Here is a 557,360-nt window from a genome sequence, read left to right as displayed (position 1 = left end):
CTGGCAAGGCAAGGCTGCGCTGGACTTCGCCCTGGGGTTAGGCAGTCGTCCAGTGGCGTGGCGGTCACGACCAGTGCCAGGGAGGAGGGGGCAGATCGATAGGTCCTTCCCAAAGTCTACAGCCAAGCCGGGGCTTTCATCCCTCTTTATCAGTGTCAGCTCAGGACGGGGACCATGCCTCCGAACGTGCCTGCGTGGCCCTTAGTCCAACGGGGCCGATCCTGATTGGCGCCCTTCCGCAACACAAGACGGTTGATCCTGTGAGGGGACCACCCCTCTCCTCTGGTATTGATTTCAAGGGTTGCTGTGGTTGGTTCTCGGCCCCTCCCAGGGTGCGGCCGGGGCCTGATCTGGTGGTTTTATAGGCAGGGCTGGAGTTATGTTTTGCAAGACCCCATGCTCAGTGAGAAGAGCAGGGTCCTATCCATCTCTCAACAGAGCAGCACAAACCTCGCTCCAAGCCCCCGCACTATCCTTAGGCTGAGGTGGGGGGAACCTGTTATAGGTGGTGCCATGCCAGTTTCCTTGCACCTAACAAGGCACCGAAGAGCTTTGATTTGTGTAAGAGTTGTATTTATACATGACGTTCCTGCATGGGCTGGGGAAAGTCCGGGCAGAAAAGCTAGGGTTGAAGGGAGCCAAGGCTGCAGGAGTGGGAAGCCACCACAAAAGGGCTGGAGCTCGGGTGCAAGGGAAGCCAGACAAACATCCAGGGCTGTAGAGCAGCAGGGGGGGGAAGCCCCGCAAAATTCCAAATTTGCAGACATAGCTAAATGGCACAGCACAGAGCCGGACACCTGCAAGTGGATCCTTGCACTGTGCAGAGCCCAGCTGAGACAGTGGGGAGCTGGGCTCGGCTCCTGGAGCTGCCTTCTATACCCAGGGACTCCATGCTCCAACCTCATACATCCAGGGCCCCTAGGGACAGAGGGCAGCCTCACCCAGCCCCCCCACTACCTCAGAGTCCTACAGCTCATCCCTTCTGGGCTGTGTAACATTCCTCCCTGACAATCTGTTCCTAAAGACACTGAAGACAGAAGCAAGGAGACCCACCCCAAACTAATAGGCCTATTCAGACCTGCAATATATACAGCCATAGCATAATCCCTGCACTTCCAGACAGGGTCTGCGTGTCCATTAGACAGGCTCAAGACAGTCAAAGATGCCTTTTCTTTAATTTATGGCAATGCCTACAACCTATATTTAGCATTCGCTTCGGAATCAGAAGCGTCAGCAAACACATACAGCGTTCCATCTGGCACAATGCGAGCTGGTGACAAAAACCTATTTTATTACGGATAAAATTCAGATCCACCAAGTCTGAGCTATTTTAAGGAAGATTCATTCATTTTTTATATATTCCCGCTACTATCTATGGCATTTTGGCTAAAGACAGCTGGGTATAGTTCCCTGAGCCCACCAGTTCTGCTTCTGAAGAAGTCACATCACCAACAGTGATCAGATCGGGTGGGACTCATGCACTCAAATTCTCTGGTTGCCCCTTCAATTTCTAAAGAATTTAAGTTTTTACTTAATAAAAAGTTTAGCCCTTATAGTTAAAAAAGAAACCTGAATTTGACTAGAATCATTGCTGTCTGCCTGAGTCTGCAGAGTGACAGGCTGAAACCATACACACGTATATAAATATACTCTAAATTGGGTGTTCACTCTGAAGCCTAATGGTGATAATTGGAATGTCAACATTGTTAGCTGTTTCACTGTGAATTCTTTCAACAGAAACATTCAGCTACTCTGAATTGTAAGTGAAATTTAGGGTTGTGGTCGCAGCTTGAGTAGAGACCCACCAATATATCCCCCTCCACTGGTTGCTACAAAGGAAGCGCCTCTCCCCGCACACAAGAGGGGAAGCATTAGGAAAGATTGTAGGAAAAGAAGCCCCCAAAACCATGAAGGACACACCACCACATGAACTGGCAGCATCAGTGCTCTTAACAGTCTAGGGAAGGCTGGGAATCCTCTTCCAGGAGGAAAAATGTAGGTTTATGAATCAGTGCCCCATCCATAGCCAGCCAAAAGGAAGTCGTGTTTGGCATTCTAAAGGCATATACAACAGTGGGCATTATGTAAAGACGACCCTAGCTGATGAGGAGCCTGACTGCAAGTTGTGCTGTCACATCAGACTCCTTAGCCGCTACTGGCACAAGAGTGATGAAAAATATTTTATAAAACAGTGACACTGTCAGGAACCCACAGTTACAGCCACCACAGTCATCACAAGAGACAGCACCCGCGACCTTCGGCTCTGAAAACACAGACCCTCTTGCTTGGATCAGTAAGGTTCTCCAATAGCTATAGAAACATTCTGACTTGTACCACTTCTGGGCAGTAGCAGGCAAGGTAGACACAAACACTTGGGCGCATCTGTCTACAGTGGGACACATTCGCCAAGTCAATAGTTCTACATGATATCAGGATGCCATGGATGGGGATGAGGCATTGGCTTCATCCAAGGATACACATGAGGATCCAATGCCTGGACAGTATGGTGATGTGGGTGCGACATAAGAATAAGAACCTGAACAGAATAACCTCACTGCTCATCCAGTACTGCTCATGTGTATGCTGCCAGTCGGACTCTGTCCCAAGAGGTATGAGATAGAACCACTTAGCACCACATTGCTGCCCTGTGCCAACCAGCCAGAGCCCTCATGGCTCACATGGGCATTCAGTGCTAAGTACAGGGAGAGGTGAAAGGACACCATAGGGGGAGATCCCTGCAGTAGTCCTTTTAGTAGCCCAGATTCCTGGAGAGGAAATGAGATCCAGTGTGTGGGGCACAATACTGGAAGTCAGGAGACCTGAGATTTAGTCCTAGCTCTGCCACTGACCTCTTCTGTGACCTTGGGCAAGTCACTTCACTTCTGTTTCCCCATCTCATTTTGTCCAAGTTGCTCCTTTTGGACCTGGGCAGCTAGTCAAAGTCCAGGGCCCTGGGATGTTCCAGCTGGGTGTAGAAATTAATGACATCTGTTTTTTTCTTTAATGCCATCTTGTTTAAAGTCCTGCTTCTCTGCCCGCAGGAGAAACCAGGAACCAAAGGACCAGTTTCCTAGCTTACAGCCCCAAGTCTCTTTAGCCAACAACCCAAATGGTGTCTCTAGCTTTTTCCAGGGTCGCACGATAGTCACAGGGTATTGCTTGGCTTTCGGGCCTTTTTCCTCTGCCTCCCTCTCAGTTTCTAACTTCTGCCTTTTCACACACAGAGAACTCACACAATACTCAGCAAAAACTTAAGTCTTCTGCCCACTCAGTCCAAACATCTGGGTGGGTTCAAAAGCTCTTTTTTTCTTGGGGTCAGGTGGTGATGGGATGGGGAGCTTCTGATTAACTCATCTGGAAAGTTATGTTAATTGAAGGGTGTGTTCGCACCCAATCTCAATGAGGTTTTAACACCACATAAGGTTTCAGAGTCTGTTTAGACAGTAAGATCGTCAGGAAGGAACTGTCTAGTGGCCATGTGTGTGCACATGTACAGCACCTAGCACAATGGGGGACCTGATCTTGCTTGGGGCCCTTTAGACACTACTAGAATACAAATAATAATGATGGACCTGATCCAAAGCTCATTACAGTCAGGGAGACTCTCACTGATTTCAGTGGGCTATAGAGCAGGCTGTAGGAGAGAGGTGTGGGCTGGGATAGATGTCCACCCAAATGGATCATCTCCAGCAGGTTCAGGCCTTTAATCCCGCTAGTTGGATAATTCCTCACAGCGAATGGCAGTGATGCTTGTGCTGAGTATATAATTAGCACCCCTATAATTTCTGAAGCAGAGATGTGAGAGCAGATGAGAGGATGTTGTTTATTTTGCAGTCCCAGCACCTGGGTCCTTGTGATGGTGGGGGAGAATGAAATGAGAGTCAACAGAACCAGTGGGGAAGGCTGATTGTAACCCTATTCCCTCCTTTACTGGAATGAAGTTAGCAAGCAGAAACCCCTGCAACAAATGCAGCATGTCCCTGACCTCTGAATGTCCTTCAGTCTTGGCCTGCCTGCCTGACAGGCAGGAAATAGGTGCTGGTTCTGGAGATGTGTATGCCCACCCCATCCTGAGCCAGTGGGTGGAGAGCTGAACTGACAGGGTTCAGTCTGGCTAAGGGAGGGCATGGTGAATTGGTGGTATGCAGGGGGGAGTGGGGAAGGGAATAGAATAGACTCGTAGGACAGGAAGGAACCTCAGAGAAGAAGGGGGAAGGTATCAGCCAGGCTGGAGGTAGAGAGAGGAAGAAGCAGCTGAAGCCGGGAGAGAGCAATGAAGGAGTGACAGAGATAAGCAGTGATCCTCCCTCCTGCCCCTGGACTGTAGAGTGTTCCAGGTTTGCATGCAGAGAGGGGAGCCCCCCTTTCCCCACTCAGTGACCTGCTCCGTTTCTGTTTTGGGAGGCAGAGGTGGATGCAGGCAGCACGAGGGTGACCAGATGGGCAAAGTGGGGCAAATCCCATTAGACTTGGCTCTGCCCTGAAGCCAGTTCCAGTCCGGTCACCTCAGCTACGTTTTCCTGTCCTAATATTTAGCACTTCCCTAGCACCCTCCACGTGAGGCTCTCAAAGCCCACTGGATTCTGCCTTGTCACCCTTCTGAAGCCTTAGCAGGTCAGTAGCCTGATTTTCAAGAAGGGCATGAAATCAATGGGACCTGCAGGCACCCACCAGCTCTGAAAACCAGGCCCTCAGTGACATGCCAGGGTCCTCTGTGGCAGAGTCAGGAATCAAACCCAGGCCCCCAGCTCCCTGCTTTAACCACAAGACCTCAGCCAGGAAGCCCTGGGGTTCCTCAGCCAACCAGCGAGTGCAGAGGAGGCTAATACTTGTGTTATGGTTGGAAGGCCACTTCCCCACTGGCAGGGATGTGGCATGGTGACAGAGACAACCCAAAAGCCTGGATTAGGAACCAAACAGGCAGCTGCAAGAACTTCAGCTGCGCTGGAACTGGCTGAAACACAGTCTTGCCACCGGGCCGACTGGGTTGTGAAGAAGCAGGGGCAAGGAAATGTGTCAGGAGTGAGCTCTCCCGGGATTTCCCTTAATCCCAGCGCACTGTCTAGTCTTTTGTTAGAGCGTTTACCACATAGCAAGGGAATGGTGTATCCAAAGCCAGGCCCCTACCCACCTCAGCCAGCTTAGACTTTTTATCCTGATTCTCTGACATACCCTGACAGCTGGTAACAAAACAAAGAGGCTCTTCTTACTTAGTCTGATCCTTCCTTGTCTATTGCCAGTCATGTTTTCTTCTGTTTTTTCAACTTTCCTTCCCCACGAGCAGAGGCTGAAAGCTCAGCCCCTCTGAATCTCTCTACAGTTTGAACACTCAACGCACCATTTAAATTCCCATTACGGCCCCTGAGAGGTCGTTGATGAAAACGGAATGGAATTGCAGGTGCTCACGTGGGTGAGAAAATTATGCGGCCATTAGCGGCACTACTGAACTGGCCTGGCAAAGGGAAGACAGCAAACACAAAGTGATGTTTTGCTGCTATAATGTCAAGAGAAATAAGCCGCTCCCTTTATTTAAGTTTGTTCATTGGCCTCTGGAGCTAATGGCTGTCAGTACAGTAGGCATAAGCTCAAAGGTGGACTTGGCCAGGCATCTGTCTCACAACCACTTGTCGTTACCAGCCAGCCAGAACTAAACAGCTCGACTGCCAAAAGTGTCCTTGCTGGCTGCCCTGAACCCAGGGTCTAGTGAACAGGTGTGTGTGTTTGTGGGGCGGCGGGGGTTGGGGGGAATGCAGTGCAAAGGCAGGAGCCCTTGACTGAAGGCCCTTCTTCACAGCCACAGGTAAAGAAATCCTGGGGTTGACTGCAACAACTACCAGGTGGATCTCAGTCATGGCAATGGAGCACAACGGGCCTGTCCACACTAGAAAGATGCCCCTTTGCTGATAAAGGCTATGTAGCAGGGCAAGCCCTGGACAGACAGGCAGGCCCATGCTGTTGACAGAAGAGGAAGATCCTGGCCCAGGGGCTTTGTTTCAGCTTGCAGTATAAAGAACTCGTGGCCTTGACCCTCCTCACAGAAGCGTGCTTCAAAGTAGAGCTGGCTGACAAGAGACAGTTTCACCAGAATTTTCCAATTCACAAAAGTCGACACATTTCACAGAGGTGGCTTAATTTCAAGGAAATCCCCCCCCAGAATCCAGGCAGGTTTCCAAGCCTGCCTGCTTTCCTACCAGCTCAGCCACCTGCCTTTGGTCAGCTGACCAGGAGCCAGAAAACCCATTCCCAAGCTCATGGCTCGTCAGCTACCTGGAATCTGAGTAACCCCAGGACAGCCCACTAAGTGGGCTCTGTTTCACAGAGAATTTCAAAGTGTTGTGTTTTCCATTCCGAATCAGAACCCAAACTTCCAGATCCTCCACAAAACAGAATCCTCAGAGCTGCACTCTAAACATTTACAAAGCAAAGTCAAGTCACTTCATTTACCTAAAGCATTCAGCGAGCACAGGGCTTAATTTGTAATGAAAGAGGTGCCGGGGCTGGAGCAATTTTTTTATTTTCAAAACTGACACAGCAAGCCCAGAGGTGCCAGGGCTATGAACCGCCAAGCCCAGAGGTGCTGGGGCTCAGCCCTGGAACAAATCAAGCACTGGGCGAGCCCCATCAGTGTAACCTACTTCCTTTCAGGTCTCTCTAAACTTAGAGCCTTGCATAATGACAGGTTTCAGAGTAACAGCCGTGTTAGTCTGTATTCGCAAAAAGAAAAGGAGTACTTGTGGCACCTTAGAGACTAACCAATTTATTAGAGCATAAGCTTTCGTGAGCTACAGCTCACTTCCTCAGATGCATATCGTGGAAACTGCAGCAGGCTTTATATATACACAGAGAATATGAAACGATACCTATTCCCACCCCACTGTCCTGCTGGTAATAGCTTATCTAAAGTGATCATCAGGTGGGCCATTTCCAGCACAAATCCAGGTTTTCTCACCCTCCACCCCCCCACACAAATTCACTCTCCTGCTGGTGATAGCCCATCCAAAGTGACAACTCTTTACACAATGTGCATGACAATCAAGTTGGGCTATTTCCTGCACAAATCCAGGTTTTCTCACATCCCCCCCACCCCCATATACACACAAACTCACTCTCCTGCTGGTAATAGCTCATCCAAACTGACCACTCTTCAAGTTAAAATCCAAGTTAAACCAGAACATCTGGGGGGGGAGGGGGGTAGGAAAAAACAAGAGGAAACAGGCTACCTTGCATAATGACTTAGCCACTCCAAGTCTCTATTTAAGCCTAAATTAATAGTATCCAATTTGCAAATGAATTCCAATTCAGCAGTTTCTCGCTGGAGTCTGGATTTGAAGTTTTTTTGTTTTAAGATAGCGACCTTCATGTCTGTGATCGCGTGACCAGAGAGATTGAAGTGTTCTCCAACTGGTTTATGAATGTTATAATTCTTGACATCTGATTTGTGTCCATTTGGTCGCTATCTTAAAACAAAAAAACTTCAAATCCAGACTCCAGCGAGAAACTGCTGAATTGGAATTCATTTGCAAATTGGATACTATTAATTTAGGCTTAAATAGAGACTTGGAGTGGCTAAGTCATTATGCAAGGTAGCCTGTTTCCTCTTGTTTTTTCCTACCCCCCTCCCCCCCCAGATGTTCTGGTTTAACTTGAAGAGTGGTCAGTTTGGATGAGCTATTACCAGCAGGAGAGTGAGTTTGTGTGTGTATGGGGGTGGGGGGGATGTGAGAAAACCTGGATTTGTGCAGGAAATAGCCCAACTTGATTGTCATGCACATTGTGTAAAGAGTTGTCACTTTGGATGGGCTATCACCAGCAGGAGAGTGAATTTGTGTGGGGGGGTGGAGGGTGAGAAAACCTGGATTTGTGCTGGAAATGGCCCACCTGATGATCACTTTAGATAAGCTATTACCAGCAGGACAGTGGGGTGGGAATAGGTATTGTTTCATATTCTCTGTGTATATATAAAGCCTGCTGCAGTTTCCACGGCATGCATCTGAGGAAGTGAGCTGTAGCTCACGAAAGCTTATGCTCTAATAAATTGGTTAGTCTCTAAGGTGCCACAAGTACTCCTTTTCTTTTTTCTAAACTTAGAGCAGATCAGGGTTTATACCCGTCCCTGATTTCCCAACATGCTTTGCCCCAGGCTAGGACTACAAAAAGGCTGCCAGGAAGGACTACATTTCCCAGCAAGCCTGCTTTCCTGGATCTTAGACCAGCTGGGAACTACCCTGAGCCAGCTTTGTCCATAACTACTGAGGGGAAGAGGAGTTCCCCAACCTGCCCTATTCACAGAACTCTGCCTTCAGGCCCAAAATCCAGAGGCAGCAGCAGGGCCATCTTCACTTGCTCCAGTCCGCTTCTGAGAGACCATCTCCTTCCCTAGGTGACTGCATGCCCTGGCGCCAAAAGGCAAACTTGCTGTGGAGTAATGCCAGACCCAGAGGGTTCCTCACAAGCTCTAAAGCGCCTGTGCTCCCAGTTACGCTCTTGTCATAAATATAAAGGGAAGAGTAAACACCTTTAAAATCCCTCCTGGCCAGAGGAAAAACCCTTTCACCTGTAAAGGGTTAAGAAGCTAAGATAACCTTGCTGGCACCTGACCAAAATGACCAATGAGGAGACAAGATACTTTCAAAGCTGGAGGGGGGAGAAACAAAGGGTCTCTGTCTGTGTGTTGTTTTGCCAGGAACAGAAAAGGAATGGAGTCTTAGGACTTAGTAAGTAATCTAGCTAGAGATGCGTTAGATTCTGTTTTGTTTAAATGGCTGATAAAATAAGCTGTGCTGAATGGAATGGATATAAGCTGTTGAGGAAGGACAGGCAGGGCAGAAAAGGTGAGGGAGTTGCACTGTATGTAAGAGAGCAGTATGACTGCTCAGGTATGAAACTGCAGAAAAACCTGAGAGTCTCTGTATTAAGTTTAGATGTGTGAGCAACAAGGGTGATGTCGTGGTGGGAGTCTACTATAGACCACCGGACCAGGGGGATGAGGTGGACGAGGCTTTCTTCCGGCAACTCACAGAAGTTACTAGATCGCACACCCTGGTTCTCATGGGAGACTTCAATCACCCTGATATCTGCTGGGAGAGCAATACAGCGGTGCACAGACAATCCAGGAAGTTTTTGGAAAATGTAGGGGACAATTTCCTGGTGCAAGTGCTGGAGGAACCAACTAGGGGCAGAGTTCTTCTTGACCTGCTGCTCACAAACCGGGAAGAATTAGTAGGGGAAGCAAAAGTGGATGAGAACCTGGGAGGCAGTGACCATGAGATGGTCGAGTTCAGGATCCTGACACAAGGAAGAAAGGAAAGCAGCAGAATACGGACCGTGGACTTCAGAAAAGCAGACTTTGACTCCCTCAGGGAACGGATGGGCAAGATCCCCTGGGAGAATAACATGAGGGGGGAAGGAGTCCAGGAGAGCTGGCTGTATTTTAAAGAATCCTTATTGAGGTTACAGGGACAAACCATCCCAATGTGTAGAAAGAATAGTAAATATGGCAGGCGACCAGCTTGGCTTAACAGTGAAATCCTTGCTGATCTTAAATACAAAAAAGAAGCTTACAAGAAGTGGAAGATTGGACAAATGACCAGGAATGAGTATAAAAATAATGCTCGGGCATGCAGGAGTGAAATCAGGAAGGCCAAATCACACCTGGAGTTGCAGCTAGCAAGAGATGTTAAGAGTAACAAGAAGGGTTTCTTCAGGTATGTTAGCAACAAGAAGAAAGTCAAGGAAAGTGTGGGCCCCTTACTGAATGAGGGAGGCAACCTAGTGACAGAGGATGTGGAAAAAGCTAATGTACTCAATGCTTTTTTTGCCTCTGTCTTCACGAACAAGGTCAGCTCCCAGACTGCTGCACTGGGCAGCACAGCATGGGGAGGAGGTGACCAGCCCTCTGTGGAGAAAGAAGTGGTTCAGGACTATTTAGAAAAGCTGGACGTGCAAAGTCCATGGAGCCGGATGCGTTGCATCCGAGAATGCTAAAGGAGTTGGCGGATGTAATTGCAGAGCCATTGGCCATTATCTTTGAAAACTCATGGCGACCGGGGGAAGTCCCAGACGACTGGTAAAGGCTAATGTAGTGCCCATCTTTAAAAAAGGGAAGAAGGAGGATCCTGGGAACTACAGGCCAGTCAGCCTCACCTCAGTCCCTGGAAAAATCATGAAGAAGGTCCTCAAGGAATCAATTCTGAAGCACTTAGAGGAGAGGAAAGTGATCAGGAACAGTCAGCATGGATTCACCAAAGGCAAGTCATGCTTGACTAATCTAATTGATTTCTAAGACGAGATAACTGACTCTGTGGATGAAGGGAAAGCAGTGGACATGTTCCTTGACTTTAGCAAAGCTTTTGACACGGTCTCCCACAGTATTCTTGCGAGCAAGTTAAAGAAGTATGGGCTGGATGAATGGACTATAAGGTGGATAGAAAGTTGGCTAGATTGTCAGGCTCAACAGGTAGTGATCAATGGCTCCATGTCTAGTTGGCAGCCGGTATCAAGTAGAGTGCCCCAAGGGTCGGTCCTGGGGCTGGTTTTGTGCAATATCTTCATAAATGATCTGGAGGATGGTGTGGATTGCACCCTCAGCAAGTTTGCAGATGACACTAAACTAGAAGGAGAGGTAGATACGCTGGAGGGTAGGAATAGGATACAGAGGGACCTAGACAAATTGGAGGATTGGGCCAAAAGAAATCTGATGAGGTTCGACAAGGACAAGTGCAGAGTCCTGCACTTAGGACGGAAGAATCCAATGCACCGCTACAGACTAGGGACCGAATGGCTAGGCAACAGTTCTGCAGAAAAGGACCTAGGGGTTACAGTGGACGAGAAGCTGGATATGAGTCAACAGTGTGCCCTTGTTGCCAAGAAGGCCAATGGCATTTTGGGATGTATAAGTAGGGGCATTGCCAGCAGATCGAGGGACGTGATCGTTCCCCTCTATTTGAAACTGGTGAGGCCTCATCTGGAGTACTGTGTCCAGTTTTGGGCCCCACACTACAAGGAGGATGTGGAAAAATTGGAAAGAGTCCAGCGGAGGGCAACAAAAATGATGAGGGGACTGGAACACATGAGTTATGAGGAGAGGCTGAGAGAACTGGGGATGTTTAGTCTGCGGAAGAGAAGAATGAGGGGGGATTTGATAGCTGCTTTCAACTACCGGAAAGGAGGTTCCATCTCAGTAATAGCAGATGACAGAACAAGGAGTAATGGTCTCAAGTTGCAGTGGGGGAGATTTAGGTTGGATATTAGGAAAAACTTTTTCACTAGGAGGGTGGTGAAACACTGGAATGCGTTACCTAGGGAGGTGGTGGAATCTCCTTCCTTAGGAGTTTTTCAGGTCAGGCTTGACAAAGCCCTGGCTGGGATGATTTAATTGGGGATCGGTCCTGCTTTGAGCAGGGGGTTGGACTAGATGACCTCCTGAGGTCCCTTCCAATCCTGATATTCTATAATTCTATGAATGTATATTCCTGTTTTTGTGTCTTTTTGTAACTTAAGGTTTTGCCTAGAGGGATTCTCTATGTTTTGAATCTGATTACCCTATAAGGCATTTACCATCCTGATTTTACAGAGGTGATTCTTTTACTTCTATTAAAATTCTTCTTTTAAGAACCTGATTGCTTTTTCATTGTTCTTAAGATCCAAGGGTTTGGGTCTGTGTTCACCTATGCAAACTGGTGAGGATTTTTATCAAGCCTTCCCCAGGAAAGGGGGTGTAGGGTTTGAGAGGATTTTGGGGGGGAAAAGACGTTTCCAAGTGGGCTCTTTCCCTGTTATATATTTGTTAGATGCTTGGTGATGGCAGCAATAAAGTCCAAGGGCAAAAGGTAAAATAGTTTGTACCTTGGGGAGCTTTTAACCTAAGCTGGTAAAAATAAGCTTAGGGGGTTTTCATGCAGGTCCCCACATCTGTATCCTAGAGTTCAGAGTGGGGAAGGAACCTTGACAGCTCTGTTTATACAATGAAGGATTTACCAGGGTAATTGGCGGACTGCTTCACTTGTACAGGTCATTAAGAATTAATTACCAGGTTTTCAGTGCTCCTTTATCAGTTTTATTGGGCTTGATAGTACTTGGCAATTTGGAACATACAATGCATGGGTGAGCTTCTGTTCAGACTTATCTGTGTAAATCTGGAGTATCTGCATCAGGGCAGATGCAGAGCTCAGTTATACTAGTGTAAATCTGGTGTAACAGCTCCTCATCCCTTCACTGCCACCTGCCCTCCGTTTCTTTAAAGGTACAGCGACGTGTATTATCCATTATCTGTGTATTATCCACCATGTATAGCCATTGACACAGAGATTAGCCTGGACAAAAACTGTTTCTGAATTCCCTAAAAGCTTATGATGTTCAAGTTCTGAAACTGGGCCTGAGTGAATGTATTTTGTTCATGTCTGCAGGCGTTATACTGGGCTGAATCGAAACCCAGATCCAAACACCCCTCGACTTTGGGGAGTTAGAGGTCTGGCTTTCATGGCTTGAGCCCAGCTCTAAATGAAACAGCAACCCTCAAACACAACACAGCTGGGGCTAAAGTGGGACTTTCACAAAGGGCTCTATGCATCACATGCAGACGGCTAGTTCCTGTGAAAGCCATGTCTCAGTAATTGCTGGAGACATTTGTGTTTGCGTCCACACTTCCTCCCAGGGCCCAGCTTTTCCACCTGAAAAACCATCATAGTGGTTCCTTGACAGCAAGAATAATGGATGAGAATTTGGATGGATTTCATAGGAGCCTGACACAGCCCCAACTGAAGTCATTGTGGGTTTTACCATTGACTCCTGTGGGAGCAGGACTGGGCCCTCCATGAGCAGTACCAAGGAGGACACAGTCATAGGAGTTATCTGGCCTCTGACTGGGCCAGGGCAGGAGGCTACGTTGGTGAGGGCCTTAGGCTATGTCTACACTACAGCGTATGTCAGCATAACTTATATCGCTCAGGGGTGTGAACAAATCACCCCCCTAAGCTATGTAAGCTACACCGACCAAATGCTCGTGTGCACAGCACTATGTTGGCAGGAGAAGCTTCTGCCGTTCGTGGAGATGGTTTTATTATGCAATGGGAGAGCTCTCGCCCCTCAGCACAGAGCATCCTCACTAGACATGCTGCACTGAACATTTAGACACAGCCTTAGAAATGCACATAAAACAGATTGAGAAATCGCTGTCTGTTCATTCTTCCAAGAACACAGTCCTAGGGGCTGTGGGTGGCTGAGAATTAACAGGCAGCAGCAGCCCTCTAGTCCCACCCCGTGCAAGCTCCCTGCACCGGTTGCTGTGCGTGAGACCAGCACCAGGCCATTTCACTGGCACTGTTCAGGCCTGGGAGCCCTTGACATGAGGTGTATTTCTGGGAGAGGACATCTGCTGCTTTTAAGAACTCTTCACACCACTGCAGCAGCTTGGAGGGGCCCTAGGGCAATGGGGAATTGGACCTGTGGGCTCCATTATGCCTAAGGGCCTATAACCATGAAGTGACGTGACGTTTAAAACGGTGCACTTTTCCAGGCTGCACAGAGCACATATTAAGCAACCCCCTGATATTCCCAGCCCTGCTGCATTCTCAGGTGACATAACACTGAATTTTTAAGTGACTGTCCGAGGCAGCGATTTTCTGAAGCCATATTGTAACGTGTCAGCTTTGATCATCTTCACTCGCCTTCGCCCTGTTAAATCCTCTCTGGTCTCCCCAAATGTCAGCTGTGCTGTTTTGTCTGCATCGTCGCTGATTTCACCACAGGGCCCCTGGCCACTTGTCTGTTTCACTGGACTAACATCAATTTGGCTCTACACAGCCCCATATGTGATGGCAGCTCCTAAAAAACGAATGATTGTTATTCAGTGATGCCCACTGCTCCTCAGGGTGCCCTGCGGTTGCTGTGGCAATGGGTGCATGGCCCTCAAGGATTCTAAACCAGTCACAGACGACATCAAATTATCCCTTTGGATTACAGTTGCTTGGAGCTGGTGAATTTGCCGCACTGATCTCGCTTCACTGCTTTATTCAGGAAAGTGGCTGGGATTTGTATCGATTTAATCAAGGGTCGGACAGAAATAAAACCAGGCTCAACACAAGCCTTCCAAAACCTTTTAGCCTCCATTCCCCCAATAGTTTCCACACAAGAGTCTGCACACAAGAACGAACATTGGAACTCAGGCAATGTCACTAATGAGCATCTTTCTGCCCACAGCACATTCCCCTCTGCCCCACCCGCCCCGGGTTTCACGACAAGCTGAAACTGAGGCCTTTGCTGCCTGAGCTTCAGCCTCTTCCAAGGGGAAAAAGCTTCAAAATGAGCACTGTTGAGTTTTAAGGGCCTTTGCAGCATCCGTGCTCTGAGCCAGCCAAAGTTCTTAGCTCCTGTAAAAGTCTGAGCAAGGATTTGTGCTGGATTTAAAACTAGTCCCAAGGGCTAGATTCAGCCCTCTAATAAAATGGAGGGGATTACTCTAAGCGATCACTGAGCCTGCTGCTCCTGATCTATATGCCAAGTGGGAAATCAGGTCTCTCACTGCCCTGGCTGGCGTGAGTTGGGCTCAAACAGTGCACTCAGCTCCTGGGGTACTGTGCATTGCTTCACTGCAGTAACCTGTGGTTGATTAAGGAGCAGCACTGACAGCATGTAGAGGAAGTCTTTGCTACAACAATTCTTGCAGCCTGGGAGAACACTGGCTTCAACTCAGTCCCTTCCAGAGGTTTACAATGGGTTGTAAAAACGGAGGATTCTTCAAGGCTTTAACAGGGAAGAAATTCCACCAGCTTTGAGTTATTATCCATTTTATCGCAAGTCACAATATCTTTCTTAAATCCCCAGCTGCCCGAGTCTTGTGAATACATGAGACTCAGTTTTCATCTTGTTAAAAAATAAATTTTTAGTCCTCGTCACTGGGAGAAAAGTTTAAAACCACGACCTGACTGCAGCCTAAAAGTTCAAAATCCAGATGATAAATAACACAATCTACATTTTTTAAAATTTAGTTTAATCTCATGACGGGGGGAGCTGAGTCATGATTTTTGAATGCTTGGGGTTGGCACCACTGCTCATTGATTTTGTGTGTGTGTGTGTGTGTGTGTGTGTACGTACAGACATCAGGAATCATTACTGAACATTACAAAAATTCCTTTTGTTTTTTTTAAATATAAACAATGTTCTCTTTGGAAGACAAGCCAAACAGTATAAAGCCACTTTAAACCCTACACCCCACAGGCATGTATCACCTTTAACAGTGCCTGAGAGCCTTCAGGTTGACCAGTTTCCCCACTGGCCTCTTCTCTTCCCCATCCTTTCTGTGACAATTTGTGTAGCTAATCTGCCATGTGACACTGTTTGCCCATAAGCAGAGCCTAAAATACCTATTACTGACATTATGTTTCGTGCACCGCATGCTGGGTAATAACATGAGGACTCCATGCTTGTAAAACTAAACTGGTCTTTATTATGAGACCTACTTACAGAGATGCTGCAACTGCAGCCAGCATTCCAGCCATGTGCACACAGACTGACTTCCTGGTGGCTCCTTCAAACTCTTCCCTCCTGCAACCTGTGCTTCTCCCTTTAAGTTTCATGCAAGTTGCTATATTACCTCTTTCTGGCTCATCAGGTCTACTTTAAGGCATGCTCCCTCACAGTCTTGGAGGTGGGTTGCTTTCATTGCACCATCATTAATAATTCATCTCAGGGGAGATTATAAACTTAGGGCTTGAGAAGCCTGAGGTTACCAGATCTGGATGGAAATGAGAAAGTCCTTGTCAACAGATGACACTCTCTCCCCCACAGGGATTCAGAGAAATTACTCTGAATATATTAAACTTGTGTGTGCCAGAGGGCAAAAACATACTAATTTGAAAATATAAATAAATCATATCCACTCAGGAAAAAGCCAGATCCATGAAAAATTCCCTTCTGTGGCTGCATGTTAGTTTAAAGTCCTCCACTCCTTTAGCCTCCTTCTCACTCACTGGGCTATTTATATACTGATGGGAGCAGCAGACACTGGTTGCAGCAGGAGAATGAGAATCAGACATTCTGGGATCTCTTCCTGGCTTGGCCAAGTCACTCAACCACTGTGCACTTCACTGTCCCCACCCGTAAAATGGGACAACAGTGTCTCCGCTCTAATGCTGGGAGGCTCATTTCATTAATGTCTGTGCAGATACTAAACTGCTAGGATGAATGGTGACTTGGAGTGGGGAAGATAGTGCACTGGCTAGGGATTGAGAAGATCAATTCCTAGCCCTAACACAGGTTTCTGTACGGCTTTGGGTATGTCACTAAATCTACTCCGCTCCCCATCTGTGAAATGGGGATAACTAATTTTATGGCCCGAAGGGATCATTGTGATCATGTAGTCTGACCTCTTGCATGCCACAGCATTTCACCAAGTGGTTCCCACATCGAGCCCATAATATGTCATCCAACTAGAGCGTAACTTTTAGAAAGCTATGCAATCTTGACTTAGAAATATCAAATGATTGCGAATCCACCACCTCCCCAGGCAGGGGCGGAGCTGGGGGGACTAGCGGGGGCTGTAGCCATCCCCAAATTTGCCTTAGCCCTCCCCCCGTAGCAGCTGCCGCTCTCTGGCCTTGCCAGCTCTGAAGGCAGAGCAGAGAGAGTGGTGGCTGCTGACCAGCAGCAGCATAGGAGTAAACCTGGGCAGGAGGCAGGGGCCCCCCCAAGAACAGCCTCCCTACCCATGTCCCGGCGCACCACCCAGGGCAGGTGGAGGGTCCAGGGCTTGCCACAGCTGCCTACACTGACCTGCTCTGGCCTGGGCCCCAGGGCCCTGCCCCTGCTGTCGCTGCTCCCTGAGGGCTCTGCCAGCCCCAGAGCCGGATCCCCCTGTCCTGCTGGCTGTTACCAGCTGCAAGCAGTTGAAGGGCATTGGTTTTATTTTAGGAGCAGCTGCAGCCCTGGCTTTGTGGCAAGGAGGGCACCCCCCCCCCCAGTTTTCTGTCTAGCCCACCTCAGCCCTCCCCTCCCCCCCAGGAAGAGGCTGGCACCACCCCTGTCCCGAGGTCAACTGTTCCAATGGTTAATTACCCACACTTTGAAAAATGTGCCCCTTATTTCTAATCTGAATTTGTCTAGGTTCAGCCTCAAGCTACTGGATCTTGTTGTGCCTCTGTCTGATAAATCCAATAGCCCTCTCCTATCAGAGATCTTCTCCCTACGCAGGTACTTCTGGAGTGCGATCACATCACTTCTTCACCTACGTCAAAAAGCCTGAGCTCCTTTAGTCTTTCACTGTAAGGCCGGTTTTCCAGCCCTCAAATCATTTTCTGAACCCCTTCCAGTTTGTCAACATCCACAGCACTTCCCTACCGCCCAGGGTTGGTGCGTGATTTGTCCATGAATGACTGTGAGGCACTCACATATTAGGACGGATAAGGGCTATTGACGCATCATAGACAGACAGACAGACAAGGACAAAGTGTTCTTTACGCCAGGCAGCCATTCCCCCCGGCTGCCTCTCGGAAGGTCAGGGTGCCCAGTTCTGTTAAGCCATTGCCTTGCTCTCACTCCGGTTAGGGTCTGGTGACACTATACACTCAGGTGGCCGTGGAGACAGAATTGTAAATCCTCTTCGACTCAGATGACTAAGGCAAAGTCTAGTCCCTTCTGGCTGGTGGCCTTTTTTTATCCTAACGCTAAACAATCTGGGAGGCTAAAATAAAACCAGCCCATTCATCATCACCTGTTGACACCAAACATTATGCTCTCAGGATGGAGGCGCTGGGGGAAGTAAGTTAATCCTTTGCACAGTAGGGCTTTGTCGAGAAGGGTAAAATCAAGGCTGGGTTTTAGACCCCTGCAGACTGACATTCTCTGTTATGCACGGTTCCTCATGGACAGTGCAGTGTGAGATTTCCCCATCAGTGCCCCTTACCAGAAGGACCATCTCTAGTCGGCGTGTACTCCAAAACCAGCCTGCAGCATTAGTGTTACTGAGATTGATCCAGGCCCCATATGGGTTTATAGCCGCGCAGTAACTGTGCTGTCCCAAGATCTCAAACACACACAGCACAATAGTAGGGAGCCTAAACAACAGGGGAGGTGTAATGGAGGGGGGCAGGAAGGATCCCCGGGGATAAATCAAGGGCAGCTCTGTTTGGGGGCTCAGGACTGCTACAACAAGGCAGGTCAGGATAAGAGCTGTGCAGATAACTGAGTTTTGGGGTAAAAAATGGAACTGAAATGTTACAAAAAATGTTTGGGGCTAACACAATGAAACTTTGAACATTTCCCATTGAACCCAAAAAGTAGAAAAACAAAATACTTGAAAAACATTCAGTTCAAACTGAAACAAAATGTTTCCATCTGCTTGAGAGTTTTTTTCTAAAACCTTTTATTACATAAAAGGGAAGTAAAATTCAGACTGAAAAGTCATTTAGAAATTGAAAAATTGGAAAGAAACACTTCAATTTATTCCGCACGTTGTTGGGGGGGAGGTTTTTTGGTTTTTTTTAGACTGAAGCAATTCGGCAAATTCACCATGAATTTGCTAAATCTTTCGCTCAACCCCCATCTGCATTTTTCAGCAAAAAAGTTTCATCCGAAAACTTTTGCCCTGCTCTGGCCAGGACGGAGGGGCAGTAAGAGAAGGCGAGGGGGATTCAGGAGAGAGACGGCAGGAAGCGGCGGGGTAAGCCTTCTCTCTGGCTACTGTCCATGGCAAAGCGGGGGAAGCTTCCCACACCAGCAGCTAAGGAAGGATCCCTGCTGCTCCCAGCAAGGACTGAAGGTGCGTCTGTCTTGCTCCAGCAGCACCTGGCTGTGGGTAAAGACATGGTCACCCAGAGCCAGTGCCTGATGCGGGGAGTTAGGAGACACACTGGTGCTACTTCCAGCACGCTAACGAGGAGAGGTACTGGGCTAAGCAAGCCCTTTTCTCCTAGATCTCCCCTCGTAGGCCCCAATCCCATAAGATGATCCGGGGAGGATCCCTGTGCCCCTGTGGATCAGGGCAGTAGTGAAGATTTGTAGGTGTACTAATATATGGACCCAAAGGGAGGGGAGCCCAAGAAGCCACTGGAAAGCAGGGATCTTCCTCCCACCCCATGCAGAGAGCAGACTGGGCGCCTTTCCCTCTGTTGGTGTCCAGTTGAAAACAGTGGCCCTGGCTCTCAGTTACCTTGATGCTGCACTTGGGGCAGGGACAGGAGAGGGGGCAAAGATAACACCAAGCCCCCTTATTCGGGGTCTGGCCAGGGCCTGGTGTAAGTTAGAGCAGTTTCAAGGGTGCTTTAATGCATGATGCGCTTCCCCTGGGAAGCGCAGAATAGCCACAGTGTATTCTGGCTCTGCCCTACCACACCCCCTGCACCCAGGGTTCAGAGCAGGGTTGGGATACGGCCATTACCTCAGTCTACACTGGCTGAAGATGCCCCCTGCATAGAGGGTATTCCTAGTGGTCCACATGCACCCATGTTCAGCCCCATGTTCCCTGCCAGAGCTGCACAAAGGGGTCTCGGCGTAATGGAGGGTCAGGCCCGGTGCATATGTAGCTGTAGCTTCCAACCCACGCTCAGCACCCTCCCATCCCAGGGGTCTTTCTTCCCGAGCGCAGTGTCGACGCCCTCTCCCGGCGCATGACTAACAATGGCCATTGCCACATGGAACTGCCCAGCCAAGCTGCCCAGCGAACGTGGCCACTCAAAAGAGATTACAGCAAGGAAGAGAGGGAAAGACTCTGCAGGTGGTGCCCGTACAAAGAGAGTACCAGCCGAGAATCGCATCGCCCAGCACCGGCCTCTTAAGCCAAAGGAGCAAGGTCTTTGACTACAAAGCCCTGCGTTATCTGCAGCCTGATGCTCAGCCAGTTCCCCAAATGAACTGCGTGCCCCTTTTCATATCACTGTCCCTGGAGCGGAAGAGTTTGGCTAATGCTTCAGACAAACATCCTGCACTTGATCCTCAGGGATATGAAAGAGGGGGGGGGGATGAGTCATGGCACCCAGAAGATACTGAATAGCAGCCACCGTGCCACTCATCGCCTTGGCTTTCTCGTGTGTTCCTGTTTCCAGGAATCCCCAGTCTGTTTCCAGCTGTGGCAAGCGAGATTGTTGCAAAATGACTTGGGAAGAGACATGTTTGCAAAGGGCTCTGAAAAATAATTGCTGACCCTGCGGGCCTGTGAGTGGCACAGACCCACGGTGGCAGCAGTGATAATATTCGGGGAGGGGAGTAAGTCCCCAGTTGGTGTAAGTCAGCATAGCCCTATTACTTTCAATGGCATGTTACACTGATTTACACCAGCTGAGGATCCGGCCCTTGGTTTGTTTGTTTGTCTTTTGCAGTTATACAATAAAATCCAGCTAGCCAGAGATCTGGGCTCAGCTTTCCGAAATAGATTCTGCATTTCAAAGTGGTGTCTAAAAACCACATGAAGCTAACTTCCCAGGGCCTCTGCAATAAAAAGGTTTGCCCCAATCAGCTACCCCTCCCACCCAAGTCACCCCGAAGAGAAAAACCCTGGGAAAAAGCAGGTTTGTGAACCGCAGAGCATAATACTGCATGACACTGGGGAGCGTAGGAAGCAATTTAATAGAGCCATATGGGTTTATTGTGGGGAACTTTAAGAGCTTGCTGTAAATATCTGCTCTCCCTCGCACACACCAGATCCGTAACCCTTTCCCTCCCGTTTAATTTATTATTAGTTTACCTTTAATTCACTCGGCTGCATGTTATTTTAAACTTTTATTCCTTTATTTATTATTTATTCATTGTATTGGGATAGCATCTAGTGATCCCTGTGAAGACCATGGCTCCATTGTGCTAGGCGCTGTACATATATATAGTTGGAGAATGGACCTGCTCCAAAGACTTTCAGTTCTTAGAGGTTGCCTCACGGTGAAGCACCACATGTTGATCTGTGTTACACTGGCCACTGGGCCCATGTGGGTATTCCTCCCTTAGGGCCCTGTTGCCAGGCGTACGCATCAAGGTAACGTCAACTCCCTGCACCAACTTTCTGAACCCTGTACAGCATAGGACCAAACCACCCATGGGATTTCACTGCTCCACTGTTTGTGCTCTGTTGTATCCTATTCTTGACCCCAGTGTTTTCTGTTTAGACTAATCTCATCAGGCCAGGAACCTTGATTGCTATTAATCAGCCTTAACTAGATCAGAGCTGCTGCTAAGCTATAATTATTTCTCCTGCAGTAGGACCTAGAGGTCCCAAGCAATACCAGGATTCCACTATGCTAGCTGGTATACAGTAACATAGCAAGAGACAGTCCCTGCCCCAAAGAGCGCACGATCCAAGTTGACAAAGGAGGGGGAGAGGGAAACAGAGATGCTAAGTAACTTGGCGAAGGTCACACAACAGGTCAGTATCAGAGGCAGCACTAGAATGTAGATCTAAGTCCCAGTCCACTGTCTTACCCACTAGACCGTGTTGTCTCTGTCTTTCAAGCTGCTTGTGCTTTATAAATAACGTATAACACTAAACCCCACACAGGCACGTGTGTTCCTTCTGCAGGGTGCTGATTTGCTTTGGTCTCACAGTGGGAGGATCCCCAGAGCTTCTTCTTCAGTAACTGCTCCTCTTGGCCAGCTCTCTCATTCCTGCTCTCTATCAACACACATGGCAGAAAAACGAAACCAGGGCAAAGGGCGATGCTGAATCCTCGTCAGTGCTACTGTGGGAAGCCGAACCGCTAGAGGAAACCAGTTCCTGGCTGTCGTTGCTAGAGAGTTAGAGGCTTCTAATTAATGGGAGTACAGGGAAAGGCAAAAGCTTGCCAGTCCCCCATCAGGTGCGTTTCCCACAGGCCCCTCGGGGGCTAGTGGGTCAATAACTAGCAATGGACCTGAGCCACGAACCCGTCTGGACCTAGAGTTCCAGTCTGGCACACTCACTTATTACTATTATTTATTTGTATTGCAATAGTGCCCACAATTTGGGACTCTCCAGTTCAGACCGTTTTGCTAGGGGCTATGCAAACGTAGCATGTGATTAAATGGGACGTAAGCATGTGCTTAAGGGCCGTGCCCAATAGGGATGCTCTCCTGTGTTGGGGCACATACTGGTAGGAAGACACAGGCCCTGCACTGAGGAGCTTCACAATCTAATCACCCTACTTGGACATCTTAGCTGTGCCATGCTGGCTGTTTACACGGCAGGCCAGATCCTCAGCGGATGTCAATTGGCTTAGTTCTATTCAATCTCAATGGAGCTACACCCATGTCTACCAGCGGAGGATCTGGCCCTTTGACTTTCAAGCACAAAGATTTCCAACAAAGCACAGCTGGCCGCATTGCTTTGCCCAGTGTTGCTGCCTGCCTCCTTAGTGATGGTGCCAACATGGTTCCCCGGATTGTGGGAGGCAACGGGAGAGAATTTTCATGGCAGTCTCTTGCTGAACTGGTGGCATCATGTCATTGCGGTGGCTGCTCTGACCAACAGGGTTGTTGTGTTCGAGTCCTAGAGAGGGATTAAAGGTTTGTAGCGTAGACAGAGGCATCGGCCTTCAGATGAGACAGGAAGCTGCTGGCGGGGCAGAATGGGGGCAGCAAACTGCATTTTTTGAAAGGGGTGGGAGAAAACCCTGATGTCTGTCCTGGCTCACGTTCTCTCTCTCTTTAAGAAAGCTGCTTGGGTACCACTGTCCTGACCAACGCCAGGGACCTCCAGCACTAAAGGCACCAGCTGCCAGAGGTTGAGAGAAAGAGCCAAGGCTCCTCAGCTGGGTCTGTAACCTACTCGCATCCTCTGTGCATCAGAGGAGGACCCGTAACACACATTGACTTCAGCGACTGGGCCGGTATTTACTCTTGGCCAAATCCACTGTAAAGTCTAAAGCACAATTCACAGCTGCCACTCAACTGTCTTGCTCGCTTCTGTAAAAGCAGCCCGGTGAACAGCTCATAGCAAAACATCTGTGGGAAGAATTTCTCCTCTTTCTCTGCTCTCAAATGGGTCCCCGAATAGCTTTACAAAGAGTTTGTTTGAGGCACTTTTTGTCTGTATTTATTTGTGCAAACAATTTCTGTGAATGATTCCCGGCCTGTAACTCCTTTGTTGCAAAGCTTCGAAATTTGAGCATGTCAGTTAGCTCTGATTGGACACACCGATCACATGATCCTGTTTCTGTTCCCTGACTGGAGAAGTGAGATGGAGCGGAACTCGTAGAATCAGGTTGCTGGTGCGAATAGTCACAATTGCAAATTCAAAACTAGTTGTAGGTTAATGTGCGAGAAGATTTGCTGGTTGCCTGAACATTCCTGCCAGCTTGTTCCCTAGAACTTTGGTGGTAAAGAAGGGACAGGAACATGCACAAAGAGAATTTAATTACAAAGCTGAATGGACAGTCATAGAAATGTTTAGCAGTAATTACCCGGCTCTAGTTGCGGTGTGCTTTCTGATTCCTTCTGTGGCAAGGGAGCTATATAAACCCATATCTATCATCATCTCCAAGAGAGACAAAACCAGTTTCCTTTTCCCTTTGCCATCAGCTCTCTACAGGCAGGGGAAAATGGGTAACACTTACAAAATAAAGCTACCGTAAGTGGTCTCTTGATACTGGTGGACTTCTAACGCCCACACTAATGCACCAGGATTTCATCTGGCTTCATGAGATTCTAATAAATGCCAGAGAATGAATGAGAGCCAGGCTGTGATTTTAAAGTGTAACCGGTCTAGAAACGCAGTAGGACATTTCTCCACCCTCTCCCTAGTAAAAGAGCTGTTTTTTTACTTGACTTTTTTTAACCCTTCAATGACAAACTTAAAGTCAGCTCCTCGGAGGTGTAGATCCATTGAAGGCAAATATCCATTGAGGTCAATTGAGCAAAGTGCCGTTCTATTCTGGAAAGGGACTGCGTCAAAACGACGCCTTCTTCAAGATGCTCCCAGAATGTGCTCAGAATTGCATCTGCTCGCTTCAGTGACCCAAGGAGGTTCTAAGTGATGCCAGGACAGCAGTTAACGGGGAGAGAGATGGATTCTGCTCTGGCTCACCTACGATAAGGCCCTTTCTGGTTGCACTGCTACATTCAGCCTTCTCTTGTACAACCCAGCTAGGTGCAAGTGAAGCAGAATCTGAAGGTGCTGGGGTTGCACAGTGATAACCTGACCTGTGGCCCCCCCTTTTTTTTTTTTTTTGGTGATCACAATGATGCATGAGTCACAGCTAGGCTGCTTGACTCTCAGCTCCTAGGCTGAGTTTATTTTGGCTTGGAAACTGAGCGAACTTCCTATGAAATCTGCTGCGGCCATAAACGTGGAACCCCACTGTGCCGTTTCCAGTCACTTTACAGGGTCACGCCCAAGCTCAGAACACCAGATGAGTAAACAGCCACCCTTCGTTCCATTGTATGGCCTTGGGATGCTGGAGAAGAGACACTGTGGCCCCAATCAGTCAGTGCATCTGAGCAGAACAAAGTGGCTTGAAGCCATTTTGTGCCTCGGGTCTGTTTGAGCTTGCCAGGAACTCGTGCAGCCCCCGGTGCAACAGAGATACCTTCTGTTCTTCCCTAACTCAGAGCCAGTGTTCAACATCTCCTCTGGGCTGGGCTGGCAGCTGGGAACAGCCAGAGCACTCTAGACACATGCCTTTCCCCCTGGAATGCCCCCCCGCACTGGGGATCCTGCAAGGGGATACTGTAGGTCCAGCTATGTTGATGCTACAGCAACCAGGAACTTCCAGAGGACAGGGGAATTCCCCTATAGTGTCTTTACAGCCAGCATACTGTGTCTGCAATGCGGCAGTGAACATGGCCCTTAGTGTCACTTAGGGACAGTGGAAGCTTCAGGGCCAGGTGTGAGGGCACCAAGTTGGAAGGGGCGGCTCACAGGTGCTCTCCCCAAACCAAAACATCACTGCTCATCACCATGACCCCCAAACTTAGCATAGCCACCAAAGGCCCAGAGGTGGGCTGTGAGCTTCCCACATCTGCCGGTCCATAACACTATCTCCATGCCCGCCTCCTCTCCGTCAAGCACAGGGAAACCCCAAATGCTTTCTTTTCAGTAGCCCTCGCCCATCAGCTGGGATCGCTGGGGGCCAACAGCCTCCGATCCCAAATAGGGACAGCGAAATTAGGTGGGGCCCTCGCAACTCCCAGGCTGATCCTAGGGAGGGTCCAGCAGATGCTGCTGGGAATTTTTATCACCTACAAGAGCTGAGCAGATCTGAGCCACTGCCATGGGAAGGACAGGCTGGCGGGGGTTGGTCAGCTCACACCATTTTGTCCTCCACTTGAAACCGATGCTTCTTTTATCTCATGTGACCAGTTCTTGCATCATATTACAAATACTTTGCATTAGCCTAGGAACAAATACAAGGTAAACAGCAGACGAGCAGCTTTCCAGGACAGATATTTTCCCTGCGAAGGTCACTAACTGAACAGCAACTTAGAAGTGGAGATTCCTCAGCATTTTGCCCCAGGAGTGGGTATCTTCTACTGCCTGGCTATTTACTAGAATAATGACTTAATCAATCCTTCTGGGACGTTTTGCTCTTTAACCATTTAGACTCAACAGTGACAGACGCTATATGATAAATCTAAGTTGGTTAAGGGTGGCAGGATAGATGGATCGTTACTTGCAATTCTATGGGACACCTGTGATTAAAGGCCGAGAGCGCACTTTGCAGATATTAATGAATTTAACCTCACAACCCCCTGGAAGCAGGTCACGTATTACTCCCATTTCTCAGATGAGTTGGCTGAGGCATGGAGACATTACTTGCACAGCTTTCTGCCTTTGTTGTCTGTAACATTTCTGGCCGATGGCATGTGACCCACACGAGGAGGGACGCTGGCCTGAGAAACTGACAGTTGCGAGCTCAGCCTTCCTTGCTATGACTCCGCGCCACGGCACTGCATAGCGTGCGCAGGTCGCCATGTTTGGCTTTGAGTAGGGCCTTCCCCACCGTACATACCGTAGGGGCCTCCGACAAGATCCAGATCAGGAGCCTGGTTCGCATTCGGACCCTCCCGGAGTTTGGGCTCAGAGCACATCTCTGGAACGTACAAGCATGAATAGCAGTTCTGACTGCGTAAGACACCCCGCTCGGGTCCCACACCGACCCACCAGAGCTCAGCGAGCACCAGCTGCCATTTCGGCAGCAGCTTAGTGAGCGCTGCTGGGGACGGTCTCAGGAAAGGGAGGAGATGGAGGTCCTAGGTACTCCCTGGGTGAGAGGCCGCCTTTTTTAGGGGAGCCCTTGCGAAATTCCTGCGGGTTTGAGCCTCTTTGTTATGGCGGAAGACAGTGCCATGTGCCCATGTCACCACTGCCGTCTCCTGGATGGAATGTCAGACCTGCTTGTGTGGATGCGATACATCGCCCCCTATGGGCTGCAGCCCACAAGGCTAACAGTCTTACTACAGCTACCAGAGATTCCTCTTTAAACTACAAAAAGCTGAGGTCCTGGGTGCTACTCCCCCTGTAAAGGTTTGCTGATGACCATGGTGTCTGTCTCCATGGGGCATCCACAGCAGGCAAACCCTTGTCTGGCATGGGTTCCTGGATATCCCCCTTTCAGACCAATCCAGTATGTCTCTGGGGGGGGAGGTCGAATGTTCCACCCCTCCTTGCACACACATTGGCTGCAGCAATCAGGGCAGCCGAGGTGATCACATGCATTTCCCCAGCATCTCAAGGTGTGGTTGTTTGTGTGTACTACACCTGGTGTGTGAGCTGATGACAATCATGGGTTTTGCCTGCATGGCCCATACTGGGGCTTCATAGGCACGTATCACATACATGGGCCTTTGCAGCTGTTGAACTGCATTTGCTGGCTCCCAGCTGTCAGGCAGTGAAAGTACACAGCCAGCCACTATGGTGTGAGTTACTAGTGGAATGGGAACACAACTAGGTTTTCTGCCTTATTAAGCAAAATCCCTGCAGCTGTATACGTCAGCCATTGGCATCGCCAGAACTCAGTGTGCGAGCAAAATCTCCTGCATCCAATACCCCCACGCCAGTGGAATTCAGACCCAGCTGTAAAACCACTAGATTCTCCTCCTCCTCCCAAGTAATTAGTTCGGTTTCATTCCTGCCACACACACACATTCACACCTGACTGCAAATGGTCCAAGACATGGTGGAAACCCCACAATCCCACTGAATGGAAGAGGGAAGCTTTGGAGAGGTGGCACCAGGGGCCTGACAGCTCGGCTGCTGCATGGTAGCTCCCCCTTTGCAGCAGTTTGCATGGGTGTTGTGTGAGGAGCAGGCAGGCTGTGGACTAGTGGCTATGACCATCCAGTGGCCAAAACATACTGTGCAGGGGGAATACAGGCCCAGCAGCTGCTACAGCTTATCTCCTGTAGTAACAAGCCCATTGGTACTGGCCAGCTTAGGGGGAGGATTTCATTGCCCCAGCAATCCCCAGCACACTTACTTTGGCTTTCGCACGGGGCCGGGATTTGGTCCTTTATTAGTGAGCATCTTTGGGGCAACTGTAGTTCTTGTGGTCCTTATTTATTTCCAGGGCACCTGCCAAAGGCCCTTTCAGAATGCAGGAAGAGCTGGAAGCCCTTTCCCCTCACTTCCTGCAAAGGAAACGAACCAAGGCTGCTTAAAGGGGCAACAAAAATAGTGCCTAGGAGTTTGGGTTCCATGTACTTCCGCTCCCCTCCCCTGTGTATGTGGAGATGTGGCTAGTTAGAGGCCAAGCGGATGGAAGGCAATGCAATGTCATTGGCTCATGTTCTCCCATGGAGTTGCCTGGGACAACCAAATGTGACCACGCTAACCAAACCTCCTCCTGACCTGCTGATGAAAGGGGGCGTCCATCAGGGGCCCCATTCACACTCCGCCAGCAGCACCTGCCCTTCCGAGGTGGGAATCACCCAGCTCTTGCAGATCACACCAGCCTCTCGATAGGAAGAACGGTCCCTGCAGATCCTTGAGCCTTTACATCAGGGGCTCTGGTAATTAAATGTCAGTGACAAGCCATGCCAACACATCCTGCCCAGCCAGAGTATGGGTTATGGGGGCTACATTCAAACACTGGCCGTGTCATACCATGTCTCTGCATGATCCTGAGACGGAAGGGCAGACTCTCGGAGGAGGCTGCTGAGTGTAGTGAAGTCAGCAGCCCTTTCTACATCTGCTAAGTCCACATCAGGATTTAGGGCATCCCTCCATGGTGACACCAGGCTGGGTGCTAGGCAGCCAGACAGAACACAGGGTCTCCCTCAATAAAGAATCCCCATTATACTCAGTACGATGGAGTCCTGTCTCTGCTCCACTACGTAGGACACCCTGGGTCACAAGCAGCTCACGATGGCTATGGATTAAGAAGGGCCGATACTGTGTCACATAGCTGTAGGGGCTGCCTGGCTGCTTATATCCTACACCAGTTTGCAGGTGTAACCCTGTGATCCAAGCATCATAGGGGAAGGAGCTCTCTGCTGCCATCTACTTGGGAACCAGGGAAGTGGGGCGTCAAGGGACATTTGTCCTTAGGACTTTCATCCTGGCAGGCGGGGAAAGTGAGTCAAAGAACTACTGCCCACGACGTACGTGTGTGCGCGCAGCGGGAAGGAGGGCAGTGGTTACTTACTATTCATGTAAACATACTGCTGATTTATTGTTGTGTTTTCTCAAATTAATGCTGTGCTCCATTTCCCTCCCCCTCCCACTAGTGACCTTGTTGCATACATAGCCTCTTTGCTTGCAGGCGGGGAAGTGTTGGCTGTTTAGGGAAGGCAGGGAAGGTATTTAGTTTTTCCCAGGTAGGGGCTCGAGCCCAGATGTTTGTTAATTTTTAGCGAAATCCCTAGACATTTTACCCCAGCCGTTGTTGCAGCCTGGCAGGAGGTGAAGGCCAAAACCTCCATGCCCCTGGAGGGCGTTTGAACCATGGTTTCCAAAGCATCGCTCGTGGCCATTTGACCTTGCCTATACCTGCAGCATCACTCTGGCTTCCCCTGTTGTCAGCAACAGGTATACTGTATTCTGGAGCATAGCCTGGTCTCAACAGCCTGGAGAGCAATGCTTCTCCTCAGGCCCAGGGCTGGCTGGAAGGTGCACTCAGCAAATGGGGAATAGTTTGGGACAATTGCAGGAATGCAAATATAGTGGTAACCATGACCCAAGGGCTTCTTATAACCACACACTGTAACCCAGAGATGCTGCACGAGGGGCGAAGGTGTGCCATGCAACGCCAACCCCCACACCCAATTTGCCTTAACCCTGAGTACTCTCTGAAATTAACTACAAAATGGTTGCTGAAGCAATCCCCGCCAGGGTTCTCATGAACCCAGCCACCAGTGTGCAGACGTGGAGTGATCAGGAGTCTCTAGAACAGGATTGTGTTGGGCGGAGCAGAGCAGAGGTAACATCATGGGCAGCCACCACTAGAGGAGGGCAGAATACCACATGGAGTTGGGTGTGGGTTAAATTCTCCCCTGTGCACAAATTCTCCCCCTGCACCACATAAGCCCTCCAAATATGGCTTAAGTAGTGCACATGGGCCTTATACGGACCCACTTCAAAGGGGTGAATTTTACCCATAATCCTCTGTCAACAGGCCATCTGAGCATCCCTGGACAGTAGCTCTGGCCACACTGGACTGACTTGTTCCAGGCCCAGAACCCGCAGCCCCCTGCAGGACTTTCCGTGTGTGAGAGATGAGATTGCACCGGGGAACCTGGACGGAAATGCCAAGCCCTCGGCATCTGAGCCTTCTGAATTGTGCTGGGAACTTCACAAATCTCTACCCGGAACTCAGGGAACCCTCCAATGCGCCCGCTAGAACCAGACCAGGGAAGAGACAGGGACACTGTCCAGAGCCAGCCCGGCAGCTCCTTTCCAGGCAAGCGGCGTGTGAAAAACAAAGACTGAAGCACCATCATTGAAGCTGCGCTCCTGTTGGTAAACACGGCTACGATTAGCTCTGAGGACACAGCACCACAGTGGGAACCAGGACGTGGCTGCTCTGATGAATGGGGACTGCCCACCTTTTCCTCTTTGCAAGCTACTAGGACAGTGGTTTTCAACCTGTGGTCCATGGACCCCTGGAAGGCCACAGACTAGGTCTAAGATTTCCAACGGGATCCGTAGAGGAGAAAAGGTTGGAAACCACTGTACTAGGATAATGCTCTGTCTTCCTAAATGGGAAAGAGATGCTACATCCTTTTCCTTGGCATCGCATTAAAACTAAGCACCAGGGACGGTGCCTTTTGTCTCAGGGCACTGGAACCCCCTTATCCATGATCCGGAGTGCTGGAACACTTTGTATAGTGGGGGTGCCAAGAGTCACTGAACCAAACTGTAAACAAGGGGTAGTCAATAGGCGGGCCACAGGCCAAATCCAGACCGCCAGACACTTTTGAACAGACCCCAAAATCTTTATTTACTTATGATTTTTTATTATTATTCTCTTTGGAGTCTGGACCTTGACTGTACTTTGACCAAGAAATTTGGACCTTCACAAAAATAATTGACTATCCCTGCTGTAAACCCTGTAACTGATGGAAACCATGATGCCACATGCATGGGCTCCCGCAGCCAGCCATTGGGGGCATGAATCAGAACCAGGCTCAGGGAACATCGCGTGCCAGTGGAGGGGATCACGTGGCTGCACTACCAGTGGGACACGCTTCAGAATTCAGTGCCCCAGCCCCTTCATCATCTTCATCCTCGTCCCACGAATCTGGGCTTGTCATTTCTTTATGGGCAAAAAGCTAATCGTATAACCAGGAGGGAGGCCCCTTTGGTGCCGGGTGCTGTACAAATACCTAGTGAGACAGTGCCCACCGCAAACATCCTGCAGTGAAAAGAACAGGAGGACTTGTGGCACCTTAGAGACTGACCAATGTATTTAGTCTCTAAGGTGCCACAAGGACTCCTTTTCTTTTTGCGAATACAGACGAACACGGCTGCTACTCTGAATCCTGCAGTGAGTTTCATTTTCAGGCCGCGAATGTGAAGTCAATAAGCACCATCTGTCCGTCTGTCGCATTCCTATATCACCCTTCCCTGTCGCCAAGCATAGGGACTTTCTAGGGTGCTTTCTGGATGTCTTTTTAGCTCTGCTCCACATCTGGGAGGAAGGGGTGTCTGGTCACAGGGAGCAGGGGGGTTGGATAAGGGGTGGGGTCCCAGGGGGCGGTTAGGGGTGGGGGGTCCTAGGAGGGGGCGGTCAGGGGACAAGGAGCAGGGGGGGTTGGATGGGTCAGGGGTTCTGAGGGGGGCAATCAGGGGGCGGGAAGTGGGAGGGGACAGATAGGGGTGGGGCCAGGCTGGTTTGGGCAGGCACAGCCTTCCCTATCCGGCTCTCCATACAGTTTCGGAATCCCAATGTGGCCCTTAGGTCAAAAAGTTTGCCCACCCCGGTGTAAGGCCTGTTGATGAGGCCCAAGAAATGATAGAATCTGACCCCCTGGAGTAAAGAACAGCATGGCAGGGAAGCCAGCTGCTGAGCCTGCGAATACCCACAGGGCACATTGAGTCCCAAGGTGACTTTTGTCAGTGGAACTTTTTGGTTACATAAGCCCAGCGGGGTTCTGGAAATACGTCTCAAATGCATTTTCGGCAGTGAGATCCTCAGCCAGCTGCTGGCCTTTGTACCATCCCTTTTCTTAGAAGCTACCAATTGTTCTTCCCCACGGAGGCTGTTTCCAGTTCAGACTCCGCGCGTTCTCATCTGGCTGCGTTCTTCTCTTCGTCATCCTTCTCCATTCAGGGCACCCCGATCGGATTGAAAGGCACCTGCTACATTCCTAGAAACCTGATGCACAGAAGAGGCAGTGCGGGGGCCGCATCATTTAGGCTGCTTTGCTTGCGCACCTGCAAAACCGGCTGGGGAGAATCTGCTAGTTTCCTTGGCAACCGTGTGAATGTCTCCAATTCGGCAGCTGCTTGCTGAGCAGAATTTGCCCTTACAGAGGCAATCAGACTGCAATCCATCAACTCTCCAAGGGACCCGGGGAGAAGAAAATAGGCTTGAGGGCATGTGGTACCATTTAGACCTGGCACTCTTTTCTTGGCCAGAGTGACACTAATTAAGCCACTGCAGAGCCTGGAAACTGTTCTTGTATGGCAAACATTTAACCTTGAGGCTTGGCTTTTAGAGCTCACAGGGGGCACATTTTCCATCCTGTTATTTCCAGGTATTATTCACATAATCCTAAAGTGCACAAAGGAGAGGCAGTGGTCTGTGTTTGCAGTCCTTATGAATGCAAGGAGAGCAGCAGTCTTGGTGCAGCATAGAAGTTACCATGGTGCTTAAGCCTTCCAGAGATTCATATTTTCATCCGTAGGTCTCAAAAGGTGGGTTAAGGTCATTAGCCCCATTTTACAGACAGGGAAATCCAGATGCAGAGGTGTTAAGTGGTTTGACCAAGATCACACAGTGAGGCAGTAGCAGAGTGGAAAACACTCTCTCCTGCTGGCGCATCAGACTCTATGTGTGATTATGTTGCCCTCAAGTGGCTGGTCCAGATTGCGGCAAACAGCCTTCTACTTACTCCAAGTAATGGAGTTGTTCCTTTTGCTCAAGGGGATAGGAGCTTGTTCGGAACATCATGGGTGCTGCCCCTCTTGGTGTCTGTATATACGCAGCCATGGACATTTTAAATAACATGGTGGCTTAATATACCAGCCAGATTGACATCAACTTCACCCTCTCTGCAATCTCAAAGAAATCATTTCTTTGTGCTTGGTATTACAGTGGGGACACAAACCTGCTCTGCCAAGCACCCAGAGTTCATCTAGCCCAAGTTTTGTTCTCTCCAACCGAAAGCCAGAACTTTGACAGTTTATCTAAGCCAGCCCCTTCTTAAAGGCCCAGTACTAAAATATCTTAACCCATTTGTAACCAAAATATTACAAATGGAGCAGGAGAGTCACATACTGGGTTCTTTCTTTCTGGTTTGACATGGGTTCTCGACAGGCAGGAGACCCCTTTTCCAGTGAACATTTAGATCATGCCAATTCCTCCCAGCTCTTCTCAGTGCAGCAGGCACCAAATGTTCAAAAGGGGCCTCTAATTTTGGGTGACTCCCATTTCAAGTGCCCATCCTGGGACAGCAAGCACCTGCTTTGCAGAGGTATTGAGTGTCTGAAAGTCCCATCAGCTTCAGCACTGCTCTGTTTCCAATGGACCTCAGGTAACTCATTTGAGTCTGACTGATAAAGCTCAAGTTAAAGGGTAAATTTGTGGCCGGATATTTACATGACCTGTGACAACCTTAGATCTCCTAGTAGTTATTGTTATTACTATGTGGATTTTTAGGGTGCCCATTACTACGCTATGTGGTAACATTTCATTATGAGTTAAACTGGCATCCCTTGACACTTCCAGGAAAAGGAACAAATCCATCTCACCCCTTTGTTATATAGTGCGGGGTGGGGAAGTGATGTTTGCTGCTTATAAGCTCACAACTCATTGCCAGGATGTTGTGATGGCCAAAATTATAATTGGGTTCAGAAATGAGTTAGGTAAGTTCATGGAAGATGGATCCATCAATGACTGTTAGCCAGGATGGTCAGGAAGCAACCCCATGCTCCAGCTCCCCCTAAACCTCCAAGTGCCAGAAGCTGGGACTGGACAACAGGGGATGGATCACTCAAATTGCCCTGTTCTCTGAAGCATCTTTTGCTCTATGTTCTTAATGACCACATCCATGTTTGTTTGGGGGCTGGGATGCAGTGGTGTTAATTACATTGTAGATGTATGTAATTACTAGCAACTAGAATCTGTAAGATCCTGGAGCCAGACTGTTAAAGGTATTTAGGGCAGCTGGCGATGCAGAGAGACACCTTATGGGGTTTTCAGAAATACCTATCTGCATCTTTAGGAAACTGAACACCTTTAAAAATCTGTCCCCTGGTGCTGCTGAGGTCAAGGATTGGGCCCTATGAGCACATGCTATGCTGGCTTGAGGAAAGTTGTGTCTTTTAAGTCCTATTCAAACGCTATAGGTACTTGGTGAGGTATCTTAGAAAAGGGCCTTTAGGGGATGCTTAAAAAGGAGAGTGGATGTGCCAGGCACATGCTGCAGGAGTCCAGTGCATCAGGTAGGGATACAGAGCCCATAGCAGCTAATGACCCAAGACCAGATTAGCTGTAAAGACCATATTATTATCCCTACACGGTAAGGTATAAGGGCCTGATCCTGTGAGGCACCAAGTGCTGCCCTATGGAGAGATGCCCCTTATACCTAGAAGCAGTCAAAGGCCCCCCACATTAGGGGCTCAATCCTCCAACATGGTTGCAAGCAAGCCTCATTCTTCTTGCCTTTCATATCAGCATCTGCCCCAGCTGATAAACACTGTCTGGCAGGATGTAAGACTCACTTATCTGAAGCACTAACCACTAAGAAGGACCCAGGTGATTAATACTCAAGGGGGCTGCCGGGAGATTTCTATAACACCAGCCGCATGCTCTGTGAATTAAAAGCAAGTATGAAGACAAGGATGCTGCCTTGAGGAGTGTGGACAATGAGACAAAATAAATGGCCCATCCCAGATGTTTGTTCCCTATATTTTCTGGTGCTTGGCAGTCCCAAATTTCAATCACCAGCACAGCTATTGGCGTTGGAGTGCTGGTGGGGATGGATCAAAAGGGGAAGGCCTGGGAGGTAAATGATGTGAGGGGCAGTGGCTCAGGACTGTCATGCTATTGTGGATGGGACCGAAGGGCAGGTCTCAGTTTTGGGATGGCAAAGCCAAGTAGAGGATGCAAAGGAAGATCGGGGGTTCGTAGTGGAGAGATGCAGAGAGCGTGGTGCAGATAGGGATAATGTAACAGGATGGGAGGTGTGTTTGGGACACCTGGTCAAAGCTCTTATCATCCTTTGGGGTTCCATCCAGGGCTCATGTCTCGGGGGGGGGGGGGGGGAGAGAGAGAGTGTGTGTGTGTGTGTGGAGTCATGCTCCGGCAAACTTGAAGGGGAGAACTCAGTTAATAAACTCACTGAGCCCCCTGCTACCTTGGCCTCTGGAGGTCACTCCTCTTCCACGGCGCCCTCTCCATCCCTGCTCCTGCTCAGCTATCTCCCGGCGCCAAGATGGGGCTCTCTGGTTAAAGGAAGAGACTGGACTCACAAGGGGATTGTCCGTAAAGGCTTGGCTGGAACATCCAGCGCCATGCTGAGCTCTGTACCAAATCAGGACTTTCTGGGCCTCCCTTCACCCAGTGTAACCCCTTTTACCAGTTTATCCTGTCCCACTCAGCCCCAGCTGCCTTTATTCATCATCCTCCCACTGCTGATCCCTAGCAAAACCAGCCAGCTGAGTTTGCGATGTACCTGTCATCCTGGCTAGCACTGCAGACAGACTCACTCCCCCGTTCCCAGCCCACTGCAGTGCCTCCCACCAAGAAACCTGAGAGCCTCGCACACCAGTAAAGGCTGAGGGCTGTGTCAGCAGGAAACATTAATCCTCTACTGGATGTCCATGTAACTCAGCAGCATTGCTCAGGCCTGCACTTCAAAGCTTCCCTCAGGACAATCGGGCTGCCCCTGTGGCTGGAACGACTTTCATCCCCTGCTCCTCCAAGGCCAGCTGCGGCTAGCTCCAGCTGCTGGCTGTTGTGTGGGTTGCGGTGACCTGGGAGCAGGAAACTGACTAGAAACCTCTAGTGTAACTAATCTAGTGTCCATGCTCGGCATCATGCAAAAGCAGAGAGAGTGAAAAGTAAATGAGACCTTTGAAGCTCTGTCGGGTTTAATTGTCTCTGGTGGTGTTTGTAACACAGGTAAGACCCTATTTTTTTGGGTAAACATACAATATTTCCTCTGACATCGATGATTCACCTGTCTGAGTGGAAAACTCCTCACTGTTGTGTGTCTCTGATGAGCCCAGCTCTGCGAAGACAGCCCCTGGCTAGCTGGGGAGAGTGAGTGAGACCCCATGTCAATGCCAGAGAAAGCTCCAGTGTACACAGGGAATTAGAGTCCATGAAGGGGCCAAGGGCACAGCACTATCAGAGCTGCAGTAGAATCCACGGAGAGGGATCCCCCCCTGCACCGCAGCAGGATCTGAAAGCTCTTACACCCGGGCCATTTTGAGACTCTCGATAGCAAAGGCAAGCGAGCCCGCTGTAACTCTGCCAGTTTCTGGATGACTGGAGCTAATCAGACCCACCCGGGCTTTTGTGGAACTGTCCATTGTGCCTTGGTGCTGAGTCCATCAGGACTGTAAGTGACCCTTTGACCTGTCAGGGGCCCTTAACTCTGTTAGGAAGCACAAGCACCCGAAGGCTCGCCTGACTGAACCAGACCTTTTCCATGCAGACAGCAGCTCAGAAGAGGCTATTGTGTGTGTTGGGTCGGGGGGCGGCCGTCAGCACTGTCGGGGGGGCAGGGAGAGGAAGGGTCCGTCATCTTCCTTGGGCCAAGTGCATCCCCGGTGTAGCTACATTGTCTTTAGTAGAGTTACATCAAAGCTGCATTTGGCCCCAGGTGCCTTGCCAATTGCTGCCTTCAACGATACCAAGCCCTAGAACTAGAACCGGTTCAAAGCTGGATCCGGTCCTGGTTCCAGTGCACCTGAGCCACCGGAGCTCGGGGGTCCCTCTTAGCGGGTTTGGTTATGTCCCCACAACAGCCCCGGTTTTGGATTTAGGAAAAAAGGAATTCTGGACAATTCATATCCCAGCTGGCTTTATCTGAGCCACCAAAGCATGGGTCCAGCCTCGGCCCTTCTTGACTTGGGCTTCTGGGCAATTTCTTCTGTAGGAGAAAACTAGTTAGCGATGGTTTCAGAAATCGTCCGGGTTTGGTGTGGAGTAGTTGATCACTGGCACAGCCCCCTAGTCTGCTCCCCCAGGGCCCATACACACTGCTGTGGGGCGCTATTGACTCACAGGGGCAGGCACAGGCCATGAGAGCCAGCGTGTAACAAACAAGTACAAGTATCCACTGAGAACAGCACGTCTTCTAAACACAGATCTTCACCACTACACAATAGGGCAGCATGGTGTAGTGGGTGGTGCACTGACCTGGGAGAGCTGGGTTTTATTCCTGACTTCATCACGGACCTTAGACTAGTTTGTTTCCTCTCCTTTCTTTTGTCTAGTTCAAAATTACAACCTCTTTGGGGCAGGGACTGTCTTACTATGTATACGTAACATGCATAGCACAATGGGGCCCTGATAAGAAGAGGAAGAGGAGGAGGAGGAGGAAGGGCAGACTCCATCCAACTGGGGCTTCATTAAAGTCTCCCCAGACTGCTGCCTCCTTGTAAGTAGCGCCCCCTTCTGACCCAGCCTGGCAATAGCATCAGACCCCTCTCAGTGAACATTAACTCATTCCGTTTGGCGCCCTCAGAGCCAGGATTTGGGAATGATTAGCTATTACAGTGATGGCCAGTGAGTCACTGGGATCTGGAAATAGCCAGTGAGAGACCTCATTACCTGATGGGTTAAAGAAACAAACAGAGGTGGAAAAGAAAGGGGAGAAAGTCAGTGTTATTAACTCAGCCTGGAATAAGTGCTCTCTGGATCCTGTATAAGGCAAATTAGTCAAGCTCATTAGCAGCAAGCAAGCGGCTTTGAGCTGGGTGAGTCAAACGCTTCTATTTAATGCTTTGACTATTATTCATATGCCAAATGAAGGCCAGGGCTCTAGGGAGGGAGAAACAAAGGGAGACGCTCCCTTTGCTGAATTCAAACTTTCAGTGCGGACCGACTGCTTGTGGGAAGGGGGCAGGGATGAAGGCAAAACTGCAGATGCTGGCATCCATCTAGCCGGATGGCAGCTGGGCGCGTGGGTGTTACATAGGCATATGGCCAGTATGGGCTCTCTGAGCAGGTGGCTACAACAAGTACCTCACCAGCAACCGAATGTGTTGCCTCTCATCAGCAAAGCTTATACATCAGCTGGCACTGCTGGTTCCCAGTGAGCGAGGATGTGTGTCTCTGCAGCAGACAAAGGCCAGCTGCTCAAGTCCATAGCCAGGGTCCGGGTGATACAACCCATGCTGCCATGACTTCACTGCTGCTGTTACTGGAGCTCACTAGGCCAAAGTTAGCGGAACGTCTAGGTCTCCTGCAGGCCCACCTCTGATTGCAGTGTGGACGCACAAGGGTGAAATCCCGCCCCATCGAAGTCAGTAGGAGTTTTTGCCATTGACTTTAGTGGGGTCAGGACGTCACTCTGAGTATCTGCAGCTTCACTAGCTTGGATTACAAGGAGAAGGTTTTCCTCACCCAGGGAACTGAGTGAGGACTTTGGGGTTTGGCCCACTCTCTCCCTTCTGCACGTTGTTTCGAGCTGACGCTCAGTGCACCTGGTCCCGTGGGTGTCTCCAACCAGATCTGTCTGCTCCTGCCCCTCTTGGGTCAGTGGAACAAGCACATTCAATGCATGGGGCGCCCGGGAGCTCACGCCAGACTTGAGCTGGAAAACTCAAGCGAGACAACAATGAGCAGGGAATCCCCATCCACCCACACGCCTCCTCTCCCTACGCATTCTTTCCCTGAATGCTGTGTGCTCCTGCCAGGTCACGCTGCCACAAATCCTTCCAGTCCACATTGTTCCTGTACCTGCCGGCCTTGCAGCCTGGCGTTTTCAAAGAATTTCCTTATTACCGCCGCCTGAATGGACAGTCTGTTCCAGGCTCTCTCAAGGCTGCGCCTCTCAACACAACATCTCCGCAGCTAATGCTGGGCACAGAGCAGCTGCCTTTTGTCTACGCTGAGCTGCAGAGATTTACTGTCCTGGGCAGTTTTATGGGGGCAGGTGGGAGTAAACTGATGGTGCTCCCAAGCTTATCTCAGCCATGTCTTTGCTCAGGGATCTCCCATCCAGACATGGTGCGTTTCCTCTCTCCCCAAGGGTGGATGCTTTCCTGCATGGCATGATCAATAGCTGGGGTGAACTCTGCCTCCTAGGCAAATTTTATGATGCAGAAATATGACAAGACAACCAGTAAAGGCAAAGTGAGAGCAGGGCCAATTGTCCAGCAAGCCAGCAACACAGAGCTGCCCCCTCCCGCAGGAGAATGGAATGCAGTTAAACTGTCTGTTGCGGTGCCAGCATAACGATTTATGCCTTGCACGAGGATACATGTTTTTCAGCACCTGTCTGGACTCAACCATTTGCTTCTGTGTGGAAGGCTGTGATCTGCCAGTGACTTTGTCCCTGCTCTCCTGTGGTTAGCTAGTCACACCAGTGTAAGTGCGAAGGCTTGCAGACCCTGTGGACTAGCAGCCATTGTACAGGGCCGGGCATCGGGACTCCTGGGTTCTATTTCCAGAATCCTCACCTACCACTGACTTGCTGGGTTAAAAAATTTAATCTTTCTGTGCTTCAGTTTCCCCAGCTGTAAGGTGTGTCAAACACTGCGATGCTCACAGAGGAGCCCTGAGGCTTGCATAAAGTTCGGTACCATACACTGCTCTGCAAACACAAATCTGGATTTGTGCTGGAAATGGCCCACCTGATGATCACTTTAGATAAGCTATTACCAGCAGGACAGTGGGGTGGGAGGAGGTATTGTTTCATATTCTCTGTGTATATATAAAGCCTGCTGCAGTTTCCACGGTATGCATCCGATGAAGTGAGCTGTAGCTCACGAAAGCTCATGCTCTAATAAATTGGTTAGTCTCTAAGGTGCCACAAGTACTCCTTTTCTTTTTGCGAATACAGACTAACATGGCTGTTACTCTGAAACAAATCCAGCAGAGACACCGGAGCCAACGTTAGAGAGATTTGGAAAAGAAAACACATGGAGCGGTAATATATGGGAGGTCACGGTGACCACGCTGTGGTGCCAGGTTATTCCCACTCGCTCTGTGCATCCCTCCTAGCTCATCACAGAGATGCACAGAGGGGTGCAGCCTTGATCACTTGCTTGCTGCTGCCTTTAGTGTGTGCCCTTGCTGAGAGAGCAAATGGAGAGCAAAACAACTGGAGAGGAAAACACAGGAAAAGCTGATCTGTGAAGATCGCCCCTCTATAAGGCCTATGCAAGATGGGAACTTTGCAAGTGCACAAGTCTTGTGCTGATCCTCTGCCTAGGGACGAATGCCACCCAGCTCCTCTCCTCCCTTCCTGCCACAACGGAGCAGTGTCAGTCCTCCCTGAATGGTGATGAAAAGTGAGCTGCCTCCATTCCCCCAGGCCCGGCACTGAGCGTGGGGTCAGAGGGCCTGACCCTGCGGTCCGTGCCATGGGACGGGATGACTCTTGAAAATAAAATTGCTCATCTGAGTAACAGTTGGAAGATCCGGCCCATGTGGAGAGATGCCCCTTATACCTAGAAGCAGTGAAGGGTCCCCCATTAGGGGCTCAATCCCCCAGCATGGTTGGCAGCAAGCCTCGTTCTTCTGGCCTTTCAGATCAGGGTCTGCCCCCAGCTGATCCCTCCCTCCCAGCTTCTGCACGCAGCCCCAGCACTGTCAGACTCAAAGGGGAAGAGCAAACACTCTCCACACTCCCTAGCATGCAGACAGGAGCTTTCCCCATAACTGAGACGCCTGGCTGGGGAAACAGCCCAGTCCTGGCTGGCAGTTCGCTAAATGTTAGCTAAATATTGCAGGCCAGAGCCTGGGGAAGTTCGGGTGGTGGGGGGTGGGTGTGAATGGGAATAATGCCAGAGACTTTGGATGAGCTCTGCTGATTTGCACCAGTGGAGCGGCCGGCCCCCAGGCAGCTGCAACCTTGTCACGTGATTGTACCATGTCCACAGCTGCTGCCCATTATGGTGATGGAAACAGAGCTCAGGAAGGCAGACATGCACTGACGGAGCAATGACCCCACCTAGGCAAACATCACCCCTTAACAATGGCAATAGCTTTGGTCCTTTTCCAGCCAGCTTATCTGGGCACCCCTCAGGGATTTCAAGGGAGTATATGTGTATAGAGATGGGCTGCATAGGGATGCCCACCTCGAAAGAGCAGCTACAGTTATCGGCTTGCCAATGCAACCTGCTGGGATGGCCATCTGTCCATCCTCCATCTTCCAATGGGCGGTCCCTGTCAGTGTCAATCTGCTGATGGGCTGCCCTGGTTCCGGGGATGCCCTCAGAGCTGCCCAGGGAGGAGGCAGAACCCATTCACTGCCAGCCTCCCCAATGACTTCTCCCTCCCACCTAGTCCTGGTCAATATTCCCTCTAGATCACATGTGGGAGTGGCCATTGCTCACGGCTTGCACCTTTGTACCCAGCTAGGCAGAGTGAGGATATGAGAGTTAGTGGGGGTCTAGTGGACCAAGCATGGGGCTAGGAGCCAGGAAGCATCTTCGTTCTAATCCCAAACTGCCACCAACCTGATGAGTGAGCCTTCCACACTCTGTGCCTCAGTTTCCCCATCTATCTAATAGGGGTAATAATTCTTACCTCCTGGGGTGGGGTAGGGATTCCTGAGGACTCAGTAATTAATGCTGCCCAACTGCCCCATACATGCTAGGCAGTGCTGTTTCTAGAGGAAAGAAGAATGAAGAACAGAGACACCACAAGAGAAGGAAGCCAGGAGGCAACGTGCACTGTGAGGAGTGGAGGCGAAGGACCCTTCTGTGTCTGAGTTAGTGTCTCTTGCCATTGCTCATAGGAACAGCATCCTCCCAGAGATGCAGGTGCTGTCCTGGGAACCAGTGGGATCCGCAAGGGTCATGTCACCTAAAGTTCTAAGCCTGTATCCAGAGCCGGCTGCCTTCCGGGCCTCTCCTTGGCTCTGGGAATGGCATGTTCTGACAGGCTGATGTTGACGCTTTTGTCTTCACCGGTTTTGTTTGTGTTTGGGATTATTTCGCTCAAAAAAGCCTGTTTGGCTAGGATTTCCTGACACTTGGCTTGCAGGGCCGACTGAAGGGAAGGAGGGTATGTGCCAAGGCCGTGTGTCATCCTCGAAAATAAGAGCAACCACAGTTCTCGTATGCCAGGGCCAAAACAGGCACTGTTTTCAGCAGCAGGACGTACTCGGTGACAGAGCCACTTTCTAGGCACAGGGATGGAATCAGTTCAAAGAACAAACATTCCAAGGCAGCAAATATGCAGCTGATGGTGCTAACCCCGGGGGTCCCGAGCCAGGGACGCCAGTTTGAGTCCATCTCTCTCGAACATGGGTGACCACAATTGGACACAATAGTCCGGATGAAGGCTTACCGGTGCCTTGCACAATGAATCCTTTAACATGGAAGAAGCAGGTCCAGGGTCACGTTAGGAAGCATTCCTGTAGAACGTGTTCTCACTGCTCTGCTCCACCAACCGCGCGCTCAGGGCTCTTGCAAGCGTCTTCATTATCCTGGGCCGTCAGTGCTAAAAAAAGGATAAACGAATCCTGTATCTCTCTGCACTGCCGTCATGAAGAGCCCACCTGAAGAATCTGTCACATACACGTAGCATCTGAGCAATCCTTTCCCACAGGCCTTCTCCAGGAGGCAGAGCTGCACAGGGGTCGAGACTCTCATAAGACCCCATCAGAAATGAACGAACAGTGGTTAGGGTTATTTATTTGATCAGAAAGTGTATTTGGCAGCTCCTGCTGCAGCATTTGAGCACTGGACAAAGTTATAAGTGCATTAACATACAAGAACCGGCTTCCCCAGGTACATGGACAGGGAGAAATCCACTCCCTAAGGCTCTCGAGTTGTAACACTAGGCAGGCCATTAGCTGGTTGGAAAAGATTGCGCTGTTGCTTAAACGTCACCAGGTTCGGAGGCCGGTGGATCACGAAGCAAGTTCCACAACTAGGAGAACATGTGGCCACCGCTAATGCACACAGTGAAATTCACTTGCACAAGCCTTTGACACCACGTAAACCCTTTCAAAGTCTGAAATTCGACCCCCTGGATGGGGCAGGAGATGAAGTGCAGATCTGTTAGCCGGCCTTCCTACCAGCGCTGGTTGCAAACCACAAATAAAGAAAACCACAGACCTGAAGCAAGCCAGCAGCGTCAGGTTGCCTTGCCGACCTGAGGTGGTTTTTTTGCACCCACTGCCTGGGGCATATCCACCTGGCAGCAAGAGGCCAGAGTTTTAAGCATGCAGCATCAGGAGGGGATAAGAGGTGGGTGAATAACTGAGAAAAACCAGAGTTGAGCCTAAGCCACAAAGTTCTGATCTGGATCCGAACTTCCCCACAGGTCAGGGCAGGAGGGTTTGGATGCAGGGGCTTGGTAAGGTCCATTATACAGCTGAAGAGGGAGGCGGGGATGCAAATTCATCCCTGGGGTACTTCCATTGAAGTCAACGGAGGGTGAGCTTGGGTCAGCTGCAAAATTTGGATGCACGTTTGAATTTGGAACACCCAAAGATGCAGGGAAGGGTTGGATCTGGGAGCTTGGTCTGCACCCACCGCCTACACCCCCCTCGCCCCATACTAAATGTGCACTGGCATCATATACCATCTAGGACTCCTTTTAAGGCCTGCAGCAGCATTCAGCAGCAATGGCCCTGCGGGGGGGAACCCCCTTCTTTCCACTCGCTCCCCCCAATCTCAGACACAACGTCCACCCACGGAACAAGTGCAGAGCACGCGCGGAAGGCCAGTGCCCGGCTGGTCACAGGGAGGAGTCCGCCTCAAGTGCCTGACAACATTTTGCTCCTCGACAGCTCAGCACCAGCTCTTCGGCAGCAGCTTCATCAGAGAGGCTCAGGCGTGAATGGGCCATGGAGACCGAGCTCCCCGCTCACGCCAGGAAGGAGCTGGCCATCAGGAATGAGGGGAAACTCAGCAGCACGAGAGAGAACAGGGTCCCAGTGAAGCGCTGTTGGCGTTTGCCCATTTCCCCCACCCCACTGTTGGGTAGCCTGGAGGTAGGGGGGATGGCAGTAAGGAGAGAGGAACACTCAAGCATGTGAGGGATTCTTTGTTTGCCAAATGTCAGAGGGTGAATTGCACCAAGAGGGACTGACAGTTCTGGGGAGTAGGACAATATCTGCTGGCAAAGTTGGCGCTGGAGGTGCCATGTGCAGTGAAAAGAGGCGCCTCAAGTCAAAGAGCCATTGTGTGTGGTGGGTTAACAGGCTTCTTCCGTGTGGCACTGAAACGACTAATCAAAAGAGAACACTCAAGAGAGTCCAAGAACTACAGCCGTGCCCAGCCCGGCAGGGCTGCTTGGGGACCTCCGCACAGAACTGACGGAAACCATTGCAACACCCCAAGCAGACGTGAGAAACCACCAGAAATGCCACGGCTCCCCAGAGACCTGAGGGCATGTCTTGTGTTTCATGGAGCTGGGAAGGGAAGTTTTTTTCCCAGTGATGGCAAACAAAGCGGCTGCTGTCTCCAACTCTCCACTGGGCCTGGGCGGGTGACACCGATCTGCTCTCAAGAATGCGGATGCCCAAATTTAAGGAGATATTGGTTTTCTGCAGAGCACCCTATGACCCTTCCGTGAGCCGGTGGGAGAATTTTGACCAGTCCTGCCTTACCTCCAGATTAGGTATGTGGGACTCAGTTCTCCTCTCACACAAGGTTTACCCCTGGGGTGACTCCAGCGAAGTCAAGGGCATTACTCTGGATTCGCCTTTGTTTGGACTCTGGCCCAGAGTTTGCTCTTGTTCAACAGGGAGAACGCTGCCCTCCGACTCAAAACAGGGAAGGTTTGCCAGCAGATGCGTCAGGTCTGCGGGCCCATGGCTTGCTGCTGCTCCCGAGTGGCTGTTTGAAGAGCCGAGGGCTGGGTAGTGCGTGCTTTATTTCTGTTCACAGTCCTGGCCATTCCAAGCAGTTTGACAAGCTCCGCAGGTAATTCAACATTTTCCTCTACACACACTGAAAAGAGACGGGGTGAGTGGTAGGATGGTTTGCTGGGGCCTTCAGAGATGTGTGCCACACCTGATTGTTCAAAACAAGCAAACAGTTCCACAGAACAGGGAAGGAAGAAGGGACGGGAGCTGGGAAGAACGGTCACTGCTTTGCACAGAACACGTGCTGCCCTCCTGACCAGGAATGAATTTCACTGCACATGGGCCGGGAGTGCTCACCCAGCAGTGACATGCATCACCTCTGGCCTGGAACACACACCAGTCATGTCACACAACAGACTGCAGATAACTTTGTTTCTGATCATACCCAGATATCTGTGGTGGACATTGCCGGCAGGGGAAATCAGGAGTGAGTTGTGATGAGACAGAGGGTGATTTTTAGGGAAGTCAATGACAGACAGAAAGATGCATCTCTTTCCTTTTCCTCATCTGCATTTCTAGGCGTGGTTCTTCCAGAGATATAAGCACCATCAATAACCTGCCGGGCTGCGTCGTCTGCGTGGAGCGGCCTTGTCTGGCTTTATGTCAGGCAGGAGATAAATGGAATTTATTGATGGTGATAGAGCCTCGTGTGATTGATTCGATGTGCGCAGATAATTCCCCGTGTTGTAATTAATCTCAGCTAATGCTTTCTCTGGGAAGCTCTTTACCCACAACTTTTCTGACGGTAAGTCATTGTTTCTCTGTGGAATGATCCACCTACTGAAGTCTATGTGATCAAGTCACCCTCTAGTGGTGTCAGGTTAGGGCAAATATAAGCCCTAATGTTACAGTTATCAGAGCTTCTTCTTAAGCACAAGGGAGAAGGGTATCTATTTTTGGTCTAGCAGGTTGTGAGTTCTAGCCCTATGGATGTCTGGCTTGGGTTAGTTACACTGTGCAGCTATTCAGAACCCTAGGGAATGCTAACTGGGTGGGGTAGGTTTAGGTTACCCACTGCTGGAATTTTCCCTTCTAGTAGGTCACGGTGTGTCTTCTCCTGATAGAAACATGTTGACCAATGGCAGAAGCCACCAGGTGGCACTGTTAATTTCTGAAGAAATGCAGTGTTATTAGTTTTGTGATGTACACTTTTAGTGGGAGGGGGAAGGAGGCTGTGGCAAATGAGAGTTTGCTCTCTTCCTTAATCTTAACTACAGTCAATACTTGAGACAGAGTTGCTTCCAGGGGAATGGGCATTGGTGTTTGAGCTGAGATTGCTGAACGAAGGGATTTCCTGCCTGATGTTTGTGAAAGCCCCTGTGTGCTGATTGTGACCACCTCTGTTCCAGGATTGGCATATGTAATGTAAATCAGCAAGCTGCACTAAGAAAATCCCTAGACTCCACATCACAGATTTCTGCTCCAACAGGGAATCAAGGAGCAAGATCCCAACATCTTTTACGGTTCGGGGAGTAACCAAGCAGGGTGTGCTAGATCCCTAGAATGTGAAACTGTCCAATCTAGTGTGTCTTACTCCGGTGAAAGCAAAAGGAAACAAGCACCATCAATGGGGAAACGTGTGCAAATATTGAACTTTTTGACAAGACAGAAAACCAAGTTTGTCCCCTTGTGATTATTAAAGATCTCATAACATGTGCTCCAAGCATAGCAATGTTGTCTCCTCTCTAGCATCCAGACCAAATGATTGACTAAGTTATGTATGAAATTCTCTCTCACCTCCCATCTTAACCTTATTTGTGCAACTTTTTCTGTGTCCTGCTAACAAGCTGCCACGTTCCACTCCAGAGGTGGCTGCATTTGAAAGGTGGAGGAAGTGATCCATCTCTCCTTCTTCTGCAAGGTGCCTTTTGGATCTTTCTGGATGAAAGCTGTTTGTTCAGCCTGAAACCTCTTGGAAGCGGGGACCTTGCCTGTATTTTTGTATTCTCTATGGTGCAAGGGTTACTGTTGACAGTTAACCAATCAATGGTGAATATCTGAATGTGAGATCATTGCCATTCACGCATGAAACCAGGTTAAACAAAGAGTAAGATGATAGAGATGGTGGCTAAGAGATGTGGTCTTGGCTTAAGTGGACGAGATGGAGTCAGAGCATGTCTAAAGTACCAAGGAAATCAAACCAAACACACTCCTCTCTGCAGAGTGGTGGACCAGAGGCCTTGGCCGCACGCTTTCTGAAAGGTGAATTGTCTCTTACTCTAGAGTGCTGGCAAATGATGAGCCAGCTGCTTGAAAGCTCAGTGTCTGGAAGTAAGAGGCAGTTCAACAAGTCCCAGGGCCAGAGCCCGGAAGCTAGTGTAAAAGGGCGTAGCCATGTTCAGTTCATGTAAGCCATGCTCATTTACACCAGCTGACAACCTGGCCCCTGCAGTGAGAATTGGGCCTAGTCGGCCTGCCCCAGTTGTGAGACCAGCTGGAGAAGTGGCTGAGCGTTTACAAAATGGTCCAAGCGCCTGTCATAACCAACGTTCATGGGAAAAGGAAACCAAAGCCCGACGCAGCTTGTGACATCAAATGCTTCATAAAACTCAGGGAAAGTGAAAAACAGAAAGACGAAGTGAGTCCAAACCAAACTCCTGTAACCAAGCAGTGCGGCGTAGAGGAAAAACAAGGCCTTGTTCCCCTAGTGACAAACACAGCAAGATGCCGCCAGTGTCTGGTGCCAGGGCTTCCTGCTTCATTGCCAGCAAATCCCTGCATTCTGCACGTTGAGGGGAATTGAGAGGACATGGCTATTAACCTGCAACGTTTCACCAACCTTGGGGCACTTCCCAGCCCAGATAAACAGCTCTGAAGCAGCCTTCCCTTCCTCGCAAACAGGGAGGAGAAATGCCCCATGTCCCATTTGGCAGCATCAGCCTCTGCGTGGCTTTAAATTCCAACCTCTACCCTCCTTCCAGCTCTTGATTTCTAGCTGTGTCACCCTCTGACGACAGGCCCGAGCACTGTATCTACTGCCAGGAATGAAGGGCATGGGGTTTCCTGCTCACTCCCTGCCTTGCCAGATGAGGACAGAGCAAAACAGCTAACAGTGGTGTAAGATTATCGTAAGAGCCTGGCCGGCGTGAGCCAAGCAGGTTATACAATAACTCAGTGCTATCCCGAGGGCTGCATCCAAGGTTCCAAAGTCCATCGGCCCTTCATGGTTATTTGTGCAATGCCGCCACCGCTCTGGGCAACTGTGCGTAGCCCATGACCCTTGCAGCAGGCAGCCGGTCCAAGGGGGCACCTGCCACACAACTTCTCAGCTATCTTTCAGGATTTCTCCTCCGACTCCCATGAACTTGGGCTTCAGATGAGACCCTTAATGCACTTCTGACAGCCCTGGGGGCTGGGCTCCTGTATCCATTGCCAGCCCTGGTGGCCTCAGGGCAAACTCACCACTTCCACAGCCCCCACCAAGGTGCTCTAACCCTGGTTTGGAGGGACCATCTTCAAGAAGGAGAACTTGGTTCAGTCTCCCAAGCCCACTCTCTCCTCGGCCTCTCTGGTAGAGCTGCCAACAGGGGGACTGATTGGGAACAGCAGTGATGGGGATGTCAGTGCTGTGGACACCTGCTTGCTGGGAGCAGGACCCACTCGATTCCTGCATAAACATGGCAAATTCTAGCAAAGTTTTTGACACTCCTACAAGTGACGGGGAAGGGCGGGCGCAAGTTTCATGAATGTAAAGAGCAGCCTTGCCACCTTCCCTTCCCCACCAGTCACCCCACTTTTCTCTCCTCATCTCCCCACTCACTGCAGAGCTCTCTCCCTTGAGCTCAGTGTAACAGGGCTAGTTCCACCTCTATTAGGAAACCTCTCTCGCCAACCAGCCACACTCTGTTGCAGGCAAGTCCTGAGCCAGCCCTCCTTGTCTCCAAAAACCATTTGACTCATGGGTCTGATTCTTCAACACTGGAGGTTATAAAATGCAGCACATCAATGGTCCGCCGATGGCCAGGCATGTAGACTCCCCTTTGAGCCCAGTGAGCAAAAGCAGGTAGCATTATTGGGATTAATTGCTTCCCAAGGAAAGAACAGCATCCTTTCACACACCCTTCTATTCATCAGCCTTTGCACCATCCTGGGTGCCTCGTTAGCAGAAATATGGAGGGGAATAGTAGGAATTTCAAAAAAGATCAGTAAGAAAAATTAGAAGGTTTGGGAGGGATGATGTCTGTGGCCAGGTTAAAATAGGGAAACCTGAAGGCTAGTGAGCAATGCTTGTGTTTGGGGGACATGGTAACAGTCTATAGATATGAGAAGGAAGGAGATCATTTAGGGCACCAGAGGCTGTAACTAGCCTTCATGGGATAAAATCGGAGACAGAAAATGTGGGATGAATATTAAGGAAAGTGAGATTGATCTGGCTGTGGAAGTCTGCCAAGGGAGAGCTCTTACACCAAGAATAGACAAAGCACAAAGAATGGTGAAGGGACAATCCTTCATTGGTCAGGGAAGGCCCTGATGACCCAACAGGTCTTTTCCATCTAGAATTGTGCTGCCATTTGGATGCAGCATGTTCTCCATATCTACAGGATCTTCTTCCTCTGGGTCTTCAAGATTTCCCAGGCTGCTTCCTTCTATGTAGTAATTAATTTTGTCCAGGGCCAGGTCCCATGGAGCCGTGGCCCAGCAGAGCTGTAGAGGGCCCTGGCTAATATTAGGTATATACGTCCTAACCTGCAACAGATAATCCCCATGGTGTTAGTGGTCCTTAGATCTTTATGGCCCCAGGACCCCACACACCTATACCTTGAGTATTGCCACATGACCTCACAGCCCAGTAGATATTATTTTCCATGAGCCCAAAGAACAGAACAAGGCAGCGTTCACTCCCCAGGTAGCTCAGCAATGAGACTTTCGTATGCCCTGGAGGTCCCTGGTGTTTCATTTCACTCTGGCTTTCTCTTCTCATCTTCATAAGGAACTTTCTGCATTTTCTCCAGAGATCTGAGATGTGGCAAACATCACGCAACGTCACTGAGGCGTGGCAAAGCCATAAAGCAGTGGAGGCAGCTGTCTCGGGCAGCTCTGTCACCCAGCATGGCCAAGAAATCGCCAGCAAATAATCATCCAGGAAAGAGACCAGAAGGTGGCACCAGAGCAGATGGGATCCAAGGTCCCAGGGTTCTATTCCCAACTCTGCTGAGTGGCCTGGGGAAAGTCATGTCACTTCCCCATGCCTCAGTTTCCCTTCCTATACAAGGGGGACATTAGAGGTGTGGTGGGAGGCTTCCTTTCTCCATGTTTATAAAGCAGTTTGAAGTCCTTGGGGGGGAAGGGTGCTATTAAAAGGTAAGGCCATAAAAACGGTAGCTGGTTTTAGTCTGTGTCCATACTCAAAAACAGCACACATGATAAACTGCAACAGTAACTGGTTTCATCCAGCAGCAGGGGGCATTTTTTAGGCTGGGGTGAGCCTAAATTTAGCAGCAATGGGATTAGACTGAAGAGAGGAATGTGTAAATTGAATCTCAGGGGAAACAGCCTGCCAATCTATCTGCTCAGACAGCTGCACTCATTGCTGTAGCCTCTGAACGGCTCAAAACCACACCTGACTACCCCACAACGCCCCTGCTGTAAGGTAGTGTAACATTATCTCCCTTGTGAAGGTGGGAGAACAAGGCCCACATACAAGTGTCTTGCTCAAGCTCACAAAGGGAGCCTGTGACAGAACCAGGAATTCAACCCCTTGTCTCTAGAGTCTCAAGCCACTAGCCTAACCACAGGACCATCCATAAGGGTCATGTGACTAGGGGAGCCTGGAATGCATTGTGCATTGTGACTCGCCATAAAGGCAAAGAACTAAGCAGATTTATTGGCTACACCTGGCATGTGTCCTATCCCAGCATGCACTGGGCTTTGTGAAGAGTCCTGGGAAATGTGCGAAGGTTTCCCTAGGCAGGTGTTACCAGTTTATGTTGGGCGAATCACATCTGTCAGAAGTCACTTTCCTGTGAAAGGCTCTATTCTAACCCTCTGGGTCATACAGGGGCCCCAAAATATCAGATCTCAGACACAGAGCTCACCACTTCAGGCTCAGTTCCAGAGGTGGATATGCATTCTCTCTACCATATATAAGGCAGGAACACAAGATGAGGGATGCTAGAGAATGCTGGAATTTTCCTTTGTGTTTATCCTGGGAGGAACACATTTACTGGCAGCCAGAGTTTCTCTCTCTCCTCTGGTCTTGGACACAAACACAAATTATCCCCAAGTCAAAGCACTGAAAGAATTTGTGTGATTGTGGCCATTGGACTCAGTGCAAATAGGCCTGACTACGTAGCTGCTTAGATCACATGGGGATGATTCACAGCACACAGGACTGATGCACAGAGGGCTCTGCGTATCAATTGTGCTCTGCTTGTCTATCCAGGGAGACAACTCAGACGTCTTTTCACCAGAGACATCACCATGTGCAAACAGTGCAGCATAAAGAGAAATCCCACGAGAAAAATGGGTTCAGGGCTTCAAAAAGCAGCCCCTCTGGAATCAACAGGTCAGACTGAGACTCCAGATTGAGGGATTTGGGGTATGTACCCTAGGATAACCACCTGCCATTAACACAGGTCCACTAGGCCTGGTACCATCTTCAGCATACATTTCAGGGGAACAAGCTGGGCCAGTGGGATAGGAGACCTTTGCTACAGAGTTATACTCAGGGGATGTTATTTTCCTGTTGGATTTTGGCCAAAGCATTCCATTCACAAAACACAGTCATAGCATCCAAATAAGCTGGTCAGGCAAAGGTTGAGGAGGCTCAAAACAAGCCAGATTGCAGGTACTTGTGACTTGAAAATAAAACATTGTCCCTTGGCTAGGACTATCCCCTACTTATTCTGAGCCAGAATTATGTGTGTGGGAAGCTTAGCAACATTCTTCTTGGCTAGAGTTATCAGACAGTAATTTCCAACAATTAAGATACTTTCTAGGTGCTTTTTATCATGTTCAGGTAAGTAAAAAATCTCATGATTAAACCTTGAGTTAGCTATTAGGGCAGATTCATATCTTTACACCAGTTCTGTTCCAGGAGAGTCTCCTTATTTACTCATAAGATTTACTTTCTATCATCTAGCCTACCCAGTCCCCCCTACATTTCTACTAGTATGAGATCAGACTGCCCACTGAACTCACAGCTCCTTCCCTAAAAGCAGCCTCCCCCACAATTATCTGATCAACACTAATCCCATCACTTTGGTTTCACCCTTTTATAAGCTAATTTCCCAGCATGCTTGGCTGATTGCTTGCCCTTTAAATCTGGGAGAGAGACATGACTGCAGCCTTACAAGGACCATATTGTATCTGCATGCTATAGGTTACCTAGTTCTCCCTCCTTTACAGCTAGTATGTCTAGCTGTTTTTTTTTCTCAATCCAGAGGGGCTGATGCAATCTCAGAAATATATTATTGTAGGGTTACATTTAAAAGGACATGGTATAGACCAGTAAAGGGAATTAGCAGAAAACTACACTGTGCAAGCCATGCTAGTGGGGTGAGACCGCACGGCACTTGGCTGCAGCTTGGAAAGTCTTGTTTTTGCCTTTCTTCTGCATCTCATACTCCACCCTGAAAAAACTTACAATCCAAATAGGCAAGACAGCCAAAGAAAGCATTATGCCCATTTTACATGGGGGAAAACTTGAGGCACTGAGAGATTCACTCACCCCAGGTCTGTGGGAACTGAACCCAGGTATAGTTTGTCCCAGTGCCATCCTTTCTTTCGACACTTATCAATATAGTTTGTAGAGCTACCTTCCAGCTGCTGCACCATACATGCAACCCCCTATTAACCTTACTTTAGTGAGGGCCCAGCTGGGAGATGACCATTTGAGCCGTTCTCATAAACAGAGCCGTAAATAGCACCGCCGTGCTGTGCGGGGCTCATTAGACATAAACGAAGCTGGCAATGGGCTCTGAAAAGCAAAAGCTGAACACTACTCGGGGAGCAATTAATATCCTCCTCCAATGTTCAGATGAGGCTCCAGGGCTATTTTTAGAAGGGCTAATGTCTGTAAACGGCAGAGTCAGTCTGAAATGAAATAAAGAAATCTGACGTGCAGAGCGTGCCTGTCTCTGGGGTTTTACTATATCTGGAGTAGCATTTAGCCATCTTTCCCGAAGCACCTGCAGCCCCGCGTCTGGTTAAAGAACACTTGGGGGCGTCTTTGTTTCCTTTCCCAATAGACGTCTTTGAATGGCTGTTTGTAATGTGCTTTTTCCAGGCAAGCCCATATGCTGTGTAGGTTAAGGCACAGGCATGGCATTCTGGGTTCCAGTCCCCACAGCCCCACAGAATTCCTACGTCATCTTCTGGCAAGGTTGGTTAGAATCACAGAAATGTCGGCCTTGAGAGATCATGCAGTTATGGCCAGATCCTCAGCTGGTGGCAGTTGGCAAAGCTCCATTGAATGCCCCCGATCACATTGGAAGTATCTGATGTACACCTGCTGGGACTGTGGCCCTTAATCACCCTATTTCAGCTCATCTGCCAGGAGGGAAAATATCTCGGAGAGGTGTTGAGTCTAGCTCCATCACAGTGCATGAGATGCCCAGATTTTATGGAGCTGGGACCAGTGATGGATTAGCCACTGGGCCAATGGGGCCCATGCCCGGCGGGCCCTGGAAAAATGGGTGCCCCTGTGCCCCGACCTTGCTCCCCAGAAGGAGCACGGGGGCGGGGGGAACAACTGCAGGTGGAAGAAGTGGGGAGGGGCCCCCACTTATTCTGGCCCAGGGCCCCCCAAACTCCTAATCTGGCTCTGACTGGGGCCATATGTAGCTGTCGTGGCGATGCATTTTCCAAGCTGATCTTCAGTTTGTACTGCTTCCCTTTCCACGCGTCTCTCATCACTTGCTTTTCTTTCACATTCCCTGGGCAGGCTCAGTGACACACCCTGAGCTTACCCAGCTGCCCTCAGAGACAGAGCTGCTTTGCAACACACAAGGCCACTCTCTGCCACATGTTCTGGGGCTGCTGCGATAACTCTTCTCCAGCCCTACTCAGTAGAGAGCTGGCTGAGCCCATTCTATCTAGCCTGTCTTTTCTCCCAGCGCCCCGTCCATTCCTGCAGAGTTTGAGTTTCTTAGCTTGTGAGCAGCACCTTCCGTGCGAGCCAGGACAGCATGGAGGCTGCAGAGAGACAGCCTGAGACTACAGAAAGATATGCTCTGCCCCAATGGGGGTCGTTGACTCTGGAGCATAATTATAGCACTTTGAGTGTCAACACTGTTAACGCTTTCACTGCTGGTCATTTGAGCAGAAACCATTGGGGTTGGGATGTTACTTATCCCATTGTTGCTGTGTTTTCCCGAGTCGATGCTCTGTCTCCTAATAGTCTTTCCTTGTTTCATACCCAGACTCGGTGTGGGCGAGAGGAGCTGTATTGCTTGTTAAGGATGCCTAGGGAAGGTGTTTAGTTTTTCCCAGGTTTCCAGGTGGTGTCTCGAGTCGGTGGTGTGTGTTCATTTCAAGAGGAACGCCCTAGACATTTGAACCCAGCCCCTGTTGCTGCTGAAGGCCCCTGGCAGAAGGATAATATGGGTAAATGCTACCGTTGGTGCCCATGGGTCAGTGCTCAAAAATGGAGCAAACGTGTGTCTGCCTGTGGGTCAGTACAGGTGGGCAGTGGGAGGTGCTGGTGAAATCCCTCTGCAAATGTCCGTTAGCAGGGAAGGAAGGCAGCCCTGCCATATCTGCAGATATTGGCTGCCTGACTCATTTCTACAAGGGCCCAGGACACCACCACACTACACTGCAGTCCCCTTAGAACTAGGGCCCCAAAATGCAAGAACCTTTGGCTGCCTCTGACCATTCCAAGCCGCAGCGCAGAGCCATGTGACATGGTCTTGACCCTGAGGAACTCAGCTCCTGGCAGCTGCAGGTGCAATGAGTTCAGGGGACTAAGTACAGTGGGTGCACGAGTTCACTGGGTGCATTCTCCTGCCACGGCTGGCTCTTTCATCCGAGTCTTGCACACCCTGCTTCCAAGCTTCTCATGTCGTTACTGATTTACGCTTCAGCGCCAATTGACCTGGACTTCTCAGATCGGCAGCTGCTACCCGCTGCGGTGCCTTGGTCAGATGGGTTCCCCCTACCCAGCCAGGAGGCAATGCTGAGACACAAGCTCCTCCATCTAGGCAGGAGGTATAGAGCTATACAGAAGGCATTGCCCCTTGTCCCGCAGCTGGAAGGCACAGAGATGTCTCAGGCTCTGCGGTTTGTCCCTTGCGTTAATCTGGGGTGGGCTCTTCGCTGAGCAGCATTTTTGTTAATTGATGAGGAACGTTTTGTCCAGGACCTGAACTTCTGTTTGAATGGAAAATTACGACGCGCGTTTTGCAGATGTACTCTGTGCACGATGCACGCTGTCATATCGCAGGGTAGGATGATCCGAATTGGTTACAATAAAGCAATGTGCCGACCTGAGGTTCCCATCTCCTTCCAAAATGGCAAACACCTGCCCCTGAGTTGAACAGTCACTCAGCCGTCAGCCAGGACAAACTCTGCCCAGTCTAGGGTATGCATACACTTTGAAATTGTCATTAGACTGCATGGGAAAAGCTATAACTCATAAATAGGAACCTGATGTTCCCTGAGCACCTCCCACCTTATAAACTGTTCAGGTTTTACAAACTAAATAGTACAATAAAGGAGACGAAAACAAATGAAAGTATCTATATCATATGCCATGTATGTGAAAATATATACAGAGTAACGTCCTTGCTATATAAAATCCTTTATATATGTAAGTACATAGAAATATATTAAGAACATAGGAGCTGCCATATGAGTCCATCTAGCCCCGTATCCTGTGTCTGACAGTGGCCAGTAACAGAGATTCAAGGGAGTGCACAAAACAGGGCAGTTGGGGAGATCCACCCTGTCTTCCCCTTCTGGCTTCTGGCAGTCAGAGGTTTAGGGTCACGCAGAGCTTCGGGTTGCATCGCTGACCATCCTGGCTAATAGCCATTGATGGACTGATCCTCCATGAACTTATCTATTTCTTTTCTGAACCCAGTTGTACTTTTGGCCATCACAACATCCCATGGCAATGAGTTCCACAAGTTATTATATAACATGTATACACCTACACTGTCTAGGTATAATAATTGCTATAATAACAGGTGTATATAACTTCTCCACTTATAGAGGCAGAATATTATTAGATTACACATTATAATTCTAATATTATATATAACATTTATATGATATTTGTTATATAGTTACATGATAGAATATATAATTATATTATTTGTGTTGATCAGAAAATGGTACTGTAAAATAATTGAAAAGAAATAAAAAATCTTCATTGAAAACCCAGAACATTTCTACCAAGAACCAAACTGAAAAATTTCAAAGTGAACATTTTCTGTAAAAGTTTCTTTTACAAAAAAGGTCACTTTTCAACACAAAAAATTGATGCAACACTTTTGATTGACGTTAGCATGCATGGACTGTATATTTGTGTGTGCATACGTGTGTCTGTCAGTATTGTGCGTGCATATCTCTGGTTAGAGACTGCGATGTCTCACCTCCCATTGTTCTGAGGTCTCCAGCAGAGGGCTGGCCTATATCCATCTATAACCTTTGGGGGTGAAATGGTCCTTAATGCAGTGTACAGACAATTGATAACCTCTCTCTGACTCTCCTGTCCGGTGGGAGTGGCTCGGGGAGATCCCCGTTGCCCCAGATGTTGGGCAGCACTTCATCACATGACAGCTAACCTCCCAGCAGCTCCCAGGGGAGGACATCCATAGATCTACCCAGGGTCTTCACTGAAGGATTCTGATTCCCAGAAGAAAAGACTCGGGGTCAGTGCCACTGAGTGATCACTGGGGTGACACCACTCCAGATAGGATTTCCTGGACTGCTTTTTTGGGACATTATCATCTTGCTGGCTTCTAAAAAATTCTGGAGAATAAAACCTTGTGTCCTGCCAGTTACCTTGCCTGGAGAGGAAGGCTGCTAGTGTTTCTTTTAGAGTTTCTTTAAATCATGTGCATTGTGCTTGACTGGTGACTCTTCCAACAACTAAAAACCCAGCCCCCTTTTAGGTGCTTTGACTCCTCCCTGCCCAATCTATACAGCAGAAATGAGCAAACATATTCTACAGGAGGTGATTAAACCTTTATATTATGGAGGTGCTGGTTGCAGCTCCATTACTGAGGTTGAGTTGAGTTGTCCACATATATATGCATGTCTATGTTATGTACTCGGGATTTAATTATGTAACATATAAATTAATATTGGGAAATCGATATGATATTGTAAATCTCTGTGGGGATTTCCGTAACTCCAAGTAACGTTAGATGGGTGGATTTTTCCAGTACTAGTAACCAACAAAATAAAATCAAACACCTAGCACAAGCAGCATACTTTTCCCACTAATAGCCTAGATATTAATTATTTCATTGTGATTATAACTTGAAAGATACCACATCAGAATTGCTGTGCCCAATGAGACTTGTGGTCCATCTAGTCTACTATCCTGTCTCCAGCACGGCTAATAACACATGTTTCAGTGGAATGTGCAAGAATCGCTGTAGCAGACAGTTATTAAATGATCTGCCACGGAGGAATTTCCCTCCTGACCCCAACAGTTAGTGGTTGACTTATTACCATGAAGCAAGAGGATTTATCATTCTGATCCTTTTTGTTCCCTCTCAAACACAACTGTGGAGTCTCATTACCCATATACAGTTTGAATCCTACTTGACTCTTGGGCTCAATGATCTTGTAGCAGTGAGTTCCACAGGTTAATTGTGTGTTGTGTAAAAAAAAAAATCCTCATTAGTTTTAAATCTGCTGCTGTTTAATTTCATTGGCTGTCCCCTTGTTCAGTAATATCAGAGGATAAATACAAGTGCCTGCTTGACCTTCTCAGTACCATTCATTATTTTACCTCGTCATGCTCCCGCTTCAGCGCATCTCTAAAAAGTCCTGATTGTCTCCATCTCCTTTCAGACCGAAGTTTTTCCAGGCCTCTAATCATTTTTGCCTCCCATCTTTGAGCCCTCCTGTTTCTGCTGTATCTTAATATGTCGACCAGAAATGAACGCAATATTCCACATGAGGCCATACCAAGCATTGACGTGATGACTTTGTAATAGTTTCTGTTGCATTCTTTATGCATCCCACCTCAAGCTGGGCTTGCTTCTGTGACTGGTGCTGCACAGTGGACAGAAGTTTTCTACTGAGCTGCGCAGAGTGATCATCCAGGTCTCTATTCTGAGAGGGGCCAGGCCGTTTAGAACCCGGTAATCTGTAGGAGTATAGTTCAAATGCCACCTCCAAGTCACATTTTTCTCGCATTTGCCAACATTGGATTTCATCTGCCACTGTGTTGCCCGTTCGCCTGCCTTCCCTTGGCCCCTCCAAAGTACGTCAGGGTACGTCTACACTGCAAAAAAAAAAAAAACCCACAAAACCTGAGGCAGCGAGTCTGAGTCCGGATCTACCAACTCAGGCCTGCGCTACGGTGGTAAAACTAGCAGTGTTGATGCCCCGGCTCAGGCTTTGAGATCCACCCCCCACTGGGTTTCAGAGTCAGAGCTCCGTGCCAAGAGATAATGTTTGCGCTGGGCCCTGAGACGCGCTGCCACGTGGGTTTCTTTGCTGGGTAGATGTACCTGTAGATCCTTCCTTCGTCTTGACTCCCCTAAGTAATCTGGTGCCATCAACAAGTTTGGCCTTTTCCCTGTTTATACTGCGCCCCATACTCTGCCCCCCAAAACCTGGCAAACACTGCCACTTAGTGCCGGGAACTAGTACTGCAACTCAGGGACAGATGTGAAGGGGGTGTTCTGAGGAGCTGGTTTTCGGAAGCAGATGCTGGCAGAGAGAGACTGAATGTTGTTTTTTCTCTGGCGCGTGTCATATCAGCCATCACTTCCACTGACTTCCATGGCATTGCTCCTGCTTCTCATTAGCCTTAGGGGTCAGGCCTGTAGAGGAAAGCTCTGATCAGACATCTTCTGTATTTGCTCAGTGACCGTCCCTTCAGCCCCAGGACTAGCTCAACTTGATGCCAGAGTCCCATGCGCCCGGCTCTTTTGCACAGCAGAAGCCTGCGGGTTTTCAAGAATGGGGGCATCTGAGAATTTCCTAACCAGGGTTTGTTCTCACCTGGTGTGGGAAGAAGTTGGAGGGAGCCAGACGTCTCTGCACGTCTCCCTTCCAACAGCTGGATCCAGAAGCAAAGGAACATGCTCCATGTTTGCCCAGCTTTGGCTGTTGCTCTGGGGGCGAACGGATCCCCAGAAGAGGTATACCCAGCTGTGTGCCCTCTCTCTGACCTTGTCTGGGACACCAAAGGACCAGGAGGAGGGCTGCTAACCAGGGCTCCTCCAATAATAGAGAATCATTCAGGGGTTTCCATAAACTCCAGCCCATCATAAGTGACAGGAAATCCAGCCCTTTTGGTCCAAAGGGCAAGAAGTAGGGCCAGCAGCCTGCCGGCCCTCTTATTCCGGTGTTCCCTTCATATGGGGTCATCCAAATTGTCTCTCGACCCTACAATTCACTAGTGCAGCCCTCGCCCTGCCAGACCCACCTCCCCTAGACGTGGCTACCAGCAGCACCCCCCACCCCAAAACCCTCCCTCTCGCTTGCCATCGACCCAGCCTCTCTCAAAGCGCATGGCATCCACGTGAATACACAGAGCGCCAGGAGATCAGCCGTACGGCAGAACCTGCAGGTAGTGGAGTGTTGATTTTACCAATGGGGTTCACACTCCTCCCTTCCATGGCCGGGTTTGGTCCTGACCCCCTCCCTCCTGTCCCCCTGTGAGCTCCATGGGGCTTGCGGGAGCACAGGGCCGTGCCTGCCCTATGTGACATTTAGTCACACCACGACACCTTCGCATCCCCTGACACCAGCCGGTTACCATCCCCCTCCCCTCGGGGCACGCTGCATCAGCCATCATCTCATTTTCCGACATTAATCAACCCAGCCTCAAGCGCAACTCATTAAACCCTCCTGCCTAACGAGCAGCCCCAGCTGCTGCTGACCAGACCCAGCCGCCCTGCTCCCATCCCCCTGGCTCTGGCAAGGACGGTGTTAGCTGGTTGCTATAGATAGCAGCAGGAGCTCATCTGCCAGCCCAGCTCGTGGAGAGCCCACCTGGGGTAATGACACCGGGCGCGGGTAGGGCGAAGCTGCATTTTGGGGTGTGAGCTGTTTCCACGCCAGCTGGGTCACAGCCCTGCTGCAGGGAGACAGAAAATGTGACACCGACTTTTCAACCCTGACTCTCGTCCCATCCTGCCTTTCCCAGCGTCTTCAGAGGCACCTAATTTTGTAGCTTGAACCAACCTTAGTTTAAAATGGACCCCCTTTCCCCCCCCCCATTTTCAAGGTGCTGCGTCTTGCAGCTCATAGAATCAGAGAAGATTAGCGTTGGCAGAGACCTCAGGAGGTCCTCTAGTCCCATCCCCTGCTCAAAGCAGGACTAAGCCCAACTGAATCATCCCACCCAGGGATTTGTCAAGCCGGGCCTTAAAAACCTCCAAGGATGGAGATTCCACCACCTCCCTAGGTGACCCATTCCAGTGCTTCACCACCCTCCTAGTGAAACTGTGTTTCCTAATATCCAGCCTAGACCTCCCCCCACTGCAACTTGAGACCATTGCTCCTTGTTCGGTCATCTGCCACCACTGAGACCAGCCGAGCTCCGTCCTCTTTGGAACTCCCCTTCAGACAGTTGATGGCTGCTATCAAATCCTCCCTCACTCTTCTCTTCTGCAGACTAAATAAGCCCAGTTCCCTCAGTCTCTCCTCATAAGTCATGTGCTCCAGCCCCCTAATCATTTTCATTGCCCTCCAGTGGACTCTCTCCAATTTGTTCACATCCTTTCTGCAGTGGGGGGGGGCCCAAAACTGGACACAATACTCCAGATATGGCCTCACCAGTGCCAAATAGAGGGAAATAATCACTTCCCTTGATCTGCTGGCAGTGCTCCTACTAATGCAGTCCAATTTGCCGTTAGGGCTTCTTGGCAACAAGGGCACACTGTAGACTCATGCAGCTTCTTGTTCACTGTAATCCCCAGGTCCATTTCTGCAGAACTGCTGCTTAGTCAGCCAATCCCCAGCCTGTAGCAGTGCATGGGATTCTTCCATCCGAAGTGCAGGACTCTGCACTTGTCCTTATTGAACCTCATCAGATTTCTTTTGGCCCAGTCCTCCAATTTGTCTAGGTCACTCTGGACCCTATCCCGACCCTCCAGCGTATCTACCTCTCCCCGCAGTTTAATATCATCTGCAAATTTACAGAGGGTGTAAACCATCCCATCATCCAGATAATTAATAAAGATGTTGAACATCTTTCCTGCTGGAAGAGCATGGGGTTCCTGGCCCTTTGTGGAATAGCCACGGATGACTTGAAAGGGCACCAGGTTTGAAAGATTTGAAACAAGATGACGAGAAATCTACTTTTAACACATCAGCGGCTGCAAAGGCCTTTGAAAAGCGAAAAGCACCACGGAAGGCTGCTGCTTCTAATGGAAGCTAGAAAGTGGACTCCCACTGCCATAAATACAGCACACAGCACTGCTAGATTGTTATTGTAGGGTCACAATTGGGTCGTGTGAGTTACAATTAATTGTTTGTATTCCGTACAGGCCTTAACTGAAATTGGGGCTAGGAGCTGAACACACACAGTGAGAGACAGTCCCTGCCCTGAAGAGTTTATAATCTAAGTAGAAAGGATAGTCAACAAAGTGGGGAAGGGAAACTGAGGCACTGTGCAAGACACGGAGGAGTGAAGAAACTTGTCCAAGGTCATGTACCAAGTCAGCGGCAGAACTGGACTAGAACCCACCCTCTGGGCAGTAGCTTAGGGTAGGGAGGCTTATGATGAAGTGGTGTACTGCTGTAGGGTTGCAGGTGAGCATTGGGCTGGTGTGCGCTGGTTTGTTATTGTAGGGTTGCTTGTGAACGTTCCATTGATGACAGTAGTTTTTAACAGGACTGAAGAGTTTGCTGACAAAATGCCCTGTGTGTAGAATGGCAGGAGCTCAGCAGGGAGAGATTATTCAGAAATGACCAGGGTCTGTTTACAGAGAATGTGCCTCGCAGCTAGTGTCAGGAGCTGTATCTTCTCCTGCTCCTAGTAAAGGTCTTCTGTCTCTGCTCATCCTCCTCTTGCTGTGTGTGCCTACATCCCATTAGTGCTAATGCACGCACATGGAGAGGAGACGCTAACCTTGAGGGGCAGACTAGAGCCCTCAGGGCTCAGGGCCCTAGCTGGGTGCAGCTGAGTGTCCGGTGGCAGGCAGGAAATCCCAGCTGCAACCAGGAGCTGCCAGAGGCAGCCTGTGCTGGGAAGCAGGAATCCTGCAGCCAGCTCTCCAGAGACCTGCCACAAATGGTATCACGTCCGTGACTTGTGTGACCCACCTGTCAGGTGCTCCAGTGACGGGGGCCATAGACAGAAAAGACCTACCGTGGCTGCTGGGGCCTGGCTGGTTGTGCATCAGGAGGGGAACAGCCAAGGCTGTCAGCAGCGTGGCAGGAAGGCCCTGGAGGTCAGTTGCTCCCTCCCCAACACATGATGGAACATGGGCGTCTTGTCCCTTCGTTAATAAGCATCCCCACATCACGCTGAATGCCGTTACAATCTGCAAAGGGTTGGCTCTAAGCCGAGCCCAGCAGTCTTGAGCTACACCTGCTGACTACAGAGCCCAAGCTTGTCCATTGACATGCTGACTGCGGAGCTTTGCAGGTACGGTCGTCACGTAACAGCAGCATTAAAGTGCAGTTGGCATCGTCCAAGCATGACACAGAAGCCAGCTGGTTAATGCCCTGCACGGTGTCAGCCAAATACGGCTCTCCCTCCCCTCACAGTGACACCGCTGACTTGCGGAGGAGGGATAGGTCAGTGGTTTGAGCATTGGGCTGCTAAACCCAGGGTTGTGAGTTCAATCCTTGAGGGGGCCATTTAGGGATCTGGGGCAAAAATTGGGGATTGGTCCTGCTTTGAGCAGGGGATGGGACTAGATGACCTCCTGAGGTCCCGTCCAACCCTGAGATTCTATGAGTTCAGCGGGGCTGAACTATCGGCCGCTGAGAGCAGAATTTGGTGGGAGGTTTCAGCCAGTGCAGGGCTGCGGTCCGTCTACAAGGCTACTCGAGGTGTCCGGTGCTGCTTGCCCTGAGTGAGGGGGAGCAGACTTCTTAGGTCTGCTGTGGAACATGACAACTACAGCCCCCTCCCCACCTTTCCTGAAGCTTTAACAGAAAGCCAGTTTGAAGAGGTCCCTCCGGGTTTGTTCCTTCTGAGATCCGTGAGCCAGCCTCAGAGAAGCTTAGGCAAGACCATGGGGATAAGGCCTGCATTCATTACAGCTTCCATCCTCGCTGCCACCGATGGAGCTGTGCCCCGATCAGCTGGGGGTCCTACTTTTGCCATGTGGCCCCAGCCTTGTGTTTGCCCACGCTCATGTGCACGAGGACGGTGCACAGGGATTTGCACGCTCATTTGCATGCACATCACGGTGTGGGCTTCTTGCCGTTTTCAAAGGCTCATGCCACAGGAGGTGAGAGGAGCTGCTATTTCTGACCCTGGCTGCTTGTTCTTCCACTATCATGGAGCTAATTTAAGCACCTCCCTGACTCATCATGTCCTCTTGGCAGTACAATAGCAGCTCTCACTGCTAGCTTTTCACTGCACGTGAACCCTTTCCACTCCTCCTGGGCCAAACAACTGTATTGAGCTATCTAGGCATCACTGCAGTGTTCTTTTACAACCTGTCCCGCTCCGGATTTGCCACTTCCCAGATACGTACTTCAGAGCTTGACTCACCAGGCAAACATCAGAACAGCTCTGTGGTTTTCTTGAAGGCGATTAATTTCTGAGGGAAAGAGGGAAAGTGTCTCGCAGGGTGTAGTAAATAGCAAACCGGAGGGACAGGACAGCCCAGAAATGAAGCAACTGCAGGTCTCTCTCTGTGATCTCCCCTTGAGACGCTGCCTAAGTGATGCTAATGAGTATGGCATCGTTACCAGCCCAAAGGGAACCTGTGGGTTGGGCTTTTAATGCGTGCATAAATGAGGATAGGGCTGAAAAAAAAGAACAGCCACCGAGACTCAGTAGTGGTAAGGGAAAGAAATGGGGGGTGAGGATAGAACCACAGCCAGATGGAGAACCCTCTACGCTCTTTCGGACCCTGCCATTTATTCTCAGTGTGAGGCCTCTATGCACTGCAGCAGTATAAATGTTGACAGCGAGAGCTCCTACTTTAACCCTGGGTGCCCACAGCCTTCACTGGCTTTGGAAACACAGTTGTGACAATAAGACAAATGTGGATCGAGTTTAAATGGGTGCAAATCTACTGTTTTTGGTAGAGCTGCACTTGCATTTACACTAGCTCTGAGTTTGGCCCCGTATCTGTGTCAAATAAAGGTCCTGACTGCTTGAGGTTAGTTCTGCCTACCTAAAATTACCCTTGGGACTTCAGTTGGATGCAGTAACCTTCATTTCCTGTCCTAAACTATTGTGAAGTGTTGGTCCTAAGCAGCTGCCATGTTCCACCCCAGAAGTAGTTGCATTTCAGTGATTGGTATATATTTTAGTTTGAGTGTAAAGGGAAAGCACTGTGATTTTAAATTAGTCACTAGAGCTCAGTTACTCCTGAAATACTCAGGGATCACAGTGGATCCACCAAAAGTCCCCTCTTTGCATGAGGATGTGTGGTAGTGTTCCTTTAAAAGTGTAGCAAACTGCTGAGACAGTTCTAGGCAAGAAACTCTAAAGAGAAGCAGAGAGAAAGGCAGAGTAACTTTATGGATAACACTGTTCTAATAAAGTTCCTTTGTTCAGTGTTAGAAGAAAGAGATCCTTTCTGGGATCTGTAACTCTTGTCACATGATGCCAGACAGCACTGCAGTCAGGGGAAAGAAGAAGTAGGAAATAGAAAAGGCTGATACAAAGGAAAAGCACAAACTCGATAGGATGTGAGTATGTTTGTGTAACAGCAACAGATTTGCTGACACCAAAATATTCTATGAATATTTGTTGATTTCACTGAATTGTTTGTTTAAAAAGAAAAACTTCAGGAAAAAAACGCACCATTTTTGTTTCAACATTTTCAAAAGGAAACCCTGAGAATATTTGGTTTGAAACAACTTTTGGTTTCAAAATTTCATTCATTTTCTTTTTTAAAAATTCAACCATTTTGAAAAATAGTCAACGAAACGTTGCTGGTTTCTCGTAATGAAGCATTTGATTGCACCCAGAATGATTTTTATTTTACTTTTTGATTTGCCCAAAGTATTAAAAATTTTCAATTTCAGTCTGCCCCAAAACCATTTTTTTGTTTGTTTACCGTTCGAAATTGCCAGTGAACCAAAAAAATCCTTTACTTGCCCAGCTCTGACCAGGACCGCAACCCCCAGAGCATGAAAGGAACTGGCAAAATCAGCTCTGAAATGCTGGCAGCTGATCTGCGAACTCATGGTGAAGTCACGGAACCAGAAGCAGCACTGACCTGGCAAATATCCTCTTCCCCATCATGGATAACACCAGAAATTGCTTGCTGCAAATCAGCTACCTGATAAACGGAGCCCATTTCTTCAGCACATGGGCATGTCTCTTAGGGATTTATTTGCCCTTTGTAGCTGGGGGGGATTTTTATCAACCAAAGTTAGCCTTTGTGGTTGGTCACCTCAAATGATCCATGTTGTTTGGTCACCTACGTGACCCAGAAGTGTTTCTGTTCCTGGAGTGGATTATTTATATTGCAGAAGTCCATCGGCGCTCCAGTCACGAGCCAGGAACCTATTGTGCTTGGACCTGTACAAACAGAACAAAGAGACCGTCTCTCCCCAAAGGGCTTATTGGGTTTGATGACAAACTCTTTAAGCAGGAGGCTAGGATCCCTCTTCTGGCACTCAAAAGCTCTTCTTTCCATTGCAAGATGCATCATTGCACAAATCTACCTACCGTAGGCCTTATCTGGCCCCCAACACTAGAGCTGGTAGTGTGCCTAGCAGCATGGGGCCCTGCTCTATGCCCGGGGCTTCTAGGCTAATGCAAATAATGAATCATAACGTCCGGGGGCCTCACAAGCTGTACTTTTACTCTCACAGCCCAGCATGAGGGAGGGCAGTGGGGAACCTAAGCTTGGGGAGACTTGCCCACAGTCACACAAAGCTGGGAATTGAGCACAGGCCTCCTACGGCCCAGGCTAGTGGCTGAATCACCAGCCCAGCCTTCAAAGCAGACCATCCCCCAGACGTTAACGTGAACAAAGCCCCATCTGTGCGAATGTTGGTGATTGGCAAACAAGAGGCGGGCAGGGGGCCCAGCCCAAGGGACATTTGGAACATGAACACCGCCAACGCTTCCTCCGCCATCTCCAGGCTGTAACCCCCTAGCCGCGGGGGAACTCCCAGCAGCCATTGGGCAGGGACTGGCTCACCCTAAGGTGGCTTCGACAGCACAGCAGAGGGGGCGGTGGGAGAAAGGAATTGGTTTGGAGCTCCCCCGTAACCAGATCGGGGGAAGCCAAGCTGTCTTCCTGACTGTCCCAAGGAGGGCCGTCCCAAGACCAAATGGCGCCCCCCCATCCCATCTGTTAAACTTTTGAATGCCTTATTTTTTATTGCATTTGTAGCCCATTTCACGACTTAGATGCATGATTTGTATGTGTGATTTATCCCTGTCATAGAAGACTGACTGGCGATGCCCCGTCCCTTATATACCCACAAGGGCATGGCTGACAACATTCTAGAAGGTGCGAGGAAAATGTAGTTCTCAAAGTCTGGAAGGTTCCACGAGATTCTACAAAGGCCTGGAACATTCTAGGAGATTAGTGAAAATGAATCCACCTACTGCACACCTGAAACATGTTACTGCAAACATTCTCTTTTCCCTTTTGTCGCTAACAACAAAAACAGCATCCCAAGCCCAGCGCTGCCCCCTCCCCGCCCAGCCAAGCCCGGCTGCCCCTAAATCTGGCCCTGCTCCTAAGCAGCTTCTCCATGGACCGGGCAAATCAGCGGATGGGGGGAGAGGAAAAGCAGCTCTGAGTAGGGTGACCAGATGTCCCGATTTTATAGGGACAGTCCCGATATTTGGGGCTTTGTCTTGTATAGGCTCCTATTACCCCCCACTCCCTGTCCTGATTTTTCACACTTGCTGTCTGGTCACCCCAGCTCTGAGGCTCTCCAAGCACTTTAAAAATACTAGTGAACTAACCCGCCCTGTGTGAGATGGAGAAACCGAGGCAGGAAAAGAAAGTTAAGGGACTTGCCCAGGGTTGTGCAGTGAGTCAGTGGCAGAGCTGGGAATGGAACCCCGGTGTCCTTAGCCATTTCCCCCAGTCCTTCCATCACCTCACAGTGTGCTACCATCCTCCCCTCCCAACCCCCGCAAAATGTGCTGTCTGACATGTTCTATTGCTAGATCTTTATCACCTTTGGCCTCTTCCGCTCATTCCGGCTGAGATTCCCTGGAGATTGCATCAACAGCACATCCTTCCTGCATGATGTTATATTAGCTTAATAGCTTTATTCCAGTCCATTTGAGAGGAGAATTTACAATGATCTCTGATTAAGATCTCCTCATCACTGCTGTACATCTCTGCCTGATCTTGCCAGCCAGTCAGTCTCACCCCTTCCTGTCTGTTTCGCAGCGAGCTTGAGGGCTGAGGATACAAATGAAACCCGGTTTCGTCCCACCATCTGCTAATCACAACACACAGGCCCGCTCTGAAAGCCTCACTGGCTCCTCTGGAGTCACTTGCAGTCTCTGCTCCATTTATCAGCAGCTAACGAGCTTCGGAACAACAACGGCTGTCTAATTTGTGGCAGCTCTGTTTTCTCTGCTGACCCATCTCTCTCCGACAGCTCACAAAAGACAGCAGGCCTCCGGGCTCCGAGGAAGAAAAGACATTAAAGCCAATTAACTTGCCAAAGCCCAAGAGTTCCCCATGCGGGGCAATGCCACCCTGGTTTGTGAGGGAATGCCAGTGACTGTTTCTTCCTTTGGGAAGCATCCAGCAACAACATTCAGGTTCGGCTCTGTATTGGGAACCGCCAACATTCAGGGCGGTCGGTGTAATACGCTGGCTGAGTGGTGGTGATCTTGTCTCCCCCTAGTGGCTGGTCTCAGTAGCAGAAACAACTTTCTACTAGCTCACGGTTTAAAAAGGTCTCCATCAGCTCAAGTGACCTAGTTTCAGGGACTGATGGTCTCTGTTAGCAATGAGGGTGTCTTTGCCTATGTGGCCTCTGTTTGTTACATTTAGATCTGGCCAGAGCTCAACACTGACAGTGCATGTTCAAAGCACCATGCAAACAGGGACTGCTCCTCCCAGCCCTGGGGAGATAAATATTATTACAACAGTGCTCCATAAACGAGAGGTCTGTGTATATGTGGTTTATTAGCTAATAGATTAGGTGCCGATAGACGGCGCTCGAGAGCAAGGCAAAGAGCCTGGATTTTGTAGGACCAATATTCCTTGTTGTGCACTTGTACGCCACACCCACTCTGTGGGGTGCTTTGCCCCCCCCTCTAGATGTGGCTGGGCCATATATACAGGTCAATGAGCCTTCTGCAGCTTTGACTGATGGAGTTGGGTGTTTTAGCTCAGACAGTGCAGGCTCAGGCATTAAGGTCCAAGGTTCAATTCCCACGGCCATCAACCCATCCAGAGATGTTGTCTTTCAGGTGGCAGGAGGAGGCATCCACTCGGCAGCTCTTAACCCATACAATTAGCCCCATTTGACAACTGGGAAAAAACTAGTCCCCCAACTGCCTAAAACAAGGGACCTCCAGGAGTCTGTCAGCACCAAGCCTCCCATGGGCAGGACAGGTAGGAGCTGGCCTGAGCTAATTCAGCGAGAAATCTCTTTGCAAATCTTGCATGTAGCTGTTAATGAAAGGCCTCTCTGGCTGAGCCTTATTTCTCCATTATCGTCTTGGCATCAAGATGCTAGAGTGATCGGCACCTTATAAATGGACAGATTTCTTCACTGATTCTTTGACCTCTTGTCTCTGAGAGGGCTCCAGAAACATCCCTGGGGGCAGAAGAGGGGGTGCCCCCATGCAAACATTGAAAAAAAAATCTTGACAGGATGCGGAGACCGCACTCCTGGGTCCTAATAACATCTCTGCTAAAGAGACTCTACAAGACCATGGGTGTGGGCAGGTGACAGCCTCTCCCTGTGCCTCAGTTTCCCATTTGTATCTCCTTCCCTGGGAGCTGGAGGGTCTAACTAATTATTGTTTAAGTGCTCTTGGACCCCTAGATGGAAGGGATACAGAAGGACACAGCGTTACTTTCAGTCCTCATTGGATGCTTGTCCCTTGTTTGATCATGGGACTGGGCTAGGCTCTGCTGTACAGGGTGCTGAGGCTGGGCTAGGTGAATTGGAGGCTTTGCAGCCCAGGGCTCAGCACTGTCCTGGGATACACAGCAGACCCCCGTCTGAGTTTTAGGGGAGTCTGTGTAATACACTGTACCAACACACCCCTTTCCAAAGGACTGCTTTGTTTGCTAGGCATCTGGTAATTGTACCTGCAGTCTGCATTGCAAATGGTGAGTTCTGACTGTTCTCGCTGTCGAATGCAGGCCAGAGAGGGGCGGGTACAGGGCTCGAAACTGCAAGCAGTGAAAAGCAGATGTAACCACCTCCAGTGGCCCGAGCCATATCCTTAGGTAGGAGAGTAGCCCAACCGAAAATGCCAGCTCTGTTTGTCAGCCCTCCCTGCTTCCTGCCATACAAGCTGGATTCACCAAGCAGAAATACTGGGCAACAGAAATCGCACCACCTCTGCTTTGTTTGCATGACGTTCAAGAACAACTGTAACAGTGGCCAGAGAAACTGCACATGGAAGCAATATGCCGAAGGAATGCCCTAGGGAAAACAGACTTATTCCAGATTCTGTCAGCAGGTGGCAGCATGAGCCATTACACTATACTGCAGTTTGCACTGTCCAGATTAATGTTGCAGGTGACAATATTTCCTGAGGACCTGGGCTCCTTTACATTAGACCACTGTGGAAATGACAAGCTGGCACACAGCTTGGCCTTCAGCTGCCCGAGCTTAGGTTACTGATGCTTTCAGATTTGCTTCAGTTTTTACAATAGAACAGAAACTTTTATTTTATGGCCTCTTTGCTACTTCACTCAGCCCAAAAGGCATTGCAATGCGGCCAGTCAACACCGTGCAGTCCGGTGGATAATGGCAATGCAACTTGCCAATGCAGCACATTGCAATAAGTTTTGATGGGCTCAGTAATAATGCACAGGTTTGGACATTCGAACCTGACTTCATGAGAGCTGGCCCGCTGGCTGAGAGCGGGGGTTAGCCCCTGCTTTCTGGGAATGGCGTAGCAAGAGCTGTAACTTGCCCCTGAACATCTCCCAGATACAGACTGTAGCAACCTCTGTGCAAAGTCTCATTGGAAGGACCCCACCTCTGCCGGTGCAGCACTTCCCCCATCGAGCACTGCAGTGATCACTGGGCTGACACCATACTAACATCACTGCAAGAGTAACAGCCCACTTGGGAAGAGGACGCCAAGGCTTTCAATCCCTCCTTCATCTCCTCCAGTTAGATGTCAATGTAAAGAAGGGGACACCATGAGTAGATTTCATTGGGAAGGGGAGCGGGGATCATCACTTTTTCCCAGGCTCAGTGCAACTGGGGGCTGCCTAAGCTCTCTCAATGCACCTTGGCCCTACCAGCATTGTGACTCTCCTGGGTAAAGGCCAGTCGTTGCGCTGGGGTCTCAGCAGGTGCAGTAGGGAGGTGACCACCAGCTTGGGCCTTATATCAGGGTCTAATCCAGGTCTTGCACTGTGGGGCAGGCACAGTGGAGTCGGGAAGGAAGAGTGGTTGTAGCAATCGTGTGATCTGCATCTCTTGGGCACCCTTATTTTTCTTTTTAACCTATCAGAGCAGCAGCCCAGAGCTGAGCTGGAAAGCCGGGGTGGAGGCTACAGGGCCCAATTCACCATGGCCCAACAGCCTCTTTATGCTGCTCTGGTGCACAAAGGGGCCATACAGGCAACAGATCAGCCGCCTGGGCAATACACCAGCATAAGGCCTTTCCCAGCTGATATAGTTGCGACAAGCCCCTTGCATGCCCTGGGGTAGGGCATGTGGCCAGAAAGCTGCTCTTCTCTGGCTAGTCTCAGCCCCAGAGCTGCTCTGATTGACAGCAGGGGCCAGCTAGGCTCCTGCGGGGGGAGAGGCCATAAAGCAACTTCTCCCGGCCTTCCACCCTTGTTTCTGTGCTGCACTTGGCTCAGCTGGGGTGGAGAAGGAGACCCCCGGCGTCCATGCAGGAAAGCCTGCTTCCTTTCTAGCATTCACACCCCTGCACCTGCTGGTGTGAAAGGGTTAAACGAAATTCATCTCTTCTCCTTGCAGCTAATTCCACCACTTGATCTGAGCTGGATGCTGAGCGGATGGCTGCACCCCCACTCTACCTGGGGTTCACTGGCACAGTGGGCCTCATCCACTCACCCAGAGCCTGCCGCACAGCCACTGCTTTTCCCCTCGGCTCTTAATCTTCCCCCTCTCCTCATGCACAGGGGGCTCTGGGGTCACTTACTAATTAGTGTGGCTTGCTCATTAAGGCTCATTATCCTCCACGGTGAACGTGGATGGGGATGCACTTGCTTGGCTCTGGATCCCGCTCTTTCGTTCTTACTACATATGATTTGGTCACCCCCAGAGTCCAGAAAACACCTTGCAGGAGCTCCTCCCCCGTGGAGTGGACTGAGCCCTCAGCCCAGGTCCAAAGCAAACTTGGGGGTGTTCAGAATGTGGACCCAAATCCGAATGCTGCCATTTCTACTCTAAATTCGTTTGCTAGAGACCAAGGTGGTATAATGGACTCAGGCTCTAGTCTTTCATCCAGGGAGAGATCCTCTCTTAGGTCACAGGTGGTAAGAGCTCAGATACCACGGTGATGGGCACTTTAGGCAGATCTTATCAATGTCAGCCTAACCTCAAGCAGATATTTGCCCACACCACAAAAAGGCCCAGGTTTGGAACAACAGGGGAGCCGTGGGTCAGGCTTGACAGGCATTAGCAGAGCTGTGAGGAGAATGCAGGACTGGAATAGCAGGAGGACTGTGGGTTGGGGTTCAGGGGCATTGGCAGAGCTCTGTGGGAGGGTGGGGGCTGCAGGTCGGGATGGAAGCATATAGGCAGAGCTGTGGCGGGGGCTTGGGATTGAGGGGCACTGGCAGAGCTGTGTGCAGGAGGCTTGCAGTGTCTGTCTGCACCTGGCCTGGCTCCAGACCTAACCCGTCACTTTCCTGGGTCAAAAATCCACATTTTAAAATAAAATGAGAGTAATAATGCCATTAACCCCCATGTCCCAACCAAGAGCACAGAGGCCATGCCAGTGGCCTCTTGGCTTTCTTGACTGGACCCATTTAAATAGCTCTCTGGAGCTTCTGCTGATGGCTGGGAAAACATGTAGTTAAACAACTGAACTTTTCTAACAGAGAAAAACTTCCTAGCACTTTGGCCTCCAAGAGGACTCAGCACAAATCAAATGTCCGCAGGTGACTTACCAGGAAGCACAGAGCAGAGATGGAGTCGCCATGACAACAGACAGCTTCTCTCATCTCAGGTGATTAACACAGCAGCTCAGAAGGAAGGATTGGAAAAATAAAGGAAAGCAAGAATGAGCCTGATTGAGAATGAGGCAATAAGGACACAAATAAATCAATGCAAAGGACTGGTAATTCAGCACAGATGGGGATATAGCCATGTATAAATAAACCAGCTGGAACAACACCTGAACCATCTCTCTGAACGCTTCCACTTTCCTAAGGTTCTGGAGTGAGAGGGGGCTAATGTTTCATCTAAATACAGGAACCAGATCCAAGCCCACTCTTCCCACAGAGCTTTGCCCATCTCCAACATAAACAACAAACATTCTGTCTGGAAATTCTGCCTAGAGCTAACAAAATGCTTTTGAACTATGTTGGCCGTACTATGGTCTTTTGCACTCCCAGATGCCATGAAAAATCTTTATCAGCCTGGGGGTAACACTGCCCCCCTGTCACTGAAACACACCCAGGTTCTAACTCCGCCCCCACTGAACTACACCAGGATGCTAACTCCACCCTTGCACTGCAATTAATCCAGGTTCAAATGATGCACTGACAGCCTAATAAGGAAACCAACTTTATCTGAAATTGGGGAGCCCAAAAACAGTAATAATCTGATAGCACTGGACATTGACAGATCACATGAACACTACCAGTTCCCAGTTGGTGGGTGTTCACGTGGCAGGAAACCCTTTCACGAGCACTGTACTGCGGTATTTCCAAGCTCAAGGGGTCAAAATCTTCAGTTTGTCTTTAAAATGACGAGAGTAAAATAATAATAATAATGGGTTCTTTTCATTTGCCTTCTGAGAGAGAGTAGGACTGACAGTCTCCAAGGCACCGAAGGGATTTGAACAGCCAGTTTCCATTCAATTGGGTGAATGGGAAATAGATGTTCTTTGGGGGTCTGAAAATCTCATCTGAGATTTGCTGGCATTATACACTCACTTTGCACTGTTGTAAATGACAACAGAAAGCCCAGAGTCTTTTTTATTTATCAGCAACTGAGTGGTAGATTGTATAAAAGGCTTAGGGCTCCATTCAGTTTGGGCCAGGAACAGTAAGTCCACTAGCTGGGAAATTACATTAACATAAGATGGCCATCAACCTGCTCCAGCTCCTGGGAGCCTGCAGGTCAACACTTCTATGTTGGGGACAGAGGATGCAAACAGGGCATCTGGGATACACTTCACAGCTCCTTTCGATCTCCCGGGGGAGCAGTGTTTCCACCACCATGAGGGAACAATTGTCGGCCCTTTGCTGTGTATACAGCTTGAAGTGGTGACACTACTCCTGTGCACTGCACCTTTACCCTTCTGGGGGGCAGGGTCTCAGATGTGTGTTGGCCATTTTCTTAGTCTTTAATGGAAGGGTCAGGGGAATATGACTCTTTAACAAAAACGTTGTCTCTTCTGTCGTTTTGCTGGGTGTTTGAGTTAAACGGGCGACACAAAAACCAAACCGGAGACAGGGTTAAACAGGCTGAATAAAACCAATTTCCCCTCTCAGCGACTGTGGTTTCACTTCATTGGGATCTGTGATGTCATCAACATGCTAGTTCTCCAGTCATCCATAGAGTCTCTGGGAGTCAATGAGACCTGAATTTCTAATGCAAAAAAGCCAAGCAGTTTGATTAAAAAAATTTCCAGGCCTCCTTTGTGTACATCAAAAGGGGACACAACCCCCTTATTTGTCGTGTAGTAGTCACCTTTATAAATAGATTAGATCATACTGGGAGGTGCACGCAGCTGCCTGGATCCACCAACCTACAACTGTATTATCTCCAGAATCCTGGAACACTTTGTTTCCTCACGTTCTCTTTTTTTTCTCTTACCCTCTCTCCTTGTCCTCATGTAGCTGACTCCAGAAAGCTTTTGCCTGGAACAGATGTGTTCTCATTCATAACCAGCTCCCCCACCCCAATTCAGGTGCTTGATACTGGAATCCTGTGACTGAGACCTTGAAAGCAACCATCATAGAACCCTTTATGATGCCATAGACACGGAATGGTGGGGTTAATGAGTGGGTCAGGGCAGATGGAAGGACAGGGATTATCATCCCAGAGAGGTTTCTATTTACACAAGAATATTTTGGTCACCAACAAAGTTAGGAAAAGGAAGGGCAGAAAAATTTCCCAAGATGCTGGTAGAATAGTCTGTCGCTGACTCTTTAAGACTGTCCACCCTTATATTGCAGAGCCCCAAGCATCTGCTCCACACTCAAACAGCTTGTGGACTAGATTAATTTAACTAGATTAACATGGACTAGATTAACTAGATAACCAGAGCTGGAGCAACTGGGGTGACAATACTTTGCAGTAATTTTATAGAAACACACCATTACAGACACTTGTTTTATCTATCTCTGCCCATCACCAGTGAATCTAGGCACCTCCTGTCTCAATCCAGCCGCCCCCACATCTTCCCTGAAGCAATAAACGTGGTTGGTTATATAAAAAAGTCCTAGTAGAATTCAGAGGGCTTGAATTGTAGGGTCAGGACTAGTGGTTCATGGCCAGGCTCCGCCCACTTGCTAGGCCCCACCTACTTGGGACACCAACATGTGACTCCAGTCCAGTGGCTTGTGCAGCTGTTCCAAATATGATCAGAGGTGCTCTGCTGGGAATGAAAGATGAAAACAAACCTGCTTTAAGGGCTGGTTGGAAACCACTAGTGCCCTGTCAAATTCTTTTTATTTTTATATTTGCGGGGAGGAGGCGGTTGGAATTTTGTGTTAGTTCACTTTATCATGCGGGTTGCGGGAGTCAGGTCCTGCCCTTGAGGGGTGGGAGACTTTGGAGGGGGAGGTAGGTCCTGCCCCCAGGATGGGAGCCCCATGGATTGGGGGCGTTGCAGAGTGATGATGACGGAGGGATGGCGGGGCCAAAGTTGAGTGAATGGTGCTATGACTCTGTGCACCAGGTTGCAAAGCCACTCATTCAAATTTGGCCTCCCCTCCCCCTCCATGACCAAAGGGTGGCCTGGTCTAACCGGAACAGTTCTGTGATCCGCTGGTGCCAGGTCACAACGCCCAGAAGGCGTTGCTGGGTCCAGCCCCATGGGACAGAAGCCGCTGTTGCACTTTTTTGTTTTATTTCGTGTTACTTCAGATTTGCAAAAGACACAGAGCTCTAGGAACAACCCCCTGCCCATTGTCTGCCTGTGCTGGCTAGTCCCTTTCCTGAGTACAGGACTGCACTCAGCTTTTCGTAAAACTGGTGAAACAAGGGTTAATGCAACTCTTGCTAGTAGCCTCCCTTCCCTCCCCCACCTCCACTTCCCCAACTCTCACTGCTCTGACTGGCAGTTTGGTTCAGCCCCTTGGGCATTGGCTGGCTACCTCTCTGGTTTTGGCACAGTCTTCTAATCTGATCCCTGTTGTATTTGCACCAAAGAAACACCTGGCACAGAAAAACGTGAATCAGCCACTCAGGGAGTAATTGGACACCTGGCTCTTTATTTGTTGGTCTAGTAGTTGATCAAAAAAGCCTCTGGTGTTGCTAAGAGAGGCCTACACTGGCCTACAACTAACAGCAAATACTGCTGCTTGAAGATAACACTTAAAGGTCCCAGCTGGGACCTTTCATACATAAACGGGGTAAGAGAGTCCTTGCCCCAAAGAGTTTACAATCTAAATAGACAAGACAAACAAATGTGTGAGAAAGGAAGGGTTATTCTCCCCATCGGGGTACAGAGAAATTAAGTGAGTTTCCCAAAGTTGCACAGGGAGGCTGGGGCAGGGCTGGGAATCTAACCTAGATCTCCTGGGTCACAGACCAGTATCTCACCAACAAGACCATCCGTACGACACACACATTACTGTTGTGACAGAAGCCGAGAACCAGGAAGTGAAGCTGACAAAAAGCAAAATTAACACTGACCAGGGCCTTTGCACTGTCCATGCTGAGCCAAGTATGGAAAAGGAAACACTGCTGCTTGGATAATTTAAATAAATCCTTTTGTTTTTAATAATCCAAGAAACACAGAAGTGGAATTTAGCTGATCTTCCTAACTCCTTATTCATCTACTTTCCAACTCCAACCAATGGTTCTGAGTCACCAGATCTGGCTTGCTCTAGGCAATCAGTGTATTTGGTGAATGCCACATGTCACTATTTATCAAAATATCATGTTCCTATAGTTACAGAAATCCAGTCATTTTCACTGGGCTTCGTTGTTAACAATCAAAAGTAAGTGACTAAGGTAAGTGCCCTGTATTGGTTTAAAAACAAATTAAATCACCCACAAAGCAGCTCTTTATTTATCTCAGAGATGGAGCCACCCCAATTACAGACAAGTATTCTACGAGCCAGAGAAAAACACCTGGTATAAGATCAAGCCAAATTGGTTTAGCTTCTGCGAGCCAGGGTTTTAGCACAGGCCAGGTCATAAGGCCTGTGCCTGCATCATTAACACAATGCCTACCAAGTGCCTTCTGTGGCATCTGACCAGCACTTAAGGGCTGCAAATCATGTCTGGGAACACATTCCTCCAATGCCCCCTGTTGCCAGTGCGGCTTTCATTGCAGACCTGAATGTGCCTTGATTCCACGCAGACCCGAATTCACTGCCCATTTTATTGCTGCCAATTGCCAGCAGCAGAGAATGTAACATGGGTTAACTCCTTCCCTGCCCTACTGATGTCTGCCGCCTTACAGGTATTTCAGGTTTCTCACATTGCTACCTGGGCAGCATGTGCGCTGAGCTGTGGTGCTCAAGGGGTTAAAGAAATGACCCAGCCCCACACACATACACAAGCTCCCTTGGGTCCCCATAGGCAGTGGCTGCCACCCAATGAAGGGTGAAGATCAGGAATGTGCAAGGCCCAACACCTACAAACTCTGCGCTGCGATGTTAAGGAATGGTTGACTGCTCTCTGCTCCCAGCTTCAGCTGCTCTCTCCTGGTCTGCGCCCCCATCTGTCTCCCTGCCCTCTCCCAGTGCTCCCACTCCAGCTACATGAATATGGATAGCAGAGCTGAGAGGCTGCCCACCCTCAGGTGCTGACCCGGGGACCTTCACATCTCAGTGGGAGCCAAGCCCAAGCGGTGCGGGGCTTTGAGCTGCAGACCACACTCCATTCCTGGTGAATGCTCTGAGGCCTCATGCTGTGAAAAGAATGAGCAGATAATAGGATTTCCCATTTCTTCAAAGGGCACGCAGGCATGCAGGCCAGCCCCCATTGCTGAGCAGAGCTTTGAAAAACAGCCACCAGACAGCTAGCGGGCTTCCCAGGCATTGCCACGGGAAGGAGACGGTCAAATATTGATATTTATGAGACAGCTACAGAACAGCTACAGAACAGCCCAGCCCAAGTGACAGTGATGGGCATATTGGATGGATATCAAAGGGGTGACCACAGCCAAGAGGAATGGAAAGAGACCAGGATGGCAGGCCTGGACACCAACATCTTCGATCTATCATCAGACCTGCCCCGCTGATGTGCCTCAAACCTAACCTGAACTGATCCACTCCAAAGCCGAGAGGCTACGTCAGTCTCAGTGACCCATTCCATCCTTGGCTTCTCGGCTGAGATGGTCGGCAAGGAGGGGAACAGTTAGTACTAGCCGTAGGGATGGGTTTTGTGATAGAGATAAAGCTGGATTGAACCCCCCCAAACTCCCCCCCACCACAACCAAACACCTAGGAGAGGGTGATATGGAGGAGATACAGGCCTGAGACATGCATGGTTTGCCCGCAAAGGGGAAATTTACCAAACTAAAATTCCCCACGAGTGCTAGCACCAATTCAGCTGCCCTGCTGTTAGCCCCAGTGGTAAAAGGAGGTCTGAGTGGGGTAATTTTGGACATATCCTCCATGTGGACACAGCCAGGTTCTCTCTCTCTCTCTCTCTCTCTCTCTCTCCTCCCACGCTGCAGTGACATGCCTGATAACAGCAGTGGGGGAAGCGTGGGTGAAAAGTCACCTGCAGCCTCTTTATTTAGGATAGTCCTAAAACAGATAGTTTAGCCACTTTTTCATATTGAAAAGCTGCTAAATGGGAGAATTATGTAGGGCTTTCTACTGTGTGTTAATTACGGGTCGTGCACAGACACCCATAAAACATCTGCACCCATGCTCCCCCACTTCCCCCCCTCCAGCTCTCCTCTCAACCTCACCCCAAGAGAGAGAAACACAAACACCACCCAGGGACACAGAAACACACACAGCAAAGTGGGAGAACTGGAAATCTTCTCGCTACAAAGGAGCAATTGATTCCCTCCGACCCCAAACTGCAAAGCAGGGGAGATTGTGGGAGCATCTGGAGCCTCATTTGAAGAGCTCCTGTTTTCCTATGTCTGCTCCCATTTCGCCTTGGATGGCTTATCAACAGTGACTTTCCCGACAGCGATCGATAGAAAACATTTTATCTCCTTCCCAGGCGGCAGAATCCTTGGAGTGGCTCTGATTTCTGTTACTATGGTGACATCTTCTGGGCTTATTAAAGCTCTTTCCTTTCTTGGTGTGGTGGTGGGTTTGGTTGGGGGTTTTTTTAAGCAAAATAACAAGAAAGTCAAACAAATCTGGTGCCTGCAGCATCTCTCCATGCATGGAGCTTCCTGCACTGACCTGCCTTTGCGGGGGAGGGGCTCGGAGCAGCTTTCATCTGAAAACATATTTGAAGCCTCTGAAATCTATTGAGACTCAAATGCAGGCTGGCTCAGCTGGGGCCTTCACCCCCTCTAATCTTGTCAGATTCCTGTCTCCCTCCCCTCTGAGCTCAACCTCCCAAGCCTGGGAAAATCCCCTTGGCTACACAGCAGGGACCGCCTAAAACACAAGTGCAGGCTTGGGTCCCTCCGGAGCCTTGACTTATTTTATTGCTCTGTCCCCCTCCTTGAAGAAGGAGGAGGGAGCTCAGGGTCCAAACCCACCCCCTCTGGCAGCTTGTGACCGTACTAGGGCGTGGAGACTTGCAAATTGCAAAGCTGGCCCTGGGACACGGATCAAAGGAGGAGGGACTCCAGGGCTTTGACTTGGTGTCTCCACCACACAATACACGTGACACACGCACATACACCCCGCCCCCATTGTGCGTTAGACCCCAGCTCTCTGCATGAGATGGTTGTTTTCCTATCGGATCTACCAGATTTGCTGCTGCTCTCATTTCTATGCCTTTCTCTCTCCTCATTCCCCCAGCCCCCAAGTCGGTGATGATGCCCCTTTGCGAGTGACACTTCCATTCCTCACACTCTGAACAAAACCAGCTCAGGGGCTTCCATCTGGAAGTGATTCTCTTCCTACAAGTGGCCACAGCAATCGCTGGAACGAGAGGTTAGCTAGCATTCTGCGGCTGCCGGGTCCAGCTCTGACTTGCGTCTTGCTGGGAAAGCCTCTCTTAAAAACGACCGCAATGGCCCAAAACACGGCGCTCAGCTCCTCGACCAAGTCTTGGGGGGTGTCTTCACTGCTGAGTTAGCTCAGCTGATCAGCACCAGGGTTAGCCTAGCTGTCAGGTAGGCAGCCCCACGGCACAGGCGGACCCGAGTTACTGTGTCCACACTGGGGCTGCGCTCCTTCACCATGTGTGCCGCTAGGACTTTGGGGTGCTCTCTACGCTGCAGTACGCTGGGCTGATCTAGGATTTTTTCCCAGGAAATTGTAGGAGCTCTTGTCTGTCCTGCGAGGCATATGCAGGGAACTGTGGGAAGGCACCAGGGGACTATCAGCACCTTAGCCGGCATCCACACTGCCAGTTACCGGCAGAAATGAAAGCAGCACCCAAGCTCAAGTCTATCACCCCAGCTGGGCCAGGCACCTGGGTCGAAAGCATCACTGAAGTCAGGTGAGAAGGTTTGGTGTGTGGAAAGGAGGCGGGTTACAGGCAACACCTGAGTAAGTGTCTAGGCTAACTCTGCAGTGAAGACAGACCCTAACACTCTACCCCTCTATCTGCCTAACAAGGTCACATTAGGCCACATTTGAGCCAGAGGTAGACTTTGATACTGGTTGGTGAAAGAGGCCGTTTCCAAGGGCACAAGTAGGAAAATGTCTTAGAAATGGCTAGTGCTGGAAGATTAGACAAGGCTCTCTGCCTCTGAAGCAGTCGGGAAAAAGAAAGAATACAGAATATATTTGATGATGGCCCCTATTAAAAACAAGGTCTTCCAGTGCCCAAAGCAAAGCTACTGGGGTAGTGAGTTGCTTGTGGACAGGGCATTTTCACGGATAGTCATTTCATTCCAATTTCAAAGCTGCTAGGGGATTTTAGAGGTAGGTTGGCAGCCCTCATTAGCTTGGACAGCTCTGCTCACTTCTTTCATTTAACTATCTGACCTTTCCATTCCAGTTAGTTAACATTTATAAACGATATCTTCAGCTTTAGCGACACAAAAGAAAAAATGAGAGATGTTTAAAAATAAAAAACCTGGGAAATTCCAAAAACAAAAAAACTTTGTTTAAAGAACCCCAGTTAAGGTCACTAAGCGACAGAAATGTATTTACTCTCACATCATTTGTAAAAGCAGAAGCTCTTAAAAGCAAGGAAAGGAACAGCCAAGGACACCATGAATCCACCATGGCTTAAATGATAAATAGAAACACGTTGTTTTGGCTTAGAATTGCATATACATACATATATACATACAACAACCTTATCTCTGACCCGAAATAAAAATGATTCCTTCATCAGCAATCTCAAAATACAAAATTTTGTATGTACATATTAATAACACATATTGATCAACTTCAAATACAAGCCCATACAGAACATATCCACAAAAATACCAGAGAGTTATATTGTACATATTCAATGTTATTCTAAAGAAACAGCAGTTATGTCAGCCAAAAACAACTATTTTCAATTTATAAATACTCATCTCATCAATTTTTCCTCCAAATAGAAAAACCCAGCGAGGCCCCAAAAATTGGCTAAACGCTCAGGCCAAAGGGGGCAAAAATATGTTATCTTATATCTCCCATTCAACAGTTTCCCTGGAAGGAAAATAAGTAAGATATAGAAATTAAGATAGGAAAGATTCATAATCGGGAGAAAAAGAAAACAATGGGTTGGAGTTCAGTTTGTTGTGCTGTGATGAAATACGCATTGCTTTGTACTTGATCAGAATAATGTAGTATTGTTTATTCTTATTTATGTTGCATTGTAATAGGGCCCAGGGTTACCCAGTCTGGACCAGGGATACATTGTGCTAGGCACTGTAAAAACACAGAACTAAGAGAAGATAGGCACTATTATTATGTGTGCAATTTAAGATTGACAAAGTCCTTAGATTTTAATTTCCTTGCTCTTATAGATGATGTGATAGGGAAATACGCTGTTACCACTTGGCAACCTTGATTGTTTCTTTAAATAATTTTTGTTGTTTCTGGAATACATATAGGGCAGAGCTTGGAAACCCTTGCTCACAGGAATAATACTTTTTCACACAAGTAAGCCCATTGACTTTTACGGAAATACTTGAGTACAAAATGGTTTGCAAAATCACATGCCTGGTACTTTAAAAAAAAAGAATTATTGAATCTTTGGGGCTAACAGGTGTGATGCAAATGTAAGGTATATATGCAAGGAGCTATTTGAGGAAATTAAGAGGTGGCAGAGTTTACACTGATCAAAGGAAATACTTTTTCACGCAATCCACAACCAGCCAGTGGAACTCATTGCCACATGGCATCACTGAGGCCAAGAGCTAGGTAGGATTCAGAAAAGGATTGGATCTGTGTATAGATAACAAGACTATCCAGAGCTATAATAGTAACCACCAAAAATATAAACAAGAGCTTTGGAAAAGATATAAGCCCTGAGCCATAAGCCAAGCTCTAACTATTGGGGGCTGGCAGAAAAATTTCCCTGGGGGCAGGATATCCCATAACTGGTTCTGGGCTACTGTCATAGACAAGATACTATACTAGATGGATCCCTGTATAGCAATTGCTCGGTTCCTATTAAAAGCCTGGGATTAGACCAGTCTAAATAGTGATTGGAGTCAAATGACAGGCTGACCTCAATTAGTATCCCAAGAGTTTAAGAAACAATGGCTTGTGTTGTTCATTTGGAGACCCCTTCTTCCTGGGATTGCTATTCTGCGGCATAGAAAAGGGCAGAAGCCCTGTTAACACTTTCGCTGTTGTTTGATTTTAGCAGTGGGAAGCAGCAAAGCTGCTGGTATTTCCTGCTATTGGCCTCCATCTGCATGTCTGGCTGGTTTCAAAAGGGACGTGCTGAACCTGAAATGCACACAGCTGCTAAGATCTGTTAAAACTCAAACCAAGGAAACAACCTCTCCTTGTCAGACTAGTGCCAGAGAGCACAGGTGAGTCAGCCAGGACATCCATGCCAAATGCCTTGGCCTGCAGGACCCCTACACCACCTGCTTACTGATACTTGCTTTGGCAGGCCCGGGGGATTATATGATGGCCAGCTCTGTGATTAAATGGAAATTATTAACTTAAAAATCATACATCTGTCTACAAAGGGTTTCCCCCCGCACTATTGCTACTAGCCAAGGCTACAATGGCTGTCACTAAGGAAATAGAGGAAAAACAGCCTCTGTGTTTCACTTTGTTTCCTCTTCACATTTCACAGCACTCTGAGCACAGGCACTTTGCCCTCTTTTGTTTGGGGCTTTTGCAAAAAACATGGGAGAGGAAAATATCTGTTTAAATGGGAAAATGTGATTTTAAAACCACAAGTAGCAGCTGGGCTGAGGAGAAGGGATAGCACCCAAAGGCCTATTAATTCCTTTTGGAGTCCCTTTCAGTGTCTCAGTTATGATTATTATCAAACCTTGAAGTTATTGTAGCACCAAAAGGCCTGTCAAGACTGAGGCCCAGGGTGTTGTGCTCTACAAACAGAGACACTCTATCCCTGCAGTAGAGAGCCACGGTTTCCCTTGCTACAGCCTTCTTTGGCCAAGGCTAGGGAGGGAGCAGTCTGCGGAGGCCTACTGGAATTTCCATTAGGGTTAATGCAAACATGGGGTGTTAATAGAGAAGTCCTAATAGAGAACAGATGTGTACTATGGGCCTTAATGTAAAGAAGTAAGGTATTTTCAGTGAACATTGCTACACCCACTCTGCCATGCAAACAGTTAACTAGCTGCAGACACTAAACATAAAGATCTTATGATGCTAACAAAGTACTCCATGATAAGGAAAATACAAAATAAGCATTAGACAGTACAGCTGGCTACAGCCAATTTTCATCACGTAATATGCTTCCTCTGTCCTGCCTCCCCACTGCACCCCACTTCCTTCAAGCTGACTCCATGCAAAGATACAACTGTCAAGATGCCAGGCCAACCTAGACAAATACCATTTTGTCTTGCCACTCAGTTATGAGTTTATAATTCTGGAACTCAAGGTAAAGTGTTGATCAGGGATCGGAAAACTTTGGCCCGCTGCCCGCCAAGGTAAGCCCCCTGGCGGGCCAGGCCAGTTTGTTTACCTGCTGTGTCAGCAGGTTCGGCTGATCGCAGCTCCCACTGGCCGCAGTTTGCCGTTCCAGGCCAATGGGGGCTGCAGAAAGCGGTGGCCAGCACATCCCTCAGCCCGCACCGCTTCCCGCAGCCTCCATTGGTCTGGAACAGCAAACCATGGCCAGTGGGAGCTGCGATCTGCTGAACCTGCAGACGCAGCAGGTAAACAAACCGGCCTGGCCTGAAGAAGCCTGTTCTTTATTGGTCTGGATTTTCTAGGCCTCTGCCCTGCTAATGGAGATTCTCCTTCACTTCACCATTCTTTTGGAAGGAGGATTGGAGCCGGAGTATATAAAATCCCCCCCAAGTGGCCAGAGGGTGCAGCATGGTGACCCCACCTGGCTGTGGATGTCTCACCTCTCAAGGCACTTCCATCTGAGGAGAGGTTCATCTACCCATACATGAGCTTTCAGATCCAAATACATCCCCTCCTTCCCCTAGGCTGAACTCTGAAAGCCCTATTAAATTGTAACAGCAAAACTGCCACTGAGAGGCAGCTTCCCAAAAAGCTGCAATGAGCCGCCTCAGTGCCCTGTCTCCTGCTAAAAGTCCGGCTTTCCTAAGCCAACGCCCGCCTTGAGTTGGTCGCCCGTGGCTCCAAGCGTCCTGCGGGAGGCCGCGGGCGGGGTACCCCCGGCGGGCGGGCGGGCTGGGACGGCCGCGGCTGGGAGGTCCGGCCCACGGCGGGGCAGCTCTGCAGACCCAACAGGACGCACCCGCGGGCAGGGCCACGTGGGCAAGCCGGCCGGCCGGCAGATGGGGCTGTCGGCCCGGGCAGAACACCTGGATTTCCCCGGAGGGAAACATGAGCGTGCACTTCCGACAGCATCCAGCCATGCCTCTAACTTTCTTCTCCCCCCCTCCCCGCCCGCTCGCCCTTCCTGTGCGAAGTGGGATCGGGCTGCCATCGACACCCGCGCCGGAGCGCGCTCGGCTGCAGGCGGAGCGGCGGCGGAGCGGGGCCAAGCCCGGGGGCCGCAGTCCCTGACCTGCCCGCGGGACTCGCCGGGGGAGCGGAGTGGGGCGAGGCGGGGAGGAAATCCGGCCGCGGGGGGCGCTCCCATGGATGGGCACCGGAGGAGCTTCCGCGCCCCGCGTCCCTGGCCCGGCTGCCCCGCTAGGCGCCTGCGGTGAGCGGCGGCGGAGCGAGGTAAGAGCGGCGGAGCCTCGCCCGGCTCGGGGGGGAGCGGAGCGGAGCGCTCGGGGCTGCGGCAGCGGCTCCCCGGGGAGGCGAGGCCCGAGCGTGCCCTGGGGCTCCGGGCCGGGCTGGCGGCGAAGGCGCCGGGGAGCAGCCAGCGGGGGCGTGGGTGTGGGGGGGGGGGGTCGGGGACAGCTACTCTGGCTCCGGCTGCCTCCGCTGCTGCCCGGCTCCGGAGACCGATCCGGGGCCCCGCGGGGAGGCGAGAGCCCCTGGCTGCAAGTGACTCCACGTCGCAGCGGGCCGGCCGGCTGCAGCCCAGCCGCTGGGCGCGCGGGGTCTGTGCTCCGGGCCCCCCGTGATTCCCAGGCTGGGGGGTGGGGCGGCCCGGCCCAGCCCAGCCCAGCCCAGCCCAGCCCGGGCCCTGCTGCCAACTTTCCAGGGAGCCCCCGAGCTGCGCTTCTCTCCCTTCCACCCACCCCCACGAGCCTAACCCGGCGTCTGCCTGTGCCTGGCTCCTGAGGGGAGGAACAAGACAAGCCCTGCAGCGGGTCTTTCCCTCCTGCTGCAGTTCCCAGGCCGGGGCCAGCACAGGGAGCCTCTGAACCAAACCCCCGAGGACCGAGACAGAAGTTTGCATTTTGACAGTAAAGTTTGAGGACCTCCGGCCTGGGAGCCCGGGCATCCCCCGTCTACCTCTTCTGCTGGAGCAGATTTTTCAGCCGCAGACCTGCTTTTTGTGCAGCGCTGGCTATTGCAGAGAAATCCGCAGACAGAAAAGGTAGTGGGAGCCCCGAGGCCGCTCCACAGCGAGTAAACAGCCCCCCTGCACCAGGCGGCCCGAGTGTCAGCCTGAAGGAGACACTGTATATTATTTCCCTTCCGCGAGGAATAGACTTTTCAAGGGCTTTCCATCTGTTTGCAATACATCTTGGCTGACGTCGCGGACCTGTCGGAGCCTTTAATTGACGTCAGAGCAGGGGAACTGCTGGGGTGTGTGTTTGCTCCCTGCTGCCTGGACAGGAACGGCCAAGCCGCCCCCGAGAACGATCAATCCCTTCGCTGCAAAAGCCTGCGGTGGTCAGTGGGCCCTACCTCTGCCCCCTTTGTGGCGGCTCCCAAGCAACCTGCCCCTCCAGCTGGCCTCTTCTGAGGGCTCAGAATGGAGCCCTGTACTCAGCCTGAAACAGAGATGGGGTCTCCAGCTAGGGGAGTGTCTCAGAGGCCTGGCGGAGGCTGGGTTCATATGGCCATGGTGTGTAATCACATTGGGGCCCCCAAAAGTGCAGGGCCTCTCACAGGGCAGATCCAATTGCTCCTGCCTACAGCCAGCTGTAAAGACCCTTCAGCGCCCAGCAGCTGCCTCCCGCTGCAGGTCTGTGTCTTTGGCGCTAGGGGTAAAAGTGCCTCCCTGACAGCACATTGTGAGGAGCAGGATCCTACCCACCCCAGGGATACAGCTCTGCCCCCCCCCCCCGATAACATCTGAACAGAACCAATGTAGTGCTAGAATCATAGAATCATAGAATATCAGGGTTGGAAGGGACCCCAGAAGGTCATCTAGTCCAATTCCCAGTTAAATCATTTCTGTTAAATTAGAACTCGAGACATCGTCCTTGCTGTCGTGATGGAGGGGAGGGTCTGTGAGTCGTGTTCGGCTCTGTGGGTCTTGGGTCACGTAATGATCAGTGCCAAGGGCACCGTAACAGGAAGGATTTTCATTCTCATTTATTGTTCCTAAAAACACTTTAAAATGGGGGAAATGACATTTTTATCCCCATTTGCAAAGACTGGAAAGCAGAGGGAGAGGAGCAGTTATGCCCAGGGTCTCACCATGGGTCAGTTGCAGAGCTAGGTCTAAAACCCAGAAGTTTTGATTTCCCAGTCCTAACCGCTGGACTTCCCTAGTTTATACCAATCAAAGTTCCCTTGAGCCATTGGCTCATTGGGCTGATGTGGTTGAAGCATCTCTGTTTCACAGCCAAGGGACAGGAGGAAGCAATGTGGCCTGCATCACATCCCACTGCCTTTGGCTGCCCTAAGCTGATGGTTTGGGTACCCGTTTTGCAGCTGGGTGAACTGGAGGTGACCTTTCAGTGTGAGATCGAGCGAGACTCAAATGTAAACCTTCAGGATTGTAGTTATGCCTTAACCGTTCAGCCGTTGCACCAATGGCTGATGAAAATGCAGCTTGAGCTATGTTGGGGGATGGGTTAGAAAAGGATATTAAGCAGCCCGTAAAAATGGAGAAAAGAACCTGTTTTATGGTAGGTCTCTCTCCGACCCTACTGAATCTCCCACTGACATAAGGATGACCCAAGTCCCCAACTACGTTAAGACAGGGCTTTAAAAATGGCCGCGTGATATAATGACAATGACTTAATGTTTCTCTACTGCCTTTTGTCCAGGAGGCCTGCAAAGTGCTTTGCAGGCTGCACTGGGGTCACTTTAACAACCACTGAAATGCAGCTTCCTCTGGGGTGCGACATGAGTTGTTTCGAACAGGAAATGAGGAAGAATACTACACCCGCTTGAAGCTACATGGGGAAATTTAGAGAAGTAGAATAGATCTAAATTGGGAATTTAATTAGAAGACAACTACAGATACCATCCTTGTCTCATGAAGAGACCACCCATGCTGGGGACCTGTGTCCAATGTCTCACCCATAAGATGTATCTCCCGGTATAGTTGGAAATCCACACAGCTGTGGATTCTGAAGAGGAACACTATCAGGAAATAGTTTCTGGGTTCATCTAGGCAGGTCAGCTGCTCCTAAACGTGTATTTTAAGGGGCCCTGCTGTCACACACACACCACGCACTCAGGTAAATGGTTTGCCTCTCCCAAAAGTCCCCACCACCCATTGTCTCTGAGCCACTCTACTGCTACTCTGTAGATTAACTGGGTCCGTTTTGATTTCCTCCACAAACTGGTGCCAGAACCCAAGTGAGGGGAACCACAGGTTGGAAGAAGGCAACATAGAGGCTTATCCTTGTAGATGGGACCTCACGTGTTATTTCATTGAGAGCCCTGAAAAACCAATATTTTCTCCTGCATTAAACCTCCTTCTGAGCTGCAAACATTAGGTTCTTATCTGGGGATATTCAGATCTGGGTTTTGGTTCCACTCCATATAGGGCTCACCAATGAAGTTTGGATCCACAGCCAAACTTCTCCAAAATACAGGCCTGTTTAGATCTAGGCTTTACATTCAGGACCATCCCTAGTTTAATTACATCTTTGTAACCACCTAGTGCTAGGCTGTTAAAGACAAGGGAAGGTGAGCTGTGAATCCTGCTCACGCACTGGTCAGTGAAAACACCGGAACTTTTGGGATACTAGAGGGTTTGTTTAACTGGTAGAACAGGCTGCAGCTTCAGAGCATGAACTCCTGAAAGCACTGTGAAACTGAGCCCTAGGCGACGTGCCAGTAACCGACCTCCGGACCCCGAGAGTTTCAGTTAACCAGGGTTTTATTCTCACAGGTTTCCTCGCTCTTATCGTTTTCCCCCATTCCAGCGCAGGCCACCTTTAAAACTTTTGTCAGTTGCAGCCACACCTGCAGGAGCAGACCCATCTGTGGGTTTCCTCTCGCTGCGGGTGCGGCATGCCTGCACCACAGGCTTTGCATTCACAGAACGAAGTGGAAAAGTGACCCGATAGAACAGCTGATAGGCTGGGTTGGAAAAGGAGGTGCGGGGGCCAAAAAGACCAAAAAAATTATTCCTCTCAAACTTTCACATTTATAATCTACCGTAAATAGTCAGATCCTCAGCAGCTGGGCTTGATTTGCCGCTCATTTTAGCCTGGACTATACAGAGAGAAGCCCCATTTCAAACCAGTGCAGGCTATCTGTGCTAACAGTTTGCATTGATGCAGCTACGCTGATATAGCTACATTTGTGCAAAACACCACCCTGTAGTCATGGCCTTGCCTGGTTTTGTACAGATGTTGCCCCATTAACTCCATTGGCATTTACTCCTGATTTACGCCAGCGTAAGTGACAGGAGAATTGGGCCCAGTGTTTTCAGGTAGGTCCTGCCGCATGGTTATGCCCACAGATGCAGGTTGCTGTATCAAACATACAATTACAGCTGGAAAACACAGACTTTGTGACTTTGTTTCAGCTGAAGTCTTTTCATTATTAATATCAGCTGCTGACACCCAACTCCCCACTGCCCTGCACCTTGGGCTGTCATTTACCCCGAGTGTGAAAACGCTGCCATGTCGGAATGGTGCCGTCCTACATCCACTTTCCATTCATGTACGTGACAACACCAGGAACCACTCATGTGCTGGCAGCAGCAGAGGAGTGACAGTTTGCACCTCCTTTATTCATTGTGACCACTAATGCAGGCTAGGGCAACTCTGAGGGATGCCCTTAAATTACAGTCCTGCTGCAGTGGCCCCAATAGGGTTTTGCAGGGGGATGGAATCGCTGGAGGGAGCTCCTGTCCCCTCTCCTTCAGCCCACACACGCCCTGTCCCCAGCCCACGCTGCAACACTCCTTGTTCCTGGAGCCAGCTCTGTTCCTGGCACAGGGGACACATGCACCAGGGATCCTCCCCCGGGGAAACCATGACACCTGCCCTGTGACCCCTTTGTGTCAGCACTGCCCAGCAATGATCAATAGGGCCCGAGGCTTAAGGTAGGAGGGAATCAGGCCTAGCACATCCAGGTGGAACTTTTTACAGCAAGGACAGCCAAAGTGTGGACAAGGAGCTGAATGCAGCCCAAGTGGCCGTCACCTGTAATGTGGGAGTGCGGCCCATGAATACTATAGGCCCTCGACCATCTTGATCTTAGCGGTTTTGAAGCAAGATGGAGCGTGGCCTGCTAGGATTTGTTTCCCAGGCCATGCCACCCTAATAAATAGGATGGACAGCTCCAGGCTGCTCCATTCTAGGCCAGTTAGACGTTGACAGGGCAGCCCTTGATGTCACCAAGTTTGGGTGCCCTAGTTTGAGTGCCTGGGTACGATGGGTTTTGCTCACAGATTGGCTTTGAGTCATTTTTTGTCTTTAAATGACAACTCTTTGCCTTTAAATTTGCATGTATAGGTGGGGAACACGACAGCCCAATGCAAGAGGGTGAGACTTCTTATAAAAAGAACGAGTCGGGTTTTATTATCCCTTTGAGACGAGCAGAGAAAATCTATACTGAAGGCATGAAATAGCAATAAAAATGGACTTTTTGCCAAAGCAAAATTAATTGAGTGAATCTCACTCCTCAAGCCTCAGCTCTGAGAGGCTTATGAGCTGGATATGAACCGCGCTGGCCCCTTCCAGGCTGTGATCCCCAGAGGATGAGAGGCAAAGCCCTCCCTCTGCTCCTGAGCACTGGATAATTAAACAAGATGTGACCAGTATACAGGAGCAAAGGGACTCTCGCTCTGGGCCTTCACATCAGTGACTGATCCCCACAAGTTTCAGTGCGACCCAATATCTTAGATGGACGTCCTCTAGGGCAGGGACTCTATTTATCTGTATCTGTTCAGAGTCCAGCACCACAAGCCCTGGTCCTGTTTGGGTCTTTTGGGTGCTCCCATAACATAAATAATTTACTTATCCTAATAATACAGAGTTTGGTGGGTCTCAGCCCCAGCCTCTCATCTCTCCACAGTCCCAGAAACTCGGTGTAATCGGCCTAAATATCACCAGTATTAATTTTTGGGGAAGCAGCCAAGATGAGTTATTGCAGAAGATGCTCCCTCCAGCTGAACTTGGACGTCAACAGACTGTTTTGATGGCCTGTCCTAGGCTGGCCTTTTGCTAGTCCTGATCTTCTTGGGATGAAGTCTTGTTCCTACAAACTAGTTTCTTTCCACGTCTCCATTTACTGTCCAAGGCCGTTGAGGGCAATGACCCTCCTAGGAGCTTCCTGCACAAAATCTTCATCACAGGGGGACAACCTCACCATGGCCTCACCCTTTGATGTACGTCTGCAGTGGGTCCAGCTATGCTCTGCTGGTATTTTTCAGTGGGAGGACGGAGGGAGGAGCCGTGGCGAGAGACCAGCGAGGTGACAGAAGGACTCTTCTCGGCAGCTGGTGCAAAGAGGACGAAATTGCATAAACCTCCGGAGTGTACCAGAGACGCGGAGATTAAATAGCAGGAGAGCTGGGAGGCAGAAGCAGCTTCCAGGCGGGAGAAAGGAAAAAAAGGGACAATTTGAACATGAATCTCCTCCCCCTCGATGTCTACCCTCCAATTCTGAGGTCCCAGATTCAGAACCATCAAAATATAGCCCTTTTCAATCCCTTATCTCATGGCAGCAGAAACAATTGGCCTGTGAAGAAGGGGGAAACAATCTGTTTGACTGACAAACAAAAACACATTTCTGCACAAAAGGAGGAGGAGGCGGCAGCTGTCTGGCTGCTGCTTCTGCTTTTTCATTCCCCTCCCTCCCCTGTCCCCGTGCTGGCTGGCGGTGTCGAAGCCGAGCGGTTGCTTCTGCCAGCGAGACACCCGATGTTCTAACTGGCTGAGTTCAATGTCAGGGGCTCGGCAGCAAATGTCATTGTCAGCCCTGCTGTTTCCAGCCACGGCGGCGCTGACGCAAGCCACTCGTGTCACAACGGAGAAGGGTTCTGGGGGATGCGGAGGGAAATTTGGCAGCCTTGGTGACCGTCTGCCCTCCCCAGCTGACTGGCTCTGGTGCAAGGCTGGGGCAGAGGAGGGGCACTACGCAGTGGCGGAGAGGAAGCGGGCCCATGTGGTAGCAGAGTGAGGACTCAGTCTAGAGAGAGACTGACCAAAGATGGGGCTTTGTGAGGAGCTGAGCTGGATTTCCAGAGGGGAAATTCAGCCAGATTGCCAGTCATCTGCTGAGATTTCAAAGCATGGGCAGCCTCGTCTGATGGTTACAGCATCAGGACACTGGGGTTCTGCTCCCTGGTTTTCCTGCTGACTCACGCTGTGACTTTGGACCACTCAGTTAACAGTGCTATGCCTCAGCTTCCCCTTCAGCAAACCAAAGATGATGATAGCTACCCAACAGTGTAAGGCTTTGAGAGCCTTGGATTAAAGGCACTATTTGAAGCATAACATTGTTTTATTATGCAAACACCATAGCCACCAAGGTGTTGCTGAGAATCCATTTGGGCATTCCTATCGTGGGAGACATCAGGAGAGCCCACTGAGTTTGAGATGCTCTCTGTCTCCCCACCATGATTTCCCGTCTTTGTAAGCATTTCCGTTGATTTTTTCCTTTTAAAAGGAAAGGAAAAGAAGCTGGATTTTTTTTTCCCTTCCCCATGCTGCATCTTCTGTGAGCTTTGATTGGGTGCAGTATCACTTTCCTGTCTAATATGGCCCTTCTGGGGACACTGTTTGGCTCTGTCAAGAGGTGAAAAGGGAATCTGAAAATACAAGCGTCATCCCCAGTGCCTACTAGTGCATGGAGAAGTGTAAGAACAGAGTCTGAGATGGCCTACTGTGACTAGATAATGTATCCAAATGTGAAAAGGCAATAAACAAAGTGTAAAGAATGCAAAAAGAGACATTGAAGCCACAGTGAGATTCCTAATTGCCCTTAGTCCAAGGTTGGTGTCAGTGGGAACTAAATAGGAGAGATTACCTCTTATTAGTGGGCTACTCAACTTTTTAAAAATTTGGTCTGTTGCGCTACTCATCAAGTAGCAAAGCAACACCACATTATAAAAATGTCGTTTGCTCACCATGGGATTCAGGATGAGTGGCCCACAATTCATGAATGGCGAATTTCAACAGTTCTTTTTGATGCAACAGCCCAAGCATGTTATGCCAAGCCCTTTCTGTACACACTCATCTGTGTATACTTGTACAAAGTTGGTACAAATAGAAGATATTTGGACCAGTTCCAATGAAAGCGCATCTCCCAATGCTTTATTGGGATCTCCAGTTCAGAGACTTATGAGTTGAAGGACAAAAACCATTAACGCCTGCATCTGCTGTAACAAGCTTCTAGAGCCAATGAGCATGTACCCTGAAGTAGCTACAAAAGAGTAGTACACCAGGAAATTACAGAAGGAGAATTACTAGGACAAAATGCTGAGGAGTTACGCCTTTTGCAAGTGGAAGAGAATGGCTAGCGAGCGGCCAAGCTAACAACTATACTGTCCACATCAGTGTCATACGTCATAACCCACCCTGAGAGTCAGTGCTGCTGGAGGAACAAAAGACAGTTGAAGCAAACCAAAAAAAGCTGGCTCTCTTTAGGACGTTCAGAATGGTGCTGCGGGTGCCCATGTACTCACCAGAGTAACACTTGCCCTTCTAGTTTGCTGACAATGACAAAAACAGTAAAGGTAGGCCCCAGGTGGCAGACCTGCCTCTGCAGCCAGACAGGTCACAGCCAAAGGAATTGTTTGGCTGTCAAGAAGTGTCTGTGTGATCAGAAAACCCCTGAGATTCAGAGATGGTGCAGTAATTCTTGATGGAAGTCTAACAGCCTGGCCTCCACCCTGGCCGTCTCTATTTGTGTGCCTTGGTGACTGCCAGCGTTAGTTAAAGGTGGGTGGTTTTGGTTGACTTTATTTCGTTGCACTCGATTTTTCACAAGAAAGGGAAGGTGCAGTGGTAGCTAACCCCATCATATGACTGGGTGCGAGACATTCGTGTCACTTGGGCCAGGAAATAAAACCAGTCTCCTATCAGCCCAGTCCTTGATTACAGCAGTAACCTGTCCATAGTCCGTATCTTCAGACAGTGTTACCCGTGATCCTCCCTGTACCAACGCATTTTGCCCGCGGAGGGAAAGTGAACCGCTATCAAAGAGCTTTGCAAAAATAGAGAGCCAATTGCAGAATTCCCATCTTTGACACAGCAATGGGGTTCCTATACAGAGAGTGGGGTTCCCAGCATTCAGTGCTCCATCTTGAGCCGGGGACCTTCACTTGGATCCAGTTGGAGCATTGCATGCTGGAACATGTAGTCTGCAAGGGCCAGACGTCCATGTTAAATGTAAGCAAGGCCTGGGCCTGGGCCTGCACTTTGGTCACTTCTTGCCATCTTGGCTGCTCTTGGTTCACTGTGCCGGCCAGGGAAACAGGCCACCAGCTCTATTATCGATGGCAGTTAACCAAGCCACATGCAAAATGGGCACCACAGGACCTGTCAGCCTTTGGGAGGCTCAGTGGTGTTCATTGCCATCCCGTGGGGAGGTCCACGGAGACCTTTAAAAGACCTTTCATCCTTTTCAGGATGGACAAGCCCTGTCAGCTTCGGTCGCTGTTCTCCAATTCACTGCTCCGAGTGACGATGTACCAGCCCTTTGGTCTAAAGCTGGGACCCCTCATTGGTCCTTTTTTCCAGTAAAGCCATGCAGAAGAAGGGGAACACAAGAAAGGGAGACCTAAAGGAATGACAGGCCCGTTACAGTGGTTCTAGCGGTGATAAAAGAAACCAAGAGAAGGAGAGATGAGCGGCAGCAGTGCAAATTAACGGATCCACTTGGCTGGTGACTGACAGATGCTGTTTCTCCAATCAGCCTAGCGATGCACTGGTGCCAATCAGCTGTTGCAGCCGACTAGCTTTGGCATGGCTGTCGTGACAGTGTACCCCCCTCCCGAGTGCAGCCCCGACTCTCTCTCCTGCCCTGGGCCCCTTTGTGCCCCATGCTTCTCCTCTCAGCTGGCCCCCAAATGCAAGCTCCAGTCCCACCTTCCTTCCTCAGCTGCCTCCCTGAAACGCCTTCCTTCTCCTCACAGTTCCATCTGCCTTTACACGACCCCTCTCCCAGCCTGCTCCCTATTTCAGACTTACCTCCCCATCAGTGCAAGACCAGCTGGGGATTCACTAGCCGAGCAGGGTGAAGGCAGTACAAAAACCACAGTATAATAAAATCAGACTAAGCCCCTAGAGTTTGACTGCTAGCGAAAAGGACAGGTCAGGCTAAGCTGCCTGCCTCTGGCTGCTCAGCCCTTCCCGACTACAGACACATTAAAACAGGTTGGAAGGCTGCTCTAATCACTTACAGGATGAGGCAGGGGCTTTGACTCAGCCTGGTACAGCGGGAAGTACAGAGATCTGACAAAAACTTATCTGACTACCATGTCCCCCATCACCAGACTATCTGAGCGCCTCGCAGTCTTTAATGTATATATCATCACATATCCTGTGAGGTAGGGCAGTGCTGTTATTTGCATTGGACATATGGGGAACTGAGGGACTAAGGCCCAGCTCCTCAGAGGTATGTAGGGGCCCTACTCCTATTGAAATCTGGATTTAGGTGCCAAAATATCTTTGAGGCTCTAGGCCTAGGTGACTTGTCCAAGGTCACATAGGGAGTCTGTAGCAGAGCAGGAGGTTGAACCCAGGTTTTCCAAGTCCCAGGCTGAAGCCTGACCCACTTGGCCATCTGTCACAGGTCAGGGCAATTGCACCTGTACTCCCCATCCATAGTCCGGCAATGACACCCACTTTAGGCTCCCAGCTCCTAAACTGTCACCTCTGTTGTGTGGAGACTTGCGTCTCTCTTCCCGCCTGATGGGTTTTTCCAGGCTGCACAGCTCCCTGCCTACACTGAGGTCCCCAGCGAGCCGGACAGTCTACACAGGCCTGCTTCGCTTTCTCCCCAGCGGCTATAAACAGCATAATTGCCCATAGTTAGAATTTACCACTTAGTTCTCTCTAAGCAAGCACATATATTCTTCAGGTGAAAGCATTACAGAGAAAACCTATTAAAACCAATACAAGAACCTGCATGCATGCTAATAAGCTTACCAGAGATCATCCCAACTCTGACGTGGGCTCTGGCAGGTGAGCAGTCCTTCAAACTCCACCCAGAGGTTTTTCCGTGGCTAACGTTCAACACCTTTTGCTCAGAACAACCCCCCCTATGAATCTGAGAGTCACTGCTTTATACAGCTTGGACCTTTGATCTTGGGACCCTGGGAACGGACGATGGGTTACTCCTCAGGGCATAGCTTCAAAAGGTTGGGTCTGAGCACAGTTGCCAACTTTCACACGGTAAATAAGCACCCTGACTTTCACAATAAGCCAAAAATCAAGCTAATCTCATTTCAAAACAAGCCAATCCCTAAGAACCCCAACACGCTATGTGACTCGATCCCCACAGCGTGCAGTCTGGGACTGTGGTGGGCCCGCTGTGCACCTCTGACTCCCTTCCCCCCTCCTTGCCCTCCCTTGCTCTTGCTTGCCAGGATCCGATGAAAAAAAAGAAGCAACAAGCTACAAGCCAAAAACTAGCCAACAAGCAACTCACAAGCCAATTAAGCCAAAACCAAGCCCAATTTCTGCGTTTTTTTTAATGAGTTTGGCATGTCTGGTCTGGAGGTGAGAATCTGTATTCCCCCCCATCCCATGTATTTCCTAGGAACCCCACTCAGTGAACATTTTGTTCTTGTCTGGCACCATTGTTTAAAAGACTCGGAACACTTCCCAGGGTTTACATTAGTCATGTCTCCCCCCTAGAGACTTTCTAGATAATTCCACAATAGTACATAAATATTTGCATTTTTAATGCAGTACACTCCTAAAATGCTTAAACATAATTTGATAAGGTTTAACTTAATTCAATAAGGTTTGTCCAGGATACTGCAGGAAATTGCTAAATCTTTCACACCGGCCTTCTGCTTTTTACCTTTCTCTCCTCTTACTCGTCCAACTCTGTATTCTGAGGCTGCCCTGAGTTCCAACTGTCCAGCCTCCAGGACATGCAGAAAGCTGTAGCCCGCTCTCTCAAGCAAAACCAGGACACTATCAGATCACCGCAATCTCAAATGCCAGCATTGGCTCCCCTCTTCATTTCAAGACTCAGTCCCAAAATGCCTGCCTTGTTTTTAAAGCCTCTCAGCCCAGCCTGTCTCAGGGACCTCAGCTTCACTCTGCTTCTCTACATTTGGTCCCTACACACAACCAAACTACTTTTGGTGCAAGAGCATCTGTCACCTGGAGCAGCCTTCCTATAGCCGTTGCTTCATTAACTTGCCACTGGTTTGCAAATAATTTCCCCCTTGCCTGGAATACGTAATTTATCTTTATGTTACTGTTAATTCTGGAAAGCGTTTTGGATTAGAGTTTGCATGAAAAATACGATACATCTTGAAGCTGTTCTGTAGTGTACTCTTCTGTGTTTTATACAGTACCAAGAATGTTGTGGAATCGATCGAGCTATCTTAGCATCTGGGCACTGGTATCATATAATAATTTATGCTGTGTGAATAATTCGTAACAATTATTCAATGAATTTCATTTATTTTCTGTTCACAAGTCGTTTGTGTTTTCCTTCAGTTGCATTCATGATTCAAAATGACTTTCCGTTCCCCCAGTTGTATTCGTTATTCAAAATTATTCTCCAGATAATTTCTGCAAATAATTCTTGATGCTCACTCTTTTGGGAGGTGTTCATTATGAATATGTAATTTCAGAAATTAGAGGTGCTTTTATTGGCCTCTGAGGTCACATGATATGTTTCTGCTTCCTGATTGGATGAGTGTAACTCTTAGAGTCAGGTTTTTGGTGCGAGTGCTTGCAAATAAGAATTTTAAATCCACTTTCTCCAAATATCCTGCAATCGTTGCTCAAAAATTAACCGTTCTGGCAAATATTCCTTCTGATAAATGCCTTGGCCACAATATTCGGAGAATGTAAACACAAGAGTGGCACAAGTGCAACTGAATTTCATTTATGTAAAAATTTGCGTGAAGGTTTATGGAGACTTTTTTGCAAAATTCCCTAGCTCCAGTAATAATAATAATCAAAATAATCTTAATATGGAAAAATAATGTTGTAAAAAGACATTGATAATAACCATACTTTGCTTATAAATCCTTCCATCTCATGATCTTATTATGCTTTACAAACACTGGTTAGTTGAGCCAAAGCCCTCTGTGAGTTTGGTCTGTGTTATTATCCCATTTTATACTGTAGATTCTGATCCTTTACTTTCATCCTATTCTGCAATGAACGCCAAGCAGAGAGAGATCAAGGACTAAATATTTCCCTGATTTACACCTCATGCAAACGAGACTCCAGCCGTCTCACACAGAGTTGGAGTCAGGGCAGTTTATGACCCAAGTGACTTGCCTGTGGTCACGCAGAAGATCTGTGATACAGCTGGAAATGGAGCCAAGGTCTCTTGATTCTTGCTCTGCTGCTTTGACCACAAGCGCAGCCTTTCTCCCATTTAGAGATCAAAACTAAATGGTGCACAGAGTTCAGACATTTTCTCTAACTGGCAGGCTGGCTCCTGCCACCTCTTGTAGAATCTCTTCAGTTCTAGGGTTTTTTTTTTTCTTTTTTGGTATCAGTGTGAGTCAGAAAGGCCCCACCCTTCCCCCCATTTAATAACACACACTGGCATGGCATATTTATGCCTCCAAAGTGGAGCATTGTGTTAGCATTCTTGTTGGTACAGCACACACACTCCATGGCCTTGTGCTTCCAACAGCTGCTGCTGCTGATTTCCCTTAAAAATAAAACCCCTGGAAAGGCACGGTGGGGATATCTTAAAAGCAGAGCTGTGGCATGCAGTTAATCATATCCTCTTAACAGGTTTATTCGCTCATTAAATATTTAAGACTCGTTTCACTTTATCAATAGCGTGGAGGCATGTGGGCCCTGTGCGAAGATTTATGCACACAATAGGACTGGCTCATTTGGGGTTATTGGAAGGCAGCTGAGGGCCGGCTAGAATTTCACCAATGGGGAGATTTTTGCTTTTTGTACCTAGGTTATAGATTCTGATTGCAATTTGAAGGCAACTAGGGCATTTAGCCCCGCAGCTCCTATTGGGAGTTGGGGGGCAAAGTTCCCCCAGTTGGGTTTGAAAATCTCAGTCTATTTTAAAAAACAGGAGCAGAGAAGATCAGGAAACATGATTGCGCTGTAAATAGCCCCTCTTGTACTAGGTATTAGCAGCGTTTTGTGTGGTAGAATAATAATTAAAAACAAAACCTGTGAAAGCAATAGATGTGCCGGGACAGAGTTTTGGGGAGCAGGGTTTTGATCCCAGCTTCCGGCTGCTGTTTGTAGAAGGGTCTTTGCTGTTGTGGTGGCTATCTGAATGCTGACCCTTGGGTTGTGCTGGAGTTGTCTTGCAGGTGCAGCATCTGTTGTTCTCTGGTTATCAGGAGAGCTGGTCTCTTAACAGCATTAGGTGGGGCTGATCTGGCTCTTCCTTCTCAGTCGTGCTCCGGGCAATGCAGAGGTGGGCAGAGCACAGCGGCGGGCCGAGCGCAGACTCTGAAGTTACACAATGTGACCTGTGACCATCCTCTTATATAACGCATTGCTGGAGCCTGTACGGCCGACAGGTCTCAGCACGCGATGCTCCGGTACAATCCCAGCGGCCTCTGCTGAGATCCAGAAGGTGTGTCTCATGCTGGGGCCTGTCCTCTCTCTGAGCTGCACCTCGGTATCTCTGTTTTTATGGCTGGTCTTTGGGCTCCCAGCAAATTGCCAATGACCTTGCTTGGGTGACACTTGGGTGCACCTGGGGCAATGTGTGGGGGGATGGGGACCCAACACAGTCCCATTCAAAAACCTAATTCAAGCAGTGAAGGCTGGTGGTATTCCACAGTGGGATGGTCAATGCCGGATACGCTGCTGATGGGCACAGGCTAAATGCTGGTCTGGATTGCAAGTTAGGTTAGATGGAGGAAGTGTGTGCGCGAGAGAGACTTCCTCCAACCTCTCCTGCTTTACAACACCCTTTAAAAAAGGATCTGACAGCGATAAAACTGTGAGGCTTTTTTCTTTTTTCTTTTAGTTCTGTGATAGCTTCCCCCCTCCCACCTTATAATAGCGAATGCATCTGTCACTACTTTCCTAATGAGCATCCCAGCTGCCCCTTTGGGACTCCTACCTCTCCGTGTGGGCTTGGGCTTGTGGAGTTCACAGAGGGGAGGGAGCGGCAGACGGACCCCCTCGCTCGCGCCCCTCCTCTCCAAGGGCAGGTCATCCAGAGGGAGGGGAGAGGAGGAGGCAGCTATGTGTCAGCTCTCGGAGAGCTGGCTTGCACCCCCTGCAATCACAGCCAATAATGACAAAAAGACGCAGCTGCTGCCAGAGAGAGAGAGCTGAGCGCCAAGCATTACAGCAATGTCACAGCCCTGGGACGGCTGCTACTGGCGAGAAATTTCCTCACAACAGGCAGAGCTACAGGAAGGAGGCATTGATTTAATAACAAAGGCCGTCTCCACTTTTGGGGGGGTGCGGGGAGAGGAGGAGTGTGGATTTTCAGGGCTTTTTCCTCCATGTGCCATTGAAGTTGCCTTCAATAAAACCCATTGCCCCAAAGCTGGGCTAGATGACCTCCTGAGGTCCCCTCCAACCCTGATATTCTATGAAAGCATCTCCTATCCCGTTCTCAGCAGTACAGCGGGCCGGGCGCTGGAGTGCTCAGATGCTAGCCAGCCTCACTCCAGACAATGGCGGGGAGGGTGATTTTCCAGGTGTAATAAGAAAAGGCAAATGGGGAGGAATGCTATGCTGGGCTCACCAAGGTTCATCCTCAGCATCAGTCCTTCTCCCAGCCCGCTGCTGGTTAAAAGCCCAGCTTGCTGGTCAATCAGTCCCCAAAAAGCTGTATTAACCCAAGTCAGGGCCTGATCTGATCCATTGGGGTCACTGGGAGCCTTGCCATTGATTTTGGTGGGCTTTGGGTCAGGTTCTTAAGGAGGAGAGATGGTTTTGTGATTCAGGTGCAGACCTGGCTCGGCCACTTACTCCTAGTATGATCTCAGGTCACTTAAGAGCAGATCCTATAAAATGCAAAGCGCCCTCAGTTCTCATTGTCTTCCGTGGGAGTTGAGATGACCCAGAACTTTGCAGGATCTGGCCTGTGACCAGGCCATGCCTGAGCATCTAACGTGGGGATGATGAAATACTAACCTACTGCACGAGGGTGTTGCGAGACTGATTCAGTTAATGTTTGTAAAATGCTTGGAGACCCCAAGACAGGAGGTGCAAGAGAAGGGAAAGTGCTGTTATCCATGTGCCTAGCTTGGCCAGATGACTAAGGGAAATATGATAACTGTCTATAGTTGGAGGGTATAAGGAGGGAGAGGCTGGTACACAGGAACATGACGAGCAGCAATGGAATGAGGAATAGTAAAGGAAAAGTACAGGGTGATTCTTAGGAAATATTGTCCACTGGTGAGATCTGGGTAAGCTGTTTGGTACTCTTCTCAGGGAGGAGGTGAATGTGTGGACATTTGGGTCATTTAAAGCTGGACTGGACGAAGAGCCAGAGAATATACTGTAGGGAACACGCCTGCCCTGTTCTCTAGATGGGTGAGGTGATTTCACAGGTTTCATCTTCAATTTCTATGATTCAGTTCTGTGCAAAGGTTTTGTAATATAGGTGCGGCGGCTGGACATTTCAGACCTGGATTTCAAGCCCTACCTAAAGGTGGGGTCCTGGTTTGGCCCATGATAGAGATTCAGAACGGGGGAAATCATGGTATTTGGATCTCTAATTTACATCCCTGCCCACATATTGGACTCATCCCTTGATGGATCAAGGCACTGAGTGTGACATTTGAATTGTGCGTCTAGATTTTGCATGGCCCTGTGCCAGTGTTCAGTTTTGGTTTCCAGTTACAACCACTGTAGAGAGATCAGTCCCTCCCAGACTGAGTTTGGCATTCTGGTTCAAGCCCATCTATAGTTGTCCTGGGAATCTCTGTGTCTGTGGCCAGTGGGGACTGCCAAGGCTGAGTAGTTATTATTTACTGGGATTGTGCTGGCGCCCAGAGCCAGGAACAACAACTTTCTTATCTCCTGGGGGGTGCTCAGTTCCCGTGCCCCCACTCCACCTCTTCCCCCAAGCCTCCATCCTGCCCTGCCTCTTCCCACCCTGTTCCTCCCCATAGCACGTCCCACCCTTGCTCCTCCCTCCCCCAGCGCCTCCTGCACGCCGTAGAACAGCTGATCCACAGTGGGCAGGAAGCACTGGGAGGGAGGGGGAGGAGCTCATCGGCAGGGCCACCGGTGGGCGGGAGGTGCTGGTGGGGGAGAGCTGGCTGCTGGTGGGTGCCCAGCACCCACCATTTTTCCCCCATGCCCCAGCCCTGGAGCACCCACGGAGTCAGCGCCTGTGTCCAGAGCAGCTCCATCGGTGCCAGGTGTTGTAGAAACGCAAAAGAAGGCATGGTCGCTACCTAGAGAAGATTCCAATCTCCTTATGCAGATGGTGGTTGTTTATTATTGTATCATAGTAGTGGCTAGAGAACAGAGCAGAGCCCCGTTGTGCTAGACCCACATAACAAGAAGAACTTGCAGTTTAAGTAAGCGACGTAAATCGAAGTCCCCACTCACCAACAGTACCTTACTCTCAGAGGTGTCTGTTACTCTCACACTGTGATACCGTCACTGCTGTAAATTGCTGAGCACGCTGCCTGTGTGGCAGAGACAGCAGCCATTGTGCCCTCGGAATTGCCGCAGCTTGTTACGGAGCACGTGCGTACGCTGTGCTCTCTCCAGTGGAAACTTTGCTTTGGTTCTTTCTTTCCTCTCATTTTCCTTAACATCTCTTAAAAGTCATTCAGACTGAAAATATAGAGCTGCTTTTTGTGTATGAAAAACATAACTCCAAAGACAACCGGACCTGCCAGGGATTGTACTCCCTGATGGCAACAGTGATTCTTTGTTAGAGCTGTTGTCCCTGACCCGTCTCCAATGTCTGGGGCACTGTCTCTTTAAAGCTTTAGTATGTAGTGTCAAAGCCAACTGAGAGTTCAGCTTATTAATGGATTCACTCCGTTAATATTCCAACAGTTTTTTTTCCCCACCAGCATGATTTAGAAAGGGGGAAGGGAGAAGAAAACCCAGTCGCGTTTCTGGGGAGGGAGCCATGTATGGCTCAGTGCTTTGGAGAAATGGACCCGGAATGGCTGATCGGTGCTACAAGGAAATACTGGGCCCGCTCTTTACCTTTCTGTCTATGTGTACTCTCTCTCTATGGCTTTCTCCTGCGGGGGTTCCCTGCATCAAAGCTTCTTCCAGTTCTTATGCTAATGAGGTGCATTAATGCTTAATGACTGTGAACAGGCTTGTTTAATTGCACCTATCTGAGCAGGAGGCACGTTGCTGTATAGAGGGAACAACCATGTAAGCAGCTGCATGCCCTCCTGGACAGTCTTAATTACATGTAAAACTGATGTGATCTAAACCACCAGGCTGGTGATTAGTTTAGTGAGGCAGGTGGTACTTTGCAATTCAGTGCCTCAGAAACTCAGAGAAAGTAAGATCAGATTCTTTCATAGGCTATGGAGGATAAGGCAAGCCCTGATCATCCTTGAATTTCCTGTTGGGTGGGGAAAAGCACAGCATAGTAGATTAATTTAATTAATTTATTGCCGTTAGTTTGCAAAGACATTATCCGCCAGTGTCTGTGCAGAATACTGAGCAGTCCCATTAATGCAATGCTATTTCCCTGTAAATCCTCTCCCCACAGTTACAGGAGGAATGAGCTGCAGTGGTCTCAGCTTTCTGCAGTGTTTTCTCGCGCCGTTTGAATACGGCTGATTGTCTGAACTACAAAGGGGCCCAGCGCTAATGCAAAGCCATCCCTGTTGGCAGAAGACCTAGATTAATGACTCCGCATGCCTTGCCTTGGCTGTAAACTGGATTTCCCTAAAGCAGCTCACAGAGCTGCTGTCTGCTACAGAATCTGGGCTTCTTGCAGATCTGCAATTGTTCAGCTGGCGAAAGCAGCAGAATCTGGGAGCACCTCCAAGTGCAAGGCTGTTAAGTAGGGGTGCACAGGTATGAAGTTACCTGTCATTGCAAGCCATCTGCTGCTAATTAATGCTACTCACTTTGTGCAATTATTTGTTTTGCTTTTATTCACCAGAGAAAAAAGCACTTTTGGAAACCTAGCACTTTTTTGTGCAGAGAACACATAGGGCCCAAACCCAGCAGTATTGCAGGGTCCATCCAAAAACTCCTAGCACAGTTTCTTCTTCTAGTCCCCCCGCTCCTCACGCACTCTTTCTCCCCACCCCCAAAAGGAGCCTTCCTCTCAATCCTACTCCCTGAACACTTCCTCCCACCCAGTTCGGCTTCCTGTTGGCCTCCCTGATCTCTCCCCCAGTGTCCCAAAACAGACTGTTCCCAACTCCTGACAGTCACTTCCTCCCAGTCTCCTAACCTATGGGCTCCTTTCACTTCCTCCCCAAGTTCTGTTCACTGAGCAGACTCTCCTTTCCACTTCTATCCCCAAGTCACTGCTGATTTTCCTCTCCTATCCCTCTCCCCATCTTCCAGCTTTAAGTATTTATTTTTAAAAAGCCGTTCCCGAGGCTCTTACGCTTTTTACACAAGTGAATATCACAGTCATGGGTGTAGATCAGGGCAGGATTTGATTCTTGGTTTCTTCCGGACTTGCTGCCCCGCTCAGACAGCTGAGCCCAGATCCCAAAGATCTAAAAATCTTGCCTTAATCCCTAAATTTGTGGGATTTGGCTTCTTTTACACATTTGTTTCTGTTGCATCAGGGTTTGGCCCAGAATTAGAGGTCTGTGTGTATAGTTGCCAGTTGTTTTTTCCTGCAGCAAGTAGGAGAATGCCCCCAGTAACTGACCAATCACTTTCTCCCAAACAGCTGATGCTGCTCTTGGCCAGCTCCCTTGCCTGAATTAACTTTGAGTGGTTTGATGCATTTCACCTCCTCTAGTTCACTTGCGTGATTGTCCACTGTAATACAAACGCACAGTGGCCAGACTATAAAAGTACGCGAGTCAGTAACAGGGAAAGCCACATGGGAGACCTGGATTCTCGAGGGAAGCAGCAGTACTCTCCTCAGCTTCTGGAGATGAGAGAGACTGTGGAAGAAGTGGGTTTTGCCTCCGGGGGGGCAAGGGGGAAGAGGGTTGTACTGACTCCTTCGGTACTGCCTACCAGCTGATTCATTTCCTGAGTGCAGACCAAGTGTTGCAGTTGTGGGAGATGAAACCTCAGTTTAAGGAGAAAAGCCATGGCAGGGCTGGCCAGATTCACTAGTTTTGCAGCCCCAAAGGGCTGTCTTGGATCCAAGAATCAGGTCCATACACGCAAGCTGAGTGTTTGTTTTTTAAATCCTTAATATTAAATGGCCCACCCTATAAGGTCCTGGGTGCAATCCCTCAACATTCCTGATGAAGACTTTGGATCAGCTAAAGAGGAGACTTTTCCCCCAGAAAATCCATCCCATTTTGTACACCAAGCCTGGACCTGCCAGGAAGAGAGACTATATGAGCAATAGCTGTGTGGATGCCCAAGCATTGCACACGTGATCAGTAAAGATCATAGTTACGTATCTCACTATCGAGGGTCAGGGCCTTGGTTTAAGTGACTGCCAGTAAGAAGGGATGTGATCGGCCCCAACTGTGCCTTTGCCTCTGGAGCCAATAGATATTGATGTCCGGTGGGTAACCCTGTCCCTTGCATGTGACTAGCACCAGGCAATAAAGACCGTTCTTTTCCCAGCTGTGTCACACCTTGTGAGCTGTAGCTCACGAAAGCTTATGCTCAAATAAATTGGTTAGTCTCTAAGGTGCCACAAGTCCTCCTTTTCTTTTTGCAAATACAGACTAACACGGCTGCTACTCCGAAACCTTTAGTGCAGTAACTAGGTTAATAGTCCCACTGTTACTACTGCTGTCAGTTGTTGCTGGGTGTGGTTTAGGCTGGGTTCCTAAGGCAGCAGTGCATTGACGATTATATGTTACCTTTGCAACAGAAGAAAGCTCTATTTTGATTTTAGGTTCTGAGAAAAGCAGGAGCATTTATAGAAAGATGCTTTAAGTGAGGGATCCACAATTTTACATCAGCTCTACAAATGCCCAACTTTTAGAGAGAGTCGGGACCAGCTCCCAGCGTTGGGGGACAATATTGGATGGGAGAGGAGCTCAGTCTGTCCAGATTGTGATTCAGCTGAGTATCACACTGGCAAAACAATCCTCCACGTGCTGAACCCTAGCCCAACTGAAATGTTTTCTTTGAGTTCCCCGTTTGCCAAGCACACTTCCTTTCTTTTGATTTTTGCCACCTACTTACAGCCTGATTGCAACAACAGAAGAAAAAAAAATTGCAGCATTCAGTAGAAGGCTTTCCTGTCTAATGACGTTAAATTTATTAACCAAAACTCCTGCTGCACCAGGGTGGGATCTAATAATATTCAGGCTATGGAGACATCAAGTAGAAAGAAGCTTAAAGCCCTTTTTATTTCACAGTAAAACTGTCAGTAAATAACTGGATTGTCTTGAGACTGAGAAAATGGGGATTTATCTTCCTGAACATGAAAAGTGTGCTTATTTTTTTTTATCAGCTTCGAAAAGCCCCAGCAACCTCGATTTTTCTTCCATACCATTCTCCACAGCTCCACCAAGCCCCAAAACCACACAAATCAAGAAGCAGACTCTAAAGATAGTTTTTAATTAAATTATTAAATTAATTCTTTTCCTTCCTTCCCTGTTTCTCCCTCGCCTCCCTCCTCCATTCGCTCTCTCCCTGTTTCCCCAGCTAATGACTTCTAAGCACTGTGGCATTTGAGCACTACCTGTCAGTAACACCACACTTCCATGCTGGTATTTAAATTGGGCACTGAGACACATAATTCCCTGCAGATGTTTCCCCATTTGATGATATTCTCGGAGGTAAATCTCCAATCGCTCCCTGTTTTCTTTAATAATGCTAATAGGCACAGATTAATTAAACTGTTATATTACTTCCTTCTTTCTACCAGCACCGGTTAGAAATCTTATTACCTGTTCCTCTCTGCTTGCCTTGTCCCCAAGGTGGTTAAATTCCAACCAGTTTCCCAGATTTCTCTGAGGCTGTAGCACAAGGTGAAACTACAAACATTGTCTCCAATGGGCCAGATTCTGCTTTCAGTTCTACCCTGGCAACCCTCTTGAACTTTCATAGAATCACACGGGTGTAACTGAGGGCAGAATTTAGCTCAGTCTGTCTGAAGAGGTTCTTTCTTGAAAGCAACAGCAGGTCTATTGTTGAGTCTAGATACCCTCTCTAAAGGACTGCAGCTGTAGGGAAGAGGAACTGTATACATCTATCAACTCCTTGAGGGCCCCACGATGTATTAGTTAAGATTGTGGGATAGCATGTCTGGGCTGTAGTGAAGGGTTCTTTTGAATGACACTCTGGACAGACGGTTGCACATCTGTAGCTCTCTGGTTAGGTTTTCCAGACAGTGGGAATGTGACAGTGTGTGGGAAAATTAGGGATAAAGGAGGCACACTAATGAATGCACGGGTGGATTTTGGTCAGATAGCTCAGTGGGGACTCGCGCGTTGACCAAAAAGACCAGACCACAATGCAGAGGCTTGTTTTCACACAAGGATTTGCGACGTCGTTTGAAATCCACTCAGGAGCTTCCTGCACTAATTACATTTATAATCATCATTATCCTAATATCCCCCATTCATCTAGTACTGTTTATTCACAAAGATCCCAAAACATTTCACAGACGAGGGGCAAAATCCTGAAGGCCTGGCCTGGTTTGTGCTCTGTGGGAGTTGTGACTGAGTGAGAACAGCAGAATACAGCCCTCTGTAGTTATAGGAATCGCTTCAGGACTGCGGCCACTTCTGGTTTAAAAGGCTTCAGTCTGTTCGCAGCAAACTGCACACTTTGGGGGTGGTGCATTTTAGCCAGTGAGACCTGGGTAGCCCTTAAACTTACAGAAAGTGTCATTTGGGATCATTAATGTCCATGCGGAGCCAGCAGGTTGTCAGCTTCAGGTCTCACTTGAAGGATTCAATGCGGAGAGACTCCATGGCTCTAACTTATGTCAGCCCATCCCGAGTGGCTATTGGCTGCACCACAGCCCAGAATCCCCTTAGCGCCATGTGCTATGGACCTGTCCCCTCCAAACCCCAGCTCCAGCGTGGCCCCTCCACCAGGGCTTACAAGGAGTGCAGCGTAGGGCTGTATACGGCTGCCCTGCACTGTACTAGTGCAGCAGGAATTTTCCTCTGGCTAGTTTCCTATATAGTCCCTGTTGGCTGCCAGAGTGGCATATGGAGACCAGAGCAGGGGACAGAACCTGCCCCTGTGTGTCTTCAGTGACAGTCTGCAATGAAAAGAATGCAAACAGCATGGTGCTTGGAAATGTAAAGGTGCTGTACACAGAAAACATAGCATAACAGCTGCATGACTAAATACGCCTCACCAGCGTCTGATCTTGTGCGGGGCTGTGTACTCGTAGGTCTCATCAACATCAATGGGAGTTAGGACTTGGCACCTTTTAGGATCAGGGCCGAAATCTGGGGGGAAATTGGTCCTTAATGTTCATATCTGAAAAGTGAAAACCTGATAGGGAAGTTCTCCTATGTTAATTTACCTGAGTTATTTACTATACTGATTACTGAAGATACTCTGATTAGTATAAGAAATATTTCTATACCTTCAGCCTGATTAAGCGATAGCTGCAAAATAAATATTTGTCTCATTATAGTTGTGTGATCACGCAATCAAAGACCCTATCGTTGTGGAAAGGGGAACGAGATAAAGCTGGTGTGGGAAAGGAGGGAATAGTGACAGACTGGCGGGGACTGAAGGGAGATAAAAGAATGGACATCGCTGGAGGGAAGGCTTAGTGGTCAAAGGCTTACAATTGCATACCTAGGAGAGCACGATTCTTCTCTCATTACAGTGGTGCTCACTGGAAATACCCTCCATTGACTTCAGTGGAGCTATCAGACACCTGGATTCCCAGGAATCATAGGTTGGAATCCCAGGAGGATCAACTGAACCCTTCCAACTTTTTGAAACAGATCAAGTGAGTTCCAGGAAGTTTATTGTGTGTGCAGGTCTTTCGGGTGATGCCTTAAAAAACCAAGTCCTTGTCTGTGCTGTGTGAGCATAAAAGAAGCCGTGGCACTAGGGGATTGTGCCAGATGTGTGTCCCTCATCTCTCTGGCCCGGATCCTTGGGTCTGGCCCACGAGGGCAAGGCAAAAGTGGTTTAAAATTCAGTCCTTAGAGTACGCCCAACCAGCCTTAGGGGCTGCTCTAATACACACTGGCTGGTAAGGACCCCTGGGACCATTACACAGCTGGTGATCACTGGTGCACAAGGCATTTTGTATGTGTCCCCTTTCATCCCAAGGCATGAAATAAGTTGTCTGAAAGAGATTTAAGAGTGATATCAGTGTGAACCACCCCAGTACATTGTTCTTTACCTATGATCTGTTAGGAGAGCTGGGGAATTGTATTATGGTTGTAGAAGCAGCTATGGGCAGAGGTTGCCTTATGAATTCATGAGGCCCGATGAAGATGGGCAACCCAAAAGTACAGGAACACGTCCCAGATACTGCATATAATTACACCTACTAACATCGTGTGCCATCAATGCGCCTTGAATAAATGTAAGCACTGTTAGACTGCAAAAGAGCTGAAGTAATTCTTCTATGGGCAGGGTATGGTGGGGAGGAGGTCTGTTGCTAAAGTGGGGCGGCTCTTTGCATGGTATTATATTTAGGTAATGCTAACGAATGGCTATATACCGGCTAGGTGCATATGCGTCAGCACTGTTCTCTGCTGGATGCCTGCTCACTATATGACAAGCACTGCCGTCTAATGGCCTGCAGAAGCTTTAAGACCTGCCACTACATCTAACACAGATTCTTTTTTAGCTGAAGCAGCAGCAGGCTAAAGGTTTTGAAGATCTAGCCTGGATCCGGCACATTTGCAGATTAGCTGGTGTCTGTAGTGGCCAGTGTTTTTACTCGCAATTTCATTGCACTGGTATAGAAAGCACAATAGGATCTATGTTATTCCTGCATTGTTTTGTGTCCCGCCATCGATCATCACATTAAAAATGACTCAGGGGTTGAGTCTGATGCCCCTGTCTGAGCGTCAGTAATAAAAGCACTCGGGAATTTAACCACCCGGTCTTCCGTGTGACGCTCCCGCTGCATCAAAGACCAGCTGCTCTGCATGAGACTTCCAGAGAGCGAGAGAGACTGAATGGCAGCCTTTACATCTTTGTTGCCATGAAGCATAACCTGGGTTCAGTTCCTAGTTTCACTCTCTTGCTCCCTGAGGCAGCAGATGCTAGAAGAGTTGTGGAGGCAACCTGCTTAGCCCTAGCCCGAGGGGTTGGGGAGAGAGAGTGCACTTGTCATTCCTCTGGCGTGTGGCATGGATGGGTCCTAAAGGGATTCCCATTCCGTCCTCCATCTGGAGGCAGGGAAGTGGAAAGCATAGCCGGGTGGGAATATTCCTAATACTCACGACAGGGTTCTCAAGTGTTTTCACAGAGTGGACCTCATTTTACTAGAGGAAGGGACTTTTTTTGGACACCTCGCCTTCTTTTCAGTATGACATGGACACCTCCTCCCTCATTTACAATCCTCTGAACAACCTCCCCTCCCAATGATCCCAGGGGCAATAACAGCAATTGCTTACATGGAAAAATAATATATGTCAGGAAAGTATGTCGTCGTCATCTTTAACTGTTCAGCTGGTGGCTCTGGTCCCTTAAGGTGGTTCCTGTTTTCTCTCCTCCTTGTTTTTATGTAGAGGCGACTTCTAGGCCAGGTCCACACTAGGAAATTAGGTTGGTTATAACTATGTTGCTCGGGGGTGTGAAAAATCCACCACCCTGAGCAACACAGTTAAATCAACCTCCCCCCTCCCCGGTGTAGACAGCGCTAAGTTGATGGGAGAATTCTCCTGTCGACATAGCTACTGCCTCTTGGGGAGGTGGATTACCTACACCGATGGGAGAAACCCTCTTGTCGGGGTAGGTAGTGTCTTCACTAAGGCGCTGCGGGGCGCAGCTGGAGTATTTTAAGTGTAGACCTGCCCCTAGTGGAGGCTGCAATGCTGGCTGCTCTTCTTTTGTTTCCAAAAGCTTCTATAGATACCAAGGCTCTTCTTTGCAAGGAAGAGCCTGAAGGCTCAAAGAACCAACTGGAAGGTTAGGCAGTGAAATCAGCTCTCCACAGGTTCATGGCTAACTGTTCTGTGGACCACTTTCTGAGAACTGCTGACTTGGCCTAACCATCCATCCATCCCATACATATTACAACGGTATCTGAGCACTTATCTAAGGCTTTACAAACATTAACTAATAGCGATAAAGACATGGGCATAACTCACTAGGACTGTTTTTAGAAACAAAAGGAATTGCGTGGTATAATAGGGTGGCTGAGTGGGGCTCAGATGAATTGCAGGGCTCAAATCCCTTCAAATGCCCCCCCTGTCCTCTCCCCATAGTGATTTTCCTTGGGTTAATAGTAAGCAAGAGAATCCGTTATGGCAGTTTAACTGCCACTCTACAAACCTTCCCTGCTCCCCCGTTCCCTCTCCTATGTGCAAGGAGGTTTATTTGCATAATACAATTGTTGTCAGAGGCTGATTTGCATAAAAGACGTGAAGGAAAGACCACCAAGAGGCTGGGCCAATAAGAAGCCTTTTAGGGGATTCTTAAGAGAGCACCAAAGCAGAAGTTGGTAGTGCCTCGTCTGGGTGCAGTACTGGTTACCCCATCTTCATAAGGGTATGGCAGAATTAGAAGGTGTTCAGAGAAGGATTAGGGACATGGAAAAACTCTCCTCTGAAGAGAGATTGAAAAGGCTGGGATTGTTTGTTGTTAATCATTATTGAGGTTGCAAAGTCTAGCGCTCAAAAGTAAGGAAATACCAGTATTCAGGTTGTTTGTGCAATCTTAATTCAGCCCCTTTATGGGTATGCAGTATGAATCGGTCTTCAATTATGTGATAACCTACTATTTTTTCCACAAGACCCCTGCCACATTCGGTGCACAGAATGGACAGTGCTCACTTAATAAGCAGCTGATCAATACTTAGTTTTCTCCTTATTGTTCAGTGTCTGGCCCCAGGCCTTAGCTGCTGCATGCTGTCCAAACCCAGCTCTGAAGACAGCATTATTCATTTCCTCATGGGCTTTTCTCTGGCGCTCATCACTGTAGTATCTGATTGCGTTGCAGACGTTAGTGGATTTATCTTCACAATATCCCTGTGTGTGGGGATGGTATTATCCCCATTTTACAGCTGGAGAATTGAGGCACAGAGAGATTAAGGTAAACAATTTCCACTAACTTTGGGTGCCCAATTTGAGACACTTCAGCCCTGGTTTTTCAGAGTCCTTAGCTCTGTGTGTTCAAAGCCCAGCTCCCAGTGACTTCAGTCGCGGTTGTTATCGCACAGTACATCTTTCAAATCAGACCCCAGGGTATCAAGTTGGGCACCCAGAAAATGAAGCACACACAACCAGTGACCACCTCTGAAAAGTTTGGTTTAAGGGACTTGTCCAGAATCACAAATTCTGTGGCAGAGGCAGGGATAGAATCCAGTTCTCCAAGACAGCTTTCAACCGCCTTAACCGTGAGATCCTCCTTTCTCTTCCTGCAGTCCCCTGCCTGGGTCTTTTACAGACCTTTTCACTTCGGCAGCAAATAAATCAGGATTCAACGGACAACAGCCTCCTTCATTACACAGCCCTGACTCATCCCCAGGGCAGATCCGTCCTGGGCATTGAATGAAGAAGTCCTCTGGAAAAAATAATATATGATCAAAGATGGTGCATGCTTATAAGGGTGCCAAATTAAGGTTGCAAAGGCACCCTTAATTTTGGCATTTCCTAACTTTTGAGTTTTTGACTTTGCAACCCTAATAATGTTCATTTAATGTTTGTGTGTGTGTAATTTCCTAGGCTTTAAAAAAAGCAAACTGGGGAAAAAGACAGAAATCCAAGCATGTGGCATCATATTGACACCCACATGGGTCATCAGCAGGGTTGGAACCTTTAGATCCACCACACAGACCTTTGCAACTTGTGCTGCTGGAGTAACTTTTCGCAGTAGTAGGTTGTCATCTTCTACGTTGGACCTTCACTAGAAGGGGATAAGGCACACCCTTTGCCAGTGAATTTAACAGATATTTACTGACAGCAGAGGAATGGTGAGACTCAGGCGGAGAGCGTGCTAATGCGCACAGACTTCTCTGCCTGTTTCCCCCAAGCTTGACCTGTTCTGCTCCACCCACTCCCAACCTGTCCTTGTCCCAGTCCTGTCACTTCCCCACCCTTGGCCCAGTTCCATTCTCCTAGCCTGCCTATCCCAGTCCCAGTCTCCGTGCACAGCCAGTCCTCAGATTCACTCCGAGTCCTAATCTCTCTCTGGCAGGCCCAGTCCCTCCCCCTCCCCACATCCAGTTCCTGCCACATCTCGTCCCTAGTCAGCCCCGGTCTCCTCCTCTTGGCTCCTTGTCAGATTTGTCTCTGGCCTCCCACCCCCACCGGATCCCAGCCCTAGTCTTTCTCCCCAGGCTCCTTATCCCCTCTTAATCTCCCTGGTCCTCCCTCTCCAGTTCCTTATCCCGGTTTTCCCGCTCCCTGGCTCCTTTTCCCATCTCTCTGTCCAGCCAGTCCCAGTTCTCTTGCTGCATGTTCTTGTCAGATCTGCCTCCCCTCCTTTATGCCTGTCCCTGGTTCTTCCTCCCAGTCACCTTGCTTAGCAAGTTCCAGTCTCCGCCCCATCCCCCAAGCTCCTCGTCCAATCTGAGTGTTTCCCCCATAGCCAACAGGTCCCCTTGCTCATTTCCCTCGCCAGTTCCACTCCCAGTCTCCCCACACCATGGCTCTCCGTCCCAGTCTCCTTTCTTAGCCTCCTCTCCCCTCCAACTCCCAGTCCCAATCTCCATGTGCCACCCATCCCACTTTCACTCCCCCTCCAGTCCTAGTCTCAGCAGACTCCTTGTCCCAATCTACTCCTTTCCCTCCCCTTGTTCTGGCGTCTGGCCACTCTGAATCCTCTTCTACTCTGCCCAGGTGCCAGCACATGGTGGGAGGGAGGATCACTGAGAGCACAGGACAGACAGGCTCCCTGCTCTCAGTTCTGTTGCACAGTCCCACCCCAGCTGGGATCAGCCATTACAGGCAAAACCCGGCTTTGCTCCTGTCACCCTGGGCTGGAACATGCTTAGTTGTGGGGATGGCAGATGTGGGGTTAGACTAGACAACCCTTGTGGTCCCTTCTAACCCTATGATTCTGTGTGTAACCCACAGGCATTATACTGCAGCATTTGATTTCTTTGACCCCGAGAAAGGGAGCGAAGCAGTGGGCACGGATTTTTGCTGGAATACTCTGTGTCTCTGTGCACGTGCAGCGTGCAGGGGAGGGCAACTTGCCTAGAGAGGCCCAGCGATTCCCAGAGCTAGGGTGCAGCTGTCAGTAGACGTACTCAGTACCTGTTTCCGATGCTGTATAAAAAGTTTTCATTTCGGACATGCAGGCTTCCAGGCCCCACATACATTCGCCATCTGAGAGCAGAGCCTATTAGAGCTCGGGGACAAGGTTATAAATGTCAGCGTTAATTAAAGACAGCCCTGTGGACTCAGCTGCTGATGGAGGCGGTGCCAAGAGATGTCTGTTGCAGGGGGGGACAATACCTGTATCATTTGGATCCAGGTGAGTGCTATTCCAGATCTACTTACTAGGGAAAGCTTCCATTTAGACAGTGTGTGGCCTAGCGTGATGTGTTTGTAGACGGAGAGCTGGGAAGGGAGCGTTTTTCACTCCTCAAGGCTACAGAGCCTAAAGAATGTGCATTTAACGGCTTTAAACTAGGATTTTGTCCAAGTTAAAGAGAGAACAGGGTAGAGCTCCATGAGGTGAAGGTATGTAAAGTCTTACCTGACTTAGCTGGGCTTATGGGGAAAAGATAGTGGCCCTTCGAGTGAAAGCCTTATAGAAATCCAGGGATGGATACTTTATATGCCGATCCCACTTGGGCTCAGCAGAGAAGGAAACCAGTCAGCTACTAACCCAAGGGCTGCAAAGATCCCCAGACTTCTGTTTGCTGCCGAGACTCTGAAATGTTGGGAGGAGAACACAGATGCTGCCGTTATTCTCAAGCACTGAAGAATCCAGGTCACACACGACCTGTTACGGCCACACTACAGAGACCGAGCATTCATCTCTGAGAGAAGATGACAGGGGAGAGTGTGTACTAAAGTACAGAAGCGTAACTGTTCAGTCGAAACCTGGCATTTAAATATATGTAACAGCAGCAAAGTAGGGAAACCTGGAGAAGAACCAGTAGATTTACTGCCTAATAGCTTATGTTTAAAAAGTATTCCGAAATAGGCCAAATGCCATTAACCGTGTTTTTGTGTGTAGTGAATGATTGTTTACTAACAAATCATATGTGGTACGAAGACATTCAACTGGCTAGAGCAGCTGCATTCGGGGTTTTGCATAAATAGCCCCGAGGTTTAGCTGTGGGTAATGCTTTCTGAAAAGTCCTGAAAAGAGAGAGCTCTGGCCTGTGGTTCAGCAAAGGATTAGGATTGAGGTGCAAGGAAAAAGGGTGAATGTAATAGAGTTAAACTTATTCCTTCAGCACCCCCCTCCTCCCCCCGTCCCTGTGGGGATGGCAGACTCAGTCTGGTCAGCCGTAGGATCTGTGAGGGGATGGACCATACTCAGCCATTTTCTTGAGCCATTTTCACTGCTACAGTTGAATTATCAAAAAGAACAGGAGGACTTGTGGCACCTTAGAGACTAACCAATTTATTTGAGCATGAGCTTTCGTGAGCTACAGCTCACTTCATCGGATGCAACAGTTGAATTATCCTCTACCTAGCATGTGCAAACTGTGATGTATTTTTCTCCTCAAAGGCTTATAACTTGGCCACAAAAACTTGGGTGGATTTTCCCAGGGACAACAAAAGGCACAACCTTGACACAAAGTCCCTGCTCCAAAGCATGGGAGTGCTACAGCTGTTCAAAGAAAAGGCCACCCCAATTTTTTTTTATATGCACAAAACCTATTTTTTCCTGCCCTTGTTCTTGGAAATGGCTGAACTGTTTTGGCTGAAATTTTCCAAAAATAATTCACCCTAAGGCAGACATCTGACCTTGAAAATTTCAATCCGGATGGTTACAGTTTGGCAAAGTTATGCACAACTGAAGTCCAGGTCTTAAAATGTGAAGTGTTGGGCAACTTTAATAATAGACAGCACTACCGGTCTTACCTGTAATAATGAAGGTCTAGAGAAGGTGGCTCAAGAGTTACTGTTCTCCCTGTCTCATACCACAAGAACAAGGGGACAGTCAATGAAATAAACAGGTGGCAACATTCAAAACCGACAAAAGGAAATACTTTTTTGTACAATGTGCAATTAAACAGTGGCACTCACAGGAAATAGCTGAGGCCAAGAACCTAGCAGGGGTCAAAGAAGGATCAGATATTTACATGGATAACAAAAATATCCAGAATTATAATAGTGCTAACAAAAACTTTGGAAGGGATATAAAATCTCATGCTTTAGGGTTCAAGTCAATCTCAAACTGAATGGGATTAAGATATGACATTCAAGGAGGATGATTATCCTACATCTGCCTAGCGCATGGGGTTTGTGAACCTTCCTCTGAGTATCAGGTGCTGGAAATATTGGAGACAGGATATGGGGCTAGAAGGACCTCAGGTCTGATCCCATGTGGCAATTCAGATGTTCCTAGGAGTGGCCAAGTTCAAAGGGACCCAATGGGAGGAGCGCTGTTTGAGCATGGTTTTGTGGAAATGGGTTCCATGCTGCCCCTAGGATAAGGGCACAACCCCAACTTTGTAGGGGAGAGGGGAACCCGCAAGAAGCAGCTGTGGAAAGCAGTCTCGGAGATAGGCCATGGAAGGGGCAGCACAAAGCTGTATAAGAACAGCAGGAAGTCGCTTTGGAGGGAGCCACAGATGGAGCTGAGCCCTAGCTGGAGTGAAGAGGACATGACTGACATCTGGGCCTCTTCTCTCTTGATTTCTGAGGCAGAGGCTCAGCCAGGGGCCAGTCCCAGGAGACTGGGACAGAGCAGAATGAGGGAACAAAAGTGACAGACACAAAAGCAAAGTTCTTATTCCCACAGCAGGCCAGCCCTTGTTTAGAACTCACCGAGGGCTCCCTATCTCAGCTGCCTCTCACCTGAGAGAGGTGAGCAGGGCTTTGCACTGGGGGGAAGTCACCTGGGACAGTATGTAAGCCATACCTAGGCTTCAGAGCCTAAGCCGCAACTTCAGAGTCTGTCATCCTGGGCTGGGAGGCTCGCTCCAAAATGCTGTGTAGACGTACCCTACAGGACTGAGGCTCAGGCTGCCATTGGGCTCTCACTGTACAAAAAGAAAGGTTTGTGGTTTAGGTCACAGGGTCTCCTTGGCCGCCCAGAGTAAGAGTCTTAGATCTGGTTTTCCTGTTTTAAACCCCTCCTCCTTATATACCTGCTGGGACATCTGCTCCTCATATAGGGGCTCAAGCCTCCGATGTGGGGAATGGCTCACAGCTGCCCTTCCCTGAGTAGTGATGATAATACCTAGCTCTTGTGTGGCGCTGTTCATCAGCAGATCTCAAAGGTCTTTACAAAGGGAGGCAAACACCATTGCAAGGCTTTAATGTCTCAGGGTGGAAGAGAAGCCGTCCCTTCCTCAAACTTTTTTTTGCCATACCTATACTATCCCTTTCATGATTGCAGCCCATAGATACGTAATATACAGAATCAGCCCAGCCTAATATTTATCCCAGAGGCACAAATCTCTGAAAATAATGCGTAATCATTCGTCAGGTCCTGACACCAGCCTTCACCGCCGCATCACAAAGCTCCTGCCGCAGCGTGTGTCAGATCATGCCTCCCAGCTAAAAGCTGCTGCACAGGCCCCTTTTGTACCAGAATATGGAGCCTTGAAAATGTGAAAGAAACAAAAAAAAAGTAGGACACCACACAAAGCTGACCCACTGGGGACTCAGAAAAACCACAAGGAAGAGGGCTCGACACGCAAAAATTGTTTTGTTATCAAAGCATTGTTGTTCCATTTTTGAATCAGTTTGACTGGTATGGTAAAACTGCCCATGTGGAGACAGAGGGGAAGAAGGGAATGAGGCAGGCTGACTACCCAGTAGATGGCTTTATAGGATGCTACTTGCGTGATGCAACCTCAGCGCACTCCTTCATTGGACGGGGTGGGGCTCCGGATGCTGATAACCGTCGACTCGTGGAGGAAGGAAGGGTGGAAGACTAGACATCCCTTCTGAAAATCAGCAACAGGGCCAGCTGCTTTCCTTGCATGATGTGACACTCAATGACCATTAGTGGCATTGCAATCTTGCTGGAGACTGCGGTGAGTTCTGTTCCCAGATTTGCCACTCGCTCTTGGTGTGGTCTTGAACCAAGACGCTTACCCTATCTGTGCCTGTGTCCCATCATCCCCACTGCAGGGTGTGTTCACAGGGACTAGGGTGCCACACTCTTCGGGGCTGGGGAAGGTACAATTGGAAACAACATTCATGGTCTCCCCCGGCCGCTCTAGGAGGATCCACTGTGATCCCCAAATTCTCAACTACAACGAAAGGCCTTGCATCAGACTGACCTTTCTTCCATCCCCTCATCTCCTCTCTTGGGTGGGTCTAGCCCGCTCCTGCCCCCGCTGGCCAGGTGGTCAGGAATGACTGCTCTACCAATCCAGCGAAGGGGTGAGATTGGGCCCAGCCCTAGATTACCATAAAATGGCAGCATTTACTCGCTGTACCAATGTTTGTTTGGCCAGATTTTACTATGCCTAAATAAGGAGAATCAACCAGGGAAACGTGAGATTTGAAATGGGATCATTTTCATGAAGTTAGGATTGTCCTGTTTTCATCAATGCTTAGAGCCTGCTCTTGCTCCCACAGCAGTGGGTCGACATTTTGCAGCCGACGTCCAGGAGAGCAGGATTTGGCCCTGAGTGAGGATTTTGAGTGAAATCCAGTGTGTGTTTGGAGTAGGGAGCCTCGGGCAGTAACATTGGTTTTTGGTGTAAAGGTGAAGGATACAGCTAAGGGGTGGAGAGAGGTAATATCCAGGGAATCTCCGGTGTCCCAGAATGCAACGTCTAGGAGAAAGCCTTAGGACCTACGCTTTGCAGTTGGCCTAGCTCCTCGTTGACGTTGGAAATGAGTGAGGGAAATTCTATGCTTGAATGCCTGGGGCCTCTTAGCTACAGCACAAGCTAAACATGAGATGGTTTATGCTAGCAGACTCTGCTGCCACTGTAGCTGTCTGCTCTCGCTGCAGATGTCTCACCGACAACTCCTGCTCTCTCTGCTGCCTTCCCTGCCTGACCTGAAAACTCCCTGATGGGGCTTGCTCCTGCTGCTGCCTTCTGTCTTTTGAGGGACCCAGTCCTGTCCACTGTGTCTGAATTCCTGATTACTTGCTAATTGCTTGACACACTCGGCTTGCAATGCAAGAGACAGGCCCCCGTGTCATCCTCTGCGGTTTTGCTAGGAGAGTGTAGGAACCTCATCTTGCCCTGACTCGAAATGGATGAAAAAGGATGGTATTTGATAGGATTAATGCAAAGCCTTCAACTCCGTTTTCTGTCTCCGCGTCTGCTGCTGCTGGAGTGCCCTTTGCACGTTGTTTTTATCAGGGCTCTTTTCTTTAGAGATGCCGTCGTGGAAGAACACCATGGCCTTGGTCATGCATGGCCCTTATAAGTGGAGGATGCCTGCGGGGACTGGGCTAAGCACTAGGCATAAATCTCCAGTGCTCTGCAAGCCCGCTCCTCTGCTCGGCGACGGGTGAAGATGGGGTGGGGTGCGGGCAGACAGCGGGTATGTCAGAGGGGGCTTGCGATCAGGCTTAAAGTTTATGAAGCACTGAAGTGCCAGGGCCTCCAGCCACAATGCCCGGCAGCCGCGCTCTGGCATCTAGACCTGCCTAACCTCCAGCTCTTGTGGGTTCCTTTCCCTGTTCCCCCTGCTGCGACTCTGGCTCTTGACTGGGTGCCAGGGCGGGTGCCACCAGTGGCTGAAACTCCCTTTCCTCCTTCCCCTGCCAGTCAGCCAGGGAGACCCCTGCCCTGAGGTCCCACCAGAGAAGCAGAGATGGGGCAAGGGAGCACTAGCAGCCTGCAGCATAAGCAGAGAGGGAGGGTAGGAAAGAAAGCTGCCAGCCTAGCGGGTGTGTGAGGGGTTGGGGTGAGTGGAGGAGGACAAGGAGCACCGGTGGGCGGAAGGGGAGAACTCGGGGTAGGACTGAAGGAGTGCAAGGAGACAGGTGTATTGACCAAACGGAGCGGGAATAATGGCAGAGGGAGGATGGAGAATTCACGGCATATTGGTAGGAAGCGGATTCATTTGTGTGTGGGTCACTGGTGGCACTGGGGTGCCCATTTGGGGATTTTACACTTGCATATGTAAATTTATTCAAAATTTATTCTGGGTTTTGGCTGAGCCAGGGCAGGCAGGCCTGCTGACAGCTGATCAGCTCCAGCCGCTGCTGCTGCTCCCATTCCCTCCTATACCAGGGCCTGCTGCTGAGTGGTCAGCCAGGATCTCCTCCCTCTGCACCCTCACCTGCAGGTTCCTCCTCTTCAGTGCAGGGAGCCGAAGGGGGGTGGGGGGCTGAAACTGGAGAGCGGAGGCAGCAGATTTCTTCATGCTGCCGGATAAATGGGACTTAAATGGGAGAGTGCCTGCGGAGGTGCGTGGCCAGGTGTGTGATCATCGGCATGTGCACAGCTGGATATGTTACTGAGTGGGTGCACTGTGGCACATGCATGCATGAATTCCCACACTGATGCATGATCGTGGGAACGCAAGAATATGCCTGTAGAATGGAGGCTGTCTTGGGGGCCTGTCCAATGATTATTATGCACTTCCCTTTATAGCCCCCTGCCTGTTATCAGGCAAGAGTAGCTAGGCTGCTACAGAGCAGCAATTTCACCAAAGCAGGATCTGGTGCCCCGTGTTCACTGCCCTGCTCATCCCTGTTTGCCTTCTGCTCAGAGGTGCATATTTGTGTCCCCTGCGGTGTGCAGGATCGAGCCTGAATAGAGCCCTGCTTAGCGGCCTGCACTTGTGCAATATAGAAGTTGCACGGCTGAGTGTGTAATATCTTGTATTTACGTAGTGCCGTTCAACCCACAAGGTCCTACAGCATTTTACAGCTTATGTATATGGGTCACTGCATCCGTCACTGAAATACAGCCAACTCTGGGGTGAAGTGTGGCCCCAAGGGGAGGAAGGGCGGAATGACACTGCATGCAATTGGCAATGCAGGGTGAATTTAAGTGGGTAGAATGTACATACTTGAATTGGAACGTAGCCACAACTTGAGGTTAACACTCCTCGTCTTAGGAAAATTGTCATCGGATCTTTGATAACAAGGTCCTTGGGCCTTCCAGAAGGCAGCAGCTCGTACAACTGATTCGCTGTATCCTCAGAGGGCAGAGAGCCACCCGCTGTATGGAAACACTAGACCCACTTCCTGCACCAACCTCCCATCCAAGGACTGAGGCCATTTAACGTGTGAGATCTGACAGGAGCACAGTGTCAGGTGAATTGGGCTCCAGGCAAATCTTAAAGTAGGTGTGGTGGAATTAAGACGCTGATAAGAGTCATCATGTTGTCACAGCCACTCCTATCACATTTCATTGACCGTGACATGTTTTTGAAGTTTATACATGTCAAGCCAGGGTAGGGCCCCTGATAGAGCTTCTTCTGCACCAGAAGAAAGAGACAAGAATGGAGGGAGTATGGGCTCGTGGCTAGAGCTGGGAAACGGAGACAGCTGGGTTCTAGTCCTAGATTTGCAACTGACCTGTGCTGTGTGATCTTGGGCAAATCTTTGCACTTCAGTTTTTCCTTTCTAAAAATGGGGTCAGAATTATTGAGCTACCCCTCTGGGGGGTTGTGAGATGTAATAAACCTTTCTAAGAATGATGAGCCCCTGGATTAAAAGGTGTTACATAAGCACAAAGTGGATTAATCTGCAGTAACTTCGCACACAAGTATTGTGGCTGGACACCAGTGTGAAGGCACCTGGAGAAGGCTGGGGTGGTTGGGAGAAGGGGATTCAGCAGGGATTACTCGGGTTCAGACGCTGATCAGGTAGACGACTGTACCTAGAGGGGTTGTGTGGCTTCCTTTGCTTCCAGGCTGTTACCAGTTATGCTCTGTGAATCAGCATTTCTGCAAACAAACTGATACACCCATAATGGCAAGACTGTGCCAGAGTGAGGTAAATGGGGTGTAACATGGGGGCACCTTGATAATGAGGGGCAGTTTGTGAGTTGTGGGGGGATGGTATGATGCTGCGAATTTGAAAGCTGTTCCTCACAGCTTTTCCTCGTTAACAAGGTACGCCCCTCATGGTTGGCTCCAAGGTAAACAAGCTTTATATGACATACCTCCCTTTCCCTCTCCTCCTTTTCCCTCTTTGAGCGTTGTGAGAATATGACAATCTGGCACCAAGAGGAGAAATAAACACTCTGTGATCAGCTCAGGCTCCCGTACCGAAATGTGAGGAGATCTGGTTACAGTGAGGGGGTTAGAACAAAAGAGATTTCCTTCTAGAATCAATTCCTCTCCATTTTGTAGGGAGAAGTGAAGGAAAACAACAATTGCCTCTCTCTGCCCCTGATGAAAGCTGCTGGTTTTGTGGAAGCAGCAGCCCTCAAGCCTGCACAGCGCCAGCTGCATCGCCTCAGAAGGACTCAAGCATCTTGCAAAACCATTTATATTCTGAGGCGGGCTGAGAACGGAGGGTGATCGTCCCAGGAGGGGTCCAGAAATAGAAGCTGTAGGACAGGTTTTGTTCTGGTTTGAAATCAACAACAACAAAAGGAGGTAGCTGAGTACTAGTTTCAATCCCTTACTCTGCTGGGGCTTGATCCTGTGAGGTGCTGAGTGATCTTTACACCCAGCCGGAGGTGGGCGTTCAATGCCTCTGAAGATCAGTCCCTATACAAACGAGATTTAGTGACGGTGCCTTCTACCATGCATTAAAAGCAAACCAGCTAGAAAATCCTAACCCCTTAAAAGCACTTTCCATGAAAGGACAGCTGTACCAACATCCCATGAACGGATTTCCCTTTAACAGTAAGCCACATGTGCGATGCCCCAAATTCACGTTTCACACGTGGAGCTGACCCGGCTTGTGAAATGAACGTGCTCCCTTGTGGTGGTTCTCTTTTTATTTTTGTTTTTATAAATTCAGACTCTTGTGATCCACACAAACATGAGGCCGCTACAGTACATACGAAATATGGACACGTATCCCACTGCAATGTAACGAGGGTCAAACTTAGAGAACATATAAACCTTGGCTACAATTAGCTTTTGCGGGATCACTACCTGGATGGCCCAAGTTGGTGACAGAGAGAAGGCACAAAGGTAGCAGCAAATTTCCCTAAGTCACCTGGGGAATGTACATCGTTTCTATTTTCAATCTAGAAATCCAACAGACGGAGGTTTTATAATTAGCTGGAAATGGAAAATGTTGGTCCTTTCATTGCTAAGCTTTATGATGACCCTCCGTTCCCAAATGAAGATACTGAACCCAGACATTCAATGGGACACGAGTGCAACTTCAGCATTAAAACTCATGAGAAATGAGTTAGACAGAGCTGTCCTCTGGGTTTTCTGCCCTTCTGTGTACCGAATCTTGCTTTGAAAAGCAAGCCCCCACCCTCCTGTGACTAAAATCTGTAGAAGTCCTCAGAGCTTTTCCCAGCACTATGTGGAAGTTTACCATGTGCTGAGAAATGCTGAAATCCATTATCCATATATGCACTGGATATGTGAAGTTGATATGGGGCTTATCAACTTTTGGTGGAAAGAACTTGGTAGGTGTACATAGTGTCATTTCCGAACCTGCTTTGCTAAAGACTGGATTCATGAAGGGAGGACAGGGGTCATAGCGGTTTTTCTTTTTCTTTTTCTTTCTTTTATTTCCCCCAAACGTTAACCAAAAAACTGGCATTCTGGTTTCTTATTTATTTAAAATGTTAACAAATAGTTTCAGTGCTAGCTGCCAAACTTCTAGGAACCTGCACCCATGTAAATAACAGCACAATTAGAACTTGTTTTCCTATCTAGGCCTTCATCTCATCTGACCATGATTTCTGGAGGTCCCCCTTCCATAACCTCTCTAGATCTCAGAACTTCAGACTCCATTGTGTGCATAATGCTGTTTCTTGCCATCTCACGTGCAGCAAAAGTCATGACTGTTATCATACCTATTCTCAAATGCCTCTACCGGGACTCTGTTCAGTTGACAATCAGGTTCAAAATTGCCTCCCCAGAAAATTAACCTGGCCCAAGGACCAGAATGGGCAATATTCAGTGCTGCACCAGTGACACAGTGACAGGTTTAAGGCTGTACACATTTGGAAAGGTCTGAAGCCATTTTCTTGGTGTCCACCACAGCTCCAAATCAGGGCCTTACTCATACACTGCAATGCAACTCTTAATGTACATCACGCCGTTGCTTTGGGGAGTAATTCGTGCTGTGCGGTAGAGATCGCAATCGGCAAAAGGCTTTGGGAGGGGTAAGATACACTGATGTTCCCAGCTCCTCTTGGGCCATGTCTACACTACGAAAGTACTCCGATTTTACAGAAGTCAATTTTTGGGAACAGACTGTATAAAGTCGAGTGCATGCGTCCACACTAAGCACATTATTTCGGCGGTGTGTGTCCACAGTACCGTGGCAAGCGTCGACATTCCAAGTGGTGCACTGTGGGTAACTATCCCACAGTTCCCGCAGTCCCCGCTGCCCTCTGGAATTGTGGGCTGAGCTCCCAACACCTGATGGGGCCAGAAATTTGTCGCGGGTGGTTATGGGTAAATGTCATCAGTCAACCCTCCCTCCCTCCGTGAAAGCAACAGCAGACAGTCATTTCGCGCCCTTTTCCCTGGATTGCCCGAGCAGATGCCATAGCATGGCAAGCATGGAGCCCGTTCAGCTCACCGCAGCAGTTATGACCGTTGTAAACACCTCGCACATTATCATGCGGTTTATGCAGAACCAGCACCTGAAAAACCAGGCGAGGAGGTGACGGCAGCGCGGTGATGAGGACATGAACACAGATTTCTCTAAAACTGCCGTCCCCAGCAATTTGGAGATCATGGTGTTACTGGGGCAGGCTCATGCTGTGGAACGCTGATTCTGGGCCCGGGAAACAAGCACAGAGTGGTGGGACCGCATAGTGTTGCAGGTTTGGGACGATTCCCAGTGGCTCCGAAACTTTTGCATGCATAAGGGCACTTTCATAGAACTTTGTGATTTGCTTTTCCCTGCCCTGAAGTGCAAGAATGCCAAGATGAGAGCAGCCCTCACAGTTCACAAGTGAGTAGCGATAGCCCTGTGGAAGCTTGCAATGGCAGACAGCTACCGGTCAGTCGGTAATCAATTTGGAGTGGGCAAACCTACTGTGGGGGCTGCTGTGATGCAAGTAACCAATGCAATCATTGAGCTGCTGCTGTCAAAGGTAGTGACTCTGGGAAATGTGCAGGTCATACTGGATGGCTTTGCAGCAATGGGATTCCCTAACTGTGGTGGGGCTATCGACGGAACCCATATCCCTATCTTGGGACCAGACCACCAGGGCAGCCAGTACATAAACTGCAAGGGGTACTTTTCAATGGTGCTGCAAGCACTGATGGATCACAAGGGACATTTCACCAACATCAGTGTGGGATGGCCGGGAAAGATTCATGACGCTTGCGTCTTCAGGAACTCTGGTCTGTTTAAATGGCTGCAGGAAGGGATTTACTTCCCAGACCAGAAAATAGTTGTTGGGGATATTGAAATGCCTATCCTTGTTATCCTTGGGGACCCAGCCTACCCCTTAATGCCATGGCTCATGAAGCCGTACACAGGCAGCCTGGACAGTAGTCAGGAGCTGTTCAACTACAGGCTGAGCAAGTGCAGAATGGTGGTAGAATGTGCATTTGGACGTTTAAAGGGTCACTGGCGCAGTTTACTGACTCGCTCAGACCTCAGCGAAACCCATATTCCCATTGTTATTGCTGCTTGCTATGTGCTCCACAATCTCTTGTGAGAGTAAAGGGGAGACGTTTATGGCGGGGTGGGAGGTTGATGCAAATTGCCTGGCTGCTGAATACAAGCAGCCAGACACGAGGGCAGTTAGAAGAGCACAGCTGGGCACGCTGCGCATCAGAGAAGCTTTGAAAGCCAGTTTCATGACTGGCCAGGGTACTGTGTGTCACTTCTGTTTGTTTCTCCTCGATGAAACCCTGCCCCCTTGGTTGCCTCTAAATTCCCTGTAAGCCACCTGCCCTCCCCCCTTCGATCACAGCTTGCTTGCAAAGGAAATAAAGTCACTATCTTTTAAAAACCATGTATTCTTTATTAATTGATTATAAAAATAGGGAGATAACTCACAAGGTAGCCTGGGTAGGGTGTGGGAGGAGGGTAGGAGGGAAGGAAAAGGCCACATCAAAACTTCTTGAATGCCAGCCTTCTGTTGTTTGGGCTGTCCACTGGGGTGGAGTGGTTGGGTGCCCGAAGCCTCCCCCCACCTGCGTTCTTGGGCGTCTGGGTTAGGAGGCGATGGAACTTAGGGAGGAGGGAGGGCGGTTACGCAGGGGCTGCAGCGGCAGTCCGTGATCCTGCTGCCGTTCATGAACCTCCACCAGATGCCGGAGCATGTCCGTTTGATCCCTCAGTAGCCCCAGCGTGGCCTCCTGCCTCCTCTGATCTTCCTGCCGCCACCTCTCATCTCGATCATCCCTCCTGTCCTCACGTTCATCGGCCACTTTTCTGTACTGTGCTACTGTGTCCCTCCACACATTCTGCTGAGCTCTGTCAGTGCCGGACGACTGCATGAGCTCAGAGAACATTTCATCGCGCGTGCGTTTTTTTCGCCACCTTATCTGAGAGAGCCTTTGGGACGGAGGAGGGAGGCCTGAAACATTTGCAGCTGCTAGAGGGAAAAAAAGGGAGTGAAGTATTTAAAAAGATACATTTTTACAGAACAATGGCTATACTCTTTCACAGTGAACAACACTATTCACATTACGTAGCACATGTGATTTTGGTACAAGGTTGCATTATGCATCTTATGTTGAGTGCCTGAGGCTTTGGTGTTAGAGATCACACACGCAGTTCCGGGCAACAGAATTCGGCTTGCAGGCGGCCATGGTAAGCCATAGTCTTTCGTCTTCTGTAACCTTCATAACAGCAGCGCCCTCCTCACCCATACCAAGCAAAGCACATTGAGTTGGCCATTTAGTGCTATGGTTTTCCTGTTAATGTGCAGCAGCAGAAACCAAACTAACCCTCCCCCACAATTCAGTTCTCTGGGATGATTGCTTTAGCCCTCACCCCACCACGTGGCTGGTATCAGGGAAGATCCCTGCTAGCCAAAAGCAAACAGTTCAGCGCCAATGCCCTCCCCCCACCACGTGGCTAACTGTGGGAAGAATTTCTTTTCAGCCACAGGCAAACAGCCCAGTAGGAATGGCCACCTCTGAATGTCCCCTTAATTAAATTCCCCTATTTCAACCATGTTACCATGAACGATATCACTCTCCTGAGGATAACACAGAAAGATAAAGAATGGATGTTGCTTGAATGCCAGCAAACACCAGGACCATACGCTGCCATGTAATGATACCAGATTACTTGCTACTAGCATAGCGTGGTAAAGTGTCCTACCATGGAGGATGGAATAAAGCTGCTCTCCCCAGAAACCTTCTGCAAAGGCTTTTAGAGTACCTCCAGGAGAGCTTCATGGAGATGTCCCTGGAGGATTTCCGCTCCATCCCCAGACACGTTAACAGACTTTTCCAGTACCTGTACTGGCCACGAATGCATCCCAAGTCCTCAGGGCTACTTAATCATTAAAAAACGCTTGCTTTTAGAACATGTATTATATTTTAAAAGGTACACTCACCAGAAGTCCCTTCTCCAGCTTCATTGGGTTGGGAGGGTATTTCAGTCAGGGTGATAAAAAGATCCTGGCTGTCGGGGAGAACGGTGTGCTGTGTGTTTTCCTCAAGCTCGTCGTCCTCCTCCTCATCTTCCTCGTCCACAAAATCCTCAGGCATGGCAAAGAGTACCCCATCATCGGAGTCCACGGACAGGAGTTGGGTAGTGGTGGCGGCCCCCCCTAGAGTTGCATGCATCTCAGTGTAGAAGCGGCTTGTCTGGGGCTCTGTCCCGGAGTGTCCGTTTGATTCTTTGGTTTTCTGGTATGCTTGTCTGAGCTCCTTAAGTTTCACACAGCACTGTGTTGCGTCCCTGCTGTACCCTCTGTCCCTCATGGCCTCAGAGATTTTTTGAAATGTTTTGGCATTTTGTCTTTTGGAACGTAGTTCTGATAGCGCGGATTCCTCTCCCCATACAGCGATCAGATCCAGTACCTCCCATTCGGTCCATGCTGGAGCTCTTTTTTGATTCTGGGACTGCATGGTCACCTGTGCTGATGAGCTCGCCTGGCCAAACAGGAAATGAGATTCGAAAGCTCCCGGGGCTTTTCCTGTACACCTGGCCAGTGCATTCGAGTTCAGAGTTCTGTCCAGAGCGGTCACAGTGGTGCACTGTGGGATAGCTCCCGGAGGCCAATACCTTCGAGTTGCATCCACACTAATCCTAATTCGAAACGGCGATGTCGATTTCAGTACTAATCCCCTCATCGGGGAGGAGTACAGAAATCAGTTTTAAGAGCCCTTTATGTCAAAAAAAATGGCTTTGTTGTGTGGACGGGTGCAGGGTTAATTCAATTTAACACTGCTAAATCCGACAAACTCGTAGTGTAGACCTATCCTTGTAGGGGCAGAGTTAGTTGTGCGGCAGGTTTTCTGTGTGTTTGTTCTCTCCAGTAATGTTCCGGTAAGGAATATCATAGAAGATTAGGGTTGGAAGGGACCTTAGTCCAACCTCATGCTCAAAGCAGGACCAGTCCTCAACTAAATCATCCCAGCCAGGGCTTTGTCAAGTCTGACCTTAAAAACCTCTAAGGAAGGAGATTCTACCACCTTCCTAGGTAACCCATTCCAGTGCTTCACCACCTTCCTAATGAAAAAGTTTTTCCTAATATCCAACCTAAACCTCCCCCACTGCAACTTGAGACCATTACTCCTTGTTCTCTCATCTGCCACCACTGAGAGCAGTCTAGAGCCATCCTCTTTGGAACCCCCTTTCAGGTAGTTGAAAGCAGCTATCAAATCCCCCCTCATTCTTCTCTTCCGCAGACTAAATAATCTCAGTTCCCTCAGCCTCTCCTCATAAGTCATGTGTTCCAGCCCCCTAATCATTTTTGTTGTCCTCTGCTGGATTCTTTCCAATTTTTCCACATCCTCCTTGTAGTGTGGGGCCCAAAACTGGACACAGTACTCCAGATGAGGCCTCACCAATGCCGAATAGAGGGGAACGATCACGTCCCTCAATCTGCTGGCAATGCCCCTACATATACATCCCAAAATGCCATTGGCCTTCTTGGCAACAAGGGCACACTGTTGACTCATATCCAGCTTCTCGTCCACTGTAACCCCTAGGTCCTTTTCTGCAGAACTGCTGCCTAGCCACTTGGTCCTTAGTCTGTACCAGTGCATGGGATTCTTCCGTCCTAAGTGCAGGACTCTGCACTTGTCCTTGTTGAACCTCATCAGATTTCTTTTGGCCCAATCCTCTAATTTGTCTAGGTCCCTCTGTATCATATCCCTACCCTCCAGAGTATCTACCACTCCTCCTAGTTTAGTGCCATCTGCAAACTTGCTGATGACACTAAATATGATGAGGAGTGGAGAGCCGTAGCTTTGCATCATGGTTTTCCAGTGTGCAAGTGCTGGGTATTAAACTCTCGTGTTCAGGAGCTCAGTGCAGAGGCACCTGCAACCCCTAAGCGCTGTGCTAACAAAGTGCTTTGTGTTTTAATATGTACCCATGAGAGGGAGAGAGAACCTTCCCTCTAAAGTACTCCCTTACCCAGTGCTTTGTAAGGAGAGTTAGGGGAGAGGATGGTCTTGTGGTTAGAGCCCAGGAATGGGAGGCGGGAGCCTTGGGCTGACATTCTGTGCTGCAGCTGGGGGAGAGAGGAACAAGGTGGCTGGAGAGGTTGCCAGCGCAACTTAGACAGCGCTAGGGGCCTGTCGAAGTTATAGGAGGCTGCCCAGAATCTCCACAGCACTGTGGGCTGCGGCCCTGCCCTCAGTGTACCCTTATGCCAAGGCTTATGGGGGTGGGGGGTGGGGTCTTCAGAGGGCCTTATGGCTGTATTGCGCAGTGAATCCTCCTGTGGCAGGAGACAGGTCTTTTAGGGGCCCTTTATGCCTCTCAGACCCTTTTATGAGGTGTAAAGAGGCTAGAACAGGCTCATCCCTGGTTTTAAATCATGGATGTGCCACTGACTTGCTGTATTATCTTAGGTATAATCTCCCTGTGCTTCATCCTCCCCTGTCTTTAAATGGGGCAAATAATCCTTATCCCTCCCCCCCCATAGGAGTTTTGTGAGTCTTACTTTGCCAGTGTTTGTGAAATGCTTTCAGATCCTCAGGTAGCAGTGTAGGTGTGATTATCATCATAACGCTTTGCCGCGCTGAAAGCTGCAGCGCTGAGAACATGGCACATAGAAACAGACGAGGGAAAAGGAAAAGAAGTGAACTGCCGAAGTGGGGAAGTACGTGGTTTCTTAAAATGTGAGGACACAGTGAAATTTATTAAAAACAATTAATAGCTGCTTGGACCAAGGATCTAAACCGAAACCTTGGGGAGAGGGGAAATTAAATGGCTTAAGATTGTTATTTTATTGCTTACCTTTAAAAAACAAAAAAAATCTGCTAAATGCAAATAAGAAGACTAGGGAGAGGGAGGAGATGGGAGGCATGCAGGGAAAAGTGAGTGGGATCTAGGTTTTGCATCGTTCGCTGAATTACTGGCAGGTCTTTTGTAACATCTGTTAAAAATAAAACAAACATTCATTTCCATTTCTTGCTGCCTGAGATGGGTTCTGCAAAAATTTCAACCTGTCCAGGAATTTATCTGGAAAGTTCCCCTCCCTCCCTTCATGCCTCTTCTTTTCCAGGGGAGATTTCCTTCCTGGATTTCCCAGGGGCTCCATTAGCCCCACATTAAAGCCTTTTACTCCACTCTAGACTCTCCGTTGAAGTAAAAGGAATTCTAATAAACCACTGGGAGAACTCTGCTATTCAGTCTTTCCATGGAAACGAGGTACTGACTCAGAACAGAACTCCACTCAAGGAAGCCTGGGTCAAGGCAGAAGGAGACCAAGGAGGAATGGAGAGATGGTTTCCATTATAACAGACCCTTTGAGACAAATAATCACTCCTCCCCCACCAATGCAGCCCTTCTGGGAGAAGGGGACCTGGTTGTGCTAAGTGGACAGGCTGTGGTCACAGGAGGTTGGATCATTAGCTGAGTGTGTGACAACGATTGTAAGGCTCATAAAGACAGCTGATTACCATATGTAAGGGTGTCTGCTCTCCCAAGGCGTATAGATACGGCCTGATGCGCCGCTCACTTATCATGGTGTAAATCCGGAGTAACCCCATTCAAGTCAGTGGTGTACAACCGGCGTAAGTGAGAGGAGCGTCAGGCCCGTAGCCTTTTACATCCCATCCTGCGCACTCTCAGGTGAATGACTGGGGAGGAGCCAGTGATCACAGTGTATGTCAGCAGCAGTGGCATAAGGAACTGCAGAAGGGAAGTCCTGGAAACTAAATTTAGATCATTCTGGTGAGGACTGTTGAAGTCCAAAGCCTCTACAGTGGCTTCCTCTGATGCGCTTCTGGTTCCTTGTAGCCCCAGCTAGGCTGAAGCTGGAGTGCAGGATCTGAGTTGATTAGACATAGGGGAATGTCTTTGAGGAAGGGACAGGTTGTGCAGAAAGTCTCCACTGGAATCCAATGAGAGCTTGGCTGCTGACAAATGAAGAAAATTAAAGTTATTTAAATGAGAAGCAAGTGCTGAGGCGTACTCATGCTGGACAAGGAAATCTGCTATGGATGGCAGAGAAATAAGGCAGTGACTATGGTTGGAGGACAGTGTCCAGGGGGAGCCATCCAATAAGGTAACGGTTTGGCAAAAAGAGTTGTGGGAAATGGGCAGATTGTTACAAATAAAGATGACAAAGGGTGATAGAGCAGTGTGAGAGGCTTAAATGCAAAAGGGGAAGTTGTACCAGCCTGCACGGGAAGAAGACTTGGACGTTATCTGGCATTTCTGAAATATGTGATGAGAATAACCCTTGGGCTGATGTAATTCCTAGCTCTCCAGGAAAGATAGGTTTGGACACATAGGTGTGTGTATTAGAGCTACACAAATGAGGCCATGTAGTCTGTTGGGGGGAGGGGGGGATGTGTAGTCATGAGGCTGAATCCCTGTAGGTATAATTTGCAGGTCACGAAAATAGTGAGTTGTGCCTTCAGCCTCTGGATCAGAACATGGGTGGTGAAAACCGAGTGCTGTGAGAAGTCACGGAGTGAACAAACTCCAGTCAAAACAGTAAAAATGGGTGCCTTTAGCTAACTGAATATAAACGGAATGTCACATGAGGACATGATTTGGAGAAACAGTTTCTCAAGATAATGAGTTATTGGTTCATGGAACAGCTTGTTCTGGAAGAGGAGAGATGATTCTTGACCTAATTCTGAGTCATGCACAGGAGTTGGGCCAAGAACTAAGGTGTGACTGGGCCACAGATAACAGTGACCACAGATAATTAAGTTCCAACATCCTTGCAGATGCAATCATACCAAGAATTAATGCTGTGAGGATTTTTTTCAAAATGAGGAAGCTAGTGGAAAACAGCCTGTAGGACAAAGTTAGGAAATGAAAATCCATAGGCTTAGCTTGGAGACTGCATAAGATACTTGATTGGAGTCAGAAAAGGGCTGAATATTCCCTACAAATAAGAAATCAAAAGGACCAGAAGTAAACAGTACAGCAAGATGGCAAGGTACAAGGGTTGATTCAAGCCAAGTATCCCTCAGAAAACAGAAATCCAGACTGAGTAATGATAACAGAACAGAACGTAAACTTTGTGAGGTTAGGTGTAAACCGGCGTTGAAGAGGAAATGTGCAGAACAGAGCCTATGATTTAAAGAGAAATGATAAGAAATGAATCAAGTGGAATCAAAACTGTTCAGCTATGGGTCCTAGCCCCTCTGCTGCTAAGTGCTAAAGGAGATTTTCTTTCAGGTCCAGTGGTAGGAAGGGATTTGTGTTTTTTCGATTAAGAGGATCTGAGTGCGAGTTCTGCTACTGCCTTGAAGTTCTGACTGGCTGGGGTGTACAGCAGTGTGACACTTGTGAAGTCCTAAGTGACCACAGATTTGTTATAGTATATTATGTTAGGGAATACACCAGCCAAACTGGGTCTGGAGCTAGGAGAGAGCTTGGAGGAGGAGAAGACAGCTGGGAGAAGAACAGTGCCAAATTGGGTGAAGGAGGAGATATTTTGAATGACGATGGACTTCATGGAAGACGAATAGTCAAACCTTGGTTTTCTTATGAGGCTTGATCTTTATTTATTGTTTGACCTCTGAATATATACAAAAATTAATAGTGAAAAGAAGGCTCCTATGTACTCTACCCCATAATTCAACAACAGGGGGTTCCATGTGAAATTAAAAGCCAACAGACTGGAAATGGATCCCAGTGAATACTCTTTTTCATAATGTACGATTAACCCAGGAAACTTGCTGCCATGGGAGATCATTGAGGCGAGTAACTTAGTAAGGTTAAAAAAATTAGAGTAGCTTTTGCAGAAGGGGATATCAATCCTCATACTTCAGGGCATAGTCTGATCACCAGCTGGGGTCAGGCAGAAGTTCCCACTCTCCCCATGGGCAAGTATTACCCCAAGAACTGTATTAAGAGGGTTTTACAACCTCCTCCGGGGGCATCGAGCATGGGGCACTTGGAAGCAGAACACCTGGCTTTGCGGACCAGTGGTCTGCAGTGTCATGGTGATTCCTCTGGTTTTGAAACTTTTCATAGGGCCGCTGAGCTTCCTCTAGGCGAGGGGTAGGGCTCTTTGATTTCTTTTAACCTGGCAGTGCCTAACATCCTTGTTTTTCTCATGATTTTTCATTTAGAAGAGGTGCATAGGGAGGGATTGCTCTTTGTTAATGTTCCCCTTCCCTCGTTCCAAACACAAAACCTAAAACAACCATGCAAGGAGATTAGCTGCCGTCAGATCTAATTTGCCAGCCACCGTCCACCTAAATCCCAACAGATGCACAAAGCTTGGAGTCCGAGCTTCTGTATTTTTCCTGTCAGTCACTGCCTTGGCTGCAGCTGGCTACGCAGAACAGAGACAGCTGCAGGTGTGATTTGTTCTCATTTCTCCGCCCCCCTCTCTGCCTCGCTCTTTCTTTTCCCAGCTACCTTCCACGTCCACCTATCTGATCATTGCATTCAAAAATGAAACACAGCCTCAGACCCCAAGACTGTTCTGTATCTCTCTGATGCAGGCTTAGTTCAGAACTGGGATGTTTTGGTGGGTGGGTGTTTTTGTTTTTGTTTTTTTGTTGTTAATGTGACCACTTGAGACTGAGGAAAGAAAAATGAAAAACTATAAAGGAACCAGCAACCTCCTTCCTCCTTCCCTCTCTCCCCCCTCTAGAGGATTAAGCCAAAAAAAAAAAAAAGAAAAATAATAATGTCTGCAGCTTTCTGTTGACCCTGCATGATGGCATTTTTGCTCTGTGTGGTGCTTCTGTTGCTGATTGCTATTCCTGGCACAAACACACGCACACACTCACACACACACAAACCTCGCATAGATCACACAGGCAAGGCAAGGCAAGCCTGCCTACCACTCAGCAATCATAATAATAATAAAAAGACACACACTGTCACTAGCCCCTCTGCAGCTCTGGCCATCCTGCCCAACGACTGGACGCCTCTATCGAGAGATCGGACAAACCGCCCTCCCTCCGTTTCCTTCCCCGCCACCCCCAACCCTCACCTCTTCCCTAGCTCCACCAAAGCACCCTCCTGTCTGGTGTAGCAGCCTGCAGCCAAACCCCCCAACCACTCCTACCACTGGCATTAAATTTTCAGGCTGGATGCTGCTATAGGGCCGTTTCTAATTACCTTATATCCCCTAGTGGTCCATGAATAATGGCTACTGAAGGAGCTTAGAAGGGTTGCTGAGAAGGAAAGCAAAAAAAAAAAAAAAAAAAAAAGAATTGTGCTATTTCTCACTTTTTTTTTTCCTAAGGATCTAATCTGGCTACTGTGTTCTGGAAGAGGAGGAGGAGAGAGAGAGACAGCACGAGAGAGTGAAAGAGAGAGAGAGAGGAGAACAAGAAACATTGCAGGTATTGTTACAAGCTATATCTTTGTGCCTTTCTTTACTGGAGGGTCTGCAGAACGTTCTTTGGGAATTTGCAGCGCTTTCCCCTGATTTATTTTTCTCTCGTGTAACTTGCTGCCCTTTCCAATTGAGGCTACACCGTACGTTTCTGGCGTCGCAGAGTTTGTCTGTGTCCTGCTTGCAGTGTTTGGGGTTTGGTTTGTTTGTTTTTTTCTATAATTAAAAAAGGGGGTTGAATTTGTTGCAAATTTCAAGTGGCTTTATTGGTAACGGGTGTCTGAACAAAAGATACGAATATTTGTGTGTGTGTGTGTGTGTGTGTACGACAGAGATTTCTTCATTTTGCTAGTCTCAACCCCCACTTTTTGGAAGTTGAAATAATAATAAAAGCTGGAGTTTGTAGATGAATATGGGAGTGAGGTCTGTCAAGGAGGGTTTGTTTAGTGTTGGAGTTATTCATGTGCATGTTTTTCTACTTTAAAAAGTTCCAACACTGATGAGCCCCAATGTCCCACAATCATTGCTGTTGTCTTTGTGTGCAAACCCTGATTTGATTTGTTGTCTTTCGTTGATTTGGTGTGTATCAGGCGCGACTGCCAGAAAAAATTGTTCTAGCCGAGATATGAGTAATCCCAGGATTTGCACATCTGGCCGGGTGTTCGGAAACCCCCTCCGTGAGACTTTCACATGCTCTCCTGCTCCTCCTTTCCCATGGCAAATTTATACAAAAACCGTCCATTGTCATTAAAAAAACAACCCAAACAACCAACTCACAGCCCCCTTATAGAGATTTCACTTTTCAGAATGTGTGTGAGGGAGAGACGGAGCGAGCGAGCTTTTGTTTTAAATAAAGAAATGGCAATGATTGAAAACACATGAATAGGATGCAATGCAGAATGTGTGCGTATGGCGCGGGGGGTTGGAAAAGCGTTTATACTACAGAAGCAGTGCTTGAATGACCGGGTAGTACATGACAGCCGAGGGGGGCTGTCCATTCTCTATCATTACGGAGCAGTTCACGGGGGCTTGCGTTTGCGTGGAATGGAATTTGATTTTTGGAATGCAAAGAATGATTTTTGCAACTGTCGAGCTAGCAGAGGAAAACCGAACTGAAGTGGTACACGGAATCATATCCATTCAAACTTTACCAGCTGATATTATAACAAAGCCAGCTCACAGTAATTATAAATAAATAAATAAAATCCAGAAGAGAGAGAAATCATATGTGAAAATTAGGAAGCAAAAGTATAGCATGAGCCCATGGACTTTAGAATCATAGAATATCAGGGTTGGAAGGGACCTCAGGAGGTCATCTAGTCCAAACCCCTGCTCAAAAGCAGGACCCATCCCCAATTAAATCATCCCAGCCAGGGCTTTGTCAAGCCTGACCTTTGAAACCTTATCAGGCAGAGAAAGGTGGTGGCTGAGACACTAATACTGAGACCTTATCCAAGTGTGGCCACCGTTCTCCTGGATTTTATTTTTGTGCCGCAATAAAGATCTGTTAAGTGCTTGGGAGGGGTGACCTCCTTGGAGCACGTCTTTCAACATAAAAAAAACCCATTCCTGCAAGGCTCTGCCTGGCCCCCCCCTTGCTTGTTTTATTTGTTTGTTTCCAAGGGGAGCAGAGTCTGGGGGGGGAGGGGGTGTGAGCAGGGCGGGGAGAAAGCAGGGGGGCGGAGAGTCGATTTAAATTGGACTTAATGGATTCCCAGGGCAGCTCTTTTAGATGAAAGTCAAAATAAGAGCCCAAGTGAATCTCAGCAGACCTGTCTGCTGCATTAAAGATGCAGCGTTCCTCCTCTTTCGCCTCCCCCCTTTTTTTCTTTAAAAGGAGAAAATAAAAGTGTGTTAGCTGTACAGAAGAGAGTGGAGTTTCCAGGCCTATAATGAGAGCTCTAATTGAAGAACTTACAGCCTCTTGGGATAGTCTTTACTGATCACTGCTTTTGTTGTTCCTGCCTCAGTCTGGGTTGGGGTTTTCTTTTGGTGTGTGAGAGAGACGTGCTATTTTTAAACCCCCCCACTTTGACCCCTGGCAGGCAAGCTGCCCCTGTACACAGCCAGGGCATCTCCGCAGTGTAAGTGGCCCAAGTATGCAGGCAATCTGCAGTCTGGGTAGGCTTGGTGTTTTCTGATTGACGCACCACGTTCAGCTAAGAGACCCCCCCTGGTAAAATACCTCTGGGATTCAAAGGGTTAAAATTAGGCTCTCTCTTTCTCCCCCTTCCCCCCTCCCCGCCCCCGTGTCTGAGTATCCTTCGGGCTGCGTGGGACACTTAGGGCCAGGTTCTGATCTCAGTTATAGTGGTGTAAATACAGAGTATCGTCACTGAGGTCAGGGTAACTATGATGCGACTCAAGAGGGAAATTGACACGTACACCAGCTATATGCCCACAGCCTTGCCTCTACTGCTGTGCCTAGGGGACTGTAGGAGCTGGGACCCAAGTAGGAGCAAAGCTTCTATTGGGCACATAGGGTCGGATCCGCAGCCTCACCAAGTCTGCTTTTCCCCAGGGGAGCAGTGCAAAGCAGACTTAAAGTACTCCTAAGCCAGCTGAGGATTCCCCTTGCATTCAGGAATTCACCAGTGGCTTAGAGCTGGCATGGCCAACTGCCAGCATGGGAGGCATGTCGGGGTGCGACTGGGGAATGGGAGTGAGGCTGGAGTTGTGCCGCCGTCCCGGGGCTATTCCACCTGCAAGCAAACTGTAGCAGCCCTGAGACTGCTCTAAAGTTGTGTCAACAGCCAAACTGGCCCTGGGCCAGCCCCAGGATTGGAAGTGGGGGCAAAAAGTTGGGGTACAGCCACCTTTGCCCCCTTCTCAGGTTCTGCACTGAGCAGAGCTCAGTCACAGCTGGAGCGGGGGCGGGAGGGAAGGAGAGAGAGGAGCTAGCCCATAATGTAGGACTCAGTTCACTGTTTCCTTTCTCACTGTGATCTCTTCCTCCCATATAATAATATCTGCCCCTTTTTGGGGGAGTTGTCTGTAGGGGATTGGCGGGCCCCTTGAAGAACCATAGCCACCACTCCTGTCCTTGCTGTGAGCACATGCAGGATCTCTTTTGCTGAGTGGTCATACATTTGTTTGGATTAATTTAAGGGGTCTTCTGAGAGTATCCTTGTCACGCCGGTGTGATTCTGTCCTTTCCCCCCGTGCTCCTGGTGTCCCTCACCCAGGCACTGCTTGGCAGCCAACTTGGCCAACGAGGAGTGTACAACGGGATCCCCTAAGATGCCTAGTAATGCTGCTCCTTAATCAGCCAGAGGTTGCTACTGAGTCTCCGTAGCATTTGCATCCCCTTTGCCACTCTGGGTAAAAACGAGGTCAGGTCTGGGAGCTGAACTGGCATCTCCTGAGCAGCAATGCAGAACGCAATTACTAGGCTGGTCGGGTTTTGTGTGGCAGAGGGGCTTGCCTGATAAGGCTGCTAGGTGTGCCAGTTCTTAAGCCCTACTGGCTCACTCCGCTTTTGTTCCTCTCCCACTGCTAGAAACCTTTTGCAGCTACAATTAAGATGTAGATTTAAAAATCAGGAGAGCAGTGGGCTCTTGTTCTGTGGTATTTGCAATTTGCAAGGCTGCAGACTTACATAATACAGGGAGAAGGGGAAAGGTTGATCCATAAATGCTGCCTTAGAAATACCATTGATAAGTAGGTTTAGAATGAAGGGAAAGCAGTTAACCTAGACTTTGGCTCACTTAAAAAATTGCATATTGACATGGACAGTGATGCATCAGAAGCTGCAGATTCTATATCATTGGTTCCTGTCCTTCCATTACAGGGTGTCACAGTTGTGGAGTTGGGTTTAATTTCAGGCACTGCTGTACAAAATAATACCACTTAGCGCCTGTCATGTGACAATCTCAAAGCATTTGGCAAAGACTAAAGCTATGTTTACACTGCAGCTTATGTCGGCTTAACTTATGTTGCTCAGGGGTGTGAATAAACCACCCCCTCCAAGAGAGACAAGTTACACCGATATACACGCCGGTGTGGACAGCACTTCCCCCACCAACGTAGCTACCGCCTCTCGCGGAGGGGCTTTTATGATGCCGACAGGAGAGCTGTCTCCCGTAAGCCTAGAGCATCTCCACCAGATGTACTGCAGCGCTGTATGTGTAGACATTCCCTGAATCTCTCAGCCTCCCTATTAGAGTTCTACTCATTGTGTAGGTGGGGGTATGCTGAGGCTCAGAGGGGTTAAAAACTTGCCCAAGGTCACATACTGAACTAGTGACAGAGCCACGAGGAGAACCCAGGAGTCCTGGCTCCCAATCCTCTGCTGTAACCTCTCGCTGTTAGAACGTAAGATAAAGAGGGAAGGTGCAGGTTCTGTCCTGGAGGGGAAGAGGCTAGCAGAGCATTTGATCGGCCTTTGACACATAAGCAGGAACTCCACTTTTGTGTCATCCCTATTGATCTCCAGTATAGGAAAACCTCTCGTTGGGCACCTGCCTGACGTCGCCTGGGGGGATTGTGTAGGCATGTGAGCTACGAGAACTTGTCCTTCAACAGCTCTTCAGCTTTTGATTGTCTTCTGATTAAGGCCAAATTTGAGTCAATGGCTAAACTCCTGTTGACTTTAATGAGTCCAGAGTTTGGCCCCAGTGTCTCTTATGGTTAATGCAGGGAGAGGAGGCGTCTAAACTCATGCCTTCTGTTCCTGGCCTGGCCCCTGACTCTCTGGGTGATCTTGAGCTACTTGTTTGGTCGCTCTGTATCTCAGTTTCCCCATCTGTCAAATGGGCATTGTAGCACCTAATTTGGCCTGAGGTCAGCAATACACGTTTGTCAAACCCTTTGAGAACTTTTGAGGAAAATCCCACAGAAGGGCAGACTGTTTGGACAAGAAGAATAATTTCCCCTTTTGCTACTTTCCACTCGCTCGCCTCCCCTAGCGTCTTGAGTGCGTCAGAAAAGCACAAGCAGGCTGAGGCCGAGAGGAGAAGGCTTCTTGTGGTTTAAGTGCATCTTCCTGGTTGAAACAGGGAGAGGGGCGTTGGAGGTAGCCAAGCTTCTGGCACTGGACCAGGACACACACTGCTCTCCCTGCCTTCCCCCCCACCCCCATGAAAGTGATCACTAAAAGCCAGTGGAATCTTGATGTTCTGTCAGTCCCAATCTTTTCCAGCAGCAGTACTCTCTGAAGGCTTGCACTCTGCTTCACAGAAGAAAACAAGTGAGAAGAGTGGGAAGGGAAGAGCGAGCCTTTGCAGCAGGCAGGCAGTAATTACAGTCAGTCCGTGCCTGTGAAGTTCCCGCATCACACTTTCACTTAAAGAGAGAGAGATGTTGTCTTATACTCCGGACCCGTGGAATAGGAGGAGGAGGATGCAGGATAAGCAGCAATTGCGAAGGATGTGATGCTGGACCCTAGTTATGTGTGCTCCCTGCCTGCAATATGCTTGAGCTTCCTGCTGCATTACTTATGACTTGATGTAGGTGAACCTTTCAACTACCTGCCCTTGGGGAACAGCCAGGCTGCAAGGAAGGTGTCAACAGCCTTTGCATCACAGCTGGGGAAAAAATGTTTCTCCTTTCTGCTCTCTACACCCCCCTGCCCCATGGAAAAGGTGATCTTGAACGTTTAAAAAAAAAAACAAAACCTCAGGTCCCTCTGATGTGTCCCAGCCTTAGCAAAAGTCAAGGCAAAATATCAAGGAGTTTTTCCTTTTATGCAGCGTTCGAGATTGAAGATACCCTAGTGGAAAGGGGAGGACCAGAGCAGCAAGGCAAATGGAAATCTTAAAGGAGATTCTTTCCTTTTTGTTGTCCCCAAGGAGATCAGCCCAGAAAATGATCCACCCACTAATTAAAATGATTATGTCTTGATTGAGACATTCTTGCTTATATCCCACTTGCCTACAAGAAGTTCGGGAGTGGACAAATTCTTATCATATACCTAGATGGATGGATATAGAAAATAGATAGATTATCTATCTATTTAATCTAATCACAAGCATAAAAGAAATAAAAAACGCATGGTGCCATATTAAAATACTACCAAAAGATAGATATCTATAGATCTATCCTTTAGTTGCATTTGGTTATATATAAAAAGATTATACATAGTTATATTTAAAGAACGAGCCAAATCCTTCTGTTGAAGTCAGTGGAGATACATTGGAGATTAATTTGGCTTACTGTGTAGGGTTTGGTATGTAGGGAATATGCTGAAGTACTGCCTTATTTGAAACAAGAGTTATTCAGATCCATTTGTGGTGGCTGCATTATACCCAAGTGGCAGGGCAAAGCAAAAATTGTGTGTGTGTGTATGTGTTACATTAAGGGACCTGGACCTAACCCTGCAGTCCTGATGCAAAAAGAACTCCCATTGAGTTCAATGGGAGTTTTGTTTTTTTCAGGAGTGTAGGGGCATGCCTTTTAAATGTGGTTCAAATTCAGTCCTGGTGCAAAGAGGCTAAACTCTGGTTAGCCCCAGGTTTTACGCTCACAAAACAGGGCTGGTTTCATTTTAATTTGGAATATCATCTTCAAGAAAAACCCTTAAGTTTTGGGGGTTATTTTTTACTTTCTTAGAGTCAGACTTTGTTTCCTTCTCTTTAATTGCATTTCCATTGTTAGTCACTGCTTGATGTCTCACCAGGGGATACCTTTTTTTGCTGCATTTACGGTAATGGCTAGAACTTGCTGTTGCTCTCACTACCTGTGTTTGTGTAGTCCCAGCTATTGGATATTGGGAAAAGTTTAAATATTGTGCGCCCAATTGTCAGGTTTCAGAGTAGCAGCCGTGTTAGTCTGTATTCGCAAAAAGAAAAGGAGGACTTGTGGCACCTCAGAGACTCACAAATTTATTTGAGCATAAACTTTCGTGAGCTACAGCTCACTTCATCGGATGCATTCAGTGGAAAATACAGTGAGGAGATGTATATACACACAACTGTCATGTACACACAATTGTCATGTATTTTAAACAACAGCCCCTTTCCATCACTCTGGTAGTGTAAAGGGGCCTTAAAGTGAGTGTAAATTCCATTGGCAGGGCAGTGCCCTTAGGCCTTATCTACAAAGGGAAATTGGCCAGAATCCCTATGGCGGAATAAGCTATTCCGGAATAGCTCCCTGTAGGGCCGCATGTGGACTCTATTCCAGAATAAAAGTCACTTCTGTCCAGAATGGGGAGCTGATCTGAAAGAGCTATTCCAGTCCAGGTCCCCGTGTAGACAAGGCATTCATGCAAATGAAAATTTAACGCTACATTCAGCAGACAAGAATAATTGTTTTAAAAATGGTTCTGCCTATTGACTGGCTAATACCTGGCTTATTGCTGTGATGGGGGGAGGGTCATGATTTAATCCTGTAATACTGTATCCCTCCCCATGACTGTTGAGATATGGGCCACAGGAAACTGTATTCACCAAAGAGTGTGACCTTCACCATGGCTGTTACGATATAAGTTACAGAACTGCATAGTCCTATAAAACCATGTCCTTCACCATGACTATTGCTAGATGATCTCTAGAACAGTATAGTCTGTAATACTATGGCCCGTCACCAGGACTGTTGCTGTATGCACCTGAGAAACGTATAGTCCTATAATTCCATGTCCTTCACCATGACTATTTCTAGATGAGATACACAACAGTAGAGTCCTCTAATACCTTGTAATTCACTGTGACTATTGTGATATCCACAGAACAGTCCTGCCCTGTATTATGTTGTGTAAGATTTTAAGACTGTTTGGTGTTAGCACCCTCTCTATCTGTTATCTGGCTTCTGAGCAAGGACTAATGCGGGGGGGGGGGGGGGGGGAGTGAAACCAAGCAAGGAGATGAAGAGGAAATGGGACAAGAGATAAGTGAAGATACAGGCAAAGGGAGAAGACCAAGAGAAGAGGAAAGAAAGTAGGGAGAAATAAAGCAATCACTGAAAGAGAAGGAAAAGAGAAATGAAGGCCTTGCAGAACTGATGCCCATGAAGGGACCCAGTCTGGTCCGGCTCAGATATGATGACGCTGGATTTTGGAGTTCGGGGTGTAAATTAGAGTTAAGTGAGGAGGCTTCAGTAGGAGTGTAGAGATAGATCTACTTGAAATCAGTCTGGGCACCTACTCGGTAGTGAGGAAAAAAATTTCCCCTGCGATGTTAATAACATGGCCCGATAGAGTCATCTCCCTTCTAAAGCCAGAGAAAGGGTATAATGGCTGCAGTTCGATACGGGTTGTTGTAGATACCTTTTCTGTGCGTTGGGGCCGTTTGTTATTATTGTTCTATTGCAGCAGTGCTGTGAGGCCCCAGTGAGGATGGGGGCCGCGTTGTGCCAGGTACTGTACAAACACATACAAAGTGCCCTGACCCAGAGAGGTTACAATCTAAGAAGCAAAGCAAAGGACTAAGGAATCATAGATTCATCGCAATAGAGGCCAAAGTGAGGCATTTAAGCGGTTTTATTGATGTTCCATATGAAAATTAAGCTAGTCCTGTAATAATACTGTAGAAACATCTTCCCTCCCTTTATCTTTGCTCCTTGGGCACGCAGGATATAGTACAGCAAAGTGATACCCTGTAGGATTTTGTGAACGTGCCTGTTTCCTTTGGCTGAATGCTGCTGTAACTTTTATACAGCGCCTTTCACACCAAAAGGCCACCACTTCAGAAACTTTTCACGTGCAAGAGACAGTTACCCCACTGCTTAAATGCATCTGCTTCTTGAGTGGAAACAGACACCGTTTAAAAGCTCATGACAACACTGCTAAACAAAACAGGAAGTGAAGAGCTGTATACCCCATTGAAACTAGGGGCAGGATTTAGGTCAAGTCAGTAGTGGCTTGGGCTCTGAATGTACATTCTGCGCTCAATCCTGAGAGATACTGAATGCTGCATCACTCCCTCAACTCCAGCTGATTTCAGTAAGGATTGAGAGCCTTTAGCACCTTGCAGGAGTGATTCTTGCGGAGGGGATAGGGACAAGTTCCCATTTAAGTGCATGGCAAACCCCCACTGACTTCAATGGTGCCGAATCAAACGCTGAATGAGTACCCAGCACCCACCAGGTTCAAGCTCCATTTCCAGCATTTGAGAGATGAATTATAGGAGGTTCACAGATTAACTGGGCTCTCCTGTGGTTGTATATATTGCCTGCATTATAAGTGAAATCCCTACCCGAACACCTCGGGCAGAGAAATGGATGGAGTATGTATTCAATAGAAAGGGGGGGGGAAATTCCTCTGGCTGGTTTTCTAGCTGTGCAATAAATGTAAAAAAACCCCATGCATGTAAAGAAGTAGGGGCCATACTCAGTGCAGTCGTTTCAGGAGCTGATTTACTGTGAAGATGTAAAGAGTTCTGTGATGCTTCCATATTAGCTGGTTAACCCTACTCCTTAAATATAAACATCAGGGTGGACAGTGAAGTCATACAGAGGCTCTGTTGTGTAAATTTCCTTTTTTTTTTTTTAATGTTCTGAAGTGGATGTATTGCACTGTACATTTTTTTTCCCCTTTAACAAACCGCCTTAGTTAATATGTGGGCAGAATGTAGATGTTCTTGTAACCTTTTGGTAAAGAGACAAAGAGATATAAAAGGGTCCCAGGAGGGAACAGGGTTTGCAGTTACTGTCACTTGGGCTGTGAGGACATAGCATACCAATGGTCTTACTTTGAAAGAGATGCTCTCCTGTTAGATCTCCCTGTATAAAATCCAAAGCAGAAAGTCGTAGTGCCAGGCCCTCTGGGAGGTCTTTAAGGTGCAGCTGTAGACACCAAGAGCTGCAGCCCAGCTGGTGACGGGATTCTGTTGATGCTGGTTTGTTTTTGTTTTGCTGGGTTTTCTTTGCAAGGGGACATGATGCAAAGCCATCAGGAGAGATTTCAATTTGCAGGAGGAGCAGGGATGAATGAGCCCAAGATAAGAGACATTTGTGGGTCCTGGAAGGGAAAGTTCACAACTGTTTGCAGGAGGGACTGAGAGATTGATTAGGAGGCAGATTTTAGGAGCAAACGTTTTCAGGCAATCTGCGGCTCAGCAGTTGGCATTTGAGATAAGGTTTGCAGGAGTGTTCAGAACAGCACCTCATAGATCAGGGAGAGGAGCTTATGTGCTCATTTTCATGAAGGAATCGGCTAGTTTCTCCTCTCAGTTACACCCATGTAAATCAGAAATGATTCAATTGATTTCAGTGGCGTCATTTCCAGTTTACTTTGGGTGTAAATGAGAGGTGCATTTGGCCCTATGGCTTTCAGAACCGTTTCCTTTTCCCCCTCCTCAGCAGCCTATGCCACATATCTGCAAACAGCCGTAAGAAGAGCAGAGATCATTAGCTGGAAGGATCAGATGGGCTCGTTCCTTAAAAGGATTGTCTGATTTCTCTATTGATCAGGTTGATTTAGAAGGGGTAAGTGGGTCAGGGGTCATAAATTATCATTTGAAGGGGGGGCGTAAAGACTGTGCTCCACTTAGCTGCAGTGGTAAGGAAAGGAACGTATCTATTTGTAGGGACATGAATGGCTGTGCGCTGCGGCTGCCATGTAATTTAGGTCTCCTACACGTTTTAACTGGTGTTAAGGAACCGTATTTAAACTCAGTCAAACAGTGTTTTGGTTAAACTAGTTTCTGCAGTTTGGCTGGCCAAACAGACAAGGGAAAACTTAATTAGATTTGCATTTAGATGGGGTTTTAAAAGCCACTGTATTATAATTTTGAACGCATATGCAGTACACATAATGCACACGGAATCGGTTGCAAAATAACTCTGGCGACTGTGAGCCATGAAGTCCCAGGCTGGGGTCTAACATTGCAGGAATTCCTTAGAGACTTGTGGTCTCTCCTTGCTCTCTCTTCCCAGGGAAGAAGGATGATGATGTGGTTTAGAGCAGCCAGGAGCCCTACGTACAGTGCCTGACTTTCCCACAGAAATTTTTTGGGTGGTCTTGGGCAAATTACTTAACCGTTCTGTGCTTCAGTTTTCCTGGCTGTAAAATGGGGGATAATCTGCATCATAGTCCTTAAAAGTGTTGCCAACTGTCATGACTTTATTGCTGTCTTATGATATCTCACAATGTTTTTATTAAATCCCCAGCTTCTGGAGTCGGGTGATTACATTAGCATCTCAGCTTTCATTTAAAAAAATTTTTCTAGCCTTTAAGGTTGCAGGAAAAAGGTGGAAAACCCCAAGAGCTGGAAAAAACAGAAGACAAATAAAAAGAACACAACATGTATTATAGTTTAATAAAATCTCACGATTTTTGAGCCAATCTTGTCCTTTGGCTTTGGGCCTGACTCACGATTTTTGAAGGCTTGGGGTTGGCGATACTGAGATGATAGTGTGGCAACGTGAATATTTGCAAATCATGTTGAGATCCTCAGATGTAGAAGTGCAAAGCGTGATTATTATTCACTCGGGTAACAGCTACTGTAGTACAGGATGTCACAGGCAGATTTCAGTGACGTTGCCAGGCACTAACATATCCATATCGATCTGTCTGTCGTGTGTCTAGAGCGTCATCACAGTATGTGGGCTTAGCCAGTTCGTGTTAATTGCTTTTTCAGTGCTGGGTCCTGTGCCGTTGCAGTTTTGATGTCAGCGTGATGAGAATCAGGGCCAGTGTTGCTGGAACAACGGTTCCGTGTGACTCTCTGTGTGATTAAAAATAAAGATCGTCATATGGGGCTTCTTTCTAGTCCTCTTCTGTACGCACACTGTACAGCTTAGGTTACCTGGGTGTGTAGTTTTTTTTTGGCGGCGGTAGGTCTTTTGGTGTAGGGACATGTAGTAGTTTAGAAGAGAAAAAAAGAATGTGTGGTGGGGCCAATTACAGCTGTTTCCAGTATTCCTCCACCGTGGCAATAGTTTTCCATAGGGGAGAGTTTTGCGGGGTTTTGTTATAGCTTCATAGATTCCAAAGTCAGAAGAGACCATCCAGTCTGACCTGCTGCATAACACAGGCCATAAAACTTCCCCAAAATAATTCTTAGAGCAGATCCCATCTTGATTTAAGAGTTGCCAGTGATGGAGAAGCTACCATGACCCTTGGTAAATTGTTCCAATAGTTAATTACTCTCACTGTGAAAACTTGACACCTTTTTTCCAGTCTGACTTGGTGTAGCTTCATCTTCCAGCTCCCTTTCTCTGCTAGATGGAAGAGCCCATTAGGAAATATTTGTTCCTCAGGTAGATACTTGGAATCATAGGGTTAGGGGGGACCCAAAAGTCATCTAGTCTAATCCCCTGCCAGGATGCAGGATTTGTTGTGTCTAAACCATCAAAGACAGATGGCTCCAGCCTCTTTCTGAAAACCTGCAGTGAAGGAGCATCCACACCCTCCCTAGGCAGTCTGTTCCGTTGTCCTAGTGTTCTTAGTTAGGACGTTTTTCCTGAGCTTTCATCTAAATCTGCCATGCTGTAGTTTGAACCCATTGCCTCTTGCCCTGCCTTCTGTGGCAAGAGAGAACAGCTTTACTCCATCTTTGTTATGGCAGCCTTTCAAGTATTGGAAGACTGCTATCACGTCTTCCCCCCCCTTAATCTCCTCTTTTCCACACTAAACATACCCAGTTCCTTCAGCTTTTGCTTGTATGGCTTGCATTCCATCCCTTCCATCATCTTTGTTGCTCGCCTCTGGATCCTTTCCAGTTTTTCTATATCCTTTTTATACATTGGTGACCAAAAATTGGACAAAGTCCTCCAGCTGAGGCCTAACCAATGCTGAGTAGAACGGTACTATTGCCTCCCCTGACTTGTATGCCATGCCTCTGTTAATGCAACCCAAAATTGTATTTGCTCTTTTTTTCTTTTCTTTTCTTTTCTTTTTCTTTTCTTTTTTTTTTTTTGCAACAGCATCACGTTGCTGACTCATGTTAAGGTTGTGATCCACTACAACTCCCAGATCCTTCTCAGCAGTGCTACTGCCAAGCCAGTTTCCCCCCCTTCTGTATTTGTGCCGTTGGTTTTTCTTCCCTAAGTGTATCTCCTTCCATTTGTCTTTGTTGAATTTCATTTTGTTGTTTATAGCCCAGTTCTTCAATTTATCAAGATCCCCCTGAATTTTATCTCTATCCTCCAAAGTGTTGGTAATGCTCCCTTCCTCCCCCCAGCTTTGTGTCATCTGCAGATTTGTTCAGGATGCTCTCTCTTCCTATATCCAGGTCATCAATAAAGATGTTAAATGACACCGGACCCAGAACAGATCCCTGTGGAACCCCACCTGAGGCCTCCCTCCAGTCCGACAGCATTCCGTTAATAGTTACTCTTTGTTCTTCTTCAAGTGCTTGCACATGTCCATTCCAGTGTAGGTCTGTGCGCATCCCGAGCACAGTTGCCAGGATTTTTTTTCCCCTAGTGGTATCCGCTGGGTCACCTCCAGCGCCCCCTGTGGGGCCGCACGCTCATAGAGCCAGTATAAAGGGCCGCTCCCCTTCAGTTCCTTCTTACCTCCTGTGACGGTTGCTAGAATCCCTCATTGCTCAGGCAGTCTTTCTCCACTGAATGCATCCGATGAAGTGAGCTGTAGCTCATGAAAGCTTATGCTCAAATAAATGTGTTAGTCTCTAAGGTGCTTCCTCCTTTCCGTTTCCAAGGCTCCTTTCCTTTTTGCGCATACAGACTAACACGGCTGCTACTCTGAAACCTTTCTCCAAGTGTTTTTTTCTCAAAGGACTGGAGAGAGTGTACCAGCAAGTTAGAGATCCCATTCCCCCACCTGAACCTTGTCCTGGCAAAGCGTACGGGGTCCCTGGTCGAACCACTAGCAACGTGTTCACTGTTACGCCTTTCCTGGAAAGTGGCCTTCCTGGTAGTCTTCGCTTCGGCCAGCCCCCACATATGGTGTTCTTCAAGGGCAAAGTCCAGTTACCACCTCACCCGTCATTCCTCCCAAAGGTGGTCTCACAATTCCACTGCAGCCAAGCAGTCTCGCTGCCAGTATTCTACCCTAAACCGCAGGCAACTAGAGAGGAGCAGCGCCTCCATTCGTTGAATGTTAGGCAGGCCCTGGCTTTCTACTGATGAAGAACCAGACCTTCCTGCAGATCCACTCAGCTGTTCCTAACAGTAGTGGAAAGAACGAAAGGTCTCCCCAGCTCGGCACAAAGAATCTCATCATGGCTTACTTCTTGTATCCGGGCATGTTACAAACCTGCGAGCATCCCAGCTAATCTAACGGCTCACTCCGCCAGGTCTCAGGCCTCCTCCTCTGCCTCTTTCCTAGCACAAGTCCCGATTCAGGACATCTGCAGAGCAGCAACCTGGTCTTCGATTCACCCATCCACAACTCACTATGCCATTACACAGCAGGGTAGAGACAAGGCCGGTTTCGGCTGCACAGCCTTGCTGTCAGCATGTCCTTGAACTCTGAACCCACTTCCTGGACCACTGCTTGTGAGTGACCTCCATTGGACTGGACAAGTATAAGCCCTCGAAGAAGACGGTCACTAGCCTTTGCATAACTGTTGTTCTTCGAGATGTGTTGCACACGACATATCCATTCCAAAACCCACCCTCCGTCTCCTCTTTTCAGAGGCAGTTGGCAAGAAGAAACTGAAGGGCAGCAGGGTTGGCAGGGCCCTTTATATTGGCGCTATGAGTGTGCGGCATCAGAGGGTGCTGGAGTTGATACAATGGATGCCATTAGGGGGAAAAATCCTGGCAACTGTGCTTGGGGTGCGCACACCTACACTGGAATGGACATGTCCGACACATCCTGAAGAACAACAGTTATGAAAAGGTTAGTAACTATTTTTTTTGCGATTGTTTAACCAAGGACTGTGATCAGGTCGCCCATAAACCTTCTCTTCATTAAGCTATAGATTGAGCTCCTTAGGTCTACCACTGTAAGGCAGGTTTTCTAATCCTCTAATCATTCTTGTGGCGCTTCTCTGAACCCTCTCCAGTTTTTCAACATCCTTCTTGAATGGTGGATGTCAGAACTGGACACAGTATTCCAGCAATGGTTGCCCCAGTGCTAAATACAGAGGTAAAATAACCAGTCCCTACTTGAGAGTCCCTGTTTATGCATCCAAGAATCACACTGGGAGCTCATGTTCAGCCGCTCAGTTCCTAGAGGAACATTTCACTTCGGTAGATGGTTGTGCGGTCCTACCACAATGCTTGTTATGTGGGAGACTGAAGCTGTGTGCAGTCTGTTTCTAAAGTACAACAAGTACATTTGTATGCTACAAGGTCTCAACTGTGGGGAAATGTTAAAAGAAATTCTGGGATATGAGCCATCCTGACTGATGGGGTTTGCACCCGTTAGAAAAGATCTGAGGAGCTTCCCCAAGGCCCGCCTTGTCCTGTTCTTGGTGTCCCTCATTTCTTGCTCCTGCAAAACATTCTGCAGTATAACACGTTCCAGGGAACACACGTTGGTGAGTGAATACAAAGTTCTTCAGATAATCACATTGGCCTGAGTCTCCCCCTCACATACGTCTCCCACCTTGGCCAGTGCATCTCCGTCCTGACCTGTGACAGCCCTTGTTAATCTGACCCCGCATCCTCCCAAAGCGCTGTTACTCTGCCTCAATCCTAATCTGCAGCATCCCTGAGCCTCTAATCCTGAAAGCCACAGTGGGCTCTGCCAGTGCATCTCAATCTTGACCTTCAGCAACCCCCTACAATTCCCGTTTTCATGAGCAGAAATTGTGTGAAGATTCCCTGATGTGAATAAATAGGGACTAAGATCAGAACAGCCAACTCGTTATCACTTGTGACCTAGCCCAGGCATAGAACTCAGGGTGTTCAGACGGGAAAGGCCCGGGTGCTAACCCATTGCCCATGCTCCCAGCCTCCTGGGGACTGTGTCTTTGAGTAATTCTGCCATGGGGCTATAGAAAACTCCATGTGCAGTGCCATTCAGATGACCGGAGAGCCTCTGACACAGAACAAAGGGTCCACTACAGTGAGAACAGTGGGAGTCTGCAGTTGGGGAGATTGTGACAAGGGGACCAAAGGGGTAACTTATGGCGTAGGCGGCAGGAACAAGGAAGAAGGCGAGTTTAAGTGGTGGGAATGGCGGGAAGACGGGGACTCTGGCTCAGGCTGTTCCTGCTCTTTCAAAGAGAGTAAACGTCCTTCTTTTTCCAAGTGCCTCCCACAGCCAGATAGCTCTGCCCCCTCTTGTTTCCTTTATTTTTAAAGTGGTCACCGCTGGCAAGGAGCCTGTAGACTGGAAATCTCCCTGTAAATGTCACGCGTACCAGCCCCTTCTTACATGCCAGGATGCAACAGGAAGTGATGACTTGGTTTACTGGCATTGGCTACCATTTTAGAGGAAAATATGGAGCGATGGGTAATTATTTCTCTTCCTTAATTGAAATTTCAGCCTCAGTGACTTGCTAGAACGTGAGAGGGAAGAGGCACAGGCAAGCATGACATAAACGGAGAGCTGCGTAATGGTCCGGGAGGGAGAGGGAATTTATTGAATTCACAGGTGGGCAAACGATCTCATAACTCATGGGAGGGTACAGCCATTGCTGTTAGCCAGCCATTCCCTAACGAGGCTGCGGAAAAGGATTTCCTCTCCCAGCCGCACTGATGGGTTCCCGACATACCAGCCTATGTATTAGCATTATTATTATTAACGTGCTGTCTTTTAATGTTTCAAAACAAAGGGTTGGGTTTTTTCTTTTGTTTTTGTTGGTTTTTTTTTTTTGCTTTGAATGGAGGGCCAATTAAATAAAATTATCATCTGAAGGCTGCCACGACACCCCTTGATGACAGCCAGCAATCAGGTGTAGCACAGCATGGCTGATAAGGGCCAATCAAGACATACAAATGAGGTGTTGACATTCAAACAGCAGGTACTGTACCATATAGCATGAGCCTTGTTTGCTATCTGTCGAGATGGTGCAGAGCCAGGCATGGGGGAGACAGGGCTGTGAAAGGCAGCAGAAGGGAGTACGGACGGCAGGCGGGCTCTCGGTTTCTACTGGGAATCATTTATTATTAACGACAGTAGTACTATGAAAGCAGGGCCGAATTATGCAATCCTTAATCAAGACAATTGCCCACTGATGCCAGCGTGAGCTTGGGCCGATGGAAGGCTGCAGAACTTGGCCTTTGCCCTTCTAGAGCCGAGTCATTCCATGTAAGCTGAGCACGCTCAGCTCCTTTCAAGAGGCACTGAGGGCCAGACCCACAAAGGGACTTAGGAGCCCAGCTCCCACTGATTTCTATAGAAGCTAAAAAGCCTAAATAACTGGGAGGACCTGGACCTGAGTGCCTTGCAGGATCTGGCCCAGCTAGCACCTCGCATCGGAGAATCTCAAAGAGCTAGACAAAGGTAAATTAGTAGTCTCTTCATGTTACAGATAGGTAAACTGAGGCACAGGGAGATTAAATGATTTGCATAATGTTATACTGTGAGCCGGTGCCGGAGTCATTGATAGACACCTGACTCCAAGCATAGGTGCCGACTTCTGCTGCTGCCGGTGGGTGCTCGACCCCCCCCCCGCCCCGACTCCACCCCTGTCCCGCCCCCTCCTGCCCCGCCCCCATTCCAACCCCTTTCACAAATCTCCACCCCGGCCCCGCCTCTTCCCCTGAGCGTGCCGCGTTCCCACTCCCTCCCAGAGCTTGTTATGCCACAAAACAGCTGTTTCGCAGTGGCAAGCACTGGGAGGAGAAGCGGGGAAGTGGCACGCTCAGGGGAGGAGGCGGAGGTGAGGTGATGCGGGGCGGGGAGCTTGGTGGCCAGTGGGTGCAGAGCACCCACCAATTTTTCCCCGTGGGTTCTCCAGCCCCGGAGCACCCACGGAGTTGGCACCTATGACTCCAAGTCCTCTGCTTTAGCCAGTAGATGGGTTCTCAACCTGGAGGTCTAGCCTTCCTGTGTGGCTAGCTGGGATGGGAATCCTGCCACTTTTCCCTTTGTAACTTGGAAAAAGCAGAGAACCTCTGCTGTAGGTTACTCTACCTCCATCTGCACACTCAGAGCAGCCTCATGCTTGGTTAAACACAGTTCCATGACGGTTTCCTTGACCACCATGGACAGGGAGTTTTGGCCTGAGAACAGCGTTAGAACCATGGCAGATCATCTGGCGTGTGGGTTGGCTAGACAGGTTCTCCAATAAAAAGAAGTTCCTGTCTGCAGTGGTCAGGGAAACCATGCTAGAGGCCTGCTCGCAGCTGCTGTGTTTAAGTAGGACTGCAGCTCCCAGAGTGGGCAAGACCTTAAACGGCTTCCGGGAGGCAGGATCTCTCCACCTTTAGACACTTGGCTGGAGTCCTTTGAACTGGGTTGGGTGGTCTCAGCTTAGCTCCCAGTGTGATCTCGCGCTCATGTTCCGAGCACGTTTTTTTTGTCTGCGCCATGACGTGGCTCCCTAACATTGGCTCCGTTATTCACGGCGGACAGATTCTGGCAGTGTGAAACTTTACACTGTACCTCGCTGAGCTCACACCTTACCAGGGCAGGCCGGGCAGAGTCCCTTCACCTCCGCTGGCACCACGTTTTTGAATTAAAACAAAAAAAATTTTAAAAGGGCGGGGGCGGGACGAGGGGTGCTAGCAACGGGAGGGAGGCCAAGAGAATGTTGCAATAATGAACCGATCGAACCAGTTCAGAGACCATTTGGAGAGGAGAAATAAGCTACATTTTGAACGACCTCATCAGCATTTCCTGTCTCACGGTGGAGAAATTGCATGTGGTGAAAGGCTCTAAAAATAGGATCAACAAACTTTTAACCACATTTGCAGATGTGAAGGTAAAGTCAGACCAACCCCGTAGGCACTGAAGCTGAAAAATAATCCCAGAGCCCTTCAGAAGTTTCCCCTCTCTCCCTCCCCAGCACCGCCAGCTTTAACCCTCTGCAGGATGTAGGGGAAAGCGTCATGTGTGAAAATGGGGGAGTAGGTCAGGACATAGCCCAGAGTAGAACTCGGGGTTTGCCAGCGGCGAGAGGTTACTGCGCTAACCCGCTGCTCGTGCTCCCAGCCTCCCGGGGACCATGGCTCAGAGCCTTTCTGCCGCGATGCAGTGGTGATCGCGATGTGAGTTGAAGGCTCTGGCAAGACACAGCTAATGTGGAAAATGCGCGTGTGGCCCCGAGCTGGAGTGGTTGTGATGGAGACTGAGTGGAGGGCAGCAACCTCTGGATTAGCAGCTGGAATGAGTCTCTCCATGGCTGCACCGATCTCTCCTCCCTGTCCCCATTAAGTGTGCTCAGGAAGATATTAAGATCAGAAGCACGTACGGTGAGACTCTGTCTAACAGCGCTGCTGGCTGACCCTGATTTGTAGCAGGGCTGAACGCTGAGGCTGTAACGTTCCCGCTCTTCCTGTAGTAATGGTGAGCGAGAAGGAGTCACATGCACACCCCTGCTTGAGAAAGAGAAGGGGAAAGGGAGGGGGACCGGACAGGTCAGCTCCGGGGAAGCAGGGGAAATGAATCCCGGGTGTAAATGAAAATCCAATCTCTCATTTGTGGCACGTTTGCTTAGCAAGCCACAGTGGTGCCTCCGCATACAAATAAAAAAGTTGAGGGCACCCAGGAGTGAGCGTGCATTAATTCTCCAGCCAGGCCGAGGGGGGCATCGCAGAGTGCGGGGGGAGGGGTTGTCCCCCTGCCACCCCAGTGGCTGTACCGGTAGTAACTCAGGACAATGACATGGGTATTATGCACCAAAAGGGGGGGTCTGCAGGGCTTGGGGATAAAACCTCTCTGGCTGGGACGTGACCCTCTGTCTCGCTAGTGCATGCTGTGGTCCCTCCACCCCCACTTCCTTCCTTCCTCCCTCCCTCCCCAGCTCTCCCTGCTGCAGGATCAAATCGGCTCCCTAGGTTAGGTTAGTTTCCTGCTGTCTTTTATTTCAGTCCCTGTGTTGCAATCCATGCCAGGCTAGCCCGTCCTCGCCTCCTCTGAATGCTGCTTCACTTGTGGGTGCCAGTGGCTTGGGGGGCTGAGAGGAGAGGCCAGGGGCCTGTTTATTGCAGTGATGGGGAGAAGGAGTGTCCGGGAGAGCCTCCATCAGAAGGGAAATTGTCATTGACTCTGCTTGACCTACAGACTGTCTTTGGGATGCATGCCACGGCAGCTAGTGCTGTTTCTCAGGCGCTGGTGGCAGGCAGCCAGCCAGCTTACCACACAGACCGACCCACTCACCTTCAGTCCAGACAAAGGGAGAGCAGCCTCACCCTCCACCCTACCCTGCCCGTGAGCCCGGGGCATCACTCATTACGACAGCCCACCCGTGCGGGCAGATGCAGTACCCGCTTTTCTCTGGTCACACTGGCTCCGAGCCCTTCCCCCAAATGAGCTGCTTCTCTGTAATCCTTGTCTAATGGTTAGAACGAGGGCCTAGGACTCAGGACTCCTGGGTTCAAATCTCCGATTCCGCCATCAGCTCACAGTCACGATCTTGGGGAAGTCACATCACCTCGTCCTGCCTCACTTTCCCCATCTGTAACAGGCGGGATTTTGTGAGGCTTAATTTGTTACTGCTGGGTGGCAGGCGCGGAGGAAGGCCAAGTAGCCGCATTTTTAGAATCCGAGCAAATATGAAGATCCTTCCTTTCATGGTGTTTTTGTTCATGATGTTTGCAGTCAGTACCAATTCAGTTTAAACCCTCCCTGTGCCGTGATTGTGTTTGTCCTGCATTGGTTGTACTACAGTCCCTGGGTTGCTTTGGGGAAATGTACAGAGCAAAGTTTAGGCAAAACTAGCCTGTTCCTGTGAAAGGGAGGGGGAAAAAGATCCAGTGTTGTTGTTGTTTATGGAAGGATGGTGAGTAATGTATTGCCCTTGAAAGGTGAGAGACTGGAGCACTGCGTATGCACCATCTTCTGTTTATAATATCCACTTATCAGACACATGGACAGCACTTGCATGCCATTCCCATTAGCCTGTAGAAAAGCAGGGCAGTGTTATTAATGGGAGTTACACAGACACCCAAACAAAGAGAGCGAGGAAGAAGAAATCTTTAAACTTCCAAACCTGGAAGTGTGAATCTGACCATTGGAAAAAGGAGAGAAAAACATTAAAGAAAAGAAAATTAGATTCCTCGGGTTACCTTAGTTACCCAGTTTCTAATGACTCCAGCTTCCAGGCACTCATCACCTTTTGTATATAAAGATTCTCCAGAGAGCTCTGGGTCGCCCCATTAACAAGAGAGAGACCCTTGTTCGTGATTTCTGCCAAGGAATGGGAGGGGATCAAGGAGTTCTCTGTGGGAGAGGACTGCCTAGGAGGTTATTAATAGTTGCTTTTTGTGAGATGGCTAGGGGGTAATCTAGATCTTTCTCACTGTAATTGCCTCTCTTTACCTATCTTTCTCTCTGTAATTGCCTGCCTCCTTGTTGCTTGGATTTGGAGTAGCTGTTGTCAGCCTTCACCTGAAACCTTGGATTATCAAGATGAAGAGGGTAAATTTTCCTTCGGAATTTTATTTAGCTTAAAAAATCCGACCTGTGTAGTTATCCCAGAGCAGAAATTCAGGGAGCTAAGGTGGACCAACATTTACCCTAAAGCTGCTAGATAAAAGAATTTCCACTCTGCCTTGCTATCTTCCTCATTCTCTAGTCGCGGTCGGTTTCCTTTTTAACAGAGTGGTGACGTGTTAGCTGGCCAAACAAGGAGTCAATATTTTGGCAAAAAGCATCACCTTTTTTGTTAGAATAAAAATAAGGGGGGGGGGAGAAAGGCAGACAAGCTAATCCGTTTGATCAGACCCCGCATATTTTATGAAAGCACATTTCAGCTCTTCAGCTTTGGAAAGCTTTTCATACCCTTTAATTTTCTAATAAAAAGGAATTACGTTTGCTGAAAAGCCAGTAACAAGATTCACTGTCATTGTCTTTTGTACAGACCATAATTCCTGTCTTGGGTGCCTGCCTGGAGGGGAAGAATCCAGTTTGTGTGGTCCTAGGTGAAATCTCTCCAGGAAACCCTCAGCAAAGCGGGTGGGGTGGGTGGGATGGCTGACCAAGGGGTGCCAACCTAAGGGATAAAAGCAAGTTGACTAGTCAGTTTGAAACCTTGCAAGACCATCCCCTCAAAAGACAGTAATAGACCCCTGGGTAGAATAAGGTTGCTGTTGGCAGAAGCTAGGTTTAGGCAGCAGAAAAATCTAAACTTCCTTCAGTAAATGCTTTGAGCTAAATTCTGCTCTGTTACACCAGACTAACCACAAGGAAATCCACTGGAGTCAATGGGTTTCTCTGGATTTATACCTCCGTCACAGAGATGGCCCTTCGTCTTGGTGCCCTAAGAAGTTACAAGGTATCTTTATCCTCCTCTCACTAGCAAGTATGCTCTCTTGGGGTTTTCCCTTGTGCAATCCCAAGCAAATTGGAACGGATACCAGAGAATGTTAAGGGGTGACTTGATTACCATCTGTAAGTACCTGCATGGGAACAAATATTTGATAATGGGCTCTTCAATCTGGCAGAGAGAGGTATCGCATGAGCCAATGGCTGGGAGCTGAAAATGGACAAATTCAGACAGGAAATAAGGCGTAAATTATTAACACTGAGAGTAATTAACCCTTGGAACAATTTACCAAGGGTCATGGTGGATTCTTCATCACTGACCGTGTTTCAATCCAGATGGGATGTTTCTGTAAAAGCTCTGCTCTAGGAATTATTTTGAGGGCGCTCTCTGGCCTATGATATGCAGGAGGTTTGGACTAGATGATCACAGTGATCTCTTCTGGCCTTGGAATCTCTGAGTCTCTTCTGCTGCCATGCCCACCCCTGCAGCCAGCAACCCAGAATCCAAGACCCCCATCTTCTCTGTTATCCTTGTTACCAAAACAGCTCGCTTGAAAAGCAGCGGGTGGTTCTCGGTGACATTCCTTCTCTTTAAATGAGTGTCTATTTATTATTATTTATTTGTATTGCAGTAGTGCCTAGGAGCCCCAGTCCTGAACCAGGGCCTCACTGCGCTAGGCACTGTACAGACACAGAACAAAAATGCAGCCCTTGCCCCAAAGAGCTTTGCCATTCTCTCTAGCCCTTTTCACCCCACATCTTAGAGCATTTTGCTGATATCTGTGGATTAGGTCTCTCAGTCCCCTGATCAGTAAGTATTCTATGGGTTGGGGAAACTGAGGCATGAAGCGATCAAAGTGTCTTTCCCCACATCCAGTTGGTAGCAGAGTCTCAAATAGAACCCAGGTGTCCTGATCCCCGGTTCCCTGCTCTGGCCATTGGAATCACTTTCCTGTCCAGTTTTACACATAGGTTGTTTTTGAAACAAGATGATCAATAATTTTCTTTGTTGCCAAACAGCGAATAAATGGCTGCATGAGGATTATACTTCTCTAGCTATGTTATCCTTCGTGTTTTTATAGTAAACACTAGACCACGTTGGCTCATTATAGATTTTTAAGGGACTGTTCCTTTTATTCCTATCTGGTGTCTCTTGACACAGGCTAATGTTGATATCCTCTTTGCATGTGTGATATTACATTTCCATGTATACAGGCAAATCTGTGTCTCACACACAATATATAAAATACTGTAAGGAATAGGGTCAGTGCTGTGATCTTTATTATCTGGATGGAGACTTCTGGGCACCTCCAGTATTTTCCAGGTTCACAGAAACATCTGTTCGTTTATCCTCTCCAAGGTGACAACCCTACCAGTGCGCTGATTGTTTCAGGTAAAGAGGAAACCAGTCCAGGCAGCCTGCTCTCATAGCATTCACAGCATGGCCTGAACCATGCAGCCGAGCTACAGGACCAGCTCGGGACTCTTCAGGAAGGCAATGAATGACACACGCATCAAACGATTTTTGAGAAAGATGAAGGGAACAAAGGCAGGAAGTTTTTAAAAAATAATATCTACATTAGTGACTGGATCGGGAGATTCATCTCTGAGAGAAGTGGCTGGACTCAGGCTTGGTGGAGCAGGAAATTCTGACCGTTACCCTCAGGGAAGAACATTTTTGACTACCAGGCCAGGCGCTACAAATGCCCACTTGGGCAACGAAAACTAGCAAGTTTCACTGTGTGCACGGGCTTGGCTAAAAACCCAGTTCCTGGCATACAAGAGCCTCGATCACAGGGCACTTTGTACTGTGTTTAGGCCTAAGGATGTTGGTGAATGGCATCCCTGTTATGTGACAGCTGAGAGTTTCTTCTGTCAGAGCGAAGTGGGAAAGTAGGTGAATCAGTCAGTTGATAACTGCCTGAAGTTTTTCTGTAGTATCTGGCTGATGAATCTTGCCCATGTGCTCAGGGTTTAGCTGATCGCCATATTTGGGGTCGGGAAGGAATTTTCCTCCAGGGCAGATTGGAAGAGGCCCTGGAGGTTTTTCGCCTTCCTCTGTAGCATGGGGCACGGGTCACTTGCTGGAGGATTCTCTGCTCCTTGAAGTCTTTAAACTACGATTTGAGGACTTCAGTAGCACAGATATAGGTGTGAGGTTATTTTTTTTGTAGGAGTGGTGGGTGAAATTCTGTGGCCTGCGTTGTGCAGGAGGTCAGACTAGATGATCATAATGATCCCTTCTGACCTTAATATCTATGAAAGTAAGATGTCTGAGGGGCAGTGCATGTTGTGTCACAAGGTCTGTCTAGACTAGGAAAGGAGGTTGTTTTTAAAGACATGTTAGCAAACCCATGTGTAGACAGGGCAGGTCATGTGTAAATACACATTAGAAGTCATGGGTGACCTAGGCGCCCCTCAAGGTCGCCCAGCAGCAGCTAACACGTGTTCAAACACAACTTGTCCTGTCTCCACTAGCATTTAAAATACGTTAGTTTAAAGGTGTGAGCTAACATTTTAAAAAAGATCTCCTGTATTTTCCTAGTCTACATATGGCCACTCTGTGTTCATCCTCTTAACCCTTATCATGGATCCGTGGAAACTTGGTATTTCTCACTAGAGCCTGATTCTTATTTACGCTAAAGTGTTATTAGTGTAAATGAGGATGAGGTCTGTTGTTTCCAGGGGACATTCATCCAGATCACAAAAGCATCCCAAACTTTGGCCCAGTAGCTAGTCTGCTCCAAGGCTTCCCAAAATCTAGAAGCGTCTGTGTGTGTGTGTGTTGGGGTGCTAAGATCCATTAGCAGAGCTGTGTAGGAGAAACCTGATTGCTGTCTGCTTGTGCTCACTTTCAAGAGGTCTGCAGTTCCCTGAGGTTTTAAAAGAACAGCAAGGTTATATTAGAAGAAGGGGGAGCACACAGTTGTGGGGAAATTCTCGTAGCAGTGCTGAAGCACTGGGCCCGTCCTCAGAGCTCCTTCCTTTCCAACGGATACTAGATGATATTGTCCCGTCTGGGATCAGAAATGGCAGAAGGCGTTTAGACCTGTGAATGCTCTTCCCACTAGGTTTTGCTGAGGCCGATTGGAGCCAATGGGAGTCCATCCATTCACTTGAGTGGGCGCTGGATGAGGCCATAAGGGGTGCCGTATCTTGAGGCCTGTAGAAGTGTAGGGGCTGGGGATAAATGAAGACTGCCGTGGATTTTCCCCTGCACAGAGCAAGGCACTGTGTCTGTAGCCTGCGGGCAATGGGAAACTTTAAACTAGAGCCGGTCGAACGCTGCCGGATCGTGAACATTCATTCAGATTCTGAATGAATTATTCTCCCCATGTTTGTGGTCCCCTTTCTGTTTCCCCTGCTAGCTGCTCAATCCTGCAAGGTGCCGAGCACTCGGACCCGAATCCAGCAAAGCGCTTAAGCTCATGTTTAACTCCAAGTGAGTGGTCCCACTGAGTTCAGTGCCACTGCTTAAACTTAAGCACACACATGTCAGTACTGCCAGCCTGAAGCATGCAGAAATCATGAGCCAGGCTTCCAAAATAATGAATTTGCCTTAAAAATCAGAAGCTTATAAAAAAAAAAAAGAGAGAGAGACTTCAAGGTCCTTTTATTTGCCTTCTGGTTTTTGAGCCTTTGGGCTTCACGTTTTCCAGCATTAACTCCACAGCCATGAGAGCTAGAAATTTACCTTTTATTTGTTTTTTGTATGTTTGATTGTTTTAAATGAAAGCCAAGATTCTGCCTTGTCCCCTGCGCTCCTGGAGCTGGGGCTATCGGAGAACCATCAAGTATCACAAGACTTGTGATAAAATCACAAGAGCTGGCAGCAATGATGATTGCTTTGCTTGTTTGCGGCCAAAGAGCTCAGCACCGCACAGGATCAGGGACCTGTTTGTGAGCACTGATGCAGATGGATTAGTTTGGGAAAGGGCTGTTCTCCCTGGGTGAAATTCACCCCAGTCTAGAGGCCCTGCCTATTTTGAGGGCTTCCGAAGGACTTCAGTCGTGCCTGGTCTCTCTGCAGGCCCTCTGCACAGGAATGAGTTTCATCTCGTATGAATGCCCCATTCACATGAGCGAAGAAGAGTAGTCATTACTCACTGTTCGCCATTTGTTATTCTCCTGTTCCAAAACTGTCGGTTATCCTATCGGGGAGCAGAAACCATGCAACGTGATGAAGGTGACCAATCGGACGCCACGAATAACAGCTAGCAAACAGTTTGCAAACCACCCCATAGGCGGAAAATTGTTCATCGAAACCATTTGGCAAATACAAACAATGAATGCATTTGTGGCCATCAGGATCCCGTCACAAACAGGAAAAGAGGGCTAAATTGTCAGAGAATTTATTCCCAGTACCTTAAACCCTCAAGCCCTTCTTTAGCATAAGCTTATTTTTCTGAACATGTGTATTATCCTGGTCCCTCCCCACCTTGGGGATGGAGGGAAGAAACCTAATGATCAGCTCCTGTTTTCCTCCAAAGTTTTTCATTTGAACCTCAAGCTTGCTTGCTTTCCTGCGTAGGGAAATAAGAACCCAACAGAAATCAATCTCTTTTCTCTTTTTTCCCTCTTTCTCATTTTTATTCTTACTTCCCAGATGGTTTCCAGGGGTTTAGCATTTTCAAAGCTTTCCGTAAATGCGTATGACAATAGGAAGTGTTGCCTCTTAGCCTGCGGCCGGCACAGTTTTAAATGAGGTCCCAGGTAGTCATGGTTACCTCTCCTCTTCAGTAAGAGATGACTTTTATTTCCTGCCTTTTGTGTTTGCACATCTCAGATATACATTCTCCCAAACCATAATTGGTATTCGCGGATATATGGATGCAGACAGATCAACAAATAAAGGGGAATGGGAGAGATGGAGGGATGTCAGGGGTGCCAAGTTTCCCCAAGTATTGGGGAGTCTCCTAGACTGAAATCGTTTTCCTTCTCTAAAATGGGGAACCAGCTCTCTCCCTCCTCTCCAACCGTAGGTCTGATCCTGATCTCTCTCACACCAGAGTAAATCAGGAGTAACTCCCCTAGTGTCAACAGAGTTACTCTGCTGTAAAACCAGTGCAAGTAAGATTAGAACCAGGTTCCTTGTCTTCCTCTCTCTTTTTCTCACTCCTTCTTGCTATAATAATTAGCCGCCTGACAGGAAAGATCCTGGATCAGCTATTAAAGCTGAGCTTTCCCCTTGGAATATACACAGACATGCACACCCCGAGACAGCAGGCATTCAGCTAGCAGCGTGATTAGAGTGGTGCCAGAACCGAAACAGAACAGAATAGAGAGCAAGGATCTCCGCGCAGACACCCGTCAATACATGGGAGGTGATGGAATGAGCAAATAGCTGTTGGGGTTGGGGTTTTTTCCGAGAGAGAAGTTGTGTTGTTCTTGCTGTTGCTTTGCACTCCCATTTCTATTCTGAGGCTAGTGCCTTTTATTGGTTATTAGAGGAAAGTGATAACCCAGGCATTTGAGAGTCACGGAACTCGCCTGTTTGCCGACGCAGACCGCACTGCACTCTCAAAGACTGTGCACCTGGATCCTGCTTTCAGCCCGCTAGGTGAGCAAGGATGGTGCTAGGAATCCTACGCAGCGAGGTTCCGCTTCCCACACTGGGGGAGCGCGGGGCGGGCCTCAGCCTTGTCTAATTGCCTCCCCCAGCGGCAGTCCTAGATGGCCACGTCAGCTGTGTAAGTACAGAGCCACAATTTAACTCTGCTTAAACGCTAGCGCTCAACCTTCTTTGCGAGGCTTCTTGAGAAGCGAGCAAGTGGCTTGTGACTTAGGGGTGATGGAGGGGAGGCGGGGAGAGAGCAGGGTGGGGGAGATGATGTTGCTAATGAGGATCAGCGATGGGAGGAGGTGCTGTAACTTTGGAGCAGATAATGGTATTCATGTGAGCGTTCGCTATGATTGATATGCAGCCTTTGCATCTCCCCGATTTGCACAGTGCATGCTGTGTGTGATTGGAGATACGGTAGCTCAGACAGAAAATACTTTGGACAGTACGATGAGAAGCCTGCAGCAATCAACCAATCCCAGGTACCCTTTGAGTTGAATTTGAGGATCTGGGTTCATTTGCTTTCCCCACCGCCGGTGCCTATACATATCTCTAACTACGTTTCTCACCAGAACCAGGGAAATTACACCAGGTGGCTTTGTCCCTTTGGAAAAAAAAGGGCTGCAAAATTTGTACTTGCAATGTGCACACTCTGGTGGGCGTGTGTGAGTGTGCGCATGACTGCTCAGGCAATGATTGATGAAAGATCATAGCCTCGTTCTGCAGGATCATTGTATAGAATATGGGCAAAGCTTCTGCTCCCTGGGGGACGACTCCGCATGTGTGTGCGGGTGTTTCGGAGCGGAGGCGATTGTGCAATAACAGATTCTTGTGCACCTCTTTTTAAAAAACAAAAGCAAAAAGGCTTGAGGATTCCTCCAGCTTCCTTGGAAAACTTAATTTGCTACGAAGGAATACAGACGCCTTTAAAGCAAGCCGAGTTTTTCCGCAGTAGCTGGTGCCTTTCTGACAGTGTGACAACCGGCTCAGAACAATTATTGCAGTGTAACTGTAGCAGCAGACATATTGGCTTTTTTCAGCCAGCATGAAATAATTTGCAAAACTAAGCAGACGCGCTAAAGAAGCTAGCTCTTGCCGACTTAGATGTACTTGCTGTAGTGCCTCAGATTTGCAGATCACCATATTTGCCCATTGCTGCATACCAGTGAATTGCACATTGGTTGCACCTGGTTTTCTATTTACGTTCTTTTGCAAAGGCTGGCCACAGTTACATGCTCAGTGGAAAGTGCCTAGAATTGCCAGCGTATTAACATCAGAACGTAAAAATGGCCATGCTGAGTCAGACCAATGGTCCAGCTAGCCCAGTATCCTGGCTCTGACAGTGGCCAATGCCAGATGCTTCGGAGGGAATGAACAGAACAGGGAAATTGTCAAGTGATCCATCCCCAGTCGTCCAGTTCCAGCTTCCGGCAGTCAGACTCTTCCTAACGTGGGTTCCAGGTCTCCAGGTGTGCAGGCGCTAGGAGCTGATGAGGAAAAGTTGATTTCTTTTTTTAAAATGAGAAAAATGCATTCTGGTACTTACCAGTGTGAAGCACTAAGGAGAAAGATAGCAAGTGAGATCCCCCAGTAGCGTAAACCAGTATAGCTCCATTTACTACACTAGAGCTACACCCATCTACACCAGCTGAGGATCTGGCCCCCAGGATCTTGATTTTATTGAGCAACCAAGAGAAATTAAAAGTAAACTAGAGACCAGATCCTGCAGCCCTTAGTCAGGCATATGATTGAACCCTAGAGTCCTTGCTCTGGGCTTACTCATTTTTACTCAGGACCTGATTTGCCTCTTACGTCACTTGCGCACCCATGACATTTCATTGCCTTAATGGAATTACTTCTCATTTACACCAGTATAAGAGGAGAATCAGGCCCTCGGTCCTTACTCAGGCAAAATGCTTCTTGAAGTCACTGGTTAAAACTCTGCTGAAGTCAGTGGAGTTACTCCTGATTTAAGGCAGTATTTGGCCCAAGAGGTGTCAAACATAAAGGACCTGCTTCTGACACCCACACTCACGTTGGAATAGTACCTTACTCACAAGAAGTCCTGTTATTACTCATTGGGGCACTTGTGAGGAAGATACTGCTTAGCAGGAACAAGGAGGATAGAATCAGGCCCTGAGATTTGATTTACATTTGGAAGGTTTGCTTGCATGAATGAAAGAAAAAGACAGAAGCCACTTGCCAAACCCAAATTGCCCCGTGGTCCTTTTGAAAGGACCAGTTGGTAAGGGGGCAGCTGAAGTGAGAAGTTACATGGCATCTTTGCTGTAAGTGCTGAGATTAGGTCAGTTTCGAGTCAGGCCAAGGTTTTGTATGCCTTCCATTGGTGAGAAAGGCAGGCTGCAATCTGGTTTGGGTAACGTTAACAATCTGCGATCTGTATGCAAACGGTACAGCTGCTGCAACAGCTACTGATGGAGACTTCACTATATTAGCAGCATTAATTAAGTTACAAAAATTATGCATGTTATCAGTTATGAGGCGACCTTTCATAAACTCAGTTATTAAGGCAATAAAGCATGACCTGCTGGTCCTAACCAGTTTAATGGCTGGCTAAGAGTGGGATTTTTCGCATAATACTTTTAGCAGGTCATTAGCCAAGCAATAGGACAACATGGAGAACTGAAGTGATGCACTAGAAGAGCAGCTGAGAAAAATTCCTGTGTTCATTTGGGCATGTGGGGTAGGGTGGATGATAACCTGCCCTTCTGGAGCCGTTTGTCAGGATAAACCAGGCAGAAGAAAAGAAATGGGCTGGAAGGTTTCGGTCACGGGTTTGGTATTTGAACACTTTGGGGGGAGTTTCTTCGTCCCCAGATTATTTGGGTTCGTTTCTGTCTCAAACGCAAGCCCGGGAAAGCAGCAGGCTGGATGAGCAGCTAATCTGCCCCCTTGTTTTAGCTTCCGTGCATGACTTCCTTTGGTTTCGGTCCTGTTGTTTTTGTCAGCCCCACTGCCAGCCCGCGGGCGCCTCGGAGAAGCAGAGGTGAGAGCGATGCAGGCTGACAGACGTTCCCTTTGGGGGCCGAGCCGTTGCTCCAGACCTGGCAGTTAAAAAAACAAAATGAGTAGGAATTAATAAGAACCACGTGGTGTGTGTGTGTGTGTGTGTGTATGTGAAAGAGAGAGAGAGTTAAGACTGCTGTTGTGCAGTGTGTTAAAGGAAGCGTAGAAAGTACCCTAGAGGGTCATGGAAGATAAAGTCAAAGGTTTGAACTCAGGGGCTGAGGAACCTTGTTGCTGTCTTGTTGCAGGAATGGGGTTATCAGTGATTTACATGTGAAATTCCTGGATGGGTGGGATGGACGTCTGGCAAAGGTCTCAGAGCTGCAGGCTGAGGTAAAAAGGGGGGTGGTGCTTTGAGCCTGAGCCGGCATTCCTTATTCACTGACTCTCCCGGGACGGCTCGCTTATGTCAGGACCATTCCTGCGTGCCCATGTTTGCAGGCTCTGGCCCGTTGCGAATATGCAACAGTGCCAGCCCCAGACAATTACGGGGGCAGATCCTGCTCCCGTTGACGCCAGCAGCAGCAGGATCAGTCCCCCAGACAAGCCGAGAAGGAAGAGAATAAATTCCCAGGCAGGGGAGTTATTGGCTGTGTAGAGCCAGGGAACAGATAGTTGAGAGGGAGGTGATGCTGGATTTCCCCAACAAATAAATCACAGAGGGTTATTAATGCAAGCGCAAGCAGAAAACGAGCACGAGCCGGGGCTGTGTATGTGACGGGAGCTTTCCAAATCCGCAGATAAATAGCAAGAAACCAAAGCAGCGAGTTTGGGGTGGGGGGTGTGTGTGTGTGAGAGAGAGAGGAGTGGGCTGAGGAGTGACAGATTCCCTGGCTCCTTGCTGAGAGCATCATGGATTCTGACACAATCCACCCACAGAGGCAGAAGCTGGTTTTAGCGCATCCTTGCTACCTGATTCCAGGAGCCTCCCGGGCGTCAGCCTGCTGCATAGTTACAGCAGCTGACATGGGAGGGGCGGAGAGGGATGCTGCTGTGGAAAGGGGTGGCACAGAGCAGACGGCAGAGGCTTGCTTCAGAATGAGCAGCTTAAGACGGCTTGATGAATATGCCAGTCCATGCTGCTTTGGGCACTGCCGGAGGCAAAAGGGGAGGAGGGGCTCATAGCTGGTGAGATGGGGAAGGGGAATTGGCAACCCGTAGAAAGATGCATGGCTTGCCCTGGGATTACAGGGTGGGAAGGGGTCCGGGGTGATCTGGGGCCTGCCTCCAGGGCTGGGAATCAGGAAGAAGAGGTGTGAGGTGGTTGTTTTAGCTGGTGCGCAGGGATCCTTTTTACGGTGCAGGATATTATGTGGGATAATGGGCCCAAGTCATCCCTTGGGGAGCTACAGCACAGTCAGGAGCTACACCAGGAAAAGATTTGGCCGGGCACATTCTGTCATCCCTGAGATCTAGCTCACTCCTTATGCCAGTCCTCGCCGGGGAGGGCGAAATGAGATTGCAGTTAGGGCTAAACATGGATGAGCCACACACATGGAAATGCTCCTGTTTCCAGCCCAGCTCACCTGCTCCTGACTTTCGAGGGGCCTCCTGGTTTGCTCCCTGCTGCTCTGCCCTTGAAGCTTCTGCTGGCCAGGTGGAACCAGCAGACCCTGTCCCCATCACCCATGTGGGTTCAGCTCCCCTGCTCCGTGTGAGCCTTTTGAGGAGCTAGAACCCACGGCATTAACGGCGAGTCTGCCAACCCCCTTCACAGCTTCAGGTGAGAGAGCCCTGTCTGGCCCTCCCTCACAGCCGCGCTGGAGGAAGGAGAAGGCCTGGGCTGGGCCCCAGCTCTGCACTTATATGGAAGGAGGGATCAGAGGGGGTGCCACGTCCCACAATAATCCCGTGGGGAGGCCGTAGCAGCTCCACGAAGCGGCAGACTGGCCCCTAGCAGTGCTAACCTGCACAGCCCAGCTCCGGGGACAGACTCCGGCACCGACGGGCCCACTCACGTTAGCAATGAGATGGTTCCTTCCGCAGGTGGCATTCTGCCTTCGTGCCCCTCCCATCCGGACAGTGTTCTGCCATCTCCCCACTGCCAGTTTAGCCTTAGATCCCAGCACTTACTGCAAGGGCTTGTTCTAAATGGGCCCCCCCCCCCAAGCATGTGATGATGCCACTAGACTTAGCAGGCCCTATCTTGGGTGGGAGCACCCCGCTCCATTGACCTCCAGCTGGAAATGGCTTCCCTGCCAGGGCAGGGGGGTCACAACCACGCTGCCATTCCTGGAAAACGTGCTGCCCCCCCCCCCCCAGGTTTGTTCCTGAGTAGGTTGCTTCCATGCTGTGTAAAGAGACATGGCAGTCCTGAGTCCCCTGCTTTTATTGGGAACAACCTGTCTGAGGTGTCTCCATGGAGAGCGGGCGCAGGGCTGAGCATCTGTGTTCTTATCCTGGCTCTGCCACTAACTCCCTCTGGGAATTGGAGCATGTTGCTGCACAGCCCTGCCTCAATTTCCCCATCAGTAAACAGGGGTTGGGAGCGCCAATTAGATAGAGCCTGTTGAGCACTTTGAAAAGGCCCCTCCCTCTGCCTATGGAGGGGTGCTAAGGGTTACTCACCTAAGGAGTCTGAACGGGAGAGTAATTTGCCTTCTGTGGCCCGTTTCCTCTGTGGTGTCCTGAGCTGCCAGCTCTAACTATAGAGTAAGACTGCTGCTTTGTAATAGAGGCCCTTTCTTCCCGCGGTCTCGATTCTCACCAGCGCCCCTTCAAGGCAAGCTAGCATTATTCTCATTCTACAGGATGGTAAACCGAGGCCCAGAGTCTGTCTTGCCCACCGTCGCACAGCAAGTCATCGGACTAGAACCCAGGCGTCCCAGCTCCCTGCTCTAACCACTAGACCATGCTCCTTCCATACGGTGTAACCACAATCTGGACTTTTTCCAGCCCTCACTGAGCCAAACCTTTAGGTCCTTCCTCAGTTCCCCTATCAGGCACAGCCCATATTGAAGTGGAGGAGTAGTTTGATTCCCTGAGTAAGGGCCAACAGGATCTGGGCTCTTGTTTCCTCATCAGATAAATACGTCACCCTTCCGTCCAATACCCTAACTAGCCTATTTATCCCCCAAGCTCAGTGGGGGCAGAGAGCAGGGATATGCCACTATTTAGCTAGATGCTCCTCTCCCCTAGCCAGTTCCCCCCATCACCTCACGGCAACCTCTTTCCCCATCCCTATTATGCATTTCCAAACACTGACCCTCTCAATAAACAAAGGAGAGGGGGAGGAAGGGTGGCTGGCATGTTAATGCACTCTTCCCCTCCTCCCCCCCCCCCTTCATCCCTCTGGGAAAGGCCTTTGCAGATATAAGCAAACCTTGATTAAAAGCTGCCTGACAGCCAACGGCAGCAGCAAGCAGCAGGCAAGGAAGCTCTTCAAGTCTAAAGGGAGCCGCTGCTGCTGTGGCTGCCTCCATTCTCAGATGTCCCTGATCCTTTAATCAATCACAGCCGAGGAAGAGAAGAGCAAACACGCATGCTGAGGCAGAGGTATGTACGTGCATTCATTCCAGCCACCCTGCAAGCGCCAGGGCTAATGCATGTATTTGGATGGATAGAGAGAGGTTCCCATGGAAGGAGCAATCATTTTATTTCTCGGGGGGGAGGGGGGGCGTATCAATCTCCTTCTCAGTTCGGGAGAAGCCTCCCCTCCCCACGGTTTCCCAAAGCTGATGCTTGCTCTACACCCACAGTATAGCAGACGCTGTAACTGATGGGGTTTTTTTTTAAACACATGATAAGATATTACATGTCTCTAGCACCTCCCATCAGTGTGTCTCAGTGTGCTTTATAGACATGAAACCCGCACAGGAGGGACGTATTATCTTTTCCATTTTGCCTGTGGGGAAACTGAGGCACAGAGCGAGGGAGTGATGCCGGAGTTCCTAGCATGCCGGAGTTCCTGACTCACACCCCTGTGCCCACATCACACCTCCCAGATAGAAACAGCCGGACGGTTTTTGGGGAAGTGTCTTCTCTGGGATTCCCTACACTTTCTCTTTTATTCTGTATCCTCTCAGGCACCCCTGTATTTTGGGCTGACCTATCTGTATGGCCAAGGAGAGCAGGCTGGTTCAATAGGGGAAAGGAAGCTGCCTTCCTCTGGGGGCGACCAGAACTAAACCTGGCCTGGAACATCATATTTAGCTCTTACATGGGCTCTCCATTTTCAGTGTGCGCAGAGCTCTTAAATGCCCACCGAGTATTGTTATCTTCCTGTTACAGATGGGTAAACTGAGGCAGTGACTTGCTCAAGACCACAGACAGGGTGCCCAGCAGACGTGGAACGAGAACGGAGCAGTTCCTGACTGGTAGTCTTTCTTTTGCTTAGACCATTCCCCCAAGGCCTCAGCAATTTCAAATCTTGTAATGCTAGGGACAGCCGCTTGTTGGGGCTTGGCAAAGAAGCTGCTCGGGCTCCTCTCTTGATTCAGGATGTCCCCTGGAATCTCTTGGTAGCACTGTTACCTGCAGCAATACAGAACACAGCTGTTTATCTGTGAAAACAAGAAACAGGGGCAAGACTCCCATCACCATCAGCAGGGCAAGATTTCACCCCCAAGTCATTCACTTTGACCTGACTCCACATTCCTAACCGTAGAATTGCATGTAGAGAGAAAAGTACCTCATGCTTCTGGAACTAATTGCTCATGGATGGACCGACTGTAACCATCAGCCTTTTCCATCTTAAGGTCACGTGGAGATGGGGAAGGAGGGAAGGAAAATGTGTGTAATTTCAATGAACTAGGTCAAAATTCTTCAGCCGTAACTCAGTCCATGCCCAGGCAAAACCCCTATTGAAGTTGGGAGTTTTGCTTGAGTAGGCCTGTAGCCTTTTGTGTAGTTTATTTTTGTTGCTTATTTTTTTCTATTAATACATTTTGACAGTGCCCTGGGACTCCGTGCACCTATATTTGTATTATAGGTTGTCTAGGGCAGAGACACTGAGCTCTGTAAATTAGCATCACCAAATCTCCTGAATCAGAAAGGCTAATGAGGCACCCTCTGCAGACAGAGGTACCCTCAGGGACTAGAGAGAGCTATATATAGATACCTAATACATACCGTTTACTGGAGCGCCATATGCTCAGGATCCGATGTGGGGTCAAGTATCTTCAAGCCCGGGGGGAGCGTGTGTGTGTTTGGTAACAGGTGGAATGCTCTCACCTCTGCAGCAGTTTTACCTGCGTCTGGCATGATCTGATCCGTCACCAGCCCATTGCACTTTTCCCTTTGTAATACCCACCTGACAGCTGTACATATACAGTGCCTGCAAGAAAGGGCTGGAGGCTAGAAAAGAGGAAAGCTTGCTCTGTTTCTGGCTTGCAGAGCAGAGCGGAAGGCACCCAGGGGCAATGCTCAGTCCTTTCCGTTTGTACCAGCATTGCTGTGTAATAGCAGTGAGCTGGAAAAGACATGCTACATGTGACATGAATGCACATACTTTCACACATGTTACATCTGTAAGAGTAGATCCTCTCCTCCTGCACCTTGGCTGGCTAGATGCAAAGGGCCCAGTGCGGTTGGGATTGTGGATTTTCCACACACACATTTCATGGAGTGGTAGCGGAACTGCTCAACGGCCCCTTCCACAGGCCTAAGGCTACAGTAGCGTCTACAGCCAGTGTTCTCTGTCAGAGAGCAGTGGCTTACAACAGTGATCCATTGACCCTTTGGGGGTTATGCTCCTAAAGACCTCAACACCTGTGATTCCATGTGGAAAGCTTTAGGCACTGAAGTCCTAATGGAGAGAAGGACTTACAAAATAGCTCAGACTGGCAGACCACCCTGATATCAGCCATCCAAGAGGAATGCTCCTCTTGGGCTAGAGACATCAGCTATAGTTACTTAGTTTGTCTCCCCAGCATGAGACCATGGGAGATACACTTGACTCCTGTTCCCACTGAGGAGAGAGTCAGCCAATTAGTCCCTGTCCTGGGAAGTGTTGGGCTCCTATGAAAGCAGGACATTCAAAGAACCAGCTGCTGTGTGAGCTGGGCTTTTTGAGGGTGACCGCATGGTGGGTTTGTTGTGATGATGTAATGTTTGTAGCCTGATGTCCTGTTTAGAGTGTTGATGGAATTGTCCCTCTCGAGTTTACTCATGAGGTTTCGGTTCCACTTGGTGGAATTGCATACCCTTACTGACAAAGCATTATGTTTCAAAGTCTCCTTGGGGCTTGGAAATACTTTTCCTGCAAAGACCGCAATCTGCTTACACCACGGTGTATTCTCGAAAAGGTTCCCAAATAAAGCCTTGAGTGTGGGGTCTGTTGTTCAGCTAGAAAACAAAACAAGAAGGGAGGAGAACCTGGGAACCTGAGACTTTGGGGGACATGAGAGAATGGAAGCTTTGGCGCGGCGGGTACGGTAGTGAACTGCATGCAGCAGAGGTTAATATGCAACAACAGATACAAAGCTAATGGGAGGGATCCTGTGCTGGAAAGCCAGATTCTGAGACAATGGAGGGATGATACTTGAGATGGTTATAAAGAGAAGCTAGAAAATGTGCTATTAATATGCAGTTGAGAAATGGAGGGAATAGGATAATGTAATATGTGAGCTCTGAATGTCAAGAAATCCTAAAAAAAAAAAAAAAACAGTCGCAGGATGACCAAAAAGGAAATAGAGTGGAGGCAAGATCTTTAATTGAATTCAAGAGATCGGTGAGAACCAGACAAATAATAAAGTTGGTTTTGGTTGATCATTTGTGGTCGGAGTTTGCTTCCAGTTCCTAACCGTACTAAAGCCCATTAGTAATGGATCTTTGTAGAATATTCTCCTCATTAAGGCAAGATACCTTATCTGTCAAAGAAGTTTTATAAGGAAACTATACCTTGTATAGGCTGTGTATATGCAAATCGTGCTGTATGCAGTATGCCATCCTTAATTGAGACATCAGTGGGTACATATTCAGCTTGGTGCTCACAGGAATTCCAAATACCGCAATTAGGTAAGAGTAACCGAGGGCTGAGGACATACATATTATTCATAGCTGAAAATGTCGGGCCACTTTCTGAAAGGGCAAAAAGCAAAAGCAGCGCCTGTTTTGCTCCCAGACAGTCCTGGAAGTTGCACTTGTGTCCAAATTCATAAACTGTAAATAAACAACAGGGCCAAATTTTCAGCCAGCTTCTGATTTTGCTCAGGCAATTGATTGCATCCAGAAAACTGGGTGAGTACCTGTTTTGTGCATATAGATTCTACATTTGCACCCACCTGTTTAGTGGCCAAGTGCTCCACCTCCCTTTATAAATGTCCCAACAAATCCATAAGTACTTCTGGAGGGGCAGCCAGTTGTGCATGTAAAATTGGATACTGTGACAGAAAATTAGGACCAAAAGCTGGCTTATGTGAACCTGCTGCACATTCGCCATCTTGCTGGTGGTGACCTCTGCAGGTGTGGCACGCAGTGGCAAAGACTGCAAGTCAGTTCTCACTTGACTTTAATGTTGCTGTCAGTGATGACCGGTAATGTGGCGTTGCCAGTAAGTTGAATGCAAACATGTAAAGCCAACTTTGTGCCCTTGGATGCTCAAGGGAGCTCCCGTTAACTGTAGACGGATACGTGTTCGAATGAGCCACCAGGCATTTCCAACTGACTCACGGCTGGTTGCAGTGCACCATCCAGGTGGAAATGTACCTGTCAGAGTCCCGTTTTCCAGGTGATGATCTCCTGCAGATGATGATGTTGACCAGTCCTCCAGGTTGACTTCAATGGGAGTAATTACACCTGGTTCAGTCAAGGGTGGAACTTGGCCCTTTCAGTTGAAAATCCATCTCCTGTAGATAATGTAAGATCACAAGCTCTGGAGAAGCAGCCAAAGAACTCACCAGGGTGTCTGTAAGAGCTGCCTGCAACAGTGCATCCCACATCAGTATTCAGCCATGGCAGAACATGTATAGGCACAGATCCTCCTACACTGCTGAGGCCTCATGGAAACCAGCGAACAATTGTGGTTTGTAGAACAATCCTACTTTGCCTTTGCATGTGGTAGCACCTGAAATCCACGGCTCTCAATGTGCTTCACAAACATTAATGATGCAAGTCTCAACGTGGAGGGGAAATATTATACATATTTCAGAGGGAGAGATCGAGGCTTAGGCGAGTTAAGAGACTTGCCAACGGTCACTCGGGAAGTCTGTAATAGAGCCGCAAATATAACGTAGCTGTCTTGATTCCCAAACTAGTGCTTGAGCCTGCATCATCATTTCACTTTGTTTTGTATGTCACAATTGGCAAATTCTGGTGCCGCTGAACTCCAGGGAGCTTTGCCCCTGCCTTCAGTCGGGCCAATCCTTGTATTACCTTCGCTCATTATTACTGGTAGGGCTGGTTGGAAAACAGAAAACGTTTTTCATAATTTGTTCCCTAGGTTTTATCAAAAGTTTTCTAAATTTCCTGCCTCGCTCTAATTACCAATGAGATCTGTGCCAAAGCAGCAAGAGTATGTCATTAGAGTTCCTCCGCTCCCACTAATTATTCCCTTCCTGAAGCCATCCTGATCCTTCAAGGATTTAATATTTGTGGTCACATAAAGGGTTTCGCAGCAGCCAGTTGCGATGCACCAGGATTTATAGCTCCAGGTGAGCAAGAAGCGCCACAGACTCTTAAAAACAAAGAGCCAAATGTATCCCTGGTGTAACTTCACTTCAGTCAATCGACTAAGTGACTGCAGGAGTTAATTTGCCCCCAAGATTCAGCCTGAATATTAACCGGTGTGTTTGTTTTGTTTGTTTTTTTAAAAAGGAAAGAAAATTGAGAATATGTTTGATGCCAAATCCTGAGGTCTTTACTCAGGTTTTATTGAATGCTTTCTCAGGCCAAACTGCCATTGAAGTCAATGGCAATTAGCCTGAATGAGGACCAAGAAAAAACAGATAAAGACTGTAGGATTTAGCCCAAAAGGAGTTTTATCCTGAGTGAGAACTAAGTAAGGATTTCAGGATTTCTTTCACTGATCGAAATGAGACTTTTGCCTGAGAAGGGAGAGAGTAAAAACCAAGTAAAGATTTCAGCTTTTGACCAGTAATATGGACTTTGTATTGTTTCCTGATCAGGCTAGTTTTGCATCTCAGTTTCACAGGTGTAAGTCTGGAGTAACTTCGCTGGATTCCGTGGAGCTACACCCGGTTTGCACCGGGGTAGCTGAGATCAGAACCTGCCCCCCCAGCACAGCACTCTCCCTTGAAGAGGTGTCAGTGGATCTTGTAAGACACACAGCAGCATCTCGAAAGGCAAAATAAAACCTTATCTTCTTTTCTTTGGCACAGTGTTTCTAATCAACAGAGCACAACAGCACGCCACCACAGGCGCACAGACCCGTTCTGTTTCAGGAGGCTACTTGAAATACACCTGCAAGAGGGGAGAGAACCTAAAAGCACCACGTAAATAAATGACAGAAGCAGTCCTCCCACTGAAAAACACCCACAAGGGTGCCTACAGAATTAGAGGCACAAAGATAAAAGATGTCATAGGGGAAAGAAAGTTTTGCCTTGTGGGCAATTAAAACACTTACAGGCTTGATTCTCCTCACTCACCAGTTTTACACTGGTTTAGTAACTCCACTGATTCATGCTGGGGTAAATGAAATCAGAATCAAGCCCTGAAGATCTCGCTGCGGTTACACCAGGGATGAATTTGACCCTTTAAGCCAAATTCTGCCCTACGGTACCTGAATGGGGCTTTTTCTGTGGGAGCAACCAGAGGCAGGATTTGGCCCACTAATCTGTTCTCCAACTACTGAGCACAGGTGATGCTCGCCAGCATTAATGTGAGTGAGACGTGTGTAGCTGTGGAGAAATGGACCCCTACAATTGTTGTCTTAAGATTCAGTGTGTTTACCGCATGCTGCGGTTCCACTTCTGCCTTTTTTTTCCTCCCCCCCCCCTTTTTCTGAAACATTAAAAATCAAACGGCTTAAAATGTAAAGCATCAAAAATTCTAAAACCTTCATCTATTATTAACTGTGACAGTAAATTCTACCTCAGAATGTTTTACATAGCAACTGTTACCAAGACACTCTGCATCTTAAGCTGATGTTCCAACAACTTTAAATCACAACAGCGTATTCCAGCAGTGAATGACGACGACTAGACAGGCCCAGCAAGACACATGCTGGTGTTCCTGGTACATGTTCACTTGATTGGAAAACAATCAGAGAAACTAATCAGAGAGTTAGCAAATGTGGCCCATACAAGCTCTCTCTGTAGTAAATTATATACGTGTATTTATATACATGGGGAGTATATCGTCCGGATCCTGGAGACATGACGTTTTATTGCCACCTGCTACTGTGTGTATCGTTGTGAGTGTATAATACAATGGTAATATTTCGTATTTACGTATTTCCTTTAATCTGAGAGCTTCAAGGGACTGTAATGAAAGAAGCTTTACAGCATACCCATGAGGGAGGGATGTATTGTTATACTCATTTTACAGAGGGATAAGATTAGGCACAGAGAGGTTACGTGACATGCTCAAGGCCACATAGCAAGTCAGTGGCGGAGTCTGGATTAGAAGCTTGTCTTCAGATTCCTTGCTTTGACGGCTAGATCATTGTTGTTTTGTATGACAGTGACAGCTAGAGGCCCCATTTGTGATGAAAGTGCCGTTGTTCCCGGGGACTGTACTTATCTGTAGTAAGAGACGGTACTTGTCACAAAAAGTTCATAATCTATATACACAAGACTGACAAAAGGTAGGATAATTATCTCCATTTTACAGATGGGAAACAGAGGTACATAGAGATTAATGATTAAATTAGCATGGCTGTGTCGGTCAGAGGTGTGGGAAAGCCACTCTCCAAGTGCCATAGCTACACTGACAAAACCCCTTGGGTAGGCACAGTTATGCCAACAGAAGAGTGCCAGCAGAAATACTCCTGTTTGTGTACATTGTGTCTGCACCAGGGGACTGTGTCAGCCTAACCTCCGTATTGTAGACCTAGTCTTAGTGATTTGCCCAAAGTCACCCAGGAAATCTGTAGTAGAGCTAAGAAATGAACCCAGATCTCCTGAGTCCCAGTCTAGTGCCTTAAACTACAATACCATCGCTCTTTCCTTTCCTGACCCCTTTTACGTGACTAAAGTTTTGGCAGGAAGGATGGTCTAATGGCACTGGGGACCAATTCCTGGCTCACCCACAGGTTCCCTATATGACAGGGCAAATTGCTTAATCTCCCTGTGCCTCAGTTTCCCATCTGTACAATAGGGGTAGCACTTCCCTACCTCACCGGGGCACTGGGAGGATAAAATCCATTAATGACTGTGCAGCACTCAGTTGCTATGGCGATGAGGCCAGGATAAGTAGATAGCTGTGAGCTGACTGCATACTTAAAAGTCCACCTGTTTTGTGGTTGCAGATTTGATCTATGCAACTATCTGTGAAAGCCTCTCTTCGGCTGCCTGCACTCCGACCTGGGGGGCGAGTCCCCGGCTCGTGCACACATGCTCACGGTAGCTGAATGGGAGAGAGAGTGAGTATAAATAGCAGTGTAGCTGTGCTGAGTACATACCCGCTGTTGTCAGGTGGGTTTGTCCTCGGCGCAGCTCAGCCGTGTCTCTGCTGCCACTACCTGTGTGACCACGGACATGAGCAGGGGAAGTTCCCCCTAGCTCATAGTGTGGACGGAGCTTAAGCCTGTGTGTCGCTTTAAGCACGTGAGTTGCCCTGTTGGATCAGAGCTTAACTCGGGACTTTCAGGATTGGGCCCAGCAACAATTAGAACTGGAACAAGGGAGGGGCAAAAAAGCGTGGTGAAAGTGTGTGACCAAATGGACAGAGCTGAGCTGACCTGCCTAGAGCGGCCATATGCTGAGCTCTGCGGGACTCCAGCGAACATAGTCCGAGATTGCTGATATGCTGAGGCTACGGCTTGTTCCACTAATCATCATAATCTCACTGTTACCTTGGGCTCATCTGCATCGTCAGTATACCCTCGTCAGTTTGCTGTATCCACCTGTCATCTCTCATCTTACGCTGAAAGCCGTGGGGCACAGGGTCTGTCCTTTTGTTGTACATTTGTGTAGTGCCTAGCACAGAGGGGCCATGATCCCTGATCGGCTCCTCGAGGTGCTACATATAATACCAATCACTTAGCCTTAAGTCTGCTCGCCATTGTAGCGGCTGCTGGTGCCAGCCTCCGGGGTGCTGAATTCGGGCTGATCTTGCCCACTTTGAAGTCAGTGGGAAGATCATGTCTTGATAGCAAAGAGAAGGGCAGAGAACTAGACTAGGGAAGACAGATGTTCCAAGAGACAGAGAGCATCTCGCTAGCTCGAAGAGTTTTATAACATACGTACCATACTTTGAGTAGCTTGGCTTACATCACGTAGGGCCAATTGCATAAATGGCTCAGATTATGTTGTTCAGCGTCTCTTTGCGTTGGCTGTCTGTGTGTGTGAATATTGCTTTCTGTAAGGCTGATGCACATGCTCTCTTGTTTTTACCCCAAAATATCTGTCTCTCCACTGCTCAGAAAAGATTTAATGGCCAAGCCAGCGCTGTAATGAGGTCTCATAATCCCCAAACTTCATTACTTTTACTAAATAGACTCCAGCACATTGCCAGTTCACCACGGAGTATCATAAATAATGAAAACTAGACTATAGTAGTGAAAATAAATGAACAAATGATCTTTTGTGATGGAAAATCTTTGCTTTTTATTGCTTATTTTTCTTATTGCTTATTTGAATTTTCCTTTTTAGATTGTATTTCTCCACTTACTTGCCAACTCGCAAATCCTAGTCATTTGCAGTAAGTCTCCTAGCCATGAGTACCAATTACTGAGGTCCTGCTGCATATATGTATATCTTCTGGTATATTATGGTTTGGGTCCTTGCTTCTTTCTTCTGCACTGCCGTGGCAACTGATGTCAGCTGGTGTATTCTCAATAGAGGTTCCCCCCATTTAAATGGCTGGGCTTTTTCAGCATTGGGTCCTTCACTCTGACATTCGCTTTCCCCGTCACTTCGCCAGAATTCGTCAGCCTTCAGAGCATGGAGTATAGCGCCTCTCTTTGGTCAGGTTTTGCCCGAAGGGGCTTTATCTTCTGGTTTTTCTTTGAGTTAGTGTCCCGGTGGGTGCTTCACTGCAGGGGGCGTGTGTGTAACCCACTCGCCTTCTGGGTGTGGGGTTCTGTCCTCTCTAGTGGCACCAAGACCACTTAGAGAGAGTGAAATGAGTCTGCTCTACAGCCTTAGCTAACAGGAAGTTGCCTTTTAGCTCATGCGGTAGAGGCTCATGCACTAAGTTCTAAAGGTCCCCAGTTCAATCCTGCCCACCGACGACCGGGGTCTGTCGGCGTTACCCATGCACTCTCCGCCGGAGACTTTAATTAGCAGTGTCCATGGGTCTGCATCTGCGTACTATACAACCTTATGCTCCAGTGTGAGGGCCTATAGAGAGGGGTAGACTGCTCCAGTCCAGGTGGGGAGTCTCTTTTGGTTAATTTGCATTGTATTTGGAAGCACTTGGATTTTTCTGGGCGCCAAGAACCACAGCCATGAGCACATTGGGTTAAATCTGTATTAGAGACGAGACCAGATTCCCATTCTGACTCTGTGGCCCTCTTCCTTCCTTTGGGAGGAACCTAGCCCTTTCTAGCAATCACAGAGGAACCAGCAATCGCATTCTGATTTGGATCCAGGGCTAGCTTGTGAAGCCTCCAGAGGTTTGGATCTATTTTGTCTGTCTGTCTATTGTCCTGCACATGTATAATTATTATTAATGCTGACTTTCCTACAGCTGAGCGGCAGAGCTCGTGTGCACTTAGAGCTCTCTGTAATAGGCAGGAAATCAAAGCACATAGAAACAGGCCTCTCAGAGTGACTCACTGTTAGGATTCCTTTACTCCTGGGAATCAGCCACTTCCGTGTCACAGCGGCTTGTCTTTTGAGCAAGTCTGCCTGGCACCAGACGTCCCCCGTCACCTCCCTCCCTCCCCCTCCTGCAGCGACTACACTTTGACCACAGCGTATCTAATACCTGTCAAAGTCAAAAGGTGAGCTGGCTCTGCTTCAATTCCATAATTGTTCTCTCCCTTTCACAGCACAGGAAAAGGGACGTAGGCCCCGAAAAGCCCCAGGTCTAGCTTGCCCAGCCTGCCCACGGCATCCAGAGCACCACTCAGCTGTTCAGTCCCGCAAGTTGCATCCGAGTAGCCTTGATTTATTCATTCATAAGGAAAGCAGCGTAGCTGATTGTGCGTATGTATAGCAGCGGGCTAAGCCATTCCTCTCTCTCGCCACCTCCTCCTCCGTTCATCTCTGGGGACGGGCAGCAATTTTCTTCCTCTGAAGAAGCTTGTGAGGGGATGAGTGAATCTAGGAAGCAAATCTAATTGGCAGCCTAGTAATTCCCCAGGGGGACATGTACTTTGGTCATATCTAAGTACATTCCAGCCAGTGTTTAAGACGCACTGAATCCAAACTTGGACAGTAAAATACCAGCGGCTCTAAGCTCGTTATCTATCTCAGGCAGATTAACTCCTTAATCATCCCTTTTGGAAGTTCCCTGCCCCAAATTCCCCCTCACACTCCCCCCTTTTTTCCCCCAGCAGGAACAAAAGGAACAGCCGAGATTTTACAGGCAGGTAGAGGTTAGGGTCCTTGGTTGGGATGATTGACAGAGTCAATAAACGGGCAAGAGAAGACGGCCTTTTGGAAACCTGCTCTCCTAGTTAACCTGCAGGAGTATTTGTCTTCAGGATTCAGAGAGGGAATGTATAATACCGAAATAATTGACCACATATCAGACCTTAATTTCCTTCCCTGGGATTCCTGCTTGGCGTGCTGTGAAATAGGTTAAGCCTGTGGTAACATTTCCCCTGAGCTCCCCCAGCTGAATCCTTCCCCCCGCCCATCCATGCCTGGTCTTTTCATTACACTGTCTCCAGGGAAAGGGGGGAGCAGAACGGTTTGGGGGTGCAGCACGCCCAAGGGGCAGCATGCACAGTGAGGATTGCATCTGGCTGCAGAGGGGCTGGGGAAGCACCGGCTAGGACTGGAGGGTTGGAGAGTAACTGACTCCACCGCTGAGCCTGTCAGCGAGAGAGAGATGCAGGGGGGGGCGGGGGAATATTTCCCTGCGAGGCAGCCGCCTACTCCTTCCAATGGCCTGCCAAGCACTGCCAAGAGCTGTCCTCCATCCCCTCCCTCTCCGGGCAAGGGGAGGAAATTGCTTCCTAGAACCACCTCCTTTCATTGCCACCATGGCCGGCAGTGCAGGCAGCTCTAGCTCTGACCCTCTTCTCTATCTCCCTTCTCCTTTGCCTTCTTCCCCTGATCACCCACCTTCACCCCTCCCCGCTCTCTGCCTCCTTTAGTTTTCCTGTCTTCTCTGCCCCAGCTTCCCCCTCCCCATGGCCAAAGGCTTGGAGTCAGTGAGCCAGCCGTTGGCCTGGCTGCACACAGGAAGGGCTGCGTGTAGCATCGGGCGGGGCGGGGGGCTCTATTAAAGAAATGCCTCTTTTGTTACACAAGCGATAACTGCTCTAAAGGGGGGTTTATGTTAATTTTTTTCCTAACAGGGAAAAAGAAAAATGAGGCTTTGATAAGCTGCTGAGACTCCGCTGGTGTTGGCCAGTGTCATTCATGGGAGCGTCAGAGCATTACGCTTCATTACAGAGCTGTCTGCTCCTCTCAGGGAGATGACTTAGAGGGCTCTCCTGGCAGCAGTACAGCTGAATACATCTCTGGCGTACAGACCTGTCTGCCAGCAGACGCCAAAGCTCAGCCTCCAACGGGTGAGAGGAGGAGAAAGAAAGGCCGGGGGGGGTGGTGGGGGTGGTTTTCCTTAGTCGGTGAAGGATAGTCTCCGCAATTTCCAAACGCTGGAAGAAGGAAATGCAGCGAACGCAGCATGATTTGCAGAACACCATGCGTCACATGGGTTGATCAGAGGGGCATTTGCCTCTTTTTGTTTCTAGAGATGGTCTCTATTCTGCAGGAGCCAGGAGACTGTTTTGAAGGACTATGTACTCAGGGGAAAGCATCCGGGTCTACAACACACTTCACTTAAGATGCATTTACTCTGATCAGCAGACCCGGCTGAGACAGGCTGCCAAACCTCCCGCTGTGGCGGGGGGCTCAGGTCAAGGGTGAGCCAGATGGAGGTGTAGGGGAATCCAAACATTTGATGCCTCGGGAGGGACTATATAAGGAACATAAATCAAATGGTTTTGCTGGGGGCTCCAGATTTGCTTGACTTGGCCTCAGATTCATTTTGTGGATACAGTGCAAGGCAGCTCCCTTACACAACGTTTGAAGAGACCCTCTGAAAATGCACTCGCTAAAGGGGACCTTTTCAATGGTCCAAATGGGAGTTGGGTGCCTGATTGTGAAAGGTACCAAAAGCAATTGCTACTGAAATGTGCAGGAGCGCTCCCCTATGCCCACAAGGAACAGCATGTGAAAATCCGGACGTGTGTCTGCCTGATCTCGACGCACGGAGGCCCTGTTAACTGCCTGCACGTACAGAGGCTGGGGGCGGCATTTTCAGAAGGCTGTTGAAAACTGGGCACAATATGTTTAAAAAACCCAAAACTAAACAGGAAAGTGAGGCAGGGAATAACTCTCTCCTTGATTTTACGTATCCTAGCAATGTGACTAGAGGGCTGTGAGGGGACCGATGGGGGATGTGATTATGAACTCATTAGACTTTTAAGAGAGGGAGGTCTGGGAGATACAAAGTTCTTGGATTTTGGTTCTGGTCCATTTTAATGCACAGAAAAGAAAGGGAGGTCAGGGAAAGAATGAAGACCTTGGACCAAATCCTGCTCTTAGTTCCACTGGTGTAAATCAGGAGTAACTCCATTGATTTCCATATGTTACTCTGAATTTACAGTGATGTAACCGAGAGCAGGATTTGAGCCCTTGAATTTCAGCAGAGCCATTTTGAAAGAACGCTCAGGTGAAATTGATTGAAATAAAGCGAAAAGGACACAGAGGGGAAATGGAGAGTGTTCAAAGGTAAATCCGTTTATGCCCAAAGGGTTATGGTATAACATCAAGCAATAAATACACTCTGGGGTGGTCTGGTCTCACATTGATACGTGGGAGAGGGTGGAGGAGGTTATGTGGGTAATACTTAATAATACTATTGGGAATTGTGGACATAAATCCTGCTGCACATCAGTGGGGAGGGAGAAAAAAGCACAGAACAGGTTGTGTGTGTGTGGCTGTGTTTTGAAAAATCCAGTATGGACTGAGCCAGGGAGAGCAAAAAGCAATCAAGTTTCAGACAGGGGGCCGTGTGTGATGAGAGACATGAGGTAACAGAGGAGGTTACTGACAGAAATTAAGAGAGTGAAATAATGATAAGAAAAGCAAATGTGCAGATTGAAGGGAGAATTGCACAAAAGGTTGAGATAAATAATGAGACCTTTTCCAAGTACACAAGAAACAAGAGGTCAGAGAAGGAGACAGCAGGGGCCCCTACGAGTTGGAAAGGGTAATTTATTGGCAAAAAGAGGTAATCGTTGCTTAAAAAAAAAAATTAAATGAATTCTTCGCCTCCATGTTCACAAAGGAGAGAAAAAGGATGGATCCTGGAATGGGAGAGAGAAATTTCCCTGAGGAAGGAGAAGAAATATTGAAGAAAATCAGGCCAGGGCTTGTATAGATGAGCAAAAATGAGGATGCCTGAAGAATGACAAAATACCATGTGCAGTCCCAGACTTCCATCCGATTAAAACCTCTTTGGAAATGGGAGAAGTTAATGTAAAGAGACTGTAACCAAGGAGTGATTGAGAGAAGGACCAGGAAACTACAGAGCTGGGCCTGGGGACTGATTTCACTTACATCAGTATAACGCAGACCTGGCTACTCTGAAATCCACAGTGAGAGGAATCAGGTGCATGGTCTTCATGAGGAAAGTGATACAGGCATGTATCGGGGCAGATCTGGGGAATGCTCCTCACGGAGTCCAAAGGCTACATTCTGGCTTCAGCTACAGCGGCATAAGTCTGGAGCATGCCTGCTGGAACTCAGTAATGTTACTTTGGATTTCCACTGCTGAAAACAAGAGCAGAATTTGACCCATAAAAGTTAGATGGGGGAAGGCCTCTCAGGCAGTGCTCTGTGTTCAACCTAGCTCTGAATGTCTCAAAGAGTGGGAGCAGTTTCCAGCACGTCCCTGGGAGAATGTCATTCCTGAATCCCATTGATCTAAGATCCAATTATGGATAAGGAGAAAGCTGTGGGTACAATTGACTGGCGATAGATCCAAACTGCGCCATCTGGGCCCATGGGTTGGGTCCTGGCCCATCTCTATAATTTTCCACTATTAGTGGTGAGTTGTATTGTGACAGCACCTGAGAGCCCAGTCAGGGACTGGGGTCCTGTTGTGTTGGGCACTATATAAACACAGAACAGACAGACCATGGCCTATTCCTCAAAGAGCTTATTTTTCATGCAAGTACTCTGATACCATGCAAGATTCTTCCAAAAGTTCAGGGAGACGAACATCAGAAGTGGGAAGTTGCTTGCGTGGAAACAGAACTGGCATGCCTCCGAAAGACAGTGAGTGCTTTGCAAGCAGCAGCTCCTCAGAAGGGAGGTGAGCGCACTAGAAATGTTCCATGAGGATCAGTATCTTGCACAGTCAGGCCACTGAAACGGGTTGGCAGTGAGGAGGGTGGAGATGGTGCATGTGGAAGAGGGCTCTATCCAGCCTGGCCGTATGCTGCAAAGAGAGGAATCATAGTAATTCTTTGCCCTTCCATAGCAACTTTCATCCCAGGATCTCAAAGCACTTTACAACTTTAGTTCATTAAGCCAGAGAGTAGCCCTCTGGCATGGGTAGTATTAACTCCCATTTTACAGACGCGGAAATGGAGGCACAGTGAGGTTGATTTGCATAAGGTCACATGGTGTCAGTTTCACAGCTGGGACTAGAAGCCAGGAGTCCTGAATGTCAATTTCCTGCTCTAACCACTCAACCACACTGCCCTTGACTAAAAAGTCTGAGCCCTTTGTGTAGTGCTTAGCAGCAGCAACACTAGAAAGCTAGCATACTACGGGGATACACAGAGAGACCCATCCAATATTATTTGGAGGAAATCGTTCTAGCTCTGACTGAGGGATCTGTGAGGCCCTGTTTGGAGCTCTGGGTGCCCTTCTGATCTTTGGGTTATCAATGGAATAAAGATCAAACAGATACAGGACTCCCGCTTCTGCCTTGCTCGCTGACTCTTCATTCTCCATTAATTCACCTGTAACTCCGTGTCCCATTTCCACCTCCCACCATCTCCTCTGCCATCAGCCCCCTTCCAGTTCAATAGCTGCCTGCCCCACATTTTTCTCTCCTTGTCCGCTGTATCGTCGACGTCATCCACCACTGCACCCTCCCAGGATCTTTCCAAGTTTAATGTAATTACCAGTGCTTTGCCCCCTCCCCTGAAAGAATCCCACCCCTGAGCCATGCTCCGGTAGAACCCTCCTTTCCTAGCTCACCTCCTACTCCTGACTGGTTCATGTCTCAGTTTGCGGGGAGAGGCTGCCATCTTTCCCGGGTTTGCAATGGCTACATAGGGGACTAGAAGGAAAAGCAGCAGTAGATACACCCAGTGATCGAGGAAGGGAATGGAGATGGCATGGGGTGAAGTCCTGGCCACATCAAAGTCCGTGGGAGTTTTGCCACTGACTTTGTGGGGGCAGGATTCCCGCTCAGGGATTTGCAAGGATGAAAGCAGAGATGGGAGTGAAGGCAGCAGAGGTAGGTACAAGACTGGGGACTGGAGCCATGTCTGTCGAATCTGCTCCAGACATTAGAGAAACAGAGGTTTGGTCCACGCTGGAATTTTACATTGGTGTAACAGCGACATCTCTCAGGGTGAGAAAAATCCACACTCCTATGAGACACAGCTATACCAACCTACCACCCCGTGTAGACAGCACTAGGTTGATGGAAGAATTCTTCTGTCAACCTAGCTACCACCTCTCGGGGAGATGAATTACCTACGCCAACAGGACAACCCCTCCTGTCAGTGTAGGTAGTGTCTACACTGAAATGCTACAGCCGCACAGCTGTGCCGCTGTAACATTTTCAGTGCAGAGAAGCCCGGAAAGAAAAGAAATTGGCACTGGAATATCCCAAGATCTCAGCGTCGGGGGCGGGGTGGGGATGGGAGGCTATTGTCCCCATCAGCCTAACGCTGATAGGGGTAAATCTCACCCTAAGACCTCCCTTATTGACTTTTTTTGGGGTCCTTATTGAAATAATGCTGGGGCCATAATTGGTGATTAAGCCTTAAACTATAAACGCAGTTTAACAGCCTTCTCTTGCCAGTCACTGATTAGGGTGCTTGCTCCCTGTCGCAGTTGTTCTATGATGCTTTGCATGGGGGATGCACCATCCAAATAAATGATATAATAGAAGGACCAGAGACATGGCACAGAGCTGCCAGCATGCTAAGATATTCTGATCTTGCGGTGGTGTAAGTGAGGATGTAACCCCACTGAGGTCCATCAGGGAATGGCAGCATGAGAGCAGAATCAGGCCGCTGGTCTCTCTTTCTTGGAAAAGGAGTGGCTAAGGGGTGACCTTGTTGAGGTGTAAACATTTCTGCAGGGGTTAGAGAGGAGAGATAAGGCGTGTCTGTTTGGGTTAGTGTTGAGCAGAACAACAACTGGGCACAGACTTGACCTAAGCAAGGTTCAGGGAGGGCAGGAATGAACAGAGCCTCCTCTGTCTTTTTAAAGGAATCGTCCTTTGATTTCTGGACAAATATTTGTCTAACACAGACAAGGGAAGAGTAGGTTTATTTAGGCTCCTTGCCTCATTCCATCTGAAAATACCTCCAACCTCTACAGATGTTAGCTAAGTTACATGCAAAGTGTGGGAGAATCTCCCCTCTGGCTCTATTTCCTCATTGGACCCATGTGGAGACTTGATCCTCCGCCTAGAGTAAGGCCCCTTTGGGCTCCTCTGGTGGTATAAAACAGCAGCTGGAGATTTTTCTGTTGTTGGGGAATCTCCCAGGAACATGAATCCATCTCTGTCTCCCCACTTCTCCAAGTAGGGGGCACATTGGGGTGGGAAGACGGGCAGTCCCGTGGCTTCTCAGTTTTGTATGCGGGAGTTGCTTTGACAAATCTTGGGATTGGAGATGGTGCAGGGGTCAGAATTGAACCCTTGGTGCCCAGTCTTGCTCCCAGTGACACCAATGGGAGGTCTCTCTTCCCTGGAAGAGTGCCAACAAGCTCGTGTTGTTTACACCATATCCATTTATCTTCTGGTGCCCCGTGTAGGTAGCATCGTCCTCGTAGCCCCTAATTCTAGATTTTTACAAGGTGTTTCTCTTACTGAGAAGTTGGTGGAGATGTGCAACTGGAGCAGTTCCTTTTTAGGGTCAGCGTGAACTCTTAGACTTTCTACAGCACTGGGATCTTGCAGTGCTTTACAGACATTGACGGCTTAGGACTGGACTCCGCACCCTGGAGCAACAGGGAGGGAATCCAGCACATAGGTAACATTTCACCCACAAGGGGGTTACGCAGCAGCTGTTCTCCAATTCCCAGCAACGCTCCACATCAGTTTAGGAGAGGAAGTGTCCAGTTAACAGCTGGTAGAATTTGAATCAGGCATTTCACAACGACTGGAGGTGGAGTTTGGTCAGACACTGAGACACCCACACTTATGAAAAATGCCCTAGACTCTCCAGTCACCGCAAGTGGCCAGAACCTTATCTGAGACCACCTCCAACTGCACAGCCTGGGCATTGGTTCAGTGGAAAGAACACCACTTGCTGAATCGCCCCTGCTGCTTCCTGCCATAGGCCTCAAGGCAAATAATGACCTGGCACAACCCTGTTCGTTTATATCATCTGGTGGGATCACAGAATGCTTTTAATCCCGCCCCTGGGAGTTAGGAAACAGTGCTTCGAATCAGCAAAGCCCGAGGGCTGGCACCCCAAGGGTTAACCCTCTCCTCTCTGCCTAAGTCTTTACCGGGATTTCAGTTGTCTCCGGTTTTTATTTAACACATCATCCAGACAGAGCATGGAGTTTCCAACAGTGTGGAGCCCAGGGTATTGGTAGACAGAGCATAAGAGCTTCCTCAGACAAGACTTGAAAGCTCTAGCCAGCAAACCGCAAGACACGCTCAAATGCAAATGAAGGCAGAACTAAAGGCCCTGGTAGGTGCTTAGGCCCGGAAAAGGAGGAAGCTGCTTACAAAGCAGTGTGATCCATAAACAGAGCAAAGGAGTGATTTGATCTTTACTCCTAAAAGGTTAATTTCCTCCGTCAAACAGACAGAACCAGTATTTCAAGCATGGTCCCCTTGGAGCCCAGAGTCAGCACGGAGCAAGAGCATATCCCATGGACGCCTCAGAGCTGACTTCAGAAGCAATGTAAACAATGGTGCAACTTACACAGTGGGTGTAAGTGGGTCAGAAGGTGGATGGAAATGGTGAAGCAGGGTAAAACCAAATGCATTTGACATTCAGTGGGTATGCAGAATGAGGGTGATATACACAGTAAGGAGCCAGATTCTGTCCTCAGTTACACAGATGTAAATCTCGAGCCTAAACAGTCAATGGAGTTACTGTGGCCCAGATTTTTATAGGTGTCTTGGCATTGCTCCGCTCAGAGTTGCACGGCCTAAGTGACTTAGATGGCTAAATCCCATTTTCAGAAGCACCGTGGGCACTTAGTCACTGGGACGTTGGCTCCTAAGAGCACATGACAGCCACAAGGGGCCAAAGGAGGTTGTAAACCGAAGAGCTGCTCACCTTCTCCTACACACTTCTCTTGCTTTCCTTGCTCTCCCCCCCACACCCTCATCTGCCCCCTTGGCAGGTCAGCTGTCCTTGTTTTGCACACCCACTCGAAGCCAAATCCGTTGAGGTTCTGGCTAACACTGATTGACACTAACCACGCAGTTTCCATCACTGCAGAATTTGGCCCATGAGCTCTGGTGGTTCCTTTCCTCCAAGCTGGCCTCATGATAATGAAACAGCCTTTTTTGTTTCTATAGTTTCAGCGAGGCAGCTTATCCGATTAGAGTGCTGGTAAAAGGGCATTTCACACCCTACTTCACTGTTTCTGTTGGAGGAGGCCTCTCCAACAAGTTGCATGAGAGCAGAGCACTAAATATCCTAGAGCAATTCACCATTATCAGAGCAGGCAGAGAAGACTCTGTGATCCATACACCGTATGCGCTACAGTGAGAGGCCGGGTAAAAAAGCTTTAATAATAATAAGAGCACTTAATGCTTGTTACAAGTTGCAGTGAATTTGGTCTCCCAGCACCCTTCCTTGGTAGGTATTACTATCCCCATTTCACTGATGGGAAAAGTGAGGCAGAGAGGCAGTGACTTGCCTGAGGAGGTCCATGACAAAGCTGGGACTAGAATCTAGACACACACACACAAACACACCTGTGCTTCACAAGACCATTCCTCTCTCCTATTAGGCCCGGACCAATATTTCTGCTGGCAAGCTGTGATCAGATAACTCTTATGTGTTGTTTACTTACAGGACATTTACTGTGATTGCATAAGCAAAGGAGTTAATTCCATGATTAAATATGTTGTGGATTTTGCGTGCACCTAAAATTTTATAAGGTCTTGCCCAGTAATGGCTTGAAAATGGTGGATGAGAGAGAGGTATAGGTTAACTAGAAATGAGCAAATGAACTGTCTGTAATTTAAAACAGAATGATACTATAAAGAAGCATTGAAAATGATTTGGTTCTTTTAAGATACAAGGTTGTTGGGATGTTTTCTTTTATATTTAAACTACTTTGGAATCTCATAGTTCTTTTGAAGGAAGGAAAGTCACAGTCTATAAGACAGAAAATATATTTAAAAAAAAAAGAAGAAGAAAAGGTAAATGCTTTCCATCGGGATGGCCCATCGCTTTGCTCCGAGCAACAGCGGAGGGTTATCCAAAGCTTATCATGGCAGTGGGTGACTTTCAGGCAATATATTGTTAAAGTTGTGTCAGCATTTTCACTAGGACTCCCCGTTTTCAGATCTAGAGTGGTGAGACGGACCCCCGTTTCAGCTCCCAGGAGTTTCCGTTGAGTGTGTGCTCAACGCCCATGCCACCTGGTAGGAGCCCAAGAACTCCACGTGAAATTCACACGAAAGGCAACATATCTAGTGGGGTCCTGTACAAAACTGGTGGAGGTTTTCTCCTTCAGGGTGATGAACAAAAGTGCCATAGGGACTTCTTAAGGATCAGCAATGCTGGGCTTTGGAGGGACCCCGTCCGATCCTCCTGTGAAGCATGGTTGATGCGGCATGGGGCCATGAGGGGTGGTGTTGAAAGAAGAAGCCGGGTGCTCTTTCGAGGCAATGGAGGGCTCCGCCAGGGCCTAAGGATCTGTAGCCAGAAGTGTAATGTACAGCTCATGTAGACGTACCTGTGCTAGATTTAACCTCAGTAGCTCGCTCATGGTAGCAATCGGGATGCAGTGTCGTGGGCTGCAGTGCAGGCTGCATAAGCCAGTATGTATGCAGAAAGGGCCAAGACCGGCCAAGCAGATGTGTGACGGTAGGGACATATGCAGTGTTGCTGTAGCCATGTTGGTCCCAGGATATTAGAGAGACAAGGTGGGTGAGGTCATATCTTTTATTGGACCAGCTTCTGTTGGTGAGAGAGAGAAGCTCTGGAGCTTACACAGAGACGTGTACCATTCTGTCCACCTATGGAACTGTTCTTTGATTGGGACCATGATAAGGTCCTCAGTGCATATGACTTACACAGGAGGCTGCATTCAGTCACTGCCAATGCTTTTGTCTGGTGCATTGTGGGCACCCCTGTGAATGAATTGCAATACACCACCTCTCTTCCTCCACTTGGGGCAGGCTGAGAACAGACAACTCATAACACTGGGTCTTTAAGTCTTCCCATGCCACAATTTCGCGTCAGTCTTGTTAGTGTGAACACTTACAAACTAGAGATTGACAGTACTTGTGAAGTCCATCCGATCGGTTAAGAGAAGGTCATCATGTCAGTACTGAGTATATGAGGCACTATCTTTCATTAGGCATTGCATTGTCCCTCCAGTGGCTACTAATCTGAAATCAGTTCCCTGAACCTGCTGCAATACCTAGGCACAGTGAGAGACGTGAAGGCCAGAGGGTCAGTATATCATTTCAGCTGTCCTTGCTTTTGTCTGCCTGCGTCACAAGCTTCAGGCAGAGCGCTGAAAAGATTTAGGTGCAGATGCTGAAGTGCCAAGTCCCTTGTTAACCTTAGTCCCATTTTCTGCATAACGATCGGCTTGTTTGCCGTTCCCCTGCAAGCCTCTCAAGGTTGATGTCAATCCAGGGGAAGGGGGATTGGTGGGAGAAGTAATAAACAAGAGTTCTTCCTCCCTACATATTAAGTCTGGGCTATGCATTCTGCGACAGTGCATCCTTCCCTGCTGTACCAATCTCTTGCCTGGGAATGCTCAGCTCAGGTTGAGCATCTGGTTTGCAGAGAGGTTCCTGGCTTTTTTTGAACTGAGCTTGCCAGCTGGCATTTCACTGAAGCACTGGGGAGTCAGGAGACTTGCTCAGGGTTTTAGAACCCAGGATCTTCCCAATAGTCTCATGGCTGGAGTTCAGCGTAACATGCCTCCCCACACTGGTTTGTAATTCCATTGGCTATTTTGGCCTGGAGAGGAGGTGAAAAGGACGGACCTTTGCCCTTTTGACCTGTGACATAATTAAGGGCTGCCGGTTGTTTTGTTTTGTTTTTTAAAAGTTGCTTGGGAAGGGTAGAGAATTGAAAGCAAAAATTAAGGAAGAAAGAATCAAAAACAGAAGGAGGGAGGGGAAGTTACAGGGATTAATACACCCAGGCTATTTCTCCTCCACATCTGGTGTGAGACTGAATGCACCAGAGCTGCTTTAGGGGAAAAAAAACCCACAGCCAGCAACTGAGCCGTTCTCCAAAAGCAAAAGAGTGAGAACGCTCTGATTCAAATGGACGTGGGGCTGGAGTCTGGTGTAAGTCAGTGGTGCATTAGCGGTGCCTGCAAGAGGAGGGTCAGATCCTGGGTGGTAGGAAGAAACGTTGAGTCATTATCCATATTCCCAGCCCGTGTTTTCTTTTGAAATTCCTAGATTGGGAGGAGTGGAGTCTCCAGGCTGGGGACCAAAGGGAGGGAGTAAGGGGGAGCTATGCTGAGGTTTCAACATGAGTACAGGGATGAGTGTGAACATAAATGCCAAGAGCAACAAGCCTCTAGGACTAGCTAGACCCAGGAAGTGGGCAGAAGCTGCAGTGGACAGCATAATGTATTACATCAAAGGAAGGAAGATGCCCCAGTGGGGAAGGGAGGAGGCATTGTCTGGCCGGGAAGTTACTGAGCATTCCCAGGCCTCCCTCTTGAATTCAGAGCACTGCTTCCAGCATTAAAAAACCTGACAGCAGCAAAGCCCCCCGGGGAGAGCGCCAGCCCTGCTGCTAACTAGGAGGTTGAGCGCCCCAAGAGCCCTGCATGCCACCGCCGAGTGCCACCTGATCATTAGCACCCTTCAGCAATCTCCATCTGCCCCGCCGCCACCTCTCCTGGTTGCAGGCGGCTGGAGGAAAGAGATCCATTATTTACAATTGTTAATAGGTAACAAGGGTAGGGGCATGCATGCAAGGGGGAGGAGGGGCTCAGCGGGGACCCAGGCATTAGCGCTTTCGGGGAGGGGAGGCTCGACCCAGAGCCTTTAAGAGGGTGGGAAGGGGGGGCTTCAAAGGTGGAGCCTGGAGGAGGAGGAGGAGGAGCTGGAGGGAGGGGACAGAGCAGTAGCTCTGCCTGCCTGCAGTGATGCACAATGGAGCCCCATGTGCGGAGCTCCCAGGCACAGGGCTCTGGCATGGTCAGAGCCAGGCGACGGAGCTAGATGGACCGCTGGGCTGGAGCCAGTATGGTCGCCTCACAGGGCACCTTGCAGGCGGCACCGCTGCGCCCTGCAGGGCCGAGCCCCGGGCGATCCCCTCGCGCCACGGTTCCCGGAGCACGCCGGGGCTCGGTGTTGCCGCTGGCTTGCAGCCGGTGCCATCGGTGTCGTGTGGGGCAGGCTCCAGCCCCTCACGCCGCGCCCTTTGCTGAACTAGGAGGAACCTGCCTAGGGGCATCCCCCGCTAGCTGGGGGGAGCGCGCGTGGGAGGGAGCGAGGGGGGCTGCAAGTGGCCGCGGCGAGTCCCCCCTCCCCCACGCGCCCATTCTCGGCACAGCCCCAGCCTCATTTATCATCATCTGTGGTCAAGTGAAGTGTGCAAGGAACAGCTGCTTCACTCGGCTGATTTCCGAGGGAGTGTACAGCAGGGAATCGGGGAAGATGAATGATGGAGGCTGGGGAGGAGAGCTGCTTTCTCTTGCCTCCTCCCCATTGGGGGGAGGGGGTCCCCTTAGCCCAGCCGCCTCCCCCCCCTTCCCCGGGTCCCTGTGCATGCCCACGGAGCCAAGGGGCTAGGTTGCTGTGGCTTGTTGATGGTGGCTTAAGAATCCTTCCCCCTCTGCTCTAATTAATACTGATGGGGGGAGGCAGGAGTCTGGGGCTGCCTTGCTCCTCTCCCACCCTGTGTCCCTGCAATGGCGAGATTGCTGGGTGACCTTGCACCAGGCTACCCCAGGCAGGGAGAGGGGCTTTGGGTGCCAATGCAGAGGCAAGATGAGAGGGCGGGCGGGCTGTGAAGAGCAGAAATGAGCCCCGGGAAGTTTTACCTGGCCCCGGGGGAGTCCTGCGGATTTCCTGCCACTCCCCACCGGCAGCTCAGGGCATGCTGCCTGTCTAGCACGCCAAGGGAACAGCTGTCGCAAGCAGCCGCCTGGCTGCCACCTCCCCCACGCTCAGATTCCAGCCACGGGTGCCTGAACCCCATGGGTGCCAGGAGGCCCCCCCCCACCACACACACACACAAGCCACCCCCTGGGGATGGAAGCACCCATCCGCCCAGATCTCCCACCCAGGGGGTACACACAGCTGTGGGGGGGGGGGGTGTCACAGCGCAGCCCTCACTCGGAGGCTGATAACAGACTTCATCCCTGCGTCGCAGCCTAATTACTGGGCGCAGGGCCGGCTTCATTTCAGTGCCCACGAGCGGAGAGAGGCTGCGCAATTAGCTTTGTCCTCTGCCAGCTGGAGCAGGGCCCCCGCCTTAGCACGGCGCAGTATAGCCCGACGGCCGGCGGGGGCTGGGCAATTTCTGATCTCCCCCGACCCCCCTCTCTCCTCCAGCCTTAATAATCAAATTACGCGCAGCAGTTTGCGGTGTGGCAGCCTGCCAGAGTGTGGTTCGGGGCATCTCCAGCCTGCAGCTCCTGGACTGCCAGGCGCTTTCACAGCTCCCCGTGCAAAGGATGATCGGGCTGCAATGGGAAACCTGCCCCCCTCTGCTGCTGCTCTCTCCCCAGTGGGGCTGGAGGGGGGGGGGGAGTGGGCAGACCCTGCTACCCTGGCATAGGGTGGGCAGACCCAGGATCTAGGCTTTGTGGTCAGCAGCCTGCTGCCTAGGTGCCTTGACAGCTGGCATCCCAGGGTGGCTGCTTAGCAAGGGGGCTGCATTTTGTAACGCTCCATCTGGAGAGCTCTGGGGATGGGGGCTTTGGAGCAGTCAGGGAGTGGTGATGACAGTGCTTTCCCCAGATTATTACCACGCAACAGCACTGGTTATTTTTAGTTTGCAAGACCTAGCTGATGTCACATCACCCGAAGAGCGCGCAACCAGAGACTGAGAGAACAGGCTGGAGCAGCTGCGGGGTAGCAGCGAGGGCCTGGGCCTACGGGGAGCTGAGCACTCCCACGTCAGTGGAAGCTGCAGGCGCTCGGCCTCTCTCAGGACCAGACCCTTAGAGAATTGGAAGCAGGAGACAGGCTTGGAGGGGGGCAGGGAGCTGGCAGAGGATTGGAGCAGCCCAGGACTGCAGTGGCTGGAGGGGTGAGTGACAACGTCCAAAGGAGCTGGCGGCATTGTCAGTGGAAACGTGTGCCGTTCCTGGTAGCCGCCCCTCCCCGGAGCAGAGAGAGTGACGTCGGAGTCTGAAGTCCCTGAGCCTCCGTTCTCTCATTCAGCATGCTGACGTCCGTGCAGAGAGTTCCCCTGGCTTCAGAGGGCTTTGGATCAGGGCCTTCGTCTGCAGAGTTCTGTGCCTTTGTCTTCCCCCCGAGCGGGCATCAGAAAACCATCACAAACGGCGGCCGAAGGCTCAGTGCCTCTGAGCAGCTGGCGTTCACTGCCCCGAGCGTCTGCACAGCTGTGTTGTGACACCTCAACGCCACCACATGGCTCCAGCTCGCTTGGCCGGCCCGACAGCCTAAACCCCTTGTCTGGGGCACCTGAAGGGCCTGGTATGCACAGAGTATGCAGTGTTTCTCTTGAGATGGGCGTTGAATTAAGCAGGTCGCCTGCTGGGAACGGCTGAGGCTCTCTGACCTTTTCCATCTGTGGAGCACTTGACCCCCTCTTCCAGCCCAAGTTCTGGACCCACCTCTCTTTCCTAGCATAAGAGAGGGGTCAGCTGTGGACCACTCGCAAGGGTGTTGCTGATGACAAGTGGTGTGTCACTGTGAAAGGAAGTGAAGGATTGTAGTGTATTTGACCAGTGATTGACTTTCATCCTTCACGTTTCCAACCCTGCATCAAGTGGGTGTTTTAATTCTAGTTCATGTTCTTATCCCCCTCCAAAATGGAGAGGTGAAAACTGAAGTGAAGTTACAGGGGGGCAGCAGGCTGTATAAATAGGTCTTTTAGTTAGAAAATAGGACTGTAGGATCTCGGGAGTGTCCCTGACCCCGCACTGTGCCTTCATTTTCCCCTCTGTAAAATGGGGACAAGCCTGACATTCTCGCTGGGGGAAGGGCTGTGAGACATAAGTCATGGAGTGGTGTAAAGTGCTTTGAGATCCTCAGAGAGAGAGAGAGAGAGAGGAGGGGTTCATTGTTCTCTTGTGGGGAATGTCTAGCCCGCTGACCAACAGCACTCGTGTGTCATATTTGACAAACAGGTAAGCGTGCCTCTGATCTCTGGAGGGGCGTTGGAATGGAATATCCTACTCAGCAGGAAAATGTGTGGGGACCCTCCAGAAAGTGCCCCTCCAAAATAGCAAGTTGCCATTCGCCGGCATTTGTTTGTCACCTGCATGAAAAGGTGGTAGTGGGCAGTACCTGGAGCTTTTCCTCTGCCTAAGGGGCTCCTCCGTGGAGCCCCTGCTTTTCTCCTTTCCCTTCCTGTGCACCATTCTTGCCAAAGAGTACTCCTCATTTCCCTTTGGAGCCGGCCAGTGCTGCTGGGTCTAATATGCTGGGTCCCACCTCTACTTCTCATGCTCATCAGAACTGCTTTCCTATTGCTTTTCTGACAAACGAATGCCCCCTGCCGGTGATTCGCTCTGTGCCCTCAGAAAATATCCCCTTCCGCAGGAGTGGGCTGTGGCCTGGAACCACTCCTGGGTGTGCACGGCTGGTGCATGGGGGTTGTTGTTTGGATGGGCTTTCTGGGTATGTCTACATTGCAAAGAAAAACCTGTGGCGCCCTGTCTCAGAGCCGGGCTCACTGGGGCAGAGGCTGCCGGGCTAAAAATAGCCTCCCCACTTGTAGGCGTCCCCACTCGGCTCTGAGACCCTCCTCCCTTGCCAGACTCCACCTGAGTGGGAATGTCTACACAGCTGTTCTTAGCCCCATAGCCCGGGCCCCATGAACCCAAGTCAATTGACCCAGGCTCTGAGACTCAGTGTCACGGTGGGGTTTTTTTGGTTTATTTTTTCAGTGTAGACATACACTCAGTCACAACCCTGGCAAGCTGGGTCTGCTGGTTCAACAGTCTGAACTAGGCTGTGGAGGTTAAGCTGAGAGGCCGTTCCCACCTCGCCTCAGTGCTATTGTTTCAGTCTGTCTGGCTGCAGACTCAATGAGACAGCCGCCTATTGATTTCCTTTGTGATTGTGATCACGGGGCTGGGCTAGAAACTTCTTCTTAATTGAAAGCTGGGATCCTGGAGAATAGGGCATTGAGCAGTCTCCAAGGGGGAGCACCTGGGAGCCTGAAGGTGGAGGGGCCCCTAGGAGTCAGCCCGGGAGAGAATGTTAAACCTTGCTGCTGTAGACAGCTTGACTTGAGGCCAGCCTGCATCAGGCTGGAGCATCTGTTAAGTGCCACGCTAGCCAGGCCACAAGGAGAGACAGAGCATCTGACCCGAGGGAAAGAGGTGAGGGAAGGGAGCTGTGTCAAAGCTGCACCTGCTGAGAAGAGATAGACCTAGGCTGGCTAAGTCCAACCTTACAGCACAGGCTGGGAATCTGCTAGCAAGGGGACGTAGGAGACCTCTTGGAAGGGAAGGAGGGGCTGGCTCTGTCGTGGGTAGCAGGGATGCTGGGAACTGCATTTCAGAACCAATCCTGCAGGCTGCTATGCCTCTCTTGGGTGGGGCTGAGCACCCTCCAGTCCTGCTGATGGCAGTGCTTCGTAGGATCAGACCCTTCATCTGCCTCCTTCTGTGGGGTGGGAGCGAGGAAAGTGAATTCCTGTTTAATGTTTGTTCGGGGGACGGCTGGCTGGGGAGCGAGTCCTGTGCATGTTTCCCCTCTTCTCCCAAACAGCTTTGCCAGTGCTCCGCAGATGCAGCCAGACACTCCCGCACAGGCCTGCCCACCATGCACTTCAAGCCCGACCTGAGGCATGGCCAGCTGTCCCAGTCCTGAGCCCGTGCAAAGCTGTGACAACCCATCCTAAAAGCACCTGCAGCTCTGCTCCTTCTGCTTGCTGGGCCAGCCCTCCTGACCAGGGATCATTAGCAGTGCTGAATTTGTGTGCACAGTTTGGGGGGTAAAAGAGAGCGAGGGAGTACAGTAAACGCATTTCACATGTGATCTGACCGAAGCTTGTCTCCAGGTCTCTCTTTCCAGCGGCCACAGAGAAGAGATACACACTGCCAGGAGTTTGTTCTCCAGAATGACAATGGGGACTCCATAGGGCTCCTATATCCGTGTGTCAGTCATGTAGTCTCTCCAGGTAGCTCTTTGTAACAGGATGGCCAGCCTGTGGAAGGGCAAGGCCTTGATTTGAGCTAACATGAAGAATAAAATCACGTCTTAACTGGGGCACTGAGGGTCACTCTTGGTCAGCTTACGCAGGGCACTGGTGCTTCAGGTGGACATGAGGAGTTCCCCTCCTCACTGCTTATCATGCCAGTCTTGCCTGCTCCTTAATATTCATGAGCAGGAATATTCAGCTGCCCTTGCACGCAACTCTCTAAAGAGAGAGACTGGGACCAATCCAACAAGCGCAGACGCCATCTGACCGGGGCAGAACAGGGAGATGTACAGGAGCTCTGAGGCACAAGTAATCATTTTCAACGTCTGTAAGACTCACGGTGTTAAAACAGTTTCTGTAGGGTCCGCCGCTGTAGTAAACGGATTGTATTTATGGATCTCCTTTTTTCAGCGGGATTGTTGCTAGAGCAGCTGACTCTCTCCCCTCTCCCTTACCCCTTCCAAGATGAAGCAGAGCTACTTTCACAGGCTCTGTTCTCCAGCCATGTCCTCCATTATCTGCCCATTGCAACATCCTTCCCAGCTTACTCTGTGAGCGTTGCCCTCAAAAGCTCCCCTGCCACACCATCCCTCCTTGCAGCTGAGGAAAGATGGCCTCATCAAAGGGGCTTGCTGGTGAGTGTTGCAGGAAGCTACCTACATCCCCTCCAGGGCCTAATATGTGCCTCAGTTTCCCCACCTGTAAAATGGGAGGTAACAACATTCCCCTGTCTCAGAGGGGTTGTGAAGGGCAAAGCTTTTGTACGTTATTGATGCACTTTTGGTCTCTGAGATCATTCCAGGAAAGCAACATTTATATATTATTTTTAACAACATAGATTTCTGCAAAGGTTTTTCCAGCATTTTCATCTCCACTGACTTCTTTTCAGAGGAGTCGGGTAAAAATCACGGGCAAATAATGTTCCCCTCCACAGTGATCGCGGTTTTCCCCTGGCTGTGAAATCTACTTTCTGGGGGATCTCCCTCTGTGAGAGTCCCACGGGTCAGAGTTGTGAGTCGGTGTGGGGGAGGGGCTCTAGGCAGCTGAATAGCATCTCCTGCACTGCACAGTGTGATTGTCCGAACCACTGGTCAGATAAGAGGTTGTCCCCATGGCAACTGCCTACTGCCAAGGTCTCGCTGCTCTGGAGCCGTGGGGGCTGAGGTGCCGGGGGATGGAATGTCTGACGCACCGGAGCCAGCGCAGACTGTGGGAATGGATCTGATCCGGAGTGTCCCAGGTCAGGATCCCCAGCACGTGGGAGCAAAGGAAACGGGCCAAACTCTGTGCTCAGTACTGCATAAATCTCGAGCACTGAACTCATTCAAACAGAGCTCCTCTGGATTTACACCGGACTCACTGGGAGCAGAATTGGGCATGGGGGGGAGGAATTCTGGATTTGTCCCAGGTAACAGAGAGCAGAATGCAGCCTTGTGTGTAACAAGCCTAGCAGAGGATCCAGGGGGAATAGCCTGGGTTGTGTGGGTGTTTTCCTTGTGCTGATGGGCTCCCCCTAAGATGTACTCAGGAGGAAATCCACCCACAGCTTTGGCCCATGGCTTCTGTTGATTTTATTTGCCTTGCTTCCCTTGGGCTAAATCCTGCTCCTGCTGAAGTGGGGGCGAAAGTCCCATTGACCTGAACCAGCTCATCGGCCTTGTTTTTAAAACCCTCTGTGGTTTTGCTGTAGCCAGTGTACAGCACAGCCTCCTCCCTGTCCCCTCGCACAGTCTCTGCAACAGCCCCCTTTTATCATCTTGGCCTCATTGACTCTTTCGCTTTTCAGGTCTGCTCTGAAAGCAGCTTTCTCCCTTGCCCATAACTCTGAATCCGCCTCTCCCCCCTGCTGTTGCTTATCTCTGCATTCGGATTCTTTCAGTCCAGGGGAGAGTGAGGGAAGACGCTTTATGGCATGAAGCCGTAGGGTATTTGTGTCACCCTGACACAACCCTCTCCCCGGCTGTTATGCAGCAGGGCACGCTGACCTGGAATGCTGCATGCTGCTGCACTGTCTTGAAGGGCCTGGCTAACAGGCTAAACAACCGCGCTTCGCTGACTTTGGCTATGTGGCTGACCTGCATGATCATGTGGTTTGCACAGCCGGAGTGGATGGGCCCAGGTGAGTTTATAACCAGGTTTTGAAAGCCAGGTTTTAGCTTAGCATCTGTAGCAAAACTCGGCCCTGTCTACACTGCGGAACCAAAGCGGGTTTCAACCCAGTTGTGCCACCAAGGCGTTGCATAATCCAAACAGGGCCTAATACTACGGTGTGAGTATCAGCGGAATTAGGGGTCCCCCTGGAAATCCAAGGAGTTACATCAGAGATACATTGGGCCCTTAATGCTCAGTGTTGGCCAATGTGTGGGGCTGGGAGAGGGGAGCCTATAGTCTGGGAAGCACAGATAGTCAGGGCCATCAATTGTTGGAGGAGCTATTGTCGGGAGGTGGCTGCTGTCGTACATTCTCCCCATTGCTAATCAGTTCCCACTGCTAGGCTGCTTCAGGCCTTCTCTTTCCTCGCTGGCTCCAGGGGCTTCACAGACTATTGCTTTTGGAGGTTGGTGGGTAAGGGACAAATCCAGAGAGGTAGCATCCCTCACACGAGAGTCCTCATGCAGCCTGGTGCATTTCCAGCGGAGGATCGGTTCAGTGGAAATGTCACCGTGACCCAAACCCACTTTGATTCTAATTGGATCCTTCCCTCACCATCTCCCCCGGTTCATTCCCCTCTCTCTGTGCTAATGTCACGTCCCTCTTTCCCCCACAGCCAAACGGTGTCATTATCTCAGCCTGGCATTGCCTGGGCTCTTTGGAAAAGTAATAATAATTAATAATCAAAGAGAAAGGAAGGAGCCTTCCATTAAAGCAACAGCCCAGTGTTTTTTCAAGCTGCTTTCATTTTTCAAACCGACTTCCTTGTGTAGCTTTTGGGCCCTTTCCACCCTTTCGTTTTCTCCCTGCCCCTCGTGTCCCCAGGGCCTCTCTTTCATTTGTGTTCTTTTGTTCCCCGATTCCTTCCCCCCAGCCCCTTTGGTGGGACAGGGGAATGTTAAGCCACGATTTCTGCGTCCGGTGACTTTAGCACAAGGGTCACAGTATTTTAATCGAATTGTCTTTTCTCCGAGATATATGCTTTAACCGCATCCAGCTGCTTGTGCACATTGGGAAATCCAGCTGTAATACAGAAGAGCTCAATTAAGCGGAGCCAGCATTCCATTCAGTGGGAGGGGGAGTGGAATAACAGGGTGCTGGGGAAGGGTGACGGCAAGGGGAAATTAGCAATGCCACCTTTCTTAGTAGCTTTTAATAGCGTTTTTTGGTCATGTCTTTCAGAGGCTTTGGTTTTCAAAATAAATAAATAAAAGGTGCTGAAATGTTAATGATATCCACAGGACACTCAGCAGGAAATGAGAGCAATCTGGGACTAATAAAAGCAGAAATGTAATTTGTGCAGATAGACAAGGCTCAACAGACAAAGGTGCAGGCAGCTTCATTTAGACCTAGGCAGAGTTTTGCACATTCTGGCCTCGTAAATATGCCGCCCGATGCAACGGAACGAGGGGGGCGCAACCTTCCCTGGATGGGGCCGCACGGAATGTGGGGATTTTATGGTCGTGCTGGAGAAGGTGCAAAGGGGAGGGGGTAACCTTGTTTCATGGGCTACGTGCTGCAGGGGCCGTTGTGATGGGGATTTGTATCCGCGGTTGTTATGAGACTGGAATGAAATTGTGTGCCTGGGTGCATGCATGCATGTCTGACTGCATGTGGGGGGGGGTGCATGCATGCACATGTTTTAATGCGTGTTTTTATGTGTTGGGGGGGTGCGTGTGGGTCGGTGTGGGGGTGGTTTGTTTTTAACAGCCAGCATGAAGTCTTTAGAGAAATGAGCAGATGACGGCTCAGATCTGCACCGAGAGAGAGACACCCGTGTCAAAAAACAGAGAGAGAAAAAAATCCCGCCTCTGAGCACAGCTCTGGTTTGACTCTCTCAGCAGGTGTCTGGTGTAATGTGTTAGATGCACCAACCAGAACCGGAATCGAAGTGGGGAACTCGGGCGAGAGGCCGTTCCCTGTGTTAAAGTCATTTCCTTAATAAACACAGAGAGAGGACAGAAGGGAGACAGAGAGAGTGCTCCTCAGAGAATGGGAGCGGTATGAAGAGCAACTTGGGCTGGCCTTTCGGTGTGCCCCACCCCAGCTCTTAGGATGGGGCACTGGCCCCTTCTGTCACCACTCCTGGTGGGGAAAGCAGGCTGGCTGGCCAGGATATGGGCCCCCCACAAGCATTCACGGTGCTTGTGTTTAGGGCCAGTCAATCAACAAGAATGGGGATGCTGCCTCACTGTTAGAGCAATCAAGTGGGTCGCCCCCAGGTGTCTCCTCCCTTTTGTGCTTCCCAGGGGAGTCAGACCAACCCTTCTAACTCACGTGGAGGACTCCCCATTTTCACACAGCTAAGGCATTCCTCATTCTTTCCGTCTCCTCCTCCTCTCATCTCTGGGGACAGAGCTCGATCTGCAGGCCTTTCTCACCTGTTGTAGGAAACGTCTTTACAGCGCAGTTAGCTCAGGTAATTGGCCCGGGTTCTTCTAGCCTGGGTGGTGTGAGCGTCCCCTGCTCCTTTTCTGCACTCGCCCGTGTGTGTGTGTCTGGGGCGCATCCCCGGTTCTTTGTGCTGAGACACTCCAGGATTCTTTCCCAATCCATGCCGTCAGTTGTGGGAGAACTGGTCCCCTCCTTGGAGGGGAATTGTGGGAAGGCATTGGAGGACTATCAAGCTCTCGCATACATCCTCGCTGCAAAGTGGGTGTGTTTCAGCCCGAGTTAAACCAGAGCCTGCGCTCTCCCCTGTACCTCCAGCCACGTCAGGCAGTCCGGCTTTAAAGCACCTTGAAACCCAGGTCAGATGGTGTGTGGATGGTAGGGGGTTGGGGCTAAAACCCCAGGTAAGAGCCTGGGTTAACTGTGCTGTGACCGCATCCCCTTAGAGGGACCTCTCTGGTCACATCCCACTGCCTTTATTAGCTCCCCCTGGAAGGAGTCAGAAGGAAACCTGCATGACCAGAACCCTTCTCTAATGTGGATAGATCGTGTGATTTCCAGTGTGGGAATATACCTGCGCCTGGCCCCAGCGACAGGGGGATAGAGGAATAGAGGAAGCTGTGAGGGTGGTTTGGGGTGGGAGAGGCAGCGGTATCCCTTACCAAGGGGATTTCACGCACCACTCGCGCTATTCGGTTTTCTCTGGTGCTGCGCAAGGTGCAGATGAGCCAGCAGTAAATCCTCACCCCGGGCCCCTCCAGTGAAAGCAAGCTAGAAAGAAGCTGGTGGGGCCTGCTCCTTGCTACACCCCCTCTGTGCACCTCACAGGATCGAGCCCTTAATGTCCACGCGGACATACCTTTACCCTTTCGTTAGCATGCATTGTCTTGTTCACCACACGTTATCTGTTTATCTACGTAGAAGATGGAAGACATGAGGCAGGTACTGCCCCTTTCCTAACAGAATTGGGGATAGGAACCAGGGACGTTTTATGATGGCTGTGCCTCACTGCTCTTCTGATAGACGTCTGCTTCAAGGGGCAGACAGATTCCAGATGGTATCACACCAATTGAGGAGGTTATTGATTGGGGGGGGCAGAGAAGCAGAACCAGGAAGTTGAAATGACTTTCCATAGCAGAGCCTGTGTTTCTGTCCTCAGTGCTGATAGGTCAAATAATAACACAACAATAATGATTAATAATTTTTAAAAAAAACGAGGCATTGTAACCGGATTACAGGATCCTGAAATCCCAAGGGAGGGTGTGGGGGGAAAGGAGGGAGGATCGTTTTGCTAAGTGATTGCCAGCACTCGAGGGGCAGAGAGGGATGGGAAAACAGGTGCGTGAAACACTGAGCAACCTCACACCATTCAAGCCCCATCCAGACGCTGCCTGCATTGGTTGCCGTCCTTGGCAGATCTGAGCCCACAGGGATGCTGGGGCTGGCAGGATGGGCTCAGTGTTCCTGAACCAGAGGGTGTCAATAGACTGCAGCTGGTAAGGGAGAGAGAAGGGGGGAAAGGAATCGTCATTGGGATTTTTGTTTTGTTGTTGTTTTGTTTTCCTTTAAAGGCGGGGGGGAGGGAGGGGAGGTTTGACTGTAGCGCACAGTCGGGAGGCCTGCATTGCAAAACAACAGCCGCAATACAGGCACAAATCTCCGAAGTCTCGCACCGGCTTTTAAACAAACAACAAAATAATGTCCCCACCCCTCCTTCCCAAACCCAAGGTAAAAGAAAATGCTTCATTTGAATCCTCTCCTCTCTCTCGCTCTCTCTCTCTTCACAGATAACAAGCCCCAGCCATGCAGTCCTTTCGAGAAAGGTGTGGTTTCCATGGCAACCAGCAGAACTACCAGCAGACTTCACAAGACACATCACGCCTGGAGAATTACAGGCATCAAAGTCAGGCAGGGCCGAACTGCGAGCGTCAGAGGCTGGTGGCGAAGGAGTACTACAGTCAGCAGCAGCTGCCTTACCCAGGGTACGAGAACAGCGCTGCGGAGAAATATCACAGGGGAAATAAGCAATTGCCTGGCCAGCAGCTGCAAGGCCGGCCGGCCTTTTCGAATTACGCAGTCCAAGAGAACAGCCCGTACCCGGCCCGCTATTCTGGGGAGGAGAGCCTGCAGACCTGGGGAGCTCAGCAGCAATCCTTAGCTGGAGGAGTGGCGAAGTATGAGGAAAACTTGATGAAAAAGAGCCCGGCTCCCGCCGGCAGCAGGCAGTACCACGAGCAAACGGCTCAGCTTCCGTTCCGAACTCATTCCTTGCACCTGCCGCAGCAGCCGCAGCCGCCTGCCTTGACATATCCCAAGCTGCAAAGGCAGAAGATCCAAAATGACGTCTCCTCACCCATGTCCTTTTCCCAGACCGGCCACTTCACCCAGCACTCCCAGTCCCAGTTCCCAGCCTCTTCGACGTACTCCTCCGTCCCAGGAGGGAGCCAGGCAGCTCATTCGTATAAAAGCTGCATCGCGCCCTCCAGCCAACAGCACGAGCGGCCTCTTGGAGGTGCTGCGAACCTGGCATCTGGGCAGCGAGTACAGAACCTGCACGGCTATCAGGCAAACCGAATTAGCTACGACCAGCAGCAGCAGCAACAACAGCCGCCCTTGCAAGGAAGGCATCATGCCCAGGAAACACTTCACTATCAAAACCTAGCAAAGTACCAACATTATAACCAGCCAGGCCAGACCTATTGCCAGACTGATGCTCCTGTGAGGACGCCAGAGCAATATTACCAGACATTTAGTCCTAGCTCAAGTCATTCTCCAGCTCGTTCTGTTGGTAGGTCTCCATCCTATAGCTCCACTCCATCTCCTCTGATGCCAAACCTGGAGAATTTCCAATACAGCCAGCAATCTCTCAGCACAGGGTCTTTCGCTGCCGGCATCACTGACCACAGCCATTTCATGCCTTTATTGAATCCTTCTCCAACAGATGGGACGAGTCCAGATGCTCAGTCTGGGAACTGCAAAAACTTGCAGAAGGAGAAGATCCCTGAAAACCTCCTGTCTGATCTCAGTTTGCAAAGTCTAACTGCGCTCACCTCGCAAGTCGAGAATATTTCCAACACTGTCCAGCAGCTTCTCCTTTCAAAATCAGCAGTGCCCCAGAAAAAAGGCATCAAAAACCCTCCTAGGACCCCAGAACAGCTCAAAGGCCAACACTGTAGTCCAGAGAGCAGCACGTATTCTGCCGAGCAGGTAGGCACCCCCCTATCGGACCCCCTTAGCACCCCTCAGTCAGTACATGCTGAAGCTCAGGATGCCGATTATCTGAGCGGGTCTGAAGATCAACTAGAGAGAAATTTCCTTTATTGCAGTCAAAGCCGCAGTCCAGCAAGGGTCAACAGCAACTCCAAGGCCAAGCCCGAGTCGGTCTCTACCTGCTCAGTGACTTCTCCAGACGACATGTCCACGAAGTCCGATGATTCTTTCCAGAGTATTCATGCTAACCTGCCCTTGGAAACATTCACCAAGTACATGACCAATGAAAGGGAGTGCCCAAGGCTGCTTCTGAGTGCGCTGTCTCAGGAGGAGCTGGCTTCCGAAATCATTGTGCTACAGGACGCTATCAACGAGAAGGCAGACAAAGCCTGGGCCAACTCCCCCACTTTAAACAAAGACCCTGCAAAATCCCCCTTCCATGTAGAAAATCACAGAACGGGTCTGGACTCAATGGTTAAGAGCACATGGTCCAACCACGGTGACTCGGGTACACACACCGAACCCCTGAAATTAAACAAAGCCTCTGGGGGAAACAACAGTAAGGATTTCAGCGAAGAGGTTTATGAGAATGCCCAAGTGGAGTTTACAACAACTGAAACAAAGAATGCTCTTAAAGTCACCAGTTCCCTGGCGTATAATTCCAAACCCAGTATCCCAGCTGCTACTTCCAGTTCTGAGGCCGCCAGTTACAGCTGCTATTCAAACACCACGGCCAACTCAGTGGGTTCCGAAAACACCATGGAGCATTTTGACTGGCCAGATGAAAGCATCAGTGAATCATGCCTGAGGTGGAAGGAGCTTGGGCCATGTCTACAATCATCAGATCTTTCCAAGGGTTTGTTCCACAGCAAATTGGCTGGGTCTTGCAAAGAGAAAAAAAATGTCTGCTGCATGGATATATGTGACGGTGAACAATCAGCCAAGAATGAACAAGCCGAGGACTTCAGCCAGCAGCAGATGGGGGAGGAAGACACTTTGACGTATGATGAGGCCACCAAAGCAGATAGTGAGAGGTGGCTGGAGGATACCAGGCACTGCTGTTCAGGTGGGGACTTCAGCGAAATCCCGATGATATCATCTCCAGATCTGAAGGAGTCTGATTTGGAACCAGAAGAATATTCATCTCTGTGTGAGCTGGCTAGTTCAGAGCAGAAGTCTGTGATCTACGATACATCCCCACCTAAACCTCCTGAGAATGCTGCGGTGCTCTCCTCCAAGGATGTGCCGGTATCAGCAGAAGAAACTGTAAGCACAGTGGAGAAAGAAGATTCAGCTCCCTCCTCTCGTTTGTCTGGACAGTCTGTTATCCTCTTGGGCCCGGCAGTTGGCACTGAAACCAAGGTGAAAAGTTGGTTTGAATCTTCTCTGCCTCACATAAAACCTGAGGAGGACACAACAGTAGGTGAAAGCGTCCTCCAGGAGAAGACAGAGACCGAAACGACCTTGTCCGTTAAGGTAAAGAAGCAAATACTACCAGAAAATTTGCTGGCAAAATCAGAGTCGATCTCGAGGGGCAAGACTCTTCGCAGCAAGAGGGTCCATTCCAGGTTGTCAGAAGGAGAGGAATCCAGCAAACCAGTACCAAGCCCTTTCAAAGACATCCAGGCAGCTGGCATGGTGGCCAACACACGTGTAGAGCCAGATGGCCAGATGGAAACAACAAGCAAAAATGCCCATGGCCAGACTCCTAGGTTTCCAACTGAAGGCTTGCCAGCTCGGATGTGTACCCGCTCTTTCACTGCCTTGAGTGAGCCCAGGACGCCAGCCCCACTGGAAGGACTGAAGGTGTTGCCCCATCAAGAAAAGTTAGGGAAGAAACCAGTTTGTGGCATGAAGCAGAGAGTTGCTTTCAAAGCCAGGAAACGCACTGGAAGACCGGCCCCAAAAGTTGTTCAAAATCCCAGTGAACCCACTTCTCTCCTGGTCCCAAACTTGGTGCAGAACGAGGACTTTATTGGCCAAAAGGCTAAAGGCCTAGAGCCCCAAGACGCAGAGGTGAAGGACCAGAGATCCATGATCCTGCGGTCTAGGACCAAGACACAGGAGGCCTACACAAAAAGGAGAAGGGAGAAGAGGACTGCAGATGTCAGGCTCAAAAACTGTAAAACACCCAAGAAGCTCCTTTCAAACAACCATCTACCCCCCACCTTCAAGATCACACCCCCAGGGGGGCCACACAAAGAAGGGAAGGTGGGCAAAAGAATGAAACTCTCCAAATCCGGGCCTGGAACGGGCAGCAAACTGTCTGAGCGGCCGCTGCATTCGCTGAAGAGAAAATCCACCTTCGTGTCCCCTATCCCTACCAAAAAGAGAAATTTAGTTTTAAGGAGCAGCAGCAGCAGCGCAAAAGAGGAGAAGCCCGAAGCCTCCCCCAATCTCTTTAAAAGGATGCCGTCAACCAAAAAGGCGAGAGCTAAACTGCCCACAAAGAGCTCCTGCGAAGCAGCCTTGACGCCCCCTCCAGCTAAAGAACCCCCCAACGTCTGTATTAAAATCACCTCTCGGGCGGCATTTCAGGGGGCCATGAAGACAAAAGTGCTGCCCCCGAGGAAAGGCAGGGGCCTGAAGCTGGAGGCCATTGTGCAGAAGATCACCTCACCGAATTTAAAGAAGTTTGCATGCAAAACGGCCGCCGCTACTGCACACAGTAATCCTCTGAGCCCTGCCGGCGTGGAGAAGGAGCGGGCCTTAAAGAATGCAAGTGTAACCCCAGCGGTGGGAGAAGCGGGGCCATTAAACCAGGGCATGGCACAAAAGGCTCCTGCCGCTTCAGTAGCAGAGCAATTATGCAGAAATTCGAACAACAGACCCTTAAAAGGAAAACTAATGAACAGTAAGAAACTGTCCTCTGACTGTTTCAAGGGTGAGGCCTATTCATCTCCCGAGACAGCGCAGCACAACGGCAGCAGCATGGCTGCGAAGAGCATCAGCCTGCTGCCCAAGAAGAGGAACCGAAAAGGGAAAGCAGCAGCCTTCAGCGTGGCCAAAAACCCCTTGGACAGGCGGGCGCATCTCGCCCCTGCTCTGCTTCTGATGGCCAGAGAGCGGGCAGGCGCAGGGGACGCGCTGGGGAACGGGGAAGACGGACAACGGGACGGGAAGAAGCCGAAGACCGAGGACAAAGACTTGGCCAAGAATGAACCCCCCGAGGGGAGAAGCTCCCAGACCCAAACCCGGGTGCAGAAGCAGCGAGCGAACCACTCCAGCTACAATGGCTACTCCAAGAGACAAAGGAAACGGCACACCCGCAGCAAGGCCAAGAACGTGGCCGCCAGGTGTAAAAGCAGGGCGAAGCGGCAGCAGCAGGCCCCACTGCTTAACCCCGCGGAGCCCGAAATCAGGCTCAAGTACATCTCGTGCAAGCGGCTGCGGACGGACAGCCGAGCGCCGCCCTTCTCCCCCTACGTGCGGGTGGAGAAGCGCAACGAGTTCACCACCACCTGCACCGTCATCAACTCAGCCGGGGAGGAGGCCAGGCTCCACAAGGAGCAGCAGCCTTCGTCCTCGGCCCAGGCCCTGCTTCCCGGCGGGGCCTCCCTGCAGCCCAAAGCGGCGCTGCCTTTATCTTCCGCAATGCACCTGGGCCCAGTGGTGTCCAAGGCCCTCAATGCAGCCTGTCTGGTCTGCTGCCTCTGCCGGAACCCAGCCAATTACAAAGACCTGGGGGATCTCTGCGGGCCGTATTACCCGGAGCACTGCCTGCCGAAAAAGAAATCGAGGCTGAAAGACAAGATTAAAGTGGAGGGGCCGAGCGAAGAGGCTCCCGTGCCTTCGCCGGCAGAGAGAACGCTCAAAACGACAGATAATAATTGTACAACGAGTACAATCAGTGGGAAGCCGCCAAGGCTGGACAGTGCTGCTGACTCAGCGAAACAGAGCGCTCTCCGGTCGAGTTCCAGGGGGATGTTTAGGAAACTACAAAGCTGTTACTGCTGTGATGAGAGGACAGAGGGAGAGGAGGCGGCAGAGAAGCCCAGACGGCATGAGTGCAACAAAGCCGAGTCCCCGTCTCAGGAGCCAGTGGGAGACACGCAGGAGCACTGGGTTCACGAAGCCTGTGCTATATGGACCGCTGGGGTTTACCTGGTTGCAGGGAAGCTGTATGGGCTACAGGAGGCGATAAAGGTGGCTGCTGAAGTGGTAAGAGCCTCTCCTTAGGCTAAAGGGCCATTTGGAACGTGCGCACCCGCTCACCAGCCCTACACATCCGCCTCCCGTTAGCAAAAGTCCAGGATTGCCCAGATCAGAGAGGGCATGTCAACCCCACAGCTGTAATTGTGTTTGGGGCTGGGTGGGGGGGAGCCTTGCCATAAGACATAAGGATCGTATCCTCCAAACAAGTCTAACCACATTCTTTGCAGTCACTGGCAGGGGGAGTCGAGGTGTAGCCCTTTCGGAGGCCATCCTAGGAAAGGAATTCCAGTGCACATGGGGCTGCCTGAGAGGCAGGCTCAGATTTCCAACCCCGGGCGCCTCGCAGTTGTATCCTGCAAGGTGTCGAGCCCCCTCAGCTGGAGCAAAGGGTGCACTGCACCTGACACGATTAGGCCCTCGGGATAGCTAGCGCCCCGCCTAGGCAGGGCGTTCTTCTAAATGCCCCTGCTCTGGGTGTCCCCCCGTTTGAATGCAGGAGCAAACAGATAATGCCCTTTCTGGTATTGGACTGAAGGCTAGCGGGACCCTGTCGGGGCTCATAGAATGTTAAGGCCAGATGGGACCATTAGATCATCTGTATCTCGCAGGCCAGAACATTTTCACCCTGTTACTCCTGCACTGAGCCCCATGACGTGTTGCTGTTCTTCTGGGCATTTGATGCTCGTCCCAAATAGAGCCCATTCTCTAGCCATCCCAACAGAACGCAGCCGACTTTCAAATAGGGCAATTAAAAACCCCCATAGGGCCCTTTTCACCAGCGAAACGCAGGGCCCTTTTCACCAGCGAAATGCCACGTGCCCTCTGGTGGGAAGCCATTGGAAACCGGAACGCCAATTAATGAGCAGCCGTATCTCTTTAGTATTCATTTGGGGCCACATCCTGCCAACTCCAGTGGGAAGTCAGCCTGGGTAACGACTGCAGGGTTTGGCCCTGTATTGGGCTTTCCTTGGCGTCCCTAGACTTCCCACAGTGTTAATAAATAGAAGAGGAAGATGGAGGGAAAAGGGGATTTAAACATTCACCAGCTGAGTCTTATTAGGAAGAGCCAATACCTACCTCGTTTTGAGTCAGAGACATGATCCTTACGTGCTGCTGTCGACTGGCTCCAAATGGCACCTTAGCATGTTCACCTTCATCTCACCAGCCTCCACTGCTCTGGTTACATACCCGCTGTGCCCCAGGGGCATAGCGAGGTCTCGATGGGCGGCAGAACAGTGTCCCATGCCACCCATCCCTTGCCCCCCCTGCGGTTCCTGTGGTGTTGCACCCACAGTAAGCAGCAGCACCCCGGTACAGTTAGACAACAATGCGTTAACAGTGCGTTAATAAAAAGCCCGAGGAGCAACAATGAAAACCTGCCAATTGTCTTAAGAAATGTTGCTCCCAGGAAATTAAAAATAATGCACTGGCGTAAATGGGGTTTGTGTGGCGACAGGTATCCTGTAACCATGCCTCAGGCCTGGGCAGAAGCTGAAAACGGGGGGCGAGATTCTCCAAAGCACCCAAGTGATGTATTTGCACAAGTCCCATTGACTTTCGGTGAGACACATGCTCCTTTGAAAATCCCACCCAAGATGCCTATTTTGGCCTTAAATTAAACTTTCTTTGTGCGGGAAGGTGACCCTCCATGTTCCCATAAAATTGTGGAGATCCATCACCCGTGGGGACTCTGAGATCTGCTGGAAGCAAACTGTTCCACCTTTACTGCAACCAGCTTGGCTTGCGTCTCAGAGGTGCAATGCTAGCTAGGAACAGGGATGGAAGGGGAAGGGGAAATGGGATGAAGAAACAGAAGCTGCCTGGCCAGATTCCACAGTGACGGGCAGAGTAGGGGGCAAAGGGACCCTTCTTCCTTCACTTCTACGCCTTTCCTTTTCTGTGCCAAAAGGATCTAATGCAAATAAGACGCAGGGGTAATTAACCACTGGGACAGTTTACCTAGGGAATGTGATGGCTTCTCCATTGCCAATGTGATGGCTGCTGCAAGCCCGTCAATCAATACTTGTTGTTTTTCTTTTAAAAAAAACACCCTTCTAGCTCCGCCAAAATTGGATGCAGGGGATAGTGGGTGACGTTGTCTGGTCTGGGCTATGCAGGAGGTCAGATTAGAGGATCATACTGGCCTTTGTTCAGCTGAAAGTCTGTAAATCCATGGTTTTACCAAAACACCAAGTAGTTTGAGGCTGTCAGTGGATATGCCACAGTGGACTGTTCTTACAATGTCCCTTAGCCTGGGCCATTTACGCTGTCTGGCGCATTTACACCTGTACCTAAGTGCGTCTCCTCATTCGTACACACACCGTTTCACAAGCAGAATAGACAAGCTCAAAAGCACAGTGATTATTAGCTTCTCCGGGCAGGGATCTCTTCTGTGCCCTCTTCTGTGTCTCTGAAGCACCATGCTCAGCAGTGGGGACACTGAACTGGTAATAATTCATCATCAGAACCTGCCGGGCAAAGGAGAGCCAATCAGGGCCAGATCCTCAGCTGGTGTCACTCGGCATAGCTCCATTGACTTCAGCGAAGCTAACCTGATTGATGACAGCCGAGGATCTGGCCCTCAGAGAGTAGAGAGGTATCACTGGGTGCAGATAATGGCATGTTATATGGCGTTCTGCTGTGTTTTTACAGCATGTCATTACTGTTATTTAAATATCTTTATGAACTAATCAGGGTTGGAACATTTTAAACATCCATTCGCCCTCTATCCCCAGCTGCAAAGTCCCTAAAGGGGTGGGTCTGTAGAAATTGCTCAGCCGTTCCTCATCTTGGACCCTCATTCACCTGCACCTCGCACTTGTACTGTTGTAAGCGATGTACCTTGGAATTGCTGAGACCCAGGACAGGGGAGAGGCAAAGGGCCAATTCTGCTCTCAAGCTCTGCTGTAGAGCAGGCTGGCATGAGTGAGCGGATGTGGCCCGAGGATATGCTAATGCAGTGAACCCCATGTCATGGCTAGGAACTGGTATCAGTTAGCATGAGGAGGGTGGATCCAAACAGTCAATTCCCCACAGTTCCAGGGTTTTAATCTTCCCCTTCTGGGCTCAGCTCCACTTGCACCCTTCCCTCTGGGCCTCTGCAGGTTGCTCAGTGCAAGGTGCCCTCTCTCTCCTGACCCTTCCACCTGCAGGTCCCTGGCTGGGTGTTCTCCAGCACTGCCGTTTGATGCTGTGTAGCATACACAGACTCCGAGTTGTACCAGGCCTTGTAAGGGACAGCTCGTGTTCCCAGAATGGTTCAGAAAGAGGACGACACCCAAAATCCATATACGTTTCGCATGCAGCACAGGGCGAGCTGGAGACTGGAGCACATGAAGAGCTGGGATTCTAGACCCAGCTCTGTCCCGGACTCACTGGGCAGCCTTGGACAGGTCACTCCACCTGTGGGTGCCTCTGTAAAATGGAGAGGATGACACTTACCTAGCCCACAAGGGGGTTGTGAGGATTAATGAATATTTGGGAACCACTTGGAGATCCTCTGGTGGAACGCACCAGGAGGGCAAAGTATTTTGACTGTTGTTCTACATCAAGCAAGTTCATTGGGCAGTCATCGGAAGAGTGTTTTGTCCCACCGCAATAAGAGGATTTGTCTCCCCTGACACACAGTTGGGTTGCATTAGCCCCACCCCATCCCAACACCGCACTGGGCTAATGCCCTTTTAGAACATAAATGGTTGCCACAGCCTCTAAGCATTCAAATTTGGGTCTGGTTACGGTGTTCTTTGGTCTGCAATTCTGGGTACGGTCAACGGAAATGGGGTGGTTAACAAAACTCAGTGGTAGGCCTTGGAGAGGACAGGTTAAAGGCTGTGTCCATTCCACAGGCTCACCAGTTAGTGGTTGTGGTAACTGGGACAGAATTCTTGAACTGCAGTGGGTGGAAAAGAGGCAGCAGTGCTATCCCAGGGACAGTGGGAGCAATGGAAGCATGCTCTGTTGCCAAATCCCCAGTAGAAGTAAGGATTACACCTCACCGTCATGGGGAAGTGAATGAGTTTGGTAAAGCTATTAGGACTCAACCAGGCTTTGTGGGGCTGAGGAACGAATGGGGTAAATCTGAACCTGGTGGGGATGTGAAACTGCCAGCTTTTTCCTGGCCGTTCTGTGGCTGTCAGGGGACTAGCTAGTTGCTGTATCTGGGATTTACTTTGCTGGACCTCACTGGATTCTCTCTCTCTTTTTCCCCCTGCCCCACTGGTGGATTTAAAGAGATGCTCTAGTTGCCAACAAGCAGGAGCAACCATTGGGTGCTGCCACAAGGGATGTGCCCAAACCTATCATTACGCATGTGCCATCGACACAGGTAAGGCTTGTTTAGGAGAGGAGGGATTTGGGTCAAGAGGGCTTGAAGGACCTCAACTTCCTGCTCCCCAGCGTTTGCTTGCTCCTGGCGCGATTCCCGAGTCCCATGCATGAGGAGAGTCATACAAGATGGGGAATAAGCCTCCATTTTGGCTGGCTCGGAGACACCCTTTCTGAGTGTTAACGCTCCATGTGATTTGGGGGTTCATAAGCGAGAGGCACGAGCACATTGCACCCAGCTCTGTGTGTGCTCCCCAATGCACTTCAGACCTGGCCCTCCGCCTCTGAGTTCCCTCAGCAGGTCGCCAATGCACCACCAATTCTGACCAGCGCGCCTCCTATTCCAGGCCTAGTCCCCCCTTCACAGGAACCACAGCTGGTCTAATGAGTTTGTATTATATCATGTTCTTGATCATTCACAGGGTGGCACTATGTGGTTAGAACAAGGGGGCTGGGAGTCAGGTCTCCTGCATTCTCCTCCTGCCTCCACCGTAGATATGTTGTATGTCCTTGGGCAAGTTACTCAATCTCACTGGGTTTTAGCTTCCCCCTTTGTGAAAGGGTGTAATGGTACCTCCCATTCATTCTCGGTGCCAGAGTTACTGGTGATCTGTATCGGGAAGGCTCCAGAGAAGGGAAAAGCCTTTTTAATAGGCCAGGACCAAGGGTGTTATTGTCTGCATGCCCCTGCAATCGATTTTGTTACCACCAAGTGTCAGTTTGCCATGCACGTGCGCCAGAGAGATGGGACGGTATTTATGTGGCAGTCAAAAAACACTGACACAGTCTTCAAAGTAATTTCAGCGTGGCACTGCGGGCACTTTGCCACGGCCAGTCTTGGAGCCTCCCTCAGAAAGGCAGGGTGAGAAAGGCAAGAAGGAATGAAGGGTGAGAGTGAAAGGAAAAGAGCAGTGTGGGGTGCTGGGCTGAGGGGGGCACTTCTGATCCCATCCCTGCCATCCGCTCCCTGGGGGACTGGGTTGAGTCCCAGACACATGCGGTGTCTCAGTTTATCCATGGGGGTCAGGACCCCGCTGCACGGAGATGTTGTGGGCAGTAAGCAGTTAAGGTAAAGGGGCCAGAGTCAGCCCTGTAGATCTCTGCAGGAGACCCAGGGTGGGGCCTGGTGTTGGGAAAGCGCTTTCAAATCAAAGCAGCCACAAGTGTTATTCCCCATCCCCTGTCTCTCTGTGTCCCGTCCTCCTGGCGGCCTCGCCGGGGAGCTGTCGAGCTGGAGGAGGCTGTGAGCAGCCCCAGCCTCTTTTACAGCGTGCACTGCGGTACTGTCAGCCTTGGAGCCATCCACTGGTACTGGTAGCTTTCCCGCAGAGAGGAGAGGCCTGGAAGAGCTGCCAGCCCTGTTCGCAGCTAGCGCCAGCTCCCCCAGAAGTCACCCAGGCACATGTGCCAGGCTGGGATGGGGCGGGACCATCTCCACCGAGCAAGATCTCCCCAGACTTGACCCTCTGGACGGCCTGCGTCAAATCCCGCTCAAGCCACCAGGGGAATAAGTTTGGCCAGTCTCAGCTCAGCCCTTTGGCAGAAACTTGGCCACATGAAACCTCATTGCTCATTTAGCGCAGCGAAGTGCGGCTGGCAGGAGAGACCCGAGCTTGGGGCCAAGGGGCAATGGTGGGAGTGGGGGAGCAGAGCAGAGCCCGGTTCCAGGGCTTCAAGAGTAGGTCCAAGCTGAGGAGCTGAGGCACAGCTCTGTGGGTGCTGCAGGTCCAGGCTGAGGAGTCCTGGTGAGCCATGGGGGGCCTGGCACAGCCCCTGCCGGGCTTGGCTGACGTAAGCCGGGCTTCCCATCAGTCAGGAGCGGCCCCTCTGGCTGCTGGAGGAGGAGCAGTTATGGACACTAGAGTGAGTCCCATTCGGTCCTCTCCACTGCAGGACAAGGCCTGTGAGAAGGGGGAAATCGGCAGGGGTAGGGAGAAGGCTTCACAGCTCCACCACTGCCTCCAGCTCAGAGAACTCAGCCCCCGGGCTAATGGCGGGTGGAAGTGGGTGGTTGTGGGAGGCTGTGGGGGACACACGGCTGCCTCACCCGCACCCTCTAAAGTAGGGCTCTCCTTTCCATTCGCAGGTTGCTCATTAACTGAAGAGAACTTCTCTCTGAAATGTCCCAAACATAAGGTGAGCCCAGAGCCCCCCACCCAGGAATCTGTCCTCTCCTCCTGGCTTCCCTGGCCACAACCGCTGCAATTCTGTATGTTCCCCTGCACAGCTCCCATCCCAGCAGGCTGAGGGGAGCAGGGGCTGGCTAGGGTAGCCCTGCGGCCGCCCTCCCAGCCCAGGGGCTGAGCTCGTGGCCAGCCCTATGGAGCAGGAATCAAACCCAACGGCCTGCCTATCCCGCCTGGCCTCCAAGCCACCTCTGCACTCTGGCCGTGTCACCATCCTCTCCTGCCCCCAAATCTCAGCTCCCTCTGAAGCCTATTTATCCTGCTCTGTTGGCTTCAGCCTCTGGCAACTCGTCCCAGACCTCTGTTGCCCTCCTGGGGAAACGCACCCCCTGATTTCCCTTCCAGCTCCCAGAGAAACCGCGTCAAGCTGCCTCTAGATTCCTGCTCCGCCGGCGGCCTGAGCTGTTTGCGCCTGTTGGCGTTCTGCCTGGCATAAGCAAGCAGGGAACAAAGTGAGGTTGAAGCGGGAGCGTTGGAGGGCTTGTCACTGCTGCTGCCACCACCTCCCCACACAGCAACAGGAGACGGGCTGGGACTAAAGGGCTTTGTCTTCCCTCAAAGAGCTCGTTTCCAAATGCTGACCAGGGGCCCGGTAATGTAATCAGCGGTAAAAGCACTTCCTGCCTCTCTCTTTCCCCAGCTACAGCATGTGCACCTTATTACAGGCAATTAGACTGGAGGTCAGGGCTGCGCAACCAGGATCCAGACTGGGAACATGCCCACAGCTTGAGGGCTGAGTGTTTTGGATCGGGGGGGGCGGCAGGTTGGGCCAGGCCCAGCTGTCATTTGTAATCCAGTCAGGACAAGACCGGGCAAGTCATCACCAGCTGGTCTGATGAGTAGGAAGAAATGTACAGATGGGTCTGGTAGCTGCTCTGGGCACCCACGTGCCTTGCTGATGCCCAGGGAGGGAAGCCAGGGGCTGTGGCCCTGGGGGGAATGCATAGCACCCCGTAGACGAAAGGGCTCCCGCTAGCGGATTTGTTAAACTGAAGTTGCAGAGTGTATAGCTGAGGCTGGAGTGTCAGGAAGCAAGGCAGTTCCTCTGGTTCAGGACCAGTGGCGAAGAGGACACCTGTCCCAGCGTGGGAAGGACAGGTCAGCAGCAGGGGGAGATGCACGTGTCCCTTTCTCTGGAAGACTCTGAAGGGAAAGGGAGGTTGGGGAGGGCAGGATACCCGCAAGCCAGCAGATGGCTAGCATGGCACTGAATCCAGAGGGACAAGCCAGAGGAGGGCAGGTTGCTAAGAGATGAGTCTTGCTGCCCCCCGGTGGTGGCTGTTCTGTCTATCCAGCTGACGGGCTTCAGAGTGCTGTTATTTTGCCCTGTGCCCGGCGCAGGTGAGCAGTGCCAGGGGCAGGGTGAACCCAGGGAGTCCTCGAGCTGTCAGCAGCCACCTCCGGCTGCCTCATGCCACACTGTTCCCTGCATGCTGGCAAAGCCAGGCCTGGAATTCAGCCAGGTCAGCCGGAAGGCGACACCATTCCCCCTCCTCCTTGGCGGGGCTGGGCCCCCCAGAGCAGCAAGTTAACCTTTCGGCTGCCGATCCATTAACCTGTTTGGTTTCTTTTGCAGAGGCAGCTGTTATAATCCATCTGCCGGGAAGTCGCCCCGCCGCCAGGCCCAGGTCACCGCAGAGGCTCCTTGGTGCTTGTCTCACCGGTGGCTGCCAACGACAAGACCCCACAGGGAAAGGCAAGGACGAAAGTGCAGAATGTACCCATCTGCGTCCATTCCCCCGTGCAATAGTGTTTCCCTGGGACGGGGGAGCACCCAGAATACAGGCCAGGTGGGAAGCCAGTTCCAGGTTCTACTTCTACCCTTCTGCTCCCCGCAACACGCTACCAGAGCCATTCCGGATGGGCATGGAGATCTAGCTCCAGGGTCTTCTTGGAACTCTATCCAGAGCCATTCCAGGTGGGCACGTAAAAGCATTTCCACGTTTTTCTCCTTCCCCCCTCTGAACTCTACCCCGGAGCCAGTGGGCAAAGAAATTCAGTTCCAGGTTTTTCCTCCTCTCCCCTTTAGGACCTGTAACTGACACTGATAGTAACATCTTTCACCTGGGACAAGGCCCCAGGTAAATCCCGGCCTGGAGCATTTTCAGCACCTCCCCTTGAAGTGGATTCTGGGTATACCTGCTGCGGTGGGACTCCCTTGACCAGAGAACGAAGGCGGCGCGTGGACGGTGGCTTCTCTGACCCGGTCCCAGATGATGCAAATAACAAAACCCATGGCAAATACAGACTATGTTTCAGAACTACATTAGCTGCACAGGGGTGGGGTGGGGTGGGGGTGGGCTGGGGCGGGGTGGGAGTACAGTGTAAAAGGGTTACTGACGATGTTGTCTTACTCTGGAACAGCTGGACTATGGGAGCTTTCCAGTCCTCCATATCTCACTCTGATCTGATCTGAGATGTTGCCTTCAGCAAACCTCATGGTGTCTGTCTGTATATATGTGCTCGACATGAGAAAAAAAATGGCCTGATGTTTGAAACAACACTTTGCTCTTTTGGTTTGGTTTTTCATTTGCAGCCCCGGTCCCCTGCCGCGAGCCCCGGGGGTGGGGCGTGGGGGCAGGCGGGGGCCGACTGGCAGAGGCTGCTGCGGGAGACACTGGGGGGCGGAAGTTGGCATGTGCATGGGGAGGCGGAAACGCGGTTTTGGCCCTTGGAGGTTCCCCTGCTGCAGCCACACTGAAGGCTGGGCTGTTTCTGGACGGGAAAAGGGAGTTGGGGCTCATTAGAATGATCTCAACCCCACCTTCCTGCGTTGTCTCTGGGCCTTCAGCGCCTCCCTCCTGCCCCCGCTGCCTCTGGACGGGACTTGTGTACTGGGGTGTGTCGCTCTAGGGGGAGCCCTGTACGCACCCGCAGCAGCTTGGGCAGGGAGTGACAAGCAATACTTCTCCATTAGACCAGTCTGGACCCTGCCCTGGCTGCTGGCTTCAGCAACCCAGCACGCCATCCTTCCCTCTGTACCCAATGCTGCCTGCAGCTGCTGTGTGCCATGCAAGAGTCCCAATCCCTCCCTCCTCCCCCGCCATGTGTGCTGGGGAGCTTTAGGGCGGCCCTTTCCCCGCTGCTTGGGCTAGATAAGAGTGCGTCCTTGTCATAACCAGGAACCACAGAGTGACCAAGGTGCTGGCAGCTGGGTTTTAAGGAGCAGATGTGGATTTTGGTGCTAGTCCTCGTCACCCTGCTGGGCAGGGATTTGTCAGATCTCACCCTCTCCGCAGGGCTGGCCTGGCTTGGTACGTGGCTGAGAGGCCACCTTCGCCCACCCAGCACCTTGCCCTGTGGGTCACACCAGGGCCAAGCTCCCATCTCTCCGATGTGCTGAAAACTGGACTTCCGGGCCACTCAGACCCCCCCCCCCCCCCCCCCCAGCATTTTTCACAACAGCCGCCCCTTGTGGCCCGGCACCGGCGGGAGCTCTGGCGGGTGAAGGGCCCTGTGATGAGCTGTCAGCGGAGCAGACAGTTCAGTCGCTGAGCAGCTCTAGCCTGAGCTGGCCCAAACAGCCGCTGGCATGCTCTTAGAAACAGTCCCATGTGGCGGGAGAGGTGATGGGGTCTGCAGTGCCCTCTCTCGTTGCTGGGCTGGGTGACCCCCGGGGCTGGCTAAGTGGGCTCCAGCTGGAGGCAGCTGGGGCTGGAAGCAGTTCTAGCTTTGCTCCCGTCCTTTTTTAAAACGAGTGAGTCCTGAACTCGCACACGCCCAACCAGGCGACCTTCGAGCGCCCCTCGTTAGAATCGCCCTCGGTGAGCAGCCAGCAACCATTTAGAGCTGTAAGAATTTACCAGTCCCTTCCCCTGTGCGCACACACTCCCCTGCCCCATTAAATGGGCATACAGGTGCCCCGTATCTTTGGTTCCCCAGCATTGCTGGTTGCAGAGACACTTGTGTAACCGTGACCTGGCCCCTTTGCCACTTAGCTGATTCACTCCATGATGTCACAGCCCATTCTTTGTTCTTGCGGGAATGCTGTCTCCATCACAGAGGCTGGAGGGTTAGTAAACGGAGTGGGCTGAACGGGACAGAAACAGCCCACTAGCGCAGAACTAGACCTTCCCAGCCCTTGGGTGTGTTGGCCAATTGACACCAATGAGACGACTTACCGGGAGATTTCCAAAATCAAATCCATGATAGTCAGAAACGTAGGGACACGAACTAGAGCCGCAGGCACAGTTTAAAGGGGTCAAAGGCAGTTTGGGTTGGTATTTGTCCGAGTGTGTTGGATGGCATCTTGGCCATGCTGACGTACGCCAGAAGGAATGAGCCCGTCTGAAAACGAATTGCTGTAGAACCTCAGAGTTACGAACGCCAGAGTAATGAACTGACCGGGCAACCAGCCACCCCGTTTGGAACCAGAAGTACGCAATCAGGCAGCAGCTGAGACCAAACAAAACAAAAAAGCAACTCCAGTGCAGTGCTGTGTTAAACGTAAACTACTCAAAAACGAAAGGGAAAGTGCCATTTTTCTTCTGCATAGTAGTTTCAAAGCTCTATTCAGTCACTGTTCAGTTGTAAACACTGGAAGGAACAACCAGAACGTTTTGTTCCGAGTTACGAACATTTCAGAGTTATGAACACCCTCCGTTCCTGCTGCGTTTGTAACGCTGAGGTTCTACTTACATATATATAGAAATTATTGATGTTTAACATCACACTCGGCTTGGAATCACACGTGGTTGGATGTGAGCAACGCCACCCCCCTCCTGCAGCCTAAGCAATTGCTGCATTGCGCCAGACAAGAATCTGGACCCCTCCCCAACCAGGGCCATGCCCAAGCAAAGCCAATTCACCCATTGTAACCTGTCTGGTGGTTGTACTGTGCGCGTTTCATGCTGCCATGCTTGGCTCGCCATCTCACCACCACTCACCTCGCCCTCAATGTTTGCTGGCCAAGAAATGTCTGTTGTTTCAGAAGCTTGCCACGGGCCATGGGAAAAAAACTGTGTCCCTGGCACCATTGCCTGAAATCCTGGCTATTTTTAGTGGCATCTTGTACATATGACTGTAAAATGGTAAATCGTGTGTATTATATATTGCCTCATTATATAGTGTATATATATGTATACATATACATATATATAATATATATGAAGACTGTAAATGTTCAGACTAGTGTACTTATTAGTATATTGCTTCACACTGAAGATTGTGTGTAACAAGCTGTTTCTAAAAGATGTTTATTTTCCTTAAGAGTAAAAAACAGGTCATTGCATTCAGAACGTCAATAAAGATACAACAATTGTTTTGGAAGTATGTGGACGTCCAGTCGTAGCCTGTGTTTCTCCCGCCGACCCTCCTCCCCTGGCAGCAGCTGAGGGAGAGAATGCAGGTTGCAACAGTGATTTCCTATTGGGCCTTTTGGCGCCAGCAGTGGTTCTCACTGACCTCCCATCCCCAGTGGGGAGCGTTTATTCTTAGGAAGCCCCCCCTCTCTCCCCCCAGTGCACACACATCCCCAGGATAACATGAGCAAATGGAGTTCTGGCCTGCCTTTACTAGTTCCTTTCCTCCCCCTTGGCCCTTCTTCAGGGGCCCTGGCAGAATGGCTCAGCCCCCATTGGCTAGCGAGGCTGGTAACCTGTCTTCATGCTGCATGGCCAGCCTGCAGGGGACGGGTCTTGCTCACCCCAGCAGCTGGCTGGTGCCCTGGTTCAGTTCTGCTTTCTGCAAGGCTGCCTGTCTCTTTCGGCCCAGCGAGTCAAAGCTCCCTGTCCGCGTCCCACACTTGACTGCTGCATCCTCCTCCTGGGGCCTCGCCAACCTCCACAAAACCCAGCCTTGCTCCTGGCCTGACCATGTCATCTCCCACGCTCCACTGGCTCCCCTTGTTTCAGCCTGGCATGGTCCAGCTTCTGGGCTTGGAGCCCCTTCTCGCATCTGCCCTGGCCCAGTGTCCCCTCAGGTCTCCTCCCGCCAACACTGCCAGCCATGTCTGGCCAGGTGTCATTAGCTCACGCAGACACCGCCCTGCCCTCTGCCATGGTAGTCCCTCCGTGCCAGGGGGGAGCCCCAAAGCCACCCTGCAGGCAGCCTCCAGACCCCCTCTGCCACCTGCTGCCATGAATTCGCGTGGCCTAATGGCTGGGGGAAGCTGGCCTTTCGTACCATCTCCTGCCTTGCTCACAGCTGCGGAGCCTCACTGTCCAGAGATCATAGAATATCAGGGTTGGAAGGGACCTCAGGAGGTCATCTAGTCCAACCCCCTGCTCAAAGCAGGACCAATCACCAATTTTTGCCCCAGATCCCAAATGGCCCCCTCAAGGATTGAACTCACAACCCTGGGTTTAGCAGGCCAATGCTCAAACCACTGAGAGATGCTGAGCCACATCCTCTGCCGGCTTTGCTTGCGGCTGCATCGCTGCCCGATAGAGCTGGCCACGTACCAGGCACTGTCAGAGCCTGGGCTGCCGGGTCGCCTCCTCCCCGCGCTGCCCCCCCTCCCGGCTGCTGGGTTGGCAGGGGCTATCCTGCTGCTCGTGGGCACCGCCGCTCTGCCTAACACGGTGTTGGAAACAGCTCCCCTGAGGTCCCAGCGCTGCCAGATCTGGCCTGGTTGCCCTGACTGGGCAGGGTCATGCGGTAGGTGGGCCGGTGCAAGGCGCCAAGTGGATTGGGGGCAGGCGGGAAGTAAGGGGCTGGAGAGCCAGTGTGGAGAGTGATGCCCCCCCCGGTGGGGGGAGCTATGTGCCACACCAGAGCACTTGGCACTGACAGAATTAGGGGAGCAGCAGGGAGGCCCCATTGCACCAGGTGCTGCACAGACATAGGCCCTGCTGGGGCACTCCACCGCAGTGCCAGCCAGAGTCCTGCCCCCCGCCCCCCCACAAAGCATCAGCCCAGCTGAAGCCTGAGGATAGGCCCTGCACTGGTGCCCCCGTCTTTGTGCTGGGCATATGGGGCAGGCGCCTGCCTACAGTGGTCTGAGGGTCACATAAGCCCCCACCCCATAGGCTTGGGGGGCGGCGGGGGGTTAATCCCACACCATAGGTAGGCAGCCAGGCTCGCGATGTTTGGCTGCACCTGCAGGGCCCATGCCCGTGGCTCCACTTTCCTGTCTGGCTAGAGGCAGGGAGCCCATCCCCATGCCCAGTCCCTGGGGCCTGCAGGCTGAGAGGCAGCCCCCCAGCCCTGTGGTGCTGGGCTGGTGCGCAGGGTGGGGAGGGGGTGTGTTTGTGTGTGCACACGCATGGGGCTGAGCCAAAGCATTGGCTCACTGGCCAGCGCTGCCCTGTGCGGGGGCCACTCAGTGCCCGCGGTGCTCTTGCAGTTACACAAACCAGCGGCCTCTCGTGGGTGGGGCATGGGTGAGCCGACTAGGCCCTTTTAGCCATGCCCAGCCCGCTGTGGGAGTGTCCCCTAACCTGGCCTTGGCCACAGCCACCCCTAAACAGCTCACACAAAGGGGCTGCCACCACTTCCTGGGACCCGACCCCGGAGTCTAAGAAGCTCCTGCTCCCCCGGCTCAGGGCTGCTGCCCTGGGACCACCTCACCCACCCTGTGTGTTACGGGCTCCAGCATTGCGCCCCCCCCCCCAACATCGCTCAGCCAATTTGTGCCAGGGCCTCTGGCAGAAACCTGGCGCTGCAGCCCTTGCAGTGGGGCACACGGCTCTTCTCTGCCCACCCTGGGCGTGCCCCGGTGGAGTGGCCAGGGCTGGCCGAGGCTCTGCTCCAGGGGGCGGGTCCAGGCGTTGGAGGCCCCGTGGGACGCTTGGCTGTGGGGTGGGAGGCGTGACGGTTCGGGGCGCTCAGCTCCAGGCCGTGGGGGGCGGTAGGGTAGGGCAGCAGTAGAGCCAGGCAAGCGGGAAGGGGTCCAGTATCAAACATCCATGTGGGCCCCCACTTAGCTCATACGGATGAGGCTCACACGGGAGTGATGTGCCCCCCTCCACCCCCCCCCCCCCCCAGAAGAGACCCTGTCCCTGATGTGGGGACACAGACCATAACCACACCCCCCCACCCCCCCTTCCCATGCCTGGGGTCGGCCTCCTCCTAGCACCACACGCCCCCCCCTAGCCTGGCCCAGGCTGCTCTGCCGGGTGCTGACGGCCTGGGGCCCAGGGGTCCAGCCAGAACACAGCAAAAGGTCCAACTCTGAGCCACCCTACAGGACTCTGAGCCTTGGGGCAAGTGCTGGGCTGGTGCTAGCCCCTGGCCGTCCTGTAATGATGCCTTGGCCTCCCCTCTCCCCATCACAGCCCAGGCCCAGGGGGAATCCATGCCCCTGGCCTACTCTTGTGCATCACAGGTAGATCCCTGTGCCACAGCACGTCTCTCCAGCCCTAGCCAGGGAAACTGAGGCCCAGCAATGGGAAGTGATACCATAGGTCATGCAGCCAGGCAATAGAACCCAGGAGTCCTGGCCTGCCCAAGACCCTTTTCCCAGCTGGAGGAGGGTGGACTATGACCACGGTGACTCTACTTAGAACCAACTGTGGGGTCTGGAGACTCCCCCCCAAAGCCGAGCAGCTCCTCTAGGCCCTCCCAGGCTGCTGGCTCTCAGGGCGCCACTTAGGCTGTGATGGGAGCCAGCTGGGACAGGCTGTGCTCTGGAGGCCGCTGTGCGGAGCAAGCTACGAAGCCAGGCAAAGGGAGCAGGGTCAGCCTGTGTTCAGCTGAAATGTAGGGGCAGAGATGGGGTCCCCCAATTTCTGCAGCAAGAGGGGCCATATTGGCAACCAGCACTTGGGAATTGACACTCACACTGCATCCCGCCAGGCACCCGGTGGGATTTGGCCCGAGATTTCCACGGCAACGTGAAAAGGCCAAATGCTCCATTGCTGGGGGGGGGGGGGGGGGCAGCTCCGAGTGCTTGGCCCTGAGCCAGCAGGAGCAGGCCCTGGCTGACTAGAGCCCTGGGAGCTGCTGGCCTGAGCCATGGGCACAGGGACTTCTTGTGGGGTCCATGCTCTTGCCCCTCCAGGAGAGGCCCAGGCCAGACAATCCTTGCACCCAGGCTGGGTCACCAGAGGTGGCGGTGGGGGGAAGTGGGGAGACAGAGGGCAGAACCTGGCTCCCCTGAGGTGCAGCAGCTGCAGCTGGGCCCTCCTGATGCTCGTTTATTGCATGGTCAGGCAATGGGTTGGATGAACCACACCCCAGCGGGAAGCTGCAGGGGAGAGGTGGTGATACCATGGCCACCCCCTGCCGAGGCTGCACTCTGTGACCGTCCCAGGTTGGGGCGTCGGGTACAGCCCCCCCAATCCAGTACAGGCACAGCTATAAATAAGCAGCTTTAATCGTCTGTACAAAACTCTCCAACTATGAAAATGACCTTTAAAAAGGAAACGCAGGCAAAGGTGCCAGGGCAGGGCGGGGGGCAACGTTGTGAGCCCTGGGACATGGCCCCCCACAGGCTCCGGGCAGGCACCGCTGCCAGGGCCACCCCCCACCCCAGCCCTGCCCTCTTCTCTTTCCCTGCAGCCCCCGCAGTTGACGCCCAGCACCAGCACTGTGCACGACCGGGGCAGGCACTGCCAGCTGCTGCTGGAGGGGGCCAGAGGCCTTCCCCCGGGGACCTCTCGGGCGGGCGGTGGGGGAGAGGCAGGGGCAGCAGCGGCGAGGGAGAAGGGCTGGAGAAATGGACCAATGATGCAATACTGAGAAGGTGCCACTAGAGGACCCCAGTGCCCAGCATTGCAGGGAGACCGGGGGCAGGGCAGGGGGCAGGGTGGGGGGCCGTGCTGGAGAGTGAGGCAGGAGATCCGCTGGGACTCCAGGCCCTAGCACAGGGGAGGGGCTGGAGGCTCTTTGGGCCCAGCCCATGGCACCCACGGCCTGTCAAACCGTACCAACGGAGCACCCGCCCCTCCCTCCTGCCAAGACAGCATCTCTGCTCCCAGGCAGCCCCTCGTCCACAGTGTCACCCCTTGGCAGCCAGCACCGCCCTGAGGTAGGGAAGTGTATTACACCTGTGGGGAAACTGAGGCACGTGTGGGTGATTTGCCCAGGGTCAGAGAAGAGAGTCAGGAATAGAACCCAGGAGTCCTGGCTCCCAGCCCCTCCCAGCAGTAATGACTAACACTCCTGCCAATTAAGCAGAGACACATTGCCCACGACAAAGCACAGCAGCCCTGATGGAGCAGCTCAAGCTGGGCCAGGTATTACTGGATCAGTCCCATCGGAGCAGTGGCCTTCCCATCCCCACTGTCCACGGCTCTCTGGCCACAGCGCTATCCGGTGGTGACCGTGGTGCCGCTGCCCAGTTTGATGATCATCTGCTGGCAGTCATGGAGTGTCCGTTTGTCGCCAAGCTTCTCCAGGGTGCGGGCGGCCTCGGCCAGCATGCCCACACGCTGGCCTGGCGCAGAGAGGAAGCTGGGCGGGAGGTAGCAGCAAGCCAGCAGCAGGGCCTCAGCGTGCTCCCGTGGGGTGGGGTGGCTCTCCGGCTCGCCGGCTGCAAGAGCAAACAGAGGGCCCAGCTGGTTCAGTGCTGGCCGCCAGCACGGACAGAGGGGCCCAAGAGGAGGGACAGGGCCGTGCAGGGGAAGGCCCAGTCCACGATCACGCGCCCGTTGCAGAGGGGGACGTGCAAAGACGGACGGGGGGATTGGTCCTGTCCCTCGCCCCCGGGGTCCCAGCACCTGTTCGAGCGCGAGCCCTGCCAGCCACACACTGGGGAACCTTGCTGATCCCTACACCCTGGACTGGCCTGGGGCTGGCCCCCCGCAGCCCTGCACAAAGTAGGCTGAATTGGGTCCATCTGCTGCCACTGGGGCACGCAGCCCTCAGCCCAGCCCGCCAGTCCCACCCATGCCCTAACCTGGTGGGACTTCTCCATGTCATGAGCTGCTGGGTCTCAACCCCTCTCATAAGGGGCGGCCATACAGCCCCCCGGCTGGCACCGCTTGGCAGTCCCAGGGCCATGGAGGCTGCATCCTCCTCCTAGCCCCAGGGCAGGGCTGGGCACATGCCCTGGTCCCTGCTAGCCCAGCAGAGCCCCCCAGATTGGGGGGCAGAAGGCAATCTGGGCACCCTTCCCCCTGCTGCCTCCAGACCACCTGGGCCACAGGCTCCCCCTTCACCTTCTTTGCTGCTCTGAGCCCCTCTCCTGCGCAGGCTGCGGTCCAGCAGCTGGTGGGTCCTGGTGGGGCTGGCTCTGGCCATCAGCCTGGCAGTGGCTTCATGCAGGAACACCTGGGGAGCAGCCCACATAGACAGTCAGCCTCTGGACAGCCCTGCGCCCGCCCAGCCCCCAGGGAGAGTCTGCACCCCAGGACTTTGACCCCATCCCCATGCTCTGGCACAATGCCAGCCACGGGACCTCAGATCACGGTGGGAAGCATGTGCTCAGCAGAGTGGGGAAGCAGACCCCCCCCCCCCCCCCCGCAAGCCCCTCACCCCAGGGCTCACCCGGCGCATGGCTGGCCGGAAGGCCTGGGCCAGGCGCCGCAGGCTACTCAGATCCTGCTGGAAGCCCCGCAGCTCGAGGGCCGAGGCCTGGTAGACACAGCTCAGGTGCTGGCTCACATTCATCTGCTGCTGCCACACGTTGGTGCGGGTCACCAGGAGCAGATCGCACAGGAGGAGCTGAACTGCCTGGGGGGAGAGAGAGGCGCCAGTGAGGGGGAGGGACAGACTGTGTGGGACACAGATGCCACCCAGGGCTGCACCCACAGAGACACTACCGGGAGCAGGCGTGGCCCAGGGAGATTGGGCCTGACCCTCCCCCACCCTCCCACCATGGTGCCATGGAGCAGGTTGGCCCATCTGGGTCCCACCTTTACAAATTCCTTGGTGGCTACGGTGATGCCCCGTTGAGAGGCCATGGCTGGTGCGAGGGAATTACAGTTTGGGGGTGTCTCCCTGGGGTCTGCCAGGGCCGGTGCTTGGTGCTGGACAGCAGCCCTCTCCAGTGCCCAGCAGGGGCACCGCTGCCCTGGCCCCTTGCTGCTGGCTGGTGCTCGGTGCTGGAAGAAGCCCCATCTGGGCTGCACTGCAGGGGCATTGCACACCTATTCTCACACATGCAATGCAACTACAATGCACCACAGCTGCGGCCACTGCGCTGCGCCCCTCTGGATGGTCCCTTCCTGCAGAGGTGTGTGTCCGGTGTGCCGGGCCCCAGGGACGTCTGGATGCATGACCTGAGGGAGCCAGATGGCTCCGCTGCATACGGCACCTGCTTCCTGGAGCGCTGTGTGCTTCGCCCCAGAGGTGGCTGTCTTTTAGTGGATGCAGTGCATGTTAGGGGAGAGTCCGGTTACACGGCTGAGAACAGTCCGTGGTCACACCCACCCCCCTACCGAGGCCACAGGGAACAGGCCAGGGACTCACCTTGTCAAGGGTGCCAGTGGCGGGCGAGCTGAGACCCAGGCTGTCCCGCAGGTAGCCGCTGGCTTTCTCGCACTGGCCCAGGCTGGCCTGGCTGCTGTCCTGCTTCCCCAGCAGGGCCCGCACGGCCTTAAAGGAGTGCAGCGCAGCCCTGGGCAGGGTCTTCCTACATGAGCGGAGAGGGAAACGGTCATCATGGTACCCCCAGCTGGGGTCTCCCACCACTGAGGGGTGGGGCAGGGATAACCGACCCCTGTTCAATGCTGCCCCGTCTCTTGGCCTCACCCCCAAAGCTGGCTCCCTGAGATGCAATGGGCACCCCCTTTTGGAGATCATGTGACTGCCCAGCTGATCACATGACACTGTCACCCCCCCAACCCCGAGATCCCTGGCCCATTTCCCTTGCAGAGCTCAGCGCTGTGCCAAGGGGGTGCCGTTCCCATCCCAGCGATGCACCCCCTCACCCCTGCAGACACTCACTCTGACACCTGCAGGGCCCTCGGCATGGTCTCCACCAGTGGGTACAGCCGTTCGGCCGCCTCATCGTCCCCCTGCAGCCAGTGAATCGCCACAGCGACGATGGACGCCCACCACTTGGCAACGGGGTCACTGCCTGTGAGCGGGGTACACGGGACCGATGGCATCAGCCAGCCTATCACGGCGAGGAACAGACACTCGCCTGCCCTGGCCGACCCCCACCCCCCCACCCCCAGATGCCCCCCACCCCAATCCCATACCCACTTGCCCCACCTTGGATCTCCAGCCAGTACCTTTCACAGCCCCGCTAGGTCACTACGCCCACCTTGGCCTGGACACCCCGGGTGCCGCGTGCTCCTGGAAGTTGCCCATGCAGAGCCCCAACTGCAGCTATAGCCCTTCCTCTCAGCGGCAGGCCCCAGGCCACGTGCCAGGCTCCGGGCCCCTCTCCCCTGCCCCCATCCGCACCGGTCAGCGATGGCCTCACCTGTGCTGGCTGCCATGCCGGAGCTGATGGAGAGGGTGCAGCTGGGGGTGCCGGCGGTGTCCGAGCAGCCGTTCAGCAGCTGCAAGTACTCCAGGGCATCGGAGAACTCCCTGGGGCCGAGGGGAAGAGGAGCAGTTAGGGACGGCTGCCAGGAGAGCGAACCATCCTGGGTCCCAGCCCCCACCCCAGAAATTTGAGGTGCTGCGGGGCGCAGCTGGGCCTTGGGTGATGAGGGCTGGCAGCAGGGACGAGGTGCTCAGGGCCCTGCTGGGGGCGCAATGCCATTGGCGGGAGGGACCACCAGGCATGACCCTCAGGTGGGTGCTTGGGCCACATCCCTGCAGGACGGGGACTGAGTGGTCGCTGGCAGGGTGCTGCAGGCTGGGAGGAAGCCAGGAGCTGGCAGGCTGGGTGCATCCCTGCTCTGGGCCCCACGGCTGGTACTTACCTTTCTCTGTGGGCCGCTGGCGGGTTGGGGTCCGGCATGGCTACACAGCACAGGGCCTTCTCCAGCAGGTGCTCACGGAACAGCTGGGTCACCTGAGCCAGGGGGTCCACTGGGCCCCATGGGAAGCGCCAAGAGAGGCCTGTTAGTTGGGTTGGGGGGAGGATGAGCGTCCTGGCTAGGGGGAGGAGCCAGCTGAGGGGCCCTGTGTCCACCATGGGCACTGGAGCCCAAACGCTGGGTCTCCAGACCCCAGAGCCCTTGCCAGGCACAGAGCTGCACAGGGGTCCAGGCACCACGGTGTTAATAAAGGCCAGGGGCAGGCTGGAGCCTGGCAGGGCGCCCAGCAACCCTGATGCCAAGGGCAGGGCAGGCAAGGGCCCACTTTAGGTCAACTGACGGAGACCCACTTTTCCTGGAGACAGAGGCCACAGCGTCTATGCCTCAGGGGCGAAGGGCGTCGGCAGAGCCGCAGGTGAACCCCGGGTGCAGCTGTGGGTCGGGATTGGGGGCATCGGCAGAGCTGAGTATGGGGAATGCGGGCACAGTCCTCGTCTGGTGCCACGCAGAGACGGAGCTGGGCAGTGAGACGTGGGGAGACAGGTACCTAGGTTGCTGGTGGAGCTGTAGATACTGTCCCTCGGGGTGCCCTTCAGAGACCAGTCTCCATCGACGAAGAAGCGATGGCCCACAGGGTGGCACAGCCACTGCATGGCCGGGGGCACGGTGCCGCTGTGCGACAGGGACACCTGCCGGGCGCTGCACAGGAAGGGGCGCTGCGAGGGCAGAGACACGGCTCAGCCCCTCTGGGAGAGATGGGGCCGAGCCCAGGCTGCATGGCCCCAGGGGCAGCCAGGCAGGATGGTGCTGTCTGGGCAGAGTGCCATGGCCAGAGCTGGCAGCCAGCTCTAGGGGTGGGTCTGAGGCAGCAGGAAGGTTGGGAGGGGCGATACCAAGCTGCATGGGCCCAGTGCGGCTACCAGGCTGGATAGGTTCCTGGCAGGTGGTGCTGGGGTGCCAGGCTAGATGGGCCCCAGGCAGCCCCAAGCAGTAGGAGGGTTTCTGACTGCGGGGAATGCTTCCTGTAGCGTCCCCTCTAGAAGGAGCCCAGCGGGTGGGTCTGGGCTGGTGTTCGCAATCTGGGAGGGCGGGGCATGGAGGAGCCCCGCCTCCCCTGAGCCAAGCCCCACCCCCGAGCCATCCTTACCGCCAGGAAGTGGACACGCCGGTGAAGGCTGGTCTTCACGCGAAGCGCGGCGGCCACATAGATCTCGGCCAGCGTCGCCACGGAGACGGTGTTGCTGGCGCACTCAGCCAGGTTGACGGCGCTCAGCGCCATGTTGATGCCGGAGAGATGGCCCCCGACGTGCTTCCCTGCGGGCGAGGGGATGTGGGACATCAGCCTGGCACTGGGGGGCTCACACCGGGCTCAGGTCACCCGCAGAGCGAGCGGGAGGAAGGGGGGTAGCAGCTGGAGAGCTCGTGCCACTCCCCCGTGCACGGCACGGGCTGGAATAGCGGGGGGTGGGGCGGGGAGCTGCGGGGCGGGGCTGAGGGGCACAGGCACAGCTGAGTGAAAGGCTGGCACAGCACCTGCTCAGGGATGGGGCAACCACATATTCAACCCAAATCCCCCCTCCAGCCGCCAAGGGGGACCGGATCCCTCTGGCCCAACCCCCAGTAATCACAGCCCCCTCAAGGCCCGCAGGTGCCCCCTACCTGTCATGTGCAGCTGATGCAACTTGTGGTAGACCAGGGCGGCATCGCGGGCGCTCTTGCGCACGTCAGCCTTCAGCTCGCTGTCCCGCCGGAAGCCGCCCGCCCGCCCGGCCAGCCAGCGCCCCACCCAGAGACGCTGCAGCAGGTGGCGGATGAGGTTCCACATGAGGCTGCAGGCCAGGTCGAAGTTGGAGGTGGGGAGCGGGCGGCCCAGGGCCTTCAGGCCCGTCCACAGGTGCTGGGAGGCCTGAGCAAAGTCCCCCTGGCAACACGGAGAGGATGCAGGGTGTTAACGCACGGCCTGCGGGGTGGGGAATCCCCCTCCTGAATATCAGGCCTCTGGCAGGGCAGGGCTTTTCCTGGGAAGTTGGGAGCAGGGCATGGCTAGGGAGCAGGGCCAGGGAAGGGCTGTGCCAGGTGGACAGGGAGGGGCAGAGCTTTGCCTTGCGGCAATTGAGGGTAGGGCCTTGCCAGGTGGGCAGGGTGGGGCTTTTCCTGGCAGGAATTGGGGGCGGGGCTGGGCCAGGTGGGCAGGGTGGGGTGGGGCTTTTCCTGGCAGGAATTGGGGGCGGGGCTGGGCCAGGTGGGCAGGGAGGGGTGGGGCTTTTCCTGGCAGGAATTGGGGGCGGGGCTGGGCCAGGTGGGCAGGGAGGGGCGGGGCTTTTCCTGGCAGGAATTGGGGGCGGGGCTGGGCCAGGTGGGCAGGGTGGGGTGGGGCTTTGTCTGGCAGGAATTGGGGGTGGGGCTGGGCCAGGGGGCAGGGAGAGGCGGGGCTTTGGCTGTTAGGAGCTGCTGATCGCCTAGTGAGTAGGAAGGAGAAATCAAACCAGGGCCAACCTGGGGTGGATGCATAAGGCTCCGGGCTGGGTCCTGCCCTGAGGCAATGGGAGCCCGGAGCCCCCTTCCCAGGGCGCAGCCAGCCAGTGCTGCTCCTTACCCGGGCCAGGTCCAGGTCTGCCTGCTTGCGGTGCCTCCAGAAGAGGATGGACGACTCCGAGTGGGGGCGGGTGACAGGCTCACCGTAGATGAAGAGCCGGACGAAGGCTCCCAGCACGACCAGCACGTTGAGCAGCCAGAAGATCAGGGTGGGCCAGCCTGAGGCCTCGTCTGGGCACAGGGCGCAGAGAGAGCCGGCGGGGACGGCGTTAGCAACACGTCACAGCTAGCTCTGGCCCCACCAATGGACCGGAGTGTCCCCCACGCTACGGGCCGCATCACTCAGCAGGGAGTGTCACAGCCCATTGGGCCCCACCCCACACACAGGGCCCCCCGCCAGCACTGGCTGCTCCTCCCAGTGCCCTGGACACGTGACTGCACTCAGGCCCCTCTACCCTCTGGGTAGGCCCCAATTGCCCCAGCCACCCGGCCCCCTGCTCCCCTCCAGCCTGGCCCCGATGGCCCCAGCCACCCAGCCCCCTGCTCCCCTCTAGCCTGGCCCCAATCGCCCCAGCCACCTGCTACCCTCCGGCCTGGTCCCAATTGCCCCAGCCACCCAGCCCCCTGCTCCCCTCTGGCCTGGCCCCAATGGCCCCAGACACCCAGCCCCCTGCTCCCCTCTGGCCTGGCCCCAATGGCCCCAGACACCCAGCCCCCTGCTCCCCTCCGGCCTGGCCCTGATGGCCCCAGCCACCTGGCCTGGGGGTTCTGGCCCTGATTGCCACTCTCTAGCACTAAATCCCCTGGCCAAGCGGCTGGCCGCTTGCTGCTCCCAGCACTTACCTATGGAATCCGGCTTGCCCATTATGGTCCTGCCAGGGCCTGGGAAGGCCCCGCTCTCTGGGGCGCCCTCGGGGCTGGTGCCCCGCAGCAGGGAGGCCAGGGGGTTGAAGGAGAGGCAGAGGAAGACGAAGGCGCAGAGAGCCATGCGCGAGCGATCCAGCATCCCCAGGCTGCCGGTGGACAGCTGCTGCTCCTCCTTCCCCTGAAAGCCCAAGCACAGAGGTGGGCGTGAGTCCTTGCTACAGGTGGTGGGTCTGCTCCGGTGACACCCACGGAGCGCATCAGGGCGTGAAGGTGAAAGGCACCCAGCTATGCCTAAAAGGTTGGGAGCCAGGCTGCGCTGCACAGATCTGTCACCTCCTCACCCAGGGCAAGCCAAGCTGGGCCTGCCCCAAACGCCCTGGCATCCGACAGGAGCCTCCACGTCTGCCGGCTGGGTAATGGACCAGGCCAAAGGACTGTCTGCAAGCAGCCTGGCTAGGGCTCGCCCCTGGGTCAGGTGTTTGACCCCACTGTCCCTAGCTCCGCATGGGCACCCGCCAGCCCCTGGCTCCAGGCGGGGGTCCCGCCAGAGCCGCCTCCTGCCCAGCCCAGCGCCCCCCGCCACGGGACCTTGGTCTCCTCGAACAGCGGGCTGTCGGGCTCTGAGTCGCTGCTGCTCCCACTGCTCAGCGAGAGGGGGCTGCTGTGGGAGGGGGAGCCCACATCTGAGGGCGGGGGCGTCAGCATGTCCATCATCTCTGGCTTGATCTCCTCCATGGGCACGTCCGGCTTCCCGCGGCACGTGGACACCAGGTCCTTCAGGGACTCTGAAAGCAGAGGGGCCATGAGGACAAGCTGCCGCTTACAGCTCCCCACAAGCGGCTGACCCAGCCCTGTGGCTTTGGAGATCTTGTGCCACCCTCCAATGGGCTTGGGCTCCTGGGGCATTCATCGCCCCAGGCTGGGCAGTTCCCCACAGCATCCTCCCCGACCACTGCCCCTCTGCCTGGCCTGTCCCACAGCACCCCTCCACTGCCCCTCTCCCCTACAGTGCCACCATACCTCATCTCCCCGCTGCCAGCCCTCACGCAGTCCCCCCGCCCAGCGGCCTCCCCCGTGACACTTCACACCTGCTACTGCAGTCCTGGGCCTCTGCTGGGGCTAGGCTCAGACCCACCAAACTCGCTTCACTTGTGGCATAACCTGGGTTCAACTCCCAAGTCCCTCAACTCCCAAACCCTCCTCCCGGCCCTCCAGCTGGGAGAGCCACCCCGCACTCACTGTTCTTCTGGGCAGCCATCCTGAGGGCCACGTTCTCCTGCTTCAGCTTCTGGTTGCTCTGCCGCAGGAAGCGGATGTAGTCGATCGCCTTCCTCAGAATGGCCGACTTGTTCATCTGCCCGAGAGAGGGACACGGCCGCTCAGGTACAGCTTCCCCCCACCGCCGGACGCAGCCAACCCCGGGGAGAAGGTCTAGAGTGGGCCCTGGCAATGCTGCCCTCCCCCCGCCCCCGTGCCGACCGCTGTCAGGTGCTGTCCCTGCAGAAGAACTCAACCCACCGGCCATGCCTGGGTCATGGTAGCACCAGGGGACATGGCCGCCAGACCCAGGCAGTGCAGGGACAGGCAGGAGTCCCTTCAGCCCCTGCCCCACCGTACCCCCAGCCCGCTCTGCTGATGCCCCTCACTCCCGGCCTGCAGCACCTCCTAGAACCCAGCAGCTGGAAGGAGCGGGGAACCAGAGCGCTTCTGTCTTGGGACAGACACCCCCTGCCGCCACAGGCCCCACCGCTGCCCAGGTACCTTGGCCTCCGAGCCCACCACCAGGTCCTTGAGCTCCATGATCCTGTCGTTGATGGAGGAGCGGTAGCGCTTCTCGATGGCATTGTGTGCGGTGCGCTTCTCGCCTTTGTTCTGCACAAAGGCTGGCTTCCCGCTGGCCACCAGCCGGTTAATGGGCAGCTTATCAGCATCCACCATCAGTGGCACCGTGGCTAGGATGGTGCCTCCGCTCACCAGGGTCTGCGAGAGAGCAGGGCGTTGGGACCGGCCAGAGAAAGGAGTATGCCCACCCTGCCAGGGTGGGGGGGAGGAAAGAGCCCCTCCGCCTACCCCAGGCAGCTCCCCACACAGCTCTGCCAGGACGCCTGGCTCCTGACCCACAGCAGCCCCCTGCCCTGCTGTTCCAGCCCTGGGCTCCACTGCACCCCACCCCCACCAGCTCTGCTGCTTCCCCCAATCCAACCCGCAGCCCCTGCCAATCCAGCACTGCCCCCCTGCTCTGCTGCTGCCCCCAATCCTAACCCGCAGCCCCCTCCTGACATTCCCACCCATGAACCACTCTGGGGCTGACATTTGATCGCGTCCAGCTCCATTTTAGTTTTGAGATGTGGAGCTTGCTGAGACCCACCGAGCTCGTCCCCTTTGGGCTGGGACCTGAGCTTTGCTTTTGCGATTGGCCGATGCCTTGACCCCCGTCCCAGATATTATCTATGGCTTTAACTGGCTGAGCCCCTACTGGTCTCCAGGGAAGGTTCCACATTTAGCGGGGGTCTGCAGATGGCGGGGTGGAGGATGTGCCATGAGCCATGCCAGCGGCTCTGTCTTGGAGGGGCTGGCAGTCCCAGGCCCTGGCTGCGCACCAAGGGAGGACATAGAGGAAGGGTCCAGGAGTCAGGAGCCAGGAGCCCTGGGTCTGTTCCCAGCTCCCCGCTGACTGGCTCTCACCCCAGGCCTGAGGCCAAGCAGCAGATCCAGCTTGGAGACGTGGGTTTGTGGGGGAGACTCACACACAGGGACCCCTGAGGGTTTCACTTACCGGGACCTGCAGCGGGGCAGACTGGACGGCCGCCGTGGTGGCCAGCGAAGTGTGGCTGGAGGTCTTTGCCCCAGAGACGTCCGTCTTCACAGCTGTCAGGAACAGGGACTCAGCCTTGAAGAAGTGGGGCTGCAGCAGGACCTGTAGGGTGGGTAGAGGGTTAGTGCTGCAGCCCCACATCCCCAGTTCGGGGAGCAGGAGTGCCTGGATCTCCTGCTGCCTGTCCACGCTCCTGGCCCCAGCTTACCGGGACTTGCTGGATCTGGGAGGAGACAGCTTGGGAGGTGCCGGGGGTGGCCGCGGCCAGCAGCTGCTGGGGCGAGATGTTCTGGACGTGAGCCTGAAGGGTGACGGGCTGCATCTGCGGAGAGGAGTGAGGGAGGCTGGCCGGGGACTGGGGAGCCCCTCCAGGCTGCACTGCTGAGAGCAGAAAGGAGAGCGAGTTAGACGCAGCGTGGAGCTTGCTCCCCACACTCCAGGGGCCCAGCCTGCCCACGATCCTGCATCAGCCAGGCAGACCAAGGGCCCAGCTCCTCTGCTTTCCTCACTCAGGATGCTCCAGAGAACGTTAATCACCCATCACGCCCCACACTCTGCCAGGGGTCCAGCCAGAGCTGATCACACCCTTGAAAACAGCCCTCGCTTCCCACCTATTTTGCCCTTTCCCCATTGAGCAGACCCCCCCACAGGGATATCCCCCTCAGGGCCCCATTACTGGTGCTCAGCTTGCACTCTGCATGCTGGCTCCCCTGGCAGTAGCAGAGGTGACAATATTATAGGTCCTATATAAACACTGGCTCCCACGTCTTTTTTTCAAAACAAAAACGAAAAATTTGGTTTATAAATTCATGTTTTTAAAGACCCAAAAGGACATTCCCACCCAGGGTAGAAAAAAATTGAGGCCAAAAGATTAGGTCTAAATTACTTGACAGCGGCCCTTTAAATTAACCCCTTACAGCATTAGCTATGGGCCTGTGTGGGGGACAGCGCAGCATCTACAGGAGCTGATTCCACTCCAGTGCTGCCCCCTAGACTACAGCCTTTTCAGGGCCAGTTCGGGGTCCCACTGGAGACAGGGGGGAGCTCAGTGGGACCCAGCCCCACCTCAAGGGGCCCTCCCCCCATCCTGAGCCTCACCAGTGAAGCCGTGCTGATTCTGGTATCCCAGCAAGGGCTGTGCAGTGAACTGGCCTTGGGAAGCCGGGACGAAGCTCTGGGCTGTCATCACCCCCTGCTGCGGCTGGGGCGGAGGCTGGGGCTGGCTGGCAGACAGCGCCATGGGCTCCTCCTTGATGTCCGACGCCGGTGAAGGAGCCACCGTCAGGCCTGGCCCGGCCCTCAGCTGGGGCTGCGGTGAGATGCTCTGCAGTGGCGGGGGCACCTGGTACATGCTCATGGGAGCGGAGGGGAGCGCCTGGCTGGGCCCCAGGTAGCTGTCGAGAGAGCCGGCTGTGGACGGCAGCCCCACAGGCGTGCTGGCCTCTGGCATCGGGGCGGCAGGTGCGTCGAATGAAGAGTCAAACAGGCCCGGGAACTCATTGTCCTGGGTGTTGATCAGCTGGAGCATGTCTGGAAAACACCCCAAGCCGGCCCAGCAGTGAGAGGGATCCCACGTACCACAGAGATCTACGTCCCCCTGACTACAGGGCTTGCTGGCAGGGATGGGGATCCACACACCCTGCGGGGTGAGGGCTGCCCACATTGCAACCAGACCCAGCTCGGTTATTAGACTGCCAGCAGGGTAGACGCTGGTGCTGGATTAAATGGCCTTGGGAACCTGGCGTCCTTGTATCCCCAGCCAGGCCAGCTCCCCCATGCTGCCCCAGCAGCTGAGCCTCAGGGCTGGCACAGATGACCTAACTCCAAGACCTGCTGGACCCTGGCCTCGCCGCTGAACCTGGTGTTTGTGCCAGCCATGGGTTTTGTCATTTAGGAACTGGGCTGAACCTCTGCAAACTCATCTCAGCGGTGGGGAGGGGCACCACCACCCAAGGACCCAGTCACTGCCTGCTGGGCTGGACCGAACCAGCAACCGGGGCCAAAGGCTGTGTCTTACAGTGCGTGCTCAGCGTTCCCATTCGCACCCTCCGCTGGCTACTGAATGTGACAGCAGGGGCATGCCCACCCTCCCGCCCAGGGGTTGCCCGCACTCATGCCCAGGGGTTGCCCGCACTCACGCCCAGCAGGGCAAGCAGGCTGCTCTGGGATGGGCAGAGCAGGGCGTGTTGAGACACACAGCCCCAGTTCAGTCATCCCTCTGTATTCAACGGCTTCAGGCTGCCTTTGGCCTCCGGCATCTTTGCTTTAAAGCTCCCTCCGTCCCGGCCTGCCCATCGGGGTCCCAGCCGCCAGCGCTCAGTGACGGCGTGTGGGGGTGAAGGCCGGGCTCCTCAAGGGGCTCCTCATGGGTGGCTGCAGGGCCGGGCTGCCAAAGTCCCCATCATCAACTGCCCCCAGCTGCAGCATCAGTGCCACACACAGGACTCTGTGTGTGTGTGTGTGTGTGTGGAATTCGAGGGGGTAAAATGACAGCCCAGCATGGCAGGCTGGACCGAAAGCCTTCAGCCCTGCTGGGCCCAGCCCAGCCCGCCTGAGCCCTGTACACACCACCCACGCACAGCGCTCCAGCCCAGGGGAGCCAGGTACCGTCCTTGGCATCTCAGCTGTGGGTGTGACAACGGCATCTGCCAGTAGGGGGAGCCTGAAGACCAGCCGCCACGGGGAGACCCTTCGGGATACAGCCAAGAAGTGGGAGACACAGGGAGCTGCAATGGGGAGGATCTAAAATCTCACCCCTCCTCTTACGGCTGCTCCATGACCAGCCGGACCCCAGAGGGCCCGATCCTGCAGCCCTTCCTCATGTGGGCTGCTGCCCTGGCTTCACAGGGGGCTACGCAAGCGAGCAAGGGAGCTGGGCCTGGCTTCTACCCCATCGCAACCTGCAGGGGAACTAACGGGACCCTCAGGCTGAATGGCAAGAAAACAATGAACAGGAGTGAGACGACCTGGGCTGTTGACAAGCCCCCAAGGGAGGGGCAGCCCCCCTGCGTGGGCTGGAGCAGGGGCTGCAGGCCCAGTCCTGCGCGGGCTGCAGATGGGGCAGGGTTATTATTGTTTTCCGTATTACAGTAGCACATACAGTCAATACAGCCCATTGGCTGAGGGGCTCTACGTACACACGATGAGAGACAGAGCTCTGCTCTCCAGCCCCACGGAGCTTACAAACCAACAACGGGAAGGGGAAAAGCAAGATTATCGTCCTGGTCCCGGTGTACAGAGGGGAAACCAAGGCACGGAGCAATTCAGTGACTCACCCAAGGAGTCTACAGCAAAGCAGGGAATTGAACCCAGGTCGCGCGTGTCCCAGCCCAGCAGCCATCACCCCCCCTCTCCTGTAGATATGGAAGGCTGAGTCAATGCTTCCTGCTACTTACAGCCCCTTCTGGGCTTTGCTTCAGGTTTCCAGAGGCTTTTTTGACCAACTAAAAAAACCCAACCCCCGCCCCTCTCCTTTCCCCAGCCCCACAATTGGCTGCTCAGTGCCCCTGTCGCAGATTTCTCTGGTGTAAATTCAGCTGTGACCCCATGTCCTGATGACACCGACACTGGAGCAAAGCACCTGGGGGCCAGGCCCACTCTGCAGACAGCGCTGGGGAGCTGCAGGCGGTTAGGAGGTGGCGGGGAGAATCCGGGTCTGAGCCATGTCAATCCTGTACCTCCAGAAAGGAAACTCACAGCCCAGGCACGGAGCAGAGGAGATGTCTCCAGTCAGCTGGGCCCATCCCATTATGTATTGCTGTCTCCTGCAGGCTGCCCTAGTTCTCCCTGATCCATGGAGCCTGGCGTCCTGGTTTCTGCAGAGGGAGTGTGGGGCAGGGACCAGGATTGGTGCCCACAGCATGAGCTCATGACCTGCAGTGTGAGAGGGCCGGCAACCCTCCTGTCTAGACCGCCCTGAGGCTGCTCCAACTAAGCAGGGGACAGGGCTCCCCATCAGGTAAACGCAGCCCTCGGTGCTCACATTCATTTGCCATGGCAGAGTTTCCGGGCCAACATTTTGGGAGGGCGGGGGGGCTACTCCATCACGACACCCAGCCATCAGGTGGGAAAGGGGCAGAATCCACGACGACGCTATTCTAGCCTCTGGCAGGTGTGCGAGAAACGCACACTCTGGACGTCCAGAGCAAACCTGAGTTCGAGAGCTACGTTCTTCCCCCAGACCCTGGGAGCCGCCCCTCCCTCCCAACCTAGACAAGGCTGCCACAGGGGCCGGGGGCTGGAACCTGCTCTGCTGGCTGCAGGAGGCAGAGTCTAAGCCAGGGGTGGCCAACCTGGGGCTCCGGAGCCGCATGCGGCTCTTCAGACGTTACTATGCGGCTCCTTGTATTGGCACCGACTCCGGGGCCGGAGCGACAGGCGCCAACTTCCCAGCGTGCCAGGGGGTGCTCGCTGCTCAACCCCTGGCTCTGCCACAGGCCCTGCCCCCACTCCACCCCTTCCCGCCCCCTCCCCTGAGCCTGCACTGCCCTCACTCTCCACCCCGAGCCTCCTGCACCCCAGGAAACAGCTGATCGGGAGGTGTGGGGAGGGAGTGGGAGGTGCTGATTGGGTGGGGCTGCCGGTGGGCAGGAGGCGCCGGGAGCGGGGCAGGGGGAGCTGATGGGGGGCGGCTGACATATTACAGTGGCTCTTTGGCAATGTCCATTGGTAAATTCTGGCTCCTTCTCACGCTCAGGTTGGCCACCCCTGGTCTAAGCTGTTCCTTGAAACCAGATGGGCAGGCATCAGCAGGGAAAGGAGAAAGCTGCAGCCAGCAAGGCCACGTGCGCTCTCTCGTGGCATCTGTTCACCTTGGACGACTCCACTCCCGCGCAGCAGTAGCTGCTGGTTTGTTTCACCACATTTTACGAGTGCGGCACGGGGAGATGGTCCCCGGTCACACGCTGAGCCAGTGGCCTATCTCCATCGGAACCCAGCTTTCCGACACCTAAGGCTTTGCTCCAATTAGCTCCAGCCATTAATAACATTGTGCACTGCCCTGGTGCCTTCTCTGCTGGCTTTTACCCAACTGATACTTCCAGCTCAGCCACCAGATAGGTCGCTATCGCTGTCCTCACCATGTGCATGGGGAAACTGAGGCACGGAGTGGTTGTCGTCTGAGGCTCCCAAAATTGGAGACACCCAGAACCAGGCTGGAAATGTTGGCTGAGGTGACTTGCTTCAGTTTATGAACCATGTCAGCAAAAGCCAGATGTCCTGGGTCCCAGGCCCCTGCTCCGACCTCTACGTTAGCTCCCCCCCGCCGCATGAGATCGCTGCTCACATCTCCCTGCTACACAAAAAGGCCACAGCTGCAATCAGGCCAGATTTGTAACGCTATGCCAGAGCTTAGCACTGCTTGGGTAACTTCTGTCCCTGCTGTGATCATACCTGTATAGTGCTGGGCAGAACCTCAGTGCAGGTAGTAAACAGCTGCACTCTGAGTCTGTATATCTGCACAGAGCAGCATTATACAATTATAACACAATACACAGCATGCATGGCTAGGAAGCACACAGTAGGGGTTATGGTCTATTTGAGATCACATAGTGTGATTAGATACTTATAATGCAATCTCTCTCTCTCTCACACACACACAGACACACACTATGGAGCATGCAGTCTGTCTATTTCCAATGTGGCCTTCACCAGGGTTTTGTGGCATAATTCAGAGGTCTTGCACGGAGCATTTCCAGGTGGTCACTGAAGAATTGCCGGGTAACGGCCCCCCACTCCACCCTTCTACAAACACGTTTATTCCGCTTTATAGGGACGCTGTAAATGTCTTTTTCCAAACAGAGCGAGAGAGGAGAGCTCAGGAAGCAGGTGTGAGGGCAGAGGGGACATGGATTGGGGGCTGCTGGAAGGAAAGTGACAGACTCAGGCAAAATACAACAGCCTGCAGCCCAGTAAAGTCCCTGAGTGAGTGGATGCTGCAGGAGACAGGCTGTCACTCATTACAGGTGAGTAGTTCCCCACCTCTCCTACCATTCGCTCACCCCACACTCCCCAGACTCAGCCGCCTGTAGAATTGCGCGATCCTCCCTCCCCCTCCTCAATGCAACTTCCAAAAGGACAGGGCCAGGCGCTGCTGTGACTCCACGCCAGCGGCTCTGGAGTTCTGCCGGGATGGCTGGGCTCAGCAAGCACTGCAGACCAACAATGGGCTGCACCCCACAGAAGGGGGTCCCCAGCTCTCCGGTCGGCCCAGGCTCCTGTCCTGACAGGGCAGCATTCAAGGGAACCAAGCAGGAGAGATTTCAGCCTCCGCCCCAAACAGACCCTCGCCCGCTGCGGGGGTGGGAGGGGGACACTTGCCCACATGCCCTGCCTCAGTCTCCCCACAAGGCGGGTGCACATCTGGTGGGAGGGGTGGGGGGGGGAAGCAGACTGCACATCTGGAAATCCATATGCACCGAATAAGCAGTGTGTGCGCGTGGGGGGGGGAGATACCTTCGAAAGTGCACTCCATCCCAGCCGCGGCCCAGGGACAGGCCAGGCGCCCGCGGGGCCCACGAGCCCAGATCAGCCCAGCCGGCTGGAGGGAGAAGGGTGGCAGAGTCTGGGCAGCGGGGCGGTGTGTGGTTATTTCAAACCCGTGAGCCTCCCGCCCGCTCTGTCCCGCCTCCCCAGCCGTCGGGGAAGGAGTGCGGGTGGAATTGTGAATCACGGCCCTTGCATGAGGTGATCCCTCTCCGCCAATCGGCGCCTGCCTGCCTGGCCTCGCTATCCGGCCCTGCCAACCGCCCCCAGACAGCCTGGGCCTCCCCGCGCAGCCTCCAAGGTGAATGGCGCTGGGTTACTCCAGGCCGTTTGCCTTAACCCCGGCGCTGCCAGCCGGGGTTACTCTCGGTCATTCACAGTTAACCCCTTGGGAGCCAGGCGCTTTTGAAGGATGCTGCCTTGCAGTGCCTTGTTTCTCTCCTTCCATCTGACACAGCTGCACCCCCCACCCCCTTAGCGAGGGCGGATCCCAGGATCTTGCCTCCGGTCTCACGGCTCGGGGATCAGACAGTGGGTAGAGCGGAGGGCAGACCCTGCCCGCTCGGGGCAAAGGCATTTGGCCCCGTGTCTTTCAAGCCAACGCCAATCATCAGGGCTAGAAGCTGGGTGCCCCATCTCCGTGCGGGGCAAGGGGACATAGCCTGCGCGCGTGGCCACATCCGTTTCCCAAACGGGTCCTTCCCCCAATGCCACACTGGCTAAGCAGGGAGGTTTGTGGAGTGTCCCTTTTTCCCTTTGGGAAAATATGGTCACCCTAAGCTTTCCGTGCGGTCGGCGGGCATTCCACATCCAGCGAGGGCACTGCGTGGCACGTCTGACTGGGCAGGAGAGCCTAGGTCACCCCAGCTGGGGGGGGGGGGGAAGCAGGTGGGGGGAATGGCTGACTCCACAACAGAGAAATTCTTTATTGTTGCATCAGAGCAAGGAAAACACAATCCAGAGGGTGCCGATACCGACTGCGTGGAACCAAAGGCCATAGGGAATGACACTGGACCAAAGGGGCAAGTCCTCGCGCCATTCGAGGGTCAGATAAAACCTGTTGGTTCCCTCGTACTCAGGTAGCTCTGACCCTTCTCTGCTCAGCTCCCTGGCCTGAGCCACCCATCTCGACCGCCTGTGTGCTCATGCCCCACTCCTCTCTCAACAGGTGACCAGGACCCAGGAGAAATGCAGCCGGACTCCTCCGAAGATACCCACAATGCCTCATTTCTGCCCACCAAACACCACACTGCTCTGTCCAGGATCCCAGGTGGAGCCCCAGCCCCCACATTGCTGTGCTGTGAGGATTAGGGGTAAAGGGCATGGATGGCAAAATAGCCTAGTTCAGACACTTTAGCTCTTCCCCACCCTTTTATCCTCATTCCCCCTTGTCTTTCGTCCCCCCTTGGGAACGTGTGTCATCCCAGCCAGCCATGGAGTGGGAGCACGTGAAATGGGATAGTCTTACACTGCCAAAGCACCTTGCATCCAACAAGCTATTTATAACCAGGAATGGCATTCTCCCTAGCATCACCAAAATGCAGCCACCTCTGGAGCAAAACATGGCAGCTACTAACCGCGCACAGCAACAGTTTAGAACAGGGAGTAAAGGACACTGCAGCGCACTAAAAACAGAAGAGGGGAGGAATTTAACAGACAGAATGCAACTGACCTAATGGGGATCTGGCCCATGGCATGGGACTAAAAGCACACCGCTGACATCTGCATCAAAACTGAAGCCCTGCCAGGAATTTAGTCACACTTTGCTCCTGGAGATAACAGCACCAGCTGTGCAGCATTTCTGAAACAGGGCAAGCCCTTTGCCCTGGGACAAAGTCCACGGTTGAATTGCAGTTGATCGGAAGTTACCTTCTGACTTCACCGGGCAGCAGGAGGGCACGTTTTCTTTTCAGAGATTGTTGTCAATCTCTCATCTAAAACAGATCTGGGCATCGTACCCACGTTGGTGAATGCCGGGATGTCAGCTTGACATGAGGGGAGAGTGAGTTCTGCTCCACCAATCACCCCCGCCAGGGAAAAGAGCAAATGCAGCCCCCTGCAAGGCCCACGGGTGCCAGGCTGGGGTTCACTGTCTCTGGGCCAGCTCCCAATTCTTCACGGCGTCGGAAGAGGCTGCTGATGCACCCATCCTTCCCCTGAGAGTGAGGTAACCACCTGGCACTCAGTGATTTCCACAGATGCTGAGTGTCCAGGTCTCCTACGGCCATCAAGCGGAGCACTGGGGGCTCAGCACCTTTGAAAATCAGGCCCTAAGTGCTTTTCCCTGTGCAGCTCTCAAGGAGATTTGCAAAGGTGAGTGGGAGTGACTAGCCCACGGTCACACAGCAAGGCAGTGGCAGTCAACCCGGGCTCCTGACTCCACAATGCAATGCTGCCCAAGTCCTTGCAAAGGTCAGCCCGCTCCTCTACCGTTCTGTCCCCAAGTCCTGCCGTTGCGTTGATGGCAAGAGCCCTTGCCTGCTCCAGCTTCACATCAAGGGCTCTCCACACCCTCAGCAGGGCTCCCCCTAATTCCAGGGGGGCCTACCCAGCCCACAGCCACAGCAGCCAACCCTTCGGGATTACTCATTGCTTGGAGGAACCACGCCAGGCTACCTCAGAGCAAGCCAAGCTTGCAGGTGAGCACAGCTCCTATCGGCACTGGCAGAAACAACCTGTCCCCATCTCTGAGCAGCTCTGCTGGAGCTTGGGGAGAACCCCCAAGACAGGCTGGCTAGTGAGGAGATGCACGGAGGTGACTGGCACAGCAGCGCACAACTCTGCAGGATGGTTGCGTCAGATGTCCTGCCAGCAGCTTCCATGGGGCAGGGAGGGGCCGAAAGAAACGACAGTCTTAAGGGGCTGAGGCAGGGGGTGTGCACAGCAAGGGGCTCTCCTAAGGAAGATGCCGGAGCGGATCATGGGGAGAAGAGATCCTCATGGGAGCTGCCCAGGCAGGACGGGTGGCCTCTCGGCAGGGTTCATTGTATTTATGAATGCCACCCAAGCGACATGGCTCGGCCCTAGTCAGCCTGCTAGCTCCGTGGGCGGGGGCTGCCTTTCACTGCAGTGCCCAGAACAACAGGGCCCCTTGAATGCACTCAATCAATGGGGTGAGGCTGGTGCTGGGCATACATGACTCACATATGAGCGAATACAAAAGTGCCCGTTTCATACGTGACAAAGCGTGCACAGGGCCGGGGGGCGGGAAGGAACCCACTGAACAGCCCCTGCCTTTCCCCAGCTCTCACACTGATTGGAGGAGGTGGGAGGGGGGGGAAATCTTCTGATGTTTGGAATGCTGGAGGTCACCTGCCTGAGCCTACGCCACGGAGCGGGAGCTTTGCCGTAGGAGCAGGGCCCCAGGGGTGACCTATTCACAGTGCTCAGGGAACCCACGCAAGCACCCCTTTCAAAAAAGGTCAGCGCAGTACACCCTCAGCCAGAGCCCCCATTGACTCAGCAAGCGGGTCAGGGTCTGCCCAGGTGCAGCAGCTTGCAGGATCAGGGCCATAGTGAGCGTACACCTGCTCCAGCTTTTGCAAAAGGGCACATGCCCCAAACCTCTGACTATACGGCAGGGAATGGGGGGGCAGGAGGTCCTTTGCGTAGTTAATGAAGGCAGGTTTTACTGTCTAATAGAATGCAATGAACTGGAGGTGGGTCTGGACCACAAATGCCAGATCCAAAGCTCCCTCTCCTCTGGCTCTCCGCTCCACAGCTTGGACCCCATGGATGTGCAGTACATAGACCATATAACATAACTGCCTTTTACTAATCTTCTTCTCAAGGATAGTCAATGTAAAAAGCCAGCATGATTGCATCATTAAGCTGTGAAATTAACCCCCCAGAAGGCTGATGATGGTAGGAGTTAATATTGCCAGAGCAACCTTAAAACTTTGCCACATTAGCCACACACTCACCACGTTCTTTCCAACGTTAAATGTAACCCTTAATGTATTGCTCTTTGTTATTCGTTCAGAGAATATAAACTACCAGCCAGGCAACACGGCAGAAGGTTTAGCTCTGAGCAATCCTCCACTTGAGTGACAGACCGCACAGACTTCAGATTGCATTTAACTGTCACTTTTCCACCAATTTTAAAGCCCAGAGGGATCGCAGTGATCATCTAACCTGACCTCTGGCAGAACGCAGGGCGGACAATTCCACGCAGAGATTCCTGCATCAAACCCGTTAAACTTGTGGTTGAATTAGAGTGAGTCTTCTGGAAAGACATCCACCCTGGAGTTAAAAGGTGAAGCCCCAGGCCCCATTGAAATCGATGGCAAAACTCCAACAGAGGCAGAATTTCACCCACAGAAGCCAAGTGACAGAGAGGCAACCACTTCCCTTGGCCAGCTGTTTACCCTCACTGTTAAAAAGGTGCCCCTTATCTGCACTTTGGATTAGTCCAGTGTCTTCCAGCCATTGATCTCCTCCTGCCTTTGACTGCTTGATTAAAGCGCCCTCTTCGCAGGTTATCTTCCAGTTTGTTTGCTTTTAATTTGGGGAGGCAGAAAAAGAAATTGCCTTCCACCACTGACAAACTCAGCTGACAAGTCCAACACCCGCATGCATGCCTTTCTCCACAGCTAGCTGCCCTAAGCACCTCACAAGCTCCAGCAGCTTGCCACAGGTGCCCCTCTGAGCCACAAAATGCACCTTCTGACTAGCTAGACATGCAGCGCCTGCTGGAAGTGAACCAGGTGCTTCAGATCACTCACAAAACCAGAATGCGACGACACTCCTGGACTGACGAATGTCGGAAAGGATGGGTTGAGCGTGCAGAAGCACACGAATGTCATCTCTGTTAAACCAAGCTCACTTAGGGCCTGATCCAAAGTCACCGGAACGCCTCCCATTGCCCAGACTGGGCTTTGGATCCGGCCCTTCCACCCACCCATGATTACTTTGGGGGTTCTCCCTGCCCAAATGGGCCCCCTCATCCCCACTGTCCCTGAACACAAAAAATGGCATGACATCAAATCTAATCCAGACACAGTCCAGGCCTGGAGAGCCGCAGCTCCCGAGGCGAACGCTCCCGAGAGTGCCTAGCACGATGAGACCCGTTCTTGGGCTCTCCCGAAATAAACAAGACCCATACGAACCGCAGGCTCTGACGGAGACCCTTGGGCAGCCCGAACCACAGCAGAGCCTCCTGAGGTGTCACGACGGCCGGGGAGGCTGCAAGCTGCCTTTCGCGGGACCCACCTGGGCTCGCAAAGGAGCAGGGTGCGGGGCGAACCGGTGATGCTGCATTTCGAACCCGCCGCGCTGAGCTCTGCCAAGCGCCTTTAGGCTGCCCAAAGCATCCCGGGCACAGGGGCCAGTGACCGAACGTCCCGCTCGAGGTCCCCACCACCCACCAGGGTTCCCCACGGCCCTGCTGGGGGGCTGCCCATTGCACTGTGCCCCCGGTCTCCAGCGGGGGGGGGGGCTCTCTGGGAAGCCAGTGGGCACTGCGCAGAGCGGGCAGAGAGAGGGGCTCAGGGGCAGGGCTGCTCCCTGGAGGGAGGCAGCGATGGATGCCCGACCTGGGGGCACGGGCCACGCCCCCCAGCCATCGGGCCACGCCCCCCCAGCCCTCGGGCCACGCCCCCGCCGCCGCCTGCAGGCCGGCCGCGCGCTCGCGCCTGAACTCTCCTCGGCAAGAGGGAAATGACCGAGAGTAACCCTCCCGCTGACGTCAGCGCCCCCGGGGAGCAAAGGGGGCGGGGCTTGGGGAGCAACCACTCCGCACAGCGGCGGGCGCGGAGCCGGAGCCCGGAGCCACCCGAGGAGCGTCCCCGCCCCTGGGGACCGGGCTGGGTTTATTATTAGCGGGCCTGGCTTCCGAGCCGGGCCCAGCACGGCCGGCTGCAGCCCCCCCTCCCCCGAGCGTGCACCCCAATTGCAGCCGGCTAGAGCCCCCCGAGCGTGCACCCCAATTGCAGCCGGCTGCACCCCTCCCCGAGCGTGCACCCCAATTGCAGCCGGCTGCACCCCTCCCCGAGCGTGCACCCCAATTGCAGCCGGGGACAGCAGCAGGCTCCTAAAATCAAAATCTATCAGGGAGTAATTACATGGGGAGCCCCCAGCGTGATCGGAAATCACAGAAACTCCCCGCCCCCACCCATGCACCCAGCCCCCCACCCAAGCGAGGGAGAAGAGAACCCCCGAAATGCGGTGCCCGCCTGCGGATCGCTGCCCCTCTCGCATACACACACGTGTGCGACGTGAGCGGCTTCATCCCGGAGCTTAGAAACGCAGAGCCACGGGGCTAGAAGGGGCCAAGATGCAGGACTGGGGGGAGGGGACCAAAGAAACCCTCCCACCCCCACCACGCCGAAGTGTAAAAAGCACTGAAATGAAACCCAGCCCCCCTGCCTAAGCCAGGCGCCCGGGGTTCACAGGAGCCTTCAGCCCCCATACACCCCCTCCCGGCTCCTCCCTGCCCCCAGGCCTGGGCTGAGCCGCCATTCAGCAGGGACTTGGGTCAGGACCCAGCTGTCCATTGCCCCAGGCGCTGCCCCCCCCCCCAGCCATGCCCACTCCTGGGCCCCAGCTCTGCCTGGCCGCTACCCACCGTCGATGTCGCTCAGCAGGGCGGTGGCGATCTCGCTGGATTCCTGGAGAGTCAAGGAGGGGTCCAGGCTGTCCAGAGAAGTGTCATCAAAGCCGAGGCTGGTCATTGTCGGCTCTGCAGGGCAGTGTCCCCCCCTGGCTGGGGGGGTCACTTTGGCGGGTGCTGCTGGGCTCTGGGGGCTTCCCCCCCTTTCCTTTCCTGCTAACAAATCCTTCCCCCGGAGAAGCCCATGGAAACAAGCCACTCAGCAGCAAACACGAGCAGCCCAACTTATGGGCAGCGTCCGCAGCCTGCCCGCGGCCCCCACCTCCATGGCTGGGGCTGGGGACGGGCGGGGGGGGGAAAAAAGTTGCTCAATTGAACTGTGCTCAAACCTGCTACTGGGGAGGGCCGGGGGGGCGGAGCCGCAGCTTCTGGCTCCGCCTCCGCTGCCTGATTGACAGCCACAGCCTTTTAGGGCGGGCGCACCCTTGCCCCTCCCCCGGCTGCCGGCCAGAAAGGGAGCCGGCAGCCGCTAGGCACAGTTGCGGGAGGGGAGCAGGCGCGGGGGTGCCCCAGGAGGAAGAGGCCCATTGCAGCCGCGGGATTGGGGTTTGGATTTTGGATGCAAGGGGCAGGGCTGCTGCGGGGTTTCTGGCGGCCGCGTGCAATGGGGCGCGGGACCTGTGTCCCGCCGGAGGGAGAGCAGCGGCGCTTCCCGAGCCTCCTCTCCCCCATGCACCGAGCAGCGTCCGCGGGGCGACCAGCGGGGGCGCCCCGTCCGGGGGAGCGGGGCGCAGGACCCAGCACGCCCGGAATTTCATGGCCTGGGGGGATGGCGCTGCGTTTCTTTCTTTTCACCGGGGTAAAATTACTCTTCCCCCGATATACATTGCAGTGCGGCTGCATTGCCAGTAAAAAACCGCGCCGCGTGGCTGATGCTTGTCTAATCTCTGTGACTGCAGCGCAGAGGCTCCGAAAGGGGGAAAAGATGCAAGCGGCGGTCCCCTGCCAGTCGTAGCGAGCCGAGGTGCAAGGCTACGTCGGGGATATACGATTCCAGGCAGCCCCCTCTGCTTCTGCAAGCAGCTTCCCTATCCCGGTCTATTCTGTCCGTCCCACCCACCGTTTTCCGCAGCAAACAGCCCCGGGGGGTGAGCTGGGGGCAGCCACAGGCTGCCTCGCGTACGCTGCAGGAGCCTTTTACTAGGAAAAAAAAACCACGCTGGAATTGCTACCCCCCTTCTGTCTGCCACGGGGGGGGGGGCAGCATTCAGGAGGCCTGGCGTTTGGGGAGAAGAAATGATCCCACTGTTGAGTCTGTAGCAAGGGCTTGTCCTTTTCCGTCTCACCCTCGAGAAAGTTTATGTCTGCTTTCGACAGAACTGCTGCGAGGAAAGAGACCCAGAAGAAAGTAAAGCCTTCCCCAGGCATGCCTGCCTTCTAGGGACTATTTATTTTTGCCATGTGCGGCCCTCTCCTAAGAGAGATCGATTGCAGGGTGGCAACCTAACTCTAGGGTTTTTGCACAGCTCTGCAGCATGATTTGCTGGTACAACTCCCCGCTCACAGACAGCTAGCAGGCTTAACAAGGAGGATAAAGAGGAGCTGCAGGACTCCAAATGCCTGGAAGAGGAGGATTAGGGACAGTGCCACCTAGCTGGCCCCCAATCTCAAAGAAATACCTGGTGTTATCACGAAGGGGAGTCTGAATTCATGGAGGCAACGGCCCAGGAAGACAGCACAATTAGCCTCCGCAAAGCTTGTCTGAGAGACTCTGCAGAAGTTAACGCTCAGATACACCTACGAGCGAGAACCCGTGGGAAGGAGAGTTGTTCTGAAGCAAGAGGTGGTGGTGAACAGGGAAAGCAGAACTCTCCTGAACAGGCCCAGGGCTGTGTTTCTGAGGTGTGGTTATCCTGGTGTAATCATCTAATAAGATTATATCAGGTCAGTGACAGAGAGCCCTGCCAATCTACTGATGTCCGCTTTATATCTGCAGATGCCCGTGGACTATGTTTGCAGATCGATCCAGATCCAAATTTTATATCTAGAGCCCTGCAAATCCACAGATACCTGCACATCTTGGTTGCAGATTGGATGCGGATACACATTTTGTATCTGTGCAGGGCTCTAGGCATTCACACCATGCCTTGCAGGAAGGTCTGGGGGTGGCAGAACTGGAAAGGTTTTTCATAGGCACGTGTCACAAGTCTCTGCCTATTTCAATGACTGGAATGAAATCAGGTAGTGTTTACTATTCTGCGACTTACCTCATTGCTGCTATTGGATATGGCTCACATAATCAGGCTGACCTTCCTGTACATAACAGATGCTTTCACCCAAAACCATGTAAAAGGAATTCAGAAGTATCTTTCAGGCAGGGCCATTGTTCCCAGTTATGAAACAAACCATCAGTCATTCAGTGAAAAGTGTCCAAGAACAGCCACCTGCCTCTGAAAGACGGGTAACTAGCTCGCATCCCTCCATGCACCCTCACTCCCTGTTGGTAATGAGCAGCCAGGCTGGTGCTCCTAGCCCTCGAATACCGTCTAAAGCTAGCGGTAAACTAATGATATTAATGCACAGAGATAGAAACTTGCAGGTGTGGGCCTGTCTCCAATCCAGACAGTATCTTTCAGTTAGTTCTATGTTTTAAACACAAGCAATACATGATGTACTCCTGCCAAAGAATGGATGTAGCTCACTGAAATGGATGTAGCTCACTGAATACCCTTTATTTCTACAGCACCTTTCAGCAGAGGCTTGACTCTGAAGCACAGAGCGGTTAGAGGATTTACCAAAGGTCCGTGGCAGAGATGAGAATAGAACCCAGGAGTTCCAATTCACCTCCCTGCTCTAAAGTCTAGACCACACTAATTCCTCTGCTTCAGCCCCTTGGGCAAAAAGCACAGTAGTGAGCATCACGTAATAGCTTTTCACTTCTCTGATGATCAAGGGTATGGAACCGCTTCCATATGAGGAGAGGCTAAGAAAATGAGGGTTGTAAGCTTAGATGAGACAGTGAAGGGCGGTAGACGTGATGGAGGTCTGTAAAAGCATGAATGGTGTGGGGAAAAAAGTTATGTGTCCTTTCCCACAATACAAAAAACAATTGTCACCCAAGGAAATTAATAAGCAGCAGGTTTAATACAAACAAAAGTAAGTACTTTTCCACATACTTCACAACCTGTGGAACTCATTGCCATGGGATGTTGGGAAGGCCAAAACTAGATGAGTTTATGGCAAAGAGAAAAGGAGTACTTGTGGCACCGTAGAGACTAACCAATTTATTTGAGCATAAGCCACAAGTACTCCTTTTCTTTTTGCGAATACAGACTAACACAGCTGTTACTCTGAAACCTGTCTTTATGGCAAAGGTCCATCGATGGGTACTTGCCAAGATAGTCAGCAATGCAACCCCATGCTTGGAGTGACCCTAAGCCTGACTACAGGAGGGGAAGACAGGGATGGAGTACTCCAAACGCTCTGTTCTGTACACTCCCCCTGAAGCTCTGGCGGTGGCCACTGTTGGATACAGGACACTGGGCCAGATGGACCATTGTGCTGACCCAGTATGGCTGTTCTTATGCTCTCTTTCAGAGAATCTCTTACTGTTCCTGAAATGTATGTTGGGGGATGGTAAGAGCTTTTCAGGCTGATCTCTGACTTACACAGCACAGGGGAAAGATCTGGTGGTGTTAATAAGATCCAGGAGTTCTCTGCCTTAAAAAAAGATGGTCATGAACATTTACTGGTCCACACACAAAATATACAGTGGTTCTCCACCATGAGGAATTGCAATGAAAAGTATTTATTTTTTCCTGCCCCTCAGAAAGCTCCCTGCTCTGCAGAAGCAGAGTCTTGCAGGGCTCAGCCCCTTCTAATGCGGAGGCGGCCTATTGCATGGTTATTTAGACCCACACAAGCTTTGTGAGGGTCCAGGGTAAAACATTACCAACTCAGGCGGAGAAGAAGGGGTTAAACGAGGAGGGGACAGGTTTCAGGCGCCCAATGGGCTACAAGCAGGGGTGGGACTCCCCAGCTATAGTTTGGTTGAGAAAGCAGGGAAACCCCGCCTGTAGAACCAGTGGGAAGCAGCCAATGGGCGAGCCCGGCCCGAGTGGGGTGAGTTTGCATCACAGCTCCGGTCGGGCTGCGATTACGTCATGCCAATCCCCCGGGGGCTGGAGCAGCACGTGGCTCAGGGTCACCCTCCCTGTTCCTGAGTGGGCTGGCTGGGGAAACAAGCCAGCCCAGGGCCCAGCTGCTCAGGCCTGCGCTTGCTTTGACAGGGTTAGAGAAGCCACTTTGAGGGGCATCAAGGACTGACACCCCCCCCCAAACCAGGCACTGGGGGGGCAGGATGTGAGAGCAAACACCAGGGGCCAGATGTCAGTCCCGCGGCTTAATGCACAGCCCAAAGGCGCTCAGATGCTCCAGGGCTGAGCGCGGTATGAGACGCTCTGTAGAACAGGAGGACTTGGGGCACCTTAGGGACTGACCAATTTATTTGAGCGTGAGCTTTGGTGAGCTACAGCTCACTTCATGGGATGCCTGCAGTGGAAAATACAGTGGGGAGATTTTATATACACAGAGAACATGAAACAATGGGTGTCACACCATACACACTGTAACCAGAGCCATCAGGTAAGGTGAGCTATTACCAGCAGGAGAGAAAAAACAACACCAACCTTTTGTAGTGATGATCGAGGTGGGCCATTTCCAGCAGTTGACAAGAACGTCTGAGGAACAGCGGGGGTGGGGGTGGGGGAATAAACATGGGGAAATAGTTTTACTTTGTGTAATGACCCATCCACTCCCAGTCTTTATTCAAGCCTAAGTTAATGGTGTCCAGTTTGCAAATTAATTCCAATTCAGCAGTCTCTTGTTGGAGTCTGTTTTTTGAAGTTTTTTTGTTGAAGAATTGCCACCATTAGGTCTGTAATTGAGTGACCAGAGAGATTGACGTGTTCTCCGACTGGTTTTTGAATGTTAGAATTCTTGACGTCTGATTTGTGTCCGTTTATTCTTTTACATAGACACTGTCCAGTTTGACCAACGTACATGGCAGAAGGGTACTGCTGGCACATGATGGCATATATCACATTGGCAGATGTGCAGGTGAACAAGCCTCTGATAGTGTGGCTGATGTGATTAGGCCCTATGATGGTGTCCCCTGAATAGATACGTGGACAGTTGGCAACGGAATTTGTTACAAGGTGTCACGGTTCCTCCCCCACTCTGAACTCTATGGTACAGATGTGGGGACCTGCATGAAAAACCTCCTAAGCTTATCTTTACCAGCTTAGGTCAAAACTTCCCCAAGGTACAAAATATTACCCCCATTATCCTTGGACTGGCCGCTACCACCACCAAACTAATACTGGTTACTGGGGAAGAGCTGTTTGGACGCATCCTTCCCCCCAAAATACTTCCCAAAACCTTGCACCCCACTTCCTGGACAAGGTTTGGTAAAAAGCCTCACCAATTTGCCTAGGTGACTACAGACCCAGACCCTTGGATCTTAAGAACAATGAACAATCCTCCCAACACTTGCACCCCCCCTTTCCTGGGAAATGTTGGATAAAAAGCCTCACCAATTTGCATAGGTGACCACAGACCCAAACCCTTGGATCTGAGAACAATGAAAAAGCATTCAGTGTTTTACAAGAAGACTTTTAATAAAAAATAGAAGTAAATAGAAATAAAGAAATCCCCCCTGTAAAATCAGGATGGTAGATATCTTACAGGGTAATTAGATTCAAAAACATAGAGAACCCCTCTAGGCAAAACCTTAAGTTACAAAAAAGATACACAGACAGAAATAGTTATTCTATTCAGCACAATTCTTTTCTCAGCCATTTAAAGAAATCATAATCTAACACATACCTAGCTAGATTACTTACTAAAAGTTCTAAGACTCCATTCCTGTTCTGTCCCTGGCCAAGACGACTACAGACAGACACAGACCCTTTGTTTCTCTCCCTCCTCCCAGCTTTTGAAAGTATCTTGTCTCCTCATTGGTCATTTTGGTCAGGTGCCAGCGAGGTTACCTTTAGCTTCTTAACCCTTTACAGGTGAGAGGAGCTTTCCCCTGGCCAGGAGGGATTTCAAAGGGGTTTACCCTTCCCTTTATTTTTATGACACAAGGATAGGTTCCTGGGTTAGTGTTTTTGTTGTGTGGTTGCTGGTGAGTATTTGCTTCAGGTTGGGGGGCTGTCTGTAAGCAAGGACTGGCCTGTCTCCCAAGATCTGTATGAGTGATGGGTCATCCTTCAGGATAGGTTGTAGATCCTTGATGATGCGTTGGAGAGGTTTTAGTTGGGGGCTGAAGGTGACGGCTAGTGGCGTTCTGTTATTTTCTTTGTTGGGCCTGTCCTGTAGTAGGTAACTTCTGGGTACTCTTCTGGCCTGGAGCACACCCTGCTATTCCTGTTCTGGGCCACCATACAGCTCCTCAATATACAGCATCCCTATGCTGCAGGCCTGAACTCCCTAGAGGGCTTTGCTAATGCACCTCAGTCCTGATCTACAGTATCCCTTGTTAGAACAGCCTTGGTGCCTTTTCTTTTACAGGAGAATGTACACAATCAAAATATGTAGTGCAAACTGACTCAGTCGCCATGGGTACTCCCTCCTCCCTCCCACCATGCATCCCACTGTGGGCCTCTCCTGAGCAGTGACTATCAAGCATGCTTGACTTAGCCAGGCAGTCAGATGGGGATAGGATGGCACCCCTCATGGCCATCTGTAATACACATAGGGATTCGAATCCAGGTCTTCAGAACAAAGGGCTGTTAGACCCCTGTACTTCCTACAGGGCTGTATTCTCCACCCAGGCATAGCATCCTGCTGACGTTTGTTTTGCATTCTAAAACGCACTACCGCAAGTCCAACTTTTGTTGTTTGGGGAATTTACAACTTCATGCCTTTCATGCCATTTCTGCTCTGTCAGGCCAACGGTAGCTGTGCCCCTTTGTCCTGAATAGAACTGGACACACCACCTCCTGCCAGAGCGTTTGACACACAAAGAGTCAGGCACATGATCTGACTAACAGTAAACAAACCAGTGCAATGTTTGGAAAGGTGATGGGACCAACTGTGGATTGGCCGTGTGGGGCACATCATCTCTAAACACCTTTCTGGCAGTAGAATAGAGGAGTTTGAAACAACCATTGAAATTTCAGTTCTTTAGTAGGGACAAGCTTACTGTCAAAGGCGTCAGTTATTAGCACCACTCACCTACTCTTGATCTAACTAGTGGAGGATGTGGGTTAAAAATCAGCCCTGACCTTCACTTCAGCTTTATTTGCGGTATCTCAAAGTTTGCCTGTTTCACTTTCATTCAGCTGCTTTGAAAGCCAACCTGCAGCTATTATGAGGGGAAATGCTTAATTCTCAGAACAGGTCAAGTTAGCAACCGCTATACTTTTTTTTAAAAACAATTTTAAACAGGTGGTTTTTAAACTACTCACTCCTATTTTTACTTTCCTCTTGGGAACTAGACAGCACACTTTCTTTCCCTGCCTGTTTGCATTTGGAAAACGTATTTCATGGCATTTCTAGTGCTACACTAGCAAAGTAATTACTCTTCCATTTACTCCTGTGCGGAGTATGCTGTCAACCACCACAGGAGGGGACAAGTGGATGCAGCTCTAGGGAGCCAGCTTTTTCAGCAGTTTACTGATCCTGCACAGCCAGCAGGGGAAGTGCCCAGAATAGGTGTCTGATAGCATTTGCATTGTGAGTTCTGGGGTGCCAAGGTAGAAGACTCATTATAAGAAGGGGTCTACCTAGAATCCACGGCACCCAAAAGGAACCAGATGGATGAGGGATTAATAATGCCCTCTTGCTACTAGGTCACCAAATCAGATTGTCTATGAGTGATCATCTGAGGACCATTCAGTGGTCCCTATGAAATGAGTGTGTTGTTTGGAACTAGGTGGACAGGCGTCACCAACACAACCGGCACCAATTTGCAGTCAGTTTCAGATGCCAAGGATGTGTGGATTTCAATCTCCATTCTACTCATGCTCTCCTATAGGTCAGGGTTGGGGCTGGGCAGCAAGGAGAAGCCTGCATTGCTGTCGTCCATATTATACCAGTTCTGTGGACAGGGACCTTTGGTTTCCAGGTTGTCAATCCAACACCACCCCACAGGAACTAGATCCACCTCAACACAAAGGCACAGAACATCTCCCACCAGTGGACAATTTTAAAAGTGGGTCAAGTCTGAGACTTAGTGCTCAAGATACCTGAAAGACGGCTTTGTATAACGAGCATCATGTGAAAGGAACACTGGAAATATGTTGAGTCTTGGTGGGCTGATGAGCAACTCAAGGTAGCTATGGACAAAAATAAATGTATCAGCGGTCTGGTTAGAAAAAGCAGGAGGCAAGGAAAGCAAGACACCAGGTGTATCTAAGACACAGACTCAAAGCCATCACGGTGCGGTTCACACTAGTAGTGCTTTTATTGGAGTATTGCACATGCAAGAGCCAAACTAGAGAGATGATTTCTGTAAGTTAATTGATGGTAGTAGATTAATACACTTGGATCATCCTTACGTAAACGCACTGGCTTTCTACAGAAAGACAGCAACACATTTAGTGTGTTTCTTCTGTTTTTACATAGTCAATATTTTTAAACAGTTAAGTCCCCTTTCCCTACCCCCTCCCCCAAACAAAAAAATACCCAATATCTTCAGTAAATAAATATTATCCACTTTTATCTGGAAAGCCTACAGCTTTAATATACAGAGAGATGCTATTACACAGGTTACATTTGTAGTGTTAATGGTAGCTCATAACAACATTACAGAATGAGGAAGAACTCACACTTATAAAAACACAGAGCGGGGGAGGAGGGGTACATTTGGCATATGCTTGCCACTGACTAGGTGGAGACAGAAGGAGGGAGCAATGGGTGGGTAAATCACCAGTTGGGACCAAAGCCAGCTCGCAGTCAAACGGAGCCTTGCACTTAGCCCAGATGGATAGGGCAATTGCTGCAGCTGCTTGTGTGAGGCAGGGATGAGAGTGGAAAGGTTTTTAAGTCCCATATCAAAGGGCATGTTGTGATCTGGACAACCCGCTATGTGTGGGAAGTTGTGAATGGTGAACACGGGGGCAAACTGATTCTACAGGGGTCAGTTAGAAAGGGACAGGAGAGGGTTATTAAGTGGATGGTAGCAGCACCGGAGTGCTCATAAATGCATGCAGGAAGGGGTTTTCTGCCAGCATTCTTCTACTGGGCCAGTCAGACAAAGGCAGTGGGAAGATGCCAACAGGATGCCTATGGCAGTTGAAGGGTTACCTGCAAGAAGAATATGATTTACCCACCAATTGCTTCTTCATTATTTCCATGGAAAAAAACTGTCCTGAGTTTTGTTTTTCCCCCCAGGGCAGCCTCCTCAAGCCTTGGGGTTGGTACTGAGGAGGTACACAAATACAGACCAAGCTCGATCAGCTCAGCCCAGGGATGGAGCCAACCAGCGTCACCCTGCCCCACAACACATCCCAGCAACACAGGAGGCCCTAGAATTTACAAGGCCAAAAAAAAAAAAAAAAAGACAGAAAATGGTATGAGAGCAAATCTGCTCCCATCTTCCACCACCATATGTACCATCCTAACTGATGGAAACGGAAGAGTAGCGAATGGGAAGCAGCAGATACAGGTCACATTGTCTGGGGCTTTCAAAGGAGTCGAGGAGGTGCACAACTCCCATTAAAATCCAAGAGAAGTTGGGTAATTAACTCCCTCTGGGCATTTGGAAGCCCCAGTCTAGATCTACGGCTACACCACTGGAGGAAACCAAGTCTCTTCACTGGGTCTGGCTGGGTAAAGGCCTCCATTTAAGGTGGAAACAGCTAGTTTCATTCCTTAAAAACTCCCTCTGCCTGGAAGTGTAAAAACAAACCTGAAATGCTGGTACCCGAGCTGATTTGGTCAATGTAATTTGGGGGACAGGGTTAGTAAAGTTGGCAGGAGAAAGGGACATTGGAGGCTACATGATGGTCCAACTCGGACCACTTAGCATACATATGCTCTGCCCTTTAAGAGAGGCCACGCTAAGTTTTTATGAGCTCTTTTTCTCCCTTGAACCTTGCATACGTGTTAAATATCCCAAAAGTCTGTACAGCACATTGTTATCTATTACACTCGCCAAAGATGCACCTGAAATCTACACACAACATTTAAAACCAAAACCCAAAAGAGGTATATTTCAATAGAAAATTCATTTTTTACATCCCAGCACACAAGGAGTTGACAGAAGATGTTAAACACATTGGAAAGCATATCTTGACAAAATAAATACTAGAACCTAGAATAAAGTATCATTAGAACTTGCAACGGATCCCAATGTTAATTTAGTGTCACTGAGTATGTAGCTGTGATATTTAAGCACGATGAGAAAGGCTTTCTGCTGAGCCATGTTGCTCTCCTCTGACACATCCTTCCCCTTCACCCACGAATACCAGAGCTGTCTCAGTTCTCTCCTCACTCGTGTAGAGGAAGCATTTACAATAAAGGGGTGGAAGAGTAACTGAGGTAACCATCTTCCAAGGACAAATGGAACAAGCCATTCCTTTCCTCAGAGTGATTCAACTGCTCCCATTCTTGCAAATCATAAGGAACAGAGCGGAGAAGATGGGAGATCCTGTTGCAGGACATTAGAAAGCTCCAGCAGTAGCTCTGACGTTTACAACGGAGGCCATGGGCTAATGTTCTGGGCTCTCGTAGCTCCTTTTGACTTCTACAGCCCTCACGAGTGCTCAGCACGCTGAGCCGGGCCCCAGTGTTTTAGGCTCCAGATCTGACCTGCCTGGATAGCAGGGCTCCTTAGGGGGTGGGGGGTGAATGCGCACAAGAGAACTGGTGGTTCTTAATTAAATAATCTATCAAAGGTCCGACCAGAAGCAAGACTGAGCATGACGACAAGTTAACGGAACTCACTAGCCGCAATCTCCTCTAGCATGTGCGCTCATTTCTCCCAAGGTGGGGTGTTTTCCTAGCTAATGTCTAGCCCACTCCATTAGCTAACGGACGTTCGCTTACAACACCTGCTACCCTTTGAAACCAATGTCATGTCTGCCTCCCTGATCATACCAGATGGTAAAGGGGAATGCACAGAGACTGAGGTTCGTAAGGTTAGAAGCACAGCTCAGAGACCCTTTGACTCTCAGCAACCAGCAGCATATTTCCACTCAGCCTCACCGGTTTCGTTCCATTTTATTTTTTCCCCTATCAGAGACTGCAGTCAGCCAAGTAGCAGCTCTACAAGATCTTGCCCAAGGGACCAGTCTCTTTCCCAGGAAGCAACTCTAGTTTATGCATGGTAGAGAGGAGAGGGGGTTTAACCCCTTCTTTCCCTGCAGGTCAGGGACAACTACAGGCAGATTACCTGTCTTTCTCTAGGGGAAGAGGACTCCACAAGAGATCTCCAATGGCAATATCACATGATGCCAAGCTTGTCTCCAAGCCTCACAGTGATCCCATCCCATTGGTCCTCCCCTCCTCAGGTAACTCAAGTTCTGTATAAGACCCAGATTTCTACCTGAGCACAGCACATCTAGCCCTCACAGCTGCCCCCAGGCCACAGAATTTAAGCTGGGGGTGGGGTGGCAGAGAAGAGGCAAAGGGTGGTTTCATTCCCCCTGCTTCAATCAAGCCATCTCCATGTCCTGGCACCAGCTTTGAATCCACTCGCAGGCAGGCGTACATTCTCCACAGCACAGGGCTGGCTGAGAACAGGCACATCCAAGCAGGGAAGGAACATTAGACCAGTGCAGGGGTTTGGAAGGACAATCTCAGCCCCTAAACGAAGAGGAATGAACCAAGGGTGAGTGAAGCAATGGAAGGAGAGGGGCAGAGAGAAAAAGGGAGTGGAAGAGAGGGCTGCCTGGGGCAAGGGAGGGCCGAGGCGGCAGCTGGAGAATGAAAGGGCGGGAAACCACGCATGTTTGGATGACTGGAGATCATACCGCACACTCCCCCAAAGTCTTTGAGCAAGCTGGTATAGTCCTTCTCGGCAGCCCATTCACCAGTCACATGTTGCCTGGCCTTCTATCCAACAAGACTTACAAGTCACATTCCTTCAGCTGCCATCACCGACAACCCCGCTCTCAATCCCCTCACCCGCCCCCACAACAATTCTCTTGCAACTTCCTGCTTTGCTCCTCTTCCAAGACTCACTGTTGAACAGCCCCGTCCCCAGCTGGCCTGTTTCAGAGATCCTAACAAACGCAGGCTGAGATGGCACTTCCCCCTCCCCTCTATAACTGATGCTCTAAGGTCCCGAGGTCTGCCCCTAGTGGCAAACTACATTTGTTTAGAGTCAACATGGACAATTCTGCTTTGGGGTTGTCTCTCTAAAAGACTAACACACTGCAGTGGGCCATTAGGGGACGGACCACGCTATATCACGGCCTAGCCAAACCCTGAAGTACCCTACACATGCAGGCTAATGGAGACTGACCAGAAGAAAACCAATTCAGATAAACGTTCAGGGAGCTGGCACAGGGGAGAGAAGTTGGTGAAAGTGGTGCACACATAGCAGTACGCAGGGAAGTCATGCCATGCGGAATCAAAATGAAGCAGTTCACCGCCTAAAAATTCTCATGCCCTCAGGAACAACGACTAGTGAGTTGGGAGAAACAGCGTTCTAGAAACAGCACTTCTGTTACCTCGGCTGTGAAGTGTATGGACTCTCACCTCTATTGTTCCATCTTGCTCCACTGGCTTGCTACCCGGGAATCTGTCCAGGGTATGAGAGAGGGGGCGGGCGTGAGGGAGAGCAGCTTAGGACTATACTGGAAATGCCGGTCCCTGGGCTGCCAGTGCTTCAGGAGGACAGCATTGTTAGTTTATTCCTCTGACAAGCAAAGGGAACAGAATCCAAGCATGCAGGCAAAAGGGGTGGGGGCAGTCGCCTCTTAGCACTAGGTGGTTGTAAGGAGGCAGAGACTGCAAAGGGCACTCCACATTTATTTCACATGACATACAATACGACCGCAGCCAGCCAGTGTTTGAGCCCAAACCTTCCAGCAGGAAAATAAAGAGCTGCATCTCCAATATCTGTATCTCCACAGCCAAAGTGCCGGTTAAAATCTTTCCCCCCGTATCCATTTGCCTAGGAAGTCTCCTACAAGCAATCACAGCTCTGGCCCCTTTTTCTGATGACCTACCTCTTAACAACATTTCTGTTTTTACCCCTCCAGTGCTAGAGGGCATACCAGGGACATTCAGCAAACATGCCCCTCCAGTGTGGCCAGTCTCACCCATTACGTTTTTCAGTCCCATCCATTCGCATGGATGTCATTCAAACAGTTGAGGAGATGAAGGCAGAGCCTGCTTAGCATCAGAGCTAATGACTGGAGAAGTATTCTCAAGCTAGGGAGAAATGTAACCGGTTTGAAAAGGCACACATTCTAGACAAAACACTATAGGGGAAAAGCTCCCTCAGTGAGTGAAATACTTCATATGATCTCTAGTGTTACAATAGCCATTTATCCCAGCATTCTCCTATTCACAGCACTGCTGGACAAAACTAACAAATTGCTTTCAAATCAGAGCAAGCTTAGGTCAACTCAGAAAAAAAATCCCATGAGACTACACACTGGAAGCACCACAGAGTAGAGAACAGCAACTGCCATGTGGTACTAGGGGATGGGGGGAGGGGAGGAGGAGAATTTTAACTTGTGAAGTACAGGTTGAAAGGGAAAAGCTGTTGTTCTTTGCTGTCTAAACCTATTAGAAGCGGATACCTTGACATCTGTATCTAAAATTAAAATACATCTCCATTCCATTTCAGGCAATTACATGCAGATTGACACTCAGACCAGCCTATTCGGAAGCACCTACCCGCAGAAGGGGATGGTCCCTATGTAAATCAAAGGCAAGGCCGCTCTCACTACACTTTCAGATCAACAAGGTAAAGAAATACTCATGCGTTTTTAAAGGAGTTTTCGGCATTAAGAGCTGCTCTTATGCAGCTTGGATGGGAATGGGGGTGGGGGGAGGTTAAGCTAGTGCTGGAGAACTGTGGTCTGGTAGGAGCAGAGCTGGCCTTTAATACAAAAGTCAGCTGGGGGGTGGAGGGGGGGGGGGGGAGAGAGTGTTTTAGAGATAAGCAAGAGAAGCAGTTGATGAAACCAGGATGGCAAGGGGGTCATGGTTAGCCAAGAACTGTGAAAGGACAATGTGGCTGTACAGAGACATTCTTCTGCAGAGCACGGAGAAGGTAGCCAAGAGCGATCTTTACAGTGCGAAGAGGGCATCCTCTGAGCGTTCCTGCTTCTTCCTGCCTGAAGGATTCGTAGGAGGAGTGGGGGCCTCCAGCGGAGGAGAAGGTAAATTTGGGAGTGTCTCGGCAGCTTTGGCTCGTTCTTCTAAAAATTTGTCGAACTCTGCAACGCAAAAAACATTGAGAAGAATCAGAGTTAGGGTCGAACCAGGGATCGTCCTCTGCACGAATCTAACAGTGCGTTGACTGTTCTCTGGGCATGCACAGGACCGGCGGAGCATATGCAGTATCACTGAAAGCTTCCTCATGCTGCCCCCTGCCCCAGTGTGTTCCATCCGTGACCCCGCAAGGGATAAGAGTTGTCTCCATGGGCCATCAAAACCCTCTTACCCCTTTGCTGAGCTTGCCAACAAGGTGAGCAGCTAGTCCAGTTCCCAGAGCACAGGTATCCACACCAGAGAATTCACTACCAGACCTAGCACAGAGACCCAAACTCATTTCACACAAGGCCCCCGGTACAGCTATCTGACGGTAATAACTTACGGTCAAATCCAACCTGGGATAGATTTGAACCGCTGACAAAAGTGAAAGGCTCTCTACCAGTGGGTCTCAATTTTTGCCACTTTGGAACGACCTCCTCCCACCTTGCTACATGGGAGGGGGAATGCTGTCAATATGGGGTTACGAGCCCTAGGTTGAGAACCCATGCTCTGTCCCCACTGTCAATCCCTTGGGCCAACCGTTCATAGACACAAGCCACATGCACAAATATGACTTCCTCACGAGGGTACAGAGGGCCTAAGAAAGAAGCATCACAGTAATACAGTTTAGTCAGCAGAGTGGATCAACACTCAAATGCCAGTCAAGGGTGCGATCCCGAACATAGGGAGAAATACCATCAAGTGCTATTCTGGTGGGTGGGGAAAGGAGGAGGAAATGACCATTCCCCACACTCCAATGGATGGTATCTGAGTCATACCTTTCAATATTTTCTAGGTTCCCGCACCATTCTCATGGTGTTTGGAATCCCTTAAGTGAGCTTTGCTCTCTCTCACACTCATACTAAGCAAAGCGCATAGGCACACTATGTGCCAGGATTGGTTTCTGAGCAACACGTATGGGCATGTTGGGCAGGAACAAAGTCTGGGAACACACAGTACAAGTGGGGCACGTCCAGGGAAAGTGAAAAAATCACAGCGAGGGGGAAAAAAAGAGTTGAAACTTGGAGCGCATTTTCTTGGGCTTGTTTTTTTCTGAGCACTATATAATGCATAGCTCGTTACAGCTCTATGACATGCCGGGGCATGTTTCGTTGACCCCTCAACCTATACGTTAACTGTGGTGTCTCGTTAAAGTTCAGAAATCAGATGCACTGTTTACATCCGGATTAACACCCTGAAAGCATGGCATCTACCCACACAGAGCCAATAGAATATGCCCCAACATGTCTTACTGCTAGGATATGGCTACTGCGTTGGTTTTTTTTTTTTTTTAATTAAAAGATAGCTCTCTTGTCTGCTGTCTGCCTGCCTTCTCCTGCTCCTCGAAGCCAGCGCGGCTGCTTTTGCAGAATTATTTTTTCTGTTAATGAGGCTAAAATAGGAGCTTTCTGTGTTCATGATTTAACCCTTTTAAACAGCTCATTTTAAGATGCTCACTTGGGATGTTAACACAGCTCTTGATTAATCTGTTTTTCTAAAAGTAACTAATAAAAGCTGCTCAAGGTACCTGATCACTCCTGCTACAGGCAGGAAGGATAAATATACAAGGTTACGCCCATCTGCCAGGGAAGTGCCACATGGCAGCTAGGTCAGCAGAAGGGAGATTGGAACTAAAAGGGGAAAGTGGTGAGATGAAAAGGAAGAGAAAACTCAGTTTCTTTCACCAGGAGGCAGGGTGGGCGAGAGAAAAGAGTCCTGGAGACTGGGAATAGAAACATCCCATCCTGAAATAAACAGAGGACAATCATTTCTAAGTGCTTAGAGAGTTCACTGGCTCGTATGTTGCTACAGAGGCACTACACAAATACAGTGAAGATGAAGTGAAGCACAGAACCCTACCAGGGTAACCAGCACAAACAAGTGGGTTTTTTGAAGATCCCTCCTGAAATTCTCCACCACTTCCCATTTCAGTGAAGATGCTCCAGAAGGATACACTATGGAACATCAGCTACCAAGAGTTTGGTGGATCGGAAGAGGATCTCTGCTGGGTGACTGTATCAGAAGAGAGCAATATGGATATTCTACTCTAAGGCACTGGACTGAGACCGCTCTGAAAGCCAGGGACTTCTCTGCTTACCTTCACTTGTCACGCCTTCTTCCAGTTCTTCTCCTTTCTGCAGTTGGAACAAAGAAACAAGTATGAACACGTACTTCACTTCTCTTTCAGTTTCAGCCTAAGCATGTTTACAAGTAACCCATACCATTCACTGCCTCTGCCCCTTTGCTTAACCACAGTTACTATTTGAGCAAGATGACCTAGATGAGTCACATCGTGCTCATGACAGGAGGCAGACGAACGACCCAGTATTTCTCTGTGTTGCAGAACAAGAGAAATAGTCCAAATGATGGTGCTATTGATTATTGGCGACATCCATTATCAGTGCACTCCCCATTAGACCTGAGTGACAGTCAGGTAATCTCCATCTTCTCCAGTTCCAAGACAGCAGACCTTTTCTTATCAAGAGAAGTCATAACCTGATACAAAAGTGAATAGCTAAAGGAGATGCCACCTCATCTCTTTACAATTCCTTTAGGACATCATGGCTGTGGCTTTCGTTAATAGTGCATCTTATTTAAAAGCTTAATCAAATGATATAGAAACCCCCAGTGAAATGTTTAGTGACTGTATTTTTCCTGAATAAAATGGATGGTTCATTTTGGATTTAGAATTCATGATTGAGAAGAAAAAAAAAAGGTGATTGTAAAGCAGGTGATGCCATGAATGTAGACAAGAATAAGATGGGTAGGCTGAAATAAAGTGATAGGAAGCTAGTGTGTTGTCCAGGAGAAGTAGCAAAGGTTAACATGCCACAAGTTTAGTACATTTTTACCTTCAGACATCTAGCATGTGTTTCACCAGGATTTGAGAATTCACAATTATTAAATAAGGAAACTGTAATAAATCCCAACTTAGGTGGCATAATTTTCAAATAATTACCACATGAAAAAAAATGACACTGTCAAGTATTTTAAACCCCCCAAAATCTAGTCTCCTTTGGAAGTGAGGAGTAACTTCTCTGCCTCACTTTCCCCATCTGTAAAACGGGAATACCACCTGCCTTACCAGGGTTTTGGGAAGATTAACACTTTGAAGATTAAGCATCATGTAAGGTGTAAACAACATTCTATTGTACAGAAGTTTTTTTAATGAGCACATAGCCAGGGCTTAGTGTATAATGCTATAACTTGCTCTACCGTGTCCAACAACTGAGCCGTACTGATGTTACTTCCTTGAAGTATTCCGTGACAAGGCCTAGTCACGTACTTTGGGCTCCCTTGAACTGGGGAACTGGAGGCTGAACTAAGCATTTGTCAAAATAGGGAAAAGTAAAAATCAGCAGAGAAACTCCCCCTTCTTCACACCAGTTTAAACGGAGACAGGTAAGATTTCCTGTTTAACTGTAAGGAACTTAGGCCCCAATTCAGCAGTCCAACTATTCAGCATAGCACTTGAGCATAGATTTAAAATTAAGTTATGTGCTTACATCCCAATGACTTCAATAGGCCTTAAGCATGTGCTTAAAAATACTGTGTTAAATAAAGGTGGACTTCAGCAGGTGCTTAAATGCTTTCCCTCATTGGGTTCCTTAAATCCAAATTCCTGACAATCATACCACCTCTGTGACACTGAGAAAGGAGAAGTGAAAATACAACAGCAGCTCATTACTTATTTATTTCCTTCCCTGGGGAAAAAAACCAAATATATGCTTTATAAGGTGTCATTCCCTCCCCGTATGGGTAACCACGGAGGAGCAACAATAGCTTGCATTAAAAGTTACGCATATGCACAAGTCCTACTTCCTACATGAAAAACGAAATATAAAAAGTCAAGTCTCACCAAGTCGGTACTGAGCCACTCCTCAATGTCATCCATGACAGAGGACTGTGCAACGGGGATCTATGGAGTGCAGCGAGAGATACAGCAAGGCAGGCAAAACCAAAATACATCCACAATCATGGCCACAGAATGATGGAAAATGCCAGAAATAAGATGGAAAAAACAAAACAAAAAAACCACAAAATAAGCTGTAAGATGCACTGAAAAAGCAACAAAATACAAATAGCATGCAAATAAAGCAACACTTAAAGGTCAATTATGAACCGTGAGGGTAACAAAACCAAAACAAAGATTATGGAGAATGTGACCAGATGTGAGAACTTTCCGATTACATATTAGAGCCATCAGTGTGGACTGATGGCTCTAATCTGGATCACGTAACACTTTTGAGGATAGAATATTGGATATGGATTATATTTTGAAATACCTAACTTCAGTTTCAATGAAGTCAGACAAATGAGGGTCATTCTTGTCAGTTGCCCCCCTCCCCCAGCTTTTTGTTTTTGTTTTTAATGGACATTGATCATTGTCTAAGGTTAGTAACAAACATAACAAAGGGGTTCAAATACTGCAGTCTTCCCACAGGCAAATGAAGCCAATTTGATCAGTCCTTCCAGAGAGAAAGTAACCCAGAATGACCACATTCAGGATAAACTTCAGAATCAAAAGTAATTATACCGAAATATTTCTTCCACAGGCGATTCTCCCTGAACCTTGCTAAGGTAGTTTGCCTAAAGAGGACTCTTTTCATTGTTTCTGGCTCTCTTCCTACTTATTCAAACACATTATGATAAAAACCACCATTTCCTGCTTTGTAATGGTTATGGACATAGATCTGATCTGTAATAATGTTATGGATACTTGGATGTAACTGTTGTATTAATGGTGAGCATGATTGGTCAGCGAGGGAAAGTTCTTGTACACTGGGCTCTTAGAAGTTCCTGTAGGACTGTATGGATCTAACTTAACCGAGGGGCTGTGGAAAGAGCAAAGAGGAAAGTAACACAATAGACCTAAATAAGGACACCCCAGCACACGCTTGGAAGACAATGGCATGCTTGCAGGCTCTAACCGAAGCGACACAGCTGTTTTCTCAGGCAGAGAGACTAAACACTAAACAGTTAAAGCCTTTGGAGGAAAAGAAGGGGGGGTGAGTTGCCAGGGGCTGTCCAGGAAGAGGTCACGAAGCTCTGAGAAGCTCTGACGGGGGGGACAAGGTGACAGAGCAAAGCTCCATGGAAGAGGCTCAGGGAAGTTAGTCCTACCAGGATCCCTGTGTGGATGATGGTAAAACATCTGGTAAGATAGGCCCAGTCTGAGAGTGGGAGAATCATGTGATTCTACGCAGAGACAGGTGATGATGGCTAGAGGGTTGAGGCCAGAGTGCACTTGACAGAACCAGGAGGAGGCAGAGATGCAGTTTGCCCAGTAACTGACAGTAATGATATGGAGATCCCGAACACCACAGGAACACTTGCAGTTTAGATTGGAACAGGCCAGATTTCTGTGCAGGACAAGTCTCCATTTTTAATTTGCAAGGATAAACTGGATCATGCATGTAAGATGCTGAAGGCAGTGGTTCCAAGTTGCTGAGAACTTGCAAAAATGGCCATTAACAGGAGGATAGATTCTGGAGACAGTTTTTGACTTGCTAGCCTCCACGAACAAGTTGTGTCTTGCAGAGCTGACTAGTTGGTTTAATAGCTTTGGAGATTACTGACTTCAGACACGAGCCCCAGCTGTGCAATTATTCAGCCAGCAGCAATTTAAAAAACATCATAGGAGTTTTAAACTGCTGTCTCTCTTTCTTATGTATTTATGTGGCACCTATTGTTTTAAAGGGGGGTAATTTATAAAGCTATTGCAATTCATTTTTTTCAAAAGTCTATACACAAACAGAAAATGGGAATTAACCTATAAAACATTCACGCAACATTAAGAATAGACTTCAGTTCAAAAACTAAGGATGGATTGTTAAGATTTCTTTGTGATTTCATAGGGTTTTTCCAAAATTAATGAGATCATTTGTCCATATTATTGTCCAAATGTCCAATCGGGAAAGATGAGAAAGGAGGGATAAGAGAACAGAGGATGAATCTTCAACCCATAAAATCCAAGGAAACTTGGAATTAAAGTTAGACACCATTATTTGAAGGCAGATTTTGTTTGTGGTTTCATCAGCAATAAAGACCCCACCAAAAAGTATTGCCACACCATTTCCTTAGTGCTGATAACATCCAATATTCTACCCTTAAAAAGGCCCTGCAATGTTGTTAATAACACAAATTATGTTTCTACTCAATAGGATCCCACTGGAAAAGAAACAGGTATGAAATGACACCTCGAGACTCTAGGTGAACTCAGTAATACTCTTAGAATGTCTGTCCAACAAGGTTCATGCTACTTGTCGTTAGACTACAGCCTTGTACTGGTTTAGCTAATTCTATTCCTTTCTGGATATTTAATACAACTGACACCAATACTTGCTTGGCTGCTATTCATTTCTTCCCTTGCTTGGCGATCAAAAATTCTTCATAGGATATATTATGGGAGCAGTAGAGCTCTAAGCCACGTGTGAAGACACCTATTTCAGAGGAATCCTTCAATCTTGTCTTTTTAAGGCTGCAGTGACCCTCATGCAGCTAAAGCGTACCCTAATTTTAAACAATTTAATTAGCTACTTGATTGTCTGCAACTTGTAACTGCGTGTGTTTACTGCAGTGGAGGATTTAACTCGTACAATATGTTCACTAACACAGCTTGTTGTGCCCGAGACATTGTAAATAAGATGCAACATCTTATGGGTCGGGCAAGCCCAGGCAGTTGAAGCCATCATGGGTACAGGGAATTAGCCTTTTCAGAACATTGTATGAAGCACTTTACAGAATCCCTGGAAAAGTGAAAGTGAAATGACAGACAATGAGCTTGACATTGTCTTCAGAAGGAAGTGACTCAACTGGCCCTGGTGTATTGAGGGTGGGAAGAGGGATCCTGCCACTAAGGGAAATAAAGATCTCCAAAAGATATCAAAAAACTTTGGCTGAGAGAGTTCATCTGGGCACATTTGAAGCTATTTTCACCAAAAGTTTATTTCCCTAGCTTATGTGTGGCACAAGGAAGAGCAGACCAGGCTCCAGGGAAAGAGGATTTTATCTCTGGGAAGAGGATGTACCTCTCAATTGTCCCATGTCACACAGGCCACTGTTACATTTGAGTCCCAAATCTTCCTTTCTCCCAGGCAGATGTGGTGGCGTTCCAATTTGTTAGTGCCCAACAATAAAGGTAGTATATCAAAGTATCTTAATTATTGAGAGAAACCTGCCCTTTCCCCTGCCAGCCTGGTGTCTTTTAGGACGTGCAGCGGAGAGCAGTTTGTTTTAGCTTTTGGTGAATTCTGGTTTGTTTTTTTAAACAATTGGGCCACTGACCTGCTGGCAACAGTGGTGGTTTTGAATTCTAAAGTAGAGTGGGTGGTTTACGAGATGTAAGCTTTTGACTTATGCAACAGGCACCTAGCTGGCATGCTGCTAGGTAGCATGTAGATAACTTAGACAAACCAATATCTTCATTACACTTTGGCAGCTGTCCCAATCTAGGAGAGAGAAACTGGAATACGTGCACTAAAGTACTGTGGCCCTACCTTCAGTCAGAGCTCGTGGTAGGCATAAGTAGACCCAGCAAATGCTTAGGGCCCCATGCAGCTCAAGGTGGGCCCCTATTAATTATTAGTGTGTGTTGTGTGGGGCGGCCCCCCCCCCCAAATATTCCTGCTTGGTGCTCCCAATGGGCTAGCACCATAAACAGGAGAAAATAGTGCCAAGTTCACTAGAACAGCGTGCACAGAGTCCTAGAGTGAATTTCTTATGCATGCGGGTACGGTGTGGGGGGTGGCACAAAGGGAGTGGGAGACAGAGAGAGAGGAAGGAACTAAACCTAAATTAAGGCTGTCACAGTTTGGAAAGAAGTCAAGTGCCAGTTTATGAAAAAGTTTAAATGATGCTCTGGCTGCTTTTTAAAAAGGCAAAAACCCTCCCCTTTAACATCCCTAACGTTGTAGAGACACAGTTGAGAGGTGTGTCAATATCATCCCTCTTTTCCACATCTCAACAGTACAAAAAATTTGCAAAGAATTTGAACACCCAGTAGTTCAGGACTAGGATGCTAATTATTCCATTTACACTGTAAATACTACCAAGTGGGATTAATAAATATGGTTAAGAACTACAGCCGGTTGAGAGAAACTGAGTTAATGATTAGTCCTGTTTTATTTTAGGGATATAATACGAACAAGGGTGAGCACCTTGTGAGGGCAGAAACTGGCACCTAGTTCATACTAGGGCAGCCAGATCCCCCCCCAAAATCTGTATGCCTCCATGAATGCTGCAGTATCCTTTTTTCCAGGCCGAATAACCACAAGCCAATAAGCAGATATTGTGTTTGGTTTTTCAATAAGGCAGTGGCCTGAATGGAGTGAACAGCAGGGGCACCAATTTCATGCTTCCCTGCACTTGTAAACAGTGGAAAAGCAAACACGGGGAACTAACTCAATCACAGGATTATTCATAATGGATGAGCCTCTAACAAAATGGAATAGATCATCAGTGGCTGCTACAGCTCCACACACCAGCCAGCGTCACAGGGAACTGCATCCAAAGGCATCAGCGGAGAAGCAGGTGCCATTCCTTTTTCGGCTCTTTCGAGCTTATATTAGTAATTGTGGGTCTGAAACACTGGGAACCAGAGTTCCATTTCAAAGTTAGGTGCATACAATTGGGCACACAGTGTGCCCATGACACATGCAGAGCACCCAGCACGCACTCAGGCATTTGCAAATGAATGTGACCAAGTCAGGCACCTTACTGGCTATGTACATGCCCAAATACTCAATTGCTGTGTCTCCACTGGGCACTGGCATGCATGTTGTTGGTGACGTGCAGTTTCACACACCTTGCTTAAAAACCTGGGCTTGTGTTATACTTTTCGATTTAGGATCCATCAGTTTCATTTCAGGGATGTGTTCTGATGCCATATACCCTTTACTTTCCGGATCTTAATTTTTTTCTCAACATGTCCCCTTTAGGCTGGGATCTTCAAAAGTCCCCTCCAGGAGTTGGGTGCCCCATTGAATTTCAGTAGGAATTGGATACCCAGCCCCTGTAAGCTCTTTCGATAGTCCCAGCTCTTAAGTTTAATAGTAAAAAGCCTCAGCCCGCTTCCAAAAAAATCCCCTTCCCGCCCCTTCAAAAAATCTAAGCCACACACACCCCTACAAACCCGCAATAAGTCTCATGTCAGGACTTTGACCATTCCTCCTAAAGATGTGTGTGGTTATACTTGAAAGCAGGTCACCACAGTATTGAAACCTCAAACATTAAAACATGAGTCAGCTCCTCCCTCCCCTGAATCGAGACTGACTTAAAAACGAGTTATTTTAAAACAATTGTTGCGTTCTCTTTATTTTCCTCTGGTTTCTGAGCCTTTAAAGGTACACTCAGGTCACACTTTCAAACTTTTCATCATAAGCATCAGAGCACAGAACTGTTATTTAAAGGCATGCTGAGATTCTCATGTGCTCAGCTGTCTCCAGGATCTGATGCTGTAAGTAAAACACCAGTATCATGAGACTCACAATAAAACTGCCAGAGTTGGAAACCCTGCACCAGGTCCTCCCAATAAAGTCCAATCCTGAAAGCCTTAATGCAGGAAATATTCCTTAAATGGGACATTTGCCAGTGCCAATGGAACATGTCAATCCAGCTAGCACACTCAGGTTCCCTTGTTTTAGAATAAGCAGAAAAAGAGCAAGACACAGAGAAGTACACTTCTCCTATGCTACTCAATCCAACTAGGTTTGATCCTGCAAACTTCATGTGCTGGGCTCGCCATGGAGTTAAGTGCCGCAGGAGTTGGCTGCTATTAAAGGAGTTTGAAAAGGAGCCGAGAAAATGACCCATCCCTGAATTAAATACATGGAGCTTGTGTTTATGCTTGAAAAGTGGATACTGCATATATAAATCGAGACAGTAAAAGGAACTAACAGGATCCCCAGCCCTGTTTCGAAGGTAAAGATGGACAGTAGAAACTGCTACAACTGATGCCAACAAGAGACTTACAGGGCTGCAGGTCTCTGGGCAATATAAAAAGGAATTTTTGGAGACCTACCCCCTGAATATTAAACTTTCCCCATCCCCTAGACAATTATACAGGTGTGGAATAAAATCCTTGTACTGTCTGATTTGTGATAGTTCAGCAGGTTGGGTGAGAGGTAAACACAGGATGGTTATTCTACAAAAGGAACGGGAATGGGGAACAGGGTTCATTGTAATTGGTGAAATCCTCACCATTCCTTGTGTAATTAGCCACTTGTCTATGGGCTCCATGTCTGAGCTCCCACCTTTACCTCTCCTCTGCGTTGAGAGCAGAAATGCCCATCAAGAAAGAAACCACAGCAACACCCGTGATAAGGTAATAATACAACAGCAGTAAATCAGAAGCATATACTACGCATAGGGTCCTTTCTGGTAATACCCACTTAAAGACACCACCTGTTTCTGTCTCCCTTCTGTGCGATCTGTACATCAGAAACAGGAGTCCTGGCCTCTTGGCTTCCTTTGGGCAGGTTACAGAGCTCACAATTTCTAAGTGAGGCTGACATTTCTATTTTTCTTAAAAGTCGTCGGAATGTGGACTAGGTGACTCTGAAATCTGTCGGGCCTCACAAAAATCCCTACATTTAAGCCATTCTGGAACTTCCCTTTCTGGAGGTGATAATTCACAGCAAACGTTATTTTTCCTCCAGTTTTTCTTGGTCTCCAGAGAGACTGTCCAGGCTTAGCCTGGTAACGCCAGCCTTACAAAGGACATGATGATAGTGGCCGGGGGAGAGCAAATAACCATAACTGGATGAAATAGTTTGGTGCCTTTCAAACTGCACATCTTTAAGGGCTTCACAGTTTAAGGGGAACAAAACCATAACATCTCATTTCAGGAGTCTGGCTGGGGAACGTATCATGAGGTGGAATCACTCAATCTTCTCAACTTCTCCACAGTGTGGATAACAAAGGTTATCTCATGGGCACTGCCCTTCCTAGTTCCATCCTGTAACATCTCGCTGGCAACTACAGCAGTTCCCAACATGGAAGGGTAAAAGTAATATATTTTTAGCTGTCGTCATGTGATTTAACAGGTGGAAGCAAGGATAGTCAACTGCCTATGACCAGCCATCTCTCCATGCACACCGTTTGAGAACAACTGCACTACTTCAGTTTGGTGAGAAGAACTTTAACATAAGAGAACCTCATTAAAATGAGAAGTCCTAGAAGAATGTGCTGTAATAGACTTTGGCCCCTCCCTGGATTACCTACAAGCGAAATATCCTTCAGTTAAGCCTTGTCCTAATTAAACCACACACTAGTTTAGAGAGAACAAGAAGATACCAACAACTTTACTCCTACTACACCAACAGGGGTTGATAACTTTCGGACGTTATTAGCATTTTTATCACCACTAACCAGCAGTGCCCAACAGCTTTGCATCATTTTGTAAAGTGTATTTTGTCTCCTAGCTATTCAGGGTTTACGCTTCCTCCCAGACAAGCAGTGCTTATGTTAACCAATCATAAAATGGGCTATTTTGGACTATGCGGTACAGCCATCAGGACCTTTGAAAAGAGGGTGAAGATCTGAGCTGTAATGATATCCCACAGCCCAAATTCAATAGTCCAGAAGAGCGACTGCTTTCAAATACTTTGACCAGTCAGATTAGTTCAAGACATGGTCCTTTGAACTGACAACCCTTCAGGCAGAGTAACATCTATGCTGGTGTGAGTGACAGGTGGCGGCAGTGCCCGAAGCAGGTATAAAATAAGAACAAGATCGCTCAGGATAACAACCCCTTGGCCACCAGCGGAATAGAGCCTCCATTGCCAAGGGCTTGTGTCTCACATCAACACTCACCACTGGTAATTCCAAAGTGAGCCAGCAACAAAGAAGGGATTAAAGATTCTGTTCTCAACAGTCTAAGTGGCAGCAAGCAGCTGGGCACACCTGGCCTGACTCACCCACAAACATTCATTCCCATTTCTCACTGGCTCAGAGTGAAAGTTTGCTGGGCTGGCCAGATGCCTCAGAATATATTGCAACCTCCCAGCATGTGAGAGAATCGAGAGGGGATCAACATGGGATGGGAAGATGCAACTCAGCTGATGGAGAAGGATGTGTGCTGCGTTGGCTCTTCCATGCTCCCTAGTGGTCAATACAGAGCCAGGTTGGGGGCTCTGAACTCCTTCAGCCATCACTAGACTTATAGTGACAACCATGAGTGTACAAAGTGCTAAAAGGGGTTTGGGGGTATATCTGGGAATTTCACTTGCTCTTTATTCAGCTCACATCCCTAGATGGGACTGGCCAAAGGAGTTAAAGGCATCCCCAATGTGAGCTCTCACTCTAGGTCACTAATATCTAGTTTGTTATAACTTCAGACAGATTGTGTTCTTTCTGAACAACTATATTAACTTTCATAGACAAGAATTAATCAGCGTTCATAGAAGGTTACCCACTCAGTTCTGCAGTGGCTCCTCCCAGAAAGCTAGACATCCAGGCAGACTGCAAGATTACAGAAGCATTCACCCACTGTGTTTTTGTGATGTTATTTATACTGAATACATTAAGTAGCAATTCTCTTTAGGAATGGTTACCAAGCAAGTATGTGTTCTTTTGATATTTATTTCAACATGGCCCTCACTGGCATCCACACTAAATGCAATGGACAATGCTACCTTTGGAATCATTGGTGGGATACCAAATGAAATGTTAAACTCAGACACAGATGCAGCATTGCGTGTCACGCTCCCAGCTTTGTGCTGGAGTGCTTGTTTCAGAGGGCAGTAATTCAGAGCAATGACGTACCCCTCCTGTGTTCTGTTTTCGAACGTCCAGAGCAGATGCCAGTCCTTTGACAGCCTGCGGATCCTCATACGTCACGCTGAAACAAAGGAACAAACAGAACTGATGCAAATCCAGCCACCCCCGAATGCCAGAACAAAATGCATTAAGCACTAATCTACTAGTCTGCCACTTGTTTTATTTGAGACTAGCATGGAGCATATAGAATCATAGAATATCAGGGTTGGAAGGGACCTCAGGAGGTCATCTAGTCCAACCCCCTGCTCAAAGCAGGGCCAATCCCCAACTAAATCATCCCAGCCAGGGCTTTGTCAAGCCTGACCTTAAAAACTTCTCAGGAAGGAGATTCCACCACCTCCCTAGGTAATGCATTCCAGTGTTTCACCACCCTCCTAGTGAAAAAGTTTTTCCTAATATCCAACCTAAACCTCCCCCACTGCAACTTGAGACCATTGCTTCTTCTTCTGTCATCTGCTACCACTGAGAATAGTCTAGATCCGTCCTCTTTGGAACCCCCTTTCAGGTAGTCGAAAGCAGCTATCAAATCCCCCCTCATTCTTCTCTTCCTCAGACTAAACAATCCCAGTTCCCTCAGCCTCTCCTCATAAGTCATGTGTTCCAGTCCCCTAATCATTTTTGTTGCCCTCCGCTGAACATTTTCCAATTTTTATCATTTTTATGAGTGCAGTAGGAGCCTCTCAGTACAGATAAAAAAAACATTCTCTGACCCGAGGTGATTACAAATAGATTTCAGATATGATGCGACATGGGATGTGTAAGAGACAGAGTAGGGAGCGGGCGAGGAGGCAGGACCGGCATCAAATATGATTACCAAGTTACTCACTGAAGGCTAGGACATAGCACAATGGAGCAAACAGGTTGTTGGGGGTTGGTTTGTTTGTTTTTTTTTTTTAGACAGAATGAGATTTAAATCATTAAGTTTCTTACAGTTATCATGGTAGAAGTGAGCCTTCAGGTGGCTTTGGAGGTCTGCTCAGAAAGGGCATTCCAAATGCAGAGGACAGTGCAGAAGAATGCATGAAGATGATAGGGAAGAAGCAGGCACATGGGGCTTGGAAGCTGTCATCAATGGTAGAGCGGGGGGCGCAAAAAGCTGGGACTGGATAGAGACCAGTTAAGTTTCTGTGAAGCCTTAAAAGGTGGTGACAAGAAACATGAACATGATGTGGTGAAGGGGGAGCCAGTGGAGGTAAGGGGAGATGTGACTTCATCAGATAACGGGGAGGGAAGAAGGTCCTACCAGTTATGGAGAAGGCCATGATGGAGGTGGCCACAGTAATCAACAAGTGGTATAAGGAAACAAAGATGCAGGAAAACATACTAGCTCGGTTCACCAGATCTGCTGCCTGTTTACTGGGTATTTAAAAAGATATGCAAAATTGCTATTGAAAAGGATCATAACCATAGTTATTTAGCTAAGGGAACACTACCATCACTTCTCCTTCATGCACAAGGGCTAGTAATCAGCTCTCTCAAGCAGATACCAACACCTACCTGTAAATTAGCCACTGGGTGGTGCTACATGCCTGACTTGGTGAAACACCTCTCCCTGGCATGCCTGCTTCTACCAGCCTGAGGACGGCGAGCCACAGTCTCTGCCTTAACAATGAGGAGTCCTTGTGGCACCTCTCTACCTTGCTTCTGCAGCAGAATAAGCTACAGCCAAGTCTCTAGGGAGTTGCTTCACTCTCTTTTAACAGCATAAGAGCTAATGAAGGTACAATAATCCTCCCTTCTGAAATGATGGATTTCAGTGTGCTCTTTGCTCCATTATTTCCCATATGATGGAGATGGAGTTGCAGGCTGAGAAGAGCAGTTTCACGTTTCATTTAGTACAACAGGCATAACGGAAACCCTGTAAGGGATCTGGATCTGGATCCCACTATGATGTGTTTACCCCAGGCTTAGCACCCCAGTGTGAATTCAGTCACCCTTAGTGCTAATTTAGCAACTCTAAATTAAAATGCTAAACTGATCAAATATATTTCTATTACTCCTGGAGCAGCATGGACATCTGTACTTATGGCTGCTTAAGCCCTCCTGCTCTCCAGGACCTCTGAGCTGTAGCTTCCTAGCTGTGATTTTCCAGGCCTGGTCTCTCCTGATGTGGATCTTTTTTTTGAGAAAACCAGGCAGAGAGAGAATGCAGCGGGTAGCTACCAGCTGAGAAAGGGAACGAAGGTGCACGGGATGCTGCCTAGCTGCATCTCTAAGGTGCCTGTCGCTGCAGGATATTGGTGCTGTTCCTCCTGCGGTACTTGGACTCGCTTCCAATCTCTGATACGACCTGTATCTCCTCAAATTTGAAACCAGGGAGGGCCTTATAGAAGGGTTACGTCAAACAAAAATACCTGACAGTCTCCTTCTAATGAGCCTCACATGAGAGAGATCAAAAGCTCTCAGAATAAGAGCATGGGTTCCTTTTTCATTAAAAAAAATCATTCCTATTCAGTGCTTGGGAAGGTGCAGCCCTCGGACGTCTTGTTTTCTACAGACTAGGTAGAGTGTGGGAGCTTCTTCATGCTGCCCAGCCAACATACCTTGATCTGGAGCAGCAGGAATCAGCCCTAAGGGTGAGATGGTAATTCAGTTCCCAGGCTCAGGTGATCACGATTGGTCATTACAGACCTGTGCAGGTTGAAGCCATGACCTATATGTGAAAGACTCTAAGGGCATGTCTACACTGCAATTAGACACCTGCAGCCGACCCAGGCCAGCTGAACTCGGCTCGCGGGGCTCAGGCTACGGGGACCACTTAATTGCAGTGCAGACGTTCTGGTTTGGCTGCAGCCCAAGCTCTGGGACCCTCCAACCTTGCAGGATCCTAGAGCCCGCACTCCTTGCTGACTGTAGATGTCTATGCTGCAAATAAATAGCACCGCAGCCCGAGCCCAAGGCAGGTAGCATGGGCCAGCCACGGGTTTTTAACTGCAGTATAGACTTACCCTAAGCCACTGCTAGTCTTCCAAAATTTACTCTCATATTCAGATACCTTCAGGGTTATTTAGGGGAAGGTTAATTCCCAGACCCACTGTGTAGAAAAAGAATTTAAGCAACTTCATTCCTAAGTTTCTAGGTGACTTGGAAATTCAGAGGTGAAACAAGATAGCACCTGAAATTACTGAACCAATCTACAGTGGACCTTCGCCTATAAAAACAACCTCTCCACCTACCAAATAATCCAATGAAATCCAGCAGGAGAAAATCTACGTTAAGTAAGGTCAGAGGATGAAAATCCATGTAATTTGAGCTATAAGATCACTTTGACCTGAAGAGGCCTCAAATTTTGTTCCCTAGGAACAAAGAGCATTTAAAACCAAATGCCAACTTACCTCTTCCGCTGATCAGCCAAGGAACTGCCTCTTGTCTGTGCAAACATGTCAAAGTCGTCTCGAGGGTTACAGTGTTGAAGGGAGCTGAGTGTTCCACTGACACTGTTTGTGCCCAAGTCTACAACAACAACAGAGAATAAGGGACCAATAGAATAGTGAACTGTGATCAAGTACCAGTCAGGAATACCTAGGATACACAAGAAATCAGCAGCAATATAGGATAGTTACAGTGAAAAGTAGATGAGAGCCATAATATTGCACTGAGTAGCCTGGATAGAGATTTCCCATCACTCAAGAACCATGATATAGACTATACCTCCTAAGTAGTATAAAGCTGCCTTCTCTCCTCCCAGCCCCCAGTTTTGTTGTTTTGACACAGATGACACAAAAGAAGAGGACAGCTATTTTGCGCAAGGATTCCAGTCTTCTCAGCTGTAGTTCTTAGTCCTTGTGCTTCTCCCCATTGTTAAACTGGCTGGGAATCCAATGCAGAGGTCAAAAGGAATGACCAGATCAAGAGCCCTTTCATCTATTGTAAAATACAAGATTTGTCCTTGGATAGAACCATTCATCCGAGGATTTCAATTAAAGTTTGTAAAAGTGCTTCTAAGTCTCAAATCCCTTTGGAGCAAGTAAATCAGTAATATCCTGACTTTACAGATAGGACAATGGAAGCACAGAGGTTAAGCGAATAACCCAAGGTTACACAGTGAATCGGTGACAGACTAAAGCCCATATCCATCTCCTTTTCCACTGTTCTAACTGCTGGACAATGCTTTTTACCCACAGCTCTTCTTAATGTCACCAGGCTGTTACCAGTAACTACTACCTCAAACAAAACACAGGCACTTGTTAACCCAGTGACCCAAATGCAGGCTCACCACGGAGTGGCTCGGGACAAGTCACATGCAGCTACTGTTCCATGCTGATCTGTCCTTTAAAAATTAGGTACTTACCAAGCCCTGCAAGTTGCGAGGAAAGTGAAGTTGGAGGTGCTGTGCTCCCCACCATTGGGCTCACAACAGCTGGGGAACCAGGGCCCAGATCTATTAAATTATCCTCCGTCACTTCACTCAGCACCTGTTGGGACAGTCAAGATGGTAGGTTATACTTCCTGCCGAGCAATTATAACAGAGACAAAATAAAATGAGAATGATGGATGCTTCCTAAAAAAGCCCTCTGTGGAAAGCTGTTGCAAATGGGAGTATTTTAATTAGGCTTTTAGACTATGAATGCAACACAAGTAGACAGAAAAGATATTTGTTTGGCTGGGTCACTGTCCAAAAAGCAGTATAGGCTCAACATCTGGCTTGCTTTTATGGTATTAGCTCATCCAACACAGCCTTGAAAAATCTCTCACTTCTCCCCTATCACCTCAGAATTAGTTAAGTTGCCTTCTGTTTCCTCATCCCCTTTAGCTTTGGAGCCGTGTAATGGTAAGAGCTGAGCCCCGCAAGGCCTCTATCTTTCACCTCATTTTGTACATTCAATACCAATCAGTCATGGAAACGTTCTTCACCATAGCCAGCGTTACAACGCAGACACTCAGCGTGTGTTTGGCAAAAGTCTCCTGAGTGCACCACGACTGTAGAAGGTGAACTGGATACTTACTCCATTACTGGCGCTTTGTGCCGAACGGCCTGATCGGTACCGTTCAAACCTGTTATAAAACAAAAGAGACTATCAAACCCACACATGCACTCGGAGCAAGTCAAGTTCAAGACAAGGCCAGGACATGTCCGTCGGGGTGAAGATAGCTTTTTGGGGCTTTTGGTGAGATCTCCCAGCTGCTCTGAAGGAAGAAAGAAAACTATTACAGAGTTAATAACCTGTCATTATGCAAGGCACTGCATTTAGCCGTATGGAGTGGAAATCTATCAACTGCATTGGTTAGTCTCTAAGGTGCCACAAGTACTCCTTTTCTTATTACAGAGGTTGTGTTCCGGGGCTCCAGCAGGGATGGTGTTGACTAATTGGCTCTTACAGCACATGGAGGCCAGTACATCCAGGGTCTGCAGCGTGAAGGAGGCTGCACAGCTTCCCTTCATAAACCGCCACTTGACAGGATTTTCTGAAGAAATGGGGTAGGAGAACTTGGAGCCAGAAGGGTAATGCCCCTGGCCAGAGAGTTGAGTACTCCCCCTCCCCAAGCATTTCCCACTTTGCAGAGCAGCACCCTAGCACAGCTCTGCCCAAGGAGCACGCTACAGTACATTCAGTGCTTCTGCAAACCTCATCTCTCTCAACATTTCATGGGTCTGTCCCCTTGTCTAAACACTCCCAGGCTCTCAGCAGCTGCTCAGGGCCAATGCCCAGGCAGACACTCCCTAAGCACAAAATAAACCACTTCAGCTAAAATAGATTGATTAGAGGAAAAACACTGGGCAGGGTCATTTGTTTCCACTAGCTGTATGTCTGTGGCCCAGACTCAGCCTTAACAGTCACTAAAAATGGATCTTCCCCACTCTCTAGGGTTGCCCTCATGCAGATCTAAGAACGTAAGAACAGCCATACTGGGTCAGATCCATGGTCCATCTAGCCCAGTATCCTGTCTTCTGGCAGTGGCCAATGCCACGTGCTTCAGAGAGAATGAACAGAGCAGATAATCAGGTGATCCATCCCGGTCATCCACTCCCAGCTTCTGGCAAACAGAAGCTAGGGACGCTCAGAGCATGGGGTTGCATCTCTAGCCACTCTGGCTAATAGCCACTGATGGACCCATTCTCCATGAATTTATCTAGTTCTTTTTTGAACCCTGTTATAGTTTTGGCCTTCACAGCATCTCCTGGCAATGAGTTCCATAGGTTGACTGTGCATTGTGTGAAGAAATACTTCCTTTTGTTTGTTTTAAACCTGCTGCCTATTCATTTCATTTGGTGACCCCTAGTTCGTGTGTTATGAGAAGGAGTAAATAACACTTCCTTATTTACTTTATCCACACTAGTCATGATTTTATAGACCTGATTTTATATTTTTCCAAGCTGAAAAAATCTCAGTCTTTTAAATATCTCCTCATATGGAAGCTGTTCCACACCCCTAACTGTTGTTGCCCTGCTCTGTACCTTTTCCCATTCTAAATATATCTTTTTTGAGATGAGGCAACCAGATCTGCATGCAGCATTCAAGGTGTGGGCGTACAGTGGATTTATATAGAGGCAATACGATATTTTCTGTCTTATCTCTTTCCTAATGGTTCCTAACATTCTGTTCACTTGTTTGACTGCTGCTGCACATTGAGTGGATGTTTTCAGAGAACTATCACAAGGACTCCAAGATCTCTTTCTTGACTGGTAACCACTAATTTAGACCCCATCATTTTATATGTATAGTTGGGATTATGTTTTCCAATGTGCATTGCTCTGCATCTGTCAACAATGAATTTCACCTGCCATTTTGTTGCCGTCACACAGTTTTGTGAAATCTCACTGTAACCCTTCTCAGTCTGCTTTGCACTTAACTATCTTGAGTAGCTTTGTATCATCTGCAAATTGTGCCACCTCACTGGTTTACCCCTTTTTCCAGATCATTTATGAATATATTGAATAGGACTAGTTCCAGTATTGACCCCTGGGGGACACCACTATTTACCTCTCTCCATTCTGAAAACTGACCATTTATTCCTTCTCTTTGTTTCCTATCTTTTAACCAGTTATCGATCCTTGAGAGGACATTCGATCTTATCCCATGAGTGCTTGCTTTGCTTCAGAGCCATCGGTGAAGGACCTTGTCAAAGGCTTTCTGAAAGTCTAAGTACGCTGTATCCACTGGATCACCCTTGTCCACGTTTGTTGACCCTCTCACAGAATTCTAATAGATTGGCGAGGCATGATTTCCCTTTACAAAAGCCATCTATCACCCTCTTTCCTTATGAAACACAACAAAATGTTTTGAAGTCAGCCTGTTTCTGAATAAAGATCAATTAGAAACTCCAACCCTCTCCACCCGGTACGAAAGTCAGGACCTGTGCACGTTCATTCAATACCATGGGCCTTCTGCCAGCAGGACAATGTCAGAGTGAACTGCGAAGATTTCTTAAACTAACAGTGGAATCTACATTGTCAATTAAGAGCAAATATAGAGGGAAGTTTAGGCCCAAATTTCTGTAAGTGTCTGTGGAGGCTGTGCATGCTCAGCTTTTCTGAAATATCAAGCCCCACTCTGCGTGCTCCCAAAAATGAAAGCATCCCCATTGTATTGAGAAATATGTGCTACTAAGATTTACAAGCCACTTTCTCTTGTGAACCAACAAGCTCCAAATTCAAGAAGTCAGTTCCTGCTTGCATCCACTGACTGCATTTTATGTCATCAGTGGCACCAGAAACCAACATCTGGAATTCTGAACTCTGAGTAATGGAGGTAAAGGAGGAAGAGGATAAACTGGTTTCTACATGCTTGAAATATTCAAACCTACGCAGTGACTCTGCAATTTATTTGCGTTTTTCAAACTTTTTTTTAACTGTGCAGCTGCCCTTTAGGTGTAAAACGCAATAATAAGCTTAACCCCATTCAGTGAGATTCGAGATGGAGAAAAATGTTTCAAGTTTCACCATTTTACGGGTAATCAGTCTCATTCTGAGCCTTAAGCAGAGACATTTACACTTCGCTACTTGTAAAATCCTGCTCACAGGTGTTGAATTGTCCCAATTCATAGCATGAGGAACAATTCTAGTTTGGAAATTGTGAAGAATCTGGTGCAAAAGACTAGGTGAAATGGATTGGGGATACGGATTTTTTGCATCAATGTGCAGTTTTTCTGTGACAGCACAAAATCACACAGCTAGAGTCTAATTTATTTTTAAAAAGCTTTTTTTATAAACAAGGCTTGTGTTATCAGTAGGGGAGACAAGCACCCTTTTTTAATAGGTTTGACTCCTGCACCAATCATTCAGGGAAGGATTAAACTTTCCCAAGAGTCCTACATTTAGTAGGATATGTAATGTAACAGCAATCAGTCTCTAATTTTAAAACACATTTCTGGTTTTGAATTTAAAAGGTAGGAGCCCAGCGTTTATTTGCAACTTTTACAACCCAGTGCTTTGAGAAGTCATAGCTACATTCAAATCAGTTCTCTTTTTTGCAATTCTAAAAGAAACCAAAACTCAGTGGCTATGAAAAAAATCTCAGCATCTTTTAAAACCAGAATCTGTAAGCCTTCTTGGGGACACGGATGAATTTAAGGCCAATCACAATGGAGAACATATGAATTCTTCATACCAGTTTCTTGGTCCAGTTCCTCCAATTTGCTTTGCATTTCATCTTATTGGTTGCTTAATAATTTGTCCTGCATTTCTGAGGAAACCCAAAATGTGGGAGTAAATAGGACTACTGGAAAAGGTGTCCCACCTCTCATATCTGAGGAAGACGTTATTTAAATCATCATTCACATGCAGCAGTTCCTCCGTGACTTCTTCATTGGATACTCGGGAGATAAGTTCCACAATTCTCTGTTGCATAGCTCTACAGGTTCGGTTCAGTTCCTAAGGAAATAAATTGTACACGCATGTATTACAATAACCAGTGAAGAACAAGTATATTTGCTTGGGCTCTGTTTTCAGCCACATGCATCACTGGCTCAGCATTCTCAATCAGATGAGAAGCACCAACACAATGTGGATTACGGAAGATTAAATGCCACCCAAGAGAACACACATTTCAGAAGGACCATGGCCTAAAACCTTGACGGCCTATTTATGATTCTGTGTCTAGTTCTTCTTTAATCATAAATACATGGCAAAGATTTTTAAAAAATTAAATACCTATGGATTATTTTCATAAATATTTTTGGGAGTAAGCATACGACAGCCAGGGCCTCCCAGAATGGACACACCCAGGTTTTCTGCCTAGCAGCACAAAGCACCAAAGGTATTGTCCTGTCGGGCTTAGGAGCATGGGAAAGTGATCACTGGTATTTGCCACTGGTTTGGCTAGACACAGTGAAAAAGAAACACCCCAGCAGCTGGGAAAGTGGAAGCACACAGCACAAAGCGTGACCATGTATTATGGAAACAAATACAAACTACACACATTGCAGAACTAAACGCTAAAACATTCTGGATAGTAGTACTACACAACACCAAATAGTAGAGTCTCACCGGGGTCAGCGTGTCCACTGATAAGATGTAACCCAGGGCACTGAATGATTAAGGAGAGAACCTTAAAGGCTAGACTGCATAGAGGTGTGCCCTGTAGATGAACCCATATCCCTTGAGGTGAAAGACAAGTTTGCCTTAGTTAAGTGATCTGCTTTCTCTGCCATCACCAATTAATGGGTATATTCTTTCACCTCTGGCAGTCTCAGAGGGCACAGGGTTGCAACTGTATGGACCAGAGGTTAAAACTGACATGTCAGGAGAGCTGCCTGATGCCACTGGCGAGACCCCAGTTTTACTCCAATGAGAATAAGCTTTTCAACCAAATCATGTTCCGCCTCTTCTCCCACCCCTCCCCAGAGAGGAAATTCAGCACTAAACAAGGATGACTTGTTGGTACATAACCTTTGGGATGAAAGCAAAACGTGTTTGTTTTCTTTGCTTGCTCTGACATTCTAAGCTCTGGATAAATTTCACTTCATGCAATCCAGCTGCCTTAACAGCTTGAGGAATATGTTCTCCAATGTCAGTTTTGATCCCAGTCACTTTAGAAGCAGATTGTGACATTTCAGAGGTTTGCTTGCTGCCATAGTGGATAGGGCTGACAGTCCCTATCTATTCTGTTCAGTCGTGGCTCTTAGGCAGGCTGTTTACATTTAATTGTGGAGGAAAATGTCAGGAACTATTTAAGAAGCACGACGATATAAAACCTCAAAGCAAGAAGTCCTTCACATATAAGTATCCAGCTCACACCTTTCCATCTTTAAAGTCAAAAATAGTCTCTCTCCTCGGTGACCCAGATTTAGGCTGCATCAGCTGGAGAGAACCAGTCTGAATAAAGAATCACTACTGTCACACTTCACTGTGTGATCATTTCTCTAACCTCAGAGCTAGACTGGCATTACACTGGGTCAGGATTTTCGTGCTTGTTTATAAATATAAACAAATGGTTCTGTGCTGTTTTGGTCTGCCACAGTGTCCTGGAAGCTGCTTTTGTTTTGATCAATCCAATCCAAATGGCTTAGTAGCTGAAAGGCTCCTTATCTATTGTAAAGTCTCCCATCAGCTGCCATGATGGCTTCGAGACAAGACACTGCTGCTGCATCGGAGAGACCAGGTTTTGGACCAATTTCGAACTCTGGTGCATCACAGAAAGCAATTCCCTGCTTTGCTCCCATTGTGCCACGTGGGGTGGGGGCACATCCTCCACTGGTCCAGTGATGAGACGATAGCCTACTTTGGAAGAGAAGGCAAGTAACGAACAGGGACAGAAGCTGGAAAGTCAGCTCATCACTTTCTCAGGGCAGAGACCTTATCTACTTCAGCATTCCTGTTGCCGAATGGCTACCTGCCTGCCCGCAACTGAGTGTACTGCCCCAGTAGCACCCTCAGCCATTGCTGGCTTGGGGAACAAGACATGAAGCCTGGGAGATGAACTTAGTCCCATTAAGGCTGGCTCATCTGGAATACTGCTGATTCAATGTATTCATAGATTTTAACGCCAGAAGGGCCATTATGATCATCTAGTCTGGACCTGCACAGCACAAGCCAGAGAACAAAGAACAGTATCCTACATCAAGCCCATAACTTCTGGCTGAGCTAGAGTACCTTTAAGAAAGGGATATCCAGTCTGGATATAAAGATTTCAAGTGACGAAGAATTGACAGTATCCCTTGGTAAAATTTAATCCATCCTGGAACAGAGAATAGGTTTGTGCTCTGTCAGGATTTGGGGTCTTTTTGCCATTATAAAGATGATCCTAAGTGTTTGCTGAAGTACGGATTGCATTGGCCTTCCTCCAATTTCAATTCTTTCTTCGGGTTCCATACCACGGCATTAGCGAAAGATTAAGGAACAAGCAAAGTTCACAGAACAGGACTGAAGTCGCCTTGAGGATTTCATCACATACCTCAATTGCACAACAGCATCCAAAAAGCATGACTATTGCCCAATTAAGGAGTCCAGACACAAGCACACTTCCAATACAGAACCAGACAAACCAAGGAACTGAAGTGGAGCGTAGGAAAAGGAAACCCCATCATGCCAGGCTCCAGGAACAGATTTGCTGGAAAACACACTTACCTGTAGCAACTCAAGATCCGATGAATCCTCCTGTCCAGGAACCATTTCTGTTAACATTTCAGACATCACGTTTGTGTTCCCACGAACAATATCCAGTTCACTACGCAGCCGAGCAATCTATTTTTGGGGAGGAGAGAAAGCAAGGACCATATTACCTTTCAGTGTTAAGCAGAACATTTTTAAGTACTGGCTCTGCAACTCCCCTGCTTCTGTGATTTGACTTGGGAACAGTAAATCTGATGCTTGTCATTGGAGATCACAGAGAGGCTACTACATCTCATCATAAAGAAGATAGATTACTCTAGATAAGTAACATTTCAGATCGGTGCTGAAGAAAGAAGCTATGAAGGACGTGGCAGAATTCGATTTTTGTTTTCTCTAATTTCAACAATTAATATTCAGTTTTATTTTTAAGACTTTTTTTTTATTTTTAACAATTTTAAGTTTTACAGTTGTTCGAAATTAAGGGGTGGTAGCGTTGGGATTAGGGCTCCACTGACAGCCGGGTTGCAGATGGCTCCCTGTGCTGCCGAAAGGCTGGTGACATTGAATCACAAGGCACAAGGTGTGGGAAAGGCTGTGGTCCTGGTTGGGCAGAGCAGACACTGCAAGCCAAAGCTACAAGGATGACAAGGAGTTCCTGGCTGTAGGGGAGACATTCCTGTTGCTGAATAGCTCCTGCCTGGGGATGGAGCCATTCAGCAGCAAGGCTGCCTCCGCAGTGGCAGAGGACAACTCCTCCTTGCCGTCTTGGCCAGGAGGTCTCTGCTCCTCCAGGCCAGGACAGCAGACTTCCCTGCACCTTGCACCTGCAGAGTCTGGGTTCATTGGCCCTGTGGCAGTGCAGGGAGCCCTCTGCAGCTGTGCTGTCAGGGCCCTGCTCCCTCACTCCCATGACAGCAGGACTGCAGAGAGCTCCCTGTGTTGCTGCAGGGCTGGGAACCCTCTCCCTGCAGGCGCACCAACTGTTACCAATTGATTTTTTTTCCTGTCGATTTCAGTGTCAGCTGAAATCGACGTTTACTGACCTTTGTGGATTGAAATCAAATCCTGCCAAGCTTAGTTATTCATCACCATGACAAAGCCAGCTGTGCTAACACTCAGATGGAAACATGGAAGTAAACAAGAAGAGCAGCTAAATTAAACAGAATTATGCTATAAAACATTACCCTCTTCTCTCAAAATGGATATGGATGAGGGGAAAAGGAGACATGACCTCTGGATCAGGGCGTTTCCTCTTTGGATTTGCATTCATTGCATCTCATAGGAAGGATGGGCCAATGGTTAGGGTGATAGCTTGGGACTTGAGAGCCCCAAATTCAGTTCCCAGTTCTGGCACAGACTCCCTCTGTGACCTTGTTCAAGTTATTTAGTCTCTCTGTGCCTCAGTTCCCCACTCATGAGTTGGGAACAGTAAGACATACCTACCACACAGGGGCTGGGAGGATGGATACATTAAAAGACTGAGATGCTCAGATACTACCGTAATCGATACTGTGTGTATCCAAGACAGATACAGCTGTAAGAAAATTGCAGCCCATCATTTTGTTGTGGAAACCACAACTTTTAATACCTTTTAAAACCTTTTACAGCTGCTGCAAATTTGAGTGATGCTACGATCCCATGAACCAGGTTGCAAAGCCACTCATCACTTTAGGCCTGCCCTTCCTTCCCGCCATGGCAGAAGGATGACTAGGCGTAATTTGAGCAAGTGGTGTCGCAACCGGTTGGACAGGGTCACACCACCACTCAAATTTGGCCCACTCCACCCACTGTCATGCTTGCCTTCGAGAACCAAGCAGGACACATGATGTCTCTTCTGTGCTGCTGCCCTGCTTTGGAAGGCAGGCTACATGCCTTGAACTGCAACTTTAACCAATTGTGGCCACAACTTTTGAACAACAAAAGTCACAATTTTCTTACAGCCTTAAAGGCAGATTGATTTCACAATCCACAACAGGAGAAATGGTCACTAGACAAAACCAGGTCTCGGTTGCAACTGAAACTTACCTTCAGAAAAATTAAAATAGATGACTATGATGACAGCTCAGTAGGCTGATTTACTGAGCTAAGAGCCTTACTCATCTATTTACTTGAAATAACCAGAATTTTATCCCAGTACCTGTTCAGAATTGGCAGTGATGGGACCAGTCACATTCAGAGGTGGGGCCTGAGGAGCTGAATATGTTGTTGGAGATGGGGATGAATAGGAACTCGTGCTCGTCTTTTGCTGGGACTGGGACACATGCATATTTGCTGCTGGATCTACTTCAGGAACACTCTGTTACATCAGAAAAAGAAAGGGTTCAAATGCTGAATGCTGACAGTGCTTGGTTTGCATCAACCCTAAGGCAATATGCCCAAGTACAGACCATAGCTCCACCTTCAGGAAAAGGTCAATTTTTGTTATGGAATACAAGCTGACATATCAGAGCATAAATGTGGAATAGCATTGACAAGCTATATTCATCTCTTCTATCCCAATCCATAACTTTTAGTTCCAGTTTTCCTCCACAAGAAAGGCAAGACAGAAAATAAAAACAAGGGTCAGAGAGTGAAAGAAATGTAGCCTAGAAATGAAGTCACATTTTACAAAATCATTTGCTACACACACATTGCAGGTAATTTATTTTGCTGTCACAACCTAAGTGCATTTCCTGTTTTTCTGTGTATTTAAATTTGCAGCTATATTACTGCATTGCCATATAGTTTCACAGTGAACAGTCTGAATATTTGTGATCAGCAAGTTTACTTTTCAACAGTAATAGCCGAGTCGAGTTTGTAAGCCTTGACTTTCCAAGGTACTGAGTACCTGCAGCTCACACAAAGTCAACGGGAGCTGTGGTTGCTTAGCACCTTTGAAAGTGGGGGACATCTACTGGTTTCTTGTGATGTCCCCCATGAATTGTGTAAAGCAAAATAAAAGTACACAAAATGCAGAACACTGGCTTGCGTGCTAAGCAACCTTTGAAAGTCAGGCCTTCTTTGTTCATCTGCACAAGATTCATTGAAGGCAGTTCCACCATATCATCAACAGAAACAATTGTCCTCTCTGGGGGAGAGATAATTAACTCAACAATAGATCCTGCCCGGGCTGGTCCTGAGCAGATTAGTTATGTTTGTGTGGCAGTTTGGTGATAGATCACAATATTCAGTACAGAACAAGTGTATAAAACTCCTTCAGATTCATTCTGTTCTTGAGCTGATGTTTGTCTCAAGGGGATGCCAGTAGTTTATCAGCCTGTCAACGCAGTTCCCTTATTCTTTTCCACTCCCTTTTACTATTACAAAGGCCATCCAGGTTTGAGAAAGTTTGGGGCAACTTTAATAAATCAACAGCTGAGGAAAAGAGCAGAAGTTAGAAGAATAGTATCCAATTACTCATATGGCCCTGGAAAATCCTTCACTGCAGCTTACCCTCTGTGGTGTGTGTATTGGAGACAAAGCATCAAGATCTGCCATAGGAAACTCTATCCCTTTCCTTTTGAGTTCTTCATAAATATGCACTACTCCAGTTAGATCAGGGCTACTTCGAAATGCATCTGCCCAAGCCTGGAAAACAACATACAGGATTATTCATAAGACTTCCATATGATCTGCAAGTTCCCTTCTATCACACGACTCAGAGCCAAACCAGAAACACATTCATGCATTTCAGGCTCAAAGGAGACTTTCAATATTAGAGCTGATCTGAAAGATTCTGGGTTTCTACCCAGATGGTCAAGCATCAAACAGAAAATAAATGGGGATTCACAGTGTATAGTAGTCCCACATAACAATTACATAGGCAGAAGTGGGTAATTCACTCATTTAGTTATATTTGGTGGTACGTTGATATCTGCCCTCATACTTAATTCTAGCCCTGCAATAGGCTTTGAGACAGAAGCAATTTAAGTAAAATTCCTAAGAAATGTAATAAAAGATGTTTCACAATAAAGGCAAAGGAAAATGTAAGTGCACACAAAGATCTCTTAGGTCATATTCCAAAAGACCATACTTTCATTAAAAGTTTGGTCCACTTGGCTTTTCACGTGAAAGAAGTCACATGGAAGGTAAAGTATTACTGTTAAATTAGAGAGCTATTCAAAGAAATGTTGGTAAGATTGGAATAAGTTCTCCACGAACGCTCACCATGTAATCATATTCTGAAAAAAATACTTTGACTATTTTCACCCAAAAAAAGTTTTCAGCCATCATTTCAATCAAGGATAAAACAGATTAAAAATAAGATTAAGTATTTTACTTACACTCTTACTCTGCTCATTTCTAGGAAATTGTATTTAGTACCCTATATACCTCGGGAAGAATCCATCATTTCTTGGGGGCTAACAGTTCTGCTTCCCAGTACTGTTACAGTAAATTAATTGCACTGATTGTTCAGAAGCAATAGGAGTTCCATCAATCCCATTTCAGCAGGAGAAACTATCTCCAACTGAGAAGAGCCATTCAGGTTTGAAAGGTCAGTTTCAAAGAAGCTTCCTTAATTACAACAGAAGCATCCTTGTTGCAGAAGTAACTAATCTTGTACTGTCCTGATGTTTGTAATTTACATGAGCAGCAGTTTAAACCCATTTCTATCGAATAGCACTTTCCACTCTGCCTTTCTATTAATAGAGTGAAACTGAAGTGGTCCCAGGTGAGCTCTGTTTAGCCACTGCACAGAATGACTCACGCTCTGAGTACCACCCCAGGGGCACCGCATTGCTGTACAGAGCTGTTACTATGGTTTGGTTCCCCAGGAGGAGAAACAATTGCACCCATGCTTCACTGGCCTACTCTTCTACCTGCTAATCTGGCCTCTCCTCTGAAACTCTCCACCTCTACAGAAAGGAGACACACTCATTTGTGCTGTTCTGGCTGTGTGGATCTCCCTCCCCATTGAATCATCTCCAGTCTTTAAATCTTGCCTTTTGATTTGATTTTTTTTTTTTTTTTTTTTTGCGGGGTCCAGCTTTCACCTGGACAGTGCCACGGCTGGGCAGAAGGAACTTCGGTTCACCCCACATCCAAATAGCTGAACCACTGAACTCCTATTTCCAAAAGTTGCAGCGTGGCATAGTGCAGGCCCTAACCCTGCTAGATTTGAACTTGTGAGCACCTGATCCAGGCGAGAGCCATATTCTATAAAAGCATTTCCAAAATACAGTTGTAATTGACACTATATGAACAAATTAAAAAAGTTGTGAAATCTGTTGGTTGACGAAAGAGGCCATACTACATGACCTTCTTGTTATGGTCAACTTAGTCAGTACAACATTATTTGTATTACTGTAGCACCTAGCTCACCTGGATGCTCTATTTCCAGCACTGACAGGGATAGTTAATGTAATACTGGTTGTACTATTAATGACACTGTAGAAAGCACTGAGAAGAACTCATCTGGAATATTGTGTACAGTTCTGGTCACACACGTTCAAGAAAAATGGATTCAAACTGTAACATCTTCAGAGAGGGGCTGGGAGGATGATTAGGGGGAACAGAAAGCCAATTTTATTAGTGGAGACTAAAACAGCTTGGCTTGTTTAGCCTTGCAAAATGAGGCTGACAAATACATCAGGGAGTAAACACCAGGGAGGGAGAAGAGCTATTTAAGCTAAAGAACAATGCTGGCACAAGAACAAATAAACCTGGCCATGAATAAAGTTAGGCTAGAAATTAGAAGAAGGTTTCCAACCATCAGAGGAGGGAGGCTCTGGAACAGCTTCCTAACAGCAGCAGGGGGCACAAACTACCTAACTAGTTTTAAGATGGAGACACAAAGCCACCATCCCGCAGCAATCCACACTCAGGAAAGACACCGGAGTATAACAGCGAGGGTTGCTTCAAGAGATGTTTGCACAGAACATTCCCATACTTCTATCTTATGCTGTTAGTCCTCACTTGTATAGGCATTAAAATTCCCTATTATTAAATCATAAGTCTACAGAAGAGGGGAAGTGTGGGCCATTAAAACGCTATAATAGAGTGGAGCTGGGAAGAGACAGCAACCCCTTGGATCACAGAACAAGAAGAGCAGAGTCTTAAAGCTGAGGAAAGCTGGATGAGATGCAGGATATTCCATGTTTGTGTGCCCCCATCAGGGAGCGGAGAAGTACTTCTGTAGTCCCTTTCTCTGAATTATCAGACAATCTAGAAAACAAAGTCACTCACCACCTCTGACAAAACAAAGACATTGTGAGAGGAGCCAACCGCAGGCAACTCTTCACAATTTCCATTCTGTTTATGCCAAAAGGCATTTTGGATTCGAAACCAATGAAGGCTTTTAACCCCACCGCACTAGATCTAGTCAGATATAAATATATGTAACTATACAGAGTAATGACTCTGGCTTCACGGTAATGTTGCAACCACTGTTCCACTCTTGTTCTATTAATGGGTGGAAACGACGTGGATCTGGGCATCAAGTTAGCCAGCATCCTAAAAAACCACTGTAGAAGCCTTAGTAAGGAAATAAACACACTTTGGTGTTAAGACGTTTCTATTAATAGCACATAATACAGATTATTGTACTGTGATCTCACCCATCGGCTTTCCCACCGAAGGGAGGGGACGTCTGAAGGTTCACTTGGACTAAGAGGAGTCTCTTTTAAACAGTTCTATTAAAGTTGCATTATTTATGGAAGAAGCAGTGGGTTGGAAGGGAGGGCGAAGGGGCTCCTGAAGCTCCTACGCAGTCCACTCCTAAGTCTTCCACCCAGTTTATTTCCTGTTTTAAAAAAATATATCTTATTTAGTAAGTGTTAGTGGCTTCATTTATGTTCCTGTATATGCTTTAAATACGTACCACCTGGTGTGCCCAAGAAACAACTGGAAATTCAGTAGACCATTTCCCTGCTCAAATTAAAAATATGTTTTGAAAACTGCATTATGTGCCTGTAAACCTATTCCCACCAAGAACCAACTCAGAACCTTTATATCGTTTTTAATATAGAGAGTTTTTAACTGTCTGGTGTTTGCAATAGCCTAGTAGAAGCTTGCAAATTAAGCTTCCTATGACTGTCAGGTTTCCTCCAGCACCAATGTTTCTTCATGCAATTCTAATGGGACATGAAATTAGCATGGCTTTGTTTACCCTTTTGTGCAGCATACAAGTAAGTCGCAGATGTGCACTTCTGACCTTTACCACTTTGGGCAAGGAGCTGACAGTTCAGGAAATGGTATGAGAGTAAACTGCTGCTGCAGAGCAAGCAGAGGAAATGAGATCTTTTGATGAATGTTACTTATAGAAGGACAAAGGGCTTATTAAAGGTGGAAAAGTAGTCCCATTTTCAGACAGGGAAATGGAGCAGAGAGAGATTAAGAGATTGATCTTGCACTATTTAAAAAAATAATCAACAGGAGTTTTCCCATTTATTTTACTGAGAGCAGAATGTGCTGCTAAAACAACTTATCTAACCTCATACAGTGAGTCAATTAGGGTTGGTAACAGAATGTAGGTCATCAACTTCTAGGTCGCCCGTCTAACCAGTAGATGTGCTGCCTTTAAAAAAAACCACTCATTACCAGAGTGATGACTTTAAAGAATCCTGTGTATTCAGAATTGAGAAGGCATTTTTTCCCTAGGTAAGTTCTGCCCCTAAACTTCATATATTAGTGTCTCCAATTTCATTGTGGGTTTGACATTATACATTTAACACTAACACCATGCTCAGCACTATACAGTGCTCAGAGAGACAGCCCCTATCTCAGAGATAGCATACAGAATTGAAGAGCTGACTTGCATACCTGAATCAGGGCTAGTACTTTATCCTGTACAATGGTGGGAGGATTGTTCTTGGGTGAGATGATTTTCACCAGAACACCATCTATGAAGTCTCGGTTTGCCACTAGGACATGGAAGCGATGACCACAGTTTTTCACGCAGGTCTCCAATACCTACACAAGAAACACAAAGAACTTCTGATGGAACAAAGCTTGATCACGTTCACAACAGGAAGAATCCTCCTGGTACAAAGTGTCAGCATTGGGGGGAAGAGGGGGGAAGGAGAGGGGAAGAGGAGGCTTAGTACCCTATTCTTGCTTCTTTCCCCTGCACACCATTCCCAGTATACCTACAGAGCTTCCTCCTCTACATACAACCCTAGGAATTCATTTATATGTTCAGTTACCTTTACCAGGAACCATGCAAACCAGTCAACTGGTTAATAGCCAAAGTGTAGCAATTTTCCTTTAGATGTACCCTGACGTTTAATTGGATCAAACATGTAGCCCTTTCTCATTTTAATTTTCACTGGTAATTTTGGACCTTTGCTTTTGGACATTAGTCAGTGAGGGGGTAATCCAGCTGATGAGACAATATCACTAGAAATAATGCCTTGGGCACCAAAAGATGCTGACAAAATGTGATTCATATTAAAGTCTTCTCCTTTCTGGATACCTTTTGTCTTGTGATAAAATAAATCTCTATTATTAACACCCCAGAGTCTTTTGTGATCCAACTTTTGTTATTGTCAAGGTGAAGAAATAAAGTTTCTGCCACTTTCACTGAAGTTTGCTCACTTATGCTGTTTGTACACCAAATTTCAGCACATAGGTTGTTACAACAAGAACATGTCAAATGGATATCCTGTCACAGGGTCAGGTTTAGAGACACCCATTTTCCACGCTCCTGAAATGTGACTGAACCAGGACACCCCAATTTACAATCCATGTTACAGAGTTTTACATGGGTATTATGCCAAATTATGTTAAATCCTTCAAAACACTCTGCTTTTGAATTCTTTGACAGGCTATATCCACATTTCCCCCATAACTTAGCTGGAGTCATTCTCACTTAGACATTCGATTACCACGGAACAGCAGCTATTGACTGTTTTCTGTGAAGAACATGATGTACATGGAGAGAAATACAACACACAGCTTTTACATATAACCATGGCTAATAACGGCCATGACCTCACAGCCAAGGAGCTTCTGCTCCTAGTGATGTCCTCACACCTGACACCATGGGCATTGAAGCCTGCAAGTCCAGGTTTCAGCCTCTTTTCAAGACAATGTATAATTCCATATCCACATTAAGATGGACACAGCAGTCTCATTTTACTCCATGGGACACCAGCACCTTATTTTAATTCTCTCCAACAAACCCCTTAACTGGCAGCTATCTGAATGACAACCTAGGACTTTGAGTCAAAGCCAGATAGGTAAAGAATGAAAAAGAATTTAGAACGGTCATCTTCATACAAGTGACAACCACCTCACAGGTCAGTACAACTGGCAACCATGTATCCTAAGGAGGGAGCAGCATGGGATATAGCAAGGGAGGACTAAACCATGCTGGCAGGGTGCAGGGGAAACATGCAGATCACCTACCTACAACGTTATGCCTTGATCTAGTCAATAGTATTTGTCCCTTACATTCAGGAAGTGCAAGTTTCACCCACCAAAACACATTCTGATCTGCCATGTCACCCAGTAGGCCCTTTTCAACCAATAGCCTTGCTGACATGATCAGCAGGAAAGGTCACTGCCAAATTACCTCACGCTCTAGTGGGGCTGTGCAAATGCACAATGTAGTAATTTATGCTGATCTAGTTTAGGCTTCCTGTTTCTGATGTACTTAAAAACTAACAGTAAAAATTTTGTGTGTGCCCTTGGCTAGTTGCTCTCCAAATTCTTTCTTGGCCTGCCTTATACTTTTATACTTGCCTTGCCAGAGTTTATGCTGCTTTCTATTTTCCCTCACTGGGATTGGACTTCCAATTTTTAAAGGACACCTTTTTGCCTCTGTCTCTTTTGCTCCGCTATTTAGTGACAGTGGCTTTTTGGGGGGGAAGGGAGTGTCTTCTTACTGCTTTTTTTTTTCATTTGGGGAATACATTTAATTTGAGCCTCTATTATGGTGTTTTTAAATAGTCTCCATGCAATTTTCAGGCATTTCACCCTTGTGACTGTTCCTTTTAATTGCCATTTAACTAGCATCCTCATTTTTGTGTAGTTCCCCTTTCTGAAGGTAAACGATACTATGGTAGCTTTCTTTGGCACTTTCCCAGCTCATCCCACTCACCGTTAGAGCCAGCATCACCTCTCTGTAATTTTTGTTTCCATTCAGCCTCTTCTTCAGTGCTCGGATAGCATCCTTTGGACTGAAGGAGAAACAAACATATCATTTTCACGCCTCATAAGGTGGGAACATCGGTGTTCCCTAACCCTTTCTGACAGGGCAGGAGCACTTGCGTTCACTTTAGATAACCCAGCTATGATCACTGAAAGCTCAGCATGAGAATGCATATACAAGGGCGATGTATGAACGAGACAGCAGACAGACACTCAGAAAGAGGCCAAAGGCGTAATACCATTGAGAACAGGCCTGCTGTGTAGCGCAAGCAACGCAGCCTGAGTGCTGAAGTGGCAGAGGATACCAGAGAGGTCCCTCTCTTCAAATGTTAGGATCTGGTAGCAATGCAGCATTTGGAGGCTTGGAAGTTACAAGCATGTCTCCTAAAAATACAGGCTCAATAATCCCTATTGTAGCACATTTAGTATGTGCTTTTTGGATACACCCAGGAATTAGATATTGCACCATGAAAATCTAGTGCTGTCATTTTGGTGCTGGGCCAACATAGAGCTCTGCTAATGAATCTCAATCCTGACATGCCACATCCCATGTTATTCTAACCTTCCAACTCTCCTGAGCAGAGGTCTTACACTAGCAAGTGCCACGAGATGTGCTGGTTGGCTGAAGTGGATCAGTGTCAGTTTGGGATGAGGAGACCGAACAACTCATTTGCTACCTAAAAATGGGATTTAATCTGAGGACACCTGTGCATTATTAGCCCACTGCACCACCTAGCATGCTGAAGAACAAAGATCAGTATCAGCAAAACGTGTGAAACACCCAAGTTATCTATAATGCACATACCCTTCTTCTGTCTCGTTGATAATGTCGCAGATCTCCATGTTAAGTGTCCAATCCTCACTCTGCAAGGAGCCATCAGTCGCCTTTTCTGTGAAGCCAACACAAAAATCTCTGTCACCTCTCCATGATTAAGTTACTATAGTCCATCTTATCTTCAATTTTGTACACAAGTTTAAGCACTCCCCAAATCAGGAAGGGACAAATTTTCCTGTTGACTCTGGACTATATCATACCGTTTTTCCTAATTTAGAGACCAATCTAAAAGCTTCCGGAATAAAAATTAATCCTGTGGGCTCGATTACTCAATATCCACAGACGGGCTGTCAGTTAATTCCCGCTCTATCTTCTTAGCTAACTCCCTACTTTAGCTGTGATATTTTGATGGGAGAAGGGGTTAATCATTCAAAGTTCTAATTTACTATATTTGAACACCTCTGTCAACCCTCCCTATTTTTGTGGAGTCAGAATTCATACTTCTCTTTTCATGGGGAAGACCTGGCTCCTTTTTGTACACTAAGGGTTTTCCCTTGCTTGTTTTTTTACCTTAGAAGTGTCAAATGCAAAATTCCTGCCTTCCCTATTTTGCGGAAAGTGTCTCTTGAAGGACCCAGAGATGTAGTTTGGGAGTGCACGCAGACCTTAACGGAAGGGGTGGTAGTGTTGAATCTTTAACAAGAGGAGTTTTCTTCCATCTGTTTGTTAGATGTTTGAGTTAAATATGCTTACAAACAGACAGCGATCTCAGCTGTCTGGATAAACATCACTTTCCCTCTTCAATTAATCAGGTTTTACTTCAGATCCCTTCTCATCTGAAATTACAGACCTACTACTAGCTTCCTATTCTTCCAGGAAAACAGGGTAAACAAGACCTGAATTTTTGACCAAAAAAAAAAAAAACAGGCCAAAACAAAAAACCCAACCGATCAACAAAAAGTACAACACACAAACAAAACTTTCCTAAATAAATCTTTCAGACATAGTTTATACATTATAAAGCAGCAAGAACAGCAGAAGTGCAGTTTCCTTTGTTCCCTTTGTAGTCACCTTGAATTATTTATATCAAATTCCCCAAATCAAACCCATTTGTCTCAAAGGAAAAAATTGCCTGAACAGGGTAGATTCACTTTTAGAAGACTGAACCAGTTCTATAATTCTGCCTTATGCTTCCTGGACCAGAAAGCTACATCTGTGGTAACATTGTTCCCCAAAAAATTCCTACCATTGAGACAAGGATACAGCTCCCCTGGCAGCAGTAACCGTGGCAATGTTAGCACAGACCAAGTGCCAGCTCAGAGCAAGGGCCACATAACACTGTGCTGAAAATGCCAGCAACCAGTATTCCCACCACTGCAGTTCCACCAATGGTAGCAACTTGAAAAAAAAGAATGACATAGACTGGCATGACATAGGGAGAGGGATAGCTCAGTGGTTTGAGCATTGGCCTGCTAAACCCAGGGTTGTGAGTTCAATCCTTGAAGGAGCCATTTAGGGATCTGGGGCAAAAACTGGGGATTGGTCTTGCTTTGAGCAGGGGGTTCAACTAGATGACCTCCTGAGGTCCCTTCCAACCCTGATATTCTATGATTCTGTGGCCAAAGTTAGAAGCGCTGAAGAGAGGTTCGTTCAATCCCAGAGTGGGAGGAACATAGGGAAAGTGAGATCATTCCATTTCTCAACAGTGACACTTTCAGCCTCATAAGGAGTGTTGAAAGGCACTCAAAGGATCTCTGTGCGGGTCCCACAGGTCCAAGGAGGAATAGAAAAAAACAAAACAGCCATAGCCCCATCTTTGTATGGGACACAGATTCGGAAAAGTCAGTCAACCTTATCTCATGGTACAGTTCAAAGTAGCAAAAAATCTATTCACATACGAAGTACTCCCATTCCCCAGCAATTCAACGAGGGAATTCAGAGACTACGACCTACTGTGTTTTGACCAATAGTAGCATTCTTTAAGATTTCAAGGTGCTTTCTATTCACTGAAGTTTAATACTGTTCTTCAAACAAACCAGATGCATACTTGTGAGACTTCTTTCCAGCAGCTTAACCCCTTTGCTGCACTTCACAAAGCATCACAGCAGCAAATCTGGGTCCCACCACCGAAACAGACAAAGGATTAGGGACGACAAAAATAACTTGTATTCTGTTTTTCTCTAAGGAAAGATGAACAAACAAATTAGCTTCTAATTGTTTCTGGAATCAGTATCCCTCAGGAAGGTTTTTTTTAAATAATTACAACTCTGTGTCAGTGTGTGTGTGTGTGAGAGAAAAAGAGACAGACAGACCAGAAGCCCTGAACCACATATTATGCCAAGTAAATATCCAAACTGTAAAATAAAAGTATAGTCAGCGTCAGTAACCAAACATTTAAAGGGGCACAACATTATCCATTTTCTCCAGCTTGGCCACAAAAAAACCAAGAGAACAAAAACAACACATGAATCAAATTGTTGGTGGCCCTAACTGAATGGCCAACCCCTCTGCTACCTCCAATAACATCACCCAACAAGTGGAGACAGCGCTGCACTAAATGGAGAAAGAGTTTCAAAAGATTTCACGATTCTCAGGTCACAGAGCCGTGTCACATGGAGATTTTGCCAAAATAAACCATGGCCAAATATTTATCACAAGATCAAGGAATGAACTGGCTGCTGGCATTGCCATGTGTAGGGTTAGCATTTTCCCAGATGATTTCTGAAGAGAAGTCAAGCCTTTGACTGAGTCACATAGTATGAAAGCGGACATCAGGACAGGGACTGAGCAAGAGCTATGGGGAACAAAATTTTCTTTTGCACATTTTTGGATTTTCTTTACAAAGAATGTCAAGGGCCGATGCTTAGAAACACCCCATATGTAAGGCATACTATTCTCTCCGGTGGCACTGTGCTAGTATGTTCCTGCTGTTTCAGTGATCATTCTTCCCCTCAGAGCACAAAGAAGAGGCTGCGACTTTCTGACTGTGAGTGTTGAGATTCTGATTTTAAACACAAATCACTTCAAAAGCAGCACACGTTTCATGGACAAGAGGACCTAACGGTTGTGAAAGCACTTCCCTTGATTACGTTAACGCTGCGTGTACACCAAAACTTGAAACAAACAGCCATGTTCACAAGTAGCTCCAACAATGCAAGGATAGATTCCAGCTCCCCAAGAAACACATCAGAACAGTGCTATTAGTATAAACGAGGGGTCATGCAGCATGCTTCTCCGAGTAAGAGAATCCCCATCCTGTGCCTGGGAAACGGCAGAACCAGCAACACTAGAAACGGTTTTAAATGCTGGAAAAACGGATAGGTGCCAACCATGAATCTCCCTGAGACTCCCTCTCAAACTGGACAGGAAACTGATAGCTGATAATACTGACAGGGTCAAACTGTTTCCAACACCTAGTGCAGGTGCCAGAATCCTGGAAGAATGGCACATTTCCCTTATGTAGGAGCACCTAATGCATTAGAAAAGCATCAACTCCCCTACTGCCCACAACAGGTCCGAGGCACATGTCAATTAGCATTAGTTTACACAAGGACTTGGAGACACAGTCAGCACAACTCTGGGAGAGTGCAGGGCATCTTAATTCAGATACCCACCCTAGACAAGACAAAGTAAGCAGGCAGAAGAAAAGTGAATAATTTCTGGGACACTTTTATTGGGCAACATACAAAAAAAACCTTGTACTAACTTAAGTCTCTAGTTCCCAGGGCCAGGGATGGGAAAGAATAATACTTTGCACTTCTATAGCACCTTTCATTTAAGGTGCTCAGGGCTGTTGAACATTAAATCTCAGAGAAGTCCAGTCACAGGACATAGCCAGAAATTCTGGAGTTCTAATTCCAGTCTGCCACTGACATCTTGGGGAAATGGAGGCAAAGGGGTTAAGCAGTTTGCCCATCTGTAAAATGACAGTTAATACCATCCTACCTCAGTGGGTTGTTAGCACTTTTACAGAAATTTATCACCTATGTGCTGCCCATTTTACAGCACTCAGACAAGGTGCTGCTCAACTAAGAATGCCTCCTGTGCATCAATCTTCATGGACATCATCTACCAGGCAAGCCTATGCCCACTGTCTCAAGTATGACCAGGATGAGGTCACCATAAGGAAATGAAGCTAGACATAGAATCATGAAATGTAGGAAAGGAAGGGACCTCCATAGGTCATCCATTCCAGTCCCCTGTATTGAGGCAGGACTGATTATTATCTAGACCATCCCTGACAGGTGATTGTCTAACCTGTTAAACCTCCAATGATGCAGATTCCACAGCCTCCCTAGGTAATTTGTTCCCGTGCCTAACTACCCTGATAGTTAGAAGTTTTTCCTAACGTCTAACCCAGCAGTTCTCAAACTGTGGGCTGTGACCCCAAAGTGGGTCATGACCCTGTTTTAATGGGGTCTCCAGAGCTGGAGTTAGACTGGCTGGGACACAGGGCTAAAGCTGAAGCCTGAGCCCCACCACCTGGGTTGGTGGGGCTCAGGCTTTAGCCCCCCCACCTGGGATGGCAGGGCTTGGGCGAGCTCACACTTTGGTCCCCATCTCCCCCTCCCCCCCAGGTCATGAGTAGTAATTTTTGTTGTCGGAAGGGGGTTGCAGTGCAATGAAGTTTGAGAACTCCTGGTCTAACCTAAATCTCCCTTGCTGCAATGGTTGCTTCTTGTCCCATCCTTCATGGGAAAGGAGAACAATTTATCACCCTCCTCTTTATGACAACCATTTATGTACTTGAAGACTTATGTCCCCCCCCCCCCCAGTCTTCTCTTTTCCAGACTAAATAAAACCAAATTTTTCAATCTTCAGTCATAAGTCATGTTTTCTAGACCTTTAATCATTTTTGTTGCTCTCCTCTGCACTTTCTCCAATTTATCCCCATCTTTCCTGAAGTATGGTGCCCAGAACTGGTCACAATACTCCAGTTGAGGCCTTTTAAGTGCTGAGTAGAGTGGAAGAATCACTTCTTGTCTCTTGCTTTCAACACTCCTGCTAACACATCCCAGAATGATGTTCATTTCGCGCGTGGGGGGGGGGGGGGGGGCACAACAGTATTCCATTGTTGACTCATTTAGTTTGTGACCCACTATAACTCCCTGGTTCTTTTCTGCAGTATTCTTTCCCAGACAGTCATTTCCCACTTTTTGTATTTGTGCAATTGATTATTTCTTCTTAAGAAATAGTGCCCAGAAACTGCATAGGAACAGGCTATGTAGGAGAGGTAGAAAGTGCTCTTTTATTTTAATTAAATGCAAAGACACAACAGCTGCTTGCCCTCAGGAGGAGCATTCATTTCAAGCTCTGCTCAGTAGCATCCTAACAAATGAAAGCTGACATGGAGTGCACAAACGGTCAGCTACTACACAATCCTCTCATACTCGGTCCTTAGTACTTTTGTTTTAAAGCTACATTTCAGTGCAGATTAAAGGTACTGGCCGGAGAGCCCTGGAGACAGGACAGATACAGCATAAGCAACAGCAGTGCAAGCTTCCCACTCCCTGCCCTGACAATGCACCTTAACCCTGACTTGGGAGGTCTCCACTGATGAATACGAGGGTAGTTCAATTTCCATACTCAATCTGACCTCTCTGTTGCATCTGCTAATAATGATGCCAGCTGCCACTGTATGTTTTTTGATGAACACTTTCAACAAGATCTGAACTGAGAAGACTGGTTTCAGATAGGAATTGTATTTAATATATGTACCATATGCATGTTTCTAGATTGGAGAATTAAGTGCTGGTCTTAGGAAGCACTACGGAAACTTGCCCTAGCTGAATGGTGACAGCATGCAGTAAACGAGGCAACAGGCTGACGTGGGGCTATGTCTACACTGAAAAAAAAAAAGCGTGCTCATATCGTGGGTTAAAATAGCAGTGAAGACTCAGACTCAGATACTTTAAGGTCAGAAGCAATGTGGCCTTTAACTCAGTTAGCCACTAGAGTCCAAACCCAGGTTCCCCTGTAGGCTTTAACTTGAGCTGCTAACCCGAGTTAAAAGCTGATTTATATCTTCACTGCTATTTTCACCCATCTTAGCCAACCCCAGTTAAGAACACACCTTCATTGGCAGTGAAGACAATCGCTAGGATAGAGCTCTCTGAACACTGCACCCTTTCCTTCAATCAGTTAGTCTGTCTACAAGTATCAAGAGTCATTGTGCTGCATAACACACTTGGAAGACGCAAGTGGAAATGCCAGTGTTGGGCAAAGGTAGCAAGTTATTGCTCAAGGACATTTAAGTCCTGCCTTGTTTACAAATTAACACAAAAGAGAAAGGGACACTGGTGTTTATGTAGGTGTGGTCTCCCGTCTGAATACTAAACATTCTGCTATGCAGATCTACGTTCTGACAACAGCTGGATAAGCCCTTGGTGTGAAAAATCCATGGATTTCTTTGTACATGGATAATCTCACCATCCCAAACTAAAAAATGAGCCAAGAGGTTTATTCCAAAGAGCAACTCCTGGGTGCACACAAGATAAACGCATATAGGTGTACCTTGTTCCAGAAATGAAAAATCAAAGAAATTCTTATTTCAAATCAAGCCCAGGTCCCCAGTGAATCAAGTTTCCTACCCCCTTTTGGCTTTCAAATGGTATAAAGCATTGATTTCTACCCTTGGTAGTTCACAAGGTAGCAGGTCTCAAAACTCTCTAGTCTACAGTGGTCGTACATATAGCAGTGCTTTAATGAAATGATCCAAGACTGATTTTAGCAAATTAAACTTTTGAGCAGTTTGATTTTCACTCCCTGTCATTACAGCAGTCATCATGGTTAAAACTAGCTACAATAATATTGGCAGGCTCCTCTTCATACCTTCTCCTAACTCACCTTAACCCTGACTGGTCACACCCCTACTCAGTTCAGTTCTTATAAGCAAAGGCTGTCAAGTTGGGGCCAGTTGTGATGGTTTTATAGCATACACAGAGATCTTTCAAGGACTACAAGTCTTCTGAACGGAGTGTAGAATTACGCAAGTTACCCCACAAGTGGAGATACACTGCTGAATCAGAGGATTTGTTCTTCTTAAATGTTCTTCTTAACCTCTGAGGATAGGACAAGCAACAATGGCCTTAATTGCAGCAAGGGTAGTTTAGGTTGGACATTAGGAAAAAACTTCCTGTCAGGGTGGTTAAGCACTGGAATAAATTGCCTAGGGAGGTCGTGGAACCTCCATCATTGGGGATCTTTAAGAGCAGGCTGGACAAACACTGTCACAGACGGTCTAGATAATACTTAGTCCTGCCTTGAGTGCAGAAGACTGGACTAGATAACCTCTCAAGGTCCCTTCCAGTGCTACGATTTGACATCATGAGGCTCAGCACATTTGAGTTTATGCCCCTTGAGCTCAGGACATGGTCCTATTCAAAGCACCTAGATGGGAAACTAGGATGCCAGGGCTAAGAAACAAATTGTTCTATTGCATCTTCAATCTTACCTCCTCCATGCTTATTATTTTTTAAAGTCAAAACTATTAGATCTCCCTGCAGCTGATGTGAATTTCTGATCAAAGTGCTGCTATTAAAACTGACTACAAACCACCATTCCACAGTCAGAGAGCAATTCTGAGGGTGTCTAAGTCAGTCATTCAGAAAGGAGGTCAGTTTCTTTGCGAAACAAAGGCCAACATTTTCCACTCTGCCACCTTGCTTACTTCGTTCTCTCTCTGCTCTCCCTGTTCTAAGACTGCTGAGCTTGGCTCTCCAAAGAAAATGGATCAGCCCAAAAAACATGATTTGGATTGGACTGCTGCAGCCTGCCTACTGTCACCCTACGTCATGTTTTAGCTACGCTTGGGTTGAAAGCTATTTGGGGCAGGCCGACTGTCTTGTCTCCAGGGCACCATGCATTCTGAATTAATAATCATCAGTTTGTACTGAACCCACAGACTTACTAAACACCAAAATAGCCAAAGAATGGGCACGTGCTCAAGACTCAAACTTAACAATATTTAGCCCACATGCCAAGTTTGAAAGAAGTATGTTAAAATTATTTAGGAACAGTCATTTCACCAATGAACAGTCTGATTCTCTTTTTGAAGACTACTCACCATATGGCACTAGACTGTGATTACAAACAAACAGTGCATTGCTACAAACAATGCTCTGCTACTGCATCTCTTAAGAGGATCTCAAGATGCTTTACGAACAGTTGTTTCAACATCCCTGTGATACAGGTACAGTATATAAAGCGTACTGTTTAACTACCACTGAAATCCAGCCACTTCTGGAGCAGAACACAGCACTTGTTTAACAGCAGACGGTTAGGACAAGAAGCAAAGCCTACATATCCATGCCAAAGAGGATCAGTATACAAATTAAATTACATAATTAACTTAATTAAACTTAACATTTATATAGAACTAAAAATGCCTTGTGCCTATATTAGGACCCCAATTTCAGTAGACAAGGGGAAGAATAAAATAGACATACTTCCAGGTCAGGCTGATTAAAGAGACCTTATTCTGACATGTCTTAGCTTATGAGATCCCATAAGGATCACAGCTTGTTTGCAGGTGTATAAAACCCTGACTAACCTGGGAGTATGAACTCATATAGGCTGGGCTCCAACAAGGCAATCTTGGACTGTGATGAAAAGTGGCAGCCAGATCTCGTTCAAACTGTAAAGATGTGCATTTTAAGAAAGCCACTTTTATGTAAAATCCAGCCTGTGTACATGGACTCCTCTCACCAACACAGAGTCAGAATAGGAGAGGTGAACAGCTGCCTTCAAAAGGGGTCAATGATCTCAGCACCTGATGAGCAGGTAGGCATCCCTGCCAATTAACACACCCTTACTGGGAATCAAGGTAGAAAAAGCAGGGAGAAAGATACAGACGAGGGGGGTAGCAAACCAGGCATTTGTGACTGCTAGTCTTGATCAAAACTCATCTCAGAATGAACTCACATCATGCCCTGAAATGCTCATTTGGTACAAAACTTGAAACTGCTGTTTCATGCTCTGCACTGTCTCCCCAACCAAGGCAGAACTCAGTTTAAGGTTTCCGGACCAGTTTCACAGAGGGCTCTGAATACTATCTACCATTACTCTTCCTTCATGACCGTGACCTCCCATGACAGCTATCTTCCACTAGAACAATAAAAGTGTTGAGAAATAGGGCTCATGAGCGTGGGAGACAGAACTGTCACAGGAGCTGGACGTAGACACAGCAACTCTGTCACATGAAACAAGAATGACCAGAGTCCTCACCCCTTTCAGCAGTGAATGCAAAACTCTTTTCCACACATGGCAAACAAAACCCCTATCAATTAAGCTCTCTCTCCAACAGGCAAAGGAAGAGAGATATTGGTGGGAGCCATACAGCTTCCTACAGAGGTACCTATAAATAGGTACCAGAGAGCTTGGAGAGTGAAGAACCTGGATTTAAATGTGGGTTCCAGGATTAATACCACACACACCTCAAGCCACCAACAATCCAGTTTTATGAATAAACTTAAAGCTGATGTTCTTAAGGAATGTTGAAATTTGAGGCTAGGCACACCAAACAGGTAATTAAAAACAAGTTTTTCTGGTGTGGCTTGATGGTTTAAATGCATTGCCCCAAGGGGTAAAGTGGAGTCTGTGCCCCAAGCAGAGCAATACGCTTCCAGGCCAGGAAGAGCATCCTTACTCAGTCTTCTCACTGCAGCTTCCCATCAGCTTGAAATTACTGCTGGCGAGGTCATGCTTCGTTGAGGGTGGGATGCAGTGTGTCTATGGACACCTGTCCGTAGTTCATGCTAGGGACAAGCAGGAGGCCGTAGCTTTTTTTTTTTTTTAACATTTGAAATCTAGTGGATTTTCACTCATTTCAGAAAATAAAAAGCTTCCCTTGCCTCCGTGCCGTATCCACATTAAAGCTAAGGCACTGACCCAAGTACCCTAAATAGCTGTCCTTCAGAACTAAGTCAAGTGAAAATGTTTCCTTGCCACATCAAGCCACTTTCAAAAATCCAGAGGCATTTATCTGAACTAGGAACTTTAAAAGCAGCCTATATTGCACTAATCTGCTACATGAGCTCTTTCAGGGATGACCTCTGCAAAATTCCTACCTCACCATGACTCTGAAGTCCTGCAAGTGTTGAGCACTTTTCCAACAGGGTCTGTCACTTCGGGATTGGCTAGTGAGTTCCAGCTCATGTCAGAAGTCAGAGCAGATGAACCCTTCCATCAGAATTCTGGACAGGGGCGGGTATATGTATGTATACACACACAGTTCTCCTTCTATGGATTTACTTGAATATAGGTGTTTACTGTGTTCTTTCATACAGAAAGTAATGCTGGTCCAGTTCACTGTATGAGGGCAATAAACTAGAGTACTCTTAAAATGACAGGTTACGCCCTCCTCTAAAAATCAAGTTCTTTGACAACTTCATGTCTTGATACATTATTACAGCGTGCAAACCCCCGTGATCTATTAAGCAACACTTCCACTGCTCTAGTATTAACACATCCTGAGCGTCCATCTTTTGTTTGCGGATGGAAGTGACAAAGGAAGCATAAATTAAAACCCTCTGGATGGTATAAACATAACAAAATGTTCTCCCTCAGATCTGCCTTTTCTGTACTAGGCTGTGACTTACTCAACAAAGTACAGTTGTGACTGAGTAGTATGGTTGATACATATAGAATTGTCTTAGCAAATTGCTGAGTTCAGATTAGTCATCCAAATCCATTCTGACACATCAGCGGACTTTCACTCCTTCCCCTGACCACAACAAGGCAGCTGTGTTTGCGGACAGATGTCATGAAGTTACAGTCATGCATCTTGGTTGGCTAGTATACACATTCCACCAATTGTTTGCCAAAACATTTTTTGTATAGTTTTCAGTTGTCCATCTGTTTTGGATAACTGAGCAGACCAGATTCCTCATGTTATCCAAGGGTGAATCACATGGTGTTTTAACCATATGGTGTTCGTTCCCCTTTAGGGGAACAAAAGATTGCTTAATTCAAAGACTGACTATATACAAATTATTTATGATTCAGGAAAGGCAGGAGATCTGAATATCTATCACAAAGTGTTTAAAAAATAATCCTGGAAAGCTGTTCCAGTATGTACTTTAATAGCCAGAAAATATTGTCTTTACTAATAAAGACAAGCCACTAGAGTCCATATTAAAGCTCCAATAAAGCCTTAATAAGCTTCTTACTCACTTTCATGAAACTTTCCTCTTCTGTTAGAAAACATAACTGAACTTCCAACATTTGTTTGCCCAAAATTCCAAGGGGGTGAAGCTAAGGATTTATCTTCCAACCTGGCCTTTTTCCAATTAATAGGCATATACAAATACTCTATATAATGATGGATATATTATCCTTAAAATTTCATAGGATGGCAAAGGGAAAACTATATAAACAAGCTGGTTTAAAATACATTAAAAAATACAGGTGGACTGACACCATGCATACAAAGTAAACTAATTACTACCTTTGAGACCAAAGAGATGAAACCATGAGGTATGGAAGAGGGGAGAATATACCACAGGTCAGGATTTACATTACATTTAAAAGTTCTGGAGCTTGACAGCCTAGTTACATTACATGACAAGCTTAAAAGCACAAATAAGAGTGAGGATGGGTGTCAGTGTTCAGTTCTGTCACCTCCTTGCTCATCGGAGGGTGTTTAGTTTCAAACAATTACAGGTAAAGAAGCAGCCCTTATGAAAATTATGGACCATCAGTGCGTCCGTGAACTACATCTGAAATCCATCGGTGCTTGATGGCTAATTCTGTACTACATGAATAAAGCAAGTTCTAATAACTCATTTGGGACTTCACTCCAGTACTTAAAAGCGATGTGTCTTTCATATTTATAAAACAAAACTAAACTAAACTAATTACCTTCCATGGGTGAACTGTTCTAAGAATTTCCAAACCACTGTAGCCTCAAAGGCTAAAATACCTTCTCATATTTAAAACTCCCCCGCCTGCCCACCCACTCGTAACAAGTTTTATTTGCCGCAAACAACAAACTGCTGGATTTTTTTCACCTTGCAGAACCCCTAATCAGTATTCTATTTTTTGCAGGTCACTGCTTAAGTCAATTGCCTGCATTCTCACTTGTTCAAAATAAATTTAAACACTAATTATACTTAGTAAGAAAGAGAAGCAAACTGTCATTCCGACACAGAAACTAGTTATAAAAACAGACTTACTTCACAACTATAGCACAACCGCAGATTGACAAGAAAAACAATGTACTTAATAATTATGGGTGGAACCATTAAAAATATGCCTGGTTCCACCCACCCATGCTGTCGTTACAAACAAATCATGCACTACTATGATTGTGCAATAACATTTCCCCTCATTCTTCTCTCCAATATTTCTATGCATCAGAAAGCTTGAATTCAGTGTCCTCTGGAAGAAGCTGGTTACCCAACAAGCAGCAGAAAACAAGGCAGTCAGATATCCATAGCTTTTAGAGTTAGCCAAGTTGCAATATGCACCAGGAAGTGCATCAATTTGCTTCTCTAATCCATAGCCTTTCTTCACACCGCTAAAAAGAACACAGTAGACCTTGCTGAGAGGCAACAATCTCTGCCTCACTCAAGCTCTTGTGGCTTAAACAGTACAGCACCAACACTAGTTTTAAAGGTTTCCTTTATATGGAAGTGAGGGGTTGGGTTCAATGAAGCCCTATCAGGTGAAAGAAATAATTTTACACTAAAGCCATTTCCATTGGGGTAGTCTGTTGTAAGCCGCCCCTTCGAAGAGGCCAAGCTCATTAGCAGGGCAAATGCACAGGGGTTACATTTTCAAAACACTTGTTAGGAAGTTCTGGGCATAAATCCTACAATGGTTAACAAGATGCTCACATGTAACCTTTCTTGTACTGCCTTCAAAATGTAGCTCCTCAGTCTCTACTGACCCGCGGGTTAACCATTTCAATTCTGCTTCCAAACCCTTGTGTTTCATATGGCAGTGCAATGTTTAGCCATGAAGCCAAAACAGAGTTTGGATGCTATATTTTATATCTGGAAAATTTCTTTGCAACTTTCATTAGAAATGGGAAGGAAATGGTTTCCCAGTCCTGCAGAAATTCAAACTTAAAAAAAAGTTTCCCATCCCAAATCAGGACAAAAAGCCAAAATCCTGAAGATGTTATGAACCAAAAAAATCCACAAAAAGTTTCAGATTGGGTCAATGAAATAAAAAAATCTGTTAGAAAGGATGTCTTATAGGTGGGTGAAGTCATCACTTTCTGTTGGGATGGAGCTATACGATGTCAAGGACTTCACAGACCACTCCACAGTCTGTTCCTCAAATAACGTCTTGCATTGCAGTGCCTGACTCTGCCCCCGTCCCCAGAAGAGGTCCATACAAAAATTCCCAACTCATCCAGCTGCATCAAAAAAATTTTAATGCTTCCAGGGAACTTTGTTGGAAACCAGATTTTCACCACTCACTCATTGTGTTAAGCCACTGCATTAGAGAGAGATTTTAAAGGCTGCTTTACTTATTATATAGCTATAACACACACTAATGAGCTGCACTGTCAAGAAAACAATCACAACTGAATGCTGACCCATTTTGTTTTCTGTTGAACTTTAATCACTTTCCAAGTCTGACAGCTGCTCAAACTTAATTGCTCGTTATGCCTGTAAATAAAAACTGATCTTACTCTGATTAGCCACTCATTTTATGGCTGCCACAATAATTTCTTGGTTAATAAATGATTTCATGTTTACCAGTATTTCCCAAATCTTAGCAAAATATATTGGTGGTATGCTGTTTCTTTTCCCTAAAATACCCTTTTATTTAGAAGTTAAAATGTCATCGTTACAGAAGGCAGTTCAGAGATCAACCAAATTATTTATTATAGCCTATTCCACATCAGGCCCTACTGGCAAGAAATAATGACACCCATAAATCAAATGTATCCTGCTCCTTGCTTGGACCTTTTCCTCTGCTTGTGACATCGCTTGCCATGTACTTGATTTCTTGGGAAATACTCCAGAACACTCTGATTATAACTGCTCACAATGATACACGACAGATTTCTAGATTATAAACAAAATGTGCTAGCAGAGCCCAAAAGTCCAAATAGTGAGATGAAAATCAAGTAGCCAAATTATGTAGGGGTCAACATCTGATTAACATACAGATAAGCAATTTAGCACGCAACAGGGGTGCTCTTTCATAGATACTAAGCAATCAAAACTCCAGATGGTTTAACTGACAAAGGACTCAGTGCAAACTCTTTTGCCTAACATTCTTAACGCCATTACATTTTAATCTTCAGCAACCACCATCTCATCAATGTATCTTCTACAGCTCCAAAAATAAACCCTTTGGACTGAAACCAAGCAGGCAAAATTTTAGTCCACAAGGAACCAGTTAAATAGTTTGAGTTATACGAATACAAGGTGAAAAGACAATCATTCTTCGGCTTTTCTAGATCAAAAATGATTGAAAGTAGAGACTTCAGACTTTCCCTCTTGGATTGTTCTCATAGAGACTTAAAGGTCCAATTTTGAAATCACCATGATCAGTCTTTTTAAAATTACAAATGCTGAAAAAAATTTTTTTTTCATACTTCCACATTAAAAGTAGTATTTGGTTCTCAGAATGCAAGTAGGATGCTTCCGTTATGAACGAGGGGACCTAAGGATGCATTTGTTAGCTTGGGAAGCCAAAGTGGCCCAGAACTACTAAGCGCTGCAGGACTGCAACCCTTTGAGGTATAAAGGAACCTTCAAGCTCCGCTGGCAAAGCTGTTACGACCTTGCAATTTCTGTAAGTCTAATCATGAGTTGTTGGGTTTTTGGCGGCAGGGAGGAGGGGAACTTTAAAAAAATAAAAAAACCCATTGGGAAAATAAATGAAGAAAGCTGTAATGAATGCAAGATTAAAGTTGAGAAACAAGCACTCAAAAGTCAGTGTTGAGATCCCTTCTGCCATGTTAACTCAGCAATGCCATGAATATGATTTTTTTATTTCCGTTATTCTTGTCAAATGCAAAGTTCACTATACTTCTCTCAGCGGATGTATTCCATAAAAATATAAAGGATGCAACGTGGCCAAGTTAACACAATTCTTCTGTCAACTTAGCTACTACCTCTCAGGGAGGCGGGTCACCCACAGTAACAGGAGGGATAAGCATCTACACTGAAACATTACAGCACCACAGCTGCAACTGTCTCGTTGTAGCGTTTTAAGTGTAGACATACCCTAGAAGTGTGGCAAAACATTTTAATCAAGTTTGTAACAGTTATGTGCTCTCATTTTGCATGGCATCTTCTGACCTGAATTTGAACAGACTAGCTCTTCCCAGGCAGTCACTCTTTCTAGGACAGAATGTCAAACAGCTAAATGGGAGAACAGTCTGCAACATGCTTGCCCTACAATAACCAGATTTACAAGCTCGTACCCAAAGCATACAACAGGTTTATCTGGAATGTCTACTTGTCTTCTCGGTCTCCTGACACTGCTTGTGACTAGTCAGCCTCCTCTTTGCTTCTCGTGGCATAGTTTGGCTCTGTTCATACGCTGAGCCTCTGGAGGGTTCCTGGGTTACTCCGATTCCCAAGCTACAGAAGCAATGGCAAATATGGTCCAGTGTGGATACTCTGACCTCGGCATTGTCTTGATACAAATACACTTCAAGGGTTGCATAAATGCATAAACTAATGATTTTGGGGATGCTTTACTACACTATTGACTACAGCATTTGATCCCTGCATTGCTCATCATACTGCTCAAGATTGTACAGGACAGTCATAATGTAGCGTTCTGTTTTTTAAAAGAGGCTGCTCTCAGTGATCGATTGGTTGAAAGATTTGGAACCGTGGAGAAGCAACTCGTTAAACTAAAGTAAACCATCTGCTCCTAAGGGAAAAGGGGTTCGGACATAGCTAGGCATTCAGGTTAACGCTTTCTTGGGCACAAGAACCAGCCTGTTTCAAAAGAATCCTTTTCAAGGAAGACTAACTGAAACGAATAAACAGAATAATCAGGAATAAAGTAGATTTTCCAGCAGCATAGTATGTGACTAAAACACAGCAGACATGGCTGTTTAAGAGAGAATTGGGTTTTTGCCCTCCCACATTAAACCAGTTTTTAAAATGCAGAGAAGTAATACTTCCTAAGATGTTTGCATGGATGCAAGCAGAAAGCTGTGTTTGAATGCTAGTGCTGCAGGACCTGTGCAGGTTCACAGCACCAGTTGTCACAAAAATCCCTTTGTTTGTGGTGGCTAGTGTTTGGTGTAATATCAGGCTCACCCTCGAGTACATTTCGTACTTGGGGCTTCTATAAGAATCTTTCTTCCAATGAGTTCTAAGCACTTTACAAACATTTTAGCCTCTCATCAACTATATGCTGTAAAGATTCTGAAACCAAGGCACACACAATTAAGTGACTAGCCCAAGGTGACTTACTAAGACTCTGGCAGAAGTGCTGGCCAGTCCAACACCACCCAACCAGACACAACACTCTCTCCAAATCCTAAAAGTTTCTTTCCTCCCAGTAAGAGATCATTTTACAGACGTATCACCAAGCACCATTTCAAATGCCTTATTCACCTTCAATGAAAGTTTAATTAAAAGCTGATCCCAATTTAAGAATTCAAATTATTCTAACATTCCTTTTATAAAAGTTGTCTTAATTCAGCATTCCACACACATATGTAGAGAAAGCAAGAAATAGTACCATGAGCAAATTGTTTCAAATAAAGAGACACATCAATGGGAGGTTTAAAAACTAAAACCAAACATTGGGTGTCCATTAATTTTTTAGCACGCTTTTAAAGATATATGAATTAAAGCAATATCAAACTGTGAGCTGGCCATCCTCAGATTGTAACCTGGTACATACAGGTTTATATTTAGAAACAAATGGAATATAGATTTAGGCATGCTATGCTGCAGCAGATATAACTACATTACTCAAAAACACATAGGCTAATACTTTCATGAGTGGCAATCTGCTTTTGTGACTATAAAAATCAATCCAGCCTTAGGAATCTGGTATTAAATGGTATTATAGTAATTATCCAGCTTCTCACATATATGTAGTTTCCCTAAGCTACCAGATTCATGACTCAGTATTTATTTGCTCCTTTTAAAAGCAAGGATATTAATTTTGCTAAGAGATTTTCTCTGCAACACAATACATTATCATGAAGTGAAAGCAGATCCATGTAATCTTGTAAAACTAAAAGCACTTTATCATCAGACTGTGTTTTGCATGACTAACATAATTCTGTATGAACACTGGAAGACTGGGTTTTGACCGTAGTCCATGTTATTTTAGGTACCTATACAGAAAATAGCATCTCCATCCCATTCACAGTGGGCTGACCAGTCATGTATCTTTTTGATTATTCAAGTACCATATATTGTGTCTAGAATTCTGACACTAAATAGATATTCCAATTTTCTAGTGGAGGACAATCCACCTTCAAAACAGTGCACAGTATATACGTGCCTCTGTATAAAGTCCCAAGACATATGCTGGCGCTTTTTTTTTTTTTTTTTTGAGTGGGAGGAGTGGGGGGTTAACAACATAAGTCATGAGAATGGAACACTTTACTATTAAAGCAGATAAACGTGCTCTTTAAAGCCCTGATTTTGTCCTTGGGAAAAGGCATTTTCCTGAAGAGTGAATCTTATCACGCTTACACCACAACAAAGCAAACATTTACTCTGAAAGGAATTTAGAGACATTGCACACACGGACAATGAAACATGGTTAATTTTCTCTAGTTTTTTAGTTTTTGTTGCCCACCATAATACATTTTTCTAGTCCTGCATTTGCTATTAAAAATAAAAATAGCTCTTGAACAAATGCATTTAAGTCTGTCACAAAACATGTTAGAGGATATTTCAAGGAAGCATCGAAATATTTCCCATGGGAAAAAAAAAAGAAAATAAAAGGTGTTAAGAGCCAAGAAGCCTGCACCAATATTTCATTTTATGGAAAAGCTCTACAGATTCTCTCTGCACCATATTCATCATCACCTCAACTGCCTTGAAATGGAAACTGCAAGTGCTTTGATAAAAATCGATGGAAAGGTTGTCTGGTTTCACTGTTGCTTCAATAAAGTGCCTCTGTATCCTCTGCTGAAACACTGCTTTTGTAACTTCCTTAAACAATCCTATTTAGTAAATCACAATAGTTAGCACTGTGCCTCCTGCTGAAAAAGGATTCCCGGGCAAGGGTCCAATCCCGCACTCCTTCCTCAGGCAAAGGTCTTAGAATCAGTTCGTGTTTGACTAATAAATGCAGCATGACAGCCATAAAGGTACTACAGCACCAAACATTTGGAGTCCTGGTTATTAGAAAAACAACTTCCAAAATTACTCTGGGCATGGCGCGAGGTTTCGCTCCAGAACTCCCTTCTCCATTTCTAGTACATTGTTGTCAGACTGCAAGTTTTAGGTAGTTGTAATTGTGCATTCAAGTTTTATCCTGGACCTGGGTTGGCAAGGCCTTTTGGTCACAGCCAATCAGGCCTCCTAGGTCTCTGTTGAAAAGGACTGATTGAAGCAGTTCACGTGATTGACCTCATTGTTTCCAAAGGTGGATAGGCACATTCCCTATTTGTTCTACCTGTGAGGAGCCCATTTCACAGATCACTGCTCAGTGTCAACCCTTTCCACTTGAGAAAGTTAACAAAAATTCAACACAGCAAGATTTGATTTGGATTTAAACATTCCCCTGCAGTGTTTACAAAAATCTCACCAGTTCCGGAGATCTAGAAAATAGAACTGATTTCCTTGTGCAAGTAGAATGAAGAGCAAAAAATACACAAGAAGCATGAACAAAAAGGTCAGCTGTACTTCAGATTCTTCTAATCCAATAGTTTTAATAATCTAAAATGAGTTTAGCAACACAAGGACATTTGTTTTAGATATTTGTTTTAATAACCTTTAATCATGCAGTGACCCTTTAAAGATGATTCTCTTGAGCAAGCAAAACTGAGCATGCAATTTAAAGAGAGGATGCCCAACCTGGACACACGGAGTCTTGCAATTGGAAAATAGTAGTCTCATCTCCATTCTCCAAGCTCTTATCTTCACCACTTTACTACACACCTTTCTGTATTCTTCCCATTCTCAGGTCAGCAGTATTTTTAAACAATGTTTTGCATTCTCAGAGTATAGATTTACCTGGAGTTCACCCTTCTACATAAAACCATTTTCCCCAATTTACTCTGTGAGCCTATCATAAAAATCTAGGTTTGCGTTTACTACCTAAAATTAATCTGAACAGATATTACAACACTAAGCCATTCTGCAACCATTGAGACCCTCCACACACTTAGCCTAGCCCCTTCAGAAAAGCCTGGATAAATAGACAAGCTTTGCATTGTTCCATGAAGGTCAACACATTTAGGCACTTTTAGTCCATGAGAAGATGTAAATTCCACAGGCGAGCGGCTTTCACTAAGAATACTCTGCCACCAGTCCTAGATTTACAAATCTAGATACTATCAGCTCATTTGACTCAGCTGGTCTCAACTACAGGAGTAGAATTTGAAGTAAGAGACAGTGATATAGAGAGCTGAAATCACAAAAGGGTATTATAGCTTTGAGTCCAACAGCTGTAACGTTATGCTCTGTGCCAGAAGCACAGTTAAGTATGTATGTGAGAGGCCACATTCTGAACAAGCAAACTTTCCAGGTCATCTTCAAAAGTAGCCCTGTGTAGAGTGTACTGCATTCATCCAAGCAGAATGTTACTAAAGTGTAGAAAACTGGTGAGGACCCCATCTACAAGGGATGGTCACAACCTCCTCGTCATCTGACAGCCTGGTGGGGACACTGTAATTTTCTATTTACCCATAAAACATGGGTATAAAATGGGGATAATGATACTTACCCACATTGGAGATGTATGGATGAAAAGCATTACTAAATGAACCAAGTATTATTTGTTTAAATAAATTTACACACAGCATCCAGGTGTATCACAACAGCAGAATGAGCTTCCCCACAACGCTCTACCAACACACTTCAGCCCTGCTCTGCAGGGACCATTTTTAGAGATGAGAAGATAGCTCAGTCTTCACAGTCCATTTTCTTTATAGCCCATCTAATCCATAGCCTCGCCCCCTACACTTCCATTGTGGTCGTCAGTTAGTGGCAGCCGTGGTGGTTTTTGTGCAGTGGACACTTGGCCACTGGAAATGGAACAAAGCGACTTGCCAAAAATCAGATGTGAATGACTTTCACACACCATGAACTTGGCTGGAATTTGATTGGCCAATTTAGATGCGAAAGGTGCTATATATCCCCATTACTAAACCTCTGCGTCCATCAGAGTCCCATCCTAGTAATCCAAATAATTAATAGTATTTTCCTGATCATAACCATACTTCAAGCAACAGTTTATTGGAAAGGTCACTCCAGTTTCAGAGAGATGAAATGCTTTATATTAGCTCCCCTCGCTCTTCAAAACCCCCTCTGAAATCTGCTTTTTCAAACCTGACATTTACCTGAAGACATTCTGTACACTCCTAATTAAATTTTCATGTGAACCACCACTGCTTCCTGGCAGAGAAAACACACATTCTTCATGCGCTTACGGCCTTCCATAATTTTCTACAGTTCTCTAATACGGAAAGCATCAGGCCTCGACTGCAAACACCAACACGGTGTTCAACACAGTATGCTCAAATGGAACTACGAAATTATTTATGGGGGTTTATTTAAATCACCAATATAAATAATACAACAAACAAATAATTGTATCTCACAAGCTCATTCAAGCAGAACTGCGGAACACCGGAAAAAGGGAGAAAGTCTTGCTTTTGTTGTATTGTTACCTTGGAAAGGCATGCCTGGCAATTATAAGACAGGCAGCAAAACTTTTCTTCCAGAACAAACTCTGCTGAGGTCTTCCGCCAAAAGAGGAGGAAAATTCTTAAAATACAACAGAATCTTACAGTATGTACACATCACTAAAGCTGCATAACTGACTTAAACATAGCTCACTCAAAGCTTTGCTGTCATAAGAGACTTTGAAGAGGCAATGTCTGTATATTACTAATTCCAAGAGAACAAGGGGCAGGAAGGGGATGAAAGAACTAAGAAGAAGCTTTAAATGCCTTGAGCATGATTACAAGGAAGAGATGGAGAAGCAGAAGAAAAAGAAGGCTGGAACACAGATTTTATTATATAAAATTACTAAGACTTAAGAAGGCCACCGTTGCATCACTTACTGATGTTAAATGAATCAGACAATAAATAGATCAGACACTATTCCTTTCTCTAACATTTTTTCCTGTAGCTCCCTTATCCAAGGAGCTAAGCAGACAGCTGCCCTTGCAGATGCTTATCAGGTGGATAAATACAACAAAGCAAATCCATTTTAAGATCACATTTAACTGTCATCACCATTATTATATCCAGAAACCCTCAGCACTTCATACCATAATCTAGAAGAAAGCAATCTCGGGGAGGTTTGTATTGACAGCTGGCTTGACAGATATACATGTATTCTGCCAAAGTCAGAATTCAGTGATCTTCAAAGCACAGTGCAAGACTTATCTGTTTGATCATATCTTTTGGTTCTAATAAGGGGTGCTGAAGGGGGAAGGTAAAGTATAGGAACTTTCTGGTTTTGTGGCCAGAACTGCCACTTTAGAAAGTATTTTCATTTTTGTACTCACACAATCTACACAACCCCCAGGCAAGGTAGAGAAGTATTATCCCTATTTTACAAATGGGGAAACTGAGACACAGAATAGATAAGGCTAAGGTTTTCCCTGAAGATCTGCACCTGGGTCTAAGCACCAGGGTTAGTCTAGCCCAGGGGTGAGCAGGCACACACCAAAGTTACACACACACGTTACACACGTTACTGTGCCCTCACTGGTGCTGTGCTTCCATAAACTAAGCCATTCTAGAATTCTTTCCCAGTGACTTGTGGAAGAACGTGTCTGTCCTACTGGGCACACAGGGGAATAGTGGGAAGGCACTGGAGGACTATCAGCACTCAGTCTGTGTCCTCACTGCAAGGTGAGCAAGTTCACAGCCCAAGTGAAAGTAGAACCTAGGCTTTAACCCAGACCCCAACTAGCCAAGGTTAAAAACATCAGTAAAACCTGTGTACACACTGGGAGGAGGGTTAGGGGAACACCCTGGGCTACCTCTCACATAAATACATAGTCTGCCCAGGGTCTAAAAAGAGAGAGAGAGAGATTCAAGAGCAGGGACAGGATTAAAACTTGAAACTTGTTGACTTCTAAGCCTGCGCTTATGCCTCCAAACTATGCAGCCTTCCCTGTATATAAAAATACAGCCCCCAAAGCAAATATTCAGGGGAAAGAGGCAGCAGCCTAAATACAGGTTTTTTGGGTCTAGGAAGGAATTGACTTCCTGGGACACCATAATACCGGTTGCTTAGAAACACACACTGAAGTGGGGCAAGTTCCTTAGGTGAGACTTCTGTTCCCCTTTGCAGAACCACGGCAGCATCAGGGTACCCTGCCCTGTTATATCCCTGTTAGTACAGTACCTCAGCTGTCAACAGAAACCCCACAGAGGGAAGGGGATTTCAGCAGGATTTTGTTTGTGAAGTAAGGCACCCGTACCTTGCAAACCATGCCCTGGGGACAACCCTGGGAAACACGGACCACTGCAATGAACAGGCCCATGAGCATCCCAGCACTCACCTCAACAGGGGCTCTGCAGACCTACCTGGCCCGCGCCTCCCCCCACCCCACAAGCTCTCACCCTCAGAGTGCCAGGCCCTCAAGATCCCACCAGGGCTTGGGTCCCCCAACACCCACCTTTTTCTGAGGCGGGACTCCCATCTCCACCAAGCCTAACCCTACTGAGTCCATCCTCACCCCACTGGCTGGGGTCCCATTTACGTGGATCTGCCCCTCCCCAGCTCCGCCACAGGCATGGCTCCTCCCTCCGCCCAGCTCTAGCCCCCCCCCCCCCCGGGCTCTGTCCTCTCCTACCCGCAGCCAGCTTGGCTCTGCCCCCTTGCCCCCTCCCTCCGGGCTCTACCCACCCTCCTCCCCCACCCAGCTTGGCTCTGCCCCCTTTAGTCCCCCAGCTCTACCCCCCTCCTCCCGCACCCAGCCTGGCTCTGCCCCTACTTACTCCCCCAGCCCCCTCTCACCCTCCCCCAGGTTCTGCGCCCCCTTATCCCCCAGCCCCCCACCTCCTCTCCTCCGGCCCCCCTTGCCCCTGGGGCTCTACCCCCTCGTCCCCCACCCAGCCTGGCTCTGCCCCTACTTACTCCCCCAGCCCCCTCTCACCCTCCCCCAGGTTCTGCGCCCCCTTATCCCCCAGCCCCCCACCTCCTCTCCCCCGGCCCCTGGGGCTCTACCCCCTCGTCCCCCACCCAGCCGGGCTCTGCCCCCACTTACTGCTCCGGCCCCTGGCTCCCCGCCCTCCTCCCCAGGCCCGGCTGTGCCCCGGCCCCCCCTCACCCAGGCTCTGCCCCACCGGGGTGCTGAACGGATTCCCCAGCAGAAACTCCATCTTGGGATGACAACAAACAGCCGGCCCGGCCTCCGATCCAGCTGCGGCCTCCTCCTCGCCCTGACCGGCACCCTCACTGACCAACCGGGAGCTCCGCCGCCGTCAACGGCCCGCCCGCCGAACCCCCACTGGCCAAAGCACCCACCGCCCCCGACTGCATTGGGGGCAGACCATGCCAATCACTGGCAGCCCTGCCTCCCCGCCCCCTCCGCCAATCAGCGCCCCCGCCCCAGAGTTACACCCCCGCCCCGACACGTTGACTGACATAAGAGCGGCAGGAACCCCCACTACCGATACCCGCCATTGGACAGCCCTCCGCTAAGCCTCCAATTCTATTGGGCAACGGCCACACGAGCCCGCTGACGCTCCAGCCCGTCTACATCTAGAGCCGGTTCTGATTGGCCGACACTGCTTCTCTGCGTTCTGATTGGTGTAAAAGCTTCAGACACGCTCTTCTAAGTGAACCGCCGAACTGAGCTGCGATTGGCAGGCGCGGTCTGTCCCGTGACGGAGAGAGTCGCCCAGCGCCTGAGATCACATGACTCCGCTTAGCAACGGCGCGGGTTTCCTTAGCAGCGAGCGCTAGTGCCCACGGTGTGGGGCGAGCTGGCCGGGCCCCCGAGCGTCCCGGGGGCTGGGTGCCCGGGGGGGTCGCGTGGCCGCCTTCGCCAGCTTCTGCGCCCTCTGCCTGCTGGGCATCTTGGGCTCCGGCTGGCTGGCGAGCGGGCCGAGCTTCTAGGGAGGTGGCAGTGGCAGGCTGGGTGGGTGATGGGCGGGCGGGTGTGGGGCAGGCGGAATGGACAGGTGGCTGCGGGATAGGCTGGGCAGGTGGCTGGGGGGCAAGTGAGTGGACGGTTGCGTGGCAGGATGGGTGGCAATTGGGCAGGTGGCTGGGGGGCAAGTGAGTGGACGGTTGCGTGGCAGGATGGGTGGCAGTTGGGCAGGTGGCTGGGGGGCAAGTGAGTGGACGGTTGCGTGGCAGGATGGGTGGCAATTGGGCAGGTGGCTGGGGGCAAGTGAGTGGACGGTTGCGTGGCAGGATGGGTGGCAATTGGGCAGGTGGCTGGGGGGCAAGTGAGTGGACGGTTGCGTGGCAGGATGGGTGGCAGTTGGGCAGGTGGCTGGGGGGCAAGTGAGTGGACGGTTGCGTGGCAGGATGGGTGGCAGTTGGGCAGGTGGCTGGGGGGCAAGTGAGTGGACGGTTGCGTGGCAGGATGGGTGGCAATTGGGCAGGTGGCTGGGGGCAAGTGAGTGGACGGTTGCGTGGCAGGATGGGTGGCAATTGGGCAGGTGGCTGGGGGGCAAGTGAGTGGACGGTTGCGTGGCAGGATGGGTGGCAGTTGGGCAGGTGGCTGGGGGGCAAGTGAGTGGACGGTTGCGTGGCAGGATGGGTGGCAGTTGGGCAGGTGGCTGGGGGGCAAGTGAGTGGACGGTTGCGTGGCAGGATGGGTGGCAATTGGGCAGGTGGCTGGGGGCAAGTGAGTGGACGGTTGCGTGGCAGGATGGGTGGCAATTGGGCAGGTGGTTGGGGGGCAAGTGAGTGGACGGTTGCGTGGCAGGATGGGTGGCAGTTGGGCAGGTGGCTGGGGGGCAAGTGAGTGGACGGTTGCGTGGCAGGATGGGTGGCAATTGGGCAGGTGGCTGGGGGCAAGTGAGTGGACGGTTGCGTGGCAGGATGGGTGGCAATTGGGCAGGTGGCTGGGGGGCAAGTGAGTGGACGGTTGCGTGGCAGGATGGGTGGCAGTTGGGCAGGTGGCTGGGGGGCAAGTGAGTGGACGGTTGCGTGGCAGGATGGGTGGCAGTTGGGCAGGTGGCTGGGGGGCAAGTGAGTGGACGGTTGCGTGGCAGGATGGGTGGCAGTTGGGCAGGTGGCTGGGGGGCAAGTGAGTGGACGGTTGCGTGGCAGGATGGGTGGCAATTGGGCAGGTGGCTGGGGGCAAGTGAGTGGACGGTTGCGTGGCAGGATGGGTGGCAATTGGGCAGGTGGTTGGGGGGCAAGTGAGTGGACGGTTGCGTGGCAGGATGGGTGGCAATTGGGCAGGTGGTTGGGGGGCAAGTGAGTGGACGGTTGCGTGGCAGGATGGGTGGCAGTTGGGCAGGTGGCTGGGGGGCAAGTGAGTGGACGGTTGCGTGGCAGGATGGGTGGCAGTTGGGCAGGTGGCTGGGGGGCAAGTGAGTGGACGGTTGCGTGGCAGGATGGGTGGCAATTGGGCAGGTGGCTGGGGGCAAGTGAGTGGACGGTTGCGTGGCAGGATGGGTGGCAATTGGGCAGGTGGCTGGGGGGCAAGTGAGTGGACGGTTGCGTGGCAGGATGGGTGGCAGTTGGGCAGGTGGCTGGGGGGTAAGTGAGTGGATGGTTGCGTGGCAGGATGGGTGGCAATTGGGCAGGTGGCTGGGGGCAAGTGAGTGGACGGTTGCGTGGCAGGATGGGTGGCAGTTGGGCAGGTGGCTGGGGGGCAGGCTAGGCTCACGCGCGCGTGTGTAGATTTCCTTCCCCTTCCCCCAGTCTGAGTGAGGCCGGAATTTGCCGCGTCAGATGGGCGTTTAAAGTTTAGAAACCTGTTACTGGTAATTCTCACATGCACGTTCTACCGTCTCTTGACAGGTACGTCGAGTCTTATTCGGAGGTAAAATTCACCTGTGTGGAGGCCCAACGCAGAGCCTGGTACGTGCCCTCTCCACTAGGATGAATTTCACCCACAGAACCTTGTAGTGGGATGGGTCCTCTTCTGCTCCGATTGAAGTCTGTTGCAACTGCTCACTGATGTTTGTGGGGAGACCATTGTGCCCAACGTTGCAGTTCTTCTGCATGGAAATTTCTCCTTAAACTCGATGCAGGGTTTCTACATGGTATCATGATTAGGCCCATGAGTTTGACAATCTTCTGGCCCTGCACTGGGTAGCTGTTTAGTAAAGTCTAATAAGTCTGAGTTGATTGGTGCAGGATTGGGCTCTCAGAATATCCCACTGTGCTATTGTTTCTTTGTATACTGCATGCAGTTCAGTGAACACATTGAAAAAGGTAACTGTCTGATACTGTTTGTTCTGCTCTTGAAGGCCTGTTTCGTGTGAAAATGAGTCGGTTATACGATACCATAGAGCCAAATGTGATTGATGAAGAGCTGCTTCAAAAAGCTGTGGAAGAGCAAGGGCCCCAAGAGGAATTAGGACAGCTTGCCAAAAGGGAAGGCATTGATTATAAAGATGTCTTAGAGCTACAGCTTGATTTTAGAAGTAAGTATCAGATTTTTTTAAATTAAAGGATAATAGTAGTATGTTTGAAGTGACAAACTGGTAATTAAATAATCATGACTAGCCTGGAATTTGTCATGTAAATAATAAGGGACTAAATTTACATTTTTAGCTGTAGCCATATGAAATAGTTACAATATTAGGGGCTGGATGGTTTAGCTGAATGGTAATGGGCTATAAAGTTTCTCAGCTCTGTTATTATTAATTATTACTATTATGATTTAATATTTATCTTGTGGTGGCACCTAATGGCCACAACCAAGCTTGGCCCTGTTGTGGTAGGCCAAATCAAATCCAACCTAAGTTTCTCGTGACCACAAGTTGTCCTCATCTGATGGCACTTTGGTAGCTTATGGTGGACACAGTCTAGTTTAGAGTGGACGAGCATCTATATTAAAATAATATCCCATCACCACAATTGGTACTGATTGACAGCTTTGTTGAAGGGCTCAGCAAAGAGGCCAAGGATTTAATTGGTGAAGGAGACTGAATTACCCACTTGCCCTTCCTATTGCAGGTTTAGGTACATTCTAGAGGTGGTGTGGGAGAAGTGTGCCCCATTACTATGTGGATATAGGAATTTGGTCCCTAGTACTGTCAAACCAGCAGTAAGTTAATACACAAAAATTAAAATAAATTGATGAGCAAAATGTACACTTAGTTTGTTCATGCAGTTATCATGATTGTGTGCATGCCAATGAGGTAACTGTGTGTGCAATTGATGACTTCTGGTAATTTGCACACACCATTTCCTGATTTGTGCATGCATTTGCTTGCAAGTGGAGTGTGCAGTTGTGTGCACATTTTTCACATGCAGTTGCATGCCTAACGTTAAAAAAAATCATGCCATGTTTGATTGAGGTTAAAAGCGTGTTTTTTATGTGGTTTTCCTCTTCTGTATTTGTATTTCTACTTTTTATCTCAACTCCCACTAGTATAAAAAGAAGGGAAATGAGAATTTCCTATGCATTCCATCACCATGACCCCAATTTTTGCTGTAATCCATATCAGCCTGCCCTCGTGTATCTAATTTTCTCCAAAAATCAAAACACAATAACTCTTGTTTTCACTCCAGACAGAAGACGATATGATGCATAAAAATTGAATTGTAATTCTCATAGTAGTTCCGCTTTGTTGTCATGCAATGATTCCATAACCTCAGCAGGTGAAGAGCATTACAGAATGCAGGGTAACTTTATAATGTGATAGGGTAGCTGTTTACAATTAGCCACTACCCACCAGTAGCCTGCAACTTCAGAGGAAAGTACTGTCTCATTCCAAGCCCCAATCTTTAAGTTGGAAATCAAAGTGAAGGTCAAGGCCTTCTTGTAGTGAATCCATAAAGCCACTCTTGACCGCAGTGTTGCAGTCAGCATCCCTTCAATGACTTCCTGGTAGTACTGATTAGCAGTGGGCAGTGGTGCAAGACAATGAGGTTATTCCAGTTGTTTCAATCTAAACCCTCATCTAGCCTAAGGACCTTTTAGCAGTCTCCATGGTGCTCTTCACACACCAGTGCACCATCATAATCTGCTCAAAGAGGTAATATTGGGCATGTGTCACTAGTACAATATAGTGTGTGTTGCAACTAAAGTCTGGGGTATGTGAACTGCAGTATTTTTTTTTGGTGTGTTTAGATATTTTGAAGATTGATAACCTATGGCAGTTTGTGAATCTGACTAAGCTGCAGCTAGACAACAACATCATTGAGAAGATAGAGGCGTTGGATACAATGGTTCACCTAATCTGGCTTGGTAAGAGTTAGGGGTATGAGGCTGGCTTCACCTTGTACTGGTGTAAAGCACGAGTAATTCCATTAAAATCAGTGGAGTTACACTGGTGTAAGTGAGATCAGATTCAGGTCCATGTCATAACTGGAAAAAGGCAGTTAGTGGTACTGTCAATTGATGGCTCAGCTTTTAGTATATGTTATATGTATTTTGCTTGATAGTTGAAATGAAATTGGTGTCTGTAGATTGGGTATGCTACACTTCTAGAATGAAATGGAATTGTACTTTGAAATGCCTACACAAGATATTAAATTCTATTGTAATGGTGTTTGGAAGGAGATACTGGCAACAATCACCCCATGCTAGCACGGGGAAGAGTTATAAAATATGATGGGATGTACCAGGTATTTGTTGCCTCCAGATGAAGACCCTGCAACCTTGGTGCACCCTGCCCAAAGAAAGTGTCCTGGGGAAAAAAAGCACAGAGTTTAGACCTCCAGGAGCTGCTAAGAAAGGCCACCTGGGATCAGCTGCGGGTGGAACCAGTGAAAATCGGACCTCCAGCAGCTAGAAGGACTGGGAGCAGCCAGAAACTAATTAGGGCCCAGCAGGTGGGATAAAAAGGGCTGGCTGCTTCCAGGGACTAGTTTTGAGTGAAACTGGGACAGAGGAGGAAGGAGGTCCATCTGGCTTAACCCAAGAAGCCTGGCCTGATCAGGGATGAACTCTGACTGCGCCTTTGTTGTTTGAGCCAACAAAAGCCTGTTTTGTACTTTGTGGCATGTAAGGCCCCAGAGCGGGCCATTTGGAGTCAAATATTAATGTGACTGCTGTAAGACTAGGCGAGCTCATGTTGCGAGATGCTCCACTGGCTCAGGCCCATGACAAAGAGACTTGGGGCCTGATTCACTACTGCATTGATTTCAGTGGTGGTACGCCAGGGTGAAGCTGGAGCTTGGCCTTCAGCCCAGCCCTGCTTACTCAGTCCTTGTTCAGGCAAAGACCCACTGAAGTAAATCAACGCGTGTTTTGCTTGAATGTACGCTCCAGGCTGTGACACTGTGAGGAGAGGTTTGGACCTCCTTCATTGCTGTTACCCCAGACTCAGTCATTTGCTGGTATGTTCAGGAGGATGCACCTGATAAATCTGGTATTGTGGTAGGGGACATTTTGCCAGATATGCCTGTCATGTTTGGTAGCATCCAAGTAATTAATATAGAGAGAGTAAACTCTTAAGATATAGAAATCTGACCTTCTCTGGCCACTATTTTGAGTCTGCCAGTAGCGTCCTAGAACTCTAGCTTCCATTCATGATCTAGCTGCTTTACTAGTATCAGGAATCCATTTCCAAAGAGTAAAAAGAAAAGGAGTATTTGTGGCACCTTAGAGACTAACCAATTTATTTGAGCATAAGCTTTCGTGAGCTACAAGTAAGCTGTAGCTCACAAAAGCTTATGCTCAAATAAATTGGTTAGTCTCTAAGGTGCCACAAGTACTCCTTTTCTTTTTGCAAATACAGACTAACACGGCTGCTACTCTGAAACCTTTCCAAAGAGTGTTATTTTGGGCATATCGACCTCTTTGAAATAAAACAAAAACCATCCTGATGATGTCATCGTGCGGCTCTAAGAAGCTGGAACTTGAACACAGTGGAGCTCAGTTCTACTCCGAACAAAAGTGTCTCTCACCATCTGCAGCTTCACAATGAAAACAGGATGTTATGCCCCATCTCAAACACTGCTAAGGGAGACATTCCCCAGGGATATAGTCAGCTCTCTGAAGTGCCCCTCAATTTGACTGTCAAATGTCGGAGGACATGAATATCATAAAATCTTTTTGTTTATCACTAAAGTATTAAAAATATATATTTAAGAAAACATTGTCGGGGGGACTGAGATTTTCAAAGCTGCCTGAAGAATCTCTGTCTATCTTCTGGCTTAGGAAGTCTCATCTTAGGGTGGCATTTTCAAAAATGCTTAACTGACTTAGGAGCCTAAGTCCCAATTTCAAAAGTGATTCAGGCACTTCGGAGCCAAAGTCTCATTGAAAGTCAATGGGATGTAGGCTCCCAATTGTCTAAGTCTGTTGAAAATGGGAAGTAGGCTCCTAAACCACTTATACACTTGAAATTTTTACTCTAGATCTTTATATAAGTTTAGGTGCTGAATGGGATGTTCTTGAAGAATAAGATGAGTGAAAGTATCCATGAGTCAAATAGCAACAGTGGGCAAACTCTTCCCTGGTGTATCTCCACTGATTTTATTGGGGTTGCATGAACTGAGAGCAGGAGTTGGCCCAAGGTGCATCACCACTACGCTGATGGCTTTGTGATGCAGGTAACAGTCTAAGGGAAAGAAAGCTAGCTGGTGCTATCAAATTTGTTGCAGAAATTTTCTTGTGAATTGCATCTCTTTAGGCATTTCCTAACCTGTTCCCCTGTGCTATGCACTTCCATAAGAGTCGTAGATGGATTTCTTCTCTACATCTCTTGCTCTCTGTGTCACTAAGAGGTAGGAGCCACGTGCTGGTCATGCACACAGCTTCTGGGTAGAGGAGGACTTCAGTGATTCCTCTGTCTGATTTAAGAGTTGCATGGACAAGTGGTACAAAAAGTTGCATCTATTCCTTCTTTGCCAAAAGAGTGGTGGTTTTATGCAGAGCCTTTCTTAGGGCTTCATCAGCAATACTGATCACTGCCAGGGAAAACACTTAATATATATATTAGATGAAAGGTACAAACTGAACTGCAGGCCCCAAGCAATGATATTTAGTTGAAGATCAAACAATTTGCTTGACTTCTTTTTTTTTTTTCTTCCCCTAGATTTGTCCTTCAACAATATTGAAGTCATTGAAGGTCTGGAAGCTCTGATTAAACTGCAGGACTTGAGCCTCTACAATAATAGAATATCTAAGATTGAGAATCTGGACACGCTACAAGAACTACAGGTCTTCTCTATAGGAAACAATAATCTAACTGCTTTGGAAAATGTAAGAATCCCATTGTTTTTGCCAGTGTTTCCTTCCTTCCTTTCTAATCTATCTATCCATATATCCGTCTTCCCCTCCCTCCATCCCCATATATACCCATTGTCCATCCATCCCTTTCTCCCCAGATATATCCATTATCCGTCCATCCATCCCTTTCTCCCCAAATATATCCACATATATATCCTCTATCTCTCTGTTATTCTTATATTGCCACCTCTCACTGAATCGGAACACCTTTTTAGAGGGGCGACTTCTCCATGAAAGTGTCATTTTCTGTATAGTCTAAAGTAAGGTTCTAGTAAGATATTCAAGTAGGAAATACTTATTTCAGCTACCTTTTCCCATTTTTGGATTATTCACTCATTGGGTCAGATCTTGCTACGATTGATATCAATGGCAAAACTCCTGTTGACTCCAGTGGAATTGAAAAAGGGAACATAGCTTATGTGAATAGAAAACAGAGGCAAAGATTTATTTTGGGTGCTTTGATGTTATGCTTGGGCCTTTATGGAGGGCAGTTTTACTAGTCTGAGACCCCTGGAAGCTTATCATCCATCCATATAAAGGCTGCATCACTAAGCCCACAGATTGTGTGTCCACAATAAGAGTTATACTGTATATTTAAGAACCATATAGAAAGTGGTTTCTTTCTCAAATAAAATGGTTCAACACTGTGCTAGAAGCTACTGCTTTAAACCTGTAACTGTGCTTAGACATTCAGTCAGTGTGTTGTGCCAGCTCTTTCTGAAGGATGGAGATGTGAGCAAGGTCCTGAGCTAGGATGGAGATGGTAAATGTCATGAATTTCAAGGCATTGCTGCTTGTTGTTCCCATGGCGTGCGGGAATGCAGCATCTCCTTTCTTTTGGCACAGGTGGTCTATCTCCGGAAGTTTAAAAACCTACGCACATTGAATCTCACTGGGAACCCTGTCTGCGAAAATGAACAATATTCAATGTTTATTGCCGCTCACCTTCCAGATCTGGTGTACTTGGACTTCAGGCTTCTGGATGACAATACAGTAAGTATTTCCACCTTCCTCTTTATTTAACCATTTGGAGACTAGACACACACTTTCCAAAGCATTCATCTTGCTGGCACTCTGGGAATATACCAGCATTCAAAGGGTTAGAGTAATTCTTTTTTCAGTTGCTGTCTTACTGAAATACTACCTAGACAAATAAGAGCCATCAGAAATGTCCTCCCTGGGACTGATTTTTAATATGCACAGGACGTAGATTACACCTAACACAGGAAAGCAACAGCAGTCTGGATGTACATTACACAGAGAGCTGTATCTGACCCAGATTTATTAGGAGACAGGGTAATCTACCCCAATTGTTTTCTTTGTTTGTATTTCCTAGCGAGAACTTGCAGAAATAAAATATCAGTATGCCATTGATGAGCTAAAGCAAGGGGAAGCTCAGGCCCTGGCTAACCTGGTGGAAGAGCAGGCTAAGCAGAAAGAGTTGGAGCACCACAAGGTACGTTCTCTGGGGCTGACTGTCTGTTACCGCACTGCAAAAAAACCAGACGGCTTCTCTTTTACCTGTTAGAAGATTTAATGGGAGGTTAACATTGATTGAGATAAAAATACAGTCAGTGTTAATCTCTGAGGTCTGTAAATCTCACCTTTTGAATGAAAACTGAAGCTGCTATGTCATACGCATGATATGGAGGAACATAATTCATTGGGCTGAACAATGAAACCTACATGACAGCCCTAGGGAAGCTCCAGAGTAAATCATAGTTTCGTTTCTTGTCAGCCTCATGCTAGATTAACACCATATCCGATCTGATGGAGCTGTTAGCATTATTCACAGTGCAGTGATTTTCCCCCTTCAGACTTAGTGAATGGATAATATTGCAGTATTAATTTAATCTTACGAGTGATTGCAAGATCCCAATGGGGAAACTGTCAAGGTATGTAGCGAGAATGGGATAGAGCAGAGTGGTGCCCTCAGCTACCCTCAGGCTATCTGAGTGGTGCTCTCCTGCCTCCATTCATCTGCTGGCAATATGGTAGTGCTGCAGGTTTGTTTCCACACCACTTGCTTGTTCCACGCACTCTGCTTGGCATCAGCATTGCTCCCCCTCAAAGCACATGGACAGAGCAAGGAGCAGATGGTGATCAGAGGAGCACTTCCACGGGGTGGCTGTTGGAGGCCTGTGCCACCCCCACAATGACATAGATCCCTGTGCATTAAAATTGACATGGAGGAGTGCCGAATACATGGAGATAGGATCAAGGAGGAAAGGTCATAGGTGCTGAGGAACCTGCATGGAGCCCTTCATGTCTTCCTTTGCATAGGGCCTCATAAAATCTGTCCCGTTTATGCCTGAGTAGCTTAGATAGCACATTGCAGGACCACGAAGTGGAGTTGAACTGCTCTGTCACATTGTTTGGTGAAGGAGCCACTGTCTAATTCCAGAAGAAAAAAGGAGTACTTGTGGCACCTTAGAGACTAACCAATTTATTTGAGCATAAGCTTTCGTGAGCTACAGCTCACTTCATCGGATGCATACTGTGGAAAGTGTAGAAGAAGATCTCTTTATACACACAAAGCATGAAAAAATACCTCCCCCCACCCCACTCTCCTGCTGGTAATAGCTTATCTAAAGTGATCACTCTCCTTACTATGTGTATGATAATCATACACATAGTATAAAAGATAAAAAGATCTTCTTCTACACTTTCCACAGTATGCATCCGATGAAGTGAGCTGTAGCTCACGAAAGCTTATGCTCAAATAAATTGGTTAGTCTCTAAGGTGCCACAAGTACTCCCTTTTCTTTTTGCGAATACAGACTAACACGGCTGTTACTCTGAAATCTAATTCCAGAAGAGGACTTATCAATGATTTTATAGTGTTTTTCCTTGGAAAGCTAAAAAAACCTCCCCCCACTACATAGTAATAATGATCTGGTCCATTGTTATGAGCTTCACATTCCATAGCAGGAGGCGTCTGTCATTCAGAACTGGAGAGTTAATAATGTCAGCCCAGATCCTCAAAGATATTTAGGTGCCATTGATTTCAGTGGGCCGTTCAGCCTGACTGACTGAACCTTCCTTAGCACTTTGCAAGAAGAAGCAAGGTGTTACGTAAGTTCTGCAGAAAGTTGGTGCTCTTTGTGGGGTTTTTTGGTTTTGTGGTTTTTTGGTTTTTTTTTATTATTGTACTGATTCTCTCCAAAGGCTGCTTACGTCGAGTACCTGAATGGATCCTTCTTATTTGAGAGTATGTATGCAGAAGATACAGAAGCTGCCAGGCTGGCTTACCTCCCTGGAATGGCTGACCTGCTGGAGACATATCCTTCTGTTAGAAAATCTAGTGATAAAAGCTGATGACTTCAGTTCACAAGGATATGTATCAACAGGGATGCTTCATCTGTTCTTTTTATGCAGAACTGAAAGCTATATTGATCTGAGATTGGAGACTTGCTGTATTCAGTCTTGGACCAGTGCCTTAAAAATACTGCTAGACCGTGAGACCACTGACAGTTTTAAGGTCTGATATTTCATTAAATACAAGGGCTGAAAACAAATGCTTTGTCCCATTGGCAAACTGGAAACCCCAAATTGGGAAATCCCATTTGTATAAAAGGCTTGCTTCCAATGCTGACAGTCATGAGATTTCAGAGTTTTACAATCACATCATTCTGATTACCATCTTGCTTTTTCTCCACTTGAATCAGACTTGCTGTTAAAAGCCAATGCCTTCTGAACCTCTAGAAATCAAGGCATTTGCAGTCTCTTAAAGCCCAGAATGCATCCGCCCTTTCAAATGGCCTAGAGATTTAATTTACATCTGCAGCAAGTTGTGCGATAGCAATTGCTAAAGTCATGTTACTGTTGAAGTGGTAGGGCACAGTAAGAATAATCAGGATTATCCAAGTCAAATATCTCACAGCGTGCTGGTTATCTGCAGTGTTGTGGGAGCCATGTCAGTCCCAGGATGTCAGAGAGACAAGGTGGATGAGGTAATGTCTTTTATTGGACCAACTTCTATTGGTCAGAGAAACAAGCTTTTGATCTTATAAACTCAATCTGCCAGATAGAAACGCTAACCCTGTAGGACCAATACAAACACATTCACGGCTAGTACATTTTTCTTACCACTGATCCTGGACAATGATCAAAAAGCAGATCATTGTATCTTTCCTTTTCTAGCTCAGATTAATGGAATATTAGCAAGGCCCCACATGTGACCTTGCTTATGATTGCTAGACACAGTTGTCAGGAAAGTTCATCAGAGACTAAATATAATAGACTTTTGAAACCATTCCATTGCCAAGCAACTTGCAACCCTTCCCCACAATGGCCATTATCTTTGTGGTGCTACCAAATCTGTGTGTGTGGGGCTCTGGCTCTTGGCTCTGGAGCAGGATTTATTAACTTTACAAACGCTGTACTCACAGCTATGGAGACAGATAGAGTCAGATGCTCTGTTCTACTTGAATGGCAGAAGAGTCAGGGACAAATGCACACGAAGTTTCCTTTTGTGCCCACCATGTTGCCCTCTCCACACAGTTAAGGTAGCAAAACTCCAGTGCGAAAAGATGATGTGCCCCAAGCCTTCAAGGTGAAAAATGCTCAGCTCAGCACCTCAACTGTCAGTCAGCTCAGTGGAGTTATCCGTCAAGATGCTTTGCCTTGCATTTAGGTTGTTAGTAGCTGGATAAAATGGAGCAGTGTTGATTATCATGCAGCCATGCTTAGTGTGTTGACTCATTTAAACTATTACAGATTATATACCTTGACTCCGGTTTCACATACAAGAGTAAATTTGTATTAATTTGTGAGAACCTTTTTGCCTATGGTCTGAAAGAGCATGAAAAGCGACAAGCTGAAGTCTCAACCTTCTACGAGTGCCTTCAAGAAGCAATACAGGACAGTCAACAGCAGGGCACAAAAATAATCCTAGATTTTGAAAATGACAACCAGGGGGTATTTGATTACAGTTTTTATTTCTTGAAATGATTTCTGTGTATCAGAGGCCAGACTCTGATCTCAGGGATGTATGGCGTAACGCCACTGAGATCAGTTTAATGACTCCAGGTTTACACTAGAGTAAGGGAAATCAGAATCTGGCCCCAGATCTTACTGTATATGTTTCTAGGGGCTTGTCTACACTGGAGGGATTGACATTGTGTTAACTAACATAATATCGAGCATGACTTAGCACTCAGTATAGACAAGGACTGGTGTGTCTAAAATCACATCAACTGGAAGTGGTTAAACGTGGCCTCTGGGGCTAAGCACACCAGCTGATGTGGTTTTAAACATGACAGTCCTTGTCTCTGTGTATTCAACATAATGATAACACTAAGTCGTTTCCTACTACAGACAAGTCTTCATGTTAATGGTGGTTCTTAAAGGCGTGGCAGGAGAGCTGTCAAAGATTTTTAACTGAAATTTTTTTCCACCAAAAAATGAGTGATTTTTTTTTTTAAGAAAATGAAAATGGTCACAAAAATTTTTCTTTTGAAAATGTTTATGAAACTAACTGAAATGAAAATTTTTGATTCAGAAATTTTCATTTTATCTTTGCTTTTTGGTCCATACCCACATACTCTGCCTCCACTGGAAAAGGAGAAGGAAAGGGAAAACCTGACAAGATGATCATTATTTATTCAAGAGACAAGATGGGTGACATATCTTTTATTGGACCAATGTCAGTTAGTGAGAGAGACAAGCTTTCGAGCTACACAGAGCTCTTCTTCCCAACAGGGATCCTCGAAAGCTTGTCTGTCACCAACAGAAGTTGGTCCAATAAAAGATATTACCTCACCCTCCTTGTCTCGTTAGCCTGGGACCAAGATGGCTACAACAACACTGCAAACAATGATTTATTCAAATCATTTTGGTTTCAATTCATTTTGTAAAAAAAGAATCCACGAAATAACTTTAAACAGAAAAAAAGTTCATTTTGTTTGAATATTTTGGCAGCAAATACCATTTTCCAACCAGCTCTGCTTTCCAGAGAGCTGCAGCCACATCACTGGGGAAGGCAAGGTCATGGCTTCTAGCTGTATCCCTTTCTAACCATTTAAAATAGCAGGGCAGTTATTGTTTCTAGAAGTTCATGGAAATATCAGCTTGGCTAAACCCTGGTAAAGGGCTTTGTCAGCTGTACAGAACAAGCCGCTCATGATCCCCTGTGCTCAGCACCTCTGAAAACAGGCTGCTTTTATGTAGGTGCTTTGTAACAAGGTGGCAGGATGCTGAGTCATTCTGTTACCAAGTGCTTGAATCCTGTGTGCAGGCACAGTGTATGTTAACGCCGACTCAGACGAGCAAGTGGACTTAACTCCAGTCAGGGTATACGTTGGGTTGAGGCCTCAGAGGTGTTGAATGGAAATCCTGGGGGGGGGAGGAAAAACAACCTTGGGGGAAGAACACTTAGGAATATGTTCACGACCCCGTTGTGCTGGGTACTGTACAAACAGAACAAAAAGACAGTCCCAGCCCAAAAGCATTTTTATTTGAGTTACCAATAAATCCACACTCAAAATAGGGATAAGTCTGGATTTTAGGCAATATGTCTGTGTGCTTCTCAGAACAGCATAAGAACTCTGCCTGCTTACAAGCTTAGATATGGATTTAGGTGCTGAATGTAGGCACCTTGTTGCATATGAAAAATTCTGACCTAAGTGAGCTGGTCAAGGTGACAGAGGGAGTCAGTCAGTCAGAAATGCTGATAAATGGATCTTGCAGGCTTAGTAATACCAGTTTAAAAATGGGTAGGAGGAGATTAGAAGGTGATAAAATATAAACCATTGCTAGGCTGCATTTGCCTAGCTATAATTCCATCACACAGGTCTATATGAACTGCAAGACAGCTCAGCTTGCTCTGAAGCTGGTTAAGGAGCAAAGAATTATGCCAAAGCCCTAAAGCAGCAGGTGTTGCTAACAGGAGCCTGGTTTTAATTGCTTGGGGCCTCCTGGCTTGATTAAATTATATAAAGAAATGCCCCTTTAACATTACAGTGTCTGCATAATCTTATTTGATTTACACATAGCCCTCTTGCAATGGTTCTTGCCTAATTTTAGCCCCTTCTATTGGCTCCAACTGTGAGGTGCATTAGGCTCCTTCAAAATATATTTTTAATGCTCAGATTTCAGTAGGAGAGATTTATTACAAAGATGCTTCTTGAAAATAACCTTTGCTTAGCATATACATTGCTCAGCAATATTAAGATTATTGACCGCTGTGAGGCTGATGTCAGTATTTAACTTTGAAGAGCAAGATTTATTGTCGCTCAGTGTAACAAGAACTCATTACTTGTGATGTTCAATTACATATCTTCCGAGTGCAAAATCCTGGGCCCACTGAAGTCAGGCAAAATTCTCCTTGACTTCCAAGGGATTAGGATTTAGACCTGCACTTCTTAATAAGGCTTATAGTTTTTCCTTTGACATGGACTTTCTACATGTGAGTTGAAGTAGGAGGTCTAGGAAAAGTCATTTGTTGACTGGCAAATACATTAGAATTTTCACACAACTTGCTGCAGTGGAATCTTGTTGGTTAACATTGTGGAGAACCTCAGTATTATTGACCTCTGAGTACGTAAACCACAGCCACTTAGCAAGCCATTACATTTCATTTCAGCCAATTGTGAGCCAGAAGTTTTCTCATATATGTAACAACAGTTAATTAAATTGCAATGGAATGGTGAGCACAAATGATATTGTATATCTCTCTCTATGTTTAGCAGTTGGACGTCATTCAAAACATGAGTAATTTTGAGATTGCGGACTTTAAACTCGTAAAGTACAATGAGGACATCAGTCAGCTGTCGGACACACTTATGACCCTGGAAATGCAGACGGTTGACCAGCTAGAGGTAAGGCAAGCGGATAGATCTGCTAAGTCTCAGATAGAGAACACTGGGGCTGATTCTCTGTTGCCTTACCCTTGCGTAGTCCCACTTGTGCAGAATGAATGTAGAACTCTATCATTCTGGGTAGTGTCTGACACCGGCTTTATTCTCACTCTGCACAGGAGTGAATACACGAAGCACAAGGCAGCGGAGAATTGGACCCAGTGTATTTATATGTTGCATTGGAACTTACTATTCACACGCTGCTCCCGCGGATGAAGGCATCGGCTTTGGCTAAAGGGTCATCCGGGAGGTTATTGGGCCATGTTGTGGACCTGACTCTGGAAGCTGCCCCCTAGTATAAGACACTTTTTCAAGGTTCTAGGGGTGTGATTCTTTCAAAGGGATCATTGCTATGACCAAAAAATTACACTCATGCCCCAACACCAAGTTAGTCCACTTTCCTGAGCACCCCACTGGGAGCATGACTATGGTAGCTTGTAGTGGAGTTCAGACCGGATGCTTAGCAAATCTGAGATGGGGAGGGGGCTAATTTATTTATTTCAATGGTTACCGACAGATTTTGCAGAAATATCAGAGGTGCTTTTCACATGCCCTGTTTGAGGCACTGGAATGTTTTAAACCTTTTATTAGGAATGTTAGGGAAAGCAGAAGCTCTGAGAGACTATCCCGTTTTTGAGAGAGGCAGCAAGAAGCAGCACCCACCTTCCAGGATTTAAACAAAAGCTCTCATAATCCCAGCTGTTACTTATGCTCCTGATGGCAAAGTCTTCAAGAAGGCGAGAAGCCTGCAGCCTCATAAACCGAATGAGAAACTTTGACTCCTGTCTCTAATCGGAGACAAAATGTTCTCTAGTCATAATGTACATAGAAGGTTCGAAGTGATTTGATGGAGTGAACTTCCCAGAGTCTGTTATAAATGCGTCGCTCCATCAACTCTTCCCAAAAGGATTGAGTCTAATCTTCCCTGAGATTTGCATACCAGTGCAGAAAAGCACATGCCTTTCGGTGCTTCAGCACAATTAATTTATCTGAGGTACCTTCAGTCCCCAGCAGTGCTGATAAAACTGGTGGATCAGATCAAAAGTATACTGCATTTTAGACTCCTCCCTGGTTCTGATCGGTGTTGTGTGTGTGTTTGAGTACTTGGTAAATTTTCCTTTTCTTTTTCCTGTTAAGGAAATAATAAAGGATTTTGAAAGAAACATTGCTGAACAGGTGTCAACATTTATTGAGAACGTCCAAGGGATATATCCTTTTGGCAATCTACTGGCCTTGAACTCTGTGTAATATAAATGTGACCCACAGCAAAGGTATTGCTTCACTTCACAAGATTAGTGCAAGGGCCAGAAGTCAGCACTCACTGTGTGGAAATGGATTGTTGCTTATTAATGTGTTGTAGGCTTTGATTAATTCTTAGGAACATTTCCTTGTTCATGAAATACAAACTCTGTTCAAATACTTCTGCCATATTCTCAGCAAGACAACACAGGAACTGCTACACAACTTAGTGATGAGGATGTAATGAAATTACAGAGTTAGGTACCTAATTCTCAGTGAAAGTCAATGGGAGTTAGCCTTCCTAGCTGCCCTTTGTGCCTTTGAAAGTCTACCTCTATTTCTGAGCAAACTCTTGGTAAATCTGACTGTGTATTGCTGCCATTTTAAGAGGTGAAATACCTAAAACAACTCCTGTACTGTCTCTTTGTGTCCTAGATCGTTGTGCAGCCATGTGCTCTAGAACAGCTGCCCTCTTCCGTCTCAGAAGTGGTTGCATTGCAGTGGCAGGTGAAATGATTTTTATATACACAACTCTCAGCCCTGTGCAAGTGCTTGTCATGTTTGGAGTTTTGTACATGCAATCAAAGGCCTCATTGAACTTCCTGTACAAATGGCCCCCAGCGTCAGCTCTGGATAACGTAACACAATGAGGGTAGTGAGGGGGAAGGATTGCTTTTGAACACTCCGGGACCTTCTCCACCAGCCAGCTCAATTCCTTTTGGGGGTCTGCAATGCAAACTCAAGCAGAGTTTTTACTGGTCACCTGCTTCACAGGAAGTGGACCAATCCCCTTTTAGGGTTAGCAGTGCTTGTTTATGTAGAACGTCATTCTCTGTCGATGTTGATGATGTTAGCACCACGTCCAGCCTGTCAGAGGCAGGTCAAATGCCACTGTTCTTTGTTTCTTAACCTTCTTCCATACGATGGCTCAATGCCGGGATCTAGAAAATCATCACCACGAGAAACTGCTGGAGATTGCAATCAACACGCTGGAGAAGATAGTCAAGAGCGAGTTTGATGAGGAGATGCCAGATGATGCTCGACTGGTGAGGCCCCCGGTTGTGTATGCAGCTTAGGCTCTTCTAGGAAGCAGGGATCCCTAGTGTGGAGGAAGAAGGGAGCTCAGCATGTTCCCAATCAGGATTGGGTTTCAGAGACCCAATATCGTTTTGAATTATCTTGCCAAAGCTAGAAGTAGTTTCCTTTCAACCCCTCTCCCAAAGGCTGCAAGGAAGTTGTGGTTTGTCGGTTCACAGGTTGTAGCTGAAGTTTGCTGAAGTTGTGGTTTTGGCATGGTCAGACAGCAGCATGGCACTAGGCAGATACTCCCTTGGGGTCTCACAAGCTTTGTCTCAGACTTCCCCTCAACTTCTTTCCTGATAAGGAATGAAGATCCCCTCTGGGCACCTGCACAAGTAGCACGTACCCATGCTCCAGCTCCTTCCTTCCAAGGCATGCAGCCTCCCCTCCGAAGCATGGCAGTGGCATGGAAGAGACCCCTTGCCTTTTGAAGGCAAGCATGACGGAGGGGCAGCCAGGCCAAAGCTGAGTGAGGGGCCTTGCGAGCTGGCGCACAGGGTCATAGCGCCACCCAAAGTTGCAGCAATTATAAAAAGGTGCCACGTGGGTTAAAAAGTTATGGTGTGTGTGACCATAAAATTGCAGCCCAGAATTTTCTTACACCTGTACCCATAAAGCAGCTGTGCTAGCCAAATTTCACCCCGGGGCCTGCAAGGGCAGCTCTGCCGGTATGTGGGAGGGAAGATGGTGATGGCACTGCTTTCCACCAGGGATGAAGACCTGTTTGTGTTCTGGCCAGAGCTCTGCTGCTGGAAGCTGCCCGGGAGTGGTGTCTATTCTGACTGGCCTCGCCCTGTCCCCTCCCAGGTCAGCATGACTCTCTCGGGCTGATCTCTAAGCCCTCCAACACAGCAGGAGATTGGGGCAATGTGCGCTACTCCATTCCCGCTTCTGGTAGATTTCCCAACCCCATGAGCCTGTGGGCTAAATGTAACCTGGCTGTCACTCCTTTAAAGTCAGTAGAGTTGTACCTGTTTAATTAGGGTTTTATTTGGCCCTACTGTTTCATATCCCCACAGAGATCAATCAGTCCTTTTGAAGCAGATACATTGAATTCCACATAGGTCTTTCATCTGAGACCTCAAAAACCAAGGTCCTGTCTGCTCTACGGGAATAGCAGAGATCCCATGGTGCACTTGTAAGAGTGCAGTGCTACATCTGGTATCCTTAGCCAAAATCTCCCCCTTCCTTGCTATTGCACTTTGCCCCAGGTGGCTGCATTTCAGTGGCAGTGGATGGAGGTAGTGCATCATGCAGGTTGCAGTCTATCAGAACAAAAGCTGCTGTATACATTGAAAATTACATTATTCAACTCTCTTTACCAAGGTTTATAACTAAAGGAAAAACATTATGGGCAAAGACTTCATAGAGGTTTGCAGATGCAAGATCTGTTTTTCAGATGAACAGACAGGGTGGGATGTTGCTTAGATATCAGTTTTCTGGATTCTGGCCCCTCAGGAAGCTTACCTGGGAAGGCTCTCCATTTAATGTCGCTCTAGCTGGGACCTTTTACTGCTATTAAACAAATGACAGTTTCTTACAGCCGAGGGGGTTTGGTGGAGTGGGGATTGAAGTAGTAAGGACTACCTTCCCAATGTGGGTACTACACCTGACCTGTCCCAGAGTTTTAACACTTGTCAGTCTGGGTTGCCCCATCTTTACCGCCACCCCCAAAAAAATAAATCCACATTTTTAGCACTGAGCAGATGTACTGCTCCGCTAACATTTCTATTACAGCTGAAAAATAAACAGATCCAGGCTTCCACCACTTGTATTAAGATCCGTTCCAATCGCTGCTAATGTCTCCAGGTGCTTAAGGAGTGAATGGGGTTCTCATGTTTTCATAGGAGACATCTAGTCCCAATTTTACTATCACTCTTTAGGGACTGGCTCAGCACAGAAGCTTCTGTAATGGAAATTCACACATCCAAAACAGCATGTCAGTGTCCCTTTGAGCCAGTGCCCTGCTTGCCCAAGGCCCCTCTGAGCCAACACCCTGCCAGCTCAGAGCCTAGCATGGCAGATTCTCTGAGCTGGTGCCCTGCCTACCAGGTGTGACAGGCTGCGGTAATTATTTCTCCAGAACTAGTGACAGCTGTAAGTGACTTTTGTGCCACATGTTCAGAAAATAGCCCTCCGGGGCAGGGGCAGCTGCCGGCTTTATGGACCGTGAGTGCAGCCTGCACCATTGCCCCATACTGAGTTTTTCTCACTCCTGGCCATCTCCACAGAGAGGTAATCTTCAGGGGTTTAACAGGCAGGCTTGGCTGCAGGAGGATAGTATTATGGTTTATAGAAGCCATTCTCCATTTAAAATCTCAGGGGGAAGCTGCTGCTTCTGTTCCAAGTTGTGGTGCCAGAACAAAGATACACAGTGCATGACACCAGTTAAAGCCACCTCTTTTGAGTGCAGTTTTCCATTTTCCATACCTGCTGGAGCATATGCAGCCTTCCCTGGGACTGACAGCTGCCAAAATGGGCTTGCCATATGCTGGAAGGCAGCACAGTCTGGAGGAATAAGCATGGGGTTAGGAGTTTACTTCCAGCACCGGCTTGCTATGCAGCCTTTGGCAAGTTACTTCAGTACTGCCTCAGTTTCCATATCTGTAAAATAGTCCTTACACAAGGCTGTAGTGAGGCTAAGTTTGTACAGGGCTTTGAACAGGTAAAGCATGAGATGTACCAGAGACAGCTTTTATTTTCTTCTCTGATGGTGCTGCCAAGTGCTGCACTGAACCACATCTAGTTCAGAAACCTGCTTTTGCTGCATTTATATGTAAAATCCACATCTCCCATCGCTCGGTCAATTTCACTCCCTAGCTTTTTGTGGACAAAGACACCATCGTCAACGCAGTGAACGCCTCCCACGATATCCACCTGCTGAAGATCGATAACAGAGAGGATGACATCATCACCAAAGCCAATAGCTGGTCCTCTTCGGTGATTGAGGAGGTAAGGAAACCCCTGCGGCTTGGGGAGTAAAACCCTGTTCAGGGAAAAGACAAGCAGCAAGGCAATGAAAGCATACGGGCCTGCAGCTTCTTCCTAGCGCAGCGGGCAGAGAGGCACCAGGATCCAGCCAATGTAGCAGGGAGTCAGAAGGGCTGGGGGAGGTATCTCCTAACTTTCTGCTGGGCCCTTTGGCTACCGCAGGTGACTGAAGATTTGAAATAAGCCCAAGGACCCACTGTCTGATCGCACTCTCCTTAGGTTCACAAGAACGAGATCAGCAGAAACCGCAACCGTGTGAGAGAGATTAATCAATACATTGACCATCTGCAGGAGGAGCTGGACAACATGGAAAGCCTGGAACAAATGGAGGAGGCCAACAGTGGCTCCCCTGTTAGGACACAGGCCTTGGTGAGGCGCACCTGTTAATCACCATTTCTGACAGCCCCCATGTAAATACTCACTGATTGGGGATGTTTCATCCTGGGGTGTGAACCCTCCCCCCCCAAATCATATGCAAATAAAAATACCAGTTTAGTTTGAAAAAGTTCTTAAAGAGGAGCTGAGAATTTTGCTTTGAAGCCCTCTGAGACTTATGGTGCAAATCAAAGCCAGCTCACAAACAGCTGGGTCCCTGATTGAGCTGCGATTCTCCAACACCAGGCCATGCCTGGAAGGCAGTGTTAGGAGTCATGCAACAGCTGGCACGAGGCTGTGATGGGGAAGAGAACATTCTCCATTGGCCTAACCGCCGCCTCTCTAACAATCGTGGGTTTCTGGCCCAGGAAGCCTGAGGTTTGAGGCTCTGCACTCCCGGTAACCTTCTCTTTCCTCTGCCCCACACTAAGGCAGCTTCCTGCAGCATGCCCGGAGTGGCCTCTGACCAGCAGGGAGGGAGACCAATGATTCTGCAGAAGCTTCTCAGGGCCGAGTCATTAATTTCCCTCCTCGCTCAGCAGCAGCTGCTCCGTTTGCTTGGCAGGGAGCTCAGACTCCTTTCTTGCTGGAGGCAGGGCACTGAAGGGGGGGAAGAAGGGAAACCCATGCTTGTGGAATGGATGTGGCTGTGCACAGTTTGGGAAAGGGCCAAATACTCGAAGACTTCCACTCCTCCTTTCCTGGCAAATTTTCCAGCCCTTCCCATGGGCTGATGGAAGTTGCTCTGGTTCAGCTGACAAAACCCTGTCCTCCCTTGGGCTGGTTTGAGAGCAGGCTCTCCTCCGGTCATTGCTAACACCATGCCTGCTCACTGAGAAATGGCACCAACTGGCTGCACATGGGCTCCGGCTTTTCGGCAGAGCTGAGCACTTGTGGCTCCAATTGAAATCAATCGGATCTGCGGGTGCTCAGCCCCTCTGGAAGGTCAAGCCCTACATGTGTAGTTGGGTGCCCAGAAATGAAGGGGCCCCAAGTCTGTGGTCACTTATGAAAATGCCTGATGCTACTGATTCCCCCGAGTGTTAACTGGAAATGAAACTGATTCTAAATGAGGATTCCAGGGGTGGTCGTGCTCATAGGAGGTTTTCATAACAACTGCCCAGCTGATATTTTCTTTTCCTTTAAGAGTCTGAAGTCTTCAGAGACAAGCCTAAATGAAAGCCCAGGGGCCTCTCTCCCCCACGTTCAGGGGTGTTTGGCAGGTTAGATCAGAACTTTGCAGCACAGGCTTGCTGGGTGAGGCATAGGCATTGATCCCACAAGTCATACGTGCCTGCTCAATACATATTATGCATTAGGAGTCCCACTGAAGTCAGTGGGTTTGCTCCAAGTTCAGAGTTGAGCATGTGCATAAGCCTTTGCAGGATCAGTGCCTCAGACAGTTGGGGAATTAGAATTAGTCCAAAAACAAGGGGGAGCTCCCGTCTGGTCCTTGGCGGGCGGGCAGGCCGGTGCTTGCGACAGAGCAGAGCATGGAGATCCTCAGGCAGAGGGACACAGACGAGGGAGCAGACAGGTCAATCAGCGATGGCTCTGTGTGTCCCCAGCAGATGGCTCTGCTGCTGTCTGGGCGCTCTTGGGCAGAGAGGCAGCGCACATCCCACAGTGCGGTGGGGAAGTACAAAATAACTGACCACATGCACTGACTTCCAGTATCTAGCAAGAGACGCCTTTAATCAAACTGGGATTGAGCCCAGCTTTGCACAGGGGCAGAAGCACATTACTGCGCGAGGAACAGGTACAGCTGGGTCTTGTCTCCAGGGATATGACTTTGGATTTTAGCAACAAATGTGGGCCATGGGCAGGCAGATGCCAAGATGAGACCTATGCTAAAGTGTATGCCTAGCCTTACCGAAGCCCTTTTGCTGGGGTTCTGGTCCCACGGTTGGGAGCCTTGGAGGATAGAATGTAGACTAGCTAGAATGTAGACCCTTCTGAGTGATCATAAACACTGGCTGAGCTACAGCCAGGGACATGGCATTGAATTGGGGCTGAAGGGAGCTCAGACTGTACTGCCTTTGTAACAAAAGTCAGGGCTGCTGAGAGTCACTGGCACCCTCCAGCACTAGCCAAGTTAGGGAAGAAGTGCCTCCGCTAGGAATCATTATAAAGTCATGGCCCTCTCAGTGCTAAGTCACCACGCTGGTAGGTGCTGATTGCCGGCCAATGGCTCCAATTCACCAGGCTGCATTTGTAATCTGTACTGGGCGTTCTCCGGCTCTGCCTGACGCGTCACTCCCCAGAGCCTCAGTCCTGAAGCAGCTTGTGTTTTACAGTTGAGCTCTCTGAACAAAGGTGAGCAAAGAGGGTCCCAGCGGCCGTGCGGGCACGCAGCTCGTACAGGTCATAGTCGTGGGCCCACTCCACGTTGCCCCAATGCTGGATCTGAGAGAAGAGAGAACAATCAGCTCACTCAAGAGTTAATTAGAAAGGGGTTTGAACTTCAGAACGTCTTGGCCTCCACTTTTCTGTCTGTAAAACAGAGATAATACCTCCCAGGAGTGGCACAAAGCCTCAGTAACCAGTGCCTGCCCTGCGTTTGGAGACCCTCAGGTGAAAGGGGCTGCAGAGGGCAACGTATTAGGGCCTGATCCAAAGCTCATTCAAGTCAGACTTCCATTAACTTCACTGGACTTTGGGTCAAGGATGGTTTGGTGCAAGGACAGAACCTTTTCTGTTCACAACCATCGCATTAGCATTAGCTTAGTCCTTGGCAAAATGCTTAGGCCTGGCCAATACAAAGAATCAAGACCATTCCTTGGCTTTGCACTGCAGGCTAGAGGAGGGCCAAAAAAGAGCAGTCCAGCTTCTGCAAAAGAAATCCACAGCCCTCAGCAGGTTGGACTCAAAGCGCCTTCGGCTGTTCCTCATGTGACTTGCGTGGCTGACCACTCATACTGTATTGACCAGAGGCAGCCTGGTGCAGTGACTGTCTCCTGTAATAGCAGGCAGTTCTGTGGCCAGTCGTTTGTGCTAGGAGATCACTTCTCCCGCTGAGATTATCGCTATTTGAATCCTAGGGTTGCTCTGGAACATACTTTACCTGGAATTCTTCCTCCAGGCGAGACAACAGCACAGCTTTTTCGACCGGAATGTGTCTGTCAATCAGTCCCATGGACAGAATCAGAGATTTCAATTGTGTGATCACATATTCTATACCTGGGAGGGGGGAAAATAGCAAACGTGAACCACGGTATTTATACAAAATCATGTCGGATTCTTCACACCTTCTGAAGGCGCAGCCAGGGCATAACATGTTCGGCAGGATCAGATGGGTAGATGATCCCCCTCACCTTGGATCAATGCACTCGACAGAGTCAAGTCCACAGTTAATACACATGAAATTTCTGTTGCTACTCAGGATCCATTGTTACTGTGATGCAAATGGCTGCATCTCTGACTGCAAACCACTTTCTCTCATTCTGAAACACACCCTTGTAATGTAATAATGCCACACCACTGGATACAAATTTGGAAGGATTCCCTTCTGCAGAATGGTAGAGCTCACATCCTATCGCTGAAGAGCTGGGGATGAGATCAGAGAACACACACAACCATCCAGGAAAGAGAGAGAGAGAAAAAGGGGCTTGATCTGCAGAGATGATGAGCATTTGTGACAGCTGGAGGTGCTAAGCGCCACTAAAAACTAGGGCCATGTACAGGGCAAGGGGAGGAGACGAAGCATGATTCATGCTCAATCTGAGCTAAGTGATCAGCTAGAGTCAAGGCCAGATTGGGGATTGATAGTCAACTGACTGCCCAGGAATACAACAGCTGGTGCCTGTGGCCTTGCCGTCCCCAGCTGAAGACAGATGTGCCAAAATACCAACCAATCAACTAAAAGAAGCACCCCCGACCTTACCCTAAACACAAGCTGTAAACAAAAGGCGACCAGAAATGTTTGCAGGAAGGATTGAGGAGGCCCTGAAATCAGAACAGAGAGCACACTTTTCTACTAGGAATTCAGTGTCTCATTGTCTTCTGACGAGGTAGCCAGGGATTCTGGTGGGTTTCTAGTCAGGGCTTTGGACCGGAGTCTGTGGAGCAGCTCCAGAGCAGTGGAGCTGCAGGTTTTTGCCTGGAGCTGGAGCGGAGCCGGAGCACAGCTCCAAAGCTGTTTCTAATCAACTTTGTTTAAAACACTTTTGTTTTGAAAGGAGAATGACACAAGGAATAAAGAAGGGACGTGTCGGGGTAAAAATCTGTTTTAAAATATTTACCACTGAACTGAAAGAATTTTTTAAAGTCTTGGGTGCTTTTCACCATTTTTGCTGTTTATTCACATCTTGTGCTTCAAGGAGGATGAGCAATGAGAACAGATTAGTTAGTTTCACCTTCATTTCCAGTCAGATTCACTTTCTGGATCTCCTTCAGTTTCACAAGAGAAAAACAACTGGGCTGCCAATAACCACAGCTCTTACATTTTAAATTTAAACTCAAGGGGTTTTTGTTTACTGGGGGGCAGGGAGGGGGAGTCACAAAACCATAAAATTGTTTCTGTGCATTTGGGGTTTCAAACCCCTTTTCTTGGTAACAAAGCCTAAATTTTGGACCGAAATCACCTGAAAATGTCACGTTAAGGAAAAAAATAAATATCAGCAGTTCTGAGAGAATCAGGGCCTAACACAACAAGACACTGTACAACGAAGAGAGCCCCTGCCATACAGAGCTAGAACTAAAGGTCTAGCTTGGATTCATTTATTTTAAACTACACTCCCCCTTTGTTTTCCCCCTGTTGATTTAAAGTCTCCCTTCCTTCCCCCAAATGTTTGTGTTGTGCTGGTCACTGCTGCGAGAGAGGAAAAGGCGTATATGTGCTAATGGTGTTTCGTGTACTCAGGACGGATGGACACACCAGATAAGTCGTCCTCAGTACCTTGCAGTGCCCACATGTTGTAAGATGCCAAATGGCTGGTGAAAGTGTCTTTGGTCCTGGCTGGGATGTTGGGTCCCATGATGCTAGTAGAGGAGCCGATCTCCACGTTGTACCTGAAATGAGTTAGATGGTACCAGACAAACGATTGGTCGGTGAGACAGGAGCCTCAGTATCATTATGAAGCAAGACTCTGGCTAAATTTAGCCCTGGCGTAAGCAGATACAACCCTCACTGATGTTGGCTGGGGTTATACCTGCTTTTGTCCCTGTGGGGGTCTATGTGGGGACATTTTCCACCCACACTGCACTGCTCTAATTCATTCACAGAGCCAGTCAGTGCAATGGTGTATGTGCAGCAACATCTGGTCTTGCTTATGGAATTTACAAGCCTAATTCCCTTCCTCCTCAATGGGCTGAGAAACACCATGAAGGATCTCCAAGACAGCACGCTGGAGACTGGCCAACAGCAGCTCCTCGCTGCTGGAGACTTGACACCCCTTAGGTACAGTCTCTGCCCTCCAAAGCCTCCTCAGTGCCTCTTTCCATAGCCCAACGGGCTGGCCCCAGAATAGCTCGTGAACTAAACTGTCACCAGCATGATTGGTTTTCGGATAGTGCAGTGACGAGCACCCTCGGAATACCACAGAGAGGGCAGCTAGCAACGAGAAGGGAAAAGTCTTTGACTTCTTACCTTTTCTCAGCCCACTCGATCATGGGATCCCACTCATTCTTCTGCAGTTCTACTAGGCCGGCTGGCTCCTCCACCCTGTAGCTAGAACATTGCAACAAGAAAACAACCTTCACCAACAAATCATTGGCCTTCTTCACGCAGTACGTGGAGCAAACCTACCGGGCAGCTAAGCCTGTTTCAGGGATGGCAAGGGGAGTCCAGTATTTGAAGAGCAGGTACCGACCATAAGCTTCAATGCGTATGCTGCCGGCTACGGAAAGGAAGAGCTTCCATTGACGACCCTCCCACGGATCCAGAGCCCTCTGCTGGACAGACCACCAGCCAGCTCTTGATCCCTGTAAGGAGGGATGCTGCTCCCACAGCCCTGCCCACATTTAGGGCCTGATGCTGTGATATCACTTCCAGGTCTGTGCCTGTGCCCTCCTGAAATAACCGTGAGGGCGGAGTGCCGGCCTACAGTTCTGCTTCACACCACGAGAGACCTCTGCAACCACAGGCTGCAAAGCACTTTGACCAAAGGCGAGTCAGTTTTACAGATGGGGAAACTGAGGCATAGGGAAGGCCATAGACTTGTCCACTATCAAATGGGCCAGTAGTTGACCTCAGTGAGCACTGGATCAGGCCCTAAATTGGCAGTGGGATTAAGTGCTGTCCAGTGGTCAGAGCAGGGGCACTGACCCCTGAAGCACGAACTTGTTAGTTATCTGTTTTAAAAAACACTTCCACAAAACCTGGCAAGGGGGGAGGGTCTCAGAGCCCATGCTCCAGCTTGAGCAACTACACGGCTATTTGTAGCCCCGCAGCATGAGCCCAAGTCAATTGATCTGGGCTCAGAGACTCGGCACCAAAGTTTTTCTTTGCAGTGTAGACATACCCCTAAAGGCCAAAGACAGTTCTGATCCCTTAGTCGGAGCTCCTGGAGTTCAACGGGGCAGGCCGATGGGTTCAGTGAAAAAATAAAATACAGCAGAAAGGAATTCTAGAGCAAACCAGGTGTTAAGGCCCAGCACAGAAACTGGCATGCTCCGTATAGCTAAATCCAAGGCGCTTGCACGGCCAAATACTTACAGAGAGCAACATCTTGTGGGGAGCAATTCAGGCCTAGGGTAAAGTCTCAATGGAGCTGAACCCCATCACGCCCAGGCTGAACTGGCACCCCCGTACAGGGGGTGAAATCTCCCTGGGGTTCATGAGTTTGGAGGAGAGGGGGTGGCACTGTGTTGACACTATGAGTGCGCTGTGCTTCTCTACCCCTAAGGAGTGGCTCTGTGCTGGTCCCCTTTTAGAAGGGGCCCATCCTCTGATCCACGTTGGCTGCTAGGCTCAAGGGGACGTACTACACACTGGAGTCATTGCCGGGGCTGCACCTCTACAGAAAGAGAAGGGCAGAGGCATTGTTCAAGCCAGGGCATTTGTCCCAAAGGCTGCATTTGTGCCAACTAGTCACCCAGCTTAATGTGTTTCCAAACCTCTAGACACCCGTCCAGTCTGCCCAGCTGGAAGATGCAATAACCCATAATAAGGCAATGAGACTGCCCTGGTTTCTAAGCCAGAGGTTTCCCTAGTGAAATGCAAGCCCAGACAGTCCCCTACCAGACAGTGTCTGTCTCCAGGAACTTTACAGCTGCTCTGATTATCTGCTCTTTGTTTCGCTGAGATGGGTTGTCCAAAGCTGTGTTGCACAATGTGGTCTGCAAAACAAAAGGCAGTTACACCAGCCAGCTCTGATTTTACAAGGTCCCAGACAACAGCTAAAGAATCCTTATCGTGCTAGTGACTGATTAAGCTATAGTGACACAAAGCCTAGCCCGGGAGGTTAATGAGTCCAAGCCCACTGGAGACGGGAATCTTCCCAGCTTTGGATCAGGCCCATAAACACAGTGCTCCCATGAGCTATGACAGGACGGGAGCACGCTGGAGGCCTTGGGGTAAAATAATCTGGATGAGAAGCATTTCCAGCTGCAAGTCAGGTTCCAGTCACATGGGAGTTTGGCCCATGTTAGGGGGAAGTTTTTAACCCTAGCGTTAGACCCAATAGCTGCTAACAGGTGAGGCGCGCTTTGCCCCAGCACTGTGGGTCAGGCAAAAGCCAAGAATGTGTAAAAAAAAAAACTAGACTTAGCCCCTTTATACATCAATCTAGTTTATGTATTTAGCTCAGCGATGGGGCCTGCACAGACTACAGCTCCCAGCATGCTATGCTCCATCTTTATCCAAGATGAGGCTGTCCATAGCAGTGGCCCCAGTGAAACCACATGTTAGATTCCTTCCCACCTCAAGGCTCACTATGGAGCCTCCCCTTCCACCAAAGCCCACAGCGCTCACCAGATGCATGGTGTAGGACTTGATGGTGTCCTGCTGGGAATCCCATTCCGTAGCAACAGCAATAGCCAGGGCCTCACTGGGGACAGTGAAGAGTTTGGCCTGGGGCGTTTTCAGCTTCCTGTGGTCCAGGTTTATTTCAAAGCCACCTGGGGATCAGATTAGAAACCCAGCGGGATTCCAGGGTAAAGCACACGAGGGATTCACATGCAACCCCCAGGCAGGGGGCAGATTCAGAGATAAAGCTGAGGGGAGCAAACTCATCCCCGGGCAATGCCAGTGATACACCTGGCCCAGGAGTCTCCCCACTGAAGGTCTTAGGGGCCCCGCTCTACCAGAAAAGAATTTCCAAGAACCATTCTTGGAAGCCATTTCCCTTCCCATGGTTTTGCCAGCCAATGGGGAAAGGGCAAACCAGGTTTGGGCACAAAGCTAGCTCTCAAGGTCTGATTTCCAGGCCTGGCCAGCATCTGCCGGAAGGCAGGGCCCGCGTTCCATAACCACCCTTCCCTGTGCCCGGCTGTCACACAAACGGCAACGCGTCAGACACCCGGCCAGACTCCTGGCAGAAGCACTCACCTTCGCCTTGGGAGATGCTAACGTTCTGGTAAAACCTCTTCCTTTCTGGGGGGGGGGAATTAATATACTCAGAAAGCAGCAAGAACAACAGTCAAGCCCCTCTCCTCATCCCCGCTCACTGCAGATCTGACATACCGGCTCTCCTCGGCAGTGCTGAGCATGGCACAGCTGGCCTCCCTCCCATCTCGGAACCTTGCTGGTTCAGAGTCCCTCTAAACTAGCCCATGTGCCTGAGTCCCTCTGGACCTGCCTCAGGGCTTTGGTGTGAGGCCTGTCCTGGGAGAGGGCTCACCATGAACCAGGGGCCCCTCTTTAAGCAGAGCAGCTGCTTCCCCTTAGCATGCTGCGCCCAGCTGTAGTCTCACGCCTGTTGTGCGGCACCCATATACAAAGCAATGGGCATGACCTTGACAAGGGTGTTATGGCTCGTTTGGCTTAGTAATGAGCCAGGCTCAGCCCTGCTGTGAGCCCACTGAAGCCAAAGAGTCACCCCAGAGATACATCTTGGTCATCCATTCTAGTTTTAACCCCTCCCCCCACCCACTTCCTAAGTGCCAACTGTGCCCAGGTAGAAGGGAGACACCCAACTTATAGCACCATTCTTCGCCTCCATCCCTCCCTCCCGCCCCCCATGTCCCATGTAAAAGCAATCCTTGTCCCATGTATTGAACAGAGGAATACGGTGTCGGCATATTACACACTCCTGATCTTTTTCTACATATAGCTTTCAAATGCTGTTTACTCTGGGGCACTAGGACCAGATGCTGCTTCTCCTCTCTACACCAGGTGGCCTTGGGGGACACCTGCAAGGAGGAGGAGCCAGAGACTCCAGCTGATCAGGGCAGAAGAAGCCAAAGCAGGACACTCAGAGAATTTGCAGCAATTTTGACTGGACGATCTGTGCCCAGTGCTGATCAACTGTTCCAACCAGCTCTCCCAGTCTCTTTACCTGCTTCCCTCCACACCGGCCCCTCTTCTCCCTTGCCCTTTTCTCTCCAGTTAGCTGATCCGTTCCTAACTAAACCCACCACCAAAAAAACCCCAAACAAACAAACAAACAAAAAAAACCCACGGCAGTGCCATTTGCTGTCACCCCAGTGTTCCAGTGACCTGTCAGGAGCTTTTCTCAGCTGGTCAAAGCTGTTCCATCTGCTGGAGAGATGCAGCAACTCCAATCAGCCGGAGCTACAACTCCCATGTAGCTTAGGTGGGTCACCAATATCCAGCCAGCTTTTAAACCAGCTCCCTCGGGTGTGATTTCAGACGGAAGCCGACGATGTGCCTGAGTCTAGAATAGCCCCTAAATTACAGCAACAAGCTAGCCTGTCATTCTGCCCTGAATGCTCTCTGGCTGGATCCAGGAGCATTGCCCACAACGCACAAACCTGCGTTCATGTAGATGTATACTGCAGCGTGCAATTTAATATACTGGGGAAGCAATGATCTCTTTGCTCTTCCCCAGGCCTTTAAACTGAGGATCTCCCTCCCAGCTGCACCCGTCTGATGCCAATCTGGTGCAATAGCAAATCTACTGCTACGGGTTACAGGGCCCCGGTTTTAGAAGCCGTTTCCATTTGGCACCTGCACTGTTGCCAGGCACAACCAATAGACTTTGAAATGGCATGAATGGCACCTGCTAATTCCCTGACTGCGCCCACACGTAACACAGCTAGATCCCTGCACTAACAGCCGTCACACCCACAGTATTCCCCGTCCCAAACAAAAACCACGGTCAATGTTAATGAATGAATAAATTCAAGGGAATCCTAGGGCCTGTGTTACGCAGGAGGCCAGACTAGATGATCACAGTGGTTCCTTCTGGCTTTATAATGTAGTACTAAATTAACATAGGAAGACCGGCTCTTTGAGGACATGCAGAGCAACAGCAGGTAAACAAGTTCCAAACTGGGAGCTACGTGCCTGTGCTGTGGATCCAGTTCTGAGGCTGTGTTAACACGGGGACTGGGCCACTTACAGAGATAGACAGACACCTGGACCCATTTCCCACACAAAGCAGGGAGAACGGGCTACCTCTCCAAACCCTTGCCCTTACGGTAGTGAGAAACTGGGCCTGGACTATGGCTCCATTCCTACATCTGACTGCACACGCAGGCCCCTGGATTTCCAGAGTTCCAGTGAAGGCAAAGGGAGTCTGCCCAGACCAAGCCAGTTGCAGGATCAAGGGACTTAAAGAATGCCATGTTTTTAGGACTATAAAAGCATGCGCCCACAGCTTTCATCCTGCAATAAGACACCCTCCCTAGTCCTGTTTTAATGGGACTCCAAGACATGCATTTCATTGCAAGTTCAGGGTTTTGGCTTGTGAGAAACAAAGGGTCAAATTTCACCATCCTTGTACAAACTACTGAAACCACAGGGGAAAAATGTTTAAAGCGTCACTTCCACAACTAAGGAAGGATGGACTAGTGGTGGAGGTGTTAGCCTGGGACTCAGGAGACCTGGATTTGATTTGCTGCTCTGCCACAGACTTTGTGTGTGACCTCAGGTTCTCTGTCCCTCCGTTCTCTGTCTTTTAAGTGGGGAATCACAGCACTGCCCAGCCTTACAGGGGGGTTGTGAGAAAGAATAAATTAAACAATGTGAGGTACTCAGCTGCTGTGGTGACTGAGGTCACAGCAGAACCTAAAACAGAACTGCTGCATCTGTGAGGCCCTAGGCAGGCAGAGCCGCAGACTCACACACGGTCAGCAACAGGCATGAGGCATTAGACTTCAAGCTCTCTGGGACAGGGCTGTGGTTTTCTTTTGCCCCTGCAGCAGCCTGCACATACGTGAATAATAAATGTTCATCATCAGGCTTGAAAAACCTGGGTCTCCACAACTACTGCTTCAAATGTTGGGCCTGCCCTGCTCTGTAAATAGGGGATCAGGCCCCTCTCATAAACCGTGGTCACAGCCAGCTTTTAGGACGGGCTAAATCCACCCCTGATGAACGTCCCTGCCACCTGGAAATAACCGTGTTGAAATCCGCCGCGTGTGCAGCAGGATCGCTGTCCGGCTTTGTCCTCACCTGTTGGTGGCGTGTACGTCCGTGCCGTGCCCGGCAGTGAAAGGCTCGGGCCCCCAACAGGGGGGGCCGGGCACAGCCGTGGGGCCTGGGGCGACCTGGCGCAGAACAGCCGCTGACAACTGCGCCACATTCTGGGGAGGCAGCGAGCAACCGCAAGATGGGGACGACCCGGCCCTGTTAAAGACCTGGGCTCCTCACGACTCGGGACCGCCCCCCGGGATCAATGCCCGTCCCCGCCCCCAAAGCCCCAGGCTGCGATCAATGCCCACCCCCAAAAGCCCCCCAACCGGGGTCAACGCCGCCCCCCCCAAGAGCCCCCCGGCCGAGATCAGTGCCCCCCCCCCCCCAAAAAAAAGAACCGCCCCCGCCGGGATCAGCGCCCCCGCCGGGATGAGTGGGCCCCAAAGCGAGGAGGGGAGAACCCCGCGGAATCCCCTGTGCAACCCTATAGAGCATATAAGGGCTCTGGGCCCGTCTCCCGCTCCCGACAGGGGCCGCAGGGACGCGGCTGGAGGGACAGCCGCCTCCCCCTCACTCCCGCGACTCGGCGAACTGCCCTGCCTCTGGGCGCCGCCATCTTGCTCACCCACGTCCAATCAGCATCATAATCGCTATTTTGTCCCTCCGCCTGCACCGTCACCCGGACCTACAGGAAACTACGAGACCCAGGGGGCATTGCAGCCGCCCCCACGTGACGCCACTAGACCAATGGGCACGGCGCCCCGCCCCCCGCCGAGCCCGCTGGGCCAATCAGAGTGCGCGGAGGCGCCGCTGGGAGGCCCTGAGGCGGGCGGCGGGGGCAGCCGGCGAGTTCCCGGGTCGGTCAGGCGGCCGGGCCGGCTCCCCGCAGCCCGAGTCACGCTGGCGCCCGGGGACCCCCCCGAGATGCCGGTGCGGAGCGAGTGCTGCTGCCCGGGGGGAGCCCGGGGCCGCGGGGCCGCCGCCAGCCTGGTGCCGCCGCCCCCCATCAACACGGCGCAGCCCGGGGTCGCCACCTCCCTGCTCTACAGCGGGGCCAAGTTCCGCGGCCAGCAGCGCAGCAAGGGCAACGCCTACGAGGTGGAGGTGGTGATGCAGGTGAGCCCCCGGGGACCCCCCCCCCCCGGGCTCCCCCTAGCGCCCGCTCCCTGGGTCCTCCCCCGGCTCCCCCTAGCGCGCCGCCTCACCGGGGCCCCACAGAGGTCCCCCCTCCCTGGGGCACCCCCCCCAGAGCGCCCCCTGCAGCCCCTCCCGGGGTCCTCCCCCCGCCCAGGTCCTCCCCAGGGGGTCCCCCTAGAGCACCCTCTGCTCCCTTCCTGGGACCCCCCTAGAGTGCCCCCCGCACTTCCTCCTGGGGTCTTCCCCGGATATCCCCAGAGTGCCCCTTGCCTCCCTTCCTGGCTCCTCCCCTTGGGGACACCCCAGAACACCCCTTCTCTGGGGACCTCCTAGAGCATCCCTGCCCCCTCCTGGGTTCCTCCCTGCGTCCTCCTACCGTGCCCCCTCTCTGGAACCCCCCATAGCACCCCTTGAGGTCCTCCCCACAGGGGTCCCCCCTAGAGCACCCGCTGCTCCTCTCCCTGAGAGCGCCCCCTGGGATCATCCTCCCTTTTGGGGCCCCTCACTTCACCCTAGAGTGCTTCTCATATACCTTCCTGAGCGCCTGCCCCCCCGGGATCCGCCCCAGTACTCTGTCTTGCCTCTTAGAGTCCTTTCTCCTGAGATCCTTCCTGTTCTCCTAGAGCACCTCTTGGGGATCCTCTTGAGCACCCCTGCCCCACCAGGGCCTAGAATGATGCCTGTCCCCCAGAGTGTGGACCCCCATGCACCTTAGCCCCCCTGAGCCCAGGCACCCACTGCCCCCTGAGAGCCCTCCCCCAAAGACACCATGGGCACCTCTTTCCCTAATCCCCTCATTTCACAAGATCAGGATCCAACATTTATATATGCAATATTTGCTCTTAAAGCATGTCCCTCTCTTAGATGGGGACCCCTGCTCCCTGAGATCTCCACAGGGACCCCCTTCTCTCACATACCTTCTCTAGCAGAGACTGGGATCTACATTGTCCCCAAAACACACACACTCATGCACCCATGCGACTCCCCCCTCCCAGGGCATCCCTTTCCTCAGATCCGGACCTACTGCCTCCTGAGACCTCCGCATGAAGCTCCCTGCCTGTAGGACACTTCATTCACAGGGATCAGGAGGGGACCCCAGGCCAAATAGCATCGGCAGTGCCTGTGAGGTGGATGTCCAGGGGAGGTTAGGGACCCTTCCCACCCTAGGAAGGTCTTCATGGCTCTAAATGTACCTGGGGCCAGCAGCACCTGTGAGGTGGAGGTGATGCAGGTGGCTCCCCCAATCCAGGCCTGCAACACAAGGGCAGCTGTAATACAGACAAGAACAGCCTCTGAGTTGGGCGAGGCAGGTGAGACCTCTCTTGGGACCCACCAGGCCCCCACCCCAGATTGCCCCGGCATGAGCTAGAGCAAATCTGCTCAGCAAATGATGTCTCCCCCTCATCCTTCATGGAGCAGTGGGGGTAGAACGTAGTAAATGAACAAAACCCTTTGCTAGTCTGGAGGCTCTTCCCTCAGCTTCAGTCGAGGAAGAAGCAAGCAGCTGGGACTGGCTGAGTGGGTGGGTAATAGGCTGAGTGGGTAGTTGCATGGCAGGCCAGCCTGCATGAGGAGGGCTGGGGAGGAAACTACTCCATACTAGTCATCTGGGCGTAAGATGCCCCAGACATCGGGTTTTCCAGCCACCACAGGTGGTTTGTCCCTGAGAGGCTCACACTGGGACTTCAGCTCTCCAGCCCTGAGATTCACAATCCGTGCATGTCTAGTTCCTGGCTCTGAAGCATTTGGATCTCCTGCTGACAAGGGAACAACAGCCGTGTCTACTGACACTTCAACAGCACAGCTCCAGCGCTGCAGCTGTGCCTTTGTGCTATAGGGTTGGCCCTTCCTACTGCGACCGACAGGTGTTTTCTGTGCTGTAGTTAATCCCCCTCTGCAGGCAGCGGTAGCTGAGGCCAGGTCTATAGTAAACGTTAGGTCGACCCAGCTGTGTTGCTTAGGGGTATGAAAAATCCACACACCTGAGATATAGTTAAGCTGACCAAACCCCCAGTGCTAGATCAATGGAAGTATGCTTCCATTGACCTAGCTACTGCCACTCAGGGAGGTGGATTGAACCTCCCATCGATGTAGTGAGTGTCTACAGTGAAACAGTGCAGCATACCACTGTAGTGGTTTAAGTATAGGCATATCCTAAGCTGACAGAAGAATTCTTCTGTCAGCCTAGCTCCTTCTACACTGGGAACTCGGTCAGCTTAACTACGGTGCTCAGGGATGATTCCTTCACAGCTCTCAGTGAGGTAGCTAGGTTGATCAATTGTAAGTGTAGACCAGGCATTAGAGCAAATCCAAGCAATCAGTACTGGAACAGAATGAAGCAAGAGCAGCTGTTGGGCCCAGCTGTGCTGCAGGGATCTCTTTAACTGAGCACTTGTCTCTGCAGCCCTCCCATTCCTATTTAGAGTGATTGTTTCTCTGTGCTTTATTTTTAGTTGTAGGCACTGGCATGATCACTTTGGACAGAGCTGGCGAGATGTAGGGTCGTGTGTAAGTGGCAAGCCAGATATCTGATACGCTCTTGCTATAAAACATCCTGCATGTTTCAGCTCTGTTTCCAGCTGGATTGCAAAAGATCTGGAGGCTTATATAACAAGAGCTATGATGAAGCCTGACGCATTGGTTAGTGTTGTGGAACAATGTCAAAGTCCTAAGGTCAGCAGACATGAGTAGCATTTAAACCATACTGTCAATCTTCACGTACAGTGCTACATTTGTCAACAGCACAAGAGTACCTGGAACAGCTAGCATCAATGGAGTCCTCCTATGGGTGATCAGGTTCGTTACAGCTCTTCTTCCCCCAAAGACTACCCAGTCTTTTAGCTTAAACGCTGATGTTTTGCATGTCATCTGAAAGGCAGCGTTAACTACAATTATTCTGCATAAGCGCAGTGAAAGATTGCGCTTAATTTGCTACAGATGGGAAAGATGCATCTTTACCTTTGATGACTGGGTTTGTCAAACTCTTTGTTTGGCTTTGAGAGCTGATCTGATGATTGGTGGGTTTCTGAGCAGAAGTTTCTAGAAATGGAAGTATCCCAGTGTTCAGACACTGCATGGCGAGTAAATGGAACATTCAGTCAGAAGCCCAAGAAAAGGGCGGGGGAGAAACAAAGGCATTGGGAGACAGGTATGTGTTAGATACAGTTTAAAGAGAGATACACGCAGACTTTTCCAGATGGCAAATGTTCCAGAGAAGGCTCTTGTGTGCAGCAGTGATGGAGTTGTTTAGAAGGGACTAGGCCTTAGTGCCAGATAAGTAGAGAGAACTCATTGGGGTAGGTCATGTTATGGAAGTGGTGGGAGACAGATTCACAAACAGTTTTGTCCTCAAAGCCAAGGATGAAACTAGAGTTTCAGGTGGAGAGAGAGAAAGATCTGATTATTTGAGGATGTTCCCTCTGTTTTTGTCACTCGCAGATGTCTAGATTGCTGGTAGCGTGTGGTTAGAACAGGTGACAGACAAATCAGAAGATCTGGCTCTGTTGATGTGTTGTGATTTTGGGCAAATCACTTAACTTCCAACTCAACTTCCCCTTCTGTAAAACGGGGATGCTTACCCATCTTCATAAAACATTTTGAGGTCCTTGGGTGGAAGGTGCTATACAAGTAGAACATATTATTAATTAGCTGAAAGCACATGAGACATTCCCCAGCCCGCTTTCAGAAAAGGTAAAGTGGATACCTCTAAATGATTCTCTCCTGAGTCCAGATACCACTGTGTGATCAGCACAAATGACTTATGAACAAACCTGGGCAATGCAGTTCTGTACCATCCTTAACAGAGCTGAGACTTTAAGGCCCAATGCTCAAAATGCTCTGGCATTGGGCCAACTTGGGTATCTTGTCCCTGGATACACACACTTACAGATTTTGTGCTCTCCATCCTAGCATGTGGATATGGAAAACTCCTATCTTTGTGGATACTTGAAGATTAAAGGCCTTACAGAGGTGAGCACTTGTTACTAAACTCCTTTTCTATACTCCATTCTCCTATTTCTGGCTAAAGGTATGAAGGTCTGAGAGGTTGAGCCCATAATTAAGAGGACCGTTGGGTACCTTCATCCCTTTCCTTTGTTTTTTTTTACACAGTGTAAACCAAATATCAATGGTTTTGTAGCAACTTAATTAAAAATTGTTTTAACTTGATAGCAGCGCTGTAAGGGCTGAGCTGAAGCGGCCCTGAGTTTTCCATCACCAGTTAATTGGCTGTGCATGTATCTTTGTTGCCCCAAACCTCCAGACAAGCCAGATCTTCCTGAAGTTCTTCTTTCCACACCTTTCATGTAGGACCTGCCTGTATTAACAGCTGACCTCTCAGGCATTCAGCAAGATGACTGGTTTTACATACAGATTGTCCGGTTTCGTTCTACCCCTGCATTCCTTTCCTCACAAGCTTTTCCTGACACAGGCTCCTTATTTCAGCTGATGATACACGTTGGCTCACCACTGTTGTAGAGCTTACTAAGCATTTCCACGCAGTGAAACTCTAAAATAGACCATAGTTTCAATGTACGCGAGCAGGGGAAGCCCATCCAGCCTAATTCTTCTGTATGTCTTTGGCTGATCTGTCACCTTTTTCTTTAATTTCACCATAGCCTCTGATCCCTTCTCAAGGAGCAAATTAAAGGTGTGGGGAGTCAGCAGACAGATTGTGGGCAAGGGGACCAGTGTAGGAGAGATGAAGGGAAGAAATGAGCTATGGAAGAGAGATGGGAAGGGGCACCCCGTTAGAAGTGTATGGAGCGGGATAAAATAAGATGCAAAGCAGAGAGAGGGGGGACATCAGACCGAACTCTCCGACCACTTTAGGGGGTTTGGTGCTGATGTGTCATTCTTTGCTGAAATGCTTGCCAGTATCTGAGTGTGTCCTCTCCTGTATAGGGCCCGGGTTTTTGTTTTTTTGTTGGCAAAATTCCTTAATCTTTAATCTTTTTTACCCTCCTCCTAGGAATACCCGACCCTTACCACTTTCTTTGAAGGGGAAATAATCAGTAAAAAGCACCCCTTCTTAACGCGGAAATGGGATGCAGATGAAGACGTCGATCGTAAACACTGGGTAATTAAACATATTGGCAACCAACTAGAGATCTAAAACCACCCCAAACACATTACCTGTTTAAAGGGGATATGCGGAGGGTTTTTTTTAAAGAAGAAACAGTTAAGGCTTTGTTGTGATGTATCTTTGTTCTTGATATACAAAGACAGCCTGGAAAGTTCTCTTTTGGCTTTTCTCCTGGTTGCTTTCTCCTGTAGGGATTCTTTCCTTTGCTTTTTTTCACCCCTACTGATGTAGCTTCACTGATGTTGCTGCACCAGTGCAAAGCCCTGGTGTGGACACACTGAACTGGTGAAAAAAGTGACTGGCACCAGCATGACTCAGCTGGTTTGAAACTAGGGGAAGCTCCTCTGGCAAAAGTCGCTCTTTACCCAAGTGCAGCACTAGTGATTTCCAGCAGTGCAGTGACATCTGTGCTGCTATGTTCGTGCAAGAATCACCCACGTAGACAAGCCCATAGATCAGGAATGTCAGTTCTGACCTTCCGTGGCTTGGCTAGAGGATTTCTTTGCAGACTTTACAAGTGCTGCCAGCCAAAATCTCTGATCTGTTCCTGAGAACGAATGATATGATCTTCTGGGCTGATGGGACCACACCTGGAGTAAGGCCTTATTGTGTGATAGATTCAAGCCAGACTAACTAGCCAGCTTGCCTTGATCCAGGGCAGGCACCCATATCAAAAGCCACCACTTCTACTGGGCCCTCTGCTGGCAAGTCACAGCAGCAATCCCTTACCATCTTCACTGCAGTTGCCAAACCTGGAGACAAAACAAAAAATCCTACTGGATCATCAATTCCTATTCCTGACATTGCAGGGTGCAGTTCCCAGAGACTCTTACCTGCTAACACGTTCTTCCCTTCATAAACTCTGCTAACTGAAAGCCAGCTGTGCTCTAGGAATTGATTTTTGTTTTTCCTGTGCTTTCAGGGGAAATTCCAGGCCTTTTACCAATATGCAAAAACATTTAACTCGGATGATTTTGATTACGAGGATTTGAAGAACGGGGACTATGTCTTCATGAGGTGGAAGGTAAAAAACTTCCTGTGGATGTGTTTCCTCCTCTCTCTCTCTCTCTCGCCGCCCCCGCCAGCTGGTATGAAACTGCCAACACTTAGAACATGAAATGCATGGGCACTGCATACAGAATGAGCTTCTGGGAAGGGGGTGTTTGTAGCAGCACTAAGGATTTGTCCATCCTTGCTTGAGAGAGACATAAACATCTTTAAAATGGCACTTCTGTCGAGTTATTCTGCACCACTCAGCACATGTAGGTAGCTGGAAGGAATAAGAGAGACTTTTTGGGCTGTGTGTTTTTTGACGCACTGTATAGCCAATTTCGTTGTTTCCACTGGGTAACTAAATCTGTTCCTTCCCATTTATGTGGGTCTTTCATGCTGTTACAGGGGGAGAAAACCACTGTCTTTAAAAACAGGAAAATGTGATTGTCAAACCACAAATTGGCAGGTGAAAGCTGAAATGACTTCTAATGTGCTCTTTAAAAACATTGGGTTGCAAATGGACAATGTCCCTTTAAGACTGTCGTAATGGAGATCTTCTGAAAGGGTACAATGGTCACTATATACCTGCTGAATAGTCCCTTTGGTCCATGCTGGTATGACTAACATGAGTTCACAGTTACAAAATACTCACTTGACATCTTTCTCTATTGATTTCCAGAGCTCGACCCCTCTGACTTATAACAAGTGCAGATGTGCACCCCAGGACTTCTGGGAGGCAAAGGTTCAAACCCATTTTAAATACAAACCCTTGTTATCTTTTGTGCAGGAGCAGTTCCTAGTCCCAGATCACACGATCAAAGACATCAGCGGAGCTTCTTTTGCTGGGTTTTATTACATCAGCTTCCAGAAGTCTGCAGCATCTATAGAGGGTTATTACTACCACAGGAGTTCAGAATGGTAAGCGGAGCTTCCTTCCCTTCTTCAGGCTGAAGGATGCTAGTGGTGTCCGGGCTATCACTTCACAGCCCTGGGATTGGAGGTAGGACCTTACTGTGCTATGAAAGAACAATGTTCCACCAGTCCTACTCACAGCCCCTGGCATCTGAAACTCAGGCTGGCATGGAGAGAGAGTTTCTATATGGTGTGTGGTTAGGTCAGCTGTAGGTGCCCGCACCAAAAGTGGTGTCATGCTTGTCGCTCTGTCTGACAGCTCTGCCCGTTCACACACCTGTCACTAGCCATGGAGCACGGTAAAATCAAGGTCAAAAGATCTGAAGCGGAGAGATCCGGCAGCTGCTGGTGAATTGCTGCTAAGTGCTATTGCTACATGTCAAAAGCTTTTCTTTCCCTCCTTCTGCTTGTCTGGCATCATACTTACTGTATGCTACACGAGTGACTCATTCTTCAGCTGCTGGCTGTTGAGAGGAAGCCATGACTTGTATTACACATGATAGTATAGCGAAGAACACTCGGCATCTTGAGATTAAAATACTGTCTCTGTGATGCTGGCGATTCACTTTTAACCTCTTCAGGACTGACTTTTTGAATGTTTTCCCTTCCCCACTTGCCCTGTTAGCATGGTGTGCTGACGCCCAGTGTCAGTCACTTGGTTGCAGGGCTCACGAGCAGGTCAAAGTCATGGGCTCATGGCTGCTTCCTGGACTTGGCTCTTGCTCAATGCTGAGGCTTTGGGGGCACAGTTAGATACTGTGAATAGGGTTTTCTTACTGGCTGTAGAGCTGTCCCTACATTAATACCCCCATCTTGGTAACACCATCCCAATAACTGATGTCAAGCCTGGTGGTGAGTAGCTGCTAACTTGACCCCTTCAGTAATTCCACACATACAGCAGGTGCGGGCTTCCTGAACAGCTAGCCCCCCTCCATCTTTACTATCGAGAAATCTGTAGCTCATGAGGACGGAATAGAGGAACCACCGTGCAAGGGATTCTTTCCGGAGCCAAACTGCTGGCCACGGCTGTGCTGCACTGCTGCGGCCTTGGTCCACCATGCATCTAGCAAGGGGCAGAGTAAGGTGCTCTCCTGAGCAGTGGGGCGGAGGCTGCCTGTGGGCTTGGTAAGATTGTGTCCTCGGCATTAGCAAGTCACAAGCCTCTCACATACTTGCTCCCATGCTAGGGTAAAAGAGGTTTGGGTGGGGGGGGGGAGGGCTGAGTGGGGAACAGTAGTACAGTATCACCGCTGCAGGATTGGCCTCTCCTATAATTCTTGTTCTGCTAGTCTCCTCTAACTTGAGCTTCCATGCACTCAACACTCTGCATCTGCCCTGGGTGGGACCAACTGCAAAGCAGGCATCTGTGGAGGAGGTCCTTTTGAAAAGAGAGTGAAGAGTGTTCCTGTAACTAACAGTTCTGCTGTTACAACCTTCAGTCAGGTTTCATTCAGGTCGGTGCTTCCCAGTCTGCAGAGCCTCTGCCAAGGACCCATGGTGAGCAGGCAAGTCCTAAGGCGCTGCCTCTCCTTTGCTAGATAGCTTGAAAAGACTATTAGCCCTATATTTTTAGCAATATTAGGAAAGTAAGCAACGGCCAGAGCTGTTAAGTGATTTCAAATGGGTGGGGAAGTGTGCACAGCGATGAATGGAACAGTCTAAGAGTTTGAGAGCCCTTGATGCGGGTGCAGCTTTTTCTCTCCGGATGTAATGAATGCGTCAACGTTAATTTAAAAGCGTTTTGTGAATTGCAGCAAAATACAACCAGCTGTAGACAATCCACAGTGATGGGGCTGAAAATCAGAATTCAATCGAAGAGGCACATTTTAGAGCTTGCTTCCATTCTGAAGTCGAATGGTCAGATCCTTAAAACGTGTAACCAGCTGAACGGATGCCGGGCTCAGGGAACGGTTGGAAGGGGAAATGGCTCATTGTCTCTTATCATTATCTTCCCTGTTTTTCCTTCCTCTCAGGTATCAGTCTCTGAATCTAACTCATGTCCCTGAGCACAGTGCACCCATTTATGAGTTCCGATGACAGGTGGACAGAATGATACCAAGTGAAAACAACACGGGCAGGAGAGAGCGTGATCTGCCACAAGAGATGTGTCCCTGTCGGAGTGGGGGGGACACGCACTTCTCTTCTGCCCAACGGACTTGTGAAAGAAAGCATGAATGTCAGCCCATCTGATCCAAGGAGCATGGCTGCAGGAGCTGGAGTCTCCCTCCTGCCAAGTGGCAATTTGATCTTTAATCTGGTTTTAAAGCTACCTTTAAATGCACTTTCTTTTTGCACAGCTAGTTTCTTTATCACTGAAATTCCTCCTGACCCCCTTCTGGAAGTTTGGTCCTAGCTGGAATCAAGACCTTTTCCTCTGAGTAATAAGAAAACATAAGCTCAGCACTTTTGGTTTCGTGTTACGTCCTAGTATGGGTTGAAATACAAAGAACGGTGGCCGTTCACATTTGTCGCTCTGACAGCGCTGCCGCTTCCAGAGCCTGGGCGTGTCGATGCATTTGCGAGGCTTTGCCTAGCGGAGAGAACTGCTGATCTGGAGAGTCCTCTACAGAAGCATTTGGCTGAGACAGACAAGTCTTGAAGACCTAATGAATCTCCAGCTCGTACTGGCTAATGAGGTTAGCCGGAGCTGTAGATCTCTCAGGAACGCTAGCCACTTCTGAGCTGCAAGCTGTTCCTTTGTCTCAATATGCCACGGGGAATAGATTAAACGTAAAGACTTCCAGGCCCTCAGTAGAAGTGGATCTGAGCTCTGCTTACTAAGTGTATATTTGCTCTTTACTTAAGGGTAAAAAAATAAAAAAGACTTTTAATAAAAAAAATATTTTTATGGTTCCTCTTCCCAAGGACCCTATGGCAAATGCACAATTATTCAGAATTACATTTTACTGTTTTCACATTGAAAACAGTGAATGTCTACATTAGTTTTTATATATATGTATGTAATTAACCAGCAGCTTTGGAAAAATCATCCTGGTACAAGTGTTTAGCAGCATTGCAGAAATGATAGTGAACTGTTTAGCATTTGTACCTACTCTTCGTGCTCCACCAACATCACTGCTTGCTATCTTTATACCAGGCAAAACGAGAAAAACAACAAAAAGAACAGTGGCTGTCCTACAACTTTGAAACGTTCAAGTGAAATAACTTACGGCTTGTGTGCCAAAGTGTACGCGTGTATGTGTGGGGGGAGGGTTTTTTAAAGACATTTTAAAAGTTGGCATCAGTTGTATATTTAATATGACGCTCTATGCGTGCAGGGCTTTCGTGGGACAACTTACCATGCTTTTTTCTGGCTGTTTTATGGGGAGGGGGGGAGCTATTAAGAAAAGGGAGATTTGTTCCAAGAGAGCAGATCATTTTTTAAGAATGTTTGCCACTTGCAATCAAAAAGCAAAGCCCTTCACTTATTGAGTGCTAAGCTGTTTTTTTTAACTAACTTTTCCTTTTCACAGTATCTGTATTGTATTTTGCAGAGGCTGAGCTGATTGTTCAAGCCTTAATGGGAAAGCATTCAGGTCTCAGTGGGCTCACTTTGTATATTCTACATTGGGAACTTGGTTTATTTTGCTTAAGAAAATGAACCGGTTTAGCCTGCTCGGTGACATAGTATTCAAAGTTTTGTCCTGTGGCCCTGTTTATCCTAGCTGTACCCCATCTTGAAGACAAATTTGGGAAAAGTTGCCTAAACAGGCAAGGAGTCGGTTTCCATCTTAAAGGTTAGATGGGAAACCACCTGGTGTATTAAAAAAAGGTGAAGGATGAGGGAACTTCTTGTAGGTTTTGATTGATAGCAATGATGGAGTTAAAAGATGGCTAGAAGACAAATGCTGAAATGATCTCCGATAACAGCCAGAGGACAGGGTGGGTGAGAGGTGTCTTGTCTAGGTCTGCTATTCTGATGACACAATGACTTGAATAAGGCACCTTGGCAGTACAAGGGCTGCTGGCTTACTCCTGTGCACTGGGATGGGTTTGTCCTATTTCAGAGGTGGTGGTTCTGGCCACAAAATATGAATGGAACATTTTTCTCAGTTTTCCAAACTAAAACTGATCAGGCCCATCTGCGCTAATGCCTCCTTAGACCCTTTTTAACAAAAATTAAATTTGCAAATACTTTTAATCCGTTAGTTGTTTCTGTGCCTCTGGAGCGGTGTGCAATATTGTCACTGATACCCGACCCCTCACTATGACATTTTTGTGGCAATTATGGTTAGGCTTTAACTTTCTAAACATTGTGGTGGCCACATGCAGAAACCAGGTTGCAGGAGGTCCCTGGAGTCATCTAATAATCAGGAAGCTCTCCTAATGTGTTTCCTAAACCACTGAGACTTGATGTTTTTGAGAGGGATTTGGGATGGAAGGGGCTCCTTTCCCCCTCACATAAAGCATATTTCAGCTGAAATCCAAAAGTTGCAAAGGAATGGAAAAATGTTAAAGGATTGTCTTACATTCAGGAAAGGAGAAGCTTTTATTCTCTAAAGCCTTGATTTGCTTGGGTTTTTTTTCTTCTGAAACTGTTTAAGCTAAGAGGAAATGCTCTTAATTATGTTGCATTGTGGTGAAAGAAAACTAACAAGGTGAGACTTCTTGGGGAGAGTAAGTCGGAGGGTGGATCTTCGAGTCTTGTGAAAGTTTTACAAAAAACCTAATGTGGGTGCAGAGTGAGTATATTTATGATTAATTGTGGAAAAGGGACTGGGAGAAGTATTTTGCAGAGCTATCAACGTCCAAATTAAAAAGAAATGTATTTTAAGGAGCGCTTGTGTGTGTGTTTGTAAATCAAAGCAATTCTTGTTTTATAGGAACAGCAAGTTGCATCTTGCTGATCAAGCTTTATGGCTGGAGAATCCAATAAGCTACTGATTGTCTTAAGTGAATTACCCTGGCTTTAATTGGAATAGAATGGCAAGCAGAAAATAAGCTAACCATCAAATTATAGTGAGAAAGTTCTCTGAAAAACTCTTTCTGATTTGTTAGCTTTTTTAGACAGAGCACCTAAGCCCCCTCCTTTCTTGGTTTCAGAGTAGCAGCTGACCCCTCCCACACACCGTGGTCCAGGCCTTAAAGGTACAATACTGACAACACAGCTCTTACAGCACCACACATCAAACCTGACATGGTCACTTCATGAACATGGTCACTTCAGGAAAATCAGCTCTGTGGTTAGTTTACATGTCTTGCTGTTCTGGCTTAAATTTTTTTTTCCCTTTCCTGGAAAGCCTGGATGGGTTTTTTGTGTGTGTGTGTCTTAGGAATGGAGTCATGTTTGCTGACTAGTATAACAATATCAATCTGTTTGCATTTGCTGTTTCTTTAGTGGTTGTGGGGAGTTGTGCTAACAAATTATCTTCTTGAAGCCCATGGTCACTTTTCTACAAATGTTGGTTTTCCCCCACCATGGCATCCTGTTTAAGGTTTCAGAGCTTTGTGACTGAATCCAAGTGTTAATGGGATGCTATCTAAACCCTTAGCAGTTAAAAAATACTTAATTTTAACACATTCATAATCAGGTTAGTTCTTATATAGCCTCATCATATTGGAGTACAGCTATGTTGTTTGAAGGACACATCTGACAATGGGCTACTCTTGTACACATAGGGGTTAATGTTTGGCAAGTCTAAATCTAAATAGGCTTAATATTGTAAGCAACAATCAAAGTAGTTATATCTGTAACCAACTTTCCTGGCATGCTCAATCTGTACTTTTGCTACAGGCTCTAAAGGCTCAATGTGGTAATTATGGCATGAGTATATATTTTGACCTTGGTGTATTAGGAAAGGAGGTAGGATTTGTTACCATTTTGTGGCATTCCCCCAATAGATAATATAGAAATCAACTTTTTTTCCTCTTGTAATCATCAGCCTTAATCTGTTTAAAAAGCATGTTCCTCTTTGCTAGACTAGGGTAAGAAGAGTTTTGTGGAGGGACCTTGATGTATCTGCTTAAGTGCTAATTATTTAAATGCCCCTTCCGTTCTTTTATCTACTGTACAGATGAAAAATCACCACTGCTTTATATCATTAACCAAAGTGGCCCTTTCTCGTCTCAAAATAATCTGTGGACAGAATCGCAGAGCCCTTGTAGCTAAGGGCATGGAAAACGGAACGATACATCTAAGGAAAGCGGCTTGCACATTAAAAGGACAAACCACTGCAGAAGCCTGAGCTTTCTGCTTGAGAAGACTGGGGGAAACTTCTGGTTTAGCAAGGGTGGGGGGATACGACTCGTGCAAGGCAATCTGAAATGCTGCTGCAGCCTTTTCCCTGGGCGCTGTCTGTCGCAGGAGTGTCGCTGGTGGCTGAGCGGTTGCAGGAGGAGCTGTGGAAGTTAAATGAGTCCTGCCTCGTTTGTCTGCCCCCCTTCTCCTGGGGGCCTGTGCAGGCTCTGAAGTGGGGGTTGAGCACAGGCCTCCTCCTGTTACAGTGCGGGGGGGCGGGGGTTAGAATCATAGAATATCAGGGTTGGAAGGGACCCCAGAAGGTCATCTAGTCCAACCCCTTGTGTGGGTTGCAACACACAAGCTCCTTACACAGCCCCCCGAGCTAGGGCTCTTCCTTCCCCCGGTGGAGGGCTGCAGCGCACGGGCAAGGGGCCTGGGGGCAGCTAAGGACAGGGTGAGGCTGCTGCCCCTTCCCCCCCCAGGAACCATGGTGCGGGAGGGGATTGCTGGGGCCAGCCAGGGCTGGGTGCTGCAGGAGCAGGGCCAGCCCCGGGGCTCCTCTGTAGGGAGAGGGAGCCAGGCCCATCAGGGGGACCCGGCGCTTTCCAGGGGCCACCGCCCACTGTGCGTGGGACGTTTGTGCTCCCGGAACGCTTGCAGCGGGGGCCGGCACGCTGCGTGTCCCGGCCGGACTGGAACGTGAGTGCACCGGCCGCCACACCGTCACGCCGAGGGGGGTGATTAGTGCGACGGACGAGCCGGCGGCAGCTTCCGGGCGAGGAGCCGGGGTGGCTGGAGGGCGGCGCGTTAGGCCTCCGGCGCCCGCTTCGGAGCCCCTAGAGCCCGGCTGCGCCCCCGCCCCCGCCCGCCGGCGCCATGGGCATCCTGGAGAAGATCTCGGAGATCGAGAAGGAGATCGCGCGCACCCAGAAGAACAAAGGTCAGGGGCGGCCCGCCCTTCTGTCGGGGGGCGGCGGGGGGAGACAGGTGGGGGGCTGGCAGTGGAGGGCAGGGGGAGATAGGTGGGGTGCGGGGGGGCCGGAAGCAGGGAGAGGCAGGATGAGGCGGGGGGAGAGAGGTGGGGTGCTGGGGAGGCTGGCAGAGGGGAGGGGTGCGGGGGGAGAGAGGTGGGGTGCGGGGGAGGCCTGGAGGCGGGGGGAGAGAGGTGGGGGGCTGGGGAGGCCTGGAGGCGGGGGGAGAGAGGTGGGGGGCTGGGGAGGCTGGCAGCGGGGATGGGAGGGGTGCGGGGGGAGAGAGGTGGGGTGCGGGGGAGGCCTGGAGGCGGGGGGAGAGAGGTGGGGGGCTGGGGAGGCTGGCAGCGGGGATGGGAGGGGTGCGGGGGGAGAGAGGTGGGGTGCAGGGGAGGCCTGGAGGCGGGGGGAGAGAGGTGGGGTGCGGGGGAGGCCTGGAGGCGGGGGGAGAGAGGTGGGGTGCGGGGGAGGCCTGGAGGCGGGGGGAGAGAGGTGGGGGGCTGGGGAGGCTGGCAGCGGGGATGGGAGGGGTGCGGGGGGAGAGAGGTGGGGTGCGGGGGAGGCCTGGCGGCGGGGGGGAGAGAGGTGGGGTGCGGGGGAGGCCTGGCAGCAGGGAGGGGTGGGGTGCGGGGGGGGGCATTCTGTCAGCCTCTTCCCTTACACTGATTTTTTCATCCTTTTGTGGGGGCTCCATTTGCACCCCAGAGAATTGAGTGGGTCCCTGTTCTACACACCTACAGGATGCCGTGTTGGGGCACAGAAATACCACTTGCACCTCGTGCGTGGTGTGTACCTGTGTCTTGATATGCCGCTGGGAATAGATTAAATGTCAAGGCATAACTTACACTACAAGAAGTGAGTCTATAATAACGGAATTAAGGGGGGAGAAAATACAAAACCCTGTTGTTTTCTCTCCCTAGGAATCCACTCCCTTCTCTGTCAGAGTGGACACTCCTAAGGCGGGAGCTACCTTTATTCCCGTGTTTTGTGCCACATCAGGCATAAAGAGTAAATAGTTAAAAACACCAAACTTGATCTACAATGTTCATTTGTAGTAATGTCCTAATTGCTGCAATTCCCAAACTAGAAACAAGTCACTTGAACTAAGAGGGAAATAGGTGCCATGTTCCCATGCTGTTGCAGGCTATTTGGTTAATAACTGTTGTTGCTATTTTGTTTAAGCTACCGAGTACCATCTTGGCCTACTGAAGGCAAAGCTTGCCAAGTACAGAGCTCAGCTACTAGAACCCTCCAAATCTGCTGCTGCTAAAGGAGAAGGTTTTGATGTGATGAAATCTGGAGATGCCAGAGTGGCACTGATTGGCTTTCCCTCTGTGGGTAAGGTCAGTGACTATCAGAGCTGACTCTAGCACGTGCAGTTCCTAAGTTTGTTTTCGGTTTTTTGAAATATGCTTTTGTGATCTGACCGCTAATGTTTCTGACTTTTTCTGTATTTCCACAACTAAGTGTTTGTTTTCCAAAAGTGAAAGGAAAGAATGTTGCTCGCGCACCCAGACCTGAAGGCTAAAACTGGGGAAAGTCTGTCATCATCCCTGCATGCAAAGCACACTTGGTGCATACCAAAACCTTTTGTTTGTTCCCATCTGACAGCAACACCACTATGAAAGGTCTTTAAGAGCAGCCCAATAACTGACATTCAAGAGAACATGCCAAGTATTCCTCTTCACCTCTAAAACTGCCATGTCCGGCATAGCAAGAGCACATGGCTGTTAAAACTAGAGTAGTTTTCTCCCCATTCCAGTTCAGAAGTCGTCGATGTGCATTGTTTCCATGTATCTTTATATATTCAGTGGTGCTGTCATTTGTTTACATATTTCATGTTATGATATCTTGCTTTTCAGTCCACATTTCTGAGCTTAATGACCTCCACAGCCAGTGAAGCTGCCTCATATGAATTCACAACGCTGACGTGTATTCCAGGTGTCATAGAAGTAAGTGTGATTTGGCTGGATTCTACATCATAAGTAAGGCTGCGAGTTTGTCACAGAAGTCATAGACTTCTGTGACTTCTGCAGCAGCCAGTGTGCCTGGCCGGTTGCACCGGCTGCTGCAGGGGCAGTCTTGAGCCACTGCCTTTTCTCCCCCCCGCAGCAGCAGGAGTTTGGGTGTGGGAGGGGGCAGAGGGTTGGGGTACGGGACAGGGTGAGGGCTCTGGGCGGCACTTACCTTGGGGGGCTTCCCAGAAACAGTAACATCTCCCTCCCTCAGCTCCTAGGCAGAGGCGTGGCCAGGCAGCTCTGCACACGGCCTCCACCTGCAGGCACCACCCCCACAGCTCCCATTGGTTGCGATTCCAAGGTTTAGTCACAGGTATTTTTAGTAAAAGTCATGGACAGGTCACAGGAAGTAAACAAAAATTCATGGCCCGTGACCTGTCCATGACTTTTACTAAAAATACCTGTGACTAAAACATAACCTTAATCATAAGCTGTTAGCAACAAGACCCACAACTTAGTATGTAGGGATGTGCTGTTCCTGATGTGTGTGTTCTAATTATGTCTATGATAGGGCTTAGAAACCGGTAGGTCTATGGTAGGGCTCAGAAGCAGCTGTATCCAAAGGTCCCTGCTTCCCAGCTGATTTCTGTTTTGAACTCTTGGAAGGTCTCAAGCATTTGCAGTTAGGTCTGTGGAGCCTGGCACTTTTACAGGCAGCATTGCTCCTCTGAGACAGGCAGCATGCACTGGGAATCTGACTCTGCATTTTGAGTGGCCAGGCAACAAGATAATTCTCAATTGATTTTTTTTTTTTTTTTTGGTATAACAGCTATTGACACCATTGACCAGATGGCTGGAAGCCTTGACAGATTTGTTGTTAATGAAGCTTTAAAATAGGCAATCTATGCAGTAATCAATTTGGACAGCAAATAGGACAACTCCTATCCTTGAGGAGTTTTTGCTATCTGTGCCCTGTACATCCATCTGTAAAGCAATTTTATAAAAGGCACCAAAGTGAAAAGCATCCTAGTATAATGTGAAATTTTGGGGTCAAAATTCAGGCTGAGTGAAAATAATTAAAACAAACACATTGATGTCAAAACAAGCATAAATATTGTCACATAATGAGGCCACCTGCAACTTCATTTACTGCACGATGTCGTCATTTTAAACTTCACTGCCGTTGCAGGAATGGAACTCTCATCTTCCTGCTCCATAAGCAAGTGACCCTCACCACTTGAGTTTCAAGGAGAATCTCTGTTAACAGAAGTAATATTATGCCTATGATACACACCTGAGTAATTCTGAATCCAGCCATGAGAGTGCTCTTATCATTAAAATATTTCACCTGTTGGACCAGATAAGAAACTTATTACTCGTGTGGACAAGTTTCTTTGGTGAACAGAGGACCAAAATTATATTACAGCCAAAGTGTGCTCTAGTCTTGTCATTTTGTAGTCAAACCAAGATGGTCTAGAATTTTTGTAGCTTTGGCCATTAACTGCTGCAGTAAAATGTATCTTGAGGTGGAAGGAGGAATTTTCAGAAGGTTAGCGAAAGAGCTTCATGGTAAAAACTCTGCAAATTGTTTCCAGCTCAGTGGGATGTTCAACTTACTGGTCCAGGTTTTGCCCTGCCCTATACCCTGTGCAGCCCCACTGATTTCAGAATTTGGCCCCCTGTGTACAATACATTGAGTGCTTAGCCTGTGTTAGGAAAGCAGTTTTAAAGGTTTTGTGGAGGTCCTCATAATCTTCCACCTTTCTGATTATCTTGCAGTATAAAGGAGCAAACATTCAGCTTTTGGATCTGCCTGGAATCATCGAAGGAGCTGCACAAGGTTGGTTAGCTCTTACATTAATTTAATACATGCCATTGCTCTCAGTACTGTGTGGAGTTTCTAAATGGTACCAACTTTGCCAGCCTAGTCATGTATTGTGTGAACACCTTAGACTTAAAACCTGAGGTCCTGAATGTGGGAGACAATTGTAAAAGAGTCCCTGAATTACAAAAAGGCATATTATGTTGTAGAAGATGCTTGTTCTGGAGGTGGGTAGCAGAAGTAAGCAAACCTCCCTATTCAGGGGGAATCATGGCCTTGCTCATTTGTTCTCCGGGTACAAGGGGAGGTCTTTGGTATTGGTCACTAGAGAAAGAAACTGGAGATGTGTGGGAGGAGGGTTAAGCAAGGCAAGAAATATTGTTCAGCTACGATCGCCTGGGTGTTTCTGAGAGTTCTGATGTGGCTCCTTGACTTGGGAGCCAGGAATTCATTCTACCTCTTTCCTCTCGCTTTGTCTGCCAGTCGCTCAGCTGTGGCAAGAGGAGTCTCGTGAGGTTCGTAGGAGTCTCCTGATGTTTCATTCTGAGCAGAGTGTAGTTTGGTTAATAAACGTCTCCTTTCACTTCTGATCAGAAAGTGTGTCTAGCTGATTTCGGGGTTTTCCTCTTCGCTATTCTGGGTATCCTCACTTCAGTGCAGAGGAGAGAGAGAATTGCACACACATTGCTTCTTGGAAAGAAAGCGGTCTGATGGGATTGCAATGCTTCTCCACTGTCTGCCTGCAGAGGAGTCCTTGCTCATCAAGAACTGCATGCCCTCACACTAGAGGCTGAGTGGGTCGCATCCCAGCCCCATGCAACTAGGGGAATGGATCCTGCGGTTGCTTAAAGCCAAGTCCTTGTGTGTTTGTGTAGTGCTTTCTATTGGACTGGCCTTCAAAATATGGTGTTTCTTTTGGGAACAAGCACATATTTCAGCCTGCAAGAGCTCTGAATGGGCCTTGACCGCATTAGCCTGGCCGCCTTCCCAACAGGTTAGTGCAGCCAAAGCAGGAATGAAATTCTTTCTTGCTTCGAAGAAGTCCCATGGGACGGTTCCTGGTTCGAGGGAGCTTTTAACTATTCTGCCTTCCCACGGATAACGCCATCTCCTTCCTTTGCAGGGAAAGGGAGAGGACGTCAGGTGATAGCTGTGGCTAGGACCGCTGATGTCGTTATCATGATGCTGGATGCCACTAAGGGCGAAGTACAGAGGTGAGCACAGGGAGCAGGTTAGTCAGTTCTGGACTGATAAGCCAATGAAGGAATCCCGATGGCTTGCTACTTCCCAGCTGTGGAGGCTAACTAGGCATACCCCGTATGCAGCACACTAGATATTTACTAATGTCCTAATATAATCTATAGTCGGCTAATAATTTTACTCTTTAATATTCCTGGGATCATCTTCTCACTTCAGTCCTGCTCTCCATGGACGTTCCAAAATGAACCGCCTTTGCTGATTTTTGCTAAATTGTTCTTCCACTCTAGCTGGCTCGTCTCAAAATCTGTGCATCATGAGGCCACTCTGTTAATGTGTTTCAGTTTAAATTTAAACTTCTACTGGGGCTTTTTGGCCATTGCTTTCGCTAGCAAGATAACTGTTACTGCAGATTATTGCCTGGGCTGGATGGCCTGTTGGTAGCTTCCAAGCAAGCAGCCCAGGCTTGGGCAATGGACTTAGTTGTGCTCAACAGAAATACCTACTGGCTAGGTAGACGCAGCATTTACTAAGATTGCCAGGAATCTCAGTTCTGGCTTCTTGAGGGGAAGAACATCAACATATGGCCTCTCCAGGGAAGGATAATATATTACATGGTAGTGTCTTTGTTTGAGGCTTCCTCCTCCGATGGCCATGTTCTTAGGTCCCAACTAGAGGCCTTGCTGAATGGGAGGGCCCCAGTCAGTGGTATAGAGAAGATCCACAGGGTGGTGATTTGGAGCTGGGAAACGTCAAGGTGCCGGCCAAGCTTTTGACCATTTTTTCCTCTTATTGCACTAAGTCCAGTGTACCAACAACTAATTTGCAGTGTCTACGCAGGTCCCTCTTGGAAAAGGAATTGGAATCTGTAGGAATCCGGCTGAACAAATGCAAACCAAACATCTATTTCAAGGTGAGACTTACCAATGGCCCTGCACAGTCATGGGTTTGCGTGTGCTCATCCAATGGAAACACGAATTCCTCTATGCCTGTCCCTTTTGTTATGCCACAGATAACGTGGACTTTACATTTTACAGACTGTTTTAAGGTTCTTTGTTCTGTTCATCCAGCCAAAGAAGGGTGGGGGCATCTCCTTTAACTCGACTGTCACGCTGACCCAGTGCTCCGAGAAGCTGGTGCAGCTCATCCTCCATGAGTACAGTATCCTTTTTTGAAGGAGAGCCCAGAAAGGGGCAACGTCCAGAAACCGCTTCTCTTGACCCCCGTCCCACACCTCAGAGCCGCAGCAGCCCACTTGGCGAAGGTCCCATTCGAACTAGAATGGGATTGTATCTTCAATACTAATTCCAGAGCAAGGTGTTCATGCCAATAGGGTGACGGTGAAGTTAAAAGCAGGAGGAATTTTGGGGGGGGGTGTCATCTGAGCAGCCCCCATTATACAAGATTAAACAAATCCAGCCCATTGTGCCTGTCCGGTGTGTTTAGCCAAGAGAGGAAGTTTGGCCTTAATGATGCCACCTCAGAAATCTTCAATGCAGAGGTTCTGTTTAGAGAAGATTGTTCTCCTGATGAGTTTATCGATGTGATTGTTGGTAACAGAGTCTACATGCCCTGCCTTTATGTGAGTATCCCGGAAACAGCCTTATTTCTGTATAATGGGACAGCATAAGATTGGGGTCCTAAATACAGAATGATCTTGACCTCTTGCCTTGAGAGAATCACTCTGTATGTGAAAACCACCACTTGTCATCAAACATCTAGTTAACCTGTTGCACATGTACCTGTGTAGTATGCTCGTTTAGCACATGATTCCAGCGCCCTCTTGTGGCTGGCCCCGATGACTATAGCGGCAGGCTACCTAGAGCTGATCATTCCTCTTTTCTCTCAGCTGGGGTAGAGACTTGTGTTTTGGTGCTGAAAGTTCCATGGCTGATTTCCTCTAACAAGCATGGTGTCTGTATGTGCACAGCCTTGGTGCGCTATAGATGCACCTTTCGTTTCAGGGGCCCCTTTCTGATGATGTTTTGGATTTTTATAATGCGGTCCAAGAACAAAACACCAGAGGGTGACCCCCAAAGGAAAGAACGTTAAAATGGGAAAACTTGTCATTTATTTTGAGGCTTATGAACTTTAACAATTTACCAAAAATCTTTGATCAATATTGATAAGCGCCACATTTTTTAACAAGCCCCAGCATCTCATTATTGTGTGCCTACGAGGACTGGAAGCTGCAGAACCTCATAACTACTTGCATGTATCGAATTTGCTTGCAGTGTCACTTGAATTGACTTTGTAAAGGATATGTTCTTTTCCCTTTTGATTTTAGGTTTATAACAAGATTGACCAGATATCTATGGAGGAAGTAGATCGTCTGGCTAGGAGACCAAACAGTGTTGTGATCAGGTAAGAGCTTGCAAGCCTGTCAATCCACACCTTCTACAGGCTCTGCACTTGGTTTACATTTCATTAATACCCTCTTCCTTTGCTATCCCAAAGATGGGCACGCTCCTTGGCACACCACTTAGCTGCTCTGTGCTCTGGCTGAGAGTGAAACTCAACAAGTACCCTGTCATTTTTAACAAAATATTCAGTGGCCTCAATCCACAGAGAGAGGCAAATCTGCTATAAGTTGCCTCGCACCATCTCCAGGTTGAAATAAACCAGGTCTTCCCAGTAGTTCTATTATCTGTTCTGTTAAACTGATGGGCTCTGCCACTTTGAAGGTGGTGTACCTTTGGAAAGCATTGTCTGTTTCATCATACTGACCCATCAGAAAGCTTCACTTTGTCATCTAGCACTTAATAAGCTTCTCGATCACACTTCTTTGTGGACTCCAGGTAAGACGGAATTTGGGCTGCTCTTTGGGGAATAGAATTACACTAAGCCGAGATGTTCATGGTGTTTTGCAGCTGTGGAATGAAGCTGAACCTGGACTATTTACTGGAGAAGCTGTGGGAGTACCTGGCGCTTACCTGTATCTTCACTAAGAAGAGAGGACGTAAGCAAAACACTGACAGGCAAAAGAAGAGTCCAAGGGGGAGATTTTCAGAAATACAGCCAATGGGAGTTGGGCACTAGGTGCCCAACTCCCATTGGTGGTCAGTGAGCAGTTGGTGTGACAAGGTGCCACCTGATGTACTGAGATACCACTGAGCCCACCTGTTCCACCATCCTGAGCCCCCTTTAACCTGTCTTGCTGAGCAAGGCTCTTAAGCCTCCTCTAGCACACACACAGGCAGGGCCACACCCAGCTGCAGAAAGACACAGACACTGAGATCAGCTCTGGGAAAACTCCACTTAAGGGACTTTCCCCAACACTCAGGTGCCCACCCCCCATGGAGTGCAGACCCAAAGGTGTATTGTCTTGCGCTGGATAGAAAAATCTGCACAGCGCAAGCTCATAAAAATTCGCCCTCTCCCTCAATGTGGAGAGAGAGATGCACAGCTTCTCCCCCTCCGCCCCATATGACTTGCACAAACTGGGTTATGTTATAAACAAGAAATAAGTTTATTAACTACAAAAGACAGATTTAAGTGATTATAAGGGATAGCAAACAGAACAAAGCAGATTACTAAGCAAATAAAACAAAACACGCAAACTAAGCTTGATTCACTAAAGAAACAGGTTACAAAATGTAATTTCTCACCCTAAATGTTGAATTAGGCAGGATGCAGGGTTTCTGTAGCTCAGAGTTCCAGTTATTTCTTACAGACTGGACTACTGTCTGGACTCACCTCTGCCTTTCCCTTCAGGTTAGTTAATTTGTCCCTTTAGATTCTTTCAGCAGTCCCACTAGGAGCCCACAGGGGAGTTGGGAAGGATGGGCACTTAGCACCATCCCCTCCTGAGACAGAACTCCCAAGCAGCTGCTTACAGGTGTCACATAGGCTGAGGATGAGCAGGAGCAGCACTCCTCAGCTGGCTTTAACTCCCCAAACGCCTTACTGGGGGTCCTTATACAGCTGTCACTTTCCCTGTCACTTTGTAAAGGCCGTTGTTGCATTTGGCATTGGAGGGCTGCAAGCTTGAATTTTGGGTAAACGTCAGTGAGATTTTTGTGGTAGCTTATTAGATCCTAAAATGTTAGGATCTTCAAGGAAACTGCAGCAGTGATTCCCTTTTATTCAAACGTGTGTTTAGACTTTGGCTTTTACTGTTGCGATAAGTCCTGTCATGTGGATTGAATTAAGATTGGGCTTGGATGGGTTTGTGAATTCTAAGGAAATGGTTGACTTTGACTTTTAAATGTTAAGGGTGGTATAGAGAGAGAGAGTAAATCAAAAGTTGGAAGTACTGTCTTTGAAGATTATGAATTGATTCAATGTATTGTATTGATCTTTAAAAGTCCAGGGTAAGTAGCCAATTTGTACTTCCTGCCACTGGAGTGTGTATGGAGCTAAGTAGGCAATATAACTCAGGTGAATGGCTATTTGTATGCCAGCCTGCTGTCAGGTGTAACTGGCGTGGGGGACCGGGGGGGATTCAAGGAGTTGTACATAATCAAATGCATTGTCAGATTGTGTTAAAGGACAGCGATCGGGAAAGCGATGCTATCTTTTCCCTTCTTGTTTTTCTGTGCTCTCTCTAGAGAGACCGGACTTCACAGATGCCATTATTCTCCGGAAAGGGGCTTCTGTAGAGCATGTGGTAAGCAAATAACACAAAGAAAGATCTTTCTCTGGTGGTAGAACTGCACTCAGTCCAATGCAAACTTCCTACCCAAACTGTTGGTAGGATTTTGAATATTTCAGGTTGTCCTATGAAAAAACACATGTTGCTGTTTTGTTGCCCATTAGCATTCCTTAGCTTGGTCTAACTGAGGTATAGAAACAAATGTTTCTTTTCTGGTTATGTACTTTACTAGATAAAAGGTGATGAAGGTTGTGACGGGTTGGACCCCCACTTCTGGCATGCTACCTGATGTACTGGGGTTTCACTTAGCCCTTCCTCCTCCATCAGCCTGGATTCTCTCTCTCTGTTTTGCTGAATTAGGCTCTCCAGCCTCTAGCAGCATACACACACAGGTAGGGCCACACCCAGCTGCAGACATAGACTGAAGTCAGCTCTGTGTGAGAGGATTCACCCAGCATTCACGTGCACACCCCCTTTGGGGAATAAACCCAAAATAATACTGTCTTGCACTATATAGAAAGATCTGCACAGCGCAAGCTCATAAAAATTTGCCCTCTCCCTCAGTGTGAAGAGAGAGATGCACAAACTGGGTTTAATAATATACAAAACAAATGTATTAACTGTAAAAGGCAGATTTTAAGTGATTATAAGGGATAGCAAACAGAACAAAGCAGATTACTGAGCAAATAAAACAACACACATACTAAGATTAGGATCTTAAAGAGACTGGTTTCAAGAAAAAAGAAAAGGAGTACTTGTGGCCTCTTAGAGACTAACACATTTATTTGAGCATAAGCTTTCGTGAGCTATTTACCTAAGGCAGAAAACCTTTGTTTGATCCCCATCCCGCTGCAGAGGAAAAGTACCAGCAGTGTCCAAAGTGGTATTTAGTACCAGGTGACAGGACCACCTGACCTGGTTGTGTCACAGCTACGACCCAGGACACCTCTCAGGGAGGAGAGAGATTAGTATCTTCACAGTCTTATTGTTCCTTCCTAATGGCCCATCAAGGCTGCGATGGCCGGTTGTCTGGTGGGTGTCTCCCACACAGTTAGGAAAAAGAAAAGGAGTACTTGTGGCACCTTAGAGACTAACAAATTTATTTGAGCGTTTATTTGTTAGTCTCTAAGGTGCCACAAGTACTCCTTTTCTTTTTGTGAATACAGACTAACACGGCTGTTACTCTGAATCCCACACAGTTGTAATACACACACAGTTGTAATTGTTACATAGTCAATATTCCTAACTTTAGATACAGAAATGATACAGGCATACAAATTGGCTATTCACATTCAGTAAATCATAACCTTCCCAATGATACCTTACAAGACCCATCTTGCATAAAATATATCTTAGGCCATATTCATATCATAACCATATTTCTATAAAGAATGTGGCATGTAACATCACAAAGGTAACCTAATAGAGTTCAGCGAACAAGCAGATGGAAATGATGAGACTTTTGTGATGCTATTCCTGGGAACTTTGTATGGAGAAAGCATGATTCTGGTACATTTACTTTATGCTCTTTGTGCGTTTTTGAATGTGGCTCCGAAGTTGCCTTCGCAGTAAACAGCGTGGACCCAAGGTGTTCCTGTTTGTAGTGGCTAGATGTTAATTGAAGACAGCAGTGGGTACTGGAAGTCTGGGGAAAATCTCCACTTCTTGTCTTGGGAGACATGATTAGTTGGAGCTAATCATCAAAAACAGTGTTTTCATATCTAATTCTCAGGTGCTCAGACACCATGGTGAGGGGCACAGTATAAGAACCTGAATAGAATAGAGGCTGATATATAGTGAAGCATTATCATTTGACTGTCTCACACTCTGTCTTATTGCAGTGCCATCGAATTCACAGAACGTTAGCCAGCCAGTTCAAATATGCCTTGGTGTGGGTAAGTGACTAATACTCTCTGAATTTGATTTGCCTGTATTTGAAGTGTCCACTCCTAACACGTTTCAACTTGCTTTCTCCTGATTTAAAGGGAACCAGCACAAAATACAGTCCTCAAAGAGTAGGATTAACTCATTTGATGGAGCACGAAGATGTCATCCAGATTGTCAAGAAGTAACCCTCTTAGCCACTGCTCACTGGTGCCTGACCCTGCCCTAGGCTGTAGAATCAGAACTGACTTATTGTGACCATATAAAAGCCAAAAAAAGGAAGATGTGCTCCAAGCCACGTAGGCTTCCATGAAGCTTGTTCCATTGGAGACGAGAAGAGACTAAGGATACACTATAAACAGGTGGGGAGCAGGGAGACAAGGGGTTTCCCATCTTGTGACATTTCAGGCAAGGTAGCTTGTTTGCACAACATCTCTAAAAGTTGGATCATGGAACCCATTTGTTACGATGCGATGAGAATCCTCCATCCTCCTGTACGGCTGCAGATTTTCCATACATGTCTGTCTGTTATACCTGCCAGCAGCTTTCTCGGCCAATCGGAATCTGTGGATTTGTCCACGCAAATGTGACTCTTCTCTTGGTGCCATTGATACCAGCACTGAGAGAGGTTACCTGCCATTCGTTGCACATTCCTGTCATTTAATGTAAGAGTGTCATTAAAGCAAACCTTTCCCTCCCCCACTCGCCCAATACGAGGGCTGCTAGAATTCACAGCCTTTCTAGCTTCCGCGGGTTTCCCACATCCGAGACAGCCCTAGGCTGAGCTTTTGAACATCCCGCTCTATCAAATTTAAAACCAACATCCCATGCCTCTTAACCCTCTGACACAGCCTGTAGGGTGTCCTGATCCCATTAGTACTCTTGAGAGAGCTGGAAGGTGCAACCCTATTAACAAAGGGATTGATACGTGGCCAAGCCACAGGTGCCGTAGCTACATCCTAGAAGAGCTCCAAGACTTGGTGAGGATTCATTTCCGTCCATGTCACAGGTCTGAGAGGTGGCATTAGGAGTTTCCCAGGGGGAAGCCTCTGCTTTGCCGCCTTCTTCCACCTTTTCTGACACAGTACCTGAGGAATAGTTGTCAGGAAACCACTTGTCTCTAAATCATGCATCCATGGCTCCTAAACCCCAGAAATAGCTATTCAGGCTCAAATCCCATTCTAAGCTGTGGCCTTTTTTGGCTAAAATAAATGAACAATAATGCTTCTTAATGGAGATCTTCCATCAGAAAACTTGGATTTTCTAATTATGCTTTTTTAATGTTGTTGCTAATGGTTTATAGTGTCTGATAGTTACAGGCTCTTTCTTTCCATGAGCAAGAGCCTCCAATGCCGAATTCTGAACCATGAAGCCTGGTTGGATGGCTAGCTCCTCCGCCCCCAAGCTCTTCTTTCGTGCTCCTCCTGAACTGCAATGGCTGGGAGTGTTTTATTTAAGAAAATAAAAGTGGCTATTTCATGTGAATTATGCCCTTGCCTCTCGAAACAGACACGGGAACACTTGCTTTGTCATCCCTCTCCCTCCCTTTTGGCCAACTGAGTGGCAAGGAGCTGTGTGGTGGAGTGGATTTTGATGGTAATGTGTCATAGAATTTAAGGCCAGAAGGGACCCACTAGATATCTAGTCTGACCTGTATCTCTCAGGCTACCACCACCATCCAGCACCTACACGCTAACCCAAACCTGAAATGAGACTAAAGTGGCATTGTGAAGAGTGAACAAAGGGCGCGCTAAGGATGGAGAAGAGTTGGACGCATTAGGGCTTCCTCGGATGACATGAGCTGGATAAATTACACAAGAACCAAGCCAAAAAGGTGACACTGAGCTTTGTAGGTTACCTTTGGTGTTAATGATTTTGCTCGCAGCTGGAATGCAGAGGGAATCAGGGCTGAGGTAGAAGCTACTGGAGAATAATCTCCAAATTAGCTGCATTATGTCTGAGCTGGCTTTCTAATGCCTGCACTTCTCTCTGCTAATTGAGTGGGATGCTGTTCCAGCACATTGACTCGCCCTTTAAATTTCCCATGAAGGTTGCGCAGGCCAAGATGCCAGGACAAAGCTTTTTGTGTTTCATTTTTAACTGTTTCATTTTTAACTGCTGGCGTTTAACTACTAAACAAGGACAATGGAGGAAAGCCCGTGCATGACTTGATAGTCAGAATACTGAACTGTACATCCTCCTCAAACAGGAGAGGGAGGGGGAACAAAAATATTCAAAATAGCTTGTTAAAACTCATTGTAAATCTAAAAAAAATGCAAATTTGCCCTGGTTAACACAAGGCTGGTCATTACAGCTGTCTTAGATTAGCTGGTTGTCTCAAATTTAATAGTCTGGTGGATCAATATTGGAACCACTGTCAAATTAACTGAGCTGCTCTCCCTAGTAGTTTGGAAAGCCAACGATTTTTCCCCCCATCATAGTCCAAGTGTATAAAGCAGCTGAACTTTGATTAAACTTGGCAGGGAAGAAAATGGAAACAGATCGAGAGCAGCTCATTCTTCTGCATGCATGAGTAGCTTGGGTAGGCATGGGTAGCTGTAGCTACATCTGGAAATAGGTTTTTGTACATTTCCATCTTTTCAGATTAACTGCAGCACACGCTGCAAGCAGTACAGTTTAGTATCAGCGGTGAGAGCATGTTGGGCTGAAGATCTACATATAGAACCTTTACTGGGGATCCTGAAGTGCCTGATTATCTGCATGGGAAGATCAAATTCTTGCAAACACTTTAACATCAATCCAGCAGTTTTCGTTGAAGGAAATGGAAAGGCTCCATTGATGTCCAATGGGAGTTGGATCAGACCCCTAGTTACCTTATTGCTCATGGAGATCAAAGGCAAACCCAGTACATTCCAAGAACATTTTGTGGGACCTTTAGTGAGGAAGGAGGTGCTTTTGTGAAGTGGGGATTGGGCATTTCTGCACTGAAGCTGGGAACATGCTTCTCATCTTGAGTACACGGACACAGGCTAACTCTGCTTCACCTCGCGCATTAAAAATAATAGTGTGGCCTAAGTCCAAACCTGACTGGACCCCTTGGGGCTGCACTCTGGTGTCTGTCCAAGCTGGGAAGCACACGCTCCGCTTCTGTGCGCCTGTACCCATATAGAGTGGTAGATACTCATGAGGCAGTTTACTTAAAATCTCTTGTGAGGAATTGTGAACATTTGAACTACAACCCTCGGGTTAGAAGCAGCAGAACTTCATACCCTGTAACAGTGAAGGGCTGTGTTGTGTTTCTATGCTGTCTCTTGTATGAGATGTACAGCTGCAATCTTACTATTTGTGCTTAATGACACCACCCTGTTTTTCCAAGAGAAGGGTGTTAGCCCTGCTCTTCTGGCCAAATGACAGGGCTAGTTCCACTCTCCCAGCGTCCTTTCCTTGCAGTTTCAACTGGATGTGGTATTCCTCAGTGTCTTGCCCAATTACAGGATGTTAGCGCTGCGTTCCACCCCAGAAGCAGCTGCACTTCAGGGCTGAGTGAGAGGATCCCTGTTATATCCCTTACCTGCTTCACGGAAAGATTAGGTTTGTGTGTTTAAAATACAACTTCACAAGTTGCTGCTGCATGTTGCTATAAGGCCAAGTGTGGCATTTCACAAAAAGGAGAGATTGTTAGCCCTCTTGCCACAGGAGATCGTGGAGGGCCAGAGAGTTAAATGACTCCCAAGGCCATACAGCAAGTCGAGGGGAGTAGCAGATTAATTGTAATAGAATGCTCCCACCATTTGTCTCCCAGTGTATGTACGTAATCTGCAAAATACAACTGCCCAATGTCAAACTAAGTACAACTCAAACATAAAGTTAAGCTATACCTTTAAACGCAGCTCGCAACCACCTCGTCTGAAGAAAGCGCAAGGGGATGGATGGTCTATGTACCCTGCAAAGTCAACAAACTCCAGCATTTTTTAGGTTTACGCTATCCAGGGATGGATTTGATGACTGCTTGACGTCCCTTCTAACCCTATATTTTGATGAGTGTGATTTCAGTTTTAGACAGTCCAGCAGTTACTCCCTCGAGATTGTCATCCTAGAAATGGTTGTGGCTTGAAGCATGTTCTGCTCAAAACTAGAGGCCTGTGCATGTTCCAGGCAATCAGGCATATTTGATTGGCCAAACACTCCTTTTATAATTTAATTTAGCCAGGAATCATTTGCAAGGTAATAAAACAGGACTTGACTCCAGCAACATTTGTTTAATTCAATGAGAGACAGTTACAGCTATGGGCTCTCCTCTGCTATCTTCGCTCCTGCCATCCTGGCAAGATTGAAAGTGCTGCATGGGGCAGTATAGAACAGTCATGGTCTTGCCGTGCCAACTTAATTGTTCAAACAGTGACAAGGTCACCCCAACCAAGCTAGGCCTGTGAACCTCCTTTGTAGCAGAGGTGGCTCAGGAGGCTGCTGAGATGAGGATTGCTTGCCTTCACATACTTTTGAATTCTTCTGGTGACATGTTTTAAATGCGGAGGTCACCCTGTGGGGGTTATTGATTGTAATTTGCAATTAAGCCCTTGCTTTCTGAAGACTTGACATAATAAATACCCACTGCATTAGAGCTAAGACTGCAGATTCCATTAGTCTGGAGCAGGTGCAAGCTGGTGCAGGCTCACTAACGAGAGAGGAGCACAAAACTGCCAGTTTAACCTTGTCCCTGTTGTTCTTTACGTGACAGTGTGAGTGTAACAGCTTCCACCTGGGAAATTCATAGAATCATAGACTATCAGGGTTGGAAGGGACTTCAGGAAGTCATCTAGTCCAACCCCCTGCTCAAAGCAGGACCAGTCCTCAACTAAATCATCCCAGCCAGGACTTTGTCAAGCCTGACCTTAAAAACCTCTAAGGAAGGAGATTCCACCACCTCCCTAGGTAACCCATTCCAGTGCTTCACCACCCTCCTAGTGAAAAAGTTTTTCCTAATATCCAACCTAAACCTCCCTTCCTGTAACTTGAGACTATTACTTCTTGTTCTGTCATCTGGTAACACTGAGAACAGTGTAGCTCCATCCTCTTTGGAACCCCCTCTCAAGTATTTGAAAGCAGCTATCAAATCCCCCCTCACTAAATTATTAGTGAAATTGGAGATGTTGGGGATTAACACGAGTCTTGAAAGATGGGTAAGGAACTGGTGAAAGTGGAGACTTCAGTGGATCATGCTGAAAGGTGAACTGTCCATCTCAAGGGAGTTCCTTCAGGTTTGGTCCTGGGGCCAACCTTATTTAACACTTTCATTAATGACCATGGCACAGAAAGTGGGAGGGTGTTAATAAAATTGGCAGAGGGCACAAAGTTGGGTGGTATTGCCAATATGGAGGAAGACCGGAATATCACACAAGAAGATTTGGACAACCTTGAAAACTGGAGTAATAGAAATGGGATGAAATTTAATAATGCACAATGCAAGGTCCTGCCCTTAAAGACTAACAGCAAGACTTTTTGATATAAGCAGAGGACATATCAACTGGAAATGACAGCGGAGGAGAAAGACCTGAGCGTATTGGTTGATTACTATGAGCTGCCAAAGTGATGCGGCCGTGAAAAAGGCTAATGCAATCCTAGGCTACGTCAGGCGAGGTATTTTCAGCAAAGATGGCAGTGGTTGTACGGTTATACAGGGCCCTTGTAAGATCTTTTCTGGAATACTGTGTGCAGTTCAGGTCTCCCAGGGTTAAAAAAGATGAATTCAAACTGGAACAGGTGCAGAGAAGACCATCTAGGATGAGCACTTGCTGCTTTGAATTAGAGGAAATGGTGGATTCTCTGTAACTTGGAGTCTTTAAATCAAGGTTTGAAGACTTCGATAAGTCAGCTAGAGGTTAGGGGTCTATTACTGGAGTGGGTGGGTGAGGTTCTGTGGCCTGCAACCTGCAGGAGGGCAGACAAGATGATCATGATGGTCCCTTCTGTCCTGAAAGTCTATGAGCTTGTGGTCTCAATGCAACCAACTGCAAAGGTTCTTAGCCCTTTGTGGGATTTGAACTCAGGCCCTTTGGTGCACCACACTCCAAGCCCGTAAACCTAAAAACCACAATCTGTTAATGCAAACAGTTCTCACAACTGGCTAACAGGTCACTCAGCCCTTGGTATGAATCACCACTCCAGGGCTAGGAGTGAGTGAATAATAATGCCTCTGTAGCGCTGTCATCTGCCAGTGCTACTTCCAAAGCCTTATTTATAAAGGCAGGTAACATACCCATTATACAGCTGGGAGAACAGAGGCTCAGAGAGGGGGAGTGAATTGCCTGAGCTCACATAATGAGTCAGTGCTATTGTTGGGGTTAAAAACCCAGGTCTTCTGCCTGCCAGGTCTGTGCTAAACCCATTGGACAACACCTGCCCTCGGTGAGTGGTTTAAAGATCACATCTGGTTCATATGGAGGGATTAATTTTATGTTGGCAAAATATAACATCTGCCTTTATAGCCGCCCTTATGTATTGGTCTGAGTTCTCCCAAATGATTCCCCTCTGGCCCTCAGACATACAGAAGCTAGTTCATTGTGACAGGTATTGATGGGTACTGAGTGTCTGCACGTACCTGTATCCCCCTGCGCTGTAGTTCGAAAACCTGTGTCTGTTTCAAGCATCATCCAGTAGGAGGTGCAGTGGGACACGCTAGTCTGTTTGGCTTCCTCTTCTAGTGCCCCTGGCAGGTAGCTGCTCTTTTGGCTACACCGTTCCCTCCTTTTTCCCCATAGGTCCCCGTTAACAGGTTCTGTCCCACCCATCTTCTCCCTCTTTGGAGGTAGCTGCAGTTCTATCCGTCAGCACAGTCGGGGGAACTGTGCTTGCTGCCCCTTGCCTCTCATTTGTTCCCCAGCTCCTCTGCAGGAAAGGTTAGCTCCCCGCTCTCCATTCATGAGTGGAGATGAGAATAATAGCTGTCATCAAATATGCATCGGGTGGCAGCGGCAGCAGCCGGCAACCGCCTTGCAGCAAACGTGGTTCCCCTGGGTCCGGTGGAGTGAGGTTCCTTGGAGGAGAGGCTGACAAAGCGCCATGTCTGCAAAGCCAGGGGATGTGCAGATCTGGAAGGTGTAGATTGTCACACCTGGCGGCATGTGGGCAAGCAAGGCTGCTTAACCCAGGTGAGTGGCGTCGCAATAGCCGAGCCGCTGGGGCCGTGGGGCTTTGTGTGCTGGAATTACAACTCCTTCTCTCGGTATCACACAGGAGCCCAGTCACAACTACCCTCTGCCCGGCCGCGGGTGGTTTGGAGGAAGGGGTGGCGTAGCCCGGAGCAAAGGAGATGGACAGCTGGGGGCGGGCAGGGTGGTTAGTGCGTGATGTCCGTCCTGGCTGAAGCATGGAACGATGGAGACAGGCTGAGCCAGCTCAGGATGCTGTAGGGATCTGTCCCGGAGGCCCAGGGATGCTCTAGGCCGGGTAACACAGTCTGCTGCACAACTGGGCAAGGTTCAGATGCCTTTGGGTCACGGCACTTTAGTGTTCCCCCTGCACTGTCCTAAGCTCTTCTGTTCCCCCTGTGTGCGTCCACCTGCCAGCTTGCTGGGCCTCAGGCCTGCAGTAACCTGAACACCTGCCCACGGCATTGCAGCCTTGAACCCTCTCCCGTCTAATGCCCAAGGGCTTGTCTCTAATTTATGGGGCCGCCTCATTCATCTCTGCTTTTGCTGCCCTCCACCCTTCCCCATTTCTGTGCAGTCCCTCGTAAGGCAGGTGCTCGGCCTTTCCCACCCAAATGGCCTGGCTGAACCCACATCTCAGAACCCTTTCGCCATCCCCATGCCCCCCAGCACACGTCACCCTGGTGGCTGCAGCTCTGTCCCCTTAGAAGCTTGTCTCCTCCCACAGGCCAGCCTTTGCTTAAAGGAAACCTTCAAGTCTGTAGAAAATGCTGGAGTCCCACCCCGGAACCAGCGTGGTGGGCCACAGCCTGAAACCGAGAGCCTGCGCCCGTGGCCTGGTTCCCGGCTAGCTGAGGCGAGGGCAGGTACGTGTGGGGGCGTTCGCTGGCATGACCATTTGCCAGACGGCTTAGCTGTAATCCTGCTCTTTGGCGCCTCTGGCCATTAAATCTCTGCTCCTCGCCAGCTGCTTTTCTCCTCCCTGTCCCAGGAACCTCTCCCCGTGGCCTGGCTCCCACCAGTCGCTGGGAGGTGGGCAGCAGATGTCTGACCTGCCTTCCTCCATGCCAGTGGGGCGGGGATCTGCACATTAATGGAGCCACCCCGAGAAATGGTTAAGGAGTGCCCAGGTCCCACCTCTTCCCTGTTGCAGGGGCGGAAAATGAATCTGAGCCAGTGTTTGGACAAGCTCCTGCCTAGCCAGGGCAATCCTTCCCTTGGCTCCAAGCTGGGCCAGCTAGGTGTTTGAAAGAGACTCATGAGGGTGGCTGTCGGGCTCAAGCCAGAGAGGGGTGGCTTAGTGGTGGGGAATATCCTAGATTCCCTGGACCCCAGGTTCCAATTCCGCCTGGGCACAGGCCAGGCCAGAGTGTGTAATTTTAAACTTCTTGAATGGTGCTGGGCAGAGGGAGAGCACCCCCTTTGCTCCTCTCCTTTCTGGGGCAGTGAGAGCTGGTGTTAGGTTAGGGAACCCCTAGATTCCTGGCTTGCATCAACTTCAGGCATGTCAGTGAATGATCCGATCTTGCTGCCCTTGTGCCTTGATGATGTTTCACGGGGATGCTGCAGTATTATCGCATCGTGAGGGTGTTGGACAAACCCCTAACGGCGGGTTCCCTCTCAAGACTGTCGGGGTACACAGGGCTGGATTTTCAGCAGGGGTCCAAACCGGTACCTGCGGAGGTGCGGGCTGTACTGGGCACTCACATTTCGGGTAATTGCATGTGCAAATGCTGAACTGCCCCTGCAGTTACCCAAGTCACCCGGGTGCATGCGGGTGCTCTGAGTGTGTGAGACGTGACTGTTAGCAAGGTTTGTGGGTGTGTTTCTTGGTGACCTGCTAAAAATTTGTCCCTTGATGTCTGCTTGGATTGTCACTCTGGACCAGGTTAGCATTCAGAGGGTTAGCAGTAGTTAGTGCAGGAACACTTCTCCTGAATAACCTGCCAGCTTGCTCACACGGCTGTAACCTCTGGCTACACAGTGGCCTCTAGGGACTGGGAAGCCACTTGCAGCACAAACCACCAGCTCAGGACATGCTGAGATGTTGCTTGTCGGCTGGCTTGTCATTGAGGTGGGAATGGAGCCTTTCAGCAGGATCCTTTCCGTGGAGCCAGAGGACACAGACAAAGATGGGAGTGTGCTCTTCTCCGTGTAACATGAAACACGCTGCAAGCGGACACCGAACAAACGATGGGGGGGTGTGTGCGCGTAACCATTGACCTGGATGCACACAGCGGAGACAACACCCGGCTGCGCCTGTAACACGGGGAGCTTCGGAACCATTCAAGAAATAGATGCAGCCACTGGGTGTGTGGGTTACAGGTACTCTAAGGACCACAGCTACAGCGAAAGGTACAATGTTAGGGGAATGTGTCAGTTCCTGGCTGGGGTGGGACAAGGCAAGCTCCACTGTATTACAAGGCTCCTTCCTTTCTCTCTGCCTCTCAGCACTGCTTGTGCTCTGTGTGTGCTTGGTGGCTTTTCCCTCCTTGCGGCAGCCGCACGCAGCCCACACAGCATGTTTCATACTTCAAGTGATTGGGCCTTGCCTGTGTATTTATTGGGAGGCAATTTTGGGCCCTCTTCTGAATTAAAGGGGAGCTTTGTTACAGCTGTGGAGAGGAGCAAGTGAGTGGCACCAGCAGGGGTGCTGAGAGCTATTGAATCAAGCTGTAACCCTGTATATGATAGAAACCACTTCAAGCTGCAGTACCCTCCGCACCCCTAGTTCCAACACCTGTGGGCACCAGCCTTCAGGTATAAACCAACATGGCTTTCACTTGTCTCTTGTCATTTTTCTTGATACACTTATTTGTATTTCTAAGGCACCCTTCAGCATAGTATCTTGTGGCCAGTAACTGTACTTAGCGCGTATCTATCTATCTATCTATCTATCTATCTATCTATCTATCTATCTATCTATCTATCTATAACTTACTACCTTCAAACCCTTATGAATCAATCTCCCTGCTACCTCTGAGGTATTCTAATCAAGCAACAACATTGTCCCCACTGTGCTGAGTGTGATGCCAAGCGGTGGTGGGAGGGGGTGACTTGACTTGTCCATGGTTGGCTCTCTCTCCTGTGCTTGGACATGCTAAAAATGTCTGGTAGAGACTGTTCTCCTGCCCATCCCTGATCTCTCCCATTTGATCCTGGGGCACCGTCACAATGCATGCTAGATTTGGGCCATGCTGGTCAGTTCCATGGCTGCCGGCTGGGATGTCACTTAGACAAGAGCAGGGCTTTGCTTGGGGCCGAGCAGGAGGGGAAGCTGTGCTGCATTGGGGGCAAACACAAATATCTGCAGTTACTGGGATGGGAGACACAAGAAACATCACCTGTCAATTTAAGTGGTGAGACATCCTCTCCTGGGAGAGGCAGGGAGATCCAGCAGTCGGTACAGGGCAGGGAGCCAGGAGTGCTGAGTACTGGCATTCTTTTGTTTGCTCCAGTGGGGAAGTTCCCTTTCCAAAACCACCCCTGGCTCCCCACCAGCAGCCCTTTCCTCAGCTTAAATCTTTAGTATGATGCAAATACTGTGCAATAGACTGTTCTGCGTGAAATGGACTTTTTAGCTGTTTTCCTTCGTGGACCCGCTCCATAGGGGAATCTCTGGGTAAAACCTTCTCCCACAGCACAGGGGTGCTGGAACAAGGTGTATAGTGGGGGTGCTGAAAGCCACTGACCCAAACTGTAAGCCCTGTATATAATGGCAGCCACTTCAATCCAAGGGGTGCTGCAGCACCCCTAGTTCCAGAACCTATGCCCGAGCACCCATCGGGTTTCTAATTGTTCTTTAGTGCCTGTGTAGCCAGAGGTTTAAGCTTTAAGGCTGCCTTGGTGGCTTTCCAGGGGCTTGGTGCTCCATCCTAGTCTCCATCTAGCTTCCATCCATGTTTAGTCTGATATAAATGGCCAGATCCAGACAGCTCTGAAAATAGCTGCACCCTGCAGGTGCACACATGGATTGAGTTTCCTGAACTTCTGAACCCATCAGCGTTGCTGGTGTAGGTGCTGACTCCCACCACGAGGCTCAACCAAGGGTCCTGGAAGCCGTCCCCCGATGAGGTCTCAGCTCCTGTTGCTAAGGGGGCCGTGGCAGACACGTGTGTCTATGATAACCACAACAAGCTTTGCCCCAGGGAGGTGGCCAGCTGTGGGAGAAGCCTCTGCAGCGCTATGCCTTCCTCACTCCCCAGAGGTGTGTACAGAAGAAATACAGCTGCCACGCAGGCCCATTTCGCCCTGATCATCCTCCCAGCAATTTCAGCCCGAGGACCTTGTGTCCCCATGGGGTGAGTCGTTATTGGCTCCACCTGGACAGCAGACTCAGAGGCCAGCAGCCAGAGTAATTCCACTCCTAATTCCATCCTCGCCGAGATTATCCCTTGAGTCCCATGTGGCTGATGCCTTAATGCCATGGGAAGGAATGGCTCCGTCTACACTAGGGCACGTTCCCTGTCATTTTCTAACACTGCTAGATGGCTGCTTGGGGCCCTCTAACTCCATATCATAACTCCATATCAGGGCCTGCTGCCCTGACTCAGTGGCACTGGAAGGACTGCAAAAATGGGGGGCCAAGCAACCAAACTGGGCCAAATTTGAGCCCATGCTGAGTTCAGGTTCTCAAAAGTGGGGAGCGTGGACTCCTGTTTAAAAATTGGGGGGCAATGGCCCTTTGGTCCCCCATCTTATCACCCCTACCCTGATAACAGTAGCACGCACTCTCCTGGGTGGAGGTGCACTGTGGTTAGCAAGTGGTAGGGGGGATTTTTGGGGAGATGCTGTTGGGTGGACAAGACGAGTTACAGGAATTGGGAACAGGATGTTCCAGGCTGCTAGCTGAGAGGGAGGATGTTCTTTTGATCCTGTAGAGTACCCGGAAATACCATTTGTACTTCAGAGCACGGGAGCGGATTCTGATCTCAGTCACACGGGTGCAAATCCAGAGCATCTCCAGAAGAGTCAATGAAGTTACTTGGGGTTGACAGCGGTGAGCTCAGAATGTGGCCTGCTGAGTCAAACTCCTCACCCCTAGTGTAACTAGTTGGCACTCACCCCAGAGGCATTTCCACAGCATTTTAAATCTACGTAGGAGCTGGGGCTGCATGTTAGAGATGGGGAAACAACAGCATCTGAGTTACTAGGAGCCTGAATCGTACCCAGCACCTTACACGGTGACAGCACAATTGCTGTGAGTGGGAGCCTAGTGACACCAGGGCTGGGCCCTAGGGGATGTCACGAAAGGGGGAGGATGAGACGTGCCTCCTGCCGGGGCCTGGGGAGGGTAAATCACTGGGGTGTGTCAGGTGCCCAGTGCTGTGGGGATGGAGGCCAGAGGAAAAGCAACTGGAGAGCTTAGGAAATCACGTGAGCGCTTTACATTTATAAAGGGCCGGGAGAAGGGGCGTCTAAGGGGTCTGGTGGGATTGGGCCTCCAGCTTCCTGTGTGAACGGAAACTACAAAGGCCACAGAAAGCAGAGGAAGAGCAACATTCAGCCCATGTGTGTGTGTGCGTAGGGGAGGGGTGGGTGAAGTGTGCATGTGTGTGTGATGGGGGGAACAGGCGTGGGATGGGTGTCTAACCTGTGAGGGGTGGGTGGGTTTGAGAGAGACGTGTAACCTCTGTGTGCGCATAGAAAGAGACAGCTGCGGGGAGCATGCCCGGGAGCTCGCGCTGTGCCAGCCGCCCACGGCCTCTCCCTATCTCTGGGCAGCTGGTTCCCTCTTGGAGGGCCCTTATCACGGGTGAGCAAAGTGGCTCTTCTGGGGAAAACCATGGCAACTGCTCGGGTAGCTGTGCCAAAGGCAATCTCCATCACTTACCACGGTTTCTTTCTCTCTCCCCCTTTCTTTTTTCCTTCCAGTGCCTTTGGTTCCTCGCCCAGGTTTCTGAATTCAAAAGGAAACTGATGGTTTCCTCCATCCCATTACAGGAGTGCTAATTAAAACAGGGGATTTTGGGGGTGTGTGTGTGTTGAGAGAGAAAGAATTGATATTGCGTGCACCAACTACTGATTCATCAGGATATGCAGCGTGATTCATCAGCTGGTAGGGTCAACAACGTTGTTGTTCTCTGCTAACGGTCTCCTGATTAAGCAACAGCTGAGACATTTTATTGGGATTTTTGAGAGTCCAAGGGAGTTAGAATCTCTAGGCACGCAATTCCCTTAGGTTTCTTTGAAAATCCTAATCTTCAGCACCATGAAAATGCCCTCTCTTCCTTGAGGGAAAATGTTTCTTGCCACACCTGGGAAAATCCCCCAGCAAAAATGCTCTGAAAAAATATAGATCTGAACAGCAGACGAAGCCTGGGAGCTGCTCACGGTAGAGGGCCATCAGTCCGAAAGGTTTTCTTGTTGCTGACGGGAGCAGAGCTGTGGGGAATCTCCTGGCAGCGGGTTTGAATGGGTTAATGTGATCTGATTGATCACTGAACATTAAGTATTTGAAGAGGCAGTCGGAGCTCAGGAATGGTCTGGTTTTTTATACATCGAAATTAATAGTACGTTAAAAATGATGTTAAAAGACGGTTATTAAGCTTGCAAAGTCAAGCACTCAGAAGCTAGGAAATGCCAGAATTAAGTTGTCTAATCTAATCGCCTTTTATGATGAGATTACTGGTTCTGTGGATGAAGGGAAAGCAGTGGATGTATTGTTTCCTGACTTTAATAAAGCTTTTGACACGGTCTCCCACAGTATTCTTGTCAGCAAGTTAAGGAAGTATGGGCTGGATGAATGCACTATAAGGTGGGTAGAAAGCTGGCTAGATTGTCGGGCTCAACGGGTAGTGATCAATGGCTCCATGTCTAGTTGGCAGCCGGTATCAAGTGGAGTGCCCCAAGGGTCGGTCCTGGGGCCGGTTTTGTTCAATATCTTCATAAATGATCTGGAGGATGGTGTGGATTGCACTCTCAGCAAATTTGCGGATGATACTAAACTGGGAGGAGTGGTAGATACGCTGGAGGGGAGGGATAGGATACAGAAGGACCTAGACAAATTGGAGGATTGGGCCAAAAGAAATCTGATGAGGTTCAATAAGGATAAGTGCAGGGTCCTGCACTTAGGACGGAAGAACCCAATGCACAGCTACAGACTAGGGACCGAATGGCTAGGCAGCAGTTCTGCGGAAAAGGACCTAGGGGTGACAGTGGACGAGAAGCTGGATATGAGTCAGCAGTGTGCCCTTGTTGCCAAGAAGGCCAATGGCATTTTGGGATGTATAAGTAGGGGCATAGCGAGCAGATCGAGGGACATGATCGTTCCCCTCTATTCGACATTGGTGAGGCCTCATCTGGAGTACTGTGTCCAGTTTTGGGCCCCACACTTCAAGAAGGATGTGGATAAATTGGAGAGAGTCCAGCGAAGGGCAACAAAAATGATTAGGGGTCTGGAACACATGACTTATGAGGAGAGGCTGAGGGAGCTGGGATTGTTTAGCCTGCAGAAGAGAAGAATGAGGGGGGATTTGATAGCTGCTTTCAACTACCTGAAAGGGGGTTCCAAAGAGGATGGCTCTAGACTGTTCTCAATGGTAGCAGATGACAGAACGAGGAGTAATGGTCTCAAGTTGCAGTGGGGGAGGTTTAGATTGGATATTAGGAAAAACTTTTTCACTAAGAGGGTGGTGAAACACTGGAATGCGTTACCTAGGGAGGTGGTAGAATCTCCTTCCTTAGAGGTTTTTAAGGTCAGGCTTGACAAAGCCCTGGCTGGGATGATTTAACTGGGAATTGGTCCTGCTTCGAGCAGGGGGTTGGACTAGATGACCTTCTGGGGTCCCTTCCAACCCTGATATTCTATGATTCTATGATTCTATGTCTGTGCAACCTTAATTCAGTCCCCTAGCGCGTATGCATTACAATACAGTCTTTAATGGCATGATCATGTGCGATTTTATCCCCAGGACCCCTGCCTCATTCAGTGCACAGGATCTCTTATAATGGAAAGTGTCAGGCAACCTGGTTACGGGGGTGGCTCCCATCTCCTCTCTAGTCAGCGAGTCTAAACCAGGGTCTCTCCTACTTTTGAAAGCAAGAGAGGTGCGTTTGGAGTCAGTGCAGCAAAGATATAAATAAAAAAATAAAGAGTAAATTTTATTAAGAAAAAGACCAATTCCACTGAGATCAGTGGAAACCGCGGGAGCCAGCTGGCGAGGGCTGACACCAGTTCTCTCTGCTTCCATTCATACACCACCCCCTGCCACTCCCCAGGTGCCCAAGTTGCCCAGCCAAGTTAGACTCAGCACCCCGGGATCAAAATACAGACACGACAGTGTCAGAACAGGCTCTCATAGGCTGACCATACCCCGAGGCATGCCACCACTGTTAGCCCTAGGGAGAACTGGACCCCAGGGTAAGTTAACCCTTTCCCAGCTGTTGAAAGTGGCTCTAGTGACTGCAGAGAGTGACTCCTCTGTCGAAGCCCATGCGCTGTGGATTGCCGAGCTGCCAGACACGAGAATGCCCTAGGCAGGGCAGTGTAGCCATATGCCCCATCCCCGTGAGTTAACTCTTTGGGATTGCAGGAGCTGTCCACCCCGGGCCCAAAGGGGAAAGTCTCAGCTCAGTGGTTTGAGCATTGTCCTGCTACACCCAGGGTTGTGAGTTCAATCCTTGAGGGGGGCATTTAGGGATCTGGGGCAAAAATTGGGGATTGGTCCTGCTTTGAGCAGGGGGTGGGACTAGGTGATCTCCTGAGGTCCCTTCCAACCCTGATATTCTATGATTCTATGATTCTTCTCTCCTGTGTGGATCAGCTGTCATGCAGTCACTGCTGCTGGAGGGAGAGTCACCCAGAGGGTTTGCCAGTGTGAATGCACAGGGGAGGAAAGCCTGGCAGAGGGGGCTGCTCTTCACCTGTTTGGTTCAGGTGTTAACACTTCGCAGCTCTAATGGGTCAGCTGCCACAAGCACGGACAGAATCCAATTGCAGCGCTAAAAGCACTAGGTTATCCCACAGCGACCTGGAGCGGCGTGCATACATCTGCCTCCGAAGCATCAGGCATTAACCATTGTCAGAGACAGGATACTCGGCGAGAGGGACCTCTGATCTGATCTACCCCGGGGACTGGTCTCACGCACAACAGAAATCCTTGCACCCCGAAGGAGAAGCCGTGAAAGGCTGGCTAGCAAGGGCTGCCTTCCCATGCTGTCCCAGAGCCCTCTCATCTGTGCGGCTGCTGGAGAAGGAGGCTAATGGCTGGACTGTCCCAGCGTGGGCTGGAGAGCACGGCTTGTCAGAGTTCATTGTCTCTGTTATTTACTCCTGCCGGCTGTGACGCCAGAGCTCCCTTTCAGCAGGCAAGCTGGCATTGGCCGTGCCCAGCTGGGGGGATTAGATGGCATTTCTGAGGGGAAGCACCAGTTGTTAAGAGCTCAGGTGTGGTGGCGGAAAGCAGCCTGCGACAGAAGCTAGAGCACAGGAAGAGCTCCCTTAGGTTAGCTGGCCTCACCCTGCCCTTCACCTTGGACCCATTTTAAGATCCCAGCCCCTTGTGGGCTTTTAGCTTCCTCCTGTTGCCTTGGTTTTGGGGTCAGATTTGACTCACCTGATGGGCCCTTGACTTTGTGCTCTCCAGCGGTGTGGATTTGCCGGGAGTTGTTATGGGGACTGTGTATCTGGCTCAGGGGTGTAATTCGTGGTGGCTGGCAGGGGCACGGTGGCTCTGATTCCTGAAGGTAAGTCTTAGCATTTCCTGACTGGCTCAGGCTGGGTCTCTAGCAGATCTCAGGGGGCTGTAGCCAGCAACGGAGTGATCTGCATCACATCCAACTGGACAGAACTAGAGGAGAAGGCTTCTAGGCCTGGCTACCCAGGGGAAGGGCTTCCTGCTAGTCTGCAGCCAGGTGGGAGACAGCCCTGTGGCCGGGGTCTCCCAGAAGTGAATCATTGCTCGCAGGAGATGAGGCACTTCCCTGCAGGAACAGATATTTGATGGCATCAGCATACAGACCTAGTTACAGCACAGTGACTGAGAGCACAGGGGTTATGTGCCTGGCAGGCAGAGACTGTGCTGTGCGCTCGATGCTAGAGACTTATACCAGTGTGTGGGTTTCTTGTGGGGGGGAAGGGTGTGGGGAATGGGGCAGAGGAGTCCCTGGTATCCTTGGAGAATAGTTCCGCTAGCCCATAGCCCACCCATGAGGATTTGCAAAGGAAGAGTAGCTGGAATTCCCGTGGAAGCCCAGTGGCAGCATTCCTCACCCAGCTGGAAGGGCCTCATTTGAAGAAGGCAACACAGCTTGGCCACTAGAGGGTGACGTGATCCCATGTATTTGCCTACGGCGGCTATCCCATGAGCAAAAAGAACAGGGGGACTTGTGGCACCTTAGAGACTAACCAATTTATTTGAGATGGATTTCCACTCCATACGGCTAAATTCAGCGGCCACAAGTACTCCTTTTCTTTTTGCGCGTATCCCATCAGGTAGATCTCAGGCACGGCCCTTTTCACGAGGGATTGTGCAGAACAAGATTTCATGAGGACGAGTCAGCTGTGAACAGCTCGCTGCCGGGACCGTGCCCAGAGAGGGATCTCAGGCACAGCTATAAAAGATGTTCAGGTTTTTATTTACATTTTGCAAGGCCGCGTGTCAAGGCTGCCTCTGATGAGGTCATCGGTCAGATGTAAACTTTTTGGTGTGATTTTTGTTGGTGGTGTGAAAGCTGTGGGCAGCTCTGTGTCTTTTATGGGCTGGTGCAAGCTTGTTTTGTTCCATAAGATGCAATACATTATGGCACATTCAAGAGCCTGGAATCTCATTGGCTACGGCAGCAGGTGGTTATTGGGAATAACATTAGGCTGGCTGCTCTAGCCAATCAGATTCCAGAAGCATGACTGATCAGTGTTTTGCATTTGGAGGCGAAGTAGAACAGGATCCAGCTGTGATTTAGAAAAGTAACAGCTGCTCTAGGAGGAGCTAAATTCCACTAGGCGAGCAGCATGGAGAGACTGATTCCAGGTGTGAGCAGGTCCCAGACCTCCACCCACAGTTTGTGGGGGACGCTGCCCTCCACCTATGAAGCACAAGGTAGAATCACTACAGCTAGAAAACACTCATTTGCCGGACCTACCCTGAGGGCAGTGCCCTGTGCCCTAGCAATTTAGGGCACTAAATTAACCCTTTAATGAATGTCATCATTGTGGTACTGCAGTGAGGTGTTAGAGACCCTGATTTGACTATCCCTGACTCTAGGCACTGGTCAATCCAGCAAGTCCCACCCTGCCCATCACAAAGTGGCCTGTAGTGACCTCTGATCCCTCTGAATTACCTGTGTCCTCCAATTCTCACACCTGCAAAGATCCAGTGAGAAACAGCTCTTCGTAAACCCTGCCTGTCCCCCCTGTATCCTTACTGTGACACCTGCTAGCTAGCCCCATGTGCTAAGCAGATTAGACAGCCCAGCATGTGGTCTCTGTCCTACAGCCCAAATACCCTGCTGATGTCCCCTAATCTCCACTGCAGCCAACTGCCTGGGGAGGGTTGATTAATGCAATGCTACCGGGGATTGCAGGTGGGGAAGTGGTCTTGTCCTGGCGTGATGCATCTCTTCACCCCAGCCACCTCCACCAACTTCTGCTCAGTTTGAGAGGGCCACTGGAGGCAGCCCTGTTAGCAACACAACTTAGGTAGGGGGAAGAGGCTCCTTTGGACCCAGAGCCCTGAGGGGGGTGGGAGGGTCTAAGTCCCCTTTTCCTTCCCTGACCTCAGGGATCGAGGGCCTTTCCTTGTTGGAGTGCTCTGCATGGCACTCCCCATTTTAATGGGTCTCCCACTGCTGGGTGGGATCTGTTAAGAAGAGCGAGTGTGATGGGTTGGATCACAGAAACCCCCTTGGGAACTCCCAACTGATGTGCCAAGACTACTTCTGCTCCTGCTTTCCTGCCCCGTCATCTTAGCACTTCAGTGCCCTGCATGGTTTGAGCCAGACCCGCTAGCCTCCTGCAAACCCAGACCCAGGTCTGAACCACATCCCCTAACAGCTGTAGGCTTAATTGAAAGCAGCTTAGGAAGTGTTCCTGTCCTTGACGCTCAGATGCACAACTCCCAATGGGGTCCAAACCCTAAATAAATCAATTTTACCCCATATAAAGCTTATACAGGGTAAACTCAAATTGTGCGCCCTCTATAACACTGATAGATATGCACAGCTGTTTGCCCCCCAATTATTAATACATACTCTGGATTGATTAATAAGTAAAAAGTGTTTTTCTTAAACACAGAAAGTAGGATTTAAGAGGTTCCAAGTAGTAACAGACAGAACAAAGTGAATCACCAAGCAAAATAAAATAAAACACGCAAGTCTAAGTCTAGTACAGTAATAAAACTGAATACAGATAAAATCCCACCCTCAGAGATGTTTCAGTAAGTTTCTTTCACAGACTGGATGCCTTCCTTGTCTGGGCACAATCCTTTCCCCTGGTACAGCCCTTGTTCCAGCTCAGGTGGTAGCTAGGGGATTTCTCATGATGTTCTCCCTCCCTTTGTTCTGTTCCACCCCCTTATATATCTTTTGCATAAGGTGGGAATCCTTTGTCCCTCTGGGTTCCCACTCCTCCTCAATGGAAAAGCACCACGTTAAGATGGATTCCAGTTCAGGTGACATGATCACATGTGACTGTAAGACTTCATTACTCACTTGCCAGCATACAAGATGACTTACAAATAAAACAGATTTCAGAGCAGCAGCCGTGTTAGTCTGTATTCGCAAAAAGAACAGGAGTCCTTATGGCACCTTAGAGACTAACAGATTTATTTGAGCATAAGCTTTCGTGAGCTACAGCCCACTTCATCGGATGCATTCATAAAACAGAGCCATCTACAGTCAATTGTCCTGGTTAATGGGAGCCATTAAGATTCCAAACCACCATTAATGGCCCACACTTTGCAGAACTACAATAGGACCTCAGAGTTATATTTCATATTTCTAGTTTCAGATAAAAGAGTGATACATTTATACAGATAGGATGATCACACTCAGTAGATTATAAGCTTTGTAATAAGAAAAGGAGTACTTGTGGCACCTTAGAGACTAACCAATTTATTTGAGCATGAGCTTTCGTGAGCTACAGCTCACTTCATCGGATGCATACCGTGGAAACTGCAGCAGACTTTATATACACACAGAGAATATGAAACAATACCTCCTCCCACCCCACTGTCCTGCTGGTAATAGCTTATCTAAAATGATCATCAGGTTGGGCCATTTCCAGCACAAATCCAGGTTTTCTCACCCTCCACCCCCCGCACACAAATTCACTCTCCTGCTGGTGATAGCCCATCCAAAGTGACAACTCTTTACACAATGTGCATGATAATCAAGTTGGGCCATTTCCTGCACAAATCCAGGTTCTCTTTGGATGGGCTATCACCAGCAGGAGAGTGAATTTGTGTGTGGGGGTGGAGGGTGAGAAAACCTGGATTTGTGCTGGAAATGGCCCAACCTGATGATCATTTTAGATAAGCTATTACCAGCAGGACAGTGGGGTGGGAGGAGGTATTGTTTCATATTCTCTGTGTGTATATAAAGTCTGCTGCAGTTTCCACGGTATGCATCCGATGAAGTGAGCTGTAGCTCACGAAAGCTCATGCTCAAATAAATTGGTTAGTCTCTAAGGTGCCACAAGTACTCCTTTTCTTTTTGCGAATACAGACTAACACGGCTGTTACTCTGAAGCTTTGTAATGATACCTTACAAGAGACCTTTTGCATGAAGCATATTTTAGTTACATTATATTCCCACTCATCATCATACTTTCATAAAATCATACAGAGTGCAACGTCACAGCGAGGATATGCAGAACAAATCCAGCCTGAGCCCCAGCCATGGCTCACCTGATCCCTGCCCCTTGGACTCCAGGGGAATCTCTGCATTGACTTTAGTGGGCTTTGGATCAAGCTCCATATGGTTAGGTGCAAGAAAGTAACAGAGCTGTTAGATTGCAGAGAGGGCATTTCCCTTCCCTCCATATGCTGGTCTGGGTTTAGCCTGCTTGTCACACACATCACTGCTGACAACTCAGTGTCTGACTAGGCAGGCTGTCAGACCTTTCCCCCTTTAGTTATCACTACCAGGGCAGAATTAAGGCAATCTGGTGCCATAGGCACGTGCCACACCAGCCCCTACGGCTCCACCTCCTTGCTGTGGCCCGCCCCTTCTTAGGATGGCAACAGAGTTCAACTGAATTGGGCAGTTTTCACGTCTCTTGGAGCAGTTGGAGTGGCTGTCTGCAGCCTCAGGCAGGTGTCTGTTACACTCTGTTCACATTTTAGTTTTTCTTGCTAAAATGACGGATAGAAACAAAATTTTTTCTTTAAATGAAAGCTGAGAGTCTGAACTGATCACATGACTCAAGCAGCTGGGCCCTAGGCATGGGCCTAGAGTTTCCCTGCCTTAATCTGCCCCGATGGGCAATGATCCTCTTGCTTCTCAAGGCAGGGCAGCACTTATTGTTCTCAGCAATTGATCAGTACGACATCTGACCTGGGGAAGGTGGAATAGTCTCTGTTCCCTGCCCAGTGGCTGGTGTCCCCTATATCTGCTGACATAGCCCTCCACCCTCTTCCTCTCCCATCTAGCACAGGAAGGGGGTACTCTGTCCTCTTCTCAAACCCAAGCAGTCCAAAGGCCACTTTTATCTGCCCTGCATTGTGATCAGCCTAAAGCATCAAGGTGATTGCATCTTGGTTTGCATATTAGGTGTTGCTGACTGGAGAGGTTCGATGGAATTGAACTCAGTCTGGCTTTAAGGGGAGTTGATTTACCTCCATTGTGTAGTTACTTCTCCACTCCTCCACCCCCTAGGAAAAAAGAAAAGATGGTATTGGACATGGAATTTAAATTGAGTTTGAATTAAATTTGGACCTTTATTTTAAATTGTCCATGGCGCGTTGGTGCTTCGGAAACGTGTGGGCCAATTGAACTCCTGGGCGGAGCCAACCAGAACATAGAAAGGCTAGGGCTGGCTCTAGGTTTTTTACCGCCCCAAGCGCAAAAAACAAAAAAAGAAAGAAAACCCAGAAAAACAACCCACCCGAAATCCTGCCCCTGGAATTGTGCCACCCCAAGCACATGCTTGGTTTGCTGGTGCCTAGAGCCGGCACTGACAGAACTCAGAATTCGGCTGAGTTTGGGGGACAAAAACCTCACAGGGTGCAGGTCATAGGGCCAAAATGTGGGCAGCAGAAGGGGACAGCAAGCAGAGAGTCAGGACAACGCCCACTGCTTCGAGACAGAGTCCTCCAAGGAACTCTGCCCAGATGTGTGCCTGGACAGCAAAGAGCCCCACAGTCACAGAACCCTTGTCAGGCAAGCCAGGCTTTTCCTAAGGAAGGGGCTTGGAGGGGGTGTCTCCCCAGGGCCAAGCGCGTGGTGGGGAAGCCCATCGCACAGAGGTATGGGAGGTTTCCCGTGATAGGGACCATCATCTCCCCAAGCCTCCATCTGCCCCAGCTCCTCCCACCTGACCTGTCCTCACCTCGGAGCCGTGGGTCACCGTGCTGGATCGCTCCCGTACGCTGCGCTGCAGACTCGGCCGCCCTCACAGCCACGGAGGAAACTCAGCAGCCTGGCCTTGCTGAGCAGCTCCGTGCTGGGCCGGGGCAGCCTCAGGTGGAGCCCGGAGCTCACGATCCCACACACCACACGTGCGCCCTGAAGCCACTCAGCCAGTGTTTCTCTGCAGACCCCTGCAGGGTGCAGCTCTGGGGTTCAAGGCCCACACAACCTCAGGCAGGGCTGATGGGCATCTGTGGTCTGGAGGGGTGGGGGACTGGGCCTCCTTCCCCCCTCCTCGTTGCGTCTCTGGCCAGGAGGAGGCTGATGGGAAATCCTTGGAGCGCTGGAGACAAGTCCCTTTTTTAATCCAGAAATCATGGAGGGTGGGCCATCTCACTGTGTGCTGACAGAGACAGGTACCCTGCCCTGGAGCCTCAGCCCTGAGCTATAGGGCCCACCTGCAGGCGTCAGAGGGACTATGGGTCTCCATGCCCCATCCTACCCTTGGCCTGTCTACTGCAGCTGCTAACAAGGGGCCCAGTTAGTGCCAGTTGTGAGGGTGGATTTGACTGGGCTGAGATCCTGTAAACTCATTTTGCACAGGGGGGGCCAGCAGGCTGCTATCAGAGGGATGGGGACACACCTTCCAGTTGCCACCAAGCTGGGTTTGCAGTGGAGGCAGACCCAGACTCTTGTGGGAGTTGCATTTCTGGCTCGGTCCCGCTGGGTGAGGAGGTGTCTGTGCACCTCTATCTGTTGCTATGCGCCGATCACGAAGTTTGTTCACTCTCCAGGCACCAGGGCCTTCTGCCCCATGGCAGGGCCTAGCACCGGTTACTGAGAGACTCAGGTAAGCCATGCCTCAGTGTGGTTTCGATTGGTATTTGCAGCCTGGCGAGCAGCTGGCTTTGCAGGATGCTGAGGATGGGCTTTGTCAGAGCAAGTCGACCGTCCAGCCTCGGCATCTTGAGCACGTCCCTTTAAGAAGCATAAATCTGGGGGCATGCAAGATACTCCCCAGCTCGACGCCCCACTTCCTTTGGCCTGCTCTACGCTACAAATGTAGATTGACATAGCTACGGAAAATTCACACCCTGAGTGCCGTGGTTAAGCTAACCTCACCCCGGGGTAGCCATGGCTAGGTTGACGGAGGAATGCTCCTGTTGACCCAGCTACTGTGGCTTGGGGAGGTGGCATTCCTACCGTGATGGGAAAACCCCTTCTGTTGCTGTAGGAGGCATCTACGCGGTGGGATTACAGCGGCAGATCTGCAGCAACACCGTTGTAAACCCCATAGGGCAGACAAGCCCTTAGGGCGTGCTCCTGTCCCCGCTGAAGTCTTGGAGTCTGTTAGAGCCAAATGATCATTTTTGGTTGAATTAGTCTTAATATCAGCCCTACAGACATTGTACTAATATCTAATTATCTGCAAGATGCACTTCCCAGGTTGTCTCTACCCTCCTCTGCCCTGCAGCTCTCTTTTTTTATATGGGTCTGCTTTGCCCTGATTGGCTGCTCCCTTCAGCCCTTCTCTGATTGGCGGCCTCTCTGCAGCCACCGTAGGGCTTTATTAACCCCTTAGAGCCCAGTGTGGGGCAGGCACCCCATCACAGAGCATTTTTAAACATGTTTGATTTTTTAAGAATAAAATTAAAGGAAATTTTGAAATTAAAAGTAATTTAAAAAAAATTGAAACATTTTGATTTTTTGGCCTTTTTTTTAAACCAAAAAGAATCAGTGAAACTGGCACAAATTCACAATGTATTTTGGTATTTTTTGCCAAAAAAAAAGTTTCACCTGAAAAATGTCTCCCAGCTCTGTGCTCAAAATAACAGTGTAAGGGAGGCTAGCTGGGTCCGGGCATTAATACGGGGATTTGTAGCCTTTTGCTTCTGGTTCACCCAATCAAACCCAGTGTGGGGCTGTCGAGACCCAAAGTTGTTGCCATCTGACGGGCTGTTTGGTGGCCTATGTGAAATGAGACCATAAGCTTCAAGGTGTAAGGAAGTCACATGGTCCATTCACGGACATTGCCATTGCTAGCCAAATGGCTCACGTGCAGCATGGGAGACAAAACTTAGGACCTTTGCTCCAAAAACACAGGGTGAAGCCATTTGACCAAAACCAAATCACAGTTAGCTGCCTAGGATTTTTAGCCTCAGCAGGCTGCGGCCTCTAGATGGCCAACACACACAATCTATTGAGCAGGTCAGACGTGCTGTCCTGCAAAGGGCCACACCGACATATACAATTGGCCAACACTTGAGGCTAGCATGGCCGCTGCCCATGCTGCTCTAATGACCCATCCACTCCCAGTCTTTATTCAGGCCTAATTTGATGGTGTCCCGTTTGCATATTAATTCCAGTTCTGCGGTTTCTTGTTGGAGTCTGTTTTTGAAGGTTTTTTGTTGACGAATTGCCACTTTTAAGTCTGTTGTTGAGAGTCCAGGGAGATTGAAGTGTTCTCCTACTGGTTTTTGAATGTTATAATTCCTGATGTCAGATTTGCAGGTAAACAAAGTGTTCCTGCAGGTGGGTAAGGAATGCAACTCCCTGCATGGTGGTAGCTGCTAAGAGAGATTATCATTGTTACAGGAGACATGAGGAGCCTCCATCTTGGCAGGCGAAAAGCCCTTTACCTTCCAAAAAGCCCTGCCCTCGATACTCCCCTAGTGTGGTGCTCAGGTCTAGTGGGTTGGCACTGATTGGATCCGCTGCCCATTCCCTGCCACTCCTCCAACCCACCAGCAGCTTTCTGTGTACACATGGCCATACGTAGACACATACCATGGATCAGTGCTCCACAGAGCAGGGGAGTACAGAGTCCTGACGTGACCTCTCTGCAATGCAGACCCCATGCATTGGGGAAAGGTATCATTTCCATTGCATTCAGGCCTCTCTTACCCAGAGCTTCCTAGGGTCAGTCAGCATTTGGCACTAGGGGCCTGCTCCAGTTGACCTCAATGGTAAAAAGCTCCCATTGACTTCAAGGGTTCAGAATCAGGGCTTGTGTGAACAAAGAGATTCTTGACTATTTGAGCAGGAGTCACAAACAGGCCAGCTCCTCAGTGGGTGTACATGGAAAAGCTCAATAATGGAGCTATGCCAGTCTAGGATCGGTGAAAATCTCACCTCTGCCTAAAGCCCCAGGGGAAAAAATCATCAAGAGGATGAAAAATGACCTTTTCTGGAGAGACCTGAAGGTGAGCGCTGTGGAGCTGGAAAGCTCATCTCTTTCACCAACAGAAGTAGGTCCAATAAAAGATATTACCTGGCCCACCTTGTCTTCTAGGGAGAGAGAGACAGAGTGTAGAGAAGTGTTACCAACTCTCACAATTTTAACATGAGTCTCGCAATCGTTGCTGCTTTTTCTTAAAGCTCCAGCTCCTGGAGTCATGGGAATATGTGAGAATCTTGGCTTTTTTTTTTTAGTAAGTGTCAGCCCTCATGGGTGCTGAGAAAAGCATGAAAATGTGAAGCCACTGCAACGTAAAGGCTCAGCAACCAGAAGGCAAATAAAAAGAGCCCCATTTTTTTAGATAATCTCATGATTATTAAACCAATCCCATCATTTTTTTGAGTATTTGGGGTTGGCAACACTGAGACTGACTTCTCTGCATGGGCCTGCTCTGTCTTTGTTTAACCCAGCCACTTGGCTGCTCCAGCCTTGTTTCCTCTGTTCATTCTTTACAACAACCATGTAAAATAGACCATCAGAAAACCAGGGGACATATCCATGATGGGTGCTGCTTCACTGTGCAACGCAAGGAGAGGGGTTGGGAGCAGGCTGCGGAGGTACATGGCTAGTGGATCCGCAGTGTCTCAGATCAATTGACCATTGGTTAGTCTCTAAGGTGCCACAAGTACTCCTTTTCTTTCTGCATAGAAGCTGTTAGTTCATGTTAAGGAACAGTGTCTTGATTTCCCTTGATTCTGTACAAAACTCTCTATTGTCCACGTGTTCGTACGTTTCATAAGATGCCCTGTGTTTGCATGTAAATCGCCAGCATGCCTGGAGATAATGTCCTTGGCACTTAGAGTTCAGCAGTTGTACGTGTAAAATATTGGCTGGCCAACCAGCTCTCTGACCCCTGACAGATGCAGCATCTCAGGGGCAGGAGAGCTGGCCAGCTTTGAAATCTAGTGCAAAGGTGACTGACTGTGGCTCTGAGTGTCTTTTCGGGGGGAAGGTGATCCGGGTGGGTAAAACAAATGACAAATTTAGAACATCTCTGCTTAAACTTTCATGAATTTGCAGCCACTCGAATCCAGGTCTGTCATTAATAGTTGATGCTGGCAGCAAGCTGCAGGATCGTTGGGGGAGTTGTGCATAGAAAAGGTGGAACAGGGAAGTGCAACAACCAGTGTGAGCATACACACCACCCCCCATACACACTTTACATTCATTCACACACCACACTCCCGCCTGTATCACCCTCCCACACACTATGCGTTCACACACCACACATACACTCCTTGTGTATAACCCACCCACATATCTACACCCTGTCTCTCTCTCCCGACAAGACAAGGTGAGCAGAGCGAGGTAATATCAAAAGCCAAGATTCTCCCTGTTGTCTCAATGGGGATCAATTCCCCGCAATGCAAAGGGGAAATAAGGCGAAGACTGGTGTCCTCCTAGCAGAGGGCGCCACATACAGGGCCCTGAGCGCTCCGGCACACCCACCAATTAATGCATCTCCGACAGGGAGAGGGCAAAGTGGAGGCAGACTCCAGTCACTGGGGATCTGGAACTGGAGGCCGCATGCTGCAAAGCAAACAAGTATCCTCGTAGTGATTTTGCCTGGCTGAAAAGCAAGCCCGGTTTCGGCTTGTCTGCCCAAGGAGGCTTGGTTGGGCCTCCCCTGCCACTGAATTCACAAGAGAGCAGCCCTCCTGATTTGCAATAAGAGCGACGCAGCGCGCACGAAGGCTGGGGAAGATTTGAGTGTCTGATTTCAAGTTAGTCGCGCTCCGATATGAAATGTGCTCCTTTGCTTTCCTTATGAAACCTGAGCCAGGGGCACGGGCGGCTGCGTCTTAGAAAGGGCCTTGGGGCCTGAAATTCCTGGGGAAGGGATAGAAAAACCACAGCAGTGCCCAGTCCTATTAAGCCGTTTGCTACTGGCCACAGAAAACATGCCGCTGGGCTTGCCGTGGAGTGATATTAATATCACGGGGAGCTGGCAGCGACTGAGGGTTCAGAAATCATCCGCAGCATTATACCATCCAGCAGAAAGCTGGCCAGGCTTTCGGGCTGCCCTTAGGGCCTGCCTTATGCCAGAGGAGATACCTGCGTCCTCCAGAACGCTGCATGTGCTGGTGGCTGGATCTCTGTATACTTTCCACCCTGCTTGGGAAGGAAATTTAAAACACATGGAGATTATCCCCATTGTCCTGCAGGGGGCGACGGGCAAACTGTGGGGTGGAAAACGTGGCTCGGCCGCAATTTTCCCCTTCCACAGTTGCCGACCCTGTGCACGCCCCGCCCGTGCAAACACACAAGTCGCGTGTGGGCACACCACACATACCCCTGCCCTTTCGTAGACAACCTTGTGCACACGACAAGCAAACGTGCACCTGCAGATTCCTGCATCTCCCTGCTAACCGCCTGCAAAAGCCACTGGCGAGTGTGTGTTCTGGGGCCCCCTTCATGCCTGATCCACAGAGGCTATGAGCTGTTACAGCCCTGCCCCTGCCAGACAGGTTTAGTGCAAGCACAACTGTAGCAGCTCATGCTTTTGGCCGGTGTGTAGGCTGCGGGCAGCTGTCACGTCAGTGCAGGCTGTCTGGGATGTGAACTGCTGTGGGGCTCAGGCTGTCGGCAGGAAGCTGTGTGTATGTGCATAGCGGCTTATGATCATTCCAATCCTCCCGTCCTTTTCTCCGTTGTTTATTGACTTTGGAGCGCACCTGAATTCCCCGGAGTGGTATTGCCTTAGGCCTGCTTGCTCCGATGTCCCCTGAGGCAGTTTGGGAAGGCTGGAGATCCAGTGTCACTAACGCTGTGGAATTCAGGCTCCCCGATGGAAGGTACTGCCCTCTATAAACCAGGATGTCCCGTCCTGCCCTTTTCATTGGCTCCCTTGAAAACCCACATGCTTATTAGTTACTCTTGAGGGTTAATTTCACCACTGCTGTCAGATTTGCCAGGTTAAAAAAAAATCGCAGGGTGACGGTCTCTCACCCAGGCAGCCCTACTGGAGTCAGCGAGTGCGTGGCTGTGAGAGCAGAATTTGGCTCTGAAGGGCTTGAGCTTTCTTAGCATGAGCGAGTCACTGACGTCTCATGGGAAAGGTCCTATTTGAAGACTGTGCCTTTGTGTTCTCCCCTTGTCAATGGCTAAGATGATGGATGAGAACAAGGTCTTCAGGCTAGATTTCACCCATCCCTGCTGCTTATTCCTGAACCGAGGTCGTGCTCTCAGCTACGTTGGAGCAACCCCAGCAACTGTCCTGAGTGTAGATGAAAGTTGAATCTGGCCCACCCTCTGTATCAGGATCATTGTCTCCTAATTTTGACCATGTAAATGTAGCCTCCTGGCCGGGGGAGAAAGAGGCAGTTAAGCTCCTGACATTATTCCCACTAGGAACACAAATGTGTCTGCCAGTGACTCCTGATTTACTCCTCATTTACGGCACTGTGAGCAAGAGGAGAATCAGAGCCCCTGTTTTAATGTGGATATCGCTGGTGGGGATCAATACTGGAGGAAGAAAACCAATAGAAGACCTATGCTGTTTGGGAGAAAATTCACCCTTAGGCAGAGAGACTACGCACCACTTTATCTGATTGAAGCTCTTTGGGTGACGTGAGGCATAGGCTGCTAGTGGTGAATGTGAATTTCACCCTCTAAGAAGGATGCTTTCCACTCTTTGCCTTCACCCAGATTTATCTTCCAATTGGTGTGGCCAGTGCGTTTGGAGCGCTGGCCAGAGGCCATTTCTGAGTTCTCTTCCTTTGCTTCTTCTGTCTCCTTTGGAAGAGTCTCTGAGTGGAAGCAGGGCAGCCCACTTGCATTATTCATACGGCCAGGAGCCAAGGAGATACAGTTACAGTCTAGCAGAACACTCGCAATAACTTGAGTTCTTAACTCCCCGCGCCTGGCAGAAAGGCGCATCGCAAGATGGGATAAGACATTTTGACTGAGGAGTCGTTATGGAGTGTTAAGAGCCAGGACCAGGGACTTCCCAGCGGAAGGATGAAGCAGGACCTCCCAGAGGATGCAGCTGCAGGTATCAGGGGATGTTCTCATCACAGGTGGGACTCTGCATTCACATTCTAAAGTGCAGTAGGGGGGACTAAGAAGGAGCAATTAAGCCTAGGCAGGGAAGGATGGAGAACTGCTCTGTCTCACTGAAACCCTGCAAAGGAAAATAAAACCAAGACCTGTATACGAGCACTAGCTCCTGGCACTGCATGCCGCTCTTTCGGAGCAATGCAGAAAAGCTTTCCTTCTGCTGCGGGGAAGACATTGCAACTGGCTCACGAATGTGCATGGGCAGCATGAAGGTTTGGCTTTGAAGACTTGCTTCTGCCTGGTTTTGGGGGATTGACTGGCCGGGGAACACTGTTATAACCCACACCTCTACGTAGGGTCGTGAGTGACGCATGGCAGTGCCACGCCTGGAGGCTAGAGTATGAGCCTGAAACACGAGCATGGGTGGCAAAAAAGGTGAGACCAAAAGGACCGCCGAGAAGGATGGCAGTGCCAAGAAGGGCAAGGACAAGGGCAAAGGGGGGAAGAGCAATGACAAAGGGCGGAAGGGGAAGGAAGTGGCAAAGGGGAAAGGGAAGGATGAGAAGAAGGGGAAGGATGCCAAGAAGGGGAAGAAGGAAGTCCTCAGGGAGTCAGAGGAGGCCTCGGACTCTGAGCTAACGAAGAGCAATGCCGAGGAAGACAGTGATGAGGAGAGTGAGATGGGGGAGGAGGAGGAGGAGGATGAAGATGAGGACAGTGAGGAAGACCCTAAGAAAAAGAAAGGGAAGGACAAAAAGGAGGCCTCCAAAGCCATGGCTGGTAAGAAGCAGGGGAAAGGGAAAAAGGTGCTTTCAGAAGAGGAGGAGGAAGAGGAGGAGGAGGAAGATTATTCTGCAAAGAAAAAGAAGAAGGACCTGCACCTCAAAGGTGCCTCCCACCTGGTGATGGGGCTGGCGGGCGATGATGCCAAGAAGAAGAAGGGGGCAAAGAAGGAGCACGCCAAGGCTCAGCTGAAAGGGGCTACCAAGGCTATGGCTGGTCTAGCTAGGAAGGAAGTGGCACCGCCCAAGTCCAAAACGAAGAAGAGCCTGAAGAGTGCATCCAAGCTCTTCATGGGCTTCAAGAGGCTAGGCCTGAAGCGCTCCAAGAAGGGCCAGTTCAAGAACACCTCCCGGTTTTTCTGGGGGCTGAATAAATACAGCTCAAAGAAGAAGATAAAGAAGAAGAACAAGGCAGTGCTGAAATCCACCTCCAACCTCATGATGCGCTTCAAGAGTATAGGGAAGAAGAAGAAAGAGGTCAGTGGCAACCCAAAAAAGCCCTCTTTCCTGCTGATACGGCTGGGACTGGGAGGCGAGAAACCTAAGGAGGAGGGTGGGTTCTTCAGCAGCCTCTTCCGCTGGAGGAGAACGAAAGAGAAATTCAAACCCCGGGCTCAGATCCTGAGCAAAGCTTCTGCTGCCACCAGCTGGCTGACAAGAAAGTTCCTGTCCAAACGGGCCAGGCTTACCTACAATGAGAGGTCCATGAATGAGGCCTGGCTGTCTAGGATTGGAGCTAAGAAACTCCCCTTCCCATCAGAGGACGAGATTCTGAGGCACCGAGCCAACATGAAAAGGTTCTCTGGAGCCAGGAGGCTCTATGGCCAAGGGGAAGAGGAATATGGCTACCAGCCAAATTTTGAACATGGTGGCCTTGTGAGGCAGCCCTCTGGGAGGTTCTCACAGCCTGGGCCAAGCGGGTATGAGGGCCCTGCAGTCCCACTGGACTATTACAACTGTTACCAGGATGACAGCAGCTTTTACGACCCGCAGGCCCCAGCTCAGTATGGCTACCCTGAGGAGGAAAGCTACCTCCAGGCACCGACTGACTATGCAGACGGACATGACTTTCATAACAGAAGGGTATCTGATTACGAGGACTACCCTGGATATGATATGGAAGAAGAATACGGGCTTTATGAAGAGCCCATGGACTACTACGATGATCCGCTGCAAAACCAGTCTGACTACTATGACTATAAAGACCAGGATTATGAGTTACCTTCTGGCTATTCACCATATGAATCCTATGACCAATATAGGAGCGATGTGGATTACTATGAAAAGCAAACAGGGCCATACGGCTCTTCTGAAGACAAATATGGTCCTTCTGGAGGGCCCTACAACCTGTGGGTAGATGAAATGGGCTATCTGTATGATTATTCCCCTCAGCATGAAATCAGTTACAGTGAATACGAATGGGGCCCTCCCGCTCAGTTTTCCTATAACCCTTATGCGTATCCCTTGGATGATATAACGGAGATGGATGAGCCAGAGGAGTTGGCAGATGAGAATGGAGATTACCCCTTTATGCTCCCTAATTCTTCCTTCTTTGAGCAGCAGGGGATCGAGGAAATGTTGCCTTCTAAACTGTCGTTAAACAGGAAGTTCAGGCTCTTCCCCAGGCCTCAGGTGAAGCTGTTTGGCAGAGACAAACTTGATGTTCCCCTCCCTCCTTCTCCGCATATTTCCCTTGCTGGCGTGGATCAAGATGAGGATGACTACGATGAATACGAGCCGCTGGCGTCTCCCTTCGCCCAGTTCAGCAATGGGGATCCCCAACCTTCAGTGACATACTGCCGTGTTGGCCAGGCTCATGGGAGCTGGCTTCCAAAACCTCACTCTCCAAAGTCGATGGGAAACAGCTTTGACCCTGGTGACCAGCAAGGCAATGTCCAGGGGGCGCATTTGCAAAGCTTCTCTCCGCGAGGATGTGGGAGCCCCCTAGGACAATTCTTACAGAAATCCCTCATGCAACCAAAACCCATTTTAAAACACCGTGGAAGCGAGGTGAAGGGCAGGCCCCCCACACCCTCTCCAGTAAGGAGGGCAACATCTTTGTCATTTGGTGAGAGCGGGCCTCTGAGGTCACCTTCCCCTCAGCCATCAATTAGACACGGCGACATGCCAAGTTCCACCTCTTCCCCGAAACTTAGCAGGCAGCGTAGAAGTCCAGAGAGACAGAGCTTTCATCACCCTTCTCCACAGCCCTCTGTAAGATGTTTTGACATCCCCCAGGAGAAAGCACATGACCGGCATCCATTTATTGAGCCTTCCTATAAAAAGTTTGGCCACAAATTAGCAGGGTTGGAGACCTTAGACTGGGCACCTCTCTTGCCTATGAGGAAATTTGATTACACAGCCAGGAACAACAACAACTCCCAAAGGCCTCCTTCCCCTCAGCCTTCCCGGAGGAGCATCTCCTCCTCTCCACATCCTTTAAGGAGAGTAGGAAGCAGAAGCAGCCTGGAGCCCCTCAGGCCACCATCTCATTCTTCTGTGTGGCAGAGACCCCCTTCTCCAAAACCCAGTGTGAAAAGGCCCAACTTTAACCAGCCACAGCTGGATTTTCAAAAGCCAGAGACGAACATACCCTTTCTGCAGCGGTTCGGTAGCCACATGACTGGGAAGTCTCCACAGCTGCCCTCTTACCAGCCACCGATGAGATCCAGAAGTCCCCCTCCCTCACCACGATCCTCTCTGAGGATGAAGAGCCCACCTGCTGCTCCCCCTCCCTCTTTGAGGAGACCACAGTCTCCAGTGGCAAGAGAAAATGTCTCCTCTCCCCCTCTGTCATGGAGACAAATCTCCTCCACAGCTGGGAGCACAGCACCTATAGATTCCACCTTTCAGCCCATGTCATCTCCTAGGCCAACAGCTCATAACCCAGCCGTGAGTCAGAGGAGTTGGTCTCCACAGCCTGTGTTAAAGCATGTCAATAGCACAAGGGGTGAGCCACCTTCCAGCCTGTTGTCCCCACAGCCCACGCTCAAATCCAGCTCATCGAGGCTTCAGATGTTTGGCTCAAACCCCCAAGGCACCACCCCAGCTACGCTGCCTGGGAGCTTAGTCCCTCCAGGGCTCCATAATCCTGCCCCTGGGGAGCTGAAAGCACCCCCTTCACCTCACCCATCCCTGAGGCAGTTTGGGTCTCCTCCTGAGGCAAGGTCCCCACGCTTTTCAGCCAGGGGTGCTGGGAGCAGACGGCCATCTTCCCCTCAGCTATCAAGAAGACTGAGTTGCTCGCCCGTGGAAATGCACAGGTGGCTACCCCAGGCTTGGAACAGGCAGCCCGAGCCCCCAACTAAAGCAGTGAAGCCTTTAATGAGGAACTCATTTCTGAAGCAGTTGGGCCGTCCAGCGGGAGCTCAGTCTCCCATCCCACCATCCCCAGTGCCATCCATCAGAGGTGGGCCGCCTCCCCAGGGATTGGCGAGAACACCCTCCCCTCAGATGCTGACACACCAAGGAAGCCATCGTGTTACCATCAAAGACTCTCCTAACATTCTACCTGGCAGGTCCTCATTCCCTGTGGATGCTAATGGGCCGGGAGGGCAGCTGCCTGCACGGCTGCATTTGGACGGGGCTTCTGGGAACGAAATGCCAGGTCAGCGAACTCCGTCACCCAAGATGGCGGGAGGCGGAAGCATGAGGAGCATTTCAAAGCTGCCTCCACCTCCCAGCCCTGCTCCTGGGATCCCTAAGGCGTTTATCAAACGCATCGGTCAGCCTCTGGCTGGGATGACCCAGACCCCTTCCGCCAGGAGGCCTTCTCCTGCAGAAACCAGCAGCATGCTTGCAGACAAAGCAGGAGGTGGGAATGCATTCCTGAAACGGTTTGGACAGCCGGTGGCAGGTCAGATATCAGGACCCACGGCTCTCAAATTCTCAGTGAGAGAGGGCAGACATGTAGCCCAGGGACAATGCCCACCATCACCGACAGATCCTAGACACCCCCTTGGTAGGAGCCCTTCTCAGAAGCTGGCCTCCCCCGCTCCATCCCTAAAACATGCTATGATGCCAATGGGAGAAGTAAATAGGTCACGGTCACCTACCCCAAACTGGGGGCATAAGGTTCCGGGTGGGAACTTGTCTTATCCTGCCACCTGCAGCCCCCACGCTGTGCTGAAAGGCAAAGCAAATCCGGGCCCTCAAGCACAAAGAACTGTGGCCTTCAAAGGCCCCCATTCTGTGACGGGAGCTGGCCCCTCCTTTGCCGGGTCCCCATCCTTGCAGGAAGCGTGTAGCAGACCAGCAAAACTCCCCGCTGAGCTCTTTGAGAACGAGGACATGTCAGGAGAGGACAGTGCAGGGAGGTACGCCGTCGTCATGCCGCAGGTCCAGAGGCTGGGCTCCTTCAGAAGCATGTCCAACATGCACAAGCAGCACTGGTCTAAGCAGCAGATAGTGAACGTCCGTGCGTCACCCAGCGGGTGGTCTTCTGAGAAACTGCTTCATAATCCTCCCACTGCGAGCCTGAACAGGTGCTCGGGCCGGCGAGGAGACAGCACTGCTGAGTACCTGACCCACAGATCCTCAGTGCAGAACCAGGGCGATGGGAGCCACTGGGAGCATGGGAACATGGGCAAGAAACTGCCCTGGCACCACCAGGTAATTCCAGGGATTTGGGCCATTTAGAGCAGACTCCAGACCTGGGGCCAGTTTACATTGTGGTAAACCCACAGGGGTTAATCTGAATGGAGGACCGGATCCAAAGGTCCGGATCCGAATGATGTCAGGGGGCGTTGCATCAGGCCCTTACCCTGAAGAGGGAGCAACATTTGGCCCCTGGGGTAAGCAGGTACAGCTCTCTTAAAACTCTGGGCCAAATCTGCAGTGAGATGGGGGGTGTTGGAGAAACAAATTGGCCTAGTGTTATGGAAAACACCCGGGTTTGAAGGGTTAAAACCAGACCTCGTCTATTAGTAGAGTTAATAGTGTAGCCCGTGGTTGTGCCCCTTCCCCACCCTCCTCACAGCACAGAATGAGCATCAGGTGCTTCCAGCCAGCCAGCCGGCAGAACCCAGGAGTCCTGACTGCCAGCCGCCTGCTTTAACCACTAGAGCTGGCTCCCTTCTCTTGCACAAGGACTGGCCTCAGATGTGAAAATAAAAAAATGTTTTCTCCTCCATGCCAGCCGGTCCTGGCTCTGATGCTCCTCTCACTTGCTCTGGGGTAAGGATGCCCAGTGGTGTCAGCAAGATGAGACTCACGCTGTTACATTCAGATCATATCAGTGGGAGCTTGGCTCTACCCACATGGCAGTTCTGAGCAGGAGAGAAGCTAAGGCGGCCAGCCTGTGTGCTCCCATGCAAACATCCCCTGCTTGGACTGACTTACCCACTGACAGCCAACACCCCCCCACACCTCAGGGGAGACCACAGCTGGTGCCCCGAAGTTGGCTTTGGCTGGTTAAAAAACCTGGCCTGTTTGAAAGAGGTTCCCAAACAGTGGGATGCAGGAACCAGGTTGTGCCAGCTTAGGGAACTGGCACGTATGCTGGAAAGGGGAAACCAGCCCAGGCCAGACTGAGGTTTAATAAAGGCACCGAGCTATCCCTGGGCCCTGTCATTGTAAAGCTATGAGCCCCCCTTCTCCCCCCCCCCGGACTGGCACCGCAGCCAGGGTGACAGCTGTTACTTTTGGAGCTGTTTGACCTTTGTCATAGCAATGGAACAAAAGAGGTATATGTAAATGCAGAGACTTGATCTGTGGCAGGTAGCTGCATTGGAACAGAAGGAGCGTTTTAATTAGACAGGCCTCTCTTGGCACGCGCTGGCCGACAGAGCTCAACTGAGACCTACCCCAGTACATGACTGGCTTACCCTGGATGACGATTTGCTTACCTGCTTGCTGCCTACCCTGGCCTGAGCCCGCGAGGGGCTGGATGCTCTCCAGGTTAGGAGCTACAGTGATGATTGAAAAGCTCCAGGGTTTATTGTCTGCTCTTCCAAGCTGGTGACTCTTAGTTACCTGGGTTTTTTGTGAAGTAACAGACGCTCTGTGGCTCTTCTGTGCCTTCAGCTGACGCGGCGCGAGGCATTTAAAATCATGTTAGATGAAGCACAGGGAACGAGGTGATAGGGACCAATCCTGCCCTGGCTGGGGGGAGGTGAACCGGGGACACAGTGGGTATCTCCCACCTCTGAATGTCGCCCAGGGATTGTAGCAGTCCCTCAGCTACCCTTTGCATTGTTCTTGAAAGCTAAATAGGTGCCAGTGTGACAATATAGGGACTTGTGTATGTTGCCCAGCAGTTCAGAGTGTGCTCTGTAGTGGAATGTGGAGGGACAATACACTGGGGGAGCTGCTTTAGCACACTGAGGGACAGTGTGGTCTAGTGAGAAGGGCACTGCATGGATTCCCCATCCACATTGTCTGTTTAGATTGTGATCCTTTTATGTCAGAGACTGTTTCAAGCCCTGCTCTCGTCTCAGACCTATAGGTGCTACTGTAATGCAAATAATTAATGGTCATTTTCATTTTCTCTCTCTGTCTACATGGGAACACTCAGGAAAATAAATTCACACCTTGTGTTAATTCGGATTAAAAGTGGATTAGTCAAAGCACATTGAACCCATGCATGGAGACTCTCATTCAGAATTAAAGTGGCCTTAATTTGGTTTAGCTTAATTCACAAGAGTGTCCACAAAGGGACTAATTGTGGTTTAATGAATTTGCTTTAAAAATTAATTTGAATTAGCTTTCCTGAATGTCCCCATGTAGACAAGTCCTCAGTCTAATATTCTGTGTGTGCGTGCAAGGGGGTGAAGCTTGTAGAATAAATGAATCTTTGGGAGGGGGGTTGGTGGGCTGGTCCCACATAGGGCCCAGCATGAAAGCCTGGGTGAAGAGGGGAAAGACAAGGCTGGTATCATCAGTGGAACCAAAGGGAGGGGCAGGGAATGTGGTTAGAGATGCAGACCAGGGCAGAGCTGTGCAGCGTTTGGAAAGCAAGGCTGAGAGGTGTGAGCTGGACATGGTAAGTGAGGGGGAGCCAGGGGAGTGATGCAGAGGGGAGCGGCATGGTCTGATCTCCAGACATCTCTCTGCTGAAGCCCCCGCCTCTAGACAGCCTCCTGCCCGAAGGGGTCGCTCCATAGCAGCTGTACCCCTGAACTGGGCCTGTTCTGTTCTCCTTTATTGGAAAGCCACGTCCATCGGGCAGCTGATTTTAGTCAGTGCCTCCATAGTTACACTGGAACCCCCTGGTTAGTGTGTGATGCATGCCCCAGTTTGCAGAGATATGGCCCCGTGGCAGGCCCTGGCTCCAAGGGCTGGCTCTTTAGCTCAAGCTGTAGCTGCTCATGCTTTTTAGCTCTGGAGGTGCCTGGTTCAATTCCAGTCATGCTGGCCAAAATGCCGGCCATCACACACCCACACCCCAAAAGGGGTGAGGCGATAGGAACTGCTCCAGGGCCTGGTGTCCCAACCCCCACACGGTCATGGCCTTATCGGTGGCTGTACCAGGTGATGCCACCTGGTGGCTGCTGCAATGAAGGGACTTGGCAGCAAAGGATCGGGGTCAAACCACCCCCTTTGCAAAGTCCCTTCTGTAACCACCGGCTCCACTTGCACAATCCTCGTTGCTCCCTAGGGTTTCCTCTTCCTGATGAGAGAGGGTTGAGCCAGCAGCAGTCACTATAGAGCAGTGGGGATCTTGTCCCCAGCACTGGCAGACGGACACGCCAGTTGAATCAGTTTGGGAGCCATAGCTTGGCTTGGGGTCCGACCCCGACTCTCTGTCTCAGGAGGCCCCTGAGCTGGCCGGAGTAGTTCTCTGAGTAACGCTGCCCAGCTGCACCCTGCAATAACTGCCTGATCTGCATGTCTTAATTCCTGAGTGTAGATGCACTCCATCCGCAACCTGCCGTGCAGGAGCCCCCGAGAAGAGCCGAAGGCAGATGGCATGGAGGACATGACCCAGCTGCAGTAAGTGACTGACTGGCATGCTCTGGTTGATGTAAAAGGAAAGCTAATCACCATGGGCTGGCTGGTGTCACTCAGCAGAGCACCATTGTGGGCTAGGGGTCTGGGAATCAGGAATCTGGGGTATAGGCCCAGTTCTGCCACCGACCTGCTGTGTGACCTTGGGTGAGTCCCGTCATCTCGGTGTCCCCTCCTACCCTCTGTCTTAGGTGTTTGGGGCAGGGGCCATGTCTCACCTTGGTTATGTAGAGCGACTAGCACAATGTGCTCCCCAGGCCCTAGCATGGACCATGCCCACTGCTGTGAACAGCTCCTGCAGGTGCCCTCCTCCGACCCACTTTAAGATCTCACCAGCCTCGGCAATGGATTCCCGTAGTCTGACTCCAGCCTCGCTTTTTGGAGCTTTGACTGCGTGTGCCTGGGAAGGGTGCCTTTGCTTTGCACGTTGGTGGCACTGAGCTGGCTGGGATTTCATTTGTGGAGATGACAGGAGTGGATCTGTCGGCCATCAGCCTCATCCTCTTTATGAAAGTGCTATGCCTTGATCCCTGTTCTGTGCTGTGTGTTCCAGGGACCTCCAGGAGGGGGCAGTGCTGCACAACATCAAGACGAGGTTTGACCGCGAGTTAATCTACGTAAGTTCCTGGCAGCTGAAGTTGCACTCAGAGCTCATGGCAGGCCTCAGGGTCTCCTCGGCATTACCAGTGGAGGGTCCGGCCTGACACCGATATGCAGAGTGTGCAGAGTGTGTGTCTGGTGGGTCACTCACGGCACAGCGTGTCAGGACGCCTGGGTTCTAGTCTGCTTCAACCGCATCTCGCTTTGTGATTTTTGAGCAAGTGATAAACCAATCTGTGCCACTGTTTCCCAGAGATGGACCTTCCCCCACTTTTGTAAAGTGCTTTGAGATCCTTTGGTCAATGGCATTAGGAATTACTGTCACTCAGCTTAGATACCTGCTGCTCATCTTCTGCCGAGCAGCGTAAAAACATAAGCAGCTCTTCCTCTGTGTGTCTCTTGCTGTTGCAGACCTATATAGGCAGCATCTTAGTGTCCGTGAACCCCTACAAAATGTACAACATCTATGGGACGGAGCAGGTGCTGCAGTATGAAGGAAGGGCGCTGGGAGAAAATCCCCCGTAAGTACCTCCCCCGCACGGAGCGCAGTGTGCTGTCTGTCTCCTCCTGGCATGTTACAGTCCCCTTCCGGCTGGTGTCTTAGCTGCACAGCCCGGCTGCTCGGGGTCCTTGCGCTCTCCTTGAGCTCAGATTGTCGTGGCCGGGGACCCGAGCCTGCAGAGCTTACTCCAGGGAGTAATCCTCTCTCACCCCAGTAGCCCCACTGCAATCCACCACCACTTGGGGCAGGGCTGAGCAGCTTAGGGGAGGTGCTGCAGAGGGTGCTCAGGCCCAGACGGTCAGTCTGATGATAAAGCAGCTGTCTTCTCTCTCAAGTGGAGATCCCAGCGCAGGTAACAGATCTTCCCTGCCCATGGATAGCAAGCCTGAGGTTCGATCCTGCTGGGTGTCTTCAGACTTCCTTTGTGCCCGTGGGTGACCTAAGGCAAGGGAGCTGGCGCAGCTCAGAGCAAAAGAAGCCTCTCCCGGCTACCAGCCAGGGTATTCGGCTGGTGGGAACTCCTCCTCTGCAGGGACTGTTTTACCCTTAACGCTCTGTGCATCTGGCTCTTTTGCAGACACCTTTTTGCTATTGCAAACATCGCCTATACCAAAATGATGGATGCCAAACACAACCAGTGTATTATCATCAGGTGAGAGCTTGTGGCCTGGCTGCGGAAAGGGAGCTCCCCTTTTGTTCCAAGAGGTGGCCCCTCTAGCCCCGGGTTGAGCCCGCTCATGGCAGCTTGCCCAGTCACTGCCCATGCCACACCTGGCCTGCAGGTAGATCTGAGACGTCCTTCTGCAGGGCTGCGAAGCTGGCATCTTTATCGTCATCGTCCTGGCAAATTCCAAAGGGATGTACATTGAGCGCTTCCCGGATCGATCTCTAGCTGGCATCTTTAACCAGCACCACAGTAGTACAATCAATATAATGGTAAAACCGCCAAGCCTGGTCCAGCCCCTGCTGAAGCCAGTCGGAATTTGGCCGTTGATTTCAAAGGGAGCAGGGCCGAGCACAGCACCCACAGCACGTGTAGCTGCCGCTCGGTTCGGTAACCTCTCGGCTGGCTTCGGGTGATTGCGCGCCCAGCGACCCGCCTTACGTTCGCGTCTTCTCTTTCTAGTGGCGAAAGTGGTTCAGGCAAAACGGAAGCCACCAAGCTGGTCCTGCGTTACCTGGCAGCGGTCAATCAGAAACGCAATGTGATGCAGCAGGTATGGTTGCCTTTCCAGGCGCCACGAGTTATGGTGCCGCTTGCTCCTGGAGGGCTGCAGCTGCCGTGTGTGCTGCCATGAGCCACCAATGTGCCCTGAGAGCCGGTAGAATGGCGGGAGGTACCGGAGGTGAGTGGCAGCCTGGCAGGTGCATTTGACCAGGATGTACTGGCCTGCTCCGCCGCACGGCAGGTGCGTCCTCTCAGATGTCTCAGCCTGGCTGGCAGCTTGGCATATGTGTCCCCATGGACAGAATCAGCACATTTTGCAACCCAGCAGGTGCAAGCATTCCCTCAGGAGGTACCTGGGGCATTCAGCATGAGTCAGTTAAAACTGAAGGCTGTTTGGAGCCTCTTCCCATGATGGCTTTCAGGGCCTTATTCCCTGGAGCCATTCGCAGGCACTCATTTTTCCTTGGGACCCACTTGGGGTCTCTCGGCTCCCTCCAAAACCCTCCCTGCCTTGCTCTCCATGGCTAAACTCAGGGATCTCTTGGGACACCAAGCTGTGCTCCTCCTGTCGGAGTAGGGGCCTTCCTCCCCAAATCGCAGCACAGAAGTTCATTCTGCCTGGCAAAGAGAGCATCAGACGGACCCTGTGTGAAAGCCAGAGAAGGGTCTGTCTTCTAGGAAGCCTCATACAGCCCCTCTGCAACAGCAGGAAGGGCAGATGTCGGTCCCATTCTAGGGAGGTAGGTCCCCTTCCCCAGAGGAATCCTGGGTAAACGTACAGTTCTTTGCAGTAGAGTGTGGCTTATTATCCCTCTTCTCACGGCCGTTGTGTTGGTGACCCTAACCTGTTGTTGTTCCTATGCGTCCCTGCTGCACTACCATAGATAGAGGTACAGGGTGTGTGTGTGGGATGCAAAATTTCCACTTACCTAACAGACTGATGCCAAAGTGGCCTGCTGTGTTATCTCTGCTGAGGCTAAATCCTGCGGCTCAGAACTCCCCTAGGAGTCACTGGGGGTTTTTTTGCCTGCAACCTTTAGCCCTGTGTGTGTGTGCGTGGTTTTGCAGTGACTATCTTTCCCTTCGCTCTCCTACTCCCCTTCTCCCCTCCTGCCCTCCTTCAGCCATCAGCAAGGGGGGAGTTACAGCTCCCCTGGCACTCAGCAGACAGGCTAGAAAACCTAAGAAAACCCTCTCGCATTAAAACCATCCCTTGCCCCCAGCCTCGTGTGGGAGCTGTTGCAGAGCAGACAATGACTGTTGCATTTGTGGGCAGGTCACTGTATTCCACTCCTTAAACAGAAAAGGAACTAAAGGAAGCCAAACCCTGGTCTCTCTTCATTGTTCAGCCAAATGTTTAATTTGGAAGCACTATTTTCCTAAGAACACTTCTGGAGGAGAACAGAGGTTTTGCTGTATTTGCCAGTTCTCAGGCCCTGAATGCCAGGGATGGCTCGTGTCAGTCACAACTACTGATGGTGAAAAACATTTCCGAGCAGTGCTGGGTCCACCAATGGGCCAGAGGTGCCAATGCCCAAGGCATCATTTTTCTTTTTTAAAAAATGTAATTATTAATTTAAAATTATTCCCATGGCATCTAAGAGCCCCATTGTGCCTGGTGCTGTAAACAACAAAAAGATTTGTTGGGGGAAAAGTCAACATGGTTTTTGTAAAGGGAAATCACGCCTCACCAATCTACTAGAATTCTTTGAGGGGGTCCAGTGGGTATAGTGTACTTAAGTTTTCAGAAAGCCTTTGACAAGGTCTCTCACCAAAGACTCTTAAGCAAAGTAAGCTGTCATGGGATGAGAATGAAGGTCTTCTCATAGATTGGTAACTGGTTAAAAGATAGGAAACAAAGGATAGGAATAAATGGTCAGTTTTCAGAATGGAGAGAGGTAAATAGTGGTGTCTCCCAAGGGTCTGTACTGGGACCAGTCCTATTCAACATATTCATAAATGATCTGGAAAAAGGGGTAAACAGTGAGGTGGCAAAATTTGCAGATGATACAAAACTACTCAAGATAGTTAAGTCCCAAGCAGACTGCAAAGAGGTACAAAAGGATCTCACAAAACTGGGTGACTGGGCAACAAAATGGCAGATGAAATTTAATGTTGATAAATGCAAAGTAATGCACATTGGAAAACACAATCCCAACTATCCATATAAAATGATGGGGTCTAAATTATCTGTTACCACTCAAGAAAGAGCTCTTGGAGTCATTGTGATAGTTCTCTGAAAACATCCACTCAATGTGCAGCGGTTCAAAAAAGTGAACAGAGTGTTAGGAACCATTAGGAAAGGGATAGATAATAAGACAGAAAATATCATATTGCCTCTATATAAACCCATGGTACGCCCACATCTTGAATACTGCGTGCAGATGTGATCTCCTCATCTCAAAAAAGATATATTGGAATTGGAAAAGGTTCAGGGAAGAGCAACAAAAATGATTAGGGGTATGGAACGGCTGCCATATGAGGAGAGATTAATAAGACTGGGACTTTTCAGCTTGGAAAAGAGACAACTAAGGGGGGTTATGAGAGAGGTCTATAAAATCATGACTGGTGTGGAGAAAGGGAAAAAGGAAATGTTATTAACCCCTTCACATAAAACAAGAACCAGACGGTCACACAAGGAAATAATAGGCGTCCAGTTTAAAAAGACAAAAGGAAGTACTTCACACGATGCACATTTGTCAGCTGTGAAACTCATTGCCAGGGGATGCTGTGAAGGCCAAAAGTATAAATGGGTTCAAAAAAGAATTAGATAATCTCATGGAGGATGGTTCCATCAATGGCTATTAGCCAAGATGGTCAGAGACACAACCCCATGCTCTGGGTGTCCCTAAACTTCTGGGAGCTGGGACTGGCCAACAGGAGATGGATCACTCGACCGTTGCCCTGTTCTGTTCATTCCTTCTGGAGCACCTGGCACTGGCCACTGTCGGCAGACAGGATATTGGGCTAGCTGGACCACTGGTCTGACCCAGTGTGGCCCGTCTTATGTTCTTATACAAAGGATGGGGAAGGCTTTTATTTCCTGTCCCCAAGAGGAGCAGGCTGCAAGTGGAGGCACCATTTTTATCCTTGGCCCAGGGCAGCCAGGAGGGTTAATCCAACGTGTCTAGCAAGCCTTTCGTTTCTGCTCTATGCCCATCACTGCGGCATCGTGGCGCCCCTGGTTGGACTGTCTCACCCTGACAGGCTCTTGGTGTTTTTTTGTCTGGCTGGGGCAGATCCTCGAAGCGACCCCCCTGCTGGAATCGTTCGGAAATGCCAAAACAGTGAGGAACGACAACTCCAGCAGGTTTGGGAAATTTGTGGAAATCTTTCTGGAGGAGTAAGTAACGATGAGCGTCTGAGTGTCCCTCTAACACCCCACTCTGTGTGTCTGAAAGTGACCCCCAGCCCGAGGGAATTCCGCCCCATGGTCCTGCCTCTGGGCTGCTGACTTGAGAGGCCAATCCAACCCCTGGGAGGTGTTAGATCCTTGTGCTCCTCAACTGTGATTTAATGGTTCCATGCAAAGCACGGGAACCATTCAGCTCCTCGGGCTGGGCGGTTGGCCATTCCAGCCGCAGGCAACTCTTTGGGAAAGGAGAAAGGAGTCTCCCCTGACAGATTGTATTCTTGTCCCTCTTGCGTGTGGGGAGGGGTTGTTTGATTTTAAGGGTCTGCTTTTAAAAAAATCAGGTGTGTGCCATTGCACACCTAATTTGCACCGCCAGTTGTGTGACTGTGAGCACTGCCTAATAGATGTGTAACCGGCTGCACGCACATCCAATTGCTAGAGCTGCATATGCAGTTGCGGTAACTGTGTGCACAACTCAGGCCTCCGCTTCAAATATCAGGCCCTACAAATATTCCCCCTGTTGAGCTCCCCCAGTCCCAACTGACATGGCCTTGTAGCAGGGCTGCCATTCCTCCAGTCTCTGGATACATCTCAGTCTCTCATCCAGATATGTGAATCCGGGGGGGGGGGGTGAAGGGCTTCCATGGGGGCTTGGATATAGGACATGGGAGCACCAGCTCCCCAGCAGAAGGCCGGGGCTTCCTCAGTTCATGGCACACACAGAGAAACTAGATAAAAATTTAACTGCTCTTGCTGGAAGGTTGCAACGCAACATGAGTTTATTTCTTAGAATTCAGAACGATAACACACTGTAACCAAAACCAGAGAGTGACAAAGCAGGCTGCTCCCTAAAACAAAGAAGCACAAGTCACCCCACCTTGCTCTTAGGCTGGGTGCTTGCAGATTGCCTGCTGCTCCCAGCCACTTCACAACACAGCCCTCCAGCATGCAAGCAGGACCAGGCACTGCTTTCCCCCTTCCACTCCCCTTCCCACTCTTAAAGTGATAGCTTGCAGTTCCAACCCTGGTCCTCAATACACCACACTCAGCAACTCAAATCCTCCACCCTTCTCGTTGGTCCTCTTGCTTAGCCTGGGAATTGGGCAGCTATCGTGGTTTTCTGACTGCCCATCCATCCACACGGACTTCAGTCATGTTGCTTAATGCACAGCTGGAAGGCACTCAGATACTGTGGTGATGAGGGCAGTGTAAAAACCTTTGCAGAATAGACTAGAGTCCATCTCTCCCCACTGGCAATAAGGAGGAGGTTCTCTTCTAGTTGTCTCTTCTGCATTGGCTTTTAGTGCAGGAGGTTTAATTGCCACCTGTCTGACTCAGTCTGCCAGGCTGCAACAGCCGATCTGTTGTCTCTGATGGCTGCACGTGGTTGGCCCTTTGTTTACCATAGGCGGCAGCAGGCAGGTGGCATTCTCGTGGCTTTCCCCTCGCTCAGCTGTGCTGGGGGTTGCATCATGAGCACCTGGGTAGCAGGATACCCACAGGGCTGAGCTCTGAGGCAGATTCAGCTCAGATTCAAGGAAAAACAAGGGGCAATGACGAGTCCTTGGACCCAGTGGTACTTCAGGGAAGAGATGGGATGAGATGCTGGGCTGGCAGCCCTCGGGGATGGAGTTGAACCGTATTGGAGTAGGCCGTTTCCCACTGAGCAGACAGGCTGGGACCTTGGGCGACATTCACGTTCCTCTGGAGTGCTGAGCAGGAGCCATTGGTTGGCATCGGTTGGGCACCTCCCACACAGCCAGTGTCCTGCGGGCGCAGAGGGCTGGGTGTGGATAGATCCTCGGTCCTTCCTTCGCTCTCTTATGTCTGACGAGATGCCATGCTAAGATTCGCAGCCCCCAGGCGCTAACCTTTGTCTCTCCCAGAGGCTTGATCTGTGGTGCCATAACCTCACAGTACCTTCTTGAGAAATCAAGGATCGTGTTTCAGGTGAGTCCCAGCATTTATTGTGCCACCCCCCGCTGCCATCACCATGTCATGATGTTTCCTTAGTCTCGTCCCTCTTGTTTCATAGGCCAACGACGAAAGGAACTATCACATATTCTATGAGATGCTGGCTGGCCTTCCCGCTCAGCAGAAGCAGCAATTCTGCCTTCAAGATGCAGAAACCTACTATTACCTGAACCAGGTATGGGGCCCACATCCGCCCATGAGCTCAGCAATCAGGCCCACTTAATTTATTATTTCTACTGGTGCAGCACCCAAAAGCCCCACTCAGGATCTGGGACCCATTGTCCAAGGCCCTGTACAAACAGGCAGACGCAGCCCCGCCTCAAACAGCTGACAACCTGCAATTCCAATTCTTTCTGCAGCTGTGACAGCGCCCAGGTCCTTGTGACATTCAGGTTGCTTCGCTCCCCAGATTGGTAAATCCCCACTCCCCGTAAATTTGCGTCCCCTGTCGTGGCTAATTCCTGGGCCTCAGATTGCATGTTCCACAGATATGCTCTGATTGGGACCTTTGCAGGGAGGTAACTGCGAGATTCCTGGCAAGAGTGATGCTGAGGATTTCCGGAGGTTGCTCAGCACCATGGAGATCCTGAACTTCAGCACCGAGGACCAGAACAGCATCTTCCGAATTCTGTCTTCCATCCTCCACCTGGGGAACGTCTACTTTGAAAAATACGAGGTAATCGGCTCCCAGGGGGGAGATGGGAAGGGGACCCAGGGCGCAAAGAGATACTGGTAGCAAGGACTTTAGACGCATGCTGCAAACTAGGGCTTTGATCCCATGTCTGTTGGAGCTAATGCAAAGACTCTGGTTTGGCTTCTATGGAATCTGGACCAGACCCTAAGCCCCTGTGCAGGGAGGAAGCTCTCAAAAGAAAATTGAACCCAAGATTTTAGCTTCTCTCCGTTTTGTGGAATCTGCATCCAGAAAAAATCCCTGGCCCACAGGGGATCCTGGCACCATGGGGCACCCGAACTACAATGCCCAGGAAGGCCTACAGCAGCTTTGGCAGTTCCACGTCGAACCAGCAGACACAAAACGTTTTGATGTTTCAAATCAACACTTCTCTGAACTTGCCATTCTTCAAAGCCAATTGAGATTTCAACATTTTGGATCCATCTGGGACAAAAACCAACGTCAGAATATCAGCCTTTCCCACAGGAGGGACATTCTGATTCTTCCTCCAGCGCTACACAATAATGTTGACAATGGGCCAGATCCTCCGCTAGAGTAAATCAGCGTAGCCCAAGTGAAGTCAGTGCTTCTATGAACACCAGGTCAATGGAACTACACTGATTTACTCCAGCTCAGTATCAGGGCCTATATTCATAATCAGAGATGGACAAGGCCTTCAGTATGAGGTCCCCTAGGTTGTCCCTGGGTACCAGCTGTGCTGGACGCTGGGAAGTTGCCTGCCAATGGGTTGTCTTTGCCTTTCGCAGACAGACTGCCAGGAGGTCGCGTCAGTGGTGAGCGCGAGAGAGATCCGTGCAGTAGCCGAGCTGCTCCAGATCTCGCCAGAGGGGCTGCAGAAGGCCATCACGTTCAAAGTGACGGTAAGGCCCGCGGATTCGAGACGGCTGGTTGGACGGGCAGGTGCTGTGGCTAGAGGGATGAATGGGGGAGGTAGACGGCAGTGAAGACAGTCTCTGCTCTGAGACCCTGCTCACTTCATTGCCCCGCAGGGGACCGGTGTATTTTCAGTATCTGATCTGCCAGCTGGGAACCGCTGCTTTGCTTTTCATGTTTGTGGAACATCCCTGTGGAGTCCTCTGCCCCCCTCATCTCTCTCTCCATTTATACAACATCTAGGTGTGTCTTGGCGTCTCCCACCAATGGACAGTGGCCAGACCTTTGTCCCATCCATTTCTGAAGGACTCAAGAGATGCTCCCTGTGGACAACTGTCCCGCCCTCTAATAGGCCTCACTGACTGTGAAGCTTTCTCTGAATTTTCCTTCGCCGGGTTTCATCTCATCCCTCTTCTCCTGCTCTCCATCTGCCCAGTTCAGAATGGAGCAGTGCATGCTGGGGCTTGTAGTCTCCCGTGGGCTGCACATCTGCATTAAGAGGGGATGGTGGCCCCGTGTTGGCCACACTGTCTTTAAAGGGGATTTCACCTGTTTGTTTGTTTGTTTTTGCCCTTCTCAACAGGAAACGCTGAGGGAGAAGATTTTCACCCCCCTCACTGTAGAAAGTGCCGTTGATGCCAGGTAAAGGGATTCTTTGTTAGGAGATGCCGGGATCTGTCTCTGGCTTGTTAGCATGCCACACATGGGGACTGAGGGATTCAAAATGAGGAAAGGCTGGCAGGCAGTGGCATCTTATCAAAACATGTAATAAACACAGCCAGATGCTGTGGACAGGGTGGCAGGCAAGTCCAGCTGTCCTGCTTTAGGTGGGATTCAGCAGACCAATCTACTTTGTCCCTTCCCTATCTACTTATACCCCCCTCCCCCGCCACAGTAGCTGAGCACTTAGCAATCTTTACCTGTCAGGTAGGGCATGGCTATAGTCCCCATTTAATAGATGGGACATGGAGCCACAGAGAGACTAAGTGACTTGCTCAAGGTTGTACAGGGCACCCGTGGCAGAGCAGGGAATTGAACCCAGGTGTCCCAAGTTCAGGCTAGCGCCCTTACCACTAGGTTTTCCTTCCTCTCTATCCGTTGTTATCCTTCCTTTCCCTTCCCTGTTGTAAGACATGTCAAAAGTCCTACTTCTTCCCATGCCATCCGACCCCGTGGCTAACCGGTGCAAAGGCAGGAAACCTTCCCCCTTGTGACTGACAAAAACCCGGAGAATGCTGAGATCGTGTTTTCAACGTGTGTCTCAGAACTGAGGGCATTTTGAGGCTCTTTGTTCTGCCCAGGACCCACTCTTCTGTTAGAAACTCCCCAGAGCACAACCTGGTTTTACCTGTGCTATATTTTTTCAGCCTTGCAAAATTGCCCTGGAGATTTACCAGCCCAGGCAGACAATTGACGTGCCCTCTTTTTTCTAGGACGATGGGAAAAATGGATCGTGTGTTACCCACTCATCAGGGAGGGCCAGATCCTCAGCTTGTGTAAATCAGGGTCGCTCTCTTGGCTTCAGTGAAGCTGTGGCCATTCACACCCACTGAGGATCTGGCCTGAAGAATTTTACAGTGCCTCCAGGTGGAAATAGACATCCTATGGTTTTGGGTCTGGCCATCTGGTCACTTTCCACTATGCACTGACTATTTTGATCATTTTATTGATGCACGTAACTCAAAATGCTACTGAGAGGCTGGCAGATTTTAGTTGGGTCATGCCCAGGGCAGACTGGGACAGAGGGACTGGGGTGGTGGTGGGAGGGAGCGCTACCAGTCTCCCAAAGCAACTGGGTCTCTGTCTGGCAGCCCTTTCCACATGTTCCTCTGTATCCCAACAGCTGTGCTTGTCTCATCCTTTTCTCAGAGATGCTATTGCCAAGATCCTGTACTCCCTGCTCTTCAGCTGGCTCACGGACAGGGTTAACAAGCTGGTCTACCCTAAAAAGGAGGCTCTTTCCATAGCTATTCTGGATATCTATGGGTTCGAGGTGAGCAAGGCAGAGGCTGCATGTGAGATGTTGGCCCATCCCTGATGTCCCTATAGCATATCAGGAGAATAATAACGTGGGACTAAGTGTAGCCTTAGTGTGTGTATGGGCATCTCCCGCTGAAGGCAACGCGGGTCTCAGGCCAGGCCTGAATCCAGCTCCTCGTGAGCTCAGCAGATGACACCGAAAGCCCTGGTGGGACAAATGTGTTACCATCTCATACTGGCACCAGTGTGACCTACTAGGAAACACAGCGTGACTTACTGGGACCGTGGGACAGAAACAAAAGACATTGTGATTGGAAATGATCACACCATACATTAAATTCTCCTGCCTCCAACTCCCCGCGAGGATTCACAGGAATCCCATCCGGGACCTGAGATTCACCCTCCTGCTTTCTGATGCTGCTGCAAACCCTCCCACTTTCAGTCCCCATGGGCTAGCGACCAGGGCGTTTCACTCACCAATTTTCTAATAACATCTGTGGAGAGAGTTATCAATGGCCTGGGCTCCCCCTTCCCCCTCTATGGAGCCTGGCCAGCATTTCCCTGCATGCTTTGCACTTTGCAGCCGTGCACTCAAAATAGTCCCAACTCAGGGCCAGATCCGCAACTGGTGTAAATCATTGCTGCTCTGTTGGGTCAACAGAGCGACGCTAACATACACCAGCCAAGGATCTGGCCTGTCAGTCATCTTACTGTGAAACGGTGGATGTGTTTAACATGCGTCTGGTTCCGTCCTCATGGGTTGTAATCCAGTACGGGCCTGGGTGACATATGCCTCGTTGTCCTGTAAACATGCCAGCGGCAGAGAATCCGGGAATGGTTTGGAGACTTGGATGGTTTTGCCACCTGGGGCAGGATGTTCACTAAGGTCCAGGGCCAAAGTGCCACTTTCAGTTTTTTCCCTTCCTCAGCAGAGCAAATCCCCCTGAATGGTTTGTCAGGCCCCAGGCACTGGTGTCTCCAGAATCGGGGGTGTTTGTGTGTGTTCCAGTCTTGACCTCACCGCCCAAGCTCTGCTGATCCTCACCCACCACCCCAGCCCACCCTGATCTCTAGATCTGTCTGTTCCTGAGCCCCTGTTCCCGTCCCCCAACAACTCCTCCTCCACCCCCCGCCCCGAACTTCCTATGCATAAGAACACAGGAGGTGCCAGGCGGGATCAGACTATCTAGGTCCGTATCCCCTACCTGTGCAATCCAATTCTTTCCTATGCCAGCCGTGGGCCATCTCACAGCTCTGCCAATGTGGCTTAGTCTCGCTGTGTATCATTATCTGCTGTTCCAGTCCGGCTGTACCAGTGCATCTCAGTCCTGATCCCCCTCTCTCCCCCTCATGGGGCCTCCACCGCTGCTCGTCCCACAGCCCCTCAAACCCTGACCTGCAGCACCCCTTGCTATTCCAGTCCTGAGCCTCTCCTCGAGAGATGCAGCCAGTTGTGACCAATGTTGCCATTTTACATGGTCCTTCTGTGATGAGCACCGATGGGAGCGAGGCTGCGGCCCAGCAAATGCATTTGCAGTTTGGAGAAAAGCCAGGATTAAACTTCTAAGTACAGGGGTAAAAGTCTGCTGTGCTCACTCACTATCCCTTAGCCCTGCTGCGCCTGCTTCCAGGCATGCTTTACATGGGTGTGTATTTTCCACAGGACCTCAGCTTTAACAGCTTCGAGCAGCTATGTATCAATTATGCAAACGAATATCTGCAATTCTTCTTCAACAAGATCGTCTTTAAGGAGGAGCAGGTGAGCTGGGGAAGCTGGGTGGAATCGAGGCAGCGCCTGGCCTGTTCCTGCTACCTGCCAAACCTGCAAGTGAGAGAACAGTCCGGCCCCCCTTTATAACACCTCGGGGAAAGCTACACTGGGTGCTACCATTCCTAGTCCCCAGAGCTTACTTCAAAGCCTGCAGGGCAGGCTCCAGGATTATTTGAAACCCCTCATTCTTTGAAGGCCTTTGGTTGATCCCCGTGCCCCCTGGATAATGGGTGTTCTTCTGGAAAAGGTCGGCCTAGTAAGAACTATGTCAAGGCCAAATAATCGTAATAAAGACCTATAAGCCGGCTGACTAAGCCTGAATCACTGCGGCCTTTTGCTACCCCGTGACCTACTTGCATGCGCTTCCTGCAGGAGGAGTACGTCCGGGAACAGATAGAGTGGAAAGAAATCACCTTCAGCGACAATCAGCCCTGCATCGATCTCATTGCTCAAAAGCCACACGGGATTCTGAGGATCCTGGATGACCAGAGCTCCTTCCCACAGGTAGTGGCGCTGCAGAGGGCTTAGCACTGCCCGCGGCTTATTGGAAAAATGCGGTTCATTTTTAAAAGTGATCACGGCGAGCTAACCAGAGAGGCGAGTGCCATTAGCTCCTGCAGATGCCGTGGTAATGGGGCTGATCCGCCAGTCCCTGGGTTCATTCCCATGCCTTGATCTCTGTAAAGGCAGACAGCCTTATTTATATACTCTGATCCTTGTGTACGTAAGCTTTAGATAGGGATCCTGGAGGCATCCTATGGTCACGCTAAAGACATTGGTTCAAATTCAGAGCTGCTGCTTGCAAAGGTGCAATCCCACTGTCCCCCCACCAGGGATGGAGGTGGCCAACCAGGGCAAATAAACTGGAGCAAGGGCAGGATTGGAGCAAAACTGCCATGAAACAGGAATTCTTTCCTCACCGTGGGTGGATGTGGGCACACCAGGGCCCCCTACTGGATGGAATCAGAGTTGCACAACTGTGTGTCACAGGCCCTATGCTGCTGGATGAGATTCTCCTTTAGCTCGCGTGTTAGGAGGGCCTGGCTTTCAGGCTGTGTCCATACTGAAGCTGGAGATGTAATCTCCCACTCCGGCAGCCATACCTGCGCTAGCTCTGACAGAGCTGGCATGCTAAAAATAGCTGCGGCCACATGGGGGGTGGGACAGGTTAACCTTCCCGAGTACACTCCTGTCTGAAACGCTAGGAATGTACCCGGAGCAGCTAGTCTCTCCCATCGCCCATCCAGCTGTGGCTACACTGTGAATGGTATATCTACTCAAGAAATCACACTCTAGCTCCAATGTGGACATACCCTTTGAGCAGGAAGGTCTACAGTTCAGCGGCTGTGTTGCTGTGGAGTTGTGAGTGGTCGTGGGGACACCTGTGCAGCATGGAGAGGTTCAGGAAGTTCCAGGTGGCCGTAGATTGTCTACAGTGGCTTCTAGCCAGGGATCTCAAAGAGCATTTACAGATGTTAATAAACGACGCCTCCCAAGCCCCCTAAGAAGGAGGGGACACTGAGACGTGTAGCAGTGAGGTGACTTGCCTGAGGTTACACAGTGAGTCAGTGGCAGACCTGGGAACAGATCCCCCAAACACGACTGTCTGACTCAGAGTTCTGTGCTCTAGCCATTCGTCAGTGCTCCTTCCAGCTTGTTGCCCCAAATCCAGGTGAGTTTTACCTGCTTTCAGGTTTCATTCCAAATGTTTGGCCAGCTCTGCCAAGTGCTCCCTGTGATGTAATACTCCCCACCTATAGGCCAATGCTGAACATGGTGATGGTGAGGGGAGATATCAGAAGTTCCTTTCTGACCCTTCAGGTTATCAGTTTACATGCCCTGAAGCATGAAAATTTTTTCCACTCCTAAGTTCATATGAATGGCTCCCAGTGTTACCAATGCTCATGTAATCACCCAGCCCTCGATCTGGCTGACTGCTGATGCAGAGCAGTCCACAGGGGCTGGTTAAATAGTGATAAAGGCTGGCTAGAACAGTGAGGCTGCATGCTTGTGGCTGTAGCCTGCAGGCAGTCAGGTTGCCTACTTAACCCCATGCACCCCTATTCCTACTTCCAGGCCACAGACCATACTTTCCTCCAGAAGTGTCATTACCACCATGGCTCCAACGCATTATACTCCAAACCAAAGATGCCTCTCCCAGAGTTCACCATCAAACACTATGCTGGCAAAGTAACCTACCAGGTGAGTGGCTGGAGAATTGGGATTCAGAGTAGGAGCAGTGCTCTGTAGCTGCCAGTCTGGCTCTCTTTCCCACAGCTGTGCCGCGAGTGCTAGATCCTCAGCTGGTGTAAATCACAACTCCAGAGGTGCTCTGCTGGCATACCCCAGCAGAGAATCTGGCCCTTAATTTCTAGATCTTCCATGTCATACCCAATGGGTTTGAGTAACTGGGGAGGGATCTGTTTATTTTTCCAGGTGCACAAGTTCCTGGATAAAAACTATGATCAAGTTCGCCAGGACGTGCTGGACCTTTTTGTCAACAGCAAAACCAAAGTAAGGGCTCACGCTGGCCTCTGACTCTTTGCTGCCATTGCTGGCGGCGCTGGCAGGGAGAGTGGCAGGGAGGGCGCTGGTGATGGATCTGGGGGTTGCCTGATGGTATGGTACAGCAGGATTGCATTTTCTATAAGAGTCAGTGTTGCCTATTAGACAGAGCGGTGGACTGGAGTCAGGAGACCAGGATTCTAGTCCCAGCTCTATCTCTGGCTTATTGGGAATAGACTTCTCTCTGGACCTCAGCGTCCCCAGATGATACTGACCTCCTCTGTAAAGTGCGTCGAGGTCTACAGATGATCAGAGCTAGGTGTGATTGTTACATGTGCTGCCACTCATGAGACTCCCTTTCCCACTCAGAGCAGTGGCCACAGTGAACATAATTAGCTCCTCCAGTGTTCACAGGGCTGCCATGTGATTTCCCCCCTTGGAACGCTGTCATGCCTCTGGGCACTATCTGTTATTTGCCTCTAAAGAGCAGCCCGTCTGCTTGCTCTCTGCCGAACAATGTGAATCCTGGCTACCGTGGCAGAATCATGGAAATCGGAACTAGAGAAGGCCTCTGATGTCACCTCCTTCTTCCCCGGGGCTTGGGGCAGGATCGGTCCCTCTCATAGGTTTCCCAGGGATTTGTCCAGCCGCTGAAGTCCATTCAAGAAGCTTCTTGGATGTGAGTGGAATTGGAACTAGAGAGGTCTGTGGGTAACCCAGAACACGGAGACACCTGCCAACCTTACGGGCTCTTGTTAATCCACCTGGCAAGTTGGCCAGCGTGGTTTGTAAATGTACCGCCTTCCCCCAAGAAGGCGCTCCTGGGCGGGGTGTAACAGACAAGGCCACTCCAGGATTTTGGAGAATACTCACATGCAGATGCTAGAGGCAAGCACTTTGACAGCCACTGAACTCCACTCATTCCCGATTTACTTGCCCTGTCTCACTCCAGCTAACTCGGCCGATAGCACTTTGCTCTTCCCTAGCGCCTTTGGTCTGAGTATCTCAGACAGATCGCGTGACAAAAACCAGATAAGCTTCCCAGCATTCCATGAGGACACAGTACGGGTGATCCCATTTTGTAGGTGGGGAAATGGAGGCACAGAGCAGGGAGGTGACTTTCCCAGGATCACACAGTAAGTCAGTGACAGGGCTGGGAAAAGAACCCAAGAGTCCTGACTCCCATTCCTGTGCTTTAAGTTTTGAACCCTCTGAGGATACACTGTGCACATAACGAACAATAATAATCCCTAACTCTTATCATCGGTAAATCTCAAAGAGCTTCACAGAGGAGGTCAGTATCATTACGCCCATTGTACAGATGGGGAAACTGAGGCCCAGAATGGGGCAGTGACTTGCCTGGGGTCACCCAGCAGGCATTGGCAGAGCTGGGAATAGAACCAGGTCTCCTGAATCCCAATCTAGTGCTTTATCCACTAGGCAACACTACAGAAGACATCTCAACAGAGCCTTATTCCTTCCTGCTTTTTAACTGTGCCCCTCCCTTCCAAGGTGGTGGCCAACCTCTTCTTCGGCCATGCCCAGTTGGTGGCCCAGCAGAGGACCATGATGGGGAAGAACAGCACCGTCACCCGGCGGTATAAAGCACCTACGGTGGCAGCTAAGTTCCAGCAGTCACTCCTGGACCTGGTGGAGAAGATGGAGAGGTGAGTGAGCAGAGAGCTTAAAGAAACAGGGATTCAGAAAAGTGCCTATTCAGAGTGGGGAGGAAATGGGCTGGTGGGAAAGATCTGGCAGCTCCTCATCATTCCACATTCCGGAGTGGGGTATAGACCGGCCCAGAGAGTCGTCCCGCAGAGTCCTGGTCTGGAACATGGAGGGAAGGGATCTTTCCAGGACATTGTAACAACATAGTTGCAATACACTGGTCTCCAGAGCCAGAAGCTAGGACTCTCACGGGGCCCAGGGGAGTTAGGTGCCTTGGAAAGTCCCTGCCGGCGTGGCTGACGTGCCTGGAATGCTCTGTGGTGAAGACAGCTGGTCAGTACTCGGCTTGGTTTCACGGTCACCGTGTGCAGCAGAGACCTCCCAGCACTCCCTGGGAAGCCCTGTGGCCTACAAGCTTGTGGGTTCCTTGGTCTCGGCTCCCCCAGCGGATAATCCTGTCTCTCTCTCCGATTCAGGTGCAACCCGTTCTTCGTCCGCTGCCTCAAACCCAACAACAAGAAGGTAAGAACACGCCATGCGGCTGGTGGGGTGGTGGTGGGGAGGCCGGATGCAGGGTTAGCAGTGCCAAGGGTATGTCTCATTGACATAACCCCGGAGGGGAGTTCCCCCTTCTCTCCCTGTTTCTATTAGTCCTGGGCACAATGGAAATGGTGGGCTGGGGAATGGGCTGTATGGAGAGGGGCTAGGTGTCCCAAGAGGTCTTGTACCTGTGCTGAGCAATGGCTGTGCCCCTGACGTCAGCTGGAGCTGTGGGTGCCCAGCAGCACCTCTGAACATCACGTCTTACCAAGGCACCCACAAAGGGAGCCCACTTTTAAAAACGGGGGCCAAAGTGACATGCCCAAGGCCACCCTGTGAGCCGGTGGCGGGGCCAGGAATGGAAGCTGCAGTTCCTGATTCTCAACCCTGGGCATTACTCACTAGATCTGGCTTCTTCTTAGCATAGGGAGTAAGGCATGGGTGTCCTATATGGGCACTGTGATAAGTGTGCCCAACCCTGGCTGGGGTCACAGTGGGTGCTGTAAAGGGAGGGGGCTGCTGGTAGCCCAGTGCCTTTCAGTTCTGTGCCATGCGGCCTGCAGTGCACCGGGCAAGTCTCCAGTTATGGCTTCACACTGTTCCCCAGCCTGGATCCTATCGCTCTAAAGGCTGTTTGGTGAGATGTCTGGCCTGCAGCTGCCTCATTGAACAAAGGGAGACAATGCACCGAGACTGGACCTCACCCATTGTCTCGGCTTGTTTGCTCTCGAGCAAACACACCTCCTGCTTTTTACCCACTCCCTTTCCTGGTTACCCTCCCAGCTTCCTTTGAGAGAAGAACCAGCTGCTGGGCCAGAGAGACAATAACGCACTGCACTGATGTCTGTCTCTGGCCTCACGCAATATGTGTCCCAACTATCCTCGGCTGGGTGGAATCTCAGGCCTGCTTAAGTGTGTGTGATCACATCGCCCTCTAGAGGCTGAAACTGTGAGAGACTATAAGCCAGGGGTTCTCAAACTGGGGGTCGGGACCCCTCAGGGGGTCGTGAGGTTATTACATGGGGGGTTGTGAGCTGTTAGCCTCCACCTCAAACCCCGCTTTACCTCCAGCATTTATAATGGTGTTAAGTATATAAAAAAACTGTTTTTAATTTATAAGGGGGGGTCGCACTCAGAGGCTTGCTATGTGAAAGGGGTCACCAGTACAAAAGTTTGAGAATCACTGCTATAAGCCTTACTATCACCACACAGACTGCGCATTCGGCCACTTAAGACACATCCGGCCTGGGAGACAGCAACCACTTTATTCCTGGAATAGCATTTGTCACAACCGAGCAGATATAAGCTCTTTGCAAACATGCTGCTTGACACTTTATCACAAAGAGTGGGGTGAAAAAGCTCTGTCCAGAGAGGAGAATCCCCTTGGAGATCAGGCTTTAGTTGCCGGTAGCAGGAGGTTTGCAAGCAGATGAACTGCACAAAAGCATTTCAGTAACATCAGGAAATGCGATGCTTTAGCCATGCTGTCTCATATGCAAGAGATTCCTCCTCCTCATTGCCGCCTTCTCCATTTCTTCCTCTCTCTTCTCCCCCAGAGCTCTCCCGAACCAGTGACACTCCCCGCACCTAGACCCCGATTCAGCAAAGCTCTTAAGTAAATGTGGAGCTTTAGGTCCCACTGAAGTCAGTGGCCTGAACTTGAGCATGTGTCTGAGTGCTTGGCTGAATCGAAGCTCCAAGGCCGAGGATGCTGCATTGCCCCTACACAGCCACCAGCCCTGTCTTCCTCACTCTTGCTTCACTTGGCTCGAACGGGCAATTAAAGCCAGGCTGTAACGACCCCCCTCCCACCTTTCCTTTTGCTCAGGAGCCAGCTGTCTTCGAGGCAGACATTGTCAGCAGCCAGCTCCGGTACTCTGGAATCCTAGAGACCATCCGTATCCGCAAAGAGGGCTTCCCGGTTCGCATCCCCTTCCAGATCTTCATCGACAGGTGCTGCTGCCTGGAGTTGCGGATTCCAGACTGAGAAGCTTTGGGATGGGAGTGGGAAGGGGCATTTCCCAAGAGGGAGCTCGAGCAGACAGTGGGAGTGGTAGGGAGGGAGGGCAAGGTAGATTCCTCATCACTCGAATCAGTTGTAAAGGGGCTGGTCCCCCACACAGGGGGAACACACTGTAGGGAGCAATCCAGTACCGCCCCCCACAGGCGGCTCCTATCAGGTCTCTTCCCTCTCTAATTTAAATGAGTACTGGGGATCGTGTCTCCCGAATTTCTGTTCTGGGCCCCGTTCTTGGCTCTGATGTGGGTGGAATTACTCAAGAGGGTTTGACTTGACTTGAGTCTGGATCTCATGCCTTAACTGTGCTCCCGGGGCCCTACAGGTACAGGTGCCTCTTAGATATCCGGCCTGGCATCACCCCAGATGGCGTGAGCTGTGTAGAGGTGCTGAAGAAGCTGTGTGCTGTGAGTCCCACCATGTACTGCATTGGAGTCAGCAAGGTACGGTTGTTGCCTTCCCCTTTGACCATGGCCAAGAATCTCTGCGTAGCCTGGACAGGGGAAGGGAAATCAAGGGCAAGATGCTGTATGGATTCTGCCTATGGTGAGGGCTTATGGCTGGCTGGATGATGTCTCAGCCTGGGGAAACCCTGCACCATTTGTATCCTGTGGGCCACAGGATTTGTTTGCAGGGACTGGCAGGGGAAGCTACCTCTGGAGGTTCCCCTGCATGAACCAGCCGCTCCAGGGAGGGCAGAGAAGGGCCTGGGCGGCCGGGCAACATTTGTCAAGGTTTGTGGACTGTTAGGGAGACTGGATCAACGTCTGCAAACAGAGCGGAATCCCAAACCATAACGATGGGCCTGAGGTCACATTTTCAGTTGTGCCCACGCAGCGTGCACGTGCAGCCATGCCCACGGAACGGCGTGCCCAGCTTGCACGTGGAACTGCACTTGTGAATCAAGTAACGGCACTCACGAGTGGCCCCTGGTGTGCAGAGTGGGTTCTCTGCATGAACGCTTACCTGCTCGCATGTGCAATCGTGGCGACTCCGTGCACACCATTGCACACGCACTTTTCACACGTGCACGATATAGGAAAATTAAATCCTAACCCTACCATTATTTCCTGGGGCTGCCCTGTCTGTCTGTCTGTGTCCATCTGTTGTCTTGAGTCTTTGGCTTAGATTGAAAGCTCTTTGGGGCAGGGGCTGTGTATGGTTCTGTGTTGGTACAGTGGGGTCTTGGTCTCTGACTGGAGCTCCTGCATGCTACCACCATACAAATAATAATAATGCTAATTATAATAATAATCAAGCCCAGATTGTGCAACACTTGTTTGTATGAATCCCATCAGTTCATGCCTGCCAAAGGCCTCCTGGAAGAAGGGTGCTGAACCACTCCAGAAGTCAGTATCGCCAACCCCAGAAGTTCAAAAATCATGAATCAGACCCCCAACTATCATGTGATTGGCCCCAGTATTATGAGATTTTAAAAATATATTATGTTTTTGATTTGGCTTTGATTTTTGAATTCCCCATGTGTGTAGGGCAGTTATAGTGTGTAATCGCCCCCTGTCCTGCCAAGGTGCGTGTGGGGCAGTTACTGTGTGATCTCCTGCTGCCCCCCCACACTCCCCCCACAGGGGTGTGTGGGACAATTAGTGTAGCCAATAAGATGGTTCTGGCCTTGCTGCAGAAGCTCTTGCTGTTGCTTGATGGTGCAGAGCTTTCAGCTTCTCTCCACCCCCCAAATTCTAATTAATGAATTATCTGTCCCTCCCCCAGCCCCACATCAGCTTTACCCCCACAACCCACAGCCTCATTTGCAGTTGCAGGGACTCCTCACTGCCCTGCTTACCAGCCTTGGTGTAGCAAGGATTGAGAGGGACAGGGGGGAAGAGCAGGGAGCAAACTGAGCCCGTGCTCACAGGAGGGAGGGGCAGGAGGAAGTGAAAAGAACCCAGCAGCTCATCCCTACCCAAAAACTCCTCTTGGCTCATGGGCCAGAGCAAAGGGGGAGTTCTGCCTGCATCTGTGGGGGCTGTGATTGGCTGCCCATCCCCAGGAGGCAGGGCAGTGGGGAAGGCAGCCAATCAGGGGATGTCCCCCCACCCCAGGCAGGGCTGAAATTGGCAAGAGAGTGGGAGCATCTCATGTCATCGCCAGACATGCTCCAGTCCTGGCCGAAATCCTTGTGTGGAAACGGCGTGAGCTGGAGGCACCGCGAGTGAGCGGTCATTGCAGGCGTTCATTATTCCTTGTCTTTTGGAAGCAGCCAGAGGGCTCAGTGGGCCTCAGGGCCCCATTGTGCTGTGAGCTGAACAAAGCAGCGGGCTCCCCGCTCCCCAGATCATTCAGACATTACACAGACCAAATCTTCTGCCGTCTCCAGCGCTGGGCCGGGGTGAGGTGGGGGAGTTATGGTCTCTGCTGCCCCCACGGTGGTCAGGGAATCCCCAGACATTCCCCTGTTTCAGGTGGGTTTCCTGTGGGAGCCATTTGCTATGGCTGAGCCGATGTCAAAGCCCAGAGACTGCAGGGGTCTGTTGTGTGCAGTGCTTTTTTTTAGAGTGTCTGCATGTCTCTGGGGATTTAGTCCCTGGATCTTTGTCCCCATGTCATAGAGCACTGCCCAAAGCATGATCTAGTCCCCTAGAAACACTCTGCCTGCTGGGCCTGGTGGTTTATCCCCGACTGGTGCTAGGGCCCGTAACATTGGCATGTGATGCTCTGTCGGCTCTGATCACGATGGGAAAATTCAGACGTGCCCTTCACCGTAGTGCCCACGGCCTCTTTGATAGCCAGACCTGTTGGGAGTTGGAAACAGACGTTGTCATAGCGAGAGTGATTACAGCTGGCATTAAAGGGACACTGGCTGGAAGTGGGCATGGCTGCCGTCCTGCATGGTGACGGTACTCTTGGCCTGATACAGCCCTGAAAATCCTGCTGCCAAACTGGCCCCCTGGAGCCCTGATTACATGAGGTGGGGGTCAGAGCTTGGGCCCCCAAGCTGCTGCAGGGGATGCTCGTGGCTGGGGTTGCACCCTCTCTCCCATGCCTGGGCCACGTCAATGACCAGCTCTCCTCGCTCGCAGGGAGGGTCACTGGTGGGCAAAGCTTTCGGAGGCGAGGGGAGTCCTTGATGCGCCAAGGAGAACCCTAGCTGGGTGACCTCAGCTAAGCACAGCCAGGGAGCTGGGCTTGCTGGGATCATGGGTGGGGGGGTCCATTAGGTCACACTCTCCTCCCTCACCAGCCCCGCTCACCAGCTGCCACGGGATGGAAACTGACGAGCACCCCCCCTGGCCCAAACACCTGCGTCTTTGGATGCCCTGGGCCACGACTGTGGTGCCCTGCCTTACAGCCATCAACCCCTTGGCGTCCGGACTCGGGTTGCCCTGCTGTGCAGCCCTCAGCAGAGTGGGATAATGAGATGTCCTGTGGCCATCTGCATGCAGCTCACGCGGGGCAGAGGCTTAAGCCAAACCCTTCCCAACCCTACTTTGCTACTTCTCATAGAGCCTGCCCCAGACCCCACTGAAATCAAGAAGAGTCTTTCCATTCCCTCCCACAAGCGCTGGGCCAGGCCCCTGGCACTGGGAGCAGAGGTCCCATGGAGGTCAGTGGGAGCGGCTGGAGCCTGGGGCAGAAGCAGGAGCAGGCCCCAGCCTGGCTGGTGTCTGTTGGGTGAGCAGGTCAGAAGCTGCCCCCCCGCAGGGGTGGGTGCTGATGCCTTTTCTCTCTCTCCCTGCTGCCAGCTGTTCATGAAGGAACACCTGTACCAGCTGCTGGAGAGCAAGCGGGACCGTGCCCTGCACCTGGCAGCGCTCACCCTGCAGCGTTGTGCCCGCACCTTCTTCATCAAGAGACGCTTCCGCTCACTGCGCCGCAAGATCATCCTCCTCCAAAGCCAGTCCCGGGGCTACCTGGCCAGGTGCTGGGGGGTGGGGCACCGCCGGGGTGCCGCTCTGCCCTGCCGCGCAGGGGCCCAGCCAGCCTCTCACTCTCCTGCTTGGGAAGGGCCGCAGGGACGAGCTACTGGGGGACCAAAGCCCACACCAAGGCCCCAAGCCCTTCGGGGCGCCCCTGGGCTGAGTTTCGAGTGGCCCTGCGCTGAGCTTTGGGATCAGGCGGGATCCAGGCAAAACCAAACCGTTTCAATGGGCGGAGCATAGACTATTAGAGACATGTTCGAAACACGGGGGGGGGAGAGGGGGGGAGAATCTGCCCCCACTGCACTGGTGTCAAGGCCTATGGAGCAGGCACGACCTTTCACCCCACGGCAACCCCCGCCCCCCAAAGGACCTGATCCAAAGGCCATTGGCAAGATTCCCATCAACATCAGTGGGGTTTGGCTCGGGCCCCCAGCTTCCGTGTTACATGTATGTAGAATCCTTGGGTAGAGTCCAAACCAGCGGGGCACCTGCAAGCGAGCCGTGCTGCCGACTGTCATTGGAGGATGGGCTGAAAATCTCTGTTCTCTCCCTAACCATTCCAGCTAGAAGTTGCGGAGGGGAGGACGGGGAGCTGGACTGGGAGCATCCGGCAGCAAACGGGGGACAGGCTGATTCGGTGCCATAGGAGCACTCTGGTGTCACGCACCTATGGCCAGTGCTGGTCAGGCAGAGCCCAGAGTCCCTTCCCTGTGCATGACTTCCCACCTTCCCGAAGCTGAGCTATTTGTTCCTGTTATTTGGGCAGTGCCAGGGGCCTTCCCCCTGGGCTGGGATCTGGGTACGGGGCCCGGCGTAGAGACTTCCACCTCCTCCACTAACCACGGGGTTGCTGTCCCCTGCAGGCAGAGGTACAAGAGGCTGAGGAAGAGTCTGATCAAGTTCAGGTCCCTGGTGCATATGTACGTGAATCGCAGGAGGTACCTCAAGGTGAGAGCAAGCGGCTGGCGCGGCGGAATGGCCCGGGGGGCGATGGGAGGGAAGGGGGTCGTGCGATGTGCCACGGGCCTGTATCTCAGGGAGCTCCGTCGGTCAGGACTAAGGGGCAACAGCAGAACTGTGGGGGGCTCAGGGGTGGAATAGCAGGTCGGGATGGAGGGGCACTGGCAGAAGCTTGCACTGTCTGTCCTTGTCTCTAGCTTTTGCTGTAGCACCAAATTCACCCAGAAAATCCAGAGTGTATTTAGGGGTAGGGGTGTCATTACCAGTCGCTCAGGCAGAAGTGAGGACGTAAGAACAGCCAGGCTGGGTCAGACCAATGGTCCGTCTGGGCCCGGATCCTGTCTTCTCATGGTGGCTGGCGCCAGATGCCCCCGGGGGAGTGAAGAGAACAGGGCAATTTATCAAATGATCCATCCCCTGTCCTGGCTCCTGCGCTGTGGGGGTGGTGCAGTCAAACCATCTGGCTGCTATGGGCCTGTGCCACACGGGGCTGGTGTTAGTGACAGCCGCTTTGCACAGGGCCAGCGACAGGGGTGTGACTCTGACCAGACGTGTAGGAGACACCGACATTGACGGAATTCATCGAAACCTGACTGGAGTCTTTGAAAGTGTGTCTGCTCCCTGCCCCACCAGCACAGGGGCGTTGACTGGCTGTCACATGGGAGTGAGATCCCAATGCTGGCACGTGCCCAGAAGCCCCTGGAGAGATGTGTGATTGCAGAGGGAATGGCATTCAGGTTTTGGACTCCAGCCAGTGCCGTGGGCCAGGGCAGGATCCTCTGGGCCAGAGCCAGCTGCTGAGCTGCTGGAAGTGAGAGCATCTTGTATGCTCCTGGTCCGCTGTCAGTGGCATCTGATCTTACCCGTGATGCTGGCTGGGGGGGAGGGTGTTCCCCTGCTGGCTGGGGACTCGGGAAGCTATGGATAGCCTGCAGTGGGGGTGCAGATCCAGCCGTGCGTGACCCCCCTGCCTAAGGGAAAGATGGAGGGCGGGGAGCTGCAGAGCGTATGAGACGCTCCCCCAGGGTGAGGAGCCCCCAGTGGCCACTTGCCTTGCCTGTGCTAATGCCCAGCCCTGCCTATGGCTCGCTCCTCACCATCTGGCCCCCAGTGCTCCCAGTTCAGAGCAGAGACTCTCTGGCTGCTGTGCTGGGGGTGGGAGATCTGGGCCAGGCACCCGCGTGCCGGCACAGGAGGAAGGGTTAAGCCTTGACTTCGCCAGCTCTGTAGGCAAACAAACAGAGCAGCCTCAAAGCAGCGAGTCCCGCCCCGGCCAGCTGTGCAGGGACGAGCACGTCCCCTGCCCCAGGCACGGCAGCTGTGCCCCCAGGAGCCAGTCGGGGCCCATGAAGAGTGTCCGGTTCCAGCTGGGTGGCAAGGACACGGTGAGTAACCAGCCAGAGCGTCCGGCCCAGCCTAGCCGGGTGACAGGGACGAGCGCAGGGGAGCCAGGCGCAGCCTCTCTGCATGTGCAGGAGGGATCCTGGTGCCCACTCCCAGTGCCTGCCTGGGCGTGGGCACTGGGCTGTCTTCTGATACTGATGGGCCCCGGGGCTGGTCTCCTGCTGCCTTTCTTCCAGCGCTCAGGACAGGGAGAGGATAGAGCCAGGCATGGTGCAGGCAAGGGCTGGGCACCCTTCCCGTTCCCAGCTCTGCTGATACCCCCCAATACAACCTGCAGCCCCCTGCTATCCCAGCGCTGGGCTCCCCCCACAGCTGTGCTGAGGGGGGTGCTGGCAACAGGGGAGCCCCTCCAGGTCTTGCGTGTCCATGCGCTGTCCAGCCACCAGCCCAGCCTGCTGTACCTCGCCGTACAGAACTCTGATCCTGCTGGTTTGGCTTCATTCCCGCATCACCCTCCCGCGCCCCTCCCATCCCGGCCAGATTCCTAGCGGGCAAGTGACCCGGCCCAGGCACCCGGAGCCATTCGCACAGCAGCCGGCCGGGTGTGTGTCGCGGCTGCTCTCCACGTGCCAATGTGCTCTGCTTTCAGAGGAAGGAGGAGGCTCGCAGGCGGGCGGAGGAGGAGCAGAAGGCGGCTGAGCAGGTACCGCCCGGTGGCCTCACGTGCAAGCATGCTGGTGCGTGTACGTGTGTCGCGTGTGTGTAGCACGGGCAGGGACAGGTGTGCGAGTGCACGGGTGCGTGGGCGGGAAGGATGTTTGCGCCTGCATGCTGATGCGGGTAGAGGGCACACCTTGGACGTCGGCGGGGTGGGGAGTGCATGCCACTGCCCCTCAGAGTGTGCGTGTGTCCCCCCCCCCGGGCTCTGCGGTGGGTGAGGTGTGCCTGGGCTGGGGGTGGGCTTACGGTAGCTGCCCACTGGAGCAGTTCTGGGTCACGTTCTGCTGTTGCCCGTGTCAGCTGGACTCGGCCTCCTCCCGATACCTGGCGGGGATGGTCGAAGGGCTCAGGGCCCTGCGGAGCGAAGCAGGTGGCCGTCTCTCCGTCTGTGGGTCCTGCTGCGGCCGGGTTCTGGGAGCCCAGCCTGGGCTCCCCCCGCACAGGGGATTGGACCCAGAGAGGTGATGGGAGCGGGGGGAGCCTGTTAGATCATCCAGCTCAGCACCGGAGGAGAGCGTGGACGGTGACGGGTGTCTCTGTGCTCTGCTCTCAGGAGCTGACCAAGAGGGAGGTGGTGGATGTAACGCACCTGGAAGTCCCCGCTGAGCTGGCAGGGCTGCTGGAGCTGGCAGCAGGTAAGCGCTCATTTCCCACAGAGGGCTGGGTCGGAGCAGCTGGGAATGGTCCAGTGGCGATCCAGGCCACTAGCAAAGTCAGCTTCACCAGCACCGTCCTACTGTCCCTGTGGACGATCCCATGGGGTGTTCACCCAAGACTGCCCTGCTAAACATCTGCCTGCTTATGTGCAGCTCAGATGCCAGACTTCACCCCAGAGGTGGTTGCCCTGCAGTGATAGGTGAGGAACTCCCTAAATGTAGGGGGGTCAAATTCTAGCCAACTACTGCAGCCCTAGTACACCATGGGAGTCACGAGGGTGCAGTGAAGAAAAAGGACCTGTCCCCCAGCCTGTTAAATGCCTTGGGACCCTCAGGGAGAAAGGCCGGCTAGAGATGGAAACTGTTATCACAACCAAGTCAGCAACATTGCACCAAGCTTCCGTCTAAACAGAGACTAGAGCGACCCCTTCCTAGAGAGGAGGCAGCAGGGGTCCAAACAGACTCGATTCTAGGCAGAGCTGTCTAGTGGTTAGAGCAAGGGACAGGGTTCAGGATGCCTGGGTTATATTCCCAGTTCTGTCATTGGCCTCTGGGCCTCAGTTTCCCCTGGAATACTGTTCGGTTTAGCTGGGCCACGTTGGTCTAGGAGTCTCCAGAGAGAGTCAGTGAGCGCTGTCTCTGCCCCGCCCCAAGAAGGAGCTCAACCCAGCCTCCTGGCTGCACCAACACGGGTTTGATTCTGACCTGCCCTGGAGCCGAAGGATCCCGGGCTGACACCCCCCAGGGAGCTTCTGTTTGTTGCCCACCTTTATTCCATAAGCCAGTGGCAGGGGCTGGAGCCCCTCCACCTCCCCACCCCACTGACTCCTGGTGCCTCTGTTCTGCCCCAGCTCACAAGCCGATGAATGCTCAGTGCGTCGTTCCGGTCCCTTCGCCCAAACTGCAAACGAACTCCCAGCTCACCCTGCCGCTCGACATCAACAACTACCCAATGGCCAAGTACGTGTGGGTCCACTTCCAGGTAAGGGAGACACTGAGCAGCCCCCTGAGCCACTCCGTGCCCTCTAAAGAACAGGCAGTATAAGGAGGGAGTGATGCTCAATAGTTAGCTGGGACCGGAAGCCAGGACCCCTGGGTTCTATTCCTGTCTCTGGGAGTTAGAGAGCGTGCTGGGAGTTAAAACTTCAGGGCTCTCCTCCAGCTCTGGGAGGTAGTGTTAAGTGATTACAGCAGGGGCCTGGGAGTCAGGACTGCTGGAGTCTCTTCCCGCCTCTGCCACTGACTCGCCGAATGACCTTGGGCAAGTTACTTACCCACACTTTCCCCATCTGCAAAACGGGGCCAATGGTGCTTACTGACTTCCCAGGGAAGTTAGGAGGGGCCTGATCCTGTGACATGCTGAGCACCAGGTAAATGAGCACGGAGGATGCTGAGGCTTGGATGCAAGGGGTGCTTCCAGGCAGATTGTAGCATCTATGAATGGGCCTGAGTTTAAAGGGACTCTTTTGAGAGAAAATGAGACGATTGGAGAAAGGAAGTACGCTTCTCTGGGATCCTGGCTCCCCTTTGATCACTGAATCAACGTCCCTGACCTGTGTGTGCCATGTGCCTTCTGGGTTTCACTCAGCCCAGACCGGGATCCTAGCCAGCTTTATTCTAGTCCGTCACGTCATTTGGGTCTCATGCATGCAGCAGGATGCCACAATCCACAGGCAGATGTTCGCATTTTTGTCCAGAAGATCTTGTCGTCATCTCATTCAAATCCTCACTCACGCGTTTCTCTTCCCAGGAGATTGTGCACAGCGTCTGCTGGTGACAGGGGCCGGGTCCTGCTCTCCACTCTGCTCCTGGAGTGATGGAATCACTCCGTGTGTGAGAGCAGAATACGGCCCCTGGCTCGGCATTTGGCCTGTGCCTGTCTCGTGGAAGTGGTGTGCACACGTGCGATGCCACTGTCTGACAGACCGTTCTGTATTTCTCGAGCTGGATGCTGGCCTACCTCCCTCACTTCCCAGCTGAACACGCCGGGATTGGAAGCTCGGTGCTGGGGGATTTTGTAATGTTCCTTGAGTCACCAATGATCGTTCCAGCCAGGACCTTTCAACGGGCCTGGCCTGTCGTTGGCCTTCATGGCTGCCCATAGTCTGAGCTTTGCCACATCCCTGCAGCCGAGTTCAATGCTCCTGTCCTCTATTGCCCCGCAGGAGCCATTGTTTGGGATGCTCTCCGTGCCACTGGCATCCCCTCTGACCCAGCTGGAGGAGGAGCTCGTGCAAGAAGCGCTCAGTCTGTTCAAGCTGGTAGGTCGGCGTTCACAGCATCTCCTGGCCTCGTCCCCAAGGCCTCTGGTTTGTCCAGAGCGTCTGCTTGCAGTCTGGGAATTGCAGAGGAAAGGGAGCAAGGCTCCGTCCATCCAAGGAGTAGGAGGATTCATGGCCAATGGGCATAAATCCATAAATCAGTTTGAGCTGGAGGCCTGGGATGCCCCCTCATGTCCTGCCTCCAGCCCCTGATCCCTGGCCTGACTCTGCTGACCTGGCCATAGGCACATGCTCAGAGGGGCCTTTCAGCAGGGATGGAGGGAACAAAACCACCAGGAGTTCACAGCATTGCCATGGGACCTCGTGGCTTCCCCAGTGCCAGCCCAGCACCCACGACGGGTGATGCTAAAGATCTTCACCCCCCATCTCTAAAGGGGCTCCCTGTCCCAGCCCACTCAGAGCCCAGGGTGGTGGGGCTGGGACAGGGAGCTCTTCAGCAGGAGAGGGTCTTGTCTTCTTCCTTCCTGCTGCAACAACAGTTACGGCACTTGCACGTCATTCTGCCTGGGATACCGTGCTGGGGAGGAGACCCTGAGGAAGGGGAGGAGCGGGAGCAGATGCGGCCTACCTTTGGCAGGGGCGAGGAGCAGCAGCATGGCCACCACACTGCCCACTCGGGTTTGGCCTTGCAGCGCCCCGTCACGATGGAGGGGTCTGGGGCCAAACCTGAGTGGGGCACCCTGGGCAGTGGGGCAGCCAGCGCTGCTCTTCCGCCCCCCTGGCCAGTGGGGCCAGCTCCTGGACCAGTGCTCTGCCCAGGGGCCTGCCAGCCCTGTCCCCTCTCAGGGACGGGGGGTGACACTGCACCAGGTGGGCACAAAGGCAAGGGCTGGGTGTGTCACTGGGACCAGCAGCTGCAGCGTGGATGGCTCCGTGGAGATTGATGATGCCTCCGAGGAGAAAGATTTCTGGGGGCACCCCTGGAAAGAGAGGGGAGGCCTGTCTGTGTTGCGGGAAGGGAAGGAGAGATTTCTGACCATTGCTCGGTATCCCATATCTCCTGGACTCTCTCTCGGCGGTAGATTCTGCGCTTCATGGGCGACCCACACCTTGGTGGCACCCAGGAGAACCTGTTTGGGAACTACATCGTTCAGAAGGGGCTTTCGGCACCGGGCCTGCGGGACGAGATCCTGGCTCAGATCGCCAACCAGGTGTGGCGGAACACCAACATCAACAACGAGGAGCGGGGCTGGCTCCTCCTGGCTGCCTGCCTCAGTGGCTTTGCCCCCTCCACCAGCCTGGAAAAACACCTGCTCAAGTGAGCACTGGGGCTGGGGCAAGGCTGTGAGGGAGCCCAGGGGACAGGGCTAAACCCTCTAGCTCCCATGGGCTTCAGCTAGAGGTAGGGGTTCCCAGCACTTCTTAAATCAGGCCAATCACATCCCTCTGATGGTCCCAATCCTGGGCTCCTTCAAGCCCCCTTAGCTGCCAGCGAACCCTATGGGAATCAAGGGCATCCTCACATACAGCTCCTCCGCAGGGCTCAAACCTGCAACCTTCTGCCCCAAAAACCTCTGGCTTGTACCCCTTGAGCTAAAGCAGGAACTCCTTTTGCTGTACGGCAGCAGTAGGCTATTGTAATCCCTGAGCTGACCTCTAGGGGGAGACATCAGCACGCACACGAAGCGCAGGGTATTGCATCAGCACCTGGAAAGGTTGGGGCTGTTGGGTGCACAACCGGAGACATGCCCCTGCCTCGCGGCTCCATCCTGGCTTCCAGGTGGCCCGTGGCATTGCCTGGAGAGCGCGAGTCAGTGAAAGTCAAAGGAGGTCGTGTCCTGCTCCGTTGTGCAGATGCATGTCCTGCTGGCCCAGCCTCCTCCCAGCCCCCATTACTCTGCTGGCCCAGCCCCCTCCCATGGCGTCCGTCCTTCCTGTGTAGGTTTGTTTCCGACTACGCCTTTGATGGCTACAAGCCGGTGTGCCAGCACAAGCTGATGCAGGCCATGCTGCGGTCCCAGCTTGGCCCCGAGATGGCCCGGGCCTACCCGCCATCGCTGCTCGAGTGGACGGCCAACAGGCAGAGAGCAAGCATGGCCTTGGACGTCTACTGCTTCAACGGTGAGGGGCCTGTGGGACGAACCCAGGGGCCTTGGTCAAGACTCAGCACATGGGGTGAGGGAGATTGAGGGCGGCTACAGGGAGAGGTGATGCCACTGCCCTGGTGGGCCAGACGCTGGTGAGCCTGACTGGCACCCTGCGCACACCCCCATGACTCAGTGGGGACTCACGGGGATTAGTGAAGGCAGAACGTGGCCCAGAGTCTAGGCTCTTGGGGGCGGATAATGCCAGGATCTTGGGGAACCGGCCCCAGGGTGAGAGGAGGCGTGGGGGAAGCAGGGAGGTTTGGGCTGGGCCGTTGCACTTGCAGGGTCGATCAGGACTGAGAGGCAGACCGCAGCCTGGGAAGCGATGTGCAAGGGAAAATGGGATGGGAGGTGAGGGAGTGGGGGTGCAGTAATTTGCGGGAGCCCAACATTTGGGTGCACTGCAGCCCTCATTTAGCCTTAACAATCCTCTGTTTCCATCCCTTCCCTGGGCCCTTCTTTCTCTCCCCAGCCCTGGGGGCAGTTTTGCCAGTGCGTGCTCACTGCCCCACATACCCAAACGGACTCCAGGTGCTGGGGGTGCGGGGGTTGGGGCTGGGGTTCGGCTGCTCAGTAATGCAGCAATTTGACCATCTGCTCTTAACTTCTCAGGTGGCCACTTCTCCTGCCCCATCCGTTCCTGGAGCACAGGGGAGGAGCTGGCAGGGGACGTGCTGAAGCACAGGTAGGGAGGTTTTGGCCCTGCGGGGGACGGCACCTGCCCCATGGATGTGTCTGCTCCATGTCCCACAGGGACTGTGGAAGCCCTTGGCCCACACTGCACTAGGCAAAGCCGGCTAGGCTGGGGCTCTCTAGTCATGTAGGAAGCAGTGACTAGCTAATGCTACACAATTTGGATCCAGATTCCCAATGGGCAGGGTGCATTTGGATCTGGGGAGCGAGGGAGCTGGTTCAGGCCCCATCTCTAGCCATACGCAGCCCCTCTGGAGTAAAGCAGTGAGCCCTTCCCAAGCAGGGCCGTGGGCTATCGCAGCAACTGCTGGCTGTGGAGCTGGTGGGCCCTACTTCTATTTCGGCAGCTGTGGGTGCGTCTTGGGGGGCGAATATCACAGCAGCTGCTGCTGGGTCTCGATGCATGGAGGGCCAGGGCCTGGCCTAGTGGCGGGGTTGAGCAGGCAGGGCTCACCCCACAAAGGCCTTCCCTGGGCCTGCTCTGCCTCCGCGCTGTGTCCCCCCACAGGGGTGCGCTCTCCTGGCTCAGAGGCTGTGCTTTGCCTGCAGGGGGCTGACGGAGGGCTGGAGGGGCTGGTCCGTCTCCATGAAGGATGGCGCCCAGTGGGCCGAGCTGGCTGGCCACGATTACATCCTGGACCTCATTTCCGACCTGGAGCTGCCCAGGGGCTTCCCCAAGCAGAAATCCCATTTCATCGTCGCTTCAGAGGGGGTGGACAAGGGCAGCGGCACTGCCAGTGGGTAGGTATCCCGGGGATGCGGCGTAGCCTGACGGGGAGAGCCCGGCTGGGCCCGGAGTCCCATGAGCTCACAGCGGCTGCAGGGGTAAGGGGGGTCAGAACCCCAGATCCCCGACGTGCAGACCTTTTCCAGAGCCGCTTGGAGCATCTGGACGCCCTTCCCAGCAGTCCTGCTTTTCAAGGGCCAGCTACCAGAGCGCTGGGCCCCTTTGAAGCTCCCGATCATTCAGCTGCATCGAGTGCAGCATACATGCCACTGCAGGCACTGCAAACGCTTTCTGAGAGGCGTGAGGTGTGGCCATCGGAAGGAGGCGTGGCCAGAAGTGGGGGTGTGGCCTCTGGAGGGAGGTGTGGCCTCTGGAGGGAGCGGAGTATAGGACTGGGAGCCAGGAAACAGCTGGGCTCTAATCCCACCAGGGCCACTGGCTCGCTTTGACCTTACGTGTCCAGAAGGGCAGAAATCCTGTGAGATCAGCTGCTGGCAGGAGCGTTTGGGCAGGATGGGATGGGAGCCCATTGCCAGGCCCTCAGCCGAGCCCTGCCTCAGAGCCGGCTGCATGCAGGGTCTCCACCTCAGCGCGTCTCCCGCAGTGACGATGCCAGCAGCAGCCTGGAGTCTCCAGCGGATAAAAAGAAAGCAATGAGGGGTGGAGATTAAACAGCTGTTTCCTCTTTATGCCTCTCCCCCCTTTTCTCTGTAGAGTTTTCGGACAGGGCTTAGATTCGGATGAGGAAGTCCCTCCTCCCCCACTGACGAAGGCCCCCACTGTGCCACCTCCAAACACCCCTGACTCAGATGGATATTACAGTCGCGGTAAGAGTCAAACTGTCCTTCCTGCAGCCTTCTCCCCCAAGACTGGGCCCGTCTTTCCACGGACAAAGCAGCATAACTCCCATTCACTTCAGGATCCAGCTCAAAATCATCTTGGCCTGGGGCTTTAGAAAAAAGGCAACCCTTCCCATAATGCACCTGACCACTCCTGGTCTCTGTGGGGGAGGGGGGTTTGAGGGCCCTCCTGACCCGATGCCCTGAAGCATGAGATTTGGTCACCCCTGCTTTAGCCTGCAGAGATGTTAATGTCACCGTGGCCATGGAATTACCTGGCTATAGACTCCGGAGTGCAGGGAGTTTCACGGTTATGGGCCGTTAACTCCGGAGGCCCGTGAGCCTGGGAGGCATTTGGAAGCAGTAGGCACTAGTCAGCCAACACCTTCCTCTTCGGCTCACTCTTCCTCTGCCTGTTGTGACCCCGCCAGCAGATTCCGACACCGTCAGCGAACCTCGAACACACAAGGGGTTGGATCGTTACCTGGACAGTCTGTTTGACCCGGTCCTGTCCTATGGGAATGGGGTAAGGACAGTTCCCTGTTGGGAATGAGAGGAAGGATGGCTGGGGCTTGGGAGCCCTGCCCTACTTCACGGGGGTGTCATTAAGGACTGTGAGGGGCTCAGCTGTTAGGGAAATGGGGAAAGGTCCATGCCCATAGACAGATCAAGGGAGTCCCTGTCTTAACTGCAGGAGTTTCCGCCCGGGACCCTTAGGAGCTTGGGTCTAAGAAGGGAACGAACCACAGCAGAAAACTCTTTGGGGCTAGATTCTGTGTTTGCTAGCCAGGCCCCCTGCCCCAGTGTCAGCAAGGCCGTCGGGCTTAATCTGCTGTCACTGCTGAATGGCGTAAGCACCAGGTTGGAAGCACTTCGGCTTTAAGTCTCTGGGACCTAAGCACCTGTGTGGGCCCCTACAATCCCACGGCATTTTGGTGAGACTCAGAGCTGGGTGGCCTCTGTTCTCCCATTTCCCTTCCCACCCCAGAGGTGGCTGCCTTTCTATAGCAGGGGTGGCCCTTTGGGAGTGGCGTGAAAGGTGCTGTATAAACGTCACCCGCTATTGTGTTACTGGAGTTTATTCTTGTCTCTTGTACTGTGCCAGGTGGCAGGCCCCGGGAAGGGGATCAGTTACATTGAGGTTGGGAGGGCTGGCTGGGGCCAACACCCCCATCTAGGCAGAAGCATTAGGTGGGCTCCCCGAATGGGGGCGTGGGGACGAGTTACCCTGGGAGAAACTAGGAGGCATGAAACCTCCGTTGTTACAACGACCCCAAAGCCGTGGACGCTTTCGGTTCCCTACCTGTCCATTGCGAGTGAAGCGTTAGCGGGGAAGGAGCTGTCACTCAATCTCCCTGGCCTGGATGTTCCCTGGCGCTCGTCTGACGTGGCTAGGATCACTTTCCAGCCTGCCACCGAGGCTCCCGCCCCTGCCACACTCGAACCTTTGTTTGCTTCATTCCCGCCCCTCTCCCGTGCCAGGACTTGGAGAAGCCAGCTGCTGTCTCCCGGAAGATGAAAGGAGGAGGCCGGGTAGGAGGTGGGAGCAGCAGTGTGGACCAAGGCGGTGCCAGAGCACCCATGGAGATGACCCAGCAAACCGGTGAGTGTGGGCAGAGCCTCCTGGCCTTGCATAGGGCAATGCCTGCCAGAGCAGGACTCTGCAGGGGGCAGGGCTCCTGGGCTCTATTCCCAGCTCTGCCACTGGCCTGCTGGGTGACCTTAGGCAAGTCACTGCCCTGCTTTGGGCCTCAGTTTCCCCATCTGCACAATGGTGATGATGATCATAATAATCATAATACCTAGCTAATGCCTAGCGCTTTTCCTCCAACGATCTCAAGTTGCTTTACACAGGAGGGCAGGATCACTGTCCCCATTATACAGATGGGGAAACTGAGGCATGGGAGGGGAAGTGACTCACCCAAGGTCACTCAGCAAAGCAGTAGCAGAGCAGAGCCAGGACTTGAACCCAGGTCTAAGTCTCAGTCTGGTGTCCTATCCACTAGGCCACACAGACTCCTTCCTCAGCTGGGAAGGGGGAGGTCAGGTGTGTGGCTGGGTGAGATCTGTGGCCAGAAGGAGCTGCACGGTGACTGCTTGCCCTGTGCCTGTGAGCAGAGGGGTGGGTGTCTCAGGGGACTCTGAACACATCCCAGGGGAGGCTACAGCCCCGACAGAAGCTATAGGGGTGCGCTAGGGCCAGATTTCCTCAGGAAAGTTGAAATCACTAGGACCTGGGATGGTCTAGCCCCTTCCGTCCCACCTGATTTCAGTGGGGCTGGCTGGCTCAGTGACCATGGGGCCTTCCCCTCCTGAGGCTTGAAATGAGTCTTCACCACCCACCTCCCCACTCCACCCCCAGCTTTGAGGTGATTGGCTGAAGGCTGGGACTGGAGTAATGTGGGGGCTTCAGCAGGGCAGGTGGAGATCTCAGCCCGCCAGCCAAGGGCATTCCCGTATCTCTCCCACGAAGCAGGGTGGTGCCCGGAACGCAGGTGCCTCGGGGAGCAACATGCCCATATTGCTGCACCCAGGATGGTCGGTTGGATGGGCCGTTAGCGAGCCGTACACGGTACAGACAGGATCCAGCCCGGGCTGGTAGGGGGTAGCAGCGCTGCGAACCAGCATGGGGCCTTCAGCCAAGGAAGGGTGGAGAGGGCTCCCTTTGAAGCCACGGTCTGGAGGGGTCAGCAATGCATGGCACTCCCCTGTCCCTGGGCTGTGCACCTTGCCCCTGCTTTCCCAGCCACTCTGTCCTCTCCAGGTCCATGCCCTACGCCCATCACTGTGGTATCTGAGCCCCAACCAGGCTGTGCGCGCACTGCCAGGCTCCTCTGTTTGCTGGACTGCCCCCTTCTTGGCGCACGCCCAGCCAGCAGCTCTCCCCGCCAGCCTTCCTGCTCTGGTTTCATCCCAGCTCCCTCCTCTTTGCATTTGCAGGTTTGCAGGAGCCCAGCTTGGTGCTGCAGCATGACCACATCAAGCAGCAGGCTCTGCTCCGGGTCAGTGGGGCCAGGGGACTTGGGGGGCACGGTAGGGGGCGGCACTGAGGTTGAAGCACACGCATGTCAGTACTGCAGGAGCTATGTGGCTTTTTCCTTGCCGATTCCAGGGCCTTAGTTCAAAATGTGCAAAATCCCTGCCCGGGACAGTGGCTGGGGCAGGCAGAGGCCCCAGGCACCAAGGGGCGATGGAGCTGACAGGCCACGAGGATGTCAGGGTTTTGACACTCCCCGCCCACCCCAAGTGGGATGTGGCTGGCGATTTGGAGCAGCCTTGGAGGAAGGTGGCCTGCTTCACATCTCTGTCCTGCCCTGTGGGGAGCACCTGGGATGAGCGAGGGGGTGTCTGAGGAGGCGGCGGAGTCCGGCCTGGGCTCACACCCGCTCCCTCGTTTCGGCGGCGCAGGCTCGTCAGGTCACCGGGTGGGGGGTAGCTCCTCCGCAGCAGCGGGGGGATGGCACAGCCTCCCCCAGCGCCTCCCAGGCCACCAGCCCCAGCCCTGCCGAGGGCGCCCGGCGCCGCACTGTCGCTGCAGGTGGGTCCGTCTGCTGTGCCGCCTGCTGAGGGGGATGGGAACGCCCCCAGCCCGCGTTCAGAGCAAGAAGGGAACCGCCTGGCCCTAAAATCCCTGTTCTCCGCTGTTGGTGTCAAGATGAGCAGGCAAGGGATTGACTTTCTAGGATGTTACATCTGGGTGCTGGCCCCTTTTATAGCCTTTCCCTGAGGTCTAATGAGCCCAAACCAGCCCCGGTGAGGAGTAGAACAGGGCTGGACGGGACCCTGCATCTTCTGGCAGATCACGTGTCCCCCCTGGGGGGCGGCTCAGCCCCGAGAAGGTGTGAGGCTGCCCTCCAGGACAGCTGAGTGCTGCCAGACAATGGCTGGCAGGCTCCCAGGCAGGGTCATTGTTTCTCCCATCTCATTCTTCTCTCACAGGCTGGCATGGCCCTAGTCCTCTTTTATGGACCCTCCCTGGAGCGGTGTGTCCTGGGGGTGAAGAGAGAAATAGAAACCCCAGGGCATGGGGGAGGCGGACTCCCCGCACCGAGTCAGTGCTGGCCCCCGTGCGGTGCTAGGAGAAGGCGGTTACGGCCCGTGTTCGAAAAAATGTACCACTGGAGCATGTTGGGATTTAAAATGAATCTTACTGCTAATTTCTCACAATACCGTCCCTTGGTGCCTCTCCTCCCGTAAACGTATGGGTCAGTCTCTGGTCACTGACTTATGGCAGCGTTTCTTAACTCTAAGGCCTAGTATGGCTAAGCTACAATCTTACAGGCCTCAGCCTGTAGGCCTTGCGTTTCAGCCCTGCTTACTCAGCTACCTAATGCCTACTTATCCCTTCCGACTACTGCTCAGCTTTATAATCTATAGCCCTAACCTCACACAACACCCAATCCATGACTAATAAACTAAAGTAATTGGCTGCGTAGGGAACCCTGTGCCGCAGGGAGCGGGGTAGGTGACTCGGGGAGTTGGCGCGGGCCCCAGTGCGGTGCTAGGGGACCCTGTGCCGCAGGGAGCGGGGTAGGTGATGGGGATGTGGTGTGGTACTCGGGGACCCTGTGCCGCAGGGAGCGGGGTAGGTGATGGGGATGTGGTGTGGTACTCGGGGACCCTGTGCCGCAGGGAGCGGGGTAGGTGATGGGGATGTGGTGTGGTACTCGGGGACCCTGTGCTGCAGGGAGCGGGGTAGGTGATGGGGACGTGGTGTGGTACTCGGGGACCCTGTGCCGCAGGGAGCGGGGTAGGTGATGGGGCTGTGGTGTGGTACTCGGGGACCCGGTGCTGCAGGGAGCGGGGTAGGTGATGGGGACGTGGTGTGGTACTCGGGGACCCTGTGCCGCAGGGAGCGGGGTAGGTGATGGGGACGTGGTGTGGTACTCGGGGACCCTGTGCTGCAGGGAGCGGGGTAGGTGATGGGGACGTGGTGTGGTACTCGGGGACCCTGTGCCGCAGGGAGCGGGGTAGGTGATGGGGACGTGGTGTGGTACTCGGGGACCCTGTGCTGCAGGGAGCGGGGTAGGTGATGGGGACGTGATGTGGTACTCGGGGACCCTGTGCTGCAGGGAGCGGGGTAGGTGATGGGGACGTGGTGTGGTACTCGGGGACCCTGTGCCGCAGGGAGCGGGGTAGGTGATGGGGACGTGGTGTGGTACTCGGGGACCCTGTGCTGCAGGGAGCGGGGTAGGTGATGGGGACGTGGTGTGGTACTCGGGGACCCTGTGCTGCAGGGAGCGGGGTAGGTGATGGGGACGTGGTGTGGTACTCGGGGACCCTGTGCTGCAGGGAGCGGGGTAGGTGATGGGGACGTGGTGTGGTACTCGGGGACCCTGTGCTGCAGGGAGCGGGGTAGGTGATGGGGACGTGGTGTGGTACTCGGGGACCCTGTGCTGCAGGGAGCGGGGTAGGTGATGGGGACGTGGTGTGGTACTCGGGGACCCTGTGCCGCAGGGAGCGGGGTAGGTGATGGGGACGTGGTGTGGTACTCGGGGACCCTGTACCGCAGGGAGCGGGGTAGGTGATGGGGACGTGGTGTGGTACTCGGGGACCCTGTGCTGCAGGGAGCGGGGTAGGTGATGGGGACGTGATGTGGTACTCGGGGACCCTGTACCGCAGGGAGCGGGGTAGGTGATGGGGACGTGGTGTGGTACTCGGGGACCCTGTGCTGCAGGGAGCGGGGTAGGTGATGGGGACGTGGTGTGGTACTCGGGGACCCTGTGCTGCAGGGAGCGGGGTAGGTGATGGGGACGTGGTGTGGTACTCGGGGACCCTGTGCCGCAGGGAGCGGGGTAGGTGATGGGGACGTGGTGTGGTACTCGGGGACCCTGTGCCGCAGGGAGCGGGGTAGGTGATGGGGCTGTGGTGTGGTACTCGGGGACCCTGTGCCGCAGGGAGCGGGGTAGGTGATGGGGCTGTGGTGTGGTACTCGGGGACCCTGTGCTGCAGGGAGCGGGGTAGGTGATGGGGACGTGATGTGGTACTCGGGGACCCTGTACCGCAGGGAGCGGGGTAGGTGTTGGGGACGTGGTGTGGTACTCGGGGACCCTGTGCTGCAGGGAGCGGGGTAGGTGATGGGGACGTGGTGTGGTACTCGGGGACCCTGTACTGCAGGGAGCGGGGTAGGTGATGGGGACGTGGTGTGGTACTCGGGGACCCTGTGCTGCAGGGAGCGGGGTAGGTGATGGGGACGTGGTGTGGTACTCGGGGACCCGGTGCCGCAGGGAGCGGGGTAGGTGATGGGGACGTGGTGTGGTACTCGGGGACCCGGTGCCGCAGGGAGCGGGGTAGGTGTTGGGGACGTGGTGTGGTACTCGGGGACCCGGTGCCACAGGGAGCGGGGTAGGTGATGGGGACGTGGTGTGGTACTCGGGGACCCTGTGCTGCAGGGAGCGGGGTAGGTGATGGGGACGTGGTGTGGTACTCGGGGACCCTGTGCCGCAGGGAGCGGGGTAGGTGATGGGGACGTGGTGTGGTACTCGGGGACCCTGTGCTGCAGGGAGCGGGGTAGGTGATGGGGACGTGGTGTGGTACTCGGGGACCCTGTGCTGCAGGGAGCGGGGTAGGTGATGGGGACGTGGTGTGGTACTCGGGGACCCGGTGCCGCAGGGAGCGGGGTAGGTGATGGGGACGTGGTGTGGTACTCGGGGACCCTGTACCGCAGGGAGCGGGAGTCGGCGCTGGCCCCAGTGACCCAGCGTGGCCATGGGGGTCACTCTCCCTTTGGAATCAACGCTGACCCCACGGCCCCAGCTTAGCGCTAGCAGTGTTCTTAGAGGACAGAGAAAAGCGAGGTCCTGACCTGTGGTGACAATTCAAGCCCCTTGCGGGGTCCACAGCCCCCAGTCCTGGCCAGATTCCAACAGATGATCCCTGCCGGCTCCCTGAGCTCCCCCTGCGCTCTCCGCTGAAGGCGCCCCCTTTCGTTTCCTGCCCCCAGCTGTTGGGTGGTGGGGCTGCGCGCTGGGAAAGGCTCCAGTGTGCTCTGCCTCCCAGAGGTCTTGGATCCTGGTGGGTGCCCAGATTCCACCTGGCCACGCTAGTAATAATGACTCCGCTCCAGGCAGCTTTTTATGGTGGAAATGTTATGATGGAGCCTTAACCGCCCCCTTCCCCTGCCCCTCATTGCTCGGGGAGGACGTTAGAGACCGCAGGGCAGACAAGGAAAGACGAGGCATTTACCATCTAACCTGGGCCAGAATTGCCTTTCTGCCTCCACGCCTGTTCTACAGCGCACTGGGCTGCTTGGCACCCTCCCACCCCAGAGGCAGCTGCATTTCAGGAGCGGGGGCGGGGGAGGGGTGAAGTGATCCCTGTCCAGTCTAAAGGGCTCTGGAATCCTTTAGGGTGAAAGGACCCTATTGAAACAGAAGCCATTGTAGCAGCTGGACAGCCGTGCCACATCATGGCCGCCCCTCGCCAAGGCAGTTTTCATGGATGCTAAAGCCAGAAGAAATCACATGGCCTGGCCTCCTGCCTAGCACAGCGCTTCCCCCAAATAATTCCTAGAGCGGAGCTTCAGAAACCCATCCCATTAAAGCCTGCTGATGTAACGCACTCCTTCTCCTTCCCCCGGCCAGAGGACAGCTGTGAGCCAGACACCTGCCAGGACGGCAGCCTCCGTGCAGAAAGCCGGTAAGGGATCAGCCACAAATACAGCCTCCCCTGGAGACACCTGTCTTGAGTTGGGATCTCACCCCTCCACCCCCGCAGGGACACTGAGAGCACAGCCCTGAGCTTGCAGCTGTCAGGGGACGCTGACGCCAAGCCAAGGTGCATAGTGGTGCCATGGGCCAACCTGGCAGCGCTTGCCTTTGGAGACCTGGGTTCAAATCCTGCCTTAGCATTGAAGCGAGCCTGGCTTTAGGACTAGTTCCCATGGGTGTGGTTTGCTGCTATTATTTGAAAATGACCCGCCATCGGAGAGGAGGGCTGTGGGTGGGGAGTGAGGGGCGTCAGCAGGGCGGGTAGGGGGAGCCCAGGATGGGTACAGGTGCTCCCGCTCAGGTTTAGGGGCGGAGAAGGAAGGAAGTTGTGACTAGCTGGGGGTGGGGGCAGCAAGTCAGACCCGGGAAGCACTGACAGGGCTGCAGGCCAGGGGCGGGGGAAAGCGTGAGGTGTGAGAGGAGCTTGCAGAGCTTCTGGCTGAAGCCCCAGGCAAACACTTCAAGGGAGCAAAGAGCTGTGCAGACACCTGTGATTGCTCTGCAGGGCGCCCCAGAGCCAAGGCCAAGGCCTGCGAAGGGGGAGATAGAAGCCCAGCAGGGAGAGGCGGCCCAGGGGGCACTGGGCTCATGCATGGTGCTGGGCAGAAGTCACAATCGTAGCCTGAGCCTTGCAAACCAGAGCAGGAGCCTTTCCCCACCTTCTGGGGGGTGGGACAGGGCAGGATTTCAGTGCTGGAGCCTACCCCCCCTCCCTGAGATTCTCAACCCAGCCTCCCGCTTGCTTCCTCCCTCCACGACAGCTCCTGCCTCCAGGCTGCGGGCCGGCGAGCTGGTGCGGCCGGCCAAGCTGAGCTCGCAGCACTTCCCCGAGCCCACGCAGCACATTAAGAACATCATTAAGCAGTGCCAGCGGCCTGCCAGGCTCCCCGAGCCCATCAGGTGAGACCCTGGGCCGCCGGGCCAGAACTCAGATCTCCTGCCCGAGCCCCTGCAGACATCAGCATCTGATGCTGGGCTGGAGCTCGCAACCGTAAAGCTGCAGGGACAGCAGCTGGGTTGGCATTTCCCAGCCATGCTTTAGCAGCAGGTGGGCTGGCTGGGCTCCCAGCAACTATAACAGACTGTTACTGGCTCATGGGGTGACCCCTTTAGCTCAGGGGATGAGGCCTGGTATATATCTCAACCCGCTGGGCCAGAGGCTGCTCACTGACCTGGCTCTGGCTCCTGGCTGTTTGTCCCTGCAGGAAGGAAGGTGGGAAGGTCTTTGTGAAGAAGAAGGATCCCCATGAGGAGGCCATGATGATCTTAAAGGGGCAGATGTCAGTGGCACCAGGCCCCGCAACAGCCGCTCGGGTATGAAAGCGCTGGTCTGAAGGCACAGGTGGCCGTTCTCCCTGTCCCTAGCCTGGGGTGCTGCAGGGTGTGGACGGGGAGGGTCCAGCTGCTTGCCTGGAGAATGCAGGGGCGAGGGGTGCTGCTCTGCAGCTGAGCATTCGGAGTCCCCACCAGCTGGGGATCAGAGTCAGGGCTCTGAAGGAGAGCATGATCCCCAGGCTGGCCACTACCTGGGCTGAACCCCAGTGCTAGCTGGCAGGGCACAGCACGGGCCAGTGAGTGTCCCCTGCTCCTACCTGTGATGAAGGAGAGCCCCCCAGCCCGGGGAAATGGCCCGATCCCTCACAGGAAGTTGGTCTCCACCTCTGTGTTGCAGGTGGCCAAGGAAGCAATAGCCACGGTGAAGCCTGTTACCAGCACCAAGAGGCCTTGGCCACCATCACCAGCCGCCGTTCCCACACCGGCTGCCACAGCCAGGTCTTCTCCAATGTCGCCTCCAGGTAACAGCATGAGAGGCCGAGCAGCTTCGTCTCCTCTGGGGTTCAGGGCTGGATGCCGGAGCCTCACGCTGCCCTGCCAGGTGCTGAAGGAGAGGGCTGAGCATGTGGCTTCCCCCAGCCGGCAGCGCATTGCCCTGCAGCCAGGACCCAGCTGGAAAGTGATGGGAAAGCCCTTTGTTACTGGAGGGCTGGGGAAGCTTAGCCCTGGCCTGTCCAAAGGCTGAGATGCGGCTGATTCAGCAGGGACCATCCAAAAGAGAAGCCCTTATCCAGCGCCCTAGCAGCACTGCTGGAAAGGCCATACCCCAGGGTACAGAGGTAACCCAGTAGAGACCTTAGCCCTACAGAGGTCTCACACCGCTGCCACCTGGCTTTCAGAATGGCTCCAAATCTGACCTGTTTGGACCCTCCCACCCCACTCAGTGCTGCTCCCTGCCCCAAATGTTGATCTTTCTTGCATTGATTTGTTCATGCAATTTTGTGTTTTGCAAGTTAGGAAAAGTATCTGGGAATCCTGAGCCCCTGGGTAGGCTTGTGGGTCCCTGGACTATTAAAGAACTCACCATAAAATGCGACCTGTTAGGCAAACGAGGTGGTAGCTGTACCAACACAAGGCAACCAGACCCCACGGTGATGGGTGTGGGGTGAGAAGCTGATGGAGCAGAGAGCAGCAAGTACAAAGGGGCGTCCCAGAGAGCCTAGAGGAACGGTTAACTTGCACCCCATGAAATCTCCTTTGGGCTGCTGGGGATGTAGGTTACACCTGGGCAGACGTCCTTAGTAAGAGAGTTTGGCTGAGAGTCAGGGAGTCTAGTGTTACATGGCCTCGCACGTCATCCGATCCATAGACTTTTGCAGACCCAAGACAGGGAACCTGCAGGAGTTAGCGAATGCAAATCTGCAGGGCCAGGAGGCCCAAGACATGAATCTGGCTGGGCAGCGAGCAGTTGCCATTCTGTCCCAAAGCGCCTCTGCTCAGCAGCGAGGCGAGGGGCTCAGGATATTTTCAGAAGATTAGGTTTTCCTAGCAGTGAGGGCCGTGACGCTAGGCAGGATGAAGTGACTAGAGCTCTTGATCCTCATGATTCAGGGCATATGATCAATCTCCCGATGGGATCAGGAAACAAAGCTCCTGCCATGAGAGAGTATCACACCGTTTCTGAAGAGGGGTTAAGCCAAGCTCCTGATGGTTTATGGCCATTAAAGATCCCCTGGTATCTTCTGCAAGAGCTGAGCCTGGGATCAAAGGGCAAAATCCTGATGCCCAGACTAAATTCCTCCTTGAGTAATGACATCCTGCTTCACTAAACTTCCGCTGCAATTTCAGCTGGACACGGCCTTCCCCATCACTTCATGTATTAAACAGTTGTGCAGTGTTGCTGTTACACACCTGCTGCCTTCCACCCCAGAGGTAGCTGCATTTCAGTGGTGGGTGAATTCTGAGGTTGTGTTTCTATGTGCTCTTACACAGCTGCCACCTTCCACCCCAGAGGTGGCTGCATTTTAGGTGAACCAATCCTTGCGTATCCTCTTAACTCTGTAAGGTGCGTTGAGATCCTTCAGGATAAAAGATGCACTATAAACACAAGAGAGCGTGAGTCAGGGCACAATGTGGAGCAGGGGAGAAGGAGCAGGCTGGGCGGTATCCCCGCACCAATACATACCAGACCCCATGGGGGAAGAAACTTGTAGGCTTTGCCACACATGTAGCTGCACTGATACCAGCCCCTAGTGGAAGGCTGGTGCAGTGGTTAGTGCACTGGCCAAGAACTCAGGAAACCCTGGTTCAGTTTCCTACTCTGCTACAGACTTCCTCTGTGTGACCTTGGATAAGTCACTTAGTCTTTCTTTGCTTTCATTCCCCCTGTGGTGACCATTGCACTGCCCTGCCCCCCAGGAGGTTGTGAGGAGAAATACACTGAAAGCTGCGAGTTGCCCAGACACTATGGGGAAGGGGGCAGGTTAAGTAGCTTGGATAGATAGCATAGGCCTGATTTCCCTGGTGAGTAGGAAATGGCTGTGGCCCAGCTAATGGGCTGTCCCCTGCATCCACAGTAACCAGCTGCCAGTGAGCACTCTGCCCTCAATCTCTTTTAGGGAGAGTGGTCACTTTGGATGAGCTATTACCAGCAGGAGAGTGAGTTTGTGTGTGTATGGGGGTGGGGGGGGGTGAGAAAACCTGTATTTGTGCTGGAAATGGCCCACCTTGATTTTCATGCACATTGTAGGGAGAGTGGTCGCTTTGGATGAGCTATTACCAGCAGGAGAGTGAGTTTGTGTGTGTGGTTTTTGGAGGGGGGTGGGGGGCTGAGAAAAAACCTGGATTTGTGCTGGAAATGGCCCAACTTGATTATCATACACATTTTAAAGAGAGTGGTCACTTTGGATGGGCTATTACCAGCAGGAGACTGAGTTTGGGGGGGGGGGGAACGGAGGGTGAGAAAACCTGGATTTGTGCTGGAAATGGCCCAACTTGATGATCACTTTAGATAAGCTATTACCAGCAGGAGAGTGGGGCGGGAGGAGGTATTGTTTCATGGTCTCTGTGTATATAATGTCTTCTGCAGTTTCCACAGTATGCATCCGATGAAGTGAGCTGTAGCTCACGAAAGCTCATGCTCAAATAAATTGGTTAGTCTCTAAGGTGCCACAAGGACTCCTTTTCTTTTTTCAGTCACGGTCTCCCGGGAGCTCCCAGCGGAGCAGGAGCAGGTCCAGACGCAGCTGCACCGGTGCTGCAGCGAGGAGTTCTACGCCTACCGCAACGTGTCCTGGAAAATATACATCAGGAAAGAGGTACATAGCTCCACCCAGCACCCTCCTCCCTCTCCCATCAGACCCACAGGGCCAGTGGCCAGACCCTGAGCCCCGAAAGAGCTGGCCTGAAAAACTCCTGCTTATCAGGAGTCAGCCTCACCTCACCTCAGTCCCTGGAAAAATCATGGAGCAGGTCCTCAAAGAATCAATCCTGAAGCACTTGCATGAGAGGAAAGTGATCAGGAACAGCCAGCATGGATTCACCAAGGGAAGGTCATGCCTGACTAATCTAATCGCCTTTTATGATGAGATTACTGGTTCTGTGGATGAAGGGAAAGCAGTGGATGTATTGTTTCTTGACTTTAGCAAAGCTTTTGACACGGTCTCCCATAGTATTCTTGTCAGCAAGTTAAGGAAGTATGGGCTGGATGAATGCACTATAAGGTGGGTAGAAAGCTGGCTAAATTGTCGGGCTCAACGGGTAGTGATCAATGGCTCCATGTCTAGTTGGCAGCCGGTATCAAGTGGAGTGCCCCAAGGGTCGGTCCTGGGGCCGGTTTTATTCAATATCTTCATAAATGATCTGGAGGATGGTGTGGATTGCACTCTCAGCAAATTTGCGGATGATACTAAACTGGGAGGAGTGGTAGATACGCTGGAGGGGAGGGATAGGATACAGAAGGACCTAGACCAATTGGAAGATTGGGCCAAAAGGAATCTGATGAGGTTCAATAAGGATAAGTGCAGGGTCCTGCACTTAGGACGGAAGAACCCAATGCACAGCTACAGACTAGGGACCGAATGGCTAGGCAGCAGTTCTGCGGAAAAGGACCTAGGGGTGACAGTGGACGAGAAGCTGGATATGAGTCAGCAGTGTGCCCTTGTTGCCAAGAAGGCCAATGGCATTTTGGGATGTATAAGTAGGGGCATAGCGAGCAGATCGAGGGACGTGATCGTTCCCCTCTATTCGACATTGGTGAGGCCTCATCTGGAGTACTGTGTCCAGTTTTGGGCCCCACACTTCAAGAAGGATGTGGATAAATTGGAGAGAGTCCAGCGAAGGGCAACAAAAATGATTAGGGGACTGGAACACATGAGTTATGAGGAGAGGCTGAGGGAGCTGGGATTGTTTAGCCTGCAGAAGAGAAGAATGAGGGGGGATTTGATAGCTGCTTTCAACTACCTGAAAGGGGGTTCCAAAGAGGATGGCTCTAGACTGTTCTCAATGGTAGCAGATGACAGAACGAGGAGTAATGGTCTCAAGTTGCAGTGGGGGAGGTTTAGATTGGATATTAGGAAAAACTTTTTCACTAAGAGGGTGGTGAAACACTGGAATGCGTTACCTAGGGAGGTGGTAGAATCTCCTTCCTTAGAGGTTTTTAAGGTCAGGCTTGACAAAGCCCTGGCTGGGATGATTTAACTGGGAATTGGTCCTGCTTTGAGCAGGGGGTGGGACTAGATGACCTTCTGGGGTCCCTTCCAACCCTGATATTCTATGATTCTATGATTCTATGATCTGTTCCTGTGAAGGAACAGTGCCATCTAGTGGTTGTTAAGGCTACTGAGGTGAACGTGCTCCCTAGGAGGAGAAAGTGCATTTCAGGGTCTGTTTTCTCCCAAGGAACTTATGTTCCAAACAGATCCGGCCCCCGTGGGCTTCTTTAGAAGGGGAGGGGAGCTTGCAAGGCTGCGATACTGAGTGAAAGAGAGTATAGAGGTGTTACTGTAGATATGGCAGGAGAGCCCAGAGGAGAAGGGCTCACTGCCTGTTGTGGGAGGGGGTGGTGTTAACATGAGTGGTATTACTATGATTTATGAATGATTTGTTATTGTGGTAGTTCCCAGAGGTTCCAGTCAGGGATCAGGTCCCCACTGTACTAGAGGCCATCTGTATCACCTCCCAGGCAGGCCCATTACTGCCTCTCAGATGTTCTGAATAAGTGAAACTTTCCCTCAAAGGGACATGGTCAGGGAGTTTAGGCCTAAAATTTAAGTTCTTTATTAAAATAAAAAAGATCCACAGTCCTGCCCCCCCCCCGTGTTATTAACAGAAAAAGTTCTGTGCATCTTCCTGTCTTTAACTGCAGTGTTCACTGATGCATGCCCTGGTAAGTGAATAGAAGTGAAATTGACTTGTCTTGAGGTCACCTTTTCAAAAGTGCCTCAAAGACTTGAGAGCCTAAGTCCCGTTTTCCAAAGTGGCTCAGGCACTTCAGACTTGATGGGACTTAGGCGCTAAGTTACACAGGCGCTTTGAAAAGCTCACCCAAAGTTCCTGTCCTCCACTGAGTGTAATGGAGGAATGAAATAAAGGGCCGAAGCAATGAAAAGTCCACTTGATTTTAAAAATCCTTTCGGGTTCACTGATCTCAGCAGCTAGTAACACAGACTGAGGGAATTGTTCACTAATAGATCCTTCCACACCTGACCAGGTCCCTCTGATCTCTTTCCTCGCAGGTGTTCTATCCAAAGGATAACTTCAACAACCCCTTGCTGCTGGATCTCATTTTCAGACAGGTGTGGTTTCCAGGCTCCAGATACAGAGCTTTTCCTGCTGTAGAGTTGTCTGTATTAGAAGAGTGGAAGGATAGTTTCCGGCTTAAAGTCAAGGGCTGGGAGTCAGGACACCTGGGTTCTGTTCCTGGCTAGGTCACAAACTCGCCGTGTGAACCTGAGCGAACCAGCTCCTCTCCTTGCCTCCCTCTCCCCATATGTACAGAAAGGATAGTTCCCCACAGCGGGGTTGCGAGGGCTAAGAAAGTTTGGAAAATGCCTTGAGATCCTCAGCAGGGAGCCCTTGAGAAAGTCAGAGGATTATCAGCTCAGTCTGCTTGCATTCCCTCAGAGTCTGGGCAGGCTATAGGCATGCTGGGGAGTGATGGGTTCAGCCAGACCCTGGGGTAGGAGGAACCCAGAACCATAGATGTGCAAGGTGACTTTGGTTTCCCAGTCTGTCCCCCTGCAGGAAATCCTCCCCTTACTCAGCAACGCCCCTGGGAGCCAGCAGCTTTCCCGCCTTGTTTCAAGCACAGGCCACGCAAGCTGTAGTGGCTCAGAACTACTTATTCCCTTGCCTAGGGCTGGGCCTTATTCACAAAAGGAATGTACAATCCAGCCCATGCCTTGTCCCCAGGCTGGGTTGCTCCCGAGGTTCCTCCTTGAGGACTGCTCAGCCCACACCCTAAGTCCTCTGTAAAGAGCCACTCCCACCTCCATTATTCAGGACCCACTGAACCTTTTCCCAGCAGGATTGACACTGGCTGGGCAGGAGCATGATGGGAGTGGTGTGTTTCAGGCAAACTGTCCTTTGCAGCCAATTCAGCAGCAGCATTGAGAGGCTTCAGGGCGGCTGGGCCAGTGTTCCTGACCCCTGCACTGTGGCAGGCAATGGGTGTGGGATGGGGCATACAGGGAGGAGTCAGTGAGGCTGCATCAGGGACACCAAGGCCTCGGCCCTGAAGCTCCTAACCTCAGCATGGTGGGTTCCCCCCTCAGATCTTCCACGACACACTCTCCGACGCCTGCCTCAGGATCACCCCGGAGGAACGGCTGCGCATGAAATCTCTCTTCGGTAACACCCAGCCCTGCCCACTGAGTCCTGCTTCACGCCAAGGGGCTGGCCTCCCCGCCGCTGTGGGGGCTGGCCTCCTCTCTCCAGTCCGATCTCCCTGCGCTTCCTTGGGGCAGGAGATGTCTAGTGCGTAGGGCAAAGCTGCCCTCCTGGAAGGTGATGGGAGGTTTGCCATCGGGTGCAGTGAGGCCCGGCAGCCTGTCACCTCTTGGGCCAGGGTTTAGTCTGAGCTGGGATTCGAATGTCACAAGTTCTGCTTGTGCTTGGCCTGCCCCGGGCATTAGGGGGTCCCCCAGCCCCCGTGGGAAGGTTGGGTCCCCGGCAGCGATAGGGAGCTGTCTTGCGCGCTGGTGAGACACGCCTGCTTTGTCCCATGCCGTGGGGCTGTATGCAGCAGGGGGCAGAGCTCACCCCCCCTGTGGGGAAGTCCTTGTTCTCCAGCTGGACCCCCATGCCCAGATTCCCTTGCCCCAGCAGCAGATCCGCTTTGGCTGAGGAGGGGGAGCCAGCACCTGACATCTCTTTCTGGGGCCGGGGGGTGTGTGTGTGTGTTTCTCACCACAGCGAAAAACAAGCTGGATTCGTTCAGCCCAGCGGCCGACGACAGCATTAAGAAGGAGATTGTGATCGCGGCCCGGGACAGCTGGGAGGTTTACTTCTCACGCCTCTTCCCCGCCACGGTAAGGGCCTACCCCACACCCACAGAAGGAAGCATGGAGATAGTCCAGGGGCTGGGACAGGTCTCAGCAGCAGACCCTGATGTACTAAGGTCTGATGCCCCTGCTGCCTGTAGCCGCTGCTCTGTGCTGCCAGGGGTTGCAAACCTCGTACTGGGGACTGTCAGATCGTCCACAGGCCTGAGACCATTGTGGATTTAGAGACAGGCCCCAGGAAGAATCCAAGGGCCAGAATTGTCAGTGCTCCTGGGCTCCTTGGGGTGAATCGGGCTGGTTCTGAGTCCCTGAATTTCCACAGCGGAAGGTCTCTGCCCAGCACTGCGGGGACTCATTGCTGCAAGGGGTGGGTGCTGACGTTCATTGCTTTGTCTTGTACCCTCTTTCCTGTTATCCCCAGGGCAGCGTTGGCACAGGTGTGCAGATCCTGGCAGTGTCCCACACAGGGATTAAACTGCTGCGGCTGGTGAAGGGCACCAACGTACCTGGGGAGCAGCTGCGCGTGCTGCGGGGCTACAGGTAAGGCCAGGGCCAGCCGGCCCCGCTAGGGCTGGGACTCCTGCGGCTCTCAGGGAGGGGACGCGTGCAGAGGAGCCAGCCCTGTGTGCACCTGTGGAGAAGGACTGGCATGTGGCTGCCAGCACCCCAGGGTGCTGGAGGGTCAGGCTGGGCACATGCTGCCCGGCCTTGGCATTGGTACTGTCACACCATGCCTGTGACTCAGGCAATGCCAGCCTCCAGCCCAGGGCCTGGCAGGTCCTTGCCAATGAACAGCGGATGCAGGGTTGAAGTAATTGCTTTAATGGATTCAGTTAGACAGAGGGCCACTTTCCTGTGCAGATCCGGCCTGCGAGCTCCCTTTGCAAAGTGCTGTGAGCAGTAACACACACACACACAACCATATACACACACACACCTGTATACACAGACACAACCATATACGCACACACGGATGCACACAGAGACACAAATGCATATAGACACAGACACGCACCTCTGTACACACCTATATACACACGAGCCCACAGACACCTGCCTGTGTACACACCAACGCACGCCTACCGACCCAGTGGGTCAATGCCTATGGTGCTTTGGGTTCCCCAGGAGGAGAGGCTTCAAGAGGCCAAAGTATGATTTATCCTTTCCTGTATACAGTCCCGGTGGGCATCCACTGCTCACTTCCAGTGATGGAGTAAAGCACGGCCCCTTGGCCTCCCAGCTCTGCCCCTCACTCCCCATGGAGCTCAGCCCTACGAGCCAGGACTCCTGACTCCTTGTCCCCACTTAGCTCCATCCAAGTCCATGGCAAACAGCCAGAGCCCAGTGGCTGGAGAGCATGGTGCATGGGAGACGTGTGCGGTGTCTTAGTTCTGCCCTTGGTCTGGCGGGAAGACCAGTCCCCCCCTCACCGCTCTGCCCAGCCCTCTGGCTTTCTCAGCTGTGCTCTCCTATCCTGTTCTTTAACCCTGTCCTTCCCCCCACTCCCAGCTACACCGATATCCTGTTCGTGACCATCCCCTCCAACCACATGCTGGAGTTCAACCTGACCAACGAGAAGCTGATCCTCTTCTCCCCCAAAGCCCCGCAAGTGAAGGCCATGATCGACTATTTCATCACAGAGCTCAAGAAGGTCAGAGGCCGACCATGGGAATGGAGCCAATATGGCCTCTCTTGGCATCTCCTGCACCTGGTCCATGGGGCGGGGTCCCCAGCATACACACGCTATGGGATACTGCCCTATCCCTCTCCCTGCTCACCTTTGCCTTAGAAAAGCTCAAGCTTTTATACTCCTGCCTTGGTGCCAATGAGAGCCCCCTGGTTTGGCTGCCAGCGTGAATCAGCCGGGGAGCTCTACACCTCCATACGGAGCCCCAGAACCAATCACCTGGCCAGAGTTGTATACAAGTGTGTTCAGCTAGGGGTAGTGTGTATGTGTGGCGGGGTGGGGTATACTCTGAGCAGGCTTTGTGTGTGTTTGATTGTGCAGTTATACTCTGAGCGCAGGATGTGTCGTGTGGTTGTGTTCTGAGTGTGAGCGGCGTGTTGGACATATGAGTGTATTCCATGTGTGTGCACGCACGGCCCCCTGCAGCAGCACCAAACCCGGCCCCTCTCCCATGCTCCAGGACTCGCAGTATGTGGTTGCCGTGAAGAGCTACGTTACAGGTGACAGGAGCCTGTTGAGCTTCCACAAGGGGGACATCATCCACCTGCAGCCGCTGGAGCAGCCTGAGAGAGGTGAGCAGCCCGGGACGTTCATGGTGCTGCTGGCACTCTCTGCTGGCAGCCACCTCGGGGGCGTCACAGGGCAGTTTGCGAAGGAGAGGACAGGGGCATCTTAGCCGGGGCCCCATTCCCCTGCATGGGCGCAATGAGCTGAATGGGACCACCCAGCCCTGTCCTTCTGGGCTTATACCCTCCTGGGCCACCCACCCCCTATAGCATGTATCTGTCTGTGAGTGACATCTGCTCCCCCTGCGATGCCACTCCGCAGCCCCTCCACTGGGGGCGCACAAGGGGAACGCTGCCAGCCGCCTGCCCCAGGGAGCAGAGTGCTGCCCGGATCCCTCCCTAGCCCTGATCTCCGTTGGGCAGTGTGGGGGGATGGAGCTGGGTGGGTGGGTGAACTTAGCCCTGCCGCCGTGCCCTGAGGCTGTCCCCTCCCCACAGACCACTGGCACGGATGTGTGGTCCGCAAGAAGGTGACGTACCTGGAAGAGCTGAAGAGGGGCACCCAGGACTTTGGTGGGTGGCTCTGGAGTGTCGTGTTGTGCTGTCCCTGCATGAGCCCTGTCCCCCTGCACACATTCTCCTGCGGGGCTCTCTCCTCTGGAGCCAGCTCGCCCCTCCCGTCTGACGAAGCATGTACTCTCCAGCTCACCCAAGGCGATGAATCCCAGGGACCCCACTGCGGCCCACATGGCCAGACCTCATTCCACTGCCCGGGGCTGGATCAAAGCACCAGGTCAGGGCGTGTAGCCCTATAAAATATCCTCCAGGCACTTCCTGGCCTGCCCCTTTCTGTCACTGTAACACACTGACGTAACGTGTTGTGCCCCCCTCTAGGGGCCAGTCCATATACAGGACAAGTGCCTACTGTCGCTACCAGCGAACGGAGTTCTTGCTTTAGCCTGAGCTGTAGAAGCCTGTGCTTGTGGCACTGATGGTCCATTTCCCATGCACAGGCCTAAGTGCACTGTCAGATTTCCAGCCGCTCCTCTAGTTGTCTCTGTGCCAGGGCTCTGGCAAGAGACTGGGGAAGCTGGACCCCTGGTGTATCCACCAAAGAGAAACGGAGCTCCCCAGGAGAGCTCTGTCCGCCTGACGTGCACATTCCAGGCCCTGAGAGACCCATTTGCACCAGCTCTCCGTGGGCATTAGCCTGAGCAGAGCGCACTCGCCCAGATGCTCATGGGGAGTGGATGGGAAGGGGCGCGAGTGCATCCGGAGAGGAGGTCGTTATGCCATCCCAGGGGCGGTTTTGTGTGGGGCACGTGGCTCCAGCGGTTGGCACTCTAGGGGGCAGGCTGAATGCCGGGCATGGGGGTTATTTGTCCAACAGCCTCCAGACCCTGTGTGCGGAGAAGCCGTTGTAGAACTGGCTCGAGTCCTAACAGCCCCATTGGCCATGCTGTCAATAACAGCCCATAACTATAACCCCACTGCTTCCCCTACTGGCCTCCTCCATGCATGGCCCGCTCCTGTATCTGGTTTGTGCATGTAATCCTGGTCCCTAGCCTCTTCAGTCTCTGGGGGGAAGCTCTAGCTAACCCCATGAGAGCAGTAGGCTGCTGCATGCAGGATGGGATGGTATATGCAGTGTGCATGGTCCCCAGACCCCTTGTTTAAGAGTGCTGTGGAAGAGCAAACCTGTGGGTCTAAATACCAGCCATTCCCAGTCAAACGCTGCGGCTGGATTTTCCAAGGGGGCTGGCAGTGATTCTGCCTGCTGAGGTACGGAGAATCAAATCTCGTGCTTCAGGACAGGTCTCTGCAGAGGTCAGGAAGGAACCTTCCTTCCCCTCCCTGAACGCAATCACAGCTCTGGCTATGTGATGTGTCTTTATGAGGAATGTGCACCTCCCTAGCAAGCCCCAGGCATTGGCCACTGCTGCAGGCAGATTCTGGATTTAAGAGATGACATGTCTGCTCTAGGGCAGTAGGGCGTGGGGTGCTGGTTTGAATGAACAGGTCTAAAATGGTAGAGGAGGGAGGCAGGACCGATAGCCGGGCCTGATGCGGCAGAGAGGGGCATATGGGGCTGGATGGACCGATAACCGGGCCCGGCACAGCAGGGAGGAGCATATGGGGCTGGCTGAAGCGTGTGTCTCAGCCCTAGGCTGTTAATGACATGTCCTGGTGCAGGGTGGAAATTCGGTGCCATCCACGGGAGGTCGGGGCGCTTCCCCGCCGAGTACGTCCAGCCCGTGGCAGCCCCAGATTTTATCCACCTGCCAGCGGACAGGAAAGAGGAGCCCAAGAACAAGCAGGGCAAGGTGGCGGCCTTGGCAGCCGTGGCAGTGGCCGTGGCCTCCACGGCTGTGGCTCAGGAACTGGACAGGAAGATCGAGGTGAGGGATTATCCCCAAGGGTCCCTTTGTAACCTTTGCAGTGCTGGAAACTGGGAGCTCTCAGAGGGCTGGGGTGGGCGGGGGGTTTGGTTGGGGTGGGTGGTGGGGAGGGCCTGGCTGGCTAAGCAGCTGGGTAGGAGGCTAACTGGGGAGGGAGACATTGCAGCTGGCATAGGGTGGGGCACTGATCAGCGGGCACCAGGAGGGTGCAGCTGCAGGGTCTGTCTGTAGCTCATCTGAGATTAATGGCTCTAGGACCCATGGAGTCGTAAGCTGGTGGCACAGGTGCGCTTTGCATCCCATGGTCCCCCTCTCCCCAGGTGTCCCCCGCAGGCAGTGACTATGCAGAGAGCATGGAGGAGTGTGGTGGTGAGCTTCCTGGAGACAGTGCCCTGCAGGGCAGGCAGTTCCCCATGCTGGAGTTTGCCAAGAAGCATTTCCGGGAGGCGCAGAGGATGAAGACGTGAGTGCTGGCCGAGGGGAGGGGAGTGACCTTTAACCTTCCAGCCTCCAGTGACCCTATGTGCAATGAGTTTGGTGGGGCTCAGCACAGTTCCCAGTGGGACAGTAGCCACGTTGCAGAAAGCACCATCCCACGTGGCACTAAGTGACCCCTGGTTGGCATCCTGGGGCTGAATGCCCCGCTGCGGAGCTAAGGTCAGTGCCCAGCCCAAGGGTTGCCCACAGAGGCAGCATACAGAGAAGGAAAGCTCAGTGGTTTGAGCATTGGCCTGCTAAACCCAGGGTTGTGAGTTCAATCCTTGAGGGGGCCATTTAGGGATCTGGGGCAAAAATTGGGGATTGGTCCTGCTTTGAGCAGGGGGTTGGACTAGATGACCTCCTGAGGTCCCTTCCAACTCTGATATTCTGTGTGAGTCTGTGTGAAAGGCCTGGTAGTACTCGAGAGCGACCTCTCTGGCTGATTACGGAACTGCACTGATGGGCTTTCCGGTCAGTCCAGCTGCACACCTGGCTCTGTTCCTCGCACAGCCTCCTGTCTGCGCTTGCGTTGTCATTGGCTGGTGTGGGAGCTGCAGCCGTCAGTCTTAGCATTTGCATGTCCGCTGGGGTAGTTCTGCTGACCAGACCCTCATTTGGGAGCCCGCAGTTTGTGGCGGGTGCCAGAATGCCAGGCACGGATTTTGCAATTGCAGCAGCAAAGGGGAGGCTGTTCTTGGGCCCACAGCTCCTATCCGTGGGGGAGGCGGATGTGCTGACCCCCGGGGGATCCCAGCTCATGCCCAGAGAGGGACCTGTCATTCTCTTTCTGCGATTTGTTCCAGGGATTCCTGCAAGCACAAATCCCGGAAAGGGAAGGACTCGCCAGACGTAGCGGAGATGCTGAAATTCACCAAGGTAATGGGGATCGCCTAGCTTGCTGCGCGTGCTCTTTGCTGGCCAGGCTGTGCCTGCTGGCAGCCTCACCACCTGCCGATTTCAGGCTGTTGCCCCCGCCCTTTGCGTTAGGGCAGCCCCTGCTGGAAAGGGCATGTGGCCTGCTGGCCCTCTTACTGCCGTCCACATGGAGCCGACCCAGAGAGGGGTCCGGGCTGGCTCAGGGGCTTGCTAAAGTGTTAGAGCAGGGGTGGGCAAATTTTTTGGCCCGAGGGCCACGTCGGGGTTGCAAAACTGTATGGAGGGTCGGGTAGGGAAGGCTGTGCCTCCCCAGACAGCCTGGCCCCCATCCCCTATATGCCCCCTCCCACTTCCCACCCCCTGACTGCCCCCCTCAGAACCTCCGACCCAAGCCAGAAGGTCAGGCTGAACCGGATCTGGGCTCAATGGAGGAGTCTGGCCTCCAGCAGTGTCCGATATGGTCAGGATCGATTTCCCCAGGCAGGTGCAGTGAGGGAGACGTACCATACCTCCCTGTGCCTCTCGGGCTAGGCTCTTCGCTCCGTGCCCTTCTGGCAGGGCCACTGCCTGACGTGGAACTGAGCACCTTCAGCCTGCCCCTCCCCCCATGCCAGGGGCTCTGTGCACCCTCATTCTTCCTGTCCCCCCATTTTCCCTTCCCCCTCCATCCTAGGGCCCCCCAGTCTCCTCCCTGCCAGGGGCTGTGTGTGTCCCCCCTTTCTCCCCACCCTTCTTTCCACCTGGGAGGCCAGTCATTGGGGTGTCACCCTGCGGCGCTCTCGGGAGGATGGGCAGAGAGGAACGGGGCGTTGCTAGATGCGGATAGGTGCCATCAGCCGGTTGGTTGATCTCCAGTGGCAGTGAGGGGCTGGAGGCTGTGGCTCTGCTAAACCGATGGCAGGGGCTCGGCGCCCGCGGGCTCACTGAGCGTAGGGCCTGGCAAGCTCAGCCGCTAAGCCCACCGGCGTTCCACGCGGGTAACTGACGCGCGCTCTGCTTCTGCTCTCCCCGGCCAGTGCCCGCTCCAGGAGTCACTGATCGAATTCACTGACAGCTGCCTGAACAGAGCCGCAGCCGAGGCCTTCCAAGGTGCGTGGGAGGCACTGCATCTCCCCGGGGTGCTTGGGGGAAAGGGCACTGGGCTGCCTCCAGGCCACGGTGGGAGGGGCCCTGGTACTGGGCCGGTTCATTTCCCCTGGCCTGTCATAGAATCTCAGGGTTGGATGGGACCTCAGGAGGTCATCTAGTCCCACCCCCTGCTCAAGGCAGGACCAATCCCCAATTTTTACCCCAGATCCCTAAATGGCCCCCTCAAGGATTGAACTCACAACCCTGGGTTTAGCAGGCCAATGCTCAAACCACTGAGCTATCCCTCCCTCCCCTTGTGGTGTTTAACCCCACAGAGGCAGGGTTCATTCCTGCCCTGGATCTCCGCGTGTTGGCCACTCAGGGGCATCTGAGACCAACGTGCCCAGCAGGGGGCAGCCTTCTTGTGCCGTTGCCTGTTTCATGGGACACCCTAAAGCCTTGGGTTTGTTAGTGAGAGTCCAGCTGAAAACTCAGCCACTTTTGAACCACCCCAACCCCCTGTGAGTCTGCCCGCCCCTGCCCCCCACATGGGGTACCGTGGCCTGCCCACCGCCATCCTCTGCCCCACATGGGGCAGGGGCAGTGAACCTCAAAGACCTCACCCCAAGGTGGGGCATTGGAATCTCTGCTGCCCCTACTCAGGAGTGGGCTGAAGCTGGCCCTTGGGCCCAGATCTAGCAGTTTCTGTGGGGCTGGCAACCAGTGAGTCAACGAGAAACCAAGAGTTCAAGAGCCAGCACTCCAGGAGGCCCCTGGGACTGGGGCTGGGGAGGGAGAGCCTGCTGGAAGGGAGACAGGAGGTTTGGTGGCTCTGAGTCTCATTTGGCCATCCTCCTCCCCCTCCAATGTGGGGGCACAGTGAACCCCTCAGCCCCTCCTCCCATCTGGGGCACTGTGACCTGCTCTCCTCCGGGTCCCATGACCCACCCGGTGGGTCTGGAACTGGGAGAGCCACCCCCCTGCTCAGGGCGAGGGGAGGCAGAGCCTGTCACCATGCGTTGGTTTGTCATCCCCAGCCGTGATGAAGTTCATGGGCGACTGGCCTCTCAAGGGGCAGACAGAGCTGGAAGTCGTCTACGCTGTGCTCAAGGTACCTCCTTCCCTGGGGAGCAGAGCAGGATCCCCAGGGGGCACTCTGGGTCAGTGGGGTGGGCCCTGCCCCGCAGCCCTGGGGCCAATGGTGGGTAGCGAGGGCAGCGCTCGGCTCGTGAACCTGCCTGCAGCTCCCAGCCCCGGAGCCCCTACCCCACAGTCTCCAGCCCAGCGGGGAGGAGGCTGAAGGTGGAAGCAGACGGCTGCATTTTGGCCAGCATGGGAACAAGCCACGTGGCCCTGGAGAGGCCCCAGGAGCAGGCTGCTCTGACATACCAGCGGGGGGCAGGGATGGTGGCCGGCACGGCGGGCAAGTGGGTACAGCTGGAGGGGCAGGGGGCTCCCCAGCGCCAGGGTAGTGATGACCACTGGTGCCTTTCTGTCTCCAGCTGTGCGCTGACCACGAGGTCATGAGGGATGAAGTGTATTGCCAGATCGTAAAGCAGACCACGGACAACACGAGCCCCAAGATGTGAGTGAGTCCCTCCCCTTCCCGTGGCATGGGGCCCCGGGCTGGCCTCCCAGTGCGGCGGCCCCTTCCTGCTCTTCCCCTGCCTGGCCAGCTGGCCTGGGCTGTGTGGCCTCCCCAGTGGGGAGTCTGTGGGGAGAATCGCAGTCGTCGGGAGCCTCCCACGTCCCCAGTCTGGTTGGGACTGGCTGATCCTGTCACTGCGTCACGATGGGCCTAGATGGGCCAATCTGGCCCCTGCCATCCTAGCCATCCTGGCAGCTGGGAGAGCCTTCCTTGGCCATTGGAGTTCCCACCATGCCACCCCCTTCCATGTTACAGCACCACTCCGGGTCCCTGCTCTCTCCCCTTCCCCTCGGCTCTCCTCCTCCTTCGCGTCTCCTTTTTATTCCTCCAGTTCCTCTTCCTCACCTTCTCCTTCTCTCCCCACATACCAAAGCTGATTGGGCAGGGTCCCACCCGCCTGACCGGCGGCCTGGCCTGGAAGGGGCTAAGGGGCACAGGTTCCAGGCCTGTCCCATAGACTTTCTGGGGCCTAAGCTTTGCAGAGCAGGCTGGGCCTCTCCCACTCTGAGACCTCTTTCCCCGCCCCGTGGCTTGGACAGGGACAGCTGTCAGAAGGGATGGAGGCTGCTCTACATCCTGACCGCCTACTACAAGTGCTCCGAGGTCCTGAAGCCCTGTCTGCTATGGCACCTCCAGGAGACCTGCAGGAGCCCTGGGGCGCAGTTCCAAGGTAGGATGCTTGTTCTGCAAAGCTGGGAACCCCAACCTGGACTGGCATGGGGGCCTCTTTCTCATCAGCTCTTACCTGTATTTGATCCTCTTCCATCCTCTCCTCCTTATTAGGACATTTATAGATCCTCTCCTAAGGGATGTCCGAACCACGTGCTCCTGTCGACTTTCCCCCAGCCCTTAGTTTAAAAACTGCTCTATGATCTTTTTAATGTTAAGCACCAACAATCTGGTTCCATTTTGGCTTAGGTGGAGACCAGCCTTCCTGTATAGGCTCCCCATTTCCTAAAAGTGTCCCCAGTTCCTAATAAATCTAAACCCCTCCTCCCTTCACCATCGTCTCATCCACACGTTGAGACCCTGCCGTTCTGGCTCTCTAACTGGCCCTGCGCATGGAACTGGGAGCATTTCAGAGAATGCTACCATGGAGGTCCTGGACTTCAATCTCTTACCTAGCAACCAAAATTTGGCCTCCAGGACCTCTCTCCTATCCTTCCCTATGTCATTGGTACCTACATCAAGGTACCTCCCTCCCTGGGGAGCAGAGCAGGACCCCCGGCGCGGTGCTCTGGGTCAGCAGGGTGGGCCCTGCCCCGTAGCCCCAGGGCGGGTGGTGGATAGTGAGGGCAATGCTCGGCCTGCATCTCCCAGCCCCTGAGCTCTGACCCTGCAGTCTCCAGCTAAGCTGGGAGAAGGCTGAAGGTGAAGGTCAGGTATCATCACTCCCCTTTATGGACAGGGAAGGTGAGCTACAGACCAGGGGAGCAATTCGCCCATGGGCACACCGGGATTTCTAGGCTCCGTTAGATCACCCTGCCCCCATGCCCTGGGCCCCACCCACTCCCTGGTTGTGCCAACATGTGTGTTTGACCCCGGGCCTGCTCCTGGAAACCATCAGGCCAGCTCTTGTGCGCCAAGGCTCGGTGTAAACCCTGCGCCGTGCTGTTGCCCAGCCCCTCTGTCTGCGGGACGTCATGAGCTCAGCTGCTGTCCCAGCCAGGGTGACATTGCATGGAATATGCTCCGTCACCACATCAGTTTCCATAGCAGCCAACATGCTTCAAAGGAGCAGGGCAGGCACTTAATGCACACTGGAGCCAGGCGCCTGCAAAACGGAGAGAGAAGTGGAAGCAGGACAAAGCCAACAGAATCACAGGGACGGACGGGGCGTGGCAGGGATGTTCACTGAGCCCCTTTCCGCTGAACAGCAGAGACGAGGGGCGGGGGCGGAGATCACTTAGCGCCAGAGGGTTAGAGGGACCCTGCAGGCTCAGCCATGTACAAGCCCAAACCTGAGGCCTCGGGACTCTGGAATTCCAGACCCAGCTCTGACTCCAAACTCCCCGTCGACCTTGGGCAAGTCACATCCCCTCCCCGTGCCTCAGTTTCCACCTTGGCGAGAGGGAGATCTCAGGCTGGCTTCTCTTATTCAATCACTTGGATCACGGTGGCCCGCACAGTGCAGCAGATGCCGCCCTCCCCCCCCCAGTCCTATTGCTGCCTCGGGAACGAGTCTTAACGCTAGTTTGCGTAGTGCTGTAAGTGCCAGACCAAAAGCTGCACCTGCCGTTGCCTGGGTGTGACCAAGGAGCCTTGCTGAAGAGCAGGTTCAGGCTGATCCCTGGGACGGGCAGGGGCGAGGGATCACGGCGTTTGTCCAGCCCAGAGGAGCGGGGCTGCGAGAATGGGGAGTTAGCAGCATTTACACCCAGCCTCAGAAATCCTGGCAGCTCCCTGTGTGGAAACAGCGCCAGGAGGGCTTGCCCACGCCTGTCCTAGAGCCGTTAATAAATGGCAGTGCTGCCCATCTGTGAAGCCTTTATCAGCCAGCCCGTGATTCCCAGCCCTGCCACCACTTATTTCCTCTGTAAATGCTCCAGACTTACAGCTGTTTAAATGGCTCTCGGGGTGGAGAACTGTCTGCAGTGATCGATTACCCCAGCCTGGCCCCCCGCCAGACCCACTTCAGCTGTCGTTAATGGGACCTCCTCCCACAGGCTCTGCATCCAGGAGTGGCTGGGAGGGCAGGGCCCACTGGCACCAGGGCGAGGATGGAGACAGATCACGCCCTGATCCAAACCCATTCTATGGAGCAGTGCAGGCAGCGCTGCTGGACTAGCTGGCTGCGTGGCCCATAGGGCAGGGGCTGTCTGTCATTATATGCGTGTGTACAGCTCCTAGCACAATGGGGCCCGACCACTAGAGTGCAATCCTAGTCTGAGCACCAGAGCCTCTGCCATGCCGGAGGCAACATGCCAGGAAATAGGGGCGGGGAAGCGGGAAAAAGTGGGGATGGGAAATGAAATAAAGAGGGCTGTCAAGTAATTAATCGCGTGATTAATCGCACTGCTAAACATTAATAGAATACCATTTATTTAACGTTTTTGGGATGTTTTCTACATTTTCAAATATATTGATTTCAGTTACAAGGCAGAATACAAAGTGTACCATGCTCACTATGTTTATTTTTGCTTATACGTCTTTGCACCAACAGAATACAACACAGAATACAATATATATGAAAATGTAGAAAAACTGCAATTAATTGCGATTAATTTTTTTGAGTTAATCACGTGAGTGAACCGCGGTTAATCAACAGCCCTAGAAATAAACGTAACCTTCAATTACAGATAGGTGCTGTGATACCCCTGCCCCCCTCCCCCAACACCTCATGATTTGGGGTTTGTTTCCCCTCTGAACCAGACCTGAATTTCATTGTTAGCCACTGTCTTTGTAGTGAGCCAAAGCCACGCTCTGGCTGTGGCCTGCTTCCCGTGGTTTGGGGAGGTGGAGGCCTGGAACCTCACGCTGTGCCTCGGGCCCGTCTCTGCTTTGACGGGGCGCTGGTGTCCATATCTTTAAGGGATCGCAAAGGCCTGCGAGCAGAACCTCAGGAAGACCTTCCAGTTTGGCGGCCGGTGCGAATTTCCCAGCAGCATGGAGCTCAAAGCCATGGTGGTGAGTCCAAGCTCACACAGGGCCCTGCAATGGTGGCACCAGGTGGGCATGTGGGGAGAATGCTCTCTGAGAGGCTAGACTGGGTTACAAACAGCTCACCTAGGGGATGGCATGGGACTGTATCCCTTGAGCTCTCTGGGCCTACAAAGCCGAGTTCCTCCGGGCACTCCACTTTCCGGGCCCCCCCACGGTTTATCTGTGCCTTGTTTCCAGCTGGGAGGGCTAGAATGGGGCTGGGCAGGCGGCTACAACTGTGAGTGGCTGCAGCCAGCGTGTGTAACCCCTGCGAAGCCTACGGTAAGGTTGTGGGGAGGAGAACAGAGCCCTTTCCGTGGTGGCAAGGGCTGAAATGGACAGGAACTTGCAAGGATGGGGATGTTATAGGCCTGATTTCCCTCCCCCATTGGTTGCAGCCAGAGCTGGAGGAGCTCAGCACTTCTGCAGATCAGGCCACAGTTTTACCAAGGGGCTGGTGACTCAAGAGGCCTGGGGGGAGCCTGTTTATCAGGAAGCGCTGGGCACCTGCCCTCTGGAAATGGGGCCCGGGAACAGAGGGGCCCAGGCTCATGTGTCACTTTTGCAAATGGTGGGCTTGCGAGTGCATTCTGAAGACGGCTTCCCGCCTCCTTGAGATGCTGCTGGTGTCTAACCGAGTGGTGTGAGCCCCACCTTGCGGCACAGGGCAGGAAAAAAGGGGGTGCTGAAAACGCCTGGAGATTCCGCTAGGCAGAATGGGATGCCCCACAGGAAATCGCCCTGTGCCGACGTGGGAGAATCTAGCCTGGGGTCTTTAGTCTGGCTCCTGGAGCCAATGGATGCTTTAGGGTTTGGAAACCTTCCTACTTCTCTGTGCTTTGCCCCCCCCCAACCAAGGCCGGCCGGAGCGCCAAACGCCAGCTGTTTCTCCTGCCAGGAGGGATTGAGAGGCACCTGAAGATCAAAACATGCTCGGTACGTCAGCACAAGGGCCCGGCGCTGCCCAGCTCCCCCGGCTCCCACTCGGGATGCTCCCTCAGAGCAGTGATGGAGACGGGTCTGCCCGACTCCCGGCGATAGCACCGAGTGCGGGAGCAGAGACAGCACCGAACAGGAGCTGAGCTCAGCCCCTGCCCAACAGCGGCATTAGGGAGAGCTCCCCAAAGTCGCTGATTTCCCTTGGGGGGCCTAGGGGGGAAGGAAACGCTTCCAGGCAGCATCCCTCCCTGACGCAGTGCACGGTGGAATCCTGCCAGGTGGCTGCAGCACTGGCCAGCTGGTCTTCCAACTCAGCAGCACTTGGGGGCGGGCGGGGGTGGGGGGCAGGCTAGGACACTCAGGGCTACTGGTTTCATCTCCAGCCGGGCTCCAAAGGTCAGCGCCGGGGTTCGCAGGGTCTGTAGGCTCAGGGGGCAGGAGGGGACAATGGCAGGGGAGTGGGGCTGATGTTTAAGTTTTGCCCAGAGTGGGGTGTTTTCTCGGAGCCCCAATTAACCCGAGGCGGCTGGCACCTGATTGCCCCTCAAAGGCGTGTTCAGGTTCTTGTTTACCTGAGGCTGAGCCTGCTGCTCTCTCACCTGGGAGGGGGGAGAGATCCCATGGGGTTGCCGGCCCGGCCCTAGTTTGGAGCTGCAAAGCACCCAAACTTCTGGCCATATCTCTGAACCCATCGGAGATTCCCCTGCTGCTGCTCCTCATGGCCTGCACCTTGCGGGATCAGGCCATCCAGGGGTTTGCTAGGCAGCCAGGAAGGGGTGTCACTCCAGGAAGTCCCACCAGCAGTGCCGGGCAGAGACCACGGTGGCGGTGGGCACAATGCCAGCGCTAGAGCCTCCTTCCCAGCCTTTCAGGGGCTCAGCCGGGTGGTTTGCCCCCCCTCTAGGTTGCGCTGGACGTGATCGAGGAGATGTGCTATGAAATGGGGCTGCATCGGCCTGAGGCCTTTGACGAATATGTCATCTTCGCCGTTACCAACAGAGGTGAGCCGTGGGGGCAGGCAGGGGTCGCTCTCCCCATGTTCTCCTCTGAAGTGGTCCCATCCCACCCCCCCAATCCTGCCCAGCGGCCTGCCTCTGCCACTGGCCATTCCCATATTGCATGCCCACCGACAGGCGGCCTGAGCTGACCAACGTCTGGCTTCCCCAGGCCTGCGGGTGCCATCAGAGCAGGTGATGCCACTCAGGTCCCAAATGCATTGAGGGGGGACTTCCTGGCTGACCCCATTTCCGTGGCCCGCCTCCAGAGACGAGCCGGGGGCAGCAGCCTCCTGAGCCCTGGTGCTCCCCCTCCTTCGGGGAGTCATGGCACAGGCCATTGTTCAGATCAAGACGCTGCCCTGTTAAGAGAAATGAAACCCCGTAAGGAATGAAAACACAGGAGAGAGATTCACCGCCTCGCCCTGTTTAGTATTATTGCCTAGAAATCCCAGTTGAGCCATTGTACTAGGCGCTGGGCAAACACCTAGGCACAGACAGGCTCTGCCCAGCAGAGGTTACAGTGTAAACGGGCAGAGGGTGGGAGGGGAAACCGAGGCACAAAGCGAACAAGTGACTTGACCACTGTCCCGCAGCAGGTCAGCTGGGAATATCATCCTGGCCTCCTGATTCCCAGAGCAGCGCTCTGCCCACTAGCCCACGTTGCCTCCCGTTACGCTTATGTGAAAAGAGAAGCATAGGAGGCTTTCGCACCTGGCTAAACACCACCCAGCTCCTTGGCATTGGCTGAACAGTGCTGTCTCTTGCCTAATGAACCGGCCGTCCCTGCCGTTCACCACCGCAAAGTTAAGCTGCTGCCCCAGGAGACTACTCAGGAGGCACTGACTGGATTGCTTGTGAGGGATGTTTTTATCTTGACACTGTCCCGTTAAGCCCTTTGTGTGTCCAGAGGCTTAGCCCTGTGTGATGTGCATTCCCTGCGGGGGTGAAATACTGCACTGAGGCCCCACCGCCTCCCTGAAGAACGGGCAAACCGACCCGAACAGCCATCTCTGTACCAGGAGCTTGTGCCAGGGGCAACCTCTGGCAGTGCCAGGCCTCTCCTGACGGCGTCGGTGCTGAGCTGCCGGGCTTGGAAGCACAGAGAGGATGGAAAAGCCTCAGGCCATGACGGGAGGAAGAAGGCACCTGAGAGCTGCGGGCTGCCAAGCTCTGGCCTTTCTCAGCGGAGCTCAGGGCGGGTGAATGGTGCCAGGGTCGCAGCCCTGGCGTTTCTACGCACAGGACGGGTGCAGCGCAGCCAGCAGCTCTGCAGGTTTCCACCTCACCTGCCCCAGTGGAGTATCCTGTCCCCTGGGGCTGGCTGTGGGCTTGTGCTGCCTTTGAGGGGTGCCCTGCTTGGTATTTTTGCAGCACCTTGGCAGCTTCCCCATTGCCAGCTTTCAGGGCAGTGCCCGGAAGGGGGGGCTGTGGATTATTGGCCTCAGCTTTCTTCTGAAATGCTGAAAAGGCAGGAAATGGTTCACGGTATCCCAGCGCTTCCTGGGGCCGAGCCCCCACTTTCCTGTCTGTGCCTCTCCACAGCTCCCGGCAGCCCTGTTGGCTTGGCTAGCCAGTGGCCTAGTTAAAGTGTGGGTGGGGAGGGCTGTAAAGTGACCATTGGAAGGGCTGTGTGGACGGGCCCAGAAGCTCCAGGAAATAGCATCTCTGAGTCATATCCTGCTTTCTGGGAAAGCGCTGCATCACCCTAGGAATGTCACGAGCCTTCTTAGCCTCACCAACCCGCTCACTCCCTCTCTGCTGCTTTTTATGGGTCTAGTTGGAAGCCTCTTCTTGGAAACGGAGCTCCGGGGCTCTGAATGTGGATTCTCCACAGTTGATCTGACCCCTGGCTGGGGGCTGTGCCATGAGAGGGGGTGGCACGGTCCAGTGACACAGGCTTGTGGGATCTAATCCTTGCCCTTCCTCCAACTTATTCTGTGAACTGGGGCAAATCAATTCAGCTCCTCCTGCCTCAGTTTCCCCATCTATAAAATGGGGCTTATGACACCCGCATTCATCCGTTTGCGTAAGGGCTCTCCTGAACTTTGGAATTATAATGTGCTCTCAGGAGTTACATGGATGATTCCAAGTGCCCCAAATCCTGAAGCTTTTAGAGCCGACCTGCAGAAGGAAACGCGGACTCAGCTTGTGTCCTTTTGGGATGATGTGTAAAGAAGGCCTGGACTTTTGTTTTAAAGGTGTTTCATGGGGTTTTTTCTGCCTGTTCTTTATCTTAGAACTATCAGGAGTGGTCAGTCTTGTCTTCCCTGTTTCTGACAGATGACTGAGGCTTGGTCTACACGTAAAACTTATCCCGGTGTAGCTATGTCACTCAGGGTAACGATGTCCCCTTGCCGCAGAGTAGACTCAGCTAACGTATGGGGAGCTGGTGTCTGCCAGCAGGGTTAGGACAATCTCCTTCTGTCGGTGCACGCTGTGCCTTCATGACGCCAGCGAAGATGTGCCGACGGCTACGCCGGCATAGGCTCTGTCATGTAGACACAGCCTCAGAGATGGGGACTGGCAGCTTTCTCGGCTTTCAATGGAACGGGCTGGGTGGTTGAATCCTAAACAAAGAGAGCTGTTCTCCCAAGGGTTAAGTAGGCGTGGACACAAACCAAAGCATCAAAGAGTAGCACTGAATCTGATTTCCTACCTTCAGTATCTCTGCTCTGCATACACCATTCAGTTCTCCAGCCACCTTTACCCTTTTACATCGTAAAGGAGCAAAACCAGAGCAGCCCAGCTGGCTTTTCCTTGCCAGGCGACCTTTAAAATCAGAGCCACCCAGCTGACTCTTCCCCTGTGCTCCCCATAGGTCAGAATGTCCGCCCCTTGAGTCGACGGGAGTATATCCTTGACGTGGCCACGGAGATGGAGCAAGTGGACAGCAGCTACATGTTCTGGTACCGGCGTGTCATCTGGACCCAGCCACTGAAATTTGACAATGAGCTGTATGTCACCATGCACTATAACCAGGTAGCAGCTCAGAACCAGCCAGGGGCAGAGGATCAGTTGCCTTAGTTTAAGGAGGGCCTCTTCCTCCTCCCTTCCCTGGAGTATGGGCTCATGGGTGTCTGAGGAGCAATCTGTCATAAACCCAAGCTCCTGACCTCTCGCGGTTATTAAAGATCCCCTGGCTCCTTTCTGGCAGAGCAGAGGGGTTAGCCCTGGTGTCCCAGCCAGATTCCATTGCCAGGTAATTAGCTTCTGTTTGCCTAAACACCCCCCGTCTGGAAAAAGGACGTTAAGAGAACATTAAACAGGTTGCAAAGCCAAGCACCCAAAAGTTAGGAAGTGCCAGCACTGGGGGGCGGCGAGTTATATCTCCACCTGGTGCCTTGGCACCAGCAACATTCAGAGCCCAGGGGCCCAGTTCCACCAATATTTGGGGCCGGGTGTCCCCCCCCGCCCCACCTGCTGCCTCCCCTGAGTGTCCCCCGGCTCCCTCTTGCCTCCTGGGGCCTGGAGCAGAACATCCCTGCCCCTGCCTCTGCCCTGCAGCTCCATGCTGCCTCCCTGCAGCAACTGCTGCTGCCGGGTCCTAGGGTCCCCATCTCCACTGCTAGGGCAGACTGACTGAACCGGCCCTTCCCCCTCAGACCCTTCCCTTTTTCGACGGGACCCTCCACCAGCACAGGGGGCCCCATCGCGTGCTGTCACCACTCCTGCCCCATGCTGGGCAAGGGGCAGCTCCATCCCTCGCCCCCAGTGAGGCTACAGTCAGGGGCAACAGCAGGGGAGGAGGCGCACACAGCTCCCCCCGGCACCCACCACGCGGGAGGCGAGGGAGATTCCTGGACCTGAGAGGGGCCCTAGGAGCACATGCAGTGACAGTGGGGGGGGTGCTGCTGGGAGGGGGCAGGAAAGGGGGGCTCCTCCCCCAGAGCTCGCTGCTGCCAGCAGGGAAAGGGTTGGGGGGAGTCCTCCTCTCTGGCCCCTGTCCCGGAGCAGCCTGCCTGCACCCCAGACTCATCCCCAGCCCTGCCCTACCCCAGAGCCCACACCCCCAGCCAGAGCTTTCACCCCCCCACCGCACCCTCAACCCTCTGCCCCAGCCCTGAGTCCCTCCAACACCCCAAACACCTTATCCCCAGCCCCAGACAGAGCGCTCATCCCCCCGCACCCTAACCCTCTGCCTGAGTTCTGAGCCCCCTCCAACACCACAAACCCCTCATCTCCAACCCCAGCCAGAGCTCTCACCCCCCTGCACCCCAACCCTGAGCCCCCTCCAACACCACAAACCCCTCATCTCCAGCCCCAGACAGAGTCCTCATCCCCCTGCACAACCCTCTGCCCCAGCCCTGAGCCTCTCTAATCGCCAAACCCCCCAGCCCCAGACAGAGCCCTCATCCGCCACACTCCTACTCTCACCCTGAGCCCCTCCCAAACCCCTCATTCCCAGCCCCAGACAGAGCCCTCACCCCTACACTCCTACTGTTGCCCTGAGCCCCTCCCATCCCCCAAACCCCTCATCCGCAGCCGCACCCCCTCCCATCCCCAAGCTCCCTCCTAGAACCTGCACCCCCTCCCTCCGCACCCCCTCCTATCCCCAAAATCCCTCCTAGAGCCTGCATCCCAATCATAGAATCATAGAATCATAGAATATCAGGGTTGGAAGGGACCCCAGAAGGTCATCTAGTCCAACCCCCTGCTCAAAGCAGGACCAATTCCCAGTTAAATCATCCCAGCCAGGGCTTTGTCAAGCCTGACCTTAAAAACCTCTAAGGAAGGAGATTCTATCACCTCCCTAGGTAACTCATTCCAGTGTTTCACCACCCTCTTAGTGAAAAAGTTTTTCCTAATATCCAATCTAAACCTCCCCCACTGCAACTTGAGACCATTACTCCTCGTTCTGTCATCTGCTACCATTGAGAACAGTCTAGAGCCATCCTCTTTGGAACCCCCTTTCAGGTAGTTGAAAGCAGCTATCAAATCCCCCCTCATTCTTCTCTTCTGCAGGCTAAACAATCCCAGCTCCCTCAGCCTCTCCTCATAACTCATGTGTTCCAGTCCCCTAATCATTTTTGTTGCCCTTCGCTGGACTCTCTCCAATTTATCCACATCCTTCTTGAAGTGTGGGGCCCAAAACTGGACACAGTACTCCAGATGAGGCCTCACCAATGTCGAATAGAGGGGAACGATCACGTCCCTCGATCTGCTCGCTATGCCCCTACTTATACATCCCAAAATGCCATTGGCCTTCTTGGCAACAAGGGCACACTGCTGACTCATATCCAGCTTCTCGTCCACTGTCACCCCTAGGTCCTTTTCCGCAGAACTGCTGCCTAGCCATTCGGTCCCTAGTCTGTAGCTGTGCAATCCCCTGCCCCAGCCTAGGGCCTGCACCCCAGACCTCCTCCCGCACCCAAACTCCCTCCCAGAGCCTTGGGCAGGTGGGGGGCAGAATTTGGGCAGAGGTGGGTTCTGGGCACCACCAAAATTTTTACAAACCTGCCCCCCCCTGAACTGATGCTGCCTGTGTGCAGTCATCCTTCAGCCAGCTTGTGCCCATGCATTATGGTGCAGTCTTTCCTAACCTGATCAGGTACTGTTTTTCCCACAGGACACGGCCTCATTCAGTGCACAGGGTGGAAGGTTTTCACTTACCGAGCAGCTATTCAATGTTTCGGTTTCTCCGTGTTGTTCAGAGTCTGGCCCCAGGCCTTAGCTGCTGCATGCTGTCCAAATCCAGCTCTGAAGACAGAATTATTCATTTCCTCATGGGCTTTTTTCTCTGGCACTCATTACTGTAGTATCTGATCGCTTCGCAGACATTAGTGGATTTATCTTTATCCCTGTGACCCCATTTTACAGCTGGGGATTTGAGGCACAGAGAGATTAAGGTAAACAATTTCCACTAACTTTGGGTGCCCAATTTGAGACACTTCAGCCCTGGTTTTCCAGAGTCCTTAGCTCTGTGTGTTCAAAGCGCAGCTCCCAGTGACTTCAGTCGCAGTTGTTATCACACAGTACATCTGCAAATCAGACCCCAGGGTATCAAGTTGGGCACCCAGAAAATGAAGCACACACAACCAGTAACCACCTCTGAAAAGTTTGGTTTAAGGGACTTGCCCAGAATCACAAAGAAATTCTGTGGCAGAGGCAGGGATAGAATCCAGTTCTCCAAGGCAGCTTTCAACCGCCTTAACCGGGAGATTCTCCTTTCTCTTCCTGCAGTCCCCTGCCTGGGTCTTTTATAGACCTTTTCACTTCGGCAGCAAATAAATCAGGATTCAAGGGACAACAGCCTCCTTCATTACACAGCCCTGACTCATCCCCGGGGCAGATCCGTCCTGGGCATTGAATGAGGCAGGAGGCCTGTGGAAAAGATAAGATGTGTTCATGTAATTAACGACTGTATCATACTGTGCATGCACAAGGGGGCCACATTAAGGCTGCAAAGGCCCCCTTAATTCTGGCATTTTCTTTTTTTTAAGAGATTATTATTAGTATTTTATTATTTAAACTGTACTTTGTATTTATTTGTTGATTCTGGCATTTTCTAACTTGTATGCTTGACTTGGCAACCTTAACAATGTTCTTTGAATGTCATTTGGTGGGTGCAATTTACTCGGTTTATTGACCAGCAAACTGAAAAAAACCCAGCAATTCCCTCATGTGGCATGATATTGCCACCTGTGTGGGTCATCAACAGGGTCAGAACCTTTAGATCCATCGCCCAGACCTCTGCCACGTGCGCTAATGGAGTTACTGGAGTACGGCAGTAGTAGGTTGTCATCTTCTGTGTGGACCAGCACTAGAGGGTGTTGGGACTCTTAGCCAGAGGGTTTCATGGATATTTGCTGACAGTGGAGGAATAGTGAGACTCAGGAATCTTGGGTTCCATTCCAGCCTCTGGAGGGGAGTGTGCTCTAGTGGGTGCAGCCTCTCTGTCTATTTCCCTCAAGCTAGACTCCTGCTGCCCCTTTCCCTCCAACATACCCACGTTCTTCTCCTTGCCCCACTCTGTCCCACTCCCAGTCTCCTTGCCCAGCCAGTCCAAAATTCCCCTAGTTCCTCCGCAGATCTCAGGTGCCCCCCCTCTGCCCTGGGCATCCCTCCCTGACTCTTCAAAGTTTCCCCCCCAAAGAGTGGGTACGCGCATGTACAGTCTAAGACCACGATTCAGGAAAGCATCTCTGTTCAGGAAGGTACTCAAGCCCGCACGCTTCTCTTTGAAGTCCGTGTGAAGTTACGTGCTTTGCCTCAATCTGCATCGTGTGTTGTTATGCCATGGCCCTCTACACAGTATCTGACTGCCTGTATGTGTGTGAACGCAGTCGCACGCAGTACGTGCATTTCCTGAGCACATCCCATGCAGCCCAGCAGCTCCCAGATCAGCTCCCGTTTACTCCTGATGAGAAAGTGTGACAAAGCCACGCCTGGCATGCTCTGTATCTTCTTTCAGGTCCTGCCCGATTATCTCAAGGGGCTCTTCAACATCCTACCTCCCCTGCAACCCAGCGAACAGCAGTGCCAGCAGATCTCCAAACTGGCAGCCCTCCAGCACCGGGCCAAGGACAGAATGTACCTGCCCACCGTGTAGGTACCCTGAGCCTGGTGGCGCTTGGGTGCTACCCTGCTTACCACGGCTTATGTCCCATCATGTTGTGTTTGCGCCTTAGTGAGAAGGGAGCCCCGGCTAGTTGCCGGAGCAGAGCAGCCAGAACTCCTGGGTTCTGTTCCACACTTCGCTGCTTACTTGTTGTGTGACCTTGGGCGAGTCACTTAGCTTCTCTCTGCCTAATGTTCCTTAGCTCTAAAACATATGTGTGATACGTACTGCCACCTCCCAGAGCTGCTTGGCTCCATTGTTTGCAGAGTGCCCCCAGGTCCTCGGAGGGCACGTGGCGAGCTATAGACAGACGAGGTGTCATCGGCATCAGTATGACCTGACAGGCCACCCCAGAGTCTGTCTTCACTGCAGTCGGCCCAGTGTCTTCCCTGGGTTTTGCTCCTAACCCGTCTCCCATCCATACACACACAACCTCTCGGCCGAGTCTAGTGGCGCTTTCAACCCAGGCTAGCCAGCCTCACTGGGGCTCTGGGTTAGAGTCCAGGTTCCGCTTCCACGCAGGCTGCTAACGCACCCACTCTGCAGCGAGGACACTGGCTGAACAGAGTGCGGATAGTCCTCCAGGACTTTCCCACAATTCCCCCGCATGCCCAGAAGGACAGACAAGTTCTCCCACAATTCACTGGGAAAGAATTATAGAGTGGCTCGGCTGACTGCAGCGCCAAGAACAATGGGGCATCCCCCCAGCAGAACCGGGGAGACACATGGGGGGAGCACAGCACCAGCATGGAACACAGGAACTCGGGTTGGACTTTGCAGTGGGGCTGCTCGTACCAGGGCAGCGCTAAATCCGGGTGCTCCGACCCTGGTGCCGATCACCTGGGTTGACTGCGCAAGACATCCCCCCCAGAGCTATGCTTGCACAGAGAAATGATTGCATGGAATGAGAAGATTCAAAATTCCAGTCTCGAATCAGAGCACTAACTATTCCTGTCGTGGTGAATTAAATCCCGCATGTACTTCTGGGGCTGGGGAATTCCTGGAATTTGAGTCACTACAAAAAATCTCCTGGAAGGTGACGCTTTTAGAGAAGTGCAGAGAGCCTGCAGAATTGCTGCCCTGGGGCGGGGGCGGCCCAAGGGGAGAGGAGAGGTGGGAGACTTTCTACCACTTACATAAGACTTAAATGAGAAGAAAGATGAACTCACGTAGGAATTTCAGTTCCAGACCAAATGCCAAGGACTGAGGGGCTCTTGGCCTACGGCTGCTTTATGAACTTGGGTTTCCTGGTAGCAGTGACCTTGTGGCTCAACTCCAAAGTCCTCCAGTCTTATTAAACTGAGCGAATAGCTGACTGTGGCCCTTCCCCTGAAATCTGATCCATGTGGGTATGCCCTTGCAGAGCCGCACTGACATCAGTGAGATTCCCAACAGGTGCCAGGTTCAGCTTGCAGGATCCGGGCCTAGGTTTGCAATGTATTCAGACTGAACTCTGTCTATATGTGCTTGTCTCTGGGTGTCAAGCGTAGGACCCTGCATGGAGGTGCAGAGATGTTCTGCTGACTCTCCCTGGTAACCAGACCAGGTGAGTCTCATTAGTGCCACTAAGGAGCAGAGCTGCTGTGCTGCAAGAGACAGCTAGTGGGAAGGGCAGGAGTCCTGCAGGGGGAAACACTCATCAGCCTGCTCAAGAAGGAGGCCCCAGTCCCTGAAAAACTTTTGCATGTGATTTAACTGGGTTCAAAAAACTAAGCGTGTGCCTGAGTCTTTGCAGAATGGGGACCTATGCTTGTAAGCACACTGCTGCTGTACGGTTTTGTTATTAATGGAGGCAGAGCCCCAGGACGGGCGGGGTGGGACCGAGGCTGGACAATACCCATGGTGAGTGTGCTGCATTAGGAGTGGGGTGGGGAGTCCCCGCACTGTCACTGCATGAGAACGATTCAGGGATGAGGGACTCCCCACCTCAGCAAGACACCATGGGACCTGCAGGTCAGGAGCCCCCCCCTCAGGGCTGAGCCCTGGCTGCTATTACCCAAGGAGGGGTCTTTGTTCTTCTCTGGTTCTCTGCTGCCCTGGAGCTGGGTGATGGGTGGGCAGCGCTCTCCCGCAGCGGGTTTTCTGTCCTCCGACATGGACAGGCCCTGAGTGTTTACCTGGGGCTGGCTGTGACCTTTCCCTGGGTCTCTCCCCACGCAGCCGGGAGGTGCAGGCTTACGTCCCACCCCAGTTCTGCCGAGCGCTGAAGGCTCAGTCGTGGCTCAACGTGGTGCTGCAGCATCTGCCGCAGGTCCAGGCCCTGAGCGCCCACCAGGCCAGAGCTCAGTTCCTAGGTAAGCCCCCCCTTCCCCTCTCCCCGCCCCAGCAGGGACCGGAGGCAGGCAACGTGGCCAGGCGCGCGAGTGAGCCGCTGCTGGGAGTCGGCCGAGCCTGGGATTTGGGGAGCTTTTTTGGATCAGAGGGGAACATGGTCAAAGGTGGGGCAGGAGCAGAAGCAGCTGAGTCCTGCCCTGGGGTTGAGGGGCACAGCAGCAGAGATGAGCCCCTCTCCCCCCCCAGCCCATGCCATGGCTGGGCCTTTGCAGCAACAGCTGTGGGGGGGTCTCAGCGGTGCCCCCCAGGCACTTGCCATGCCCTCGGTGCTGCCTCGGGCATCCCGGCTTCTGTTCATTCATCAGCGATGCACAATGTTGCTGCCCAAACCGATTCCCGAGCCTGTGGCAGAGGGTGGGGAGGAAGCAGGAGAGGCTCTTGCTCTGGAAGAGACCGTGTGTGGGTGCTGGGTACCTGGTATGTTGAGGGAGGGGCGAGTTAGAGCCGCCCTGCCGTGCCCCCCCACATGCCCTCAGCCAGATCTCCAGCGGGCTCAAAGAGCTCAGTTAACCCCGCTCCCACCCTCCACGGTTAGGCCCTGGCCTCTACCGGCGTAAACCTTCATGAAGAGCCTCGTGTGGGACAACCTGCCCCTCCACTGGGGGCACGTGGGAGCCCAGAGAGGGCGGGGCTGTTTAGAAGGGGGTGTGGCCAAATGCAATGATCGATCGTCTCGCTCCCTTAGCAGCTTCCACCAGCAGGGCTGCAGGACCGAATGCTGCCTCTCCCTGCAGGGCATGGGCAGTACTACTGCCTGCCCCGAGGGGGAGGATCTCCCTGCCCTGGAGGGGACCCCCTTGTGGCTATGTCCCAGCTGATCATCATGGTTCAGCCCCAGGGTCGGGTTCCTGGCTGCGCCCTGGGCAGGTCCCTGGCTTTGCTGACTGCATGTCATCTCCGCAGGATTGCTGAGCGCCTTCCCCATGTTTGGCTCTTCCTTCTTCTACATCCAGAGCTGCAGTAACAACGCCATCGTCTCGCCGTGCATCCTGGCCGTCAACCAGAACGGCCTCAACTTCCTCAACAAGGACACCCACGTAGGTGTAGGGGGCAGCAGGCCAGCCCCTCGCCCGGCCCCTCCAGGAGGTGCTTGCTTCTCACGTGCAGGGTGCAGTTGCAGCATGTCGGCAAGGCTCGTTGGCTGCCGGGGGACGTCTGCCCTGGGAGGGCTGGATCCGAGAGTGGAACTCATTGGGACTGGCATCATGTGGGTTGGGAGTGGGGCTGTGTGCTCTAATACATCACAGAGAGTCCCCCCTACACCCGGCTCAGCTTTGTGCCTCCTAATACGGCAGTGGCCCGTGTGTTAGACACCAGAGCCTTCACGCTGTCGTGCACTGGATTCAGGTGATAGCTTAATTCTGCTGTTGCTGTGACCCTGGCTGTTGGACCGAGGTAGAGGGCTAACCCCAGCGGCCCGGAGGGGGAGGATGGCCTGTACATAGAGTGCCCACCCCATTCTCGATCTGCCTCTCAGTGCAAAGCTGTTGCCTCATGATCCACGGCAATTTTTCCAAAGACTAATGGGGATGAATTATTCAGGGGGCCCAAGGCAGGGATACCTATTATTGCCTCATTGTTTCCTTGTGCTCCCCCGTCCCCCTGTCTGTATCCATCTGTTGTTTCCTGTCATGTGCTTAGATTGGGAGCTCTTTGGGGCAGGGCTGTCCTGTTTTTCTGGGTTTGTACAGTGCCTAGCACAGAGGAGTCCTGATCCGTGACTCAGGCTCCTAGGCACGATTGCAGTGCGAATGATAAAGGACAGTAGCCGGGAAGGAAGGGATGAACTGGTAGGAAGGAGCTCATAGTCTGTACACTGTGGCTGGGTCCCTGGTGGGGCGTGCATATGAAGGTAGCCGGGAAGGAAGGGATGAACTGGTAGGAAGGAGCTCATAGTCTGTACACTGTGGCTGGGTCCCTGGTGGGGCGTGCATATGAAGGAGCTGTGCATCCATCCCCAGGAGCTGATTGTGAAGTTCTCGCTGAAGGAGATTCAGTCCACGAGGACCCAGCGGCCCACAGCCGGCTCCAGCTACCCCTATGTGGAGATCATGCTGGGAGACTTGATGTCACAGAGGATGACGCAGCTGCAGCTGGAGCAGGTATGGAGTGCAGCTAAGCAGCTTGCCTTTCCCCCTCTTTAAACTTCTCGGCCCTGTCTTGATTCAAGGCCCGGGGCAGGGTAATGCCAGGATGTGCTTAGGGGATGGAAGGGCCACAGCAAAGGTTCCTATGGTGTTATCGCCTCACCTGAATTCACATGGCCATTTAGGCTCTTAAACTTAGACTGTAATGTGACTCCTGATGGTTGGCTCCCCAGGGATTTGTGGGTTGAATGGCATTGACCTTCATTGCCGAGGCCCCGCTCCCCAGCCATGGGGCTGGCGGGATGCAGCCCAGCCTTCCTGGTTCCCCTCTGCAGGGGGCAGGATGCCAGGAGCCCATCCCACCCCACCCCACCGCACAAAGCACCGGTGAAGGGTTTCTGTGGGCTCTGGGAGCAGGGAGTGAAGGGTGTGGAGCTAGCTTGCCCCCTCCCCACAAATGAGATGAACTCCAGAGAGCAACATGAGCCCTCTATATTGCACTTGTGAGACACCGAGCCCCTGTATTACAACACAGTAAAGACAGCAGTGTCCCTGGCCAGCGGGTTGGGGGAGCACAGAACCCCACCACGGTGAGGTTCAGGGAGGGGAACGCAGCCAGGGCACCTGTGTCTCATCAGGACAATCCCCCCGCAGAGGACACGCCACTTGACTCATCCTCTCTCCAGCCCCTTAATTCTCTCCTTGTCGCTTCTCTTCCTACTGTCTCCTTCTGGCTTTCCTCCTGGCTTCTTCACCCGGATCTCTGAAGCTAACCCTTCAGATGGTAGGTAGCTGCTGCTCCCAGAAAGAATGCTCGTGGGTTGTATTTGGAGAGGGTACAGAAATACAGCAAAGCCAGCACCATCCCCAGCCTGTCTCTTCCGGGATCAATGCACAAAAGTGCTCCTGTGCCGCATACTCCACATCAGCAAACTAAGAGACACACCTTCAGATAAGTTAGGTGTGCAGCAGCACACCCAGTGAGTGTGCGTTTGTGCTAAGCAGGCTGGTCTCTGCGCTTGCGGTTACCCACTTTTCACATGCAGTCCTGGTAACTCCGCACACAAACTAAGCACATCATTGCAAGCAGATTTCCTCATGACAGGGTTTGCTTTCTCCCTGCCTAACTTGGTTGAACAACCAGCGCATGGAGGCAGCTGCTTAAATACAAGGGAATCCTAGTGAGTAAAATCTCGGGGTGCATCTCTGCTGCAGTCAGAGGTGTGACTGCGGCCTGCGTGTTAACTTCCATCAAAGCCAGCTTGAGTAACAACAGCAGTGAAGCTGTGACGACACATACTTCAGCATGAGCTACTTGCTTAAGGCTCGACCCATAGCCTTGGGCAGGGTTGTGCCCCCCTGGCTGCAGTCCAGGCTGCCACGGCTTCGCTGCTGGTGTTACTCAAGCTGGCTAGATTAAAGCTATCCCAGGTACGTCTACCCGTGCTGCAGTCAGACCCCTTGACTGCAATCTAGATGCATCCTCAGAGTCTAAAACCCAATGAAATCCTGGCTCTGCCAGATGTCCAGCTGGCCCAGCAGTGTCCAAAGTCTAATGCACCATTGCATTTGCCTTTTAACTAAAACATGAGGACCGAGTAGATCATACAGGTTTTTATTGCTGATGGACTCCTGCAAGGAGCAATTTCTATGCATCTCTCCAGGATGCGGAGGGGAAGGTGGCCTCATGGTTTAAAGCCCAGGACTGGGAGGCAAGAGAACAGGGGCTCGTTACTACACCTTTCCGACGGTCTCGCTACCAGTGTTTGGAGCTGCTCGATGTCCCTTCTTGGACCAGGGGCGTGTTACACTAACCGCGTGTAGTTCTGTAGCTCAGGGGCACTGCCAGATATGGGGGACGTGGGAGAAGCAGGGGATGCTCTGGTACTGCCTATTGTGCTGGGTAAAAGGCACCTCCAGTGCTGCCCCTTGTACAAGGCCAGCGGTGTGAGGGCATTTCACAGAGAGTCCAGGCAAGTGCCAATGGGAGGCCACAGTGGAACAGTAACTAGAGGGAAGGACCAGCAGGAGCCCTGTGAGTACAATGGGCTCACACAGCGTTGTGCCCCTGCAGGCAGGCACCATTTTCATTCCAATGCAACAAAACAGTGGGTCCAAGGCAGCAGAGCCCCCTTGCTTTCCTTGGCCCAGGCGCAGGTACTCAGGAGGTGTCTGCCAAGGGATTGGCATTCGGCTTTCACCATTGCAAGACCGGACGCTACACAACAAAATGGCCCCAGCAAATTTCAGCACAGGGGTGCAATTCATTCTAAGTCGGGCTAGGGGGCGCTAATGCTGGGGGGGGGCGGTAACCAGAGTTAAAATGCTGTAACGCTCCCTTGTGCTTCCTTCCCTCTTTAGGGCCTAGAGTTGTGTCGCGTGATCGCCACCCACATGGAAAGTCTGTTGAACGCTCGCGAGAAGAGACTCACCCTCCCTCCCAGTGAGATTACACTGCTCTGATCAGGCATGTTACACACACACACGCTCGCACGCTCCCTCCCTAACCGCCACTTGCGTGAAAGCCAGCATGGAGATAAACAAATATCTCCGTGTCCTGGGAGACGCAACGTAGACTAAATATAGAGACTAAATATAGAGACTGATGGGACAGATTCCCAGTTGGTTCGAGTCAGCATAGCCCCAGTGGCCTGGGGCTGATGTACATCTGCTGAGGTGCTGGGACGGGGGACTTACAGACCGTATGTGAGGTCTGAGGAGTTAAGAGCGTGGGGAATGCAGTCTGGCCAGTTAACAGGTGAACACAGATGCCTTAATTTCTATTTAATTACTGCCCTCCTGGACATAGGTCATGACCTTTTTCCAGAATCAGGTGTATTTAATCCATTCCTTTAGTAGCAACATATTAACTGATTGTCCTTGAGCAGGACACGTCCAGTTTTGCACATCTGCCTGTACCGAGGACCTGGCAATCTAACAGTTTGCATGCTGCATACACCGGATGGTTTTTATTTGTGTTCGCTCCCGGTGTTTTGGTCTTGTTTGTCCTGTGATTTAATTCTCATTTTTTATAAGCGTCACTGGCGCCTGCATTTGTACACTGGTCCGTAGCGCTAGCCCTGTAAATGGCTTCCCGTTTTTGTAACGTTTTGCACTCAGCATTGCTTTGAGATTTTATTTTTGTTTCTCATTTGTGCAAAATTAAAAATTCCTTTTAAGTCCAAAGCCGCCTGTTGTTTGGGTGTGCTGGTTTGTGCTGGGGAACAAAGTTGTTTCTCTTTCCTCAACCCAGGATTTGTGTAGAGCAGGGGTTCTCAAACTTCATTGCACCGCGACCCCCTTCTGACAACAAGAATTACTACAGGATCCCAGGAGGGGGGACCGAAGCCTGACTAGACTAATATTTACAATTGTGTTCATAAATTGGCTGTCAGTTAACGCAAGCTAAAAGAGGCCCCAAACTCTAGTCTAGATGGATCCCCCCAGAACAGTAGAGCACTCGATGGTCATATTTGCTCTCAGGTTCTGGTGAAATTCGAGGATCACTACAGCTTCTCTGCTGCTAGCAACAGAGGCGATGCTAGCCTAGACCAGCCACAAGTGCTTTACCACCATGGCAACTCGGCCTTGAGAAACTGCAGTTTGCACACTGCAATTCGCTGAATCCAGTCAGGCCTTTCATCTGAATCACCGCAGTTCTTTACACGACAGCTGGTCATGTGGTTAAGGCACAGGACCAGGAATCCGGGTTATGTTCGTGGCCCTGCCAGACTTTCCACATGACTTCGGACATGTCCCTTAAGGATTACTCTGGCATTTAAAGCCGCATCCAAGCTGCAGCGATATAGCGAGCGTTTGCTAGCTGAGCCCCTGCCCTAATGTAAACACAGAACTGAGACGAGCCTGGGTTGGTGACACGGCAGATTGTCTGGAAGGGACTCAAAAGTCAAAGGCTGCCACAAACTCGTCGGAACCAGCATTAGCCAAAACGTTAACAGCAACTCCCAAGAACCGAATCAGATAGCTTTGCATAGCATGACCTCTATGTTCACCACAGACAGGCCTAACTGTATTACTTGAGCAGCCAGGTGCCCAGGGAGTTCTGAAATTCCCACTAGGAGCCTAGCTGCCTCTTTAGGCACCTAAAACCTGGCCCCAGGAGCTCATAAACCAGTGAGTTCCTTTGAGGCCAATGCAGAGGCTCTGGTTTCACATGATACTGTTGGCATGGAGTAGGCTGGGGCTGGGGTAGGTTTGCTTTGCAACGTTATACAGCTAGAGGCTGGGTGTGACAAGTGGAGTGGAATTCCCACAATGATGAGAGAGATGGAGAGTCTGAGCTGGGCCACTGGCTCAGACCCAGCTTGAAAGCAAACCTGTATAGCACAGTCTTTGCAGCCTGGAAGGCAGGATGGTCTAGTGGGACAGGTGCTGGCATGTGACTCAGAAAAGCAAGGTTCAGTTCCTCATTTACCAAACTTCCTGTGTGATCTTGGGCAAGTCACTTAATCGGTCAGAGGGATAAAGCACTTCTGTGCCTGACAACGGTGTTGTGAGGAATTAGTGACCGGGAGGTGCTCAGGCACTACCGAGACAAGGGCCATCCAAGTACTCAGGTAGAGAGATTAGCTCTCTTCTCCATCGCCCTTAAAGGACCTGCCCAGCCTTGCTCCCACTGAAGTCCAGGACAAAGCTCTTATCGGTCTCAGCTGCAGGATTGGTCCCAAAATGTACTTTATGTCTGGTATAAAATTTGGGACCAAAATTGGAAGGGATGGGGAGTTACCAGAACTCAGGACACCAGCAAGTCACTGCGGGCGCCTCTCCCAGGCTGGCTGGACTGTGCGGCCTCTTTAAAGGAGAGAAGGATTGTTGCGGTGCTGATTCGCCCTGCCGCTGATAATCTCAACAAGTGGGTCTGTTTGTTGGCAGCTGCAGAGTGGAGCTAGTTTTGGACTCAACTTCTGTTGTGACTCATTGGCAGGAGAGGGGTTGGATCCCCCACAGTCTCTTCTCCTGCCTTTAATCAGTTAACCACTGAAACGAAATATTTTTAATCGTTTAAATGTTTAACTTTTTAAACGGTATTTACATCCCTATTGCTTATGGTGAATCCTAGGCTCACAAAACACGCCTCAGGACAAGTTCTGAAGCCATCTGCCTGGTACGGGTCTTCCAATCTCTTCCTAGGTCTCTGAAGTTACTTCTTAGCCTGCTCAACCCCTTACCATTGTCACTTTCATTCCCATTAGATATGGACAGTGAGGAGAGGATCTTAACCAGCCTTCTTCAGGGTAGACGGAGAAGCAAAATACTAGAGAAAGGTCCAATAAAGTCACCCAAGACAGGTTCTATCAGATGCTCAGCTGATGCTATACTTCACCCTTACAGGCTGAGGAGAAGCAATCCATGACTTCTCGTAGCCCCTAAGAGCCAGTGCGCACTCCATCCTATTTCTCCTGTCCGCGTTCTAGTCCATCATCTCTGCAGTAGTCACCGAGGCTGATTAATTGCTGCCTTCTCCTAAACATCACCACTTATCCTTCTCATTAATCATTTACTATTCAAGTAACAGCCTTGCGTACTGTGTGCCCAATCCGAAAGGAGAGGAACCAAACTGCGACATCATCCACCTCTAGTGTAACTTTACGTGGTTGTGTGGGAAGCTAGGACAAGAATGTGATCAAGTTCCTAGCCCTAATTCAGCCATTGCTCGTTTCCTATATATGATCTGTGCCTCAGGATGGGTTCATTTAGAAGCAGGAAATGAATCTATTGACAGGTAATATTGTTCTGTCTTGTTTCCCAACTCGATTCCAGAGCATGGCTGTGCACAATGAACAAAAGCGTATCATCTGGGTCTGGAGTCTATAGCTTTTATGGGAAGCCCAACCTTCTATAAAATGTTCTATTTTAAGTGGGTTTTATCTCAGTAGGTTTCAAAGTAGCTTTTCTCCATCAAGAAAAAGATCCCAAAGGTTTGACTTACAGCACAGTTCCAAAATAGAACTGTTACTATAAGTTGTCTTGTTTGCGAGAATCAGGGCATCAATTGTAAGTTTATCCAGTTTATTTTTAATTTTGTTGACGGCAGCATGTTGAGTGACTGGTTGTTGGGAACCCCTACCCCCTCTCCCCCGAGACATCGGCTGTTTTTATAGAATTTTGGTGTCCAACTTTCTGGTCCCATCATGTCATCTCAAGGCCATCTCAAAGCAGGTCTTGTGTGTGCCGAACTTTGGTTTTTTGGAGAGGAGTCACAGACACCAGTCCCTGCAGTATGCAAAACTCCAAATATTTTTGTAATTGCCGGCCTTAAGTGGGCCTCTCCCCAAAACTGACGCTCACTTTGGCCTTGCACCTGATTTGTGCAAAGGTCTTGGAGGGAAGCGTTGCAAGGCAGAGTAAGCGAAGTTCGCAAACCATAAGGCTAAGATGCCTCGCCTTTCAGGTCAACAAGCCATCAGAGGGAAGAGTGACCTTCCAAAATCTCCAAGAGCAGCCACCTTTGGGAGAGGAAGTAAGGACATCAAGGTCTAGCCCACTCCTTTGACCAGTCTGCCCCTGCATCTGAAGGCCTGTTGGCAACAAGTGATGTGCCAGCAGCATATCACTGTCTGGTTCCTTCACTGCAGCCCCAGCTCCTACCCTAAGCATTCAAGAGACTGCAAGAGCTCCTAAAGCCCTGATACCTCAAGTATCTAGTTTCTCTTTTTTCTGGTTTTGTCTGTTGTTTTTAATTAGCTGGCTGACGTCCTAGCTATTCAGCCTTTTTATTGTTAGGGTGTGCAAGTGAACGCATGGTTGTGTGTGTGTGTGAACCCCCAGAAAGTCCACATGGGACAGGTATCTGAAAGAAAAGTTCTCCAGGGTTAAACAGCTCTAAATATTGTCTCATAAAATTACTCACTGAAGTGTGATTGTCACCTGTAATTTCTAGAAAATAATGGTTGTCAAACTGTGGTATCTCAAGAGTGTTTTGTTAAAGTCTGTGTTATAGGAGGGCAGAAGGAAAGGGTTAGTCACCAGGCAAGAATGGAAATATAAGAGGAAGTTTTATAATTGGCCCTGAGGCCTGTGGCTCAGCCTTTAGATAATAATTTGGTTTCCACATTTAAGATATTTAACCAGCTCCAGGTTACAGACTGGATGACTTTTGTAAAATCCTTTAATTGTATAACCAAACAGGCAGCTACCTTCTTAGAATCCTCTTTACAATTTGAAGGTTGATTTTTTTTTAATTAATTTGACCATTTAACTAATTTGATGATTTAACTTCAATCCAACATTGAGACTAATCTGTCAACTTGACCTTGATTTGATATCGATTTGATAGCTGTCCCTATCCCTGTCCCTTTGCTTGAGTCCATAGTTTAATATTATTAACACAAGCTTAGCTTTGCGGCTATGTTTTCTTGATTTAATTTTTAAGTTTTGGAGTAAACATTTGTAAAAAGATGAGTCACATTTCTTTCAATGAGCAGCGTGGATCCAGAACTTCTAAAGACCTGGGAAGAGACCAGCTGGTCAACCAGAAAGTCACAGAGACCTAAAAGCCTGACCTCCTCCCCCTAATTGGTTCTCTCAGTCTGGGGCAAGTCTTCAGATCAGCTCTGGAGCCTGACAGGCGCAGCCAGGGCAGGAGAGTTCTTCCCTGCCAAGAGGTAGGTGTGTGAATCATTTTCAGTCTAATCTTTATGGAGATGACAGCTCCGAGATGCTAATCCCTCCCCTCAACCCTTGCAGGGCAGCAGCAGCAGCAGCTTGTTCTTCCTCAGCAGAGACATGTTCCTTTCTTTTCCACTTATTTTCCTCCATTCTGCCCCATCTGACTCATGTGGTGGGTGGTTCAACTTGTTTTCCACTGGCCACTCCCACATCAACCCAAAGACCAAAGCAGTGCGTTCTCGATGCTGCAACCAAACCGAGCGTAATTCCTGTCCCAAGCCAGGATTGGCTGGCAACGCACGGACTTTGGCTAGCCACCGTCATGGTATGCAGGGCTATTTTCATCAACTTGGGTTGTTTTCTGAAGCCACATGACATGAGGGTCTCTGCCTGTATAGCAAGACTCAACGCTCTTGCCTGGCCTGCCAAATCACTGCTGTTACACGGCACATACAAAGGATAAGCTTCATCGTTCTGGGCTATTACCAAAAGGGAAACGAGGAACCAACCGGGAAGAGCGGGTATCTGGCAGTCTGCAGCGCTCCTCTGGCAGGAGATGGGAGTATTTGTTCCCTCGCCCTTGTCTGCAGCAGAGTTGATTTCTGCTGTTAGTACTGACCAGCGCTCGTTTGCATGGGCTGCCTCCGGCAGGAGAGTCTATTCCACTGAGCAGGCTGTGGGACGGCTCTGCAGTGGGGAAAGGCTATCAGCTAGCACCGCAAAACGGTACAACGACCCTCATTGCCACCACAGCCAGCTCTGCCTTTCCCACTCACAGCTTGGTGCGCAGCTCGTTCTCCAGCCGGCACTTCCAGACGCGAGGCCCACGGGGGCCAGCGTAAAGAAGGCCGGTGTTGCACAGCCTCTTGTGACAAAGGTGGGCTTCTGCCACTGGAGAGGTAAAATAGTCCCTCCACATATCATGCTTTTGCCATGGGAGGCGTAGAGCTATCTCGGTATTACTTGTTAAACTCGGACAGTTTGCCTGGGCTTGTGTGAGGCCATGCCTGGAAAGCGAACGGTCTGAAAGACAACCAGGAGTAGGCAGGGGCACTGGGCAGTGCAGTGGGAGGGGTAACCAGCATGTCTTGCTGTAGGGACTGAAATAGCAGCATTTGGACAGAAGGGGGAACTGTAGTGAGATGGCCCAGTTTGTCATTCACAGCAGCCAAGTGCTGGGCAGCCGTTCTCACGTGCACACAAACTCGCCGGCAGGTGGGCATTAATTATAGGTGCCGACTCCGTGGGTGCTCCAGGAAACAAATTAGTGGATGCTTGGCAGTCAGCTCCCCCTCTAGCACCTCCCATCTGCCGGCAGCCCCACCAATCAACTCCTGCCCCTCCCTCCCAGCACCTCCTGCCCGCCACAATCAGCTGTTCCACGGCGTGCAGGAGGTGCTAGGGGGGAGGGGAGCAGCAGGGACGGGAAGTGCTCAGGGGAGGGGGCGGAACTGGGTGGGAAAAGGTGGGGCAGGAAGAGGCAGGGTGGGAGTGGGGGAAGAGGGCGGGGGGGAGGGCCTGGGATTGTGTGGAGGGGTTGAGCACCCCTGGGGCCCGGAGGAAGCTGGTGCCTGTCGTATTAATGTCCCCATTTCACAGAGTGAAACACAGGATGGTCCACACGCAGCAGAGCTGGGATTAAAACCCAGGCAGCTACACGGTGGAGACAGGGCAAAGCAAAATAAGAAGAAAGCCAAGAACGCCCATGGAAGATGAGATCAGAGGACTGGAAAAGGGCAAATATAGTGCCAATCTATAAAAAGGGGAATAAAGAAAACCTGGGGAACTACAGACCAGTCAGTTTAACTTCCGTACCCAGAAAGATAATGGAGCAAATAATTAAGCAATCAGTTTGCAAACACCTAGAAGATTATAGGGTGATAAGTAACAGCCAGCATGCACCATTCTGGCACATGCCATCCTTTGTGCCTTTGCCAGCTTGAGTGCAATGGTACCCACTCCAGAAGAACAGGATGTGTGTATGGGGGGATGTCAACCTCCAGGGACGATGCGGTGGACTATGGTCTGTGCCAGGCTCCTGGGGACAGGCACAGAAAGTGAGCTGGGCACTGACTAGCAAAAGAGATGCAATTGGGTGAAACCAAAAGGAACCCCTGCTGGAGATAACCCTTCCCACTGCTCCTCTTTGTACATGGTGGAGATGCAGCAGGACCATCTTACATCCACGCTGAATATGGGCCTGCCTTTGAAAAGCACTTTGAAGACAGGAAATGCACTTGGCGCTGATGGTCGCTTCCCATAAAGGGTCTTTGAACCCCAACACTGAGCAGGAAGCTCCACAGCACAACAAACTACCTGCCGTGTTGGACTGCCAGCTGATCTGCCCCTCCCAACCGCGCATGCCTCAGTATCCAAATGCTACAGCCTGATTTACACAGGCCGTTTACCTACACCGCCCACCGTGTACTGAACGAGCCGCTGGAGGGGTAACCCAGGCCGACGTTCATCTCTCACCACCACGCTGGTGGAAGGCCTAACTCGACCGAGTCGGGGGGACGTCTCTCCACAATGCGGGCCTCAATGGCACGACAGCAGCACAAACCTGCCAGAGCATATTAAGGAGCCAGTTACACTGTGTTAATTGAACTGGCAGGCAAGCGAGAAAGAAAGAAGTTTTACAAGGGTCACAGCAGGCCTGCTGCAAAACCTGCAATCAGGGGGTTAGCAGGTCACTTATTTCTGGTGCTCCAAGCTTTAAAGATAATGATTCCCAAAGGGCGGTAAGAGACTAGGGCAGAGGCTAAATTAAATTCTGGGCTTTCCATCTGACCTGTTTTTCCTCTCACGTTCTCGCTCTTTTATATATATTACAAATACTGTTTGTATGTGAAGATTTCCAATGTGTGTGAAGAATCCCACTGCACACCGCACGCTCAGCGCTTTGAGAGATATAAAGCGTGCTAAGTGGCTAGAACCTGGCACCGGGAGCCCTGAGACTTGTATACTGGTCCCAGTTTGGCCATGCAACGGCCGTGTCCCCAGGGGTGATTCCCTATCCCGCTCTGTGCTTCAGTTTCCCCACTGTCCAGTCAGGATAACAATACCCACTTCGCAAACTGCTTTGAGATCTTTGGATGACAAGTGCTATAGAAGTGTAAAGTATTATTAAATATTGGTGCCAGGATATTCGAGGAAGAGGCAGAGGAGAAATTATAGTCTGAGAAATGAAATAACTCTACGTACATCTGGTTCAGAGCATTACTTAGCCTAAAGGAGAAGGAGATATCATGAGGTGATACAGTTAGTGAACCTTATTCCCCATGCTCTTCCTAGCTCACAAAAACCTCTTCCTCTATTTCCCTTTCGTCTCTCCCCTTCTGGTTTACAGTGATAGTGATGTTATGATTGTGCCCGGTAATAATAACCTACTTTGCTATCTCTCCATGCACTGCAGTATTAGGAAGCCATTTAATTGTCCAGTGCCCTACTAATCCCCACCCACCAGCCCCTCAAACCTGCAGACTTCTAAGAAACACGATTGCTGCAATGCGAGGTTGTCCAGAAGCTTAACAATTCTGAATGCTTCCAAGTAGGCCACAGACAGAATTAGCTGTCCAGTGTTGCTGGGGTTTGCACACACACAGCCTCTGACTGTAGCCAGATTAACACCATGAGTCCCAGAAGAGACAATGTGACAAGCTCAGTATGTCATCTAGGACAGCGATCCCCCCTTTGGTACGAGTCAGTCTGAAATGGAGCAACAGTCAGAGGTCAGAAATCTTGCTGAAAAAAATTCCCATGAAAGCCAGTCCCTCTGAGAAAAGGAAAACCAAGAAACATCAGTTCTCTTTGCCCAGCATTTCCTTGGAGGGTGAGTTAAAAGAGTTAGAGCCTCTTGAAAGGAAATGTGGCTGCAACGAGTCCTTGGAATGAAACAAAGTGGAGCACAGGTGACATGGGTCTCCTCAAATGCAGACAGATCTCTTAGGGATCTAAAGATTTGCACACTTGGGCTTAAGACACCTAGAAGATCATCTAAAGCTCTGGGATGAGAGCCACGATTGACAACGCTACTTCTCCTGCACACTGAACTTTCTACTGTACGGATATAGCTCATCTGTGGCAAGAGACCGAGCTCTCTTCGGGGCTGGCCCAAAACGGTGGAATGAACTCCCTCAGGAACCAAGAACCGTCCCACACCTCCGCACCTTCTGCTCCAAGTGCAAGGGGCACTTCCTTGGCCTGCCTTCACACGAAGCTGTATGTACAGTTAAAAACCAAACGCAACCCTACCACATCAAAATACTCCACTGCACACACAACTCTCCCCCAGGGCGACGATGGAAGAAGTCACAGGCGACAGATGTCAGTCATGTCACTTAATGCTCTACTGGAAGGCACTCAGATGCCACAGTGATGAAGACGGGATAAGAACCTGCACAGAATAGGGAAATGCCACAACCATTGCCCCGCTGGTGCCAGTCACTTGAAAGAGGTCCATATGCTGCCCACTGGCTCCCTTGGGCAAGTTAGTGCAGCACAGGCCCCAGGCTGAACTATGAGACCCACCAATATGTAAGTTATCATCACAGGTTAAACTGGGGGGGAGGAGCAGTGATACTTTACCAAACTCCACTGAGTTGAGACCCCATTCACAGCAGATTGTGCTTGTTTTCATAATATGATCACCCCCGTCCTTTCTTTGATCAGCAGAGAGATAATTAACACCATTGACATTAAATGATCAGCATTGGATAGTCCATTTAAAACACTCCATTGGGCTGAATGGGACAGTTCACAGCTCTCAGAGCCATTGTTTCTGCAAACTGAGGCATGCATCAGCGCATCGGTTATGGTTGGTTCACATTTTGAACTAAAGGTTTTCTTCTAAATCCTAAGGGCTGGAAATATGCTTCTTTTAAAATGAAAGCTGAGTTTCTGGAGCACAAGATGGTAACGTGACTGCAGTGGTGGTACACTGTTTCCTCACATATCACCCTATGTGGGCCCTGATTATGATTAATTTCTGAGCACTGTAGAAACTAGACACAGGCCAGGAAAGTGCTGTTCTGATCCAGGTTAGGTTAAGGCAAAGGTTTGGGGTTTGCGTTCAAGGCTGAATCAAGAGGATGGGTCTGATTTGCTAACAAAATCCCACAAGCTGCGTTGCTCTCCGTATCCTCCAGCTGTCCTGGAAATAACCCTCTCTCTTGCTCTGATTTCTGAAATCAGAGGATGTCATCATGACAAATCCTCAAGGGAAGATGAGCTTCTTGAGGTTTAATCCAGGTAAAACTGATGTGATGATGGGGGGCTTGCAAGGATGATAATTTGCACCCTTGGTTGCATGTGTGTCTGCCATCTTGGGCTGCAATCTCATTGTATTAGCCACAGAGCTGCTCTAGGAATATCAAATATCAGGAGTAGCCAAAAGACATTCCAAACCCACAGATGAAAGGTTTATTCATCATCATGGGACATCTGTCCATAACTACAACCTATCTATCTGAGCTACTTATATGGCCCTCATCACAGTATTATCTGAGCACCTCCTAATCTTTAGTGTATTTATCCTCATAGTCTCTCTGTGAGGTAGGGCAGTGCTGTAATCCCCATTTTACAGACAGGGAACTGAAGCTCAGAGAGACTAAGTCACTTGCCAAAATCAGCCTGGAAATCAGTGGTGAAACAGGGCATTGAAACCAGGTGCCCCAAGTTAGCCTGCTAACCACTAGACCATCCTTCCTCTCTGAACCTTGCTTTCCAAACCATTATTTTACCTCTGAACCTCAACAGCTTGCGGAAAAATGGCCAATACATGTTCTCACAACAGTTTCTTCTTCAGTGGCCTGGTCACGGTCAGCCTCTAAGGTGAATTTGCCACCTAGAGCCTGTTTTTGTGACTTGTGGCGTTTTTCATTGTCAGTGATTTAGTGAGAGAGTTACTGTTCTTGGCATATGAATACAGTCAGTGGCATTCTGGATGTCTTCAAGAAACTGAGAGCTCCTGTCCTCTTCGCTTCTGTTCAGCTGATTTCCTTTCCTCCACTAGCACACTAGCGATAACAGATGTTCTGATGCAGATTATATAACTGTAACCCTTGCATGTCACCAAAAGCCACTTTCTGTTTGGAATCTAACATTCTAACCCACTTGCAATGTGGGGGAACTATTTAGAATTCTTATCAGCCTTCTTCTGTTCTAGTTCCCTAGACTAGTACAGGGGTTTGTAACTACTTCAGAGTTCGCACCCCTGGGCTCACGAAAACTGTTACCGCAAGATGTTGGCACAAAGGTTTACGTCCTTCAGCCCCTAAGTCTCTAAACGGATGATCCCGCTAAAGCACGGTGAGAGGGGCTGCAATATTATAACAGTGCTCTGAGCGGATCTCTTGAATCTACCAGGGCTTTTTTAAAAAGCAAGTTCTTTGCTACTCCAAAGGGCTTGACGCTTCTGAGCTATGTAACACAGGGGTGTTGCACAGCAGTGCTGAGAGGAGAATGGACATGTGCAGAGACTCCCCTGACCGAGGCCAGTATTGTAAAGGTCATTACCTCGATCCCAAGTCCGTGCTCTCTCTCCAAGGCACGGGTGGGGGGCGCTACCCATACCTCAGTGGTGGGCACCAATCCCCTCGAGTGCATGCCTATTCCTTGTGCCCTGGGGGTGGTGGCGTGGGTGCCTATCCCCGGGGCGGGGGCGGGGGGCATGGGGTGCCTATCCCCGGGGCGGGGGCGGGGGGCATGGCCTGCCCCCTCATTTCCCCCCTTGCTCCTGGCAGAGTTGCCAGTGCCATGTGGCAGCCGTACAGTGCGCAGCTCATGCTCCAGGGCTCGGGTGTCCTGCCTGATTCTTTTTGCCCATCCCCACCAGACGGCTCCCGTCTACCCGCCATCGCCCACCCTGCTGCTCTCCGGGAAAGAGCTCGTTTCTAGGCCCCTCTCTCAACTCCCACCTAATCAGGCACCTCTTCAGTCACCCCAATAACTCCTCTCAGGGGGTCCTCCGCTACCGCGCACAGCTCTACGCAACTTGCTACACAAGAAGGACCCCATCTCACGACTACCAATCAACGAGATTTTCCCTTTTGGGCCCGCCTCAACAGAGCAGCTCGCCCAATCAGCATCGAGCCGGGGGAAAAGGTAGGATAGGTGGTACTGTAACGGGGGGAGGGGGATATTGAGGTATCGGTGATGCCCTCACAGAACGATATCCCCCCCCACCCCCAGTCACTCACTCAGCCCAGCCCAGCTCGGCCCCACCCGCCTTCCAGGCCACCCCGACCAAACAGCCCCGGTGGCCTTGCCAAGCGGCGGCGGCCCTAAAGTGCGCCGGCCGCAAAGACGCGGCCGGGCCTAGCGCGCATGCGCCGGTGGGGGAGGCCGTCGACGCGGGCGCCGTCGGCCGGCTCCGGGACCGCGCCTGCGCACTGCGCGGACTGCGCTCGAGGCTGCCCCTGAGTTATTTATAAATGTCGGGCTGGGGCCCGGTGACGTAGCGAGGAGTCCGAGCGGCGTCTGCGAGCGCGTCGGAGCCCCCGCCCTCCCCCCGCTCCGGCTGCTGCGATGGGGAGCGAGGCGGCGGCCCGGGGGCTGCCGGGAGCCGGGGCAGCGGCGGCGGCTGGGCATGTGCCAGGCGCCGCCACCGCCTGAGGAAGAGCCCCATGGGCGGCGGGCTCCCGGCGCAGAGCGTGGGGCCCAGCAGCTGACAGCCCGTGGGCGGCCCGGAGGCCTCGCCCGGCCCGGCCCGGCGGCGGCTTCACCGTGCCTGGAGGGAGGCTGGCCGCGTGGCCCCGCGGAGCCGAGCCCCGCTCCCGCGCTGGCCCGCCCGTGAGTTTGGCAGCCGGCGGCTGGGGGGACCGCGCGCTCCCGCCCCGGGGAGACACGGGGCCCCGAGCTGCCTAGTCCGCCCCCCCCCCGCCAGCCTGCAAGTGGCGGGGGGAGCGAGCTAGCCCCCCCCCCAAGCCCTAGGAAAGAAGAGGGGAGGCTTGGCCCTGTGTTGCCTGCCCGGCTCCTCCTCCCCTTTCCCTACGCAGTAGCCAGAGAAGAGCCTGCTCGCACAGACGGAGGTGAGCTTCCTTATTCTCCTCCCCCCCCCCCACACACTCACACTCACACTCACACACGCGTGTCAGGAAGGAGAGAGGGGGCACCCTCCGTGGAAGTTTAGAGCAGAACAAGATACGTCTCTTGTTTTGCTACCCAAAAGAGGGGGGAAAAAAAGGGGGGGGGGACTTCCCGTTTTGGAGCGGAGCCAGTCCCTCTCCCCTCCAAGGGGTCAGGGCCCTTATGGAAGAGTGGAGCTGAGCTACCTGTATCAAAGGTTCCTACCCCCACCCAAGGAGAGAGAGTTGGGTGGGTGCCCTGTGTGTGGAAGTTTGAATATAGAATCCACTCCGTGTACCTCCTTCCTTTTGGAACTATCCCAGCAGGACGGTGGAGGCCATGAATAGCAGCAGCACTTCCCACTCTCTAACCCAAAGAGTCGTGCACAGAGGAGATCAATAGAGGAGGTGGGTTGCAAGCACACCATGGCGGGAAGTGGCTACACAGACCTGCGAGAGAAGCTGAAGTCCATGATGCCTTATCGGGACAACTACAAAGGCAACAGCCTGCGGGATCCTACAGAGTCCCCCTATGGGGGGGCTGCTGCTGCGGAGCGAAAACGCAAGTACCATGAGGACTCTGACTCTGAGCCCAGTGACTACGAGGAGGAGCAGCAGCAACAGAAGGAGGAGGAGGAGGCCCGGAAAGTCAAAAGTGGTATCCGGCAGCTTCGTCTCTTCAGCCCAGACGAGTGTGCCAAGATTGAAGCCCGGATTGAGGATGTGGTATCTAGAGCTGAGAAAGGCCTCTACAAAGAGCATACGGTGGACAGGGCCCCTCTTCGGAACAAGTATTTCTTTGGGGAGGGCTACACGTATGGGTCCCAGCTGCAGAGACGAGGCCCTGGTCAGGAAAGGCTGTACCCTCAGGGGGAGGTGGATGCCATTCCTGAGTGGGTGCATGACCTGGTGATCCGGAAGCTAGTGGAGCACAGGGTGATCCCTGAGGGCTTTGTGAACAGTGCGGTGATCAACGACTACCAGCCTGGTGGCTGCATTGTCTCCCATGTGGACCCTATCCACATCTTTGAGAGACCCATCGTCTCTGTGTCTTTCTTCAGCGACTCTGCACTCTGCTTTGGGTGTAAGTTCCAGTTCAAGCCCATCAGAGTCTCCGAACCTGTCTTGTTCCTGCCAGTGAGGAGAGGGAGTGTCACTGTGCTAAGGTAACTAAGTGGAGGGCCTCTGAGTTTCAGCGACTAAACTGAGACTCCTGAGTAGTTTGTTTGTGTAACTTGTTATCAATACCAAACATCAGCAAAAACTCATGCCTGAGTTGTTTATATAGCATCCTAGATACAGGGCTTTCCACTGTCTGAGTAGGAGGATTAAGGAAGGAAACTTGGGACTGAGGCATTATGGTCAGTGGGGGTCTGGCTGGAGCAGTGATTCAGCTCTGGGCAGCAGGCAGTGACACAGCTGGGCTTGGGAGGAAGACAAGCCCATATGCAGGGGCCTCAGTGAGAATATCTGTTCATGAAACATTGGCGGATTGAAGCTCGCTCCTGTCTACGGTTAGAATACACAGTAAGACATAAAATGGAGCCCCTGTCCAATAGCGTGTTGGTGGTAGAGCAGCTGATTTAGAAGCTAGGACTCCTGGGTTCTGTTCTGTTCACTGATTTCCTGTGCCTCTGTAAACAGAGGTGAGGTGACTGGCCTCATTTTTCTCTATCTGTATACTATCTGTATAGTGGGGATATTAAATCTTAGCTGCCTTTTTGTAGAATGCTCTGAGATCTCCTGTGAAACATAGTTTGCAAGTGCAAGCCATGTAGCACTTCATAACTTCCAAGCACTGTATAAACTGCATGCACAGCAGCCCTGTATGGTAGGTGCAGTAAGGTCCTGTCCCCTCGCCCCCCACCTTTTACAGGTAGGGAAACAGCCATAGAAGTCAAATGACCTGCCCAAGGTCAAGCAGCAAGTCACTGGTAAAGCCAGGATTGGGTCTTGGAAGTGCCTACCTTCTAATCTCTTTCTCTGTCCCCGGGTCACGCTGCCTCTCTAACAACATACTGAATGTTGAGACTGGCACAGGTAGCGGCCAGTTAAGTTGCATGTGGGGATTGGGGCACGTGGCTTTGTGGAGCAGGTGGGCTTTTAGGTGACACTGGAGGGAGGAAGTCAGATGCTGGGGCTGCATAATTTTATGATCAACTTTTATAGTCCTGAAGCTAAGGGCAGTTCTGCAGAATTCATTTTGACAGTCAAATACCCCTAACTTTTTCAACATTGCCAAAGGGAAGTATTTTAGCTATTCTGTTGTCTGAGTTGGTAAATGTGCATGCTAGCCGCAAAGCAGTCTGGGTAACACAGTCTCATGCTTTGGCTTGTAAAATTATTGCTGTGGGGGTCAGGAAGGAATTTACCCCTTCACGTACATACAACATTGTACAATTGACCAGGTGCATTAAAAACAGATATAGTGAGCACTTGCATTGCTTTTTATCTCTAAACTGCTGCACAAACATTAAGTAATTCTCCCAGTACCCCTTGTGATAGCTGACTTTCAGATCGGAGGGGATAGAAAATTGACATGTAAGTGGGCACAGCTCTCCGAGAGCTAACAAAATTCTACCTGCTTATTCCAGTGGGTGAATATTGGCCTGAGGTAAGGTACTAGAGACCGACAGGCAGGATAACCAGCCTTGATGGACCAGACGTTTGATCTGGAATGGTAAATCTTGCATTGCTGCAAAGCATTCTAACTGGACAGGTGTAAAAGGAAAGAATATGGGCCTGTTCCTGCTCCCAATTAAGTTAATGGTAAAACTTTCATTCCCTCATATTGGAGGACGTCAGCTCTGTACTGACAAATAACTTCAGTGGGTGAGACAAGCATAGAACTGAAACAAAAGATTTCTGAATAGTGCTTTAAGGATTTTTTTTTTTTGTTAATGAACCCCTTGCTGGAATTCATTTGCTTAATCCAAGATAAGAGATTAGTTTCCAGTAAAAATATATTTTAAAATAGGGATTATTTCTATTTAAATGCAGCAGTTAATAAATACTTAGCACTTACAGGACATTCTGCCAGAGGGATTGGTTTGTGATCCAGGCTGGATCAAAGTTGTAATGACTTATTAAAGTTGCCAGGTTAGAGAGAGAATGAACATGACTTGCAAGTCTTCTAGATCCTACTGAAGGTGATGCCTAAGATCCAACCCTCTCAGACATATTGAAGAGTCAGTTCTCCAAAGTGGAAGGGAGGAAAAATCCAAGTAAATAGTTCCTGAAGGCAGTTTCTCTGAAAACCGAGGAACTGTGTGGATAGAAGTAACATGCTTGTAAAAATGTCTGTGTGACTCAAGCATTGCTGTGTCAGTGGCTGTTCTCAGCAGGACTGTGTTCCTGGGAAGCCAGTGTAACAGCATTTCTTTGGCTGCATGTATTAGATCTATGTGAGAACCGTCAAAGAGTCTAGGGGATAAAGCTTCATCTCTCCCTCTCATTTTAACTCACTTCTCTACCTCTCCTTGTCCGTCCCCATGTCACCTGTACTCTGTTGTTCCTACTAATATCAACAGTCAATTTGACTGTCTTCCTGGCTTTCAGAGCTCTCTGTTAAGTTGTTTCATTGTCTGACCTTGTAGCCACCTATTCCCCCTTCTGCTCATACTGCTCGGCTAGCTAAGTATTCTGTCACTCTCTGCAGTAGAGTTTTTGGAGGCTTTTATTTTTTTTTGTGGGGCAGGAGAAGGGGTCCATCTTGCTTTGTCATATCCCTCCCTCCCTGTGAGGTATAATGGTACTTCCTCTCTCGTTTAAAGTTGACCTTTTTAAACCTCTCTTTCTCTCCAACTTTCAACCGATAGCTGAATTTCTTTTCCCACTAGGAAGACTAAATCAAGCTTGGTGTAAATACTATGTACCTTTAATTTCAATGCCTCTCTTTATAGGCTAGAGTAGTGCAGGTGATGCTGTTGACTACTGACTCAGCAATATTAGAGTTTCCTTTTTAAAGGAATCAGATGAGTACCAGCAGGATAGAACTAGTGTGCATGAGGCAGTGGGAATACAACTGTTTCCCAGTCTTTCTGAGGAGAATTTGTCTTGATGGGGGGAGAATACTTAAACTGCAAAAAAAAAAAAATAAAAAATTGGGAGCTACATTATATCTAACAATATATCTTGATAGCTACTGCTATATTAGCATGAATATTAGACTATTCGTAAATGTGCTGATCTTTGCAGGGTACAAAATTCAGCAAAAGGCAGATCTTTCTCCTTATTGCTAACAATGATACATCTTTCAGCTTGGGTCTTGAGAACAGATTATTAGGTTGCTATTGACTAGAGGAATAGTGAGAGATCGTTAACAAGAGATGTGTGAGGCGGGGTGGACACTCGTGAGCTTCATGAGCAATGCCCACATGAGAAGTCCAGCAGCTGGAGTTAGGTGTTATCTCTGAACTTTGCTGGGGTAGCGGAACTACATCTCTTGTATCAATCTTAGGGTAATGATGACCCCCACCCAGTCCCCATCTGGATGCTGGAAAGGAGAGGGGGGCTTGCTTTCTACTCTTGATCCCTGGCGCCTCCTGGCTGCTATGAGGGGAAGATCTCTAAGGCGCTTGCCTTCCCCATGTCATTCTTTGGGCTCTCCTCCTCCATATATGCTCCACTTCTTGCTGACCAGTTCTGAAACTGACAAGATGTTAGTTTCACACTCCTGCTGCTGGGCAAGGCTCTAAATAGCATAGGCACTAGAGCTGGCTGCAGACTCCGGATGAGCCTGCTTTCCTTGTAGTTGCAAGAAATCCTTAGTTGTTCAGGCTAGAAATTTATTTTTAAAAGAGAGCTTAAACTTCAGAAATTGGTGTAGATCCCCTTATCAGAGGAAACGTCATGTCAATGGCGAGTAGGCATGTGGATTTTTCAAGCTCTGCTTCAACCAGTAGAGTCCAATCAGCTGAGTCAGTGAGGGAGGGCTCTTTCAAAATCACTGATCACTGAAAATAGGCTGAAGCCTTAAACCCAATTACCACTGACTTGAAATCTCTAGATATGGTGATGGGGTAACATGCAAAGCACTTCTGAGACTGTCCAAATATGCTGGCATCTTCAAATGCACCCTGTCTAGTACGCTGGTGATTTGCACTGGCAGTATCAGGTACACCGCCTCTGTCTTTCTTCCCAGCAGGGGGTTGAGGTTGGAGCAGTGTGTAGGGAATATGCTCAGCTTCGGCAGAGATGAGTACCTCATTGCTCAGCAGCAACTCCTTTGATAAGGAAGGGCGGTGTCTGAGTGCAACTCCATTAGGAGCATTTCCCTGTTGGGGTGAGTGGCTCTGATATGCCCTCTAGACAAGGAATGAGACTGGGTTGCCAGCCATGGGCAATTCACTTAACCAGGCAGTGCCTCAGTTTCCCTGCCTAAAAAATTAGGATGAAACTTCTTATACTAGATGGTGTAGCTGAGAATCTCAAATCACTTCAGACAATAAATTAAGCCTCTCTTCACCCCTATGAGGTAGGTATTAACCTCGTTTTACAGATGTGTAAACAGAGGTTAAGGGATTTGACCAAAGTCCCAGAGGAAGCCTTCAGAAGAACCAGGAGTAGAATTCAGATGTTCTCACAAAGATATGATGAGGAATGAATGTTTGCTTTACAGCTTCAGTAGTAATGGTGTTGGGAGGCTCAGGGATGTAGCTGACTGACCTTGGCAAAACAGAAAGTGACGTTGTTTTGTCAGGTCTCGCCCTGATGATCATATTCAGAATGGAGTGACAGAGTATTCTCTTTTGCCATTTCAAATATAACTTTTATTTCAGTCTGCATAGAGCTTGGGCTGACCAGCTTTGGGTACTTATTGCTGCAGTCTTCTTGGCACATGCCTCTTGAAGCAGGGAGACAGAATATCTAGGTTTATAATCTTTGCACCAATACTTGGTGCCTGTCTGTGGCCATGAGCACTGTTCCGTCTAAGGTGTGCGCGTGTGCACAGATCCTAAACGCTGTGCACACGGCAAAACACCATGCGCACAAAAACTTGCACAGAAGCACAACAGTTTCAACAGAAATTTTTTGCGCACACGGCCCGTCAAAAATTAGAGGGAACATTGGCCATGAGTCCTGTTAGTTTCAAGTTGGCATTAAACTCCTCTGTGAAATAGGTTCCTGCCCAGCAAATAATCAGAACATGCAGCCTGTTTGACATCTTATGGAGTGTTCCCATTTAGAAATTGGCTTCTTCTCTTAAGTTAAAGGCATTATTAGGGTTCTATTAAGAACACTAATGTGGGTGATCTGAGCTTAATTGATTCACTGGAGCTTGAAGCAAAGATATTGAAACATAATAGAGCCCTGTAATAAGCCCACTTGCATAAAACACTTCTTAATTCTTTGTGATACACCTGAATAAAACACACTGATCTTCTCTCCAGAATTTATCTCAGTCCTAGAAACAATAGAAGCTGTATCTTGGAGGGAGTGAAAGGTAGCATTCTCTTTTGGAGAGGTTGGGGGAGAATTACAGTCTCATCTACTAGGTAACTCCATGCATGTAGAAGGGAATGTCCTGTGCCATCTATTCTTCTCTGGATAGACCTGCTTGAGTAACCTACAGCCCACTGAGACAGGCCATGAAATTTTAGAATGCTTACTGGTGACTACTGGACTTTGCAATGAGGAAGGCATAGTGTTAGAGCTTTGCTTTGGGGAGGGTATGCAATGTCATCCCACCCAGTCTCTAAGCACTTGGGAAATGAGAGCACAGATTTCTAAAAAGAAAACGAAAATAGAAGCCTCTTATAGAATCACTCAATTATGGAATGATGTGGATGCACTGCAGAATGTTACATTTTAGCTCCTCCCTGTTATCCAGCATGAAATCATTAACGCTAACCTTGCTGGCCAAGCTCAAACTTGCTGCATTTATACTATAAGTGCAAGCTGTCTGTATTAAGCTTTAAAGAGGAGATGGGGGAGAGGCCCATAGTATTAAAGAGGCGAGTTCACAAATGTATGATTCTGCTCTTTTTTTAAATCCTGGATACACTGATTCTGTAGTGTTTTCTCCTGAACCAGATCCAGTGCATGTAGTGCCCCACTCTGATCTCTACACTCTGTTCTCAAGACCCCTTAGAAATCCTTTGAATCCTTGAAAGCCCCTGCCATCTATTTTAGAACATTCTGAAAGGCTTTTATCTTGCCAGAAATGCCCTCTTAAGTCACATTCGGGCGTGGGGTACTCTGGGCTGGGAAGGGGATTCAGTCTGTGCCTCCAGAATGCTCTAGAAGAAACCAAGCGGGAGAAGCATTGGCATGGTGTGTTCCCTTCCCTCCCAGTCTGAGTTGGGTTTGTTTCTTACCTTCAGTTAACATCATAAGAATGGTTTTATTTCCAGAAATTCTTACAAGGTAATTTGTCTAAGCAGATGTTGCCTGCAATCATCCATATTAACATAAAGTGTGGCCCTGCTCAGGGAAACCTCAAACTACAAACCTTGCTGATTGCACTGAACTCAAAACTATACTTTTCAACAAAAAGGCAACCATAAGAACAGAATTCTAAAGAGAATGTTGATACCTGTACTATTTGATAGCGCCAACAATACATCTCAAATGCTTCTGAATACCCATAGTATGTACCTCTTAGGACAGTAGCTTGTTTTACAGAAATTAGTCTAAAGATACATTAGTCTAAAGTCTAGCTAAATCATCTTCATGCATGCTTCTCTGACTGGGCCATGATAAATACAGCAGTAGAATCTCTCTGTGGTTACATAGGAGGGCAGTCTAGTTGCTTGCTTGGGGCAGCTGAGCAGGGAGTGGTTGTGGAATGCAGGGAAGTATCTGAACTTGTTGGGGAAATAGAAAGGTAGTCTTTCTAGCGCAAGGGCACTTGTTCTCTGACTCCTTGCCGCTCTGCTTTTCATCAGGCTAAAAATTCACCTGTGATCCCAAAGCCACAACACTTAAGGGAAACTCAAAAGGGAGAATAGGATCTTCCAGTAATCAGTAGCACTTGTCTACAGCTTGCCCGCGTTTATCTCCATTATAATTGAGATGGCTTTCTATGGAGGGAATTACATGGGAATATCCCTCTTGGTAATGTGGTGGTATTATGTTGCTCATTTAAATTCTCCTGATCATACTTCACTAAATGAGGTTGCTGACTTTACACGCTGCGGTCACACTTTAATTGTCACTTAACACGAGCCATAGATTCATAAATAATTTTCTTTTGATGTGTACTTACACACTGTGGCAGAAAATGACCAGGACCAGCCTTCCTGAACTTTAATATTATCAGCCTTATGTAATTTTTGCTTTAGTTTGTTTTTAGAACCGTGTGAAGTTTAGGAACTGCACCATGAAAATTAGAGTAGGTAGGCTACCCAGTGCTTGATTCTCTGAAACTGGGAATCATTTGCTTATCAGCCTGCTCATAGCTCTTGGTTTTTTGTTTTTTGTTTTGTTTTTACAGTGGATATGCAGCTGACGAAATTACGCACTGCATTCGACCACAGGACATCAAGGAGAGGAGAGCTGTCATCATCCTTCGAAAGTAAGTGTTAAAGCATTTTGGGTGATAAAGGAAGAAAGAAAAAAGTTGATACCCTAGCACTCTATCATTTCAGAACATTTTTAAAGGGACAGTATCAGGTGGTAAATCATTTGTTATAAAACACTAGATTATTCAACATTTTAAATCTTAAATATCTGATTATTTACTACACTAGTTTTGAACAATGAAAATAGACTGCCTGGTTCTGACCTCTTCTTTGTTACTGTAAATTTTTCGGTTCATTTTCTGACTCCTTCAAAAGCGTATTTTTTGTAATGTTTGAAAACACTGTGGAGGGTACGTTCACATCCAAACCGCTGTCTTTCGTTGGCTGCCTCATTTTTAAAAAATAAAGCCAGCCTTGTAAAAACCTAAATTTTTGGCCTCAATTTAAGGCCTGTTTACATGATCTCTAAGTACTGAATGACCTGACATGGTCCCTTCAAGTAGATATTGTCCATATCAATTTCTGTAGGGGCAACTTTCATAGGCAGAGAAATTCTTTTCCTCTGGGAGGAGGATGACTCATTTCCAACAGGGAAATAAAAATGCTGATGTCTGAGACGCATGGATTACAGAACTAGGCCTATAAATGGATTTTTAGGGATTGGCAGTGTGAAGTAGTGCCCTGTACATTTTCTCATCACCCATGACACTATCTTATAACACCATGTTATTCAATAGATGGCATTTATTCTGGCCAGTGTTTGTCCCTGTAGCTTTAAAGTTTCAGTAGCGGAGAAGTTAAATTAATTCTTTGCATGGAATGTGAGGGAGGTTCCCACACCTGAGCCATTATTTTTAAGTGACAGATCTGAGGAACTTTCCCCGATTGAGGTGTTGGTAGAGGAGTTATTGGAACAAATTGATAGATTAAACATTAATAAGTCACCAGAACCAGATGGTATTTACCCAAGAGATCTGAAGGAACTCAAATATGAAATTGCCGAACTAACAACTGTGTTATGTAACCTATCACTTGAATCTGCCTCTGTACCAGATGACTGAAGGGTAGCTAATGGTATGCTGATTTTAAAAAAAGCTCTAAGGTGATCCTGGCAGTTACAGGCTAGTAAGCCTAATTTCAGCCTTAGCTTCAACCAGTTTGCCTAAAGAACAAAGTTATCATACACAGATAAATGCAGTATGTTGGAGAAGAGTCAACATAGTTTTTGTAAAGGGAAATCATGCCTCACCAATCTATTAGAATTCTTTGAGGGTGTCAACAATCAAGTGGATAACGATGATATAGTGTATTTAGACTGTCAGAAAGCCTTTGACAAGGTCCTATGCCAAAGGCTCTTTCGCAAAGTAACTCCTCATGGGATAAGAGGGAAGGTTCTCTCATGGATCAGTAAGTGGTTAAAAGACTGGAAACAAAGGGTAGGAATAAATGGTCAGTTTTCAGAATTGAGAGAGGTAAACAGCAGGGTCCCCCACAGATCTGTACTGGGACTGGTGCTTTTCAGCGTACTCCTAAATGATCTGGAAAAAGTGGTAAACAGTGAGGCGCAAAGCTTGGCAGATGACACTAAATTACTCAAGATGGTTAAGTCAAAAGAGTTACAAATGAAGCTCACAAAAGTGGGTGACTGGGCAACAAAAAGGCAGATGAAATTCAATGTTAGTAAGTGCAAACTAATGCACATTGGAAAAACATCCCAACTATACATACAAAATGATGGAGTCTAAATTAGCTATTACCACTCAAGAAAGAGATCTTGGAGTTATGATGGATAGTTCTCCAAAAACATCCACTCAATGTGCAGTGGCAATCAAAAGCTAACAGTTTTAGGAACCCTTAGGAAAGGGCTAGATAAGACGGTAAATACGTAATGCCACTATATAAATCCATGGGGCACCCATGTCTTCAATACGATGTGCAGTTCTGGTTGCCCCGTCTCAGAAAAGATGTATTCAAATTGGAACAGGTGTGGAGAAGGGCAACAAAAATTATTAGGGGCGTGGAACAACTTCCATATGAGGAGCAATTAAAGACTGGGACAGGTCAGCTTAGAAAAGAGACAACTAAGGGGGGATATAATAGAGGTCTATAACATCGTGAAAGGTGGGAGAAAGTGAATAAGAAGGGGTAACAATACTTCCATATAACACAAGATCCAGGGGTCAACTGATTAAATTAATAGGCCACAGATTTAAAACAAACATAAGGAAGCACTTATTCACATAGTGCGCAGTCAACCTGTAGAACTCATTGTCAGGGGATGTTGTGAAGGCCAAAAGTATAACTGAGTTGAAAAAAGAATTAGATGAGTTCATGGAGGATGGATCCATCAATGGCTATTAGCCAAGATGGTCAGGGCTGCAACCCCATGCTCTGCTGTCCCTAAACTTTTAACTGCCAGAAGCTGGGATTGGACAACGGGGGATTGATCACTCAGTAATTGTTCTGCTCTTTCCCTCTTAGGCATCTGGCACTGGCCACTGTCAGAAGACAGGTTCCTGAGCTAGATGGATCATTGTGTCTCACCCTCTGTCGCTGTTCTTCTGTTCTTAATTACCCCCTTCCCCCGAGTATCTGTTGTTTTGTTGGGTCCTGGTAGCAGAAACAACACTTTTGAGTAATTTGAAAATACATTGAGGAGTCTTGTGGCACCTTAAAGACTAAAAAATTTATTAGCATATAAGCTTTTGTGGGCTAAGTGGGTCATAGCCCACGAAAGCTTATGTGCTAATAAATTTTTTAATTAGCGCGTAAGCTTTCGTGGGCTATGACCCACTTAGCCCACAAAAGCTTATACGCTAATAAATTTTTTAGTTTTTAAGGTGCCACAAGACTCCTCATTGTATTAGTCTGTTTCAGCAAAAACAGCTACCCTCTGAAACTTGAAAATACATGGCAGCCGCTGCTTTTAAAACTCGTTGTGGGGTCATTCCTTCCAGGGGGTGTCCAACTAGTAATTCCACTGTCAACAAATCCCCTTACGAGAAACGTGCAAACCAACGGAGCCCTTCTGGCTTAAAGTACTGGAAACCGAGAAGGAAGTAGACACAATGGCAGACTGCTGGAATTGCAGCCCAGGCGGGAGTGAGGCTAGTTCTCAGAAATCTGGCTCCAGATTCTCTGAGCTTTCAAGCAGCTTAGCTGGTTTCAAGGAAACCTAGCCTCATGGAAGATGTGGCGCAGTGCCAGTTAGATCAACTCAGGGGCAAAGTGAAGACTCGGACATCTGGTTAGAGAGAAGCCATGAAATGAGACCAGGAAAGGCAGCAGCCCTGAGACATTAGTGAGGCAGAATCACACCTCTGCCCTGTATCTCCACAAACTGAAGTAGGAGCAGCTGACAAAACAAGATCACAGTGGTCCCTTCTGGTCCTGGAATCTATGAAGTAAAGAGAGAGAAGCTATTGTGTGTTTAATTATAATGTATTGTACATAAACATGACAAAGCGATCCTAATAGGAATCAGAAGGCTGCTGCAGTTGAAACCAGCCAGGGTGAGAGTATCTGCTGCCAGAGAGAAGCAAAGCCAATATGGACTAGTGCCACTAGGGGTGCTCTCACAAATTTCTGTAGCTGTTGAAATATTTGAAGGGGCACGGGGGTACTGTGGGGCAGGATTGAGGTGCAGTGGCAGGGTTATGGGAGAAATGGGCCTTCCAGACTTCAGAACATAAGTGGCCATACTGGATCAGGCCAGTGGTCCTCTAGCCCGATATCCTCTCTTCGAGAGTGGCTGGTGATTTGTCTGTGCTGGAGAAGAGCATTGGGTTAACTAAATAGATTTAAACTAGCTAAACTGGGAGAAACCTATAATGGAGACCTGCTTGAAGTGTTTTTATCTCTTGCTTATGTTTTTGTTTAGTTCAATAACTAGATAGTGCAGCTTAAACAAAGGATGGTTTGGGGTTTTTGGGGGGGGGCGGGGGTTGGGGTTTTTTTTTACACTGCAGTTTAAATATATTTGAACTGGATATTAAACCAGTGCACTAGTCTATACTAGAAGAGGCCTAGGAGTGCAGGGATTTACATTTCTTGGCAGAACTGTGTTGGGAATGCTTGCATAACAGTGCCTCTAGAGCTTGTTTTTTTTGTCACTAAAATTGAATGCTCTTGTGTATCTGAGCATCCTACACTCTGCCTCACTCAAGGTTAGGGCAGGAGAGAGCACCTCACTCAAGGTTAGGGCAGGAGAGAGCACAATGAACTTCTATGCCTTTACTGAGTAAGATTCTGATAGCTACTTGACTGTCTGATGTGGTGAAGGATGCTGTTATATCCATCCTTTTTAGACAGAGTGGAATCCCCCTTTTCCCAGAGTCTTTATAGCACCTACCAGGCCTGATCCCTAAAATGCATATATACCACTTTGCAAAAGGGTACATTATGGACATTGCACACTACAGCTTATTTAGCTGTTGCATATCCATTGTAATGCTAAAACATCTGCTCCTTGTCGAACCTGGTCCGCATCCATACGCGGCAGGACTGCAGTGACCCTTTGTAAACACTTGCATTCCATAGTGCGGATTGCTATGGTGAAGTTTATCACATCCTGTATCACGTGACTGTTGCAGATTTAAATAGTGTGTTATGCAACCAGGAAAATAGCTACTTCCCCTTTAGGTAGTCTGTTGCTAGCATAATATTGATGTCATAAAGCACGTTCTTTCTGTAGGGTCTGCTTGGGTAGCCAGAGAATCTGATTCTCACCAAGATATGGCATGGGTGCTTAGCTTTAGACTTTGGTATAGTTAGGAACTAGTATATCAAGCCATGTGGTGAAGGGCCCAACTGGCAAAACTTTTGGGCTTGAGTCTTTGTTCCTGAATACGTTCTCTGTATGAAGCTCTAGATGCTCTGTACTTATTTGGCAGGGAGTGTAGAACAAAAGTATGTGTATTGGAGAAATGGTCTGACATTTGATCAGTTTTCTGGAATATTTTGAGAGCAGCATGATTACCAAGTAGGTCATAAATGCTTCAGTGCAGTTAGAACATAATGATATTTGCAGTGTTCCCTGTGTACTTGAGTGCAGGGCTGCAACAGCACCAGAAAGGGCTGGAATTTATCTTCAGCTTAAGAGGTTGGAGGCCCTCGGGGGCTAAAACTCCTAAATTTAAAAAACTCGTACCCTTTTTTATTTTTTTTTTAAGCATAGCTCTAACCAGGGAAATAAACAGTGTGTTAGTGCAACCTAATGAGACCTGCTCAAACGGGATTTGGAAGTAACTTTCAAATGACGACAGTTCAAGCTCTTTGTAATACTTCTTGTATATTGTACCCGTACGATACATTAGAAGGAACCTATGCTAAACAACATTAGTTTTGTATAATTTACTTGCCTGTGTGTCTGTCCTTTTTAGTGTCCTCTGCTGCCTAGCTACATTTTAAAAGACCTAAAAACTCAGAGGGCTCAAGCCAAGATTTTATGCTCTCTTGTAATCCAGTTAAAACTTTAAATATGATTGGAAATGCAAGTCTCAATTTCTGTGCAAAATGTTTTGGTTTTTTTAGTTCATTAACGTTAGGGGGTAGCTATATCGTCCCACACCCTCAGAAGCTTTATTCCCCCTGCAAAAATTGACTTTCATAAAATCATTTTTGTGTGAGCCATCATGAAGTGCTTGGGGGGTGAGGAAAACCGGAGGTTCTGTTGCCAAGCTTACGATGGCTGTCAGAACACTGATTATAGCATTCATTAATCAGAAGCAGACCACTTGTGCTGTGTTTGGCATATTTGTGAGTAGTGTTGGAATGGTAATAAACTGGTTCAGCATTGGACCTGCCATCGTTTCTGCATTCAGTGTTCTAACTAGGATTAGTTCAGAATTCTCACTTACTGATTTGGATCTGAATTCCAGTAGGATACTGGCAGGTTAACTGGACTCTTATTAGTCTGACAAAAACCTACTTCCTGTGTACAGTGCAGCTGGCAAATCTGCATACTCTGTATGGACATGCCTTATTCATGTGTCAACACATTATACGTGCAGCAAAGAGTAAGCTGGTGAGTGTTGGTGGAGAGGACAGTTTGCTCTGCAGCTGCAAACAACTTGTAATTGGAGTTTGAAAGGATCTGAAGTTTTTTTCCATACCCTGTCCAAATCAAGCTTGCAAAACTTAGGTTCAAGAATAACATCAAAGCTCATTTTCCCCTTTCTTACAACCCAAGCCCATGACCTGATTTTTAGCAAACTTCCCTTATGGGAGATGCACATTGTAAAATAATATTAAGAAGCAGCAGGAATCTGTAGCCGTCTTGCATCCTTTCAGTGCTAGGGCTTGGGTCCATGTTTGAAACTATGTACTGCTGAAGCCAAAAGCTTGTGTCTGTGCATAGCCGTGATGCAACTACATTAAGAATCTGTACTATTGAGTGTTCTGTAGGATAGCTTCTGCTAGCTGTGTTTCCTAGACACAAACACTGAGCCAGCTACAGTTGTGTCTGAGCAAACAGTGCTGTTGGACAGAATTGTTCTGTTTTAGCTGAACTGTGCTTGCCAGACCCTATTGCACATTGATGTAACTATTAGCGTGGTTCCCTTATAGTGTGGACTAGAGCTTGAATATTTTAGTTGAGATACCATGTTGCAGCTTGCTTGCTTGGACTCCCTTCCAGACCTTCACCTGATGACAATTGGATATTTTTGTTGTTAGAAAATCTCCAGCAAAACTCTATTGATGTGTGCAGGTTTGCTCTCCTGGTCCCACCAAGAGAGCTAGATATGCAGGGAGAGTACAGTGGTGGTGCTCGGCACTGCAGTATGGGAGTTTTGCTTCATCACTTCTAGATACTTTATCCAGGGTTTTAAGTTGCTGAACAGTCATTAACCCTCAGAATTAATAGTTGAGTTAATATAGGCCAATATATCAGACTGTGTACTAGATCCCGTGCAAACTTTTTTGAATAGGGAAGTGGGAGTTTGAAGGGGAGGATTGCAGTTTTTGTCCTGCTTGTCACTTAACCTTGCTGGTGGGCCTGGATCAGGGAATCTACTTCAGTTTGACTAGATAGAATAGCTACTTTGATGTGTCAGCGCTCTTTGGAAACACTTGTCTTTTAACATTCACAGAACAAGACTAGATGCTCCTCGATTGGAAACAAAATCGCTGAGTAGCTCTGTGTTGCCACCAGGTTACACCTCTGACCGTCTATCAGGAAGCAACAGGGACCAGATCCTGAAACCAAAGCGGTCGCATCGCAAAGCAGACCCTGATGCTGCTCACAGGTAGGATGATAGTTTGTGAAAGTGGTGATCTGGCTCCAGTGCTTCTGGTCTCAGTGAACTGCAAAGTTTCGTGGCATGTTGCAAAACAGTGGTAAATGCCACCCACCCACCAATCAGCCTGGTAGTAATCACAGTTGCTAGAACAGCCCCTTTCATAGGCCTTTGTGTGATTCTTGCAAAGATAATGCAGCATCATTCCTATAATGCTATTGTGTAACAACTTAACCTCTGTCCTATTTAGTCCGGCTTTTTTTTTTTTCTTGTGCATTAAAGTTCTGCTTAAGTTTTCTCCCCTTTCCTGCGTCAGGGTTGCTTACTCCACACATGCTTTCTAGGCAATATAGGTCTGTTTAATCAAAACTGTTTTTTTTAAGAGCCAGACCTGTAAGCTTAAAGCTGACTTTGGATTTTAAGCTGTTTGTTTTATTTCTTGTCAAATGATTGGCAGGATTGAGAAGCAATAGATTCAGCTTCCTCTTGATAGTGCACTCATTCAGAACAATAAAGTTTCCCTGCAGCTAATTTTGACCTTTATTGCCAAGCTATTATGTACAATGAAATGAATTTTCAAAAGGATAAAATTTCACTGACAGGGAAGAGTGGGGGTGGGGGTATTTAATTCGTGATGTTTCTCATACCTGCTGTGGGCCCAATCCTGCATTCCTTGCATACCCAAACTCTTGGTGAACTCTTGCAGGATTTGGTTTCAAGAGGGATTTGGACACTGACTCCTTCCTGGAAGTGGTCCAGTTAGTCTAGCAGTGCCAGAAGCTGAGCCAGTCTTTTAGAGTGTGTTTATGGAATCCTGTCCATAATGAGTTTTCACCTGTGACAACAGTGATGCATTTGGCCTATAGAATGGTTTCTAGCCAGGAGTGATAACTCCTATAATAGAAGAAAAGGGAAAAAATGTTGGCACATTTCAATGGTGGTGCAGAATCAGATGCCCCATGTAAAGTCTAACCAGTATTCCTGGTACTCAGGGGTGTCTCTGAGCCTTAGCAAGGGTTAAGACTTCTTCTCAACATCATGTAAAACCAAAAGATTGGCCTGGTTTCATGGCTTGACTACAGCAAGGTCCAAGCCCATGCTGCAGCCAGTCATTTGAGGGGAGTCTTATTTGTGTAACATCCCACTCAAGTCCCAGACTAACTGTATGAGCATAAGCCAAGAAGAGAAACACATCTACAAATGTAGCGTGACCTCTAATGGTACTGCAAACTAGTGTGGAGTAAATGTACAACATAAATGCAATTGATCATACAGAAAGAACAGTTTTATAGAACTGCAGGAGTTGCTATGTCAGTACAACATGGGTGGTCATGGGGAGGTTTTCTCCTTAACCTGAAAGTTAAATTCTTACTCTGTCACTTCTGTCCATCACTGTTTGCATCTTCTAAAATCAAATGGGCCTTTCCCCTTATGTAGCCTAAAAGATTCTAGTATAGTACATGCATTATCCATGGATGTCAACATGATGCATTTGTTATGAGGACAATAGCTATTGCTGTACCGGATCAGATGATTGGACCGTGTAGTCTAGTATTTTGCCATTGACTGTGGCCAGTACCAGATGCTTCGGGGGTGGGGAGGAAGGTGGAGAGAGAGAGAGAGCGAGCAAGAAACCTTGCCCCACAAAAACAACCCTCATGGAACAGTAAACTAGCTCCTAAAAGAGCAAGGGAATAGGGAGTCCTGCTCCTATTAAAAACCATGGCAAAAATCCCATTGACTTAAAAGGGATCATGCCCTTAATGCTGACGTTCTTTACCTATGCTTATCACGAAGGGAGTCTCCCATAAAAGGGGTAAATGATTGGTACAATCAGCTACACCTAAGAAGGAATGGCAGAGTGGTTGCATAGTTTGGTAGTTTCTCTTGTAGTTTAACAGCTTCAGTGTAGGACAAGAGTAAATAAAGAGCCTTTTAATAACTTGTGATGTAGATTCAGAAAACAGGCATCAAATACAGGCAAAATGCTCCCCTCGGCATTCACGTGGCTTTATAGTCTGCTGCTTTGCCTGTGTTGGACTCCACAGGAGTTCTGTACTTGTAGGAATAATGCAGCGTTGGAAGTCCGATCGCCCACGTGGTCCATTTGGTCAAAATATTCAAGAAACTGTAGCTTAAATAACACAGCTAGTCTGAGACATCTCTTAAATTCTCAACTGGCTGTCTGCTCCAAATGTTTCTCTTCTTTTCCTCAGGCCGCGGATTTTAGAAATGGATAAGGAGGAGAACAGGCGCTCGGTCCTCTTACCAAAACATAGGAGACGGAGCAACTTCAGCTCTGAGAACTATTGGCGAAGGTCTTACGAGTATACAGAGGATTATGACGAGGAGGAGGAGGATGGAAGTCCAGCCCGCAAAGTTAAAATGAGGCGACATTGAGGCATGAGCTTTCCAGAGTCTCAAAGCTGAAGAGATTGGCCTCCAGTCTATGAAAACTCCCTCTCCCTTCCCTCCCCTCTCCTCCCCACCCTGGCTGTTTCTCATCTAGCTTCAGTTTTGTTGTTTCCTTTCAGGCTGAAGAGTAACTGGGAAGGATCTGGCTATTTGTTTTTATGAATGGAGTTATTCTGAGGCATAAATATTGGTGGAATGTGTAAGGTGCCACCTGCAGTTTCCAAAGGGGTGTGTCAGACTGGCATCCCCTCCCTCATGAAGTGGATATTGTTCATGCTGGACCAGGCAGCCTGGTCTGTGTTCTTGAAAACACCAAAAAGTTAACTGTTTTGTTACTGAAGATTTAAGAAATTAATTTTTCCTTTGCTTTGTTTAACTGAGTTTCTTTTTAAAATGTTCTAAATATCTTGTTTGACCCCAAGAGTTGAAACTCTTCGTAGCGGCCTCATACTCCATGCTACACCAAAGGGCTCCTAAATTTCCTACGTCTGCTATTACATAGTTTGGGTTTTTTGTTTTTAAAGGTGTCCTGCAGCAACTGGAAGTTTTGAAGCTTTGCAGGCACCTCTTACTGCAATCGATTACAAAGTATTTAGGATATTTGTTGCACTTTAGTAACAGTTTTTAATGCCGTATGCTTCCCTCCACTTCTCCCTCAGCTAGTTTGGGCTTGCAAGCATCTTGTTTTCTGCACTGCTGACTAGAGGGTGTATCCTCTCTGCAAAGGCCATACATAAGCTCTTTCTCACATCAGTGGTGGTTTTGAGGGGCTCCTCAAGGAGAGAATAGGCTTGTTTGAAGGAGGGAGGAATGTTGGACTTGAAGTTGCTCCATCCACTTGACGCTTCTCGCGAACAGCATCATTACAATTGTTCAGAAGTATATTGTGTTTGGGTGTGTGGTTTTGTTTTGTTTTGTTTTTTTTAAATCTCTGGATAAGTGTTTTAGCTGGCTTTATTGAGGCCTGTAAAGCTACGGGACTGAGATCCGTATTGGCCCCCTAGGCCTTTGAGTCTGAAAGTGTGTGTGTGTGTTGGATACATGTTTTTTCCTTCTCAAAGCTAGAGAATAGCCAGAACAATGTGTAGGGCTAGCAGATCGCACTTGTGAGGGAATGTGACTTGGCAGCACCCTGGGAAGGGCTGTCTTTATGCTGGCTGGCATCTTGGTGGAAGTGGATCTCTCCCTTCTTGGTTCAGGAGGAAAAGGATCCAGACTGTTATCTCTGGAGTATCCTATTGGAGGATGCTTCAGAGCATTGCAGCAGCTTGAAGAACCTCTCAGGCTTCTCAGCCACAAAGATGTGCTGATGCATAGCAGAAGTATGATATTGTCGCCCCAGTAGAACTAGAAGACTTGGGGATGTCTGGGGGGGGTTGGCCTTTTGAGGCAGGAACCCTCTGCTTAGGTGTCAGATGCCTCCCAATTATCTTGCATAGCACTGTCTGTTCCTAGCCTCAACAAGTATCACAACTGGTCTGTGTCCTTCTTCTATTTACTGAGAGACACTAGGAATTCCGGTGCTGTGAGCCTCTTGACCAACTACTTAAAGTGCTGAGAATAAGATTCCTAGAGTCCAAGGAGTTAATAGGAGAATTTAGATATTCTAATATGTTTTTCTGATCATCTTTTCACATTCAGTCTGCATTATCCTGGCTTGAAGCCTCAATGAGTTGTCAAAGTTTGGGGTCTAATAACTTATTTAGTACCCTAATTTTAATAAATAAACATTAACATTCTCTCCTCCATTTGATTCCATGAATCCAAATGTCAGCGATTGCAAATATTGGTCTTTATTTTTAAAAGTTTTTTTTTCTTTTTTACAGCTTTACCTTCCCTAAACTTTTTTTTGGTAGTTTTCTTTGGTATCGTGTCTTGAACACTAGCTATGGTCTATGTACTTTACAATAAAAAGATCTAATATATTTTGAAACATGTTTGTGCTGTCATGAGGAGTTTTCAGTCCAGAAACCAAGCATTGTTCCCTCGTGTCCTGTTTGTTGGAAATCTCGCATGTTTACTAACCATCTGACTTCAGGTGTGGTTCTCCTACCCCAAAATGTACAGGTGGTTCCTCTTGAATGCTGAGACTATTTAAAACTAGATCCACCATTGGTCACAATGCAAACAAAACTACTACAGCCTTCAGTAGAAGTTTTATCTGCATAAGGATTACTAGACCTAGGGTTGTCTTTTTGTGGCAGATTGTTTTTTTCCTGGTTAAGAACTTCAGTTGGCATCGCTCAAAGTTGAGAATAGTCTTTTGCCAGCCCTTTTTAAAAAAAATAAAAGAAAAAGCTCCACCTCTGCCCAGAGTTCTAAAAGTTCATGCTTCTGGCTGTCTTTAAAGCGTAAATTGCATTTGAAAATAAGCTGTTTAAATTAGACCTGCTATTGCTCTGTCTCCTTGCTTGTTGATGAGAATAGCAATCCAGTTCCAAGACCAGCTTAACAATCAGAAAGGAAAAACTCTTCCCTTTCAGTTTCTCATGCTGGATCTGCTGCAGTCTTGTCTATCTATTGCTGGCCTTGTGAATGTCACTGTTTTAAGATGGTGACTTCTAGCAGGAGGCTGAGGAATGGTTTTAATTAGAACACACTTGAATTCACACTTTAAATGCTGCTAAAATGCCCTGTGTGCTTCTAGGGTGCTGTGCTGAGTACATCATTCTTTTAAATAGTAGCATTCTGATTCGCTTAAACGTAGCTCTGGCTGGATAAATAGCAGAAACCATAGTGATCTGTGCCTCTATTTCCTCTTTCCTGTGACAGTCCTCTTATGATATGCAGTGCCCCCCCCCCCCAACACGCTACGTTAAGTCTACCTCTGCAGTAAGGATACTGTGTTCTGGCTCCTCAACTTAAAATGAAGTTGGTTGCAATTGTGCCTCTTTTGTGATGTGATATTAGTGGCTCCCAAATCAGCACTTGATAGAGCAAGGTTTGCTGTGTGACCCAGATGGGAATGAGGTACTGGATTTGTCTTAAAGGAGCTCAAGACCGACTAATGCATTATGTAATAGAGGTCTCTCCTCTAACATGGTACAAATGACACCTCATTCTGACTCTCTTATGCATTCTGTGTAGACAACAGGTACCTTTACTTCAGATTTATTTTTGTATTCTTCAGTGCAACTTTTTCCTGTTTTCCATCATTGCTGTTTGTTCAGTTCTACAGGTTTTGCTCAGTTGGTCAGGAAAGCCTTTTAGCGTTGGTCTCAAAGTCTGGTTGTGGGTTTGTTTGTTTGTGGTATTGTTTTTTTTTTTGTTTTGTTTTGTTTTTTAACTGACTGCAACATTGATGCATGGAGAGATTGGGGCACAACTAATTGGACTCAAGGCATCTTTCTCTTTAGGCCAGATGTCACCCTGTGTATTGACAGGCCATCCTCCCCAGTTGTACAGATATTTTATATAGACACACGTATGTATATCTGTAGATACATGTTTTTTAACTCTTTGCACTGATCATCACTCAAAGTGAAACCTTGAATTTAAAAAAATGGAGAATTTACATTTTCACACAGATTTAAATGTCTGCTGTATTTTATTTGATGGAACAATGGCTCAAGGTGTTAGTGACACCCACATGTACTCTGTAGCTGGCTTGCAGTGGCCTATGGGGCTGCTTGCAAGTCCCACATCAGACTTGCATTCGCTCTCCTAACCTTGAGAATGTCCAGATGTGAGGCGAGTTCTGGCAACTCCGGTTTGGTTAATAGCTGCCCCGGTCCCACCTCTTTTCATCTCTGGGGTCGGGGGGGTGGAACTTGGGTCATTACCAGCTGCTCAGAAATGGAAGATAGAGCTAGGTGACTTCTAACAAGGCCTTATTCACAGACTTGACCAACTTGGCTTTAAAATCTTTCCTAGTCTGGTACAGTAATGTTGTCCAAATTCCTCTCTGTAAAGCTGCATGTAGTATGCAGAATTCATTAAACTATCATCTAAATCAAAGACACAGTAAAATTACCCCCCAAAACACCCCCAAACCTCGACCATGACAGCATTTTTCTTACCTAAGGAAAGTCGATGCTTTTTGTTTCTCTGCAAACAAAGGCTGGGGAGGAATTTTTATTTTTGCTACATGTGGCTATATGTAGCTGAAATGAATCTGTTCTAGTGGTGGAATCAAAACTCTCAGCCCATTGCATGGGCTTGGTGTGTCCATAGGAAGAGTGTGAAAAGGTTTGCTAGTAACAGAAGAGAAGTGTTAGCACAGGGATTTCTTTAGATTCCTTCTTAAGTTTGATGCTCTAGGCAGAACATTGCTTTGCTTCTTAAGCATCTGGCAACCTCAGCAGTTCCACTTAACAGCATCTAGGTAAATTACACAATGGTCGGAAGATGTGGGTTGGCACATCTGGCTTTTACCACCTGCTAAATTCTAATCCAGCTGTTGTAAATAAATTGAGTTGTGGCACACACGAGCTGTAATCCAAAGGCTTGGTTCATCTTGAAGGTTTGCCTATGAGTTGATATTTTGGCAACTGACATGCACGCTTCTGAGTTAATCGATCAGGGAGCTTCTACTGTAACATTCTCACGCACACGCAGGCGTAATCTTTTGTTTCTTCAAGTTCTCAAACTCTTTTCCAGGGTTCCTGTGTAGGGAAAGGGAAGAGCTCTATTTCTTGGTTTTTAATGTTGTTAGTATGAGACTTTTTGATAGCAGTGCTCACTGGAGATGGGTCTAAACCAAAACCCCCAGTTCCAAACAGCCCTGAAATTTGGGGGAAGTTCAGAGCAGGACCCGAACTCTGTGGCTTGGACCCACCTCTAGTGATGTGTAGTTTTATATGCCAAATGCAGTTTCCCTTTTTGAGACCGAAAGGGAATGCTAATCTGATGCTCTGACAAGCACCACAGTACCCCTTCTCTCATTTCTCCCCCTTCCTCCCCCCACACTCACGCTCTTAACAGAGTTCTGGCTGACTTAAATTTTCTTTTTTTTAAAAAAGATTCTAACTTTTTGTTACAAATAAATAAAAAGTGGCAATATTTTTTTCTGTAATTTTTTCATAGGAAAGCGTTGTTTGTAACAAAGTTGTACAGTTCTGAAGTTTGAGATACAAAAGAAGTACTGTGTGGAACGCTGTAAATGGGGCAGAGATTATTTTATGTACAGTACCATGGGGGGAATCTTTTAATTCTGGTTGATTCTTAGGAAGAATTTAGTTCTTCACTGTCAGGGTTTGGAATTTCATGGATTTCGTTTTTTTTTCTTGTATAGAATGCTGCATTTAATTGAATAAAAGCAGAAAGCATCACTTGACTGTGTGGGATTTTTTGGCGGAGTACACTTCAGTTCTGATCCCAGCTAGGCTGCTGACTTGCTGTGTTGTCTACAATGAGTTGCTTAGGCTCGTACTGCTTCAGGGAGCCTAAGGGAATAAATGCTCTTCAGTTGAAGTCGCTGGTACTCAGCTCTTCTGAATATTGGGCCCTTAATCTCTGGGTTTGTATACCCATATGTGGGGAGGAAAGGAGAGAATATTACTTATCTCCTCTACAAAGTAGTACTTTCTAGATCCCTGAACAAACAGTATCATACGTGCAAAGAAGAATTCATCCGCTCTGGTGCTGTGCTAGAATCTAGACTTGGAAAGGTCCTTTTTGGTGGACATGAATCGTTCCCCCCGCCCCCGTTGTACGTTACTAGTGCGTCTTGTCACAATGGGACTTCAACACTTCACTTCTCTTGGATAGAATGTGCCACGGCCTACAAATTGCTTGGAAGATTGTTTCCATTCTCTACTTATATCCCATATAGTAAAGTCAGGAAGAAGAAGAAGGAAAAAATAGATGGGTGGAGCACTTCAGAAGTGCAAGAGAGCTCAGGGACCACACAAGCCTGGAGGGAAAGGGAAGGGCAAGGTCCAAGGGAATCCTCAAATCAGAGGTGAGCGAGCCACTCCTAGTGGCCATGTAGTTGCTGACATTCTTTTCAGGCACACTTCAAGCTCTAGGCAAAGTCTTGGGGTGCCTAATGGCAGCTGTGCTTGCTCCCCCCCATTCAGTCTGGAGGGTCCCAGGTTTATAAACTGGGAGTTGCTGGTGGTGGATCTGCTGTGGGGCCACCTCATGGCTTGTTCTTTTTAAGATCATTCTTGGTTTGGATGGTTTAGCCCAGTCCTTAGATTATTAGTGAGAAGTAGCTTTTTTTTTTTTTTCCCCTTTACCTTTTGCGGTACCCATGTCTGTATAGTAATATCAGAATTCCCCCCTGCCCCCATCTTACATCTGCAAGGTAACGGGCCAATCACAGGACACCCGTTAAACCTGCTCCAGCTCCTTAGGGAGTGGTGGACCTTGTGCTTAGAGGTCAGGGGACCTGGGTTCTGCCCCCAGCTCCCTCACTGGCTCCTGGTGTGACCTCAGGTGAATTAGGTTCCTTCTGTGCCTCTTTTCTACCCCCCCACCCTTACCCCGCCCCGGTTGGAGGGGCTGTACTATGAAGGAGCAGTGTGCAGCATCTGCCGCTCCCCCAGGAGGTAAACGGAGGTGAGACCCACCACTGCGTTTTTAGGGGTTGGGGAAAGGCTGGCGGAGGCGAATTCTCAACAGGAGAAAGCGCTACATTTACATACGTTCCTCTCTGCTTAACCCGACTGAGACTTGGCCCTTTTCTCCATCAAAGCCACTTGCCGGCTGTTACCCAACATCTCGGAATCTCCCAGAAGTAGGGGCCAGCCAAGAAGCAGCAGCGCCCACTCACGGACGAAGAGGGAGCAGGCCACCAGCCACTATTTTTTTTTCATTTTCGTGCCAGTCTCCTCACGATGCTGCATCCAAGGATGCCAAAGGCCTGAACGTTATTGCCCCAGGTTTCAAGGTTAAACTCCTAAATCCATGTTTAGCACCTACCAGAAGTGGCCTGTGGCTGCAGAGGGAGTTGTGGGTGCCTGCGCTTTGGAAAATTGGGCCACCAGGCCTCATGGTGGTTTTCTCCATCCACTGACCATTTCTAAATGTGACTTTTTTTTCTAAAGCTCTGCTCTAGGAATTTTTGTGGGGAAGTCCTGTGCTATGTAGGAGGTCAGACTAGAGGTTCACAGTGGTCCTGTCTGGCCTTCGAATCTATGGATTTAAGAACCTGACTGTAGTCAGCCAGGTTTGACAGTCTGGGCCCCAATGGGTAGGCATAAGAGGCCACGCGCACAGACCTCTGGAGCCTTTCAGAGTGGAAATAAACCTGGCTTTGCCCTTTCCTCTCATGGGTTTGGCAGACTTTCTGTTTGCCCTTTGGAGACAAGCGCTTTGTCCTATTGCACCAGGCAGGCATGGCTAGTCCCTGTGCACACTGGGGCTCCCCCAAAGGAAATACCCAGATAAAATGGTTGTATCCCCTCTTCTGCTACACTACATTAAAAATGCTTCTCTACCTAGCCCTGCCCTTGGGAAACGTATCCAGACAAGATCTTGTGACCTGCTAATGAAACTCTAACTTCATTGGCTCATGACAGCCTTGGCCCTCACTTAAGAACATAAGAATGGCCATACTGGGTCAGACCAAAGGTCCATCTAGCCCAGTATTCTGTCTTCCGACAGTGGCCAGTGCCAGGTGCCCAGAGGGAACAAACAGAACAAGTAATCATCAGGTGATCCCTGTTGCCCATTCCCAGCTTCTGGCAAACAGAGGCTAGGGACACCATCCTGGCTAATAGCTATTGATGAACCAATCCTCCATGATGGATGCTGAAAGGCAGTCTATGGAGGAAGCAAAAATCCAGCTTGGAAGAGATCGTCATTTAGCACAAATGCTGTACCCGGTTGACTCTGCAGAGGGAATTGAGGTAGATCCAGTTCCTTGTACCGTGATGTGGTTGCTGGGGTGGGGTCAGCTTTTTCCTCCATTCCTAGACAGCTCTCAGGAATCAGCTTATCTTGACACTCCTCAAGCTAGTTGAGTTGGACAGGGACAATTGTCCTTGCTGGCGTTCCCTGGACCCGAGAACACCATACAGAGCAAGCAGTTGAGCAGACAGCAGTTTTGTATCTCTCCGAGCGGCCTTTAAAAAGGGTCTATTGCAATGATCTCTGGGATGGGAGACGCTCTACATCAGTCTGCCCCGTGGAGGCTGAAGGTGTAAGAAGCAGGTTTGATTTCCTGGCTGGGAGCAGGGCCTGGGAAGTCTCTGGGTGTTGCCTGGTTAGGTGGGGAAGTGTTAATACCACCCAAGAAGAGTGTGGATGCTTCCTAGTGCTTGTACTGAATTCTGCTGCCTTGTAAGGAGTGCAGCGCACTATGCGGGGTTGGGATGGGATTCAAGGCTATTGCCCACCTGATGAGCAAAGGTGGTACAGTCTAGGCAGGCGGGGGTGGGGGGAAGGCAAAAGCCATGGTACTCTGACAGCTCCCTTTGTTGTCTCTAGCAGTGAATGACATTGGAGGCTGCCGGGAAGGGGAACTGTGTAATAGGCAGTGATGGCTGTGGGAGGGAAAAGTGAGCAGGTGCTGCTCGCTGGCTGATCCATCACCCAATCGGTGCCCCCCCAAGGTGTGGGCTGGTGATTGAAGTGACGCTCATCATGAAATTGTGCCGAGTTTGAAAGCATTAACCCCTGTGCGATGGCTAACTTCCACCACAGATAACTCCATCCTGCAACCGAAATTCCTCCTGCTGTTTAAAATGGCTGCTGGTGTGCTCCATCCTAGAACTAGCTGTGTTCCAAGGACTGGGGAACAATAAAATCCCGGTGTGACGTCATCTGGGCTGGAAGCGGCCATATGCACGTACGTTACTTTTTTCACCCCTGTCGAATACCTGAATTTGTGGTGTAAACATCGAAGGAAGTTTGGATTGCAAAGTGAGCCATGTGCGTTTGTGCTCTCGCCCTGCAGTTGCTCACCTTGACTGACTGGTTCTTGAGAGATGGTTGCAGTTAGATTTTCACCTTCTGTCCTGTTCCTGAGTTCTCCCAAAGCCTTCGCTGGCTTTCTAGGGCGGCCCACAGGACGCTAGGCCAGTTCTTGGCTGAGCCATCCCCATGACGTGCCTCTTTGCTTCTCATTAACTATTCTAGTTCTGCCCACGTGGTCTGCTGGTTTGCAAGGAATGTAAATCCAGCATCTGTCTGTCTGGAATTTAAGGCTGAGTCATCCAGCCGTGATTCACACTCCCAGAATTAAATGCCATGTTGCCTTTTGAGCTTTTCTCCCCCCATCGCTTCTACAATAATATGCAACAACACCCTGGCAACGCAGTAAATGGCAGGCTGTGGTTTGGACTGCATCCTGTCGGCTGCAAGGCCCCATTGCCCCCACGAGGTGGAGGCAGAAGCAAAGCTAAGGAACTGCAGTGGAAAAGCTTCACTGAAAATGAATCCTGTTGAAGTACAGGTTTCGGAGTAGCAGCCGTGTTAGTCTGTATTCACAAAAAGAAAAGGAGGACTTGTGACACCTTAGAGACTAACAAATGTATTTGAACATAAGCTTTCGTGAGCTACAGCTCACTTCATCGGATCCGATGAAGTGAGCTGTAGCTCACGAAAGCTTATGCTCAGATAGATTGGTTAGTCTCTAAGGTGCCATATGTACTCCTTTTTCTTTTTGTTGAAGTACAGTACTCAAGGGGTACGGCTTTGTGCCCTCTGGGTTTTGATATGGATCAATGCAACAGTGGCTGCAAATCCCCCTCTCATTGGCCAAGTCTATGACTGGATTCTCCTTTGCATTTAGGGTTCCTCCCTCCACCCTGGGACTAATGTGTGAAATCCACCCTGTGGTGACCTCTTGTCACAAGGCTTTCAAGCCAGTCCCATACAGTAGAGGCTGACAGTTGTTCCCAATTTGTGTTCCCCGGTAGAAGTGCAGTGAGTTGAGTGAGTCTGAGCCAAACTCCTAGTGGGCAGGTACCATCATCAGGCAACTGTTGGGATTATTATTAATATAGGATACTACCACGACACCCCTTTAACCCGAAATTCCTTTAGTAAATCTTAAGGCCCAATGGCACTTCTACAATTGCTCTAAACAGTCTAAAAATCCTAAATATTAAGCAGTGTGCTATATAAAAACAGTGACAAAACACTTATAAGCATTGGATTAAAAATAGTTACAAAGGGGCTAAACCCCTTTTGGGCTTAGGCCCACATTGGTTGGCTCCAACAGGGGCAGGCAGGTGTCATGTTCCGGTTTGCAATCCAGACCTGTAAGAGGTGGTCACCACCTGCCCTGTAACCTGGGCTGCCTTCAGACATTGGGTCACAGCAGCCATTAGCAGTGTCATTAGGGTTTACCTTTTTTATACCCTTTTAACAAACAAGTGATATCCTTGCCCATTACCAGACCTTAGCTAAGGCCAGAGGAAGTGAGGGTTTTTTTGTAATATGTTAAACTTATTTACTACAACTGGTAGCCAATTAACTGTGTTTTGTTTTCTGTTTCTTCAGCCCAGTCCTTAAATAAGATAACCCTGGTATTTCAAAGGGTCACACCCACTTTAACACAGCTACTCTTCTTTCTCCTGATCTCTTTCTGGTCCCTATTTGCTTTGGGCGTATTGCTCATGCTAATGTCCCAATTCAATTCAAAACCATCATTCACCCAAATCTAATGCGGGCTTCTCTGCCTACAGCAACCCCCTGCAAGTAGCGCTAGCCCCATCCCCCAGCTGTAGTCTCAGCAGAAGGATCCAGATGGAATGGGCCATGGAGGCTAAGCTACCCGTTTCCCAGCTGTCCCTTGAGGTCTGGAGTGGGGCACCAGGGCTGGGGGGAGCTCACTGTCTGGCTGCTCATGCTGCATCTGTTCTTGGTATTAATCCCACGTGGTGCAGTTGTTCCAGACTCCGAGCTGGACAGCAGATGGGTAAATAGATGCTTGCAGGGCAGTCAATCCGGCCCCTTTCCCCAAGGCCAGGCTTTCAGACTTGCTACTTTGGGAAATGCATTTAAACAACGGTGCCTCCTTCCCGTGCAAAGCGGGGCTGGGCCTGGGGTCAGGGTTTCCGGTTGCACCAGCTGAGCCTGAATCAGGAGGACTGCCTCTTTAAATCTGGTGAACTTCAAGCTGCCACCTGGTTGAGTTAGCTCTCTCTTCCAGAGCTCTTCACGGGGGTCTCCTGGTGCCATACCACCGCAGGGATGCTCAGTTCTGATGCCCGAACCGGCAGATCTCAGAGGACGAGTTGGGAGCAGGCTGATCCTCAGCTTCCCCCTCCCTTTGGTCTGCCAGAGCTTCATTGTGTCTGCTGCCCCCCAGGTCATGCTGCAGGATCTATCAGCCTTTCCTGGAGGGGCTGCCTGTGGCTGACCTGAGTAGGGGAGGCCTTGCTTGCCGTGGGAGGGATGGTGAAAGGCTGAATGATTGGGGTCTGCAGTGGTTGCATGTTTGCCCAGGTGTTCTCGAGAAGGGCATTTAACATAGCCAAGCAGTCAAGCTGGCAGAGACTCCATGTGTCTCTCATTTCCCATCCCCAGAAACTAACGATGAAGTCCTGTGAGAAATGAAGTGAGCGAACCCCTGCTCCCCATAGCCTGGCTTAGGAGTGGTTGTACTGAGCAAGGAAGGGGGGGAAGATGATATTCCCCAGGAAGTTCTCAGCCCTCCGTAAGGACTCCATCTTGAACAGCTACTAAGGATAGGCAGAGAGAACAATGGCTCGCACCCATATTCAGAGCCTCTGGTTCCCTATTAGAGCATTACGGGCCCCCGGGGAACAGAGGAGTGTCTGGCTTCAGCTGGAGTTCCCCAGGCTGGCCCAGCCAGGGGTCTGAGCCCTGTGCTAGAGGTGATCTGCCTTACGTATCACAGAATGAGGTGCCAGGGTAAACTGAGGTCCCTGACACATGGAGGGTGAGTCTGCTTAGGGAACAGCCTCTGATGATCTAGTGCTTCCCTCTGTGACGTGTCTGGGTCATGGATCGATCCAGCCCCGCCCTGTACTCTCGGCTAATACCTTGCACGGCTGTCTGAAGCCACGTTGTAAACTGCAGCCCTGCAGTGTAAATCTCCTGGCTGGCTCTGTGGTTGGGTCTTCACGTCCCATCAGAGTCTCTCCATCCTCCAGATCACCATGCAACGCTAGCTCCATGTTGACCTTCCATTGTTCCTCAACTGGGGAGAGTGCTGCTGTCCTCAGAGGCTTTGGCTGCCTAGCAGGGGCTGGCTGGCCTAGGGGAGAGCTCATTAGCACTGGAGCTGCTTTTTCGCCTCTACAGTGGGTCACCAGTTCAAATCCCACCCTGGCCTGGTAATGCTCTTGGATGGCTCCTGCGTGAAATGAGTTTGGGGGTCTCAAGACACTTCCAACATCACAAACAGGCTCTCACAGCTGACAGGCCAGGTCTGTGCTACACCCTTGTGCCGGCACAGCTGTTGGGGAGAGGGGGTGTTCTCTGATGGATGCAAGGGCCCTAGGATCTACACAGGTATTTTGCCAGTTCCTGGAGCAAGCTACCCTAGGAGCTTTTGGCTGGTGTAGTAGACAGGGATAGCTGTGTGCATCCGATGCAGTGAGCTGTAGCTCACGAAAGCTCATGCTCAAATAAATTGGTTAGTCTCTAAGGTGCCACAAGTCCTCCTTTTCTTTTTGTCCCAGCAAAGCGCTCCTCCCATAGACTTATGCAGTCTCAGAAGCCAGGGCCAGAACTAGCTCTTAATTAACTGTCAGTGGTCCTGGGGGAAGCCTGCTTTGACCGGTCCTGTGCTGTGCAGCTAAATACCAAGCTTCCCTTCATCCATTCTACCACTTTTTTCACCTGTCCTTAATTGGAGCATGGTCTCGTGAGCTAAACCTCGATTGGGAACCTGGAGTTTGTGAGTTCTAAGCCAGCTCCTGACTCGCCGTGTGCCCTGCAGCTGGTCCCTGCTCTGTGCTTTGTTTTCCCACCGGTAAAACAGGGATAACACCCATGTCACAGGGCTGCAGGAGCCTTATTTAATTAATGCTCGATCAGCACTTAGCCGACATAAGTGTCACTCAGAGTACTTCATGGCCTTACATGAGGCAAAGGCTTGGGGCTTTCATAGCAGAGACGGAGTTTCTAGGTGCACGGAGCCGCCGTCTCCGCTCCAGGCCCAGGACTAGCCAATTTTCTTCAGGGCTGGGCCTGAGGCTGCTGAGCGGAGCCTTTCGGGAGCAGAGTCTGGCCTCGCTTCTCTGCTGAGAGATCATCATTCCGCACAGTTCACTCTACGCAGGGGGAAGCAGAGCTGCCAGCTCCTTCCTAAGATCCCCACAGACGTGCCCCCTAATCCTGGCACGTTGTGCCTGTTTGGGGACAGGCAGAGGGGCCAGGGGTACGGAGGGGGCGGGGCACCAGTTACTGGGCCTTTCGCTGGGGCAGAAGCCCTCTCTCTGCTACCACTTCCTGTGTACGTTGTGCTCTGTGCAAATTCCGGCTGTCTGCTTTGGCAGAGAGACCGGCCTGTATGCTTGGGAGCTTTAAAAACATCCCCGGCCCCCACATGAAAGCATTTCCCCGGGATTAATACAGTCAGTGTCTTCAGCTTTGCTTAACAAACCGCAGGAACATCTGCTTCATTCTCATCCCCTTGCACGGGAGGGGAGCTGCTCGAGCCACTCAGGCAACCAAATTCAGACACACACACACACACCCCTCCCCGCCACGCAGTGCCCATGCTCTTTGCTGCTTCGGGACGGATGGGTTCTAGCCGGAGCTGGAGGATACAGGCTGTGAGTGAGAAACCAAGCGCCCAGCTAGGGGGCTGAGAGAGGAAGGATAAGGAGGAGGGTGCAAAGCAGAGGAAGGTGACCCTAGGAGGAAGGGGCCACATGAGGGAACAAGGGGGGGCTGGATATCTTTGGGGGATCCTGGTTCTATCTACCCCGAACCCTGCTCAGTGGTAGGGCAGGGGTGAGGAGCAGAGGAAACTGGCATGAAAGGCCGGGACAGCTCCTGGTGGAAACTGACGTGAGCCACCCTGCCTTTTGGTGGCTGCAGCTGGATATCGTTTGTGAGAGGAGGTGTGGACACCCCTGCCTGGCTCAGCCTCTGCGGGATGGGGCCTGACAGCATGTGGCTGACGTGGGAGGGTGGGGGCGGAGGAAGGGAAAATCCACCCAATTAATTTTAAAAAGCTGTCGTGGCTCGGGCCCAAGCTCAGGTCGTGCATGGGCTGGGGGCGCCCAGCAGGCCTGGGAGCAGCTGTATCTGCCAACTGCTGAGCCCAGACCCAGCGTGGCGCGAACTCCAGCCAAGGCTGGGGGAGCCTGCTTGCTACAGCAAAGCCGCCTCACCCCAGTGGCTAGAAAGCAGCCGAGCAAAGAGCTTCTCTCTCTCTCCCTAGCCAGCTGGAAGGGACTGGCCCACGGTTCGCCTCAGTCTCTCTTTTTAGGGAATACTGCTTAGGTGTGCGAGCACCAGGCCGTGAGACGGAAGGGCTCTGGTATGTGCCCAGAGGCACTGGGATGTCCCTCTGCAGTGTGCACTCGAGACGCCAGCATCATGCCTGTAGCACGGTAGCGTGTAGAGGCCCCCTGTGTGTAGGTAAAACACAGCACTTAACCATTGCCTCTCTAACTAACCAATCCTCGGAGCCCTCAGGGAGGCTGGCCAGTGAGCACCAGCCAAACCATTTTAATGGGGGGAAACTGAGGCACGGAGAGAGGAAACAGATTTGCTCAAGGCTGTTGCATGAGTCGGAGCCCCCCAGTACAGAAAGGATGTGGACAAATTGGAGCGAGTCCAGCGGAGGGCAACGGAAATGATTAGGGGGCTGGAGCACATGACTTACAAGGAGATGCTGAGGGAACTGGGCTTGTTGAGTCTGCAGAAGAGAAGAGTGAGGGGGGATTTGATAGCAGCCTTCCACTACCTGAAGCGGGGTTCCAAAGAGGATGGAGCTCGGCTGGTCTCAGTGGTGGCAGATGACTGAACAAGGAGCAATGGTCTCAAGTTGCAGTGGGGACGGTCTAGGTTGGATATTAGGAAACACTATTTCCCTAGGAGGGTGGTGAAGCACTGGAATGGGTCACCTAGGGAGGTGGTGGAATCTCCATCCTTAGAGGTTTTTCAGGCCCGGCTTAACAAAGCCCTGGCTGGGATGATTTATTTGGGGTTGGTCCTGCTTTGAGCAGGGGGTGGGACTAGATGACCTCCTGAGGTCTCTGCCAACCCTGATCTTCTCTGATTCTATGATTAGAACATCTGGTTCCCAGTCCGGTGCACAAACCAGGGCAGAGTTTCAGATAAAGGGTTAAGCAGTCCTGCGTCGGAGGGGTACCTGGCCCGCTGCTGGCTGCGGGTTCCATCTTTCCCTGCAGCACCGAGTGGCCAGCTGTTGGGGACAGCGCTCTGGGCTGGATCCTGGCTTTTCTATGGCTATGGCTAGTGTCCACCATGTCTCATGCGAGCAGCACGGTGAGCTTCCTCACAGAGCACCTCTCCTCTGACCTGGGGCTCAGCAGGGACGTCCGTTCCTCTGCCTTTCTGCTGAGACTGCCACGGGGCCTGCCAGCTCCCGCTGTGCTTGGGAGCAGTGGGTTGAATCACGTCCCTGCTCCTCTGCTGGGCGGAGACCTGTCCCATGTGCCCCCGAGTCCAGTGGTGACTTTACCAGACCCACAGGGGCCAGCTGTCAGATGCTAACAGCTGCCGTGGGGCGTTTGTCTCAATTATTCTAAATCCCCTAACTCAGGCGTTCCCCTCGCTAACAGACCTTTCCGACTGCGAGTAGAATCAGGGAACTGTCGGGCTGGAAGGGACCTCGAGAGGACATCTAGTCCAGCCCCACTGCGCTGAGACAGGACCAAGAAATCCTGGCCCATCCCCCACAGGTGTTTGTTCTTGAAAACCTCCTATGATACCCTCCCGAGGTAACCCGTACCGGTGTGCTTCACTAGAGTGAGAGAGTTTTCCCCCACCTCTAACCTAAATCTCTCTGGCTGCAGATTAAGCCCGTAAGCCCGTTACTTCGTGTCCGACCTTCAGTGGACGAGGAGAGCAATTGATCACCGTCCTTTTTATAGCAGCCCTTGCGTGATGTCATCCCCTGAGCATTTTGTCTCCAAGTGCAGAGACCAGCAGCCTGTTCGTTTATTACTGCACAGCTCGGTTAATTAAAGGCCTTTGATCTTTGGCCTTGTGTCTCACGCCACCCCACACTGTGCCCCTCGATCACGCAGAAACGTGTCACCCCTGCTCTAGCTGTTGGGGGCGTTTTAGCTCATTTATTATCACAGAGGTCTCAGTTGCAATGAGCCATTCTAGGGTGGGAAATGGACAGAGAATTTTAGAAGCCGAGCTAGTCTTTTAATAACTAGCTCTTGATAATAACGCTTGGCACCGAGATGGCAGTTTTCACCCAGAGATCTCAAAGCACTTTAGAAAGGGGTGGAATATCATCAGCGGGGGGAAACTGAGGCAGAGAGGAATGAAGTGACTTGCACTGCGAGTCGGGGCAGAGCTGGGAAAAGAGCCCCAGAGTCCTGTCGCCCAGTCCCATGATAAATGGCTAGACCACAAACGACTGCCTCAAATCCTTGTAGCATTAACTGGGATGGAACATTCCTGGGGGCTGCCAGTTGCCCTGACACCAGGGGCTCTGTGATTCCTCTCAGCTATTTCCCCTTCTCTCACCAGGCCCCACCCCAGCCACAGCTGGTTTTTCAGCCAGTGACACAGGCTCCCTCCTGTGATGTCGTTTCTGCCCTAACCTTCCCCATCCTACCCAGGGCTGAGGGGTTCCCAGGGAAATTCCAGCTACAGCTGCTGCTTTGGCCTCCATGTGGGACTGTTCTCAGAAACTCAGAAAATATCCAGAGATCTGCTTGAGGCTGTCTTAACCTGCTCGGATCTCTCTGCTTTAGCACATCAGCGGGTTGACGGGAGTTTGGGGGACGAGAATGGATGGCTCAAGGGTTTAGAGCGCAGCTCCTGTGTCCTGGCCAAACCCTGGCCAAGATGGAGAAGACCTTGGGGCCTACCTAACTGCCCTCAGACAGGGACAGTCTCCTCCTTCACTTCGTGCCCTACACCCTGCTGTTGCACCTTTAGGAGCGATTCCTGGCTGTAGCTAGTGATGTGCAGTGCCGGCAGGCAGAGTGCAGGGGGCTGTTTGAGCCAGCGTGTGCATCTGGCTACAGGGCCTGGGCTGAGCTATTGCTTCCGGCACAAGGCCGCAGGGAGGGGCAGCAGGAGGGAGCTGTCCGAGAATGAGACCAGGTTGTTCTCTGGCTCAGTTCCCACAGCAATAGTGCGCCTGGCCGCTCACCTGGCCCATAGGAAACTCCCTGTACCATTTCTGCTCTCTAGTCAATAACCCCAAGCTGACAGGACAGGGAGAGAACCATTGCCAAAGAGCTCGCAGCTGGAGAGAGATGGGAATATCCTTCCCACTGCCAGCCACCAGCCCACATCCTGGCTGCAGGGTCAGCTGGGTATCTGGGGAAGAGCACGCCAGCCACTCGCTGGCGAGGCCTGGCACCACAGTGGTGCTTATGTCCCTGCTCCAGTCCTAGAGGGCTCTTCACACATCCCCTGATGGCGAGCGGCTGTGATTTGTCCTGCTAAAAATATTTACGAGGGACTGACTGCTTGTGGGCCACCTCAAATCCTTCCCAGGAGCGAGGAAGCGCTTTTAAGGCCAAAGAACTAGGAAACAGAGTGCATGGCCAGGTTGAGGCAGCTGGGGCTAGACAAAGTGATCTTGATGCAGGAATCATAGAATATCAGGGTTGGAAGGGACCTCAGGAGGTCATCTAGTCCAACCCCTTGCTCAAAGCAGGACCAATCCCCAATTTTTGCCCCAGATCCCTAAATGGCCCCCTCAAGGATTGAACTCACAACCCTGGGTTTAGCAGGTCAATGCTCAAATCACTGAGTTATCCCTCCCCCCCCTAGAGTTTGACTGGGCAGTATAGAGATCTCACACGTAGAATTAAACTGGCCTGTGGATTAGCCAGATCCCTTGCCTGGCATTCTAGAAGCAGGTTCTTGATTTGGCTGCGTGCTCGGCCTTTGGCACCTGGAGAAGATTATCGCCAGACTGGAAAAGCTCAGCAGCATGCGTGGCCAGCATTTGGGTAACATGGCTGTCCCTGAGCGCTGCATAATTGCTGTGTGTCCCCACGTTGTGGCTTTACGCTGTGAAGTGGTATTTTCGATGGGTTGAAACGGGGTGGCCAACCTGAGTGTGGGAAAGAGCCAGAATTTACCAATGGACATTGCCAAAGAGCCACAGTAATACGTCAGCTGCCCCCCATCAGCTCCCCCCGGCCCGCTTCAGGCGCCTCCCGCCCACTGGCAGCCCCACTGAGCAGCACCTCCCGCTCCCTCCCCGAACCTCCCGATCAGCTGTTTCCTGGCGTGCAGGAGGCTGAGGGGGAGGAGCGAGACCATGGCAGGCTCAGGGGACGGGGAGGGAAGGGGTGGGGTGGGGGCAGAGCCAGGGGTTGAGCAGTGAGCGCCCCCCGGCACCTTGGAAAGTTGGTGCCTGTCGCTCCAAGCCCCAGAGTCGGTACCTGTACGAGGAACCACATAATAACTTCTGAAGAGCCGCACGTGGCTCCGGAACCACAGGCTGGCCACCCCTGGGTTGAAATATACCTCTGTAGCCAGAGAGACCCCTGCACCTCACGTATAACCCCCCGCTTGGGAATTCTGCACCCAATCTCAGGCTGCTTCAAATGAACTCTTGCTATGGATCAAAAAGAGGAAGGATGGTCTTGCGGTTAAGGCCCTGGAAGCAGAGCAGAGTTCAAATCTCAGCTCTAGAATCTGCATAGTTTTGAGATTCAGCGGCCATATAGTCTGGTTTTTAAAAGACTTCACGGATGACTGGAGAACTGGTAGGTCTGTGATATTGTGCATTTATTTCAGTTCGAGTTGGTTTGCGGACACTCTTATTTTGGATTGAAAGTGATTAAAATTAATTTACCTAAGGATGCAACTGTGTGTAGTTTTCTCACTGATCTCTCCAACTCGGAAAGAAAACAGATCAGTTAAATGGGTGCATTTGGCTAGAGGGGATGCAGTTATATCGATTTCTAAGTGTTTACATCAGTTTAGTCCATTTCAACATTTAGCAGGACAACTTGCATCATAGGGACACAATACATTTAAACTTGAACCAACAGCAACGCTTTGAAATGGATATAACTGTGTCCACAGTAGGGGTTTGCACGAATGTATCTGTTTTTATTCCCATTTCCAGGAGCTATGTGAAATTGCTGGAGACATTTCTCCATGGAGACCAGGCTTTAGGTTGGACACAAACTGCCTTGAGCTAAATCAACTTTAACCCTTTTCAGTCCAAAACAAAAGTATCCACCCACAGACTTGCCCCGAAATAACGAAATCAGGGGCAATTCACACCTTTTTGTTATTTCGGAACAAGTGTGTGTGTGTGTGTGTGTGTGTGTGTGTGTGTGTGTGTGTGTGTAAACCAGCCTAGTGATCCCCTTGTCAAATCATTAAAAAAACTGAAATGTAGATAGCCTGACAGTATCCCCTTCATCACTAGACCTTGTTTCCATGAACACAATCATCCCTGTCAGTGGTACATTCGCAGCCCCCATTCCCCTGGTATCTGAGCACCGAGAAAACCTGGATTTGTGCAGGAAATGGCCCACCTTGATTATCATACACATTGTGAAGAGAGTGGTCACTTTGGATGGGCTATTACCAGCAGGAGAGTGAGTTTGTGTGTGTGTGTGGGGGGGGGGGGGTGGAGGGTGAGAAAACCTGGATTTGTGCTGGAAATGGCCCAACTTGATGATCACTTTAGATAAGCTATTACCTGCAGGAGAGTGGGGTGGGAGGAGGTATTGTTTCATGGTCTCTGTATATAATGTCTTCTGCAGTTTCCACGGTGATGAAGTGAGCTGTAGCTCACGAAAGCTCATGCTCAAATAAATTGGTTAGTCTCTAAGGTGCCACAAGTCCTCCTTTTCTTTTTGCGAATACAGACTAACACGGCTGCTACTCTGAAACCAGTCCTTGGTTAATTTCTCTTCACAACCCCATGTCAGGCAGGGCAGGGCAGGGCTGTTATCTCCACATTGGAAACCGAGGCACGGACAGTCGTGCCCAAGGTCACATAAGAAGTCTGTGGCAGAGTGAGGAACTAAGCGTGGGTGTCTGGCTAGCACTCGGATCATACCCCATGCCCATTTCCAATAGCTGGTGCTAACCATCAGGGCGTACGCAGGGGCAATCAAAACCGTCTCAGGTCAGGTGTACACTACAGGCTGGCAGGTATTATGAGCTGGGTTAAACCTTCTTATGGATTGAGTTAAAACCTCATTGAGCGTGATAGGTGTGAGCTCACCCTGCAATCAACCCCTGTAAATGTAACCCCTATTGAAGACAAAAGGTGTGTGTGAACCTGCCAGGAGCTTTCAGGCTGAGGGTTGTTTTGGGTAGGTGTGTGTGGGAGTGAACATACAGATGATAAGGTCACGGACAAGAACAAAAAGAGAGGCAGTCAGAAGAAAAGCTGCAGGAAAGCCAAGCAGGAGCCTGTGCAACCCAGGAAAGAGAGAGAGAGAGAGCTTTTGGGTCTCGTGTTGGCTAAAGAAGCTTGGGGAGGTGTGGGGGGGAAGGTTTAGAGCTAAGAAACTGCTGCTTTTCTTTTTGTATGCAGTCAGTGTTTTTGGTGCCAGGATATTAGAGCCGGGGGAGGTAATGTCTTTTATTGGACAAGTTTCTCTCTCCCACCGACAGAAGTTGGTCCAGTAAAAGACGTTGCCCACCTTGTTTCTTCTATTTTTGATGCTGTCTGTGTTCAGAGACACAGGACTTTGTACATTCCTTGTAAATAAACAAAAGCGCATCAAAGAAAACACCCAGCTCCTGTCAATTTCTGCTCGCAGCTGGACCATCCACAGAACCCTGAACTTCTGACTAGCTGCTTTGGTCGAAATGGGGCAACACTGGCATAACTATACCAGCCAACCCCCCTAGCGGAGATGCAGCTTATACCAGCAAAAAAAGGGCTTTGGCCAGTGCAGCTGATGCCAGTTCCCTGAGCAAAATGAGCTATGCCAGCCAAAGGACTTTCATGCTGGGATAATGGCATCTGTGCTAGGGGTTGGGCCAGCATAGAAATGTCGGGGCGGGGGAATCACACCCCAAATCAACTGTTATCCTGGGCAAACTCTCTAGTGTAGGCCTGGCCTGAGAGGAACATTTCAATGAATCTGTGGAGTCAGAGGTGGATATAACTGCTAGGCCTTTTTTCAGAGTAGCAACCGTGTTAGTCTGTATCCGCAAAAAGAACAGGAGGACGTGTGGCACCTTAGAGACTAACAAATTTATTTGAGCACAAGCTTTCGTGAGCTACAGCTCTTTTCATCCGATACATCCAATGAAGTGAGCTGTAGCTCACGAAAGCTTGTGCTCAAATACGTTTGTTAGTCTCTAAGGTGCCACACATCCTCCTGTTCTGTTATGCCTTTTGTTTTCTTTGCACCATGCGTTTAAATCTCCGAGACTCTGCTAGATGCAGAAACAGGTGGTTATTTCTGGGTTCCGGTCAGCGCAGACTGGGACAGAGAGGAGAGACACACACGCTGTGCTCTCGCCCACTGGCGCTTGGCGTTGGTTCTTTCTTGGTTTGCTGTCAGCCATGATTTGTCTGAGAGGATGTGTTTATCGTTTGTAGACAGAGAAAACATACCAGGCCCAAAGCTACACTTAAACACTCCCCGGCCTCAGGGAAAGCCTGTGGAAATCAGTGTCCTGCATCCTGATGGACTGGAACAATAGCTCCAGCACAGTGCAAACGTCCCTCATTTCTTTTTAATGGGGTGTTAACTTCAAAGCCCAGGGGTGACTATTTAAATGCTAAAGCTGCTGAAGCAAAACGCTCAGCTTGAGTCATTGCAATGTAATGGTAAGGGCCAGCTGTGTCTGTTTGACTGTGAGGAGCCATGTGAGCTATTCCCCCTTCAATCCCACCCTTACGCAGTCACACAGGCAGCTGGCCTGTGAATGTGTCAAGCAAAACAAGGCATGTCTTCTTGGCTTGGCTTTTTTTTTTTAATAGCTGCTTCTAACCTTTTGTGTGGCTTGACAGGTGCGTGACCCTCCACTGAGGTGCAGTTACCCGCGAATATCTATTACAGCTACACGAGCGTGTACCCCTCCCCACCCCCAGAGAGCGGGGCAGGGGGGAAGGGATCCAGCCCATCTCTGCTTCTGTTGCTAGGACATCTAGGCAACCTTTGAACAAGTGGCCCCAAATTAATGCTGTTTGGTTTAAACCAGTAGCTCTCAACCTTTCCAGACTACTTGCCCCTTTCACGAGTCTGATTTGTCTTGCGTACCCCCAAGGTTCAACTCACCTAAAACCTACTTGCTTACAAAATCAGACATAAAAAGTGTCACAGCCCACTAGTACTGAACAGGTTTCAGAGTAGCAGCCGTGTTAGTCTGTATTCGCAAAAAGAAAAGGAGGACTTGTGGCACCTTAGAGACTAGCCAATTTGTTTGAGCATAAGCTTTCGTGAGCTACAGCTCACTTCATCGGATGCATACCGTGGAAACTGCATATGCATCCTGAGAAGCGCCCCCTGGTGCAGAGACGTGCACCCATCAGGCGAGGGCTACTTATTACAGTTTCAGGTTTCTGCCACTACGTTACCCATCCCCTTTCCACAGCCCGCAGCACGAAGACACAGCCCCAGCGAGGGGACGGGGACAGCGTCTTCGCAGCGGGGTGGTGGTGCGGCCTGAGCACAGCCTGCTGCTGTTTGAGCTGGGACCGAGGCCAGGGTCACCGCCAGCCAGTCATGGTGCCCGGGCAGCCCCGGCATAGGCGCCGACTTCTGCTCCCACCGGTGGGCGCTCGACCTCTGCCCCCAGCCCCTGCCCCACCCCCGTTCCATCCCCTTCCCCAAAGCCCCCTCCCTGCCCCTATTCCGACTCCTTCCCCAAATCCCCACCCCGGCCCCACCTCTTCCATGTCTCCTCCCCTGAGCCCGCCACGTTCCTGCTCTTCCCCTCCCCCCACTCCCGGAGCAGCTAAACAGCTGTTTGGCAGCGGCCGGGCGGGAAGGGAGGTGGAGGAGTGGGGACGGGGCGCGCGCAGGGGAGGAGACATGGAAGAGGTGGGGCGGGGGGGAGGGGAGCTTGACTGCCGGTGGGTGCAGAGCACCCATTAATTTTTCCCTGTGGGTGCTCCAGCCCCAGAGCACCCACGGAGTTGGCGCCTATGAGCCCTGGCGCTGTTATTCTGCACCCCCGCTACCTGATCGCCACTGCTACGGTTTCAGGATCAGGATCAGCCCAAGTGCTGCTTTTATTATTTGTCTTCCGGTGGGGTGGAGAGGCCCTGCTCGGGGCGAGGGCTCTGTGGGGCTAGGCACGGTACATGTATATGATGAAACACCGCTTCTGGCCCCATAAGAACTCACCATCGGAGGAAGTAGGAAGAGGTGGTTTTGTGCCACCAGGAAACCAATGTTATTATTATTCGTTTGCGTAGTGATAACGCCAATGTGTGCCCCTGGCGTGGAACAGGCCCCCAGGGTGCCAGGCGCGGTACAAACCCAGAACAAGAAGAAGTGAGTCTCTGCCCCAACGAGCCCGCAATCGAAGTAAAGCCAGCACACTGCCAGCATTTGACTAGCGCCAGGGATCTCTCGGGGCACAAATGCACGCAGCCACAGACTACAACCCCCCCCTTCCCCCCCCGAAGGAGCTTTCACCAAAACCTGCCTCCCGTGCAGTAGCTGTCCGGGCCCAGATCCTCAAAAGGTATTTAGGCTTTGAAATGGACTTTAGGAGCCTAAATACCTTTGAGGATCTGGGCCCGGACAGCTACTGCACGGGAGGCAGGTTTTGGTGAAAGCTCCTTCTGGGGGGGAGGGGGTTGTAGTCGCACAGTGACAAGCCTGTGCGAGGTCCACAGAGGGCAATTTTCCACAGAGGCCGGCTTGGAACAGCTCCTGCTGCCCACTCTGCTTTTGGCTGACTTGGCGGAGCAGCTGCCCAGTGTGACCCCGGAATCTCTTTGGGGCACAGACGGGTTGCAGGGATCTCCTGGGGCTGGTATGTACATTTTGTTCACCAGAGAGAGGTCTCAAATAAAAACCAGTATCGCACTGGCCTTCCATATAATCGCAAAATGCATGTCCGTGGATGATGTCTGTACACTGAAAATTACATCCTTCAGGCCTGTGTCTAGGGACTGGGCACCAGCAAAGGTGAAAAACAGGTTTTCTGTCCCGACAAGAGATGTTTCTCCAGCTGAGTTAAGTATTGTATGGTTCACAGTGCGTCTCCTCTCACCAGTCTGAACTGAATGCTAATGAAGGCTTGTGAAAACTTCAAAAAGAGGAAAGTAACAGGAAAAGCAAGCAGGGTGGGGGGAGGGAGCCTATCTTGAGGTGCACATCAAAGGTGCGCTCAAGTATATTTGAGGGTGAAAGCAGACACCCTGGCATCCTTCACCGACAAAGTAAAGGACCAGTGAGTTTGCATCATGAAAAAGGGTCTCAACCAGGCATGGCTGAAGATGCTGGAGAGAACTTGGGGTGAGCTAAGCTTTAGACAGGAGGGTAAATTATCAGAGACATTTAGCCTCCAGGAAGCATGTTATGATTTTGTTTTATATGTAACCATTGGCTTCCAATAGGTCTTGCTCCCTATCGCTTGAATCTCAGTTCTTTGATAATAAGCATGCTTGTGTTCACTATAGATAGATCTCCGTGCTGCAGTGCAAAGCAAAGTGATGAGCCGGAGTTGACTCTGACAAGCTGGTGTGTCCGATTCCTTTGGGACCAGCAGGCCTGGTAACTCTGAATTATGTCGAGTGGCTAAGGGGCTGGATGCAGCAGGGCACGCTTCGGGGACTCGGGGGTTGGCGTGGGCCTGTCGCTCCCTGGACAGAGGGAGCCAGGTCTGCGGAGGCCAGGATGGCAGGACTTGTGCTGCCAGAGGCTGGTGGAGTCAGGGAGCTGATCTACAGCAGGCACAGACAAGACCATGTCATGCCACAGGCAGGTGCCTCATAACCCTGGTCCCCTGAGCATCACACCGGGGGGGGGGGGGAAGGGGGGGGGCTGCAGTAACAAACACGACATGCTAATTGCCTGTCTGCTCCTGTGTGTGGCCACTAGCTGCAGCCACAAGAGGGCAGTGTGCTCACCACCCCCTGTCCGGTTAGCACTGGTACTCGCCCACCCAGTGAAGGCTAATCGACAAGGGGCAGGGACTTCCTCCACATTCACAGGGCCAGATCGGGATGTGGATGGGTGTTTGGCACTGGCTGCCTGCAGATTTGGAGCCAGCACTGCCGCCGGTCCTGCTGGCTGGGTGGGTTTTGCAGCCAGAATGGCTCAAAGACTTTTTTTTTTTTTTTCCCAATGAAAGCTCCATGCCAGATGACTTGGTGAATTTCTTGAAGTCCCAGCTCCTGAACTCTGGTGAGTATGAAAGAATGTCAGCTTGCACTGGGGGGGAAAAACCCACAAAGCTTCCAGCCTTCTGGGGGTAGAGACCGCTTGAGAAGGGGACCCCGAAAGACTCAGGCACCAGAAGGCAAAGACAATGACCCCCCAATTATTTTTTTTTTTAATCTTCTCCTTCTGAAGCCAATCTCATTTGTGGGGCGGGGGCTGGCTAGGGATTTGGAATGCGCAGGGTTGGCGATTCTGTGGGCCGGCAGCAGGGCTCTGAAAGCAGGTTATTACAGCCGTCGGGTGTGAGCAACTGAGTGGGGCTGGGGACTCTTCAGGATGGGGAGGGAAAGGTATTCATAGCAGGGAAGCTGGACCCAAACTGTGCCTTTGTAACATGCTGAAATTTTCCTTCCTGGGATAGTTTCAAAGACTGGGGCGGGGGGATTCTTTTTTTCTCCTTTAAATGGAACAGGTTTTTGGTAACCACCCGGGCCTGATTCCTCCAGTTGCACCCAGGATCCAGCTGGCCTTGTGAGGAGATGTCAGCGTCTGAGGAAGAGGCACAGACATGTTCAACCAGTTGCCCCATAAACCTGTCTGGTGAATCATCCACTTCCGGTGCAATCACCTACGCTCTCGTTCCTATCGGATTATTCTCTTTGTGAACAGCCAGCAGCTCTGCCAGCCTGGTACCCTGATTCATGGCACTTCTCAGCGCAGCCCGGCCTTGGGAATGCAGAGAGGTTTGCACTTAGCACCCAGGGATGGAAACAGGCCGGGCCATGCTCTCTGGTGATCCCTGCAGCCCATTAGCAGGTGGTCCATGCAGATACCAGGTGGAATTCTGTCTAGTCCTCCTTGGTCAGGAGGAGGGTGAAGCTGGATGGGGGGTGGGGGTAGTCAGGACTCTGGCAAAGATGGCAGCAAAGACTCGTTACTATCCCATAGCATTATTAGTTCGATAACGCCACTGCTGTGCATGGGGCTGCACAGCCGGGGACTCAGAAGGGCTTCTGCCCTGAGGCGCTTACAGGTAAATACACTGGGCAGCCCAGCACACAAAGGCCCCATTAGGCGGCAGGGAGGGGAGGGACATACAGGACTCAGCATCTTCTGTCTCTGTGTTGGTTGTTTTGCACCTGGCACTTCAGGCTGCAGTCACCTGAGCCATCCTGATCGGTTCCCTTCTTGTGCGTGGTGGTCTGCCCTGGCCCGGTGTGGGAGCAGCAGTCAGGACGAATGGCCTCGGTTCCCAGCAACACAAGCACATGGGCCAGAATTTGTCCCCTGGCAGCACTCTGTGCCCCATGGGGAGACCTTGCCACATGCCCTTCCTGGGATTTTTTTGGCCAGAGGAAGGCATCAAGTGAGAGCCAGGCCTGCTAAGGAGCCCTGCCAGCAGAGGCTGTCCGTGGGGTATCCTGATACAATG

General features: G+C 50.2%; 9 protein-coding genes across 26 annotated transcripts; 6 read left to right on the top strand and 3 right to left on the bottom strand.

Moving 5' to 3' along the window:
* The first annotated feature begins 84,394 nt into the window (after window positions 1-84,394).
* On the top strand, window positions 84,395-218,170 carry RAI1 (retinoic acid induced 1). Of its 3 annotated transcripts, XR_012161085.2 has the most exons (7): window positions 84,395-84,725; window positions 134,652-134,751; window positions 203,804-209,387; window positions 213,612-213,705; window positions 215,791-215,840; window positions 217,467-217,808; window positions 217,920-218,170. XR_012161085.2 is itself a non-coding variant. In XM_073361837.2 (6 exons), exons 3-6 carry the CDS (start codon window positions 203,820-203,822, stop codon window positions 217,479-217,481), a joined length of 5,727 nt encoding a protein of 1,908 aa, XP_073217938.2. In that variant the 5' UTR covers window positions 84,395-84,725; window positions 134,652-134,751; window positions 203,804-203,819; the 3' UTR covers window positions 217,482-218,170. The 3 variants fall into 3 exon arrangements, 2 of the variants coding, with proteins under 2 accessions (XP_073217938.2, XP_073217939.2); XM_073361837.2 differs by having other exon boundaries at window positions 217,467-218,170; XM_073361838.2 differs by lacking the exon at window positions 84,395-84,725 and adding an exon at window positions 113,966-114,097 and having other exon boundaries at window positions 217,467-218,170.
* A 6,960-nt stretch (window positions 218,171-225,130) lies between these two features.
* SREBF1 (sterol regulatory element binding transcription factor 1) lies at window positions 225,131-249,302 on the bottom strand. Of its 3 annotated transcripts, none has more exons than XM_073361835.2 (19): window positions 248,916-249,302; window positions 236,966-237,397; window positions 236,076-236,245; window positions 235,829-235,969; window positions 234,814-235,032; window positions 234,292-234,406; window positions 233,641-233,837; window positions 233,029-233,230; window positions 232,247-232,416; window positions 231,310-231,571; window positions 230,798-230,964; window positions 230,198-230,366; window positions 229,594-229,702; window positions 229,146-229,255; window positions 228,662-228,794; window positions 228,185-228,347; window positions 227,261-227,446; window positions 226,933-227,044; window positions 225,131-226,304 (listed from the first exon to the last, which is right to left on the bottom strand). In XM_073361835.2, the coding sequence occupies exons 1-19, from the start codon at window positions 249,019-249,021 to the stop codon at window positions 226,081-226,083; spliced, it is 3,387 nt and encodes a 1,128-aa protein (XP_073217936.2). In that variant the 5' UTR covers window positions 249,022-249,302; the 3' UTR covers window positions 225,131-226,080. The 3 variants fall into 3 exon arrangements, with proteins under 3 accessions (XP_073217936.2, XP_073217935.2, XP_073217937.2); XM_073361834.2 differs by having other exon boundaries at window positions 236,076-236,248; window positions 248,916-249,301; XM_073361836.2 differs by lacking the exon at window positions 248,916-249,302 and adding an exon at window positions 242,321-244,524 and having other exon boundaries at window positions 236,076-236,248.
* Window positions 249,303-257,346: 8,044 nt separating this feature from the next.
* TOM1L2 (target of myb1 like 2 membrane trafficking protein) lies at window positions 257,347-322,018 on the bottom strand. 6 transcript variants are annotated; one of them, XM_073361833.2, is made up of 16 exons: window positions 321,873-322,018; window positions 298,490-298,574; window positions 297,635-297,713; window positions 295,354-295,503; window positions 291,046-291,180; window positions 289,751-289,909; window positions 287,629-287,745; window positions 284,801-284,934; window positions 281,069-281,117; window positions 280,414-280,537; window positions 279,458-279,575; window positions 276,110-276,183; window positions 273,543-273,631; window positions 267,202-267,261; window positions 265,441-265,477; window positions 257,347-263,305 (listed from the first exon to the last, which is right to left on the bottom strand). In XM_073361833.2, exons 1-16 carry the CDS (start codon window positions 321,922-321,924, stop codon window positions 263,157-263,159), a joined length of 1,611 nt encoding a protein of 536 aa, XP_073217934.1. In that variant the 5' UTR covers window positions 321,925-322,018; the 3' UTR covers window positions 257,347-263,156. The 6 variants fall into 6 exon arrangements, with proteins under 6 accessions (XP_073217934.1, XP_073217932.1, XP_073217929.1 ...); XM_073361831.2 differs by lacking the exon at window positions 273,543-273,631 and adding an exon at window positions 300,507-300,639 and having other exon boundaries at window positions 276,108-276,183; window positions 321,873-321,955; XM_073361828.2 differs by lacking the exon at window positions 273,543-273,631 and having other exon boundaries at window positions 276,108-276,183; window positions 321,873-322,016.
* Window positions 322,019-322,425: 407 nt separating this feature from the next.
* DRC3 (dynein regulatory complex subunit 3) lies at window positions 322,426-343,598 on the top strand. 5 transcript variants are annotated; one of them, XM_073361822.2, is made up of 14 exons: window positions 322,426-322,667; window positions 324,530-324,589; window positions 324,982-325,158; window positions 326,814-326,930; window positions 329,728-329,894; window positions 330,768-330,914; window positions 331,258-331,377; window positions 333,090-333,205; window positions 334,670-334,841; window positions 337,610-337,741; window positions 338,918-338,988; window positions 339,942-340,065; window positions 342,920-343,051; window positions 343,310-343,598. In XM_073361822.2, the coding sequence occupies exons 3-14, from the start codon at window positions 324,999-325,001 to the stop codon at window positions 343,475-343,477; spliced, it is 1,626 nt and encodes a 541-aa protein (XP_073217923.1). In that variant the 5' UTR covers window positions 322,426-322,667; window positions 324,530-324,589; window positions 324,982-324,998; the 3' UTR covers window positions 343,478-343,598. The 5 variants fall into 5 exon arrangements, with proteins under 5 accessions (XP_073217923.1, XP_073217922.1, XP_073217924.1 ...); XM_073361821.2 differs by having other exon boundaries at window positions 322,426-322,685; XM_073361823.2 differs by having other exon boundaries at window positions 322,435-322,518.
* Window positions 343,599-345,133: 1,535 nt separating this feature from the next.
* ATPAF2 (ATP synthase mitochondrial F1 complex assembly factor 2) lies at window positions 345,134-355,238 on the bottom strand. Its single transcript, XM_073361827.2, has 8 exons — window positions 354,984-355,238; window positions 351,954-351,998; window positions 351,378-351,523; window positions 350,646-350,743; window positions 349,053-349,133; window positions 348,363-348,475; window positions 346,530-346,645; window positions 345,134-345,871 (listed from the first exon to the last, which is right to left on the bottom strand). The coding sequence occupies exons 1-8, from the start codon at window positions 355,111-355,113 to the stop codon at window positions 345,734-345,736; spliced, it is 867 nt and encodes a 288-aa protein (XP_073217928.1). The 5' UTR covers window positions 355,114-355,238; the 3' UTR covers window positions 345,134-345,733.
* A 506-nt stretch (window positions 355,239-355,744) lies between these two features.
* GID4 (GID complex subunit 4 homolog) lies at window positions 355,745-367,843 on the top strand. Its single transcript, XM_073361819.2, has 6 exons — window positions 355,745-356,060; window positions 359,991-360,050; window positions 361,051-361,158; window positions 362,087-362,188; window positions 362,945-363,075; window positions 365,043-367,843. The coding sequence occupies exons 1-6, from the start codon at window positions 355,869-355,871 to the stop codon at window positions 365,104-365,106; spliced, it is 657 nt and encodes a 218-aa protein (XP_073217920.1). The 5' UTR covers window positions 355,745-355,868; the 3' UTR covers window positions 365,107-367,843.
* A 2,138-nt stretch (window positions 367,844-369,981) lies between these two features.
* On the top strand, window positions 369,982-383,186 carry DRG2 (developmentally regulated GTP binding protein 2). 2 transcript variants are annotated; one of them, XM_073361817.2, is made up of 13 exons: window positions 369,982-370,190; window positions 371,404-371,564; window positions 372,084-372,173; window positions 373,959-374,019; window positions 375,125-375,215; window positions 376,039-376,111; window positions 376,269-376,359; window positions 376,683-376,780; window positions 377,486-377,562; window positions 378,069-378,157; window positions 379,749-379,807; window positions 381,634-381,687; window positions 381,778-383,186. In XM_073361817.2, the coding sequence occupies exons 1-13, from the start codon at window positions 370,127-370,129 to the stop codon at window positions 381,862-381,864; spliced, it is 1,095 nt and encodes a 364-aa protein (XP_073217918.1). In that variant the 5' UTR covers window positions 369,982-370,126; the 3' UTR covers window positions 381,865-383,186. The 2 variants fall into 2 exon arrangements, with proteins under 2 accessions (XP_073217918.1, XP_073217919.1); XM_073361818.2 differs by lacking the exon at window positions 378,069-378,157.
* A 28,762-nt stretch (window positions 383,187-411,948) lies between these two features.
* On the top strand, window positions 411,949-499,919 carry MYO15A (myosin XVA). Its single transcript, XM_078854471.1, has 69 exons — window positions 411,949-412,309; window positions 412,418-414,351; window positions 414,550-414,759; window positions 416,548-416,922; window positions 420,161-420,243; window positions 420,812-420,875; window positions 421,270-421,379; window positions 421,938-422,012; window positions 422,487-422,577; window positions 423,413-423,418; window positions 425,768-425,871; window positions 427,770-427,833; window positions 427,919-428,032; window positions 428,372-428,533; window positions 429,298-429,411; window positions 430,008-430,066; window positions 431,294-431,417; window positions 433,068-433,163; window positions 433,548-433,679; window positions 435,252-435,377; window positions 435,612-435,689; window positions 437,193-437,347; window positions 437,825-437,870; window positions 439,717-439,841; window positions 440,231-440,348; window positions 443,607-443,782; window positions 444,647-444,741; window positions 447,323-447,442; window positions 448,315-448,445; window positions 449,629-449,724; window positions 450,768-451,003; window positions 451,628-451,806; window positions 452,445-452,517; window positions 453,075-453,266; window positions 453,967-454,079; window positions 454,523-454,617; window positions 455,574-455,694; window positions 457,032-457,124; window positions 459,549-459,611; window positions 460,044-460,106; window positions 460,704-460,783; window positions 461,675-461,729; window positions 462,562-462,700; window positions 463,006-463,108; window positions 463,473-463,596; window positions 466,271-466,392; window positions 468,811-468,870; window positions 469,849-469,924; window positions 470,489-470,604; window positions 470,999-471,117; window positions 472,087-472,228; window positions 472,725-472,836; window positions 473,269-473,343; window positions 474,964-475,169; window positions 475,490-475,632; window positions 476,243-476,525; window positions 477,542-477,614; window positions 478,631-478,704; window positions 479,096-479,178; window positions 479,781-479,911; window positions 482,774-482,868; window positions 483,742-483,819; window positions 484,727-484,823; window positions 487,639-487,799; window positions 492,232-492,365; window positions 494,539-494,672; window positions 495,616-495,749; window positions 496,674-496,814; window positions 499,161-499,919. Exons 1-69 carry the CDS (start codon window positions 411,949-411,951, stop codon window positions 499,260-499,262), a joined length of 10,164 nt encoding a protein of 3,387 aa, XP_078710597.1. The 3' UTR covers window positions 499,263-499,919.
* Window positions 499,920-511,814: 11,895 nt separating this feature from the next.
* On the top strand, window positions 511,815-535,882 carry ALKBH5 (alkB homolog 5, RNA demethylase). Of its 4 annotated transcripts, none has more exons than XM_073361813.2 (5): window positions 511,815-512,219; window positions 512,822-513,660; window positions 520,932-521,012; window positions 528,051-528,206; window positions 530,414-535,882. In XM_073361813.2, exons 2-5 carry the CDS (start codon window positions 512,921-512,923, stop codon window positions 530,595-530,597), a joined length of 1,161 nt encoding a protein of 386 aa, XP_073217914.1. In that variant the 5' UTR covers window positions 511,815-512,219; window positions 512,822-512,920; the 3' UTR covers window positions 530,598-535,882. The 4 variants fall into 4 exon arrangements, with proteins under 4 accessions (XP_073217914.1, XP_073217917.1, XP_073217915.1 ...); XM_073361816.2 differs by having other exon boundaries at window positions 512,819-513,660; XM_073361814.2 differs by having other exon boundaries at window positions 511,815-512,458.
* Window positions 535,883-557,360: the final 21,478 nt, after the last annotated feature.

Source organism: Lepidochelys kempii, chromosome 10 (assembly GCF_965140285.1).
Source record: "Lepidochelys kempii isolate rLepKem1 chromosome 10, rLepKem1.hap1, whole genome shotgun sequence".
Taxonomy (NCBI): domain Eukaryota; kingdom Metazoa; phylum Chordata; order Testudines; family Cheloniidae; genus Lepidochelys; species Lepidochelys kempii.
The sequence above is the reverse complement of the archived record's forward strand: the minus strand, read 5'-3'. Positions and strand labels throughout refer to the sequence as shown.

Coding starts and splice junctions, on each gene's coding strand:
- MYO15A (XM_078854471.1), top strand. CDS start 411,949: ATGGGTGGCAAAAAAGGTGAGACCAAAAGGACCGCCGAGAAGGATGGC. Junction 435,378..435,611: donor CTGGCAAAGTAACCTACCAG/GTGAGTGGCTGG, acceptor TTATTTTTCCAG/GTGCACAAGTTCCTGGATAA. Junction 472,837..473,268: donor GCTGGAGCAGCCTGAGAGAG/GTGAGCAGCCCG, acceptor CCCTCCCCACAG/ACCACTGGCACGGATGTGTG.
- SREBF1 (XM_073361834.2), bottom strand. CDS start 249,021: ATGACCAGCCTCGGCTTTGATGACACTTCTCTGGACAGCCTGGACCCC. Junction 237,398..248,915: donor CCTGCTGAGCGACATCGACG/GTGGGTAGCGGC, acceptor GGTGTTTTCCAG/ACATGCTCCAGCTGATCAAC. Junction 233,838..234,291: donor GATGGCTGCCCAGAAGAACA/GTGAGTGCGGGG, acceptor CTCTGCTTTCAG/AGTCCCTGAAGGACCTGGTG.
- RAI1 (XM_073361837.2), top strand. CDS start 203,820: ATGCAGTCCTTTCGAGAAAGGTGTGGTTTCCATGGCAACCAGCAGAAC. Junction 209,388..213,611: donor TAAAGGTGGCTGCTGAAGTG/GTAAGAGCCTCT, acceptor GTGGATTTAAAG/AGATGCTCTAGTTGCCAACA. Junction 213,706..215,790: donor CGCATGTGCCATCGACACAG/GTAAGGCTTGTT, acceptor TTCCATTCGCAG/GTTGCTCATTAACTGAAGAG.
- ALKBH5 (XM_073361813.2), top strand. CDS start 512,921: ATGGCGGGAAGTGGCTACACAGACCTGCGAGAGAAGCTGAAGTCCATG. Junction 521,013..528,050: donor GCTGTCATCATCCTTCGAAA/GTAAGTGTTAAA, acceptor TAACATTCACAG/AACAAGACTAGATGCTCCTC. Junction 528,207..530,413: donor GACCCTGATGCTGCTCACAG/GTAGGATGATAG, acceptor TCTTTTCCTCAG/GCCGCGGATTTTAGAAATGG.
- GID4 (XM_073361819.2), top strand. CDS start 355,869: ATGCCGGTGCGGAGCGAGTGCTGCTGCCCGGGGGGAGCCCGGGGCCGC. Junction 362,189..362,944: donor ATGTCTTCATGAGGTGGAAG/GTAAAAAACTTC, acceptor TCTTTTGTGCAG/GAGCAGTTCCTAGTCCCAGA. Junction 363,076..365,042: donor TACCACAGGAGTTCAGAATG/GTAAGCGGAGCT, acceptor CCTTCCTCTCAG/GTATCAGTCTCTGAATCTAA.
- ATPAF2 (XM_073361827.2), bottom strand. CDS start 355,113: ATGTGGCGCAGTTGTCAGCGGCTGTTCTGCGCCAGGTCGCCCCAGGCC. Junction 351,999..354,983: donor GACGTACACGCCACCAACAG/GTGAGGACAAAG, acceptor CCCCCCCCCCAG/AAAGGAAGAGGTTTTACCAG. Junction 345,872..346,529: donor GCCTGGAGGAAGAATTCCAG/GTAAAGTATGTT, acceptor CTCTTCTCTCAG/ATCCAGCATTGGGGCAACGT.
- DRG2 (XM_073361817.2), top strand. CDS start 370,127: ATGGGCATCCTGGAGAAGATCTCGGAGATCGAGAAGGAGATCGCGCGC. Junction 374,020..375,124: donor CATCGAAGGAGCTGCACAAG/GTTGGTTAGCTC, acceptor CTTCCTTTGCAG/GGAAAGGGAGAGGACGTCAG. Junction 377,563..378,068: donor CCAAACAGTGTTGTGATCAG/GTAAGAGCTTGC, acceptor GGTGTTTTGCAG/CTGTGGAATGAAGCTGAACC.
- TOM1L2 (XM_073361833.2), bottom strand. CDS start 321,924: ATGGAGTTTCTGCTGGGGAATCCGTTCAGCACCCCGGTGGGGCAGAGC. Junction 298,575..321,872: donor CCCGGTGGGGCAGAGCCTGG/GTGAGGGGGGGC, acceptor TTGGCTTCACAG/AAAAGGCGACTGATGGCTCC. Junction 291,181..295,353: donor AAGTACTAGCCCTGATTCAG/GTATGCAAGTCA, acceptor GTTGTTTTCCAG/GCTTGGGCAGATGCATTTCG.
- DRC3 (XM_073361822.2), top strand. CDS start 324,999: ATGAGTCGGTTATACGATACCATAGAGCCAAATGTGATTGATGAAGAG. Junction 329,895..330,767: donor ATCTAACTGCTTTGGAAAAT/GTAAGAATCCCA, acceptor CTTTTGGCACAG/GTGGTCTATCTCCGGAAGTT. Junction 333,206..334,669: donor GCTGACCTGCTGGAGACATA/TCCTTCTGTTAG, acceptor CGGTTTCACATA/CAAGAGTAAATTTGTATTAA.